The following is a 433802-nucleotide window of genomic DNA, read 5'->3' on the forward strand; positions in this document are numbered from 1 at the left end:
CAAGGAAGAAAGCCTGGATGAGAAGCCAGGAGCCCGACCTGATGCCTTCCCTGCCCTCTGGAGGCGGTCCACTCTTCCCCGCTGGCGGACTTCCTCTGGCATAACCATGTGCTTTGTCACGTGGTTGCACCCTCTCCTGGCCCTGCATCTTTGCAAGCTTTGATCCCTTTACTGGAAATGTCCACCTGCCATTACTGTCCAGGTCTCTTGTATGGATGAGGAGGCCTGGAAGGGGCAGTGGAGCTGTCCACCAAACTCTGTTACCCCTTCCTCCTGGGCACACACCTAGACTATACTTCCCAGACTCCCTTGAAGTGAGTTGTGGGCATGTGACCAGCCTGTCTTCATGGCTGTGTATAGTTGTGAAGAAGACGCCCCCTGAACCCTGGCCTAACCTCTGCTCACTTTCTCCTTCCCCCAGATTGGCACATGGATGAGCCTATAACCTTGCAGATGCCTGGGTCCCTCAACCTTGGCACAATTGCCATTTTGAGTTATTTGCTGTAAAGGGCTGTACTGTGCATTGGAGAACATTTAGTCATATCTCTGTCCTCTGCCTACAAGATGCCAGCATCATACCCCAAGTTATAACAACCAAAAATATCTCTGAATTTTGCCACATGTACCCTGGTGAGTGGGGCTTCTCTGGTGGCTCAGATGGTAAAGTATCTGCCTGCAATGTCTGTGTTCAATCCTTGGGATGGGAAGATCCTCTGGAGAAGGAAATGGCTACCCACTCCAGTATTCTGGCCTGGAGATTTCCATGGACAGAGGAGCCTGGCAGGCTATAGTCCATGGGGTTGCAAAGAACTGGACATGGCTGAGCGACTTTCACTTTCACCGTGGTGAGCAAAATCACCTCTAGTGTGAACCGCTGACCTAGAGGAAGGCAGGGAAACAAGAGGGCTTCCCAGTTCACTGCAGGGAGCAGGGCTGCTTGTGGACTAACCTGGAATACTCAGCTCAAACTGCTGAGATGAACAAAAGAAACTTTTGTGTTTTCTGAGCCTCCTGGGTTTTGTTGACACTTTGTTAGGGCAACCTTGGTAATGTGTCCTCTCTGATTCCTGTTTCTACCCAACCAGACTGGCTGCTCCCAGAGGGAGGGACCATGTCAGAATCATGTCCGGTGATAACCCATGGAGGGAGGCCTGGCATCCTGCAGGCTCACTCTTAGCTTGGGAGGTGGAAGGAGCAGGAGGAAGAGGCACCGTCCAAGCAGCCTTTCTGCAGTCCTGGACATGGATCCCCAGGAGCCACTTGTCCCTTGCCAGCTTGCTTCTCAGCAGGGTCTGGCTCATAACTTCCTAAATGCTTTAGGGGTGAAAAAATGAATGGATGGTACTCATCTGTCCCAATGGTATGAACTGTATCCATTGGGATAGTGTATTTGTTTCCTATCATGGCTGTAACAAATTGCCACGGATGTAGGGGCTTAAAGATCCACACATAGTTATTATCTTATAGTCCTACATATCAGAAACCCAAAATGAGTCTTGCTGGGCTAAAAGTCAAGGTGTCAGGCCTGCATTCCTTCTGGAAGGTTCCAGGGCAGAATTTGTTCCCCTGCCTCTTCCAACTTCTAGAGACTGCCCACATTCCTTGGTTTGGGGCTTCCTTCCATCTCCAGAGGCAGCAGTCACATCACTCTGACCTCTGCTTCCCTTGTACCCATGTCCTCTGACTCTCCTGCCTCCCCTTTCATTTATAAGGACTCTTGTGATCACACTGGGTCTGCCTGGATAATCCAAAATTATCTTTCTGTCTTAAAGTCCACCAATCAGCAACCTTCATTAATTCCTTTTTTTCCATATAACCTAACATATCCATAGGTTTCAGGGATTAGGGCCTAGACATTTTTTTTGGCAGGGACATTATTTCATTTACCATCAGTCAGTCAGTCGGTCAGTTCAGTTGCTCAGTCGTGTCTGACTCTTTGCGACCCCAAGGACTGCAGGACGCCAGGCCTCCCTGTCCAACACCAACTCCCAGAGTTTACTCAAACTCCTGTCCATTGAGTCGGTGATGCCATCCAACCATTTCATCCTCTGTCAGCCCCTTCTTCTCCTGCCTTCAATCTTTCCCGGCATCAGGGTCTTTTCTGATGAGTCAGTTCTTCCAATCAGGTGGCCAAAGTATTGGAGTTTCAGCTTCAGCATCAGTCCTTCCAATGAATATTCAGAACTGATTTCCTTGAGGATGGATTAGTTGGATCTCCTTGCAGTCCAAGGGACTCTCAAGAGTCTTCCCCAACACCACAGTTGAAAAGCACCAATTCTTCAGTGCTTAGCTTTCTTTATAGTCCAACTCTCACATCCATACATGACTACTGGAGAAACCATAGCCTTGACTAGACAGACCTTTGTTGACAAAGTAATGTCTTTGCTTTTTAATATGCTATCTAGGTTGGTCATAACTTTTCTTCCAAGGAGCAAGTGTCTTTTAATTTCATGGCTGCAGCCACCATCTGCAGTAATTTTGGAGACCCCCCCAAAATAAAGTCTGTCACTGTTTCTACTGTTTCCCCATTTATTTTCCATGAAGTGATGGGACCAGATGCCATGATCTTAGTTTTCTGAATGTTGAGTTTTAAGCCAACTTTTTTCACTCTCCTCTTACTTTCATCAAGAGGCTCTTTAGTTCTTCTTCACTTTCTGCCATAAAGGTTGTGTCATCTGCATAGCTGAGGTTGTCACTTACCATGGTGTCCAATAAATATTTGTTGAAAAAATGAACAATAATGAAATAATGAACAAAAATTAATAAGTTAACAAATATGCTTCCTTCACACAGACCTCCCTAATATGAACTCTCATTCTGGTAAGTTGAGTATCATTAACACTGAATTATCTTCCCACTTATCAAGTGCTTTCAGTTCAGTTCAGTTCAGTTCAGTTGCTCAGTTGTGTCCAACTCTTTGCGACCCCTTGAACTGCAGCATGCCAGGCCTCCCTGTCCATCGCCAACTCTCAGAGTCCACCCAAACCCATGTCCATTGAGTCGGTGATGTCATCCACCATCTCATCCTCTGTCGGCCCCTTCTCCTCCTGCCCTCAGTCTTTCCCAGCATCAGGGCCTTTTCCAGTGAGTCAGTTCTTCGCATCAGGTGGCCAAAGTATTGGAGCTTCAGCTTCAACATCAGTCCTTCCAGTGAACAGCCAGGACTGATTTCCTTTAGGATGGGCTGGTTGGATCTTCTTGCAGTCCAAGGGACTCTCAAAGGTCTTCTCCAACACCACAATTCAAAAGCATCAATTCTTCTGCGCTCAACTTTCTTTGTAGTCCAACTCTTACATCCATACATGACCACTGGAAAAACCATAGATGGACCTTTGTTGACAAAGTAATGTCTCTGCTTTTCATTATGCTGTCTAGGTTGGTCATAACTTTCCTTCCAAGGGGTAAGTGTCTTTTAATTTCATGGCTACAATCACCATCTGCAGTGATTTTGGAGCTATCAGTCAGTCAGTCAGTCAGCCACTGTTTCCACTGTTTCCCCATCTATTTGCCATGAAGTGATGGGACCAGATGCCATGATCTTAGTTTTCTGAATGTTGAGCTTCAAGCCAACTTTTTCACTCTCCTCTTTCACTTTCATCAAGAGGCTCTTTAACAGACCAAAAAAAAAAAAAAACAAACAAAGAATCCTGAGGCCAGGAGAGGACACATCTGCATCTTTAGAAAAGTCTGAATTCTGTGCTTTGACAACTTCCTCCCATTTCCCTGACAGTCAGATTGATTATCTCCACTTGATGGATAAAGAGATTAAGAGTCCAGGACCTCACAAGTCAGAAGGATCAGAACACCTCATTTATAGGCCTATTTTGTCACTCTGGGTCTTGGTCACCCCCTCTCGGAAGCTGAGCTGCTCACACACCAGGCCCAGCGAAGGCCCAGGGCACACGCAGCCCTGGTACCTCTTGATGTCACCTGGTTCCCTCCCCTCACCCAGCCCTGATCACCCCGTCCCCACAAAGCCTGCCTGGCTCATAGGGCTCTTTTGAGATCCGCAGCCGCCAGGGGGCGCGCCCTGCACACGATTTCCTCGCGGTGGCGGCGGCTGGTCCTTGGATCGGGTAACTCTGAGCCCAGGGAGTCCGCGTTCCCACCTCCCTTCACTAGGCTAACCTAGCTGACAAGAGCCCCGCGAGTAAGGAAAATGATACGCCTGCCTCACTAACAAACACAGATGCAAAATTCTACACGAAATGCTAGTACACAATGTGGCAATAGGTAAAACGGATGACATAGCACCTAGACGGATTTATCCCAGAAATGTGAGGTGGGCCTAGCATTAGAAAAGGAATCAGAATATATGGATAAAAAAGGAATATCCATCAATGTGGTTCATCACATCAAGATAAATATTAATCTCTCAGATGTTGGGCGGGTAGGGGGGATTTTTTTGATAAAATTCAGCATCCTTCTGTGATTTAAAGAAAATCTTAGTGAAAAGTGGAAGCATTTCCTTTGAGTCTGAAAAGACTGCATATGCCCATCATCACCACTGTTCAACTGTCCAAGGCTTGAGAGCACAGCAAGGTAAGGTAAAGGTTTAAAATGATAATGAGGTAATTCCCTGGCGGTCCACTGATTAGGCTTCTGTCCTTTCACTGCAGAGGAGTGGACCAAAAAAATTTTTTTTAATTATAATGACTTGAAAAAAAATTATCAAAACTTCAGAGGTTTGTAACCCTGTTAGATCTCCCATTTCCCCATAAAATTAATGCTGTACACCCTATCCTGAAATGAAATTCTTTTATAATATTTTCAAAAAATGAATATAATTCTTTCATTGTAATAGAAAATGTTAATAAAATAAATAATATGTATTATGATGTATAAATTCTTGGTCACAACAAATCCCTTACAAATTTTCCAATCTCCCTCTAGGGGGCAGTACACCTCATTGAGAAACAGCCTACTTTAGAAAACCCATCAAAACACACAAATCCTATAGTTAATAGATTAAAATAATTTTAAAATGTGCCAATTGTTTCAGTACAAAATCAATGTACAAAAATCAATTTAATTTCTATATAGTAACAAGCGATCAGGGGAAGTCATTTTGTAAGAGTACCATTTATAGTAGAAATAAAAATACAAATGTGAAAGTGAAAGTCACCCAGCCATGTCCAGCCCTTTGCGACCCCATGGACTGTCCATGGAATCTCCAGGCCAGAATACTTGAGTGCGTAGCCTTTCCCTTCTCCAAGGGATCTTCCCAACCCAGGGATAGAACCCAGATCTCCCACATTGCAGATGTATTATTTACCAGCTGAGCCACAAGGGAAGCCCCAATAAGCAATCAGGAAAAGTTATTTTGTAAAAGTACCATTTATAGTAAAAATAAAAATATACCTAGGACTGAATCTAACATTGATGCTGTTAGGATATTTTTAAAATATATATGTCAAGGCTGTATACTGTCACCCTGCTTACTTAACTTATATGCAGAGTACATCATGCAAAATGCCAGGCTGGATGAAACACAAGCTGGAATCAAGATTGCCCTGAGAAATATCACACTTATGGCTGAAAGTGAAGAGGAACTAGAGAGTCTCTTAATTAAGGTGAAAGAGGAGAGTGAAAAAGCTGGCTTAAAACTCAATATTCAAAAAATCATGGCATCTGGTCCCTGGCAAATAGACAGGGGAACAATGGAAACAGTGAGGCTTCATTTTCTTGGGCTTCAAAATCACTGCAGATGGTGGCTACAGCCATGAAATTAAAAGACGCTTGCTCCTGGGAACAAAAGCTATGACCAACCTAGATAGCATATTAAAAAGCAGAGACATTACTTTGCCAACAAATGTCCATCTAGTCAAAGCTATGATTTTTGCAGTAGTCATGTAAGCATGTGAGAGTTGGATTATAAAGAAAGCTGAGTGCAGAAGAATTGATGCTTTCAAACTGTGGTGTTGGAGAAGACTCTTGAAGAGTCCCTTGGACAGCAAGAAGATCAAATCAGTCAATCCTAAAGAAAATCAGTCTTGAATATTCATTGGAAGGACTGATACTGAAGCTGAAATTCCAATGCTTTGGCTACCTAATTGGAAGAACTGACTCATCTGAAAAGACCCTGATGCTGGGAAAGGTTGAAGGCAGGAAGAGAAGGGGAAGAAAGAGGATGAAATGGTTGGATGGCATCACTGACTTGATGGAAAAGAGTTTGAGCGAGCTCCAGGAGCTGGTGATGGAGAGGGAAGCCTGGCGTGCTGCAGTCCATGGGGTCACAAAGAGTCAGACCTGACTGAGAGACTGAAATGAACTGCCTGAATGTTTATTTATTTTTGGTTGCACCAGGTCTTCTTTGCTGCGAGAGGGCTTTCTCTATTTGCAGCGAGCAAGGGCTACTCTTCATTGCTTTGCATGGGTTTCTTGTTGTGATGGCTTCTTTTGTTGCAGAGCACAGACTCTAGGCACAAGCTTCAGTAGTTGCAGAATGTGGGCTCAGTAGTTGGGGCACAAGAGCCTAGTTGCTTCTTGCCATGTGGAATCTTCCCAGACCTGGGATCAAACCCATGTCCCCTTCATTAGCAGGCAGGTTCTTATCCACTAGATAAGTCCTAAACATCTTAATTAACGTACAGAGATAGTATGTTACAAAGCACCTCCAAGCTCCTGAATTCCTTGTATCTTCACCCCATCCAGGGAACAGGGATTATTATCATTCCCATTGGGCAGATGTGGAGACTGAGGCCCAGGTAAATAAATGACCTGCCCAAAGTCACCAAGTCTGCTGGGCCCTGACTACTGCCACAGGCACCATGCTGGACAGCCACCAAACCCAGAGCTGAAGCAGTTGCCTAAAGAAGCAAACAGCACCACCGTCCCCTCACCCCGCTACAGCTATAACATCATTTGTGTAAAATCTCCTCAGCCTTACCCATCTCAGCTGCACTTGGGAGCAGGAGGTGAAGGTTGAACTCAAAGGGAAGTCCCCATCTCAGTTTTCCCCACCCAATGCCACACTTGCGCATTCCTCAAACCTGGAAGAAAAGAGCAAACAGTGATTCGGGGGAGAAAGGAGTCCGAGCCTGAGAGCCCTCCCTGCCCCACCCCCGGTGGAAAGGAAAGGGACTGGGAAGGAGCAGTGGCTGCAGCGTCGCACAGCAGGTCTCAGGTGGTGAGGGCTCCAGGCCCAGTCCCAGCTCAGAGTCAGTTCAGTCCTGCGGCAGGGACGCCCTGCGGTCTGCACCGTAGGTGCCCTTTGTCTGCCCTGGGCCCTAAGGGGAGCCCCTCCCCTTGCTGCCTTAGCGGAGTGAGGACTCCGCCCCTGAAGGCTGGGCTCTGCGCGGAGCGTGGAGCCAGGAGAGGAGAACCAAGGGCTCTGAAGGGGCCGCCTGCTGCTCACCAGGCAGCGTTCCCTCTTCCCCGCCTCGAGGAGCGGGTAGTGGGGGTGAGGGGGAGGGGGCCGTGGCGGGGCGGGGCGGGGGGGGGGGCGCAGTGGGGTAGGGGAGGGGCTCGTGGAGGGAGGGGAGCGGTGGGGTGAGGAGGGGAGTTTGGGGGCTACCGATCTCTTAGCCTTGGATCAAGGTTATGACAATTTTTAAAGCTGGCCTGTCTCCACCCTGGGCCGGGTCATTTACAGGATGGTTCTGTAGTGATGATGACCCTCTTCTCCCCTCCAGCCAGACTCAGCCTGGCCTGGAGTAAGGAACAGGCCCACTGACCTGTTTTCCCAGTAGAAGAGCAGTCTGTCCAGAAGGTTAGTTCTCATGCTCCCAAGAACACAGAAACGATGTCAGTTTTTAAAATGTCATTTTGTTTTTTTGTTTTTCCTTTATTCCTGGTGTCAAGTGTTTGGAGCTATAGGTAAGAGATTGGATGTGTGTTCTAGAAAGCTCATTTGACTGTGGGACAAGGGATCTGAGGGGCAGGAGGGGTCCTGGGGGGAGTGAGGAGGTGACGAGTAAGGGGTCTGGGAGAGAAGAAAAAGTAGGGGGAGTCCAGAGGTCCGGGGAGATGGAATGGGCAGGGCGTGAACTCAGGCAGGGGCTGTGGGAAGGGAGGGGCGTGCTTGTTACGACTGACAGGAAGGCTGGCTCAGGCCTGGTCCTTTGGGTAGGGTGACGGGGCACGGAGGGGTCCAGCATGGAAAAGCTCTGTGGGCACTGCCCGTGGAGAGTGAGTTGTCCTGGGAGTCTAGGGGGCATGCAGGGCCCCTCACACCACACACCAACCACCTGGGGCCCTCCCTCACTCACCCCACAGCTCCCCAGCACGCAGAAGAGGACAGGAAGCCCCGAGTGTCTTCAGAATGTTCCACACTGGGTGTCAGCTACACTCCCCTACACCTCACCAACCTTGCCCCTGACCCTCTCCACAGCAGCCACGTGAGGGCTGGAGGCTCTGCCACAGGGCAGGACCCGGCTGATGGCTTCTGAAGGACTCCACCCCACCCCTGCGTGAGCAGTGCCGGGCTCTGCACAGTGGGGAGAAGGGAGCCCCCCCCAAACTCTCAGAGATGGGAGACAGCTACCTGCATGGTCTGAGACTCCTGACACAGCCCCCCCTTGCACCCAATCCTGGCTCACATGGGCATCCAGGAGGCCTGCCACAGTGGGGCACGTGCTCCCTCTCACCCCTCAGGGCCCTCCCAGGTGCCAGAGTACTCAAAGCCTTCAACGAAATCTGGAAACTTCCTAAGCAAATGAGCGCCTGTCCCCAGCTACCCCAGGGGAAACTACCTTTTCCTGGCTGCCCTCTGGACCTCAGTGTCTCTTAAGCCCCAACCAGGACCCTCTGGGCACTCAGTTCAGCAGTATAGCCCTCCCTATTCCTCACCTCCCCTTCCCAGCCTCAGTGCTGAGCTGGGAGCCTAGAGCCACTTTGGGAGTCCACATTCTGCCCCAGGGAGGGCTAAGGGCAGGTGCCACCTCCTCTGGGTCCCAGATGGTCCAGGAAAGACCCACACATCTTTATTCCCCGACCCCACCCACCGGTACTGGCCTAGGCAGGTCACTGGAGAGTCCAGGAACCACTGGATCCAGCTGGCCCTCCTTGGCAGGGGCTTTGGGCAGCAGAGCCACTTCAGCAGCATCCGTCTGCTGAGGCCGTGGGCAGGGTATTCCCACCAAGACGAGCTCCAGGATCTGCAACACACAGGGCTCGATGTGGGAGGATCGAGAGCCTCGTGAGTGTGCGCTGCGCTCTTTGGAAAACTGGTAGTTTCACATGGCTTTACTCCATGACCCAGTAATTCCATTCCTAGGTGTTTATGCAAGAGAATTAAGAACATGTGTCACACAAAAGCTTGCAGTAGAATGTTCCTAACAGCATTATCCAGAATAGGCCCAAGGCGGAAAAATTCCAAATGTCCATCAAAGGATGAATAGATAAGCAAAATGTGGTAAATACAGAGCAACATTATCCAGCCATGAAAAGAAATGAAGTTCTGATTCATGCTGCTGCTGCTGCTAAGTCGCTTCAGTCGTGTCCGGCTCTGTGCGACTCCATAGACAGCAGCCCACGAAGCTCCCCCATCCCTGGGATTCTCCAGACAAGAACACTGGAGTGGGTTGCCATTTCCTTCTCCAATGCATGAAAGTGAAAAGTGAAAATGGAGTCGCTCAGTCGTGGCCGACTCTTAGCAACCCCATGGACTGCAGCCTACCAGGCTCCTCCGTCCATGGGATTCTGATTCATGCTACCATGTCAATAAACCATGAAAACAGTATGCTAGGTGAAAGAAGCTGGATTCTATTTATATGAAATGTCTAGATAGTCAAATCCATAAGGATAGAAAGCAAATGAGTGGATTTCTTTTCTTTTTTTTCGTTTTTTGGTCGCTCTACATGTAGGATCTTAGTTTCCGGACCAGGGGTCGAATGCAGTGGCCCCTGCAGCGGAAGCGCAGAATCTTACCCACAACTTTGTGAATAAACTAAAATCCACTGAATTTGATACTTTAAGATGGTGATTTTTTTGTGGTATATAAATCATCTCAATAATAGCATTTTAAAAGATACAGTCAGAAGACAGACACTCCTTCCTCCCCTCCCTGCCCTGTTCCTGTATCTTTCCATCCCCTCAACCTTCTAGCCTGCTTCAATCACGTCACTGTCTCATCTGTTCCTGTCCCATTTCCTTTGTACACAAGACAGAAAATTATATATGTTCTTACAGGCTCTTCCTTCAGAGAAGGCAATGGCAATCCACTCCAGTACTCTTGCCTGGAAAATCCCATGGATGGAGGAGCCTGGTAGGCTACAGTCCATGGGGTCACTAAGAGTCTGACACGACTGAGCAACTTCTCTTTCACTTTTCACTTTGATGCATTGGAGAAGGAAATGGCAACCCACTCCAGTGTTCTTGCCTGGAGAATCCCAGGGACGGGGGAGCCTGGTGGGCTATTGTCTATGGGGTTGCACAGAATCGGACACGACTGAAGCAACTTAGCAGCAGCAGCAGCAGACTCTTATATGAAGAGGAGCATACTGTATAGATGATCTTGGCTTTTGCTTTTTTTCACTTAATAGTCCTTGCTGAAATTCATGCCATGCAAATCCAGAGATCTTGCTCATTCTCTCCCCCCCCCCTTCTTTTTTTTACAGCTAAGTAGTGCTCCTTTGTCTAGATATGCTATGCTGCTGCTGCTAAGTTGCTTCAGTCGTGTCCGACTCCATAGATGGAAGCCAATCAGGCTCCCCCATCCCTGGGATTCTCCAGGCAAGAGTACTGGAGTTGGGTGCCATTGCCTTCTCTGAGATATGCTATAGTTTATCTAGCCACTCTCCATGTAGGAGTACATTGTTTCCAGTATTATTTTTGGCTGTGCTGGGTCTTTGATGCTGTGTGGGCTTTCCTCTAGTTGCGGTGAGCAGGGGCTACTCTCTAGTTCTGAGGCAGAGGCTTCTTGCTGTGGTGGCTTCTCTTGTTGCAGAGCATGGGCTCTAGGGCGTGGGCTTCAGTAGTTTCAGCGTGTGGGCTCAGCAGTCGTGGCTCCCGGGCTCTAGAGCACGGGCTCAGTAGTTGTGGTGCAGGGACTTGGTTGCTCCTTGGTATGTGGGATCTTCTCAGATCACAGATCAAGCCTTGTCTCCTACATTGGCAGGTAGATTCTTTACCACTGAGCTACCTGGGAAGCCCATATTATTCCCAGTATTTTGCAATTAAGAAGTAATGCTTCAGTGAAAAACCTTTTGCATATGCATTTTCACATTGTTGGAGGTCTAGCTTCAGGATAAATTCCTAGAAGTGGAGTTGCTGGGTTCAAGGGGGAGCATGTATTTAATTTCATTCGGTATTACCACATTTTCCTGGAGACAATTGCACCAATTTGCATTCCCATCAGCCTTGTATTCCAGCACCTGCTTCCCTTCAACCTGGACAGCAGAATGTGTTGTGATTTTTTTTTTTTTTGCCAGTCTGAATAGGTGAGAAATGGTACCTATCTCAGCATTATTTTCAGTTGCCTTTCTCTAATTGTGTCCTTGAGCATTTTTTCCCCATATGTTTGAGGACCATTTTTCTATCTTTTCTGGTAAACTTTCTATTCATGCCTTTACTCTTATTTTATTACTGGAATTTTTAGTTTTGTTTTCAGTTTTTAGGAGTTACTTATATATTAGGGCTATCTGCCCTTTGTGGTATTATGTTGAGACTATTTTCTTTCAGTTTGTCAGTTACCTGTGGACTTTATGTGTCATGCAAAGTGTTAAAATTTTCATGTATGTGTATTAGTTGTTTAGTCATGTCTGATTCTTTGTGATCCCATAGGCTGTAGCCCGCCAGGCTCTTTTGTCCATGGAATTCTCCAGGCAAGACTACTGGAGTGGGTAGCCATTCTCTTCTCCAGGGAATTTTCCCAACCCAGAGCTTGAACTCAGGTCTCCTGCATTGCAGGCATATTCTTTACTGTCTGAGCCACCAGGGATAAATTTTCACATGGTCAGATTTACTGGTCTTTTCTTTACATCCTCTGGGTTTTGAGTCATAGTTAGAAAGCCTTACCCAACATCAGAGTTAAAGAGGAAGTCCCCCATGTTTTCTTCTGGTCTTTGTGTTGTTTTAGCTTTTACACTTAGAGCCCTAATTCATGTCGTTTATTCTTTTGCTGGGTGTGACATATGGATTTAATTTTATCTTTTTCCAAATGGCTACCCAATTGTCCCCAGTACCATTTATAACAAAGTCCATTTTTAGAATGTATCAAAGATGGCATCTCAAATCACTGGAGTAAAGATGTATTTGTGTCTATTTCTAAATTTCTGGTCTATTGCAATTTGTCTATTTATGTACCAGTGCCACCCATTTCCAATGACAGAAGCTTTCAGTTTTTTAATCTCTGCTAAAGCTATTTCCTCCTCATAGTTTTTCTTTTCCAGTGTTTTCCTACCTGTTCTTTCATGTTTATCTTTCCAGATGGACTTTTCAGCTCATATATCTTCATAAAACAGCTTGCTGGTATTTTTATTTGGATTGTATTGAATTTTCAAATTAAGTTAGGGAGAACTGACATCTTTGTAATGTTGACTTATCCTGTCCAAGAATAGGAGATGTCTTTCCATTTGTTCTTAGTGTCTTTCAAGAAGGTTTTAAAATTTTCCTCATGTAGTTTTATGCATTTCTCATTAAATTTGTTCTTAAACATTTAATTTTTTTTAATTGTGAAAAGGCTTTCCTCCACCTTTCTGACCTCTGTTTATTGTTTGTATATATAGCATATTCAAAACCAGAGACATTACTTTGCCGACTAAGGTCCGTCTAGTCAAGGCTATGGTTTTTCCTGTGGTCATGTATGGGTGTGAGAGTTGGACTGTGAAGAAGGCTGAGCGCCGAAGAATTGATGCTTTTGAACTGTGGTGTTGGAGAAGACTCTTGAGAGTCCCTTGGACTGCAAGGAGATCCAACCAGTCCATTCTGAAGGAGATCAGCCCTGGGATTTCTTTGGAAGGAATGATGCTAAAGCTGAAACTCCAGTACTTTGGCCACCTCATGCAGAGTTGACTCATTGGAAAAGACTTTGATGCTGGGAGGGATTGGGGACAGGAGGAGAAGGGGACGACAGAGGATGAGATGGCTGGATGGCATCACTGAGTTGATGGACGTGAATCTCAGTGAACTCCGGGAGTTGGTGATGGACAGGGAAGCCTGGCGTGCTGCGATTCATGGGGTCGCAAAGAGTCAGACACGACTGAGTGACTGAACTGAACTGAACTGATAAAGGCCATTGAGTTTTGTATTTTAATTTTGTATCCTGCTATTTCGGCGAACTCTCTTACTATTTGAATTAGTTTTATCATTGGTTCTCTGGGTTTGTTTGTTTGTTTTCAGGTATAACATTATGTGATCTGCAAATAGATATATATATATATTTCTTCTTTACTCAGTCTCAGGCCTTAAACTGATTTATTTGTCTAGTTGTATTGGCTAATATCTCTGGCACAATGTAGAATAGTGGTGTAGACAGTCTATTTTTGCCCTGTTCCTGATCTTCCAGTGTTTCTTGGTTAAATAAGATGTTGGCTTTAGGGCTACCTTTAACCATGTTGAGAACATATCCCTCACTTCCTATTTCACCGAGAGATTTTATTATGAATTGGTGTTGAATTTTGTTAAAGACTATCTTGGCATCTATAGAAAAATATCATTGGTCGTCCCTGGTGGTCCAGTGGTTAAGACTCCATGCTTCCACTGCAGGGGGCATGGATTTGATCCCTGGTTGGAGAGTTAAGATCCCGCACGCCACGGGGCAACTAAGCCTGCATGCCACAACTACAGAGCACGCCCCCTCCCCGCAAAGTCATTATTTTCCCCTTAGGTTCATTAGTATGGTGCATGCTTGTTATGGGTTGAATTGTGTCCACCCCCCAAAGAAGTTGAAGTCTAACTCCTAGTGCCTCATAATGAAATTTGGAAATAAGGTCTTTTCAGAGGGGTCATTAGGTAGACCCTAATCCAACATGACTGGTGTCCTTATAAATGGGAACTTTGCACATGAGATAGATACATAGGGAGAACACATATGAACACAGAGGTGTAGATCATGGTGTTGTTATAAGCCAAGGAATGTCAAAGATTGCCAGCAAACCGCCTGAAGCTAAGGAGAAAGGCGCAAGGCAGATTCTCCCTCACAACCCTCAGAAGGACCCAGCCCTGATGACACATTGCTCTTGGACATCTAGCCTCCAGATCTGTGAGACAGTACATTTCTGTGTTTAAGCTGCCCAGCTTGTGGTGGTTTGTTACGGCAGTCCTAGCAAACATATGCTATTAATGGATTTCCTAATGTTAAACCAACTTCATATTCCTGGAAACAAAACAATCCCATTTGGTTTTGGCTGGCTCCTAATAATATCCAGGATACTAACAAAATATAAGTAGTGTTTCAGAGCAGCATGGAACTGAGAACAAGTCAGAGTTCATGTCTGTCCTTCATATCCCTGTTTTCCATGGTGTCTGCTCGCTCCCCGAGTTCAACATGGCTCTCCCATTTCCTGAGCTCTCAGGAGGATACTGTTAGTTCTGTGTGTCCAGCTCCACTCCTCTCCCTTGAGACCCCATCTCCTTGGCTAGATGGGCATGGGGGGACTGGTTAATGAGGTTGCCTGCGTGCTCCACCCTAAGACACCAAGCTCCGTATGGAGCCATTCCCCTTGCCAGCAGGTTTGCTTTGAAAGTAAAAAAGCTTTGAAAGTAAAAACGTTAGTTGTTCCATCTCTGACTCTTTGCAACCCAGTGGGTGGTAGCCCACCAGGCTCCTCTGTCCGTGGAATTCCCCAGGCAAGAATACTTGAGTGGCTAGCCATTCCCTTCTCCAAGGGATCTTCCTGACTTGGGGATTGAACCTGGATCTCCCACATTGCAGGCAGATTCTTTACCATCTGAGCCACCAGGGAAGCCCATGGGATCTTTAAAAGAAATTACTGTTTATAAGAATTTCACTTGGGGGACTTCCCTGGTGGTCCAGTGGCTAAAATTTCACTCTCCCAATGCAGGGGGCTGGGGTTCAACCCCTGGTCAGGGAGTAGATCCCTCACACCACAACTAAAAAACCACGCGTGCTGCAGTGAAGGTCGAAGGTCTAGCATGCCGCAGATAAGACCCGGCACAGCTAAATAAATATTAACATGAAAGAGAAATTTCACTTGGGAAACTCTGTTACATACAGGAGCAGTGAAGATAGGGGTCTGTTGTCCTGCAGTACAAAAGCTTCTCTCCAGGGCTCTGGTGGGGAGGAGGCTATGAAGCCCTGCAGAACTAGGAGGAGGGAACGAGCTCAGCTCTGGGTGACAGACACTCTCTCAAGAGAAGTGGAAAGGGCTGCCTTGGGAGGGAGTGAGGTGCCCATTTACAGGAGGATGTAGCAGAGGTGGGGCAGTCAGTCAAAGAGCCATCAGAGGTGAAGAGGAGGGCAGAGAGAAGAGGAGGGGAAGGGCACAAGAGTGGAGTCAGACAGGGAACATAGGATCCCAGGTCTGCCATTTCCTAATTGTGTGACTGGGGCATCTCCCTGAGGCTCAGTTCGGTCATCTGTAAAATGGGGCTAATGAGAGCTCCTGCCAAGGGTGGTTGTGAGAATTAAATGGGAAAAGCGCCTACACTGCAGGCCCCGTGATGGCACCACTTGGTGAATCAGTTTATAACAACCAACCAGCAGGGACCTGGAGCCAGAGCATCATCAGAGCCCATCATCATCATCCCACTTTTTTGGGGAGACCAGGCTCTTCCTGGCTTGTCTGGAAACCTCCCTCCCAACCCCCAGCAAGAGCAAGGCCAATGCCTCTCCCACTCCACCAGACTGGGTGCCCTGGACAGGTCACTGTCTCTCTCCAGGTTTCTTTCCTCATCTGCTAGAGAAGGTGGGAGCTGCCAGAGATGGGCTCTGGGGTGGGTCCTTCCAGTTCTAACATCCCAGGATGCCTGGGCTTCTGAGTAGCCATGTGTACATGTCTCTGCTCCTAGGGACCCAGTGTCTTCACAAAACGAGGGGTTTGGGCTGGATGAAAATAGTATCAGTTAAGGCCTGCTGAACACTAACTCTCAGCCAGGGCCCACTCTAGGACCTTTATGTGACTTAGTCCATTTAATCTCCACAGCAACCCCGGGGGGTGGTGCTACTATCATCATTTTATAGAGGTGGCTGGGGCACAGAGAGTGTGGGTCGCTTGCCCAAGATCACACAGCTAACATGAACCCAGGCGGTGAGTCCAGAACACATTCTTGCAACCACCACGGAACTTTGTATTTCAGAGTGTTGCGGCTCTAACACTCTGAAATACATAAGGGAGGCTAAGCATCCTGTGAACTCTACCCTTGTGAGGGCTGAAGCAGCCACATTTTCTCAGCCAGGACCCCAGCTTCACTTATGAACATGTAGGAGTTGCCCAGCCCAGAGGCAGTGCTGCTCAACACCCTACATGAGGGGCCCACCTCTTACCTATACCTGATCATCTCTCACTTCTGCTAGAAGCCCATTGTACAGACAGAAAAATGAGGCTCTGAAAGGATGGTGGATTTGTTTGGATCACACAGTCAGTAACTGGAAGAGTGAGGACCCGAGCCCAGAGCTCCCTGGCTTCACCAAGAACTATCTTTCCTAGAACAAGCCTCAGCCTCACCTGCCTGCAGACTCCACCACTAACCCTAGAGAGGCAGCATGAGTTTAGGCCCCTGGAAGAGACACAAGTGGCCAGGTGGGGATGCTGAAGATGGGGGTAGGGATTTGTGGTGGAGACATGGCATTAGGGCCAAGCCTGATACCAAGATGTGCCCTGTACAGAGGCAAGGAAGAGCCTTTCAGACTGTGCAGGTCCCCATTAGACAAGGTCTGAGTGTAGGGAAGCTGGGAGCCCTTGAGAAGGGCACTGGGAACCCTTGAGAGGGGCACTGAGGACCTGGGGAGGCTGCATCCCAGGGCAGGGGCAGTGGAGTGGGATCTGCCTGGGACAGTCAGGCAAGGGCATAATCCTAGAACATGTTCTGTGGCAGTGGGTCATGGCTACACATTTGCAAGGCTCTGTAAAGGAATGGAGCTACACCTCGGAGCGGGGGGGATGTCTGGGAGGCCTGGGACAGAGGCTATGAAGAGGCTGGGTTAGTCAGAGTGACTTAGAGGTAGATGACATCACCCAAGACTGGGAACACTGGGCTTCCCAGGTGGTGCTAGTGGTAAAGAACCAACCTGCCAATGCAAGTAGATGTAAGAGATGCAGGTTTTATCCCCGGGTCGGGGAGATCCCCTGGAGAAGGGAATGGCAACCCATTCCAGTATTCTTGCCTGGAGACTCCCACGGACAGAGGAGCCTGGTGGGCTACAGTCCATAGAGTTGCAGGGTCCTACACCACTGAAACGACTCAGTGTGCAGGGGAACACAGGAGGGAGAGACGGTGGGTCTGAACTTCTCCATCTTCGAAGTGGGCTGACCTAGGCCTCCGATGAGCATAACAAACACGTCTGTCCTGCCATCCCAGAGTCCCTACTGTTGCCAGGACCTGTCACTCACAAACCTTCTCTATTTTATTCTGGAAATATGTCACTCCTTCTGTCCTCCCATCATTGCACAAGTAAATATGGGTCTGGAAGTTTCCAGCTTACCCCATTTGACAAGAGCCCTCTTTGCACCTCCAGGGGTCTGGGTCTGGCTCCTCCATCCCGAATTTTGGGGATGGATATGGACATGAAAAGGGCTTTCCTGGGGGAAAAGGGCTCTCCCACCGGGAAAAAATCTGTCTGCAATGCAGGAGACCCAGGCTGGTTACCTGGGTCTGGAAGATCCCCTGGAGGAGGAAATGGCAACCAACTCCAGCAGTCTTGCCTGGAGAAAAAAGTGGACAGAGGAGCCTGGCCGGCTACAGTCCATGAGGTCGAAAGAGGTGGGACACGACCGAGTGACTAACACACACACAAACACGGACATGGAGCTGGGGAAGAGACGGGTGCTCGCCTCTTCGTGTCCTTCTTTTCCCAGCCCCCTGCCTCAGTGCCAGCCTCGGCTGGGCCCTGGGGGACTCCTGGAGATGTAGGGAGGAAGGGACGGGAGAACACGGGCCGGATCAAGCGGTCAGGGGCCGGGTTGAGCCGCGCGGGCCCCCAAATCCTCTCCTACTTTCCAGCGGGAACTCTGCAGCCTCCTCACGCCCGGGTCGCCTCGGTGCTCAGCACCAGTTCGCATGCGCATCAATCCTGTCCCTCCAGCTTCGCTGGAAACCACGCCCCCGTCCCCAGCTGGGCGGAGGCCGCGGGGCGGGGCGGGCCGCCCGGGGAGTCCTAGCTCGAGCCCCCGCCCCAGGCCAGCCCCCGCCCCAGGCCAGCCCCAGCCGATCGCCGGCCCGACCCGGAGGCCAGTAAGTGGGGGGAGGTCCAGCCTCTGTTCCGGTGCCGGCGCCGAGCGCTGCATCCCCGAATCCGCTGGACCCGCGGCGGCGCGGCAGGTAGGAGACGCTGCGCAGAGGGAGGCGTGTGCGAGCGCGCGGGTGTTCGTGTGTGTTTCGGGGGTGTGTGTGTGCGGGTGCATTGCGGGGCAGCGCGAGCCCTGTGAGCACGAATTGGTGGGTGTGGGGGTGCACACCCCGCCGCCGGGGAGAAAAGAGGTGAGCGCTGGCTTTGAGGCCCCGGGACGGGGGGCGAGGACCGCCTGGATCCGCCCCGGACCCCGGGGCTCTCCCCACCCCCACCCGCGGCGAGGGGCGTCTTCCCACTGCACCTGGGTGTTCCGGAGCTGTTTTCCTAGTTCATACCGGCTAAGGGGTTAGCTCCCGGGGCTTGACTGGCTCTTCCTGTGCCTTCCCAGACCTCCACCCTTTCAATTCGACCACCCCTCCGGGGTACCTCCCCATCCCCCGTCCCTGGCGGCTTGGGAAAAGGGGCAAGGCCAAAGCCGGTTCCCTTCCTGACCCTCTTGTCAGGTTGAATAGGGGCCTTTTCCCAGGGCTGCAGGGCTTGGGTGTATGTGTGAGGGGCCGGGGAGGCAGGCAGAACTGGGGGAGAATGGGTCTTGCGCTTCTCCGATCATGCCTCCCTCCTTCAGGGTTGGGAGTCGGAGGAGACCCACCAGGGTTCCAGAGGTGAAGCAGGATGGATGATTAACAGGTGCCAAGTTCTCTCCAGGCTTCATTTCCTGTGGTGGGACTCAACCCAGACCCCACAGGGTTGAGGAGAATGGGGCTCAGAGGGTGGAGGCTACTGTTGCTTTGCTCTCAGGACTGCTAAACCAGAATTTTGTACCTGAGTTGGCCTGGCTCTCAAATCAGAATCCTTTCCCTGCACCGGCAGCTAGAGAGAAGTGCCAGGGCAATTATTTTTAGGATTCTAGGGAGGGAGAAATCTGGGCAGACTTCCTGGAAGAGGGAGTTTGAGAGTGGGCTCAGCCTACCCATACTTGTGTGAGGACCCCTGAGGGAACTATTGTTCTGCTGCAAGGATTGAGACCCTCCTATCTAGGGTCTTTGGGCCTGGCCTTTGCTGCTGTCTGGACTCCTGGGGTGGGGGTGGGGAGGCTTGGCTGCTGTCACTGCTGAGGGCGGGGCATGGTGGACCCAGCTGTTGCTGCTTCAGGCCAGAGCTGGAAGCCAGGATGTTGAGGTGCTTAGGCGGGGTCATTACCCTGAGGAACCTCTCTTCTGACAGATGAAGCGGATGGGTCAAATCCGGAAGCCCCTGCCCAGAGTTACACCCAGTGCTGGGAGCCAGCCCCTGCCCAGGAGCTGGGCAAGGTTTCATTGTGAAGGATACATCAGGGCTGGGTGCTGAAGGATGAAAAGTTCACCAAGCAGAAAAGAAAGGGCAGGGCACTGCAGGCCTGGGGATAGATGAGTGAAGGCCTGGAAGCATGCCGCTGCATGTGGTCCAAGGGTAGGGGCAGGAATGACAGCGAAGCGTGGTGTGCCGCAGTGGATGGGGTCCCAAAGAGTCGGACATGAGTTAGAGACTGAGCAACGACAAAAAAGGGCATTAGATCATCAGTGGCTCTGTGGTGGGTGAGTTGCTCTGGAGGCCAGTGAGCAGAGGGCCAGAGCAAGGAGAAGCCCCCTTCTCTTTCCCCTTGCCTCTCCCCTTCCCAGCTCCCCACCTAGGCTTGGCTTGGCACCCAGGGAGGGGATCTGATAGGGCTTCCTGTGGGAGAGGGTGGAGCATGGGGAAGGGTGTCTGGGGAAGCCCTTTCTGAATTGGGGCCACCACTGGGGTGGAGCAGGTTTGGAGAAGTTGATGAGGTGTGAGAGGCCTGTGGGTTTTGGGGTGGGGGGGTGACGTCCAGAACACTGATCCCAGAGCAGTGTTGTCTCTGGCTGCTTCTGCCCTTGACTTCCCTGCAGGCTCCCGGGACAGCCCTGAAGCCCTGGTCCCTGAATGGGAGGCCCTCTTGGAGCCCCCAGCGGGTACTGCAAAACCTGCCTCCGTGACCTCTCCTACCTGCAGGGCCTGCCACTGTGTCAGTATTCCTCTGGGCCAGGACTGGCTCTGCATGTGACCTTGAGGCAGGGAACTTCCCCTGTGAGTCTCAGTTTCTTCATGAGTGAAATGGGGATAAATGCTGCCTAAACAGGGATTCAGGGGTTGATGATGAAGTTAATTTGTATCACTGAAAGTGCATTACAAAGTACATGGTGTTTAGTCGTCATTATAACTAATAATAACTAACCACATCACTTAGTCCTTTCTTCCCTGGGGCAGGGACAGCCCAGAGGAAGGAGGGGCCGACTTTGGGAGAAGGGTGAAAGGAAAGAGGAAGCCCCTCTTGGCTTCTGTGGTTGGAAACTGTGGCCCTCTCACCCCACTCCCGCGGGTGGGCTCGCTCTCCGGGGCCAGGCAGGCGGGAGGTCTGTCTGCTGCTGGTCTTCTCGCCTCACCCCTTCCTCTGCCCTCCCGTGTACTCTAGTGTTCCGAGTGCCTTTAAAAACCCCTCTACTCCACTCCTCTAGCCCCTCCAGAGACCTCTTCTGCCCCTTCATGCCTTCCCTTTCTACTCAAAACATTCCTTGAGTAGCAGTAGCCTCCCCCCTACCCTCCGGGCCTCATCTTCAGGGCCCCCCACTCTGTAGCATCTCCTCCTCCCTGGGTTGATGGTGATGCCCTGGGATTGCCTCACTTGCTTTGGCCTCAGCCCTTGCTTTTCCCTGCTAACTGCAAATGGGCCAAGTCCCTTTGGGGTTCTAATCCAGGATGTTTTAGGAAGCCAGCCTTCAGGCTTGGATGTAGGAAATTGCGCAATGTGAGCGTTTGCTTGCCTGTAATGGCCTGAGTTCCTTCTCCCTGTTCTAATTGCTCAGGGATGTGTTTCCAGGGGCTCTGGCTTTCCCGAGCCTGCGGGTGTGAGGGAGGGTGCCACTGGCTGAGGCATGGTGGCCTATGGGTGTGGACTGTGGTTTTTTGCCACAGTGATGGCTGTGGTCAGCTCTGGGACAAGGGGGCTGGTAGCCAGAGCAGACCGAGCCCATCCATTGGTACCCAGCTGGCCAGCACTGTCAGGGTGTGCCCTGAAGACCTCAGGACCTTGCAGCCCAGGGGACAAAAGGCAGACCGTCTGCTGGCCTGATCAGCCAGCCCCAGCCTCAGAGCCCCCTGCTGGGTACTTCTGCCAACAGGGTGAAGTGGTGTCAATCAACTGGTTTGTTACTAATAATAGTAACTAAGATACTGAAGTTTGGGGTGAATTTATTTTCCATGGGAGCAGTTCAAGGAGTAACAGCTTCATCCTCACTCAGTTCCTCCAGCAGGAGAGAGGTATGAGGCTGCATACCTATAGAGCTGTATTCATCGTATTCATTGCCTGTCACTGCTGTGATAAATTAACACACGTTTAGTGGCTTAAATGGAGTAGGAAATGGCAACCCACTCCAGTGGGTTGCCTGGAAAACCCCATGGACAGAGGAGCCTGGTGGCTGACAGTCCCTGGGGTCGCAAGGAGTCGGACATGACTGAGACACACACATATACACACAGTGGCTTAAAACAACACAGATTTATTCTCTTACTGTTTTGGAGGTGAAAGGTCTGAAAAGAGTCTTAGAGGCTAAAGTCAAGGTGTCAGGCTAGTTCCTTCTGGAGGCCCCAGGGCCGCCTCTGTTCCTTGTGGCTGTCTGTGTTCCTCTTGACCCCGTCACCCCATCTCTCTACTTCCCTAGTCCCATTGCCTTTTCCTCTTTTCGAGTCAAATCTCCCTCTGCCCTCTTCTTAAGGACACCTGTGATTACATTTAGGATCTCCCCAGATAATCCAGGATAATCTCTCCATCTCAAGTTCTTTAATCACATCTGCAGAATCTTTTCTGCCATAGAAGGTAACATTTGCAGGTTCCAGGGATTATGGAGTCGGTATTTGGGGGACCTGTTGTTCATCCTACCACAGGAGCCATCTGCAGTGTCTTTGCAGGTCCCATTCTCAGAGATCCCCCTCCTGGGCACCCATAGCCACTAGGTTCCCCCTGGGGGTCACCCTCAGCATCTGTCACGCCCTCAGCCTAGAGGCTTCGGCTGGCAGAGCCTGGGCTGCAGCACCTCTGGGGCAGTGTGCTGGTGTGTCCCCAGGGGTTGCCCCAGTGACCAGGCCCCATCCCGGGATTCTTAACATACCAGCAGGTTAAGCCTTCCAGCATGATTGCTTGTGTGCTGAGTCGCTGCACTCGTGTCTGACTCTGTGCGACCCTATGGACTGTAGTCCCCCAAGCTCCTTGGACCATGGGATTCTCCAGGCAGGAGCACTGGAGTGGGTTGCCAGGCCCTCCTCCAGGGAATCTTCCTGACCCAGGGATCAAGCCCGCGTCTCTTACATCTCCTGCGTCGGCAGACAGGTTCTTTACCGCTGGCATCCCCTGGGAAGCCCCTTCCAGGGTGGAGAGTATCTCAGACATTCATTCGCTAACCCTAGTGTTGTGGGGGTCACTTGACCCCCATCATCACTGGCAGGGCCAGGCTGGGAGCTCATTTTGCGGATGAGTGCGGCTGGGGCTAAGTCCTGCTTACAGGAGAGAAGCGTGAGGGGAGCCGGAGTCGGGGCAGGTTGGGCCGGGGAGCAGGAGATTGCATATTACAGATGAACGAGAGCCCTGAGGCACAAGGAAGGTGACCGTTGTTCCCCGCCTCCCCCCGCCGACCCCCCCGGGCCTCTGTCTCCCCATCTGAGGATGAGCATGCGGACGGGACATTCTGAGGCTCTGATTATCCCTTTGGGCACAGGGAGGAGGAGACGCTGGCATTGGGTTCAAGGCTGCCTTGGGCGAGAATGTGACATGGGGCAGAGCAGAACGTGGAGCCCAGAGGTGCCGCCAACAGGTTCCTTGCCCCGGAAGATGAGTTTGTCATCTGGGAGGTGGGGAGCCTCCTGGTGCCTCCAAGGAAGGACTCGCAGCCAGCCTCCCAGAGAGTGCCTGGCTGTGTGCTGTGGACCCTGCCCCAGTGGTGGGTCTCCGTTTGGTCTCTCCAGCCAAGGCCGTGCTCTGGGGGCCGTTTCTGAAGCCCGGTCTCTCTGCCTGCCTCCTGGCCTCCTTTCCATCCAGCCGTCTTGTAAATTGCTTCCTGGCGCCCTTGCTGGCCTTTCAGGGACCCCACGACCCTGCTGTGGCAGTGTGGCCTGCAAGCCCCTTCTTTCTTCCTTTCCCCCATGCCCTGTTCTCTAGCCTTGCCTAAAGGTTTGTCTCTTCCCAGAAGGTTCCATCTTCCTCCAAACCTTCCACTTCTGTCTGGAAAAATTGCAGCCCACCCTTGGAACCCCTGCTTTGCTGCTGCCTCCTTCCTGAGGCTTTCTAGCCCCATCTGAATGAACCACTGTCCTCTTAGAGAGCTCTCTCTCCCAAGTGCTGGGGTCACTGTCTGCCACCAGGCTGACTTCCCATACTGAGCCTTGTCTGACTCCTCCCTGCCACCTTGGCCAGAGCAGAGCAGATGTGTGAAGGGTGAATGGGGGCGAGTAGATGTGTGAAGGGTGAATGGGGGCACGCAGCTGACTGGGACTCCCTGGGGCCGATGAGTGGGTCACTGTCTTTGCTTGAAGGAGGGGGTGCTGGGCCAGGCAAAGCAGAGCTCTGGTGTGAGATGGGCCCCTGACTGTTCTGAATGCATTTCTTCTGTCTTGGAGCTCATCTGTGTGATGAGAAGAGTAGAGCTCATTTCTGAGGGTGTGCAGGAGCTTGACTCAGGAACTGAGCCTCAGTTTCCCTGTCTGAGAAATGGGCACCATCCCCACCGGGTTTCCAGCCTTGAGCTTTGGAGGCAGGTGGTGCCAGGGGCTGAGACTGCCTATGCAGGAAGCAGGAAAAGAGGCTGCTCTGGTGACAGACAACATAGCTCATTGGAGAAAAGCAAGAAGCGTCCCCTCTCCCCCATTCAACAGTGAGAGCCTGCAGGCCAGCGAGGGCAGGGCTGGCCTGAGGTCACACAGTGCTGGAGAGCTGAGGCAGCTTCAGTGACCCGATCAAGTCTCATTATTGTCAGGTTGCTATCTCGTGTGGAGTGAGCAGCACCTGTGACCTGCAGCCCCAGGGGTTTCCCGACCCCACCTCCTCTCTCCAGTAGAAGAGAGAAGGAAGGGCAGCAGCGCAGGTGCTCAGCTGCACCCACCCCCCCTCCCCAGCATCTTCTTGCCAGGATGTGGTGGTGGCCTGGGTTTCAGACCCAGTGACTTTAAGCGCCCAAACCAGCTGCTTGCCCTGCCAGAGGCTGAACCTTGGCCCACCTGCTGCCTGGGAAGGTTTCCAGCTCGTCCTGGCCCTGCCCACGCCCGGCAGATCCAGCTGGATCTCAACCTGCTTGCCGAGGCTTCCCAGCCCTGTCTGCACAACACCCGGGGCTCAGTGGGACTGCCCAGGGTCAGAGGCCCAGGGGCTCAGCCAGAGCCACACAGTGAGCCGGCCCCGAGGCTGACTTTCCCCCCAGATGTACTGCAGAGGACGTCAGTGCCCCAGGACCACTGTCCCCCAGGACCAGCGCGAGAGGTTCTGTGCCCCCAGCATGCCTGGCCCTGCCCTCCAGGCCATCTCATCCCTTAGCACAGGGCATTTGGTTCGGTTTATGTATTAGAAAGATCACTGCAGTTGGGTGGAGACTGGATTAGACAGAGACACGATAAGGGGAGGGCAGTGGAGAAGAAAGACAGGATTTCCCAGCCCCAATGCCGCCTGCTCAGCTAGCCTTGGCTGGAGTGACTCATGGAACCTGGCCCCCTCCCCGCACCCGGCTCTGCTGCCTGAGCCCGGCTCACCCTCCTCCTGGGCTCTCCCCGCTGCCCTGCCATTGTTCCTCGGCCCGTGGTGAAGGGAGGGAGGCGATCCTGGAGGCCAAGTTCAATCACAGTAGGACGGAGGGATGTGTTGATGGTGGCTTGTGGGGCAGAAGGGAAACAGGAGTGGCTGTCGGATAAATGGGCGTGAACAGTTGATAAAACCCAATCCATGCAAAGAGCCAGGCAGTCAACAGTCTCTGGGGCTCCTGGCCCCCTCCCTGGCCGCTGGCCTTCCCCACCCTGGCTCCCAAGAGTCTCTCCCTGGCTCGCATTACTGCTTCAGCATCTGATGCTCACAATATCTCCCTTCCACGCCCCCTTGGCTTTCCCAGTGAAGGCTCATGTCCTGCAGAGCTGGTCCTGCTAGTTTTCCCCACTTTGAGGATCTGCTTCCGCAACCCCCCCCCCGCCCCCACTTCTGGCTGTTACCTGGGGCTCTTCTGCCCTCCCTCTACCTGGAGTGCATCCTGTCCCTCTCCCCTGCCCATCCCTGCCTAGCCTTCCAGCCCAGAGACACCACCATCCTTCCCTCCCCTATTGCATGACTTCTGGGTGCCCTGACCACAGTGTTTCCTGCTTAGTCTTGGTCTACGTCTGTCCCCTGTGCCCCTCCTCCTGGGGACTGGAGTATCTGGGGGATCTGATCCCCTCCTGTGAGCTCAGGAGGATAAAGCGTCTGCCTGCAATGCAGGAGACCCGGGTTTGATCCCTGGGTTGGGAAGATCCCCTGGAGAAGGAAATGGCAACCCACTCCAGTATTCTTGCCTGGAGAATCCCATGGACAGAGGAGCCTGGCAGGCCACAGTCCACAGGGTTGCAAAGAGTTGGACACGACTGAGCAACTTCACTTCACTTGTGAGCTCAGGACCAGCCCAGCAGGATGCCAGTGAAGATGAGAACATTCATTGACTGTTCCCGGAATTGTAAGACGCAGCTCTTTGGCCCTTCCCTGATCAGATGGCAAAGGGGCCGGGGCTCTGGGTCCTGGAGTGGGATGTGGTGGGAGGTTGAGGAAGGGTGGGTGTGCTTAGCCTGTTGGGCATCCTTGGCTCCTTCAGCTGGCCCTGGATCACTCCTGTTCTGCTGAGCCACGCTGCAGCATGGGCACCCACAGAGGGGTGTGGGGATGGGGGCCCAGAGGAGGGACGCCCCCCCCCCCCCACCACAGCGAGCCGTCTTGCAGTCTCCCTTTCGCTCCTACAACTGGCTGGTCCCCAAGGACGAGTGGGTCTGCCTCCCACCCAGCTCTGGAACATGTCTGCTCTCATTCACACATGAGCACACAAGCTCTCTGACCTGCTTTCTGGTTTTTCTGCCCCGGTCTCGTCCTTCCCCAGTGCCTTCTCCGTGTGGCAGCAGGTGGATCTCAAGTCCCTCCCCTGCTCAGCACCCTTCCCAGCTCTCCATCAGCTCTGGATGAAGCCCGATCCTCTTCTAGGACCTCTGGCTGGGATCCTGGGCAGCCTCGCTTGTGGTCTCCTCCCACACCTCCACTGCCGCTCTGCCTCAGCTCAGTGCCTGCCCTCGGGGCCCAGAGCAGCTCCTGAGCACGGTGCTTGGCTGGCTGGTGCCCCCTTCTCAGAGAGGGAGCTTTGGAGTTGTGTGTCCAGTGGGGTATGGGGCTGCCACCCCCACCTTCTGGGTCCTCTCTTAGGGTTGAGCACTCCAAGGGTCAAAGCCACAAGTGACCTGTGAGACGGAGAAGAAGGCTCACAGGAGGTCACAGCCTGTGCATGAAAAGGCCAGAGACCGGGACTCTGACCCAGCCTGGGCTCTCTCCCTTCTCCATACCCCCTGGGTCATCTTGGGTGCCAGGCAGGACCCTACACATATGTAATGTCCAGTCTGTCAGGCTGGGCTTCGAGGGACCCAGAACTGGTGAGATCTGGGTCACTAGATTCAGTGAGCCCTTCTTCCTGGGGTATTGTGCTGACTTTTTCTGTTTATGATTTTTATTAAATCACAACTGACCTACAGAACGATGCATAAGTCATAGACATGCAGCTCTGTGTGACCCTTCCACGTGGCCACCACCCAGATCAAGGAGCAGTGTTACTGGAATCCCAGAAGCCCCCTCTTGCCGCTTCCAGTCACTACCCCTAAAGGCAGCCGCCATCCTGCCTTATACTCACCATAGGTGACTTAGGGCTGCTTTCCAGTTTTCCATCAGTGGAATCACAGCATTGCTTAATAATTTGCCCACTTTCACTGTGTGTTATATTCCATTAAGCACCACGTTCATTCTTTCTTCTGGTGATAGGCATTTGAGTTGTTTCTAATTTTCGGCTATACGAAATACTTCTGCGCTAAACATTCTTTTCTTTTTTGTTGCTGGTGAATACGTGCATGTGTTTCTGTTCAGTGTATACTTATGAGTAGAATTACTGAGTGATTAAGTATGCATTTGTTCAGCCTTAATTAATATGGTCAAACGGTTTTGCAAAGTGGTTTTACCAGTTGGTACTCTCACCAGCAATGTGGATGAGCTGGACTTGGGAGAGCGAGCGTGTGTGGGTGTATGTCCCTTCCTGCAGCCGTTCTGGTCAGGGTATAATGGTATCTCACTGTGCTTTTAATTTGTATTTCCTTGATGATTAGTGAAGTTGAGCACTTTCCTTTTTGTCTGTTCACCGTGTGGATATGCTTTTTCTAATGTTTTCTTCAGAAAGCTTTGTTGTTTCACCTTTCAGTCAGATTTGCAGTCTGTGTAAAATTGCTTTTGTGTATGGTGTGAGGTTGGGGTCACAATGAAGCTTTTTCCACAAGGATAGCTAGTCTACTGAGCATGATGAGTTGAAAAGATCATCCTTTCACTAAGGCCCTGTGATGTCACCTTTTGTCAAAATCAGAGGAACTTTCTAGTCTGTTCTCTTGGTGCCAGCCTGTGTCAGTTGCTAGAGCTTTTGAAAGGTCTTGTTAACCGTGACTGTGGGTCCTCCAGCTTGCTCTTCTCCAAATGGCCTTGGCCCTCCGAGTGCTGGCTCTGTTATCCCACCTCTCAGAGGAAGCCCCCACGGCTCAGAGAGGTAGTGTGACTTTCCCCTGCTGCACAGCTCTGGAATGCAGTCTCCAGGCGTGGTGTAATTCTGAGGTTCCCACCTACACCACCGGGAACTTAGATTTCTTGAAATCAATTTCCTTCTTCCTTGATACTCTTTAGAGGAAACCGTGTGTTTACTGTAAATGGAAAGTCAGTATTATTCTCCATAAAAACAAGGTAACTGGAAGGATGTTAAAAAATAAAACAACAGAAAAATCCATTCAGTTCCAGCCTGGTGCTGTTGCTCTGAGCCTGGGCCTGGCTCCTCTTTTGTTAAGTAAATGAGCAAGGGCTGTGAGGGAATCAAGATTCGCTGGACCAAACTGAGTTCTCCTTGCAGGGAATGACTTTCTTACTGACAGTTATTGCCACATGGGCTTCCCTCGTGTCTCAGATGGTAAAGAATGTGCCTGCAATGCGGGAGACTGGGTTCGATCCCTGGGTTGGGAAGATTCCCCTGGAGGAGGGAATGGCAACCCACTCCAGGGAATTCTTGCCTGGAGAATCCCCATGGATAGAGGAGCCTGGCGGGCTGCAGTCCATGGGGTCTCAAAGAGTCAGACACAGTTGAGTGACTAAGCACAGCACAAAGCATTTTAGAACGCCCCCTGAAATGATCCCAGTGCTAAGCCAGAGCGTGCCTGGGGAAAGGCTGGAGGCTTGGGGTCCAGCTGACGGGCTGCAGGTTTTGTACATGCTCCTTGATGTCCTCATCTAAAAAATGAGACTAAAACTCTCTCCTGTTTTTCCCCTGGCTGCAGTGGCTGAACTGTCCAGGGAAGGCTCAGTGGTATCGGGTCCCCGCCCCCAGCTGGCTCTGTGTGGCCTGCTGTAAGATAAGCCCTTACTCTGCCCATGTACCGCTGGCCTGTCCCCACCACCTCCAGCAGGCCCAGGGACAGCAGATCTGGCCAGCCCTCCTGGAAGGTAGTACACACTGTTTCCAAGGTGAAGCTAGACAGAGCTCCTGGAGGGCCGATGCCACCCCAGAGACTGGAATCAGGAGGGACTGACAGCAGCAGCGCAGAGGGGTTAGCAACTTGCCCAAGGATACACAGAGCTAAGTCGTGCAGCTGGGATTCAAACTCAGGAGTGGCTGCCGGATAAATGACCTACTGGAAGACTGTGTTCTCTGAGCTCCCTGGCAGGTGGTCCCGTGCCCTTGTTCTGACTGAGGTCAGCGCCCCTGGTCTCCATCCACAGGACTCCACTGTGCCAGGCTGCATCTGAGTTGCCTGGTACTTCTCTGCCTCTGAGACTTCGCTTGAGCGGTTCCTTCTGCCTGGAGTGGCCTTTCTCTCCCGAAGCACAGCTGACTTCTGGGCCCAGGCCTTGTGAAGGCCTCTTTGTGTCCCTCTTGCTGGAACCTCTGAAATGACGCATATTCTGTTCTGCCTGTGTCTGTGGGCTGCACTAGACCATGACATTCCGTGGGGACAGGAACCCTGAACTGTTGTGACCTTCCTGTCTGGGGAGGCACGTTGTAGAAGAGCCACAGACAGCCGTGCTGACACCCCTGGGGGCACAGCACACAATGGACAGAAAGTGATGTTCCTGTTTCATGCGGCCCTATCTCATTTGATCCTCCCACAGGCCTTGGTGCGTTATCTCTTCCTCCCAGACAAGGGCCATGAAGACCAGAGAGGCGACATGGCTTGTCCAGCTTTCACAGCTTAGGGGGACCAGCTGAGAGCACCAGGGCTTTAGCCATATCTTCCCGGGACAGTCAGGAGCAGGAGGGGAGAGAGAGAGATAGAGGCCCCATCTAGTGAACCTTGGCCTTCAGGAGACTTAGAGCTGGTGCGGCTCTGAAGCGGCAAGCTGGTCTCCCTTGGGAGTCCTGGCCCCTCTTTGAACCTGTTTTTCCCATCTGGGAAGGAATTCCTCCCGCATCACCTGTGTTGGCGCACTCAGCCCGAATTCACTGAACCTGCTCCCTAAGGTTGGACGTTAGGGACACAGAGAGGAGCTGGACGTGGGCTGTGTCCTGGAGGGCTGCAGGCTGGGAGGCAGATAAGTCATGTGCAGATGGGGTAGGCAGCAGGTGCTGTCACGGGGGTCCCGGGACTGTCGGGGTGGAAGGAGGGACAGTGTCAGGCATGTGGGAGGCACTTGGGCCAAGTCTTGACAGGCAACCAGGAGCTCTCCAGGTGTGCCCGTGTGGATGGAACAGTGTGTCCAGCGGCCCTGAGTGGTCTGCGAGGAGCTTGTGGGAGCTTAGGCTCCAGGTGGAGAACTGGGAGGGGCAGGGCTCGGGGAGACGGGCAGGGGCAGAGGGAAGAGGGCAGGCTAGCGGGCAGCTAGAGGCTCAGGCTGTCCGGGTAGTGCCTCCAACACAGTGTAATAGTGCAGAAGACAGGACGTGCCCCTGGCTCAGACCCAGAGAGCAGAGGCCGGGGTTTGGAAGCTCGTTTTCCTGGTGGCTAATCTGTGCCATCAGTGGTTATGCCTGGAACTACAGGGAGGAAGCAAAGCTCAGAGGCTTGAGGTGTTGACCCAGTGGATAGAGTGGGAGGTGACCTTGGGGCAGGTGAAGGGTGCAGGAGGGCAGTCGGCCGGAAGTGTGGCCTGTGCGGAAGCCAGGGCCAGAGAGGCTGGCCTAAGGAGGCCAGGGTCAGCCTGGCGGGCAGGGGTGAGGCTGGAGAGATGGCTGAACTGGGTCAGACCCTCTGCCAGCCAGGCCTGGCCCCTGATCTTCTGGCCCTGGGCCCGGCCGAGCTTTCCCCCTCTCGGCCTGCACCTCCCTTCTATCCTCAGGAGCAAACCTTCCCAGCGTGTTGGCCACTGAGAGGCCTGGAGGGAGGCCAGAACCTTCACTCTCCACCGCCCGGCTGTGTGACCTCGGCCAGCTCGCTCCTCCCTGGGTTCTCTGGGCTCTGAACACTGGAATTGCTGGAGCTGATTTCTGGGCTCCTCCTGCTTTCAGCTTCTTTGATCTAATTCTTGCAGCTTAAATTGCTTCCTGAGCAGGTCCTACCGGAAACTGGGATGCTAATGGCGCTCCTGGTGGCTGTGTGCCAGAGCCCAGGGGCTGGCTCTCCAGCCTCACGTCTCTTTCCTGCAGGCCTCCGACGCTGGGAGGGTGGGTAAGAAGGGGCAGGGTAGAGGAATGGCCAGAGAGGGTGAGAGGTTGGCCTGAGGTCACACAGCAGTGGGACAAGCGGGCCCAGGACAATGTATGGGCGGAAGATGAAGTGGCTGCGGGTCCAGAGCAGAGGACGAGCCAGCCCTTGACCCTCGGCAGCAGGGACCATCAGCCCTGCTCTCCCTGCCCACCTGTGTTCCGCCCTCACTGCCCAGTCTCACCTCCTTCCTTTCCTGTCTCTCCTCTCCATTGAATCCCCTCATCTTTCCCTTCCCACGGGCCTGGCTAAGCCAGAGTGTGTGTGGGGTGAGCCCTGCCTGGCCCGGCACTCATCCCCTTTCTCCTGCACTTTGGGGTCACCAAGCTAAGGTGGAGGCTCCAAAGTCAGAGGATATGGGTTCAAGTCCAGACTCTGCTGTGGAACTTGGGCACGTCGCCTCCCTGCACTGAGCCTCAGTTCTCTTTTCTGAAAGATGGCAACAGTGAAAGGCTTACCCAGCGGATCTTAAATGTAGACCTCTAGCCAGGTGCTTTGCACAGGGCAGGTGCCAGAGACACGAGGGTCTCTCCTGAGAATGAGAGGGGGCTTGTCTCCTTCTTTCTCTTCTCTCTGGTCTGCTAATCAGTCTCCTCAGCCTTTGGTGAATTATACTGGCATCTTCCAGTTACTGAGGCAATATTGTTCCTAATATGGAGGTGAGAAAATGGGGAATCAGAGAGGCTGAGTGACTTGTTCAAGGCCTCAGGGTGGGCGAAGGGTACAGCTGGGACTGACACCCACATCAGTCGTGCTCTCGAACTCATGCTCTAGAAGCCAGCCTGCCTTGCCTCGGTTTCCCTCAGCTGTGCTGGGAAGTCGGGGCCTGTGTTTTTGGGGAGTGGGGCTTACGGTGCTGCCCTGAGCAGGCTGCCTGGTAAGTAGGCTCCGGGGGCCGTGGAGCTGCCAGATGGGGTCTGAGCTACATGGGCGGAGATGGGGCGGAGATGGGGTCAGGCGCCTGGCTGTCTCAGCATCTGTCAGGGCACTTGCTGCTGCTCCCTCCCCTCCCGGAGCCCTTTCCTGGCCACGTCAGTCCCGTCTGTGTCTCCTGTGTTTGGTCAGCACACGGCTGCAAGGTTAGGGTGCTGGACTGCGGGCGCTGAAGGGAGGATGGTCGTGGTGCAGTGCCCTCTGCATTGGGGCCGCACGTGGACTCAAGCCCAGACTCTGCTGTGGGATTTGGCCCTCATAAGAAATGGACCCGCTGGTCCTCATCTAGGGGGGCCTAGGTGAAGGGTCTAAGCTGAACACAGGGATATCAGGGTCATTAGCCAGAGGGGGTGAGCATGGTGTAGCCCTGGGCTTGGTGTAGCCCTTAGGGAACCCCCTGAGGGGGCTTCCATGGTGGCTCAGACAGTAAAGAATCTGCCTGCAATGCGGGAGACCCAAGTCCAATCCCTGGGTCGGGAAGATCCCCTGGAGGGAGGGCATGGCAACCCTCTTGTCTGGAGAATTCCTTGGACAGAGGAGACTGGCAGGCTACAGTCCATGGTGTTGCAGAGTCAGACACGACTGACGACTTAACACTTTCTTTGAGAGGGAGGAGAGGTCAGAGAGGGAGATGGGTCAGGACCAGTGCTAGACACCCTCGAATTCCAGGAAAGGAGACTGACTCTTTAGATGTGTGAGGTGCTACAGGATCTGGGAGGCTGTGTGGGAGTCTGGCTTTGGAATTGGAAGGTCACAAGGTGAGATTGAGGGTTGTCAGGGGAGGTAAGGTCACCAGGATTAAGGAGAGCGCTCCCTGCGGGACTGGAAACCTTGATTCCAGAAGTGCGATTAAGAAGGCAGAGAGCCCTGGAAGGAGGAGGCTAGTGACTGATTGACGGCTGGCGGGGTCTCCAGGGCCGAGGGTTTTCCACGCAGGACAGAGATGATCTCGTGACTCTGGGGGCTTCCCTGTGGCTCAGATGTGTTAAGTAGTTAGAACAGGGAAAAGGAGTCCAGAATAGTGGTGGCTAAAAGAGAAAAGCCCGCGAAAGTAGAACAAAGGAAGATTGGACCTCAGGTAGAACAAACAACACTCCTGGCTAACCCAATTTACATAGGGCAGGCCCGGGGGCGGGGAAAAAACAAATAAAAAGAGGAGCCAAAGGGCTGGGACTCTGCCCCGCCCCCCCAATCCCCGCAAGCTGGGTCGCTCTTCTCTTCTCTTCTCTTTGGGTCGACATGCCCTCACGCCTCCAGGATGAATTTTCCTGTTATTATCTAAATAAAATAGAGCTGTAATGTGGAGCTGTAACACTGATTTGTCTAAGAGCTATAACACGGTCCGTTCGAGAGCTGAGAACTATGACACGGCCTGTCCAAGACCCGAGAGCTGTGACATGCCAAGGGCTTTAATGTCCGTCACCCCAGATCTTTGTAGTGATGAGACAGAACCGAGGGGTATACACTCGCCCGACAGACGTAAAGAATCTGCCTGTCAATACAGGAGACCCGCGTTCGATCCCTGGGTCAGGAAGACCTCCTGGAGAAGGAAATGGTAACCTACTCCAGTATTCTTGCCTGGAGGATTGCATGGACAGAGGACCCTGGCAGGCTACATACAGTTCGTGGGGTCGCAGAGTCACACACAACTGAGCGACTAACAACACTTCCTGAGGGTGTGCCACTAGCCAGGGGGCTGCTGGGTCACCGCTAGTCTGACTCTGCCCGGGGGGTCTAGAAAGGCTGGTGGAACAAAGAAAGGGAGGAGATGGGTGCGTCCAGGCAGCCCTGATCGCCATTGTGTTTACACCCTGTCGGCTTGTGGGCCTGGCTTCACCGCTGAGCATCACAAATAAGGAAATTCAGGCTGTGGAGTCAGGCCAGTCATTGCTCTTCCTGCTTTGCTTCTAGCAGCTGTGTGACCTCGGGCAGGTCTCTTTCCCTCTCTGAGCCTCAACTGTGGCCCGCACAATGGGGATGAAGATGCCCACTTTCCAGGGTGGAGGGGAGGGAGTACTCGGGGACCACCTCCTTCAGGGTCCTGTGGGGCTCAAGTTCTCAGGAAGTGATGATCTGATCTTCTGTCCTTCCAGGTGCTCGGAAGCTGCCCTCTGCTGCCTCGTCTCAGCCTCGCCTCCTGTGGCAGCAATCACCATGTTCTCCTGTGTGAAGCCCTATGAGGACCAGAACTACTCGGCCCTGAAACGGGCCTGTCTGCGTAGGAAGGTGCTCTTTGAGGACCCCAACTTCCCCGCCACCGACGACTCGCTCTACTATAAGGGCAGCCCAGGGCCCACCGTTAGGTGGAAGCGGCCCAAGGTCAGTGTCTGGTCTGAACTGGAGCTGAGACAGGCAGGCCTAGACCCACCTAGTCTGCGAGGGACAGTGGATGGCTGGGAGGGGTCCCTCCGAGGCTCCAGGTGACAGAGAAAGTGGAGGGGCTGATGCACGGCCTTCCTGTTGTCAGATTGCATCTGGATAGGGAGCCAGGAGTTGTTCCGTTGCTCAGTCATGTCCAACTCTTTGCAACCCCATGGACTGCAGCATGCCAGGCTGCCCTGTCCTTCACTATCTCCTAGTTTGCTCAAATTCATGTCCATTGAGTCAGTGATGCCATCCAACCATCTTATCCTCTGTCGCCCTCCTCTCCTCCTGCCTTCAATTTTCCCAGCATCAGGATCTTTTCCAATGAGTTGACTCTTTGCATCAGGTGGCCAAAGTATTAGAGCTTCAGCTTCAGCATTAGTCCTTCTAATGAATATTCAGGGTTGATTTCCTTTAGTATTGATTGATTTGATCTCCTTGCTGTCCAAAGGACTCTCAAGAGTCTTCTCTAGCACTACAGTTTGAAAGCATTGATTCTTTGGTGCTCAGCCTTCTTTATGGTCTGACTCTCACATCCGGGTATGACTACTGGAAAGAGCATAGCTTTGACTATAAGGACTTTTGTCAGTAAAGTGATGGCTCTGCTTTTTAGTATGCTATCTAGGTTTGTCACAGCTTTCCTTCCAAGGAGCAAGTGTCTTTTAATTTAAGGGAGCCAGGAGAATGGCCCTCAATTCTGTAGCCACCACTGCCCAGCCAGGACCTCACCCCCTCCCTGGAACTCAGCTTCCTTATGAGGGAGGTGGGGCCCTCTGTTCTGCCAGCCAGGGTTGTTTTGGGGATAAAAATGAGGTGATGTGAATGTGACGTTTTTCTAGTACAATTAGAGTGACATTCAAGTAGAAGAAATTTACTTTGCTGATTATTGTCAGTGATTTTTATAGTGATTTTGAAATAGTTACTTGCTGTACATGGAAAGGATTTTATTATGATGGTTAATTAGTAATAATAGTAGTAGTAAAAAATAAAAGCACTGCATAGACCTGTTGTGAGCATTTAAAGAGATGATGCATGAAAGTCTGGCACAGGGCCTGGCACCCATAAGACAGCTGTCATCATTACTGTTGGAATCGGTGAATTATGGAGCATCTGGCTGGCGGCTCCCTCTGTCTTGGCCTGGGTCGCTGAGGCTGGAATGTGTTGAACAGAAGTATCTGGCCTCATGGCGTGATCTCATCCTCTTTAACCATGATTCCTGAGTGTGAGAGTGGGTGCCCCAGGGGCCTGGGTGACCACCGAGAGGCTGCTGAAGGCCACTGCCCCAGGTCCCCTCTCTGTGCTGCACCACAAGCATCCTCCCTCCAGTGCCCGCAGCCATGCTGGTGACACAGAGTTGTTCACACCAGAGGGACTCAGTGTTGGAGACAGTGATGGACCTGGGTGCCTGGAGCCAGGGAGACCCCCCTGTCCGGTACTCAGAGGTACTCACAGGAGGCATCGCAGAGCTGAAGGGTGAGAGGGTATGGTGTGAGAAAGACCTGAGCTTGAAAGTCCTCAGGCTTATTTGGGAGTAAGGGGAGAGGAGGTCTGGGGCCCTGGGCTTGATGGAGCTGAGCCAGGCCAGCTGTGCTCTGAGGCAGCGGGAATCACAGGCCAGATTCTCAACAGCGTTTTCACGGCAGATTTGCACTTTACGAAGTTCCCTTCAGCCCCCTGGGCGTTTGGGGAAAGTGAAGTTTAGTTTTTAATGTTCCTCTCATAGGCTAGGCTCTCAAGTCCCTTCCAAGGCAGAAAATCCTGTTTTCTTGGACTAGGATACTTACGAGGTAGGGAAGCTGAGTCCAAGAAGGGTGGGCACCTGCCTCGATCACTCAGGGAGCCGGGAGCAGAGCCAGCCGGGGACCCAGCAGTCTTGCTTCCCCTGGCCCACCTGCCCAGTTCCAGAGAGAGCCTCCCTAGTGCCCCAGGGACTTCCACACCATGAGCTGCACTGCCTTGAAGTTCTCTGAGCTCCTAGCCGCCTCCTGGCTGGCCTGAGACTCCTGTCCTTGGCGCAATCCCAACCCCCATGCCTCCTCCCTCCTCTTTGTTTGGTGGGTGGGAAGGAGGCCGGCCTCACAAGACCTTTGTGAGGCTTTCGGTGGAGGGGAGACACTGGAGCCCTCTGCCCTCCTCTGACCCCACTCCCTCGTGGCCCGCCTGCTGGCCCTCTCCTGCCCTCTGGCCATCACCCAGGCATTTTAGATCCTGTGGCTCTGGAAGGAAGCTGCTGAGGCACGACCGGGATGGTTGGGCTTGATACAGTGAGAAGAGGAAACGCCAGGCTGCCTGGGCTCAGCAGCCTCTTGCTGTGTGACCCTGGTGGAGTCACCTGCCCTCTCTGGGCTCTCTGCCTGCCAGTTCGGGAGTCCTGCCTTGCACACTCTCCTGCACTGCCCTCCTCATCGGGCTTGGTGCCCAGTCCTCCACAGACATGCAAAGCGGAGGAACCGAGCTGCCCTGCCTGTCGAGGGCTGGATGTGGAGGCGGGTGACAGGCAGCGTGTGGCAGTTGGTATTGAGAAGGAGGTGACAGAGTGGGGGCCAGGGGCAGTAGAGGGGGGGGTCAGTTCTGGTTTGGAAGGCACTGCTGAGTGGTATGCAATGAGGGGGTGAGACGGTGTCGACCCTGGTGTGAGGGATGGGCGTGTGTACGCAGCCCTGCTCCACGCACAGGACACAGGACATGGGGTTGGTGCAGCTGGAAGCCGTGCCCTTGTCCCGGGTGGGTGTGGCGGGGCCAGCCCAGTGGGGTGACCATTAACTCGCAGCTGTTTGGCCCTGGGCCAGTGAGATGGAACTTTGGCCCAAAGCCGCCACGTTTCTGTGCAGTTCCACTTCCTGGGTCCTGTGACCTGACTGTTTACAAATAGAGCAAAACCCCGACTTTCTGGAAGGCCCAGGGGAAGCTGTTTTCACTCCCATCACACCCCCAGCTCCTTCTCTTGATGTGAGTCTGGTATCCTTAGTCTGGTATTGTGGCCTGTCTGCTCTTGGGGGATCTCCTCAGTCAGCCGCCCTGCCTGCCAGCCTCCCTCCTCTTTCCCCCGAAATGGAATGAGGAAGCTGGCCGTGGAGCCAGATGGCCTCAGCCCTACTCTCCAGGAGGTGTGACCTTGAACGAGTCACTTTCCTCCGGGGGCCTCAGCTTCCTGCTCTGTGAATGGGGAGGAGTTCTTCCTTCCCCTGGTGTCTGGAGGTTGAGAGTCTTGAGGTACTTGCGCTATTAGACACACCAGAGGCAGATGACAAACTTCGTGCTGGGGACCCAGAGTCGGTCCTGCTCGGAAGCCCCACCTCCTGTGCACTCTCTGGTCCGATTCAGTCCCACACAAGGCACCTGCCTCGGCCCACACCTCCTCCCAGCTCCAGTGTTCCTTGGTTCTTTACCATTCAATAAATATTTGCTGGGCGCCTCCCTCAGGGACCTAACCGGGGAGATAAGAGGAGATAAGAGACTGGAGCAGAAGGCCTGTGACTTGGGGAAACCCAAGGGGATGGGTACATGGAGGGGGGCTTCCTCTTTTCTCAGGCCCGAGGCCTTAGTACAGCCGCTTCTCCACCCTGTGGGGTAGACCCCGCCATGTCCCCCATACTCTGCTGTCCCCAATCTCTGGGGATAAGAGATAAGGACCCCAATCTCAGGTCCTTTGGAATCAAGAAAGGGACAACTCCGGGTCCCACAAACAGATGTCAGTTTTGGAACCTCCCAGATTCTCGCGTGGTGGCCTGGTGGTCTCCAGCCCTGTGTCTGGGGCTCAGACTCACACCAGCACCTGGAGGAGACCCTGCTCCCCGGCTGCACTGAGCAGTAGGCTCCTTTATGACGTGAGATGAGCACTTTGTGCTGAGTCCAGCCACCGGGGCCTCTGCCCTGCCTGGGAATGACCCCTCCAGGGCGCTTGTGGGGTGGCCTTTGAGGAGGGGATTGCTGGGGAGGCAGGTCTGTGGCAGAGGCAACAGGGCACCAGCTGTAACCTCTGCCCTGCTTTCCATCCCAGGCAGAGGTCCCACTTTCTTCCTGGGCCTCAGTTTCCCCAGTTGTCTAATTGATTCCGGTTATGATCTTAGATTCCGAGAGGGAGGTGACCGGGGTGAAGGTGGATGGACGATGAGAAGGGGTGAGGGCAGAGGGGCTGAGGGTGCCCCGCACTTGCTGACTAGCTGCCCCCCTCTTTGTACACCAGGCCTGGAAACCTGAAGTTCACGTTCAGGGAGGAGGTGGTTATGGGCTGTGACCTGTAGCCTGTGGAGGTGGTCTAATAGGCTCGGAGGGACCAAGAGGTGAGAGGTGGCCACAGGAGCAGGGGGCCGGGCCTCACAGAGAGGTCCAGTGACCACAGAGGAGCGGTCATCCCAGCCCTAGGGGTGGCCTGGCCCAGAACCTGCCAAGCCCTCCCCTGACACTGGCGGTGGGCAGAGCCAGGCCTGGACCCGGCCCTGGAGCTCGCAGGCTGGTGGGGAGACTCCCAAGGGGAACCTCAGTGTGGGCAGCGATGGGAGGGAGCACAGGGGGCTGATGTTGTCAGAAGCGGCATCTGTCTCCAGGCTGTGGCTAGATCCTGTCTTGGGGGGGAATTAGGAGTTTCCATTCCTTTCCACTCTGGAGCCTCCCTGCCCTCAGTCCCCTCCATGCTTGCTCTGCCGGCGTCACCACCTCCAGGCAGTCTCCTCTGATCTCTCCCCTTGTTCCTGCTATCACTGCTGGGCTCATGTGGAGGGTTACCCTCAGACTTCTCCTCCAGGGCCCTGCCTGTGGGCTGGGGATTTTCTGACTGGCTCTGCTCCGTGCCTAGCTGATGGCCCAGGACAGGTCGGAGGACAGACGTGGGTCTTGAGAAGTCAGGCCCCATAGTGACACGGGTGAGGGTCTGCGCTGCCCCTGACCCCTTGGGCTTATTGCCATATAGCAAGGCCCCCACGCTGGGCTGAGGACAGGTGCAGGGGGATGGGGAAGGGACAGTGGCTTTGTCACTCACAAGCCCTGGTCCAGATGGAGGCTCCGGAGCTAACTGTCTGGACTGGAATCCCAGTTCACCTCTTTCTCCATGGCCTTTCAAGATGACTTAATCTCTCTGTGCCTTGGTTTCCTCATCTGTAAATTGGAGATACCTATCTCACAGGATTGTTCTGCACAGCTAGGCACACAACTGGTGCCCAGTCATTGCAGGCTGTTTCTGATTGTTCTGTTCAGGGTGTCCCATGGTGGCCCCGGGTGCCTCCAACCTCTAGTGGTTTCTCTGTCTTAAGCTGGCAGACCCGCATCTCTCCTGGTAACAGGAACACACCCTAGACCACCTCCTCCTCTCTGCTCCCTCCTGGACTGGAGGGTTTGCCCCCAGTCTGTGCTCCCTCACAGGGCAGGGCTGAGATTGGAGCCAGGACTCCTCACCCCCCAAGCTCAGTCTCTCCCAGGGGCCAGAGCCCTGTTCTGGGGCGGGAGGGCCAGGCAGGGATGGCTGGGCCTGCCCACAGGCTGCCTTGGCAGCGCGGCTTAGTGAGGAGGAGAGCTCCGTCCCAAGGGCTGGGCTCTGTCTCATTGGTCCGCTTGACCCGTGACCCTGCACGTCACCACCCGCTGCCTGACCCTGGCATCCTCGTCTGTGGAACGGGTGGTCCAGTCTCTGGGCAGGGCCCAGCAGGGGGAGGGGTGCCTTGGAGATCACTTCCTGGGATGCCAGGCAGCAGCTGTCTCTTCCCATGGTGGGGGTATGACTGGGTCCTCCAGGTATGAAGCCTCCCTCCACACTTGTCCTGCTGACCCCAGGAGGCAGATGCTGAGTCATGGCTTCCTCTGGCTGGGCCTGGGAGATAAGATAAGGAGGGCTTCTGGAGAGCTCACTGTGTTTCCAGCCTCAATGGGTTTCCATGACCTGGGGCAGTGTTACGCAGATCTGTTGCACCCCGCAGTCCACGGTCTGTACTCTGGGGGAGCTGCCTTGCAGCTTGGCCCTGGGCCACCCTGAAATCCCATCTGGAGTGCTCGTGCCCGCAGTCCGGCCCTGCCAGACTCCTGATTTTCCCAGGCAGAGGTGGCAGGAGGAGTCCTGAACACCTTAGAAGAGCTGACAGCTCTTTGCCCCGTGTTCCCCTGCCTCAGCCCACTCCAGTATTCTTGCCTGGAGAATTTCATGGACAGAGGCGCATGGTGGGCTACAGTCCATGGGGTCACAAAGAGTTGGATGAGTGACTAACACTTTCACTTTCACTTTCCCCCTGCCTCTGTGACCTGTGGAATCCTTACAAAGCCCTGCAAGTGTAATAGTCTGCCTCCTTTGCACAGGGCAGGAAACGGGAGGCTCAGAGAGGTTAAGCCACTGGCCCAAAGTTGCACAGCAGGAATTTGAAGTCTGTCTTCCTGACTCTGCTACCCTCTGCTGGCTGCTTGCGGTAGGACCTCAGTAGCTTTGTGGACACTGAACTGGTTTAGGCACAGCCACTGAAGTGGAAGCAGGCTTGTGCTGTGTGGCTGTAACATGTTGTTCAGCCTCTCTGGGCCTCAGTTTCCTCATCTGTAAAATGAGCATAGTGCCCACCTCTCAGGACCATGCATGGTGAGGATAGATCACGGTGCCAGCAGGAGGGAAGGCATGCCCCAGTGTTTACCTCCCCACCCCCTATTGTCGCCCCTCCCCTCCCCTCCTTGGAGAATGAGCTGTAGAGTGAAGAAGCTGATGGGTGAGGAGGACGGGTCTGGGGAGGCCCTCTGAGGGTATCTGCTTAGTTCTGCTTGGCATTGGCTTGCTGTGTGCCCTTGAAAGTCACTGCCTCTCTCTGAATCTCCATTCCTTATCCATAAAATGGAATAGGAAGGCCACATTTATAGGAGATATCTAGAAGAGTCAAATTCATAGAGTCAGAAAGTACATTGGTAGATGCCCCAGGGGCCAGGTGGGGTGATGGGGAGGGAGGGTGGGGAGTTAAGTGTTTAATGAGGCTAGAATTTCAGTTTAGGAAGGTGAAAAGTCTGGGAGATGGATGATAGTGAAAGTTGCCCAGCAGTGTGAATGTACTTAATGCCTCTGAACCATACAGTTAAATATTGTTAAAATGCTATGTTTTATATTATGTGACTTTTATCACAATAAAAAAAAGAAAACATAAAAAAGAAATAAAATGAAAACAAAACCAGGGCTGCACTGCTTGGATGGGGTGAAGGTCAGGTGAGACAGTCCGAGGATGCGCCCAGATGGGCTCTGGCATGGCCGTCTGTCTCCCCGCTTCTCCCCGCCCTTTGCACTCATCATGTGTCATTATGGTATGTTTCTGCCCCGTACCTTGCCCCACCTGGGGATCACGGGCCCCTGAAAGCTGGCAGGGATGGGTCCACAGGGCTGCTGGTGCTGGCGGATGATGGACACTGAGTCCTTGCTGGTCAGGGAAGACCACAGCGGGCAGGAGGAAGGTGGTGGCCCTGGTCCAGCCCCCCGAAGTCCTTCCACAGCATTTGCTCATCATCCAGACTCTGGCAGAGGAACAGAGCCAGGGGACGGGAGAAGGGCTTTCAGAGCAGCCCTAGGGGAAGCTGGGTTTGGAGAGACTTGACACAGGGCCCCAGTTGTCCAGGGTAGGCAGCGGATCTCCCACTCAGACAGTGAGGTCTCCTCTTGGCTTCTCCGCAGGACATCTGCGAGGACCCCCGCCTCTTTGTGGACGGCATCAGCTCCCACGACCTGCACCAGGGCCAGGTGGGCAACTGCTGGTTTGTGGCGGCCTGCTCATCCCTCGCTTCCCGTGAGTCACTGTGGCAAAAGGTGAGGCCTGGGTAGGGTGGGGGTGCTGGGGAGACTTAATCAGCCTGGCGCCCTCACCACCAGATGGGGGAGGTGGGGCCTGAATGAGTAGGTGAGACTTGATGACAGCTTGGGCAGGGGTGGGGTGATGCTGGGGCTCCCCAGTATTGGCTGAACCTCAGAATTGCCTTCCCCTCCCCTGCCACTCAGGGGTGGGTGCTGGGAATCTATAGCTCCCAATTCTGACACATTCCCTTGTGACTCTTTGGGGGCCCACGGTGTCCCTGGAGCCACTTGGTACAATAGGCACCTGTGAAATGTGGAAGCTGCCTAAATCGTGCCGTGTGGAGCCACCACTACCTGGGGCTCAGGAGACCCTGTCAGGATCTGCTGTGTACCTTGGCCAGTCCTTGTCCTTCTTGGGGCCTCACTCTTCTCACTTGTTCAGCGGGAGTGATCAGCAGACCATCCCTTGTTGTGATTCATGGATCCAAGCAGCCAGTGTTCTGGACCAGGATGATCGGGTTTTCTGGTGCAAAGAATGGGCTCGAGGTCCCGACACTTCGCCCTCTTGTGGATGCATTTGGTGGTCCAGCTCTTAAATCCAACAGCGTTCCTTCCTGGGGAGGTGGGGAGGCTGGGAAGCTGGAGTTGTGATTGCTAAACAATCATTGACGGGGACTGCCTCCTGGGTTCCCACCCCAGCAAATACAAGTCATTGCCCCTTTCTCATTCCTATCCTTCCTGCTTTTTCTGTAGAGCAGGGCTTAAGAGCACCGGGCACCTGAGTCTTCTGGGCTCAGGTGGGAGTCCCAGCCTCGCCATTTCTTAGCTTTATAATTAGCCTCAGGTTACTCATCCAAAAAGCTAGGGTATCAGAGTAGCTCCCTCTCGGGCAGCTGTGAGGGTAGAAGGAGGCACTGCCCTTAAAGGGCCTTGCACAGTGCGGTGCTGGGGGAGTGGCGCCTGCGGGAGCCAGTGCTGTGATAATTCAGATTCCCATCCTGGGTGCAAGCAGGGTGCAAGGAGCAGGTGAGTTTGTTCTTGTCGCAAATCGTCCCTCAGCCTCTAGAGGGCGCTGTGCCCTCGCTCCAGGCTTGGACTGTCATAGGTGACCTCTTGTCACGTCTTCTGAACAGGGGTGTGACCTCTCACAGCCACCCTGAGCAGGCATGCCTGGGACCTGGCCCCAGTGGTCCTGTGGGATACGGGGAGCTTTTTGCCCTAGGGCCCTCAGCAGAGGCCACTGCTGAACCCGTTGACGTGGGCAGTCAAGGGGCATCCGAGCTGGGAGGGCCTCCAAGAGCCTCATGGCCCAGAGAGGGTGGGGGCCCGGTGCTGTTCTCTGGGGGGAGAGTTGCTCTCCCCCTCCCCCTCCAGGCTCCAGCCCCCTTCTTTGAACCCAGAGCAAGGTGTGCAGCCTCCAAGTCAGGGAGGGCTCAGTCTGGGGCTGGTAGTGGCGCTTGGGAACCTGTGGGGCTGGCCCCACGCCTCCCCTCTGCCCTGTAATTGCCTGTTTATCTTTGATCTCCCCTCTTGAGGTGAGCTCCCCAGGGGCAGAGCTGGTCTAACTTATATCTTCTCTCTGAGCCCAGCAGGAGCCTGGCACAGAGAGAGCTCAAGAAAGTTTTGAGAACCCAGCCCTTCCCCAAACTGTTGGACCTCATGACTGGCAAGCAGCCCCACAGCGGGCCTTGCTGTCTCAGGCTTCCTGGGGGCTTTCAGTGGGGCCAGAGCCCCTCTGTGTCCTTCCTGGGGAATGGCCTGTCTGGTTATTTGTAGAGAGAAGCCCCAGCTCGCTATGGGCCTGCCCTGCGCCTGGCCGCTGGTGAAGCTCCCCGCCTAGTAAGCGGAAAAGGGGGCCCTGGACCCGCAGACAAGAGGCCTGTCATTGATGCTGTGTGACCGCGGGCAGACCTGTATTTAGCTCTGGGCAGCAGGTTCTTCCTGCAGGGTGTTTCAGGGCACCCACCTGACTGGTCTGGAGGCTTCGAGGGTGAAATCTCCAGGAGCCTGGGTCCCCGGGAGGTTGGGGCAGGGCGGGCTGCGCTGGACTAATTGCGCTCTGCCTTCTGGTGCTGCTGTGGTGAGAGCCCCTGGGCCCTGGCAGGAGGCACGAGGCCCCGGGGAGCTCATTACTGTTTGCCTCCTGTCCTGTCCCTGCTGACTGGGCCCTATCTGTTGTCACCCCGCACTTGCTGGGCCTGTTGCCCTGCAGGGCCTCCCCTGACCCGCCCTGTTTTCGTCATGGAATGGGGCGGGGTGCACCCTTGCTCCCCCTCCTGCCTCACACTCTGGGGGTGCTGAGCCTCAGACACGGGCACATTACACCCTTGACACACGTGCCCCCTTCTCCAGGGAGCCACCCCTTTACCTTGAGTATTGGACAGAGCCTGGGGCCAGCAGGCGCAGGAGTTGAACCGGCCAAACCTGGGTGTGATTCTGGTTGGGTTTCTTGAGTTGTGTGACCTGGGGCAGGTCACATTCCTGTGCACGACCTCTGGGTAAAGCTGGTCTTTCCCGTCCCCAGGGTGGGGGTGGGGTTAGAGGAACTCATGGGCTGGGAGTGGGGGTAAGTCCATGGCGCTTAGTGGCAACCTGTGTGCATTGAATGCCCACCCCGTACGGTGCCCCTCCTCTGGGCTCCCACCTGTTTCCCTGTTCTGCTGGACACTTCTTGACGGCAGCACCCTCCACCCCATGGGATCCTCAGTGGGGGCATTATTGCCTCCACAACATGACTGTGTGTTCCCTGAGGGCAGGGCAGTGGACTTCAGGTGACCAGGTTTTGTGGACCAGAAGTCAGGATGTGAGAGTGGGGTGGGGCATTTGCCATTAGCCTGGCCTGGCCCACACCAGGTGAGTTCACCTCCCCAGGAGCCTGGCTTGGGCTCGGGGGCAGGTTTGATCCCTGTGCTGAGCCATAGGGTGCCCAGGAGGAATCAGCTGCCCCCCTGGCTGGAGTAGAGCAGGAGAAGAAACTCAGTGGGGTGCCTGGGTGTCTGAGAGTAAGTGGTGGGAGCTGGGCATCTTGGGCCAGGGCCTGGGGGAGGCATCTGGGGGCAGGGCCGAGCAGTCTTTTGTGCTGTGCAATGGCACCCCACTCCAGTACTCTTGCCTGGAAAATCCCATGGATGGAGGAGCCTGCTGGGCTGCAGCTCATGGGGTCGCTAAGAGTCAGACATGACTGAACGACTTCGCTTTCACTTTTTACTTTCATGCATTGGAGAAGGAAATGGCAACCCACTCCAGTGTTCTTGCCTGGAGAATCCCAGGGACGGGGGAGCCTGGTGGGCTGCCGTCTATGAGGTCGCACAGAGTCGGACACGACTGAAGCGACTTAGCAGCAAGTCACTTCAGCTGTGTCCGACTCTGTGCGACCCCATGGACTGTAGCCCGACAGGCTCATCCATCCATGGGATTCTCCAGGCAAGAACACTGGAGTGGGTTGCCATGCCCTCTTCCAGGGGATCTTCCTAACCCAGAGATGGAACCTGCGTCTCTTAAGGCTCCTGCATTGGCAGGCAGGTTCTTTACCACTAGTGCCACCTGGGAAGCCCGAGCAGTCTTTTGGTTCCATTTAAAAATGTTTCCCCTCCCACACCTGCACTGCTATCTGAGCAATCCCTGCCCTTTAGAATATGGCAGTTCATTCACCACGTGGAAATTGAACTCCAGCTCTGCCTGTGCCATTGTGGGTACCAGGGACAGGTAACGGTTTGCCAGCAAATTTGGAAAATTCAGCATTGACCACAGGACTGGAAGAAGTCAGTTTTCACTCCAGTCCCAAAGAAGGGCAATGCCAAAGAATGTTCAAACTACCACAGAGTTGCATTCATTTCACATGCTAGCAAAGTAATGCTCAAAATTCTCCAAGCTAGGCCTCAACAGTATGTGGACGGAGAACTTCCGGATGTTCAGGTTGGATTTATAAAAGGGAGAAGAACCAGAGATCAAATTGCTAACAGACACTGGATCATAGAAAAAGCAAGAGAATTCTAGAAAAACATCTGTTTATGCTTCATTGACTATGCTAAAGCTTTTGACTGTGTGGATCACAACAAACTGTGGAAACTTCTTCAAGAGATGGGAGTACCAGACCACCTTACCTGACTCCTGAGAAATCTGTATGCAGATCAAGAAGCAACAGTTGGAACCGGACATGGAACAATGGACTGGTTCAAAATTGGGAAAAGAATACGACAAAGCTGTATATTGTCACCCTGCTTATTTAACATCTATGCAGAGTACATCATGAGAAATGCTAGGCTGGATGAAGCACAAGCTGGAATCAAGATTGCTGAGACAAATATCAACAATCTTAGATATGCAGATGACACTATTGTTATGGCAGAAAGCAAAGAAGAACTAAAGGGCCCCTTGATGAAAGTGAAAGAGGAGTGAAAAAGCTGGTTTAAAAACTCAGCGTTCAAAAAACGAAGATCTAGTCTCATCACTTCATGGCAAACAGATGGGGAAACAATGGAAACAGTGAGAGATTTTATTTTCTTGGGCTCCAAAATCACTGCAAATGGTCACTGCAAATTTCATGCAAATTTCATGACTGCAGCCGTGAAATTCAAAGACACTTGCTCCTTGGAAGAAAAGCTATGACCAACCTAGACAGCATATTAAAAAGCAGAGACATTACTTTGCCAACAAAGATCCATCTAGTCAAAGCTATGGTTTCTCCAGTAGTCATGTGAGAGTTGGACCATAAAAAAGGCTGAGCGCCAAAGAATTGATGCTTTTGAACTGTGGTGTTGGAGAACACTGTTGAGAGTCCCTTGGACTTAAAGAGATCAACCCAGTCAATCCTAAAGGAAATCAATCCTGAATATTCATTGGAGGGACTGATGCTGAGGCTGAAGGTCCAATACTTTGGCCACCTGATGTGAAGAACTGATTCTTTAGAAAAGACCCTGATGCTGGGAAAGATTGAAGGCGGGAGAAGGGGATGACAGAGGATGAGGTGGTTGGATGGCATCACTGACTCAATGGACATGAGTTTGAGCAAGCTCCAGGAGATGGTGAGGGACAAGCAGGCCTGGCATGCTGCAGTCCATGGTGTCAAAAAGAGCTGGACATGACTGAGTGGCTAAACAACAAAATGCTTGTGGTCCACTAGGGGCCTCCCTGGTGGCTCAGTGGTGAAGAATCTGCCTGTGATTCAGGAGACCCAGGCTCGATCCCTGGGTCGGGAAGGTCCCCTGGAAGAGGGCATGGCAACCCAGTCCAGTATTCTTGCTTGGAGAATCCCATGGACAGAGGAGCCTGGTGGGCTAGTCTCTGGGGTCGCAGTGAGTCAGACACAACTATAGCAACTGAACACACACATGGTCCACTAGACCCTTGATTGTTTTCGGTTATTGTACTTTGGCCTGTGCTTCTGTCCTCTGTGTGTGTGTGTGGCATGTCATGGCAGCTTCCCTTTTCCATCACCCCACCCCCAGCTACACTCATATACTCCATTTCTTTCCTTTGCCCACATATAATAGTGGAGCTCCTGGTTCTCCTTCAAGTACTGAGTATATAAACATTTCTCAGATTCTTCCACGGCCTTAAGTCTCCTGGGGGAAACTTGAGGCTCGATACAGGTGTAATAAGTGGTGGGGCTTTAGTAGAGGAGATTCCTGGGCATGCGGCTGCCATGCGGTACAGGGCTGAGGCAGGGCCAGCAGGCAGGAATCATTTGGGTTAGTGATTCTCCCATCCAAGTACTAACCAGGCCCGACTCTGCTTAGCTTCTGAGATCAGATGAGATCAGGTGCATTCAGGGTGGTATGGCTGTAGACTGGGTCAGTGATTCTCAGAACACAGTTCCTGGACTAGCAGCATCAGCATCACCTGGAATGAAATGCAGATTCTCAGGCCTCATGAGAGATAGGTTAAATCTGAAACTCTGGGGTGGGGCCCAGAAAACTGTGTTTTAAGTCCTGCAGGTGACTGTGATGTTCCCTAGACTTTGAGAACTTGGATTTAGGTGAGAGATGGTGCCTGGGCTGGGGAGGAGAGCTTTCAGGATAACCGACAGGCCTTGGCAATGGGTATGGAGGGGTAAAGGTGAGGCCGTGTTGAGGAGGGCTCCGAGATTTGGCTTAGTGAAGTGAAAAGTGTGAAAGTGTTAGTCACTCAATCATGTCTGCTCTTTGTGATCCCACGGCCTGAGGCCCATCAGGCTCCTCCGTCCATGGAATTCTAAAGGCAAGGATACTGGAATGGGTTGTCAAATCTCAAATTGGTGGGCCCCTCTGGTACTTGTTCCCTACCCCCTAACTCCTGCCAGGGGTTCTTCAGCCTCTCCCCACTGTGAGCACTTGCCCCCCACCTTTGGTCCTCTTAATGCCTGTAAGCAATGCTCCCTCTTCACAACAAGTCAGCTCCCGGCCCATCCGTGGTAGCCAGGGCGGTTGCCACAGCAATTGACATCAGCAGTTGGTCCCCAAGGAGCCTGCTGCTGTCCTGCCTGCCTGCAGCGCCTCCATTACCACTTCTGCGACGAGCAGAGGAGATGGCATTGGGGATCCCGCCCTCCTAGGCACCCCTGTTTGAAGACTGGGTGGGACAGGGAAGAGCCAGTGGTAAAGGGGGTGGGGCAAGGGGAGGGTCAGTAGGGAGGCGGGGCCCCTCTTCGGTGGCCTCTTGCCTCCGTGGTGAGCCCCAAGTCCACTCGGCTGCCAGACGGTGGAGGCGGCAGCAGCGGCAGCAGCAGCAGCAGCAAGTGGCCCATGGCGGAGGACGAGCCGAAGCCTTCGCAGCTCAGCATGCCCTTAGTCCTGGACCGGGACCTGACCAAGCAGATGCGGCTGCGCGTGGAGAGCCTGAAACAGCGCGGGCAGAAGCGCCAGGATGGCGAGAAGCTGCTGCGGCCGGCCGAGTCCGTGTACCGCATTGACTTCATCCAGCAGCACAGGCTGCAGTTTGAGCGCTGGGATGTCGTGCTCGACCAGCCGGGCAAGGTCACCATCACGGGCACCTCCCAGAACTGGACGCCCGACCTCACCAACCTCATGACGCGGCAGCTGCTCGACCCCGCGGCCATCTTCTGGCGCAAGGAGGACTCGGAAGCCATGGACTGGAATGAGGCCGATGCCCTGGAGTTCGGGGAGCGCCTGTCCGACCTGGCCAAGATCCGCAAGGTCATGTACTTCCTCATCACCTTCAGCGAGGGCCTCGAGCCCACCAACCTTAAGGCTTCCGTGGTCTTTAACCAGCTTTGATGGCAGCTGCTGGTTGCCACCCCCTCCCCTTGCCCACTTGCCTGCCCCCAGCCCCCCTTCCCCACCCCAGGTGTGTTTGGGGATATTATCTTCTAACTGCTGGCCTGTACTTGGCTTGGAGGGACCTGAGCCTGCATCCTTCCTCCTCTGCTTTCCCTGGTGCTGACGCTCCCCGCTCCCGGGAGGAAGATGCAAACTCTTTGTAGTCTAGAAGCTGAGCCGGCTGCCGCTGCTTCTGCCCTAGACCGTGGTGGCCTGGTCGGGGCCAGTGTGGGAAGACGAGAGGCCATGGGACATTGCCTTCTCTCTGCTCCATCGCTGGGAGAGACTGAGAGAGAGACCAAGATACAGACAGCAACAGGCAGAGAGAGACTCATCTAAAGAACCAGCCATCCGGCTTCCTCCAGAGACAGGGAGGCAGAGACGTCAGAGCAGCCTCCTTGGAGAGTCTGGCAAACAGGCATTTGCTGCCCTCCTGGCCACAAAGTCTTTCCCTGGAGTCCGTGTCCGGAGGTGAACACCCAGCCCGAGAGCCCAGGAAGGTGCTTCTCTGAGTACCTTGTGTGGTCCCACGACACCTTACTCTTAACACATTCGGCCAGGGTGCTGTGGGAACTGATATGGGCATGGGGAGTGACTGGCATGCTGGGGGCTGTGCAGACCAACTCTCGTTCTTCTGAGAATGACTTCAGGAGGGGAGAAGTGAAGGGGAAGTCTGTCTATCCATATGTATACATGTATATCAAGAGGGATCATGCTGTGTTCATTTGGATGTATTCTGTACCTGCCCTGTGAACAAGTCTGACTTTAGATGACCTATCATATAATCACCCAGCTGGTTGCCTGGTGGCCTTTAGCAGGAGCTTGATCAGGGTGACAATGGGGATGAGGTGCTTCTGAGCTGGGAGACTTGGAGGTTCATGCAGTGAAGTGGGGAGCGGTATAGTAAGCAGATATCCCTCTGCCTGGGGAGGCGGGGAAGCTGGATAGAGGAGACCCAGAGTCCTAGAGCTGGAGGCAGTAGCATCTCTGGGGCCTGCTGGGATGTCAGGCTCTTCCTGGGTGACTGTTGGGAGACGGTGAGTGTGTCCTCCCGGAGCGGCATCTTTGGTGGAGTCGAAGGGTGGGGATGGACATGGCCTGGGAGAGCAGTTGTGACAGCTGATGGTCAGAAATGGGCTGGGGTTGGCAGTGTGGTGTGACGATGAAACACTGGCCTCCGAGGTTGCTGGGGGCAACCCACTCACCAGAGAGGGAAACTGAGGCACAGTTGCCAGCAGATTCAGTTCCAGCCCGCAAACCTCACTCCCCTTCACACTACACAGGCCCAGAGTTCTGGCATCAGCCAGGGGCGCCTCAGAAAGTGCCTCCAGGCCGGCCGCCCGCTCCCCCCCACCGACCCCCGTTTGTTTTTTTTTTTTTTTGTCAGGGATGTGCCTGTGACAGTTTGCTCGAGAAGCAGAGCTGTCGAGGGGTTGGAGGGCCCTAGGAACAGAAGCAGCGAGAGATGGAGGGTGAGAGCCAACCCTAGTGATCGGCGCTGCTGGGAGGGCAGGCCCCTCCTTCAGAGGCGGGCGGATGGAAGCAGCTGGAGTAGGACTCTTCATTGGGAGGTTTGACTGTGATGTGAGCAATGGTGCAACCTAACTCAAAGCTCAGGGGTCTATTCCGGGACATGCTAGGATTCCTGCTTGCTCTCTGCTGACTCCGAGACAGCCTGGAGGCCAGACCCCGGCAGATGGCCCAGCCCTTCTGTCTTTGCTTGACCTCTCCCTGCAGCTCTGGGGACCCTCTTGGTGCAGCCTGCTTGTACTCCCACCTGCTACCACGTCTGCCCCGTTCAGGCATGAGTGCCTCTGCTGTGGCCACTGTACGTCCCCAATAAAGCCTGTGTGCCCGCCTCGTGGTGTGCATTCTCTTGTCAGGAGCCACCCCCTCCCTGGGCCCTCTCCACCCCTGCCCTCTCCTCCTGCCGCTGCTTTCAGGGATGAGTCCCTGAGCAGGCAGGTGACCGGCCCAAGATCACATGTCAGGATGGAGTTTGAAACCAGGTGCCCTGACACCCAGCCAGGAACCAACACCCCTGACAGTTTTTTTTCCAGTGGTTCCCAGACCAGCCTCCAGGTGAGGCCTCAGGGAGGCAGAGGGCGCCGAGAGGGGATGGGGGGAAATCACCAAGTCAGGCTCCACCTTGAGTCTCCCTCCCTTGAAGGGTGGCTGGGTAGGGGGCAGACAGGACAGGAGAGTGGCTCAGGGGTAGGTAGGGTCAGGCCTGTGCCCAGGTTTCATCTGGCCTCGGTCACTAATTTGCTGCCTCTCCCCCAGTCTCGGACTTGCTAAAGGGAACAGCCTGCTTCTGTGAAGCCCTTGTATTCCTGCACTGCTGACCGGATAAGGGCACCTGGTTTCAAACTCCATGGTACCTTCCATGTCACCGTGTCGCCTTAGTGCCCCAACTGAGCCCAAGCCTCACTCTGAGTGTTTGGACGGTGACAACAGAAGCCCAGGGAGGAAGCTGCCTGCCCAAAGTCACAGCGGACGTGGGGGGCCGGGAGGGTGTATATGCGAACCAAGCTCTGGATCTGTGGACCTTTGACCCCATGACGCTGGCCCCCTGGAATGGGCAGGGGCAATGCCCCCATCTCACCGGAGGGCTCAGGCCCCAGGCGAGGCTGGTTTCTCCCCAGAAACAAGGTCAGGCCTCTCTTCAGAGGCCACTCTTCGGGTTTTGCTTCAGAACAACCCCCAGTCAGGTCTCGCAGTCCCATCTTTCTCCACCCCAGAGCCCTGCGCAGAGCAGCCACTGCTGCCCTGATTCTCTTCCCCGAGCCCAACGTCCAGCTACAGCCTCCATCCACTCCTGAAGATGCTTCTGGGAGGTGTGTGTGTAGGGGGGAACCGAGAGAGGAAACCAACCATCCCGCTTGCCAAGGGCAGCAGTAAAGGCCAGGTCTGTTCCTGAGGCTGGACTGGGAGGAGGGCAGGGACTGTGAAGTGAGGACGCGCTTTCCGTGGGACCCGTGAGAAAGCCCCAGCAGACCTGCCCTTTCCTGAGCTCGTGCCTCCCGCTGAGCCAGGGTGAGGTGCTGTGAGAAGCTCTGCCTGGCCCTGCCACCAGCCACCACCTCTGCGACCCCAGGAGGCCTTTTTGAGTCTGTTTTCTCATCTGCCGTTCTGTGGGAGCTTGTAATGGTACCTTCCGTGTAGGGTCATCGTGAAGAAGAAATGAGTGAAGTGCTGAGCTTCCTGAGTGGCCCACGGGCTTCCTCTCTGGGTCTGCTCGTTGTAAATACTTTCTCAGTCACTGTAGACACGGGGTCCTCACTTTTCACAGTGATTCTGAGAGGAGAGTGAGAGGAACGTTTAGGAGGAAGAGCGCGCTGCAGAGAGGTGACGTGCGTTGCCTGAGGCAGCACAGAGAGGTGGCGGCTCGGGCAGGGTCCGGGCCTGCTCTGGTTGGGCAGAGTGGTCTTGGTAGAGGGGAGTCTCTTCACGTCACCGGGCTCGGAAGGGCCCAGTGGAGGGGACCTCCCACCCTCACAGTCTAGCCTGGGAGCCCTGCGGGAGGGGGCTGCCCCCGGCTCTCTCTGAGTATCTGGCTGAGCCCACTCTTGTGAACAGGGATCCCCAGCGCCCCCTGCTGTTGTGTCAGTGCCCTGCTGTCTGGGTGCTGAGCCACAGGGCTCTCCTCCCAAGGGGGTAGGGGTGGGGGTTACCCATCTTCCCGGCCTCTTCTTGTCATGGCATCTGAAACTCAGGAGTTTGAGACTCTTGAAATCAGAAGCTGAGAATTGAGAAACTTCAGATGCTCAGAAGAACCAGGGACTCTTCCGTCTTGAAGAGTCGAAGAGGCCTGTGGCTCACCTCACCCAAGTTGGGTAATGAATGCAGGAAAGAAACCCCACTGCAGTCCTGTGACCCACAGCCCCACTGTGGCTGGGGTCTCAGGCAGAAATCTGTGGGATGTTCCCTCTCTGCCACGTGAGCAGATGCACACACGCACGCACACACACTTGCACGGAAGCACACTGATGCACATACTGACTTACACATCACATACATGCTTCTGTGTACACACACATGGGCATTCACTCACTGGCCCAGAGTCCAGCAGGATTTGAACCCAGCCACTTGGGTCTGGGTGGGAGTCCCTCAGGAAAAGCCCCAGTAAGGAAAGGGGTAGGAGTCCAGGTGCCAGGGCACCAAGGGGCACTGGGGCACACCCATCAGTGAGGCTTTGAAGTTTCTGGGTGATTCTGCAGTGGGTGGCTGAATGGGTGTGCATGCAGTCGCTCCAGTAGTTTCTGACTCTTTGTGATCCTATGGACTGTAGCCCCGCTAGGCTCCTCCATCCATGGGATTCTCCAGACAAAAATCCTGGAGTGGGTTGCCGTGCCCTCCTCCAGGGGATCTTCCGACCCAGGGGTCGAACCCATGTCTCTTATGTCTCTTGGATTGGCAGGAGGATTATTTACCACTAGGGCCACCTATGTGTGAGGTTGCTTGCAATCCCACTGAGCTCTTGCCTCACTGCCTTGTCCGCCCAAGGAGATAGCTCAGCTCTGTCAGGCCTTGTTTTTCCCATCTGCCCAGTGGGCTGTTGTCAAGGTTTTCCTTTCTCCTCTTGGGAGGGAGATTGACCAGGTCACCCCAAGGTTGCACACATCATGTACGCCACACACCAGCAGGGATGACCTCTCGTGTGCACAGCCCTCCACAGTTGACGCATCTTAGTGCTCACAAATATTGGAAGGAGGGTAGGTAGATGTGGACTCCTTGGGAGACACAGAGTTAGACAGAACTGAAAGAGTGTTCCAGGGAAGAGAAAGTCAGGGGCTTTTACAGGCAAAAGCCGTAAGATTGTTAAAGGAAGTATTTGTTCTCAAGGGCTAGACTGTCACGAGTTGTTTTAGGGTAAAGGATCCAATGAGTATCTTGAGTTTCTGGAACACTGGGCAGACGTTCTGGATGGCTGCGTTAAAACAAGAAGTGGTCAAAGTTCAGATTCCATGCGGGCAGAGGCAGGCATAAGTCACACTTGCTCAGTGGCCTCCCGGCCCCATTTTAGAGAGCGTTCTTAGGAAAACCAACTCCATTTTCATTTTTCCTTCATACCACTAGCGTGTACAAACTCCCCAGCTGGCCAAGGCCTCTCTGCGGCCAGCACTTACGGATTTTCCTCCTGGAGAGACAGCCAGCTGTGGAGTTGGGCCTAGCCACGTGGGAAGGAGCTTGGAGGAGGGGCTGCCTGAGGCTGCCCAAGGGGAAGGTGGGGTCAGTCAGGAGGCCCCTGCCTGCTGCTGGTCAGCTGCCCCCTGAGGGACGGGGTCTGGGGTGTGGCCAGTAGAGGGAGCCACGTGTTCCAAGCTGAGGTGTCCTGAATCTACACCCTGGAATCTACATCCCAGGGTATAGATTCCTGTGGGGCCTGAGGGAGGCAGTGTTCAGGGGTGAAGCTGAGAGCTGCCTGCAGGGCTTTGAATGCTGGGCCAGGGACCTGGTGTCCATGGCGATGAGCTTTTCAGCTGTAGACACTCTAGAGCAGGGAGACAGCCTAGTGAGCCCTGTGTCCATTGCTCCGTCTCAGCAATTGCTAACTCATGGTTGATCTTTGTTTCCTCTGCAGCCCTCTCTCCCCTAGAGTATTAGTAGCTCAGTTGTGTCTGATTCTTTGTGACCCCATGGACTGTAGCCCGTCAGGCTCCTCTGACCATGGAATTCTCCAGGCAAGAATACTGGAGTGGGTTGCCATTCCCTTCTCCACGAAATCTTCCCAACCCAGATTAAACCCTGGTCTCTTGCATTACAGGCAGATTCTTTACTGTCTGAGCCACCACAACCCTCTCTCCTGAGGCAGCATATCATTTCCTCTGTAAATATTTCTGGATGCATCTCTGAAAGATAATGACTTGTTCGAAGCAAAGCAAAAACCTGTAATCATAATACTGTAACATAGCTGAAATAATTTTACAGTAATTCCTTACCACCATCAAATATCCAGCAAATATTCTGATTTCCAGTTTGTGTCATAAATGGTTGCATGGGTGTTTTACAGTTTGAATCAAATCCAAATAAAGGTCCATTACTTCAATCTGGTGGTTCTCCTTCATCTTTTCATGTTTTTTTTTCCTTGCAATTTATTTGCTAAAGAAATCTCACTTATCCCGTGGGGCTTCGAACCATCTAGATTTTGCAGGCTTTGTTTTCAGGGTGTTGACTAATGTTTGTGCTCTGCATTTCCTGTGAGGTGGGACTTACCTCTGGGGGCATGATAAGGTTCAGGCACAAGGTTTTTGGCACAACTGCTTCGTGAGTGAAGTTCTCTCAGCAGGTACATCACCTCTGGTTGTCTCTTCTGTGACATGGAAACCATCCACATTCCTAAGTGGGGGTTAGAAGCCATGATTGCCTAAATCCATCATTTGTCAGTGGTTGCAAGAGAGTAGGAGGGTGATATTCTTAATTTCTTCCTCTTTTCTTAGCTGGGATTCATCACCAGATAAAGGCCTCCCTCCGGTACTCTTGCCTGGAAAATCCCATGGATGGAGGAGCCTGGTAGGCTGCAGTCCATGGGGTCGCTAGGAGTCCGACACGATGGAGCGACTTCACTTTCACTTTTCACTTTCATGCATTGGAGAAGGAAATGGCAACCCACTCCGGTGTTCTTGCCTGGAGAATCCCAGGGACGGGGGAGCCTGGTGGGCTGTTGTCTATGGGTTCACACAGAGTCGGACACGACTGAAGCGACTTAGCAAAGGCCTCCCTTCATCTTTATAACACTGTTGGTTAATAGTGGTTACTTTATAACACTGTTTGTATAGAAAAGTCGGGATTTTGTTTTCCCCTTCACTTTCCAGTTTCAAAAAGATCAGTTGATTCCTTGCCACCCTCCACTAGTGACTAATTATTTGTTTGTGTTAGTATCATCATGATCTCATGAATTTGAACATATTGGATGTGTTTTCACTCATCACAGTCATTGTCCTTACAGCTGCTCAGCTTGGCCCGTCTATGGCTAGTAGGAGCTTCTTCAGATTGGTCCTGAATATTTTGATTGCCTCCTTGATTTTTTGCATGACCAGATGTGATCTAGAGCAGCAGTCCCCAATCTTTTCGGCACCAGGATCTGTTTCATGGAAGACAATTGTTCCATGGATGGGGTGGAGGGGAGATGGTTACAGGGTGATTCAGGTTCATTACAGCAGGGTTCTCACTCCTGTGAGAATCTAATGCCGCCCCTGATCTGACAGGAGGCGGAGCTCAGGTGGTAATGCAAGCGGTGGATGCTGCCGCGCTTAATCACTGAGTTGTGTCTGACTTTGCGACCCCATGGACTGCAGCCCACCAGCCTGCTCTGTCCATGGAAATTTTCTTCCAAGCAAGAATACTGGAGTAGGTTGCCATTTCATCCTCCAGGGATCTTCCCCACTCAGGGATCGAACCCTCATCTCCTGCATTGCAGGTGGATTCTTTACTGCTGAGCCATCAGGGAGGCCTTCATGAGTGGCTTGTCAATACAGATGGACACGTCTCTCGCTGGCCTGCCACTCCTGATGTGTGGCCCGGTTCTCAATAGGCCGTGGCACTGGTCCATGTTCAGGGAGTCAGGAACCCCTGGTCTAGTGGGTGTTTGGTTTGTGTGCCCGTGGCAGCTCACCTTCCTCTCATTCGGTACCCTGGCTGGCAGAGGGAGGGGCTGGAGGGTGAGAAGACTGGCCTGGGGGTCAAGGGCTGTGATGTGGGAAGGAAATTGAAGCCCACCGGGATCCCTGACATCACAGGCCCTGGAGCCTCATTAGCTGCCTCTTGAGTCACAGAGAGTTCAGAGTCAAGCCCTGGGTTTGCCTAATGATCCTCTTGTGGCCCCAGCAGTACCTCTCAGCTCCTGTGAGAGGTCCTCTTCCTACCTCCTCCAACCCCATCCCATGCAGTCCAGAGCTTTCAGAGTTGGGGGGAGTGGAGGAGGGTGCAGCGGCCAGGCCAGTGTTCTCAGCTTATGGCTCCCCATTGCTCTGGGCCCCTGCATGGACCCATTTATGGTACACTTTTCTGTCCTGAAATCAAGTGTGGGGAAGCGTGCCAGGGATCAGGACAGAGGCCAGCCTGGGAGTTTTCATTGAGAAGGGACTCAGAAGTGACTGCAAAGGGACCAGCTCGTCTCGAGTCCGTGCTGGGTTCTAGATGCTGTGTCAGGCTCCGGAGCCCTGAGTGTGAATCCTGCCTGTGTCTGTGGGTGGCCTCTGCCTGCGACTTCCTGCCCCTGCCTCTGAAGACAGCTCCAGTGTTCTGGGCACTGTGGCCCTTGGCAGGGCTCCATTGGTGCCTGGGGCACCTCTTACTGTGCTTAGCATTTTCATTTTCTTGGTCTCGAGTGTCCCACTAGGGAGTGTTTCTCTTTGCCAACATCCCTGTTGATGGTAAGAGGCGTGTAAACAAAAGCATCCTTAACGAGGGAGGCGGTTGGGAATAGATTTTGGACTCCATCTCTGTGTTCAGGCTGGTCTGTGTCTTGGGGTTTATAGCCTCCCGATACATCTTGGGTTTCTCAGCCCCGATGCCTGCATTCCCAACCCCATACCTGGGAGTGATTTTCTTCTAGAAGGAACTTCTTATTGTCTTGATGGGGTTTGGCTCTTCTGCGTCCTGTGTCCAGAAGGGCCAGCAGATCCCCTTGACTCGGCAGGGTGAAGTTTTTCCCTGCCTTCCACTTCCTGCTGCCCCAGGTTGCCTCTGTCTGCGTCTGCTTAGGAGGAGTCAGCTCTCAGGACAGCTGCTCAGAAGCTGCTGCTGGTCCTCCAGGATCAGCCCCCACCTCTGTCTTTTCTCCATGGCCCACCACGTACTCTGTCAGCCTCAGCACTTGCCTGCATGCCTGCCTTTCCTTCCAGACTGGGAGCCTGCCAAGGGCAGGGACCATGTCTGAATCACCTGGGTCCTTGGTGCCAGCATGCCTCTGGGTGCAGAGTGGTGCACGCTGAGACAGAACTCAGTATTTGGAAACAGACAGAGCTAGGTTGAATCCTGGCTTAAAACCCAGGTCTGCCTGCCTCCAAGGAATGTGTGTATTTTCTAGTTATGTGACCCCAGACAAGTTGCTTCTCCTCTCTGAGCCTTGATTTTCTCATCTGTAAAGTAAGGATGGTTATAATAGTAATCTGTTCATGGGGGTGGTTGTGTGAATTAAACTGAGATACTCGGTGGTGGTCAGAGACTTGGTAAACTCCATGGATTATTTATGGAGTTCTAAGATGCTACATAAATAATATTATTAAGAGTCCCAGTGAATGCCTTTGGACTTAGACATTCAGTTACCGCGTTTATTGGGCTTCCCTTGTGGCTCACCTGGTAAAGAATCCACCTGCAATGCAGGAGACCTGGGTTCGGTCCCTGAGTTGGGAAGATCCCCTGGAGAAGGGAAAGGCTACCCACTCCAGTATTCTGGCTGGGAGAATTCCATGGACTGTATAGTCCAGGGTGTCGCAAAGAGTCGGACACGACTGAACGACTTTCACTTCACCACGTTTATTAAGGACCCTCTCTGGACCAGGTGCTGGGTGGATAGCAGTGACCAAGATTGACGTGTCTCTGCCTGACTGACTAAGATAGGTGACATTCCAGTGACAGTATCAGCGCTGAACACAACACACACTTGTGTAATTATAACTGGGGAAAGTGTCTCAGAGGAGAAGTGCCAGGGGCCATGAGATGGATAGACAGGTGTGCTGGCCTAGTCTGAAGAGTCAAGGAGGGCTTCCTGGAGGAGGAGGGTAGGCCCTAAAGGACCAGTGAGAGTCAGCTGGAGGAAGAGCACATGCAGAGTTTCTAAGCAAAGCCTGGAGCAGGCACAGCGGGTGGGGACTGGGGTGGATGAGGGCAGAGAAATGAGCCTGGGGAGGTGGGGTAGGGACAGAGCACATGAAGGGTTTGGACCTTATTTTCCAGGGAAGTGACCTGATCAGACAGCTCTCTCTGCTGCCCTGCGGTGCAGGGGTGGGTGTGGCTACTGATGCTGTTACCCTGCCCTCGAGGGATGGAGAGGAGGAGACGGATTTTCAAAGAATGTGGGTGCTCAGATTGGATGGAGAAAGGGAAAGAGGGGAGGCTGGTGTGACTGCCGGCTTCTGGCTCGGGCAGGATGCAAGGAGGGAGTTTCTGGTGGTACCACTGACCAGGCAGGACTGAGATGAATGTGCTGTATTTCTGAGGGGAGGATGCAGATGGGAGGGAGGGGGAAGCTCATAAAATCTTAGTATGACAGGGCCTCAGGGAGCCTCCAGCCCCTGCAAGCATGGGGACACAGAGGCCCGGAGATAAGAAGGACTCGGCATTGGTTCATGGCAGCCATGGGGAGTGAACACAGTATTCCTTTCCATTTGATTCCCACTTCCTCAGGAAGCTGGCTCTGACCCTCACTGTGTCCCCATCATGCCTCTCTCCCGATCCAGGTCATCCCAGACTGGAAGGAGCAGGAGTGGGATCCCGAGAAGCCCAACGCCTATGCAGGCATCTTCCACTTCCACTTCTGGCGCTTCGGGGAGTGGGTGGATGTGGTCATCGATGACCGGCTGCCCACGGTCAACAACCAGCTCATCTACTGCCACTCCAGCTCCCGCAATGAGTTCTGGTGTGCCCTGGTGGAGAAGGCCTACGCCAAGTAGGTGCCAATGGGGGTGGGTGGGCAGCCAGGCTGGGGTGGCGCTGTTCTTGGGCTCTGGGGGTCTTCATCTCGCTGCAGCCACACACACACAGAGGTGAGGGGCAGGTGCAGACACAGCAAGTACAGAGCCCGGTACCCAGAGCACAGCCAGCTGAACCTTCGCCAGGTGCGGTGGAGGCCCGGACTGAAGGGCCCCTGGGCACCTCGTGTTAGGTCCTCATATAGTTACTTGCTCCTACCTGGAAAGACGGAGGCCCAGGCAGGTGTCCTGCAGGTAGTGGGGGGCAGAGCCAGCAGCTCCATTTCGGTCGATGGTTCGTTTCCAAAGATCCGAGTTGCCAAGTCCTCCTTGGAGGCCTTGTTGGGGCTGTGCTGTCTCCAAGCCAGGCTGGTCAAGGAGGTTGGGCCAAACCCCTGCTCCCTGGGCCTCCCCTTCCTCCACCCATCGGTCTGTCTACCAGACTGTCCAGCCATTCGAGCTTTGCTGAACCCTCCTTCTGCTCTGTCCCAGGCCCTGTGTTGCCAGCATGGGCTTGAGCAAAGGTTTGCTGAGCTGTGGAAGGCTTTGGGGCGGAGTGACCTGCCCAGGCCCTGCAGGACAGGTGCAGGCCTGGGGCAGGATGGGCAGCAGAGTCAGAGACCAGTTGCTGGCTCTGGAACCAGGAGCCTCTCCCTGGTTCCTCCTTCCAGACACATTTGTCCCTCTCCTGGGACACACACAGTGTGTGTGTGTGTGTGTGTGTGTGTGTAAATGTAAAGGGAAAAACCAAAAACTGCATCATCAAAAACAAACACATTAAGGAAGCGTCCATTTTTAATCTTAAGAAAGCAAGCCCGCCCCCTGGTGGTCACCAGGTTCCTAGGTGCAAGCTCCTCTCCTCCCATTCTGGGAGACGCACTCAGTGACTTGGTAGGCTTGCGCTTTTTTTTTTTTTTTTAAATAAAAGTTTTATTATTTTTTTAAAAGATTTTATTATTTTAAAAAACTGTCCAACATAGAATATTTATCATTTTGACCGTGTATGAATGTAGAGTTCAGTGGCATCAGTTAGTCACAATGCTTTGTGCCCATCGTCACTGTCTGTAGCCAGTATAGATGGTGATGGCTTTTCATCGTCCTCAACATAAACTCTGTTACCCACTACACAATAACTCCCTTTTTATCCCTTCTCCCAACCTTGGGAACCTCCATTCTGCTTTTTTTCTCAATGAATTTTCCTATTCCAGGTAGCTCATATAAGTGGAATACTTGTCCTCCTATGTCTGCCTTATTTCAATTAGCATAATGTTTTCTGGGTCCATCTGTGTTGTAGCATATATCTAAACTCTGCTCCTCTCTATGGCTGAGCAGTATGCTGTCGTATGTGTGTGCTACGTTTTGTTTATCTGTTTGTCTGTTGATAGACACTTGAGTTGTCTCCACATGCTTAGTATTATGAATAGTGTTGCTATGAACACTGGTGTGCAAATATCTGTTCGAGTGTTTGCTTTCAGGTCTATGTAATATGTATTGGGTTGGCCAAAAAGCTCATTTGGGTTTTTTCAGTAAGATGTTATAGAAAAACCTGAAAGATCTTTTCGGCCAATCCAGTATCTAGACGTGAATTCCTGAGTCATATTGTAGTTCTGTGTTTACATTAAAAAAAAAATTTTGCAGAGTATTTTTATTTATTTGTTCATTAATTTTAGTTGTGCCATGCAGCATGCAGGCTCTTAGTTCCCTGACCAGGGGTTGAACCCATGCCCCCCGCATTGGGAGCTGAAGTCTTACCCACTGGACCACCAGGAAAGTCCCTGTGTTTACACTTTTGAGTAACTGCCAATTTGTTTTCCACAGAGGGCTGTACAATTTATGCTTGCTTGTTTTCTTTTTAAAGTTTGTTTACTTTTTAAATTATAAAATGAATATGTATCTGTTACAGCAAATCCAGAAAATACAGAAAGCCATGCAGAGGATAATAAAACTCTCCCATGGTCTTCCTACATGGTCTCCTAGGCCGCTGCTCTCCCCTTTCCAGTTCTGGGCCATCTGGATTAATAAATGAGGCAGCTCCTCTGCTCGGGACAGCATGACATTGCCCCCTCAAGGCCTGCCCCCTCTGCATGTCTCCATTTCCTCCCTTCCCTCTCCCCACACCCTCCTCCACCACTGGCAGCTCATCTAAAATCTTTGATGCCTCTTTGGTTTGTTGGTTACCTCTGCTGGTCTTCTGTGGGTATATGAAAGGACGTTTTGCCATATATCCCATTTTGCTTCTCACATTCACATTCAGTATTCTGCCTTTAAGACCTTGACCCTAAAGGAGCCACAGGTGTGTCTCTAGCATCTGACATGTTGCCCATGTGGTATTGTGCTCAGTTGCTCAGTCGTGTCCAGTTCTTTGCAACCCCAGGGACAGTAGCTCGCCAGGCTCCTCTGTCCATTCTCCAGGCAAAGATACCAGAGTGGGTTGCCATTTCCTACTCCAGGAGATCTTCTTGACTCCGGGGATAGAACTTGGCATCTCATATATTGGCAGACAGATTCTTTCTACTGCGCCACCTGGAGCAGATGCTTAATTTTTTAGAAATGAATTATTGTATACGTTTTAGACATAATTGGAATCTGACTGTATTGTTTTTTCAAATGTTACAAGAAAGCACTAGCATTTTCCCTGCAGTAAGAATTCCTTTAGCATTTTGCTCAATGGCTGCTTAATGTTCCAGAGTTGAGATGCAGCATTAGCTTTTAAAATCAATTCCCTGTTGTTAGACATTTAGATGATTTCCAGTTTTACATTGTTATTAATAATGTTAGTCATCCAGAAATGATATGTCAAAAGACATATGAACTTTTAACAATTTTGAAAAGAATTGCTGGATTTCTAGACAGCCTGTTTTTGAAGATGAGGCTGTGAAGGCAAAGGGGAATTTGAGTGACAAAATGGTATGGTTCATGGGATGGATGTTGGCCTCAGAGCTGGAGACCTGAGTTTTGGTATTGGCTCTGCTGTGACCTGCTGTGTGACCTTAGTTGTTCTCTTGACCTCTCTGAGTCTCAGAAATCTCCCCTATAAGGCTGAGGAATGTGAGCTAGGAGTTCTTTCCACATTGCTTCCAGGCTGGCAGGCTGTTACCAGGCCCTGGATGGAGGCAACACAGCGGATGCGTTGGTGGACTTCACAGGTGGGGTTTCTGAGCCCATTGACTTGACTGAGGGTGACTTTGCCAATGACGAGGCCAAGAGGAACCAGCTCTTTGAGCGTGTGCTGAAAGTGCACAGCCGGGGAGGCCTCATCAGCGCCTCCATCAAGGTGAGCACACAGAAGCAAGCCCCAGAGGATACCCCCACAACCCTTCATCGACCTGATTGGGGTGGGGGGTGACTATGGCTTCCCAGGCAGAACCTCTACCCAGGTTGGCTTATAAATCAGACCCTCAGCCTCATGGGCGGAGGGGAGCAGTTAGAGGGTGCAGCCCCTCCCCAGGGCTGGACAGCACAAGCCTCAGGCCCCCCCTGCCCTAAGGCCTTGTCCACACTGTTCAACCAGCACCCCCATTCTGGCCCTCTCGTATTGGAGAGATGGGTGTCTGTACACTTGAGAGTCCCTCAGCCAAGCTTTGAAACAAGCCATGAGGCAGCTGGAAGAGGCGAGGGAGCCCTTTCCGCCTGCTGGCACAGGCCCGGGAGCTGCGAGAGGATCATCTTATTTCACTGACTGCTCATATTTTGGGTGGGAAAGCGGGGACTCAAGCAGAATTTGAACCCATGTTTGGCTGACCAGGTGGTGTATTGATAAAATGACCATCTGGAAAATTAAAAAGCCCTGATTGGCTGACTTCTGTGGTGTAAATACTCCCACCATGGTTGATGTCGAGCCAGGTTGCAGAATTGCATCAGTGCTAGTGGACTCCAGCACAGCTGTGGACTGACCCCACTGCAGGCCCCAGGCTTTGTAAAGGGCTGTGAATGCCAGGTCAGTCCCTAACCGCAGAGGAAGGTCGTCGGGGCTGCCATTCCCGCCCCGTCCTGTAGGGGGCGGTGTGCCCCCTGCTCCCGCTGGAGCCCGACAGGCCCCGCCTCTGAGCTGCTGTGTCCCACAGGCAGTGACAGCGGCAGACATGGAGGCCCGGCTGGCGTGTGGCCTGGTGAAGGGCCACGCGTATGCCATCACGGATGTGCGCAAGGTGCGCCTGGGCCACGGCCTGCTGGCCTTCTTCAAGTCGGAGAAGCTGGACATGATCCGCCTGCGCAACCCCTGGGGCGAGCGGGAGTGGAACGGGCCCTGGAGTGACACGTGAGGCCCGGGGTGCGGAGTGGGTGGGGCGGTGGGAGGGGACGCACAGGGCAGGCCCCAGGTGGGTGGGCCGAGGGCCGGGGGCTTGGGCAAGGTCAGGGTGGGCCTCCTGGAGGAGGTGGCACCAGGGCTGGGGCCTTGAAGGATTTGGGGGAAGATGACATTAGGAGAAGACTGTCTTTGGAGGGGGGCTGGGGGTGGATTCAGTGTGGGTGGAGGTCTGGAGGTGGGGAGGAGCTGATTCCTTAGGGGATGTAGAGACCCCTCTGGTGCAACAGTGAGGAAAGCAGGAAGGGAGGCCCCCAGGGGCAGGAATGGGAGTGACTGCCCTGTGCTTGGCTTATGGCCCTGGTGAGGCCAGGAGAGGAGTGGAGCCCAGACCCCCGCTGAAGGAGCTCCCTTCATTGAGAGTCAGCTCCCCCTTCTCCCTGAGCCTGAAGCTTGGCTCCCAGACCTCCCAGGTCCTGGCAGCCCACAGTTACCTGCAAGAGTGGGCAGAGAAGGCTTCTTGAAGAGGGACTGGGCATGGCCCTGTGCCCCCGACCATCCACACTGATGGAAGCCTATTGCTGAGCCATCCCTCTTGCCTCCTGTCCCTTGCCAAGGAGGCTCTGCTGGGGTTCCTCCTCTGATCCTCTCCACTCTTGCCTCCCTGTACTCACATCCCAGCTCAGAGGAGTGGCAGAAGGTGAGCAAGAGTGAGCGGGAGAAGTTGGGTGTGACCGTACAGGATGACGGCGAGTTCTGGTGAGTGTGCCCTTGCCCAGGGTAGGTGTCCAGGGTTGAGAGGGGACCCTCCTGTGTGCCAGGCAGGGAGCGCTGGACAGAATGGCAGGAGTCAGAGCTCTAGCCAATGCCTCATGGTCAACTTGTCGTGTGACCTTGGACAAGTCACGGCATCTCTGGGCCTGTTTCTGCTTCTGTGAAGTGAATTGGGCAGAATGGACCATTTTGTCCCCATAGTTCCCCACTTCCCACCTCAGGGGACCCTGGGCTGCTCTGGTACTCAGGTGGAGCCCTCGGCATGTAGACCAGGGTACTAGACCAGGTACTAGTGGGCAATCGACCAGAGGACGTAGGGCACATGGCTGCCTGATGCCAAGAGCAGGTAGGAAGAGGAGAGGCCTCACAGAGGAGCTAAGACTCAGGGTGCAAAGGAGCCTTGTGGAGACCCAGCCCAGAGGCAACAGAGCATGCTTGGGTTTGGGGAGAGTGAGTTCAGGAAGGCAAGGCAGGTGGGCTGGGAAGATCATAACAGCCTGGCTTAAAGAGCATATTCATGATTCCTGCATTCATTCACCGTTGCATTCATTCATTCTACATTTAGCCCTGGCTGTATGCTAGGCTCAGTGTCTGTCTTCAGCAGGACACTTTATTTGGAGACTGAGCCACTTCCTGGAGGGGTGCAGGGTACCCTGTGTGTGGGAGATGCTATGAGGGCTCCAGGCAGACCCAGAGGTAGATGGCAGTGATCCTGGCACCCTAGTGAGGTCCCCTCTTGCAGGTGTTAGGAGAGCTGCTGCAGGAGGCCCCCCTAGGTCCTCTGGTCTGGGCTCCTGTGGATGAGATCCACTTCGTCCAGTCTGGCTCAGGGGCCAGTTGAATTAAAACAGCAGTAGAAAACCCTCATCGGGAATGGAAAGAATTTTTCATAAGGCCTTTCTTATATATCTTCACCCTTGATGCATATATGTGCATATTCTCATGTTTGTGCACACTTGAAGGGGGGTGGGCCCTTCCCCTCCTCCCACCCAGGCTCCTGGAGGGGTGGCAACATCCTGGTCACTGCAGCTCACCTGGCAAGGGTTCATACCACTAGCTGTCGACCATAATGGATGGAAATATGCTTTAGAAACTGTAGAGGGCTGTACATATCAGTCATTTGTATTAGTAATGATGGTAACAGCCAGCCTTTGCCAACTCCCTTCTGCCAGAAGTTGTACTACGTGTTTTTATTGCATCGCTTAGTTCCTTTGCAAACTCTGTGAAGTAGGCAGCTGCTGTTAGATTGATGCCATTTTACAAAGCAGGAGACTGAGGCCACAGGAGACGTGAAGGGTCCCTGTGAAGCCACGTCTGCGCTTGCTGTGTGGGCCATGGTCCAGAGGGTGTGGGGCGAGTGGGTAGCTGGCGGGGAGGGGGCCCGGCCGGCTCAGCCCCTTGCCACACCCAGGATGACCTTTGAGGACTTGTGCCGCTACTTCACGGATATCATCAAGTGCCGTCTGATCAACACGTCTTACCTGAGCATCCACAAGACGTGGGAGGAGGCCCGGCTGCGTGGTGCCTGGACGCGGCACGAGGACCCACTGCAGAACCGAAGCGGGGGCTGCATCAACCACAAGGACACCTTCTTCCAGAACCCGCAGGTGGGCCTCCCTGGGGACCCCCGCCCACCGCCCCTCGAGCAGCTGTGGGGCCCCCACCAAAGTCCTGCCGTGGCCTCCTGTGTGACCCTGGGTACATCCCTGTCCCTCCATGGATCTCAGCACATCTGTTTGTACAGTGGGGTTGGATGGGCATGTCTGGGTGGTCCTGTCACCCCCAACCTCATGATCTGACCTGCATATGGTCAAGACGAGGAAACAGGCCCGGAGGACTAATGAGTGTCCTGACAAGAGCTATAGGGACATTTTATTTAGAGGCTGAGCTCAGGCTCAGATCCCTTGTTTCCACACACAGTGCTGCTCCTTCCGGGGGAACTCAGCCAGGCTGACTCCCCATAGGGACCCTCCTCTGCAGCCTCCCTGGTCATGACCCTGGAACCCACCTAGTCCTCACTCTTGGTGTGCCTTCGTTGAGTACCAACTGCTCAATGAAGTCTTAAAGTCTTGACGCTGAGCATCCATCATTTCCCCGAGTCTTCCCACCCCACATGCAGGGTTGGGCATTGTCAGCCCATCTCACAGATGAGGGACTCAGGCTCAGAGAGGTGATGTGACTCGCCCAAGCACACACAGCTTCTGGAGCCAGCTAGCCCATCTTCTTGGGTAAGGTCTCACTACATGTCCTTCTTTCTCTGCCCCACCCACAGTACATCTTTGATGTCAAAAAGCCAGAAGATGAAGTGCTGATTTGCATCCAGCAGCGGCCAAAACAGTCCACCCGCCGGGATGGCAAGGGTGAAAATCTGGCCATTGGCTTCGACATCTACAAGGTGAGGCCACTGCACGCCTGCTCTGGGCGAGGAGAGTCTGAGCTACCTGGGCCTAGGGGAGAACTTTCTGGAACACTTTGGCCTCTGACCTCACTGTGTCACCCTGGACACGTTGGCTGATGCCCTGGGTATGCTGTGACACGGGTCCTGTCTCGGTCCCCACAGATGCCCAGCCTGCCTTGCATTGGCCCCATGGGAACTTGCAGCCTGACTTCTTCCTGCCCCAGAACCACAGGCTATCTGGACAGGAAAGGGGAGGATTGCTGGCAGTTGGGGCTAGGCTCTGGGAGGCCCCACATTGCTCCCTCCCTCAGGGCTCTGGTCCCCCTGAGTCGGAGGCCTTGCTGGGCACTGGGAGGAGGCACCCTGGGCAGAGCCAGGTAGGGTTCCCACCGGCCGCTCCCTGGCCCGGGCCCCGAGACCTTCCACATGTTGTGATGCCCCGTGTGTGATGACACTCAGCATAGACGGACAGTGTGGGCCTGCCAGACACCAAGAACCCAGTGAAATTATGTGTACCTGTTAAATCCATGGCCTGAGTTGAGGCCCTGGCCTTTGGTATGCTGGGTCGTATTATGACAGTTTGTTCATGTCAGTGTGTTGGGACACTCCCTGTGTGCTAATATTGTGACTTTGACATGGCATGACCTTTGCTGATGTGACTGTAGCTTATCATGGTGCTTATTCCAGGAATGAAATGGTCTAGCATATCCTATAAGCTGGTGATGTCATTTCTGGACACATGCTGTGACCTAGACAGACAGTGCTACTTGGTTCTGTTATGATGCCAGAAACCCCACGGACATTGTCACCAGGGGGATTCCCATTGCCACTGCCTCCCACCCTAACAGCTTCATGAGATGTAATTCGCAGACCACATGATTCACTCATTTAAAGTGTATTCATAGAGTTGGGCGGCCATCACCACCATCAACTTTAAGACACTTTCATCACCTGCAAAAAAACCTCACGCCCTTTAGTCGACATTACCCAGTGTTATCCACCTGGCCCCCCCACCGGCCCCCCAGCCCTAGGCAGAGGCTGGTCTACTTCTGACTGTAGATTTGCCTATTCTGGTCATCGAGGGGGGCGGAGATGAGAGATGCAGGGTGGGATGAGAGGGGGGCTCTTTGAGACCCAGTGCTTCCGCCCCCGGCAGGTGGAGGAGAACCGCCAGTACCGTATGCACAGCCTGCAGCACCGGGCCGCCAGCTCCATCTACATCAACTCCCGCAGTGTCTTCCTGCGCACGGAGCAGCCCGAGGGCCGCTACGTCATCATCCCCACCACCTTCGAGCCAGGCCACACTGGCGAGTTCCTGCTCCGAGTCTTCACTGACGTGCCCTCCAACTGCCGGTGCGTGGGGGCCAGCCGGGGGCCAGGGTTGGCCAGGCCCAGGGCCACTCCAGGCTGACCCACCATATGCAGCCCAGACATGTTCAGTGTTGTCCCAAGGCGTGAAGCCTGGGCCTCCAGCCTCCCTGGGCTGACATCAGCACCCATCTCTTTTGCCTTTCTCTCCTCCCTATCCCAGCCTCTCTCATCCACGTGAAGGAACAGCTCACGTGTGCACAGCTCTTCACAGTTTACAAAGAAGCTTTCACTCATGCTGTTTGCTTTTCCTGAACCCTGGGTGGGAGGTCTGACCCCTCCATTTTACAGATCAGAATGGGGGATTGAGGTTGGGGGTGGGTTTCTAAGGTCATGCAGCTAGTGGAAGAGTCCTACTAGGTAGACCCTGAAACCACCCCCAAGCCTGCCTCGGTGCATCCCTGTGCGTCCCCGCACTGCCCTCCCACCTAGTAGGCAGCCCAGAGTCCCACATCCCAGACTGGGGAGGCAGCCTGTGGAATGAGTGGACCTCGGTCCGGCCAGTCTGTGCTGTGTGGGCAAGCCCTTTTCCCCAGTGAGCCTAAGTAAGTAAATGTGAGTCACTCAGTTGTGTCTGACTCTATGAGACCCTATGCACTGTAGCCTGCCAGGCTTCTCTGTCCATGGGATTTTTCCAGGCAAGAATATCATTAGAGTGTGTAGTCATTCCTTTCTCCAGGAGATCTTCCCAGTCTAGGGGTCGAATCCCAATCTCCTGTATTTGCAGCCTGATTATTTACCATCTGATTCACCAGGGAAGCCCAGTGAGCCTGATGCTTCCTAGTGTGTAAAATGGGCCTAATAGTTACCTAGCTCTCAGGGCTTTATGAGGATTAGAAACAATACGTGCTCCATCCCAGCAGAGTGCTTGGCACTCCGTAATGCATAGCACACTGCTTTTCCCTGGGGGAGGAGGGGATACCCCGGGGGCAGGATGCAGCCGCAGGAAGCTGACGGGGATTTGTTTGCCTGAGTCCAGCATTGCGTGGACTCAGCACTGCTCCTGCCCTTGCCTCGCCCTCTCGAATCCCCTGACTTTCTGCCTTCCTGGTTCCTCTCCATCACCTCCCACTTCTTCTCCTCTGCTCCACACCAGGGAGCTGCGCCTGGATGAGCCTCCCCGCACCTGCTGGAGCTCCCTGTGTGGCTATCCCCAGCAGGTGACCCAGGTACACGTCTTGGGGGCCGCAGGTCTCAAAGACTCCCCGACAGGTGAGCTTGCAGAAAGCCCCCAGCCCTTGTTCCCCAGCCACAGACAGCCTCCATAGCTCTCCTGCTCTTACTGAATGAGAAAGCTTTCCTGACATCCACTTTGGGCCCAGCCTTGGGATGAAGCTGGGCACATTGAGCGGAGCAGGCTCTGCCACCTGCCCATGGGCAGTCTTCAGTGTGTGGGGCAGTCAGATGTAGGATCAGGCAGCTGGGAGGGAGGGTTCAGGGAAGGCTTCCTAGAGGAAGTGGCCTTTCTACAGGTCATGGAGATGTTAAGGTATGAAACCTGGTGCTCTGGGAAGGGGGAACAGCCTTGGTAAAGGTATGGAGGCCAGAGATAACCAGTGTACCCCTTCTTATCTCTGGTAGTTAGGGAGTTGGCCAGGCTCTGGTCTCCCTTCTTCTGAAAACATGAGCCCAGGCTTCTGATTCCAGAGTTCTGTCTCATCCGGGCCCTGCCCCAGCCCCTACCCTCACCCCATTGCCCACTCCCTCTTACAGGGGCTAACTCTTACGTGATCATCAAGTGTGAGGGGGACAAAGTCCGCTCGGCCGTGCAGAAGGGCACCTCGACACCCGAGTATGATGTGAAAGGCGTCTTCTACCGCAAGAAGCCAAGCCAGCCCATCACTGTGCAGGTGAGCCGTCCTGTCTGGTGTCCCTCCTGGGCTCCCGGCCTCATGTTTCCCCGCTCAGAATGGCTGAGCTCAGTGTGGCAGCGTTCCACTGGCAGGAACGCTGGGTTCTTGTTCCTGCTCTGTGCCTGACCTGGTGTGGCCTTGAGAATTCTCCTGCCTGTCCCTCCTGGAGCCCTGGAGTCCCCTCCGTGGGCTGGGTGAATGGGGTGGATAAGCTGGAGTGATTGTGGGACACAGCAGGGTCAGTCTCCCAGCCACAGACAGTGGTCATCTCTGCCCACCTTGCCCCAAAGCCTTGGGAGTTGTTCCTTAAATTCCCCAGGCGGCAGATGGAGGGGGTGGCTGTTGCCTGAGAGCAGAGGATCAGAAAGCCAGCGTCCTGGGGCTTCCTGGTGGTCCAGTGGTAAAGAATCTGCTTGCCAAAGCAGGAGACAGGTTCAGTCTCTGGTCCAGGAAGATCCCACATGCTGCGGAGCAACTAAGCCTGTGTGCCGCAACTGCTGAGCCTGTGCTCTAGAGCCTGGGGGCTGAGACTTGCGGAAACCTGAGCACCCTAGAGCCTGTGTTCCACAACAAGAGAAGGCACTGCAAAGAAGCCTGCACAGCATAACTAGAGAGTAATCCCCGCTTGCTGCAGCTAGAGAAAAACCCATGCAGCAATGAAGACCCAGCACAACCAAAAATAAGTAAATGACAAAATTAAAAAATAAAAAAAGAAAGCCAGGGTTCTGGGCCCGTGCTTCCCTACCCTCTCAGGCCAAGGTGGCCATGATTCTGAGCTCATTGACAGGAAGCCCTGTCCCCAAGACCCAGGCCAGCATCTCTCTGGGTGAGAAACCAGCTGTACACAAATGCCTGGGGACCCTGGGGAAGCTACTGCACTGGGTCCCACTGGATCTAATCACAGACCCATAAATGTTGGGGTTGAAAGGACCCGTAGGGGCCACTGATCCAACCCTCATACTAAAGATGGGGAAACCAGAGCAGGGGGGTGTATCATTTGTCCAAGGTCACCCAAGGTCAACAGCAGAGCTAATAGTGACAGACTTTATACATGGAAGGGAGCTTTGATGGATGGGAGGAAGCCAGAGGCTCCGGAAGGGGCGCAGCCTTGCCCAGGTCCCTGGTGAGGCAGAGGCGGTGCAGGCCTCCTTTTCCTTGGCCCATCTTGCGCCGCAGGAAGGAGACTCAAGGCTCTGCCGCTGTTGCTGCACCTGCACAGACTCATACTCCTCTCCTCAGCGATGACCCCGCACCATCCTCTGTCTCTTTCCAGATCTGGAACCACCGAGTCTTGAAAGACGAGTTCCTGGGCCAGGTGCACTTGAAAGCCAACGCGGACGACCTCCAGGCCCTGCACACCCTCCACCTCCGGGACCGCAACAGCCGGCAGCCCAGCGACCTGCCGGGCACCGTTGCCGTGCGCGTGCTCAGCAGTGCCTCCCTCACGGCCGTCTGATACCCGAAAACCTACCTGCACCTGCAGCTCTCATCACCTTCTGCATGTCTCCAACCTGGCCAGGGACTAGCCTGGGAGCAGGACACCGGGGTCCTTTTCCCACCTTTGCACTGACCTGCTCTGTGACCTTGGGAGGTCTCTGCCCCGCTCTGGGCCTTAGTGTCCCAAGGACCCCAAAGCATTCCCTTCTCATGGAGGAGTCTTCTTGCCTGAGATTTAAAATAGCGCCCCCCTACCCCAACTGCCACCATGGCTAAGGGACTCTGTCCATTGAAAACCTTTTTCCAAGGCCCTGCTGTCCGCCAACGGAGTGCCAGGATGTCACTTGTTTACACACGAACTGCCACATCCCCACAGGCCCACCCTTGTCCCACGTGTCCCCAGGGCCTGCCCCTGTGTCCCAGACTTGCTGTCTCTGTCACCTTCTAGCCACCATGAAAGGCTGCTGGGCTCTTGGGTTCCTGCTCAGGCTGGAATTGGAGAAGTGAGCAGGTGACATCTGTCCGATCTCCAGTCCTACCCACGCACCTGCCTGTCGTTCATTCATTCAAAGGGGATTTGCCAAATGAGTAAACAGCATCCGTGCGGCCCCGGACGGAGCCAGGCCCTCCCCACAGCCCCGCGAGGCCTGGCGGCGTCCTGGGCCTGTCCGCCCGCTCTCAGGTCCTCTCGGAGGCAGATGACTGGAGGGGCTGCCGTCGCCTTCTCCTAGGTTCCATCTCCTTCCCAGCCTCTGGCTTAGGGTCCCTGGAAAGGCGGTGGCGGTGGTGTCGAGGAAGGGTGTCCTGCCCCCACTGCCCTGATGTGGGAAGGAGTGTGTCTGGTGTAGTGGGCCAGCAGGTGGAGGAGGGCATGGGGCACATGCTCCCAGGGCACACTCTGCTGCAAGACCTGGGCTTTTCCTCAGGGCAGAGGCTCTGGGGTGGTGGTCTCCATCCTGCAGGGCTCAGGAGATAGTAAATCCACTTCCTGACCAGAGGAACCTCCGCCAACATTCCCCCCAAAAACGCGGCTGAGGAGCCATAACCCTCTTGCTGCCTGGACCAAAATGCTCCTTTTAGTCCTCAGTGTTTTATATTCTTTCCGTTTTAACTCTCAATTTTAACCAGGGGTTTTTAAAGGAAAACTGAAAGCCTGAACCCTTTTTTCTTCTTAAACTCCACTTCCTGTGATCCTCTGATTTTATTTTGATCTGCTTAGGGAGGGAAGTGGGCGAGGTCATACCTTCTCAGAGGAGGTCTGGAGGTGGATGAAGAAGACAGGGGTTTGTACTGGGATGTTTTGCCAACCGGCATCAGCTGTGTTCTTAGAGTGTTAGGGCTGTGGCCAGTTTTGGGTCTCTTCTGTGTCCTTCTTGGGCTCCAGACCAGGTGATGTAAATGAAAAAGTCCAGTTGATTCAAGATGGGGAGTTCCTGTGGCCTTGCTGGGAATTCCTTCAGGGAAACCTGACTTTTTGGCTCCAGATCTGGCTCTTTGGTGCAGTGTCCTGGCTGGATCTGTTGGATCCCTGACTTTGCCTCCTTCTCCGGCCCACTCTGCCCCTGTGTCCTGGTCCTGGGACATGGGAGGGGCCAGGAACTGAAGGACCAGGAGAACAAGAGGATTCCTTTTCCTGAACCTGAGCCTAGGGTGAGGACTTTGTGTGTGACCAGGAGCAAGTTGCTTAAACCTCCTGTGCCTCGATTTCCCCCTTCTGCAAAATGGGGCCAATAATTCTCATTTGTCAGCACTCTTCCTAACAAGTGCTGAATAAGGGCAAAACTACCCTTTCTCTGTGTATCTCTGTATGCGTATGCACTATACACGGTCATGTAATTGCCACTTCTCAATATCTACTGGAAAGGAAGATTCGAGAGTCGGATAGAGAGGCGAGGGCCAGACAAGCCAGCCTGGGAATTCCGGGGCCCACACGTGGGTCTTTGCTCAGCCACGTGCACCTGGGCTATGGGGGAACCCAGGGCCACCTGGGTGATCTGCATGGGCTTCTGCCTGGGGGCTGGGCTCTGACCCCTGCCCCCTTCTCAAACAACTGGCTCAGCAGTCCTGCCCTTGCTCCCCACCCTTCTGGGTGGGCCAGGCTGGCTCCTGGCTGTGTGATGATCTGGGTCCCAGAAGGTCCTGGGGCCTGGGTATGTGAAGATGGAGGTCTTTCAGGCTGGGGCTGGAGGTTGGGTGGGGAGAGCAGCTGCTCTGCTTGCTTGGTGCACCCTGCAGCTCCCGGGGGCCTCAAGTCCCCATTTGAAGATGGGTGGGGCCCCTGCTCTGTGCCACCCTGACTTGGGTGCCACCTGGGTGACTTCTGTGCCACCCTGACTCACCCCTCAGGGCCGAGCTCAGGGTCAGGTGAGTGGAGACCTGTTCTGTTCTCAGAATAAATGTTACCACGATTCCAGAGAGGCCTGCCTGTGTCTTTGTCCCTGGAATGACAGTGAAGAGGACGTTGCCTGGGCCTGGGGGACTGTCCTCTGGGCTGAGAGTCTCATGAGGTAGTTGGAGCTGAGGCTGGGCCCTGTTCTCCCTCGCTCCCCAGGGGGGACTTGGGGTTGCCGTCATAGGAATCACTCAGTTGTCCCTTCACCTGGCCTTCTTCCACGTCTGTCTTGGGCACTGGGGGTGCAGGGAGACAGTCACAGTGCCTTCTGTGGGGCAGCCTACAGACTGAGGAGGGGCACAGAATGAGTGGCGAGGTGGTGTGGGAGCCTGCTGGGGGCAATTGCGTGAAGGAGGCCAAAAAGATGGGCTTGTGGGGGCACAGATGGGGGGTGGACCAGAGTGGAGGCTGTTGGGGGGAAGATGCTGGCAGCTCAAGCCAGAAAGCCTGGGCTGGCAGTGAGGAGAAACCGGGTACGTTATGGAGATAGAATGGACAGAACTTTGTGACTGGGTTGAGGGAGGGGAACAAGAGAGAAATAACTGAATTAAGACCAATATTTCCCCCTAAGACGGAGAGAAGGACATGGTGAATGAGGTGCCCACCTTAGCTTAGTGCCTGGCCCCTGGTGGGTTCTGAGGTGTAGCTACACAGCGTCTGGAGAGAAACACATGCCCAACCCCTCATCCCCTTCCTCACTGCTTCCCTCCATCCCTGCACTCTGCCTGGAGCACCATTTCCTCTCCAGGGCTCAATTTTCCCATCGGTGTGAGGCTGACACCCATTGCCCGCCCACTCTGGGAAGCTTGGCAAGAGATGATTAGGGGGGTGCTACGTACCAAGAGGAACCTCCCCAGACGGCAGGTGGGAGTCCAGCAGCGGGGATCGGGTCCGGGAGCAACTATCATGGGCTCCTGGTCAAACACACTCCCGCAGCCAGGGGTCTTCGGGGGTCAGGGTCGGCAGGTTGAGGGGGCCCAGCCCCCACAGAGGCTGGGTTCCAGTGTTGCCACCCACTTGCTCCAGGCACAGGCTGGATGCTCAACCCTGCTCTCCAGGGGGCACCATTGGGCCACTGGTTCCCCCCTCCACACCGGGTGCCCTACACCATCCTGTGGGTGGCAGCCAGGTGGCGCCTTCCCTCAGGCACATCCCAGTTACAGAGAATTCAAAAGAGCGCCTCCCTTCATCCCGGCCAAAGCGGCCCTGGAGAGGCCTGCTTGTCTGGGGCGGTTGCCAGGGTCGCTGCAGGCTAAGGGCCCTGAAGTGCATGGGCCAGGTCCCAGCGGGGAGTCCTGGGTGTCACTGTCTTCCCTGACGCTAATAGCAAACACTCTATTCTTCCTTTTTCACTCTCCTCCCCTACTGTAAAATGACATTTTCCACTTCAATTTGCCTGAGTCGCACAGTCAGCTGGTTTGAGAAAGTTTCCTGGATGTTGAGTGACCACAGGCACCCCCGTCCCTACCCCCCAAGAACAAGCTGTGGGTCAGTGGTGAAGTGATGAGCTTCAGGGGGACAGCTCTGAGGGGAGCCCTCGGGAAGTGGCCTGAGGCAATCAATGGCAGTGTGTTGGGGGCAGGGAGGAAGGGCCAGGAGGCAGGGCTCGCTACCTCCCTCCCTGCTTGCTGGTCCTTTGCTCTCACAGCCATTTTGCAGAGAAGGAACCAGGCGTAGCAGAGAGCAGGCAAGGGCCCCGACCCAGCAAATCAGTGACTGAGTCAGGATCAGAACGAGGTTTCCTGAGAGCAGGTGGTGGTGTTACTGCAAATGATAGGAGGCAGTTGAGGTTGAGGTGAGGGGCCCCGGGCCTGGCCTCACACTGATCAGCCACACAGCTGAGAAAGGCCTCGGGGACCCTGCCTCCCAGCCGGGTGGCTGGTCCTCCCTGCCAGGGCCCTGGGAGGCACAGCCCGCCTCCCAGGCTGATGTCACGACACCCAGACCTTCGAGGGCCCTCCGGCTCCGCCTCCCGGGGGAAGGCTCCAGAGTGGGAAGGAGAGGGCAGCCGGGCTGGCCAGAGAGCTGCCCTGGGCGGGAGAGAAAGGGAGAGGCTGGGAGAGAGAGAGTCATGCTGTGAAAAACCCAGAGCGACCCCAGAGCAAGGCCCAGAGTGAGGCCGAAGAGGAGGGGGCGCGTGTCTGCAGGCTGGCTCAGGCCCCCTACCCCAGCCTCCTGAGCCCTCCTCACAGGGGGCAGCTGCAGTGCGGGTGCCGGGCAGCTGGAAGCCAGGTAAGGACGGGCTGCTCACTCTCCTGGGCACTGGGAGAAAGGTTTGCTAAATTTCGGGGGGATTCAGGGGCTCAGGCCACCTGGAGCTACTGCCCCCACTTGCTCCTGGTCTGGGCCCCCTGCCATCTCTCTGACAAGAGCTGGGACGGGAAGGGAGGCTGGGAATGACATGCAGGGGGTGAGGGGAAGGAGTGGCAGAGAGAGTCCTCTGCCCCTGACTCTTTGTCTCTTTAGGCCTCTCTCAGCCACTATCTCTTTCTCTCTCTCCTTGGGTAAGTCACTTAGTCTGTGCCTTAAATTTCCCATCTGTGAAATGGGAGATGAAGCCCCACCAGGCAGGGTTGTTATGGGGACCAGGTAGAATTGAGCACCAGGTATGGACAGGTAAGGGCTTCCCAGGTGGTGCTAATTATAAAGAGCTTGCTTGCCAGTACCAGAGACGTAAGAGATGCGGGTTTGATCCCTGGGTCAGGAAGATCCCTGGAGGCGGGCATGGCAACCCACTCCAGTATTCTTGCTCCTCCATGGACATGTACAATCAGTTCTCTGTTCCCTGTTGTCAGTTAAAAAGCAATTAGGGAGGGGGGTTCAGGATGGGGAACACGTGTACACCCGTGGCAGATTCATGTTGATGTGTGGCAAAACCAATACAGTATTGTAATTAGCCTCCAATTAAAACAAATTTATATTTAAAAAAAAAGCAATTAACTTGAACAGGGATTAGTTTTTATTTTTAGGAAAAAAAGTCTATTTTGTAGCTTTTTCCTTACATGTGGCCCTTAAATTCTACTCCCTTTCAACAACCCCTTTCCACCTCCTTAAAGCCATGAAGGCCCAGCACCACAGCTGGGCAGTCCTTGTTGAATTCTCTTCCCAGCCAAGCACCCAGGCCAAGTGTAGTCTCCAGAAAGACAGTGTGCCTGCTGTATCCTGGAGCCCCAGGGCAGGGGTCAGGGCTCAGGTGTCAGGCAGTGTCATGGGTAGAGGATCAAATGCCCCAGTGCCTCTGAATGGACCTTATGAAAAATTGATGCTCATCCTCTCGTCCTGGGAGGCAGGCGGGGGACCAGAGGGGCCTCATGCCAGAGCCTATGGGTTGGGGTTGACATTGATCACCACAAGTTCAGCCCCACAAGTTCTACCTGAGCTGGCCATGGATCTGGCCCTGGGCTGTATGAGGTAACAGCTGAGCCCCACACCCTGCCCTGGATCACTCCCCTACTTTGGAAGCAGAGGTGGGTTAGACCCTGACCAGACAGCAAATGCATTTAGTCAGGGCTGTACAGAGGGAAACATCAGAGCTCTTGGCAGCCTGGGGATGGTCAGGAAAGGTTTCCTGGAGGAGGTGCCATGAAACCTAGGTAGGAATTTGAGTTCCAGGCAGAGGGGCCAGAGTATGCAAAGGCCAAGAGGTATGAAAAGGGCTGGCATATTTCAGGAAGAGTGAGTGCTGAGGATGGCCTAAGGGCAAGGGTAGGGCAGGAAGAAAGCAGAGAGGCAAGCTTGAGAGGCACAGTCTGGGCCTTAAACGCCAAATGGAAGAGACATTAGGCTCACTATCCTGAAGGCAGGGGCTGTCATGAGCAGGTCATGCCCAGTCTGACCTTCCTCTTGGGCTGGTCACCTGCGCTCCTGGGGCAGCCCTGAGCTGGGTGGTTAGAGACCAAGTCTTAGTCCTGAATTTGCCCTGCCCTGCTGTGTGACCTTTGGCAAGTCTTGGTCCTCCTCTGGGCCCCTTTGCGCATATGTCTGGGTGAACAGGGCTGCACTTGCTACTTCTCAGGAGCCCTTTGGGAATCTTTGAATAACAGCAGTGAGAGAACAGCTCAGCTGCTCTGGGCAGTGGAGCTGGTCACGGTGGCAGAGGCTCAGGTCACACAGGCTGGGCTGTGGCCAGAGGGAGAGAAGCCAGGGAGAGTTCCCCAGAGGGAGGAGGGGCTGGGGCTTTGGGAAGAGCCCAGGTGACCCCAGGCAGGCCCAGTGCTTCCACGGCTGGCCTGCTCAGAGGCTTGCTCTGGTCTCTTCCCCTGCAGAATTGTGTCTGGCCAGGCGGGCAGCAGAAGCATTTGACCAAGGACAATGGTGATTCTTCAGCAGGTGAGTGCTTCCCCTCACCCCACGGGCCTTCATCCTTCTATGCCAGGAACAGCCCTAGAAAAACTCCCATCTATGCTTCAAAACCCAGGTGTGAAACTTCTCCTGACTCTCTCAGGCCCAGTCTAGAACTTCTCCCTCTGAGATGTCTGCTGGGGCCTCCCTTTCTCATTGCACTCACCGCACTGGTCAGAAATTATTTATATATATCTCCAAATCCCTGGGTATTCCAGGCAGTGGAACAGCATGAGTAAAGGCCCAAATGTAGGAAAACTCTTGGGGAAAGAGAAGAGGAGGTTGGCAAGTCTCCTGAAGCCAGACCCAGAAGGGCCTTGAGCCTGCCTGGGGAGCAGTGAGGCGGGGGTGACATGGCTGGTGCTGCAGCCCCTGGGTAACATGGGGAAGAAGCAGAGGTGCTGCCCCTAGCTGAGTCCTCCAGCCCGTCTTCTTTCCCAGGGTCACAGTGGCCTCTGACCTTCAGCCCTTCCCCGTGACTAGCCTGAGGCTCTAATGAGCTCCTGGTCTCCAGAGCCAGGAATGTGGGCCCTGAGCCAGGTTGGCCTGGCACCAGGCCCCCGGGCTGGCGGGGGTGTGCCCTTGGGGGCTTGGCCAGTGGCCTCATGTCCTCCAGGACCATCTGGGACCAATGGGCAGCCTCATCCGGCAGCTGGGTGTTTGAGTGTGAGTATGTGGATTTGCATGTGAGAAGGTAGGATTGGGAGAGACAGACTTCTGTCCTGGGGCTGGAGTAGACCCTCTCTAGAGCCCCTGGGCCTGAGAATCTGTTCAAAGGACTGTCAGAGATGGCCAAGACCACCGAAAGAAGGGAAGGTCACTATCATTGAGTGTGGCTGGGTGCCAGGAACTGAGCTGCAGGCAGAGATGGGTGAATGGGGACATTTGCAGACTCCAGAGGAAAGGCTTGGGTCACCCATAGCCCCCAAGGGCGTTTTCCCTCAGGAGATCTCTGTCTCACTAGCCACCCTCCCCCAACCTGCCCCCAAACCCTGGCCCACCTCACCTGGACCTGGCTCTGCCCACCCCTCACACAGAAAGCACATTCCTGTTACTTCTCTGGTCCTGAGTGAGGTCCCAGCTCTGGGAGACAGCCAGCACATAGCCTTGAGCTCATCTTGGGCTTTGCTATTGATAAGTCAGTGGACTTTGAGTGCGTCCTTCAGCCTTCCTGAGCCTCAGTTTCCTTATCTGTCAAAAGAAGGATAAAAACCTCCTTTGCCAGCCTGACTGCTGAGAAAATGGAATGCCCCGAGGGGTTCAGTCAAAGTGCTTCTTCTTTCACCTGCCTCCCAGGTCCCCCTCCCTCCTCCTGCCACCCCTTGCCCGTCCGGAGCACTTGTCTCCTATCTCCTGGCTGACTTCTAAGGCCTCACTGTGACCACTGCCTTTGGGACCCAGCCCTGTCCTGCCCACATTAGAGTCTGGTCATACTCCACCTTCTTCCCCTACCTTACTGGGGCCTCCTGGTGAGCCCAGAAATGGGGGACAGCCTTCATTCTGCTCCGCACTGCCTCTCAGCCCTGGTACCAGCCCTCTCAAAGATGGAGCTCTGTGCTGAATGAATGAATGATTGTGGTTACACCCTCATTTGGTTTGAAGGGCTAGGGCATAATGATAGGTAGGCCTCAAAGGGATATTTAAGAATGAAATATGATAACACTAGACAATGCTTGTTCAGTGATGGACTCAGCTCAAAAAAGATTAACTGCCACAATGACTACTACTAAAATCATATTAATAGCATTCCTGTGTATGAGTGTTTTCCATTCTTTTCTCTCTTTCACTTTATTTGGGATAAATTTTTGAGGAGACCACAGAGACTATGATGATTCTTGACCCATATGTAGACTGTCCCATCCCAGCCTTTGTGTAGAGCCCCCATGAGTACCAGGCACCGAAAACATCGTCATAAAGATGTGTTAAGAATCCAAATCTCTTCACTCAGGAAAAAATTTTATTCATTTGCTAAGGATTCTAATTCTTTAAGTAGCATCCACGTTGGACCTACTATATGCTGGGTACTCTCCATTCTCGATTTCATTTTATTGTCATAAGGCAGTGACATAAGGATCTTTGTGCCAATATCACAGGTGAAGAAATTGAAGCCCAGACAGAGTAATTTAGACACGAGCTGGGGCAGGTCCAGATAGGATGGGGAGCCACGCTGGTGAGGGGGGCAGCACGCAGCAAGTGGGCTGCTGTACAGGGTATAGGGGTGTGGCACAAGGAGCGGGCACAGGGCTCAGGGGAGGAGCTCAGACTTCCCCTGCTGGGTGGAGGGATATTTGTTGAGCATGAGCTCCTTCTTAGGGACCCTGTGGTAGTCTGAGCAGACCCATCATGCTGATGGCTTTGGGAGTGGTGGTGGTGGTGGGCGGGGGGAGTGTCTGGAGGTTCCTAGTATGCCAGGAGCCACTTCCTCCAGCCACAGTCTCACTCACCCACCCAGCAAAGGGGCACTCAGCCCCTTCTCTATACCAGGCTGGGCACAAAGGATGCAGAGATAAACTGACTGCTCCCTGTCCTGGAGGAGTTTCCAGACCAAAGGGGGAGACAGCTCTGAAACACAGCAAGGGTGCCTCGTAAGCAGAACTGTGATAGCAGGAGTCCTGGGGGAGGCGGGGGTAGAGTGGGGTGGAAGGGATCTTGGGGATGGGGAGGCTTCTGTGATACGGGGTGGGTGAGGGGTGGTGGCATCGGGGAAGGCTTTGAGGCATTGTGGTACCCCTCACATACAGATGGGAGACTGTGGTCTCAGGGAGAGGGAACTGCCCCAGGTTGCAAGGCTAGCTAGTGCTTGTGAGAACCCAGAGATCTGTGGTACATGTAACCTGCTTCTTTGAGGACCTCGGGGAAGGCTGCTCTGCTTAAGTAAGATATGATTTCTGGCTTGATGGTGAGGCCAGTGGAGGGACTAGATGTACTTTGCCCAGATTCATAGATCAGAGTGAAGTTTGAAGATAAATTTGTGGACTGTTGGTAACAGTTGGATTAAGTCTTTTATTAAAATATAATGTTTTTCTTTGTTGTAACAGTTTCTGATTTAAAGTCCATCTTGTCAGATATTAGTATAGCCACCCCAGCTCTTTTTTGGTTACTATGTGCTTGGATATATTTTTCTATCCTTTTGCTTTCAACCTATTTGTGTCTTTGGATCAAAAGTGAGTCTCTTATAGATATGATAACGTATCGTTGGATTATGTTTTATTTTTTTAGCCTATTATGCCAACTGCTACCTTTTAATTACAGAGTTAAATTCATTTCCATTTAGACTTACTTCTGTCATTTTGCTATTTTTCTATATGTCATATCTTCCCCCCCAACTCCTATATGATGACTTAAAATTTTTTATTTTATTTTTTATTGAAGTATAGTTGACTTACAATATTGTGTTAGTTTCAGGTGCACAGAAAAGTGCTTCAGTTACACATAGATACAGACATACATATATATTTTTTCAGGTTCTTTTCCCTTATAAGTTATTATAAAGTACTGAATACAATTCCCTGGGCTATACAGTAGGTCCTTGTTGGGTTATCTGTTTTATATATAGTAGTACATATCTACTATATCTAATCTGAAGCTCCTATTTTGTGTTTGATTTTTTCCCCTACTCTACTGTTTTGGTTCCCTTCTCATTCATTTCTCCCTCTCTCTCTAGCAGTTACTCTGGAGTTTACAGATTTTTTCCTACCGGGGTTTATAATTAACACCTTACATTTAATAACAAGCTAGTGGGGGTTAACACCAAAGTAGCTTCAGTAGTATATAAAAGCTCTGCTCCTATACAGTTTCAGCCCTCTCTCTTTATAGTGTTACTGTCAGAAATTACGTCTTTATACGCTATGAGCCCATTAACATAGATGTGTTATTTTATGCATTTGTCTTTTAAATCACATAGAAAAAAAGCAGAGTTACAAAACGAAAATAACAATAAGGCAGGCCTTTATATTTACCTTTGTAGTTACCTTACTGGATTCTTTATTGCTTTGTATGGCTCGAGTTGCTGTCTAGTGCCATTTAATTTTAGCCTGAACGATTACTTTTGGCATTCCTTATAGAGCAGGTTTACTAGCTATAAACTCCCTCAATTTATGTTTATCTGGGAATGTCTTAGTTTCTCTTTCACTTTCTAAACAATGATTTATTTATTTATTCAGCTTGGCTGTGCTGGGTCTTCACTGCAGTGTGAGGGCTTTCTCTAGCTGCGGCAGTGGGGGCCCACTCCTCGCTGTGCTACCTGAACTCGTTGCGGGGGCTTCTCTTGCTGCAGAGCACAGGTTCCAGGCTCTTGGGCTTCAGTAGTTGCAGCACAGGAGCTCTGTAGTTGCATCTCTAAGGCTCTGGAGTGCAGGCTCAGAACTGTGGCCCGTGGGCTTAGTTGTTCCACAGCATGTGGAATCATCCCGGACCGGGGACTGGACCAGTGTCCCCTGCACTGGCAGGTGCATTCTTATCCCCTGTAGCACCAGGAAGTTCAAGTTCTCTTTCACTTTTGAAGGATATTTTTGCCACACACAGAACTGTTGTTTGAAATGTGTTTTTTTTTTTCTTTTCCTTTTTGCACTTTAAGTATATCCTCCTACTGTCTTCTGGTCTCCACGGTTTCTGATGAAAAATTAGCAGCTAATCATATTGAAGATCCTTTGTATATGACGAGTCATTTCTCTCTCATTGTTTTTAAGATGCTCTTTTCGTCCTTGTCTTTTGACAGTTTGATTACAGTGTGTCTCAGTGAGGATTTTTTTGAGTTTATACTACCTGGAATTTTATTGACCTTATAGATGTGTAGATTTTCATATCTTTCATCGAGTTTGGGGTCATTATATCCTCAAATATTCTTTCTGCCTCTCTCCTGTCCTTCTGGGGTTCCCATTGTGCATATGTTGATCCACGTGATGGTATCTTGTAGGTTTCTTAGTCTCTCCTCATTTTTCTTAATCCTTTTTTATTTTTCTGCTGCTCAGATGGGATAATCTCCAAGTATCTTCAGGTTTGCTGATTTTTCTTTTTCCCTTTTCAAATCTGCTGATGACATCTCTACTGAATTTTTCATATTAGTTACTTTTGAACTCCAGAATTCTATTTGATCCCTTTTTATAATTCCTGTTTCTTTACTGATATTCTCTACTTGGTGAGATGTTCTGGTTTCCTTCAGTCCTTTGTGCATATTTAAAACTGTTGATCAAAGTCTTTGTCTATTAAGTCCAATGTCTGGGCTTCCTCAGGGAAATTTTCTATCAACTTCTTTTTTTTTTTCCTGTGAATGGGCCATATTTTATTATTTCTTTGCAATTCTCATTTTTTTGTTGTTGTTGAAAACTGGACATTTTGATTATTACCATGTGATAATTCTGGAAGTCAGATTCTCTGTCTCCTCAGGGTTTGCTGTTGCTGTTTGTTTGTGAACTGTTATTTTGTTTAATGACTTTTCTGAACTATTTTTATGATGACTACATTCTCTACTGTGTGTGGTCACTGAAGTCTCTAAACCACCAGAAGCCAAAAAAACCCAAAACTAGAAAATCTTGATCTTTACAGCTGGGCTGTGCATGTGTGTTTGGGTGTGACTTTAACACCCTGTCAGGTCATTTACAACTCGGCCTTAGCCTTTATTCCCTGTCTGCATGGAGCCTGAAGTCAATCAGAGGTGAGAGCTTATGGTCATCTCATGCTTTCTCTGAACATTTGTCCAATCCTGGGTGTGTACGTGGTCTTCTAGACTCCCTAGTATATGTTTTTCAAAGCCCTTTTTCTCTGAAGCATCTCATTCTGTCTTTCTTCCTGGCGTTTTGAGCATTTTTTTTGGAGCTATTGTTTGCTCCAATTGGTTTTTTTTCCCCCCTAGAAGGCAGTGGATAGTTCATTTGCCTTGCGATGTTTTTGACCCCTGCCGCACCCCTGCCCTCCATAGCTACTTCTCCGCCCTGGGGGTGTTCCTACTTGGGGAATAAAGACAAGCTTTTAGCACTGTTCCTTCAGGGAGTCCCCAGACAGTTTAAAACCACCATAATTCTTTGATGTGAAGGTCTGTTCTGCTCCCTTTGACCCCAATAACCCCCAGCAGGGATACAGGCTGCCATCCTCAAGGTGGAGGTGGGAGAAGGATGAGTCGGTTGAAGTACCACAAAGTTCTCCTGCTGGGTTTCAGTCACCTTTCTCTTCCTCAAGTGTTCCAGTGGTGACTGTCAACTTGGGCATATTTTCTAGAGTTCTAGTAAAGTTGACTGACAATTTTTGCTGGTTTTTGGTGTTTCTGAAGAGTTCTTGGCAGAGTTCTCTACTCTTTGCTGACATCGCTCGCTGATGACAATTGGCATAATTATTTCCTGAAAGGTTTTTTCTTTTTTTGTTCTAGCTTGTTATGCATCTTTGGTTAGTTCCCTTTTACCCCTTCTGAACCAAAGTCTCCCCATATTTAAAATTGGGGGGAGGGGGGTCAGAACTGGACCATACGGTGGTATGGTGGAGGTGAAAGCAGCACTGTGGGTATGTGTGAGGTGCAAAAGGAGTAAAGAAAACAAGGTAGGGAAGTGTGGGGACCAGGGGGCACGTGGCTAAGTGGAGCCTTGGTGGCTGGGGTGGGGTGGGAAGAGGGAGGTGGAGGTGAAGCTTTCCTGGTGGAGCACTCGGCACTCCTGGGAAGCCCCGTTCTGTGTGACCAGGCAGCCAGAGACAAGGCTCGGGGAGCCAGGAACCCTGGCTCTGGGAGGGTAGCTGGTGTGACACCAGAGAGGGCCCCAGCGGCGTGAGACCTGCCTCCCAGGCCTGGGGTGCATGCAACTTGCAGGGAAGGGGCCTCCTCCCAGGCTTCAGCTCAGGAGCGGCCTGCGTACTCCGGGGTCAAGCAGCGGGTCTGGGTCAGGGAGGGCCAGCCTCTCAGTCCTCTACTGGCTCTCTTTCAGGGGGCCTCTCTCCATCAACCAGACCTATTTTACCATCTCTTCCTTCTTACCTCTGCTTCTCTGTGCTTTGCTGTCCCCTCTCCGGGAACACTCTTCCCCTTCGTGTCTGCCTGAAAAATCACAACACCACAACAACATGACTTGCTTAGTTAATAATAACTAATACTCATAGAGCGTTTGCTCTAACAGGCACTGAGTTACACAGCCTGTTTAATCCTTGCAAGCACCTCCTGAGGTATTGTTAAACTGTCATTGAACTAATGAGAAAACAAAGGCGCAGAAAGGTTGAGGACCTTGCCCAAGGTCCTACAGCATTTGAATGGCCTTGCCAGCATTAAACTGGTGTTGGTTCTAGAGTCCAGCCTCTTGGTAGCCATGCTATCCTGTCTCTCCAGGGTTAAACTGTCCCTTATCTGGTGGTACCATCCTTATCTGTGTCTGGGTCTGTCCATCCCCCAGGCTGGAAGCTTTGAGGACGGTATCCTCTAAACCTTAGTCTGAGCCTGTGAAGGTTGGTTAAATGGACAGATGGAAGGATAGAAGTCCATTCCCCAGCCCTCCCTTTGTGTCTTAGGGTCTGGTTCCTGTTTCCATGAACTCCCCTGAGTGGGCGGGCAGGGAAGGTTAGGTGTGCTTGTTCTGGGCTTAAGTTGGGGAAGGACCCCTGAGAGCAGGGTCCCTGAGGGGGCCCAGGAAGTAGCTGGGAATCACTGCAGTCAGTCAGCCATGTGCTGGATGGCAGAGCGCTGGGTCTTCAAGGCTGGAAAGGAGGTGGGGGTCGAAGAAAGGTCAGGTTCGGAGGGGCAGCTCCAGGTTCTGTGTGAGACATCGCCATCTCTTTCCTTGCCATCCCCCTGCTCCCCACCCTCGTTTGCTTGTCTAAAGCAGAAGGTTGGGTCTTCCAGAATTCCAGACAACGCTGAGGGCCAAAAATGAGACCTTGAAGAGTGTGTAGGAGAAAAGAGGGGGAAGATAAAGCTAAGCAGGGAGAGCGGAGAAGGCAGGTGTAGGAGAGTCGCAGGGCCTGGGCATCCCACGCCTTCTCAGTGGACGGTGGCCACTGTGGCTTGCAGTCCAGCATGCAGTGGAGCCTGTGTGGTGGCCGGGACACAGGAGCCGGACTTGATGCCCATTGCTGGGTGAGTCTGAGCCCTTAGAGGTGTCTAGCTGTCCTGGGGACCAGGGGTTGCCCTCCTGTAGGCCTCAGTGCCTCCTCTTTGAGCTGGAGGTCACCCATTGGGTGGCCTGGGAGGGTGGGGGAGGACCAGAGACAGACTCTTCCAGGTTTTCCTTGCAGAGGCCTCTCCCCCTCCAACCTCAATACTTCTTTCCACCCTCACTCCCCAGAGGCAGTTATGGGACCAGAAAGATCTTTGATGCCTCTCTCCTTTAGTCTTAAAAAATTCACTAATTGTATTGTGTTCTATACCAAAACATCCCCACGTTTCTTTCTGTAGAAAATACACTGATTTTCTTCAAAGCTGCAGTCAAGGTGAGGTTCCAGGGGCCTCTTTTATGCCCAGCCCTGCAGCCTGGTTCCTGGGTGCCACAGGCTGAGGTCCCAGTGAGGCCAGCCCGGAATCCCCAGTGATGTCAGGTGGTCGGGGTCCAGCCAGGGTGGGAGGGGGCAAAGCGGCCCGGGGCCCCCCTCCCATTTCCCGCCCGCAGCCGTCACCTAAGCCGCCGTTGCCATGGGCCCACAGCAGATGGCTGGGTTTAGGGTTCCCTGGCGCGCATGGGATTAGGTGAATTAGGGAGCCCGAGACGTGCTGCCACTGTAGCCGGCCGCCACCAGGCCCTCGGCGCCATGGAGCCCCCCGCCCACCCCGCCGACCCCGCAGACCCCAGCGACCCTGCAGAGGCGCGGGCCAAGCAGTCGGGCAAGGGCAAGTGGGCGCTGGTGCGCAGCCTGAACCAGACGCTGAAGACATACGCGGTCCTGCCGGTGAGCTCTGGGCCGGAGGGGGGAGGACGCGCCTTTTAGAAGCCGGTTGGGCAGCAGGGTCGCAAAACCCCAGGGTGCACACAGACTTCTAGCGTGCACTTGGCCCCCTCGCTTCCCCTCTGAGCCGGGAGCTTCTGCAGCTGGAAAACGGGAGGTGCCCAGAAGGGGATTCCCTGCCTTTGCCCGGGTCCAGAGCAGGGAGTGCCTCCAGGTGCCCTGAGGCAGCTCGGTGGACATTTGTGGACTGGCTGACCGGCTGGTAGAAGGAAAGCGTGGCCTGCGAGTCCCCTCCTTCCCTGAAGGTTAGCAACAGAACACTTCCTTACTCACCCACCCCGCTGGCAAGTCAGTTGGACCATCTTTCCTGCCTGTGAAAACAGGGCTAAGACCACCAGTGTCCCAGAGTGACTTTGAGGATAAAGGAGGGGATGCCTGCATGCTCTGGAGAAGGAAATGGCAACCCACTCCAGTACTCTTGCCTGGGAAATCCCATGGACGGAGGAGCCTAGTGGGCTACAGTCCATGGGGTTGAGAAGAGTCGGACAGGACTGAGCGACTTCACTTTCACTTTTCACTTTCATGCACTGCAGAAGGAAATGGCAACCCACTCCAGTGTTCTTGCCTGGAGAATCCCAGGGATGGGGGAACCTGGTGGGCTGCCGTCTATGGGGTCACACAGAGTTGGACACGACTGAAGCGACTTAGTAGCAGCAGCAGCAGCCTGTGTGCTCTGTGTCTTCAGTCATGTCTGACTGTGTGACTCCATGGACTGTAGCCCTCCAGGCTCCTCTGTCCATGGGATTCTTCAGGCAAGAACACTGGAGTGGGTTGCCATGCCTTTCTCCAGGGGATCTTCCCCACCCAGGGATCGAACCCTCTTCTCAGTCTCCGGCATTGCACCAGGGAATTCTTTACCTGCTGAGGCACCAGGGAAGCTCCTAAGTGGGGGGAGTAGGGGGGACATGTCCTAAAACAGACTTGTTTTCATTTCACAAACAGCGACTGAACCTCAAACCCTTCCGCAGGGGAGGGAGGAGACACAAGAGACTAAGGCCTTGCGGGGGAGTCAGCATTGATCTGATCCTGGGTTCATGCCTAGGGGGAAGGCAAGTGGATATCAAGGACAACTCCTCTTTGCATGGGTCTCTTATCTTTCCAAGCACTGACTCCTTCCATTTTAAGGCTGGGGAACACTAAGGCCCAGAGAGACAGAAAGACTTAGCCAAAGTCACACAGCATTGATGGCAGAACTGGGACCTGAATCCTGAACTCTTTACCATGTGTTTGTGGTGGATGTGGGCTAGGGTGTGAAGTGCCCTTGAGGACATTTGGGCAAATCCATCTAGGAAGCCGCTGTGTGGGGGCTGGGAGCCACTCATCCGATGGTAGAGAAGCTGTTACTTTCTCCAGTTTACACAGTTTACACTGTTACTTTCTCCAGTTTACACAGCCAGGCAGGGGCAAGAGTCTCACAAACGGAACTTTTGATTTGGGGAAAGCTCCCCAGTGGGGTTCTCCAGACAGTGGGGTGGTAGGTTTGTAGGAATGGGGCCAGATGCAGTCACGGGCTGCCTGGAGTCCGGTTGTGGGGAGAAGCCAGTGGGGTTAGACCTGAGCCCAGTGCTCCTTTCCTCTCCTCCCGCCCCTCAAAAAAGTGTCATGTTCTTTTATATCTTCCCTCCTCCCCTCCTTCCTTCACCCATCAGCATTTCCTGACCCACCTTGTTTTGGGATCGGGCTCTGCCCTGCAGTTGTTTGCAGTCTCATGAGTAACTGATCTGATGAGTGGCGGTGGCCAAATCACTTTCTGTCTCTGAGCCTCAGTTTCCTCATCTGTAAAATGGGGACCCTTGCAATCCAGCTGCATTCTCATGCCCCAGGTACTTTCCATGGGACAGTGGGAACTGTCTTCTCAGAGGTTCTCAGGCCCCCGAGTCTTCTTGGAAGCCTCTTAGCTGCCGTTTTTGCTTCTTTCCTCAAGTTCAGATCAAGAGAAGAGAAAATCAAGTCATTGCCCTCCTGATGACAGTCCTTGGCAAGGAGGGTTCTAAAGTCACTTCTGTTTGCTTTGGTGCCCCTAGCTGGAGCTTCCAGTTTGCATTTTGGGTCCACTAAGTGTCTCTTCCAGACCCGGGTTCAATCCCTGGGTCGGGAAGATCCCCTGGAGAAGGAAATGGCAATCCACTCCAGTACTATTGCCTGGAAAATCCCATGGACAGAGGAGCCTGGTGGACTACAGTCCATGGGGTCGCAAAGAGTCGGACATGACTGAGCGACTTCACTATCCTATCATATGAGTGTCTCTAGGCAGGATCCCTATTAGTGCTTCCTGTTCTGCTTACAGAACTGGGCTCAGGGCGGGGCCCTAGGGTGGGGTGTTGGGAGACAGGACTGGATTTGGAGTTTGCCAGTCTTGGGCTTCATTCCTGGTTCTACCACAGAACACCTGTGTGACCTTGGGCATGGGTCTTGACCTCTTTGAGGAGATGAAGTAGAGGTGGAATCCTCTGTCGAAGCATTGTCATGAGGTTCAATGAGATGGTTAATTCCAGGGAAGCGTGTCAGTCACTACCTGGCCTGCTGCATGGGTACTGAGTGTGCTGGGGTATTGGTACTGGTGCCACTGCCCACCACTGCCAGCCTCCGGGAATCAGGTAGTCTCTCCTTTTCTCTCTCACACACATGAACTCTGTCATGTGCTCCCTCTTACACACTCACACCCATGCTCACACACACACTCTCTCACTTTCTGGTTTGGTTCTGGGGAATCACAGATGAAAGACTCAGATCAGCCCTGCCCTCAAGGGGCTGCAGGCTAATGAGGAGTGGGTACACACAGTGATGACCCAGCCTGGTGCAGGCGGTAAGGGGCAAGCCCAGGGGCCCTGGAGTCTGGAGGAATGCCTGGGTTCTCTTCTCAGGATGAAGTTTTTAAAAATGTAAATGCATCGTGCCAACCTCTCCTGCTTCAAAATCTTCCAATAGCTTCTTGTCCTACTTAAAGTCCAACTTCCGTCCATGGCTCACGGGGCCCTATGTGCCCGCTGCCCACATCCTCCGAGTGCCCCCTCATCTAGCATCAACCTGGGGCTCCCCTTATTTGACCCTCTGCTTTCCCTTTACTGCTCTGTCCCCAGAGTCTGGAGTGAAACTGGCCCACAGCAGGCTCTCCACAAATGTGCTCCAAATGGCTGAACTAACTCTTCAGGGGGTGAGGAGGAGGAGCAAAGAGGCGGGGCAGTGAGGAGGGGTTGGGAAGAGTTGCTATTTGCTCTTGGATAAATGTCCACTCAGTGGAAAGATGGGGAGGGGAGGGGGGAAGGTGGAGCAGGAGTGTGTCCGGTGGTCCTGGGTCAGCACTTAGAGAGGGCAAGGAGTGTGGCAGGAAACATAGCTTGAATTTGGGATTTAAGCAGTTGTGAGCCTTAAATAGGGCAGTTTATGGGAAGCAACCATACAGCCTGGGCAACAGTAGACACTCAGCAAACACATGAGTTCTCCTCTCCTCCCTAAGGCTCTCCAAAGTTTCTTAGTTTTTCTGGGAGAAAGCTTGGGCTTGCAGCTACCATGTTTCTAACTGTGCTGACCTCCCACGAAGGGAAGTTCATAGTGTCAGCTGGGGCTGAAAAGTAGCTGGTTCTGATGGGAACAGGAAGGTGAAACAGTGACCAAACAGTACCAAAGTTGGCTTTGGTACTCAATGAGCCCACCCCTCACTGAGGCATGTGGAAACTGAGGTTCAAAGAGGTCAGGGACTTGTCTGAGGTCCCAAGCAGGTCCCCAAACCCAGTCTCATAGCCCAGAGCTATTTCCACGGGGCCATTCCCATGGGCTGATTTCTAACTGCCGCTTGATATTTTTATTAGAATGTCCAGGTTCTTTTACCCTCTAGGGTATTTGGGAACCACCCAAAAAGAAGACTCTTATTAAGGTTAGAATAAAATTCAAACTTTTACCTCCAGGTGAATAAGAGTCTATGAGTCCTGGTTCTTGCCCACCTCTCTTATCAGGCCTTCCTGCCTGCCTGAAGGCCTTGGCCCTTGTCATTTCCTCTGCCCAGATTTCCACACTTGCTCTTTCCTAGCCTGTCTGCTTCTCGCCCTTTGGGTCTCAGGTCAGAGGTTTCCTCCACAGAGTGGCTTCCCCAGCCACTGAATCTCTACTTGGCTGGCCTGGTCATTCTCCAGCACTGGGATCACTGTCATCACCACACTACAGCCATCCCAAGTGACCATTACTTGCTCAGTTGTTTGTTTTCTGCCTCCTTCCAACCTGAACGTACTTCCTCAGTTTTTTCTGGCTCCTCCCAACTAGAATGTGGACTCCATGCTCACTGCTTGGTCTCTAGCATTTAGATCCATCGGTGCCTTGTACCTAGTAGGTGCTCAGTACATGTGTGTTTGATGCCAGTGCTGAAAGGTGGTTCTTCTAAATCTGTTCACTGACTCTGGGCTGTAGATGTGGCTTCCGTGCATGCTCACTGAGCATGTAGTGAGAACAAGGCCCTGTGACGGATGCTGCAAGGGATACAGATGTGACACTCTGCCCGCCCCCAAGAGACACTATTGGGCTGTCCCCCCAAGCCAGGAGACAGTGTGGCTGAGTGATGTCCATGTGTATGGGGCCCAGCAGTGTCATTGCAGGGAAGTCACAGCTGTGACTGTGAGTGTTGACCTTGGAGGTGATGGAGGCTGTTTGAATGTCTAGGGGAACGCCTCCTTTAGGATGGAGGGGAAGTGGTTTGGGTGCTTCGGTGTTTCTGCCTAAACCTCAATGAGTCTACAGTACCTGTATGTGATGTAGAGCCTTGGGGAGAGGCGGGCTTTGGACAGGCCTGGGTTTGAAGCTGCTCAGCTGTGTGGTCTCAGCTGTTCTCCGCTCTGAGCCTCTGCTTATTCATCTGTACACTGGGGACAGTCACAACACTGTGTAAGTGCCCAGCCGAGGACCAGGCACCAAGCCTTCACAAGTGCTGCTTCTCTTCCATCCTGTGGTCGACGCAAGAGCCGCTGGTGGTGGGGGTGGGCACAGCACCGCTTGGACGGCGTTCCTGATGCCCCTCTCCACTCACCTGGGACTCTCTCACCCACAGGGCGACTACGTCTGGATGGACCTGAGATCCGGGCAGGAGTTTGATGTGCCCATCGGCGCGGTGGTGAAGCTCTGTGATTCTGGGCAGATCCAGGTGGTGGACGATGAAGGCAATGTGAGTAGCCTGTTATCATTCCGCCCCCATGCCTTGACAGGGGCACAGGCTGGCGGTGACCTGATGCAGGGACCTAGCAGGGACCAGCCTCAGGGGGGTGGAGACAGTTCCTGGGCCCCACTTCTGCCTCTCAGAGCTCCCTTCCTCCATGGAGCTTTCCCGACGGCCCCCATGAGAAGGAACCTCCCTTTTGCCCCACGATACTTGTTCTAATTTCCATAAGTACTTTGGTCCATTCTGCCTGGTATTAGAGATGTGTGTCTGTGTGGACGTGCGAGTATATATGGTGGGGGCAGGGAGGTGGCACTAGGCTGGACGCTCCTCAGGTTCAGGGATGCTTTGGGGTCAGAGAGACTGGATTCAAATCCCATCCTGCCCACTTGATGCCCAAGCTATGCAACCTTGGCCAAATCTCTTTCCCTTCTGAACCTCAGTTTCCCTTTCTGTAAAATGGAGATAACAACAACTATCTCTCAGGGTTATTGACTCAGAAAACGGGGAGGTACTCTGAAAACAGCCAGTCTGGTTCTGTGGGGCTACAGCATCAGATGAATTCACTGTCCACCCCAGTGCTGCCCTGGAATCAGTCTAACAGTTGAACCCTTTTTCTCTTGTGACTCTGAAGGAAAGGGACACTGGAAGTGTAAATTTCAGAGGCAGTGAGAGTGGGGCCTTGGGGATGGAAGGAAAGGTCTAAAGTCAGGGTCCTGTCTTAGAGAAGATGGGTGAGTGGCCCGGAAGAAGGGAAGCCTGGGAACTCTGGATGTGTGTTCATGGGCAGGGCACGTGTGTATGTGGCGGGGGCATGTGTAAATGTGGTGTGGAGTATAAGGCTGTGGTTTGGTAGAGATGTGAGGGACCAGGGAGATTCAGTTCACCATAATTTGGGCTGTACCCAATGCTTTGGGTGGCGCTGGGGACATAGAGAGAGTCCCATCTTAGCCTCCAAGTCTGATGGAAGTGAAAAGGTTCTGTGACTTGGAGAAGAAGGCTCTGTTGGGGGTTGGGATGGGCTCTGGATCCTAGAGGCCCAGTACTGGCCATGGAAAAGTTGGGGCATCACTATTACTTATCCCTGCAGCCTCCAGAGGTACCAGCCTTGGGGTCTGCAAAGCCCTTTGACCCAAGTTCTGTCTTTAAGTCCTCACAGTGTGTGTGAAAGGCAGGGAGGACAGCCTCAGCCCAGAGTTAAGGGGTAGCTCAACCTCCTCAAGACCCGTAGCCCTATGCATGTCAGTTTGCTCCCTGAACCTCTGTGACCTCATCTATGAAATGGGGATGAGAATAACAATCCCCTTTTGGACCTCAATGGGAAACTGGAGTCCAGGGAGTGACCCCAGGACCACTCACACTAGTGAGCTAGTGAGGGATGCTGCCGTGAGGGGCCAGGATCCAGCGCCTCCGGCCCTGTGTGTGTGTTTCCTCTCCTGACATCTCAGTGGCAACTTTGGAGCTCTGGTTCTGTTAACCACACTTTTGTCCCCTGGGCTTTAGAAGCAGAGTGCCTGCAGTGTCATCATAGAGGCTCCAGTTCCAGGGCCCTCTAGGAAGCCCCTGTGAGGCGGCAGGTGCAGAACGGGGGCCCGGGTTTGGCTGGCAGCACAGATAGGTCCAGGAACCAGCCTGGAACCCCCAGGGTGGGGCCCAGGGACTCTGCCTGCAGGCTTGAGTTTCACCTGGGTCATGTTGCATGTCAGATGGTATCCCGTAACTGTGTCATCAGATCCCAGAGATCCACTCCCACTCGCCCCCACAGAGGCCCTGAGAATGGGGCTGCAGAGTGGGGAGGAATGTGACTGACTGGTTGGGAACAGGGTGGGGCCTGCGTTTGCTTCAGTGGCGCTGGGCCCCAGGGGTGGGGGTTGCGGTTTCTGGCCTCTTCTTTCACCACCTTTTCCCACTCGTATTCCCTCCCTGATCCACCTCCAAGCTATCATCTTTGACCTGTCTGTCTGCCACAGAATCCCCCAACCTGAGGCCAGGTGAGTCACATCTGGTTCCCTGGAGCACAGCGAAGCTCTCCCTAGAGAATCTTCTCTATGAGGATGTGCTGAATGAATGAGAGGCCATGGTTCCCATCTTCACGGAAGTGCTAATACTCTGCTTTTGTCCTGGCCATTCTTATTGCCGGACATACCCCTTCTTCCCCTCCTCTGCAGAGCACATGGTCCCTGTCTCTCTGAATTCATTGCCAGGTCAGCTCTTTCCCAGATGTGTCCCCAGGCCTCTCTGTTTCTCACTGGTATGTCTTCAGGGCCAGGCCTCAGTTTCTGTCCTGGTTACACTTTGGTCTGTGTGGTAGGTGTCTGTGGACATTGACCTGAGTGGTGCTGACCTCGGCTGGGAGACTCTCCATGCAGGAAAGGAGTGGGGAGAGGCTCAGCTCTGCCATTTAACTGAGCAGAGCACTTTACCTCCCTAGTGTACAGCCTCACTGTAAAACAGGGCTAGTAATTCCATGATGCAATGTTAAGAGGAACAAATGAGAATATACATCTCTTTTGCAACAAAAACTAGAAGGCGTTAGAGTGATAATACTCAGGACTGGTTGATCAGTTACCAGGTACTAGGGCTTTTTAGACCTGGCAGGAGTGAAACAAAAGTTGACCATTGTCATATCTATTAACCTTCCCAACATCTCTAAGAAAAGGGGATTGTTATTCTCATCCCCATTTCATAGATGAGGTCACAGAGGTTCAGGGAGCCAACTGACATGCACAGGGCTACGGGTCTTGAGGAGGCTGAGCTACCCCTTAACTCTGGGCTGAAGTGTCCTGCGGAGGAATTATGGAAACAGAGGCTGGGGTCGAGTGGGGAAGGCAGCCAGCCTGCCTGGCAGCCTCTCCCCTCTGGCCCATGCTAGGGCCTAGGACCAAGTAGGGAAAGGGAATTTTCCAATTGGATCAACTTTTATCAAGAAATGGGGTGGAAGAGAGGAATGTTCCACCCAGGGTTGGAAAGTCTAGGAGGGTTCTCTGATCTCACCATCCAGCCCATTCACGTCAGGGCTGTGTGAGGGCCCTGGAATTCCCTGACCTGGAATGCAATGCCCCTGGCCCAGGAAGTGCCTTGAAATGCCAGGGAAACTGGAGTCATTGGCAGTGGCTAGCCTGTCCCTGAGCTCTTTGAGGGCCTTGGTCTTCTGATCCTGTTTTCTCATGTGAAGTAAGGGAGCTGGAATAGGGGACTTGTGGGGTCTCTCCATGACTAGGACTTGGCTTTTAATTCAGACTTGGTTCCTAGTAGTCAGAAGTCAGTCATCTGTTCATCAGGGATTCTCTGCCCTGTCTTTGTGCCTGGCCCCTGTTTGAAGCACTGTGAACCAGGCTATAGCAAACATGGAACCTAACCACCCAGGCTTGGGGAAAATTGAGGAGTCAGGGCCAGAACTGTGTTCACACAATTGTAACCCAGTGTGACCACTGCCTTGCAGTGGGAGAGCTGGGGTGTGTGGGGGCCTAGAAGAGGCCCTGACCCAGCCGTGGGAACCCTGACTCCTGCCTGGTCCTCAGGCTTCTATGGTTCTGGCATTTGGGAATAGGGAGAGGGAGGCAGAGGTCTTTGGAGGTTTGACTCGGGTTATAGCCATACCACAGAGACAGGAGCGATTCCCATTTCTCTGAGAGGTGAGGATTGTGAGTAGAGGGTGCTGGAGGCCTCCGAGGGGAGGTGAGGATTCCAACAGTCAGAGGAAACCAGGGCTTTGCAAGCTCTGTGAACAAGCCGACGCGATTGCCCAGATGTGCAACCATCTGCCACCCCGTGGCAGCAGGCAGATAATGCAGTAGTATTGCACTATTTGAGTAACTTTGTACTAATGTTTACTGGAGTTTGGATTTGAAGTCAAGTCTAACTCCAATTATTACACTTTTCACTCCATCCTATAAACTGACTGGAGAGACTAATCCTTTTTATGATGGCCACAAGGTAGGGCCAAAGTCCCAGCCATACCCACCTCTAAGGTCTGCAAAGAGAATTCCCTAAGAGGAGGAAGAGCACTCCATGGAGGTTAACGGTGGGTGGTATCACTTTTACTCGTGGGAGTCAACCTGTTAGAACCGATAGTGTTTGGCCGCAGGAGAGGACGAGGCCCTTATGGGGTCGCAGAGATCCGGGGTTCCCGTCCCTCCCGGGACCCTTCCCTGGCAGAGTGCAGCTTGTGTCCCAGGAGGACGAGCTGACGTTAGCCACTGTGCATCTCCGCAGGAACACTGGATCTCCCCGCAGAACGCCAGGCACATCAAGCCCATGCACCCCACGTCGGTCCACGGCGTGGAGGACATGATCCGCTTGGGGGACCTCAATGAAGCCGGCATCCTGCGCAACCTGCTCATTAGATACCGAGACCATCTCATCTACGTGAGCCTTGCCCCACCAGCCAGCCGCCCCGCCCACCTTCGGTCCCTCCACTTGTAGCCCCGCCCCACCCCGCCTCCGCAGCTGGCCTGCTGGGATCAGGGAGTCAGCCCTTGCCCACAGCCGCTCTGTGTGCGGCTTATCTTCTCTTTTGGTCTGGATGGCACCCCCCTCCAGTGTTCTCGCCTGGGGAATCCCATGGACAGCGGAGCCTGGCAGGCTACAGTCCATGGGGTCACAAAGAATCTGACACGACTGAGCGACTAACACTTTCTTGTCTTGGGTGGTCTGTGATTGCAGAACGGGAATTTTTTTCCCACAGGTTCTTGTGCCTCTGTAGGGAGACTGCTGAAACTGCTGGGAGACCAGACTAGGCAGGGGAGGGCAACAGGCTTGGTGCTTTGCCCAAGGATGGGGCATCTGTGGCTTTCCCTGGGTTTGTGGTGGGATCAGGACCTGCAATGGGTCTTCCAAGGTCAAGAGGAGGATGGGTTGGAAGTCTGTATCCTCAGGAAGGGGATGGAGGATGAAACATGCTTCTGAATCCCCCAAAACCTTGATACTAGAACCTGTCATACACACATGCCACACTTTCTCACCTTGAAACTCATGAGGACAAATAAAGAGCATCTCACTCAGCCAGGACTGAGTTGATCTCAAGAGGTGAGCTTAGAGACCATCAGGACAAGATGGTCCCCTTGAGACCATTAGTCTAGAGATCCTCACACTTTTTGGCCTCAGGAACCCCTTATGCTCTTAAATATTATTGAGGGCCTCAAAGAGCTTTTGTTTATGTATGTTGTATCTATTGATATTTACTATATTACAAATTATAACCAGGACATTTAATATTATTAATTCATTAAAAAATAACCACAAAAATCCATTACAGAATATCATAGCACATTTTTAAGAAAATACATTTGTCAGTATAAAAAAAATAATGAGAAGAGTGGCACTGCTTTACAGTTTTTCAAATTCAAATATCTTTAGTATCTGACTTAATATTATGGTGGGCCAAAAAGTTTGTTTGCTTCTGTAACATCTTACATATAACCCAAGTGAATTTTTTTGCCAATTCAATTAGAAGACAACCTGATTTTCTGCCACACCTCCACACTGATTTGATATTGTTTTGGCTGAAGTGTATGAAGAAAATCTGGCCTCACAGATACGCTGGCAGAAAAGACAAGGCTTTATGGACTTCCTGAAAGGATCCTGGGGATCCTCCAGGATCTCAGCCTTCTCTGAGAATGGCTGATCTAGCCCCATAGTCCCATTTTACAGAGAAGGAAACTGAGGCTTCACAAGGCTGAGTTGTAGAGCTGTGCGCTGGGGTCACTGCCTGTCTCTGGCCTGAGCAGCTCAGGGGCAAAGGAAGCCGTGGATGTACAACAAAGAAAGAGCTGGAGGGAACTCGCTGAGGCAGGTCCCCAGGCTGGTCATGCTCAGGGGAGGTGGGGTGATAAGTGCAGAGCTGGTCACACAGGGTCTGTGAAAGTGAGGCCTCACTCCCAGTTCCCTTCCTGAATGCCAGCAGAGATGGCATTCAGGAAGGAGCATTGCATGATCAGAAGACCCGAGGCAGGACCGTGCCAGGCGAGTGAGTTGTCAGGACTGTGAACAGGAGACAGGGCCGGGAAAGTCTGAGGGAGCCTGAGGAAGCACAACAAGGAGTTCTCAGGGCCCCCAAAAGCCCTGGCATTGTGGCACCTCAGCTGCTGGGGAGGCCCCCTCCCCACTCTGGGTCCTTCTGCAGCCTTGGGCTCTCAAGCTGTGCTCTGGCCCTGGACATGTGTCGATTGTGTAGGCAGGACAGCAGCTTTCTCAGGGAGCCCTTTAGTAGTGACAAAGCCCCTTTTACTCCTTCCCTCATCCAGAGGGCAGGACATGATGACACCTCCAGACATGAGCAGCATCACCCAGACAGTGGGGTGGGGCTAGGACTTGAGCCCAGGCCAGAGAAACCCCACGGGACCACTGGTGTCAACACCCCAGTTCTTGGCAGTTCCCTGCCCCCTCCTCTCCTTGGATAGCAGGTGGACACAGGAGAGGCCTGGGGCTCTCTGTGGCCACTCGCTCAGGCCTGGGTAGAGGGTGATACTTGAGTCTGGAGGTGAGCAGGAGCCTGTCCCCCTGCCTGCCCGGGGAGGCCGCTGCAGAGCTCGCGTCCTGACGCAGTCTCCTGTCGAGGGGAACTTCAGAGGAAGGAGCTGAGTGGGGGCTGTCTCCACCAGGGACCCTGCAGACCATGTCTAAGGATAACTCTGAGGCATGTAGTTGGTTATCGTGCACACAGTTTAGTGATTTTGCCAGCAACTGGTTTCTCATATGTGAGGGAGTCGGTTGGTTGATTCAAAGAACAAAGGCAAAAACAGGAGCCAAAAGGGAGAAGAGAGGAAAAAATTTTAGGCAGTCTGGCATAAGTAAATCTTTTTTTTTTGGATGCGCCATCCAGCATGTGAGATCTTAATTCCCCCACTTGGGGGTTGAAACTGCACTCCCTGCATTGGAAGCACAGAGTCTTAACCACTGAAGTGCCCAAAAGTTCAGGAAGTTCAGTTCACTGCCCAGATCAGTGAATCTGGTTTGTTAAGTTCTCAGAGTAGACTAATTAGCTGGCTTCCTTGGTGGCTCAGATGGTAAAGAATATGCCTGCAATGCAGGAGCCCCAGGTTGGATCCCTGGCTTGGGAAGATCCCTTGGAGAAGGGAATGGCAACCAGCTCCAGTGTTCTTGCATGGAGAATTGCATGGACAGAGGAACCTGGTGGGCTACAGTTCATGGGGTCACAGAGAGTTGGACATGACTGAGCGACTAATATTCTTCTGTGTGTGATTAGCAGGCAGTCAGGAGAGAAATCAGCCTGGACATTATGGCCTTACCTAGGTTGACTATGGGATCAAATAAAAGAATTCCAGAGATTTATGGATTCTCCAGAAAACCGTGAGGTCTGTGTCATTTGCCTCATTAGAAGTTTTGCTAGTAACCATTCTGACTGATTTTAGGGTGAGGGATAGGAAGTGGTGGGGAGGGCATGAGGATGGAGCCCAGAAGAGGGGTCTAAGCTCTCTTTCCCATTCAGAGACTCATGGTCAGAAATCCAGCCACAGCACCTGGAGTCTCCAGAAAACCATGAGGTCTGTGCCATTTGCCTCATTAGAAGTTTTGCTAGTAACCATTCTGACTGATTTTAGGGTGAGGGATAGGAAGTGGTGGGGAGGGCATGAGGATGGAGCCCAGAAGAGGGGCCTAAACTCTCTTTCCCATTCAGAGACTCACGGTCAGAAATCGAGCCACAGCACCTGGAAGGTCCCCAGCTTGCATAGTCTGTGGACCTAAGATTCAGGGTGTCTGCTGGTGCAGGGTCCTGTGCTCCAGAGCTGCAGGGCTCAAGGAGGTTTCCTTGACTTGCTGACTCTATGCTTCTGTGACTGAGTGGATGAAGTAGGATTAGACCAGGGCTTTGAATAAGCAGCTGGGCTATTGTCCCACCCAGAAACCGTACCTGTCCCTAACCATGGCAACCCTGGTCACTTCATGGCTTAGGTTACCCTGGGTACAGCCCTACGCACCCGGGATTTCCTCAGATTACCACGGCCACTCATAGCTTTGGGCCTGGAGGATGCTCTGTCCCTGACTGTCTGCTTAGGGCTTGCCTGCTCCAGCTGGTCTGCCCCCAGGAGCCTGAAGGACAGCACCCCAGGGCTGTAAGTTAGCCCCAGGCACCCTAAGTGAGGCAGAGCCCTCAGAGGACCCCTAGCAACCTCTCAACTGAAGGAGAAAATTTTGAGCAGACACCACTGAGACAAACATTCAAATCTAAGGTCCTTTCACGATATCCTGAGAATGTGAACTGGAATCCCTTTGACCAAGATGCAGTGGGAATGGTTAGTATTGTTAATTTCAAGTGTGAGATAATTTGCTGAGTAATTTACAGTAGGATTGTGAGTTCAGACTATGGTAGCATTGGTTCCACCAAGTATCAGTAACTTCTGAAGAAGGGGTTATATGCATGTTGTTCATGATTCTGCATTTGATCACTATATCAAATACTCAGAATATATCAGATATACCAAAAAGACTCAGTGTGCTTCTGTTGAGTCAACAAGTACTTAGTATTGGGTTAGTAAACTTTTTTTGTGAGATTGAGATGTTGGTTGCTTATAGCATTGATACTACATGATGAGTGAGGTTTAGAGCAGTTTTCTCTTAATCTCTACTGTATATGTCTGAGTAATATGGCAGAAATGAATCTTTTTATTTTAGTGTAATTTTAGCGCCCAGGTGGTGGTAGTGATAAAGAACCCGCCTGCCAATGCAGGAGACCTAAGAGATGTGGGTTCGATATCTGGGTTGGGAAGATCCTCTGGAGGAAGAAATGGCAAACCCACTCCAGTGTTCTGGCCTGGAAAATCGCATGGACAGTGGAGCTTGGCGGACTACAGTCTACAGGGTTGCAGAGTCAGACACGACTGAAGCAACTTAGCACACAGATAGGGCAGCATTTTTAATCTCTAGAAGAATACTACCATGAATAACGTTTATTGAGTCTTCAACTTACGCTGCTGCTGCTAAGTCACTTCAGTCGTGTCCAACTCTGTGCAACCCCATAGACGTCAGCCCACCAGGCTCCCCCGTCCCTGGGATTCTCCAGGCGAGAACATTGGAGTGGGTTGCCATTTCCTTCTCCAATGCATGAAAGTGAAAAGTGAAAGCAAAGTTGCTCAGTTGTGTCCAACTCTTAGCGACCCCATGGACCGCAGCCTACCAGGCTCCTCCATCCATGGGATTTTCCAGGCAAGAGTACTGGAGTGGGGTGCCATTGCCTTCTCCGTCAATTTATGCTAGGCACTGTTATAAGTATTTTACATGAATTAACTGATTTAATCCTCATAGTACCCCTTATGTGGGCTACCCTGGTGGCTCAGTGGTAAAGAACCCACATGCCAATGTAGGAGATATAAGTTTGATTCCTGGGTTGGAAAGATCTCCTAGAGAAGGAAATGGCAACCCACTCCAGTGTTTTTGCATGGGAAATCCCATGGACAGAGGAGCCTGGTAGGCTACAGTCCATGGGGTCGCAATGAGTCAGACATGACTTAGTGACTAAAGAGCAAGCAGCAACCTCTCACTGGGTGGTCCCAGAGGCCAGGGGTCATTGCCGGGTCTTTCAGGGAACAGGTTGCAGGGCTGATGCTGAGCAGGGACTGGAGCTCCGGTCTGGGAGCTGGGAGACCTGGATCCAGGTTTTGGCAGGTGGCCTTTGGAGAATCCCTCCCCATTTCTGGTCTCTGTCACCCGTTTGGTGCAATGGGATGGGTAGCTCTCTGACACTGGTACAGTATGTGTACCTTGGTCTCCATGGCCTGCTAAGCGGAAGGCCCCAGGGATAGCAGGCCCAGGGGTTTCCCAGAGGAGGAGGTGGATTCCTACCATATCTCCTGGGGTGTGTCTCTGACCCAAGGGAGGCTCCTTGATCTCCACCTGGAACTTGGGGCCCCCAGGGACTGTGTGCTCTGTCCTTGACTCAGGAATAATCCTTATCTCTTCCCTACCCCAGCCCATGGTCCTATAGGGTGGGCTTTATCACTGGAGACTTAACAAAATGCCAGTGTTGGAGAGTGGACATTAACCCTCTGTTTACTATGAACCCTTGGAGAGACAGGGCCAGAGGGGCTCAGAGAGCAGTGCCCAGAGCCTAAGGGGGTGGACACGTGCTGAGGTGCAGAGAGAGGCCTGAGTCTCATTGTCAGCAGCGGCCAAGCCCCTCACTTCTTCTGCCTCCCCTACCACCAGCCCCACAATCTTGCAGGTGAATCCTTGAGCTTTGGTTGAGTCCAGGTGGGGAGGTGAGAGCTGGGGCTCTGGTGCCAGGGTCCCTCCATTATCCCATTCCCCACTTATCTGCTGTGTGACCTTGGCAAGTCCCGCCCCTTCTTGCAGGCTCAGAGGAACATCATAACTATGCCTCACAGGGGCCTTCTGACCCAGATTCCCAGTGGTGGACAGATTGTAGGGGGCATGGTGGAAGCTGGGAGTCCAGTGGGGAGGTGCCTGGCCAGGAACATGGCCATGTCCACAGAGAGAAGTGGGTTGTTAGGAAGGAGGGGAGACTCCCCCAGCATCCTGCCGTGGTGAAGGATGGTGGTGAAGGGCAGTGGTGACGCTGTTGGCTGAGCTGGGAGGCAGAGCAGGAGCAGGGTTGGAGGGGAGAGTGGGCTGTGGTCTGGGCAGGCTGGTGGACATCAAGTGGGGATGTCCGGGAGGCAGAGGACTGAGGGGCCTAGTGCTCGGGAGGGCTCTCTGGGCTGTGGGCAGAGGAGAGGGCCACGGAAGGGTAATGGGGAGAAAGGGTCCAGGCCCAGCCCCGGGAAGGCTCCTCGTATGTCTCAGTGCACCCTCGCCCTCTCTGGCACTGTCCCTCTGTGCTTGGTCACCGAGCCTCTCCTCAGGGCCACCTCGATCTGGCTCTGATTCCCCCGTTGACCGGTTCATTGGGTTTGAAATAGCGCATCTGCCTCCAGCCTCTGTAACTGCTGTTTATCCTCCCCAGCTGTCAGGGTGACCTTTCCCTAGCAATCTTCCCAAATGTCCTGTCCTTTCACGCCTCTGTGCTTGATTCCCACGGAGAGCCCTCTGCCTGCCTGCACCCTCTCCACCTTGTGAGCCTGGGATGAGTTCCTTGGCCCCAGGCTCTCCCTCCCTGGCAGTCGGGGGTGGTGTCAGCCTTCCCTTGTGCCTCAGGGAAGGCACACAGGCCTCAGATCACATGGCAATCAAGGGCCAAGTGGTTGAGAGCCATACCTGCTGTTAAGGAAATACTCAAAGGAAGGTGCTTGTGGACAGCCAACTCTGCACCAGGCACCTGTCCAAAGGTTGTGCCCTTTGGTCTTTACGGCAGCCTTGAGAGGTGGGTGTTAACCATACCCTTTTTACAGATGAACAGACAGACTTAGAGAAGTAGAGATTTGCCACAGGGATTTTTTTTTTTAAGTTAGATTTTTAAAAATATAAATTTATTTGTTTTAATTGGAGGCTAATTACTTTACAATATTGTAGTGGTTTTGCTATACATTGACATGAATCCACCACGGGTGTACGTATGTTCCCCATCCTGAACCCCCTGCCCACCTCCCTCCCCATCCCATCTCTGGGTCATCTCAGTGCACCAGCCCTGAGCGCCCTGTCTCATGCACCGAACCTGGACTGGCAATTCGTTTCATATATGATATTATACATGTTTCAACACCATTCTCCCAAATCATCCCACCCTTGCCCTCTCCCACAGAGTCCAAAAGACTGCTCTATACATCTGTGTCTCTTTCGCTGTCTCATATATGGGGTTATTGTTACCATCTTTTTAAATTCACAGGGATGTTTCTGTGGCTCTCTCTCCCACCTGGGGACCATAATCTAGCTGATTCCCACTGCTCGGCTGGGCTGAGCTATGGGGAACAGTGGCCGAGGCCCCCTGGGGCTAGAGGTTGACAGGTCCTGCTCTGGGGAGTCAGCCCAATGGACTCACCTGGGCTGTGTTGGGTGTTGCTGGTGGAGCAGATCCTTATCACCCCATTCCCACTGATGAGTTCTCTTTTGTCCCTACTTTCCAACCTCAGACCAACTGTGGAGGGCGGGTGAGTAGCACAGAGCAGGTTCCCGCTCTCCGGCGGGGTTGGCCTGGCAGCTCCCCTCCAGCCTCCTTCCCCATCCCGCCCTGTCTCTGCTGCTCAGGCTCTGGCACATGGTCAGGCGGTCGGCCTGGTGAGGCTCAGCTGCTTCTGGCATGGGCTACTCAGAGGAAGAGCCAGGATCGGGAGAGGAGGGTCGTCTGGGGCTCAGAAGGGTGGTGTCTGATAGGAAGCCTGGGTCTGGGGCGCTCAGGCCAGGGCCGCTTTGCATGGCACAGCTGGCCCTGCGGCGGGCACTGGCCTGGTATGTGGTGCTGGCAGCAGCGCTTTCCCTGCATGGTCATCTAGGGGCTGAGGCTGCCAGGATGTGGCTGTGGCTTTGGTGTGATGCCCGTGGCCCCAGGTGGGAGGGGATGGATGGGGCTGCTCCCTCCCCTGCATACTCACAGCTTTCTTCAGCCCATCTGGGCTCAGATGTCAATAGATTCATCACCAATGATAGGCTGGGTGTGACCTTTTACAGTTGGAGTGGGGAGCGGTGGGGGGCGGAGAAGGAGAAGTAACCCTCGAGAGCCTCACCGTGGCCTGGAGGCAGGAGGACCAGGCCTTGTTGTCCCCTGTGAGGCAGGGTCTGGGTCCGCGGCAGGAAATGTTGCGCCCAGGCGCACTAACCAAGGAGCTCAAGGAGGGAAACCCCCCGGAAGGCTCTCTGAGGTGTGCCTGGCCCCTGTGCCCGCACCACCCAGGGGGGCTGCACCCAGACTGCAGGGGCAGTGCTGCAGAGACGGGGGCCCACCCAGCCCCTTCAGCTCTTGATGGCTTCGTTCCACTCCCTTCTCACCTACCCATCTCCTCCACTCTGGAAGGGTCCAGTTTGTGAATTTTACTCCCATAGTTTGAGGTGCAGGGTTTGGAGGCAAAGGTGGGAGTCAGCCTTTAAGGGTCACCTGCAGGGTGCTATGAATTTTAAAGTCCACTATCTTCTTTAATCTTCATAGACAGTTATATTATACCCATTTTACAGATAAAGATAAGGAAATCGAGGCTTCAAGACCCTCCTTCCCTCCCCCGCCCCCCGCTTCCTCCTTTCTTTAAATGTTTCTAAGCACCTACTCTGAGCCGGCCCAATGTTAACCTGAAGCCCGCTGCTTACACACCCTCCACTGCCCACCTCATAGGGAGGTAGGATTCCAGCACCAAAGCCAGTGCTCTGACTTCCAGAGGGACAGAGTAGGGCAGAGCCTGAGAGCTTTCTAGAACCAGAGCCCCCCTACATAGGAAGGGATGAGCTCTCTGTTCCTTGTTGCCCACAGACCTACACGGGCTCCATCCTGGTGGCTGTGAACCCCTACCAGCTGCTCTCTATCTACTCGCCAGAACACATCCGCCAGTATACCAACAAGAAGATTGGGGAGATGCCCCCCCACATCTTTGCCATTGCTGACAATTGCTACTTCAATATGAAGCGCAACAGCCGTGACCAGTGCTGCATCATCAGGTGGGCACCCAGCACCAGCATGGAGTGCCAGGCTTAGCCCCTAGAACTCCTGCTCTATGCTCCTGCTAATGCCTCATAATATAGAGAATCACCTCCCCTTTCCCAGGCCTTATATCTCTATTAATGTCACCAGAGCTCATGTTAGCTTTCGATGCCAACCTTACTGCTGGCTCCTGTTAAGTTATGGTCAGTTGCAATCTCAGGCTCCCATTCTCTCTTGGGCAGAGGATAAAAGGACAAAAGGATAAAAGGACTTAATTGACAGAGCATTGACAAAGTTAATGCCATGCTGTGTGGCAGTATGAATGGAGGGGAAGGAAAGTTAACCAAGCTCATTTTACCTTCCCCAGGTTTGAAAAGTCCTTGAAAATGAAGTGTTTGTCACTTAGTCATGTCTGACTCTTTGCGACTCCATGGACTGCAGCCCACCAGGCTCCTCTGTCCATGGAATTCTCCAGGCAAGAATACTGGAGTGGGTTACCATGCCCTCCTCCTGGGGATTTTTCCAACCCAGGGATTGAACCCAGGTGTCCCGCAATGCAGGCAGATTCTTTACCATCTGAACTACCAGGGAAGCCCCGAAAGGTCCTTAGTTTCAGCCCATTTTACTGATGAGGAGCTGACTGGAGTGGGACAGCAGCTGTAACAGGTCCCGCCTCTGCCTGTGTCTCCTCTGCAGTGGGGAGTCGGGGGCGGGGAAGACAGAGAGCACGAAGCTGATCCTGCAGTTCCTGGCGGCCATCAGTGGTCAGCATTCGTGGATTGAGCAGCAGGTGCTGGAAGCAACTCCCATCTTGGAAGGTAAGACTGGGGCACTCAGGGAGGAGCAGGGTGGCTGTGGGGCGGGGGAGAGTTGACCATGACTGTGACCCATGACCCGTGACCCTCTCCTACCCTTGCAGCGTTTGGGAATGCTAAGACCATCCGCAACGACAACTCAAGCCGCTTCGGGAAGTACATTGACATCCACTTCAACAAGCGGGGCGCCATCGAGGGTGCCAGGATCGAGCAGTACCTGCTGGAGAAGTCACGAGTCTGTCGCCAGGTGGGCCTGAGCCCCTGCACAGGAGCCCCTGACTCAGGGTGCGGAGTGTGGGGTGCACTTTGCATAGCCTTGCTTGTCCCTGTGTTCCTGCTTGCTTGCCTCAGGGCCTGGGATCCCATCAGGAAACCCACCCATGGGGCCTTTTTCATGAGACACTTGTTAAAACAGTGAACTGTTTATAGTCTGATTGTGTGCTGCCCAATGGCCCTGTGCTGCCCTCCCGTTCCCCAACACCTTGTGCCCACGTTTTCAGGCCCCGGATGAAAGGAATTACCACGTGTTCTACTGCATGCTGGAGGGCATGAATGAGGAGCAGAAGAAGAAGCTGGGCCTGGGCCAGGCCACAGACTATAACTACTTGGCCATGGTGAGGCCCAGGTGGGCACCCGGGGAGGGGGACACCTGTCCCAGCCCCTCCCCAGCTCCAGGCCTGGTGGGTGGGAACTTTGCTGTGGGCTTTCTTTCATCCTCTGACGGGCACCAGCCCACCGTAAAGCATGTTCCCCATGTGGGCACGCACTTGCTTCCCCACCCATCTAGATGAATGCTCGCTGCAGATACTAGTAATAATGCTTCAGTTGTGTCTGACTCGTTGTGACCCCATGGACTGTAGCCCTCCAAGCTCCTCTGCTCATGGGATTCTCCAAGCAAGAATACTGAAGTGGGTTAGCATGCCCTCCTCTAGGGGATCTTCCTGGCCCAGGGATCGAACCTGCGTCTCTTATACCTCTTACCTTGGCAGCAGGTCCTTTACCACTAGCGTCACCTGGGAAGCCTGCCACAGACACACACATTCCTAAATGTGTAGGTGTCCCGGACCCAGGGACTCATAGACAGGCATGTGCCCATGTGTATGCACACTAGGCCCTGCCTGCACACATGTGCTGTGGTACTTTAGTCTTTGAGGTCGTGGAGACTGTGACCTCTGCCAGGGCTCCCCCAGGACTGTGGAGCACAGGCTGCTGTGGCTTCAGCCTTGGGTGCTAACTGGTTGCTGGGCCCTGGTGCCAGCCTCTTGCTGGGGTCTGGCCACCAAGGATAAGGGGGCCAGAGGCCTTTGCTGCCACTCAGTGCCAGTGAGGGGCCATGCACATAGCAGGCTGGCCTGGGGGGCACTGGCTTCCTTTGCCCTGGGAGGATTGGCCAGCCACGTGGACACAAATATGGGCTATAGCACATGAGAGATATGGGACAACAAAGTTGTGTGTGTGTGTGTTGCAGGTGTGACAGGCCTTCCTGGACACTTCCTTTAGCTGGCTGGCACACTTGGACACACACACACACGTCTCATAGGCACACACAGTGGGGCAGACCCCTTGACACCCTGCCTGTCGACAGTCACCACCCCACCTTCCACCCCAGGCTGCACCTGGTGAGGGGTTCAAGTCCCTGAGAGTGTGTGTCCACAGCGGGCAAGGAGCATGGTAAAACCTTGGTACTGTGACTGCAGGGCATGATGACAGTGGCAGGCCTGGCATCAGTGATCTGGCTCCTCTTACTCTTGGGAAGAAGGGGCGTCCAGGCTCCCCTGATGCAGGAATGTGTTCTTGAGAAGCCTAGCCAGGAGCTTTCTAGATTTTCTGGAGGAGTCCTAGGTGAGGTCAGTGCCCAGAAACCCAGGCTGGCCCAGCCCAGGCACTGCCTCTCTGGGGTAACCTATGGTCTCTGTGACACCCTCCTGCTCCCCACTTTCCAACTTCCTCCCACCAGGGTAACTGCATAACCTGTGAGGGCCGTGAGGACAGCCAGGAATATGCCAACATCCGCTCGGCCATGAAGGTGCTCATGTTCACTGACACAGAGAACTGGGAGATCTCGAAGCTTCTAGCTGCCATCCTGCACCTGGGCAACTTGCAGTATGAGGGTGAGGGACCCAGCGGCCATCTCTAGTGAGGAGGGAAGACTAGTGAAGGCAATGCGTTCTCTCGTCCAGCACTCCCAGGGCACTGACAGTGTGCCGGGGTGGGAGGTGGTGCCAGGTCCACTCTGCTCTTGCTCTGGTGTCCAGCATGGTTCCTGGACCAAGCAAGAGCCCTAGGAAAGTTTGCTCAGTGAATGAATGAATGATCCCAGATCTAAGGCGCTCACAGTCTAATGAGTCTTGAAAGACAGAGACCTGGAGAGTGGGTGCGCTGAGCAGAAACAGGAGCTGTGCAAAGGTCCTAGGCCTGACAGAGTAGGGCACATCTGGGGAAGGGCAGACGGTGTCAGGCCCAGGGCAAGGCAAGTTCGCCAGGCCTGTGTCAGGAGTCCCTGCTTACTCTGGGCGTCTGGAGTAGGGGTCATGGGAGGTGGCACGGGGCATGATTGCCAGGGTCTGCTTACTTGGATGTCAGGCAGGGGGCCAGATGCTGGGCATTCCTGCTTCTTGCCCTCATGGTGCCCATGGCTCATGGAGACAACACTCGTCAGACAGCTATTAGCCCAGAAAAGCATTTAATCATGGTGCTGGTGCCCTCCGTAGACAGGGCAGTCCCCCTGAGCGTGGGCAGAGCTACCCCGTTGCCCTAGGCTGTCCCCCACCCCACCTCCCTTGCCTGACGCTGTGCCTACTGCTGCTGACAGACCGCACGTTTGAAAACCTGGATGCCTGCGAGGTCCTCTTCTCGCCATCCCTGGCCACGGCCGCATCCTTGCTGGAGGTCAGTGAGAGCCTGCTGTTCTTTCTCTCAGAGGGACGGTGTTGACTTCTGGCTCAGGGAGCTGGGGCCCTCTGCTTGGAGAATCCTGGGAGTTCAGCACTGAGAACCAACCAGCTGTAGGCAGGATCTGTGCTGGCACCGGGCCCCAGAGGAGGAGTGGAGACCTAGTACAGCTGCCCCTGGAGAGGGTGGGGGTCTGGGGGCCCTGAGCAGGTCAGTCAGTCTTTTAGTAAATATATACTAGCCTCTGCCTTGAGTTGGAAAACTGGGATGAATAAAGTCAGAGTCTGAGCCAGTGGAGCCAGCCCTGGAGGGACAGGTGACATCCTGGGGGTGGGAAGGGGCTGGAGGAGAGAGGCATTTGGGTGGTTTTGACGATTGGGGAGGATTGGGCTGTGGGCTGTGGAGGGCTTTCCCAGTGGAGGGAGCAGGCTGGGCCAGGCCTGACTGGAAAGCGGGAGGGGTTCTAGGTGTGGCCGAGGGAGGGGCGGGCTGGCAGGGGGCTGCGTTGAGTGCCTGGATGTTGCCCCACCAGGTGAACCCCCCAGACCTGATGAACTGCCTGACTAGCCGTACCCTCATCACTCGCGGGGAGACAGTGTCCACTCCGCTCAGCAAGGAGCAGGCGCTGGACGTGCGAGATGCCTTCGTCAAGGTGGAGTGGCCGCCTGCTCTCCTTGCCCCGTGAGAGGCTGGGTTGTTGATGGGCAGGAGCCGAGGAGCCCACAGAGCTGGAGGGATGTCAGCCTTGACCCCGCTCTGCCCTTGGGTCCAGCTCCAGCCACTGGCTCTCTGGGGCCTGGACAAGAGTGTGCCTTCCCCCTGAGCCTGATTCGTCCATCCCACAAGGGGCTGGGACTTGTGTTCTTCAAGGGCCCGAACAGCTCTGGTGACCTGAGGCCTTCCACCCCTGGCCTGCTTCATGCTGAATCATATTTGCTGGCCATTCAGTCTGCTGTGCTATTCCCAGCCCTGTGGATACCCTCTCTGGTCTCTCCTTCTAAAGAAGACCCCGCAGAGGGAATGGGCCCGGTGGGGAGGCCCCCAGTCCTGCCATTTTGTCATCCATTGAGCCCTTGCCCTGTGCCAGGCCCTGTGCTGGGCTCTGGGACCCTGGAGATAGCCAGAGTTGTAGAGGCGACATGGTTGGAGGGGTGGGAGCCGAAACTTCCAGGGGAGGGAAGGGGAGGTTTCTTGGTGGAGCTGATATCTCCATAGAGCTTTGAAAAACAAGCAGACGTTCTTCAGGTAGGAGAGGGTGCTCCAGGCAGAGGGAACAGCTGGAATAAAGACGTGGGGGTTTCCTGCAGCAGGAAGAGGCTAGAGTGAGGTCTCCGAGGCCCAGGGAAGGTGTCTGGCCAGTCTCCCTGGGAAGCTGTGGCTTATGCAGCCGCATCTCCCTTCAGGGCATCTACGGGCGGCTCTTCGTGTGGATTGTGGACAAGATCAATGCAGCCATTTATAAGCCCCCTTCCCAGGAAGTGAAGAACTCTCGCCGGTCCATCGGTCTCCTGGACATTTTTGGGTTCGAGAACTTTGCAGTGAACAGGTACCGCATGGGGCTGTGTCTTATGGGAATTTTCTTCTAAAAGTGTGGACTTACAGATCACATCTCTCCCTTTAAACTACATTTAGCTAGTCCCAAGCACACTCTTCCAGGCTGTTGAAAAATGTGACTCCAGACACAGAATCCTGGGGGCCCTTCCCCTTCCTCCCCATCCCCTCCAGTCCCTGGGCCAGCTGAGGCCAGTGTGGTGGTGGGGCAAAGGCTCTTACCCATTGTGACACTCTATTCCCCGTTACCCATTGGTCCATTTCCAAGCTGCAAGATGCCTCAAAGCAAGTGAGGCTGAGACAGCAATGTTTGAGATGGGGGTCTTGGCCATGCTTGATGTCCCACCCCTCTTGGGGGGCCATGTGAAGTGCAGATGGATGGAGCAGGCCCAGGAGAATGCTGGGGCTAGAGGCAGCTGGCCTTGCCCCACTTTTTAGCTATGTTACCCCTGGTGAGTCACTTCAATTCCTATAATGTTGAGGTGTCTCAAAGCCTTCTCTCTACCCAGAACACATGAAGTGTCAGTCACCAGGGAGAATGCTGAGTTGGTGGCTCAGAGATGTCACCCTCAAGGCCTTGCTTGCCAGATCTCATGAGCCCCCTTCCCATATCTGCTGATGCTTTGAATCTTTGAGGCCCACCTCCCCAGTGCCTTGGCTCTTCCTCTCCTGGGTGCTCTGCCAGGGGTGTGGTGCCCATTGGCCAGCCCTTTCCCAGGGCCTGGTAATCCATCCTTAACTCTCCTCTGACTCACTCAGTGACCTTGGGTGAGTCCTGTGCCCTAGCTGGGCCTTCATGCCCTCTTCTGTCATGGAGGAGGTTGGAGACTGAAAATCCCAGGGGCACACTGAACATGAGGCTGGGGTCACCCCTGAGCGGCAAGGCAGGGCCTGAACACCCCTCCCCCTCCCCTGCTGCCCCCCATCCCTGCAGCTTTGAGCAGCTCTGCATCAACTTTGCCAATGAGCACCTGCAGCAGTTCTTCGTGCGGCATGTGTTCAAGCTGGAGCAGGAGGAGTATGACCTGGAGAGCATTGACTGGCTGCACATCGAGTTCACAGACAACCAGGACGCCCTGGACATGATCGCCAACAAACCCATGAACATCATCTCCCTCATCGATGAGGAGAGCAAGTTCCCCAAGGTGGGCCTGGGGCAGGGCAGGGCAGGGCAGGGCAGGGCAGGGCAGACGAGACTCCTTCCCTCCATACGATGAAGATCCAAGTATACCACTGGCACAGAATAGGTGCTCCAGGCACAGAATATGTCTTGGAGTTGGGGAGGGGCTACTTGCATGATTTTAATCTTGGGAAAAAGATTTCCTATACTGGGATGTACTTTCAAGGTTTTGTAATTCCAATTTACCCACTTCACAGATGGGGAAACGGAGGCCCAGAGAGCTTCTGTGTTGGGATATAAATAAAGGGAGGGAGGCTCTTGGGAAAGACAGAAGGGGGGTGAAAAGACAGCGGGCAGGAGAGGCAATGGGGCCTGGTGGAGAGTGGGGTGGGGAGGAGAGGGAGAGCTTGATGGGTGCTACTCGGTTCCCACAGGGCACGGACACCACCATGTTGCATAAGCTCAACTCCCAGCACAAGCTCAACTCGAACTACATTCCCCCCAAGAACAATCACGAGACCCAGTTTGGGATCAACCACTTCGCAGGCATCGTTTACTATGAGAGTCAAGGTATAGGAGGGCCCCCCGAGGCTGGCTGTCCCTCTTTGCCTGTGTTCCCTCCCTTCCTCCCCCTTCTCCAGCCCCGGACAGACACACCAGAGTGCTGAAATACGAAGAGGGAAGGGATGTTAGAAAACGTTGGGTTCAGTGCTGTTTTTTTTCAGAGTTTATAAAATTTTGTTAAAATATATGTAATATAAAATTAACCATTTTAACAATTTTTAGGTTTGCAATTCAGTAGCATTAACTACACTCACGATATTGTGCAGTTGTCACCGCTCTCCAGAGTCTATCCATCACCCCAAACAGGGGCTCTGTATGCACGAAACAGTAACTCTGCATCCTCCCCTCACCCCCAGTCCCTGATAACCTCTACTCTACTCTCTGCCTCTACGTATCTAACTATTCAAGTGCCTCATATAAGCGAAACATACAGTATTCATCCTTTTGTGTCTGGCTTATTTCACTTAGCGTAATACCCTCAAGGTTCATCCATGTTGTAGCATGTGTCAGAATTTGGTCCTTTTTATGACAATAATATTCTGTTGCATATATATATACATATACATATACATATACACACACACACACAGCACCGTTTATTTATCCATTCATCTGTTGATGGACAGTTGGATTGTTTCCACCTTTTGGCTGCTATGGATAGTGCTGCTGTGAACATGGCGTTGCTGTTCAGTCGCCAAGGTGTGTCCAACTCTTTGCGACCCCGCGGACTGCAGCACGCCAGTCTTCACCGTCCTCCACTATCTCCCAGAGTTTGCTCAGATTCGTATCCATTGAGTCAGTGATGCCATCCAACCATCTCATTCTCTGCTGCCCTCTTCTCCTTTTGCCTTCAATCTTCCCCTGCATCAGAGTTTTTTCCAGTGAGTCGACTCTTCGCATCAGGTGGCCAAAGTATTGGTGATTCAGCTTCAACATCAGTCCTTCCAGTGAATATTCAGGGTTGATCTCCTTGCAGTACAAGTGATCATGGGTGTACAGTATCTTCTTTAGCCCTGGTTTCAGTTCTTTGTATGGGCTCAACACTCCTTTGCACATAAGGGGAAAGTGAGGCTCAGAAGGAGCAGTTAACTGTTTGTAGATCCCACAGCCTGCTGGGTGCAAAGCCAGATCTAGAACCAGCACAGTTAGCCACCAAAAGTCCTTGAGCAACAAGACCGAGTTTGGTCTTTGAAGGACTTGCATCTTCTTTTCTCCTGGGAGATATAATTGGGCTCCTTTTAAAGCTGAAAGTGAGGAAGAAGGTCAGAACATAGTTAAGTTTTTCCCTTTGGAATTCTTACATGGTCTGTCAAAAGCCCGCAGACTGCCCTTGCCAACTCCACCCCTCCTACCCTGGTGCAAAGAGCTGACCTTGAGTGGGCATCAGCTGTGGGATGTGTCTGTCCTACTGCCCTCAGTCCTAAAGGGTCCCTCCCACAGCCAAAGTCAGTGAAATTCTCAACAAGCAAAGAGCCACCTGTTTCACACTTCCTTGTTGAATTGGTCCAGAAGGCAGAGAGTGAGCCATGCGGTAGTTATGGGATCAGAGGGGCATCAGCCTTCCTTAAAATAGCAGGTGTGAGATCTGACCCTCCTGTTAGAAAGTAGGAAGCCAACGTTAAGTTTGAAGGCCTGTTGGGTAAGCAGATGGATCTGTTGTTTAGAGTAAGAGAGCGTATTTTCAGTTCAGGTCAACTAACATTCATTGGCCAGGCTTCATACTTCATACTGTTGCTGGGGACATGAAAATGAGAATTGAGTGAACTCCACTCACGTATAAAATTATAGAATATTATTAGATCTGGAGGGAACAGAAGACTCATCTGCTTTTATGGATTTGGAAACTGAGGCCCCGAGAGGGAAATGACTTGCCTAAGGTCACTAATCATTTCTGAGCTACTTTTAACAATTCTGTTGGCATTTTCTGTTCACAGAACACTGTTTTAGTTAAGCATTTTATTTAAAACATGAGTGGTTTAGGTGATCCAAAAAGAAGCAAGAGTTCATGGATACATCATGCTCATTCAAAAGATAAGGAACAGAAGGGCCAGAACTGGACTCTGTAGGGCCTCATAGTGAGTCTGTCATAGAGCTTTAATTTGCTGTTGTTCAGTCACCAAGTCACGTCCAACTCTTTGCGACCCCATGGACTGCAGCACGCCAGCCTCCTCTGACCTCTACTATCTCCTGGAGTTTGCTCAGATTCATGTCTATTGAGTCAGTGATGCTATATAACCATCTCATCCTCTGCCACCACCTTCTCCTGCCTTCAATCTTTCCCAGCATCAAGGTCTTTTCCAATGAGTCTGCTCTTCGCATCAGGTGGCCAAAGTATTGGAGCTTCAGCATTAGTCCTTTCAATGAATATTCAGGGTTGATTTTCTCTAGAATTGACTGATTTGATCTCCTTGCAGTCCAGAGGACTCTAAAGAGTCCTCCAGCACCATAATTCAAAAGCATCAATTCTTTGGTGCTCAGCCTTCTTTATGCTTTAATTAGGGCCCTACAATTCCATCCTAGCTTCAGAGCCCCACTTCCGGTACTGGGTGCAGCTCGCCCATCCCCAGATGTCAGGTGGGCAGCCCACACTGGGTCTCTGTGCTGTCCACCAGCCAGGGCAGTCTGAGTCCTGGGGGAAAGGGTGCTGCTTCTCTGCAGGGTTCCTCCTCCTCAGGCACCCCATCTTCTGCCCCAGCCTATCAAGGACCCCATTAACCAGCTCCTAAATCCTCAGGCCTGGGAATGGCAGCCCTCTTTGGAGTCTGTGTGGTGCAGGGAGCCTCCCTGGACTGGTGCCTGGGCTCCTGGACTCAGCTCTTAACTCTGCCCCCAGTTTGCTGTGGGTGTTAGACAGTTTGCTTAGCTTCTCTGCACATTGATTTTTTTCCTTGTCTGGGTTGGGGAAGATAATCTCCACCTGTCCCACATATACAGGGGAAGTTGTGAGCATTACAGCTGTGAGGGCAATATCCAAAACCAAGGTACGTTTACTTTCATTCCTTTACTATTAGCTGGTACCAGACGAACTTGCATTCTCTCCTAGGGGACCCACTTAAGGAAAGTTTTTGACACCTCTGTTACCAATCTGGGTCCTTGGACTCTTTAATCCATAGAAATTGATAAGAAGCCAGGCAAGAAGTTCAGGCAAGGCTTTACTAAGGTTTGTGCTGCAGCATGAGGGAGTGAGGGAGCTTGAACAAGAAACACGTGCCCTTGCTGGCTCCCTGAGTGGGGCAGACTGGTTCCTTAAATGAGGTGAGGGTGGGGGCGGATTGGTGAGGTGGGTCGGGCTGGAGGGGTGGCTGGCGTGGCCTGCTCACACTCTTGGTGCTGTGTGCAGGGCCGCAAGGCAATGTCCTGCTTTTGCTCCCAGCAGAAGCAGAAATGGTAGTTGGTTTGTAGCCTTTTTGTATCTCACTGCTCATAACTGCCCAAGCTGCACATGCGCTGCGGTTATTTTTAGTCTCGTAGCTTCTTTGTTTCTGTTGCTCAGGGAGAGCTTTGTCCAGGTGCAAGCACTCCAGTAAAGGATCCCACGCCCCAGTGACCCAGCCTATCTCATGTTCGTTCAAAAGACTAAAGCTAGCATTTCAGGCGTTGGGGTGGTTCAGTGGAAAAGGTAGCCTCACTCCCTTCTGGGGACTGAGACATCCTCCCTTCTCGTTGCCCAAGCCTGGAAGAGGGGGGCAGCATGTGGCTGGGGAGACTGAGTTCTAGCTCTGGCCCTGCCCCTTGCTTTCTCTGTGACCTTGGGCAAGCCACTGTCCTCTCTCGGCCCCAGAGTCCCTCACTGTAAAGTGGATGTGGTTGAACTAGGGGGATTTTGAGGGTCTTTGTGGACAAGGCATGGTGGCTTTGGGAAGGGGGTGAGTCTTGTTGGGGGGAGGCCACTGGAGTTATAGTGTGTGACTGCTCTGTGGTGCTGCCCAGGCTTCCTGGAGAAGAACCGGGACACCCTGCATGGAGACATCATCCAGCTGGTGCACTCCTCCAGGAACAAGTTCATCAAGCAGATCTTCCAGGCTGACGTTGCCATGGTAACGTGGGGGTGTGGCTTTCATTGGGCAGGCAGGGCCCCCAGAAGCTGGGCCTGTGTCTAGGCATCCCCTTGTCTAGTGGCTTCAGCTGAGCTCCTCTGGCCACACAGTGGGGGCAGTGTTTTGCTGTGGTTCCAGGCTGGGGGGCCTCCAAGATTCTCCTATCTGGTCCTCTTGTACTAATTAGGGGGTGTAGGTGGGGTGCAAGGCCCAGAGAAGGATCACATGAGATGTGGCAGAGCAGAGCCTGATCAAGACTCAGTTTTGGGGTCCCCTCTCCGACCCTCTAGCCACTAACGGAGTGTGGGTGAAGGGGGAACGTCTACCCTTGAGGGTGTGGATGGGTGTGGGGGTGTTGAGAGAAACAGGCACAAAAGCCTATTTTCACCAGCCCTGGACCCCCACATGGGGGATGGAGAATTTCCCACCCTTGGTGTTTTCTTTGTCCCTGGAATGGTAGTCTGGTGGACTACCTGCTGGATTGTATGCCCTTTTGTTCTGCAATTTCCTTCTGTCCCATGGCCTGGAGAGCGCAGGAGGGACTCGCCGGAGGGCAGAGCCGCGGCCCCCTCCGTGCCTGTCCAGCTGCCTGTGTTGCCCCACCCCACAGAAGCCCTGCTGCCCCAAGGTTCGTCCCCTCTCCCTGGTGGGTTTTGCCCTCTTGTTTTCTGACCCACCACGTTCTCCTTGCCCCCCACCCCATCTTGCCGCCACCGTGCGCTGTGGTTCCTGTTGTAGTTTCTCTGTGGTTATTCATCGGGCACTCTCCGCCACTCAGCAGCTTCTGTGAAGGTAAAAGACCCCAGTCGGGGACGGAGGATGGCGTGAGAGGCCTCAGTGGCCCTTGGGACTGGGCTGTGTCCTTGGCCCCCACGGCACTGAGGCTTGGGGAAAGGGCCGTTGTTGTTGTTGTTGTTTGGTTTTCATTTATTTTTGTGGAGTGTGTGTTTTTGTGGAGTGATTTGTGGAGTGGTTTGGCCTTTGTTTACTGAGTTGTGTGGACTGCAGGCATCTCAGTTTCTTAAAGGAGGAAACTGAGTCCTAGAGAAAGAGATGAGACTTGCCCAGTGAACCGGGGCCCGGGCTGGGACCCAAAACCTTGTCTACCAAGTTCTCTGCTCCCTTGAGTCTCTGGAGGTATCAAGGCCTGCTCTTCCCATCAGGCGCTGCAAAGGGGTTCTACATCCGAGACTCAGTCAGAGCCTCTGATTAACCTTGTGAAGCAGGAGGGGCAGGTGGTGGTTTCTGCATTTTGCAGACGGGGACTGAAGCTCAGAGGTGGTGTGTGGTTCACTCCAAGTCACAGCATCTGAGGGAGCCGGGGCTGGACGCCACCCCCTACCCTGGTCCTCCGAAGGTCCTGGAAAGCATTCTTGGTGTGTCTTGACAACCAGCTCCAGGCTGTGTGTAACTCCCAAGGTGCTCTGGGCTCCAGAGATGCGGGGTGACCTTAGCAGCAGCATAGCTCTGACCTCTTCTCTACCTTTGATTTCCTCTCTGCTTAGCTCTGACATCCTTTCACTTTCAGTCTTAATGCTGAATCCCCCTTCCTGCGTGTCTGGCATCCCCCTCCTGCCTTGTGCCTGGCAGAGTCCTGGCACAATTCACAAAGCCACAGCTGCAGAGCAGGGCCCGTAGCATGTCATGTCTGGACAGAGGTGCTCTGCCATGGGTTGGCTCCAGGCCAACACTGTGCCCAGCTGGCTGATGGGAGGAGCATAGGGCCACTGCACCTGAGGGTGCAGGTGCCTGAAGCTCAGCACCGGTAGTCCCCACCCCGAAGCCCACACACTGCAGGTCGCAGAGTTAGTGAGATAGGAATGACTGGGTTTTCTCAGTCTTTCCTCTTGTAGACCCAGCTGCCCTGCCAAGCTCATGCATTCCTGGGCAGTCTTCAAAGGCCACTGAACCCACTTGTCCTCCTACCTCTCTTTCCAAGCCCCTGGAGGCTGTGGGGACCTCCCTGTGAAGTTTCCTGTTCTGAGTCTCCTTCCCCTGGACTCTGGGAACCTACTTGCAGAGGAACCATGGAGAGGTTCCAGCATAAGACTGGGATGGGGGCAGGGGGTGTTGGGGGTGGGCAGCATCCAGAAACGCCCACCCCCAAGGGAGTTTTTGGAGCACAGGATTAGAACATGGCAGGGATCAATTTGATAACAATCACTTTTGCTCTTCTGGGCCAGTCTGTGAGCCACACACACATATTTCTCATCTCATTCATTCCCTGTGAATCCCTCATGAGTGATTACTATTGTCCCCGCTTTACAGAGAGGCCAAGGTACTTGTTTGAGGTCACACAGCTGGTGACACACAGGGATTTGATCCAGGTTTGGTGGCTCAGGTGGTAAAGAATCCATCTGCCAATGTGTGAGATGTGGGTTTGATCCCTGGTTCAGGAAGATCCCCTGGAGGAGAAAATGGCAACCCACTCTAGTATTCTTGCCTGGGAAACCCCATGGACAGAGGATCCTGGCAGGCTATTATCTATGGGATCACAAAGAGCTGGACACAACTGAGCGACTGACACTTTCACTTTTCTATCTCGGGGAGGGGCCAGGACTTGGCCAAGGTCATGGACAAGTGGAGGCTAAAGTGAGGCTTTTGAGTTCCTGCTCCTTTTCACTGTACCATGCTGTCTGTGAGAGTGTTGTCTTAAGAAAATGCTTTGTTTCTGTTGGAAAAATGATAGCTCTGTTAAAAGCACAAGGAGATTGGCTTGGTGAAGTGTGGATGCTGAGTCAAATTTTATTGGATGACGGTATACTGGTTGCCATGCTCTCCTTAGGGTGGAGGTCCACATCCTTTCAGTGATAAAACCTAGGTCCTGTGCAGGTCCCCAGTGCCTGGATTCTGCCTTTTGACTCTTGTGTCTGGATCTTGGGGTGCCCTGGGAAGCCCCACCCCAATCATTACTCCTGGAGGGGAGCAGTAAGCCAAAAGCATGGTGTTTCTTCCAGGGCATGGAGCCCCTAACCCCCAATCAAGGCACATGTCCCCACCGAGCTGAGTCCACAGGAAACTTATTCACTCTTCATGCAGGAGGCATCTCCTGCCACTGACCTCCCAGCTCCAATCACATTACATTCAGGTACCTGCCTCTCACATCCCCTCCATGGAATCATTTAACACAGACCTTTGGATTTCTCACTTCTGCCTTTACCCCATCCCTAAATATCTGCACATTATCCCAGAAAACAACAAATGTTGGAAAAGATGACCTTTCCCTTCAATGAAATAAAACCAAATCAGAAACCAGGTGGCCACGAAAGTGGGCTCATAGCCCCCACCTACTCCTTCCTTCCATCAGAAATACCTGTTGGGTGCCCATCATCTGCCAGATATTGTCCTGTGTCCTGGGGACACAGTAGTGAACAAAACTGAAATCCTCTGTCGTCATGGGACTTACCCTCTAGCAGAAGGGGGATGTAGTTAATAAGCAAATAAGTGAATTATCATAAGTCAGATGGTGATATATGAGATGGGAAAAATGGAGGGAGGCGAGCCAGTGGTGGGGTTTTGCAGTTGTGAAGAGGGATCAGGAAAGGCCTTACGGAGAGGTTGGTGAGGAGGTGAGGAAGCCAACCACGTGCATTCTGGAGGAAAAGCAGCGCAGGGAGGGAACAGCAACTGCAAAGCCCCAAAGTGCTTTATAAGCCCCCAACCTGCCTGGTGCATCGTAGGAAGAGCACAGAGGCAGGAGTGGCTGGAAGGGAGGGAGTGAGGTGGTGGAGGGGCTGGAGATAACTGGGACCCGATCCTGTGGGACAGTACTGGTTCTTACAAAGGACCTTGGTATTCATGCTGAGTGAACTGGGGAGCCATTGAGGGTTTTGAGTCAGTTGGGAGAGGGGAGACATGACTGGATTGGTGTTTGAACAGCCTCATTCAGGCTGCTGTGTTGATAGTGGGGTAGAGGTCAGTGTTGGGGGCAGAAACAGGGAGACCAGTTTGGAGGTTATTACAACAGCAGGAGAGCCATGCAGGCAGCCTGGATCAGGCTGACGGTGGAGGAAGTGGTTAAGGGTGTCAGATTCTGGACCCATTTTGGAGGTAAAGTCAATCAGGTTTGCTGCATGTTGGAAATGAGAAAGGAGGGGTTGGGGATGGCCCCTAGACCTGTGGCCTGAGCAGCTGGACAGTTTCTAGGAGCCCTTGAAGGTGAGCAACCAGTTCAGCACCACTGCAGTTCAGCAAATTGTTGCTGGCTGTTGCTGTGTCAGGCCCTGGGGCACGGTAGTAAGCAAGGCAAACCCACCTGTCCTCTCGGGGGCTCATAGCTCAGCGGGAAAGACAGAGAGGAGTGGTTCCAGTGTGCTGATCACAAACAGAGAAAGATGTGCCCTATGTGTGTGTGTGTGTGTGTGTTGTTTGTGTGTGTTGTACATGTGCTCATGCTTTGTGTGTTGTGTATATGTGTCGTGTGTGCCTGTGCAGGTGTGGTGTGTGTGGTGTTTATCTGTGGTATGTATGTGTGTCTGTATGTACTGTCTCTGTGTATATGTGTATACATTTATGTGTATGTGTCTATATATATGTACTGTGTGTGTATGTGTCTGTTGTGTTTGCGCTCCGTGTGTGCACACACATGTACTTGTGGCAAGGCCTCTAATGTAGGCTGGGTACAGCCCCACTTGGACAGCTTCCCCCTGACTTGTGGGGGTCACCTGGTGCTGCTGCTGGGTTAGGTGCTAGGGCAGATGCGGAGTCGCAGACTTGACATTCACCCAACCCCTGTGCAAAATAGTCTCCAGCTTCTCTTGGGAGAATCCTAATTCTAGATGACACTATAGTGGAAAACACAGCAAATTTCAGAATAACAAGGATTTGCTACTTCTTGACAAGTTTCATTTCAGTCCCGGGGCATCTGGTCTCACTCTAGCATGGGTTAAGTTCCTCTCCCTCACCCAACACACCTCACACATTGATATCTGCATCCCCAGTGTTTGGTGCTACAGGATATCAGATACAATAACTCATTTAAAGGAGAAAACCTTAAAATCACAATCAAATTCACTTACTAAATAATTCTCATCCAAAAGAAATTGCCAGGAAAACAGTAACGTCAAGACGCTTTGGAATCGAATCTGGTCTCTACGTCCAGTTTCTGGGTCTGAGTGTTCTGCTGCTTGTCTGCTGCCTGCTTGTTGCTCAGGTTCTCCCCTAGGACCCCACCTCATCTCGCAGTGTTCTGAGAGGGGGACCCCTACAGGGCAGGAAGTGCGGGGGGTTGCGGGCCGGTTCCTGCAGGTAGCAGCTGGTGGAGCACGGGGCCCTTTGGCCTTGGTGCTGGACGGTGGCCAAAGGCCAGCTGTGCGCCTTCTTAGGAGGCTTATGTGTGTTTGCCCTGCCCGCCTGCTGCTGACCTGTTAATCCAACAGGCAGGACAGAGGGTGTGGGCAGCGCCCCCGCCTTGCTGGGTGGCTGTTGACTCATGGGCTTCCTAATGGTGGAGAATCAGGATATCCCCAAGTACAACTGCTTCCCCCTCATGCTGAAGATCAGTCCAGGAGCTGGGTTTCTGTGTAAGATATCATTCTCCTGGAGCAGCAGTGTCTACACAGACCGAGGCCTGAGCAGGTGCGCAGTGCTGTGGGCAGGCTGTGACCTGGCATCAGCTCAATACATGGCACTACCCCATCTCGGAAACTGAGGCCCAGCGCTGCTTCGGGACCTGCCTAGAATCACAGGGCTCAGAGGTGGTGAGCTAGAGCTTGAAGTTAGGTCTGTCTAGCCTGCCTCTAGAGGTGACCCCATTGTCCAGAGATCTGGCCACTCGTTTATACGGCAAAGGGAGGAGAGAGACTAGAGAGGGGCTGCATGTGTCTTGCCCGGAGTCATTCAGTGCCCAGAGTGGGACCCCAGGGCTCCTCACTCTCTGTTCAGTGCTCCTGGACTCAGAATCAGGGAGACTTCCCAGATGGGGGTGTATTTGGGGGGTTTAAGTTCCAGCCCAGACCAGGTGGTCATAGGAAAACCTATGTGTCCAGCCAGCCTGCTTCTCTGGGAGGCTCTCTCTCAGGCCCTGACTGCTGACCTCCTCTCCTGCTTCCCTTCTGGAGGGCTGGAGGGGCGAGGGTCAGCCCCTCCCATCGCTGTGGTCCGTCCCCGCAGGGCGCCGAGACCAGGAAGCGCTCGCCCACACTCAGCAGCCAGTTTAAGCGGTCGCTGGAGCTGCTGATGCGGACGCTGGGTGCCTGCCAGCCCTTCTTCGTGCGCTGCATCAAGCCCAATGAGTTCAAGAAGCCCATGGTGAGCAGCCCTGGCAGGGATGGGGGGTGGGGGTAGACAGCTGGGATGGGAGGTGGGAGGGACCAGGCCAAGGGAGCAGGGTGGACTGGGCTGCGGGAGACTTTGTCCCCTGATGCGAATGGCAGGGCCCCTGAGGGGCTTACAGAACAAACTTCCTTTTTACCGGAGACAGCCCAGTTCCCTGAAAAGAGCCTGGACTCTGTTCAGTTCAGTTCAGTTCAGTCGCTCAGTCGTGTCCGACTCTTTGCGACCCCATGAATCGCAGCACGCCAGGCCTCCCTGTCCATCACCAATTCTCGGAGTTCACTCAGACTCATGTCCATCGAGTCAGTGATGCCATCCAGCCATCTCATCCTCTGTCATCCCCTTCTCCTCTTGCCCCCAATCCCTCCCAGCATCAGAGTCTTTTTCAGTGAGTCAACTCTTCGCATGAGGTGAAACGCAGATTCAAATCCTGACTCCACCACCTTCCCGCAGGGTGACTGTAGAGGAGTCACTTCTTTCTCTCATACAGCAGATACCTCTCAGATGGAAACAGGATTGCTTGTACCCACCTCCTGGGAGTATTCTGTTCAATGATGCATACAAACTGCCTGGCGCCTAGGAAGGGACTCAGTAAATGGTTCTTGCTGTGGTCCCAACTTTGAAAGTCCCCTCTCCTTTGCTTCTGCCAATGATTACCTCCTCCTGGAAGCCTTCCTGAATTTCTCTGACTAGTTGGGAATATTTTCATTTCTGACTTTTCTGAATAACGTCTGTTGAGCCCTTTCTGTGTGCCCAGAACAGAACCGATTAGATTGTCTCTCCATAGTGTCATTCAACTTTCTCAACAGCCAGTGAGGGAGGGACCTTTATGGCCCAGTATTTGAGATTTGGTGGGCTTCCTTGGTGGTTCATACAGTAAAGAATCCACCTGCAATGTGGGAGACCTGGGTTTGATCTGGGTTGGGAAGATCCCCTAAAGGAGGGCATAGCAACCTACTCCAGTATGCTTGCCTAGAGAATCCCCATGGACTGAGGAGCCTGGTGGGCTACAGTCAGTCCACGGGATTGCAAAGAGTTGGACACGACTGAGTGACTAAGCACGCATTTGAGATGTGGGACGGGAAGCTCGAGGAGGTTGGGGACTACAGGTTCAGAGCCAGGAGCCTGGACTGCCCCTTACTAGGAGTGCTCTCCTTCCACAACTCTGGGAGGTGTTGTTTACCACTAGACACTTCCCAGAGATAGGAGGGGAGGCCCAGGGGAAGTTGGGGTCTGCGAGGGACGGAAGGCGGGAGGCCAGCGCTGGGCCAGGGAAAGTGCCTGTACAGAGAGGAAACAGGTGGCGGAAGTCAGCTTTCCGCCTGCTGGCCCTGTCCCCTGCCTGGAAACATTCCCCAGAGTGGGCCGGCCAGTCCCTCTAGGGCTCAGGATCTGGTCTTCAGGGGTATGAGAATCAGAGGGTTCCAGTGAGCTGCTCTCTAAAGTAGGAGGTCCAGGGGATTGAGGCCAGGGCCCTATAGTTGGGTACTATCTCTCCTGCTCTCAGATTCCTCCTGAAACTTCTTTGGGCCCAGACCTCAGCGTCTCTGTCCTGGACCTGGCTACAAGACCTCCTCCCTGAGTCTCCTGCCTCCCAACCCCTCACTCCCATTCCCCTCCCCACTGCAGGGAGAGACATGGGTCTTGAACACAAATCTGACCCAGTCACATCCCCCCATGTGACTGGAGAGGCCTTTCCCAGCCTCTCCACCAGCCCAGCGGCCATCACAAAAATGACTTTATGCCTCTGCACGTGCTTGCTGCTCCAGCACTCTCTCCTGTCATGCTTGTTGTTCAGGTGCTCAGCTGTGTCTGACTCTTTGTGACCCTGGACTGTAGCATGCCAGGCTTCCCTGCCTTTCACCATCTCCTGGAGCTTGCTCAGATTCATGTCCATTGAGTCAGTGATGTCATCCAACCATCCTGTCCTCTGTTGTCCCCTTCTCCTCCTGCCTTCAGTCTTTCCCAACATCAGGGTCTTTTCCAATGAGTTGGCTGTTTGCATCAGGTGGCCAAAGTATTGGAGCTTCAGCTTCAGCACCAGTCCTTCCAGTGAATATTCAGGATTGATTTCCTTTAGGATGGACTGGTTTGATCTCCTTGCTGTTCAAGGGACTCTGAAGAGATTTATCCAGCACCACAGTTCAAAAGCATCAATTCTTTGGTGCTCAACCTTCTTTATGGTTCAACTCTCACACCTGTACATGACTATTGGAAAAACCATAGCTTCAACTAGGTGGACCTTTGTCAGCAATTAGAACAAAGCTAATCTTCTCTTCCATGAAGCCCCCCAGTATGTCCCAGTTAAGCTGTCTCTCCTCTGTGCTTTCAATGCACTCAGCTCATCCCGAGTGAGGGTCTCATTCTGTGCTGCTCAATGCGTTTGGACTGCAGATCCGGGTCTGGTCTCGCCTTTGCTCCTCATGCTCTGTGTGACCTTGGCCTCTCAGGGCCTCTGTCTGGGGCCGGGAAAACACAGAGTAGGGCTGGTCTCCCAGCGGGAGCCTTCAGCACTGATGCCCTTGGCTCCTTGCCCAACAGCTGTTCGACCGGCACCTGTGTGTGCGCCAGCTGCGGTACTCGGGCATGATGGAGACCATCCGCATCCGCCGAGCCGGCTACCCCATCCGCTACAGCTTCGTGGAGTTTGTGGAGCGGTACCGAGTGCTGCTGCCTGGCGTGAAGCCGGCCTACAAGCAGGTACGCAGGCTGGGGGCAGAGGTGGTGGGAGGGAGGGTACCAGCCCTGGGCCAGGCAAAAGTCCCAGTTTTCTTACTGGAACACTGTGCTGGGCACAACATCAGCTTGGCCACCTCAGGTGTGGCTGAGAAAACTGGGGTCAGGCAGTGGAGGGCATCTGAGAGCTTCCATTGCCATGCTCGCCTGGCGTGGACTTCACCCATGTGCTGAGCGGGCCCTGGCTGTAGGCGAGGGTTTTACAGTCATCAGAGGGAGCTAAGGAGAAGAGTGAGGGTCAGAGAAGGCGGGACCTGGCTGGAGCCACACAGAGTCAGGGGCAGAGCTGGAGCAAGATCTCTGTCCCCCAGCCTTCGGAGGGATACCAGGTGGCCTGTCCCACTGGTGGGACCACCCAAGCTCTTGTGCACCCCTCCCCCCACCCGCCCCCTGCCCAGGACGACCTTCGGGGGACATGTCAGCGCATGGCTGAAGCTGTGCTGGGCACCCATGATGACTGGCAGATGGGCAAAACCAAGATTTTTCTGAAGGTGAGCATGCTCTCGGACTCTGTCTGCCTTGGAGGAGCTGTGAACTCCCTGGGGTGCAGGGCGGGGGGGAACAGGTCTTGGGGTCCCTATAGAGGAGTTGCAGCCCATGATGGGGTCAGGGCTGAGCCTCTGTGCTCCTCCAGCCCTGAGCAGGTGTGGGGTCTGGCCTCCTGGGTGGTGGAGGGGTAGTTGGTATTTGAGGGCCTCTCTGACCCCTAGCCTGCGGGTGGGGTCATGAGGAACCAAAGGCCAGGGGTGGCCTCACCAGGGAGGCCTGGATTTAGTCTGGACCCTGTGATGGTCTGCCCTGGGAATTTGGGCAGCTCACTGGCCTTTTCTTGGGTCTCATTTTCCCATCTGTACAGTTGGATGTGCTTGTGGTGGGGTACTCTTGAGTGTATCTTTGGTCCTTTCCTCTGGTTTCCTGCCAGGCATGGATCATGCTGGGCTGTGGTTGGCTGTGTGCCACCCACCTTGCTCTCTGGTGTCCCTGGACCTGTCCCCGTGCCCCCTGAACTGGCACCTAGGGCTCTCTGGCTCCCATCACAGCCTGGGCGGGACTCTGGGGGCTGGCAGCTGGGAGGGGGCAGGGCTGGGAGCAGGAAGCTGGGCCGGGAGAGCTTGCTGGAGATGGCGGAGGTGGGACAGCTACCGCAGGGACAGGGTGAACCCTGGCTTCCCCATTTCTACTTCTGCTGTTCTAGATTTCCGGCTGTCCTGGGTGATGGGTCAGAGCTCCTTCCTCTGGCATAGGGTGGGGCCCAGGCAGCCCAGGACAGCCAGGGAGAGGGAAGGGGGAGCCAGCCCTCAGCTGGAGAGAGTCCTGAGGTCTAGTCTGATGCCTCTGTGGCTGAGGGGCCTGGGCCAGTGTCTTCATCTCCCTGAACCCTCGTTTCCTGCCTCTGCATCTCACAAGTGCTGTCTGGAAAGCATTGCTCTGTGTGCTAGGCCCCAGTGGAAGTGGGCACTTCTTGTCTATCATCTCATTTAGTCATCATAGCAGCCAATGAGATAGAATTATTATGCCCGTTTCAGAGGTGCAGCATGTAGAAGCAAGGTGCCCCAGGTCAGGCACTGCCCTGGAGCAGAGATCAGGGCTTCCAGCCTGTAGTCCTGATGCTCAGCTCATGTGATTAAGGGAGGGAAAGCTTACAGCATGATGACATCTAGTGCCAGCGATGTCTGAGGACTGTCATCGTCCCCGTCCTCCACATCCTCACCTCTCTGGGCTCTTCAGAAGTAGGCAGAGGTTTCCAGACCCCAGATCTACTTCTCATTCATTCACTTACTCATTCAGAAAGCCTTGGCTGAGCCCCCATCCGTGCCAGGCCCTGTCCCCAAGTGATGTGACCTGGATATCTTGGTAGGTGTGATTCAGTTTCAGTTTCAGTTCAGTCGCTCAGTCGTGTCTGACTCTTTGTGACCCTATGAACCGCAGCACGCCAGGCATCCCTGTCCATCACCATCTCCCGAAGTTCACTCAGACTCGCGTCCATCGAGTCCGTGATGCCATCCAGCCATCTTATCCTTGGTCGTCCCCTTCTCCTCCTGCCTCCAATCCCTCCCAGCATCAGACTCTTTTCCAATGAGTCAACTCTTCGCATGAGGTGGCCAAAATACTGAAGTTTCACCTTCAGCATCATTCCTTCCAAATAAATCCCAGGGTTGATCTCCTTCAGAATGGATTGGTTGGATCTCTTTGCAGTCCAAGGGACTCTCAAGAGTCTTCTCCAACACCACAGTTCAAAAGCATCAATTCTTTGAGGCTCAGCCTTCTTCACAATCCATCTCTCACATCCATACATGACCACAGGGAAAACCATAGCCTTGACTAGATGGACCTTAGTCGGCAAAGTAATGTCTCTGCTTTTGAATATACTATCTAGGTTGGTCATAACTTTTCTTCCAGGGAGTAAGCGTCTTTTAATTTCATGGCTGCAGTCACCATCTGCAGTGATTTTGGAGCCCCCCAAGATAAAGTCTGACACTGTTTCCACTGTTTCCCCATCTATTTCCCATGAAGTAATGGGACCGGATGCCATGATCTTCGTTTTCTGAATGTTGAGCTTTAGGCCAACTTTTTCACTCTCCTGTTTCACTTTCATCAAGAGGCTTTTTAAGTCCCTCTTCACTTTCTGCCATAAGGGTGGTGTCATCTGCATATCTGAGGTTATTGATATTTCTTCTGGCAATCTTGATTCCAGCTTGTGTTTCTTCCAGTCCAGGGTTTCTCATGATGTACTTTGCATATAAGTTAAATAAGCAGGGTGACAATATACAGCCTTGACGTAGTCCTTTTCCTATTTGGAACCAGTCTGTTGTTCATGTCCAGTTCTAACTGTTGCTTCCTGACCTGCATACAGATTTCTCAAGAGGCAGGTTAGGTGGTCTGCTATTCCTATCTCAGAATTTTCCAGTTTATTGTGATCCACACAGTCAAAGGTGTGATTATCTGATGGATTATCTGATATTCTGTGTCTGAATCCCCTTCCAGACTCAGCCTCCCTGGGGCAGGGCCCAGGTTTGCCTAGTTTACTGCAGCCCCACCCAGCACCAAGCACAGGGTGGGCAGCTGGAGATATTTGATTCATGTATTGAATGAACCATGATGTTTTGTCCAACCGGAGTGAGGGTTGGGGGCTTGAGGATGAGAAGGAGAGGGTTGGAGAAGAGGGCAAGGGCTGATGGTGGAGAGCCCAGGTTTCAGGAAGAAGACCTGAGTTGACTCTGGGAAGCATGGGGTATTACTGTAAGATCCCTTCTTGAGGGGGCATCAGAGGGGGTGTGATAGAGGCCAGGAGACTGTTTCTAAGATCCAGGAGAGAAACGATGGTGGCCTGGCCCAGGTCAGTGGCTGATATGACAGAAACACCTAGAATAGCCAGGTCTCAGGGTAGAGATGGCCACTGGGATGGAGTCAGTGTGTGTGTGTGTTGGGCCCCTCCTGCTCCATGTGTCCCACCCAGGCCTCTGGGAACCAGCCATGACAGTACCTGTCTGTACTCGGGGTTGAGGGAGGCTGCCCCATGGTGCCAGAGCAGAGCTGGAAGCCATTAGGGCCCAGCCGAGCCCTAGGTGAAGGAAGAGGGGCCCAGCTGGGGCAGCCTCTGCTCTGGGACTGGAGGGGTTGGTGGGGGGCTCTGCTCAGGAGGCTCTGCCCACCAGGACCACCATGACATGCTGCTGGAGGTGGAGCGGGACAAGGCCATCACCGACAGAGTCATCCTCCTCCAGAAAGTCATCCGGGGCTTCAAAGACAGGTTTGTGTCTGGATGGGCTCTGCCTCTGCCGACGTGTGTGTGCCTGCATGCACCTGTGCGCATGTGCTTGGCTCACTGCGGTTCCTCCCGTGTGGACACGGGATAAACACCCATGTGCATACACAGAAACATGCACACATGTGCAAAGCATACACACAGGATCACGTGAACATGGATGAACGCTAAGACACATGGACCCATCTATATTCTGCATGCCCAGTAATACACGCCTGTGCACATGGGCTTGTGAGACACACATGTGGATGCTATGAGGTTTATAAATTGCACAGTGTGTCCCGTATTCCATGTAAAACATATGTAAATTACAAAGTGTGTCCTGTATTCTGCATGAGGGGCACGTGTACAGTTGTATTACCTCCCAGTTGGGCAGGGCTGACTCCAGAGTGTGATTCAGGCTCCACAAAAACCACACTTCCTGCCCCTTTTTAGTTCATCTGGCCACTCCCCTTCTCTTCCCATCCGCCCACCTGTCCAGCCACCCTTGGTCCACCCATTCACCTGTTTGTCTGTCCTTTCCCATGGCTGTGCCCTCGTTTGTTTGAGCATCCAGGCATTGGCTCACAGACTCACCCACGTTGAGGTAGCCATCCTTCACTCCTCCTCTTATTTCTATGTTCAGGAGACACCTGCTGTTTGATATGTGACCTCTCGTCCTCCGTGAGGTCAAGGATGACTGTCAGCCTGTAGCAGTGGCCTAGTGTGCGCAGGGGAACAGCATGGTGCTCAGTCAGAAGACCAGGGCTCTAGCCCCAACCATACTGTGTCACAGTTTCCTCACATGTAAAATGAGGGAGTTAGACAATCAGTAATAAATGACGTTCACAGTGTTCCAGGACTTCCCTGGTGGCTCAGATGGTCAAGCATCTGCCTACAGTGAGGGAGACCTGGCTTCAGTCCCTGGGTTGGGAAGATCTCCTGGAGAAGGAAATGGCAACCTACTCCAGTATTCTTGCCTAGAAAATCCCATGGATGGAGGAGCCTTGTAGGCTACAGTCCAGGGGGTCACAAAGAGTTGGATATGACTGAGCAACTTCACTTTCACTTTCATAGTGTTCCAAGTGTTTAATCCTAATCTTATTTACTATTTGTTGTTTAGTCACTAAGTCGTGTCTAGCTCTTTGCGACCCCATGACTGTAGCCCACCAGACTCCTTTGTCCTTGGGATTTTCCAGGCACGAATGCTGGAATGGGTTGCCATTTCCTTTTCCCAGGGGTCTTCCTGATCCAGGGATTGAACCCGGGTCTCCTACGTGGCAGGCAGATTCTTGACCATCTGAGCCACCAGGGAAGCCACATTTATTCATGAATAACCTTCTGAATGCCTACCTTATTGAGTTTATGTGACAAGTCTGAGGCAGGCAGGACAGGTATTATTCTGTCCATTTTACAGATGAGGAAACTGAGGCACAAAGAGGGTATATGCCTTTGCCTAAGGTCGTGGAGCCAAGGAGACACAGAGCTGGGGCTCAGCCCTGCTTTCCTGATTCCAAACCCCACCCAGACCCCTATAGACATCCTTCTGCGTCACGCTGCTGTTTCAGGTCCAACTTCCTGAAGCTGAAGAATGCCGCCACACTGATCCAGAGGCACTGGCGGGGCCACAACTGCAGGAGGAACTATGGGCTGGTGAGCCTCCTGAGGGAGCTGCTTGGTGACCCGCGAGGCCTTTGAACCTGGTTCCATTGTCATAGCAACAGGACTTACCTGTTTGCGGGGCCTGGCTGGCCTCCTGCCCCCGCCCCCACCAGCCACTACCATTCCTCCAGCCCAAAGTCCAAATCTGCTTCTTGTGATTCTCCCCTGCTAGTCAGCAATGTTTCTGCTTTTCTTCTGGAGTGTCCTGGTGGGTTGTGAGCCTCAGGTTATTGAACACCTTACAGAGGGCCAGGAATGGGTGTGTCAGAAAGGAACTGGGCTGCAGCCTGGACTTGGGGCTGGAGAGGCAGGCAGGAAGGAGGCCGGCTCCTGGTCTGAGGATGGTGTCCCTAGTGGGGAGACCCACCTCGGGCGAAGCCAAGCCCACTCCCTGGGGAACTCTGGTCTGAGTGGAACCAGCTGTGCCTTCAGGGCTCGTGGGTTGGCGAGTGGAGCCAGGGCAGTGACCTCCATGGACAGGGCTGGTCTGGCATCAGGGCCGTGGTTCTGAGCTGGTGGCTGTCCTTGCAGATGCGGCTGGGCTTCCTGCGGCTGCAGGCTCTGCACCGCTCCCGGAAGCTGCACCAGCAGTACTGCCTGGCCCGCCGGCGCATCATCGGGTTCCAGGCCCGCTGCCGGGCCTACCTGGTACGCAAGGCTTTCCGCCACCGCCTCTGGGCCGTGATCACCGTGCAGGCCTATGCCCGGGGCATGATCGCCCGCAGGCTGCACCGGCGCCTCAGGGCCGAGGTGAGGGGCCCAGTCCACGAGAACCCCTGGCTCTAGGTCCTCTGAGGGGTGCCGCTCCACCTCAGGCAGACAAATCATCCCGCATGTGGCCTGAGCCTGTTGGGGGAGATGGCGGGGGTGAGGGGTGATGAAGGGCTCTCCCTCTGAAGGATGCACAAGACTGGACCCTCATTTCCCTCTTCCCAGCCTGGGGTAGGGCAGGGGCCCAGTCCCTCTTGTGAGTCTTTGGGAGGCCAGGTGAACCTGCTTTGGCTTTGGGATCAAAGTTGCTCAACCCGCTGTGGGACCTGGAGGGTTTCTCGCATGCCTCAGTTTCCCTCTGCCAAATTATTTGGCAAAGTCATCCCCAGTCCTGGAACTCAAAGGGGGTGGGGTGGCGTCAAGCTGGCAGGGAGCACTGTCACAGCCACACACATGGTACGGTGCCCATCCTGCTGCCCACCTCCCCCAGTACCTGCGGCGGCTGGAGGCTGAGAAAATGCGGCTGGCGGAGGAGGAGAAGCTCCGGAAGGAGATGAGTGCCAAGAAGGCCAAGGAGGAGGCCGAACGCAAGCATCAGGTGAGCTGGGGATGAGTCAGCTCCTTGCACTTCCATTCACTGGTTCAGTGGCTTTCAGCCAAACCGTCTGCTCATCCTCTGTCCATGTGACCTTCCTTCATCTGTGTGCTGGGTGCCTGTTCTGTGCCAGGTTAGAAGGTTGTGGGTCTGTGCCCTCAGCTGGGAGATTTTGTTGTTCAGTCTCCAAGTCATGTCTGACTCTTCGCGATCCCATGGACTGCAGCATGCCAGGCTTCTCTCGCAATTGGCCAAGTTCATGTCCATTGAATTGATGATGCCATCCAACCATCTCATCCTCTGTTGCGTTCTTCTCCTGCCTTCAGTCTTTACCACCCTCAGGGTCTTTTCCAGTGAATCAGCTGTTCCTATCAGGTAGCCAAAGTATTGGGACTTCAGCTTTAGCATCAGTCCTTCCCATGAATATTCAGGGTTGATTTCCTTTAGGATTAACTGGTTTAATCAACTTGCAGTCCAAGGAAGAGCCTTCTCCAGCACCACATCAACTTGTTGGCACTCTGCCTTCTTTATTGTCTAGCTCTCACATCTGTACATGACTACTGAAAAGACTATAGCCTTGACTCTACAGACCTTAGTTGGAAAAGTGATGTCTTTGCTTTTTAACACACTGTCTAGGTTTGTCATAGCTTTCTTGCCAAGAAGCAATCGTCTTCTAATTTCGTAGCTGCAGTCACCATCTGCAGTGATTTTACAGCCCAAGAAGAGGAAATCTGTCACTGTCTCCACCTTTTCCCCTTCTATTTGCCATGAAGTAATTGGACCGGATGCCATGCAGTTAGGTTTTTTTAATATTGAGTTTTAAGCTGACTTTTTAAATTCTCTTCCTTCACCCTCATCAAGAGGCTCTTTAGTGCCTCTTCACTTTCTGCCATTAGAGTGGTATCATCCATATGTCTGAGGTTGTTGACATTTCTCCTGGCAGTCTTGATTCCAGCTTGTAACTCATCTAGCTTTGCATTTTGCGTGATGTGCTCTGCATATAAATAAACAGGGTGACAATAAACAGCTTTGCCATACTCCTTTCTCAATCCTGAACCAGTCAGTTATTCTATACAGGGTTCTAACTCTTGCTTCTTGACCAAGACAGGTAAGATGGTCTGGTATTCCCATCTCTTCAAGAGTTTTCCAAAGTTTGTTATGATCCACACAGTCAATGGCTTTAGTGTAGTCAATGATCTGGAATTCCCTTGCTTTCTCTATGATCCAGCAAATGTTGGCAATTTGATCTCTGGTTCCTCTGTCTTTTCTAAATCCAGCTTGAACATCTGGACATTCTCGGTTCACATAATGCTGAAGCCTAGCTTGGAGGATTTTGAACATAAGCTTACCAGCATGGGAGATGAGTGAAGTTGTCTGCAGGTTTGAACATTATTTAGCACTGCCCTTCTTGGGAACTTGGATGAGGATTGACCTTTTCTAGTCCTGTGGCCACTGCTGAGTTTTCCAAATTTACTGGTATATTAAGTGCAGCACTTTTAACAGAATCATCTTTTAGGATTTTAAATAGCTCTGCTGGAATTCCATCACTTCCACTAGCTTTATTGGCAGCAGTGCTTCCTAAGGCCCACCTGACTTCACACTCCAGAATATCTGGCTCTGAGTGAGAGACAATACCATCATGGTTATCTGGGTTGTTAAGATCTTTTCTGTACAGTTCTGTGTATTCTTTCCACCTCTTCTTGATCTCTTCTGTTTCTACTGGGTCTCTACCGTTTCTGTCCTTTATTGTGCCAATCTTGGATGAAATTTTCCTTTGCTATTTCCAAGTTTCTTGGAGATATCTTTAGTCTTACCCTTTCTGTTGTTGCCTCTGTTTCTTTGCATTGTTCGTCGCAGAAGGCCTTCTTGTCTGTCCTTGCTGGTCTCTGGAGCTCTGCATTTAGCTGGGTGTACCTTTCCCTTTCTCCCTTGCTTTTTGTTTCTCTTCTTTCCTCAGCTATTTGTAAGCCTCCTTAGACAACCACTTTGCCTTCCTGCATCTCTTTTTCTTTGGAATGATTTTGTGTTTTGCCTCCTGTACAGTATTACAGACCTCTGTCCATAGTTCTTTAAGCAATTTATTTACTAGATCTAATCCCTTGAATCTATTTATCACCTCCACTGTATATTCATAGGGGATTTGATTTAAGTCATACCTAACTGGCCTAGTGGTATTCCCCACTTTCTTTAGTTTAAGAAAGAAAGTTAAGGTCCTCATTTTGCTATGAGGAGCTGATGATCTGAGCCACAGTCATCTCCAGATATTGTTTTGCTGACTGTATAGAGTTTCTCCATCTTCAGCTACAAAGAATATAATCAATCTGATTTCAGCGTTGATATTTGGTGATATCCATGTGTAAAGTCGTCTCCTGTATTGTTGAAAAAGGATGTTTGCTATGACTAGTGCATTCTCCTGGAAGAATTCTGTTAGCCTTTGCCCTGCTTCATTTTGTATTCCAAGGCCAAACTTGCCTGTTATCACAGTATCTCTTGACTTCGACTTTTGCATTCCAATCACCTATCATGAATAGGACATCATTTCTTGGTGTTAGTTCTAGGAGATCTTCTAGATCTTCATAGAACTGATCAACTTCAGCTTCTTTGGCATTGGTGTTTGGAGTATAGACTTGGATTACTGTGATGGCAAATGGTTTGCCTTGGAAACAAACCGAGATATTTCTGTCATTTTTAAGGTTGCACCCAAGTACTGCGTTTCGGACTCTTGTTAATTATGAAGGCTACTCCATTTCTTCTATGGGATTCTTGCCCACTGTATAGATACAATGGTCATCTGAATTAAATTCACCCATTCCCATCCATTTGAGTTCACTGATTCCTAAGATGTTGATGTTTACACTTGCCATCTCTTGCTTGACCATGTCCAGTTTACAAATTTATGGACCTGACATTCCAGGTTCCTGTGCAATATTGCTCTTTACATAGCACTGGACTTTACTTTCGTCACCAGACACACCCAGGGCTGAGCATCGTCTCTGCGTTGGCCCAGCTGCTTCACTCTTTCTGGAGCTTTTAGCAGTTGTCCTCTGTTCTTCCCCAGGAGCGTATTGGACCTCCTGACCTGGGAGGCTCATCTTTCGGTGTCATGTCTTTTTGCTTTTTTATATGGTTCATGAGGTTCTCACAGCTAGTATACTGGAGTGGTTTGCCATTCCCCCCTCCATCATGTTTTGTCAGAACTCTCTGCTTTGACCTGTCTGTCTTGGGTGGCTCATAGCATCATTGAGTTACACAAGCCCCTTTGCCACGACAAGGCTATGATCTATGAAGTGCCTGTTCTGGGCTGGGTCAGAAGGCTGTGGGTCTAGGCCCTCAGCTGGGAGATAACTCTGGATAAAAAGTTGCAGCATCATATCCCTGACCAGGGATTGAACTTGGACCCTCAACAGTGAAACACTGAGTGCTAACCATTGCACTGGCAGGGAATTCCCAAATACGAGCTTGATTTTGAAGACTTGGTTGAGAAAAAAAAAAAAAGGGAATATAAAATAGCTGAGATATTTTGAATGTTAATTACATGCAGGGATAATACTGTTACCGAAAGGTATGTGTCCGGGGGTCTGGCTGCTCGCCACTCAAAAGCCAATAAGCAGGCCGGATTAGTGCAGAGGAAAGTTTGCTTTATTTCAGATGCTGGCAGCTGCAGGGGAGGGTGGCAGACACTGTCCAAAGGCTGGCTCCCACCCCACCTTCCCTGAACAAGCAGGGGGTGAGAGCATTTATAGACAGAGTTGGGGGGAGGTTACATGCAGAAACAGCACAGTCATCTCTAACAGGCATCTTCAACTGGTCATCAGTGGTCTGACCAGCATCATCTGGGTTGTTTTAGGTACAGTTAATCTTCAGTTCTGGGGTGCACTTGTTCCCATTTCTTTGCAGTCAGTTCTCAGAATTGTGGAGGCTCATGTCCAGGGTACAGTCTGGTCATTATGTAGTTAACTTCTCCACTTGGTGTTCTGGTATCTATAAGACAGCTCACAGGATACGGCTCAGAATATTATCTATAGCCCTTGAGAAAGAGCTAAAGGTCCTTGACTGTGCGTCAAGATGACACTGTTGTTACTAATCTCCTTAGACTGTTTTCCTTTGTTTCCGCATTTCTCATTTCTCTGATTAAACTTATTCTTTGACTAAAGTTTTCCACGGGCAAAAGATACGGTAGAGGTGGGGCAGGGATCAGAGAGTCCTGCTCTGTTTCAATACTTTGGAAATATTGGGTTAAATGAAGTACATTATTAAAATTGATCTATTTTTTAAAAGAACTATTTTAAATGTAGCCACTGTATATTGTTGTCATTTAGTCACCAAGTTGTGTCTGACTCTTTGCAACCCAGGGTAGATTGCATTATATTTCTATTGTACAGCACTGGTCTGGAGCCTCTGCCCAGTGGCTCTGGGATTTCTGGGTCGGTGTGGTCCCTTTTGGCTGGGGAAGCCTGAGTGGGCTTCCTGGAGGAGGTGGTCCCAGCTGAGCCCTGAGGGCTGGTGGCATTTCTGTCTGGACTTGGTGTGGCATCTGTCTTCACTGGGCTGTGAGAACTGAGTGTGCATGGCCCCGGGTGGCCCGCAGGGCGCTTGCTTTCTGACGCTGCATCACCCGCGCCTCATAGGAGCGCCTGGCCCAGCTGGCCCGAGAGGATGCAGAGCGGGAGCTGAAGGAGAAGGAGGAGGCTCGGAGGAAGAAGGAACTCCTGGAGCAGATGGAGAGGGCTCGCCACGAGCCCGTCAATCACTCGGACATGGTGGACAAGATGTTTGGCTTCCTGGGGACTTCAGGTGGCCTGCCAGGCCAGGAGGGCCAGGCGCCTAGTGGCTTCGAGGTACCAGGCTGGGGGAGGAGCTGGGACAGGCCCTAGTGTGGTGGCCTTCCCTGTCCTTGTGCCACTTTGCGTTAAAGTCCACCTGGTCCCCTCTGAGTGGAAGGCAGCAGTGCTGATCTGGGACAGGGACCGCAGGTCCCAGGCCCTGTCCAGCCACCAGCCTGCAATGTGACCTTGGGCCAGCCGCTGTCCCCCTCCAAGGCCATTCGCAAACTTTTATTCATTGGTGTGTTGAGGACCTACCATGCGCTGGGCTCTGTCTTGGGAATGAACTGGATGGACAGACCCGTATGCTCCTGGAGGAAGAGCTGGCCTTTCAGGGACCGGCGGGGGGCCCCTAGCTCAGCCCCAGGTCTGCCCGCATGGCAGGGAACTGGTCTCCTCCCTCCAGGACCTGGAGCGCGGGAGGAGGGAGATGGTGGAAGAGGACCTGGACGCAGCACTGCCCCTGCCCGACGAGGACGAGGAAGATCTCTCTGAGTATAAATTCGCCAAGTTCGCTGCCACTTACTTCCAGGGCACGACCACGCACACCTACACCCGGCGGCCCCTCAAGCAGCCACTGCTGTACCATGATGACGAGGGTGATCAGCTGGTGAGGGCTGGGACCATCTGTGCCAGCAGCATGGGTGTGGAGGGGCAGGGACCCTGGTGTGCAGGGACCAGGGTTGACTTCACCCGGCGCCCAGCCTGGGGCAGGTCACACGGCAAGCCCTGGAGAACAACAAGAGGCACTCAGCTCAGTGGTCCTCCTCTGGTTGAGGGGGGGTTGGGGTTCTCTAGCCTCTCTGTGGGTCATTTTGATGGCTTTGGTAACATCCTGTGCTCGGGCTTTCTGAGTGGCGTGGCTCTGCCTCCCAGGCGGCCCTGGCAGTCTGGATCACCATCCTCCGGTTCATGGGGGACCTCCCAGAGCCCAGGTACCACACGGCCATGAGTGACGGCAGCGAGAAGATTCCCGTAATGACCAAGATTTACGAGACCCTGGGCAAGAAGACCTACAAGAGGGAGCTGCAGGCCCTGCAGGGCGAGGGTGAGGTGAGTCCCGGGTGCCCGGTGGCTACTGTCCCACCCAGGCCATCCCCAGCCTTAAGGTCTTCAGCAGAAGGACATACAAAAATTGCCTCTGCCTCCCCGCCGACCCTTGCCTTGCTCTGTCTACTCCTGAGAATGAATGTGTGAGCGTTGATAGACTGTAGAGTGCTGACCACTGTTGAGGCCACATGGCAGGGACAGATCTTGAAACAGGCTTTGCAGTCAGAGACAGCTTCCATTTGGACTTGTTAGGGGGTGGTTTGTGGGTTACTGTACTTCTCAGAGTCTATTTTCCCGTCTGCCACTTGACTGATGGTGGGTTGGAGGGGCAAAGTAAGATATACGTTGTAAATGTTAGTGTGGGCTTGAGCTAATTCTGGCTACCTTGTCAAGTGCTCTTGTCATTATTGATGGCCCAATCACTTGACCTTGACCCTTGTTTGTCCTGCAGGCCCAGCTCCCTGATGGGCAAAAGAAGAGCAGTGTGAGGCACAAGCTGGTGCACTTGACCTTGAAAAAGAAGTCCAAACTGACAGAGGAGGTGAGAGCAGACCCTGCACAGCCTTGGTGGCCTAGACTGGGCTTGGGACCCACAAGGACACGAATGGATCTTGCCTGTCCTCAGGGGACCGGGGTGGCTGGCAGGACAGTGTTAGGTGTGATCAGGCAGACGGGATGCAAGGAAGAGGGCGCTATGCTCAGTCTGGGGCCAGTCAGGGGGGCTTCCCGGAAGAGGGGTCATAGGAGCTGGGCAGGGCTGGAGAGGCCCTCCCCAGATGGTGGGAGGGAAGACCTTTCTTGCCAGGGCATGGACTCACTGCCTCTGATCCAGGGACTTTTTAACTGATGAAAACATTTCTGTGGGTTAAGAGTATCCTTGGGGCATTAGCACTATTAGTTTGTTTGAATTAATTCATTTATGTTTTGTGTTTTCTGAGCACTGTCCTGGCCCCTTGCTCCGGGACTGTCCAGGCTGTGAAGGCCGACAGACACGAAGGCATTCATGGTACAGAGGGACTGGCTCCTCCAAGCCTCTGCTTTTATGCACACTGGTCCCTCTGCTTAAAATTTTGCCTTCCTCTTCTGTGCTTTGGGGTCACCTCCTCCAGGAAGCCTTTCCCAAGACAGGCTCAGGCTGCTCCTCTGGGACTTCTTGAGCCTGCCTTGCCTTTGTCTTCCTCTTGTTCCCCATCAGACCCTCCAGTCTGGTCTGATAGCTTCGTAGCCTCAGATTTGAATCCCAGCTCTGCTCGATAGCCAAGGCACCCAGAGAAGAAAAAGGCCTGCTGGTGGGTTCCTAGGATGATGGCTTGAGATGCTGACTGTGGGTGCTCAGCGGACATGAGGCCCTCTGGAGCCCTTCCTGTCTACAGGGGCATGCTCCCACCATTCACCCTCTCACCTGCTCCATGTCTCGGCACAGGGTGGGGCTGGCGCTGTGGGCTGTGTGGAACCTGAGAAGAGAAGTCGATTCGAAAGAACCCAGGCCTGAGACTGTTGGCATGGGGCCAGGATACTAATGATGGGTGATGGTGGTGCTTGGAAGGCGCGTAGACTGGCTGTCGGAGTGGTGTGCGGCCCATCTTAGAGAGCTAGGGATCCCATCAGGGGTCAGAGGAGCAGCCCCTACCCTGCCTGGGGGGACCTCCCTGCAGGGAGTGCTGTCAGGGAGATTGAAGAGGAGCCTTGTCCTCAGAAGCGGGTGGCACCAGGCCAGCGCCCCCTGGCTGTGTGGGCCAGGCATCGACCCGGCGTCTGTCCTGCACGGGGCCAGTGGTATGACGGTGCTGAGGAGCCAGCTCTCTGGCCACTCCCAGAGTTCTGCTTTCCCGGGGAGTGGGCAGACTCAGGCAAGCGGGAGAGCCCTGCTTGAGCCTCCGCCCTCCCCTGTGTCCCAGGTGACCAAGAGGCTGCACGACGGGGAGTCCACGGTGCAGGGCAACAGCATGCTGGAGGACCGGCCCACCTCCAACCTGGAGAAGCTGCACTTCATCATTGGCAATGGCATCCTGCGGCCAGCACTCCGGTCAGCGCTCCGGGAGGGGCAGCTGGCAGGGGGAGCCATCCCGCTCTTGCAGCCCCACAAGGCTTTGGGTGGCAGAATCGTGGCTCCATTACTTTCAGTTCAGTTCAGTCGCTCTGACTGAGTCGTGTCTGACTCTTTGCGACCTCATAAACCACAGCACGCCAGGCCTCCCTCCCTGAGTCCACCCAAACCCATGTCCATTGAGTCGGTGATGCCATCCAACCATCTCATCCTCTGTCGTCCCCTTCTCCTCCTGCCCTCAATCTTTCCCAGCATCACAGTCTTTTCAAATGAGTCAGCTCTCTGCATCAGGTGGCCAAAGTATTGGAGCTTCAGCTTCAACATCAGTCCCTCCAATGAACAGCCAGGAGTAATCTCCTTTAGGATGGACTGCTTGGATCTCCTTGCAGTCCAATTTAGCAATTGATTAAGCCAAGCAGGCCTGGGTTTAGCTGGGTTTAGCTGGGTTTAGCTCTTTGTGTAGTCTTGGTAGAGTGATTTTATCTTTGCAAGCCTCAGTTTCCTCCTCTGTTAAGATGGAATGATAATAGTACCTACCTTGTAGGCTTGTGGGCGGATAAAACTATGGAAAGTGTGACCTAGGACCTCCATAGTGGGCACTCAGTAGATGGTAGCTGTTGGCTATTAGCATTATCTGATGTGTAACCCATCCCTGCTGGCACCTTCAGTGCACCCCGCCCAGGCCTGTGCTCAGGGTTACTGTGGTCAGAAGGCATCCAGCACATGCCCTCCTTCCCCACCCAGGCCAAGGAGAGGCCTTTGCTTGGGTCCCTGGGGTGTTGCGGAGGAGCTGGGATGGTCTGTGACTTTTCAGGAGCAATTAAGGAATCAACTCAGCTGCATCAGTTGCTTGAAAACACAGTTTCTCTGAGAATTCCATCTGCACAAGATGTCTGGTTAGGAGAGCCGACCACGAACTCATGTGTTGGCTGGGAGAACAGCAGGATGGGGTGGGTGGGGAGGTCAAGTATCATCTTACCAATAGGAGACAGGAGGTCCAGAGAAGGGAAGAGGTTTGCCCAGGGGTCACTGGCCTCTCTTTCATTGCTCCTTGAGGCCAGTTACTACCTTGCTCACCAGATGTAGCACTTGGGGCTGTCAGCCCCTGGGGAGAAAAGGTAATTGCTCAAGGTATGTTTAAGGGTCAAGAATTTACCTCCTAATTAATCTCATCATCAGACCTTAAGTGGTGCTTCTAAATAACAGTGCCAGGAGCCCTGGACTGAGTCAGAAGCCTAGGTGCAGACTCCCTGAGGGTCCACGACTAATCCCTCCCTTCTCTCGACCTCCATATCCCTGCTCAGAAAGTGAACAGGATCAGGGCTTCCAGCTACTGGTCTGTGACAAGATGGGGAAAATAAGGATGTTTCTAAGTTTGATTTATTTAAAATAGTTCTTTGTTCTGAGGTTTTGCCCTTCCTACTTTTTGGATATTAAAATTACCTTTGTTTTATAGAATGATTGCGATATAGATAGTGGGCAGGTGCTGTGTATTTGGTGTGTTTTAAATGTCCTTATTCGTCATTATAAGTTGATGACAATTAAATTATAAGCTATTCAACTTAGTAAGTTAGCAACTTCCAGAATTTATTTTGAAGTTGTATTGGTCTGTGAGCTCTCAAAATTGGGGAGCCACTGAATTAGAAACCTGCCCTTCTAAGAGAGAAGAACAGCAGTGAGTGCCCCCTGGTGGTTACTGCACCACGGTGGGGCCAGCCTTTGGCCCTGAATGGACAGGCAGCATCTTAAGGCTTAGCTAGGCTATCATCTTTGGGGGGTTTACTATGCTGGGCATCGTGCCAGGGGCTGTATAAGCCTTGGCTCATTTTACTTCACAACAGTCTTATAAGGAGGGTGCTATCACTTCCCTTTAAAATGAAATCAACACAAAACAAAAAACTACCTTCATTGTTTTATCTGATTACAAAAGTAATGCGTGCATGCTCACTTGCTCAGTCATGTCCAACTCTTTGCGACCCCATGGACTGCCAGTCCGCGAGGCTCCTCTGCCCATGGGATTTTCCAGGCAAGAATACTGGAGTGGGTTGCCATTTCCTCCTTCAGTGGATCTTCCTGACCCAGGGATCAAAAGTAATACATGGCCACTTAAATATTCAAACATAAGGAAATATATCAAGAGAACATCAAAGTCCCTACTCATTTCCTCCCCCAGAGAAACTCCCCAGATGTTTTCCCCATTTCCTGCTCTGCCAGTTTCCATTAGTGGAAGTTGTACCTGCTGCTGAGACTGTGGGTGGGGCTCAGAGGTGAACTCACCTGCCCAGGCCATGCAGCTTGGTGAGGGGTGAGGGGGGGATGGAGCCTGTGCTTCCCATCAGAGTGGTCATTACTGACCATGGCCCCGTGCCCAGAGCAGGGTGTGCACCACCCTGTGGATCGGGGGCCCTGGACTCTGGATTGGAGTCAGGTATGAACGTGCTTCATGTCCTATGAGTCTGTCTCCTCCAAAGCCAGACCCTCCCCAGAGCCCTGGGCTCAGCCTTCCCCACCTGGTCCCACTGACCTCCCTCCTCCTGGGTCATCCCTTTCAAGTGGGGGAGTAGGCATCTCATCTGCTGCTGGGATGGAGGGTAGGCTTTCCCTCTGAGACAGTCTGTCTCCCTTCCTTGTATCCCACTCTGCTTAGGGATGAGATCTACTGCCAGATCAGCAAGCAGCTCACCCACAACCCCTCCAAGAGCAGCTATGCCCGGGGCTGGATCCTCGTGTCTCTCTGCGTGGGCTGCTTTGCCCCCTCTGAGAAGTTCGTTAAGGTAGGGGAGGCTTTTGGCCTCCAGGGATGGGAAGGGGAACTGGGCTCAGTCTCTGGTGTCAATGAGCAGAGCACGGAGAAGCACCTCAGAGGGCAGAGGGGCTTGGCAGTGAGGTCCTGCCCAGGTCATCTCCTCCCAGACCTCCCGGCCTCTGCGGGGCCCATCTTCCTGGCCCTCCTCCTAGGCACCCACCACTTCACTTCTGACTCCCCTGGCCCCACTTGATTTATGCAGACACTGAGTTTAACAGCAGTATCTCTGGGACCTTCCGCATGCTGGTCTGAAGCACTTCAGTTCATCTGAGTCGCTTTTGTGACCCTGGGTGCCAGGCTCTGGGTGCTGGGGACACAGAGGCAGAGCAGCTGACAGCTGGATCAGCCCAGCTGGTCAGCACTGTGAGGAGTGGGGAGGTCAGGGAGGTGGACCCTGGAGGAAGAGGAGCAGTTAAGCTGGGTGCAGGGCAGGGGTGGTGTGTGGGGTGAGGCCAGAGGCATGGCTAAGACTAGAAAGGCCTGGATTGTCACAGCCTTTTTGTCAGTGTGAGGCATGTGGACTTGATCTAGAGGGCAGTGGGGAGCCCTGAGAAGCTGAGGAGGGGCGTGGATGGAGGTGTCCCTAGAAGCAGGTTGTGGGTGGAGGAACCAGAGGCAGGAGACCTGGGAAAGTTGCTCTGATGGTCCAGGTGTTACTGACCTGGGTCCATGAACCTTTTAATCAATAGAAGTTGATAAGAGGCCAGACGTGAAATTCAGGCAAGGCTTTACTGAGGCTGGTGCTGTGGTACAAGGGAGCAAGAACAAGAAACGGGTGCCGCTGCTTGCTCCCTGGCTCCTTAAATGAGGTGAGGGTGGGGACGGATTGGTGGGTCAGATCAGGGGTTATCTGCCCACCCCCTTGGTGGTGGTGCTGTGTGCAGGGCTCATGGAAAAGTCCCTGCCTCTGCTCCCAGCTGCTCAGAAATGGCAGTTGGTTTCTGGCTCTTTTGGTATCTTATTGTTCATAATTGCTCCCACTGCACCTGTGCAGTTATTTTCAGTCCCTTTTGGTTTCTTTATATTTTGTTGCTCAAGGAAATATTTGTCTAGGTGCAAGCACTCTGGCAAAGGGTCCCAGGGCCCAGCCTATCAGCCTGTCTCACAGGTGGGGAGGCCGAGGGAGGCTGGAGTGGGGTCCCCTGAGCTGGTCCTCTGTCTGTAGTACCTGCGGAACTTCATCCATGGGGGACCCCCTGGCTACGCCCCGTACTGTGAGGAGCGACTCAGGAGGACCTTTGTCAATGGGACACGAACACAGCCGCCCAGCTGGCTGGAGCTGCAGGTGCGGCCCCCGGGCGTGTGTGCTTGTGTGTGCGCGCGCTTGTGTCACCATACACTCCAGTGCCCTGGAAACATTCCCTGCTTTGGGATTCTGTGGTCTTTCAAGCACGCACCCTCAAGTTCTGGAGTCTCAAGCCCCTGGAACAGGAAAGCCCCCATTGGGCAATGACTCCATCTGCTGGCTCTATAGTCAACGTGACTTGGCGGGTGTTCCTCTGTGTCTCAGTGGCTTCACCTGTGACCAGGGACAGGCAATGTGCTGTGGGATGTTTAGGTCTGAGGGCTCCATCTCCAGAGGGAGCTGGGAGCCCAGAGGGAGTGAGATGTTCTGAAGTGAAAGGATTCCCACAAACTCTCCTGGGTCACTTTCAGGCCACCAAGTCCAAGAAGCCCATCATGTTGCCTGTGACGTTCATGGACGGGACCACCAAGACGCTGTTGACGGACTCGGCGACCACGGCCAAGGAGCTCTGCAATGCGCTGGCCGACAAGATCTCGCTCAAGGACCGCTTCGGGTTCTCCCTCTACATCGCCCTGTTTGATAAGGTGAGGCCAGCCCGGAAGCCCCTCCTCCTGGCACCGCCAGGGCCGCCCACCAGCTCCCACCCCAGTGCCGCCACCTACCGGCTCAGGCACCCTTGCACGGTTACTTCCAGGGCCTCAGTTACCTCCTCCGTAAACCAGTGGGAACCCTGGCCCTGCCCCAGCTCCTTAGGGTCATGGAGGGATTCTAAGCACCTAAAGAGAAACCCAACCACACAACGGAGATTGAAGCCCAGGGCTCGCTGCTCACATAGGTGCCCAGGTGGATCCAACCCTCTGCTGATGACAGAGAAAGAGCATGGTGTAGAGAGAGCCACTGGCTCTGAGATCCAGTTTTCCTGTTTGCAAATGGACTTATGATTCCTTATCAGGAACGGTAGTTTCTTTGCACTTGTTTCGCACCACCTAGACCTAGACTGTATGCCTCTCGGGGCACATATGGGCCTGGAGCCTTCTCTGCTGAGCCCGGCCTTGTTGGTTCGTCGCTAAGTCGTGACTGACTCTGTGCGACCCCGTGGACTGTGACCCACCAGGCTTCTCTGTCCATGGGATTTGCCAAGGCAAGAATACTAGAGTGGGTTGCATTTCCTTTTCTGGGGAATCTGCCATTTCCTTCTCCAGGGGATCTTCCTGACCCAGGGATCGAACCTGCATCTCTTGTGTCTCCTGCATTGGCAGATGGATTCTTTACCACTGAGCTACCAGGGAAGCTGAGCTGGGTCTGGATGTGGGTAACTTTTGCCTGCACACCTAGGATCACCACAGGCTGCAGAGATGCCCCCACCCCCCATGCTAGCAGGTCCAGTGATGGCAACATGTTTTCTGATGCCATTTCTCTCACCAACAGATACCTTCTGTGTCTTCAGTGACCATGTGCCCATCAGAGTTTCACAAAAAGCTTCCATTAGGAAATAGGAATCCCTTGGTTGCTATGCCAGCTCAGTGCCCATGGTGGGATCCAGGGGTTCCCCTCTGCTGGTCTGCCTCCTGGGTGACCTGGGCAGACCCCTCCTTGCCCTGAGCCTTGGTTTTCCATCTGAACCAGAACAGCTGGTGCAGTTGATGGCTCCTTGCAGTCCTTCCCTGCCTGCTCACCCTTCCGCTGGGTGACCTCTAACCCTCTGCCCGCAGGTGTCCTCTCTGGGCAGTGGCAGTGACCACGTCATGGATGCTATCTCCCAGTGTGAACAGTACGCCAAGGAGCAGGGTGCCCAGGAGCGCAACGCCCCGTGGAGGCTCTTCTTCCGCAAGGAGGTCTTCACACCCTGGCACAACCCCTCAGAAGACAATGTGGCCACTAACCTCATCTACCAGCAGGTGGTGCGAGGGGTCAAGTTTGGGGAGTACAGGTGTGAGAAGGTGAGTGAGAGCTAATTTTCTGGCTGAGCTTGCTTGCTTCTTAGTTGCCTGTTTGCTGAGTTTGGCTGAGCGTTGCTATCCCTGGCTCACCATCAGTGAGTGGGAAGGTTAGCCACATGGAGGCAGGGCGTCGTCTAGGCTCCTCTTAGGTTTAACACCAACCCCGTAGGCTGGGAAAGATGGAAGGCAGGAGAAGGGGGCGACAGAGGATGAGATGGTTGGATGGCATCACTGACTCAATGGACACGAGTCTGAGCAAACTCCGGGAGATAGTGATGGGCAGGGAAGCCTGGCAGGCTACAGTCCACAGGGTCAGACATGACTGAAGTGACTGAGCATGGCACACCGGAGCGAGGGCTTTGGAGAATAGCCTGAATCCTGCCTGTGGGAGGTGTTCCTGCCCTGCTCTAGTGACTGCATGGCGCAGAGTACATGCTTCACAACTTGCTGTATTGTTCTTTTTTAAAAAATCTCTATCAAATCATTTTATTTACTTATTTATTTATATTGGAGTATATTTGATTTACAATGTTGTGTTAGATTCAGTTTACAGCAAAGTGATTTAGTTATATGTGAACATATATTCATTCTTCTCTGGATTCTTTTCCCATATAGCTTATTAGAGAGTATTGATAGAAATCCCTGTGCTATATAGTAGATCCTTATTGATTATCTATTTTATTAATACACTTAGTAGTGTATATATGTTAATACCAACCTCCAAATTTATCCCACACTCTTTTCCTCTTTGGTAACCCGAAATTTGTTTTTGAAGTCAGCATGTCTTTTTCTGTTTTGTAAATAAGTTCATTTGTATAATTTTTCTTAGATTCCACATATAAGAGATATCATATGATATGTGTCTTTCGTTGACTTACTTTACTTGGTATGATAATCTCTGGGTCCATCCATGTTGCTGCAAATGACATTATTTCATTCTTCTTAATGGTTGAATAATCTATTGTGGGGCTTTCCAGATGGCTCAGTGGTAAAGAATCCACCTGCCAAGCAGGAGACGTGTGTTCGATCCCTGGTTTGGGAAGATCCCCTGAAGAAAGAAATGGCAATCCACTGCAGTATTCTTGCCTGGGAAATCCCATGGACAGAGGATCCTGGTGGGCTATAGTCCATGGGGTTGCGAGAGTTGGACACAACTTAGCAACTAAACAGCAATATTTTTTCTGTGTGTGTATATATATATGCATGACATATTTTTGGACTTCTCTGGTGGCTCAGATGGTAAAGAATCTGCCTGCAGTGTGGGAGACCTGAGTTCGATCCCTGGGTTGGGAAGATCCCCTGGAAAAGGGAATGGCTACCCACTCCAGTATTCTTGCCTGAAGAATTCCATGGACAGAGGAGCCTGGCTGGCTACAGTCCATGGGGTTGTAGAGAGTCAGACATGACTGAGCGACTAACACTTTCACGGCATATTCTTTATCCATTTCTCTGTCGATGAACATTTAGGTTGCTTGGCAGTCTTGGCTATTATAAACAGCACTGCAGTGAACACTGGGGCACATATATCTTTTCAAAGTATGGGTTTCTCTGGATATATGCCCAGGAGTGAGAATGTTAGATCACATGGTAGTTCTATTTTTAGTTTTTAAAAGACCTGTCATGCTGTTTCCATAGCGTGCTGTGCTTAGTTGTTCAATAGCCATGCCAAATTTACATTCCCATCAGCAAGGTAGGAGGGTTCCCTTTTCTCCATATCCTTGCCAGCATTTATTACTTGTAGACTTTTTGAATATGGCCTTTCTGATTGGGTGTGAGGTAATACTTCACTGTAGTTTTAATTTGTGTTTCTCTGATATAATTAGTGATACTGACCATCTTTCATGTGCTTTTTGACCATCTGTATGTCTTTGGAGAAATGTCTATTTAGATCGTCTGCCCATTTTTTGATTAGGTTGTTTGTTTGCTGCTGAGTTGCGTGAGTTGTTTGTACATATTGGAGATTAATTCCTTGCTGGTTGCATTGTTTGCAAATATTTTCTCCCATTCTGTTATCTTTTTGTTTTGTGGGTGATTTCCTTTGCTGTGCAAAAGCATTTGAGTTTCCTATGTGTTTCTTTTCGTTTTTATTTTCACTACTCTAGGAGATGGATTGGAAAAGATATTGCTGCAATTTATGTCACAGAATGTTCTGCCTATCTTTTCCTCCAAGAGTTTTGTAGTATCCAGTCTTACATCTAGGTCTTTAATCCATTTTGGGCTGATATTTGTGTATGGTGTTAGAGAGTGTTCTAATTTCATTCTTTTACATGGAGCTGTCCAGCTTTCCCAGCACCATTTATTGAAGAGACTGTCTTTTCTCCATTGTGTAGTTTTGCCTCCTTTGTCATTCATTAGTTGACCAGAGGTGCCTGGGTCTATTTCTGGACTTTCTATCATGTTCCATTGATCTATATTTCTACTTGTGTGCCAGTGCCATACTGTTTTGACTGTAGCTTTGTAGTAAACAGTCTAAAGTCAGAGAGCCTGACTCCTCCAGCTCCGTTTTTCTTTTTTCTCAAGATTGCTTTGGCTATTTGGGTTCTTTTGTGTCTCTATACAGATTTTAAAGGTTTTTATTTTAGTTCTGTGAAAAATGCCATTGGTGATTTGAGAGGGATTGCATTGAATCCATAGATTGCCTTGGACAGTATAGACACTTTGACAATATTGATTCTTCTAATCTAAGAACATGGTGTATCTTTCCATCTGTTTTTGTCACCTTCAGTTTCTTTCATCAACATCTTACAGTTTTCAGAGTACAGGGTTTTTGCCTCCTTACATAGATCTATTCCTAGGTATTTTATTGTTTTTGATGTGATGGTAAATGGGATTGTTTCCTTAATTTCTCTTTCTGATTTTTGTTGTTAGTGTATAGAAATGAAAGATATTTCTTCATATTAATTTTGTAGCCTGAAACTTTACCAAGTTCATTCATGAGCTCTAGTAGTTTTCTGGTAGCATCTTTAGGATTTTCCATGTACAGTAGGTCCCCTACATTTGAACGAGTTTTGTTCTGAGGTGCATTCATGAGTCTAATTTGTTTATGTCTGACAGGTATCCAACTAACGCAATCAGCTATATAGTAGTGTACTATATAGTCTTATAGTACTTTTCACACAAATAACACATAAAAGACAACAAAATAAAACATTTCTAATCTTGCATGTAGTACCTTCAAAGTACAGTACAACAGCTGGCATAGAGAGGCTGGCATTGAGTAAACAGGCAAGAAGGTTATGGCCTGAAGGAGGGAGAGGAGGTGGGAGATGGTAGAGCTGAAGGGTCACCAGCACCAGGAGATGGAGGGCAAGCTGCAATCTCACTCACGTCTGACACTGATGGCACAGGTTCTGGCTCCTTGCTGGATTCAATTCTATCTACCCTCTTGAAAAAATGATCCAGTGATGTCTGGGTAGAAGCTCTTTTTTTCTCATCATCATGACACAGTGGCCCTGGATGGCATTCTAAACAGCAGCTGCAAGCTTCGTGCACTGTTCTGTGCTTAGGTTCTGTGCCTCAAAACTGATAGTGCCTCCTCAAATCCAGAAGATCTTGCCATTCCCTGTGTTGTGAATCTGTTTGGTTACTTCTTCCTCTTGTCTCTGTCCTTTGTCTGGGCCTCCAGTTCCATCAGGTCTTCAGTAGTAAACTCCTTGTGTTGCATAGCAAGGAGTTCAACAAAGTCATCCTCTTGCAAATCTAGCTTGAAATAAAGATAAAGATGTTGAGTTCATCTACTGTACGCTGTACAGTACTGTGCAGTAAAGTACACAGACGTACAGCCACTCGGAGAGGGTGCACACACGTGACAATGTATGCCAGATGCATGAACTGACTTATGTGCCTGGACATGCAAACACGTGTACTCCTTTGAAAGTTCACAACCTGAAGGTTCGTATGTAGGGGACTTACTGTGTAGTATCATACCATATGCAGACAGTGACTATTTTACTTCTTTTTCAGTTTGGATTCCTTTTATTTCTGTTTCTTCTCTGATTGACATGGCTACAACTTCCAAAACTACATTGAACAAAAGGGGCAAGAGTGGACATCCTTCTCTTGTTTTTGGTCTTAAAGGAAATACTTTCAGTTTTTCACCATGGTGAAGGATGTTAGATGTGGTTTTGTCATATATGGCCTTTTTTATGTTGAGTTAGTTTCTCTCTATGCCCACTTTCTGGAGAGTTTTGATCACATATGGCTGTTGAATTCTGTCAAACGCTTTTCCTGCTTGTATGAGGTTGACCATATTGTTTTTATTCTTCAGTTTTCTGCATGTATTAGGTTGATCATATTGATTTGCCAATATTGAAGAATTTTTGCATCCCTGGGATAAATCTCACTTGATCATGGTGCATGAGCCTTTTACTGTAGTGTTGAATTTGGTTTGCTTGTATTTTGTTGAGGGTTTTTGTGTCTGTGTTCATCAGTGATTTTCTTCTTCTTGGTGATATCTTTGTCTGGTTTTGGTAACAGGGTGATGGTGGCCTCATAGAATGAGTTTGGGAGTGTTGTTTCCTCTGCAATTTTTTGAAACAGTTTCAGAAATATAGATGTCAATCCTTCTCTAAATGTTTGATAGAATTAGTCTGTGAAGGCATCTGGTCCTGGATTTTTTTGTTTGTTTGAAGTTTTTGAATCACAGTTTCAACGTCAGTACTTGTGATTGGTCTGTTCGTATTTTCTATTTCTTCTAGGTTCAGTTCTGGAAGATTGTACATCTCTAAGAATTTGTCCATTTCCTCTAGACTGTCCATTTTATTGGCATATAGTTGCTTGTAGTAGTCTCAAAATCCTTTGTATTCTGTGGTATTGTAATTTCTCCTTTTTTCATTTCTAATTTTATTGATTTGCCCCCTCTCCCTTTTTTTTCTTGATGAGTCTGGCTAAAGGTTTATCAGTCTTATCTTTTTGAAGAAGCAGCTTTTAGTTTCATTGATCTTTGGGATTATTTTCTTCGTCTCTATTTCATTTATTTCTACTCTGATCTTTTATGATTTTCTTCCTTCCACTAACTTTGGGCTCTGTTTGTTCTTCTTTCTCTAGTTGCTTTTGGTGTAATGTTAGATTGTTTATTTGAGATTTTTCTTCTGATGTGATGTAAGATTGTGTTGTATAAACTTCCCTCTTGAACAGTTTTGCTGCATTCCACAGGTTTTGGATTATCATGTTTTTGTTTTCATTTGTCTCTAGGAATTTTTTGATTTCCCCTTTGATTTCTCCATTGATTATCTAGTAGCCTATTGTTTATCCTCCATGTGTCTGTGTTTTTTTTTTACATTTTTTTCCTTGTTGCTGATTTCTAATTTCATAGCTTTATGGTCAGAAAAGATGCTTGATGTGATTTCACTTTTTATTTATTAAGGCTAGCTTTATGGCCCAGCATGTGATCTACTCTGGAGAATGTTCTGTGTACACTTGAAAAGAATGTGCATTTGCTGCTTTTGGGTGAAATGCTTTATAAATATCTGTTAAAGAAGAGGAGCTAAAAAGCCTCTTGATGAAAGTAAAAGAGGAGAGTGAAAAAGTTGGCTTAAAGCTCAACATTCAGAAAACGAAGATCATGGCATCCGGTCCCATCACTTCATGGGAAATAGATGGGGAAAGAGTAGAAACAGTGTCAGACTTTATTTTCTTGGGCTCCAAAATCACTTTAGATGGTGACTGCAGCCATGAAATTAAAAGGTGCTTACTCCTTGGAAAGAATGTTATGACCAACCTATACAGCATATTAAAAAGCAGAGACATTACTTTGCCGACTAAGGTCCGTCTAGTCAAGGCTATGGTTTCTGCTGTGGTCATGTATGGATGTGAGAGTTGGACTGTGAAGAAGGCTGAGTGCCGAAGAATTGATGCTTTTGAACTGTGGTGTTGGAGAAGACTCTTGAGAGTCCCTTGGACTGCAAGGAGATCCAACCAGTCTATTCTGAAGGAGATCAGCCCTGGGATTTCTTTGGAAGGAATGATGCTAAAGCTGAAACTCCAGTACTTTGGCCACCTCATGCGAAGAGTTGACTCATTGGAAAAGACTCTGATGCTGGGAGGGATTGGGGGCAGGAGGAGAAGGGGATGACTGAGGATGAGATGGCTGGATGGCATCGCTGACTCGATGGACGCGAGTCTGAGTGAACTCTGGGAGATGGTGATGGACAGGGAGGCCTGGTGTGCTGCAATTCATGGGGTCGCAAAGAGTCGGACACGACTGAGCGACTGAACTGAACTGAACACCTGGTCTAATGTGTCACTTAAGACCTGTGTTTCTTTATTGATTTCCTGTCTGGATGATCTGTCCATTGACGTAAACGGGATGTTAGGGTCCTCCACTATTAGTGTGTTACTGTCAATACATTCTTTCATGGCTGTTAGCATTGGCCCTATATACTGAGGTGCCCCTATGTTGGGTGCCTATATATTTATAGTAGTTTCTTCTTGGATTGACTCCTTGGTCATTATGTAGTGTCCTCCTTTGTCTTTTATAACAGTCTTTATTTTAAAGCCTATTTTGTCTAATAGGAGTGTCACTACTCCAGCTTTCTTTTGATGTCTATTTGCATGGAATATGTGTTTTCATCCCCTCACTTCCAGTCTGTGTATGTCCCTACATCTGAAGTGGGTTTCTCGTAGACAGAATATACATGGGTCTTGGTTTTGTATCCATTCAGGTAGTGTATGTCTTTTGGTTGTAGCATTTAATTCATTTTCATTTAAGGTAATTACCAATATGTATGCTCTTATTGGGAGAAGGCAAAGGCACCCCACTCCAGTACTCTTGCCTGGAAAATCCCATGGATGGAGGAGCCTGGTAGGCTGCAGTCCATGGGGTCACTAAGAGTCAGACACAACTGAGCGACTTCCCTTTCACTTTTCACTTTCATGTATTGGGGAAGGAAATGGCAACCCACTCCAGTGTTCTTGCCTGGAGAATCCCAGGGACGGGGGAGCCTGGTGGGCTGCCGTCTATGGGGACACACAGAGTCGGACACGACTGAAGCGACTTAGCAGCAGCAGCATGCTTCCCAGGTGGCGATAGTGGTAAAGAACCTGTCTGCCAATGCAGGAGATGTAAGAGACACTGGCTCAGTCTCTGGGTTGGGAAGATCCCCTGGAGGAGAGTATGGCAACCCATTCCAGTATTCTTGCCTGAAGAATCCCATGGGCAGAGGAGCTTGGCAGGCTACAGCCCATAGTGTCGCAAAGAGTTGGACACAACTGAAGTGACTTAGCACTCACTTACGCATGTTCTTACTGCCATTTTGTTAACTGTTTTGGGATTGTTTTTGTAATTCTTGCTTCTTCTCTTCCTTTTTTGTTCTCTCCCCTTGTGATTTGATGACTATATTTAGTGTTGTGTTTGGATTCCTTTTTCTTTTTTTTGTGTGTATCTCTTGTAGATTTTTGGTTTGTGGTTACCATGAAGTTTCAATATAGCAGTCTACATGTATCCATGATTGTTTTAAGTTGCTGGTCGCTTCATTTCAAATGCATTTCTAATATCCTGCATTTGTACCCTCTTCTCACAATTGCTGGGCTTGATACCATCTTTGTGTGTAAATGATTTCCTATGTTTACTGTATGTTTGCTTTTACCAGTGAGCTTTCCCAGTCATTATTTTCTTGTTTCTAGTTGTAGACTTTTCTGTCTAGAGAAGTTTCTTTAGCATTTGTTGCAAAGTTAGTCTGGTGGTGCTGAATTCTCCTAGCTTCTACTTGTCTGTAAAGCTTTTGATTTCTCCATCAAATCTGAATGAGAGCCTTGTTGGGTATTCTTGTTTGTAGGCTTTTCCATTTCATCACTTTAAATATATTTTGCCTCTCCTTTCTGGCCTGCAGAGTTTCTGCTGAGAAATCAGCTAATAACATTATGGGTATTCCTAAGCTGCTTTTCCCTTGTTGCTTTTAATATTTTCTTTTTGTCTTCAGTTTTTGTCAGTATATTAATATGTATCAGCATGTTCTCCCTTGAATTTATCCTGTATGGGACTTTTTGCTTCCTGGACTTGGGTGGCTGTTTCCTTTCCTGTATTTGGGAAGTTTCCACCTGTTATCTCTCCAAATATATTCTCAGCCCTTTCTCTCCCTTTTCTTCTGTGACCTGTATAACGTGAATGTTAGTGTGTTTAATGTTTTCTTAGAGGTCTCTTAAACTGTCCTCATTTCATTTTTTCCCTTTATTCTTTCTGTTCTATGGCAGTGATTTTCACCTGTGTGTCTCCTGGCTCACATATCCTTTCTTCCGCTTCATTCTATCTTTCCTCCTAGTATATTTTTCATTTCAGTTATTGTCATCTCTAATTTTCTTTAAATTTTCTAGCCCTTTGTTAAACATTTATTTCATCTTCTCCGTCTGTGCCTTCATTCTTTTTCTGAGATCTTCGAGCATCTTTACCATCATTACTCTGAATTCTTTTTCAGGTAGGTTGTCTGTCCCCCCTTCACTTAGTTGCTCTTCTGTGTTTTATCCTGTTCCTTCATCTGGAACATAGTCTTCTGCTGTCTCAATTTGTCTTTCTGTGTTTGCAGCCCCACAGGCTGCAGGATTATAGTTCCTCTTGCTTTTGGTGTCTGCCCTCTGGTGGACAGGGCTAGTCTAAGAGGCTTGTGCAGGCCTCCTGGTGTGAAGGACTGGTGCCTGCTCACTGGTGGCCAGAGCTGGATCTTGTCCCTCTGGTGGGCAAGGCTGTGTCAAGGGGTATATTTAAGAGATGGCTGTGGGCTCAGGAAGACTTTAAGCTGCTGTCTGCTGATGGAATGGGGCTGTGTTCCTGTCCTTTTGGTTGTTCGGCCTGGTGCATCACAGCATTGGCACCTTCAGCTGTTGAGTGGGGCCACATCTTGATGTCAAAATGGTGGCCTCCAGGACAACTCTATGCCTAAGAATACCCAGTCCCTCCCCTACAAGTGTACTTGTCCTCACAGTGAGCCATGGTTGTCCTCGCTACCTCCCCAGGAGACCCTCCAAGACCTGCAGGCTCCTATGGAGCTGCTACTTTGCCCTGGGTCCACGTGCATGTGAAACCTTGTTTGCACCCTCTGAGACTGGAGTCTCTGTTTCTCCCAGTCCTGTAAAATTCCTGCAATTAAGCCCAGGTGGCCTTCAAAGCCAAATGCTCCGGGGGCTCCTCCTCCCTTGGTCAGACCCCCATGCTGGGGAGCCTGACATGAGACTCAGAGCTCTCACTCCTATGGAAAAGCTTCTGCAATGTAATTATTTTCCAGTTTGTGGTTGCCCACCCAGGATATATGGGATTGGATTTTACGGGGAATGCACCCTTCCTACTGTCTCACTGTGGCTTCTTTGTCTTTGGAAGTAGAGTATCTTTTCTGGCAGGTTCCAGTCCTTTTTTGTTGATGACTCTCCAGCAGTTAGCAGTAGTTTTGGTGTTTTCATGAGAGAAGGTGAACTCTGGCCCTTTCAGTCTACCATCTTATTCTGTGCATCCTGCTGCATTGTTCTGAATTACTCTAGAAACTTCTCTAAAGGAGTAAGAGATCCACTCATTTAGACCAAAGTCTGCAAACATGTATCCTTTTATCTCTGAGGACAGGATCGATGTGGGTGCTTTGTTTTTGATGGTTTTATGACATTTATGGTTCTGCTGAGTGATTAGATGGAGGAATGAGGATGGAAACGAAGGGAAGTGTTGGCGGCAGAGGCAGCAATGGTGGAGGTAGTGATGGCGTAGGTGATGGTAAGGGCAGTGATGATGATGGTGGTAAGGATGGTGGTGGGGATAATAATGGTGGTTTTGGTGTTGGTGAACTGATAAGTGAGTGAGTGAAGTCGCTCAGTTGTGTCCGACTCTTTGTGATCTCACGGACTGTAGCCTACTGGCTCCTCCATCCATGGGATTTTCCGGGCAAAGGTACTGGAGTAGGTTGCCATTTCCTTCTCCATGGTGAACTGATATTCAAGTAGAATTTATTAGTATAGCCATATCAGTTGCTAAACTTTTGAAATACTTTAAGCTGGTTGGAAAACTACTGTCTTCAAGGTGCCCAAGAGTCTTTCTCTATGGCTCCTGCTTCCAGAGCCCAAGGGAGCCCCAGGCAGGCATCTCTGGGGCTGCCATGCACCAGGCTTAGGCAGAAAAGGGGCAAATGCTTAGTGCCCACCTGGCACTCTGCAGCCTCTGCTGTATAGCCCAGTGGTTGCTCAGTACCTTGACTATCCCCAGGTAGTGTCGTGGTGGTGATGGAGGTAGTCACGGTGATACATCCACCTACTTCTGACAGTCTCACACCCAGGCCTCCTATTCTCCAGGGCAGGCCCTTCTCACCAGGCTGAGAATGTAGTGGCTGACCCAGTACCGATGGGCTGGCTGGTCTCTCTGGGTCAGCTCATGTGCCCCTGGGCATAGTCCAGCTCTGTGCTGGTGCTGAGAGGGGGATCCAGGAGCAGGCAAGGGGGACCCTGCGCTTGGGCTGCTCATGGTTCCAGCAAGCAGACGGGAGCTCCTGGTGAGTCAGGCAGAGCACAGAGTCCCCAGGGCTGGGTCTGAAAGTACAGGAGGCTTGGTGGCCCGGAACAGCTTCCCAGAGCTTGTTTTGATGAGCTCTCCACCTCCCTAGGAGGATGACCTGGCTGAACTGGCCTCCCAGCAGTACTTCGTGGACTATGGCTCCGAGATGATCCTGGAGCGCCTGCTGAACCTCGTGCCCACCTACATCCCTGACCGCGAGATCACGCCCCTGAGGACGCTGGAGAAGTGGGCCCAGCTGGCCATCGCGGCCCACAAGAAGGTCAGAGGGCTGGGGTTTCGAAGGGAGGGCTTTATGGTGACCTGGATGAGGGGTAGGGACCTGAGAAATCAAAGGGGTCACAGCTCTTACCCGACATCTGTCTGTCCATGGGACTGGGGGGACAAGACGGCACCTTGACTTCCTGGCTCCCAGTGGCCTTTCTCCACTGTGCACATCGGTTCACTGGTGTTTTGTGCCCTCTACTCTGGGCTGGACACGAGGGACACAGATGGATGAAATCCTCCTGTGGGTCAGGAGGGTGGTTGCACATTAGAGAAGCTTCTAGGAGGTGCACCTCCTTTCTCCCTGGAAGAGCTCTGGCCCAACTTCCTGCCTGGGGAATTTGAGGTACAGGCCTTCCTCTGCCTCTTATTTGAGGCCCCAGGCCCATAACCAGCCCTGAGTAGCTCTGTTCTAAACTAACAGACCCACCCCAAGTAGGGCAGGGGGGGCCTGGTGGGGTGGGGGGACTCTGGCTGCTGGAGGGGACCCATAGGCCACCCCCCAATCTCCAGGCCCTGGTTGTAGAAGACCAGAATCATCTTTGCACACAAGCTGTCAAGGCTCCAAGATCAGTGTGTCTCATCCCCTTCCCCATGCGGCCTCTTTCCTAACCCGGGAGCTCCATAGATCTCCCCCTGAGCTCTGCCTTCCCTGGTGAGCTGCCCACAGGTCTCCACCTGTATCACCTGTACCTGAATGCTCCTGGTACCCCCTCTGCTTCTAGGCTTGGCTCACCCCCAAGGACCTTCCTGTCCTCAGCGTTCCCAGAAGAGATGCATGTTCTCCTCCCCTCTCTGCCTCTCTCTCTGACATTGGCAACCTCCTCTCCCTCACCCCTCACTCTTGGTCAGCTGCTGAAGACCCCAGCAGCTCCAGCCTCCGTCCCCACCTCGGCTCTTCTGCCTTCCCCGGGTCCTCAGTGTCCACCACCAAGGTGCATGTGACATGTGGCCTGTTCTGGGTTGGGTGCCATTGTTCATGAATTCCTTTCGTTTGGGGTGCTTGTCATATATTGGGCACCGCAGCAGACCCTGGAGACTCAGCTGTGGGCAAAACAGGTGTGCTCTCTGCCCTCCCAGAGCCCATGACTGAGCTCACTGGGTCTCTGCTGGATGGTGGTGTCCTGGCCTGCGTGGTCCAGAGCCCTGGGCCAGACCCCTGGTATGGTGGATAGATGTGAATTAGTGTGATTATTAGGGTCAGAGGGGCAAACATATTTTATTTTGAGATAATTTCAAGCTTATGAGAAAGTTGCAGGTTAAAAAAAAATAGACCTGCTGTGTACAGTATACACGTCACCCAGATTCACCAGTTGTTAACACTGTCCCACTTCTGCTGTGACTTTCCCAGCACACATACCCACTATTTTTTCTGGGCTATTGGAGATTAGCTCAGATTTGAGGCACTGAGCCCCTTGTTCCTGAATACTCACAACTCCTGGTTTTTCTTTTCTTTTTTCTTATTTGGTTGCATCAGGTCTTAGTTGCAGCGTGTGGGATCTTGGTTACGTCATGTGGGTCTTGCCTTGCAGCGCATGGACTCTCTGGTTGTGGTGCACGGGCTCCAAAGCACACAGGCTCAGCAGTCATGGCTCGTAGGCTTAGTTGCTCAGCGGCATGTGGGATCTTAGTTTCCTGACTAGGGATCGAACCTAAATCCCCTGCATTGCAAGGTGTATTCTTAACCACTGGACCACCTGGGAAGTCCTGCCATCCTGGGATGGCACCACTTCTGGGCCCTCTTAGTGCATGGAAATGCAACCGCTTAGGTGTTGACACACGTGTCTTTATCCGTGCTTGTATTTGTAGGTGATAAAAACCGTAAGTTCATTCTGATCACTTCAGTCCTACTTCAGTCCCACCAAGTTCTTGTTAAAATGCAGCAGGATATTTTCAGACAATAAAACATTGGTGCATTCATTTCTTGTGGAAGTGTCAGATTGTCCCCCAGCTGCTTGCCCCCTTCAGGCTCCAACCATTCTCCACGCTGCTGTCTTCCTAACTCTCAGGTTCACCTGTCAGTTTCCACTAAATGCCCAGCCTCACAGTGTTGGGTGGCCTCACCCACAGTTCTGTATGACCTGGCTCCTGCCCACCCGTTTCCTACTCCCTCTTCTTGGTCATGTCTGGCACCGCTCCCCCACCCTTAGCCACTCATGTTCTTGTTCCCCAAACACCTCTCCTGCCTGCTGCCCTTGTGTCTCAAGGGCTCACTGCTCTTGGTGGAATCAGAGGAAGACAGAGTGATGGGGTCGCTGCGGGCTGGTGGGGTGAGGTGAGGCCGTGGTGCATACAAGGACATAGCCCACTTCTGGCTTTGGGGACAGGGACAGAGCTTGTGCCATGTCTTTTCTCCCCTGTCCTTGTCTGTGCGCCTCCAGGGGATTTATGCCCAGAGGAGAACTGATGCTCAGAAGGTCAAAGAAGATGTGGTCAACTATGCCCGCTTCAAGTGGCCCTTGCTCTTCTCCAGGTTTTATGAAGCCTACAAGTTCTCAGGTACCCCCAGCCCTCCTGCCTCCCGTCCCTCCCTCGAGGGCTCCAGCTCATAGCCAGGGGAGGGGAGTGGCCGGGGCCAGACTCCCCGATCAGCCAGCCTTCTGCTCGTGTGGCCACTTGGTCCCCAGGTCTGTGCACTGAGTGGGTCCTCCCTCTCTGCAGTCCAGTAGGGCTCTGTGGCACTTGGTAGGTGCTCAGCCACACACTGGGTGGAGCAATTGAGTATTGTGATCATTAAAACACCTACTGTGTACAGAATAGGGTGGCTGACCCCATGAAGTTGAGAGTGGATGCAGCCTTCACAAACCCACACGGGCCATTTGCTTAGTCATCCTTGGGCGTCAGCATCAGGCACCTGCTCCATACCAGGCCCTGTGCTGGTGCTGGCTTTGCAGAACCACAAATATCAGGTTGGAGGGAACCCTTGGGGCTCAGTTAGTGTGACCCTCCCCACTCCATATCCTACCACACTACTCTCAGGGCCTTGTCCCAAGTCGCACAGACCCATGGTAGGGACAGTGTGTAAATCCAGTTCCTTAATCCAGCACTCTCTTCCCACCACACCTGGGGTTTTGGCTTGTGGGGAAGTTGTGTTCTCTAAGTCTCAGTTTTCCCATCTGTAAAATGGACATCAGTATACCCCGCGCTGGCCATTTCCATGGTGGTTATGAGGATTGGGAAGGGCTGGGGCTGGGACTGGGCTGGCGCCCTCTCAGTGCCCCTGTCTCTGCCCCAGGCCCCAACCTCCCCAAGAACGACGTCATTGTGGCGGTCAACTGGACAGGTGTCTACTTCGTGGATGAGCAGGAGCAGGTGCTTCTGGAGCTGTCCTTCCCCGAGATCATGGCTGTGTCCAGCAGTAGGTCAGTCTAGCCCCTCACATCCCGCTTTAGTGCAGGGCGGGGACTTGTCCGGAGCTGCACAAAGGCCAGTGGCAGGGGTGGGACTCAAATGCGGGGTCCTGATTCAACACTTTCTGAAGTGAAGCGGGCAGATGGAGACACAGTCAGACAGAGCAGGGAGGAGAGGGCCCCGAGGTCTTTCCTGCAGGTCATGGGGGCCTTGGAGGGAAGCCCCCGCCTCACAGAGGACATCACCAAGATGCAGAGACAGGCAGTGGCCTGTTCTGCTCGCACGTGATTGAGAGCATGTGCTGTGCCCTGCAGACCCCCAGCACCTTCCTCCCAGTAGGGTCGGGGGTGGGTCTTCATGGCATATTCCTGGTTGTGCTGAGATGGACTTGGGTGGTTAGAACAGTCAGGGACGGTCGAGCATGTGCAAAAAGAGCTGGCCTGACATCTGGGGGCCTGAGTGGGCTTCACCTCCATGTCCTCATCTCTCAAATGGAGGTCTTAACTTTCCTGCAATAACAGAGTAACAGTGGTGAGGAATAAATGCCACAGTTGATGGGAGTCTTTGTAAACAGAGAAGCACGGTGCATATGGGAGCAGTGTTGGGAGTGGGTCCTGCAATGGGTTCGTCCATGCAGTGCCTCCCCCCCATCCAGGGCTTGTAGGAGTGTCTCTGAGCTGTGTCCAGTGTGGACCAGAGTTGGGTCATGTCCAGCTCTGACTGAGCACCTGGGATGCCGTGGTGCCAAGATAATCCTTGTTCTCTTGTAGCTGCAGTTGAGAGGGGAGATGGACATCAAATAAGCCATTTTTTCAAGTAGGGACCAGTGTGCTGAGGTCTGTGGGAGGGCTTCCTGGAGGAAATGGTATCTAGGCTGAGCCCTAAAGGGTGAGTAGGAATTAGACAACAAAAGGGAAGTGAGCTCCCCAGGCAGGCCTCCCCAGACCATGCATGACTCTGGCCCAGCCGTGGCTGACTCAGGCTGAGCCGTGGCTCCCGGGGCCCTTTGTCACCCTGGCCGGGCCAGCCTCTCTCTGGCCAGGCCACTCCTGACTGGGCTGGCCTTGGTCTCCTTTAGGGAGTGCCGTGTCTTGCTCTCACTGGGCTGCTCTGACCTGGGCTGTGCCGGACTGACCCCGACGGGGCCCTGTTCTCCGTGTTGGTCCTGCAGGGGAGCGAAGCTGGCGGCTCCCAGCTTCACGCTGGCCACCATCAAGGGGGATGAGTACACCTTCACCTCCAGCAATGCTGAGGACATCCGTGACCTGGTGGTCACCTTCCTGGAGGGGCTCCGCAAGAGGTCTAAGTATGTAGTGGCCCTGCAGGACAACCCCAACCCTGGTGAGTGGCTCCTGGCACCAGCTGCTGGTTCCCAGGTCAGGGTGTTAGGTAGATCGCATGCCCTGGCCTTGGCCTGATGTTCAAGATCTCGAGTGCCTGTTACTCTGCCTTCCCCAGACACCTGCTGGGCCAAATGGACCAACAGCTCACCTCTGTGTCTTTGATCTGTGCCCTGTGGGAAACCTTCCTCCCCCTGATCCTAAATACTTATCACCTGCCACCTTCTCCACATGAGATCAGGGGTTCCTCCTCAGCGTTCCCCAAATACCATCTTCAAGTGATGACAGCATTAGCAACTATAAACCGTGTATCCCTGGTCCATAGGCCTTTGAGGTCCTGGGCAGAGCTCGAGAAAGAGAAGAACCCCAGCCCTGCCATCGCAGTGAGGGGGTGGGAGCAGACCGTGACAGTCCCTGTAACAGAGCAGTGACCTGGGAAGCTCAGAGGCTATGGGAACCTGGATAGGGGGGTGGCCCCCATGCAGCCTGGGGTTCAGGAGGGACGTTTGTGTGAGCAGAATGTTTGGGGCAGAGAGGGTCACAGAGCAGAGGCTGGAGAGCACTGGTTGGAGGCTGGAAACTGCAGATAGATCGGTTTGGCTGAAATGGGTGAGGGAAGGGGGAAGGGGCAAGAAGGCGGAGCCAGAGGAAGTCAGGAAGACAGTCCTAGCAATAGGCCTCGTGAGCCTGTCGAGGAATTTCTTTTAGGACAGTGAGGAGCCACGGAAGGCTTTCGACCAATGACCGTGTCTGTGCGGGGGGTTGTTCCAGTGGGAGGAGAGGCTTATAGATCATCAACCCAAATAAAGGTGTTCCAACCCACCTCTGACCTCTCTGCCCCTCCCCTGATACCCGTGCGGCCCCGCCCACCTCTGCCTTCCAGCCGGTGAGGAGTCCGGCTTCCTCAGCTTCGCCAAGGGGGACCTCCTCATCCTGGACCACGACACGGGCGAACAGGTGATGAACTCGGGCTGGGCCAGCGGCATCAACGAGAGGACCAAGCAGCGTGGGGACTTCCCCACTGACTGCGTTTATGTCATGCCTACTGTCACTATGCCACCGAGGGAGATTGTGGTATGTGGCCTGGCTGGGGGGTAGTAGACGGATGGGAGGCTCCTCTGGTCCCTCCTTGTCTTATTCCCACATCATAAAATAAGAGTGGGGGATTACTGTAGATTCATGCTGTGCAGCTTCTGTGAAGATGATCCAGGGGTCTCATGGGACCACAAACTTAAGAGTTGGGGCAACTATTAAACTGGTACCAGGTGGAGAAGAGCCTAGAAACTGCTTCAGATGAGGACCTGCCCTGGCTTGGGGATCAGAGGAGAGTGGCCTAGGGGATGGGAGGATGGGGATGGGGCTTGCACTGTCTAAAAAGGCAGTGAGGTCAGAGCTGGGAAGGTAGGCCCTGGCTCCTCTGGAATCCCCCTCCCATACCCCCAGCCAACACTGAGGACTCGGAACCCAGCTTTCCAGGTGGTTCCTGAGCCACTTCTCTCACGGTGTCCTCTGCCTTCTCTAGGCTTTCTGATGACCCCACCTTGTTCAGACAGGGCACTGATGGAAGGTTCTTAAGCCCAGCATGGTGGAGGCAGTGGTAATGTCATAGGTTCCCCAGAAGGAAAGGAGCTCCTGGGTCAGACAGGCCCAGGGCCCACCCCCATGAAGGCAGCCTACCCCAGCCCCAGTCAAGAAGGCTCTGGGCTTTACCATGTTGATCCAGGGCCCCTAGCTGGAGAGCTGACTTCAGCTCCTGTCTCTTGGTCTCTAGGCCCTGGTCACCATGACCCCCGACCAGAGGCAGGACGTTATCCGACTCCTGCAGCTGCGAACGGCAGAGCCCGAGGTGCGCGCCAAGCCCTACACGCTGGAGGAGTTTTCCTACGACTACTTCAGGTGATGGGGAAAGGGAGACAGGCGAGGAACTACAGGCTTCTGCTACTCTCCGGCCTGCGTAGCGGGGTCACTTTGTGGAGCCCCCATCTATGAGAAGGGCCCAGGTCAGAGGGAGCCAGAGGGCAGTTTCAGTCTATCGAGGTGACCCTTCTCATGTCGTGTCATCTTATCCTTCCTTCCTTTAAGATCCTGTGACTGTGCCGCCCTAGGTGGAGTCCTGGGCACTCAGGATGCGAGCCTGTTCTTGCCTCATGGACTCTCGGTCCTGGTGGGGAGGCAGGCGTGAAACCAGGCAGCTGTTGTCTTGTGTGCCCGGTGTTGTGATGGAGATGCTGGGTAGGGGTGGAGATGGAGAGGAGGCTTCCTGGGGGAAATGGTGTCTGGGCTGCCGGGTGGAGGAGTGCCATGGGCAGTGCATGCCATGGCCTGAGCAGAGGGAGAGAGAGAAGCCAGGGCGAGCAGGCTGGGGAGGTAGGCAGGGCTGGCCGGGGCCAGCCTTAGTGTCTCCATTTGTCAGCTGAGAAAGTAAGGCTGGGGCAGAGCTGGTGAGTCATCCCAGGTCACAGGGGACAGCAGGGAAGTGCAGGGCCGGTTCCCTATGCTCAGCCTCCTGCACGGGGTGGGATGGGGCTGGAGTTATAACCTGGGCGTCAGTGCCGACTGTCTGTGCTCCTCAGGCCCCCACCCAAGCACACACTGAGCCGCGTCATGGTGTCCAAGGCCCGTGGCAAGGACAGGCTGTGGAGCCACACGCGGGAGCCGCTCAAGCAGGCCCTGCTCAAGAAGATCCTGGGCAGCGAGGAGCTCTCGCAGGAAGCCTGCATGGCCTTCATTGATATCCGCATCCACAGAGGGTTGGGGGTGACATGGAGGGCAGGCAGGGGCCACGGGGAGGGGTCCCCCAGGGGAAGGTGGGACCAGGCTGGGCCTCTAGGGTTTTTGTCACCTACTTCCTTCCGAGGAGCCCTGTTGGGGCCTGGGGTGACTCCCTCACCAGGGTGCTGGGGGCTGCCCCGTCCACTGTCTCCTTACATCCTGTCATTTGGTTGATAGATTTAAACTGTGCCGTGTGCTGGGCCAGGCATGGAGACACAGGGGTGAGCAGACTCTGGCCTCATGGTGCCCGTAATTGAGAGGGGAGACATGCCGGTCAGGGTCAGTGCTGTGATGGGGCCCAACAGCACAGTGGCCTGACCTGGCCTTGGAGAGAAGGGAGGGCTTCCTGGAGGAAATGACATCTAGGCTGGAGACCTGCCCGGGCCCGTCAAAGGCTTCTTGATGAAGGCTCCCAGGCAGAGCTGGGTGAGATGGGTGAAGAAGGTTCCTGACAGAGGGAGAAGCATGCATAAAGGCCCTGAAAAAACAGAGCCTGGCTGTTTCCAGGGCACAGATTAACTCAGCACAGCTAGAGTGCTGAGTTCAAGAAGGGAATTCAAAGGCCTGGGCCAATGGATGAAAGGTACCCCAGGGTTGTTAAGAAGCTCGGATTGTGTCCTGCGGCCAAGGGGAGTGGTACAGTTGGATCTGGGATTTGGAAAGTTGGTTCTGGTTGCTCTAAGGATTCTTGTTGTGAGGTTGGGGCCTGGAGCAGGGTGGCCAGAGGAGCTGGGGAAAGAGGCTGGGCAGCAGGCATGCAGAGCAGTGTTGGCACACTATGCCCATCTGCTGGGTGAGCAGCCTGAGGCCAGGGCCACAGGGTCAGGGAGGGGCAGCCCCTGTTGGAGAGAGTGGCCACCTGCCTCCCGGGCCAGTGCTTCCTGATTGGCCACGGCCTTCCTTGACGGCTCCCCACCTGTGCTCAAGTACATGGGCGACTACCCGTCCAAGAGGATGCGCTCAGTCAATGAGCTCACCGACCAGATCTTCGAGGGAGCCCTGAAGGCTGAGCCCCTCAAGGACGAGGTGTATGTGCAGATCCTGAAGCAGCTGACTGACAACCACATCAGGTTAGCCGGGGTGGTGGGAGGGCGAGGGGCAGGCCCCCACCCCTGGGGCTAACAGCTGAAGGTAAGACAGGGAGCTCACTCCCTGCCGAGGCAGCAGCAGCTCTGCCTGGGAGCCTTCATCCTTCACTTGGAGCAGGAAGGTGTCCTCGGGGCTCTCCCTCAAGGTCCATGGAGGAGGGTCAAGAACCAAAGGTGGTGGCTGTGCCCTTGGAGTCTATCCTCCCGCAAGTTGAACAGCCCCAGCTGCTCCTCATTTCCCGCTGCCCACTGCCTGGACGCCCTCCTCTGGACACCTGTCTCCAGCCCAGGTGCCGCTGTCTGCCTGCGGGTGCTTCTCCTGAGCAGTTGTCCCATCCCTCACTCAGGCTGAGCAGGCTGGCTGTTAGAAGCTCCGGCTATAAATTCTCATGGGCTGGGGGTGTTGGACCCCGGAGGGTGTCACCTCCTCCCTGATGGCCCAGACCGTGGCAGGAGGGGGAGTCATGCACATGCTCATCTCAGAGCCAGAGGCAAGCCCCACCCTCTCCCCTTATTCCTAGGCCTCCAACTCCCTCCCCAGCCTTGTCACTCTCTCCATCTCTTACACAAATCCACCACTGGACCGTGTCAGATCTTTTCACACAGCTAAACTTTTGTACATGCCACAGCCAAGAAAACCTTTCATATCTGCTGCATATTAGAATTTGCCTCATCCTTCAGAGCCTGGATCAGATGCCACCTCCTTCTGGAAGCCCTCCAAGCTTCCCTTTTTCCAAGCCCAAGGAGCTCAGAGGAGTGCCTGAGGGAGCTCTGGGGCTGGTCTAACTCAGTGCTACTCAAGTAATCATGCTCATTGTGCTCAGCTGCTCAGTTGTGTCTGACTTTGCAACCCCCTGAACCATAGCCTGCCACGCTCCTCTGTCCATGGAATTCTCCAGGCAAGAATACTGGAGTGGGTTGCCATTTTCCTCCTTCAGGGGATCTTCCTGACCCAGGGATCGAACCTCTGTCTCCTGCTTCAAGTAACAGATGAGTTAAAAAGCTCCTGCTAGAATAAACCACATACTGCTTCCTTCATAGGAAAGTCTTGCTTAAAAAAAAAAAAACAACAAAAACTTAACTGAACCAGAGTGCTTGGTTACATACTGATTTTCATTTTGGTACAAGCACTTTACCTCCGAGTGACAAGGAAGTGTGTGGCCTGGGGTAGGTTGGTCGACCCCACTTTGAGTAGCACTATTTGGATCTGTCGAGTGGGTGGGTCCATGTTGGTCTCAGAGAGGGGTGGGGGTGAGGGCAGGCATGTGCTGCCCTGGTGAGGAGCCCTGCTGGACACCAAGCCTCTTGCCGCAGGTACAGTGAGGAGCGGGGCTGGGAGCTGCTCTGGTTGTGCACAGGGCTCTTCCCACCCAGCAACATCCTCCTGCCCCACGTGCAGCGCTTCCTGCAGTCCCGCAAGCACTGCCCACTTGCCATCGACTGCCTGCAGCGACTCCAGAAAGCCCTGAGGTATGGCCGTCTGCAAGGGACAGGGGGCAGCAGGCAGTATGGGCACTGGGATGTGCTTCTGGCCACATGGGCTAGGGGGACGAGTCCCTTGGCGATGCTGAGGTCATGACCTCACCATCAGTGGTTGGGACTCATCTTTGGGGTCCCCCAGTGCCCTGTAGACAAAGGTTGCAGTGCCTAGTACCATTCTGGACAGCTTGAGAGTCTGGTTGCTCAGAAAGCTGTTTTCTGTCAAGTCTGTTGGGGAGGCAGACACCTGGGTTGCACTGCATACTCTGCGAAGCTCACTTGCACCCTTTGCTTTGTTTGGTCCCCTCTGCATCCCTATTGGTGGGCACCATTATCATCTCGTTTTACAGACGAGGAACAAAAGGCTTGAGTTTGTGCCTGTCGCCTGGTAGGAAGTGGTGGACAGGGATTAGGACTGGGGTTTGCCTGACTCCGAAGTTCCCTCTGTTCTCTGCTTCCCACGGCTGCCTCCTGACTTGGCCCCTCCCCCCCCGACCTGGTTTTCAGAAATGGGTCCCGGAAGTACCCCCCGCACCTGGTGGAGGTGGAAGCCATCCAGCACAAAACCACCCAGATTTTCCACAAGGTCTACTTTCCTGACGACACTGACGAGGTAAGGGGCTCTGGCTTCGTCGTCTGTGGGGGCCCCTGAAGGACCTGGCTCCCTTGGGGACATGGGGCGGCCCTGATGCCTCTCCCCTACCACCCCTATCTTTGCCCCCATTCTCGTGGCCTTCAGTGGAATTGGGGCCATAGACTCCTTGGGTCAGGAGCCCTTGGGTTCCTGGTCTAGCCTCCCACTAACTGGATCAGCTTCCTTGACAAGGTCATCCCTCCCTTGTCTTGCAGAAACGTGCTTTCTGCCTCCGAGTTGAGCTCTGTCTTTCTCCCTCCGAGTTGAGCTGTGTTGATGTCACCTCCCCGGTGCCCATTCTGTTCCTGGGCACAGGCCTGCCTGCTCCACAGCCCCAGACCTCCCCTGTTATCCTAAGTCCACTCTCCTGCAGACCCCTTCCCTCCTTTTCACTTGACTTGTGAGTCCCCTCTGCCTTGGTCCCCTGGGCAGAGGTCTTATTCGTCTTCTTGTCACACCCATTTGGTCAGGCTGACTTCTGATCTGCACCCCCTTCCCCATCCCAGCACAGCATCTCATTCAGATAAACAAGGCCAACATTGAAACTTTTGGTTTGAAAAGCAGCTTAAAAAACTTGTCTAGAGACTAGAGACTCAGAAATACTATTATAGGATTCTAGACACAAGGACAGAAAATCTTGCTAAAATCCTCTCCTGTCCCCGGTGGTAGGTTACATGGAACATCCTCCCCGACCCCCAAACCACCCTCCTCCTTCTAAACCTCCCCGGACTCGCCTATCCCTCCCAGCCCGTCTGGGCTGCTTCCTCCCTCGTGACGCTCACCTTTCTGGAGTTTGTTTTCTCCCTCCTTCAGTCTCTCTTCTTCCACCGCCTGCCCCCCCCGCTGCAACACCCCCCCCCCCCCCCCCCCCCGCCGCCCCTGTCTCTTCTGCGCTTCCTTGGCCTCCGCCGACACTCATGCTTGTACAGCCACACTCAGGACCCTGGAGGCCAAGGCTTGGAACTGCCTGGGGGGTTGGGAAGGGCACTATCTGGGAAGATCCAGACAGAAGGTGCTCTTACTTGTTTTTAAAATTTATTTTTAGTGGAAGTACAGTTCATGTACAATATTATGAGTGTCAGCTGTACAACACAGTGATTCACCATTTTAAAGATGATTTTATTATTTTGGCTGTGCTCGGTCTTGGTTGCTGCGCAGACTTGTCTCTAGTTGCGGCGAGCGGGGGTTGCTCCTTGTTGCGGCATGGAGTATTCTCACTGTGGTGGCTTCTCTTGGTGCGGAGCACAGGCTCTCGGGACACAGCCTTCGGCATTTGTGGTTCCTGGGCTCTAGAGCACAGGCTCACTAGCTGTGGCTCACAGGCTTTGTTGCTCTGAGGCATGTGGGATCTTCCTGGATCAGGGTTTGAACCCGTGCCTTCTGCATTGGCAGGCAGATTCTTTACCACTGAGCTACCAGGGGAGCCCATGAATCACAGTTTTTCAAGGTTGTATTCCATTTGAAGTTATTATAAAATATTGGCTATATTCCCTGTGTTGTACAGTATATCCTTGTAGCTTGTTTATTTTATACATAGTAGTTTGTATACCTAAGCATTGTGCTGCGCTCTGGCGAAGCCCCCTCAGAAGGAGGGTGTCTTGAATGGGAAGGGGCTCTATCTGAGGCCCAGCCATTAGGGTTGCAAGAGGCCCTGCCAGAGCCAAGCAATTGCCTTTCTGCACCAGGCCTTCGAGGTGGAGTCTAGCACCAAGGCCAAGGACTTCTGCCAGAACATCGCTGGCCGGCTGCTCCTCAAGTCCTCTGAGGGATTCAGCCTTTTTGTCAAAATTGCAGATAAGGTGGGTCATGGGTGGTCATTGGTTGCTAATCTACCTGCTGTTGGGCTGTCTACTGGGAAATTTGCTGGGCCTCTGGGAGCTTATGGAACAGTGCGGGTAGGGAGAGAGACAGAAGGGAAGGATGGGGCAAGAGAGGAAGAGGCACTCTTGCACACGGCCTCTGATTCTGCCTCCTCCTTACATTCCTGCAGTGGCCCCTTCCATGCAGCTGCTGTCCCTATATCTCTCTCCTCTGAGCCATTGCACAGCCTGGCTACAGCTCTCTTGGGAGCCACATGGCACTCTGTGTTCTGGACACACTAGGCTCCTCACCCTGCCCCCCGACACATGTACTTTCCAGATTTGATTTGACTGGTCCCTCAGCTCCCAGGCTGTCAGTTCACCTCTGAAAAAGCCCTTGAAGAGAGAGGGTGACTATCCCCACTAATAGATCACAAGTCCCTGGGCTCAGAAAGGTTAAGTAACTTATCCCAGATCACACAGCAGGGACTCAGATCCAGGTAGGTGTGGCTCTGAAGCACAGGGCCCTGCCTCCACCCCTCATTGACTCCCATGGACATAAATATGGGGGGACAAAGGTCCAGCTTTAAAGCCCTTCCCTTGGGGGCGTCCCTGACCCTTGCACAGATCAGGCACTTCCTCTTGTTGCTCACCCAAAGTTCTGTGTGAATTCATGTCTGTCTCCTCACTAGTCTGACCCCTCACTAGTCTGACCCTGTGCTGGACACTGTGACCCGAAGTGATTGAGTGAGGTCCTGGACCTGGGCAGGAGGGACCTAGAGTCTGCGGGTGGCTCAGGAAATGGATGCCAGAGAACGTCCAAAGCAGGGACTGGGCTCCCATCTCAGCCTTCTTTCCCCAGGGTCCTAGGGCAGTGATCAGTGACTCTGCTGAATGAGTGGAGTCACTGTCACTGGCCAGACACTCAGCAGGCAAAACTGGGGCACATGGGGCTGATCCACAGACACCCACCCTGGCTGCAAGCAGGAATCTTTCTGGAGAAGGGGTTGTCGGGGAGGCCTTGGGTGGGAAAATCAGAGGACTCAGTATTGCTCAAATTAAAATGAGTGGACTAGAACGACCGTGTCCCTAGGTTATCAGCGTCCCTGAGAATGACTTCTTCTTCGACTTTGTACGACACCTGACGGACTGGATAAAGAAAGCCCGGCCTGTCAGGGATGGTAACGTGAGGCTCAGTCCTGGGATTGTCTGAGGTCAGGGGCTGGCAGGTGCTGGCTGAGTGCCACACCTGAAGTCCATGTGGGTGGGGCCCCAGGCTGGGGCTTCCTCTAGGGCTGGTGCTGGGTGGGACAGCCCTCTGTGCTGGCATCTTCTGGGTGACCGCCTGCCCTCTGCCGCAGGAGTCGTGCCCTCGCTGACCTACCAAGTGTTCTTCATGAAGAAGCTGTGGACCACCACCGTGCCGGGGAAGGACCCCATGGCCGACTCCATCTTCCACTATTACCAGGTGAGCTGCCCGGGAGCTCTGGGCTGTGCTTGTGCTGCTGCCTTGAGTGCTGACTGTGGGGCAGAGGCCTGCTGAGTAGACCTCAAGGTGGCTGGGTAGCTCCTGCTCTGCAGCGTGTCTTCAGGGCGTCCTCGGATCCCTACTCCTCAGAGAGTGGGTAAGACGGTTGTTAAGTTTCCAGGAGCCCGTGGGCAGCATTAGAGGCTTCATCTTTGCTTTCGGTCAGCTCATCTTCAACTGCGGTTCTGGGTCTGAAAGGTGGGGGAGGGGCTGGTGCTGCTGAGGAAGCCTGTGGGTCTCAAGGGAACACAGTGGGAGGCGGCCAGTCACAGAGGCTTTTTCCCAAGAAAGGGCTGGCCTGGAGGGGGTGCTGGAGTTATGGAACAGTCTCAGGCGCCCCAGCTGGTCCCTCTGAGTGTCTTCATCTTTGAAATGGAGCTGCTTGCCTCACTGGACTGTTATGAGAGTAAATGAGATGATATTCACCCCGGCTCTGATTTAAAACTGTAAAGCGCTGCATCTGTGCAGTATAAGGCTGTTTCCCTGTCCTGTGCCTCCCTGCCTTGGGGAGCAGGTGGACCCAGCCTCATGGTGGGGGTGTTTAAGGGGAGAAGCCTGCTTCCTCCAGGTGCCTCCATGCCTGTGACCTTCTCTGTCTCTGGCAGGAGTTGCCCAAGTACCTCCGAGGCTACCACAAGTGCACGCGGGAAGAGGTGCTGCAGCTGGGGGCGCTCATCTACAGGGTCAAGTTTGAGGAGGACAAGTCCTACTTCCCCAGTATCCCCAAGCTGCTCCGGGAGCTGGTGCCCCAGGACCTCATCCGGCAGGTCTCGCCTGATGACTGGAAGCGGGTGAGCACAGAGGGAGACAGTGGGAACAGGCCCCCCCTGCTTCCGAATGGGTCTCTGGACACCCCAGGGTCAAGGGGGCAGGTGCTGGACAGTAGCCCAGGGAAGTATCTCTTGTGACCCCTGTAAATTCAGCTGGTCACTTCGCAGCAATTTGTCTGGTCCTGGTTACTAAGGTGACCCGGTTTTCCTTGATACTGTTTGGCCTGCTTGCTTTGGGGAGGGAAGCACGGTCAGGAGTCTATTAACTGGTATTAGTGGGAGACTGCCTGGCCCTCCATGGTGCCTGAGAGCTGCTGACAGTGCAGAGGGGGACAGGACTGGCAGGGGAGAGGACTCTGACCCACCCTCCCTCTGCAGTCCATCGTTGCCTATTTCAACAAGCACGCGGGGAAGTCCAAGGAGGAGGCCAAGCTGGCCTTCCTGAAGCTCATCTTCAAGTGGCCCACCTTTGGCTCAGCCTTCTTTGAGGTGAAGGTATGCTGTGGGTGGGTGATTCTCAGAGAGGGGGAGGGGAGCCACATGTTACCAGGACTCCTCCCCATGACCCGGGGAGACTACAATGGTCTCTGCCACCTGCCTGGCACTGAAAGGAGGAAATGACCCTCAGCTTTGTCCCAGCTAGGTGTCTCAGCTAAGTACCGGGCCCTGGGCTCAGTCTAGGACGCTGAGGAGCCAGCACCTTGGCTGGCGGGGCAGGCAGATGTGGACAAAGGTCAGAGTAATAGCAGATGACCTGTGCTGTATGGCAGTGGGGAGCCCTCATGGAGGTGGCAGAGCCTGGGAGGCCCAACCACACTGTGAAGGCTGAGAAGGCTTCCTGGGAGAGGCAACACCTGAGTTTTCCAGGGAGACCCTGGGGGCAGAGTTCTTGGCAGACAGTCTGGCCTGAGCAAAGACCCCCAAGTGTGAGAGCTCAGGCATGGGCAGGAAGTGCAAGTGGGTGAGTGTGGATGGGCATGAGGTGTGAGGCGAGCAGACTGTGGTGAGAGGCAGGTAGGTTTCCTCCTGCAGGTGGTGCCCAGCCCTGGAGGGTTTTGAACAGGGTTGATGAGACCAGAGGCAGGAGAATGGAGAAGAGACTGGCGCGAGGGGATGGGCATGAGGTGTGAGGGGACAGGTCAGAGTGGAGAGGAGTGTGGCCGCACTACACACCTGGGATGGGGGCCCTTTGACACAGCTTAGCTGTGCAAGAAAGAGAGGTAGGCAAGTGCGTCTGGAGGCAAGTATAGGGTTCAAGGAGGTCTTTTAAAGATGAGAGACTTTAGAGCTGAGAGAGAGAGACCTCAGGGACTCCCAGAGAAGAGGACAGAAGGGATGAAACTCTTGCCATTTGCTGGAGACCCATGAAAGGATTCAAGGTAGCGCTGAGGACCCAGAAGAGGCAGAAACTTGAGGTTGTGGCGGGAGAGGCAGACTTAAGCCCAGCGGGGGGCAGCTTTATTTCTCCCCAAATGTACAAAACATATCCTGCTCTGGGTTCCCCATGTGATGTTTTTTTTTTTTTTAAACTAGCAAACTACAGAGCCAAACTTTCCTGAGATCCTCTTAATTGCCATCAACAAGTATGGGGTCAGCCTCATTGATCCCAGAACCAAGGTGAGCAGTGACAGGGAAGAGCAGGTAAGGGGGGCTTTTCTGTCTGTATTTCTAACAAGGGACACCAGAACCAAACTTCAAGACACTGTCAGCTACCAATATCCTCACTTCATCTACCCTCCTGGCCACATGTCTTGAGAGGCTGTCCATGTTTGCTGTGTCTACTTCCTTACCTCTCATCTCTCCATCAAAAGCGCTCTCTGAGTTACTAACGAAGTCCTCACTATGAAATCCATTCAACTCTTTAGTGCTTGGTCTTCCAGCATCATCAGACACTACCAACCCCTTCCCCACTCCAGAATGCTCTCTGCCCATAATTGGTCAGGTGGCAGGCTGTGCTGGGGTAACTGATGCTCAGATGTGAGGGCTGAGCAGGTCCTACCACTGACACACGAGAGCGCGAAGGGGGCAATGACCAGCATCTTCCGCTTGGACCTACAGGCCACTCACCTGGTCTTCCTCGCCTCTCCCTTGGTCTCTCTCTCAGGCACTTCCCTGGGCTGCTTGTCTACCCAGCGCATACACTGTGTTCTGCAAAGCTGTGTCTTCCTGTCTCCCTCCTTCAACTCCACTGGATCATCTCATCTGGGACTATAGTTTCAGTTTCCTCATCCTCTTAAAATCTCCAATTCCAGCCCCACACATGTGATAACCTCCTGGGCTTCCTTGGTTGTCCCACTAGCTGGTCCCAGCCAAGGCCTGCCTTCCACAGCAGCTCCACGGCACAGCTGGCCTCTACCCTCTTGCTCCTTGCCTTGTCTGAGGGCCTGAGGTCCTATGTGTGGATGGTGTCTGTGGGCTGGAGCTGAGGGGAGTGAGGTCAGATGGTCCAGATGTGCAGCCTCAGATTCTCTCTGCTCCCCTAGGACATCCTGACCACTCACCCCTTCACCAAGATCTCCAACTGGAGCAGCGGCAACACCTATTTCCACATCACCATTGGGAACCTGGTGCGGGGGAGCAAGCTCCTCTGTGAGACGTCACTGGTGAGAGCTGGGTGCTCCCCAGGCCTGCCTTCCCTCCATCCTCCCAGTCCCTGCAACAAACAGGAGGAGTGTGCCGTCTGGTCTGCAGTCAGGATCAAGGGTCAGGTTGGAGCTAAGGCCAGGTCAGATTAGGTCTGGGGAATGGGTTTATTAATCTAGAGATGAGAAACAGACCATCCACTCAGTAACTATGTCCCAGTGCCTTTAATATTTAGAGATCGAACCTTTGGCCACTGAGGTCAACAGCAGAGCTGTTAGCAATGAGGCCTCCTGGACTGAGCTCAGCTGGCACAGCCTTCAGAAATCCCTACCTGTGGCAGTGACCATAATCATAACATTTACTGCTGTAGAATTAATTGTACTCTACATTCTGTTTGAAGCAACAATTGTCCTAACACTTATCATCATCTGATAAGGTAATCAAACAGAACGCCCTAAAGCAGGCCTGTATGTTTTATTCTATACACTTAGTAGGAGCTCGCTCACTATATCCAAAATGTTACAAGCCCCCTAAATTTCTTAATGCTTCAGTACTGAACTCAAGCAATATCTGATTCTTGATGTAATGTCTTCACATGACTAGCATGCATTTATGGTAAAAATACCACTCTAGGGCCTTCATCTTTGATTACCCAAAGCACGTGTAGAAGCCCCCATTGCAGGTTCCGTAGTACTTGCAGCCATATCACTAAAACTTGGCGGTTATGGCATATTATGAATTGTAACAACACTAAATCCACTAACAGATTTTACAGCATACCCTTTTCTCATATTATCCCTATAATTATAACCAGTTCAATTTGCTTATATCAAACAGATCAAAATCACTCATCGCATATTCTTCCATCAGCCACCTGGTACTTGTTATTGTAGCTATTCTTATCCAAACACCTTGAAGTTATACAGGAGCTACCACTCTAATAATTGCCCATGGCTTCACATCATCCATATGATTCTGCTTAACAAATTCACGTTATGAACAAATTCACAGCCAAACAATAACCTTAGCCTGAGGCCTACAAACTTTCCTCCCAATAATAGCTACCTGATGATGGTTAGCAAGTCTGACAAATTTACCTCTACCCCAGCCATTAGTCTGATTGGAGGGCTATTTGTAGTAATAGCATCCTTCTCATGCTCAGCTATTACAATTACTCTAATAGTAATCAATATAGTAATTCCTGCCTTATACTCCGTATACATACTAATCATAATATAATAAGGCAAATACACACATTACATCAGTAACATCTTACAATCTTTTAGACAAGAAAATGCCCTCATTAACACTTCATACTTTACCTCTCTACTTTTATCACTAATTCCCCAAGTAGGGGATTTAGGCCCCTTGTACTGTAAGTGTAGTTTTAAAAAATACTAGGTTGTGAATCTAGAGACAGGAGATTTAGCCTTATTTACCAAGAAAGTATGTAAGAACTGCTGTCAGCAATATCTGATTCTTGATCTAATGTCTTCACATGACTAGCATGCATTTATGGTAAAAATACCATGTAACATGACTTTTTCAAACTTTTAAAGGATAGTAGTTATCCACTGGTCTTTAGGAACCAAGAAATTGGTGCAACTACAAATAAAAGTAATAAATTTTCCTTTCACATGAGTTACATTATTTATATTAATACCAATTATAACAAATATCAACCAATAAGAGTGATAGTATCCATTATCTCATATGGTTTTATTAGTAGTATAATCCCAATAATAATAATCTCTTGGCCTGAGTGAATGACCATCTCAAACTGATACTGAATCACTATCCAAACTCTCAAATTATCACTCAGCTTCTAAGTAGACTATTTTTCAGTAATATTCATACCAGTAGCATTGTTTGTTACACGATCCATCATAGAATTCTCAATATGATACCTATACTCAGATCCTAATGTCAGTGGGTTCCTCAAATATTTACTCCTTTCATCGCAATACTAATTCTTGTTACTGCTGATAACCTTTACAGCTTTTCCTTGGATGTGACGGGGTTGGAATCATCTTTCCTGCTTACTGGGTGATGATACAGATGAACAGATGCATGTACAGTTGCTCTACATGCAATTCTATCTAACCGTACTGGAGCTACCAGATTTGTTATAGCAATAGCATGATTTCTGATAACTCAAATGCATGAGATCTTCAACAAGTCTTTATACTCCAACTAAATCACTCGAATCTACCCCTACTAGGACTGATACTACCTGCAACTGGAAAATCCGCCCAACTTGGCCTCCACCCAGGACTGCAGTCCCTCAGCATCAGGAGGCCCTACCCCTGTCTCAGCCCTGCTCCACTCAAGCACAGTAGTGGTAGCAGGTATTTTCTTACTCATCCACTTTTATCCTTTAACAGAAGATAATAAATTTATTCAAACTGTAACTGTTTATGGCAATATGCACTCTTACCCAGAATGTTAAAAAAATATTGCTGCTTTTTCCACTTCAAGCCTACTAGGCCTATAATAGTAACAACTGGCAGTAATCAACCCTTCCTAGCATTTCTCCATATCTGCACATATGCTTTCTTTAAAGTCATGTTATTGATATGCTCCCATAAAATATCCATAAAAATAGGAGGCCTGTTTAAAGCAATACTCTTTACCACAACTGCCTTTACCACTGGCCTAGCACTACCAAAATGCCTTTCCTTGCTGAATTTAAAGATCTGATAATCCAAACTGCTAACATGTCAATACCAGCGCCTGATCCTGCTAAGTCTAATTGCCACATCCCTTACAGCTGTCTACAGCACTCGCCTTATCTTTGCTCTACTAGGACAACCTCGCTTTTTCACCCTAACTTGAATTAATGGAAATAATCCTCTCCCAGTCAGTTCCATCAAACGTCTATTAATTAGAAGCTGGTTTTATTTTCAACAATACCCCCTCAACAATCCCTCAAATAACCTTACCTTATTACTTAAAACCAACTTCCCTCACCATAACCGTTCTAGGTTTTACCTTAGCGCTTGAAATTAATAATAACACACAGAATTTAAAATTTACTCTTCAAATATATTCAGACTTTCCAATCTCTTAGGGTATTTTCCCTAAGAGGGAAAGTATTATTATACACTGTTTATCACCCTACTTAAATCTGTCAACAAACCAGAAATCAGCCTGTTGATTAGAAAATATTTTACCAAAAACTACTTCCCTTATTCAGATAAAAATCTCTACATTAGTAGCAGACCAAAAAGATCTAATCAAGGTATATTTCCGCATTCCTCATCACCCTCTTCCTAAACACAATTCTATTAATTACCAAGAGTAGTCTGTAATAACCACAACACCAATACGCAATGATCAGCCAGTAATAATCACTAATCAAGTACCACAGCTATATAGTGTGTTGCAGTCCCCATAGCCTCTTCACTAAAAAAACCCAGAATCACCTGCATCATGAATTACCCAATCTCCCAAACCATTAAGCTTAAAACACAACCGACCCTTTCTCATCTTTTAAAACATAAAATACCACTCAAAACTCTGTTATTAAATCTGAAAAAAAATGCTCCTAATACAGTCTTATTGGAGATCCAAACTTCAGGATACTGCTCAGAAGCCATAGCTGTTGTACAACCAAACACCACTAATGCTGTGCTTAGTTGCTCTGTCATGTCTGACTCTGCAACACCATCGACTGTAGCCTGCCAAGTTCTGTCCATGGGGATTCTCCAGGCAAGAATACCGGAGTTGGTTGCCATGCCCTTCCCTCTAGGGGATCTTCCCAATCCAGGGACTGAACCTAGGTCTCCTGCATTACAGGTGGATTCTTTACTGTCTGAGCCACCAGGGACACCCAAACACCACTAACATCTCCCCTAAATAAATCCAAAGCCATGACAAACCTAGACAGTGTATTAAAAAGCACAGACATCACTTTGCTGGCAAATGTCCATATAAAAAGTATTCAAGCAGCTGAGAGACTGGAAAAGACCCTGATTCTGGGAAAGACTGAGGGCAGGAGGAGAAGAGGGAAACAGATGATGAGATGGTTGGATGGCATCACTTATTCAATGGACATGAATTTGGGCAACTCCAGGAGATGGTGAGGGACAGGGAGGCCTGGCATGCTGCAGTCCATGGGGTTACAAATAGTCAGACATGACTTGGTGACTGAACAAGAACCACAAATAAATCCAAACACTATTAATCCCCCAAAAAATCCATGAAAATTAACACAATTCCAACATTACCACCCACAATCAAGTTAAACCCACCATGAAGGTTTTGAAGAGAAAACCCCACAAAACTAATTACAAAAATAGTACTTAAAATACAAGGTATGGTATCATTATTCTTACATGGAATCTAAACATGGCCATTGACATGAAAAATCACTATTATTCAACTACAAGAGCACTAATGACCAACACTGAAAAATCATGCCCATTAATACAAATGATTAACAATGCATTCACTGATCTTCCAGCTCCATCAAACATTTCATCATAATGAAATTTTGGTTCCTAAAAGGTATTTGTTTAGTTTTACAAATCTTAACAGGTTTGTTTCTTGCACTGCACTATGTATTAGATGATAACTGCCTTCTCATTAGTTACACATTATCTGCTGAGATGTAAATTACAGATGAATTGTTCAATACACACATGCAAACAGAGCTTCTATATTCTTTATCTGCCTATTTATCCCTATAGGATGCAGTCTGTATAATGGATTCTACAGTCTTCTAGAAACATGAAGACATTGGAGTTATCCTGTTATTTACAGTTATAACCACAACATTTATAGGTTTTATTCTACCCTGAGGACAAATATCATTTTGGGGGGCAACAGTTATTTCCAATCTTCTCTCAGCAATCTCATACATCAGTATAAACCTTGCTCAATGGATCTGAGGCAGTTTTTCAGTAGATAAAGCAACTCTTACACAATTCTTTCCACTTGATTCTTCCATTTATCATTGCAGCAGTAGCTGCTGTCCATCTACTAATGTTTCATGAAACAGGAGCTAATAATCCCACAGAAATCATCTGATATAGGCAAAATCCCATTTCATTCCTACTATACAATTAAAGACATCCTAGGTGTCTTTTTTTACTAGTTCTAGAATTAGTATTAGTCCTATTTTCCAATAGTATTAGTCCTATTTTCACCTGATTTATTAGGAGATCCCAACAATTATACCTTGGTAAATCCTCTCAATACACCACCACACATTTAACCAGAGTGGTGTTTTCTACTTGCATATCCTATGAACAACTCATCAATCCCCAATTAACTAGAAGTACTAGCCCTAATCTTTTCAATCCTAGTCCTAATAGCATTCTTCACACATCCAAACAATGAAGTATGACATTCCAACCTCTTATCCATTGTTTATTCTTAGTAGGGATTTGAGCAACCCACAAACTAGCGCCTTAATGTGGGATCACAATAACTTAGAACCCTAGCTATCTGGCTGGATGAATCCATACCTTCAGCTGTGTGGCTGAGCCCAGAGTGGGGCAGATTTGCCTTTGTCCAGGTTTCTGTCCCCTGCAGCTTCCTGGGAGCTGTGTTCTGGGTAAGAGTGGGTGGCTGTGTCCTCCTCGGTGCTCTGTTTTATCTTCTTGCTGCTCTTTCCAGGGCTACAAGATGGATGACCTCCTGACTTCTTATATTAGCCAGATGCTTACGGCCATGAGCAAACAGCGGGGCTCCAGGAGTGGCAAGTGAACAGTGGGAAGGTTGCTCTGGCCCTGTGCCTACTCTCAAGGAAGCAGTTGGCTCAGGACCATCAGCTACCTCTGCATCCAGGGGAAGACCTTGGCTATCCAGGCAGGGAGGCTGAACCAGCTGGCCACCACTGACTGCACCAATGTGGCCTCTGACCCTTCTTCCAGTGAGGTGACCTTGCCGGGATGCAGAACCCCCTCCATCCAGCCTGAAGCACCTGGTTGGTTCTAGTCCTGGCTTGCTGTGACAATCCCAGTTGTAAAAGCCTGTGCTCCTTGGATGTCATTCTTAACTCATACTAGCCCTACCATGTGACCTCTCTTGAGGTCACAGCCCAGAAATGTAACTAAGAGGACGACCTAGTTCTCTATGCTGGGAACAACCAAACAGATTATCCTGAAACCCAAGGAACTGGCTTAATACCCCTAAGTCCAGGAGCCTCAGCTGGGATGAGGGAGACAGACTGCTTCTAAATATTACAGTGTGAGTGCTGAGCTGCTGTAAACCTCCCCTGATTATCTCAGGCATAAAGCCTGTGTTATCTTCTGGTCTGGTAGTGTCTTTGCTGGGGGAAGTGGGAGGGGGCAGTGTGTGGGGCCAGGAACAGGGCCCTGTGGGGTAGTGGCTTATATAACTCTCTCTGTGGTCTGTGTGTGCAGGATCAAGCTGTCTGGGTTTGGGGGTTGGGGTGCCTGAGCCCATAGTGTGCTGAAAGGGGCTTCAAGGGACAGGCTGGGCCTGGGGTAGGTTGAGGGGAAATGCCGGATGTCAGCCTGGGAGGTGGAGACCTAATTGTGGTTGGCTGGAGATACAGAGTGGGGACCAGCTTCTGGGCCTTACCTAGGGCTAGTGGATCCAGAGTGGCCCTTGTATCCTGCCAGAAATGTCTCCTTGGTCCATCAAGAAACCTCCAAGAAGCCCAGAAACCATGCTGCCTTGGGTTAATCCCTATGTACAGTGGGTGTCTGTAAAGTATTACTTTGTGACTAGGATGGAACAATCAAGTTTGGACATGACCTGGGCAGGTCTAGGGGTGAGGGCTTCAGATGGGGAAGGTGTGCTGTGGGGGTGGGGCATCCCTTTGGGCTGTGGCTGGGTTAAGAGCCTGGAGAAGTGATGGGGGAGAATCCTCTTGCCACTAGCATGTTAGTGATCTGTCCTCTAGAGCCCTGATATCCAGCCTGGCCATGGCCAGCCCAGCTCGTTTGCCCTCAAACACTGAAGGGTCTGGGGTCGCCTGTGTGTAGGTGGCAAACCACTCCACAGAAAGTGCTGTTACTCTTCTCTCCAGATGCCTGTGTGGGAGGTGGAGGGGCTGTTGTTGAAATGGAGGCCCCAAACCAGACAGCCCTGCTTTCTGAGATGACAGTGCGGCCGTCCAAGGCAGCCCTCCCCCACCGATGTTTACAGGATTCCACCGTCAGCCCAGGATAGACCAGAGCCACAGGGAAGGTATTGTGGTGTCTGCCTCTGCCCATCACCGTATACATTGGAACATGAGGCCCGGAGAAGGAGCATGAATAGGTGATGGTCACACTGGTGGAATGCGACTTGCTGTTTCTAACACTGGGGTTTCAGTTCTAGTTTCCCTTGATAGCCAAAGGCCACTGGGTTATGCTCATCACCCCAATGGGGAATCAGCCAGTGACCAGCTATGAGGAAGCACCCCAGGGACACTGTATGACATGGTATGTGTGTGGGATGAGATCTTTGCCCCTGATTCATGTCCCACACTACTCCTTCTTCTCTGGATGGCGTCATTTTGGCACTCATCCCCTAGTCTTTGTCAGTCTGAGTGGTCACGGAGGGGTACAAAGAGTGTATCAATTACCTTCTGAGTTCCTGAGAAGTTGCCTTTATTTACATGCTGATGTTCACCACAGCCACTGCTTTAGCGGGGAATATTATGAAGGGTTGGGATGAGACAAATCCTGTCTCACCTGGAGAGCAACCAGCTCCACCCCCAGGATCACATGATTTTCCCTTTGCTCATCACTTGGAGATGGAAGGCGACACCAGAAATGGTTTTCCTGAGAGCCTCCCTGGCTCTTCTGCACTTCTTTCTTGACCTCTCTCTACCATCAGTTCACCCTGGGCCCTGAGAGGAAGAAGGAGGAGGAGGCAAGTTGTGGTGAATTCTTCTTTGAAGACAGCCCAAAGGAGAAGAACATTCTGGATGTGGTAGAAACCATCACAAAAGAGGATTATTGGGAGGAGTCAATGGGGGTGGTGGTGGTGGTGGTGTTCAGGTTATGTTTCAGGAGGAGGGTCTTCCATGGAGGGAGTTGTTAGTTCATTTGCCTTCATGGTAGGCAATGCAGTTTGCAGTTTGGAGGGTGGCCTCTCTGCTGGCCTCTGAAGTGGGTGCTTGGATGGGTTCAGAGACCAGCTATGTGGCCACAGGTTGTCTAACATCATCCTTGGGATGCATGGTTGGTTTAGTGGTTTTCTTGAGAGCCTCTGGTATAATGGATTTAGAGCCTGGATGTTCCCTTTTGCTTTTGGTTAATCTAGCGAGTTTCTTCAACTCTCAAAACTTCTTCGTGGAGACTTCTTACACTTGGAGTTTCTGTGGGATAGAAAACAACACAGTTTCCTCCAAAGTCATTTCTCCAACCTTTGCTGGTCACATGGCAAAATCCTAGTCATCTTTAAAATGTTAGCCCCTCTCTTACCATTTCAGATTCTTTCCGCCTATTTCTCTCCCTACCCAGGCTTTGGGAAGACTTTGCTAGGGTCCTCCATTCATCAAGGTGCTGGAGTTTAAGTCTATTGTCTGAGGTTCTAACTCTATGGGAGCTGTCAGAAGGCAGAGATCAATATGTGCTTAAAGTTTGTGCATTTCATAACCACTCCTTCCAAAGCAGTTTGAATAGAAAAATGAAAACATTCTCCATTAAAATGGGAGCTTTTTAAGGACAGAGACTCTGTCTTGCTTGTCACCCCATATACAGTGCTCAGGAGTATCTGTCACACAGTAATTGCTCAAAATACAGCTTTTTTTCTAACTGAATGATAGAAAAAATAGACAGTGGAGACTTTTTATAGTAATGCAGCTAGGAAACGATTCTTATGAAAGACAAATTAAAAACTGGATAATGTACAAAACCAAGGACACATCTTAAATTAATCTAAGGATTTACTATATAATGAGGAACAGTGGAACTGAAATCTAGGAGAGAGTGAAAATCCTAAAAAGCAAGCCCAGAATTCAGTTACTTTTGCCCTGAGTGTAATTTCAGTCTTGAGAAACAGGTGCACGCATGAGTTTCATTTTTTTGTTAACCTCACAGGCAAAAAGGATTTTTATTGCATTTGAATTTATAATTCAATTTCATGACATCCAATATCTATGATATTAGGCTTTCTTTTTTTTGATATTAGATTTTCAAATGCATGAATGTGTTATGTTTCTCCATTTATCTGGGTCTTCTTTTTCTCACTAAACTTTTGTAGTTTTCAGTGACCAATCATCTATCTTCTTTGCAAGGGCTTACAGTATCTTCCTAAAATTTCTATTTATGTTTTTATGCTGTTTTAAATGATGCTATTTCAATTTTTAAAGTTTACAACTTTTAACTGATAATATATCAACATACAGTTGATTTTTTTGTACACTGACCTTGTGTCCTGAGGTATTGCTTAAGTTTCTGGTTCTAGTAGGTTTAGGGCAATATAGAATTTTTTAATGTAAATAATCATATCAGGAGTTTTATTTCTTCCCTTATGCCTGCTGTTTATCTTACTAAACTGGCGAGGATCTCTAGTACAATGCCAAACAGAAATGGCAGATATCCTTGCCTTATTTCTGATCTTAGAGGGAAAATACTGTTTCATTGTTAAAAATGATATTGGCTGGAGGTTTTTGAATAAATATCTCTCATTAGATTGACGAAGTTTCATTCTAGCCCTAGCTTACTCAGAGCTTTATCATAAATAGTTGTTAAGTTTTGTCAGTTATGTTTTTGTTAATATAGTAGATTAATCTGATTAATTTTCAAATGACATATTCATCTTGTACTGCTGGTATAATTCTCACTTGCTCCAGATGTTTTACTCTCTTTTATACTGATGGATTCAATCTGTTAATGTTTTGTCCAGGATTTTTATGTCTAAGTTCATGAAAGACACTGATCTATAAATTTAGTTCTTATACTATCTTTGTTGGATATCTTTTATGTAAGATTATTGCTGGCCTCAAAGAATCAGCTAGGAAATGTTCCTTTGCCTTCTTTTTCTGAGTTGGTATAAAATTGGTATTATTTTTAAACATTTGATTAACCAGTGAAACTTGTTGGGTCTGGACTTTTCTTTGGGCTATGTTTTTGATACACAGATTTGATTCTGATAGACAGTGGGTTATTACAAATTTTTATTTTTACTTCTCTCAGTTCTGGTAAGTTGTACATTTCAAGGAATTTGTTTACTTCATTTAAATTGTCAAATTTAATGGCTTAAAATGTCTATAATTTTCCTTTATATTTTTAGGATTTGGAGATAGTCCCTCTTTCATTAATCATTCACCCATACAGGCAATCAAATTTTCTCCCTCATTCATTTTACTAAGAATCAATCAGATTTTATTTCTTTCCTAAGAACTAGCTTTTCACTTTTAAAACATTTCTCTATTGTTTTGGAGACTCAGACATAGAAAGCAGACTTGTGGACACAGTGGTGGAAGGGGGTGGTGTGGCAAATGGAGAGTAGCATGTAAACATATTTATTACCATGTATTAAACAGACAGCTGGTAGGAATTTTCTGTGTGATACAGGGAGCTCAAACTGTGACAACCTAGAGGAGTGGGATGGGGTGCGATGGGGTGGGAGGGAGTTTCAAGAGGGAGAGGACATATGTATACCTATGGCTGATTCATGTTGATGTATGGCAGAAACCAACACAATATTGTAAAGCAATTATTCTGATTAAAAATAAATTAAAATTTTTCTCTATTGTTTTATCTTTTCTATTTCATTGCTCCTATTTTTATTATGTCCTTCCTTTCACTTGGAGAAAAATTTACTTCTTAAGATTGTTTCAATATTGATTAAATGTCTACCTTAACAATCTACCTTCTAACATTTAAAGTTGCAAATTTCCCTCTAAGTTAGACTTTAAACTGTACCCCACAAATTTTGCTGTTGTATATGCATTATCCTTTAAAAATATTTTCCAATTTCCCTTGTGACTAACCCCTTGATTAATGAAATGTTGAAATACATTAATTTTCAGTATTTAGGATTATCTAGATATTTGTTTGTAATTTAATTTCTTTTGTGGTCACAGAATAGTGTGTGACTTTGATCTTTTGAAATTTACTGATGACATAGTTAACATATTTTTATTTTTGGCACCCATAACTAATTACTGTAATTTCAGTAATTTTTACTACTTTTGTTTTTTAATCTTCATATAAGTGATCCATATATTACCTTTATTATATATGTACATTTTCCAGTGAGATTTTTACTTTTGCATGCTCTCTTATCAATTAGTGCTATTTCTTTTCAGCTTAAAGAACTCCCTTTAACATTTCTTACAGAACTGGCATAGTGGTGATGAAACTTGCCTAGCTTTTGTTTATCTGGGAAACTCTTGATCTCTCCCCTCCAACTCTTGCTGGGTAGATAATTCTTGGTTGGACATTTTTTTTCTTTTCAGGACTTTGAATATATCATGCCTGTCCTTTCTGTCCTGTATATTTTCTGCTTAAAATATTTGCTGATAGATTTTTGGGATTTCCCTTGTGTGTAACAAGCTGATTTTTGCTCGCTCCTTTTAGGATTTCTCTTTATCTTTACCTTTTTAAAAAAAGACTATTTAGTAAAATCATATATACACACACATACATACATACACAAACACGTTTCTGTACCCTGACCCTTAGACTCATAATGAGTATGAATGTGGAAGTTTAATATTTTTTAATGGAATGAAATACATTGTATTTCATCAACTAAGAGAATGCTCATACTGTACTATGGTTGAATGTTTGGATTATTTCCTTTTTTAAAAAAATTAATTGGAGAATAACTGCTTTACAGTGTTGTATTGGTTTCTACCATACAACCACACAAATCAGTCATAATTATGTCTCCCCTCCCTCCCCTCCCCTTACTATTTTAATTGTAATGTGTCTTGATGTGTGTCTTTTTGGGTTCATCTTTTTTGGAACTTTCTGGGCTTCTTGGATCTGGATATCTGCTTTCTTCCCCATATTAGGAAAGTGTTCATCCGCTTTTTCTTCTTTTAATTTTTCTGGCTCTTTCTCTCTCTCTCCTCCTTCTAGAAGCCCTATAATGTAACTACTATTACACTTGATGCAGTCTCAAATGTCTCATCACGTATCTTCCCTTTTTAAAATTCTTTTTTCATTTTGCTGCTCTGTCTGGGTGAGTTACATATTTTTTTGTCTTCCAGCTCACAGATGCATTCTTCTACCTCATCCATTCTGCTGTTTAACCCTTCTAATGTATTTTTCAGTTCAGTTATAACTACTGTTTGGTACTTTCTTATACTTTTTATCTTTCTGATGAAGTTTGTACTGTTCTTCCATCTTTACCCCCAAGATCAGTGATCACATTTATGACCATTAATTTTAACTCTTTAGCAGGTAGATTGCTTATCCCTATTTCATTTAGTTCCTTTTCTGAGGTTTGGTCTTGTTCTTTTGTTTGGAATGTATTTCTCTGTCCCCTCATTTTGCTTAATTCTGTGTCCAGGTATGAGGTAAATTGGATTTGTTTTATGGCTTTGCTGTGTGGTCTATTTTGGCAAATATGCCATGTACATTAGAAAATGTTGGTATTCTGCAGTTGAATATAATATTTTCTGTCAATTAGAAAACTGATAGAAAATAGAAAAATTATAATATTTTCTGTCAAGTTCTCTGAAAGTATTCAGATATCCTTTCTGATTTTATTTTTTGTACATTGTTCTTTCAGGTGATGGGAGAAGAATCTTAAAATCTCTGAGTGTGACTTTTTTCAGTTTCTTTTTTAATGTGTTTTGATGCCTGGCTCTTAAGTATATAATCTACAGTGTCTTCCTGATATAGCAACTGTTTATCATTATGAAATCTTTATTTCTAGTAATGTTCCATGTTTTGAAGTTTTCAGATATTATTTCTTAAGCTTATTTTTACATGGCATATTATTTTCCATCCATTTGGTTTTACTTTATTTGTGTTTTTATAAGTATTTCTTTTGTAGACAGCATATGTTTGGGTCCTCCTTTCTTCTGTCCAGTCTGACATTCCGTACTCCTGGTTTTGAGAATTTGGTTCATTTATATTTATGTAATTAATAAAATGGTTGAATTTATGACATGTTTCAACTTGTTTTCTATTTGTTTTGTGTATTGTTTTGTTTCCTTTTTTCTTTTTCTCCCAATCCATCTGTTACAAGAGATATTCTCCTGCTGGCTTTGAAGAAGTAAGATGCTATGTTGTGAGAAAGCCTTTTAACTGGGAACTGAAGGTAGTCTCTAGGCTCTTAGAGCAAAACTCTTTCAAGAATGATTTAGAAAACATGGATGGCTTTATACTTGTAAAGAACTAAATTCTGCCAATGACCAGTGAACTTGGAAGAGGACTCTGTGTCTCAGATGAGATTACAGTCCAGGCCAACATCTTGATGTTATCCTATTGAGACCTTATGCAGAGGACCCAACAAAACAATGCCTGGACTCCTCGCCCACATAAACTGTAAGATGATAGATTTGTGTTGTTTTGAGCTGATAGGTTTCTGTTAATTTGTTACACAGCAATTAAAAACTAACCATATAGTAATAGAATATATCCAAAAAGAAGCATAAAAATTAAATAGGATAAAGGACTTCCCTGGTGGTCCAGTGGCTAAGACTCCCCACTCCCAATGCAGGGGGTCCAGGTTCACTCCCTGGGCAGGGAACTAGGTCTGACATGCCACAACTAAGAATTTGCAAGGCATAACTAAAGATCACATGTGCTACAGCTATGACCCAGTGCAGTCAAAAGAAAAAAAATTAAAAAAATTAATAGGTTAAAAATACAAATAAATGGTCTGGATAACAGGAATCCCAGGAAGAGAGTAGTGGGAGAAAATTATTTGAAAAAATACAGACAGAACATTTATTTTCTTACTGATCTAAGAAATTTAGCAAACCTTAAGCAGATAAATACACTCACATACACTAAGGTAAACCATACTTCAGAACTGTGAGAAAAATCAACTTCTGTTTGTTTAAGGCACCCAGTCCTTGGTACTTCATTTTGGAAGCCCTAGTTTACTAATAAACTACTAAAAATCATAAGGCAACTGGAACACAGCCTTCAGTCATCTTAATAGCCAGCAGAGTGATCTTTTTAAAATCCATAAAACAGTCACTGGAGATCACTCTATATCTTAAGAAATTTGAGTCATTTTGGTTAAAACATTGAACTTTATAGTAGGAAAGACCACTGCTCTTCAAAGTTCTGAATTTGTTTCTTCATGGTCTCTATGGACCCATTCCTACAACTCTAAGTAAGGTATGTGTTGAACACTGACAGCTGGTACACAGCATCTCAAGATCTTTACCACTGTCCATAAGAAGTTAAATTAATTCATGATTTTGTGACTGTACCAACTTTACTTAAGGCTTCAAGAGCTATGGGAGGAAACTGTATTATGAACTGCCTCCTAACTGGTTTTCTCTCTGACCAAACCAGTAACTCACTATGTGACTATCTCCACAATCTCCTAAATAATAAACTCTAGCTTCCCTTCCCTTACTGGACCTATCTCACTCAGTCCTGAGTTATTTTGCTGAATAATACGTTATTATGCTATTCTATCCTTTTACCCAGAAGTTTAAGCATATTGCTCCCTTGTTTGAAACTCATTTGTCATTTCCTGATTGTTTATATGCAGAGCCTAGACTCTAGTCCAGAATTCCAGGATCTCAGCAATTTTCTCCAACTTCCAACATAATCACAACTGGAGCCACAAAAAGCACATTCAGCCCCGATGAGCGTGGCAGCTTCCCTGTCCTGGTCCTGGATGCCTGAACCAAAGATGTCGACTGCTATACCTTTGCCTGCTTCCTCACTGGTTCTCTGTGGGCCAGGGCTCTGTTCTTTTGAGCTGCCCTCCACAGAGAGCTTCCAGTCTTTCTCAGAGTGCCTGACACAAAGTGGGTGCTCAATAATAATTGTCATGAAGGAATACATGAACAAGAGAGCAAATAAACAACCACATTAAAAATCTTCCAGGGAGTCTCACTGCTTAAGAGAAGAAAGTCCACAATGAATCTGGATATTAAGGGCCCCTTAGTATCTGTGCCCAGCCTATTTTCCCAGCTTCTCACTTGTACCCACCCCCTGATTTTTAGACTCCTTCAATTCTTGTCAGGAACATTAAAGGCAGGCCCTGCCTCCTGGAGGCAATGGGTAGGGATGAAGAGATGGGAGGGTGCTAGGCCTCTGACTTTACCTGTGTAACTGGTGATACCTTGGAGGATTTTTTCACTTCGGCTTTCTCGCAACCTAGAAGGAAGCAGAGTGTTCATGAGCCTCACAGACCTCTTTCAAAGTGACAATAATAACAGGCAGTGGACAGAAAAGAACATTACCCAGTCAAATGCTACCTTAGACAGAGGGTTTGTAGCATCCTCCCTTAAACGATAACTCAAATGAAATGATGGGCATGATGAGGTCTAAGGAACCACGGTCCCTTCTAGCTAAAATTCTTTTACCAGATGTCCCTTCCCCCACCCTGAACCTTGTAATCTTGTAGCATTTTCCCTCAAGAATTCTCAAATGTCATTTTTTTTTTGACAGATAAAAAGACTACGGTTTTGAAAGGGGCAGTGATTTTCCCACAGTCACCCAGCAACTAAAGGAAAAGCCAGGACTAAAACCCAGGCTTCCTGGAGTGTGAGCTTGCCCTTTACACAGCACCTTGCTATGTCCCATCTTGTGGAAGGAGGGGAAGGTGGAGGCACTTGTTCTGAACAATCTTCAACCCCTCTCCTCTCCCAGGTGATCCACACGGGATCTATATTAACAGGCTTTGATTAAGCTTTAGTGAGAATCCTAATTCTTAGAATATGACCTTGTGTTGAGGAGGAAGAAGGGGTATGAGGGCCTGCAGGCAGAATGAGAAGAAATGGGAGGTTAGGATGATAAAACCCTGTCTCCCTGAGGATTTGCCACGTGGGGTTACAGGAAGAAAGCAACTGTTTTTCTTAAATTTCTGTAAAATCATTTATATTTTTTGAAAAAAAAACATTTAAAATTACAAATAAATGCTTACCAAATAGAATAAAATATGGCAACAATGAAAACTGCAGAAATAATATCCAAGAAAATCCACATGAACATATAGAAATCTGGTGTCTGCAAAACAGAAAACACAGTTACAGGAGTTTGCAGCTGGAAGGCACTGCAGCTCATGTGGGTCAAGTCCCTTGCTTGAACCAGGGATGGAGCAGGGGCAGAGCAGGGGGAGGAACCATGATTGCCCGAGTTGGTGTCAAACACAGAGGGTACCCGCTGCTATCCTAACAATCCCCTCTTACATGTGCCAAGGGCTCTACAAGGGCTCAAACACTCCACACACTTCGTCTCCCTGGACCCTTGACTGAAGTCTGAGAGAGTCCCAGAGATGTCACATAGCAAGTCTATTCTGGACCCAGGACCAGTGCTCTCTGTGATCATGCCATCTAAATCTACCTAAGCATCAGATTTTAGTAATACAGGTTCCTGGGCCTCATTAGAGACTCAGGAATTAGAATTTCTGCTCTCCAGAAACAAGTAATCAGTCTGTGAACCAGAATTTAGGAACCATTCCCCTAAATCACTGTACTTCAAAGAAGCATGTTGAAAGTACAATTCTTAACCAAGACTAACATGCCTACTTCTTGAGTCTCCTTGCATAAATCACCCATTTCACAAAGCTCCATCTTCTAGCTTCACTTGCATGAGCTTTTACATTCCCTGGTTTGATCCTCCTTTTCTACCTTCATTATTTCACCTCCAATACTGCTTGATGGTACTGGCTCTGACATGATTTTTTTTTTTCTTATTCCATTTTCCACCCAATCACAAGGTCTTTTCTTGGACTGATTAGTAATGATAATATTAACAACAATAACACAAATGACTGTGATAATGATGAGCACAACTAACATTAATGAGGATTTACAGGAGCTAAGGAAGTGTTATAAGCATGTTAAGGGTATTTGCACAGCAATCCTTCGAATAGATCTAGTAGGCAGGTACAGTAGAAGCTTTTAACCAAATTCCTCTAATCTAAGGCTCCTAAAGCCCTATGGTGGAGAAGAAAATGGCAACCCACTCCAGTATTCTTTCCTAGAGAATCCTGTGGACAGAGGAGCCTGGTGGGCTGCTATTCATAGCGTCACACAGAGTCGGACACGACTGAGGCAACTTAGCAGCAGCAGCAATGCCCTATGGGAACCTGAGCAATGCCTTGGCCTGTTCTAGGATGCCCATTGGGTGTGCTGTACGGTCACTAAGAATCAGTTGTTCTTGCTGTCCATATGGCTTTACAACAACTGTACTTGTTATGATTGTGCAATATAATTAAACATTACTCAGATCTGTAAAAATTGAGTAAAAAAAGATGGCATTTTTAAAGGAAACTAAGTCAACACTTAGAAATACTTGATGATGAAAGGAAAGGTTATTAAAAAATAAACTGCAGGATTTCCCTGGTGGTGCAGTGAGTAAGAATTCGGCTGCCAATGCAGGAGATGCAGAAGATGTGGGTTCAATCCCTGGGTTGAGAAGACCTTCTGGAGGAGGAAATGGCAACCCACTCCAGTAATCTCATCTGGAGAATCCCATGGACAGAGGAGCCTGGCCGGCTACAGTTCACAGGGTCGCACGACTGGGGAACCGAGCACACACACAGGCCAGTGCAGGGGACAAGCATTCAATCCTTGCTCTGGGACGATTTCACATGCTGAAGGACAACTAAAGACCATGCACCACAACTACTGAGTGCATGCTTTAGGGCCCACAAGCCATAATTACTGAGCCTGCACGCCACAGCTCCCGAAGCCCACACACTCCAGGGCCCGAGAACTGCAGATACTGAGCCTATGTGCCCTAGATGCCGTGCTCCACAACAAGAAAAACCACTGAAGTGAAAAGCCTTCTTTCTCACTGCAATGAAGTGAGGCCCTTGCTTGCCGCAACTAGAGAAAGCCCTTGCAAAGCAATGAAGACCCAGCACAGCAAACGCACCCCCACTCAACAACAACAACAACAATAAAAACAACCAAAAAAAACCTGCAAATCAATTAGGTATGAGTGAAACAGTAAGAGACTAGGGGTTGTGGGATTATTATAAAAATCTGGGTGGATTCCTCATTCTCCCAATGACTTTAAGAATTGGACATGACTTAGTGTCTGAATAACAACCAAAGGAAACAAAACTTAGAAATTATACTTGGTTCATTTTGGAGTATATTTAAGCAAGGGAATACATAATTCAATCAGCTGAAATGCCCTCAAAGGAAAAACCTTGAGACTTTGTCGAAAGGTGAATAAGTATTTTTAAATGTGTGAGTTATGTATGTGGTCGGCTGTTTATAAAAATGACCAGAATATTTCTCACCAAATGCAGGCCTGTATGGAATATGACTTTGTTGCTCCTCTCCATCAAGAAGTAAAGTGTGTCTCTCCTCTGCCCCTTCCTTAAATCTGGACTTGACCATGTGATCATCTTTGGCCAGTGGAACATTAGCAAACATCACACTTGGGAGATCTTTGAAAAGGCATATGCATTGAGGCTTGACCTCTCTTGTTGCTGAGAACCCAATGCCACCAGGTGAACATGAGCAAGTTGGCTTCACTGAGGATGAGTGACTAAATGACGAGACCTCAGTCACCCCAGTAGAATCCTAGACATATGGGTGAGGCCATCCCAGATCACCTAGCCCAGCCAAAGTGGCTGGGACCAGAGAAAGCACTCAACTGTCATAATGAACGTGACAAACATTTGTCAGTTTTAAGCCACTAAATATTAGATATGTTTTTTCAACATAGTAAAATGTTAACAGACCACATATCATTTATTTCACAATTTCTCACCTAAAATTTTTGAGTAAACAGACTGCTAAGCAGACAGGATTATATTGGATAAAAATTGCTTCTACTGTAGTACTTTTAATCCCCAGTTTACAAATAACAAACTGAAGCCTAGACAAGTTAACTAACATTTCCAAGTTCACACAGTAAGGGGTTGGGCCAAGATCTGAGTCAGCATATTCTAACCCAGAGTGTGGGTTGCTTAGGTAGGCCCAGGGATACTGACCTTACCTTCCTGAACAAACTGACCTTGAGTCCTTTAAAAAAGCCCAGGCCAGGTATAGAAACAAGCTTTTGACTTAACATCCTTTACACTCTCTGAATTTTGAATCACATGAGTTTATTATCAATTCAAATATTAAGTTGAAAAGTTTTACTTAATAAAGTTTTATTTAATATACCAAAGGGACAACTTTCAGACATTATTGGTTTAGAGGGATAGGATGATGGAGGGGTATATTGATTTCCAATTTATGTATTTTAGAATGATTGGATTTTATATACTGAACAAGTTTAACCAATTTTTAAAAGCAAAAATGCTAGAAAAATGTATAATATATACATGACGGAGGATATTACAGAGACAGACAAGTAGAGAGGCTTCACCTATGCCAAGGGACCTGTCATCCAAGGTTTCCTCGAGGGTAATCTGAAGAATGCTGCCCAAGGCTCCAAGGAAGAAGGAGTAAGCAGTTCGACAATTCCACCATAGGGCCTCAATGCAGTGCTGGCTCTATGAGATTGTGCCCATGGCCCTGGTCACCTCATACCTCCTCCTGACCCCGATCAAGTCAGAAACAAGGACCAGTGAGGCTGGGGGTATGGAGAAAGCAACCCAAAATATGTAAGCTTCTCACATAGATTTCTCTGACTAAAACTTTGATATTCAAGGCATTTAGAGTTTGGGTTATTACTCTGGACAAGACACTTGATGTTGAATGGAAGCTTTCTGGTGATTAAAAAGAACTTTAAAAATTATCTAAGAGTGAACTATAGAGAAACTATGGAATCTGACTGAGATCTTATTCAAGGACAAGAAAAGACTGAGGTCACAGAGCAGTTTTCTGCTGTAGGCTATTGTGTCTGACTCAGTCATCCCATTCTACCTCTACATTGATAAGAAAAATTAGCTCTGTATCAGTTAACTGGTTAGCTGGGGATCTCTCCATAGATAATAAGTGATGGGATTTATCTGGAAATGTAACTCAGATGTTCAGGCCCCCATGCCTCTAACCATAAGCAGTAGCTGGATACACACTCTCCTTTTCAAAAGCATTTTTGCTCAGGATACACAGTTTTCACTTGGTTTCTCTTCCACACCTCATGTCACTGTCATCGTTGCTGTACCTTCAGGAAGGTGGGGCTGCAGTAACAAAACTCTGGAATCTGACCTCATTCTGAATATTGCATTCATGTGATGATGTCAAGGATCTTAATTTCAAGTTTCAGACTCCCCATGGTGATACTCCTAGTGGGTTGAATTCAACTCCAGAGCACTGCATTACATTATGTATGAAAGGCACATGGTGAGGATTCAATAAACAGTGATTATTATACCTTTAATAATAATTTCTCCCTGAAAAATCACAGAAGGTGCTGGGTGAGGGAAGGGGGAATGCCACATCTTCAGTGCCACATAAGTCTCTGCTCTTAAGTAGCTCATCTAGAGACTACTCAGTGTGCTAGGTAGGGGTGGGGAGGGAGACAGAGACTCCTATTGTACCAGACTTGGAAGAACAATCTGGACAATCAGCTCACCATGAAGTAGTAAGGGTGATTGATCTCCTTCAGGACCTGAATGTTGTCTGTTGTCACTGAATGAATACTGGAACACCAGGCCAGTGAGAAGAGCCAAGGTTCATTGACGAGGTATATGTTGATGTTGATGTTAGCTGCTTTATATTCTCTGGGAAGAAAAAGAACCCACAGGAGATTTAGACTTAATCTCATTCTCACATCTAAAAGGGAAACAGCCACTGTGTCATGAAAGGTTGTTGCTTAAATCACCGGAAACACCTGGTCATGTGACAACTTATGATATGACACGCTGAATTAGCTCATGTTGCAATGATGGTAAAGCTGTAGACTTAATACCTTTACTCCTGTACCAACAGTAGTATTTTATTCTTTTTTTTTAAAATTTTTATTGAAAAGTAGTTGATTTACAATGTTGTGTCAGTTTCAGGTTTATAGCAAAGCAATTCAGTTTTGCATATATACCTCTATCTAAATCTGCATCTATTCTTTTCTAGAAACTTCTTCATTGTAGATTATTTTAAGATGTTGACTAGTCCCTGTTGGTTATCTATTTTATTTATAGTAGTGTGTTTATTTTAACCCCAAACTCCTAATTTATCCCTCTCCCTTTTCCTTTGGTAACCATAAGCTTGTTTTCTATGTCAACAGTAATAGTAGTATTTTAGTAAACTACATGCCCTGAGACAAATAAGGGGGGAAGGGAGGGAGACAGGGAGGAAAAAGGAAAGCCCTGTCAGAATTTGTCCACTTCAATTCATGGTGTAAATATTCCTCCAATTTTTCTCCCATAAGCTGCTATGTGCCAGCTGCAGTACACTATCATGTAGCAAATGTACTCAGAGCGCTTACCACCCTTTATCTGCTTTCCTATCAGTCTTCTTCACCTGACTGTAGCAAATTAAAAGCAAAGACTTTGTGTTACTCGTCTCTGCATATCCAGTACCTGCTTCATAAGTAGTTAACTAAAGAAATAAAGAAATGAATGTGATCTGGTAAATATTTACACTTCAAATATAAAGAATTTTTTAAAGCACTTAGTAGGGGAAATGGAACCCACATTTCCCTGTGCACTAAATGCCAGTAGGTATTTGTGCACTGTCTAAAGAGGCAAGGAGATCCAACCAGTCCATTCTAAAGGAGATCAGTCCTGGGTGTTCATTGGTAGGACTGATGCTAAAGCTGAAACTCCAGTACTTTGGCGACCTCATGCGAAGAGCTGACTCATTTGAAAAGCCCCTGATGCTGGGAAAGATTGAGGGCAGGAGGAGAAGGGGACGACAGAGGATGAGATGGCTGGATGGCATCACTGACACGATGGACGTGAGTTTGAGTGAACTCCGGGAGTTGGTGATGGACAGGGAGGCCTGGCGTGCTGCGATTCATGGGGTCTCAAAGAGTCGGACATGAGTGAGCGACTGAACTGAACTGAAAGTGAGAGAGAATCACTCTACTTAATATTAAGTCTTACTATATAGCTACAGTAATCAAGATAGTGTGGTATTAGGGAAGGAACAGACATATGGAACCGTGGGACACAATTTTAAACCCAGCAATAGACCCATAAGAATATGTCAAAATGATTTTTGACAAAGGTGTAAAAGCAATTCAGTGGGATAAGAGTTTTTCAACAAATGGTACTAGAGCAATAGGACAGGCATACATAGGCAAAAAACCCAGAAAACCTCAACTTACATCACATACTTCATATAAAAATTGACTAGATGGATCACAGACAGATACATAATGTAAAACTACAAAACTTTCAGGAAAAATTGAGACCTATGGGCTAGACAGAGACCTCTCAGACTTGACAGTAAAAGCATGATACATCATTGAGAAAACTGATGTTAGACCTAATAAAAAATTTAGAACTTTTGTTCTGTGGAAGAATCTTAAGGAGATGCTACAGACCAGAAATAGACTGGGATAAAGTATTTACAAACAGAACATCCAACAAAGGATTATATCTATCCACGTTTTGTCAGAACTCTCCACCATGACCTGTCCATCTTGGGTGGCCCTATACGGATGGCATGGCTCATAGTTTCATTGAGTTAGACAAGGATGTGATCCATGTGTTCAGTTTGGTTAGTTTTCTGTAACTGTGGAGGTTTTCATGGTGGTTTTCATCCTGTCTGCCCTCTGATGGATAAAGATAAGAGGTTTGTGGAAGCTTCCTGATGGAAGGGACTGGCTGAGGGGAATCTGGGTCTTGCTCTGATGGGGTGGGCCATGCTCAGTAAATCCTTAATCCAATTTTCTATTGATGGGTGGGGCTATGTTTTCTCTCAGTAGTTTGGCCTGAGGTCAAACTATGGTAGGGGTAATGGCAACCTCTTTCAAAAGGGCTTATGCCAGCATGCATGGCTCCCAGGACTATTGTGTTTAGTGACCCCGAGCCTGTGGCAGGCCACGGTCAACCCACGCCTCTGCTGGAGACTCCTGGACACTCACAGGCAGGTCTGGCTCAGTTTTTTGTGGGTCACTGTTCCTTTCTCCTGGGTCCTGGTGTGCACAAGGTTTTGTTTGTGTCCTCCAAGAGTCTGTTTCCCCAGTCCTGTGGGAGTTCTTCAATCAAATCCCACTGGCCTTCAAAGTCATATTCCCTGGGAATTCTCAGTACCTTTGTTGGATCCCCAGGTTGGGAAATCTGTTGTGAGCTCTAGAACTTTTGCAACAGTACGAGAATGTCTTTGGTATAATTGTTCTCCAGTTTATGGGTCACCTGCTTGGTGGCTCTGAAGTGGGGCTAATGGCGACGTCCTCCAAGAGGACTTATGCCACACGCCACATCTCCCAGGTCTGCTGCAGCCAGAGCCTCTGTCCCTGTGGCAGGCCACTGCTGACCCATGCCTTTGCAGGAGACATTAACACTCAAAGGCAGGTCTGGCTCAGTCTCTTGTGGGGTCCCTGGGTCCTGATACACACAAGGTTTTGCTTGAGCCCTCTGAGCATCTCTGGTGGGTATGGAGTTTGATTCTAAACATGATTTTGCCCCTCCAACCATCTTGTTGGGGTTTCTTATTTGCCTTTTGATATGGGGTATCTTTTTTTGGTGGGATCCAACATTCTCTTGTCGATGGTTGTTCAGGGGTTAGTTGCAATTTTGGAGTTTTTGCAGAAGATGAGTGTCCATCCTTCTACTCAAACTTAAGGCATTAGACACTTACTCCCCACCGGGCCAATACTGGCATATTGGGAAGAGGACTTATTCATCTATTCATCTAGACTTTCAAACTACTGCACAATTGCACTCATTTCACATGCTAGCAAAGTAAGGCTCAAAATTCTTCAAGCAAGGCTTCAACAGTATATGAACTGAGAACTTACAGATGTTCAAGCTGGATTTAGAAAAGGCAGAGGAACCAGAGATCAAATTACCAACATCCATTGGATCACAGAAAAAACAACGGAGTTCCAGAAAACCATTTATTTCTGCTTTATTGACTACACCAAAGCTTTTGACTGTGTGGATCACAACAAACTGTGGAAAATTCTTCAAGAGATGGGAATATCAGATCACCTGACCTGCCTCCTGAGAAATCTGTATGCAGGTCAAGAAGCAACAGCAAGAACTGGACATGGAACAATGCACTGGTTCTGAGTCGGGAAAGGAGTACATCAAGGCTGTATATTGTCACCCTGCTTATTTAACATATATGCAGAGTGCATCATGCTAAATGCTGGGCTGTGTGAAGCACAGGCTGGAATCAAGATTGCTGGGAGAAATATCAGCAACCTCAGATATGCAGATGACACCATCTTTATGGCAGAAAGAGAAGTGGTACTTAAGAACCTTTTGATGAAAGTGAAAGAGGAGAGTGAAAAAGCTGGCTTAAAACTCAACATTCAAAAAACAAAGATCATGGCATCCTGTCCCATCACTTCATGGCAAATAGATGGGAAAACAGTGGAAACAGTGACAGACTATTTTCTTGGGTTCCAAAGACACTGCAGGTGGTGACAGCAGTCATGAAATTAAAAGACGCTCGTTCCAGTGGAACAAAAAGCTATGGAAGAAAAGCTATGACCAACCTAGACAGCATATTAAAAAGCAGAGACATTACTTTGCCAACTTGGCCCATATAGTGAAAGCTATGGCTTTTCCAGGTTTTTACATAGCTTCATAGCTTATGTATGGATGTTAGAGTTGGACCATAGAGAAAGCTGAGTGTAGAAGAATTGATGCTTTTGAGTTGTGGTGCTGTAGAAGACTCTTGAGAGTCCTTTGGACTGCAAAGAGGTCAAACCAGTCAATCCTGAAGGAAATCAGTACTGAATATTCATTGGAAGGGCTGATGCTGAAGCCGGAGCTCCAATACTTGGGCTACCTGATGGGAAGAACTGACTCATTAGAAAAGACCCTGATGGTGGGAAAGGCTGAAGGCAGGAGGAGAAGGGGACAACAAGGATGTGATGGTTGGACAGCATCAATAACTCGGGGGGACACGAGTTTGAGCAAGCTCCAGGAGTTGGTGATGGACAGCATGGAGTGCTGCAGTCCTTGGGGCGCAAAGAGTTGGACATGACTGCACCACTGAACTGAACTGACTGATAGAAGTAACTCTAAAAATTCAACAATAAAAATCAAGCCATTCAGTTAGAAATAATAAGAAAAGACATTTTACTGAAGAGGATAAACCATAGCTTTCACTATATGGGCCAAGTTGGCAAAGTAATGTCTCTGCTTTTTAATATGCTGTCTAGGTTGGTCATAGCTTTTCTTCCAAGGAGCAAGCGTCTTTTAATTTCATGACTGCTGTCACCATCTGCAGTGACTTCGGAACCCAAGAAAATAGTCTGTCACTGTTTCCATTGTTTTCCCATTTATTTGCCAAGGCAACTAAGAATATAATAAGATCTTCAGTATCATTAACTGTCAGAGAATGAAAATTAAAACCATAGTGTGATATCACTACACACCTATCAGAATGGCTACAGTAAAAAATGACAATGCCATAAACTGCAAGGATGTAGAGCCCTGGGTCATCATACATTGCTGGTGGGATGTAAAACAGTACAGGCCCTCTGAAAATGTTTGGAAGTTTGTTATAAAACTAAATAAAACTTACAAAGTTTCTTAGAAAACTTTGAAAACTACTATACTCCAGCAATTGCAGTTTTAGCCATTAGTCTCATAGAAGTAACAACTTATATTCACAGCAGGCAATTCTGGGAAGATGGCAGAAAAAGAAGCACCAGGAACCTGATCCCATCCTGGACAATAACATTGGCAAAATCTAATGTAACTATTAATATTTTGGTACTATGGCATCTATTGTAGTCTTACAACTTTCAGGGAAGTTTTAGATGGTAAGCTATAGTTAATGTTGGTCAGTTTCAGCAACTATAACAGTAGCAGTTACCATTTCCAGACTCCCAGCTCCATGACAGGCAGCTGTGCCCAAGTTCCTAGAGCAGCTTAGATCCACCCTATGACACACTATATAATCAAAGTTCCAAAAGCCAAAGGCAAAAAAAGAATCTTGAAGCATTTGTCTTGTAGGAGATTCACAGGCACAGGAGGAAATAAAGATATTCCCAGGTAAACAAAAGGTGAAGGAGTTCATGGGCACTAGATCAGCCCTGCAGGAAAAACTCAAGAGCGTCCTCCAAGGTGAAATAAAGTAAAGAGACAGTAGTTTAAAGTCTAAGGAAGACAAAAAGATATCAATAAAAGTAAATATATGGGCAACTATAAAAGATAGTATTATTGTAACAATGGTGTGTAACTATAGTCTTTATTTTATACATAATTTAGCAAAAGATCTATAGAAAAAAACCAGAATTATTAGTCTAAAAACTAATAACTGTATAACTTTATCAACTTCACATGTTGTCTTTTACATAGTTTGAGAAACTTGCATTTAGAGGAATTATTAGTTTATTTTTGAGGCATACAGTATATAAAAATGAAATTTTCTGACATCAAAAAGTGAAAATGGAAGGACTGGAGTTATAAAGAAGAGTTATTGCATGTTACTGAATTTAAGCTTGTATAAATTCAACCACAGTGTTATAACTTTAGGACGGTAAGTATAATTCCCATGGTAACACACAAAAATTAGGTATAAAAAAAATAAAAAAGGAACTGAGAAAAGGATTTAAGCATTTCACTACGAAAAACAACTAAACACAAAAGAAAACAGTAAGGAAGGAAATAAGGGAAAAATTATAAGGTATATGCTGTTGCTGCTGCTAAGTCGCTTCAGTCGTGTCCGACTCTGTGCGACCCACCAGGCTCCCCCATTCCTGGGATTCTCCAGGCAAGAACACTGGAGTGGGTTGCCATTTCCTTCTCTAATGCATGAAAGTGAAAAGTGAAAGTGAAGTCGCTTAGTCGTGTCCGACTCTTCGCCACCCCATGGACTGTAGCCTACCAGCCTCCTCCGTCCATGGAATTTTCCAGGCAAAAGTACTGGAGTGGGTTGCCATTGCCTTCTCCAATAAGGTATATAGAAATAACAAATTAAAATAACAGATGATAGAAACAATATTTACAAAAATGACAGCAGTAACAACAATAATCTTTGTCCTTTTCAGTAATTTAAAAAATGTAAATAGATTAAACTCTCCAATCAGAGACTGTCAGAATGCATAAAAACACATGACCCATGTTTATGCTGTCCACAAGAGACTCATTTAAGATCCAAATGCACGGACAGATTGCAAGCCAAGGGACAGAAAAGTTATTCCATGCAAATAGTAACTAAAAAGAGCATGGGTGGCTATATTAATATCAGATAAAACAGGGACTGTGCAAAAAAAGTTTACATGTGACAAAGGAGGCTATTATATATTAATACAAGTTTCAACATAGCAAGAAGATCTATTAATTATAAACATTTATGTGCCTAATGATAGACCAGTAAAATTTACAAAGTAAACACTGACAAAATTGAAGCTGTATAATAACAGCTGGAGATTTTAGTATCTCATTCTCAATGAGAACTGGAACAATTAGACAGAAGATAAGCAGGGAAACAGAGGACTTAACACAAGAAACTATATCTAAGAGACAGAACACTCGATCCAATAAGAACACACACATTCTTCTCAAGTGCATGTGTGGCAACTCTCACTTTAGATATGTTATGTCACAAATTATATCCAATCGAACACAATGAAGTCAGAAGTCTAACAAAAGGAAAATTGGAAAATTCACATATTTGTGGGACTTAAGTCTAAGGGAGACAAAAAAAAACCTCAATAAAAGTAAATATAAAGGCAAGTATAAAAGATAGTATTATTACACTCTCAAGTAACTAAAGGATAACGAAAGAAATCACAAGGGAAATGAAAAAAATATATGGAGATGAATGAAAATGAAAACACAAAAACTCATGGGATGCAGCAAAGGTGATGCTAAGGGGGGAAATGCATAGCTATAAATTCTTACATTTAAAAAAATAAGAGGATTATTGCTATGTTCATCAGTAATGTGGGCCTGTAATTTTCTTTTTTGTGATATCTCTGCTTTTGGTATCAGAGTGACAGTGGCCTCACACAATGAATTCAGAAGTGTTCCTTCCAAATAATATCATCAATGTCACAGAAGAACATAGATGCAAAAATCCTCAACAAAATATGAGCAAACCAAATCCAACAATATGTTTAAAAGCTCATATACCATGATCAAGTGGGATCTATCCCAAGACTGCAAGGAGTTTTCAGTATTATCAAATTGATCGATGTGAAACACTACATTAACACACTGAAGAATAAAACCCATATGATCATTTCAATAGATGTAGAAAAAGCTTTTGATGGATTTTAATATCCATTTATGATTAAAAACTCTACAGAAAGTGGGCAAACAGGGAACATTCAGCATAATAAAGGCCATATACATGACAAACTCACAGCTAAGATCATACTCAGAGTTAAAAAGCTGAAAGCACTTCATCTAAGATCAGATCAGGAACAAGACAAGAAGGCCCACTCTTATCACTTTTATTCAACATAGTTTTGGAAGTCCTAGCCACAGAAACCACAGAAGAAAAGAAATAAAATGAATTCAAATAGGAAAAGAAGAAGTAAAACTGTCTCTGTAGATGACATGATAAAATAGAAAATCCTAAAGACACTACCAGAAAACTACTGCTGCTGCTGCTAAGTCGCTTCAGTTGTGTCTGACTCTGTGTGACCCCATAGACAGCCCACCAGGCTCCCCCATCCCTGGGATTCTCCAAGCAAGAACACTGGAGTGGATTGTCATTTCCTTCTCCAATGCATGAAAGTAAAGAGTGAAAGTGAAGTCGCTCAGTCCACGACTGAGCGACTTCACTTTCACTCTTTATAGTGACCCCACGGACTGAAGCCTACCAGGCTCCTCTGTCCATGGGATTTTCCAGGCAAGAGTACTGGAGTGGGGTGCCATTGTCTTCTCCTGGGTGGCCTCCATAGACTGTCTTAAAATTCTGCTTTGAAAATAATATTTAGGCTCAAGTTCAAACATCTAGTTCTGCCTATTTGTTCATGACTTCTCAAGCATTTAGAGCATCTGCTTTAGAAAATAAAAATCCAAGAAGGCGAGAATGGCATCTCTTGCTCAGCATGCCTTGCTGTTGCATAACATATAGGTAGATTCCTCCTAAGCATGATTTAAGATGACTGAGGAGAAAATTCATATGAATCAAGTTGCTATTACTAACAAGTACCTATCTTTTTTATCAGTGAATTCAGTGAAGTTGCAAAATGCAAAATTAATGTGTATAAACCTATTGGACTTTTATACTGTAACAACAAAATATCAGAAAGAGAAATTAAGGAAACAACCCCATTTGCCATTACATCAAAAACAATAAAATACCTAGGAATCAACCTACCTAAGGAGGCAAAAGACCTGTACTCTGAAAACTGTAAGATTTTGATAAAAGAAATGAAAGATGATGAAAAATAGATGGAAAGGTAAACTGTGTTCTTGGAATAGGAGAAATATTGTGAACAAATTACTGACCAGAGATGTATTAATAAGTTTTTTGTTACCCAAATGTTATTGACTGGAGATGTATCAATATTTGTTTACATAACAAGTTGCCAGCCATAGGTTTTGGCTTTGGCAAAAATTCCCTGGTCAATAATGTATATGGAAACACAAAAGACCCCAAATAACTAAAACAACCTTGAGAAAGAAGAAAGGGGCTCGAGGAATCATAGTCTCTGACTTCAAGCTATACTTAAAAGCTATGCAAACAAAACAGTATAGTGCTGGCACAAAAACAGAAACATAGATAAATGGAACTGGGATGAAAAGAACAAAAATAAACCCATACACTTATGGTCAATTAGCTTACAACAAAGGAGGCAAGACTATACAAGGGAGAAAAGGTAGTCTCTTCAAAAAGTGGTGCTGGAAAAACTAGACAGCTATATGCAAAAGAATGAAATTAGAACAGTCTCTAACACCATACACAAAAATAAACTCAAAACGGATTAAAGGCCTAAATGTAAGACCAGCTATTATAACAGTCTTAAAGGAATACATAGGTAGAACACTGTGATATAAATCACAATAAGATCTTTTTTGATCCATCTCCTGGAGTAATGAAAATAGAAACAAATGGGACCTACTTAAAAGCTTTTGCACAGCAAAGGAAACCATAAAAATGAAAGGACAACCCACAGAATGGGTGAAAATATTTGCAAATGAAGTGGCTGACAAGCGGTTAAACTCCAAACTATACAAACAACCCATGCAGCTCAATAGCAAAAAAACAAACAATTCAATGAAAAAATAGGTAGCAGATCTAAATAGACATTTCTCCAAAGAAGACATACAGGTGGCCAAAAAGCACATGAAAAGATGCTCAACACCACTAATTATTAGAGTAATGCAAATGGAAAATACAATGAGGCATCATTTCATACCAGTCAGAATGGCCATCATTAAAAAAAATGTACAAATAATAAATGCTGGAGAAGATATGGAGAAAAGGAAACCCTTCTACCCTCTCAGTGGGAATGTAAATTGGTATAACTGCTAGGGAGAACAGTATTGAGGTTCCTTGATAAACAAAAATAGTTACTATATGCTCCAGCAATCCCATTTGGGTATATACCCAAAGAAAAGTCTAATTGAAAAGATGCATGTACCCTAATGGTCAGAACAGCACTATTAACAATAGCTAACACATGGAGGCAACCTATATGTCCACTGACAGATGAATGTATAAAGAAGATATGGTGTGCATGTGTGCATGCGTGCACACACACACTGGAATATTACTCAGCTATAAAAAGAATGAAATAATGTCATTTGCAGCACAGGGATGAACCTATTAAGTGAAGTAAGCCAGACGGCAAAAGACAAATATCAATATATCACTTATATGGAATCTGAGAAAATGATACAAATATTTTATTTTTACAAAACAGAAATAGATTCTCAGACATAAAAAACAAACTTATAGTTGCCTAAGGGGAAATACAGGGAGGGATAAATTAAGAGTTAAATCCAAGGATAAATTAAGGTATAAATTAAAATATAAACAATATCAAATACAAAATAAATAAAGCACTTATGTATAGCACAGGAAACTACATTTAATAACTTGGAACTCCAGTACTTTGGCCACCTCATGCAAAGAGTTGACTCATTGGAAAAGACCCTGATGCTGGGAGGGGTTGGGGGCAGGCTGGATGGCATCACCGACTCGATGGACATGAGTTTGAGTGAACTCTGGGAGTTGGTGATGGACAGGAGGCCTGGTGTGATGCGATTCATGGGGTGGCAAAGAATCGGACACGACTGAGCGACTGGACTGAACTGAACTGAACAAACTATAATGGAAAAGAATTGGAAAAATTAAATATATATATGAATCAATTTGTTGTACACCTGAAACTAACACAACATTGTAAATCAATCATATTTCAATTAAAAAAATTAAAAAGAGAAACATTAGAGTACTAGGGATATAATGTGCAATATGATAAATATAATTAATGCTGCTGTATGTTATATGTGAAAGTTATTGAGTAAAAAACTTCTATTTCTCCAGTTATGCATCTATATGAGATGATGGATGTTCACTGAACTTCTTGTGATAATCATTTAATGATATTTGTAAGTAAAGCATTACGCTGTGCTCCTTAAACTTATAGTGCTATATGTATATTTGAATAAAAGTGGAAGAAAAATTTCAAAACCAAGAAAGATTTCATATCAACAACATATCTTTACAACTTAGGAAACTAGAAAAAGAAGAACAAAGTGATCCAACATAGTAAAAGGAAGAAAATAATAAAGATTAGCACAAACACATAACAACAGAAAACCAACAAAGAAACCAAAAGTTAGTTCTCTGAAAACATCAACAAAATTAGTAAATTTTTAGCTAGAGATACTAACCAGTCTGTTGTTCCATGTCCAGTTCTAACTGTTGCTTCCTGACATGCATATAGGTTTCTCAAGAGGGAGGTCAGGTGGTCTGGTATTCCCATCTCTTTCAGAATTTTCCAGTTTATTGTGATCCACACAGTCAAAGGCTTTGGCATAGTTAATAAAGCAGAAATAGATGTTTTTCTAGAAATCTCTTGCTTTTTCGATGATCCAGCGGATGTTGGCAATTTGATCTCTGGTTCCTCTGCCTTTTCTAAAACCAGCTTGAACATCTGGAATTTCATGGTTCACGTACTGCTGAAGCCTGGCTTGCAGAATTTTGAGTATTACTTTACTAGCGTGTGAGATGAGTGCAATTGTGCAGTAGTTTGAGCATTCTTTGGCATTGCCTTTCTTTGGGATTGGAATGAAAACGGACCTTTTCCAGTCCTGTGGCCACTGCTGAGTTTTCCAAATTTGCTGGCATATTGAGTGCAGCACTTTCACAGCATCTTCCAGGATTTGAAATAGCTCAACTGGAATTCCATCACCTCCACTAGCTTTGACAGTTAGAACTGGACATGGAACAACAGACTGGTTCCAAATAGGAAAAGGAGTACATCAAGGCTGTATATTGTTACCCTGTTTATTTAACTTATATGCAGAGTACATCATGAGAAACGCTGGGCTGGAGGAAGCACAAGCTGGAATCAAGATTGCCAGGAGAAATATCAATAACCTCAGATATGCAGATGACACCACCCTAATGGCAGAAAATGAAGAGGAACTAAAAAGCCTCTTGATGAAACTGAAAGAGGAGAGTGAAAAAATTGGCTTAAAGCTCAACATTCAGAAAACTATGATCATGACATCTGGTTCTATCACTTCATGGCAGATAGATGGGGAAACAGTAGAAACAGTGTCAGACTATTTTTCTGGTGTCTGCAGCCATGAAATTAAAAAACGCTGACTCTTTGGAAGAAAAGTTATGACCAACCTAGATAACATATTGAAAAGCAGAGATATTACTTTGCCAACAAAGGCCTGTCTAGTCAAGGATATGGTTTTTCCAGTGGTCATGTATGGATGTGAGAGTTGGACTGTGAAGAAAGCTGAGCGCCGAAGAATTGATGCTTTTGAACTGTGGTGTTGGAGAAGACTCTTGAGAGTCCCTTGGACAGCAAGGAGATCCAACCAGTCCATCCTAAAGGAGACCGGTCCTGGGTGTTCTTTGGAAGGACTGATGCTGAAGCTGAAAGTCCAATACTTCAGCCACCTCATGCGAAGAGTTGACTCATTGGAAAAGACCCTGATGAGGGATTGAGGGCAGGAGGAGAAGGGGACGACAGAGGATGAGATGGCTGGATAGCATCACCGACTCGATGAAAGTGAGTTTGAGTGAACTCCAGGAGTTGGTGATGGACAGGGAGGCTTGGCGTGCTGTGATTCATGGGGTTGCAAAGAGTCGGACACGACTGAGCGACTGAAATGAACTGAACTGAACTAATAGACCCAAATTACTGAAGTCAGAAATGAAATTGAGGATACTATTACAAGATTTATAGAATTAAAAGGATTATAAAGGATATGAGCAATATGAGCAATTGTATCCCAATAAATTTGGTAGCCTAAGTGAAATGGAAAAATTCCTAGAAGCAAGAAACCTACCACAACTGTATCATGAAGAATTAGAAAATGTGAATAGATCTACAATCAATAAGGAGATTGAATTATTAACTAAAACTCTTCCAACAAAGAAAAACCCTGGATCCAATGACTTCACTGGTGAATTCCATCAAACATTTCAAGAAGAACTAATACGAACCCATTATGGTGACATTAGAAAACCAGGAATCAATAGGATGTGTTAATGTGAAGAAACTGGAGCATTTGTGTCCTTCTGTTTTTAGAGTTGTGAAAAATAGTATGGTGGTGTCTGAAAAAATTAAAATTAGAATTACCATATAATTCAGCAATTCCACTTCCTGTTATATACCCAAAAGAAATGAAAGCGGGTCTTGAAGAGATACTTGTACCCCCATTTTCATAGCAGCTTTATTCACAATAACTGAAATGTGAAAGCAACCCAAGTGTCCATCTATTGACAAAAGGCTAAGCAAATAGTGGCATATACATACAAAGAATTATTATTCAGTTAAAAAGGAATATATTCTTCAGTGGATGAATTCAACATGGATGAACCTTGAGGACTTCATCTTAAAAGAAATAAACCAGTTAAAAAAAGACAAATACTACATCATTTCACTTATATGAATCAAAATCATAAAGATATAAAGTAAAATGGTGGTTTCCAGAGTCTGCAGGCAGAGTATGATGGGAGCTCATTGTTTAATGAGAACAGAATTTGAGTTTACAAGATGAAAAGTGTTAAGTAGGTGGATGGTGGTGACTGCTGAACAATGTAATGAATGCATATTAAAGTCACAAAGTTGTATATTTAAAAATTATCGCAAGAGTAAATTTTAAGTGTATTTTAACGTGATTAAAAGTTTTTAAAGAGAGGGAAGGGCTTCCCTGGTGGCTCAGAGGTAAAGAATCTACCTGGCAAACCCAAAACATGACTTTGATGCCTGGTCTGGGAAGATCCCACGTGCCATGGAGCAACTAAGCTTGTGTGCCACAACAACTGAGCTTGTGCCCTAGAGTCTGGGAGTTGCAACTACTGAGCCCATGTGCCACAACTACTGAAGTCCACAGCCCTAGAGCCCATGCTCTGCAATAAGAGAAGCCACCTCAACGAGAAGTCTGCACACTGCAACTACAGAGCAGCCCCCACTCACTGCAACTAGAGAAAAGCCTGTGCAGCGACAAAGACCCAGCACAGCCTAAAATAAAAAACACAGAGAGGAAAGTCTGAATAAGCTATTAACTCTTAGTTAAAAAATTGTGTTCACATGAAAACCTATACACAAACATTCACATTTATTAAAAATAGCTCATAAATTGATGAAACAATCAGATATCCTTCAGTTGGTGAATAATTAGTTTAGTGCATTCATACAATGGAATACTATTCAGCAATGAAAAAGAACCAGCTGCTGACACATGAAACAGTCTTTATGAATCTCAAAAGGAATTACACTGAGTGGAAAAAAGCCAGTCACAACAGGTTGCACACTCTATGATTCTTCTATATATTTTTCTTAAAATGACAAAATTACAGAAGTGCAGAAGAGATTATTCATTGAGGAAGTTAGGGTTTGAGGTGAGTTGGATATCCAAGGAAGGGGAATGTGGTTATCAAAGGGCAACAAAAGGAATTTAATCTGGTGATTAAACAAGCCTATATCTTGGTTGTGATGTTGGACCCACAAACACACATATGATAAAACTGCACATAGATCTGTATATATTAATACAAAAAAACACACAAAAATGAATATAAGTTGGGGAAATTTGAATAAGATTGATGGGTTGCATTAATTTCAATATCTTGGTTTTGATATCATACCAAAATTTTGCAAGTTTTACCACTGGAGTAAACTGGGTAAAAGGTACAGGACTATTTTCTATTATTCCTTACATGTTAACATGCAACCATCTCAAAATAAAAAGTTTAATCTGAAACTAGACTATTTAAAAAAATATAATAAAATATATTCTGGGGGTTAAAAATAAAGTGTTATTAATATCATTTATAAGAACAATAGCACAAATGGCAGAAGGTAGTAAATGGAATTATGTTTTCCTAAGGATGTAATAATAAGGAGTTCATGATCTGAGCCACAGTCAGCTCCTGGTCTTGTTTTTGTTGACTGTATAGAGCTTCTCCATCTTTAGATGCAAAGAATATAATCAATCTGATTTCTATGTTGACCATCTGGTGATGTCCATGTGTAGAGTCTTCTCTTGTGTTGTTGGAAGAGGGTGTTTGCTATGACCAGTGCATTTTCTTGGCAAAACTCTATTAGTCTTTTTCCTACTTCATTCTGCATTCCAAGGCCAAATTTGCTTGTTACTCTAGGTGTTTCTTGACTTCCTACTTTTGCATTCCAGTCCCCTATAATGAAAAGGACATCTTTTTTGGGTGTTAGTTCTAAAAGGTCTTGTAGGTCTTCATAGAACCATTCAACTTCAGCTTTTTCAGCGTTACTGGTTGGGGCATAGACTTGGATTACTGTGATATTGAATGGTTTGCCTTGGAGACGAACAGAGATCATTCTGTCATTTTTGAGATTGCATCCAAGTACTGCATTTCTGACTCTTTTGTTGACCATGATGGCTATTCCATTTCTTCTGAGGGATTCCTGCCCACAGTAGCCATGAAATTAAAAGACGCTTACTCTTTGGAAGAAAAATTATGACCAACCTAGATAGCATATTCAAAAGCAGAGACATTGCCGACTAAGGTCCATCTAGTCAAGGCTATGTATGGATGTGAGAGTTGGACTGTGAAGAAGGCTGAGTGCCGAAGAATTGATGCTTTTGAACTGTGGTGTTGGAGAAGACTCTTGAGAGTCCCTTGGACTGCAAGGAGATCCAACCAGTCCATTCTGAAGGAGATCAACCCTGGGATTTCTTTGGAAGGAATGATGCTGAAGCTGAAACTCCAGTACTTTGGCCACCTCATGCGAAGAGTTGACTCACTGGAAAAGACTCTGATGCTAGGAGGGATTGGGGGCAGGAGGAGAAGGGGACGACCGAGGATGAGATGGCTGGATGGCATCATCGACTTGATGGACATTGAGTCTGAGTGAACTCCGGGAGTTGGTGATGGACAGGGAGGCCTGGCGTGCTATGATTCATGGGGTCACAAAGAGTCGGACACAACTGAGTGACTGAATTGAACTGAACTGAACTGAAGGACTATAATATTCTGTACTCTATACTGTGGAATAATATTAATTCAAGTGGAGTGTAATAAATTGGCAATACCTTTTATTGGTATCTCGGTGAATACAACAGAGTAGTTCAAGGCTTGAAATACAGAAAAGTAACTAGGGGAATTTTTACTAGCCCAGGGAGATTTTGGATATATATCTATAATTATATCTACATCTATACTCATAAATATAGCTACATCTATATCTCCAAGGAAACTTTGTCTCTGAAGCATTTAGAATTATTTGAAAAAAATTACTTTTAACAGAAAGGGTATAGGGATTAATGTAAGCAGTGATTAATAAATTTGAAAGAGTTATTTTATTCCCAGGTACTTTTAATTCTGAAAATGTATTTCTAATTATAATACTTATAAATTTGATGTTTAATAATTTTTGTTTACACTATAAGAGATCTTGATATTGGATCACAAAGCCATTTATAAGGTACTGGAATCTATCTGGTAGTGGCAGAGGACATCAACAACTTTTTGAATTCTGACTTTTCAAATACTTACATAATTTAAAAAGAAAAACACCAAGAATACACAAAAGTGGGTTAAATGATGAGAGATTGGAAGACAGGAGGAGGGGCTAAAAACTATGTTCCACGAACAGAGTCTACTCTTAATAAACGTTTTTTGGCAGATAGGGAGGGAAGGGTAAGAAGAGGAAAACAGGGAATTTCATAAAGACAGTCACACACAGAAATTCTTGAGATGGGAGGAGAAATCCCAGTAGCTTGGGTGGGATGCAGATTTTGTGCAAGAAAGGCAACACACACCAAGAGAGGTGTGGTTAAACACTTACTTCAACCCATCGTAGAATAAGTTCTTGTAGTCAACATTTATTCTAGTGATCTTTTCTTTTGTAAGTCTTTCGATGGTGAATAACCGGCCAATGTGCTGAAAACCAGGAGCTTTGCTCCTGACGTAATTCCTCTCAGAACCTGGTAGCCAAATAATCTGCAAGGAGAAACAGTAAGTCTTTCAGTGGGTAATCAGCTGTCTAGGTACAAACAGCCTCATGTAGAATGGGAGAAGTCTCATTCCAGCATGAGCAACAGTTTATAGGGAGCAGAGATTCTAGGCCTTGATGAAAGAGTCAACCTGGCCTAATATTGTCTAGTGAACTCTTGTAATGGGGCTTTCATCAGGGTTGTTCTGGAGCTGAGTTTTCCCAGTTAACATCATGGGGCCAAGGGTTCACTGTCACTACACTAGCTAAAGTGGATGAGTAGGTGGTAGGCGTGGAGGAGGGGTCGGAATCATAACCATCTCCTCTGGCTGATGATACAAATCATCAGAAGAGTAATTTCCTGTCAATAGGAAATGCTATTATGACTCATCTGTGGAAAGAGTTCTATTTGCAAAATGACAGATATTTGTTTCATTCATGGCGTTCTTCCATATTCTGAGAATTAAAGATATGTGGAATGACTGACTGCCAAAATACAGAGCTTTCTGGAAAACATGATGAATAAATTTTCTGCTGAAATAAGAACTTTCTATATCATAAATGAAAGCTGGTATTGAAAGTCTTAGCGTTCCCTTTCTCTAAGGCCCTTTTTCTAAGAGATGTATGTTGATGATGGTGCAAGTCACATCATATAGCTATTACACACATTCCCTTTCAACACAGTGGTGACATTTGGTTTGGAATAGCAAACAGCCTCAATGTTTTCCCTACTGATACAAATTTAACTGGCTCATTTATAGACTGTCACATGTATTGGGTTGACCAAAAATTTTGTTCTTTTCTTTTTTTTCCTGTAAGATGGCTTGAGCAGCACTTACTTGTCTTTAACTTCATTTGAGACAATTTTATTAGATTGTAATGTGACAGCTGAAATATTAGTGTGCATTAAAAAAACATCAAAATTGGAGAATTTTAGTGTAGCCATTTCAATATTGAAGAAGAAAGAAAAAAGTCACATTTTTGACATATTATGCTTTAGTTTTTCAAGAAAAGTAAAAACACAACTGAAATGCAAAAAAAGATTTGTGCAGTGTATGGAGAAGGTGCTGTAACTGATGGAACATGTCAAAAGTGGTTTGTGAAGTTTCATGCTGGAGATTTCTTGCTGGATGATGCTCCATGGTCATAAAGACCAGGTGAAGCTGACAGTGATCAAATTGAGGTATTAACTGAGAACAATCAATGTTATACCACATAGGAATAGCCAACATACTCAAAACATCCAAATCAAGTGTTGAAAATCATTTGCACCACTGTGGTTATGTTAATTGCTTTGATGTTTGGGTTCCACATAAATTAAGGAAAAAAAAAACCTTCTTGAAGGTATTTTTGCAAGCGATTCTCTACTGAAACATAGTGAAAATGTTCTGATTTTAAAACATGTTGTGACACGTGATGAAAACTGGATACTGTACAATAATGTGGAATTGAAGATGCCATGGGGCAAGCAAAATGAATTACCACTAAGCACACCAAAGGCCAGTCTTCATCCAAAGAAGGTGATGATGTGTTTGGTGGGATTGGGAGGGGGCAGGGGGGTTCTCTATTATGAGCTCCTTCCAGAAAACCAAATGATTAATTCTGCAAGTACTGCTCCCAATTAGACCAACTGAAAGCAGCACTCAACAACAAGCAACCAGAATTAGTCAAAAGAAAATGAATAATCTTTCATCAGAATAATGCAAAATCGCATGTTTCTTTGATGACCAGGCAAAAACTGTTACAGCTTAGCTGGAAAGTTCTGATTCATCTGCTGTATTCACCAGACATTGCATCTTTGGATTTCCATTTATTTTGGTATTTACAAAATTCTCTTAATGGAGAAGGCAATGGCACCCTACTCCAGTATTCTTGCCTGGAAAATCCCATGGACAGAGGAGCCTGGAAGGCTGCAGTCTATGGGGTCGCTGAGGGTTGGACAAGACTGAGCGACTTCACTTTCACTTTTCACTTTCATGCATTGGAGAAGGAAATGGCAACCTGCTCCAGCGTTCTTGCCTGCAGAATCCCAGGGACAGGGGAGCTGGTGGGCTGCCATCTATGGGGTCACACAGAGTCTGACACGACTGAAGTGACTTAGCAGCAGCAGCAGCTTAATGGAAAAAATTTCATTTCCCTGGAAAGCTGTAAATGGTACCTGTAACAGTTCTGCCCCAAAAGATAAGAAATTTTTGGAAGATTAAATTATGAAGTTGCTTGAAAAGTGGCAAAAGATAAGGCCTCCCAGGTGGCGCAGTGGTAAAGGAACCGCCTGCCAATGCAGGAGATGCAAGAGACACGGGTTCGATCTCTTGGTTGGGAAGATCCCTTGGAGTAGGAAATGGCAACCCACTCTAGTACTCTTGCCTGGAAAATTTCATGGAGCGAAGAACCCAGCAGGTCATAGTCCATGGAGTGGCGAAGAGTCAGACACAACTGAGCACGCACCTTTACCTCTTTTTTAGTGAAACAAAACAGTGGGTATGTTGTTCAATAAACCTCTTGGTAAAAATAAAATGTGTCTTTTATTTTTACTTAAAAACTGAAGGAATTTTTGGCCAACCTAGTAGCTATATAAGCAGCCAACTCCATTTTCTACAGGGAGTAGAACCATTCCAGGGAAGATTACAAGGTAGTTCAGGTTCAAATGCTATGCTACCCACTTCCCAACCTCTATCATAAATACTGAGATAGACATACCAGATGCTGCTCAATCTTAGAGTCAAGGATCACGCTTACTACAAGGCGGATATACGATGATCTCGAAGGATGTGAATGTGGAGGAGTGTAAAGATCAAATATCACCATTTTTTTGGCCTTCCGTGCAATTTGCAATAATTCACTTAGTTTTGGAATCTTCTGACTTCTTGCTCTTTCCCTATCAGCCTCTGATAGAGGTTTCATACCGAAAAATGGTTTGATCTAAAAATAAGTATATCAGAGAAAACATTAGCTCCTATCAAAAGTATTTTCCAATTCTCATGCTTTTAGCCCCACACCAAGCCCTACCTTCATGTTGGTCCACTACTATTCAACCCACCAAGTCTTCTGAAATACTGGTCCAGAGATAAGAGTAGCCAAGAAGAGAAATGAAATGTAATCTCCATAGGTAGTGATGGTATTTTCAATGATTTATTCTGTAGCAGAATCTGCTGTATTTGAACTGAAGGACCTTCCTATTTTCTTCCTGAGCTTCCTTTTCAACCTTTTTTTTAAACTCAAGGTAATATAATTCAGTTTTAGTTTCACTGGTTTCCCACATTTTCTCTCACTGTTCTAGTTATGTGTAGTGTGAAAAAAAGGACTTCAGTTTCAAGCTGAATTGGACTCAATCCTAGCTCTATCACTTGCTTGCCTTCCTTGCTGTCTGTGTATGTGTTTAGTCATGTCTGACTCTTTGCAGCTCCATGGACTGTAACACAGTCCTCCAGGCTCTTCTGTCCTTTGGATTTTCCTGGCAAAAATATTGGAGTGGGTTGCCATTTCCTCCTTCAAGGGATCTTTCTTGCCATACTAACCTGTTAAAATCCTTTCTTCTATTTGCAAAGCTTAGTTCAAATGCTACCTCCTTCATGAAGACTTCCTTAAGTAATTCTGAACTAAAGAGACTGGTGGCATTAAACTCCAATTTTTTCAGTTCAGTTTAGTCTCTCAGTCATGGCCAACTCTTTGAGACCCCATGGACTGCAGCACACCAGGCTTCCCTGTTCATCACCAACTTGCGGAGCTTGCTCAAACTCATACCCATTGAGTCAGTGATGCCATTCAACCATCTCATACTCTGTCATCCCCTTCCTCTCCTGCCTTCAATCTTGGTCAGCGTCAGGGTCTTTTTCAATGAGTCAGTTCTTCTCATCAGGTGGCCTAAGTTTTGGAGTTTTAGCTTCAGCATCAGTCCTTCCAATGAATATTCAGAACTGATCTCCTTTAGGATGGGCTGGTTGGAACTCCTTGCAGCCCAAGGGACTCAAGAGTTTTCTCCAACACCACAGTTCAAAAGCATCAATTCTTCAGTGCTCAGCTTTCTTTATAGTCCAATACTTACATCCATGCATGACTACTGGAAAAACCATAGCCTTGACTAGATGGACCTTTGTTGGCAAAGTAGTGTCTCTGCTTTTTAATATGCTGTCTAGGTTGGTCATAACTTTTCTTCCAAGGAGTAAGCATCTTTTAATTTCATGGCTGGAGTCACCATCTGGAGTGATTTTGGAGCCCCCCAAAATAAAGTCTCTCACTGTTTCCATTGGTTCCCCATCTATTTGCCATGAAGTGATGGGGCTGGATGCCATGATTTTATTTTGTTGAATGTTGAGTCTTAAGTCAACTTTTTCACTCTCCTCTTTCACTTTCAACAAGAGGCTCTTTAGTTCCTCTTCACTTTCTGCGAAGGGTGGTGTCATCTGTGTATCTGAGGTTATTTATATTTCTCCTGGCAATCTTGATTTCAGCTTGGGCTTCATCCAGTCTGGCATTTCGCATGATGTACTCTGCATATACGTTATATAAACAGGGTGACAATACACAACCTTGACATACTCCTTTCCTGATTTGGAACGAGTCCGTTTCCCCATGTCTAGTACTAACTGTTGTTTCCTGACCTGCATACAGATTTCTCAGGAAGCAGGTAAGGTGGTCTGGTATTCCCATCTCTTTCAGAATTTTCCACAGTTTGTTGTGAGCCACACAGTCAAAAGCTTTGGCATGGTCAATAAAACAGAAGTAGATGCTTTTCTGGAACTCTCTTGCTTTCTTGATGATCCATGGATGTCGGCAATTTGATCTCTGGTTCCTCTGACTTTTCTAAATCCAGCTTGAATATGTGGAAGTTCATGGCTCATGTACTGTTGAAGCCTGGCTTGGAGAATTTTGAGCATTACTTTGCTAGCCTTTTGAGATGAGTGCAATTGTGTGGTAGTTTGAGCATTCTCTGGCATTGCCTTCCTTTGGGATTGGAATGAAAACTGACCTTTTCCAGTCCTGTGGCCACTGCTGAGTTTTCCAAATTTGCTGGCGTATTGAGTGCAGCACTTTCACAACATTGCCTTTTAGGATTTGAAATATCTCAGCAGGAATTCCATCACCGCTACTAGCTTTGTTTGTAGTGATGCTTCGTAAAGCCCACTTGACTTCACATTCTAGGATATCTGGCTATAGGTGAGCGTGAGTCATCACACAATTGTGATTATCTGGGTTGTGAAGAACTTTTTTGTACAGTTCTGTGTATTCTTGCCAGCTCTTCTTAATATCTTCTGCTTCTGTTAGGTCCCTACCATTTCTGTCCTTTATTGTGCCCATCTTTGCATGAAATGTTCCCTTAGTAGCTCTAATTTTCTTGATGAGATCTCTAGTCTTTCCCATTCTATTGTTTTCCTCTATTTCTCTGCATTGATCATTCAGGAAGGCTTTCTCATCTCTCCTTGCTATTCTTTGGAACTCTGCATTCAAATGGGTATATCTTTTCTATTCTGCTTTGCCTTTAGCTTCTCTTCTTTTCTCAGCCATTTGTACGCCTTCTTCAGACAGCTATTTTGCCTTTTTGCATTTCTTTTTTTGGGGGATGGTCTTGATCCCTGCCTCCTATACAATGTCACGAACCTCCGTCCATAGTTCTTGAGGCATTCTGTCTATCAGATCCAATCCCTTGAATCTATTTGTCAGTTTCACTGTATAATCATAAGGGATTTTATTCAGGTCATACCTGAATGGTCTAGTGGTTTTCCCCTACTTTCTTCAATTTCAGTCTGAATTTGGCAATAAAAAGTTCACGATCTGAGCTACAGTCAGCTCCCGGTCTTGTTTTTTCTGACTGTATAGAGCTTCTCCATCTTTGGCTGCAAAGAATATAATCAATCTGATTTTGGTATTAACCATCTGGTGATGCCTTTATGTAGAGTCATCCCTTGTGTTGTTGGAAGAGGTTGTTTGCTATGACCAGTGTGTTCTCTTGGCAAAACTCTGTTAGCCTTTGTCCTGCTTCATCTTGTACTCAAAGGCCAAATTTGCCTGTTACTTCAGGTATCTCTTGACTTCCTACTTTTGCATTCCAGTCCCCTATGATGACAAGAACATCTTTTTTGGGTGTTAGTTCTAGAAGGTTTTGTAGGTCTTCATAGAAGCATTCACTTCACCTTCTTCAGCATTACTGGTTGGGGCACAGACTTGGATTACTGTGATATTGAATGGTTTGCCTTGGAAATGAATAGAAATCATTCTGTCATTTTTGAGATTGCACCCAAGTACTGTATTTCGGACACCAGTTGACTATGAAGGCTACTCCATCTCTTCTAAGGGATTCTTGCCCACAGTAGTACATATAATGGTCATCTGAGTTAAATTCGCCCATTCTGGCCCATTTTAGTTCATTGATTCTTAAAATGTCGATGTTCACCCTTGCCATCTCCTGTTTGACCACTTCCAATTTGCCTTGATTCATGGACCTAACATCCCAGGTTCCAATACAATATTGTTCTTTACAGCATTGGACTTCACTTCCATCACCAGTCACATCCACAACTGGGTGTTGTTTTCACTTTGGCTCCATCTCTTCATTCTTTCTGGAGTTACTTCTCCATTCTCCTCCAGGAGCATATTGGGCATCTGCGGACCTGGGGAGTTCATCTTTCAGTATCTTATCTTTTTGCTTTTTTGTATTGTTCATGGGGTTCTCAAGGCAAGAATACTGGTTTGCCATTTCAGTAAGTGGTTAACACCCAAGATGTTTAATTTTTATGCCCCTTTAATTCTGTTCTCTATACCTACTTGTATACTTCTGAAGTCATATTAAAATTGTGGCTTCATATGCTTGTTGTTTTATAACCTTGATAAAACCACTCAGATTCTCAAAATCTTTATTGTCCAAAGTATAAAATGGGAAAGGGGAGGAATGATCTGTGTATTTCTCATGGTTTCTTTGATTATTATATATGATAAGATATTTTCTGGGTTTAGGAGCATGTCTGGTACACAGGATATTACATAATTCACAACAGTTCCCTCACTCTACTGCTTCTACTGAAAAAATAAGACCGGGAGCTGACAGTGGCTCAGAAATTGAAATTAAAATTGAAGAAAGTAGGGAAAAACCACTAGACCATTCAGGTATGACCTGAATAAAATCCCTTATGATTATACAGTGAAACTGACAAATAGCTTCAAGGGGTTGGATCTGATAGACAGAGTGTCTGAAGAACTATGGATGGAGGTTCGTGACATTGTACAGGAGACAGGAATCAAGACCATCCCCAAGAAAAAGAAATGCAAAAAAGCAAAATGGCTGTCTGAGGAGGCCTTACAAATAGCTGTGAAAAGAAGGCAAGCGAAAAGCAAAGGAGAAAAGGAAAGATATACCCATCTGAATGCAGAATTCCAAAGAATAGCAAGGAGAGGTAAGAAAGCCTTCCTCTGTATAATAGGCTCCAGTTTCATCTACCTCATTGGAACTGATTCAAATGTATACTTTTTAATGGCTGAGTAACACTCCATTGTGTATATGTACCACAGCTTTCTTATCCGTTCATCTGCTGATGGACATCTAGGTTGTTTCCATGTCCTGGCTATTATAAACAGTGCTGCGATGAACATTGGGATACATGCGTCTCTTTCAGTTCTGGTTTCCTCGGTGTGTATGCCCAGCAGTGGGATTGCTGGGTCATAAGGCAGTTCTATTTCCAGTTTTTTAAGGAATCTCCACACTGTTCTCCACAGTGGCTGTACTAGTTTGCATTCCACCAACAGTGTAAGAGGGCTCCCTTTTCTCCACACCCTCTCCAGCATTTACTGCTTGTAGACTTTTGGATAGCAGCCATTCTGACTGGCGTGAAATGGTACCTCATTGTGGTTTTGATTTGCATTTCTCTGATAGTGAGTGATGTTGAGCATCTTTTCATGTGTTTGTTAGCCATCTGTATGTCTTCTTTGGAGAAATGTCTGTTTAGTTATTTGGTCCATTTTTTGATTGGGTCATTTATTTTTCTGGAATTGAGCTGCAGGAGTTGCTTGTATATTTTTGAGATTAGTTGTTTGTCAGCTGCTTCATTTGCTATTATTTTCTCCCATTCTGAAGGCTGTCTTTTCACCTTGCTCATAGTTTCCTTTGTTGTGCAGAAGTTTTTAATTTTAATTAGGTCCCATTTGTCTATTTTTGCTTTTATTTCCAATATTCTGGGAGGTGGGTCACAGAGGATCCTGCTGTGATTTATGTCTGAGAGTGTTTTGCCTATGTTCTCCTCTAGGAGTTGTATAGTTTCTGGTCTTACGTTTAGATCTTTAATCCATTTTGAGTTTATTTTTGTGTATGGTGTTAGAAAATGTTCTAGTTTCATTCTTTTACAAGTGGTTGACCAGTTTTCCAAGCACCACTTGTTAAAGAGATAGTCTTTTCTCCACTGTATATTCTTGCCTCCTTTGTCAAAGATAAGGTGTCCATAGGTGCGTGGATTTATCTCTGGGCTTTCTAATTTGTTCCATTGATCTATATTTCTGTCTTTGTGCCAGTACCATTCTGTCTTGATGATTGTGGCTTTGTAGTAGAGCCTGAAGTCAACTGTATTAACGCATATTATGGAATTTAGAAAGATGGTAACGATAACCCTGTATGTGAGACAGCAAAAGAGACACAGACGTATAGAACAGTCTTTTGGACTCTGTGGGAGAGGGAGAGGGTGGGATGATTTGGGGGAATGGCACTGAAACACGTATAATATCATATAAGAAATGAATCACCAGTCCAGGTTCAACTGGGGCTGGTGCACTGGGATGACCTGGAGGGATGGTATGGGGAGGGAGGTGGGAGGGGTGTTCAGGATGGGGAACACGTGTATGCCCGTGGCAGATTCATGTTGATGTGTGGCAGAACCAATACAATACTGTAAAGTAAAAAAAAAAAAAAAAACACACAAAAAAACAGTGCAGTGATTAAAAAAAAAAAAAAGAAAGCCTTCCTCTGCGATCAGTGCAAAGGAATAGAGGAAAACAATAGAATGGGAAAGACTAGAGATCTCTTCAAGAAGATTAGACATACCAGGGAACATTTCATGCAAAGATGGGCTCGATAAAGGACAGAAATCGTAGGGACCTAATAAGAGCAGAAGATATTAAGAAGAGGTGGCAAGAATACACAGAAGAACTGTACAAAAAAGATCTTCATGATCCAGATAATCACATGGTGTGATCACTCACCTAGAGCCAGACATCCTAGTGGGCCTTAGGAAGCACCACTACAAACAAAGCTAGTGGAGGTGATGGAATTCCAGTTGAGCTATTTCAAATCCTGAAAGATGATACTGTGAAAGTGCTGCACTCAATATGCCAGCAAATTTGGAAAACTCAGCAGTGGCCACAGGACTGGAAAAGGTCAGTTTTCATTCCAATCCCAAAGAAAGGCAACACAAAGGATGCTAAAACTACTGCCCGATTGCACTCATCTCACACGCTAGTAAAGCAGTGCTCAAAATTCTCCAAGCCACGCTTCAGCAATACATGAACTGTGAACTCCCCGATGTTCAATCTGGTTTTAGAAAAGGCAGAGGAACCAGAGAACAAATTGCCAACATCCGCTGCATCATTGAAAAAGCAAGAGAGTGGCGGGATGAACATGGCGGCGCGTCGGGGGCCAGGCTTCCCAGTTGTGCTCTCAGGGCTCGCCATTGCAGCTGGGAATGCTCGTTTCGTGGGCTCCTGGGTCCCCGTCGATTGGCATCCAGCGAGTAGAGCGCAGGGCTGTGGGCCACAGTAGGTCATCCAGAGGACCCAAGACATGGTGGTTACTAATAGACTTCCCACACTACTTCTTCATTCCACGTGGACTCCTTCACGGGCAGTGAGCATCCCAGCTTCCCTTGAACTTCATCTGGATTTAATGACAACAGGCTCAACTTTTCATTCACTTGTATGACTATGAGCAGTTTGACCAAGTTGAAGAAGATGACTCGTTTGTAGTCTTCCTCATCAGCTCATTCCATCTACTGGCTTTAAAATCATTTAGTACAGAGCTCACCGTCTAGGTGTTCATCCAGTGTTTTGTTTGCTTATCATGCAGGATCATTTTAAAAGGAAAAGTATGTGTGTATGAGTTAGAGCTCTGATCCCAGGAGTCCATGTAGAAGCTTCCCCTGAGAAATGTATCGTTTTTGCACCAATGCTACTGAAATGTGTGAATGTGGTATACCACGCGTCCCAATAAGTGTAAACAGCGTCATAGGCTACTTATTTGAAATGACCAGTACTCATGACATTCCATTCAACTGAGGACTAAATATAGCCAACGTAGGCTGTGTTTGCCAAATAGACTTTGAAGTATTCTTCACACAGTCCTTCATCGATGCCAGTTTTCAGATCGAAGAAACCCTTGCTCCATGAAGTTTGTGAACACATATACTCATGTTTTGTTTGAGATTTTAAAGTCATTCTTCAGTTTTGTTGGAGGAATGGTTCTGTATATGCCCCGTGGATCCCCAAATCCACTGATGTTCATGTGTCTTGGGGCTTCCCAGGTGGTTCTAGTGGTAAAGAACATGCAGAACATACCCATGCAGGAGACATGGGAGGTATGGATTCCATCCCTGGGGCAGGAAGATCTCCTGAGGGAGAGCATGGCAACCCCCTCCAGTATCTTTGCCTAGAGAATCTCATGGAGAGAGGAGCCTGGTGGGGCCTAGTCCATATGATCCCAAGGAGTTGGACACAATGTAAGTGACTTCGCACAGCACATGATTCGTTGTCATAGCTAATATAATGGAGATGACATAAAAAGAAGCACCAGCGGGCGAAAGTCAATATCCATCACTTTTAAACTTTGGAATGTATTGTGATATTTTACATCCATATTTGTATGACTTGATAGTTGGAGAATCGATGCATGTGAAGGCCTGGTTGTGTTATATGTATGTTGAGGGAAGATATATTTTTATGTGGTTTGACATATAGGTCCCATTTCATTCGTAGACATATGCATACTCATCACTTATCATCATTTTTTTTTTTTTTGAAAAGACCATTGTTTGGAAAGGTTGTTGTCTAACCATGAAAGATGCTTGAATTCTTGGGCTCCTTAGAGGAAGAATTCAACCCGGGGCCAGTGATGAGGCTTGATCAGTCAGAGCTTTTGTGTCCCAACGTTTTATTAAAGTATAAAAGAGAGAAAGCTTCTGACATAGACATCAGAAGGGGGCAGAAAGAGTGCCCCCCTACTCATCTTTGGCTGGATGTTATCTAGCTACTAGCAGTCTACTCATTAGAGAAAGGAATGGCAGCAGACCCCTCACCCACAAGATATATGGAGATGACCGTGGCACCAGGTGAGTCATCCTGGGCCATAAAACGATTGATATGAGCAAATGGATAGCTTCATTCACATAGATCAGGAGAGCCATGTATGAGTAAAGCATATTGGTTTGTCAAGTCAGTTCTGAGCCTTTAGGCAGAACCTACTTGAAGATAGAGTCTAGGGTAAATACATAGTACATTCACATAGCTTAAGGCAAACCTTTCCATGAGAAAAATGCCTTGGTCAGCTCAAAGTATGAGAAAAGTGAAGTTCAGGCGGAACCAGGTGTCATTATAGCAACACAGAATTGTAAGAGAAAATCTCTGTTTAAATTTGTATCAAGAAGGGGAAAAAAGATAACAGCTTGTTTCCTCCTGCCTCGGAAGTGACAGATAACAACTGTCTGACACTTGCACCCCATTTCCTCCCTTTGGAGACCCCTGGCCTTCCTGGCTGTTACCCTCTCAGTTTCATTCATTGAGCGTTTTCTGCCTTGTGAAACATTGGGCATAGAAGTATGTGTTTATTTAGGGGTATTTCATCCAATTTCATTTAAAAGCATATGTGAATTAGAAAGTTTGACATGCTGTTGCTTTGTATACCGATTGGGAAATGTGAGCCTCCAAGCTTAATTTAGTTTTTCATGTTCATTTTTCTTTTTAGGGGTACAAAGAAAAATAATATGACTGTTAAGATCAGCTTTCGTATTTTTTGCCAAATATGAATTGGGATCACATCGATCAGAGATGAGTCTGTGCATGAAAGCCCTAATAACTAATGCTAATTGACTTCACTACCATGGGATGTTTTCATATCTATTGAGGATTTACTTCATGTATTTCGATTTTAACTTTCTGTCTTACAGCCTTGTTTGTAGATCAAAGCTATTTGAAATTGTCATCTGGTTTCAAATGGCTTGTGAGGTTATTCATGAGTGGTTCATAAAACCGAATGGATTGTACGTAGCCATACTTTGTTGTCATTCTATGAATTTGAAGAATGTCTGAAGAATGTCTGCAGTTATGCCTTAAAGATTCATACAATTGATGTCCAATATTTATCTCAATAGACTTGCTTTCAATTTGTAGTTTCCTATGCGTATGTCTTTCTTTATGGATTTGGGTAGAACTTGTATTGGAACACTGAAAAATCTGTGATATCAACCGTGCTGACCTTTCTGGTGGTCATCATTAAGATTTTCACGCTCTATGGATCCTAGTGGAAACAGGTGCTGTTCATCCTACTTTTGTGAAGATTGAACTCATCGTAGAAAGTGGAATTTGTTGAAATATTTATGGTATAAATAAATCTTGTCTCTATAATTAAAAAAAAAAAAAAAGAAAAAGCAAGAGAGTTCCAGAAAAACATCTATTTCTGCTTTATTGACAAAGCCGTTGACTGTGTGGATCACAATAAACTGTGGAAAATTCTGAAAGAGATTGGAATACCAGACCACCTGACCTGCCTCTTGAGAAACCTATATGAATGTCAGGAAGCAACAGTTAGAACTGGACATGGAACAACAGAATGGTTCCAAATAGGAAAAGGAGTACATCAAGGCTGTACATTGTTACCCTGCTTATTTAACTTATATGCAGAGTACATTATGAGAAACGCTGGACTGGAAGAAGCACAAGCTGAAATCAAGATTGCTGGGAGAAATATCAATAACCTCAGATATGCAGATGACACCACCCTTATGGCAGAAAGTGAAGACGACCTAAAGAGCCTCTTGATGAAAGTAAAAGAGGAGAGTGAAAAAGTTGGCTTAAAGCTCAACATTCAGAAAACGAAGATCATGGCATCTGTTTCCATCACTTCATGGGAAATAGATGGGGAAATAGTGGAAACAGTGTCAGACTTTATTTTTGGGGGGCTCCAGAATCACTGCAGATGGTGATTGCAGCCATGAAATTACAAGACGCTTACTCCTTGGAAGGAAAGTTGTGACCAACCTAGATAGCATATTAAAAAGCAGAGACATTACTTTGCCAACAAAGTTCCATCTAGTCAAGGCTATGGTTTTTCCAGTGGTCATGTATGGATGTAAGAGTTGGACTGTGAAGAAAGCTGAGTGCTGAAGAATTGATGCTTTTGAACTGTGGTGTTGGAGAAGGCCCTTGAGAGTCCCTTGGACTGCAAGGAGATCCAACCAGTCCACCCTAAAGGAGATCAGTCCTGGGTGTTCCTTGGAAGGACTGATGTTGAAGCTGAAACTCCAACATTTTGGCCACCTGATGCGAAGAGCTGACTCATTTGAAAAGCCCCTGATGCTGGGAAAGATTAGGGCAGGAGGAGAAGGGGGTGACAGAGGATAAGAGGGTTGGATGGCATCACTGACTCAATGGACATGGGTTTGGGTGGACTCCGGGAGTTGATGATAAGGAGGGAGGACTGGCATGCTGCGGTTCATGGGGTCTCAAAGAGTCGGAAACAACTGAGCGACTGAAGTGAACTGAACTGAACCGGCATACATCAACATAAATCTTCCTCGTGCATACATACTGAATCCATCCCTCCTGGCCGTCACAGAGCACTGGCTTTGGGTTTCCTGCATCATACATCAAACTCCCACTGGGTATCTAATTGGTACTATCTAATTTTGAACTGTGGTGTTGGAGAAGACTCTTGGGAGTCCCTTGGACTGCAAGGAGATCCAACCAGTCCATTTTGAAGGAGATCAGCCCTGGGATTTCTTTGGAAGGAATGATGCTAAAGCTGAATCTCCAGTACTTTGGCCACCTCATGCGAAGAGTTGACTCATTGGAAAAGACTTTGCCACTGGGAGGGACTGGGGGCAGGCGGAGAAGGGGACGACAGAGGATGAGATGGCTGGATGACATCACTGACTTGATGGATGTGAGTCTGAGTGAACTCTGGGAGTTGGTGACGGACAGGGAGGCCTGGCGTGCTGCAATTCATGGAGTCGCAAAGAGTTGGACACGACTGAGTGACTAAACTGAACTGAACTGAACTGAATATGGTAGTATATATGTTTCAGTGCTATCATCTCAAATCATCCCACTCTCTCCTCGTCTCACTGAGTCCAAAAGTCTGTTCTTTATATCTGTGTCTCCTCTGCTGTCCTGCACACAGGATTATCAGTACTATTTTTCTAGATTCCATATATATGTGTTAATATACAATATTTGTTTTTCTCTTTCTGACTTACTTTACTCTGTATAATAGACTCAAGGTTCACCCACCTCATTAGAACTGTCTCAAATGCGTTCTTTGTAATAGCTGAGTAATATTCCATTGTGTATATGTATCACAGTTTTCTTATCCATTCATCTGCTGATGGACATCTAGGTTTCTTCCATGTCCTAGCTATTGTAAATAGACCTGCAATGAATGGTGGGGTACATGTGTCTTTTTCAATTATGGTTTCCTCAGGGTATATGCCCAGTACCAGTAGTGGGACTGTTGAGTAGTACAATGGCTTTATTCTTAGTTTTTTAAAGGATTCTCCATATTCTTCTTCATAGTGGTTGTATCAGTTTGCATTCCCAACCAAGAGTGTATGAGGGTTCCCTTTTCTCCACACCCTCTCCAGCATTTATTGTTTGTAGACTTGTTAATCATAGCCATCCTGACTAGTGTGAGATGATACATCATTGTAGCTTTGATTTGCATTTCTCTAATAATGGGCAATGTAGAGTACTTTTTCATGTGTTTATTAGCCATCTGTATGTCTTCTTCTGAAGACAGTTATTCATAAGAACTGTCTGTTCAGGTCTTTTAAAAGTGGCAGAAAACTTACTGGAAGACATGATAGCTAAAAATTTCCCTAACCTGGGAAAGGAATCAAATATGCAGATCCAGAAAGGACAGATTCTCAAATAAGACAAATTCAAAGAGATCCACACCAAGACATATTAAAATTAAAATGGTAAAAAATAAAGATAAAGAAAGAATCTTAAAATCAGCAAAGGAAAGGCAACCAATTATGTACAATGGAACTCTCATAAGACTATCAACTAGCATTTCAGGAGAAATTCGCAGGCCAGAAGGAAATGGCATGATATAGTCAAAGTGATGGAGGACAAAATCTATAGCCAAAAAGAGTCTACCCAGTAAGTTTATTACTTAGATTTGAAGGTGAGATAAAGAATTTTCCAGATAGACAAAAGCTAAATAAGAAAAATTAAAGGGACCTCTCTAAGTGGAACAGAAAGATAACACCTAGAAATATGAAAATGGCAAAAGGAAAAATCTCACTGGTAAAGGCAAACATTAACTAAAGGTAGTAGATCTGACCTTTACAAACTTAGTAGTAAAGTTACAAAAAAAAGTTTCAAAATCATCTATATCTACAATAAATGGTTAATTGAAACATAAAATAAAAATATGTAAAATATGTTAGCACATTAAACATGGGGAGTAGGCAGGGGGTAACAATGTAAGGTTGCTATAATATACTTGAACTTAAGAGATCAATAACTTAAAATAATCACACACACATGCACAGACTCCATGCTAACACAAACCAAAAATTTCTAACACATACACAAAAAAGAGAAATGAGTTCAAACATAACACTAAGGTAGTTATCAAATTACCAGAGAAGAGATAAAAAGAAGAAAAAAAAATAACTAAAACAACTTGTATGCATAGCAATAAGTATATAACTATCAATAATTTATTTAAATCTAAATAAACTAAAAAGTCATAGAGTAGAACAGTGGACAAGAAAACCAGACCCATGTACAAGCTAGGGCTTCCCTGGTGGCCTAGCCAGGAAAGATTCCATCTGCAATGCAGAAGACCTGGGTTCAATCCCTGGGTCAGGAAGATCCCCTGGAGAAGGAAATGGCTACCCACTCAAGTATTCTTGCCTAGAGAATCCCATGGACAGAGGGGCCTACTGGGCTACAGTTCACATGGTTGCAAAGAGTTGAACACGACTGAGTGACTAAGCATGCATACAGGTATATATAAGTTACCTAACAAGAGAATCACTTCAGACCTACAGACACATACAGATTGAGAGTCAGAGAATGAAAAAAGCTATTTCATGCAAAGAAAAAGCTGGGGTAGCAATACTACCTAACAAAATTGACTTTGAAACAAAGACTTTAACAAGAAACAAAGAGGGACATTACATAAAGGTAAAGGGATGAATTCAATAAGAAGCTATAACATTGTAAATGGAGAAATGGAGAAACAATGAAAACAGTGACAGGCTTTATTTTCTTGGGCTCTAAAATCACTGCAGATGGTGACTGCAGCCATGAAATTAGAAGACGCTTGCTTCTTGGAAGAAAAGCTATGACCAACCTAGACAGTATATTATAAAGCAGAGATGTTACTTTGCCAACAAAGGTCCATCTAGTCAAGGCTATGGTTTTTCTAGTAGTCATGTGCAGATGTGAGAGTTGGACTCTAAAGAAAGCTGAGCACTGAAGAATCGATGCTTTTGAACTGTGGTGCTGGAGAAGACTCTTGAGAGTGCCTTGGACTGCAAGGAGATCCAGCCAGTCAATCCTAAAAGAAATCAGTCCTGAATATTCATTGGAAGGACTGATGCTGAGGCTGAAACGCCAATACTTCGGCCACCCGGTGCAAAGAACTGACTCATTGGAAAAGACCCTGATGCTAGAATAGATTGAAGGCAGGAGAAGGGGACAGCAGAGGATGAGATGGCTGGATGGCATCACCGACTCGATGGACATGAATTTGAGCAAGCTCCGGGAGTTAGTGATGGACAGTGAAGCCGGGTGTGCTGCGGTCCATGGGGTCGCAAAGAGTCAGAGATGACTGAGAGACTGAACTAACATTGTAAATGTATGTGTATTCACTGTAGGAGCAACTAAACATATAAAGCAATATTAATGAACATAAAGAAACTGAGGGTAACACAATAATGGTGGGGGTATTTTAGGACCTTACTTACTTTGATTCACAGATCACCCTAACAGAAAATTAATATGGAAACATCCTACTTAAATGACACACCTGAACAAATAGACTTACTAAACATATTTAGAACATTCCATTCAGAAACAGCAGACTATGATTCTTTTGAAGGGCACATGGAACATTCTCTTGGATAGATTATATGCCAGGCCACAAATCAAGTCTTAATAAAGTGAGGATGAAATCATATCAAGTATCTTTATAAACCACAAAAGTACGAAATTAGAATGCAACTACAAAAAAAAGATTACAAAAACTACAAACACATGGAGGCTAAACAATATGCAACTGAACAACCAATGAGTAACCCACAGGTCACAAACACGAAATTTAAAAAATACCTAGAGTGATGGTACTCAGGGCTTACCTGGTAGCTCAGGCAGTCAAACATCTGCCTACAATGCGGGAGACCAGGGTTTGATCCCTGGGTCAGGAAGATCCCCTGGAGAAGGAAATGGCAACCCACTCCAGTATTCATGCCTGGAAAATCTCATGGACCAAGGAGCTTGATGGGCTACAGAACATGGCATGGGGTCGTAAAGAGTCAGACATGACTGAGCAACTTCACCTTCACTGAGAGTGACGGTGGCAGCAGTGGCATTTGCTATTCAGAGCTGTTGAGACACCTCTGTGGCAGCCGGTGGAACAGACGGCTTGCATGGACTTGGGCAGAGGTTGCCAGCCTGCCACCACAGCCTCAGTGCCTTCAGTTCCTGGCGGGTGCATTGGGACATGAAGATGCATCTTCTCCCTCTTGCTGCCATGGGGGCCTAAGCTCCCATCCACCTCTCACATCCTCTTGTTCACACTGCTGTACTTCCTCTCTGGACTTCGGACCCCTGGCCTCACCCTTGAAACATGACTTGTGACTTCAAACCTGGGGACCTCATCTTTGTCAAGATGAATGGTTATCCTCATTGGCCAGCTCATAGATGAGGTTCCTGGTAGAGCTGTAAAACCACCCAGAAAAAACTAACTACCCATTTTCTGTTTTGGAACTCGCAGGACTGCTTTTTTAGGCCCCAAAGACATATTTCCTTACTCAGAAAATAAGAAAAAGTACGGCGAACCAAATAAACAAAAAGTCTTTAGTGAAGGCTTACGAGAGATAAACAACAATTTGCAAGTGAAACTTTCAAGTCAACAAGCATCAGCTAAACAAAAAGAATGTGTCATCTGATGTTGCAGTTCAAGAAAAAGAAACTATTGTTTCAAAGGAAAATACTGACCATGAAGAAAAAGCCAGCCATGATGTGACTAAAGCAACTGACATAACCATACCCAAAGCTACCAGAAGAGGGAGAGAGAGAAAAGCAGAAAAACAAGCAGAAACTGAGCAGGAAGGAGTAGTGACTATAGCAACAGCGTCTGTTGATCTAAAAGTGAGTCCTAAAGGAGGACGACCTGTAGCTACAGAAGTCAAGATTTCAAAACCAAGAGACAGACTCAAAATGGTGAAATAGCCCTGTCCTTCAGAAAGTGACAGGGTGACTGAAGAAGACAAAAGTAAGAAAAGGGGAAAAAGAACCTAAAAAGCAGCTTAAAAAGGATGAAAAGGGTCAGAAGGAAGAAAAGAGCCAAATAAAAAAGGGAAAATAGGAAGTTGAATTTAAAAGAAGAAATTTAGCTTAAACAGGGGTTATATCAATCTCTGATTCTGAAGAGGAAAGAGATGAAAGAAAGTTTCAGACTGCTCATGGAAGGAATATGCTCAAAGGCCAACCAACATGAGAAAGAAGCAACAGATAGAAAATGCAAGCAAGAGGAACAAATGGAAATTGATCATCAAAACAACATGTAATCTTCAGTAATTAAAAATACATCTCATTTTAGGCTCTAAGCATTAATCTGGTTACTGAAAAAAGAATACAAGTGGAGCAAACAAGAAATGAAGATCTTGAGACAGACTCACTGGACTGAATTTTTTCCTTTTCTCCCTTGATGGAAGAATGTTCCAGTTCTAAATTGAGGACTTCATTAATGGCATTACTACTGTGTTATAATCATTAAAAAAGAACACTTCCTGTAAGGTACACATACAGACTAAGGTTGGCCATCATTCCTGTTAAAAGTTTTTACCAAGCTTAAAATGAAGCGTTGTGTTTGAAAGTTATAAATAAACTCAGATAAAGGTAGCGGTTGTACATTATTTCATTCAGAAAATATAAAATTTCATTTTGTTTTGAAGGTAGGTGCTAAACTGAAGTAGTTTTAACCCCAGGCAACGGGGCAGTTATGCCTTCTCTGACATTCCTTTGCTGTTTAATTCTTTAGAATATTAATAATTGTTTTTAATCTTGAGGGATTAAACAGCAGAATTGTTAAGAAAACAAAAATGAAACTGTAACTAAAATTTAAAAATAAACTTTTTTTTAAAAAAACAAACCTGAAAAAAAAAATACCTGGTGACAAATGAAAATGAAACACAAAGATCCAAAATCTACTGGATACAGAAAAAGCAGTTCTAAGAGGGATGTTTATAGTGATACAAGCCTATCTCAGAAAAAAAGAAAATCTGAAATCATGAACCTAAAGAAAGCAAAAAAAAAAAAAAAAAAAAGACACCAAAGCTAATGTTAGTAGAAGGAAAGATATCACGGAGATTAGAGCAAAAATAAATAAAACACAGATAAAAACTATAGGATAGATAATTGTGGCTCAGATGGTAAAGAATCTGCCTGCAATGCAGGAGACCCAGGTTCAATCGCTGGGTCAGGAAGATCCCCTGGAGAAAGGAATGGCAGCCAACTCCAGTATCCTTGCCTGGGAAATTCCATGGACAAAAGAGCCTAGTGGGCTGCAGTCCATGGGGTCACAAAGATTCAGACATGACTGAGCAACTTAACACAACAAGGAGTGGTTCTTTGAAAGGAAAAACGAAATTCATAAAACTTTTGCCAGACTCATCAAGAAAACTGACGGAGGGCCCAAACAAAATTAGAAATGAAAGAGAAGTTACAACTGACACCACAGAGGTACAAAAGATCAGATTACTGCAGACAAATATGGCAACAAAATGGACAGCTTAGAATTGTTGGACATCTTACCAATGTACACTCTGTCAAGAATGAATATGGAAGAAACAGAAAGCATGAACAGGACAATTATTAGTAATGAAACTGATAAGCAAAAAACTCCCTACAACAAAATCCCAGCCAGTTTCACAGGTGAATTATACCAAACTTTTACAGAAGAATTAACACCTGTCCTTTTCAAGCTGTTCCACAAGTTTCATTTATGTGTGGAATCTAAAAACCGAAACACTGCAACAAAATTCAGCCCATTTATGATTAAAACTCTTCAAAAAATTGGCATAGAAGGAACCTACCTCAACATAGTAAAGGCCTCAACATATTATAGTTCAGTTCAGTTCAGCTCAGTTGCTCAGTAGCGTTTGACTCTTTGAGACCACATGAATCGCAGCACGCCAGGCCTCCCTGTCCATCACCAACTCCCAGAGTTCACCGAAACTCATGTGCATCGAGTTGGTGATGCCATCCAGTCATCTCATCCTCTGTTGTCCCCTTCTCCTCCTGCCCACAATCCCTCCCAGCATCAGGGTCTTTTCCAGTGAGTCAACTCTTCGCATAAGGTGGCCAAAGTATTGGAGTTTCAGCCTCAGCATCAGTCCTTCCAATGAACACCCAGGACTGATCTCCTTTAAGATGGATTGACTGGATCTCCTTAGAGTCCAAGGGACTCTCAAGAGTCTTCTCCAACACCACAGTTCAAAAGCATCAATTCTTCGGTGCTCAGCTTTCTTCACAGTCCAACTCTCACATCCATACATGACCACTGGAAAAACCATAGCCTTGGCTAGATGGAACTTTGTTGGCAAAGTAATGTCTCTGCTTTTCAATATGCTATCTAGGTTGGTCACAACTTTCCTTCCAAGGAGTAACCGTCTTTTAATTTCATGGCTGCAATCACATTCTGCAGTGATTTTGGAGCCTCCCAAAATAAAGTCTGACATTGTTTCCACTGTTTCCCCATCTATTTCCCATGAAGTGATGGGAACAGATGCCATGATCTTCATTTTCTGAATGTTGAGCTTTAAGCCAATTTTTTCACTCTCCTCTTTCACTTTCATCAAGAGGCTCTTTAGGTCGTCTTCACTTTCTGCCATAAGGGTGGTGTCATCTGCATATCCGAGGTTATCGATAGTTCTCCGGCAATCTTGATTTCAGCTTGTGCTTCTTCCAGTCCAGCGTTTCTCATGATGTACTCTGCATAGAAGTTAAATAAGCAGGGTGACAATATACAGCCTTGATGTACTCCTTTTCCTATTTGGAACCATTCTGTTGTTCCATGTTCTAACTGTTGCTTCCTGACATTCATATAGGTTTCTCAAGAGGCAGGTCAGGTGGTCTGGTATTCCCATCTCTTTCAGAATTTTCCACAGTTGATTGTGATCCACACAGTCAAAGGCTTTGGCATAGTCAATAAAGCAGAAATACATGTTTTTCTGGAAATCTCTTGTTTTTTCCATGATCCAGCAGATGTTGGCAATTTGATCTCTGGTTCCTCTGCCTTTTCTAAAACCAGATTGAACATCAGGAAGTTCATGGTTCATGTATTGCTGAAGCCTGGCTTGGAGAATTTCGAACATTACTAGTGTGTGAGATGAGTGCAATTGTGTGGTAGTTTTAGCATTCTTTGGCATTGCCTTTCTTTGGGATTGGAATGAAAACTGACCTTTTCCAGTCCTGTGGCCACTGCTGAGTTTTCCAAATTTGCTGGTATATTGAATGCAGCACTTTCACAGTATCATCTTTCAGGATTTGAAATAGCTCAACTGGAATTCCATATAAGCCTATAGCAAACATTATTCTCAATGGTGAAAAACTGAAAGCATTCCCCCGAAGATCAGGAACAAGACAAGGGTGTCCACTTTCACCCCTATTATTCAACATAGTTCTGGAAGTCCTAGCTACAGCAACCAGAGAAGAAAAATAAATACAAGGAACCCAGATCAAAAAGAAGAAGAAAAGCACTCACTGTTTGCAGATGACATGATACTGTACATAGAAAACCCTAAAGATAGTATCAGAAAATTACTAGAGCTAATCATCGAATTTGGCAAAGTTCCAGGATACAAAATCAATACACAGAAATCACTTGCATTTCTATATACTAACAATGAAAAATCCTTAATTTCCAAAATATACAAGAAGCTCATACAATTCAATGCCAGAAAAACAAACAACCCAATGAAAAAATGGGAAAAAGACCTAAACAGACATTACATAAAGAAGACATACAGATGGCTAATAATCACATGAAAAAATTCTCAACATTGCTCATTATTAGAAAAATGTAAATCAACATTACAATGAGATATCATCTCACACTGGTTAGAATGGCCAATCAATTTATAAACAATAAATGCTGGAGAAGGTGTGGAGAAAAGGGAACACTCTTGTACTGCCAGTGGGAATGTGGGTTGATACAGCCACTATGGAAGATGGTATGAAGATTCCTTAAAAAACTAGGAATAAAACCACCATATGACCCAGCAATCCCACCCCTAGGTATATACCCCAAGGAAACAAAAATGGAAAAAAGACAAATGTATCCCATTGTTCATTCCAGCACTATTTACAATAGCTAGAACATGGAAGCAACCTAGATTTCCATCGACAGATGAATGGGTAAAGAAGTTGTGGTACATATACACAATGGAATATTACTCAGCCGCAAAAGGAATGCATTTGAGTCAGTTCTAATGAGGTGGATGAACCTAGAACCTACTATACAGAGTGAAGTAAGTCAGAAAGAGAAAGATAAATATTGTATTCTAATACATATATATGGAATGTAGAAAAATGGTACTGACAAATTTATTTACAGGGCAGCATTGAAGAATTAGACAGAGAATAGACTTATGGACATAGCGAGAGGGGAGGAGAGGGTGAGATGTATGGAAAGAGTAACATGGAAACTTACATTACCATATGTAAAATAGATAGTGAACGGGAATTTGCTGTATGGATCAGGAAACTCAACCAGGGGCTCTGTATCAACCTAGAGGTGTGGGATGAGGAGGGAGGTGGGAGGGAGGTTCAAAAGGGAGGGGATATATGTATGTATATGTATGTATGGCTGGTTCATTTTGAGGTTTGGCAGAAAACAGTGAAATTCTGTAAAGCAATTATCCTTCAGTAAAAAAATAAATTTTAAAAAAGTAAAACAAAACAAAACAAACAAATATAACAAAATGGAACATCATAGATACAAAGAATGAAGTAGTGAATGCTAAAGGGAAGAAGTAATGGATAAAACAGGTAAGATTAAGAGGTACAAAAGTCCCTGATGCTGGGAAAGATTGAGGGCAGGAGAAGAGGGCGTCAGAGGATGATGGTTGGATGACATCACTGATGCAATGGATATGAACTTGGGCAAACTTCAGGAGATGGTGAGGGACAGGGAGGCCTGGCATGCTGTAGTCCAGGGGGGTCACAAAGAATCGGATATGACTGGGCAACTAAACAACAACCAGGCACAAACTTCCAGTTATAAAATATATAAGCCAGAGAAACATAATGTACAGCAAAGGAAATACAGTCAATAATATCATAATAACTTTGTATGGTGACAGATGTAAGCAGACTTATTGTAGTGATCATTATGTAATGTATAAAAATATCAAATCACCATGTTGAAACTAATATAATATTTTAAGCCAATAAATCTTCAGTTTTAAAAAAGAACAATTATGTAAAATCTTCTCAGTGATGCCACTTAGAGGGAAAGATTATCACTCAATAGATAATTCTGAAAACCAGCTGTAAACTTAAATGAACAATAATATCATTTTCTTATTATAACAGGTGCCACTACTTTTACTATTAATCCCACTACGGAAGTAAACCAGGTTGCTCAGAGTACTAAACTATTCATGAAGAGAGAATTTCTAACAATATTAAGTCCATTTCCATTTACCAACCTATAACTGTTATTTTGAGACTATTGTCATATAACACTTGTTTCTTCTCTATCAGTTCAGTTCAGTCATTCAGTCTTGTCCGACTCTTTGCGACCCCATGAATTGCAGCACGCCAGGCCTCCCTGTCCATCACCAACTCCCGGAATTCATTCAGACTCACATCCATCGAGTCAGTGATGCCATCCAGCCATCTCATCCTCTGTCGTCCCCTTCTTCTCCTGCCCCCAATCCCTCCCAGCATCAGAGTCTTTTCCAATGAGTCAACTCTTCGCATGTGGTGGCCAAAGTACTGGGAGTTTCAGCCTTAGCATCATTCCTTCCAAAGAAATCCCAGGGCTGATCTCCTTCAGAATGGACTGGTTGGATCTCCTTGCAGTCCAAGGGACTCTCAAGAGTCTTCTCCAACACCACAGTTCAAAAGCATCAATTCTTCGGCGCTCAGCCTTCTTCACAGTCCAACTCTCACATCCATACATGACCACAGGAAAAACCATAGCCTTGACTAGACGGACCTTAGTCAGCAAAGCAATGTCTCTGCTTTTGAATATGCTATCTAGGTTCTTCTCTATAGCACTTTCCTAAAAATTTTATGTTAGGAATCTTTTTTGAAAAAGAACAGTTAGAATAAAGCCACCACAGACAAATTAGTATCAGGAGCTGAAGAAAATTCTACAGTTCAGTCACTTCAGTCATTCTTTGAGATCCCATGGACTATACAGCCCATGGAATTCTCCAGGCCAGATTACTTGAGTAGGTAGTCTCTCACTTCTCCAGCCAGGGATCAAACCCAGGTCTCCTGCATTGCAGACAGATTCTTTACTAGCTGAGCCACAAGGGAAGCACAAGAATACTGGAGTGGGTAGCCTATCCCTTTTCCAGGGGATCTTCCCAACCTAGGAATCAAACCGGGGTCTCCTGCATTGCAGGCGCACTCTTACCAACTGAACTATCAGGGAAGCCCATTTATTTATTTTTATTTTTAAAAAAATTACATAAACTTCAAACTTCACTAATCCTGGATTGTTCCTTACTCTCAGTCAGTTCAGTTCAGTTGCTCAGTCATGTTCGACTCTTTGCAACCCCATGGACTGCAGCACGCCAGGCTTCCCTGTCCATCACGAACTCCTAGAGTTTACTCAAATGCATGTCCATTGAGTTGGTGATACCATCCAACCATCTCATCCTCTGGTGTCCCCTTTTCCTCCCACCTTCAATCTTTCCCAGCATCAGGGTCTTTTCAAGCGAGTTAGTTCTTTGCATCAGGTGGTCAAAGTTTTGGAGTTTCAGCTTCAGTATCAGTCCTTCCAATGAATATTCAGGACTGATTTCCTTTAGGATGGACTGGTTGGATCTCCTTGCAGTCCAAGGGACTCTCAAGAGTCTTCTCCAACATCACAGTTTAAAAGCATGAATTCTTTAGTGCTCAGCTTTCGTTATAGTCCAATTCTCACATCCAGACATGACCACTGGAAAAACCATAGCTTTTACTAGATGGACCTTTGTTGGCAGAGTAATGTCTCTGCTTTTGAATATGCTGCCTAGGTTGGTCATAACTTTCCTTCCAAGGAGCAAGTGTCTTTTAATTTTATGGCTGCAGTCACCGTCTGCAGTGATTTTGGAGCCCCCCCCCCCAAATAAAGTCTGTCACTGTTTTCACTGTTTCCCCATATATTTGCCATGAAGTGATGGGACCAGATGCCATGATCTTCGTTTTCTGAATGTTGAGCTTTAAGCCAACTTTTTCACTCTCCTCTTTCACTTTCATGAAGAGGCTCTTTAGTTCTTCTTCACTTTCTACCATAAGGGTGGTGTCATTTTCATATCTGAGGTTATTGATATTTCTCCCAGCAATCTTGATTCTTTCCAGCCTGTGCTTCCTCCAGCCCTGCATTTCTCATGATGTACTCTGTATGTAAGTTAAATAAGTAGGGTGACAATATACAGCCTTGACGTACTCCTTTTCCAATTTCAACTGCACGTTATCAAATTGTAGCTATAGACACTAGTATGTTGATTCAATAAATAAATAAATAAATAAATAAATGGTCATGGTAGCAGAATTCCTGAGGAGAAAGGATCTAGAATAATCAGAGTAAAATCCATAAGAGTTCACAATGACTCAATTGAAACTTTTGCCTAAAATCCTAATACTGAATTTAAGGAAGATCTAACTCAACTATAACAGACTTGATAAAACAAGGTTTAACTATATCTTATATTAGTCCAAGCAATGTATCTATTTTATGATTTCTTTTAAACCCCAAAACTGAGACAGTGGAGGATATAAATTCATTCACTATCTGTGAGTTCTTAACCAAAGAATTATACCTCATTTTCTAGTTTGTGTAACCCAAATGTATTCTTTTTGGTTCTATATTTACTTTTGTTGTGTCTTATCTGATGAAGATCATCAACACTGCCTGCCCTGACCAGGGCAAAATCAACAATTTGCCTGGGAAGTTATGTTTCAGCTTTTCTGAAGAGGCTTCCTTGGTGGCTCAGACGGTAAAGCATCTGTCTGCAATGTAAGAGACCTGGGTTCGATCCCTGGGTTGGGAAGATCCCCGGGAGGAGGAAATGGCAGCCCACTCCAGTATTCTTGCCTGGAAAATCCCATGGACGGTGGAGCCTGGTAGGCTACTGTCCATGGGGTCGCAAAGAGTCGGACACGACTGAGCGACTTCACTTCACTTCATTCTCCTTAAGTCTTAAACCAAGATCTTAAGGCTATGCAGTAACCCATCTTGAAATTCTTAAGATTGAATCTATGATTTTATTCATAAAACTTCTAAGGGTAAACTTAACTCTATAAAATTATAGTTCATTATCCAGAGTTCAGCAAACTTATGTGTGAAGGAGCAGATACAAATATTATTTTTACTTTGTGTGAGTCACAGCTCTGTCTCAACTATTGAACTATTACAGTGCAAGACAGCTGTAAACTGTTCATAAGTGAATAAGCATAGCTATGTTCCAATAAAACTTTACAGATTGAACTAAAACAAAACGAGTTTTATATGAGTTTTACAATCTTGAAATATTACTCTTTTGATTGTTTCCAATGACTTAGAAATACAAACACCATTCTTACTTTGCAGGCCATACAGAACAGCTAGTGAACTGAACTGGACCATAGACTGTAGTTTGCCAGCTCCTGATCTACGCCATGATATATTGGCTGAGGAGAGACAAAATGCAATGAGAGATTGCAAATTTTTCAAAATTATCAAGGGTCAACCACTAAATCACTAAAGATGATTTCTGGGATTAACTGGTTCTTTAAGATTAAAGACGGAAGCATTTATGAAATGTGTCCATGTGATCTGACTTAATCAGACATCCTAGAACCATTTTCAAAAACAGAAACCAAAAAGACCTTCAGTGATCTCAAAATATTTATTCAATGTTCATCTTTGCTGAACTTGCTCACCTTCTTGATCTTCCAGATAACCATAAATCTTTCTCTTTAAAAGTATACAAAACAAGAGGTCAAATCTAAATTTGGTCTAATCTATTAACAAGTTAACAGACATCAAAGACTCATTGTTTATTAATGCCTATTCCTTGATCTAGGAGTAAGGCTTTTTATCTTTGCCTCAGGGGGAAAAAATGGAACACTTGGCAACACTAATCATCTACTCATAGCCTGTAAGAGGCTTCCCAGGTGGCTCAGTCAGTAAAGAATTCAACTGACAGGGCAGGAGACACAGGTTCAGTCCCTGGGTTGGGAAGAACCCCTGGAGGAAGAAATGGCCATCCACTTCAGTATTCTTGCCTGGAGGATTCCACGGACAGAGGAGCCTGACAGGCTCCATCCAGTCCATGGAGTCACAAACAGTCGGACATGACTGAGCGACTGGGCACATAGCTAGTAAGATGAGACATTAGAGGAAAGGTTTCCACAGATCATCAAACTACAAGAATGCTCTGACTAAAGTCCTTGACAAGGGCCTCTTTCACAGAAGACAGATCAGTCTACAGAGATCACAAATTCCATCACATTGATGTACAGCATTTGACTCTCAATTCCGAAAAGAAACACTAGAACCACTTAGGTTTTGAGATTTATGATGGCAACCTGGTAGTACCAATTAAACTCAAACAGGTATTTCTTCAAATCTTCCATGATACAACTCACTACAGTAGGGATAAACTGACTACAGTATGTATGTATGTATGTATATATGCATACATATATCTATATATCTACATCTATATGGACTGTGCTGGGTCTTTGTGCATGAACTTTCTCTAGCTGGAGCAAGTGGGGGCTACTCTCTGGTTGCAGAGCACGGACTTCTCATTGCAGTGGCTTCCACTGTTGTGGAGCATGGGTCCTGGAGCACCTGGGCTTCAGCAGTTGTGGTGCATGGGCTTAATTGCCACAGAATCTTCCCAGACCAGGGGTTGAACCCATGTCCCCAGAATTGGTAGGATAATTCTTACCACTGGGACACCAGGTAAGTTCAAACTGACTACAGTATTAAATGAACATTGATGGGGTAACTTTTCAAGACATCAAAAGATATGAGCAGTTCTTCCCTCATCTACCAACACAATCCTAGAAAAAACTATAAAAGTCGGATATGAAAGGCACCTTGCCCAAAGGATCCTTTGAGGATGTCCAAATAGATTCTGTACAATTTCTTCCCTCTGTGCATTATGAATTTGTACTAGTAACTGTGTGTTTATTTTGGGAGTGTCCCAGATAATTTCACTGCTACTTAAAATAGCTTAAAAAACTGTTACATATTTGTGTTCTGTACCTAAGCCATTCCAACTGAGCTATCCAGTGATAGGTGAAAACATTTTATTGGAAGTTTTACTTTGAATTAGGTAAAGCTTAGCTCCGTACTAAAAAAATGTCCTGTCCTTAAACATACAGATACTCTAGAAAAGTGGGAAGAATACATGATATGTAAAAACTGAAATCTGCCAAACTGTCAGATACTCTTGACAACCCATACTCTTAAGGACCACTCTTTTTTCTCTTAGGTTTTGTGTTCTTTCCCACCAGGTAATCCTAGATTTGGTGCTACTGATGTTCAGTTGGTAAGTTGTGTCCAACTCTTTGCGACCCCACGGGCTGCAGCATGCCTGTCTCCCCTGTATTTCACCGTCTCATGGAACCCTAGATTATCTTCTGTTAATTGGCCACTTGCAGGCCTATATTTTGGAAATATCTCTACTCTAGCTTTAAAACTTTTCAGCTAAAATTTACCAAAACTCTCTTAGGTAAATATTATAAGGGGTAAAGCAATATATCTCAGCTGAATCATTAACAGAACAGGTTGCTTTTCCTTGCCAACCATCGAAGCAGTGAAGTCCAGTGTACAGAGAACAGCTTACAGAGAGACTGCCATTGAACATCACCGGAGAGGACTGTACCGAATACTCTTAACTTCAACAGAGCTATTAAAGTAGAAGGACTTGATCCTTGGATACACATTTCCCAACTAAAATTACAACCCCATCTGACAACAATTGGAAAGTCACACTCATTAGAGATTATAAACTCAGGTTGCCTAGAGAACCACAGGAAGTCAAGAGTTGACCCTAGATCCCTGGCATGAACAAACAGCTGCATGAAGTAGAACAGCTTTCCTCAAAGAGCAATGGGAAAAGATTTTCTTGTTAAATGCTAGGTTCTCCTTTGAATGCTTTCATTCCATATCTTTCTGGCCATATTTTCTTTTTATTGATTTAAGGTTAAGAATGTATTTATTTAGGCTGCATGTGAGCTATTCAGTTGCAGTGCACAAGCTTCTCATTGTGATGGCCTCATTTGTAGAGCGTGGGCTTTAGGGCAGGCTGGCTTCAGCAGTTACAGCATATGGATTCAGTAGTTGTGGCACATGGGTGTAGTTGCCCTGCAGCATGAGGAGTCTTCCCAAGCCAGGGATCAAGCCCTTTCCTCCTTTAGTGGCAGGTGAATTCTTAACCACTGGAATACTAGGGAAGTCCTAAGGTTATATACTTTTGATTTAGCCGACCATATTTCTCTTACTAAAAATAATAATTTGCCTAACTCTAAGCTTTTCTACCCTGGTGGCTCAGACGGTAAAGCGTCTGCCTGCAATGCGGAAGACCTGGGTTCAATTCCTGGGTAGGGAAGATACCCTGGAGAAGGAAATGGCAATCCACTCCAGCACTCTTGCCTGGAAAATCCCATGGATGGAGGAGCCTGATAGGCTACAGTCCATGGGGTTGCAAAGAGTCAGACACGACTGAGCGACTTCTCTTTCACTTTCAAGCTTTTCTACACAATCATCACTCTAAGTTCCTCCAAGATGTTACTAGTGTAGACAACTTGAAATTTTATTAATAACGATTATATTTGTAGTGACAGTATTTTTCTCGTATAACTCCTGTGTTCTTTAACTATGTAGAAATCAGGCTTTTTGATGGTAACCCATGGCAGGGTTAGATGTTCTGTGGGCCAGTTAGATCTCCCCAACTGCAGGACTCTCCAAACTCTCAGTAAACAACATCTGCATATAAAGCATATGAAGAACAGCATATTTCCTAGGAAACAGCTCTCTAAGGATATGGATCCCACTACCAGGAACTGACTAATTGAAGTGATTTAAAAAATGTGTCTTTCACTTTGGCTGATGTGATAAAAGACACAACCCAAGCCTTAGGTGTATACCATAACTGTTTAAATTCCTTAGCCTGAGTAGTTATGGAAAATAGTGAAGCCCTGGATTTATTTTTGTCCAACCAGCATCACTGCCAACACTTCATGTTGTACTGGATTAAAGACCAACTGTGGCTTGAATCTGGGAATTGGTAATGGACAGGGAGGCCTGGCATGCTGTGGTCCATGGGGCTGCAAAGAGTCGGACATGACTGAGCGACTGAACTGAACTGAACTGTGGCTTGATAAGGGAGGGGTTTATTAAATGTAATCAAAAGGACTTGCATTGCCTCGGTTTTGCAGCAGTGGATGCTACTAGGAACGCAGTGTTTCAGGAAATTTAACTTACCAATATCATTAATTGTACATTTTCAATGACATTGATAAGAAGAAAGGAGTGTAAGATTTGCTTTCTAAGCCCTGGATACTAGACAATCATTTATTCAGCAAGCATACTCTGTGTGCTCCTAAAACACAAATTCTATTTTCAAAATATTCAGTTTAGTAAGGCAGGTAAGACACACAGACAAATAAAACATAATATGTTTCATGACAGTGGTCACTGAAAATTATTTTGGGCTCTTCTTAGAGTTGGACTATGGTATCAGTAAGATGCAATTTGCAAAAAAAAAAAAAAAAAAACCCAAAAAACAAAAAACAAAACCCAACACCAAATGCACTATTTAATTTTACCACAGCATATACTAAAAATGAGAAAACTAAAGCTTAAAAAATGACAAGTACAATTATTCAACTAATAGGTAAACTATAAGTGACATGTCCAATCACTCAACTCAACAGTGAACAACCGCAGGATTAAAATTCAGCCCTGATGCTAGGATTCTTTCCTTGGGTGTATTATTTCCCACTATACATACGTATCATGCTAGAATAAGGCTATTCAAGTCAACTAAACAGTGTGTTTAGTGAAAGAGCTGAAAGTATTTGGTTGTTCTAGAATGTGAAGCAAAATGTAATTAAAGACAAGTGAGTGTGTACAATAAATTATATAAGATTTGAGGGAGGAGAACTGTTGATATATTTGTCTTGGTTTGTGGTAAGAAGCAATTAAATGGATCAAAATTTGGACAAAGTTCAGTTTAACTCATTTAAAAAGATAGTTAAAGGGCTTTTGAATTTCTGCTGACAAACATTACATTATTGTATGACTATAATTCAGTTTTACCCTTGTTAAAATGCCAAATGGATCTTTGACTATTTGGTCTTCTCCTTAAAATATGGACTGAACATTGTGGGTCATCATCTGTCCACTTAGCAAAGGTCCCATATTTCCCTTAAATAACTTGTGCTTCGTTATTTCATGCCTTAACTTTGGCATGCCCTTTATTATTTTTAGATAACAAAAACAAATGTTTTTTACTTTTTAAGGAATTCAATTTCCTTATAATTGTTATGTTCTGCTATTTTTGTTTTAAAAGTGTTTAGCAGTATGGTTGATAACAAAACTAAAATTATTCTCTGTTCTTAGTTACCTAACTCTCCAAAATTAAATGAACTATATACCATAACATTTTTATGTTATCTTCCAAACATAGGATCCTAAATTCAGAAAAAATAAATTAAGTTTTTTACATCCCAAATTATGTGCTATTCCTCAGCAAAATATCAAAAGTTGTCTCTTTCATGATGCAAACCTGACTGTAGCACTTACAAGCAAGGATAATACAATTAGATATATTATGCTCTATATCACTCGTACCCTTTTCCTTGTTTTGAAATATCAAGAATGTCTTTCACAGAGCAAAAGCTTTTCATTTTCATGACGTCTAATTTATCCAGTTTTCTTTCAAAGATGCTTTTGACGTTCCAAGAACTCTTTATGTAATCCAGGGTTACCACAATTTTCTACCATATATTCTATTAGAAGTTTTATACTAAATAAAAAATTTTATTTAGGAATTACATATTCCTTTTCTGATGCTCTTTCTCTTTCTACAGAGACTTGAGTTTCTCATCTATATTGTTTTCCTTCTCTCTGAAGAACTTCTTGCGATGGTTTTTGCAATTATAAATAGTCTACTCTTTTCTTGTATGCATGGTTTCAAGACCGATGGGAAGTCTGATGTAATTCTTATCTTTGTTCTTCAATAGGTAAGGATATTTTTCCTCCTGGCTGACTTCTTTAGAGAATTTTTTGTCTTTGATTTTCTGCAATTTGAATACAATATGCCTAGGTATAGAATTTTTAATAATTATCCTTTCTTTTTCCAGGTCTTATGGAAAATGAATTAATTCAGTCTTTCACCATTAGTATAATAAAAGCTATAAGTATACCGGAGATTACCTCTATCAAGTTAAGAAAGTCTCTATTTTTTAGTTTGCAAAGAGTTTTTAAAATGAAAAACGGAACTGAATTATATCAAATGATCTGCGTGTATTGAGATTATATGACTTTCTTCATGTAAGTTCACATGATAAAAAATCATTCATTTTTAAACTGTAAGCACTAACAGTGCATTCTCATGATAAAACTCCTTTGATTAAGATATGCTCTTTTTACATGTTGCTGGATTTTGTTGAGGTTATTTCAATCTATATTCATGAGGGGTATCAGTCCTGAGGTTTATGAAAATGCTTTTGTTTGTTATCAGAGAAATACTGGGCTGATCAAATTACACTGGGAATTATGCTCTCTTGTTGGATTTTCTAGAATCCACTGACTGTGGAATCAGTATAATTTTTTTCTTGTGCAATCGTAGAATTCCCCAGTGAGCACACCTGCATCTGGAATTTTCTGTTGAAAGTTTTTACACTACAATGTCAGTTTCTTTATATATTTCTTACTGAGTTTTTCAAAAGATAAAATTTATATTTCAAGGCAGGACAAGAAAATTTAAGGATAAAATGCTCTTTCTCTGGCCTTTGGCCCTCCTTCCCCTGACCCCACCCCTTCAATATGCAATGTGCTTCTGCCTTGAACATCAACAAGATCTCAAAGATGGGAATGACTGCTTTACTGGAAACATCAATTTTTACTTTTTTTCTGATGCTACTAATGTGATGTCTTAAAAGATTAGCATTCTTTCTCAACTCTGCAAGGGTTCATGGTGACTTTCTGCTCACTTTATATGTGCTTATCTGGTCTGTTTATCTTTGGTGAATGTTATGTAAAATGTCAGCATGTCATTTTTTTTTTTTGAAAAGCACTTGTTAACATTTAATTAATTTCCCAGCATGTGACTTTAAGCCACCAGGACACAAGCCCCATCTACATGCTTAATCTTCTCAGCTCTTCTGCTGAAGAATTTGGCTTTCATGATGACAGGCTGCTTTGGGAGCTTTCCCTTCCCCAGAACTTTATTTACTACAATCTATTTACTACAAAGTTCTGGGGAAGGGAAAGCTCCTAGATTGCACCACATCAGTAATAAGAACAGCACTTGTCTTGTTCTTGGCAGCATTTACTTGGGTCTGCTCACTGACCAATGTCCACAATTTATCAAGGTCGATATTTGGGCAGAAACTCTGGTTCCTCTTTTAGTGGTAATGCCTCATACCAACTTTCCCAGAGTATCGTGGGTGATAGCTGTCGAAGTTGATCCTGTGGTCATGCATGCTACCCGCATTATCTCGGCCTCCTAGGTGTTCTCGGTGTTTGTCCATGTGGTTGTGGCTCATGTGGCCCCTAAGTTTATGCGTCTTCCTTAGTCTGGATGGCATGTTGTCGGCCTAGACGAGAGAGGTCAGCATGTCATTGTGATGTATGATCTTTTGTCTCGAAAACCTATATGACTGTGCCTTGAACATCAACTACTAGAACAGTTCTTAGAGCTTTTGAGAGTCTGTCTCCTGGTTATAATCTTCAGTTTGGCTCAACTTCTTTTTTAAAATTTGATTGTTAATTGAATTTTCATGATACAAAGAATTGTTCCATTCCATCTAAATTGGCAGATTTATGCACATGGACTTACAACCATGCCTAATTTTACAACTGAATTAACAACTGGTTCTGAAAGCTCTGAGATCTATTTAGTTCTTATGAGCCAATATGAGCCAGCTCCACTATTCACTTTCATTATTGCCTTTGTTAATGACTGGAGGGTCTGAACTGATGAACATTCTTTCATTCCTAATGTTTGAAACTTGTGTATTTTCTTTTTGTCTTGGTCAATTGACTAGATGTTTATCAATTTTGTTGATCTCTAAAGAATAACCTTTTGTTTCATTGATGTTTTCTATTTCTCTGTTTCCATTTCACTGATTTGTGCTTTTTATTTTTTTTCTCTTCTGTTTACTTCAAGTTAAATTTGCTCTTTTTCTAGCTTATTAAAGAGGAAGCTTACATTTTTGATTTGAGACCCTTCTTTCCTAACATAAGCAGATAATCCCAGGAGTGTTTCTCTAGTCACTGCCATAGTTGCATTCTACCAATTTTTAAAAACTTTTATGCATTTTTGGTTGTGCTGAGTCTTCATTACTGTGTGTGGGCTTTCTCTAGCTACAGTAACTGGGGGCTACCCTTCTTTGCAGTGTGCAAGCTTCTCACTGTGGTGGCTTCTCATTGTTGAGTATGTGCTCTAGGAGGCTGGGCTCAGTAGTTGTGGTACCTGTGCTTAGTTGCTCTGTGGCATGTGGGATCTCCTTGGACCAGGGATCAAACCTTTGTCCCCTGCATTGGCCACAGGATCACCAGGGAAGCTCTGCCCATTTTAATATGTTGTATTTTTTTTTTTTGATTCAATGTAAAACATATGCAATTTTCTCTGAGATTTCTCCCCTTTTTTCTATGGGTTATTTAGAGGTGTGGGTTTTTTTGTTTTGTTTTGTTTTGTTTTGTTTTTTGTTTTAGCTTTTGGGAAGTTTTCAATTAAAAAAAAACCCAAATCCAAATTCTGGAGCTTAAGAACTCAACAGATATGATGAAGAATGCATGAGACAGCATTTGAAATACAGAAATGGAAGAGAGAATAAATGAGCTGGAAGAAAGGAATCTACCAATGCTTCAGATGGAAGAGGAGAGAGAGCTAAGATTTCTAAAATAGTTAAGAAACACTATGCACAGTATCAGATTCATTAAGAAAGCCAAAATACAGGTAATGGGTATACCAGAATAAGAGAAGGGAAAAGGTGGCAGAGCAGTTATGTAAAGAAGTAATAGCCGGAAACTTCCTAAACCTGGACATACAAATCCATAAAGCTAAGAGATCACCTTATCTCAATGCAAAATGACCTTCTCCAAGACACATTATAAGGAAGGTGTTGGGGTCCATGATAAAAAAAAAGAAACTAGGGAAACGTATTGCCCAAAGGAATCCCCATTAGATTACCAGCAAAACTCTATAGACCAGAAAAGAGTGGAATGACATATTGAAAGTACTGAAAGATAAAAGCTGCTTGTCCAGAATACTCTATCCAACAAAGTTATTCCTTAGATAGGAGAAATTCAGGCTTTCCCAGACAAAGATTAAGGAGTTCCTCAGCACTAGATCTGCCTCACAAGAAATACTGACAGGAGCTTTTCCAAGGAAAAGATAAAAGTATACATAGCTCTCAGTAATTTAGAAAACTGTAACTCTAGTTTAGAACAGAGTGTTAAACATTAAACTATCATATAAAGGTTAAAGGAAGGAGCTTCATAAATAACTATAGCTACTACAATGTGGCAACAAACTCTAGAATAAAAGGAGATAATTTCTACAGAGAAAATAAAAAAAGGGAGGACAGCAAATTAAGAAAAATTTCTATTAACAGGAAAAAGACTATTTAATCTATGAGAAAGATGTCCTATGCAAACCCCATGATACTCAGAAAACAAAAATCTAGAACACAGATAGTAAACATAAAGAGGAAAACTCAGCAAGCAACCACAGAAAATCACTGATTTACAAAGTAAGACAGAAACACAAGAAAAAAGAAACAATGGAGATATGGAACAACCAGAAAACAAAAGATAAATTTGCAGTAGTAAGTTCTTACATATCAACAATCATCTGAAATGTAAATGGATTGAACTCACCAATCAAAAGGCACAGAGTGGCGGGATAGATTAAAAAATAAGACTGAACTGTATGGTGTCTTCAGGATACTTGTTTCAGTTCTAAAGATACACACAGACTCAAAATGAAGGGACTGAAGATGATACTCCATGCAAATTATAATCAAAAGAAAACAAATGTAGTTATACTTATGCCCAACAAAATAAACTTTAGAGCAAATGGTAACAAGGAACAAAGAAAGTCATGATGTAATGATAAAAAGGTTTAAACATTAACAATACATAACATTAAATATTGAGTTGGCCAAAAGGTTCATTCATTTTTTTTATAAGATGGTTCTAGAAGCACTTAGCTGTCTAACTTCATTTGAAACAATTTTGTTAGATTCTATTGTGACAGCTGTCGTTCAGTTCAGTTCAGTCACTCAGTTGTGTCTGACTCTTTGTGATCCCATGGACTGCAGCATGCCAGGATTCCCTGTCCATTACCAACTCCCAGAGCTTACTCAGACTCATGTCCATTGAGCTGGTGACACCATCCAACCATCTCATCCTCTGTAGTCCCTTTCTCCTCCCACCTTCAATCTTTTCCAGCATCAGGGTCTTTTCAAATGAGAAAAATTGCTAGACTATTTAAAAACTTTTAAAAAAGTTATCAAAATTGGTGAATTTTTATGTAGCTATTTTATTTCATCTTTAATGTTTCATAATGACATTTTTTATTATGTTGATTTCTGCTGTATAGCAACATGAGTCAGTCATAGGTATACATAGGTCCCTTCCCTCTTGAACTTCCCTTCCACTCCCACCCCATTCCATCCCTCTAGGTTGTTACAGAGCACTGAATCTGAGCTCCCTGAATCATACAGCAATTGTGTAGCCATTTTAATATGGAAGATGGAATAAAATAGCAAAATTTTCAGCATATTATGCTTTACTATTTCAAGAAAGTCGAAACACAACTGAAATACAAAAAAAGATTTGTGCAGTGTATGGAGAAGGTGCTGTGACTGATAGAACACGTCAAAAGTAGTTTGTGAAGTTCAGGGCTGGAGATTTCTAAACAGATTGGAGGTGAGTTGAAGTTGATAGTGACCAAATCGAGAGATTAATTGAGAACAATCAAAGTTATACCACAAGGGAGATAGTTGACATACTCAAAATAACCAAGTCAGGTGTTAAAGATCATTTGTACCAGCTTGGTTATGTTTATTGCTTTGATGTTTGGGTTCCACATAAGTTAAGTGAAAAAGACCTTGAAAGTATTTCTGCATGCGATTCTCTACTTAAACATAGTGAAAACGTTTCATTTTTAAAACAAATTGTGATTGGTGATGAAAAGTGGATATTGTACCATAATGTGGAACAGAAGTGATTGTGGGGCAAGCAAAATGAACCACCACCAACCACACCTGGTCCTCATCCACAGAGGCTGATGATGTGTATATGGTGGGATTGGGAGTCCTCTATTATGAGCTCATTCTGGAAGACCAAATGACTAATTCCAATAAGTATTGCTCTCAGACCAACTGAAAGCAGCATTCAATGAAAAGTATCCAGAATTAGTCATCAGAAAATAATCTTCCATCAGGGTAATGCAAGCCTGCATGTTTCTTTGATGATCAGGCAAAAACTGTTATGGTTTGGTTGGGAAGTTCTGATTCAACTGCTATATTCATTAGACATTGCATCTTTGAATTTCCATTGATTTTGGTCTTCACAAAATTCTCTTAGTGGAAAAAATTTAAGTTTCCTGAAAGATTGTACAAGGCACCTGGAACAGTTCTTTGCTCACAAAGATAAAACGTTTTGAAGAGAATTATGAAGTTGCCAGAAAAATGGCAGAAGGTAGTGGAGCAAAATGGTGAATATGTTGTTTAATAAACTTCTTGGTGAAAATGAAAAAACGTCCTTCATTTTTACTTAATAGCTTAAGGAGCTGTTTGGGCAACCCAATATTTAAGAACTTGTTCTCACCGCTCCTCTGAATTTAGGTACAAATTCTCTTTACTGAGTCACTATGTTTCAGGGCAATGCAGTTATTTGCATACACTGAATAAAAATATGTGCCCCTTTACACTGGGATATAACTGGAAAAACTGATTGTGTTGTAAAGGTCATATCTGAAGGATCATATCTGAGAATAAATGTCATTCAATCGAATATGACAAGCCACCAGTCCTCACTAAGGACACATGTCTGATTAGTATTTGGAACCAATGCCTATGAGCCTTCCTAGGCAAACTATCTGGTGTTCCCTGTTGTACACGGGGCTTCCCTGGTGGCTTAGCTGGTAAAGAATCTGCCTGCAATGCAGGAGACCTGGGTTTGACCCCTGGGTTGGGAAGATCCCCTGGAGGAGGGAAAGGCTACCCACTTCAGTATTCTGGCCTGGAGAATTCCATGGACTGTATAGTCAATTGGGTTGCAAAGAGTCAGGCATGACTCTTGTACATTGAGTCAAGATGTACATTGTTTCAGCATTACAGGTAAGAAAGATCAATGACTAGCAGGAAAAGGAAAGAGAAATTGGCACATATTTGTAGCTATAGATGCGAAACCGGGTTCAAGTGAACTTCTAACTTTTAAAGTAGTAGTGAGCAAAAGAGCCCTGGAATGACAGGGACTATTAAAAATGAAATTCTAGATTCCTTATGTACTCTCTAGACAGAACCTCATTTAATAGCCTTAGTAGTTGTACAACACAATCTGACTCTAGATTTGCTGATTATACAACAAGGAACCTTATGTGCAGTAACCAACTCTTTTAACTGCACTGATGTAAATCAATAAAGACAAATAACACAAATCACAATGAGAACAGCCTCTAAATAGTCTATAGAGTTTATTTATGATCACAAGAGGGGAAATAAATTATTCAAAACTCAGAAATAAGGCTTGTTGAACCCTCCAGTATTATGGTAGCACATTTTTTTCTTACCAGGCACACCTAAGTGTCATCTCTTAAGGGAATGTATCTTTCTTTGAATTATTTATTATTAATTAGGGACAGACTATGTAAAGTTAGATGTTGACCTCTAGAAAACTGATAAAAGAGGAAAAGATTTTTGTGTGGTAAAGATGCAAATGAGTTTTGATAGAGAAGAGAACTCTAAAAGTAAACTTTATTGTCACAGAGTATATTAACCAAAACAATACACTAGATTTGTATCCAACTAAGCAATGCAATTTTAGTATTTCTTTGTTGCACTGAGTATTTGCATTTTGGTTTCTCACTTTTCTTTTGAGTGGGGTTTGTCATCCTGCTTGTTCCCACATGAATATGCTAAATAAAACTTGTACTCTGTTTACTGTCTATATGCCTGAGAATTATATCTCTGTAATTTTGAGATTTATACTTTCACAAGAGGATATAAAAATGTTCCACACAAAGGGGTTTTACTGGAGAAACAGGAACTCAGCTAAGCTTCCAGAGACAACTCCCAGAATTTTTGTATCTATTTTTATTTCATTACCGATCAGATTAACTACTTAATTTTCACATGTAACCTCAAGAAAAACAAATGTATTAACAAATAATCATCAACTCACCACCATATCAATCCATAATTATACCTATACAAATGAAGAGAAACCCAGAGTATTTTTCACAAAGAAAACCAATTTTTCTTTGGAAAATTATCCAAACGTTCAAATCTTTAAAATATACAGCATGCAAGTAAAGAAAACACAAACAAACCTGAAAATAAAGCTGCTTAGATAACCATATTTGAACCTGAGGTTTCAGGATACTCTTCAGTAGCTAAAGCAACAGCAAAACAAAGCACTTCAAGCATATAATCTAAATATGCTAAGAAAAAACTGTTAATCCTAAAAGAAGCCACCAAAATTTATTACAATAACATATCTAATCACACCACTTACCATGGAGACTTTTACCAGCCATATGTTACACAACAGATACAATAACAGCTTATTCATCTGGAACACACATTAGACAAAATATCACCTATGACTAACTAAGCCAATATATGCATTTTAATAAAGCATCTCTAGTTTCTATGTGTCTATTTATTCATGTATGATGAGACATGTACAGAGCCTACATATAGACACTTGGACTATCAGATTGATCCCACTACTTTCATATATGGAAATAGTGCTTATAGGTTATGTACTCATATGATAGTAAGTATTCTGAGATGATACAGTCATTACAAATCAATCTTTAGCTATTCCTTGTATTAACACTAGTTAACAGAATACATTTGAAGTGCATAAATTTAGCCTCACACAGCTCTTTACTTCTCACTCTTTTAACACGAAAAAGATTAAATGGATCCTCTAGATTAACATTAGAGATAAATAAAATTCCATTCCAACTAGTACATAATTAAAAGTATTTGAAAACTATTTTCCTAATCACACATTAACTGATAAGAGAGCCGTTACTACAGCTGCCCCCAACTATCTTAGCTCTGCTGCCACAGGTGCTAGCAATATGAATGCTTGCTGTATGCCCTGCTCAGATATTTGTTGTCAAAATCAAAGACTCAAAATGAGTATATCTGATTGATAAAACCGAATTCATGTAGATTCCCTCTGGACATATGATAACATAGAAAATGTAAGTTTTGTTTTAACTTTCTTGAGAAGGCAGGCTCGACTTTTATCACATGCAAATTTGACCTTTTGTTTTACCTGTTTAAAATATTCAGGGTAATTCTAAACTCTCTAACTTGTTATTTAAGCAATGCTAGTCTCCTCATAACATATTTTCCTGATTATTCTCTCCATCTGTTTCTCCCATCTCCTCCCTACCTCTCCTTCCTTTCTTTCTTACACATTCATACACACACACACACACACACACACACACACACACACACAAATATATCTCTTCTTGCTCCAGTATACTATAATCTCTGAAACAAACCACCATTAATCCATCAATGCCCATGGTTCCTCTTAATAATGATCTTATTTTAGTTCAAATGATACCTTCGCATGAAATGTTTTCCAACTCTCTCAAGTAGATTCATTCACACTTGTATCAAAATTACACTGTACATAGTGTACTTATCTCCAGGAGCAGCATATGACTATACAAGAGGGAGTAAATACAGATTTTTTTGACCTGGGGAATGTGTCTTACCCATGAATCTGCAAACCATTTGCCTGCATTCAGAGTTGACAGGAAATCCCAATAAAAAAAGCTACTCTGTTCATCAGAGGCATTTGGCATGACTTCCAAGATATTGGTTGTTCTTCTCAGGTCATAATCATGCATGAGGAAAGGCACCTCATCCAGGCTGCATGCAAAGGGAAAAATAAGAGAAAGGGTCAGTAGACTGAATTCAGTCCTCTTGGCAGACAGAGGTCTCAGAAAGTGCATCAGGGTCACAAGTCTTACTCCTACCGAATCTCAGCAAGTTCAGTTCAGTTCAGTTCAGTCCAGGTCAGTCACTCAGTTGTGTCTGACTCTTTGCGACCCCATGAATCACAGCACGTCAGGCCTCCCTGTCCATCACCAACTCCTGGAGTTTACTCAAACTCATGTCCATAGAGTCGGTGATGCCATCCAGCCATCGCATCCTCTGTCGTCCCCTTGTCCTCCTGCCCCCAATCCCTCCCAGCATGAGGGTCTTTTCCAATGAGTCAACTCTTCACATGAGGTGGCCAAAGTATTGGAGTTTCAGCTTTAGCATCAGTCCTTCCAATGAACACCCAGGACTGATCTCCTTTAGAGTGGACTGGTTGGATCTCCTTGCAGTCCAAGGTACCAGTAATTCATAGTTGATGTCAATATTTTAATGCCCTAGGGATCAGCCTTTTCTGGTGTATAATAATAATGTTTATGATGAAAGAATAACTTCTCTATCCATGAACTTTTTAGAATGGAGAGAAAGGTAGAGTAGTGACTTGAGAGTAAAGTGAATGGGGTGAGGATGGGGCAATGCTCTGTGGTCTTCAGAGTCATAGAAAGTAGGCACCCAGACAATCTCCCTCTGTTTCTCTGACCTATTTTCCAGCCAGGCACCTGCCACGAGTGAGTACTTCTTGTCCTAGACACTTCACATCAGGTCGTATCATTAGAAAAGGTCCTAATTTTGTTTTCTGAAGTTTTCCTTGAAGAATCTCTGTTTTTATGAGACTCTTTCTTCTTTTCTCATTAAAATACCTAAGAAGAGAACTTTGTAATGGCTATCAGAGAGTAATAGGGTTGAAACTTAGCATCCTTCCCATAAACAATTAGAAAACTGGATAAAATAAGGAAATAACTTTTTCAATCAATGGACAACAATGAGCACAGCATGATGGTTTTGGAGAAAAGGTAAACAAATAAACAGCCTCTACCATTCTCCAGGTTTTCTTCTTGCAAGTGAATACTGGGCTGTGGTACTAAGAAAAATCTAAAAGCGACCCAGAAATTATGCTGAAATGAGAAAAAAACTAGATGAAGGAGAGGTCAAGACAGCTAGACTTTGTGGATTAGAGTTCCACAGGAGATTGAGCTATGCTAAAAAGCAGACTGTTAGGGAAATATGTAAAGATTTTCCTTCAACATATGAATAAATATCAAAGGATACCCTTGTGGAGTAAAATTCTTTGAAGCCTGCTAAGATCAACTTTGAGAAAAATTACCAGAAAATTCTAAGACAGTTTGGGCAGCTTCTACTGGGTGTGTGAATGAGTCAAGTTCCATCCAGTGAGAGTGCACAGATCTCAGTAATAACTCAGGCATTCTCTAGAGACTACAGAGGGCTACACTTCTGAAACGGGGATAATTTAAAACTAGAATGACTTTAGAACTTCCACTAAAGGACTTAAAAGTATGTCAATGTATGGCAAAACCACTACAATATTGTAAAGTAATTAGCCTCCAATTAAAATAAATATATTTATATTAAAAAAAAGCAAGCCTCCAAAGAATCTTCAATCAACTTAACTGCATGCTAACAAAAGTCTAAAATTCTTTCAAGGAGAAGAAAATTTACTACCCAGCATGGTAAAATCACAAATTCCAGCATGTAAACAAAATTTCTATGATAGGTAAAGAAGGAGAAAAATGTACCTATAACCAGGAGAAATTACCCAATAATGGGAAACTTGGAAAGGAAAGAGATGGTAAAATTAATAAATAAGGATGTTAAATGATACAAAACATAAGTGATGTATAAAATAGATGTAAAGGAAAATATGAACATAATGAAGACATACTTGTAGGAAATAAAAAATAAGGGGAAATTCCAGAGCTGAAATGAAAAAGTTTCATGGAAGTAAAAATTCAATAACTGAATTTTGCTACTGAATAATAGCTGAAATGAAAATTTCATTGGGTGAAATTATTATCAGATTAGGTATTATAGATGATCACTGAATTTGCAGATGTAGGAATATAATTTATCCAAATTATATATGTGTGATCGGAATCCTAAGAGGAAAGGAAGAACAGGAAAAAAAAGTCTGAGGAAATGAAAGTTTTTAAAAAATCTCCAAAACTTTATAAAAATTATGCACCAATACATCCAAGAATATTAATGTATTCAAAGAAGGATAAATATAAGAGTACACGTACACATACCCACATTAAGAACTATTATAATACAATCTGTCAGGTTTTCAAATCTTCAGAAATCACAAGACACAAAAAATAGGAAAGTACAGCCCATTAAAAGGCAAAAAGTAAATCAACAGAAACTGTCCCTGAAAAAGAGCTGATATAAGATATACTAAACATTAAATATTAAAGATACTCAAAGAACTAAAGGAAGTTGTAGATAAAGTTTAAAAAGTTATATATGAGTAAAATGGACATATTAATAAAGAGATTAAGAAAACCTAAAAAGAAAGCAGAAAGAAATTTTGGAGCTAAAATGAAAAAGTGAATAAAAAAATTGATTAGAAGGATTCAAAGGCAAACTAAATCAGGCAGAAGAAAGAATCACTGACCTTGCAAATAGGACAATATGGGTTATTGAGTCTGAGGAAGAGAATAAAAAAAGACTGCAGAAAAGTGAGGAGTCTAATAAGGTAACCCAGACACCAAAGCTAGACAAGCACTTCAAAAAAGGAAATTACAGATCAATATCCCTTAGGAACAGTGATGCAAAACTCCTCAACAAAATACAAGCAAATAGAATTTAGCAGTATAATAACAGGAATATAGACCATGACGAAGTGGAATTTATTCTGACACGCAAGAATAGTTCAACATATCAAAATCCATCAACATCATATACTACATTGATAGAATAAAGGGGAAAAATGACCATCACAATTGATGCAGAAAAAGCATATGACAAAATTCTATACTATTTAATGATAAAAAACACTAAACAGACTAGAAATAGAAGGAAACCACTCCTGGGACTTCACTGGTGGTCTGGTGGCTGGGACTCTGTGTTCTCAATGCAGGGGGCTGGATTTTGATCCTGGGTTCAGGAGCTAGATCCTGCATGCTGTGAATGGGAGTTCACATGCTGCAACAAAGTATCTGGGATGTGGTAACTGGGGATATTGCATGCTGCAATGAAGATCAAAGATACTGCATGCCACAACTAAGACCTGGTTCAGTTCAGTCGCTCAGTCGTGTCAGACTCTTTGTGACCCCATGAACTGCAGCACTCCAGGCCTCCTTGTCCATCACCAACTCCCGGAGTTCACTCAAACTCAGGTCCATTGAGTCGGTGATGCCATCCAACCATCTCATCCTCTGTCGTCCCCTTCTCCTCCTGCCCTCAATCTTTCCCAGCATCAGGGTCTTTTCAAATAAGTCAGCTCTTCGCATCAGGTGGCCAAAGTATTGGAGTTTCAGCTTTGGCATCAGTCCTACCAATGAACACCCAGGACTGATCTCCTTTAGGATGGACTGGTTGGATCTCCTTGCAGTCCAAGGAACTCTCAAGAGTCTTCTCCAACACCACAGTTCAAAGGCATCAATTCTTCTGCACTCAGCTTTCTTTATAGTCCAACTCTCACATCCATACGTGAATACTGAAAAACCATAGCCTTGACTAGATGGACCTTTGTTGGCAAAATAATGTCTCTGCTTTTTAATACGCTATCTAGGTTGGTCATAACTTTCCTTCCAAGGAGCAAGCATCTTTTAATTTCATGGCTGCAATCACCATTCGCAGTGATTTTGGAGCCCAGAAAAATAAAAAATCAGCCACTGTTTCCACTGTTTCCCCATCTATTTGCCATGAAGTGATGGGACCGGATGTCATGATCTTAGTTTTCTGAATGTTGAGCTTCAAGCCAACTTTTCCCACTCTCCTATTTTACTTTCATCAACAGGCTCTTTAGTTCTTCTTCACTTTCTGCCATAAGGGTGGTGTCATCTCATATCTGAGGTTATTGATATTTCTCCCGGCAAACTTGATTCCAGCTTGTGCTTCCTCTAGCCCAGTGTTTCTCATGATGTACTCTGCATATAAGTTAAACAAGCAGGGTGATAATATATAGCCTTGACGTACTCCTTTTCCTATTTGGAACCAGTCTGTTGTTCCATGTCCAGTTCGAACTGTTGCTTCCTGACCTGCATACAGGTTTCTCAAGAGGCAGGTCAGGTAGTATAGTATTCCCATCTATTTCAGATACAGCCAAGTAAATAAATATTTTTAAAAAGAAAAAAAAAAGGAAACTACCCCAATATAAAGACATATATGAAAAATCCAGAGTGAACACTGTACTCAGTGGTAAGACTGAAAACTTTTCCTCTAAGGTTAGGAATAGGCAAGGATGTCTGCTTTGAGGACCCCTGTTCATAACAGTCCTGGAAATTCTAGCCATAGCAACTAGGTAACATAGGGAAATAAAATGCATACAGACTGAAAAGGAATAAATAAAATCACTTCTGTTTTTAGATGATATGATCTTATGTACAGAAAATTCTAAGATTACACATAAAAGAAAACCAATGAATGAATTCAGTGAAGCAGCAGGAATCTAAGTCAACACACAAAAGTCAGTTGCATTTCTACATACTAAGATTTGAACAATCAGAAAAAGAAATTAGAAAAGCAACTACATTAGCATCCATTTAGTAAAAGAATAAAGTACATAAGAATTAAACAAGGAGGTGAAAGATGTATATAGTGAAGTCTAGAAAACATTACTGAAATGAAGGTTAGAGGACACATATAAATGGAAATAATCTCATGTTTATAGACTGGAAGACTTCACATTGGTATGACTTCAATACCATCCAAAGCAATCTTACAGATTCAGTGCAATCTATTGACAAAATCTCAATAACATTTCTATTAAGAAATAGAAAAATTCAACCTAAAATTCATAAGGAATCACAAGGAATCCCAAGCAGTCAGAAGAATCTTAAAAGAACAAAAGTAGAGGACTCACACTTCCTGATTTTAAAACTTACTATGAAGCAACAGTAATCAAAATAGTGTGGTACTGGCATAAAGACAGACAAACTAATAAAGAGGCTGGAAACAAAGCCTCACATATATGGTCAAATGATTTTTGACAAGAGTGCTAAGGCCATTCAACAGGGAAAAGACATCTTTTCCACAAATTGTTCTGGGAAAACTGGACATTCACATGAAAAGAATGAAACTAGGCCTTTACTTAAATTAATACCATATACAAAAACATAGATGAAAATATAGGGGAAAATCATGACATTGGATTTGGCAATGATTTTTTTTTTCTATGATGACAAAGGTAGAGGCAAAAACAAAGAAAAAATCAGAAAAATTGGTTTCATGAGAATCAAAAATTTATACATCAAAATATACTACTGACAACCTAAAAAGGCAACCCATAAGCTACAAGAAAATATTTGCAAATCATATTTGTGATAAGGGATTAATGTCCAGAATATAAAGAGAACTCCTAAATCTCAGCAACAAAAAAACAAATAACCTGATTCAAAAATGGGCAGAGGACTTGACTACAAATCTGTCTAAAGAAGACTTGACTGGCTAATAATTATATGAAAAGAAGCTCAACATTACCAATCACTGGGGAAATGCAAATCAAAATTATAATGAGATGCCATCTCACAAAGATTAAGCTAGCTCCTATCCAAAAAGCAGAAACCAACAAGGTTTGTTTGTTATTGGTGAGAATGTGGAGAAACTGGAACCCTTGTACACTGTTGGTGGGAACTCAAGATGGTACAGCCACTTTGGAAAAGAGTAATGGCAATTCCTCAAAAAATGAACAATAGAATTACCATCCATCTCACTTCTAGGTATACACTCAAAAGACTGAAAGCAGTCTCTCAATGAGGTATGTATGTACCCATGTTCATGACTACATTATTCACTATAGCTAAAATTGGAAGCAACAAGTGTCCATCAACTGACGAATGGAGACACCAAATGTAGTATATACATACAGAGGAATATCATTCATCCTTTTTAGGATGGAAATCCTGCAACATCCCCAACAACGGGAATGAACTTTCAAGATGTTAAGTGATATAAGCCAGTAATGTACGAAAAATACTGTATGATTCCACTTACATGAAATAGTCTACATTTGCAGACTACAAAATCATACAGGAAGAAAGCAGAATGGGATTGCCAGGGTCTGGGGCTGAGGAGGAGGAGGCATTGGGAAGTATTATTTAATGGGTACAGACTTTCAGTTTTACAAGATAAAAACAGTTTTGGAGATAAACAGTTGAAGTTTAGGCAATATTATAAATAATATATGTTTTATTTATTTTTATTTAAGTTAAAAATTTTTTTAAATTAATTAATTTATTTTAATTGGAGGTTAATTACTTTACAACATTGTAGTGGTTTTTGCCATACACTGACATGACTCGGCCATGGGTGTACATGTGTTCCCCATCCTGAACCCCCCACTCACCTCCCTCTCCATCCCACCCCTCAGGGTCATCCTAGTGCACCAGCCCTGAGCACCTTGTCCCATGCATCGAACCTGGACTGGTGATCTGTTTCACATATGATAATATATACGTTTCAATGTTATTCTCTCAAATCATCCCACCCTAGCCTCCTCCCACAGAGTTCAAAAGGCTGTTCTTTACATCTGTGTCTCTTTTGCTGTCTTGCATATAAGGTCATCATTACCATCTTTCTAAATTTCAAACAAAGCAACTGACAAAGAATTAATCTCAAAAATATATAAGCAGCTCCTGCAGCTCAATTCCAGATAAATAATATATGTTACAACTAAAGCATACATTTAAAAATGGTTAATATGGTAGTGGGAGACTTTAATACCCCACTCACACCTATGGATAGATCAACTAAACAGAAAATTAACAAGGAAACATAAACTTTAAATGATACAATAGACCAGTTCAGTTCAGTTGCTCAGTCGTGTCCGACTCTTTGCAACCCCATGAATCGCAGCATGCCAGGCCTCCCTGTCCATCACCAACTCCCAGAGTTCACTCAGATTCAAGTCCATCGAGTCAGTGATGCCATCCAGCCATCTCATCCTCTGTCATCCCCTTCTCCTCCTGCCCCCAATCCCTCCCAGCATCAGAGTCTTTCCCCATTTTACTACTTAGTAATTCTTGATATTACATTTTCCTGTTGTAGTTACTGCTGTGTTATTCCTGTTCTGGCTAGACTATGGCTGATAAGCAGTATTTATTAGTGATAAAACCTAGATTATGATCATCAATGTGTATGGTGGAGGTATGTGGAGGAGGTGGTAATGGGAAATGAAGACATCAAGACACAGAGAAACTGAAGGGTTGAAGGGTCATTTACACTGAAGGTGAAGTCATAAGTAAGATAAGAGAGAAAGAAAATGTGCCAGGAGCTCATTGGCTCAGCATCATGACCACATTAGGCCATGACCTCTAGGCACTTGCACAATGAACCCAGAAGCTCTGAAAGAACATCGTTTCAATTCTGCTTAAAATATCCTGCATGAAACAGCTGATTAACACCACTGTCAGATAATGTCAAGAACCCTAGTCTGACAATTCCGTTCACCATTGCAACGAAAAGAATAAAATACTTAGGAATATATCTACCTAAAGAAACTAAAGACCTATATATAGAAAACTATAAAACACTGATGAAAGAAATCAAAGAGGACACTAATAGATGGAGAAATATACCATGTTCATGGATCGGAAGAATCAATACAGTGAAAATGAGTATACTACCCAAAGCAATTTACAAATTCAATGCAATCCCTATCAAGCTACCAGCCATATTTTTCACAGAACTAGAACAAATAATTTCAAGATTTGTATGGAAATACAAAAAACCTCGATTGCCAAAGCAATCTTGAGAAATAAGAATGGAACTGGAGGAATCAACTTGCCTGACTTCAGGCTCTACTACAAAGCCACAGTCATCAAAACAGTATGGTACTGGCACAAAGACAGACATATAGATCAATGGAACAAAATAGAAAGCCCAGAGATAAATCCACACACATATGGACACCTTATCTTTGACAAAGGAGGCAAGAATATACAATGGAGTAAAGACAATCTCTTTAACAAGTGGTGCTGGGAAAACTGGTTAACCACTTGTAAAAGAATGAAACTAGATCACTTTCTAACACCATACACAAAAATAAACTCAAAATGGATTAAAGATCTAAATGTAAGACCAGAAACTATAAAACTCCTAGAGGAGAACATAGGCAAAACACTCTCCGACATAAATCACAGCAGGATCCTCTATGATCCACCTCCCAGAATTCTGGAAATAAAAGCAAAAATAAACAAATGGGATCTAATTAAAATTAAAAGCTTCTGCACAACAAAGGAAAATATAAGCAAGGTGAAAAGACAGCCTTCTGAATGGGAGAAAATAATAGCAAATGAAGCAACTGACAAACAACTAATCTCAAAAATATACAAGCAACTTATGCAGCTCAATTCCAGAAAAATAAACGACCCAATCAAAAAATGGGCCAAAGAACTAAATAGACATTTCTCCAAAGAAGACATACGGATGGCTAACAAACATGAAAAGATGCTCAACATCACTCATTATTAGAGAAATGCAAATCAAAACCACAATGAGGTACCATTTCACACCAGTCAGAATGGCTGCGATCCAAAAATCTGCAAGCAATAAATGCTGGAGAGGGTGTGGAGAACCCTCCTACACTGTTGGTGGGAATGCAAACTAGCACAGCCACTATGGAGAACAGTGTGGAGATTCCTTAAAAAATTGCAAACAACTGCCTTATAACCCAGCAATCCCACTATTGGGCATACACACCGAGGAAACCAGAATTGAAAGAGACACATGTACCCCAATGTTCATCGCAGCACTGTTTATAATAGCCAGGACATGGAAACAACCTAGATGTCCATCAGCAGATGAATGGATAAGCAAGCTGTGGTACATATACACAATGGAGTATTACTCAGCCATTAAAAAGAATTCATTTGAATGAGTTCTGATGAGATGGATGAAACTGGAGCCGATTATACAGAGTGAAGTAAGCCAGAAAGAAAAACACCAATACAGTATACTAACACATATATACGGAATTTAGAAAGATGGCAATGACGACCCTGTATGCAAGACAACAAAAAAGACACAGATGTGTATAACAGACTTTTGGACTCAGAGGGAGAGGGAGAGGGTGGGATGATTTGGGAGAATGGCATTCTAACATGTATACTATCATGTAAGAATCGAATCGCCAGTCTATGTCTGACGCAGGATACAGCATGCTTGGGGCTGGTGCATGGGGATGACCCAGAGAGATGTTATGGGGAGGGAAGTGGGAGGGGGGTTCATGTTTCGGAACGCATGTAAGAATTAAAGATTTTAAAATTTAAAAAAAAAAACAGCATTCAAAAAACAAAACAAAACAAAACAAACAAACAAAAAAAAGAACCCTAGTCTGGGATAAAGAAGTCTAGTCCTAATCCTGGCTTTATCATGTACTGATCCACAAACTTGTTATTTCTCATTGGGATGCCTTTGGCTAAGCTATTGCCTCTACCCAGATTCCCCATCTCTGCTTGGGAAAATACTATTTTTCCTTCAAGGTGCAACACAAACACAGTTCTGAGCACAAAGATCATTTTCCACAGAGTAGGAGGGGGACTCACCCTCCTCCACTGAGGTTCCACTGCATTGCCTTATTCTTTTTTGGACAGCCCTCACCACACATGGTCCTGTACTGTATTTATTTGTAAACATGCCCTATCTCCTTCACTGGCTGGGAACAGCTCTTAGGCAGGACTATATTTCACTCATCTGCCTCTCCCCAGCACTCAAAAGGAGGATATAGTAGGACCATAGTAGGTACTCAGGGAATGTTAATTAAATAGATTGCTAAGGTAGGGCATGGGAACGAGTTATAAGCATGTTTGTAGGGGGTACAAATTTGAGCTATGTGTGGAGACTACACAGAGTGGTCTATGAGCCTGTGATTGAGAATGTAGGGGTTGCAGATATGTGATTTGTAAAGGAGAAGTGGTTCATGTATGTGTGTCATGTGCAGATGTCCCATGTGGACATGGGAGAAACTCCCACAGGCTTGCCCTCTCTACAGCCTGGGCCAGGCTGGAGTCGTCCATGGCATTGGTCTTTTCTCCTCTCACCCTGGCCCCTTCTTTCCTACCTTATTTGCACGTCACTCTCCAGTCCATGGGCCCCTTGTTCAACAGCTTTCTCAAAGGACATTATGGTATTCTCAGGTCCCAGCTGTGTAAGAAAAGGACATCAGGCCTTTAATCTCACAGTCTTTACTGCCAACTTCCCTTGTAGGGTAGGGAGGGTCCCAGAAATGAAAAGACTTTAGGAAGCAGAGTTTCGTTCCCTTGGCTCTTTCTTTAAAGAATCTGCCTACATTCTACTCTATTGAACCTGACTTGGGGATTTGGCTCATCTGAGGCAATGTCACTGGGCACAATAAAGAGAAAAAAGACTGAGAATTAGGTGACCTGGGTTCAAGTCCAACTTCTACACTTAACTCCTTATTCCTGTCATCTCAAGCCAGCCCTTTACTTCTCCAGGGGCTCCTGGATCTGATGCGCCATTGTCTCATCCGCACTCATGCACATCTGTACTTACCCACATCCGTCATGCTCAGACCTACCATGGGTGCACCTCTATGACCAAAGAAGTCCGGCTTGGGTGCTAATTTATCCTTCTCTTGAACACAGGGAGAGTAAGTCCCAAATGGCACCACATACAGACATAAAAGGATAAGAAGGAAGGGCAATCCAACAACCACTTGCAGAACTGAAAAAGTTGGAAGGAGAAAGTGACAAAAAAGAAAAGAGGAATGCAGAACCATCCCAAGCAAATAACTATCCCCAAAACAACAGTCCGTAAATACCGAGTGCATGGGTTCATTGAATCTGTGGACTCATTGATTTACTCTCAATTTCTGTCATATCCCCATATTCTTTCAGTGACTTGAAAGTAAAGAACTATTCAAATAAAAAGTGTTATTAAGTCAAAATTATTGCAATTGCAAATTTACAAGGGAATGAGTTGTTCAGGAGGTAGAAGGAGAGGGAATGTTAAGGAATAACTTCTCAGAAGGAGGAGTAGTTTGGTTAGTTCTGAGAAAGTCCTCAAGCCCTTAAGGATCAGCCTAAAATGCCCCTGTACTGAAGGCAGTGAGGGATAGTAGAAGGGATACTAGCTAAAAGAAATCCAAGTTCAAAGCGAGACTACTATTTTCTAATTTTATGACTTAGACATGTTGTTTAACCTCTTCGGATCTTTACTTTTCTCATTCTGAAAAATGGAATTATTTTGCTACTAACATCTGTCTCATGTAATTAATATGACAGTGTTGACTCATCATAGGTTCTCAGTAAATAGTAGACACTTCTCTCTTTCTCCTCATTCATCTCTTAAATATACACACAAACACATACACAGACACACACACACAGCCTGACCATAATACCTGTTATCACTGGCCACTCCCCAACACATACTATTTTAGATCTTGGAGGATTTTACCCATTTGTACATTTTAAAATTACCACCTATGTTGCTTTCAAATCTAGATCTGCCAGCTCTAACCTCTCAACTTTGTGAGCATATTACACCACTTGTTTCTTCTTCTTTCACTAGTATTCTGGTTTCTTCTCATTCTAGCTAAAATTCAGGAAATGAAAAACAAAAGAGTCATTTTTGTGCCCTGTGAGTCCTTGCCCCCAGAAACATTTCCTAAAACACACTGGTCACATGCACATACACACGTGTACACTCAATGACAACACTACCGATCGAGTTTTTCTTTTTCCTGCATCCTTGCACAAGTCAGGAAGCAAGCACTCCCTATTTAACCAGCAGTGAAAAAAAAGACATAGAAGAAGGTCCTCCTGGTTTCTCAGTAAGTGTGCTGAGAGAGAACTCCATTCTCAAAATAGTTTCATATACAGCTCTTGACTCTTGTTTGTTTCCATGATATTTCACTGGGGACTGTTTTGAAGTACTAAGATGTGTCCAGGGGATATCTGTACTTGGTTCTAGAGTTGAAAACAGTAATATTTGAATACAAACTAAAAGAACTCTGACTTGTACCATCACTGGTCAAATAAAATTAAAATTCCCTCTACCCTCCCCACAACTACTTCAACCTATTCCCAGACAGTCAATGTATAACAATAGAGAGAAAATTCTTATTTTTCTAGAAGGAGAATCCCTTTTTAGAAGAGGGCCTGTCTGATCAGAGAAATGCTATGACAGGCCATGTAGGGTTGTGAGTTTGACCAGAAGCATGCCTGAGTAACAAGCTAAATGAATTTCAAAAAGCTACAGTGCTGGCTATCTATCAACCTTGTTTGGCTGAGTGAAGTACATTAGCTAAAGTCAGAGCTGGAAGAATCAGGGAAAGTTCCACCCTTAGGACATACCTTCTCCTTCCAAATGGATCAAGTAGAAGGCCACAGGCCAGGAAAGCAAAACCATTGCAGATATGCTGCTCAGGTGTATGTAGGGAGCAAAGACCTGAGAGAAAGCCAAAAGTCAGGCTGAACACATCTGGACAGACAGGGCTACTACTAAGGATGGTGCTTACCTGCAGTGACAGCCCAATGGTGAGCCATCTCTCTCTCCAAAAAGTTAATAAAATCCACATCAAAAACGAGCAAAACAGAATCACTATCAGAACCATGATCTAGGGAAATAAAAAGAATATCTTGACTTCTTTGGGCCTTCCCTGATAGCTCAGTTGTTAAATAATCTGCCCGCAGTGAAGGAGACCCCAGTTTGATTCCTGGGTTGGGAAGATCCACTGGAGAAGGGATAGACTACCCATTTTTCTTGGGCTTCCCTTGTGGCTCAGCTGGTAAAGAATCTTCCCTTAATGCAGGACACCTTGGTTCTATCCGTGGGTTTGGAAGATCCTCTGGAGAAGGGAAAAGGCTACCCATTCCAGTATTTTGGCCTGGAGAATTCCATGGACTATATAGTCCATGGGGTCACAAAGAGTTGGACACAACTGAGCAACTTTCACTTTGACTTTTAGACACTAATCTTGGATCAGAACTGTCCTTGGGAAATGTGCATGAGTGTGTGATAAGTCACTTCAGTCATATCCGACTCTTTGCAACCCTATGAACTGTAGCCTGCCAGTCTCCTTTGTCCATGGGATTCTCCAGCCAAGAATACTGGAGTGGATTGCCATGTATGTACTCACAGTTTCAGGGACCTCATTTCCTCATCTTTTTTAATCTAACCATTCTTTAATAGTCCATGGATCTAATAATCCACCTTTGCTGTGAAGTCTTTTTTGTGCACCATGGTTGGAAAACAAACAAACCTACACAGCTATGTGGTCTGATTCCTTTACTGATTTATTATCTCCATGTCAGCTTGGCCCTCAACATTGCTTAGCATGTCTCATTTAGTTTCAACAGTAGCCATTACAAATATTCTCTTTTTAAAAATATGACTCAATACAATCTCAGGTAAACAGTATTTTGTTCAATGTATGCTTTCCCCAAATAGACTATAAGCTTTATGAAATCAGGGATAATGTTCATGATTATATATTTATTGTCTTTAGAATGTCTGACACATAGTAAACTTTCTATAAATATTTGGTTAACAGATGAAAAAACCCTGCTGGCCAGAAAACTATATTTGGTCATAAGAAATGAACATCGAGACCAAGAATACATAACTTTAACTGCCTCCCTTCACATAGATAGTTTTCTATATGTATGTAGCCCTCTAGACAGGACTTGGTTTCCATTCCTCCATAATTCTTTATCTATGAAAGTAACTGAATCTGTAATTAAACCTCATAAAAGAAACTCCAGGCCTTGCTGCCCTCAGGGTTAATTTTTCAAACATTTAAGGAAGAAATATTTCAACTTTAAAAAACTCTTCCAAAGAATAAAGAGGGAATTTTCTCGAACTTGTTTTTTGAAGCCAACAAAAACACTGATATTCACACTCAACAAGGACATTATAGGAAACAAAAATGACATTCCAAATGCTTCTATACATAGGTCTATGTAGATATTAAAATCTTACATAGCTTATTAGCAAACCAAATGCATCACAATACAAACTTTAATAGATGAATGAGACTCACCTAAATCTCTTGCAATTCTGTGATTTTATTCCATACCAAGCTTTACTAATGATTTAAGGCAATTATAAGGTACAGATAAAACAGTTTCCCTTGGAGGTCTGTCAAAAATAGCTATTCATAAAAAGGTCTTTCCTACATTACGATATATTCTGGTCTGGGACTCAACCTGTGAGGTGTGTTTTAAGCAAAGTATGTGGAAACATTTCTCCACAGAAGGAATCTTTTGGGTTATGGTGCATCATTTTTAAAAAAATATATTTTGTTAACTGCACAACTTCAGCCAGCCATGCTTCCCACCTTACAAATCTATAAATTCCAGGTAAGTTTACTTATTGTAGCAACCTAGATATACCAATTTAGATCCTCCTAGAAATTTCCATAGATAAGGACTCTCCATTATCTTTTGACTAATAAATATCTTTAGTATGTTTATTAGGAGGTTGGGTTATTAGTTATATATAGATTTTTTTAAATAAAGAGTTTTAATTGAGGTCATTCATTGTTCTCTGAGCACACTTAAGTAGAAGGGGATACACTATAGGCCTGATTGCTAACTCTTTCCTTCCAGGTTTACTCTTTTCACACTGAAATTCCAAGCCCTAAAGAAACTCCCTTGCCAGGGAGACTTAAAGGCCAAGGGTTTAAAGGTCCACACAAATTAGTCATCTTCCAAGGGTATTCCAACTCCTCTAATAACCAGCTCCACCACTTCTCATTGGCTATGCATTCGTAACTGGAATTAGATCACAGAATACCTGAAGAGATAATGGCTTTGTTAGATTTATTAACAAAAATCCTGTAGAATATGTGTCAGAATTGATTCTGAGGATGCTTGCCAAGGAAAAAACAATGTAATATTAAGGATGCTAGACAAGGAGAAAATAGTGATATTAAACCAGGCTGAATTTACTGATACATGTGCACTTACCAGAGATTCTAAATTCAGTGTATCAGCATTCAGGTATTATGCATCTCAGAGTGGTTCTGTTTGTGTATCTGAAACCTTGGCTCAATAGTTCAGTTCAGTTCAGTCACTCAGTCATGTCCGACTCTTTGCAACCCCATGAACTGCGGCACACCAGGCCTCCCTGTCCATCACCAACTTCCAGAGTTTGCCCAAACTCATGTCCGTTGAGTCAGTGATGCCATCCAACCATCTCATCCTCTGTCGCCCCCTTCTCCTCCTGCCCTCAATCTTACCCAGCATCAGGGTCTTTTCAAATGAGTCAGCTCTTCGCATCAGGTGGCCAAAGTATTGGAGTTTCAGCTCAATAGTAGCACATACTTTATAAAACTGGGACACCAGCAATTTCTTAGTGTAATATGGAAGAAAGAATCTAATGACTTATTGAGAAAAGGTTACTGGAATGCTGTTAATATCACCTATGATGAGCTAAGCCACTCTATATCATGCTCTATGGGAGGTCTCAGAGGACACTGAGAAACACATTGGTAAGGAAAGTGTCAGCATCCTTGAAAAGCACTGTAGTGGCCATCCTTTATGCCTGGATAAAGGTGAGAAGTGCTGCCATTGAAACTGGCTTCCTGAGTTCAAAGGCAATGATAAGATTCTGCTAGGCAGATGCCAAGTAGCAGCACTCACTGACAGAGACAACGTAAGCGTGGTTTCTGTAATATACACAAGCCTGGAATAGTAATTAGCATAGTTTAACCCATAGATTCTCTTGGTAGTGACTAACTGCTCATGGTGTCCCAACTCCAAAACCCACAGGATCTCAGTAAGGCCTATATGTTCACTCTTCAATTTCCTGTTTCCCTGTATGATCTTGCGATTTCAATTTCCATTCATTCTAACTCTTAAATTTGCATTTTCAGTTCATGCTTCCCTTTTGAGTAAAAGGAAATTTAAGGGGACCACTCAGAGTTTGACATGTTCCTGGATTTTAGGAAATACAAGGAATGGTATCAAAGCCATACCTGAAAGCCTATAAATAGCAAGGGGCTGTGCTAGAGATGCTCAAGCCCATGGCAGAACAAAATGAGGAAGGAAATGAGCTGCATGTTAGAAATGAGCTGCATGTCTTCAGATGTTGGGTCAGTGATACCTGCTTCCTCAGACCAGATATGGATCCTTTGTTACTGACAGTAAATTTTTATTTATTTATTTTTTAAATTAAATTTTTGCTTGTATATTATTTTTGTTTCCTTATGACTGAAATATGAACATTATGTTAGAGAAATACATGTTGATTATATCTCAATAAAATGGTAAAATAAATAAGAAGTATATTGCTTTTAAGTATGTACACTAAAATTAGAATATGATTAGTTTTATTTTATTTTTTTTACATTTTATTTTATTTTTTTAATTTTTATTTTTACTTTATTCTGCTTTACAATACTGTATTGGTTTTGCCATACATTGTTTATTTTTAAAAATTTTATTAGAATATAGTTGCTTTACAAGATTGTGTTAGTTTCTATTGTACAGCAAAGGGAATCAGCTGTATGTATACAAATATCCCCACTTTTTTGGATTTCCTTCCCATTTAGGTTACAACAAGGTCTGACTCTTTGTGACCCGATGGACTGCAGTCCACCAGTATTCTTCAGGCAAGAATACTGGAGTGGGTTGCCATGCCCTCCTCCAGGGGATCTTCTTGACCTAGAAATTGAACCTGCGTCTCCTGTGTCTCCTGCATTGCAGAATTCTTTACCGCTGAGCCATCAGGAAAGCTCGGTCTACTACAGTAAACTAAAATTCTTAATGACTGAAATAAGAAAGTTCTGTGACTATAAAGGACTGGGAAAACAATGGAGTTTGCACAGGATTTTATGGGAATGGGAAGAACAGAATCACAGAATGAGTTTAACATGGAGTAGTGAGAAAAAATAAAGTTTGGGTTCAGCTTGGTCAGTAAGCCAGTTCCACATGTTAGAAACTGAATGATTTCAGTTGAGACAGTGTAAGCAGGTCTCTTGTTTCTAAGGGAGACAAAGAAAGGGAGGCTCTGTATTTAATACTTAGTGCTAGTCCTTGTTTCAGATCTCCTATGAAGATTCAGATGTCCTACCTTATGATACCAGTGCAGGTATAGTTCATTTTTTTCCCAACACAACAAAAATCCAAATACCTGAAAAAAAAAAAAAAAACAATAACAAAAAACAATGAAAGAGAAAAAACCAAGATGCTACCCAAAACTGAACTCAAAATTCCTTTCACAGTCTGGCATTACATTCACTCTTTGCTACACCTGCCCTTTTCATCATCTAAGAGTTTGCCATGCTGTTCCTCTGTCTAAAAAGCTCTCCCTCCCCATGCCATGGACCCATCAAACACAGTTCATGTGTTACTTCCTAGCTGTAACTTTCACCAGCAATCCAGAGAGAATTTATTATCTTCTCTGGGATTTTGTAACAATCGGTACACTGATATCCTTTCTGAGTTTCTACCAATTTTCCTTTCTGTGTGATGGAGCTTATTCCTGGTATTAGGTAGAGACACTAGTGAGAGAACAGAGGTCATGGGCCAGCCCTTCCAAAGGTCATTTAAAAGCTCTTTGTTGGGATTTTATTGGTGGTTCAGTGGTTAAGAATCTACCTTGTGATGCAAGGGTTTGATCTCTGGCTGGGGAACTAAGATACCACATGCAGAGAAGCACTTAACCAATACACCACAACTAGAGAGTCCATACACATTAATGAAAGACCTTGAACTATGCAACCAAGACCGAAAGACAGCCAAATAAATAGTTTTTTTTTTTTTTACAAAGCTCTTTGAGGAACCAGTGCCATTGTTACAACTGTTAACCACTGCTGTTAACATTGGTATTAGTCAATAAACCTTAATTAGGTTTGAATCTATGTAATCACCAAGTCACAGACTGAAAACTGGTCTTCAGATTCCTAGGTTATTAAGGAGAGTTTGAATGCATAAGGAAATCACCTTTTTATCAAAATAATTTTATGGATATGATTCTATTTGTACTTTGGTGGTGGTTTAGTTGTTAAGTTGTGCACAACTCTTGTGACCCCATGGACTATAGCCACCAGTCTCCTCTATTCATGGGATGTTCTAAGCAAGAATACTGAAGTGGGTTGCCATTTCGTTCTCTAGGGGATGTTTCTAACCCACGGATCAAATTTGGGTCTTCTGCATTGCAGGCTGATTCTTTACTGACTGAGTCACCAGGCCATTTATTTGTACATTACCAAACCCTATAAACAGTTTCACAAGATGGTCAACACCGAAATCAGATTGATTATATTCTTTGCAGCCAAAGATGGAGAAGCTCTATACAGTCAGCAAAAACAAGACCGGGAGCTGACTGTGGCTCAGATCATGAACTCCTTATTGCCAAATTCAGACTTAAATTGAAGAAAGTAGGGAAAACCACTAGACCATTCAGGTATGACCTAAATCAAATCCCTTATGATTATACAGTGGAAGTGAGAAATAGATTTAAGGGACTAGATCTGATACATAGGGTGCCTGAAGAACTATGGATGGAGGTTCGTGACATTGTACAGGAGACAGGGATCAAGACCATCCCCATGGAAAAGAAATGCAAAAAAGCAAAATGGCTGTCTGGGGAGGCCTTACAAATAGCTGTGAAAAGAAGAGAAGTGAAAAGCAAAGGAGAAAAGGAAAGCTATAAGCATCTGAAAGCAGACTTTCAAAGAAGAGCAAGAAGAGATAAGAAAGCCTTCCTCAGCAATCAGTGCAAAGAAATAGAGGAAAACAACAGAATGGGAAAGACTAGAGATCTCTTCAAGAAAATTAGAGATAACAAGGGAACATTTCATGCAAAGATGGGCTCGATAAAGGACAGAAATGTAATGGACCTAACAGAGGCAGAAGATATTAAGAAGAGGTGGCAAGAATACACAGAAGAACTGTACAAAAAAGATCTTCCCAACCCAGATAATCACGATGGTGTGATCACTCACCTAGAGCCAGACATCCTGGAATGTGAAGTCAAGTGGACCTTAGAAAGCATCACATGATCAAAGCTAGTGGAGGTGATGGAATTCCAGTTGAGCTATTTCAAATCCTGAAAGATGATGCTGTGAAAGTACTGCACTCAACATGCCAGCAGATTTGGAAAACTCAGCAGTGGCCACAGGACTGGAAAAGGTCAATTTTCATTCCAATCCCAAAGAAAGGCAATGCCAAAGAATGCTCAAACTACTGCCCAATTGCACTCATCTGACATGCTAGTAAAGTAATGCTCAAAATTCTCCAAGCCAGGCTTCAGCAATACGTGAACCGTGAACTTCCTGATGTTGAAGCTGGTTTTAGAAAAGGCAGAGGAACCAGAGATCAAATTGCCAACATCTGCTGGATCATCGAAAAATCAAGAGAGTTCCAGAAAAACATCTATTTCTGCTTTATTGACTATACCAAAGCCTTTGACTGTGTGGATCACAATAAACTGGAAAATTCTGAAAGAGATGGGAATACCAGACCACCTGACCTGCCTCTTGAGAAACCTGTATGCAGGTCAGGAAGCAACAGTTAGAACTGGACATGGAACAACAGACTGGTTCCAAATAGGAAAAGGAGTATGTCAAGGTTGTATGTTGTCACCCTGCTTATTTAACTTATATGCAGAGTACATCATGAGAAATGCTGAGCTGGAAGAAACACAAGCTGGAATCAAGATTGCTGGGAGAAATATCAATAACCTCAGATATGCAGATGACACCACCCTTATGGCAGAAAGTGAAGAGGAACTAAAAAGCCTCTTGATGAAAGTGAAAGAGGAGAGTGAAAAAGTTGGCTTAAAGCTCAACATTCAGAAAATGAAGATCATGGCATCTGGTCCCATTACTTCATATCAAATAGATGGGGAAACAGTGGAAACAGTGTCAGACTTTATTTTTTTGGGCTCCAAAATCACTGCAGATGGTGATTGCAGCCATGAAATTAAAAGACGCTTACTCCTTGGAAGGAAAGTTATGGCCAACCTAGATAGCATATTGAAAGGCAGAGACATTACTTTGCCAACAAAGGTCCGTCTAGTCAGGCTATGTTTTTTCCAGTGGTCAGGTATGAATGTGAGAGTTGGACTGTGAAGAAAGCTGAGCACTGAAGAATTGATGCGTTTGAACTGTAGTGTTGGAGAAGACTCTTGAGAGTCCCTTGGACTGCAAGGAGATCCAACCAGTCCATTCTGAAGGAGATCAGCCCTGGGATTTCTTTGGAAGGAATGATGCTAAAGCTGAAACTCCAGTACTTTGGCCACCTCATGCGAAGAGTTGATTCATTGGAAAAGACTGTGATGCTGGGAGGGATTGAGGGCAGGAGGAGAAGGGGACGACAGAGGATGAGATGGCTTGATGGCATCACCGACTCGATGGATGTGAGTTGAGTGAACTCCAGGAGTTGGTGATGGACAGGGAGGCCTGGTGTGCTGTGATTCATGGGGTCGCAAAGAGTCGGACACGACTGAGAGACTGAACTGAACTGAAGCCCTATAGAATATCAGTAAATATTATGATAATTCTCATTTGAACCAAGAAATTGAGGCTTAGAAGAGTTATGTGACTTGGTCAAGGTTACAAAATAACTTTAAGCAGAAACAGAATCTAGGTCTCCTCCGTTGTTGCCAGTGTATCCAAAAACAGGGAGGGTAGAGGAGAAGCCTATTAAAAAACATATGGCTTATCAGAAAATGGAAGTCCATCTTAGTTTTATTTTGATCATGTATGAGAGTAGTATAAGTCGGTGGCCAGATTCTTGTCCCAAATACATCATTCATCTGCACTTTTCTCATTAAATAGAAAATTTCTAACTAATTTCTGTCTACAGACACCCTTCACACAATGCCTTTCAAAATGATAATCCTATAGAATCTGATTTATATCAAGTATCTTAGCCTACTCTTTAGGCCTTACAAAATCTATCACAAGTCTATTGTTTTAACCATATTCCCCATTTTTCTTCACTATCCCCTACATGCTAACAGTACTGATTCTTCCCTCTTATCTACTCAAACTCCATATATCTCTGTCTTACTGACTTTGTCATGATGTTGCCATGGTCTGGACTTTCTTCTGCACTCCCATAAACATGTGTCTAAATCCAACATCCTTTCAAGGCCACCATCCTTTCTGCCACCTCCTCCAAGAAGTTTCACTTAATCCTCTTGACTGAAAGTTACCTCTTCCTTCTCAGAACCCATGCTGAACTTTATTTAGGCCTTCTAATGACAATTATAATGCTCTGTCTGCATTGGTTATTTTTGTCTAGGACTTACTTCCCTACTAGATTCTAAACTCATTGAATTAAGGACTATTGTAACTTTATTTCTCATACCTCTGTCTTTGAAGTGCCCTGAATAAATACAGAAACTGCACGTCTTTGATCTCTGTAACCTCAGTACTTATGGCTCATACAATAGTCAATATATTTTGCTGAAAGAAAAGTTAATGCAAATGTCAACTGCTTTGAGAGTTGGGTATTTTTAGTATCAGACAAGAAATCAGTGGGGACAAGAAATTATGAAATCAGAGAAAGATATATATGTCCTATGTGTAAGTGGGGACCGAAAAACTCCAGTAACCTAAACATTAGTCTCCCATAAATGTTCCACTTCTACAGATTTCGCTACTGGTTGGCCTCAGTTTCTCATACTACATGACACTACTATGTCTGGTGGGAATTTCTCAGACTACATATACTACTATGTCAGGAAACAGGCAGGGTCTCTACTGTGTAAAGACACTTGCTAAAATAAATGTACTTTGCACCTGGACTAGCGGACTAGCACTGCACAGTATAACAGGTGTAACACACTAGATAATTTGTAAGGCCCAGAAAGATTGATTCTCAGGAGATGCGCTATGAAATGAATAGTTAAATGTGTAAAAGTACTGCCATGTGAAGGTGTTAGCATCTAAGACGACAATACTGAGTGAACCAGAAAATAAGCCACGAAACAGAGGAAGAGAAAAAGTATGTCCTGCCTCCTTTTCAAAGGGTCAAAGTAGAAAGACATACCTTCTAATAGCACAAGCCTTTTCCCCCACAATCTATCCCTCCTCCCTAACATTCAAGGGGCTGATATAAACCCAAACTCTGCTAAGAGTGATCTGAGGGCTCCCAGCACCAATTGGGAACCATACCACAGACAAGAGCACCTCATGAGGCTACTCGAGAAGGGGGTGGGAGAAATGGGAAACATTACTCACCACCAGCATTGTTGTGTAGGCAGCCAGGATCCCAAGGACACTCAGCAAGACAAGGGACCAAAAGAACCAAATTCTTGAACCTAGGAAAACAACCCTGCAAAAATGTTTCAATTCCTAAAATACATAAATTAGTAGCATCTGTGTCAAGGATAAGGGATAAGACTGGACTAGATGAGACATAAGAAAACAGGGGCTAAGAAGAAAAGCAATTTGGGAATAGATACCCTTTGGGGATATTTATTTGAGAAGTTTTAAGTTTGTTCTATAGACAATTATGTACTCTAATGGGGTTCTGCGTGAATTGTATGGCTTTTAAAAGCTATTTAGATTACTATTAGAATTAGAATACTATTTAGAATACTCAAAAGCTTTGTACTCAGTAAAAAAAAATATAGAAATTCTGGAATGTCAAAAGAGGAAAAGTCATCTGTAAGTTCACTGCTTTCACATAGCTAATACTTTCCATTTTGGCAAATTTTTTTATCCATATAAATATATGTTTTCTTACATAACAGCAAGCCACCATATTAATGTCTATAGTCTGTGTAAGAGCTCTGGACTCCAACATCTCTGGTTTTTTTGTGTGTCTAAAGTAGTTTATGAGATAAAACTGCTTATAAATTGATTTCTTAAACAAAGTTATAATTGCACAAGCCTCTTAGCATCACCCACCAGAGGGGCAGACAGCAGGAACAAGAAAAACTACAATTCTGCAGCCTTTGGAATAGAAACCACAATCACAAAACAACAAGAAAAAATTGAAACAGCAGAGGATTATGTCCCAGATGAAGAACAAGATAAAACTCCAGAAAAACAACTAAGTGAAGTGGAGAGAGGCAAGCTTTCAGAAAAAAGAGTTAAGAATACTGACAGTGAAGATGATCCAGGATTCAGAAAAAGAATGGAGGCAAGGATTGAAAAGATGTAAGAACTGTTTAATAAAGACCAAGAAGAACTAAAGAACACACACACATAGATGAACAATGGCTGAAATGAAAAATACACTAGAAAGGATCAGTAGCAAAATAAGTGAGGCAAAAGAATGGATACTTGGTCTGGAAGACACAGTGGTGGAAATCACTGTTGCAGAACAGTAGAAAAAATAATGAAAAGAAATGAAGACAGTCTAAGAAACCTCTGAGATAACATTAAATTCACCAACATTCACATGATACTGGTCCTAGAAGGAAGAGACAGAAAGGACTTGAAAAATTATTTGAAGAGATAATAGTTGAAAACTTCCCTAACATGAGAAAGGAAATAGTCACTAAAGTTCAGGAAATGCAGAAATTCAGGCAGGATATAAACACAAGGATGAGCATGACAAGACACATAGTAATCAAATTCACAAAAATTAAAGACAAAGAAAAAATATCAAAAGCAATGAGGCAAAAGTGACCAATTACATGCAACGGAATCCCCAGAATGTTATCAGTTGATTGCTCAGCAGAAACTCTGTAGGCCAGAAGGGAGTGGCACAATAAATTCAAAGTGATTAAAGGGAAGAACCTACAAACAAGAATACTCTACACAGCAAAGCTCTCATTCAGAATTGACGGAGAAATCGAAAGTTTATAGTCAAGCAAAAGCTAAGAGAATTCAGCACCACTAGACTAGCAAATGTTAACAAAATTTCTCTAGGCAAGAAAAAGACCAGCAACTTAATACAACCTTATACATATACAGACTACTGTATCAAAACCTCACGGAAACAGCACAACCCAAAACTAATTAGATGTGTGCATGTGTACACACACACACACACACACACACACACACACACACAAAAGGAATCCAAACACAGCACTATAAACTTAGTCATCAACCATAAGAAAATAGAACAAAAGAGGAAGGAAAGAAAATTAAGACCTAGAAAAACAAATCCAAAACAATTAAGAAAATGGCAGTAGAAGCATACATATCAGTAATTAACTTAAATGTAAATGTATTAAATGCTCCAGTCAAAAGGCATACACTAGCTGAATGGATACATAAAAGACCCATATACATGCTGTCTACGAGAAACCCACTTCATATCTAGGAACACATTCAGACTGAAAGTGAGGGGATAGAAAAAATATTCCATGCAAATGGAAATCAAAAGAAAGTTGGAGTAGCAATACTCACATTAGGCAAAATAGACTTTAACATAAAGACTGTTACAATGGACAAAGAAGAACACTACATAGTGATCAAGGGATCAATCCAAGACGAAGCTTTTATAACAATTGTAATTATATATACACCCAACATAGGAGCACCCCAATATATAAGACAAATATTAAGGGCCACAAATGGACAGATCGATAGTAGCACAATAATTGTGGAGGATGTTAACACTCCAGTTTTATCAATGGACAGATCATCCAGACAGAAGATCAATAAGCAAACACAAGCCTTATGTAACATATTAGACCAGATACACTTACTTGATATTTATAAAGTGTGTGTTGTTGTATTCAAGTCTTTGTGAGCCCATGGACTGTAATCCCCTAGGCTCCTCTGTCCATGGAATTTTCCAGGCAAGAATACTGGAGTGAGTTGCCATTTCCTAGTCCAGGGGATCTTGCCACCCAGGGATTGAACCTATGTCTCTTGCTTTGGCAGGCAGATTCTTTACCACTGTGCCACCTGAGAAGCTGGTATTTATAAAGCTTTCCATCCAGAAGCAGCAGAACACAAATTCTTCTCAAATACACATGGAACATTCTCCATGACTGACCACATGCTGGGCCACAAAACAAGACTTGGTAAACTTCAGTTCAGTTCAGTAGCTCAGTCGTGTCTGACTCTTTGCGACCCCATGAATCGCAGCACACCAGGCCTCCCTGTCCATCACCAACTCCCGGAGTTCACTCAGACTCACATCCATCGAGTCAGTGATGCCATCCAGCAATCTCATCCTCGGTCGTCCCCTTCTCCTCTTGCCCTCAATCCTTCCCAGCATCAGAGTCTTTTGCAATGAATCAACTCTTCGCATGAGGTGGCCAAAGTACTGGAGTTTCAGCTTTAGCATCATTCCTTCCAAAGAAATCCCTGGGCTGATCTCCTTCAGAATGGACTGGCTGGATCTCCTTGCAGTCCAAGGGACTCTCAAGAGTCTTTTCCAATACTACAGCTCAAAAGCATCATTCTTCAGCACTCAGCCTTCTTCACAGTCCAACTCTCACATCCATACATGACCACTGGAAAAAACATACCCTTGACTAGATGGACCTTTGTTGGCAAAGTAATGTCTCTGCTTTTCAATACGTTATCTAGGTTGGCCATAACTTTCCTTCCAAGGAGTAAGCGTCTTTTAATTTCATGGCTGCAATCACCATCTGCAATGATTTTGGAGCCCAAAAAAATAAAGTCTGACACTGTTTCCACTGTTTCCCCATCTATTTGATATGAACTGATGGGACCAGATGCCATGATCTTCGTTTTCTGAATGTTGAGCTTTAAGCCAACTTTTTCACTCTCCTCTTTCACTTTCATCAAGAGGCTTTTTAGTTCCTCTTCACTTTCTGCCATAAGGGTGGTGTCATCTGCATATCTGAGGTTATTGATATTTCTCCCAGCAATCTTGATTCCAGCTTGTGCTTCCTCCAGCCCAGCGTTTCTCATGATGTACTCTGCATATAAGTTAAATAAGCAGGGTGACAATATACAGCCTTGACATACTTCTTTTCCTATTTGGAACCAGTTCTGTTGTTCCATGTCCAGTTCTAACTGTTGCTTCCTGACCTGCATACAAGTTTCTCAAGAGGCAGGTCAGGTGATCTGGTATTCCCATCTCTTTCAGAATTTTCCATAGTTTATTGTGATCCACATAGTCAAAGGCTTTGGCATAGTCAATAAAGCAGAAATAGATGTTTTTCTGGAACTCTCTTGATTTTCCCATGATCCAGTGGATGCTGGCAATTTGATCTCTGGTTCCTCTGCCTTTTCTAAAACCAGCTTCAACGTCAGGAAGTTCATGGTTCATGTATTGCTGAAGCCTGGCTTGGAGAATTTTGAACATTACTTTACTAGCGTGTGAGATGAGTGCAATTGTGTGGTAGTTTGAGCATTCTTTGGCATTGCCTTTCTTTGGGATTGGAATGAAAACTGACCTTTTCCAGTCCTGTAGCCACTGCTGAGTTTTCCAAATTTGCTGGCATGTTGAGTGCAGCACTTTCACAGCATCATCTTTCAGGATTTGAAATAGCTCAACTGGAATTCCATCACCTCCACTAGCTTTGATCGTGTGATGCTTTCTAAGGCCCACTTGACTTCACATTCCAGGATGTCTGGCTCTGGGTGAGTGATCACACCATCGTGATTATCTGGGTTGGGAAGATCTTTTTTGTACAGTTCTTCTGTGTATTCTTGCCACCTCTTCTTAATATCTTCTGCCTCTGTTAGGTCCATTACATTTCTGTCCTTTATCGAGCCCATCTTTGCATGAAATGTTCCCTTGTTATCTCTAATTTTCTTGAAGAGATCTCTAGTCTTTCCCATTCTGTTGTTTTCCTCTATTTCTTTGCATTGATCGCTGAAGTAAACTTAGGAAAACTGAAATCATATAAAGCATCCTTTCCAAGCACAACTCTGTGAGATGAAAAGTAAACTACATGAAAAAAGTATAAAAAACAAAAACACTTAGAGGCTAAATAGTATACTACTACACAATCAATGGAGCACTGAAAAATTAAAGAAGTAATAAAAAGAAAAACCTAGAGACAAACAACAATGAAACATAATGACCCGGAACCTATGAGATGCAGCAAAAGCTATTCTACCAGGAAAGTGTATATCAATACAATCTTACCCCAGGAAACAAGAAAAATCACAAATAAACAACCTAACCTTGTAAAAGAGTAACTAAAGAGCAAGAAAACCTGAAATTAGTAAAAGGAAAGAAACCATAAAGAACACAATAGATATAAATGAAATAGAAACAAAAAACAATAGCAAAGATCAATGAAACTAGAAGCTGTTTCCTTGAAAAGATAAACAAAATTAAAAACATTTGGCTAGACTCATCAAGAAAAATGAGAGAGGACTCAAATCATTCACATTAGAAATGAAAAGTATGAGGTTACAACAGAGATCACAGAAATACACAGGATCATAAAAGACTACTATAAGCAATTATACGTCCCCTCAAATGGACAACTTGGAAGAAATGGACAAACTCTTAGAAAGGTACGACCTTCCAAGCCTGAAACAGGAAGAGATAGAAAATATGAATAGACCAGTCATACGTACTGACATGGAAAGTGTGATCAAAGGTCTTTCAAGAAAAAAAGTCTAGGACCAAATGGCTTCATGGGCAAATTCCATCAAACGTTTAGAGAAGAGTTAACATCTATCCTCATGAAACTATTCCAAAGAAACTGCAGAAGCAGGAATACTCCCAAACTTTTTCTATGAGGCCACCAGCACCCTGGTACAGAAACCAGACAAAGATATCATGGAAAAGAAAACTATAGGTCAATAACTGTGATGAATATAGATGCAAAAATCCTCAACAATATTCTAGCAAACTGAAACCAACAGCAAATTCAAAGGATCATACATCATTATCAAGTGGCATTTATCCCAGGGATACAAGGATTCTTTAATATGTATAAATCAATCAGTGTGATATACCACATCAACAAGTTAAAGAGTAAAAACCATAAGATCATCTCAATAGATGCAGAAAAGCTTTTGAAAAAAATTCAGTAGCCATACACAATAAAAACTCTCCAGGAAGTGGGCATAGGTGGAATATATCTCAATATAATAAAGGCTATATATGACAAACCCACGGTTAACATCATATTCAACAATGAAAAGGTGAAAGCATTTCCTCTAAGATCAGGAGCAAGACAAGAATGTCCACTCTCACCAGTTTTAGTCAACATAATTTTGAAAGTCTTAGCCATGGCATTCAGAGAAGATAAAGAAAAAATGAATTCAACCTGAAAAAGAAGAAGTAAAACTGTCACTGTATATGAGAAGATATTATAAGCAGAATATCCTAAAGATGCTACCACAAAGCTACTAGAGCTCATTAATGAATTTGGTACAGTTGCAGGATACAAAATTAACTCTATTACATTCCTATATATTAACAACAAAAAATCAGAAAGAGAAAGAAACAAATCCATTTACCATCACATCAAAAGGAATAAAATATGTAGGTATAAATCTACTTAAGGAAGCAAAAGACCTGAACTCTGAAAACCATAAGTCACTGATGAAAGAAATTGAAGATGGAAAGATGTACCATGTTCTTGGATTGGCAGAATCAATATTGTCAAAATGAGTTATACCATTAAGACAATCTATAGACTCAATACAGTCCATATGAAAACATGAATGTCACTTTTCACAGAACTAGAACAACAAAAAAATTAAAACATGTATGGAAGCACAAAAGACCCTGAGTAACCAAACCAAACACTGGAAAGAAAAATGGAGCTGGAGGAATCAGGCTCCTTGACTTCACACTATATTACAAAGTTACAGTAATCAAAATAGTACTGGCACAAAGTATGGTACTGTCACAGAGACAGAATATAGATCAATAGAACAGGATGGAAAAAACAGAAGTAAACTCACATGTGCTAAGTCATGTCTGACTCTTTTTGTGACGCTATAGACTGTAGCCAGCCAGGTTCCTCTGTCCATGGGATCCTCCAGGCAAGAATACTAGATTGTGTTGCTGTGTCCTCCTCCACAGGATCTTCCCAATCCAGGAACCGAACCTACATCTCTTAGGTCTCCTGCATTGATGGGCAGGTTCTTTACCATGAGTGAAAAAAAGTGAAGTCGCTCAGTCATGTCCAACTCTTTGCGACCCCATGGACACCAGGCTCCTCGGTCCGTAGGATTTTCTAGGCCAGAGTGCTGGAGTGGGATGCCATTTCCTTCTCCAGGGAACTTCCTGACCCAGGGATCGAATCCAGGTCTCCCACATTGTAGACAGACACTTTCTGTCTGAGCCGCCACTTGATCTTACCATGAGTATCACCTGGGAAACCCAAAACTCAAAACACCTATGATCAACTGATGTATGAAGAAGTAGGCAAGAATACACAAAGGAGAAAATATAGTCTCCTCGATAAATGGTTCTGGGAAAACTGGACAGCTACTTTTTAAAGGTTTAAATTAGAACATTCTTTAACATCATACACAGAAATAAAATAACAATGGGTTAAAACTCTAAATGTGAGAATAGTGAAAGTGAAAGTGAAGTTGCTCAGTCGTGCCCGACTCTTTGTGACTCCTTGGACTGTAGCCCACCAGGTTCCTCCGTCCATGGAATTTTCCAGGCAAGAGTACTGGAGCAGTTTACCATTTCCTTCTCCAGGGGATCTTTTCAACCCAGGGATCAAACCCAGATCTCTCGCACTGCAGGCAGACACTTTACCATCTGAGCCACCAGGGAAGCTCCAAACATAAGAATAGATATTATAAAATTCTTAGAGGAAAACATAGGAAGAAAACTCTTTCACATAAATTGCAGCAATACTTTTTTGATACATCTCCTAGAGTAACGGGAAAAATAAACAAATGGGACCTACTTAAACTCAAAAGCATCTGCATAACAAAGGACACTATTAACAAAATGAAAAGACAACACACGGAAAGGGAGATAATATTTGTAAATTATGTGACTGACAAGGGATTAATCTCCAAAATATACAGACAACTCATGCATCTCAACTGCAAACAAGCAATGAAATATAAAAAATTGGGCATAAGACCTAAATAGATATTTCTCCAAAGAAAACACAAAGATTGCCAACAAGCACATGAAGAGATGTTCAACACTGTTATTTATTAGAGAAATGAAAGTTAAAATTACAACGAGGTATTACCTCATGCCAGTCAGAATGGCCTTTATCAAAAAGTCTATTATTTACAATAGCCAAGACAAGAAAACAACCTTAGTATCCACTGATGACTTAATAAAAATGTGGTATACACATACAAGGGAGTATCATTCAACTATATACAAAATGCCATTTATGACAACATGGATGGACCCCTGACAGCATTATGCTAAGTAAAATCAGTCAGACAGAGAAAGAGATAAATACCACATGACTTCATTTATGCATGAAAAATAAAAACCAACCAACCAAACTCATAGACACAGAGAACAGATTGGTGATTACCAGAGGAGAGGGGTGACAGGTAGACAAATGGGTGAAAATGGATAAAAAGGTATAAACTTCTAGTTATAGAATAAACATCTCCTGGGGATAAATGCATATAGCGTGGTGACTATAGTTAATAATACAGTATCGTATATTTGAAAGTTGCTAAGAGAATATTTCTTAAAAATTCTCATCACACACAAAAATTGAAACTATGTGTGATGTAGAATTTTAGCCAGACTTACTACAGTGATCATTCCACAATATATAGAAATAGCAAATCATTATGCTGTATGCAGGCCAGGATACAACAGTTAGAACTGGACATGGAACAACAGACTGGTTCCAAATAGGAAAAGGAGTACGTCAAGGCTATATATTGTCACCCTGCTTATTTAACTTCTATGCAGAGTACCATGAGAAATGCTGGGCTGGAAGAAACACAAGTTGGAATCAAGATTGCTTGGAGAAATATCAATAACCTCAGATATGCAGATGACACCACCCTTATGGCAGAAAGTGAAGAGGAACTAAAAAGCCTCTTGATGAAACTAAAAGAGGAGAGTGAAAAAGTTGGCTTAAAGCTTAACATTCAGAAAACGAAGATCATGGCATCCAGTCCCATCACTCCATGGGAAATAGATGGGGAAACAGTGGAAACAGTGTCAGACTTTATTTTGGGGGGCTCCAAAATCACTGCAGATGGTGATTGCAGCCATGAAATTAAAAGACGCTTACTCCTTGGAAGGAAAGTTATGGCCAACCTAGACAGCATATTGAAAAGCAGAGACATTACTTTGCCGACTAAGGTCTGTCTAGTCAAGGCTATGGTTTTTCCAGTAGTCATGTATGGATGTAAGAGTAGGACTGTGAAGAAGGCTGAGCGCCGAAGAATTGATGCTTTTGAACTGTGGTGTTGGAGAAGACTCTTGAGAGTCCCTTGGACTGCAAGGAGATCCAACCAGTCCATTCTGAAGGAGATCAACCCTGGGATTTCTTTGGAAGGAATGATGCTGAAGCTGAAACTCCAGTACTTTGGCGACCTCATGAGAAGAGTTGACTCATTGGAAAAGACTCTGATGCTGGGAGGGATTGAGGGCAGGAGGAGAAGGGGACGACCGAGGATGAGATGGCTGGATGGCATCACTGACTTGATGGACGCGAGTCTGAGTGAACTCCGGGAGATGGTGATGGACAGGGAGGCCTGGCGTGCTGCGATTCACGGGGTTGCAAAGAGGCGGACATGACTGAGCGACTGAAATGAACTGATGCTATAATATACACCTAAAAGAAATGTAATATTGTATTTCAATTACATCTCAATATAAAGTTCTCTAAAACTAGGTAAAATTTTATAAAGAAGTGAAACATTTCTTATTTCCAGTATTGTGGAGAACTTCAGAAATGATCCATAAATAAAGAATGCATATAAATGAGAAAACTAAATCCCACAAGATAAAGGAAGAAAACCAAAAAGAAAATAAATTACTAAAGAAACCAGTTTCAACACCTGATAAACAAATTAAATAAAAATAAATTTCATCTACAAAATTAATAAAAATGATTCAAAATTAGAATAGTCAGTGCTCTCAATGGAAGGTTAAAATAGAAAGCCAAAACCTTTACTGTGAATGGAAACTACTACCTTTTGAGAAATACTTTAGTAACAGGAATAATGAATTTTACTAGTGTTTTATTCTTCTTGACTGAATAATGCCACTTGTGGGAATCTTCTGTAAGACTCTAAGTCAGAACACAAAGATTTCTCTACACTCATATTCTATAAAAACTAATAATGCTTAACAATAAAAAATAAGTAAGTGCACTACCTCCTTACCAGTCGGCTCAGTGGGTAAAGAATCTGCCTGCAATGCAGGAGATGCAAGAGACGTGGATTTCTCCAGGGGACTTCAGTATTCTTGCCTGGAGAATCCCATGGACAGAGGAGCCTGGTGGGCCACAGTCCATGGGGTCGCCTAGAGTTGGACACAGCTGAAGCAACTGAGCATGCAAGTGCACTACAGTACCTTCATGTCATGAAAGCCTCTAAAACCATTTAAAGTGATTTTCATTGAGTTTTAATAATTAGTCAAAATGTGTATAGCTATTTTAAATGGGGGAAAAATAAAAATTACATATATGGTACAAGCACAATAATATAAAAATAAGCATAGGAAAAAGGACTGAGAAGTATGCCAAGTGATTGCCACTGAAGAATAAGATAATATTTTCTTCTTTTCTTAATATTTAAAACAACATATTTTACTTCTATAATGGAAAAAGTAAACTGTATTACATTTTTAAAGCCTCATAGTAAAAGATACCCCTTTTGCCCTCAAATACCAAGTATGGGTACGCTATATCAGTCAGGCCAGAGAAACTGGAAGAGCTAGGAATAGTTCACAGCAGGAATCTGGCTAGAAAAGGTGATGATATGGGACATTGTTTCTGTCTCCAGAGTCTTAGAAAGCCCACTAAGGAGAGAAGGAAGAAACAGAGGCTGGAGGTGAGGCAGACATCAGGGTTCATGGACAGAGATCATGCAACCACTGTGGGTATCAGTAACCCAGACAGAGAAGCTGAGGAACAAGGTATCAGGGAGTCATCTGAATAGAAGGACTGGGGGCATGGGAAGCACAGAGAAAGCTTCTCACTGAGCAGATTTGGTCTAAGTGTGAGAGGGAGCATAGGTGGAAGGGAAGTATAGTAGCCGAGGGTGCTGAGCAACCATAGCCCTCCCCAGAGTTGTGCCTCCCATCCACTAGCTGTAGAACACCCAATTTTTTTACTTTCCCTCTTATGTCACCAGATCTTTTCAGCCTGAAGTAGCATCCATGTGGCTATCAGATCAAAGAACCCTTACTCAGTGAAAATTTAAAAAAGTGAAACTCACCAGTCAAAGCCATTGTATTCATTTGAAGTCTCCACCCATGTAAACAGCAAAATTACAGACAAGAAAAATGACATAATCAGCCATGGGTAAAATATTCGCTCTCTCTGGGAATAGAAAGAAGGAGGTCTCATTTAGCTCCATTTATCCATCGTATCTCAGCAACATCTGCTTATACTCCCCAGAGGTCTACATAGCTCCACTGCAGCATTACACTCCCCAGGCTGGAGAGAACACTGTATTCTTTTACCCCTATGGAATTTTGTAAAAGCCTATTTATAACATTACCCTGAACTGGAATCATTTTTGTATAGATTTGCATCTGATGTCATCTGTTTCTTTTTTGAGGAAAAGGAACTTCTGTTACCCTTCTATATACTGCCAGTGTCTATCACAGTGTCTCAACAACCATCTGTTGAATTTATCAACCTCTTCAAGTATCAAATGTTTGGTCATTAGTTGAGTAACATGTTCATTCACAAATTCACTTAGTCATTTATCTACCCACATTTTTGGGAAGGGAGGAATTTAGGGAATGAACAACCTCCTTTTTTTTTTCAGTATCCATTTTATATGAATACAATGCTAGGGACTTCACAAATGATTTTCATTTATCTTATTACTCAATATAGTCATATAAGTTAGGTATTGTTAACCTCATTTTCAAGAAGAAAGATCTAAAGCTCAGAGAGGTAAGGTAATTGACTCAAGGTCACATAGCTAAGTGGTGGCAGTGGCATTATCCAGATATGTGAGCCCAAAGTCAAGATGGATAGTATTTTCATGGAGAAGGTGAACAAACTGGTTCCTGGAGACAACCCCATGGACTGAAACCATATCAAATTCAGCCAAGCCAGAGTTGTCAAACCCTGGGAACATTATTGTACCACATGAAAGAGAAATTTTGCCTCCTTGGGATACTGCATCCAAACTATTAAAAATGTATAGAATCTCTGCCTTATATAAATTATGTGGCTATTGTGAAGACTAAAGATAAGAAATAAAATGGGAAACATAGAAAGAATACCCCCAAAACGTGAGAGACACTACAGGCATTAAGGCACTGCGTCTAGAGTGTAGGAAGATGAAGAGAGAAGGTTTTGACTTAGATTTATAAGCACTCTCTACATAAAACATGTATGACCTTTTATTTTTAATTTTTTAAAGTCACTCCCCTGCTTACAACTCTCCCAGAACTTCCTATTATATCAGAATAATCATCCAAACTGCCTACCCAAAGGTCCGACATGATTAAGCCCCTTGCCCACTCCTGACCTCATCCCACTCTGCCATTTCTGAACTCCAGTCATGCTGTTTTTTTTTTTTTTTGTTTGTTTGTTTGTTTGTTTCCAAACCATGACCAAATCTCTTCCCAGTTCAAGAGCTTTGCATTTCCTGGTTCCTCCGCCTGAAGTATTTTTGCCCCCAGACATACATGGGTGGTCCCAAAGTCTTCACTTAAGAGACTGCTCACGTGACATTGTTTCAAAGTAGTCTTCTCTAACCATGTTTCCATCTACCTAACATATTTTCCTATGCATTGTCTTCAAAGCTCTTATCTCTAGCTGAAACCACCTTTCTTCATTACTGTTTATGACCTAACTCATCCCACTAGACTGTGATACGCAGGAGAGCCAGAGGCCTTAGTGGTCTTATTCACTATGGCACACATTCAACAAATAATGAATAAATCCATTTCCTTATTTTGATTTTCACTGTTGCCACTCATTTGAAAAGCCTCATTTCCAAGCCTCCACACTGTTTCCAGGATAAAGTTCAAACAGTTTAGTTTGACATAAAGTTACTATACAATCTGGTTAAAATATTCTCCAACTTGATCACTTAACATTTATCACCTAATATGTGTAAATTCAACAATGGAAGTTCATTTTTCACTGACCACACTACTGTTCTCCTTGGTATCTTAAAATCTTTAGGGACTCTTAACTCCCTACATGGCAGAAATAAAATTCTTTAAACCACACAACATCTGTCCTGCCTCTGTCTCCAGCTTCATGTCCCGTCACTTCTCCATCCATATCCTCTGCTCTACCTAAAGTACGCTTAATACTAAGCGCTTTACCTCCTCCTCTGATACCACTTCTTTTGCCATCTTCTTTTCTTTAGCTATGATTCTGATCACCTTTCACCTTATAAACAGTTATTTTTGACCCATTACACATGATGCATGACTGTCTGCATAGGCAGACACACACACAGACACAATTACAGCACTTCTTTCAAGGCCCATGTTCCCCATATCTAAGAAAATATGGCCCATCTCCTTCCCATCGCTCTGTACCAAAGAACAGCAGCAGAGTGGACGTCTGGGTTTTTCCCTCCGTTGGGCTTCCCACTTGCAGCTGTAGCAGCCATTAAGGAAAGTCATATAGCATTCATAGTTGAAGTGGCGTTTAATCCATGAATCATTTTCCCTTCTTGCTGTCTCCTCATTCCCAGCCTCAGTCCTGTTAATGTCATCCATGGTTCACCCTTTTGCTGGAATGAGAAATAAAATAGTTAGGATCCAGAAGCTCCCTCAAATGTCTCCTACCCCACAATTCTATAGAAAAGTCTCCCACATTGCAGGCAGATTCTTTACCCGCTGAGCCACAAGGGAAGCCCAAGAATACTGGAGTGGGTAGCCTATCCCTTCTCCAGGGAGTCTTTCTGACCCAGGAACAGAACCAGGATCTCCTGCATTGCAGGCAGATTCTTTACCAACTGAGCTATCAGGGAAGCCCCAACAATGGATAGATCTTTCAAAAGTTTATAATCTAGGGAGATGCACTGGATTTGGTGTAGAAGAGTAGAGCTTCACCCTCTCTTTCCCATGAATTAGCTTAGTATTTACTGCAAATGTGACACTATTCAATGTTTAATTTTCTTACCTCTAAAATGGTACCATATTCTCTGCCCTAGCTAACTAATAGATGCTGAAAATATAAAATTAGATAATAGATATGAATGTGTTTTTAAAACTGTGGCATGCTCATGAAGTAGCTTGAGAATTTATAGAGGCATGGGTTAAGTATATGAAAAAATACAATCCTTGACTAATGAGTTAGACATACAAATGCCTTCCCTTTGCCATTCTCACCTCACATACGGCATTTTTAAGAGTTAGCCTCAATCAAAAATTATGGAATATTCATAAAAGCAGTTGCTTAAATTAGACGTTTATTTTTGCTTTTGCCAACAAAAATTTGCCCCCCAAAAGGTATAAACAAATTATTGGCATGCTACTTCCCAATGTCATTTGAACCCAGACATCTTCCAGTTTGTTCTTCCATTACAGCACATGGCTCCTTCTCAGGGTACAAAATGGATGTTCAAGCTATATCTATCATTCCAAATTCCAACTATCAGGAAGGAAGAAGGAACAAAGAAGGGTACTCCCCCTTATTTTAAGGACATTTAAAGAAACTGTATGAGACATTTCACTAACAGGGGTTTTCTTACTAGTTAAAAAAGGGAAAATAGATATTGAAAGACATCTAGCTGTCACGCCTGCATTTCCTCGTACCTCTGTGATAGAATAAAGTTCTCAGACAAAGGAACTTCTAGAGAATGTGTGGAATTAGGGGAGTAAAGAAAAAATTCAATCAAACAACAAAAATTCTTAAAGACTTGATCTAAGACAATAGTCGCTGCCCCTGGAAATTTTTTTGTGCCTTTTTTTTTCTTTTGTGAAAGACAATCTAATGTTGTAGTTAAGAACACGAAGTCTGGACTTCCAATTCAAGATGGCTGAGTAGAAAGATGTGCAATCATCTCCTCTTGTGAGAGCTCCAAAATTGCAACTAGCTGTTGAACAACCATCGACAGGAGGATGCTGGAACCCACCAAAAAAAAAAAAAAAAGATACCCCATGTCCAAAGACAAAGAAGAAGCTGCAGTGAAGTGGTAGGAGGGGTGCAATCATGATAAAATAAAATCCTACATCCGCCAGGTGGGTGACCCATAAACTGGAGAACAATAATACCAAAAAGCTTCATTGTTGTGAAGGTTCCAAACCCCATGTCAGGCTCCCTAGCCTGGGGATCCAACAAAGGGACTGGGAATACCTAGGGAATCTGGCCTTGAAGTCAGTGGGATTTAATTATAGGACTACCACAGGACTGTGGGAAGCAGAGACTCCAATCATGGATTGCACAACACAATCTTCCACAGGAGACTGAACCAAAACTACCTAATAGTGTTGGAGAGCCTCCTGTGGGGTCATGGGTTGGCAAGTGCTCACCAGAGGGATGGGGGCACTAGAGCAGCAGGATGGGAAGGTCCCCCTCAGTGTAAACCCTCTTGGAGTTCACTATTAACCCTACCATAGAGCCCATAGACCCTAGGGCTGGGTCTCCTCAGGACAAACAACTACCAGGGAGGGAGTGTAACTCCAGCCATCAACAGGTAATTGGATTAAGGCTTTTCTGAGCAAGGCTCTGCCCACCAGAGCAAGATCCAGTTTTTCCCATTGCCAGTCCCTCCCCTCAGTCTTACACAAGTGACTTAGTCTCTTCCATCAGAGAGTAGATAGAAGAAACAAGAAGGACAGTCCTGTAGCAGCTAAAACAAAAACCATGTTACAGAAAATGAATCATGATGAAAAAGCAGAAAGTTATGTCCCAGATGAAGGGGCAAGATAAAACCCCTAAATTAAGTGGAAATAGGCAAGCTTCCAGAAAAAGAATCCAGAATTATGATAGTGAAGATAATCCAGGATTTTGGAAAAATAATGGAGAAGATGCAAGAAATGTGTTTACCAAAGACCTACAAGAACTAAAGAACAAACAAACAGAGATGAATAATACGCTAGAATAGGAATCAATAGTAGAATAACGAGGCGGAAAAATGGATAAATGACCTGGATGACAGAATGGTGGAAATCACTGCCACAGAGCAGAATATAGAAAAAACAATGAAAAGAAATGAAGACAGCCTAAGAGACCCATGGGATAACATTAAATGCACAAACATTCATATTATAGGGATCCCAGAAGGAGAAGAGAAACAGAAAGGACCTGAGAAAATATCTGAAGAGGTAATAGCTAAAAACTTCCCTAACATGGGAAAGGAAATAGTCAACCAAGTTCAGGAAGCACAGAGAATCCTAGGCAGGGTAAACCGAAGTAGCAATATATCAAGACACATAGTAATCTGACAAAAATTAAAGACAGAGGTAAAATATTAAAAGCAACAAGGGGAAAATAACAAGTAACATACAAGGGAACTCCCATCAGACTATAAGCTGATTTCTCAACAGAAACTCTACAAGCCAGAAGGGAATGACATGATATATTTAAAGTGATGAAAGGGAAGAACCTACTACCAAGAATATTCTACCCAGTAAGACTCTCATTCAGATTTGATGGAGAAATCAAAAGCTTTCCAGACAAGCAAAAGCTAAGCGAATTCAGCACCACCAAACTGGCTTTACAGCAAATGCTAAAGGAACTTCTCTAGGCAGGAAACACAAGAGAAGAAAAAGACCTACAGAAAATAAACCCCAAACAATTAAAATGGTAGTAGGATCATGAAAGTGAAAGTGAAGTTGCTCAATCATGTCCAACTCTTTGTGACCCCATGGACTGTAGACTCCCAGTCTCCTCTGTCCATGGGATTTTCCAGGCAAGAATACTGGAGTGGGTTGCCACTTATCAATAATCACCTTAAATGTAAATGGATTAAAGTCACGAACCAAAAGATATAGACTAGTTGGATGGATGAAAACATGTGCATGTATGCACTTCCACTTACTACCTCACTCTGCTTGACCCCTAAATTGTATGTAATTATTTTATACTGTTAAGTTAATCATGCTCCCATTATGGATTGCAATTGTAATTATCTTTTATTTTTCATCTGGCTACTGATTGTGGAAAATGATAAACATCTTGTACTATTGTGATTATGTAACTTTTAGTAACTTAATACCACTGTATCATGATTCATCAACAGAAAAATAATAGAACTCTATATCTCTAAAACTAGGATTTAATAGAAAAACCTGCAATCACTTTTTAAAACCAAGATGCATATCAGAATTATCTTAATTTTTGAAAAACAAAAATGCCATGACTGCTTTTTGTTTTCCTTCAAAGCTCCAGATATGTTTCTAATGAACAGCCATGTTTAAAAACAACTGGACTACATGACGACATTTTACTTTTATCTAGTTTGTTTCACTTTTTTTCTATTTCATATCCAGTGCTTCCATTTCATTTAATTTGTTTTCCAATTTCTCCATCTTGTCTTTTTTTATGTTCTTTCTCAAGCCTTTATCAAGCATAGTGGAAAAGCTTTTGTATACATACATTTAAATATGTCTTATGTATTTTAGGAAACCTACGAATTTTTTTCTAGCTAAAGAATTTATGACTTTTTAAAAGTTTTTAAAATTTATTTTTTATTGAAGGATAACTGCTTTACAAAAGTTCATTGTTTTCTGTCAAACCTCAGTATGAATCAGCCATAGGTATACATATGTCCCCTCCCTTCTGAACCTCTCTCCCATCTCCCTCCCCATCCTACCCCTCTAGGTTGACAAAAAACCATGTTTGAGTTTCCTGAGCCATACAGCAAATTCCCATTCACTATCTGTCCTGTTACATTACTATGGTAACGTAACTTTTCATGTTACTCTTTCCATACATCTCACCCTCTTAGCCTCTCCTCCCCTCTCCCCATGTCCTTAAGTCTATTCTCTGTCTGTTTCTCCATTGCTGCCCTTTAAACAAATTCATCAGTGCCATTTTTCTACATTCCATATATTGTGTTAGAATGCAATATTTTTTTTCTCTCTGACTTACTCCACACATTCACTCTGTATAATAGATTCTAGGTTCATCCACCTCATTAGAACTGACTCAAATGCATTCCTTTTTATGGCTGAGTAATATTCCATCATGTATATGTACCACAACTTCTTTATCTATTCATCTGTCGATAGACATCCAGGTTGCTTCCATGTTCTAGCTATTGTAAATAGTGCTGCAATGAACAATGGGATACATGTGTCTTTTTCCATTTTTGTTTCCTCAGGGTATATGCCTAGGAGTGGGCTTGCTGGGTCATATGGCGGTTTTAATCATAGATTTTTAAAGGAATCTACAGATCATCTTCCATGGTGGCTGAATCAATATACGTTCCCACCAACAGTACAAGAATTCAGTTTTCTTCATACCTTCTCCAGCATTTATTGTTTGAAGAATTTTTGATGATGGCCATTCTGACCGGTGTGAGGTGATATCTCATGGTAGTTTTGAATTGCATTTCTCTAGTAATGAGCATTGTTGAGCATCTTTTCATGTATTTGTTAGCCATCTGTGTCTTCTTTGGAGAAATGTCTGCTTAGGGCTTTTCCCCACTTTTTGATTGGGTTGTTTGTTTCTCTGGTATTGAGTTGTATGAGCTGCTTGTATATTTTGAGAATTAATTGTTTGTCAGTTGTTTCATTTGGTATTATTTTCTCCCATTCTGAGAGTTGTCTTTTCACCTTGCTTACAGTTTCCTTTGCTGTGCAAAAGCTTTTGGTTTAATCAGGTCCCACTTGTTTACTTTTGTTTTTATTTCCGCTACTCTAGGAGGTGGGTCATTGAGGATATTGCTTTGGTTTACATCATCGAGTGTTCTGCCTATGTTTTCCTCTAAGAGTTTTATAGTTTCTGGCCTTACATTTAGGTCTTTAATCCATTTTGAGTTTCTCTTTGTGTATGGTGTTAGGAAGTGTTCTAATTTCATTCTTTTACATGTAGTTGTCCAGTTTTCCCACACCATTTATTGAAGAGGCTGTCTTTGCCCCATTGTATATTCTTGCCTCTTTTGTCAAAAATAAGATATCCATAGGTGCATGGGTTTATTTCTGGGCTTTCTATCCTGTTCCACTGGTCTAGTTTCTGTTTTTGTGCCAGTACCATACTGTCTTGATGACTGTAGCTTTGAAGTATAATCTGAAGTCAGGAAGCTTGATTCCTCCAGCTCTACTCTTCTTTCTCATGACTACTTTGGCTATTCAGGGTCTTTTGTGTTTCCATATGAAGTGTGAAATTTTTTGTTCTAGTTCTGTGAAAAATGCCATTGGTAGTTTGATAGGGATCACACTGAATCTGTAGATTGCATTTGGTAGCATAGTCATTTTCACAATATTGATGGTTCCTACCCAGGAACATGGAATATCTCTCCATCTGTTTATGTTGTCTTTGATTTCTTTCACCAGTGTCTTATAATTTTCTGTGTACAGTACTTTTGTCTCCTTAGGTAAGTTTATTCCTAGATATTTAATTCTTTTTGGTACAATGATGAATGGTATTGATTCCTTAATTTCTCTTTCTGAATTTTCATTGTTAGTATATAGAAATGCAAGTGATTTCTGTGTACTGATTTTGTATCCTGAAACTTTGCTAAATTCACTGATTAGCTCTAGTAATTTTCTGATACTATCTTCAGGGTTTTCTATGTACAGTATCATGTCATCTGCAAACAGTGAGAACTTTTTTCTTCTTTTTTTGATCTGGATTCCTTGTATTTATTTTTCTTCTCTGGTTGCTGTAGCTAGGACTTCCAGAACTATGTTGAATAATAGTGGTGAAAGTGGACACCCTTGTCTTGTTCCTGATCTTCAGGGGAATGCTTTCAGTTTTTCACCATTGAGAATAATGTTTGCTGTAGGCTTATAATATGTTGAGGCTTTTACTATGTTGAGGTAGGTTCTTTCCATGCCCATTTTTTGGAAGAGTTTTAATCATAAATGGGTGCTGGATTTTGTCAAAGGCCTTTTCTGCATCTATTGAAATGATCATGTGGTTTTTATCTTTCAATTTGTTAATATGGTGATCACATTGATTGATTTGCATATACTGAAGAATCCTGGCATCCCTGGAATAAACCCGACTTGATCATGGTATATTAACTTTTTGATGTGTTGTTGAACTCTGTTTGCTAAAATTTTGTTGAGGATTTTTGCATCTATGTTCATCAGTGATATTGGTCTGTATTCTTTTTTTGTGTTGTCTTTGTCTGGTTTTGGTATCAGGGTGACAGTGGCCTTGTAGAATGAGTTCAGAAGTGTTCCTTCCTCTGAAGTTTTTTCAAAGAGTTTTAGAAGGATAGGCATTAGCTCTTCTCTAAATGTTTGACAGAATTCTCTTGTGAAGCCATCTGGTCCTGGGCTTTTGTTTTTTGGGAGACTTTTGATCACAGCTTCAATTTCAGTTCTTGTAATTGGGTTTTCATGATTTCTATTTCTTCCTGGTTCAGTCTTGGAAGATGGAACTTTTCTAAGAATCTGTCCATTTCTTCCAGGTTATCCATTTTGTTGCCATATAGTTGTTCATAATAGTCTCTTATAATCCTTTTTATTTCTGCATTGTCTGTTGTAACCTCTCCTTTTTCATTTCTAATTTTGTTGATTTGATTAGTCTCCTTTTTTCTTGATGAGTCTGGTTAAAGGTTTGCCAATTTTTTTTATCTTCTCAAAGAGCCAGCTTTTAGTTTTATTAATCTTTACTATTGTTTCTTTCATTTCTTTTTCACTTATTTCTGCTTGGATCTTTATGATTTCTTTCCTTCTATTAATTTTGGGGCTTCTTCTTCTTCTTCTTCTTCTTTTTCCAGTTGTTTTAGGTGTAAAGTTAGGTTGTCTATTCAATGCCTTTCTTGTTTTTTGAGGTAGGGTTCAGTTCAGTTGAGTTGCTCAGTCGTGTCCGACACTTTGCGACCCCATGAATCGCAGCACGCCAGGCCTCCCTGTCCATCACCATCTCCCGGAGTTCACTCAGACTCATGTCCATCGAGTCTGTGATGCCATCCAGCCATCTCATCCTCGGTTTTCCCCTTCTTCTCCTGCCCCCAATCCCTCCCAGCATCAGAGTCTTTCCCAATGAGTCAACTCTTCTCATGAGGTGGCCAAAGTACTGGAGCTTCAGCCTCAGCATCATTCCTTCCAAAGAAATCCCAGGGTTGATCTCCTTCAGAATGGACTGGTTGGATCTCCTTGCAGTCCAAGGGACTCTATATTGCTATAAATGTCCCTCTTTGCCAGGAGCCAGCACAGGATATCCCACCCAGGACAAGGTCATGCAGAGAGGTATGATGGGCAAGGTGAGTCAGGCCTCAGGGGTTCCCCCTGTAATTTCCTGAGCATGTACCCCCAAAACCAGAGTTGGCCTGATTTTATTGTACTGTGCTTTTCCACTCTTCTGACACTCTCTGGAAAAAGTTAATTTAGGGCTTTAGTCTTCTGCATTTGAAAGGAATGTTTCAGTTCAAACCCCCTCTGATAACTCCCTAACTTGCCTAACAGGTTCCCCCGGACTTTTTACAGCTTGTGGATTGTTTACAGCCTCTAACCGTGAGAGGCACGAAGCTTAAAACATCTTAAAGATATAGAGCCTTTTGGAGCTAAGAATTAGTTTGGTGAAGAGTTTGTTGAGTTACTGTTTGCTGCCAGGCCTCCATATCCTTTATCTTTTAGGCACCTGGGAGGATATTAATCCATGTAATCAGGATGCAGAAATAGGAATATAGTAGTTTTGATGTTAGCAATACTAGACTTTTGAGTTAATTACTTTTCTTTTGTTATAAATCACTTCTTCCTTGTTACAAATTGTTGTATCCTTGCTGTGTAAGAACGTAACTTTAGTACTTTCTGAGAGTGGCACCAGACTTTGAGAAGAACAACACAAATAAGTCCTCTGGTTGACAAACCCTTATCAGAAAAGGGCTGTAAAATGTTAATTGGCCCTTTTGGGCTGAAGATGATGTAAATCACCTAAGACTTGTGTATACAACTAAGTATGCAGAGAGAAAGCCTGGTCTCGATAAGAGTCAAGGCTGCTGACACTGCATAATTTTGTATTATCCATTGATCTCTATGTAAAATCAAAAGGTATATAAGGCCTTTCCAGACAATAGAAGGGGGGCCAGTCATTGGAAAGACTGGTTTTACCCCATGTCTTCTCTTTACTCTAATTTCAGGCTGAATTCCCATCTGGGGCGTGGAGGCTTGCCATGTCTACTTACTTGCCCTGGCTTTTAAGTTCCGTAAGAGAGAGAGCCCAAGGCGGGGCACTCTCTGATATTCAGATGGACGCTGCTGGCCTAACGTAGATGATGCAAATCTCTTGTCCTGAGATTTTATTAGTTCTCCACGTAAACCAAGTTATTCAGCCTCTTTTCTCTACTAAATTTTCCTACTACACTATTTCTTCCTAATCTTATATTTATAAATAAGTAAATTTTTTCCTCGCCTACTCCATCTCCCCTTCGAATCACCCTGGATCCAGCGGGGCTGGACCCTGGCACCTCTTAGAACTGCTTTTGCTGCATCCCATAGGTTTTGAGTTGTGTTTTCACTGTCATTTGTTTCTAGAAATTTTTTGATTTCTTCAGTAACCCACTGGTTATTTAGAAATGTGTTGTTTAATCTCCATGTTTTTGTGTTTCTTAACAATTTTTTTCTTGTGATTGATATCTAGTCTCATAGCATAGTGGTTGGAGAAGATGCTTGATATGATTTTAATTTTCTTAAATTTACTAAGGTTTGATTTGTGACCCAAAATGTGGTTTATCCTGGAGAATGTACCATGTACTCTTGAGAACAAGGTGTATTCTTCTGCATTTGGATGGAATATCCTGAAGATATCATTGAGATCCACCTCATCTAATGTATCATTTAAGACATGTTTCCTTATTAATTTTTTGTTTTGATCATCTGTCCATTGGTGTGAGTGGGGTGTTAAAGTCTTCTACTATTGTGTTACTGTCAATTTCTCCTTTTATATCTGTTAGTATTTGTCTTATGTATTGAGGTGCTCCTACGTTGTGTGCATAGGTATTTACAATTATTATATATTCCTCTTGGATTGACCCCTTGATCATTATGTAGTGTCCTTCCTTATCTTTTGTAATCTTTAAGGTCTATTTTGTCTGATATGAGGATTGCTACTCCAGCTTTCTTTTGCTTCCCATTTGTGTGGAATTAACTGGTGATGGACAGGGAGGCCTGGCGTGCTGCAGTTCATGGGTTCGCAAAGAATTGGACACGACTGAGCGACTGAACTGAACTGAACTGATCTGAATTTTCCATGCTCTCACAATCAGTCTACATGTGTCTTTAGGTCTGAAGTGGATTTCTTTTAGACAGCATATATATGGGTCTTGTTTTTGTATCCATTCAGCCAGTCTGTGTCTTTTGGTTGAAGCATTTAATCCATTTACATTTAAAGTAATTATTGATATATATATTCCTATTGCTATTTTCTTAGTTATTTGGGGTTGATTTTGTAGATCTGTTTCCTTCCTTGTATTTCTTGATTATATAAGTCTCTTTTAACATTTGTTGTAAAGGTGGTTTGGTGGTATTGAATTTTCTTAACTTTTGCTTGTCTGAAAAGCTTTTTATTTCTCCATCAATTTTGAATGAGCCACCCAGGTACTGTAATCTTGTTTGTAGATTTTGCCTTTCAGTACTTTAAATATATCCTGCCACTCCCTTCTGGCCTGCAGAGTTTCTGCTGAAAAATCAGCTGTTAAGCATATGGGGTTTTCCTTGTATGTTACTTGTTGCTTCTCCCTTGCTGCTTTTAATATTCTTTCTTTGTGTTTAATCTTTGTCAGTTTAACTGGCTTCCCTGGTGGCTCAGACAGTAAAGAAACTGCCTACAATGCAGGAGACCCAGGTTCAATCCTTGGGTTGGGAAGATCTCCTGGAGAAGGAAAAGGCAACCCACTCCAGTATTCTTGCCTGGAAAATCCCATGGATGGAGGAGCCTGGTAGGCTACAGTCCGTGGGGTAGCAAAGAATCAGACATGACTGAGGGACTTCACTTTCACTTTCTTTTGTCAGTTTGATCAGTATGTGTCTTGGCATTTTTCTCCTTGAGTTTATCCTGTATGGGACTCTTTGGGTCTCTTGGACTTGATTGACTATTTCCTTTTCCATGTTGGGGAAGTTTTCAACTATAATCTCTTTAAAAATTCTCTCATACCTTTTCTTTTTCTCTTCCTCTGGACCCCTATAGTTCAAACATTGGTGTGTTTGATATCATCCCAGAGGTCTCTGAGATTATCCCCAGTTCTTTTCATTCTTTTTACTTTATTCTTCTCTGCAAAAATTATTTCCACCATTTTATCTTCCAGCACATTGATTTGTTCTTCTGCTTCAGATATTCTGCTATTTATTCCTTCTAGAGTATTTATTTTAGTAATTGTGTTTTTTGTCTCTGTATGTTTATTCTTTAATTCTTCTAGGTCTTTCTTGACTGATTTTGCATTTTCTCCATTTTTTTTAAAGGTTTTTGATCTTCTTTACTATCATTATTCTGAATTCTTTTTCAGGTAGCTTGCCTATTTCCTCTTCATTTATTTGGATTTGTGTTTCTAGTTTGTTTCTTATTTGTGAAGTATTTCTCTGACTTTTCATTATTATTATTTTTTAACTTTTTTATTGTGTTTGAGGTCTCCTTTTCCCAGGCTTCAAGGAAAGTTTCTTTCTTTGAAGATCGGTTAAATTTTTTCTTCCTTTTAGTTTCTGCCTTCCTAAGGTTGGTCCAGTGGTTTCTACAAGCTTTGTATAGGGTGAGATTTGTGCTGAGCTTTTGTTTATTTATTTTTCCTCTGATGAGCAAGGCTGAGTGAGGTGGTACTCCTGCTTGCTGATGACTGGGTTTGTATTTTTGTTTTGTTTGTTGTTTAGATATGGCGTCCTGCAAAGGATGTGACTGGTGGTTGGGTGATGCTGGGTCTTGTATTCAAGTGGTTTTCTTTGTGTGAGTTCTCACTATTTGATTCTTCTTAGCATTAGTTCTCTGGTAGTCTAGGGTCTTGGAGTCAGTGCTCCCACTCCAAAGACTCAGGGCTTGATCTCTGGTCAGGAATGAAGATTTGACAAGTGATTTTTTATGGCATTAAGTGAGATTAAAACAAATAACCAAATGAGACCAAGGATGAACCCTAGACAAACGGCAGTTACAAAATCAGGCAAATAATAATTAAAATAATAGAATATACACAGATACATATACACCCATGAGCAAAGTCAAAACAGTCCAACAAAAATAAAGTACAGTAGATTGCCCCAGCAAACAAAGGAGATAAAAAATTATATTTACCAGTTAAGAACAAAACCAACTAAAGCACAAACTGGAAAACAAAACTAAAGGAAGGTGTGAAGTTGGGAATAAAACAATGAAAACAAAACTAACAAATATGTTGAGAGGAAAGGAAAGAAAGAATAGATATGTAAAGTTAAAGAGGTAGTTGAATATTTATATACATTAAATATTAACTGCAAGGAGAAAAGAACAGTTAAGAAAGGCAAACAAAGGAATAAATGTAGGAAAAATATAATAGGTTTTCAAAAATTGAAAATTAAAATTATAAAAAAGAAAAAAAAATGAAAGAAGAAAGGAAAAAAAAAGGATAGAAAGAAAAAAACTCCACAGAACTGCAAAAGCCCAATGGAGAGGCAGAAGTTTATAAGAACAATAAAAAGTGTGGCTGAATATACACATATACATATACACCCATAAGCAAAATCAAAACAGTCCAACAAAAATAAAGTACAGTAGATTGACCCAGCTAAAAAAGGAAACCAAAAATTATATCTGCCAAAACAAAACTAACTTAGGCACAACTTGCAAAACAAAACTAAGGCAAGGTGCCAATTGGGGGATAAGGCAATGAAAATAAAACTAACAAATATATTGAGAGGAAAGGAGAGAAAGAAAAGAAAGAAAGAATAGATATGAAAAGTTAAATAGAGGTAGATCAAGAAGATTTATGTATGTTAAAGATTAACTGCAAGGGGAAAAGAACAGCAGGAAAAGCATACAAAGGAATAAATGTAGAAAAAATAATGATAGGTTTAAAAAATTAAAACTAAAAAAGAGAAAACAAAACAAAAGGAAAATTCCACAGAACTGCAAAAGCCCAACAGAGGCAGAGGTTTATAATAACAATAAAGAATGTGACTGAGAAAGAAAAAAAAAAAAAGCTCAAAAGGTTACTTAGGTGGATTTCATAATGCCAGTGAAATTGACAACAACAGAGGTGGGAGAAAAAGGAAAAAAAGGAAAATATCCAAAAGAATCTACAGGACATGTCAAACCATAATAATAATAAATGTTTTTCTTGAGTCACTGCTGTCAGAGTCCTTTCCCTAGTTGGGAGTCACAGTCCACCTCATCTCCCTAGGATGCCCTCTAATACTCTGCTGATCTTTGGACCAGCTGTGGGGGCAACTCAGATTCTAATCTGGCCCTACTCCTGTGTGTTCTTGCCTCCAATGTCCACAGCTATCAGAACTAGTGCATTTTCTTTCATGGGAGCTCTCAATGACCTTTTTTTTTTTTTTTTGAGTGACTAAGCAGGCACACTGTTTATTGAAGATTTTCAGTTTATCACACATTGTAATCAATAGATACTTTGTATGTTTTTTTTACTCTCCCCCAAAACTTCAGAATGTAGGTGACACAGAGTCTGCCTAGTTGATCGTGTGGATTTAATCTGCAGCTTGTACACCTGGTGGGAAAGTTTGGGTCTTCTTCCTTAGCCACACTGTCCCTGGGTTTCAATTGTGGTTTTATTTCCACCTCTGCATGTGGGTCATCAGCTGGGGTTTGCTCCTGAGGCTGCCCTGGAAGGCTTGGGTTTGCCCCTGTGAGGGCCAGGTGTGGAAGTGGTGCCGCTGCTTGGGTTGCAGGGGTTTTGGCAGCACCAGGTACTCAGAGGAGGTGGCGGCTAGGGCAGCAGGAAATATAGTGCTCTAGAACGAATGGTAACGAGTATTGGCCAATATGCTCCAGTATGCTTGCCTAAAGAAACCCCTCCTTGACAGAGAAGCCTGGCAGGCCATGGTCTACAGGGTCACAGAGTTGGACATGACAAAAGCAACCCTGCGCGCATAGATCTAAGACTGTTTTTGCCTGGGGCAGCTCTGTCCCAGTGAGAGTTGAGCATGAAGGTGGCGCAGCTGCTTGGCTTGCAGGTACTCTGGTGGTGACTAGTGTGCGCGGACATGGGTTGCCTCCACCACAGGTATAATAGCCCTATCAGAGTCTTTTTCTGAGCCTCTTGTAGCTGGTGATCAGAAGGCCTCTTTGGCCAGTCTTTCTCCATAGCTCCTCCCATTCAGGCACTTAGAGACCTCTCTTGCCTGGGGCCCTTCTCTGATGTTCAGCAAGACAGGCACATAGAGGGGCCCCCTTGGCTGGGGTCCTACTCTGTAGCTCGGTGCCTCAGGCACTTAAAGGGGCACCCTGGGTGTGGTCCTACTCTGCAGTTCAGAGCTTCAGGCCTTTTATGGGCCAGCCTCTCTGTTCTTCAGCTGCAGATGCTGGCGTGTGGGGAGACAGAGGCTATGGTGATGGTTCCAACCCCCTACGCGTGACTCAGCAGTATCACCTTGCTACCCTGGCTGCCTGGATTTCCTCCACTGGCATTTCCCACCAGGACCTCCTCCCTCACATTCCCTCAATCTGTCTCTCCACAGTCAACAGCAGCCCTTGCCCTGCAGTTCAGTTCAGTTGCTCAGTCACGTCTGACTCTCTGCAACACCCATGAATCGCAGCACGCTAGGCCTCCCTGTCCATCACCATCTCCCGGAGTTCACTCAGACTCACATCCATTGAGTCAGTGTTATCACCCACCATCTCATCCTCTGTCGTCCCCTTCTCCTCTTGCCCCCAATCCCTCTCAGCATCAGAGTCTTTTCCAATGAGTCAACTCTTCGCATGAGGTGGCCAAAGTACTGGAGTTTCAGCTTCAGCATCATTCCTTCCAAAGAAATCCCAGGGCTGATCTCCTTCAGAATGGACTGGTTGGATCTCCTTACAGTCCAAGGGACTCTCAAGAGTCTTCTCCAACACCACAGTTCAAAAGCATCAATTCTTTGGCACCCAGCCTTCTTCACAGTCCAACTTTCACATCCATACATGACTACTGGAAAAACCATAGCCTTGACTAGATGGACCTTTGTTGGCAAAGTAATGTCTGCTTTTCAATATGCTATCTAGGTTGCTCATAACTTTCCTTCCATGGAGTAAACGTCTTTTAATTTCATGGCTGCAATCACCATCTGCAGTGATTTTGGAGCCCCCCAAAATAAAGTCTGACACTGTTTCGACTGTTTCCCCATCTATTTCCCATGAAGCGATGGGAACAGCTGCCGTGATCTTCGTTTTCTGAATGTTGAGCTTTAAGCCAACTTTTTCACTCTCCACTTTCACTTTCATCAAGAGGCTTTTTAGTTCCTCTTCACTTTCTGCCATAAGGGTGGTGTCATCTGCATATCTGAGGTTATTGATATTTCTCCAGGCAATCTTGATTCCAGCTTGTGCTTCCTCCAGCCCAGCATTTCTCATGATGTACACTGCATGGAAGTTAAATAAGCAGGGTGACAATATACAGCCTTGACATACTCCTTTTCCTATTTGGAACCAGTCTGCTGTTCCATGTCCAGTTCTAACTGTTGCTTCCTGACCTGCATACAGATTTCTCAAGAGGCAGGTCAGGTGGTCTGGTATCCCCATTTCTTTCAGAATTTTCCAGTTTACTGTGATCCACACAGTCAAAGGCTTTGGCATAGTCAATAAAGCAGAAATAGATGATTTTCTGTAATTCTCTTGCTTTTTTGATGATCCAGCAGATGTTGGCAATTTGATCTCTGGTTCCTCTGCCTTTTCTAAAACGAGCTTGAACATCAGGGTGTTCACAGTTCACACGTATTGCTGAAGTCTGGCTTGGAGAATTTTAAGCATTACTTTACTAGTGTGTGAGATGAGTACAATTGTGCGATAGTTTGAGCATTCTTTGGCATTGCCTTTCTTTGGGAATGGAATGAAAACTGACCTTTTCCAGTCCCATGGCCACTGCTGAATTTTCCATATTTGCTGGCATATTGAGTGTAGCACTTTCACAGCATCATCTTTCAGGATTTGAAATAGCTCAACTGGAATGCCATCACCTCCACTAGCTTTGATCGTAGTGATGCTTTCTAAGATCCACTTGCCTTCATATTCCAGGATGTCTGGCTCTAGGTGAGTGATAACACCATCATGATCATTTGGGTCATGAAGATCTTTTTTGTACAGTTCTTATGTGTATTCTTGCCACCTCTTCTTAATATCTTCTGCTTCTATTAGACCCCTACCATTTCTGTCCTTTATTGAGCCCATCTTTGCATGAAATATCCCCTTGGTATCTCTAATTTTCTTGAGGAGATCTCTAGTCTTTCCCATTCTATTGTTTTCCTCTATTTCTTTGCATTGATCGCTGAGGAAGGCTTTCTTATGCCTCCTTGCTATTCTTTGGAACTGTGCATTCAAGTGGGTATATTTTTCCTTTTCTCCTTTACTTTTCACTTCCCTTCTTTTCACAGCTATTTGTAAGACCTCCCCAGACAGCCATTTTGCTTTTTTGCATTTTTTTTCCATGGGGATGGTCTTGATTCCTGTCTCCTGTACAATGTCACGAACCTCCGTCCATAATCAGGGACTCTATCAGATCTATTCCCTTAAATTTATTTCTCATTTCCACTGTATAGTCATAGGAATTTGATTTGGGTCATACCTGAATTGCCAACATCCACTGGATCATCGAAAAAGTAAGAGAGTTCCAGAAAATAATCTATTTCTGCTTTATTGACTATGCCAAAGCCTTTGACTGTGTGGATCACAATAAACTGTGGACAATTCTGAAAGAGATGGGAATTCCAGACCACATGATCTGCCTCTTGAGAAACCTGTATGCAGGTCAGGAAGCAACAGTTCGAATTGGACATGGAACAACCGACTGGTTCCAAATAGGAAAAGGAGTATGTCAAGGCTGTATATTGTCACCCTGTTTATTTAACTTACATGCAGAGTACATCATGCAAAATGCTGGGCTGGAAGAAGCACAAACTGGAATCAAGATTGCTGGGAGAAATATCAATAACCTCAGATATATAGACGACACCACCCTTACGGTAGAAAGTGAAGAGGAACTAAAAAGTCTTTTGATGAAATTGAAAGAGGAGAGTGAAAAAGTTGGCTTAAAGCTCAACATTCAGAAAACGAAGATCATGGCAGCTGGTCCCATCACTTCATGGGAAATAGATGCGGAAACAGTGGAAACAGTGTCAGACTTTATTTTTTGGGGCTCCAAAATCACTGCAGAATGTGATTGCAACCGTGAAATTAAAGGACGCTTACACCTTGGAAGGACAGTTTTGACTATCCTATACATCATATTGAAAAGCAGAGACACTACTTTGCCAACGAAGGTCCAGCTAGTTAAGGCTATGGTTTTTCCAGTAGTCATGTATGGATGTGAGAGTTGGACAGTGAAGAAAGCTGAGCGCAAAGAACTGATGCTTTTGAACTGTGGTGTTGGAGAAGACTCTTGAGAGTCCCTTGGACTGCAAGGAGATCCAACCAGTCCATCCTAAAGGAGATCAGTCCTGGGTGTTCACTGGAAGGTCTGACGTTAAAGCTGAAACTCCAATGCTTTGGCCATCTCACGCAAAGAATTGACTCATTGGAAAAGACCCTGATGCTGGGAATGACTGGGGGCAGGAGAAGAAGTGGTCGACAGAGGATGAGATGGTTGGATGGCATCACAGACTCGATGGACATGGGTTTGGGTAGACTCCAGGAGTTGGTGATGGACAGGGAGGCCTGGTGTGCTGCGATTCATGAGGTGGCAGAGTCGGACACGACTGAACGACTGAACTAAACTGAACTGAACTGAATGGTCTAGTGGTTTTGTCCACTTTCTTCAATTTCAGTCTGAATCTGGCAATAAGGAGTTCATGATCTGAGCCACAGTCAGCTCCTGGTCCTGTTTTTGCCAATTGTATAGAGCTTCTCCATCTTTGGCTGCAAAGAATATAATCAATCTGATTTCGGTGTCGACCATCTGGTGATGTCCATGTATAGAGTCTTCTCTTGTGTTTTCGGAAGAGCGTGTTTGCTATAACCAGTGCGTCCTCTTGGCAGAACTCTATTAGCCTTTGCCCTGTTTCATTCTGTACTCCAAAGCCAAATTTGACTGTTATTCCAGGCGTTTCCTGACGTCTTATTTATATGTATTTCTTAATATATATATTAAGAAAAAGAATCTGACTGCCAATGCAGGGGGCACAGGCTCAATCCCTGGTCCCAGAAAATTCCACATGCTGCAGAGCAACTAAGCCTGTATACCACAACAATTGAGCCTACATTCCCTAGAGTCTATGCTCCACAACAAGAAAAGTCACAGCAATGAGAAGCCCCTGCTCGCTGCAACTAGAGAAACCCATTTGCAGCAACGAAGACCCAGTGCAGCCAAAATAAAAAGAACACAAAGTCTGAAATTTTCATGTCTGGCCTTAATGGAGTAACAAGGCCTACAGTATCACCCAGATTAAATGATTTAAAAAACTGCAAGATGTGAAATAACAGGTTTCAGACAGCATACAATAAGCAGTGAAGTGTAGCAATCCTCGACTGAAGGAAAACAAAGGAAGTGAATATTATGAGTCTCTCACTTAAAACCTGGATATACTTTTTCAGGGTAAAGCACTGGGTGTGAAAACACAGTAGAGCCTGGCAGTATCCCAGACTGAGCAGAATGAAATGGCAGTTTAGGGAGATTAGTGTTCCCCTGTGTCTCTCCCATGTCTCCAATGGGAGACTAATCAATACTTGCTTTAGAAGAACTTTTTAGAAGAGTAGGGAGAGAACCACACAAAATAGAGTGGTGAGTCAATCCCCAAGGCTCATAAAAGGCTGGGAATAGTTTCCACCAAAGCAGCAAAACTGTTCCATGTGGCACTAAGTAGCAAACTTAGAAGGGTATTTCTTCAGCAGTGCAAAAAAAAAAAAAAAAAAAGTTAGGCTGACATTAAAGGCTGCTATGATCTGGCCAAACAAACTTAAAGGTGAGCCTCAAAAGAATAGAAATATTAGGTTGGTACAAAAGTAATTGCAGTTTCAGACCGTGAGTCTTAAATCATTATAACTAGGCTCAAACACACCTTTATTTTTTAATTTAATTTAATTTAATTTTATTTTGTAAATTCTTACATGCGTTCCCAAACATGAACCCCCCTCCCACCTCCCTCCCCATAACATCTCTCTGGGTCATCCCCATGCACCAGCCCCAAGCATGCTGTATCCTGCGTCAGACATAGACTGGTGATTCGATTCTTACATGATAGTATACATGTTAGAATGCCGTTCTCCCAAATCATCCCACCCTCTCCCTCTCCCTCTGAGTCCAAAAGTCCGTTATACACAGCTGTGTCTTTTTTCCTGTCTTGCATACAGGGTCGTCATTGCCATCTTTCTAAATTCCATATATATGTGTTAGTATACTGTATTGGTGTTTTTCTTTCTGGCTTACTTCACTCTGTATAATCGGCTCCAGTTTCATCCATCTCATCAGAACTGATTCAAATGAATTCTTTTTTATGGCTGAGTAATACTCCATTGTGTATATGTACCACAGCTTTCTTATCCATTCATCTGCTGATGGACATCTAGGTTGTTTCCATGTCCTGGCTATTATAAACAGTGCTGTGATGAACATTGGGTACACATGTCTCTTTCAATTCTGGTTTCCTCAGTGTGTATGCCCAGAAGTGGGATTGCTGGGTCATAAGGTAGTTCTATTTGCAATTTTTTAAGGAATCTCCACACCAAACACACCTTTATTAATCAAAATAGGAACCATTACAATCAACACAATTTTGCCAATAAGTTTGTCTATTCCTTTAGTGTAAAAAATCCATGCTTCAGGATTTGATGAATGATAGGAAAGCATTTTCTGCACCCTGCTGGTTGTGGAAGTGTTTTCCCTGCAAAAAGTAGTCGAGATGCTTGAAGAAGTGGTAGTCAATTGACAAAAGGTCAGGTGAATATGGTGGAAGAGGCAAAACTTTGTAGCCTAATTCATTCCACTTTTGAAGTGTTGGTTGTGTGACATGTGGCTGGGTGTTGTGGTGGAGAAGAATTGTGCCCATTCTGTTGAGCATTGCTGACTGCAGGCACTGCAGTTTTTGGTGTATCTCATCGATTTGCTGAGCATATTTCTTAGATTTAATGGCTTTGCAGGGATTCAGAAAGCTGTAGTGGATCAGACAGACAGCAGACCACCAACAATGACCATGATCTATTTTTCGGTGCAAGTTTGGCTTTGGGAGGGGCTTTGGAGTTTTTGGGTCCAACCACTGAGCTGGTTGTTGCATAAAACCCACTTTTCATCACATGTCACAATCTGAGAAGTGATTCACTGTTGTTGTATAGAATAAGAGAAAGATGACACGTCAAAACGTGACTTTTTAAAAAATTTTCAGTCAGCACATGAAGCACCCATTTACTGAGCTTTTTCACCTTTACAATTTGTTTCAAATGTCAAATGACTATAGAATGTCAATATTGACCTCTTCAGCAATTTCTTGTGTAGTTCTAAGAGGATCAGCTTTGGTGATTGCTCTCAATTGGTCACTGTCAACTTTCAATAGCCAGCCAATACACTCCTCATCTTCAAGGCTCTCATCTCCTTTGCAAAACTTCTTGAACCACCACTGCACAGTACATTCATTAGCAGTTCCTGGGCCAAATGTGTTGTTGATATTATGAGTTGTCTCCATTGCTTTACAACTCATTTTGAACTTGAATAAAAAAATTGCTCAAAACTGGTTTTCGTCTACATTATTTCTATAGTCTAAAATAAACATAAAATAAATAGCAAGTAATAAGTCGTTTGCAAAAAACATAGAGCAAGAAAGGTGCACTAAAATGTTTTAGATAACTAAATTTATTTAAGAATGTATTCCATTATCAAATGACAAAGTTCAACAATGTAAAACCTCAATTACTTTGCCCCAATCTAATATTTTCAAGTTACTTTACTGGGTTATGGAACAAAGATCAAGAATACGTATTATTAAATATGAAAAGTAGGCAACAAAGCAAAATCCACAATGCCTAGCGTCCAATCAAAAATTGTTGTTGTTGTTGTTACAGTTTAGTCGCTATGTCATGGTTCTCTCTTTGCAACCCCATGGACTATAGCCTGCCAGGCTTTGTTGTCGCAGGATTTCCCAGGAAAGAATACTGGAGTGGGCTGCCATTTCCTTCTCCAGGGGATCTTCTTGACCCAGGGATTGAACCCATGTCTCCTGCACCATCAGGCAGATTATTTACCACTAAGCCACCAGGGAAGCCCGAATCAAAAATTACCAGGCAGATACAATCCATAAATAGGAAATAAATCAGTCAACAACTACTCAGAAAACTCTCAGATGACAGGTTTAGCAGGCAAGGACATTAAAGCTTCATTACAACTATATTCCACTTGTTCATGACAATAGAGGAAAGCAAATATTTTAAGGGAAGACATGGAAGATATTTTTAAAATATGTAAAGTGAACTTCTAGGGATGAAACATAATGTCTGAGATGACAAATATACTGCTAAGATTAAAAGGAGATTAGATACTGTAGAAAAAAAATTAGAAAACTTGAGAAAAAAGAATAGAGAAACTATGAGCTGCAGAACAACTAGAAGGATTCTAAGATAAATGTGACCGGAGTTACTGAAAGTGAGAAGGGAGAAAGTTAGAGACAAAAGCAATATATGAAGACGTAGTGGTTGAAAGATTTCTAAATTTGATGAAAACTATAAATCCATAGGCAAATGCATTACAAATCCCAAGGAAAAGGCACAGACATAAAACTATGAAACACATCATAATCAAGATGGTTAAAAATATGATAAACAGAAAATCACAAAATTAGCCAGAGAAGAATGACAAATTACACGTAAAGGAATAAAGATAAGAATGACTTTTGGATCTTCATTGAACGACTTCTGGTGAAAAAATAATGAAAAGCCAAAAAAATAGTGGAGCAACCTCTTCAAAGAACTGAAGAAATAAAGAAACAACTATGTAACCCTAGAATTCAGCATTAGTATTACAAAAGAGTTACAAAAAGACAGCGTAATAAAGATATTTTCAGATATTAAAAACTGGAGAATTAATCAACAGGTGACATCTACTATAAGAAATGCCAAAGAAGGTCTGCCAATAAGAAGGAAAAAAGTACCAGGGGGGAATGTACACCTTTGTTTAAAGGAATGAGGCACATTGGAAGTATTAAATATATGTGTTGTTGTTCATTCGCCAAGTCGTGTCTGACTCTTTGTGACCCCATGGACTGCAGCACACAAGGCTTCCCTGTCTCTCACCATCTCCTGGAGTTTGCCCAAGTTCATGTCCATTGCATCGGTGATGCCATCCAGGTATCTCATCCTCTGTCACCGCTCTTCCTCTGCCTTCAATCTTCCCCAGCATCAGGATCTTTTCCAATGAATCAGCAGTTCACATCAGGTGGCCAATGTATTAGAGCTTCAGCATCAGTCCTTCCAAAGAGTATTCAGGGTTGATTTCCTTTAAGATTGACTGCTTTGATCTCCTTGCTTTCCAAGGACTCTAAGAGTCTTCTCCAGCACCACTGTTTGAAAGCATCAATGCTTCAGTGCTCTGCCTTCTTTACTGTCCAGCTCTCACATCTGTACATAACTACTGGAAAGATCATAGCCTTGACTATAAGGACCTTTGTCAGCAAAGTGATGTCTTTGCTTTTTAACACACTGTCTAGGTTTGCCATAGCTTTCCTGCCAAGAAACAATCGTTTTTTAATTTCATGCCTGCAGTCACCATCCACAGTGATTTCAGAGCCCAAGAAGAAGAGATCTGTCACTGCTTCCACATTTTCCCCTTCTATTTGCCATGAAGTGATGGGACAAGACGCTATAGTCTTAGTTTTTGTAATATGGAGTTTTAAGCTGGCTTTTTCACTCTGTTCCTTCACACTCATCAAGAGGTTCTTTAGTTTCTCTTCACTTTCTGCCATTAGAGTGGTATCATCTGCATATCTGAGGTTGTTGCTATTTCTCCTGGAAATCTTGATTCCAGCTTGTAACTCATCCAGCCTAGCATTTCACATGATGTACTCTGTGTATAAGTTAAATAAACAGGGTGACAATAAACAGCCTTGTAGTATACCTTGTGTAGGTATGAAAGAATGTTATTTATAAAATCACTTTAGAAGATAACTGAATATTTGAAGGAAAAATATAACCACAAATACTGCAGCTCATCACCATCACAGAAGTAAAATAAAATGTATGACAATGATAATTCAAAGGCCAGAAGTAGAGAAATGAAAGAGTACAATTTGTTGCATAGTTCTCCACTACATGTGAAGTAGTATAATATTAGTTGAAGGTAAACTAGGATAAGTTAAACGTGTATACTATTAACCTCAATAAGGAGTATATAATAAGCCAAAGGAGCTACATAGAAATAAAAAGATATTAACATCAAAAGAGGGAAAATAAACACGGAACAGGAGAACAAAGCAAATAGTAAATACCAAATATAAATATAAATATAAATATATCACTGATTCCTTTTAATGTAAATGAACTAAATGCTCCAAATAAAAACAGCTGTCTAACTAGATTAAAAGAACAATGAAAGACAAAGAAAGAGAAGTTGTGTCCCACTCTTTGCGGTCCCATGGACTATAACCCACCAGGCTCCTCCATCCATGGATTTCTCCAGGCAAGAATACTGGAGTGGGTTGCCATTTCCTTCTCTGGGGGATCCTCCCGACCCAGGGATTGGATCTTCCCGACCCAGGGATTGAACCTGGGTCTCTTGCATTATAGGCAGACGCTTTACCGTCTGAGCCACCAGGGAAGTCCAAAAGAACAATACTCAACCACATATGCTTTAGAAGAGCTTGGTTTGTTGAAATAGTAAGTAAAAGAATAGGAAAACACAAAATTTTGTATGTATCAGTTTTTCATTACTAGGACAATGCCATATCCAACCAAACGGAAAAACTTTAATCATATATAATTATAATTTATTGCTTACACATCTGAGCTAATCAATTATTCATTCTTTTCACCTAGACTGGCCTCAGTTAATATGACCAGATAATTCTGCTCCATGTGACACTCAACCAGGTTGGCCTGAGTATGCTCTCATGGTGATGGAAATTATCTAAGAGAGCAAGACCAAGGTACAAACTCATTTCAACCCTCTGCTCCAAGGGATGTCTTCATGTCAAAGTCAAAGCAGAATGTGTCAACTTATGGTAGGAGCCCACTGTAAAGTTGCATGGCAACAGCTATGAACACAAAGAATATAATTAAAGGAAAAATGAGAATTGGGGCCATGTGACATAATCTACTTCACGATATTATCAGCAGATCAAAGACTCTTGAGGCAAAAAGCATTAGCAGATTTAACAAGTGGTACTGGGAAAACTGGTCAACCACTTGTAAAAGAATGAAACTAGATCACTTTCTAACACCATACACAAAAATAAACTCAAAATGGATTAAAGATCTAAATATAAGACCAGAAACTATAAAAATCCTACAGGAGAACATAGGCAAAACACTCTCAGACATAAATCACAGCAGGATCCTCTATGATCCACCTCCCAGAATTCTGGAAATAGAAGCAAAAATAAACAAATGGGATCTAATTAAAATTAAAAGCTTCTGCACAACAAAGGAAAATATAAGCAAGGTGAAAAGACAGCCTTCTGAATGGGAGAAAATAATAGCAAATGAAGCAACTGACAAACAACTAATCTCAAAAATATACAAGCAACTTATGCAGCTCAATTCCAGAAAAATAAATGACCCAATCAAAAAATGGGTCAAAGAACTAAATAGACATTTCTCCAAAGAAGACATATGGATGGCTAACAAACACATGAAAAGATGCTCAACATCACTCATTATCAGAGAAACGCAAATCAAAACCATCCAGTACCATTTCACACCAGTCAGAATGGCAGCGATCCAAAAGTCTACAAGCAATAAATGCTGGAGAGGGTGTGGAGAAAAGGGAACCCTCCTACACTGTTGGTGGGAATGCAAACTAGTACAGCCACTATGGAGAACAGTGTGGAGATTCCTTAAAAAATCGCAAATAGAACTGCCTTATGACCCAGCAATCCCACTTCTGGGCATACACACCGAGGAAGCCAGAATTGAAAGAGACATGTGTACCCCAATGTTCACTGCAGCACTGTTTATAATAGCCAGGACATGGAAGCAACCTAGATGTCCATCAGCAGACGAATGGATAAGAAAGCTGTGGTACATATACACAATGGAGTATTACTCAGCCATAAAAAAGAATACATTTGAATCAGTTCTAATGAGGTGGATGAGACTGGAGTCTATTATACAGAGTGAAGTAAGCCAGAAAGAAAAACACCAACACAGTATACTAACACATATATATGGAATTTAGAAAGATGGTAATGATAACCCTCTATGCGAGACAGCAAAAGAGACACAGATGTATAGAATGGACTTTTAGACTCTGTGGGAGAGGGCGAGGGTGGGATGATTTGGGAGAACGGCATTGAAACATGTATACTATCAGGTAAGAAACGGACCGCCAGTCTATGTTTGATACAGGATACAGGATGCTTGGGGCTGGTGCACGGGGATGATCCAGAGAGATGATATGGGGTGGGAGGTGGGAGGGTGGTTCAGGATTGGGAACTCATGTACACCTGTCGCTGATTCATGTCAATGTATGGCAAAACCAATACAGTATTGTAAAGCAAAATAAAGTAAAAAAAAAAAAAATTGGCTATTTGGAGGCTGAGAATTTGGAACTACTTTATATTCAGGTGAAAATAAAAGAAAACGTGAAATGATATTTCTAAATCTTAGTTGGTTGTTAGTTTTAGTCACTAAATTGTGTCCAACCCATTGGACTGCAGCACGCCAGGCCTCCCTGTCCATCACCAATTCCTGGAGTTTACTCAAGCTCGTGTCCATTGAGTCGGTGATCCCATCCAATGATCTCATCCTCTGTTGTCTCCTTCTCCTCCTGCCTTCAATCTTTCCCAGCATCAGGGTCTTTTCCAATGAGTCAGTTCTTCACATCAGGTGGCCAAAGTATTGGAGCTTCAGCTTCAGCATCAGTCCTTCCAATGAATACTCAGGACTGATTTCCTTTGGGATGGACTGGTTGGATCTCCTTGCAGTCCAAAGGACTCTCAAGAATCTTCTCCAACACCACAGTTCAAAAGCATCAATTCTTTGGTGCTCAGCTTCCTTTATAGTCCAACTCTCACATCCATACATGACCACTGGAAAAACCATAGCTGTGACCTTTGTTGGCAAAGTAATGTCTCTGTTTTTTAATATGTCATCTAGGTTGGTCAAAGCTTTTCTTCCAAGGGGTAAGAGTCTTTTAATTTCATGGCTGCAGTCACCATCTGCAGTGATTTTGGAGCCCCCAGAAGTAAAGTCAGCCACTGTTTCCCCTGTTTTCCCATCTATTTGCCATCAAATGATGGGACCAGATGTCATGATCTTAGTTTTCTGAATGTTGAAGCCTGCCAGACTTCTCTTTTCTTGGATTTCCCAAGCAAGAATACTGGAGAGGGTTGCCATTTCCTTCTTCAGGGTATCTTCCAAACTCAGGGATCAAACCCTTATCTTTTGTATTGGCAGGCAGATTCTAATGGAATATTACTCAGCCTTTAAAAAAAAACCAAGGAAAAATAATAAAATACACATAATTCAAGCTACTAGAAATAATAAGGGAAACATTTTAGCATACAGGAAAAATATGTGTTTTCAGCGCAAGAAAGTACGAAAAAATGGAAATGCATTGTTAAGGGAAAACAAAGTGATTTTTTCCTAATCCTGGTTATTTTAAAATGGGAGAGAAAACAAAGGTTAACCTAATATGGATACACTGGAGCAGGAAATGGTAACCCACTCCAGTGTTCTTGCCTGGAAAACCTCCTGGACAGAGGAGTCTGGCAGCATATAGTCCGTGGGGTCACGAAAGAGTTGGACATGACTTAGTGACTGAACAATATGTACACAGAAAATCGTGGAAGGTTGTTTATGGGAAAGGAACCCTGAGAAAAGTTTTGTAAGTGGTCAGAAATAGGATTAGATTGGATTTTAATTAGGTAAATGATCTAATTAAGGACTTTGTTATTAAAAGTAGGCTGATGAAAGACTGAAGTTTTGGTGCTCTCTGAAAAGAGAACCAAGTTTTCTTGGAATACTGAGCTACTGTTGATTACAGATTTTACATTCCTCACCTCCTTTAAGTGATCTGTCATAACTTTATTTGCCTTTGAAATCTTTTAATGGCACTTTGGTTAAGTGAATAAGTGGTGCTTTACAGTCACCTTATACCTATTTGACCAGGTATTTTAAAATCTTTTTGACAAAAAATTTCCAACAAAATTCCAAGGGGCAAATTCTAATTGAAGTTTTTTGGATCTCGAGCTAACTTTGGGATAATTCAGAGGGCCGCTGAAGCATCACAGAGAGAAATATTAAACTAATTAGTATTATTTGATATTTCAGACTACATGGGAAGCATTATAAAATGAGTGGTGATAAATCTTAAGTTGTACAGTATGGATAAATGTCATTAACATAAATTTCCTAGAAATCATGTGAAATTTCTAAAACTTGGATGTGTCATAGTACCAGGCATAATTCTAGCTATTATCTTTAAACACTGTATGTCACGTTTGTCAACTGCATTCCCGTCAGATCTTTAACTAAGCTATTTAAGCTTTTTTTGCTATTCAAAGAGAGTTATTGATTCATTCTAATGCATAAGCAAAAAACTACAGAAATCTAATGGAAACACTGATGTAACCCTGATGGTTCCTTCAAACTGTTAACAAAATGCAAGATCAAAGATTAGGTACACTGGATAGAGTGAACTGATGAATATAGTTATAAGTTTTATAGCTTTTATCTGAAATATTACTGGCTTTTAATCTGTGTTTTCCATATGGGGAAAGCTTTCCCCTTAAGCTAATTATAACATATAGTAACCTGGTAAGTTATAACTTTGTAAATAAAATTGAGACCTTCTCTACCCAATCCCTTCAGAATTTGGAAACTCAGTATTTTTATTTTCATGGAAATATAGCTACTTGCATGAGTTCACTAAGAATCTGTTCTCCTTATAAAGGGACACAGTAATAATGACTATACTACCATGGAATGTCCTGTTCAGAAAATATATAAACTCAAATATGACTGACTAGACAGTGTTAAAGAACTAAAGTGGACTTTATAAAGTCCCTTGAAAAACCAATTGTGGCTCAGTAACAAAATATTAAGGGTATATTCTCTGGCTACAGTATGATTAAACCAGAAATCAATCATAAAAAGATAACTAGAAAAATCTAACATCTGAATTATACACTATACTCATAAAAAAAAACTATGGGTCAAAGGAAATTTACAATTATGTGAGAAAAAGCTTTAGTTGGTTGATATTGAAACTGCAATATGAATTGCAATATGAATATTTCAAATATTGGCCAAAGAAAGACGTTCTGAACAAAAGTTTTGTGACTGAGAGGAAGGTAAACTGCTTGAATACTGAATGAAAGGAAACATTCTAACCAGAATCATAACCATCATACTTTTCCACATATCCACCAATTCTTTACCTTGCATCTATCAGCAAGGGTGACCAAATTCACACGAAAATTCAGTACTATTTACAGAAACACTAAGAAATATGATTTCTCTTCCAGATCTCTTATTTCCAAACCCATACATCCAAAACTCTACTGCAAACTCAACCTGGATTTTTCACAGGTATCTCAAAATTTAGTATGTCCAAAACTGAACCCTTGACTTTCCCTTCAAAATCTATTTCTCTTGAGGTCAGTTCCATGTTAGTAAAAGGCACTGCCATTCACCCAGTTGTCCGAGCAAAATCCAGGCTGTGTCCATTAGCACTGAGAAAGTGAAACAAGATTTACTCTACAGACATTAAATTAAAAAAAAAAAAAACAAGAAAACTGGACAAAATGCATGAAACAACTTTCAGACATCTGACAAGGCAAAGATGAGCAGTGACTCTTGAGAAGAGAAACAAACAAAAATGCCATTCACACCTGCAGGACTTCCAGATAAGCTGAACCCCTGGCCCTGCCCAGGGGCTGCCAAGCCCCCCAACCTCACCCCCGTTCCGCTCCACCCCGCCCTTCCCGCCCCACTTGGGGGCTGGCTTAAGGCTGTTCTTAGCGCCGTCCCTTGTGCAGGTAAGGATGATGGCAGCGCCAGCTCCACTAGACATAGTGAGCTGACAAGGTAGAATGCCTGAGAGGTGCCTACCAAATTGAGAGTATTAACGTAGCTTCATCTTTCTAGAGATGCTTAAGGGGTAAGCACAGAGTTGTACTTACGGTGGCTGCAATTCGAAACCTAAATCAGGAATACATGCTGGAGGCCAACGTCTCTCAAGATGGCGGCCAGGCAGAATGAAGCTCCCAAGACCGCAGGTACGGGTGGGCGTGGCCAGGGGCGTGGCCTTGGATACTGAGAGGAAATACAAGGCTAACCCTTGACCTTAGCTCAGAGCACCACGCTTTAAATGTCTTTTAAGGTATGGACTGTTTTGTCTTGCTCTTCCTAAAAATAACTTACACATAAACTCAGTTCTTGTCAGTCATTTAGTTCAGGCATTAACTAACTTAGTACCCCAGTTTGTTTTTTTTTTATTTTTTATTTTTTTTTATTTTTTTATTTTTTTTTAGTTTTTTATTTTTTAAATTTTAAAATCTTTAATTCTTACATGCATTCCCAAACATGAACCCCCCTCCCACCTCCCTCCCCATAACATCTTTCTGGGTCATCCCCATGCACCAGCCCCAAGCATGCTGCATCCTGCGTCAGACATAGACTGGGGATTCAATTCACATGATAGTATACATGTTAGAATGTCATTCTCCCAAATCATCCCACCCTCTCCCTCTCCCTCTGAGTCCAAAAGTCCGTTATACACATCTGTGTCTCTTTCCCTGTCTTGCATACAGGGTCGTCATTGCCATCTTCCTAAATTCCATATATATGTGTTAGTATACTGTATTGGTGTTTTTCTTTCTGGCTTACTTCACTCTGTATAATTGGCTCCAGTTTCATCCATCTCATCAGAACTGATTCAAATGAATTCTTTTTAACGGCTGAGTAATACTCCATTGTGTATATGTACCACAGCTTTCTTATCCATTCATCTGCTGATGGACATCTAGGTTGTTTCCATGTCCTGGCTATTATAAACAGTGCTGCGATGAACATTGGGGTACATGTGTCTCTTTCAATTCTGGTTTCCTCGGTGTGTATGCCCAGCAGTGGGATTGCTGGGTCATAAGGTAGTTCTATTTGCAATTTTTTAAGGAATCTCCATACTGTTCTCCATAGTGGCTGTACTAGTTTGCATTCCCACCAACAGTGTAGGAGGGTTCCCTTTTCTCCACACCCTCTCCAGCATTTATTGCTTGCAGATTTTTGGATCGCAGCCATTCTGACTGGTGTGAAGTGGTATCTCATTGTGGTTTTGATTTGCATTTCTCTAATAATGAGTGATGTTGAGCATCTTTTCATGTGTTTGTTAGCCATCCGTATGTCTTCTTTGGAGAAATGTCTATTTAGTTCTTTGGCCCATTTTTTGATTGGGTCATTTATTTTTCTGGAGTTGAGCTGCATAAGTTGCTTGTATATTTTTGAGATTAGTTGTTTGTCAGTTGCTTCATTTGCTATTATTTTCTCCCATTCAGAAGGCTGTCTTTTCACCTTGCTTATATTTTCCTTTGTTGTGCAGAAGCTTTTAATTTTAACTAGATCCCATTTGTTTATTTTTGCTTTTATTTCCAGAATTCTGGGAGGTGGATCATAGAGGATCCTGCTGTGATTTATGTCGGAGAGTGTTTTGCCTATGTTCTCCTCTAGGAGTTTTATAGTTTCTGATCTTACATTTAGATCTTTAATCCATTTTGAGTTTATTTTTGTGTGCGGTGTTAGAAAGTGATCTAGTTTCATTCTTTTACAAGTGGTTGACCAGTTTTCCCAGCACCACTTGTTAAAGAGATTGTCTTTACTCCATTGTATATTCTTGCCTCCTTTGTCAAAGATAAGGTGTCCATATGTGTGTGGATTTATCTCTGGGCTTTCTCTTTTGTTCCATTGATCTATATGTCTGTCTTTGTGCCAGTACCATACTGTCTTGATGACTGTGGCTTTGTAGTAGAGCCTGAAGTCAGGCAAGTTGATTCCTCCAGTTCCATTCTTCTTTCTCAAGATTGCTTTGGCTACTCGAGGTTTTTTGTATTTCCATACAAATCTTGAAATTATTTGTTCTAGTTCTGTGAAAAATGTGGCTGGTAGCTTGATAGGGATTGCATTGAATTTGTAAATTGCTTTGGGTAGTATACTCATTTTCACTATATTGATTCTTCCAATCCATGAACATGCTATATTTCTCCATCTATTAGTGTCCTCTTTGATTTCTTTCATCAGTGTTTTATAGTTTTCTATATATAGGTCTTTAGTTTCTTTAGGTAGATATATTCCTAAGTATTTTATTCTTTTCATTGCAATGGTGAATGGAATTGTTTCCTTAATTTCTTTTTCTCCTTTCTCATTATTTGTGTATAGGAATGCAAGGGATTTCTGTGTGTTGATTTTATATCCTGCAACTTTACTATATTCATTGATGAGCTCTAGTAATTTTCTGGTGGAGTCTTTAGGGTTTTCCATGTAGAGGATCATGTCATCTGCAAACAGTGAGAGTTTTACTTCTTCTTTTCCAATTTGAATTCCTTTTATTTCTTTTTCTGCTCTGATTGCTGTGGCCAAAACTTCCAGAACTATGTTGAATAGTAGCGGTGAAAGTGGACACCCTTGTCTTGTTCCTGACTTTAGGGGAAATGCTTTCAATTTTTCACCATTGAGGATAATGTTTGCTGTGGGTTTGTCATAGATAGCTTTTATTATGTTGAGGTATGTTCCTTCTATTCCTGCTTTCTGGAGAGTTTTTATCATAAATGGATGTTGAATTTTGTCAAAGGCCTTCTCTGCATCTATTGAGATAATCATATGGTTTTTATTTTTCAATTTGTTAATGTGGTGAATTACATTGATTGATTTGCGGATATTGAAGAATCCTTGCATCCCTGGGATAAAGCCCACTTGGTCATGGTGTATGATCTTTTTAATGTGTTGTTGGATTCTGATTGCTAGAATTTTGTTGAGGATTTTTGCATCTATGTTCATCAGAGATATTGGCCTGTAGTTTTCTTTTTTTGTGACATCTTTGTCAGGTTTTGGTATTAGGGTGATGGTGGCCTCATAGAATGAGTTTGGAAGTTTACCTTCCTCTGCAATTTTCTGGAAGAGTTTGAGGAGGATAGGTGTTAGCTCTTCTCGAAATTTTTGGTAGAATCCAGCTGTGAAGCCGTCTGGACCTGGGCTTTTGTTTGCTGGAAGATTTCTGATTACTGTATCAATTTCCGTGCTTGTGATGGGTCTGTTAAGATTTTCTATTTCTTCCTGGTTCAGTTTTGGAAAATTGTACCTTTCTAAGAATTTGTCCATTTCTTCCACGTTGTCCATTTTATTGGCATACAACTGCTGATAGTAGTCTCTTATGATCCTTTGTATTTCTGTGTTGTCTGTTGTGATCTCTCCATTTTCATTTCTAATTTTATTGATTTGATTTTTCTCTCTTTGCTTCTTGATGAGTCTGGCTAATGGTTTGTCAATTTTATTTATCCTTTCAAAGAACCAGCTTTTGGCTTTGTTGATTTTTGCTATGGTCTCTTTTGTTTCTTTTGCATTTATTTCTGCCCTAATTTTTAAGATTTCTTTCCTTCTACTAACTCTGGGGTTCTCCAACTCTTCCTTTTCTAGTTGCTTTAGTTGTAGAGTTAGGTTATTTATTTGACTTTTTTCTTGTTTCTTGAGGTATGCCTGTATTGCTATGAACTTTCCTCTTAGCACTGCTTTTATAGTGTCCCACAGGTTTTGGGTTGTTGTGTTTTCATTTTCATTAGTTTCTATGCATATTTTGATTTCTTTTTTGATTTCTTCTGTGATTTGTTGGTTATTCAGAAGTGTGTTGTTCAACCTCCATATGTTGGAATTTTTAATAGTTTTTCTCCTGTAATTGAGATCTAATCTTAATGCATTATGGTCAGAAAAGATGCTTGGAATGATTTCGATTTTTTTGAATTTATCAAGTTTAGATTTATGGCCCAGGATGTGATCTATCCTGGAGAAGGTTCCATGAGCACTTGAAAAAAAGGTGAAATTCATTGTTTTGGGGTGAAATGTCCTATAGATATCAATTAGGTCTAACTGATCTAATGTATCATTTAAAGTTTGCGTTTCTTTGTTAATTTTCTGTTTAGTTGATCTGTCCATAGGTGTGAGTGGGGTATTAAAGTCTCCCACTATTATTGTGTTATTGTTGATTTCCCCTTTCATACTTGTTAGCATTTGTCTTACATATTGTGGTGCTCCTATATTGGGTGCATATATATTTATAATTGTTATATCTTCTTCTTGGATTGTTCCTTTGATCATTATGTAGTGGCCTTCTTTGTCTCTTTTCACAGCCTTTGTTTTAAAGTCTATTTTATCGGATATGAGTATTGCCACTCCTGCTTTCTTTTGGTCTCTATTCGCGTGGTATATCTTTTTCCAGCCCTTCACTTTCAGTCTGTATGTGTCCCTTGTTTTGAGGTGGGTCTCTTGTAAGCAGCATATAGAGGGGTCTTGTTTTTGTATCCATTCGGCCAGTCTTTGTCTTTTGGTTGGGGCGTTCAACCCATTTACGTTTAAGGTAATTATTGTTAAGTATGATCCCGTTGCCATTTACTTTATTGTTTTGGGTTCGGGTTTATACACCCTTTTCGTGTTTCCTGTCTAGAGGATATCCTTTAGAATTTGTTGGAGAGCTGGTTTGGTGGTGCTGAATTCTCTCAGCTTTTGCTTGTCTGTAAAGCTTTTGATTTCTCCTTCGTATTTGAATGAGATCCTTGCTGGGTACAGTAATCTGGGCTGTAGGTTATTGTCTTTCATCACTTTAAGTATGTCTTGCCATTCCCTCCTGGCCTGAAGAGTTTCTATTGACAGATCAGCTGTTATCCTTATGGGAATCCCCTTGTGTGTTATTTGTTGTTTTTCCCTTGCTGCTTTTAATATTTGTTCTTTGTGTTTGATCTTTGTTAATTTGATTAATATGTGTCTTGGGGTGTTTCGCCTTGGGTTTATCCTATTTGGGACTCTCTGTGTTTCTTGGACTTGGGTGATTATTTCCTTCCCCATTTTAGGGAAGTTTTCAACTATTATCTCCTCAAGGATTTTCTCATGATCTTTCTTTCTGTCTTCTTCTTCTGGGACTCCTATAATTCGAATGTTGGAGCGTTTCATATTGTCCTGGAGGTCTCTGAGATTGTCCTCGTTTCTTTTAATTCGTTTTTCTTGTTTCCTCTCTGATTCATTTATTTCTACCATTCTGTCTTCTATTTCACTAATCCTATCTTCTGCCTCCGTTATTCTACTATTTGTTGCCTCCAGAGTGTTTCTGATCTCATTTATTGTGTTATTCATTATATTTTGACTCTTTTTTATTTCTTCTAGGTCCTTGTTAAACCTTTCTTGCATCTTCTCAATCCTTGTCTCTAGGCTATTTATCTGTGTTTCCATTTTGATTTCAAGATTTTGGATCATTTTCACTATCAATATTCGGAATTCCTTCTCTGGTAGATTCCCTACTTCTTCCTCTTTTGTTTGGTTTCGTGGGCAACTCTCCTGTTCCTTTACCTGCTGAGTATTCCTCTGTCTCTTCATCTTGGTTATATTGCTGCGTTTGGGGTGGCCTTTTTATATTCTGATAATTTGTGGAGTTCTCTTTCTTATGGAGCTTCCTCACTTTGGGTGGGGTTCTATCAGTGGCTTGTCAAGGTTTCCTGGTTGGGGAGGCTTGTGTTGGAGTTTTGGTGGGTGGAACTGGGTTTCTTCTCTCTGGAGTGCAGTGGAGTGACCCGTAATGGGTTATGAGACATCAAAGGTTTTGGGATAATTTTGAGCTGCCTGTATATTGAGGCTCAGGGGAGTGTTCCTGTGTTGCTGGAGAATTTGCGTGGTATGTCTTGTTTTGGAACTTGTTGGCCCTTGGGTGGAGCTTGGTTTCGGTGTAGGTATGAAGGCATTTGATGAGCTCCTATTGCTTAATGTTCCCTGAATTCAAGAGTTCTCTAATGTTTTCAGGCTTTGGGTTTAAGCTTCCTGCTCTTGGTTTTCAGTTTTATTTTTACAGTAGCCTCTAGACTTCTCCATCTATACAGCACCGATGATAAAACATCTAGGTTAAAGATGAAAAGTTTCTCCACATTGAGGGACACTCAGAGAGGTTCACTGAGTTACAAGGAGAAGAGAAGATGGAGGGGGTAGTTCGAGGTAACTGGAATGAGATGCGGTGAGATCAAGAGAGGAGAGAGCAAGCTAGCCAGTAGTCACTTCCTTATGTGCGCTCTATAGTCTGGACCGCTCAGAGGTATTTACAGAGTTATATGGGGAAGAGGAGAGGGAGGAAGTAGACAGAGGTGACCAGGAGGATAAGGGAGAGCAATGAGTAGGAGAGAGACAAATCCTGCCAGTAACCAGTTCCTTAGGTGTTCTCTACCGTCTGGAACACTCAGAGATTCACAGAGTTGGATAGAGAAGAGATGGGGGAGAAAAGATACAGAGGCCACCTGGTGGAGAAAAAGGAGAGTCCAGAGGAGGAGAGAGTGGTCAAGCCAGTAATCTCGCTCTCAGGTAAACTTGGGTAGTGAAGTTTGGGTTTTTAAATGTACAAAATTGACAACAAATACCTAAGAGCAAAGATTAAAAATCTGGAGTAGAGGTTGGATTTTCAAAGATACAATATTAAAGAAAAGCAGAAGGAAAAAGGAAGAAAGAAAAAAAAAGAATTATTAAAAAACAAACAAACAAACAAACAAACAAAAAAACACACCAACAACCATCCAAAGAGTATATGTGGTGTTTGCCTTAAAAAAAAAAAAAAAAAAAAAAGGTCTTTTTTTTTTTTAAATAGTAATACTAGGTTATAGAATTAAAAATTAGAGGAGAAATAGAAGACTTAACAATTTAAAAAAAAGCTCGAAAAAAAGAAAAAAGCAAAAAAAATGATTTTAAAAATATTAAAATATTAAAAATATATCTGGCTCTTCTCTGATGTTATGGGCCGTGTGGGCTCACTTCCAAGGTGGTTCCCTCTGTTTAACTTCTTCTGTTTGCTGGTTTTTAGGCTCACTAGTTCAGTCGCACTGTGGGGAGGGGAGTTGCTGCAAACAAATAGCACTGTCGTGTGTACACAGTATCTCTGCTCCGCTTGACCTGTCCTTTCTCGCGGCGCACAAACCGCTCCGGCTCTACGATGCTCAGCCGGGAACCGTCTGGGGCCGGCCCTAGGCTGCGTGCACTTCCCCGGTCCAAGCCGCTCAGGTTCGGCCCTCAGGCAGCCCTCAGAGGCACAATGCGGCTGGGACTGCGCTTTTTGCCCTTCCCAGGTCCGAGTAGCTCAGGAGTTTGGCGCGCGCGATCGCCGCGGCTTGTCACCTTTTCCGCCGCTGCTGCTCAGCTCTCTGGGTGGACCACTGGTGCACCCCGTGAGGCAGACTGTGACTGTCCAGCACCCCCAGAAGTCTTAGCAAAGGAGCCTGCTTGTAGTTAGGTAAGTAAAGTCTCTCCGGGTCTGCAATTGCCCCTTTCCAGTCCTTACAGCTCTGGCTGCCTCTCCCCCGCGGGGAATGGTCTGCAGCCGGCTTTTTCCGCTCCGTCCTTTGTTCTGTGCTCGGTCCTGGCGGTGTCTTATGTTCGAGCTTTTCGCGTGGTAGCTATCCCACAGTCTGGTTTGCTAGCCCAAGTTAGATCGTTCTGGTTGCGCGTGGGGCGTTCCTGCCCGATTCTTGCAAAGCTCTGCAGCCCGCGCCTCCCGCGCGTCCCTGCCCTGCCCCCACTTCCCAGTGGCGGATGCAGGCGTCTGTGCTGCTTTTCCACTGGGGGAGTTACTGGTGGGCTTGTAATCTCTTGGTTTTAATTATTTATCTATTTTTCCTTCCTGTTATGTTGCCCTCTGTGTTTCCAAGGCTCGCCACAGACTCGGCAGGGAGAGTGTTTCCTGGTGTTTGGAAACCTCTCTTCTTAAAATTCCCTTCCCGGGACGGGCTTCCCTTCCCGGGACGGAGCTCCCTCCCCACCTCCTTTGTCTCCTTTTTCGTCTTTTATATTTTTTCCTACCTGTTTTTGAAGACAATGGTCTGCTTTTCTGGTTGCCTGATGTCCTCTGCCAGCCTACAGAAGTTGTTTTGTGGAGTTTGCTCGGCGTTGAAATGTTCTTTTGAGGAATTTGTGAGGGAGAACGTGATCTTCCCGTCCTATTCCTCCGCCATCTTTCCCTCCCCCCCCCCAGTTTGTTTTTAATTCTTTCTGTTCTACTCTTTTTTCTCTTAACTAACCTGCTTCAATGGAGAAGGCAATGGCACCCCACCCCAATACTCTTGCCCGGAAAATCCCATGGACGGAGGAGCCTGGTGGGCTGCCGTCTATGGGGTCGCACAGAGTAGGACAGGACTGAAGGAACTTAGCAACCTGCTTCAAAAATGTACACCTTTGTTTAATCTCTGATTCCTCCAGGCATTTCTCTAGCTCTCACCTTATTTCTGCCTTTTAGACTCATATCCAACTGTTTACTGGTCATATTCATCTGAATGTCCTGCTGTAGACACCACAGACTCCATAAACCCTAACCTGAAGGATCTTTCCCGTTAAATACAATCCATTGCCTCTGTCTTCAAATCCCTAAATGACAAGATTTGAAAGCAATACTTCATTTGTAATTCCTCCTTTTTCCTTTCCAACTCCATTCCCACGGTTACCTATCAAATTCTGATTATTATCCTTCCTACTCATTTCTCCTAGACATTCTCTTATTGATTTCAATGCCCATTATTTTCTTGGGCTCCAAAAATCACTACAGACAGTGATTGCAGCCATGAAATTAAAAGACAGTTGCTCTTTGGAAGAAAAGATATGACAAACTTAGCATATTAAAAAGCAGAGACATCATTTTGCTGACAAACGTCCCTCTAGTCAAAGTTACAGCTTTTCCAGTAGTCACATGTGGATGTGAGAGCTGGACCATAAAGAAGGCTGAGCGCTGAAGAATTGATGCTTTGAACTGTGGTGTTGGAGAAAATTCTTGAGAGTCCCTTGGACAGCAAGGAGATCAAACAGTCAGTCCTAAAGGATATGAGTCCTGAATATTCATTGGAAGGACTGAAGCTGAAGCTCCAAAACTTTGGCCACCTTATGCGAAACGTGGACTCATTGGAAAAGACCCCTGATGCTGGGAAAGATTGAGGACAACAGGAGAAGAGGGCGACAGAGGATGAGGTGGTTGGGTGGCATCTCTGACTCAGTGGACATGAGTTTGAGTAAACTTCAGGAGATAGTGAAGAACATGGAAGCCTGGCATACTGCAGTTTATGGGGTTGCAAAGAGCTGGACATGACTTAGCCACTGAACTACAACAGGCTCATAATCATCACCCTGGTAACAACTTCTTAGTACTACTATGCTAAGTGTTAAGATCTCACTAATTTCAGTATACCTTTCCCAAAATGTACCTTTCAAGAGTTGTCTAGTGATATTTAAAAAAAATGCATACCTGACCATGGTTAAAATTCATCCCTGCTGCTGCGGCTGCTGCTAAGTCACTTCAGTCGAGTCTGACTCTGTGCGACACCATAGACGGCAGCCCACCAGGCTCCCCCATCCCTGGGATTCTCCAGGCAAGAACACTGGAGTGGGTTGCCATTTCCTTCTCCAATGCATGAAAGTGAAAAGTGAAAGTGAAATCGCTTAGTAAGTGTCCAATTCTTCGTGACCCCATGGACTGCAGCCCACCAGGCTCTTCCATCCATGGGATTTTCCAGGCAAGAGTACTGGAGTGGGTTGCCATTGCCTTCTCTGGAAATTCATCCCTAATGTTAAATTTTTAGCTCCTTAAATTGGATCCTGCCTTTCTTCCCAGCTTCATCTTCCCTCTACTCTCCTTCATCCCAAATCAGCAAAAGTTGGGTAACTCCAGTAAAAGTAAACCCCTTGTACTGTTCCCCTAGACCATTATGTATCTTTATTCATGCTGTCCCTACTGCCAGGCTGACCCACTTCCCACCTCCAACTTTCACCTGGTTAATACCTCTTGTTGGTGTAAGACTCACAGGAAGCTGATCATCTTTGATCATCACCACCTATTCCTCAGAACCATACTCAGTTAAATATTTCCCCCTCTTGTCCTATATGTCCCTTGAAATCATTGTATCCACTGAGATTAGGTAGCAATCAAGGGATTAAGAAATCTTTTCTGATATCAAGATTTTCTAAAACGTCATGCTGACTTCTTCTTTAGACACCTTTTCCTCTTCTCTTATCAAGAGAGAATGAAACAAGTTCTGGAGGCTGGTCCCATGTTAGGGCAGACATAGGTCTGATACTATCATTCTTGGTTTTAAAGCAGAAGCAAGACAAAATTAAAGCATGCAAAGCAGAATATAAAAAGGGTACCAAAGAGTTTATCAAATAAGTCTAATTATCACATTTTAATTTCAAAGAACATAAGTACTCAATCTCTGTGTAAGGCTTCAAATCTGACTGCAAAATATAGTTAAAGAATTTGACTCAGGGACATGATATAGCATAAGAGACCACAAATTCCCACTGATATCTGGGAAATATTTTCTCCCAGCTTTATTATCCCAAAAGAACTGACTAAGTTTCAGACTTGTTATTCATCTAATTAAATGGCTGTTTTGTAATGAATATTGTTCAAAGTCTAGTAAGCCGCATATGATTTTAGACAAAAAGTATGATGAACTCATATAAGATTGTGCTAGAAGAACTGAGTTTTTTTTTAAGGACACTTTCAAACCTGCAAACAAAGAATATCAGCCATTTTTTCACAACTCCATCCTCCTGTAGAGTAGGAACTCTCAGTCAAATAGTTTCCATAAGGAGCAAGCTGACCCAAGATAAACTTTTCTTTCTAGTGATCATTGTTACACTATCATCTTGGGGAGAATTCTACTGAAAACAATGTAAGAGAGTTTGCAGTTTGTTATAGTCCATAAAGCCTGTTTCATATTCTTTGCAAACACACACACACACACACACACACACACAAACACACACACACACAGTCATTTGCTACTTAAACATGTAGGCTGGCCTACTGTCACTTAAGTCTTTGTGTGACAGGAGAGACTTCTCAGAAAAAATGTAAGAAGCAAGTAATATTAAAACAAACACTCAAATCTCTAACCTGCAGCATACAGTCTAGGCAATAGCAATCCCAAACTTTATTTGTATCATTCTAATTACTGTTAGAGCAATTCTGTTGATTACTTCTTAGACTGAAGGCTGAGTCAGGAGCTGTTTTAAGTACCAGTTACCTAAATCTGCAAAATAATAAAACTGACACAAAAAAGGGATAAATTCAAGACCTATAGAAACATGTCACCTCACCAGCTGAGTGACAGCCTCTGATTTTTCTTTCTTGGCAGTATGCTGGGGTTTGATGCCAGACTCTAGTCAATGTACAACAGTGTATCAAGCCCAAAGTCTGGACATTATCTTCACTAAATACATATGGTATTCCTATTTTAACAACTGTCCTTTTTTTATTAAAAGTAATGATTGTCTTCATGAAAGCTCATTGAAATTAATATTTTTGCTCTTAATACACTCATAATGAAGAAATACTCAACAGCAAGTTTGAAAGAGCTGCTGCTGCTGCTGCTAAGTCACTTCAGTCGTGTCCGACACTGTGCGACCCCATAGACGGCAGCCCACCAGGCTCCCCTGTCCCTGGGATTCTCCAGGCAAGAACACTGGAGTGGGTTGCCATTTCCTTCTCCAATGCGTGAAAGTGAAAAGTAAAAGTGAAGTCGCTCAATCGTGTCCGACTCCTAGCGACCCCATGGACTGCAGCCCACCAGGCTTCTCCGTCCATGGGATTTTCCAGGCAAGAGTACTGGAGTGGGGTGCCATTGTCTTCTCCGTTGAAAGAGCTACTCAGTGGTAATATTGGGGCTGAAACTCTTAACAACTTGACAAGAAAAAAAGAATCCCATGCTTTTGAGCAGAATATCTGCAAGCAGCCTGGAGTGGTTTTAGGTTGTTATCAGTGTTGTTTGGCCTTTGATTCTATGGACAGAAACCAGTTATTGGCTAAGATGCTCAGGCATAACTCTGATCCCTAGTTATTAATTCTTCTATAAAACTTCCATATTAGTGTGAGTAAAAGGTTTTGTGGCATAAAATTTGATAAACCAAGTAATTCCAAGCATGATAAAACAGGACTGCATTTGCTGTGTGTCAGGGTTTGTGTTAAATACAATGCACATGTTATTTATTTCCTCAGAGTCTTAGAGTTAAATGTTATCATTGTATTTATGTCACAGGTCTAGAAACTGAGACTCAGAAAGGTTAAGTAGCTTTTCCACAGTCACATATACCTCTGACTCATAAATTGTAGCTTCCCAGGTGGCACTAGTGGTAAAGAACCCGCCTGCCAATGTAGGAGACATAAGAGACATGGGTTCAATCCCTGGGTCAGGAAGATCTCCTGGAGGAGGGCATGGCAACCCACTCCAGTATTCTTGCCTGGAGAATCCCATAGACAGTGGAGCCTGGCAGGATACAGTCCATGGGGTCACAAAGAGTTGGATACCACTGAAGTGACCCATATAAATTAACCCAGTCCATTTGACTTCAGTTACATTATGCAACTTTTTTTCCCCTAGACCTGAATTCTTCAGTTAAGTAGCTGTGAGCCACCCATGGCTAACTAAATTTTAATTAATAAAAATTTAACAAAAATAAAAGTCAAGTTTCTCTGCTACTAATCACATTCACTAATCACTTCAGTGTTTAACAGCCATGTGTCTCTAGCAGTTATTGTACTTGACAATGAAAGTAGAGAAAATTAGTATTGAAAGTTTATTGGACAGTGCTGGTCTAGAATCACTGGTAACTGAAATGCCCTCTCTCTTTTCTGACAATGAGAAATACATGAAGTACGTTGTTACTTTGACTTCCAGGAAGTTCAGTTCCAAAATTTAAGCTCAACGATAGCTACATTGACTCCCAGGAAGTTCAGTTCCAAAGTTTAAAAGCTAAAGTATAACAATATTTTAACTCTTGTGATCAACATATCTGTGTCATCTTTTCCTTGGGCCTAATTTTCTGTTATTTATTACTATTTCATTGAAAAAGTTCTTGTTGGAGGTTTTATTAAATCATTTGTGGAAAAGGCCAGTAGATAAATATAAATAAAAATCAGGACACTTCACCTGATTTTGTATGACCTCCCTGATATAAAGTATGGAATAGCCAACTATATGCTGTCTAAAAGAAACACACTTCAAAAATAACAATATGGTCAGGATGAAAGTAAGTGGATAGAAAGGTTATGCATGAATCAAAGGAATGCAGAAGAGGCTACATTCATACCAGATAAATTATATTTCAGACCAAAGATAATTACTAGAAACACAGAAGGACATTATATAATGATAAAGGGCCAGTCCACAAAGAAGACATAGCTATTCTGAATTTGTGTGCAACAGACAACAGAATTGCAAAATATGTGAATGAAAATTTGATAGAACTAAAAGGTGAAATAGATGGATCCACAATAGTTTAAGTCTTCAACACTAAACTCTCGAAAATTGATAGGAAAATTAGATTGACAATCAGCAAATATTTATAGGAGTTCAACAACAGCAACAAATAGGTCTAATTGATATTTATAGAACATTCCACCCAACAACATCAGTATATACATTCATTTCAAATCCTTACCAGAACATAAGCAAGTATGACCATATTCTGAGTCTTAAAACAGACCTTGGCAATTTAAAAGGAGTTAAATCACACACAATGTGTTCTATGATACACTGGAATCAAAATAGTAATCATAACAGAAAGATATAATATATATATTAAGATATAATATATATTATATTATATATATGTTATATATATAATATAATATATATATATAATATCACATATATAGTGCCATATGTGATTTATGGCAGTAAATATATAATTAGTAAAGAGGAAGTCTCAAAACAATAATATAGCCCCCAAGAATCTAGAAAAAGAAGAGCAAAATAGACCCAAGAGCAGCAGGAAGAAGGAAAGTAAAATAAAGAGGGATGAGACATGAGAGAAGTGGTTATGACTATCAAAGGGCAATATGAGAAATCCTTGTAGTTACGGAATTGTCCTGCATCGTCATTATATCAATGTCAATGTTCTGGCTATGATATTGTTACTCTAGTTTTGTAAGTTGTTACCTCTTGAGGAAACTATGTAAAGAGTATGTGGTGTATCCCTTTGTATTCTTAAATATCTCTTACATGATATAAAAAGCTACAATTATCTCAAAACATTTAAAAGAGACAAGCCACAAAAGAGATTTTACAAGACAAAATTAAAAAAAAAAACCATCTAGAATACAACGAATTCCAACAAAAATATTCAATAGATAAAGTGAAGAAAAGATTGAGAACTCACTTCACAAAAGAGAAAAAGCACAATACAATACAATACACACACCAGATCGGTTATGATGAAATAGTCTGACAGTACTGAATGTTAGCAAGGTCTAAGCAATTTGAGAAAGGTTGAGCAATGGATATGAACTTCCAGATGGGTGGCAGATTAAATTGGTACAACTTCTTTGGAAAACTCTTAGGAATTACTTTAGAAATCTGAAGATATATTTGCCCTACTGCCCAATAATTCACAACTAGAATGTCTCCTAGGTAAACATGTGCTTTGGGGCACTAAATATACAACACAGTTCTTAGCAGCATTCCTTGTCATAGCCTCAAACAGCAAAAAACCCCCAAATGTTCGTTAAGAAGAATTAATAAATAATGTCAGCACATTGAGACAACTGAATAATATGGAGCAAACAAAGCCAGATGACCAGACCTTTAGCATAGGATTTATTGGAAGACATCAATAGCAGGTTTGGAAGTCCCCTGTTGCTTATTCCATTTGTGGTCAACATACAGGAATGAGAGGGGCTCTGATTCTTGTATTAATATGACTGTCAACAAGGGAGGATATTGCTTCGCAAAGGAAGAGGCTGGAAAACCACAGAATGGCTAGCTTGACAAGGGTTGTGATCCAAAGCCTGCATGACATGGCAGAACTGTGGCTTCTAGCCTCTTATACCATTTCATCGTATATCTGTTAGGAGTTAGGCACTCATCAGACTAACCATATACCACCACACACTCAAACTGAGGAAACACAATCTTTGGGTCAATATCAAGCCTGCCTACCAGTGGGCCAAACCATGATCTAACATTCCTTCTATCTTACACATAAGAAATCTGTGCTTGTCCTCTCAGGAACAAAATGGAGGATCTTCTGTGATTTTACTGTTCATTTTTAATTGTTTCTTTCCTCTCATAAACCAACATTAAGAGTCATCGGTTCTTTATCAATCTTGACCCCTTGATCTAAAAGCCAAAATCAAATAGATTATAGGAGATAGCAGCTCATTTAGCTCTCCCACAGTTAGCTCCTCAGCTGGAGGTGGGGATGGAGAGTGTGATGGTTAACATTATTTGGCCAACTTGACTGGGCCTCAGTCAAGTTGGGAAGCTCAGTATCTGGTTAAATGTTATTTCTGTGTAGATCTGTGAGGGTGTTTCGAGAAGAGATCAGCATTTTAACTGATGGACTGGATAAAGCAGATGGTTCTCCTTGGTGTGGGTGGGCATCATTCAATTAACTGAGAGCCTAAAAAGAACAAAAAGGTAGAGGAAGACTGCTCGCTGTTTGACTGTTCACCTGGGACATTGATCTTCTCCTGGTCTCATTGCTCCTGGTTCTCAAGCATCAGACTTCAACTAGAATCCAGCTCCTTGCCTGTCTAGCCTTCAAACTACACCACTGGGATTCATGGGTCTCTACCTTGTAGATGCAGATCATCGGACTTCTCAGCCTCCATAACTGCTTAAATCAACACCTTATAATATACAAACATTTGGGACCCATCCATTTCTCTTAATATTTAAAGTAATAGTGAAAAGAAGAATGAAAACACATTGAAGTACATAGTGATAAAAGGACACCTCCTCTTCAACTTAATCTCAAATGATTCTGAAAGAATAAACATATGTCATAATATATTTTTTGTTAGGTTTTCTTAAGTTTGAAATTATTTCGAAATTTAAAATTAGAAAGGAAAGGGAAAAGAAAAGGAAGAAAGAAAGGCCTACTCCAATTCTAATATTTTAATCTCCTTTTTTTTGAAGGAAATAAAACTCATCCAGCAGAGGCAGTGGTACCTCAGAGTATGACAAGATAGCCAATGGGGCTGACATGACAAGACACAGTGCTGGTTAGGGACCTGGACCATATTGGGAGGACAAAACCCACAAAGACAGCAGGACAGAGCTAACATGCCCAACACTCTGCAAACATTTCCCTTTGCAGAGAGTTTGGCCACACACTGTAAAAACAGGGTACTCTCACAACTGACAGACTATCATCTCAGGCCAACACACCCATCCAAAATTAACAGTCTCAGGTTTGGATCCTTCTCTTTGATCTAAGGATTCAGGCCATCAGAAGATCTTAACGTTTTAGCTCCTTATTCAAGATGGAAAAAGAGGCCAGCTTCTTGAAGAAAAGCCTTATTCTAAAAGTTGTTACAGTTTATTCTGACTTCTCACACTGCTCTCACCCAGATATGGCTCTCTCCTAGAAAACCTCTCAATGTTGTACACAAGGACAAGATGTGGACAGCAGCCTAGGGAATTTAGGGAGTCCAAAGCTGCTACATAGATAAAACCATTTCACACAAAATACCATGGGAAACAGCACTGAGTCAAGGGCCTCTTGAAAGAGTTGCTAGATGCACATACAAAGTAAAATGTGGTAGTTTTCCCTCCCATATTAGCATCAGCTGTGCCAAAATAATGGTAAAGGAATAATGGTACAGAAAGAGGGCTATGTAATATCCTTGGCAGACTGCAAAACCCTATGGCATCCCTCAAGATATCTGGCGTTGGCAGATGCAAACTATTACATTTAGAATGGATAAGATGTCCAGAGATAAACTCACACACCTATGGTCAACTAATGCATGACAAAGGAGACAGGAATATGCTATGGAGAAAAGACAGACTCTTCAATAAGTGGTGCTGGGAAAACTGGACAGTTACATGTAAAAAATTAGGGCTTCCCCAATGGTTCAGTGGGTAAAGAATCCTCCTGCAATGCAAGAGACGCAGGTTCAATCTCTGGGTCGGGAAGACACCCTAGAGAAGGAAATGGCAACCCACTCCAGTATTCTTGCCTGGGAAATCCCATGGACTGTAGGCAGGCTACAGTCCAAAGGGTCACAAAGAGTCAGAGATGACTGGGTACGCGTGCACGCACATGTGGAATAATGAAATGACAACAGTCTCTAACACCATTCACAACAATAAACTCAAAAGGAGTTAAGGACCTGAATATAACTCCAGACATCTAAACTGTTAGAGGAAAACAGGCAGAAAATACTTTGACATAAATAACAGCAAGGTATTTTTTTGACCCACCTTCTAGAGTTATGGAAATATTTAAAAAAACATATAGGACCTAATTAAGTGCATTTGCACATCAAAGGAAACTGTAAACAAGATGAAAGATAACCCTCAGAATGGGAGAAAATAATTTAAACAAAGGAACTGACAAAAGATCAATGTCCAAAATATACAATATTGTAAAGTAATTAGCCTCCAATTAAAATAAATCTAAATTAAAAAAAATAGCTCAAGCAGCTCAATATCAAGAAAATAAACAACCCAATCAAAAAAGGGGTGAAAGACCTAAATAGGCATTTCTTCAAAGAAGACATACAGATAGCTAACAAGCATATTAAATCATGCTCAACATCACTAATTATTAGAGAAATGCAAATCAAAACTACAATGAGGTATCACCTCATACTGGTCAGAATGATCATCATAAAAAATCTACAAACAATAAATGCTGAAGAGGGTGTGGAGAAAAGGGAACTCCCATGCACTGTTGGTATGAGTTTAAACTGATACAGTCACTATGGAAAACAGTATTGAGGTTCCTTAAAAACTAAAACTAGAACTACAGTGTGACCCAGCAACCACACTACAGGGCATAAACCACCAAAAAAGCATTATTCAAAAAGATATGTGGCCCAAATTTCATAGCAGCACTATTCTAAACATTCTAGATAGTGCTGCTTCCAGGACATGGAAGCAATCTAAATGTCCATCAACAAAGGAACGGATATGGAAGGCATGGTACATACACAAACATAATGGAATATTACTCTTCCACAAAAAGTAATGGAAATGGGTCATTTGTAGAGAAGTGGATGGACCTAGGGTGTCACACAGAGTGAAGAAGGTCAGAAACTGAAAAACTAATATTGTATATTAATGAATATATGTGGAATCCAGAAAAATGATAGGGATGAAATTATTTGCAAAGCAGAAAGAGAGACAAAGATGTAGAGAACAAATATATGGATACCAAGGGGGAAGGGGGTGGTGGGAGAAGTTGGGAAACTGGGATTGACACATATACGCTACTGACATTATGTATAAAATCGATAACTATCGAGAATATATTATACAATACAGGGAACTCTGCTTAAGGCACTGTGTTGATCTGAATGGGAAGGAAGTCCAAAAGAAGGGGTCATATGAATATGTATGGTTGATTCATTATGCCGTACAGTAGAAAATAATGCAACATGGTAAAGCAACTATACTCCAATAAAAATTAATTTAAAAGGCTTCAAATCAGGTATTATATATATGTTCAAAGAATTAAAGCATAACAATAGTGAATCAACAAATATAGGTTTTCATTATTTAAAAAAAACAATGAAAATATTGAAGTTGAAGCATAACATAGTAAATGAAAATCTCACTTGTGATGCTAAATGAAAGATTCAACCTGGGAGAAGAAAGAATTAGTAAATTTGAAGAAATACCCATAGATATTCCCAAATATAAGAAGAACAGAGGGAAAAAGGATTGAAGAAAAAAGTAACAGAGCATCAAAGAACTGTTGTTGTTCAGTCGCTCAGTCATGTCAGACTTTTTGTATCCCATGGACTATAGCACGCCAGGCTTTCCTGTCCTTCACCATCTCCTGGAGCTTGTTAAAAAATCATGTCCACTGAGTAGGTGATACCATCCAATCTTCTCCTCCTTGGGCATCCCCTTCTCCTCCTGCCTTCAATCTTTCAAAGCATCAGGGTCTTTCCATTGAGCCAGCTCTTTGTATCAGCTGGCCAAAATGTTAGAGCTTCAGCTTCAGTCCTTCCAATAAATATTCAGAGTTGACTTCCTTTAGGATTGACTGGTTTGATCTCCATGCTGTCCAAGGGACTCTCAATAGTCTTCTCCAACATCACAGTTCAAAAGCATCAATTCTTTGGCACTCAGATTTCTTTATATCCAACTCTCAAATCCATACATGACTACTGGAGAAACCATAGCTTTGACTAGATGGATCTTTGTTGGCAAAGTGATATGTCTGCTTTTTTTTTTTTTTCTGGAACCCAAGAAAACAAAGTCTGTCACACGTTTCCATTTTTTTTCTCCATCTATTTGCCATGAAGTGATGGGACTAAATGCCATGATCTTTGTTTTTTGAATGTTGAGTTTTAAGCCATCTTTTCACTCTCCTCTTTCACTTTCATCAGGAAGCTATTTACTTCCTTTTTGCTTTCTGCCATTAGGATGGTGTCATCTACATTATCTGAGGTTATTGATATTTCTTCCAGCAATCTTGACTCCAGCTTGAACTTTATCCAGCCTTGCATTTTGGATGATATACTCCCTTCCTCAATGATCAATGTAAAGAAATAGAGGAAAACAATAGGGTGGGAAAGAAGAGAGCTCTCTTCAAGAATATTAGAGATATCAAGGGAAATTTTTATGCAAAATGGGTACAATAAAGGACAGAAATGCTGTGGACCTAACAGAAGCAGAAGATATTAAGAAGAGGTGGCAAGAATACACAGAAGAACTGTACAAAAAAGATCTTCACAACCCAGATAATCATGATAGTGTGATCACTCACCTAGAGCCAACATCCTGGAATGTGAAGTCAAGTGAGCCTTAGGAAACATCACTGCCAAAAAAGCTAGTGGAGGTGATGGAATTCCAGTTGAGCTATTCAAAGTCCTAAAAGATGATGCTGTGAAAGTGCTGCACTCAATAGGCCAGCAAATTTGGAAAACTCAGTAGCGGCCACAGGACTGGAAAGGTCAGTTTTCATTCTAATCCCAAAGAAAGACAAAGCCAAAGAATGCTCAAACTACCGCACAATTGCATTCATATCACATGCAAGCAAAGTAATGCTCAAAATTCTCCAAGCCAGGCTTCAGCAATACATGAACTGTAAACTTCCAGGTGGTCAAGTTGGATTTAGAAAAGGCAGAGGAACCAGAGATCAAATTGCCAACATCTGTTGGATCATCGAAAAAGCAAGAGAGTTCCAGAAAAACATCAACTTCTGCTTTATTGATGATGCCAAAGCCTTTGACTGTGTGGATCACAATCAACTGTGCAAAATTCTTCAAGAGATGAGAATACCAGACCACCTGACCTGCTTCCTGAGAAATCTGTGTGCAGGTCAGGAAGCAACAGTTAGAACTGGACATGGAACAACACTCTGGTTCCAAATAGGAAAAGGAGTACATCAAGGCTGTATATTGTCACCCTGCTTATTTAAGTTATATCCAGAGTACATCACGAGAAACACTGGACTGGATGCAGCACAAGCTAGAATCAAGATTGCCGGGAGAAATATCAATAACCTCAGATATGCAGATGACACCACCCTTATGGCAGAAAATGAAGACGAACTAAAGAGCCTCTTGATGAAAGTGAAAGAGAAGAGTGAAAAAGTTGGCTTAAAGCTCAACATTCAGAAAATGAAGATCATGGCATCCGGTCCCATCACTTCATGGCAAATATATGGGGAAACAGTGGAAACAGTGACAGACTTTATTTTTGGGGGCTCCAAAATCACTGCAGATGGTGACCGCAGCCATGAAATTAAAAGACGCTTGCTCCTTGGAAAAAAAGTTATCACCAACCTAGATGACATGTGAAAAAGCAGAGACATTACTTTGCCAACAAAGGTCCATCTAGTCAAGGCTATGGTTTTTCCAGTAGTCATGTATGGATGTGAGACTTGGACTGTAAAGAAAGCTGAGTGCCAAAGAATGGATGCTTTTGAACTGTGGTGTTGGAGAAGACTCTTGAGAGTCCCTTGGACTGCAAGGAGATCCAACTAGTCCATTCTAAAGGAAATCAGTCCTGAATATTCATTGGAAGGACTGATGCTAAAGCTGAAACTCCAAATCTTTGGCTACCTGTTGCAAAGAACTGACTCATTTGCAAAGACCTTGATGCTGGGAGGGATTGAAGGTGGGAGAAGAGGGGGATGACAGAGGTTGAGATGGTTGGATGGCATCACTGACTCAGTGGACATGAGTTTGAGTAAGCCCTGGGAGTTGGTGATGTACAAGGAAGCCTGGTGTGATGCAGTCCATGGGGTCGCAAAGAGTTGGACATGACTGAGTGACTGAACTTAACTGAACTGATGACATTTTATGTGAGACTTGAATGGCCACCATGGATTTTGGTACCTGAGGTCTTCCTGGAACCAATCCCCCATGGATACTGAGGGAGGATTGTATATGATAAAGGACTATTACCCAAATGTACCAAGAACTCTTAAAGCTCAGCAAGAAGAAAACAAACAATCTAATTAATCATATAGGAAAAAATCTGAACATGGTATCCCATCCTCTCCCAAGTAAATCAGGTCTCACTGTGATGATTATATAAGTGTCTTAATTTGTCTTCCAACATCCATTCCTGCTCCCAAGTCTATTCCCAACACACCAGAGTAAGGTAGTTAGAATAAATAAGATGACATTACTTCTATGTTCAGAACCTCCTAAGGCTTCTCATCTCAGAATAAAAACAAAAATTCCTATTGTATCTTTGCCAACATTATTTTCTTCATATTACTCATGATTTTCCCCTTTGGCTTACAGTATCTACCCAAATGGAAGTTCTCTCACTAGGCATTCCCTTGCCTCAGGATGTCCATGCTTGCTTTTCCCTCTGCCTGGAAATGCTTTGATACAGACAATAACATGACTTTGTCCTTCACTTCCTTCCACACATTTTTCTTGAAACCTTGTAGAGCAACAACTTTATTTATTTATTTTTTTAAAAAAGGATTGAAATATAATTGACATAGGACCTTATATTAGTTTCAGGAGTATAACATAATGATTCAATATTTGTATATATTATGAAATGATCACAACAATAAATCTAGTTAACATCTCTCCCTATACCTTGTTATAAAAATGTTGCTTCCTTTTTTTTTTTTTTTAATTTTTAGTTTTTTATTTTTTAAATTTTAAAATCTTTAATTCTTACATGCATTCCCAAACATGAACCCCCCTCCCACCTCCCTCCCCAGAACATCTTTCTGGGTCATCCCCATGCACCAGCCCCAAGCATGTTGCATCCTGCGTCAGACATAGACTGGCGATTCAATTCACATGATAGTATACATGTTAGAATGTCATTCTCCCAAATCATCCCACCCTCTCCCTCTCCCTCTGAGTCCAAAAGTCCATTATACACATCTGTGTCTCTTTCCCTGTCTTGCATACAGGGTCATCATTGCCATCTTCCTAAATTCCATATATATGTGTTAGTATACTGTATTGGTGTTTTTCTTTCTGGCTTACTTCACTCTGTATAATTGGCTCCAGTTTCATCCATCTCATCAGAACTGATTCAAATGAATTCTTTTTAACGGCTGAGTAATACTCCATTGTGTATATGTACCACAGCTTTCTTATCCATTCATCTGCTGATGGACATCTAGGTTGTTTCCATGTCCTGGCTATTATAAACAGTGCTGCGATGAACATTGGGGTACATGTGTCTCTTTCAATTCTGGTTTCCTCGGTGTGTATGCCCAGAAGTGGGATTGCTGGGTCATAAGGTAGTTCTATTTGCAATTTTTTAAGGAATCTCCACACTGTTCTCCATAGTGGCTGTACTAGTTTGCATTCCCACCAACAGTGTAGGAGGGTTCCCTTTTCTCCACACCCTCTCCAGCATTTATTGCTTGCAGATTTTTGGATCGCAGCCATTCTGACTGGTGTGAAGTGGAGAACATAGGCAAAACACTCTCAGACATAAATCACAGCAGGATCCTCTATGATCCACCTCCCAGAATTCTGGAAATAAAAGCAAAAATAAACAAATGGGATCTAATTAAAATTAAAAGCTTCTGCACAACAAAGGAAAATATAAGCAAGGTGAAAAGACAGCCATCTGAATGGGAGAAAATAATAGCAAATGAAGCAACTGACAAACAACTAATCTCAAAAATATACAAGCAACTTCTGCAGCTCAACTCCAGAAAAATAAACGACCCAATCAAAAAATGGGCCAAAGAACTAAATAGACATTTCTCCAAAGAAGACATACGGATGGCTAACAAACACATGAAAAGATGCTCAACATCACTCATTATTAGAGAAATGTTGCTTCCTTTTGATGAGAACTCTTAAGATATCTCTTTAGTTCAGCTCAGTTCAGTTGCTCAGTCATGTCCAACTCTTTGCGACCCCATGAATCACAGCATGCCAGGCCTCCCTGTCCATCACCATAGAGCAACAACTTTAAATTTACAATCCCTACTCCGTCACAAAATATCTTCCTTCCCTATTATATATTTTTGTTTCTTGCACTCAATACTGATTAATATACCATATTTTACTTATTTATGTGTAACCTATTAGATTATAAATCTGATGAGGGTAAAGATATTGACTATCCTGTCTGTTGTGTAACCTGAGTCCATAGTACCATGTCTGCCTTTGATATATATTGCTGGATGAATAAAGAAATCTTAATGAAAGGGCTTCCTTGGTGGCTCAGACAGTACAGAATCTTCCTACAATGAAAATGCAGGAGACCCACGTTCAGTCCCTGGGTCAGGAAGATCCCCTGCAGATGGAAATGGCAACCCACTCCAGTAGCCTGGAGAATCCCAGGGACAGGGGAGACTGGTGGGCTGCTGTCTATGGGGTCGCACAGAGTCGGATATGACTGAAGCGACTTAGCATGTATGCACGCACTGGAGAAGGAAATGGCAACCCACTCCAGTATTCTTGCCTGGAGAATCCCAGAGACAGGGAAGGCTGGTGGGCTGCCGTCTATGGGGTCTCACAGAGTCGGACACGGCAGAAGCGACTTAGCAGCAGCAGCAGCCGATCATCTTTTAAAAATACATCCTATGATATGACATACATAAGATATGCAAGCATATTCTAAGTACTTGTATGATAAGAAAATGGAATATAATATTCTGTAAGTTTCTTTAAGTGTTTTGCTCTTACAGGAACATGTTTTACCATTGTATGTTGAAAAATAAGCTGTTCTTCAAAATGTCTTATTAATACTAATATATTTGTCTTTCCTGGTGGTGCTAGTGGTAAAGAACTGGCCTGCCAATGCAGGAGACTTAAAAGACACGGGTTCAATCCCTGGGTGGGCAAGATCCCCTGAAGAAAGGCATGGCAATCCACTTAAGCATTCTTGCCTGGAGAATTCCATGGACAGAGGAGTCTGGTGGGCTACAGTCCATGGGGTGGCACAGAGTCAGACACAACTGAAGCTACTTAGCACAGTGTGTGTCTGTGAACACACACACACACACATATATAATACACACACACACACACATATATATGTATCTGTGAATTTTTTTTCCTGAAAGCATGATTCTGGTGCATGTTTCAATTAATATTAAAAAATGCCTCTCTGGAGATGACCATAAGTATAGCTTTAGGCATTTTGGAGAATACTGAATTGGATTTCCTTGTACCTCAACATTTAGTCTTAGTGAACAATTTAAATTTACCTCAGTAATAAACACTTCCCAGTTCAGTGGGGACAAATAAACAAGAGCTGAGAGTAGAGAGAAAATAGAGCTCCTTTCTGATATTTCTAGGTTATTCTTGCCTTGTGAAAAGCTTTAAGCAGTTCATCACATTTCACTTAAAGAAAGGACAGATGGATTTGTTTTCCAGCTTGCAGATTTCTCAGTTTCCACTTAAATTAGTGCTTTGTCCCACTGGAGATCCAATACATCTCTTATACCAGAAATTTACAGGTGATGTTTTTGTTGTTCAGTTGTTACGTCATGTCCGACTCTTTGCGACCCCATGATCTGTAGCATGCCAGCTTCCCTGTCCTTCACTATCTCCTGGAGTTTGCTCAGATTCATGTCCATTGAGTCAGTGATGCTATCTAACCATCCCATCCTCTGCCACTCCCTTCCCCTTTTGGCTTCAATCTTTCTCAGCATCAGGGTCTTTTCGAATGAGTCAGTTCTTTGCATCAAGTGGCCAAAATATTGGAGTTTTAGCTTCACCATCAGTCCTTCCAATTTATATTCAGGGTTGATTTCCTTTAGAATGGACTGGTTTAACAAGTTTCAGTTCAGTTCAGTCGCTCAGTCGTGTTCGACTCTTTGCGACCCCATGAATTGCAGCACGCCCGGCCTCCCCGTCCATCACCAACTCCCAGAGGATCAACCCTGGGATTTCTTTGGAAGGAATGATGCTAAAGCTGAAGCTCCAGTACTTTGGCCACCTCATGAGAAGAGTTGACTCATTGGAAAAGACTCTGATGCTGGGAGGGATTGGGGTCAGGAGGAGAAGGGAACGACCCAGGATGAGATGGCTGGATGGCATCATGGAGTTGATGGATGTGATTCTGAGTTTACGAGTGCTTAATGCTATTTGTAGTATAAAAATAAGTTGGCAAAATATGTTTTTATAATAAGCTAGAATGTAAGTAATTCTTAATGCCAGAAATCAAATTGTATATTGTGGAATGCAATTAATTATCAACCTGTAGATATTAGCAAGTTTCATCTGTTTATCTACTTTTAAATTTATTTCAAGATTTCATATTTGATTATAGATGAACAATCTTTAACACTTGTATATTTATATCCATATGAGAGTCATGATTACAATTTTCAATAATAATAAAACAAAAATTATTTAGAAGAAGAATCATTCAAAATGTATGGCAAATTTCAAAATAATCAGAATTCCTAAATAATAATTATTACTACTACTATCACTAGTATTGAATAATATGTGAAAGTGCTGCACTCAATATGCCAGCAAATTTGGAAAACTCAGCAGTGGCCACAGGACTGGAAAAGGGCAGTTTTCATTCCAATCCCAAAGAAACGCAATGCCAAAGAATGTTCAAACTACCGCACAATTGCACTCATCTTACACGCTAGCAAAGTAATGCTCAAAATTCTCCAAGCCAGGCTTCAGCAATACGTGAACCGTGAACTTCCAGATGTTCAAGCTGGTTTTAGAAAAGGCAGAGGAACCAGAGATCAAATTGCCAACATCCACTGGATCATGGAAAAAGCAAGAGAGTTCCAGAAAAACATCTATTTCTGCTTTATTGACTATGCCAAAGCCTTTGACTGTGTGGATCACAATAAACTGTGGAAAATTCTGAAAGAGATGGGAATACTAGACCATCTGACCTGCCTCTTGAGAAACCTATATGCAGGTCAGGAAGCAACAGTTAGAACTGGACATGGAACAACAGACTGGTTCCAAATAGGAAAAGGAGTATGTCAAGGCTGTACATTGTCACCCTGCTTATTTAACTTCTATGCAGAGTACATCATGAGAAACACTGGGCTGGAGGAAGCACAAGCTGGAGTCAAGATTGCCAGGAGAAATATCAATAACCTCAGATATGCAGATGACACCATCTTTATGGCAGAAAGTGAAGAGGAACTAAAAAGCCTCTTGATGAAAGTGAAAGAGGAGAGCGAAAAAGTTGGCTTAAAGCTCAACATTCAGAAAACGAAGATCATGGCATCTGGTCCCATCACTTCATGGGAAATAGATGGGGAAACAGTGGAAACAGTGTCAGACTTTATTTCTGGGGCTCCAAAATCACTGCAGATGGTGACTGCAGCCATTAAATTAAAACACGTTTACTCCTTGGAAGGAAAGTTATGACCAACTAGATAGCATATTAAAAAGCAAAGATGTCCATCTAGTCAAGGCTAGGGTTTTCCTGGTGGTCATGTATGCATGTGTGAGTTGGACTGTGAAGAAAGCTGAGTGCCGAAGAATTGATGCTTTTGAACTGTGGTGTTGGAGAAGACTCTTGAGAGTCCCTTGGACTGCAAGGAGATCCAACCAGTCCATCCCAAAGGAGATCAGTCCTGGGTGTTCACTGGAAGGACTGATGCTAAAGCTGAAACTCCAATACTTTGGCCACCTCATGCGAAGAGTTGACTCACTGGAAAAGACCCTGATGCTGGGAGGGATTGGGAGCAAGAGGAAAAAGGGATGACAGAGGATGAGATGTCTGGATGGCATCACGGATTAAATGGACATGAATTTGAGTAAACTCCAGGAGTTGGGGATGGACAGGCAGGCCTGGTGTGCTGTGATTCATGGGGTCGCAAAGAGTCCGACACGACTGAGTGACTGAACTGAAGATAGAAAAACAATTCAAAAGTGTTAATAAAACAAAACATTTAGTTATTACAATCATATACTGCTCAAGTCATAACTTTAAATATATTAATGAATTAATGAAAAATATTATATTAAGAAAAGCTGTCCAGTTGTTTTCCAGTATTTCCATTTCCAGGCACGGATCTATTATAGACAATTGTACGGTAACTAATTGAGAAACCTAGAAGAAACACATACATTCTTAGAAACATAAATATCAAAACTTAATCATGATGAAATTGAAAATCTGCAGAAACCAATTATAAGTAAAAAAACTGGTAAGTAACCAGAAGCTTCTAGATAAACAAAAATCCAGTATCATATGTCTTCACCAGTGAATTCTACCAAGTATTTAAAGAATTAATACTAGCCATTCTCAAACTCTTCTAAAAAATATAAGAGGGGGGAACATTTCCAAACTTATTTTGTTAAGCCAGCATTATCCTGATGCCAAAACTGGACAAGCACTTACTAAAAAAGATAATTATAGACCGATATTCATGATGAACATAGATGCAAATATCTTCAACAAAATAATAGCAAATCAACAGTACATTAAGAGGGTCATATACCATGAGCAAGTGGGATTTATCTCTGGGATGTTATGCTAGTTCAACACTCACAAATCAATCAATATGACATATATCACATTAACAAAATAGAGGACATAAATCATAAGATCATCTCAATAGATATAGAAAAAACATATGAGAAAATTCAACAATTTACGACTAAAAACTCTCAACAATCTGGATATAGTGGGCATGAAACTTAGCATGATAAATGTTATATATGATAATCCTACAGCTAACATCATATTCAATGGTGACAATCTAAAAGCTTTACCTTTAAGATCACAAGCAAAGCAAGTATTCCCACTCTCACTCACTTTATTCAACATAATATTGAAAGTTCTAGGGTGACAAATTTGGCAAGAAAATGAACTAAAAGATGTCCAGATAGGGAAGGGAAAAGTAATGCTGTCACTGTTTGCAGATGATATTATATTATTTAAAGAAAACTTTAAACACTCCACCAAAAAATATTAGAATTAAAAATTATTAGTAAATTTTTAGGATGTAAAATATAAATCAGTTGTGTTTCTATACACTAAACAGAATTGGAAAGGAAAAATTAAAAAATTCCATTTATAATTGCAAAACAATAATATATCTAGCAATAAATTTAACCAAAGAGATGAAATGTCTGTACATGAAAAAAACTATAAGACATTAATAAAAGAATTTGTAGAAGGCATACAGAAATGAAAAAAATTCTATACTCATGGATTAGGAGATTTAACATTAAAAATGTTCATACTTCTCAAAGCAATCCATAGGTTCATTGCAAAACTAAAACATATCAAAATTATTTGACATTTTCCATAGCAAAAGCAATCTTAAAAGTTGCACAGAACAAGAAAAGAAAATGGCCAAACCAATCTGAAAAAAAAGCAAAACTGAACAAATCACACTACTTATTTCAAACTATATTACAAAGCTACAGTAATCAAAACAGTGTAATAGTGAAAGTGAAAGTTGCTCAGTTATGTCTGACTCTTTGTGACCCCACTGTACAGTCCATGGAATTCTCCCAGCCAGAATACTGGATTGGATAGACTTTCCCTTCTACAGGGGATCTTCCAAACCCAGGGATGGAATCCAGGTGTCCTGCATTGCAGGCAGATTCTTTACCAGCTGAGCCATAAGGGAAGCCCAAGAATACTGGAGTAGGTAGCCTATCCCTTCTCCAGTGGATCTTCCTGACCCAGTAATCAAACCAGGGTCTCCTGCATTGCAGGTGAATTCTTTAAAAACTGAGCTATCAGGGAAGCCCCAGACAGTATAATATTGGCATAAAAACAGACACATAGATCAATGAAACAATTTAGTGAATTAAATGAAACTTTAACACATGTATATTTTATATCCACATAGAATCATGATTATAATTTTCAATAATAATAATGACACAAATTATCTGGAAGAAGAATCACTCAAAAATGCATGGAAAATTTCAAAATGATCAGAATTCTAAAATCAGATAGCCCAGCAATAAACCCATGTATATATAGTCGACTAATTTATGACAAAAAAAGTCAAGACTATACTTTGGTAAAGGATATTACCTTAAATAAATGGTATTGGGAAAAGTGGACAGCCACATGCAACAGAATGCAAGTGTATCCCAATCTTACTCCATACAAAAAAAAAAAATCAATTCAAAATGGATTAGGTTTGAACATTAGACTTAAGATCATAAAACTCCTAAAAGAAAACAAAGACAATAGGCTTCTTTACATCAGTCTCAGTGATGCTGTTTCGGATCTGACACCAAAGCAAAGGCAAAAAAGCACAAATAAGTAAGTGAGATTACATTAAACTAAAAAGCTTCATCATAGCAACCTAAGAATGAAAAGGCAACCTAAAGAATGAGGAAAATATTTGCAAATCATAAATATAAGAGATTAATGTCCAAAATATTTAAAGAACTCACAGGACTCACTGGCAAAAAGGAAAAAAAAATCTTGTTAAAAAATTAGGAACTGAATAGACATCTTTCCAAGAAGACATGCAAATGGCTAATGGGTACATGGAAAGGTCTACACCATTACTAATTATTAGGATATGCAAATCAAAATAACAATGGAATGTCACCTTACATCTGTTAGAATGGTGTCACCAAAAATAAAAAAATTATATATAGAGATAAGTGTTGGCAAAGATGTGGAGAAGAGGGAATACTCTGTGCACTTTTCATGAGAATATAAACTGGTGGAGCAATGATACAAAACACTATAGAGGTTATTCAAAAAGTGAAAAATATTCAAAATAGAACTACCATATGATCCAGCAATCCTACTTCTGGGTATATGCATTATTTAAAAGAAATTTTAAAAGGGTATAAAAGAGATAGTTATACTCCCGTGTTCAATGTGGCCATTATCCACGATAGTCAAGATATGGAAACAGACTAAGTGTCCATCAGTGAATGAATGGCTAAAGAGGAGGGGATGATAAACATATAAATATGCAGCTGACCCTTGAATAACATTTCAACTTTGAGGGTCTACTTATACACAGATTGCTTTCAATAATAAATGCTGCAGTACTATGGATCGTAGGTTGGTTTAAACCATGAATGTGAAGCCTCGGATCCAGAGGAACCACAGACACACAGGGCTGAGTGTAAGTTATATGCAGATTTTTGATATGTGGAAGGTCAGTGTTCCTAACCTCCATGTTATTAAAAATATATATGATGAAACACTAATCAGCCATGAGAAAGAAGAAAATCCTGCCATTTGTGACAACATGGATAGACTTTGAGGGCATTATGCTAAATGAAGTAAGTTAGAGAAAGAAAAATGCTTCATTGAATCACTTACATGTAGAATCTTTAAAAAAGTAAAAAAAAAGATAAAAAAAAGTCAAAGTCACAGAAATAGAGGGTAGAAAAGTGTTTTTCAGGGCCCAGGTGGTATGGGAAATAGAGGCTGGTGAAACAGTACAAATTCTCAGGGTAGAAATCATAAGATAAGTAAGATCTGAGTCTATAATGTATAAAATGGTATTATATTTGATAGCATTATATTGCATGAATGAAATATGCTAATAAACTAGAACTTAAATGTTATCACCAAAATAATAAGACAAATAAGAATAAGAACAAGGAGAAGAAGTGGTGAGCTGACAGATGAGTTAAATAACTAGATGGGAGGAGTCTTCTCATATTGTTCAGTTCAGTTCATTTCAGTCGCTCAGTTGTGTCTGACTCTTTGCAACCCCATGAACCACAGCATGCCGGGCATTCCTGTCCATCACCAACTCCTGGAGTCTACCCAAACTCATGCTCATTGAGTCGGTGATGCCATCCAACCATATCATCCTCTGTCGTCCCCTTCTCCTCCTGTCCTCAATCTTTCCCAGCATCAGAGGCTTTTCAAATGAGTCAGCTCTTCGCATCAGGTGGCCAAAGTATTGGAGTTTCAGCTTCAACATCAGTCCTTCCAATGAACACCCAGGACTGATCTCCTTTAGGATGGACTGGTTGGATCTCCTTGCAGTCCAAGGGACTCTCAAGAGTCTTCTCCAACACCACAGTTCAAAAGCATCAACTCTTTGGCACTCAGCTTTCTTTACAGTCCAACTCTCACATCCATATGTGACTACTGGAAAAACCACAGCCTTGACTAGACAGACCTTTGTTGACAAAGTATGTATTCAATATAGCAAATCACCACAATGTATTAACACAGTTTAAATGCCTTACATTTTTATTTGTCAATTGTATGTCAATAAAACTGAAAGAAAAAAAGAACAGACACTGAGTAGTTGAGGTTGTCAACTTTTAGAGTTGAGAGTCATTGAGGGATAGAGACAGAATTGCACCCTCCAGCACCAGTACTCTTATTCTACCTACCACACCTGCCTGCCCATTTCTTTACCTGTTTTAATTCTTAACACACACATTCAAAGGATGTGATACTATTCCCATTTTGTAGAAGCATAAATGAGTTCAGAGATCTAAGTTATATAGCAAGTAAGAAGCATACTGCAGCATCTGACTGGCTTCTCTTAGACTCTGCTCTTGCAAATTCTTTCTTACTCTCATGTTTTATATCTCTCAAATGTACGCAGAGATTACTGTGATTCCTACTTGTAAATAAGAGCATGCCTCAGGGGTCTATGCCTATCCAGAGAGGTAAAATTGACAAATAAAATACAAATAAAATACATATACATTGTGAGAAGACTCCTCCTATCTAGTTAATTAACACATCACCTCACCACTTCTCCTTGTTGTTCTTATTCTTGTAAACAAGAGCATGCCCCATGGGTCTGTGCCTGACCTTTCAATTTTTTTTTTATAGAGTGACCTCTGGATTTTAATTGTCACTCAATCTAACAAATTCTAAAATTGAAGTTTTAGTTAAAATATCTTGTTCAATTTATATTCTTAATGCTCCAAATGCAGTGAGGACAATTCCCATCCAGAATCATGCTCTCAGCCTAAACATGACTAACACTACTCCTCTGCCTTAGAGTGTGTGTGTGTGTGTGTGTGTGTGTATGTGTGTGTACGTGTGTGTATGCATGTGTGCGCACATGCTCAGTCTCTCAGTCATGGACAACTCTTTGTGATCCCATGGACAGTAGACCGTGAGGCTCCCCTGTTCATGGAATTTTCCAGGCAAGAATACTGGAGCAGGTTGCCATTTCTGATTTCATTACTTTTTCTAATTTCCCTTTTCCTTTTAAAGAGTTTCATTTTTTCCCCCAGTTACTGAGATGGGAACCTCTCAGATATTTTTAACCTCTCCTATATCTAGTTACCTGTTACACCTTTCTTTTCCTCCTCCCTTGTCCACTGCTCTATCCAGATACCAGCTTAGTGCCTGGCATGTACAAACCATTCTGTTAAGACTCAAAGGGAACAAAAAGTAGTGTTATTTAACAAAGAATAGAAATTATCAATTAAGTATCTAACATGTCTAGGGTAAAGCAATAAAATGGCTATGAGTAATCACTTTTGGTGACAAAATTCCACACATAATGTTCCTTTATTTCTCACCAGAACTCAGTAAGTTGAGTTAGGTGCAATTATTATCTTTATTTTGCAAATGAAGACTCCAAAGCTCAGAGAACAGTCTGCCTAAATAACAGTACTGGGAAAGGCTGGTTCTGGGATCTAAGCCTATCTGTACTTAAAGCTCATTTCTCTTTTAGTGGGGCTACATTCTACAATAATATAAAGTTGATCAGGGAACAATGCCAGATAAAAGAATACCCACAGAACTGGAATGACAAAAGGTTTCAGCAGCCTGAAGAAGTCCGCTTTTTCTAGTGGGACCACAAATGCCCCAGCAGGCCTCTGACTAGCCACTTAGTCATTCTATGATATTTAGAAAGAGGTGAAAACATCTAACTATCAGATCAACACCTCATTTAGGATAACATACAATGCTTAGTAAACATGATTACAACGATAGTACACATGATTACAGAGATTGCACAGTGGAGTGTACACAGCATGGGTTTTGTGGTAGGGCAGGTCTGGATTTGAATTCTGGCTCTATCACTTACCCTGGGTAAGTTCATCGCGTTGTTTAACTTGCTTTTTTGTCTGAACAATGGAATATTAAGAACTACCTATAATTGCTATTATGAGGACAAAGTAAGTAAAGGAATTATGGAGTTTCTATACTATGAATGCTTAGTACTAAATATGTCCTTATTAAGCAAAAATAATATCATGATTAAAAAATTAAATAATACTTTCTCACCTTTGTGTCATTTTAAATGTGAGTTTCAAATGTGACATAGGAAGTATGAAGTTTATGAGGGACTTTTGTTAAATCTTAGTTTTGCTCCGTGATTACATATGAGTCCCTTGTAAACAATCTTTCTGTGCTAAAATCTTCCCACTGTTAAGTGGATATTTGGAAAGTATAGGGAGAATCATTTAAATGAGCATAACATGAACATGCATCATTGAGAAAAGAATTCTCAGTATTGCCAGCCTCCAGTGTTAACCTTAAATTTCATTGTTTATAAAGGCAACTAAATTAAAAATCTTTATAAAGATTATTAAAAATCTCTCCATATGAGAAATACTGACTCTCACACTTAAAAATAATTATAAATTTGAAGGTTTCAGACATAAAAGTTAATGCCATTTGTTTGAACTTAGCCATTTTCTAAAATGAAGGCTATCTGGTCTATACATATAGTTTATTTCTCTAGACTTGTTTTCTAGCCTTCTTATGTTCATTTATCTTTTATGTATCCAAGGTGTCCCAGTCATAAACAGAGTACTGCAATATATTTTACTTTAAAAATATTTATGTTCTCTGACTCAAATTGACTGAAGTAGAGCAACATGATTGCTACTTTAGTGCACAATTTAACTTAATAAGACCTTTCAAGTAAACACTACAGGCACTCATAAGTCACTGGCCTGAAAGGAAACATTGCAGTCTTATGAAGGTCTAGGGTCTGGCATGTTAAAATTTGTTTACAGACAGCTGAATTCCACGGAGTAAATATAGTTCTGGAGTTGGAAATTCCTTCATGAATTTGCAGCCTGTAGAAGAGCTGTCTTAACACTGTATGTTAACATTGCATACACACTTATACAAGGCTTATATTTTCACCCTTCTTCATATTTGGTCTAATCCACTATCATGGTCAATGGTAATCAACACCTAACAAGACAGAACAAACAAATAAGCAGTTCTTGGCACAGATCTTCTCCATGCAGCTCAGGACATAGCAGGGAATGTTATGAACTCATTCCAGAGATTTGCCCTCAAAGATCACAGTGGTCATGGTTAAGCTTATTCTCTCTCAATTCTGCTTTGTTGTTCATAAGTTTACCTATTTGTTGTTCTGTTCTACAAAACCATGCTAACTAGTACTATAATGATGAATGAAGCTTGACTTCTGCCTAACAGAACTGACAGATACTCAGTGCACTCTTTCATGTGGTTTCTGCCTATAAAGGCAGTGTTCCCTTGGAACACTGAGCCAGGTATGGGGAAGGAGCCATACTATTATACAGAGAACTGAGGTCTCCTGGATAAAAGTCAGGACCTGTCTGTTAGCAGATGTGAGACTACTTTGGACTTATTAGCTCAAGCTATTATCCAACAAACTTCAATCCATTGTGAGCCCGAGAGAAACCAGCAAAGGTGAGAGAGCCCTCTCCCCATGTGCAAACTGATCACTTTTTGTATCTTCTCATGGCACAAAGTGCAGGGTGCTCTGCAGATCTCTTTTATAAGGAGACTAAAGCTTCCCTGGTGGCTCAGTGGTAAGGAACCCCTTCCCAAAGCAGGAGATTTGGGTTTAATACCTGAGTCAGGAAGATCCCCTGGAGATGGAAATGGCAACCCACTCCAGTGTTCTTGCCAGGGAAATCCCATGAACAGAGGAGCCTGGTAGGCTATAGTCCATGAGGTTGCAAAAGCTGGACATGACTTAGCAACTAAACAACAATAATCATGTCCTAATGTCATCACCCTCGGGATGTAGGATTTCAACATATAGATTTTGGGAGGGCACAAATATTCAATCTATAATATGTGGCATAGATAAGTGATAAAATATTGCTTTGTATTTTTTACAATTTGCTTTATGTGGTATCTTCTAAATCAGGGATCAGCAAATACTATTTCTGAAGGGCCTGATAGTAAATATTTCAGGTTTTGAGGGTCATATGACCTCTGTCATACCTATTCACCTCTGCCACCACAGTGCAGAGAGTAAGTAAACAAATGGCATGGCTGTGTTTCAATAAAATTTTATTTAGAAAACAAGGCAGATGGGCAGATTTGGTTTATCGGTCATGCTTTGACAACCTTTGTTTTAAGTCAACAGCCTAGGAGAATATGTAATTCTCATTTTAATAGTATGAATTAAATGATTGGTAATTAACCTTTTCATTGTCTTCAGAAAATTCTATTTTGAAAGAAACCATACAGACATTGTTATAAAAAATATCAAGACCAATCACTGCAGTCAGCATACCACTGTGCAGTGTGGAAAAGCCAGATAAACAGTTGCTATTACAGCATATGTCAGAGAACTCAGCAAATGTAAACTGTTTTCAGAATCATATTTTCCCTAAAGTAATATTACTGCTATTTTGAATACCATAACAGAAATTTAAAGACAATAAGAAATAATAACATAGTATGTTAGATGTTCTACTTTCTTAAAATTATTAGAGCAATGTAAATTAATGCAAACTTAACAGAAACAATCTATTCTGACAGAACGTTTGTGTCTGATGATTAATAAAGACGCACATGAAAAGACCATTTGAGTGAAACTGTGTTTCTTTCACTCTTGAAACACCATTTGACACAATTCTTATGCAGATTCTCTAAATTTTTCATTATTCATTTCAGTTACATGTATCAAAGAATAAATCAAAGTCAATGACACTGGAGACACAAATAATAGCATACTCACTGGAGAAGAAAATAAAAGTAACTTCAAAGAGACTAGCCTGTAAGTTTAAGCTTACATTAATAAACGCAACTTCTTACATGTTACTCAGGTTAACTAAGTTAAACAACTGACTTTCAAAAAGTCTTTCCTAACTTCAAAATTGACATAGCACAGACAGAAATGGTAATTTAAAAAGATTGAGACTACCTAATTTCAGCTGAAAAAACTGTTTCTATAAATGTTATTTCCTAGAATTTCCAACAGTCTCTATCTCAATAATTGAGTGATAAAAATAAACAGAAGTACTTGCAAGACTAATAGTCACTAACGGATAAATACTACCTCCTCTTGTTACTGACACATGGATAGATAAATCAGTACGACAAAAGAGAAAGTTCAGAAATATATTTAAGTACAGAAGAAAATCCAGGGTATAAAAACATCTCAAATCACCGAGGAAAAATGACTTATATTAATAACTTGTTGTGGGCAACTAGATACAAATTTGGAAAACAAAACAAAACTGAACTTACAGTTTGCACAATAGACAAGAATAAAGTCAAAAGGGATTGGAGGTCAAAAAACAAAAAAAACAAAACACCAAAAACAAAACATCATATATATAATAGAAAAAAACATACATTAATCATAATCTGAGGATGAGAAAAACAAACTTTTCCAATTATGGCTTGAAAATTAAAATCAGTAAAAGAAGTGCATAATAAATTCAACTATATTAAAATACATTTATAAAGTGAAAAGACATTGTAAAGTAAAAAGATAAATGAAAACAGGAAACATTTCCAAAAACTACCAGTGATGACAAGATCATCTCCCTACTACAAAATGAACTAATACCACTTAAGGAAAAATGATCAGAAACATGATTTTAAAAACGAGTAATATTATAACTGACAGTCCATAAAACAGATACGCAAAATGGCTCTAAACCTTATAAAAAGATGTCCAGCTTCTTACATAATTATCGTAATGCCAATGGACTTCCCTAGCGGCTCAGAGGTAAGGAATCTACCTGCCAATGCAGGAGACACAAGTACAGTCCCTAGGTTAGGAAGATCCCCTGGCGAAGGGAAATGGCAACTCACTTGTTCTTGCCTGGAAAATTCCACGGACAGCGGAACTTGGTGGCCTACAGTCCATGGGGTGGCAAAGAGACAATGACTGAGCAACGGAGGACAAACACACACACACAGCAATCCTCCTTCTAAGAATTTACTCTGAAGTTTCATTGTTAGGAATATGAAAAATATATGCATTGATTTTCTCACTGTAGCATTATTTTTAATAACAAAATATTTGGAATAAGATCCTGCCAAACATAGGATGCTAACTGAATAAATAAATTATGATACACCCATAAACAATTACAGTTTCTGTATGCAGATACCATAATGAATGAAGATAATCTCTGTAACTGATTTGGGGTGATTTCTAATATCTACTATTGAATAGAAAAAGCAAATTGCAAAATAGTTTATATGGTATGCTAACTTTTGTGTGAGAAAGGAAAGGAAACAAGAATCATTGAGGGAGCCAAGAATACACAATGGAAAAAAGATAGTCTCAATAAATGGTGCTGGGAAAATTGGATATTCACATGTAAAAGGATAGAACTTGACTCCTAATTTACATCACTCACAAAAATTAACTCAAAATGGATTAAAGACTTAGGCCTAAGACCTGAAACCATGAAACTCCTACAAGAAAATATTAAAAATCTCCTTACATGGGTCTTGGTAATAATTATTTTGGAAATTACACCTAAAGCACAAGCAACAAATTTTTTTTAAAGTGAGGCTACATCAAACTAAAAAAGCTTCTGCACAGAGAAAGAAACCGTCAACAAAGTGAAAAGACAATCCACAGAACAGGAGGAAAAAAGTATTTACATACCATTGCCAGGGAGGAGAAAATTCCTCCTTCTACCCTTCTTGAGTTCTTGCAGCTGCACTAATAATAAAATTGACACAAGACAGATTATCAGGAGAAAAAGAAATAAATTTTATTTATGTGCATGCAGGTCTCATAGAAATAGAACCCAAAAAATGGCCAAAGCAGGCAGCTTTTATAGTTTTATTTTAGATAAGCAATAAGTTGTGAGGAATTGACAGGACATAAAAACTTAGGTTTGGGGGGCTCACTTAGTAAAGAATCTGAACAGAGTTTGGATTTGGGGCAGTATGTTAAAGAAGTGACAAGATTTGCATAAATAGGTCTCTCACCTGAATTCCCCATCTCTGGCAATCAGGGCATCCTTTCACCTCCAGATGCAGGGAGTACATCTTTCACCTGAGAGATTTATTTCCTGCTTTCATGGAGCCAGAAAGGAGGTTTACAGTATTCCTCTTGCACTGGCCATTTTTAAAGTAACTTTAATTCCAAGTAATCAATATGCTATTGTGTTATATTTGTGGGCAGTTCTCCCTGAGCCCCAACACTGTATATCTGATAAGGGATTACTACTGGAAATACATGGAGAACACTTACAAGTCAATATCGAACCCCCAAATTACCTGATTTTTAAAAAAATGGGCAAAAGACCTGAATAAACATTTTTTCAAAGAAGATACACTAATGACCAAGAGGTACATGAGGAGATGCTCAACATCACTAGTCATTAGAGAAATACAAAATTTGGGAACTCATGTACACCTGCGGTGGATTCATGTCAATGTATGGCAAAACCAATACAGTATTGTAAAGTAAAATAAAGTAAAAATTAAAACAAAAAGAAAAACCACAATGAGATATTATTATCACATGCATATTAGAATGACCATCAAAAAAAGACAGGAGCTAACAAATGCTGGCATTCATACAGAGGAAAGACGAAAAACAAGTTAGGTAACTTTTGAATGTAGTACTGACTCTATATGGATCAATGAAACATATTTTAAGGGAAACTAAAAGAAATTTTGAATTTTAATAGCAGGTTTTTTTTTTTTGGTAGTAATAGTACTTGTAAAGTGACTCTTGAACTACTGTATATTGTAACATTAAGCAAATGGTACAAATGTATTAAAAGTTTTCGAGCACCAGATTTCCTTATGGGAAAAAGGGGAAATACAAGTATGAAATTGGAAAGGGAGAAGACTGTGGTTTAGGATCAGAATTCCAAGTGTCATTATGAACTCATAATTAAAGCAAACAAACAAACAATTTCCTAACCGTTCAGAGAACGGGCTGAATAACAGTGACAATCCCATGGACTGTATAGTCCATGGGGTCGCAAAGAGTCAGACATGACTTAGAGACTTTCACTTTCACTTTCTTAGGTCTTAGTCAACCACACTTAGTTCAAACTATAGCTATCCATGGTGATCATTCCTTTCCTGTAAGAGGCCCTCCATCTAAATTCTTTGGGTAGCTAACAGGAGAGGTCAACACTTCTTTGTGAGTCTTTGGATTTTAATTGTTTTCAGCTCAAAATAATCTACGTGTCAAAGAGACATTTTGTTCTCCTATACATACATATGAATATACAGTAGAATCTGTTTATTGTACAGATTCCTAGATTTCACATTTGAGATTCTGATACAGCAAGTATAGGATACAGAGTTTTAGGAAAACACTTCAGGGATATTTTGAAGCTAGTGATCTGAGATCCACACTGTAGACAGTTTTCCAAAACTGGCTGATAGATAACCCGAGGAGGTGTTTTATGTCTGTTATTTATTAAGTGCCTAGATTAGTAAACTGCAATCAACTGTACTCTGTAGAAACTATACCGTGTAGAACTCTGCAGAATGATACCCAGGATTTCTGTTTTTAAAACTCTAAAAAAGCAAAGTAACAGCAAACACTCTCTCAATCCCAATGAGAGTCTGATTTCAGGATCAATTATATGTGACATTATATGCTCATTAAACTTCTTTGTAGTTTCCTGTCAAACAAAGTGTGGTATGGTTTATTTGAGTAAAGTTATATATCCCGAGAAGTCACCCTATATTGTATTTTCAAGAACAAAAGACAGGTAAGCTGTTGTTTTAACCACTAACTCCAACTTCAGCTCCACTGCTACCATATAGAATTCTTATTAGTGGTAGTACTACTGCAATTCCCTTGTTCTTTATAAATCAAACAGATAAGCATAAAGGATGCTACACTTGCAAGGTATTTGAGTACAATTTGAGTAGATATTGTATGAAGAAAAAAAGTGCCTTTTCTTCTCTTTATAAGCAGAATGAAACCTTGAGACAGGAAACAAAAGAATAACTTACAGGCTGGAAGCAGCTGGAGAGACAAGCATTCTATTTTTCCAAGTAAGAGTTTCTGTAATGTTTGTGAGTATGTATGCTCAGTTGGAAAAAAAAAAAGAATACATGTATAGGACAGACTTTTGGACTTTGTGGGAGAGGGAGAGGGTGGGATGATTTGGGAGAATGGCATTGAAACATGTATACTATCATGTAAGAAACGTATTGCCAGTCTAGGTTCGATACAGGATACAGGATGCTTGGGGCTGGTGCACTGGGATGACCCAGAGGGATGATATGGGGAGAGAGGTGGGGGTGGGGTTCAGGATTGGGAACTCATGTACACCCATGGTGGATTCATGTCAATGTATGGCAAAACCAATACAGTATTGTAAAGTAAAATAAAAAATAAATAAATTAAAAAAAAGAACATATGTATGTGAAAAAAGTGAAAGTGTTAGTTGCTCAGTGGTGTCTGACCCTGCGACCCCATGGACTGTAGCCCACCAGTTCTCCTCTGTCCATGGAATTTTCCAGGCAAGAATATTGGAGTGGGTTTCCATATTCTACTCCAGAGAATCTTCTTGACCCAGGGATCCAACCCGCATCTTTTGCATCTCCTGCACAGGTAGGCAAATTCTTTACCAGTGTGCCACCTGGGAATCTGGAGCTTTATAACAGGGAAGAACAAATCTCGATCAGATCTGCTTCTTTTACTTTAACCTTTGTAAGTTATTGCTTTTGTTAGAAGTTAAGAATGTGGCCTATAGTCTGAAATATACAGAATAGCCCATTTTAAAGGCTGTGACCCTAAAGGTTTACTACTTGCCCATTCATACGGAGAGAAAAAGTTGCAGAACAGAGAATAACATCTGTCTTGGAGGTTACAGTAACATCATGACCTGACCTACATGGACTTCTGCAGGAACAAAGGATTCTGACACCAAGAACTTTACAACCAAGCATTCTCTTTAAATATAAAGAAGCTGGAATTCTAACTCACGTAGGATGATTCTCTGGGATAGTAGTCCACCATCTTCTAGGCCTGAGGGCTTTCTTAATAATGTCACGATTCTCTGTCCCAACAAAGATTTGTCTCTTGATTTATTGGCCTGTTGTGTGCAAGCAGTATGAGTTTGGACTTGGTAGCATTTTCACAGCTATTTCACAGGTAAGAAGACAGCTCGGTGACAGTTCTTCATAGATGATCTACAATACCACTGCCTGGGGGCTTGTTAAAAACGGAGGTGTTGCAGCACTACAAGTAGCAGGGCTGGTAGGAAAAATAGCAAGTATTTCAGGGGAGTACAGGGTGATAAGCCCAAGACTGGGGATATACAACACAGGAATGAGAAGTTAAATTGTGCACACATGACACAGGATGTTAAAGGTCACCTGAATGAATTCAGATGTTATTTAGATGGCAATATGAGATTTGAAAAACTTGAAATTCAATCATCCTAGTGGTATAAGTGTTATCTCATGGTGTTGATGCATATGTCTCTAATGAGCAATGATGTTGACCATTTTTTCATTTGCTTATGAACTATCTGTATATCTTCTTGGAGAAATATCTATTTAGATTCTTTGTTCATTTTTAACTGGATTATCTTTATAGCATTACGTTCGAAGGGTTCTTTATACATTCTGGATTCAAGAGCCTTATGAGATATCTAAATTACAAATATAGCAGTTTATTTCAAGGTAAGAAATAACAAATGGATAAATCACCATTTGTCTAATAACAAATGGATAAAACATCTAGAGAGGTAACCTGTAGTTAATGAAAACACGGTTTAGGTTGGTAAGGTTTATTTTTGGGAAGAGAATTAGACAAAAAAAGTCCATAGCAATGATTAAGATTCCAGAATAAATCACCAGTATCAGAATACAGGCATAAGGGGTGGGGCTATTTTCTTTCTGAGTCCTACACTACACAAACTGTCTCACTGTTGAAACTAGAGCTCTTGTCAATTTGTAGATTTCAGAGATATATTTTATTTTTAAAAATTAAAAAAATTATTTATATTTAAACAAACTTTTTAGAATAGCTTTATATTTATGAAAAAGTTGCAAAGATAATACAAGTTCCAATATTTCCTTCACCCAGTTTCCTCTAATGTTACGATCTTATATTACTGTGGTACATTTTTCACAATTAGTAAGCCAATACTGATACCTTAATATTAACCGAAGTCCATTTTCTCTTGTTTTTTTTTCCAGTGTTTTTAAGTTTAAGGTATACAGCATAATGATTTGACTTACACGCATCATGAAATGATCATCACACTAAATTTAGAGACTAGAAAATTTAACACAGGATATGGGAAGTGATTGTTTCTACACATATTGTTGCAATTTGAAAATCTTAAATAACAATTCCCAAGGCCATTTCCTCCCTCATGAAATATTTTGTTTTCTCAGTTCTAAAGAAAAATATTGGTCTTTTGAGGCAGTTTATTTCTGGCTTCCCTCTTTGGATGATGCCATTGAGTCTGACCTCCAGTTTTATGAGAAGATTTGATGGAGACATCTGAAGCCAGAAGAATCTTTCACAGGCACTGAGAAGTGATGAAGAATATCTCTTTCACAAAGCAGTACCAGTTTAACATAAGCTTTAGAGAATGCCTAAGCCAGGAGAATTATGATGTTATTATCATACTTTAAGGGTGCTCAGATTTGACTCAAACTATTTACTCAGGTGGCCAAAACATTTTTGTTAACTCTAGAATAAACCTGAGAAAGTATACTTACAGAATGTATCTTAGTCTCATGCTTGGCAATGAATCTCTGAGGAATCATTTCAATGAAGAAATATTCCCACATACACATTACAGGACTGAGGAATATCAGAAGACAAGGCAGGACATAGGCCATGGACAATCTGCAACAAATACAGATTTCAGAAGTTACATACTCATCAACTTTGAGATGGCCCATCTTTGTACACATTGCTTTCTGCAATTCAACAATCTATATGAATTTCTGAAAATGGATACCCATCAAGAGAAGAACTGGCTTGGCTGAAAATGCTATCATCTATGTTTCTGGCCACAGACTCACAGTATCTGCTAAATTCTTGTGCTCTTTCATTCATATGCACAGGCAAAGCCAGAATGCTGGACAATATAGTCACCTAGTTGGACTATAAAGAAAGCTGAGTACCGAAGAATTGATGCTTTTGAACTGTGGTGTTGGAGAAGACTCTTGAGAGTCCCTTGGACTGCAAGGAGATCCAACCAGTCCATCCTAAAGGAGATCAGTCCTAGGTGTTCATTGGAAGGACTGATGTTGAAGCTGAAACTCCAATACTTTGGCCACCTGATGTGAAGAGCTGACTCATTTGAAAAGACCCTGATGTTGGGAAAGATTGCAGGCAGGAGAAGGGGATAACAGAGGATGAGTTGGTTGGATGGCATCACTGACTAAATGGACATGGGTTTGGATGGACTGCGGGAGTTGGCGATGGATAGGGAGGCCTGGTATGCTGCGGTTCATGGGATCGCAAAGAGTCAGACAAAACTGAGCGACTGAACTGAACAGAACCGAACACATTAAAGAAAAACAATACTAATTATCGAATGCATATTTTATATTATGTATATTATTCTAAGAATTGTGTCCTTACAAAGTCACTCTCTCATGACTATTATTATCCTGATTTTATAGACAAGGATACTGAGGCATAGAAAGATAAATTTAATGGGCCTAAGATCATGGTATCCTGTCCCATCACTTCATGACAAATAGATGAGGAAACAATGGATTCAGTGAAAGACTTTATTTTTGGGGGCTCCAAAATCACTGCAGGTGGTGACTGCAGCCATGAAATTAAAGACGCTTGCTTCTTGGAAGAAAAACTATGATCAACATACACAGCATATTAAAAAGCAGAGACATTACTTTACCAACAAAGGTCCATCTAGTCAAAGCTATGGTTTTTCCAGTAGTCATGTATGGATGTGAGAGTTAGACTATAAAGAAAGCTGAGCATTGAAGAATTGATGCTTTTGAATTTTGGTGTTGGAGAAGACTCTTGAGAGCCCCTTGGACTGCAAGGAGGTCCAACCAGTCCATCCTAAAGGAGATCAGTCCTGGGTGTTAATTGGAAGGACTGATGTTGAAGCTGAAACTCCAATACTTTGGCCACCTGATGCAAAAAACTGATTCATTGGAAAAGACCCTTATGCTGGGAAAGATTGAAGGTGGAAGAAGAAGGGGAAGACAGAGGATGGGATGGTTGGATGGCATCACCGACTTGATAGATGCGCGTGTGAGCAAACTCCAGGAGTTGGTGATGGACAGGGAAGCCTGGCATGCTGTAGTCCATGGGGTTGCAAAGAATCTGACATGACTGAGTGACTGAACTGAAGATCATAGAAAGACTGGATAAATTTGTCAAGATCAGATTTAAAATTTGAGCCCCAGAGTCCACTATTTTAACTACCAGAATAAACTAGACTTTCTAAAATGTATTATATATGAACCAAGAGTTAAACTTGTTTAACTACATTTACTGTAGGACTAATAATTTAACTACAGTAAAAATACTAAAGAGAAATGTTCTTTATACATTCTGGATTTAACTGTGGACAAGTAGGGAAGGTCATAATTCATTCAACAAATATTTCACTTAGTATCCACTGTCCCATTGCTGGGATTGTGGTTATAGCTCTGAAAAGAGAAAGACAGGAGATGGGCTCTCAGGGAGATCAAATTGTGGAAAAGGAGGGCAATAAATCATAAAAAATTATTATTTAACTTTAGTGTCATAAAGAAAATAAAATAGTTAATATGATGGAGACTGCTGGAGTGGAGTAGATGATTTAAACAGTGTATTGCAAGGTCTTTTTTGAAAAATTTGCATTAGATTTGAAATCTTGTTTGTAAAAAGGAGCCAGACTAGGGTAACCTAAGGAAAGCACTCTAGGCAGAGAGTGTTGCTCTACAAGTACAGAGCAACAAACAATGGAAAATGCTTGGTAACAACACAGACAAGGAGAACTCAGTACTGAACTCAGATCACAGAACCATTTGCACAAATTGCATATTTATTGTGACACAAAGTCTCACAAATCTTGTTCCCAAATCATGAAGCAGCATAAATGAGGGGTTACCACCTTATGGTTTATATGAACTGAAATTTAAGACTTGTAAGCAAATCTGAGATCATTTAGCCAAGCCAACCTCTTCCTCTTCTTATAAAACCAGTTAAGAATAATCTCTAAACTATAAATGAAAGATCTTTAAAAGTTACAATACATTTTTCTATCTACTAAAGCAACTCCTTATCAAGTAAACAGTTAAACAATATTTATATACATTTCTGAATGTGAAAATAAGAAAATATTAAAAATTAATATTGGCACCTATTATCCTTACTCTTCTACTTTTTCTTTTCCCCATCTATTACCTTGTAATATACCAAGGAATTTACTTATTATTATATTTATCTTTAATGGATTGACTCATCATAGAATGTACACTTCACAAGTACGGAGAGTGTGTCTGCTTTCCTTATTAATATAGATTCTTAACAATATTTAGCCTATAGAAAGCATGGAATAATTAAGCAAATAAATGAATGAATATGTAACTATGTCCAATGACTGGAAATTAAAAGAAAATATATTGTGTTTGGCCATCAGAGTTGTGATATTTTTCCAGAATTGTCTAGGTTCAGTTCAGTTCAGTTGCTCAGTTGTGTCCAAATCTTTGCAACCCCACGGACAGCAGTACACTAGGCTTCCCTGTCCATCATCAATTCTTGGAGCTTGCTCAAACTCATGTCCATCGAGTTGGTGATGCCATCCAACCATGTTGACCCCTTCTCCTCCTCAGTCTTTCCTAGCATCAGGGTCTTTTCCAATGAATCACTTTTTTGCATCAGGTGGCCAAAGTATTGGAGCTTCAGCATCAGGCTTTCCAATGAATATTCAGGACTGATTTCCTTAAGGATTGACTGGCTGGATTTCCTTGCAGTTCAAGGGATTCTCAGGAGTCTTCTCCAACACTGCAGTTCAAAAGCATCAGTTCTTCGGTGTTCAGCTTTCTTTATAGTCCAACTCTCACATCCATACATGACTACTGGAAAAAACATAGCTTTGACTATATGGACCTTTGTTGGCAAAGTAATGTCTCTGCTTTTAATATGCTGTTCAGGTTGGTCATAGCTTTCTTCCAAGGAGCAAACGCCTTTTAACTTCTGGCTGCAGTCACCATCTGCAGTGATTTTGGAGCTCAAGAAAATAGATGTTTCCCCATCTATTTGCCATGAAGTGATGGGACCAGATGCTATGGTCTTCATTTTTTGAATGTTGAGCTTTAAGCCAACATTTTCACTCTCCTCTTTCACTTTCATCAAGAGGCTCTTTAGTTCTTCTTTGCTTTCTGCCATAATGGTGGTGTCGTCTACATTTCTGAGGTTACTGATATTTCTCCCGGCAATCTTGATTCCAGCTTGAGTTTCATCCAGCCTGGCATTTCGCATGATGTACTCTGCATATAAGTTAAATAAGCAAGGTGACAATATACAACCTTGAAAGACTCCTTTCCTGATTTGGAACCAGTACATTTTCCCATGTCCTGTTCTAACTATTGCTTCTTGACCTGCATACAGATTTCTCAGGAGGCAGAAGGTGGTCTGGTATTCTCATCTCTTGAAGAATTTTTCACAGTTTGTTGTGATCCACACAGTCAAAGGCTTTGGGGCAGTCTATAAAGCAGAAGTAGCTGTCTTTCTGGGACTCTCTTGCCTTTTCTATGATCCAATGGATGTTGGCAATTTGATCTCTGGTTCCTCTGCCTTTTCTAAATCCAGATTGAATATCTCAAAGTTCTTGGTTCATGTACTGTTGAAGCCTTGCTTGCATAACTTTGAGCATTACTTTGGTAGCATGTGAGATGAGTGCAATTGTGCAGTAGTTTGAATAGTCTTTGGCATTGACTCTTTGGGATTGGAATGAAAACTGACATTTTCCAGTCCTATGGTCACGGTGAGTTTGCAAAATTTGCTGGCATATTGAATGCTACACTTTAACAGCATCATCTTTTAGGATCTGAAATAGCTCAACTGGAATTCCATCACCTCCACTAGCTTTGTTCACAGTGATGCTTCCTAAGGCCCACTTGACTTCACATTCCAGAATGTCTGGCTTTAGGTGAGAGAGCACACCATCACTGTTATCTGAGTTATGAAGATCTTTTTTTGTATAGTTCTTCTGTGTATTCTTGCCACCTCTTCTTAATATCTTCTGATTCTGTTAGGTCTATACTGTTTCTGTTCTTTATTTTGCTCATTTTTGCATACACTGTTTCCTTGGTATCATTAATTTTCTTGAAGAGATCTCTAGTCTTTCCCATTCTATTGTTTTCCTCTATTTTTTCGCAGTGATCACTCAGGAAGGCTTTCTTATCTCTCCGTCCTGTTCCTTGGAACTCTGCATTCAAATGCGTTTATCTTTCCTTTTCTCTTTTGCCTTTTGCTTCTCTTTTCTCAGCTGTTTGTAAGGCCTCCTCAGACATCCATTTTGCCTTTTTGCACTTGTTTTTCTTGGGTGGGGATGTTTTTGTTTACTGCCTCCTGTACAATGTCATGAACCTCTGTCCATAGTTCATCAGGCACTCTGTCTATCAGATCTAATCCCATGAATCTATTTCTCACTTCCACTGTATAATGTAAGGGATTTGATTTAGATCATACCTGAATGGTCTAGTGGTTTTCCCTACTTTCTTCAATTTAAGTCTGAATGCTACAATAAGGAGTTCATGATCTGAGCCATAGTCAGCTCCTGGTCTTGTATTTGCTGACTGTATAGAGCTGCTCCATCTTCAGCTGCAAGGAATATAATTAATCTGATGATGGTACTGACCATCTGGTGATGTCCACCTGTAGAGTCATTTCCTGTGTTGTTGGACATAGTCTAGGTTGGACCAGTTCATCTCTCAAGTTATTTTCAGCCTTACTCATCTATAATTTGCTTTTGAACACTGTAAAAATGCCATACTAAGTAAATATGTTGTTAATAACTTTTGCATTAAAGAGATGCTTTTACATTCCTAGAATCTATAAAGATTGAACAGTCAGATGGGTAAGTTTTATATTTTTATTACCATGTTTTCTCTTTGGGGCGAGACCATGCTTATGTGGTTTAGTCTTCAAAAAGCATGTTTAATTTGACTAAATGTAGAGTAAACTCTGAAAGTCTCTTTGTATATCCACACACACACAACTTTTTCTACAATACATACACAAGGGGTGCTTCTATAAAGGAAGATAAACATTTTCCAAGAATCTCTTAACTGTTTAAATGTGGACACCTTGGTTTATGTGGTTAATATACACTGTAAGTAACAATTTGGGTAAACTTTCCTGCTCTTAACTTCAAAACCATTCACCAGAAAGGGCGTATTTATTTTAGAATCACAACAATTTCTACTAACATGTGACAGTTAAAATATATTCATTTTAAAAATAAGTAAAAAGAAAAGACTAAAGCATTAAAGTGCTAAGTCCCCAAATTTCAGAATACAAGTTGAGAATAGAAAATGATGTCTAAAATTCACCTCATTCCTTTTGGCATATGCATTTTTTCCTTCTCTTACTTTGTTTCGATTGATTAAAAATAAATGACTTTGATGGAGAATTTTATACAACACTGAAAGACATAAAGAAGAAAAATTCCAGCTCAGATAAGATGCAGATAGAAATCTCATTATTTTCATGAACATGTTCAGTGTCTTAGGCAATTTGATGGTGTTGGGATGGTGGACAGGTGCCAAGCAACTATGACTTCGCAGACCAGTGTCTAAGATTTGGAACTATATCTTGACAACAATATGGATGTAAGCGTATGAGTTAAAAGGTGCTGTTGTAGTTGAGAAGATAAATGGCACTGCCTTATGCCGGGGGCCAGCGTGAGAAATTCCGCCCATGGCAAAGGTCATGAGGAAGGAGGCTTGGCATATGCAAAGGCGTGATCAAGCCTCAGGAAACCCCCTGTTCCCGAGCATCTAACCCCAAAACCAGAGTCTGTTTTATGCTCTCACCTACACCTCTGACTTTACGGGGGGCTCTCCCCCATAACCGTTTCTCTCGGAGAAGGAGTAAACGTGCAGCTCCAAGGCGATAAAAATTCTTGGGCGTGACAAGAGTGTTTCAGCTTACGGACTCCTCTGAAGGTTATCTAGCCCACCTGTATAGGTTCGTCCGGCCACATGTGATTGTCTACAGCCTCCTAACCTGAGAGGCATGAGATGTTTTAGACTTACTAAAGGCAAATTCTTTTGGGGAGTTAGAAATTATTAGTATAGTTGGTTAGGAATTATATTGGTGAAGGGTCTCTTCATTTGTTGTGTCAATAATTGCTGCTAATTCCCTGCTCTGGGTGGGACAAGGATGTCTCAGGTCAAACCTCTCTGCTGACAGACTAGCTTGTGTGACAGCATTATCCTTACTGCCGCCACTAGGCACATGATTGTTTACTACCTCTCAACCATAAACAGCACAGAGAGTTTTGGAGTATTTTGAGAGTCTTAATTAGCATAGGACTTTTTCTTCTGTTTGAGTCAATAATTGCCGCCAGGCCTCTATATCCTTAGGCACCTGGGAACATATTAATCAATGTATTTGGAATATAGCAAAGGAAATATGGTAGTTTTTGATGTTAGCAATACTAGACTTTTTGAGTTAATGGATTTTCTCTTTTGTAATAGATCACTGTACTTTGTTATATATCACTGTGTCCTTGCTATGTAAAAATGTAGCTTTATCATATCTTAAGACTAAATAGATCTTAAGGGGAGCATTGGTGAAAGGATTTTCATTTGTTGGGCTGATGTTTGCTGCTAAATCTCCATGTTCCCTACACTTATAATGAATATAACTAACATATAGGAGAAATAAGTATTAACCTTTAAGCATATAGGAGAAATAAGTATTGACCTTTGAGACTAATCATGTTAACCTTGGGTTAAATAAATTCCTTTCTTGATTGTAACTCACTACACCCTCACCCTATAGGAATGTAACTTTATTTGGAGGGTGGTGCCTGGTTTAAGAAAAAACACCCTTGGAAGAAATAAGTTTTTTGGTTATCAGAAAGAAAGGATCATAAAATGTCAGCAGGTCTCACTCATGGCCAGAAGATGATGTAATATTCCTAAGACCTTTTTTTAATACATTTATGTGAAGCACCTGATTTTGATAAAGGTCAGGACTGCTGACCCCCGCACGACTCTGTATTCATCCCTATGTGTAACAAAAGGTATATAAGCAAACCCAAAAATAAAGAAATCGGATCAGTTTCCGGAAAGACTGATTCTCCCATGTTGCTTCTTTCTTACTCCCGTTTTTCTGGCTGAATTCCCATCTGGAGCATGGATGCTATTCCACGTAATCCACGTTATTCCGCCTCTTTTTCTCCACTAACCTTCCTACTACACTATCCATTTCTAATCTCTCTATATCTGTGATTAAATATGTATTTTTCCAAAGACGCCGACTCCGTCCCCCCACCTTCGAATCACCCTGGATCCACCGGGACGTATATGTGGAATTTAGAAAGGTGGTAATGATGACACTGTATGCAAGACAGCAAAAGAGACACAGATGTGTAGAGCGGACTTTTGGACTCAGAGGGAGAGGGAGAGGGTGGGATGATTTGGGAGAATGGCATTGAAACATGTATACTATCATGTAAGAAACGAATTGCCAGTCTATGTTCGATGTCGGATGCAGGATGCTTGGTGCTGGTGCACGGGGATGATCTGGAGGGATGATGTGGGGTGGGAGGTGGGAGGGGAGTTCATGTTTGGGAGCTCATGTACATCCGTGGCGGATTCATGTCAATGTATGCCAAAACCAATACAGTATTGTAAAGTAAAATAAAGTAAAAATAAAAAATTAAAAAAAAATATATCTTCCCCACTATCCCATGTATTCATGGGCTGTGCATGCTAAATTGTTTCAATTGTGTCTGACTCTGTGATGCTATGGACTGTAGGCTGCCAGGCTCCTCTGTCCATGAGATTTTCCAGGTAAGAATACTGGAGTGGGTTGTCATCCCTTCTCCGGGGGATCTTCCCGACCCAGGGATCAAACCCACGTCTCATATATCTTCCATTGGTGGGTGGGTTCTTTACCACTAGCGCCATCTGGGAAGCCCAAGAATTGGCAGGGAGCAGAACAAGATAAAAATGCAGGGCTCTGATGAAAAAGCCAGAAAAGAGTTTTTGTTTTTTCCACATCTCTCTCTCTCAACTGTCACGGAATTTTTATTTGTTATTAAGTATTACATTTGCTCAGGCATGGGGAAGGTTGTGGTACATATGCAGACTCTCATATCCAGGGTCCTGTTTCATGACACAGTGGTACACAAACCTCAGCCCTTCCTGTGCCAGCACCTGGGGTCCCTCTTGGGACAGCAGTCACTGGGCAGAGGTGGAGGAGCTCGTGGCCAAGACCAGTCACATGATGGTAGAAAGAGGCAGAAGGAGGTGGGACTGGGTGTGAGCCGAGACTCCAAGTCTTTTATTATCCATGGAACTTCATTTACAAACACTGACAAAATTTATTAAGAATGTCAATACAGGGACTACCTAGCATTAAATAATATGATTTATTATGATTGCACTGCTTGTATGCTGATGGAGTTGATACTGACTATATTCCATCTTTCAATTCCATGACGAATAATAATTTGAGCAACTATGCTTTCACTGAAAAGCATTTTCTTATTTTTTTCCTTAGAAGTAAGATATCCATGTAGCTATTAAGTAAATGAGAAACCCACTCCCAGATTCTCATTTGGAAGCCCTGATTCCTGGGATCATTCCTGGTCTAATTACTGTATCAGCAGAAAAACAGATCCTCTACTCAAAAGTGGTGATTAAATAAATTCAAAGACAAGACCATTTACAAAATTTGGGGGCAGAGTTAAAGAAAAATAACAAGGATACCTTATGTAAGCACCCTGGAGTTAACTGGAGTGTAAAATAATACTGCTTTTACGTCTGAAGGGACAAAAACAGGGAGCCGTTTTCAAAGAGAAAAATCTAGTTGTGGAACCACCAGACAGAAGTTGCAGCCTTCAACAGCCGAACTCATCCTCCGTCAGCCACACCCCAAGAAGGAGGAAGTTGGTAGATAATTGTCTCCACCTCTCTTCCCTTCATGCACTAATCTCCTCCTGGTGTCTCCCATTTACCAACCAAAGTATTCCAAACTGCAGAGCTCTTGAGGATCACACTTTTAGGGCACAGAACAATATCAAATGGGTTGTAAAACAGAAGTAAGGGAGCAAACAGACGATACAGTGCAAGTCAGTTTTCACTCATGTGCCTATTGCTGTATACCCAGCAGTGCCCTACACAACTAGCAGTCCCTCCAGAAAAGCAATTCTATGGAATAAGTGTGCTGAAATTTCAGATTTAGATAGTCAAGTCTACCAATCCTCAATATATCCATTCTGAAAATTAAAGTTTAAGAATCTGTAACTGGAAACTATTCAACTCACTGACAAGTTCATACGCATCATCACGGAGTTGATGTAAAGGGTGAACACACTTTGGAATCATTAGTCAGGGAAAGTTTTTTGTTCTTTCTTTCCTATAGTAATACTAGTAATAGGCAAATTAGGCACCGATGCTACTGCTGCTAAGTTGCTTCAGTCGTGTCCGACTCTGTGCGACCCCATAGACGGCAGCCCACCAGGCTCCCCCGTCCCTGGGATTCTCCAGGCAAGAACACTGGAGTGGGTTGCCATTTCCTTCTCCAAAGCATGAAAGTGAAAAGTGAAAGTCAAGTCGAACTCAGTCATGTCCAGAAATTTTTAGGGTAGCAATTTGAAATGGATTGTCAGAGACAGTCTACAGACTTTCATATCATTCCAGCCTATTTTCATAAATATTTGTAATATAACATAATAAAGATAAAATATGAGAGGTCTGGAGGATAAAATACCTTGCAGCAAAAATATTTTATGTAATACAAATTATGATTTCTTAGTAGGACAATTTATCATACTCAAAGACAATCTCAAGAACAACTATATATTTTACTAACATGAATGTACATCAATTCATTTATATTTACTCAATAATCGCTCTGTGTACAAGTACTGTTCTTGTCTGTCCTGAAGTGCAGGAAAAGTGTTACATATTTCTGATTAAAAGCTGATTTACTTGCAAATTATTTAGAAAAACAATCACCTCTTTGTCCATCATAATTCCTTTTCAAAGTAACAGAAGCCACCTTAATTAATTCAAATGGAAAAGCAATTTACCTAAAAACAATCTTTCAAAATCTCAGGGAGCAGGGAAGAGCAAAGTATAAGATTCGGAGGCCACCCATCTAAAACAACACTAAAACCACACTGCTGAAACTGAAACGTGAACATCAAAACCCTAGCCACTCCACCTTGAACGCTTTATGTTAATGCTTTATGTCACCAACATCACTAGAAAAAAGCCAATTTCTTCATGCATCTGCTAATTCAGATAGGTTTCTTCTGAATCAAGGTCATACACTGGTTGGTGCCTCTGACTAGTAAACCTAGGTTTTTGTTCTTGATGTAAGAAAGGCTGAGAAACTGATGTTCTGGCTCCTTTCTAAAGGGTAGGGATAGTACACAAAAGAATTATGGCAAATACTCCAAACATTGGAAAGTCATGTCTTCTGCATGATGAAATACCTTGAGCTAGATTGACTTTCCAGTATGGAAAAACAAAAAACAGATCCTATGTGTGAAATAATCACCACAAGCATTAAATAACACACTTCTCAATAACTCACATGTCAAGGAGGATAGCATAAGAAAAATTATAAAATATTATAAACTAAATGAAAATGAAAAAAAGAACCAACATTTGCACTCATAATAAATATAGTTCTTACACAGATATTTATATGTTTAAATGTTTATATCAAATACAAGGAAAAGTCTAAAATCAATGGTTGAGATGTCTACCTCTGAAAAAGTTAGGAAAACAAACAGTAAGACTAAGGTAAACAGAAAAAAATAAGAAAGAAAGATCATTAACATAAGAAATGAATACAGAGAAAAATCATTCAAACTGAAAGCAGTTTTTCTAAAATGATCTACAAAATTAAAAAGAAAACACTCGGGTTGTACTGATTAAAGTAAATAAAAAAGAGAGAAGACAAAATTACCAAATAATAGGAATTCAAGAAGAGTCATCAGCACAAGTGCTACATAACTTAATAACATCAAATAAATATATGCAAATAAATTTGACATCTTATGTGAATTACAAAAATTCCTTGAAAGCACACATTTAAAACTTGATGCTAGAAGACATAATAAATCTTAATAACCCTATATCACTTTAATATATTTGCAATTTAAAACCTTTCCACAAAGAACATTCTGGTTTTAGAAAGCATCATTGGTCAAATCCATCAGATATTTAAGGAAGAAAAAATAGCAATCCTTCATTAAATCTTTTAGAAAAACAACAAGGAAGGAACATACCCAAACTCATTTTATGGGGCAAGCATTATGGTACCCAAACCAAACAAAGATATTTCAAGGGAAAAAAAGAAAAACCTAAATAGTGATATCCACCACTAATTTACACAAAAACAGGCTTAACAAAAGACTTAGCAAATAAAACACAGCAATATAAAAAAGAATAATAAATTAGGACTGCTGTAGTCTTAGCAGAACTAAAAGAGCAGTTTGCTAATTTAAAAATGCATCAGTGTAACTGATCACATTAAAATAATAAAGGAGAAAAAATATGATCATATCAATAAACATCATCTTAATACATGTTGAAAGCATTTAATGAACTCCAATACCCATTCATAACAAAAAAATTCTCATAAAACTAGAACCAGAGAGAAATTTCTAAATCTGTTCAGGGCAAGCATCAAAATCACATATAATTTCATGCTTAATGGTGAATGCTTTAGCCCTAAGATCAGAAATAAAATAGGTCCACTCATCAGCTCTATTCAACACTGTATGGAAAGTGAGAGCCAATAGGGAAAATTAAGTTTCAAGGGTTTGGAGGGAAAGAAGGATGCACAGGCGGAACACAGGGGTTTTTAGGAGAGCAGAACTATTCTGTATTCTAATGGTGGATACATAACATGATATTCATTAAAACTGTAGGAAACACAATGCACATCAATTGTAACAAATGTATCACACTAATGCAAGATGTGAATAACAGCACGTAGGTGTGGGAAATTAAAGGCCATCTGGGAACTTTCTGTTCAGTTTTTGGGTGTGCCCAAAACCACTTTAAAAAATAAAGTCTACTAATATGTAGTTAAATAAAATAATATATAAGTATATACATACATATAAATGTAAAAATGGTGAGTCTAGTGAAGAGTAGAGGGTATTACTCCACCTTAAAATGAGCTGTGAGATATAGTAAAGAATATATGAAGAAGTCTACAAAATATTTAAGAATATATAAAATAAAATCTGCTGCTGCTGCTGCTGCTGCTGCTGCTGCGTCACTTCAGTCGTGTCCGACCCTCAGCGACCCCATAGACGGCAGCCCTCCAGGCTCCCCTGTCCCTGGGATTCTCCAGGCAAGAACACTGGAGTGGGTTGCCATTGCCTTCTCCGAAATAAAATCTAGATATGTTAAAAAGGTGTGTATCATCTTGGAAAAACCTAATCCTGTGATCAGTTCAATTCAGTCACTCAGTCGTGTTCGACTCTGCGACTCTATGAATTGCAGCACGCCAGGCCTCTCTGTCCATCACCAACTCCCAGAGTTCACTCAAATGCATGTCCATCGAGTCGGTGATGCCATCCAGCCATCTCATCCTCTGTCGTCCCCTTCTCCTCTTGCCCCCAGTCCCTCCCAGCATCAGAGTCTTTTCCAATGAGTCAACTCTTCACATGAGGTGGCCAAAGCATTGGAGTTTCAGCTTTAGCCATTATTCCTTCCAAAGAACACCATGACTGATCTCCTTTAGAATGGACTGCCTGTGATATCCCTCCTTAAAATCATCACCAGCTTCCCACTCTTCCTAAGATAAAGACAAAACCGCTTAACACAATGTCTGAGGCCCAATGTGACCTTCGCATCTGCCTCTTCTTCCTCACTTCTGTCCACTGACTGGCTTCCCACCATGACCATCATCTCTGCTCTTTGGGGTTCAATCATACGAAAATGCTACCCAACACACTGGAAGCAATGACTCCTTCAAAGTTCTCTCTCCTCTCAGATCTTGCTCGTGCTGCTGCTTCAGGCTGGCTAAGCCAGACTGGAAAGGGGTTTCTCCCGGTTTCTTCCCATCTGTTCCCCTGTATCTCCTACAGGAAACTTTCCCCACCCCCTAAATCCAGGAACTTCCTTCCTTAGCATCTAGTGCTTAGTCCCATAGTGTATTGTAACTGTCTGCACGCCTGTCTGTGTTCTCCAGTGTCTGTAAACCTGAGGACAGGATATATCTTTGTTCCTCAACCTCAAGTACTAGATGTGGCCCATAGTGATTATATATTCAATAAATGGGCTGTATGTGAAATTAAAAAGTTGGACTAAACAATCCAGAAGATTGATGCATCAAATAATCCGAACACCAGGAAATACCTTTTTCTCTGAATTCCTCTGGTTTTGAGCGTTTGAAGACCTCACGAGTCAGGGTGTAATTCCCAGGAACCCTCCGCACGTCACGTGCCACTCAGACTATGGTCACGCGACACAGACTTCATTTCCCAGCATGCCTCGAGACGCAGCGACTGAACCGCCTACGTGAGCCTGGCCCTGAGTGAGCGGAGGAGACTGCCAAGGCGGAGCGGCGGCTTATGCTCATGGGTTCGGGGCGAGAGAGCTCAAGAACCATTTATTCATCTCTTCGAAATGGCCATTCATCTGCGTGAAGTTGGAGCGGAACTGAACCATGAGGTGTCAGAGTGGCTCAAGAAGAGCTGAGGGGCAGCTGGATCCCGTGCGGCCGCAGATGTGCTTCCTTATGGTCAGGTGAATTTTACCTTTAGGGACTGAAGTGGTCCACGCTACCCTTTCTGAAATCCCAGCTGTCGACGGGCTGGCCATCTAGGCATGGAACCTGCCTGGTAGAGGGATTTATTAAGGGTGAGGACCCCTGGCTTTGTTCAACTGGAATATATTCATCAGAAATAGCAAATTATTAAAGCCAAATCTAACCTTGGGGAAGGGCAGAATCATTCAGTAGTGCTCTTGGCCTGAACTGTTCAGGAAGGAATGTTCAGTTATTCTGTGTAATCAGTTCAGTTCAGTCGCTCAGTCGTGTCTGACTTTTTGCGACCTCATGGACTGCAGGACGCCAGGCCTCCCTGTCTATCCCCAACTCTCAGAGCTTACTCAAATGCATGCCTGTTGAGTTGGTAATACCATCCAACCATCTAATCCTCTGTTGTCCGTTTCTCCTCCCACCTTCAATCTTTCCCAGCATCAGGGTCTTTTCAAACGAGTTAGTTCTTCACATCAGGTGGCCAAAGTATTAGAGTTTCAGCTTCAGCATCAGTCCTTCCAATGAATATTTAGGACCCATTTCCTTTAGAATTGACTGGCTGGATCTCTTTGCAGTCCAGGGGACTCTCAAGAGTCGTCTCCAGCACCACAGTTCAAAAGTATTAATTCTTTGGGGCTCAGCTTTCTTTATAGTCCAACTTTCACATCCATACATGAGGAGTGGAAAAACCACAGCTTTGACTAGATGGATCTTTGTCGTCCAGTGGTGACTAAGAAATCAGCCTGGCCTGGTGAGTTGGATACAATCCTTTATATTAAAATAGAAAATATTATATAAGTTGCAAATAAGTAAATAAATAAAATTTATATATATTAGAAATAGTTTTAATTTCAGATGGCATTATTCTGTGTGTGGGAAATCTCAATATTTGTAAAAACAATTAGATCTGATAAAAGAATATTATCAGTCTCAGGTTCAAAGTAATATACAGAACTTAATTATTTTCCTATATTTAAACAATGTACACTTGAAATTATATATCATTAACAATAACATATAAACATATTGATTTTGAAAAAAGCCAGGTTCAATATTTGTACACTTGAAGCCTGCAAAATATGCTGAAATTGTTTTCATTCTAAATTGATCTATAGGCTGAAATTTAACCCAGCCAAAATTTCAGAAGTTTATATTTTCTGCAGATGGACAAGCTGAAACTATTAAATATATATGGAAATTCAAGGAACGCAGAATGATCAAAACAATTTTAAAAGTGAAAAAGTAGGAAGACACTACCTCATTTCAAGATTTACTATAAGGCTAGAGTACTAAAAAGAGCGAGCTGTTTGTTGAAGAATATGCAAATATATAACTGGAACAGAAGTATACTCACATGCCACTCACAGATATATGGTCTAATGACTTTCAGCAAAGATTCAGGGTAATTCGATGGGGGAAAGAATAGTGTTTTAACAGATGGGACAATTAATAATTTAAAACAAAAATGAAGTTTATATCACAATGTATAAAGTTGAACGAACCTTAAATGTATCATAGAAATAAAACTACAAAATTTTTAGATGGAAACATACGGAATAAAATTTGTAAACCTGAGTTACACAAAGATTTCTTAGAAAGGAAGCAAAAAGTATGAATGATGAAAACATTTGTTAAAATTAAATTTGGTGAAAATTTAAAACTTCTTGTTTTCAGAAGGCACTTTTTAAAAATGAGACGTCTACCCACAGTCTGGAGTACAAGTTGCATTAAAAATACTAATATTCAGAATATTGTACATGCACATATAAAATGCACATACATACTATATGTGTATATATGTATGAAAATGCATACACATAAATGTATGTATAACGGAGCTGCAAGATTATATATATATGTATTCATATTGTATAATTTTACAGTTCAGTAATACAAAGTAAACCAAAACAATTTAACAAAACAATAAATGTTTTAAACAGACACTTCAACAGAGAAGATGGGCAGTTGAAAAGTAAGAACATAAAAGGTTGTCAGCTTCATTATTCATTGGGGAAATGTAAACTAAAACCACCGTGATGTATCCATACATTCACTCGAAGGGCTGAAATTTAGATATACTAGCCAGAAATTAAAAGCAAAAAGGCAAAATGGGTTGTCTGAGGAAGCCTTACAAATAGCTGAGAAAAGAAGAGAAGCTAAAGGCAAGGAGAAAAGGAAAGATATAAGCATCTGAATGCAGACTTCCAAAGAATAGCACAGAGAGACAAAAAAGCCTTCCTAAGTGATCAATGCAAAGAAATGGAGGAAAACAATAGAATGGGAAAGACTAGCGGTCTCTTCAAGAAAATTAGTGATACCACGGGAACATTTCATGCAAAGATGGGCACGATAAAGGACAGAAGCAGTATAGACCTAACAGAAGCAGAAGCTATTAAGAAGTGGCAAGAATACACAGAAGAACTGTACAAAAGAGATCTTCATGATCCAGATAACCATGATGGTGTGATCACTCACCCAGAGCCAGACATCCTGGAATGCGAAGTCAAGTGGGCCTTAGGAAGCATTACTGCAAACAAAGCTAGTGGAGGTGATGGAATTCCAGTTGAGGTATTTCAAATCTTGAAAAGATGCTGTGAAAGTGCTGCACTCAATATGCCAGCAAATTTAGAAAACTCACCAGTGGCCACAGGACTGGAAAAGGTCAATTTTCATTCCAGTCCCAAAGAAGGGCAATGCCAAAGAATGTTCAAACTACCGCACAATTGCACTCATCTCACACGCTAGCAGAGTAATGCTCAAAATTCTTCAAGCCAGACTTCAACAGTACATGAACCATGAACTTCCAGATGTTCAAGCTAGATTTAGAAAAGGTAGAGGAGGGAAGATCCCCTGGAGAAGGAAATGGCAACCCACTCCAGTATTCTTGCCTGGAAAATCCCATGGACTGAGGGGCCTGGTAGGCTACAGTCCATGGGGTTGCAAAGAGTTGGACATGACTGAGCGACTTCACTTCACTTCACTTCAGAGGAATCAAAGATCAAATTGCCAACATCTATTGGATCATAGAAAAAGCAAAAGAGTTCCAGAAAAACATCTACTTCTGCTTTAGTGAAGTGAAAGTGAAAGTCATTCAGTCGTGTCCAACTCTTTGTGACCCCATGGACTATACAGTTCAGGGAATTCTCCAGGCCAGAATACTGGAGTGAGTAGCCTTTCCCTTCTCCAGGGGATCTTCCCAACCTATGGATGAAACCCAGGTCTCCCACATTGCAGGCAGATTCTTTACTAGCTGAGCCACAAGGGAAGCCCAAGAATACTGGAGTGGTTAGCCTATCCCTTCTCCAGCAGATCTTCCCAACCCAGAAATCAAACCAGGGTCTCCTGCATTACAGGTGGATTCTTTACCAACTGAGCTATCAGGGAAGCCCTACTTCTCTGCTTTATTGACTACGCCAAAACCTTTGCCTGTGTGGATCACAGCAAACTGTGTAAAATTCTAGAGATGGGAATGCCAGACCACCTTACTTGCCTCCTGGGAAATCTGTATGCAGGTCAAGAAGCAACATTTAGAACTGGACATGGAACAACAGACTGGTTCCAAATCAAGAAAGGAGTACGTCAAGGCTGTATATTGTCACCCTGCTTATTTAACTTATATGCAGAGTACATCATGTGAAACGCTGGCCTGGATGAAACACAAGCTAGAATCAAGATTGTCAGGAGAAACATCAATAACCTCAGATAAGCAGATTTCACCACCCATATGGCAGAAAGCTATGGTGTTGGAGAAGACTCTTTAGAGTCCCTTGAACTGCAAGGAGATCCAACCAGTCCATGCTAAAGGAAATTAGTCCTGAATATTCATTGGAAGAACTGATGTTGGAGCTGAAACTCCAATACTTTGACCACCTGATGCGAAGAACTGACTCGTATGAAAAGATCCTGATGCTGGGAAAGATTGAAGGTGGGAGAAGGGGACGATGGAGGATGAGATGATTAGCTGGCATCACTGACTCAATGGACATGAGTTTGGATAAACTCCGAGAGTTGGTGATGGACAGGGAGGTCTGGAGTGCTGCAGTCCATGTAGTTGCAAAGAGTTGGACATGACTGAGTGACTGAACTGAACTGAGCTGAGCCAGAATGCAGAATAACTCAACTTATTAAACTATACAGCTAAAACAGTTTTTTTTTTAAATGAATGTAAATAGTGTCTGACTTAGACTTTCAAAGTAAGTGGCATAAGATAGCTCAAAGGTAGTATGAGAACATAGGAAGACAGAGGAGGGCAAAGCCAGTAAAGAAAGACTTCCCGGAGATTACCCTTGAACTAGGTATTGAGGATGACTATGAGCTGCCTAGCTACATAAAGAAGTAGATGGAGAAAGAAGGTGCATAAGAAATTTGAAGAATTTTCAGTAAATTCAACAATATATGAAAGCCAATGAGGTACAAGAAAGGGAAGTGAAAGTGGCTCAGTGTAACAAGAGCTTAGGGAATGAATGAAGGTTTAGCAGGAAATAATACTGCCAATTATTGTATATAAATAATTATGTATATGGTTATATAGAGAGAAATTGGTAGAAGCTAATTCATAAAGATCCTTGAATTATAAACTGTGATTTTAAACTATCTTATCAACTATCTTATATGTGATGGTGTATAATCAAATGATTTTAGAAGACTGATTTAATTAGATTTTATTTGTAAATAAATTCTGATTGCAATATGAAAGTCAAAATGAAATATGGGGAAACTAGGTGAGAAACATAGTTACAAGAGGAAGATGAAGAGGGCCTAAAGCAATAACATTGGTAATCACACGGCAGAAGACATATAGAAGGTGATGTGATTCTGCTACTTATACAAGGAGAGTCCAAATATAAGTGTGTTCTCCAGGTTGGATGATATCTTGATGATGGTGCTGTTTCTGGGATTGAGACATGTAGTGGTATGGTCAGTTGTGCATTAGGATGAGAATTTAGAGAATCAAAGGTATGATATTAAATATGCTAAATCCAAGGTAACCATGGTAAAACTAAGTATAGTCTGTACAGTTTCTTTGTTCCCTCCCCTCAAAATGGTATTTGTTTTGTACTTTATGACTTTTTATTTTTTTATGCCTTTTTAAAATCAACTTTTTTCTTATAAAGCTTTCTAAAATTGAGTTACTTTATCCCTCGTTCTTACTCTTGACTTTCTTTCTTCTTCTACAGTAAAATTATTTTAATATACAGTAGCTATGTGTATAAATGTACACACAACCATCAGATGATCTCTTGTAAACATGTAAACATGTAAACAAGTTTTCAGGTCTTCTTTCTTTAGTCTGTGTATTTTCTAAGGGAAGTAGCTTTAACTTGCTCCTTCATATGGTGATAGCATTAGCTTTTGTTGTTGATGCTGTTGTGCTGTTATTGTCATTTGTCTGTTTGCCAACCTTCTCTTATTTTGCTTATGACTGGTTTGTTTCAGAAAATTAAATTTCTATCAGATATCAGGCAAAGGGAGAGGGAGAAGATAGATAATATTAACTGCGTCTATTTGGTATCAATTTTGTGCTAAAAGGGACACATTAAATTGTTAGAACTCTTTTCTTAGGCTTCTTGAAATAGGGGAAAAATCCTTTCCAGGTGGTGAGAATATTTTTCAGAAGCATTTCACTCTTTTTAGTAAACACTGAACTATTTAGGACTGTGACAAATGCTAGTGAATACAAACTAATTAGCAGTTATAGAAGATGAATAAATTGTATGAGCTGACATCTTATATGCATGTGTCATTCTGAGTTTTATAAAAGCACAAATTTTCACACTTTTAGAATATGTTCTAGTTGAGTATGCTAAGTTATAAAGCACATAAAACATTAGAGATTTGCAGTATTTTTTTAATACTTAAAAAAGTTTCAGTTAGTCAAAACTACTTGAGATTAATCTCTGAGTCATAATCTGTAAGAATTCTAGGTAAGACAGGATATTGCCTGAGGTGATGGTATTGTCTGCTCTCCATATTGTGCAAGTACACAAAATACTAAAAGTTGTTGGTTTCATTTCTCTTGGGAAAGAAAAATATCCATTCAGAACAAAATGTACACATGCACACAAAATAAGACCCTACATCTAATAGAATAGTAAAAATAAAAAAGATCAAAAATGCAAAATGTTTATAAGAATGTGGAACAATACAAATTCTTACAATTTGCTGGTGCGAGGGTAAAATACTACATCTAGTTTATTAAAGGAGAAGGCAATGGCAACGCACTCCAGGACTCTTGCCTGGAGAATCCCATGGATGGAGGAGCCTCGTGGGCTGCAGTCCATGGGGTTGCTAAGAGTCGGGCACGACTGGGCGACTTCATTTTCACTTTTCACTTTCATGCATTTGAGAAGGAAATGGCAACCCACTCCAGTGTTCTTGCCTGGAGAATGCCAGGGACTGGGGAGCCTGGTGGGCTGCCATCTATGGGGTCTCACAGAGTTGGACATGACTGAAGCGACTTAGCAGCAGCAGCAGTTTATTAAAGTTTCAAAATTATATAGTGATTTCTTACAAATTTAAGCATAAATCAACTCCATGGTCTAACATTTCTGTTCCTAGATATTTCCCAAGGAAATAAATTAGAGTTATATCCACAAAAACACTTGTATAAAGATTTCATAAAAGCATTATATATAGTATAAAATAAAATAGAACAGAGAACAACCCAAGTTCCGACTGTAGAAAAATGGATAAACACAGTTGTGATGTATTCAAACAATAAAATAGTACCCAACAATAAAAAAAGAAATACACTTGAGATATATGCAGTAGCAGAGACAGTGAAGATGGAGACACACACATACATACACATACATAGTGTGAAATGGAATTTTCATAAGGTATATGTAAACTAGCAAAAGCAGTCTATGATGATAGTCAGTGAGTGGCTGGGGAAGGGTAGGAATAACGATTTAAAGGGTAAAGTTGAATTTTATGGAGTGAGGAAAATGTTTTATATATTATTTGGAATGGTGATTACATGCTTGGGTAATTTAAGAACACATACTTTTTAGCCTATTGTTGACCCCTCCTAGAAGTCATAGCAGTTTGCCTCATTGGGAACCATTGGTAGGCTGGGATCAACAATAAGTATATCCTTTTAGCTACATGGAAAATTTATAAATCACTAGTAAATTATATGCAATAATCTGCTGGCTGAAATTATCAGACTTGTAGCAGATAGGCACAGTGAAAATCTTGCTGAATAAAATAAAAGTGGAGAAATTGTGTTTCTCAAAATTAAGCTCATATGGACACTCGTATATTTCAGCATAATTAGTTTAACAACTTTAATTTAGGCCTCAGATTATCTCTTACATACTTTTATTAGTTATTTATGAGGCAGTTAGGTTTAGTTTTCTGTATGAAAAGCAATAAATTTCTCCTAAGGTTACTCACTGTTTTATGTGTCACAGATTTTTCAGGCTTAGAGGTTTCAGTATGGAATGATTTATTTTTGTCTTAATATCTTTAATGACTGTATGGCTCAAGTGCTTATATGTTCTGCCATTTTGAACACTTCACAAGAGAAATAACATGATAGTAGCTGTGAAAGGTATAGTGGTGAGTTGAAATTTTTAACTATGGGAAAATTTGCTTTTAATCTGCAAATGGAAAAGACATCTGACACCTGATGATATGTCCACATCAAACTCAATAGAACTTAAGATCTGTTAGTTATTTTTATTTTTTACTTCACCTGATGTTATCATTTGCTATCTTCATAATTCATTTTTTCCTACCAAATGTTAATGTGAGATTTGATTATGGTAAGACTTTGTTACATGTAGGGGAACATGTTATTTATTTAAAAATATATATGATGCAACTTCTATGTACTCAGTTCAGTTCAGTTCAGTTCAGTTGCTCAGTCGTGTCTGACTCTTTGCGACCCCACGAATCACAGCATGCCAGGCCTCCCTGTCCATCACCATCTCCTGGAATTCACTCAAACTCACATCCATCAAGTCAGTGATGCCATCCAGCCATCTCATCCTCTGTCATCCCATTCTCCTCCTGCCTCCAATCCCTCTCAGCATCAGGGTCTTTTCCAATGAGTCAACTCTTGGCATGAGGTGGCCAAAGTACTGGAGTTTCAGCTTTAGCATCATTCCTTCCAAAGAACACCCAGGGCTGATCTCCTTTAGAATGGACTGGTTGGATCTCCTTGCAGTCCAAGGGACTCTCAAGAGTCTTCTCCAACACCACAGTTCAAAGCATCTATGTACTAGGCACAGACATTATGTAGTATAAGATGCCCATCTATTTTCTTTTTCAAAATAGTTTAATCTATTCTAGACCATTTGAATTTCCAAATAAATTTTATGATTTATCAGTTTCTATTTAAAAAAAAAAACTATGAGAATTTTGACTGAGGTTGAGTGAAATCTAGAGAACTTTTCATCTTGATAATATTGAATTTTTAAATTCCTGGTATGTTATGTCTGTCTATTTTATTTGTTTTACTGTTTTATAAATATACTAAACATGGTAAACTTGCTGGTTCTAAAAGCTATTTATGTTTTATTCCATATGATTTTTTATATAAAACACCATGCCGTCTGACAACAGAAGTACTTTTATCCCTCCTTTTTAATATGTATAACTTTTATTTTTCATACTTTGTTGCATTTCTTATAGCATCTAGTACAATTTGAATAGAATTGGTAAGATATTCTTGCCTTATTCTAGCTCTTAGATGAAAAATATTTGATCTTTCACAATTAGACATACTGTTACCTGCAAGTTTTCCTTGGATGCTTTTTTGCAGGTGCAGAAAGTTTTCTTCTATTTGTAATTTGCTGAGAATTTTTATTATCCCTGGAAATGGAACTAAGAGATGAAAACAGAAAAAAAGTGAGGTAGAAATTGTGGAACTGAAGCCTATTCCTTTGTGGTAGCAGTTACTATACTTTCTAAACTGTTATTACAAATAATTTGGTTGAACTATATGATTTAAGGTGCTGCTGCTGCTGCTGCTAAGTCGCTTCAGTCGTGTCCAACTCTGTGCGACCCCATAGATGGCAGCCCACCAGGCTCCCCCGCCCCTGGGATTCTCCAGGCAAGAACACTGGAGTGGGTTGCCGTTTCCTTCTCCAATGCATGAAAGTGAAAAGTGAAAGTGAAGTTGCCCGGTCGTGTCTGACTTTTGGTGACCCCATGGACTGCAGCCTACCAGGCTCCTCCATCCATGGGTTTTTCCAGGCAAGAGTGCTGGAGTGGGTTGCCATTGCCTTCTCCATGATTTAAGCTAGTATTCCCATATTTAAAGCCTTCAATTATGTCTTACCATCAAAGGATAAAATTCAGTTCACTTAGCATGGTGCTCATGGCTCTCAATAGTACACTCTCTGCTTTCAGCTTCCTGTTCTTAATCATCCCTATTATCCTGCATGACCTCTGTACTCTTGACAGTTGAACAGTGTGCATTTCCTAAAACATGCAATAGTTGGCACTTCTGTTTTGTAACTGTTATTCCTTTTGTCTGGAATCTCTTTTCAGTTCTGGAAAATAATTTGCACACAATTTGAACCACCTCTACGAACCAGTCTCAAATCTGTGAGACTCATTATAAACATTTGTGTCAGGACACAATGTACAGTTATTATTTCTTCTGTTGCTTGACCATCCTCTCCTCTCTCCCCCTCCTCCCCAAACACACACACACTGGACTATGAATTTCTTAAAGGCATGGGCTCTCTGGGTGCTATATTTGTATCCTGAAGGCTAAACTTTGTTGTTGTTTTTCAGTCACTCAGTTGTGTCTGACTCTTTGTGACCCCCATGGACTGCAGCATGCCAGGCTTCTGTGTCCTTCACCATTTCCTAGAGTTTGCTCAAACTCATGTCCATTGAGTCGATGATGCCATCCAATCATTTCATCCTCTGTTGTCCCTTTCTCCTCCTGCCTTCAGTCTTTCTCAGCATCAGGGTCTTTTCCAATGAGTTGGCTCTTTGCATAAGGTGGCCAATGAAAGGTTAAACTTATTTGTGTGTAACAAGTGACACACATTAGTATTATATAATGAATTTTTTCAGAAAGCAGTTTACGTGGATTGGCCAAGGCTGGGCTAAAGTATGTTGACTGAAAAAGTCAATTTCGGTCGACTTACCCTGATATTTATATATAAAAATACCTAAATGGATTCTTAACTCTGGGATTTGTAGGTATAGTAAACAAACTTAGTATTAATGTGTAATTATTAATTTTGGAACAAGAATGTAATGTTTGGTGACACATTGTTAAAGATAGAGTTAATTAACAAAATTATTTACACAAGGATTCTAAAACAAGTTCCATCTCTTCCTCTCCAGTGACCTCAAGGGGTGCACTAAATAATTTCTAAATGGACCTAGTTTGAATTTGCCTATGTACATATTTTCAGCTATATGAATTTCAAGAAAAATTTAATCAATCCTTTTTCATACCTAGAGGATGTATTCTTCAGTATTCTTAGGCATCAAAAATAAGTTGATTTCACCATTTCCCACTTTCTCTGTGATAGCTCTCTGAAGAAAATACATTCTCTATTCTTAAATCAACAGTAGTCTGATGTTAATCTAGACAGAATGACTTTCTAGGACTAGATCAACTTGTGAAAGTGAAAGTCACTCAGTCATGTCTGACTCTTTGCAGAATACTGGAGTGGGCAGCCTGTTCCCTTCTCCAGGGGATCTTTCCACCCCAGGGATCGAACCCAGGTCTCCTGCATTGCAGGTGGATTCTTCATCAGCTGAGCCACCAGGGAAGATCAGCTTGTAGGTATATGAAAAGGAATGAAAACTGAGAAGTCTCTGCTTTTGTTTCAGGGTGTCAGACAAGAGGTGAACTCTAATAGTTGCCTAGACAAAATTGACAAATAAAAGGGTGAAAGGGGCCTGACGTATGTCTTTGATGGGTATTGTCAGGTTGGAGAAGTGTTTTCTGACATGCAGAAAACAAAGTTACTACTTCCTTTAGAAATGTGTTTCATAAGAGCTTGCTTGTGTTCCAGCCATGACATGCCATGTGGGCTTGTGATTTGGTTCTGTTTGGGGCCAGTCTCTCCTGCCTAGCTGCTGAGCAAGGGTGTATGTCTCGATCCTGGCAAATCTGTGTTGCATCTCTTACGGCAGTGCTTTCTTGTATTAGGATATCATGGAATCTCTATCCAATTACACTGTAGTCTACAGAAGTTTTTTGTCACATCTTATTTGACTTTTTTTCAAAATGGACCACTTTATTCTTAATACTACCACTTTATTTTAATGAGAGGTAAGGGTTGATTCGGAGAAGGCGATGGCACCCCACTCCAGTACTCTTGCCTGGAAAATCCCATGGACGGAGGAGTCTGGTAGACTACAGTCCATGGGGTCGCTAAGAGTCGGACACGACTGAGCAACTTCACTTTCAGTTTTCACTTTCCTGCATTGGAGAAGGAAATGGCAACCCACTCCAGTGTTCTTGCCTGGAGAATCCCAGGGACAGGGGAGCTTGGTGGGCTGCCGTCTATGGGGTCGCACAGAGTTGGACATGACTGAAGCGACTTAGCAGCAGCAGCAGCAGCAAGGGTTGATTATCTAGGAAGCCCATGACAGAATATTATAGTTACCAGATGTTTTGTTGATGCTGTCAAATATTTGTCTGATACTAAGTTACCTGTTAACACCTTCAAAGTCTCAGAAAATTTCTCAGTGACTATTATTGACTGTCATGACACAGATGACACTTTTTACTTATTTTGTTCTCATATACTCAATCTCTCCCCTTTAAATTATAATCTAGAAACATTGGCAGAACTGTAATAAAATGATACTATATGCAGAAATACCTAAACAAAGTTTTATATAGTTTTTTCCCTTCTTTAGTGCCTTGCTATTTTTCTAAATAATTAGGATTGCATTTTAAAACTGTGATACAAGATTACAAAATGTAAATACTTAAAAATCATACAAGCTTAAGTCTAATTTTTCAAGGTATATGTTTATAAAATTTTGGAAAGAAAAATAATATAAAGCAGAAAGTAACATCACATATAGATGACCAAAACACTAACAATGTTTTTCTTAACAGATGAATAATCTTTCAATAGTGTGTTAAAAGCACTGCTTCTCTTGATCGTCTATGATTGTAGGCCAGAAAAATATTTTTTATATAGAGGCATAGCCACAGTTTGAACATTGACAACCTGAGGGAGGAATAGCAGTAGACTTCATTGTTTTGAGCTAGTCACTTGGACAGTTTATCATTTGCTGTGTTTTTAATGATCTAATAACACTCTGTTTAAACACACTTGCTGGCAAGATTGTAGACACTATGCATTATAATTGCAGGCATGCTGCCGCCGCTGCTAAGTCACTTTGGTCTTGTCCGACTCTGTGCGACCCCCATAGACATATGTAAGTAATAAAACAGACAAATAATAAAACAATGCTGATGCTGGCTCAGCATCACCAAATCAATGCTAGAAAATATTTTTAATACTGGTTTGAAAACTGGTTTTAATGCAGTCAAACTCTGGAGGGCAGTATTTCTCAGAGTTTCATGTGAAAGTATTTGAAGCAGAATCAAAATGCAGTTTTCTAAGCCCCACTGTAGAAGTTCTAAGCTAGAATCTCTGAGGGAGTGGAGTAAAGAACAGGAAAATTGATAGATGTTTTAAAGTATCTCCCCAAGGAAATTTCTTCACACTAAATGGTTTGAGAAACACTGTTCAAAACTATATTATATGAGTAATGCCAGTTATTCTTGACTTTCCTCTTAAATTCTCATAGCCCCAGATCTAATCTGCCTCTAAATCAGATGGATTGCATCTCTTCAAAGTTACTCATATCTGCTTTCTTAACACCACACCATGCTGAAACTCAGACTTTCCTTATTTCTTAAAAAATTTTTTTTAAAATTTATTTTAATTGGAGGGTAATTGCTTTACAATATTGTAGTGGTTTTTGCCATACATTGACATGAATCAGCCATGGGTGTACATGTGTTCCCCATCCTGGACTCCCCTCCCACCTCCCTCCCCATTCCATCCCTCAGGGTCCTTCCTTATTTCTAAGTGATGAAGTCTACACTATTTTAGATAGTAGAGATTGTCCGCATGTATCTGTTGATCACTTGTAAAATCAATAAAGTGGTTATAATTTTGTTTAGTTTGGTTATAATTTTATAAATTATACTTACTTCATATATCGGGAGACTTTTAAGTGTGTTTTAACCAATTTGGAAGTATGAATCTGATTTTTCAAATGATAATTTTATGAACTCTAAATATAAGCCAGATATTTCACATGGAAATCCAGCATCCAAATTAAGATGTTGTATATGTTAAAATACGTAGTGGATCTCAAAGAGTTAGTATGAAAAAAGGAGTGTAAAATAGTAGTTTAATATTGTTAACATGCTAAAATAATAACCTGTGTATACTGAGTTAAGTAAAATATAATTTTAATTCAGCTTTACCTGTTTCTTTTTATGTTTTTCCTGAAAAAATTTAAATTGTATACATGGCTTTCCTTATGTCTCAGTTGGAGAGCACTGTTCTAGAATAAAGAAGCAGATAGCATTTAATGTGAGCAGGGCCACCCTAACCATTAGTAAAATAAACATGGTTTCAGAAAAGCCTAAAAGATAAGGAATAACAAAAAGAGGAACTGAAAAGCAACATGGGAATTGCAAGCAGGAATGTTAAAACTACAGGAATGGGATGATTTACCTGCTTCACATTTTAACAATGAAATAAACAGAAATCACAGTATCAGATTTGTTTTGCTAACTATTCCTTAAGAATTTTTCTAAGTAGTCCCTTTTCACCCCATGCAATATTAATTAAAGAACCAAGGAAGTGCATAGTTGAGAATGATTTTCTAGGCAATAGCCCAGTCATTAAATTTTATAATAATATTTTAATTGAAAATTATGCTTAAGAAATATCATCCTCACTATTGTCCTTAAGTTTTATATAACAGTCATTTAAGGAGGACAATCTGAGTGAAGGTAAAAAGAGAAGGGCCAATGAAACAAATGATCCAGAAAACCAATCTCAATGTGTTAAAAACATGAAAATTACCCTCTCTTCTTCTTATTCCATACCTTCTCTTCTCTCTTTTTTTAACCGTTTCTATCTCTGCCTTTCCTTTCCTCAGCAATCCAGTCTTAAGGCCATTAGGTAGGGCCTAGCACGGAAGTATTCTTTTCTAAATGGAAAAGAGTCATGGCTCCACAAAGCAGGGTTCAGTGCTGTGGGGTATGAAGAAGGCCTTCACACTGGAGAGAAAGGGGAGTGAGGAAGGGAAGTCCCAGCAGAAGAGGAGGACATTGCAATATATGATACAGAACCTATGTGAGGTGAGGCTGGGATCCAAATGGGGGTAGAACAGATAGGGCCTTGCAGGGGCCTGGAGCCCAGAGTGGGTACAGAGTCTTCTGTGCTGTGGAATGATTTGGCAACGGGTGTTGGAGCCTGGGCAGAAGATGGAGAGTTCTCCACAGGTGGGTAGTAGTAGATGCTAGGCATAGCGTGTCCAATCTAGAGTAGGGTGAAAAGAGGGTGTGTGTTGGCTATGGGGATATTAGTTGAACAAATACATTAAGGGTAATAGATGCTAGTATCAGAGAATGGAGTTACAGGTATGAGATAAAGGGAATAAAGAAGAATGATGGTTAATTAATTTTGAAGTCATTAATGGAAACTCAGATTATGTATGCATCTGCCTCACAAATTTTGACTTCTGTATGCCATTCTCATCTTCAAGAAATCTGGGATGGAGAATGACTGAATGCAAGCATAGGGCAACCCCACTTGAATATGAGCCTGACATTGCTGATTTCAAAAAATAAGGAAATGTTCAAAGAATATTTCAAAGAACACAGTAGCCAGCTTGTTCTCAGATAATTTAAGCACAAAAATAAACATGACAGTAATGGATTATGATGCATTGAATAAAATGGGAAACCAGAAGCTCTAAAATAATAAAAATAGACGTGAGAATAAATTGAAAGATTTGCAAAGAACAGTATGTTTATAAAATTTCAAGGCAACTCCCCACAAAATACCAATCTATTATAAAGGGAAGAATATATTATTTTGGAGAAGAGATGCCTAACAGTTATCACCCTTGTCAAGAGATCAAACATTATTGGTAATGGGACAAATTGAAATCTTGTGACCCTGATAGGCTGCAAAAAAGAAAAAAAAAGAGTAGTATAACTTCTGCAGTATCTATCCAAAGATGCATAACCTGAATCTGCTCTTAAGAAAACGTTAGACAAACCCCACTGAAGACCATTCTACAAGACAATTGACCGCTAACCTTTGTTGGGTGGGGGAATTTTCCCCCACCCTTTTTGTGTCTTTTTGTCTGGACTAATAATTAAGTTGACACAAGACAGATTAAGAGAAGAAAAAAAGTCATACATGCAGATGTCCCATAGATATGGAAACCAAAGAAGTGACTGAAGCAGGAAACTGATATACCTTTTAGACAAAGAAGCAATAGATTTGTGAAGAATTGACAAGAAATAGAATTTGAAACTTGAGGTAATAAATTAGTAAAGAAGTAACAGTTTGTTTATATAGGCTCTAAATTCTCCATCTATGGTGGTAAGGATATCTTGCTACCTCCTGGTACAGAGAGGGTACCTTTCACATGAGAGATTAATTTCCTGCTTCAAGGGGGACCAAAGAGGGTCAGAGTATTCTTGCATCAGTGGTTTCTTGCATGGGTACATGGTAAGTAGCTTCATTGTGTCCAACTGTTTGTGACCCCATGGAATGTAGCCTGCCAGGCTCCCCTGTCCATAGGATTTTCCAGGCAAGAATACTGGAGTGAGCTGCCATGCCCTCCTCCAGGAGATCTCTCCTTAAGTAACTTTAATTCAAAATAATCAATATGCCAAAGAACATATTTTGAAGTGGGGGATGCCTTGAACCTCATTACTTTGAAAAGTATCAAGTTCATGAAAGTTAAGGAAAGACTGGAACAGCTACATTCTGAAAATCACTAACGAAACATGATAACTGAGTGCATTGCATGATTCTGAAAGCTATTTCTGGGCTTTAAAGGACATTTGGGGAACAAAGTTTACATGTGAGGGTATGAGAATTAAATTGGTAATGACTTAGTGTTAATTTCCTGATTCCTGTGGTTTGTCTTTATGCAAGAATTCTAAAATACTAAATTATTTGGTTGGTTCTCAGCCTATGGGCAAATAGCTCATGAAAATATAAGCTATTTTTACTGTTCTTGCAAGCTTTCTATACATTTTAGAGAGTTTTCAAATAAAAACAACAAAAAGCTCATGAGAATAAAAGTATGTCTGTTTAAAAATCTGTAGTCTAGTAGAAAATGGTTTTCAAATATTGTCTTTCCAATTATAGTTCTTTTCTAGTTGCTTTGATTTTCTTAGCTAAGTAAGAACCAAGGTCATAAACTGAGAGAGGATTGGCGAAATATTTTGAAAGTTTGAAAAGAAAAAGAAGAACATAAATACTTACCTGGAGGAACTGGAATTAGAAAAGGCTGGGAGTTACAGTATGTTGTGGACACTGTTACGGGCCCACTTGAAGGCAGAAGTCATAAATTTAGAGTGAGATCAGAATTTTTCAGTTATATTTATCTGCAAAGGTGCAGATTTTGGCTTGGATTGTGTTTTTTCCTGGGAAATATGAAAAAATCAAAAGGGAGAGAAGATAGTTGAGCATGTTTGCAGAGGAGTTATAATGATTCATTGTGTAAATATGAACTGTGGTAGGTTTTAAACATGATATGCATTGTTGAAGAATGTGCTTTTTCCCTGACTCAGCATTATTAATGCAAGTGCTCCTGAAATCCTGCTATTCCTAATTGGAAAAAAACATAACTTTATGTTTTGTAAAAGATGGAGTACCATATTCTCCCCGTATTTACTGTATATATGTCTCAATCACTAGTGCCATATCATTTGTTCATGATTATCATTAATGTATCTATCATTTATGTGTCTATTTTTCCCAACAGCACTGAGAGATTCTAAAAGATGAGAGGCTGTTTGCTTTATTTTTTTTATTTTTTAATTTTATTTATTTTTATTTTTTATTTTTTTATTTTTTTTAATTTTAAAATCTTTAATTCTTACATGCATTCCCAAACATGAAGCCCCCTCCCACCTCCCTCCCCATAACATCTCTCTGGGTCATCCCCATGCACCAGCCCCAAGCGTGCTGTATCCTGCGTCAGACATAGACTGGCGATTCGATTCCTACATGATAGTATACATGTTAGAATGCCATTCTCCCAAATCATCCCACCCTCTCCCTCTCCCTCTGAGTCCAAAAGTCCGTTATACACATCTGTGTCTTTTTTGCTGTCTTGCATACAGGGTCGTCATTGCCATCTTTCTAAATTCCGTATATATGTGTTAGTATACTGTATTGGTGTTTTTCTTTCTGGCTTACTTCACTCTGTATAATCGGCTCCAGTTTCATCCATCTCATCAGAACTGATTCAAATGAATTCTTTTTAACGGCTGAGTAATACTCCATTGTGTATATGTACCACAGCTTTCTTATCCATTCATCTGCTGATGGACATCTAGGTTGTTTCCATGTCCTGGCTATTATAAACAGTGCTGCGATGAACATTGGGGTACATGTGTCTCTTTCAATTCTGGTTTCCTCGGTGTGTATGCCCAATAGTGGGATTGCTGGGTCATAAGGCAGTTCTATTTGCAATTTTTTAAGGAATCTCCACACTGTTCTCCATAGTGGCTGTACTAGTTTGCATTCCCACCAACAGTGTAGGAGGGTTCCCTTTTCTCCACACCCTCTCCAGCATTTATTGCTTGCAGATTTTTGGATCACAGCCATTCTGACTGGTGTGAAGTGGTACCTCATTGTGGTTTTGATTTGCATTTCTCTAATAATGAGTGACGTTGAGCATCTTTTCATGTGTTTGTTAGCCATCCGTATGTCTTCTTTGGAGAAATGTCTATTTAGTTCTTTGGCCCATTTTTTGATTGGGTTGTTTATTTTTCTGGAATTGAGCTGCATAAGTTGCTTGTATATTTTTGAGATTAGTTGTTTGTCGGTTGCTTCATTTGCTATTATTTTCTCCCATTCAGAAGGCTGTCTTTTCACCTTGCTTATATTTTCCTTTGTTGTGCAGAAGCTTTTAATTTTAATTAGATCCCATTTGTTTATTTTTGCTTTTATTTCCAGAATTCTGGGAGGTGGATCATAGAGGATCCTGCTGTGATTTATGTCTGAGAGTGTTTTGCCTATGTTCTCCTCTAGGAGTTTTATAGTTTCTGGTCTTACATTTAGATCTTTAATCCATTTTGAGTTTATTTTTGTGTGCGGTATTAGAAAGTGATCTAGTTTCATTCTTTTGCAAGTGGTTGACCAGTTTTCCCAGCACCACTTGTGAAAGAGATTGTCTTTACTCCATTGTATATTCTTGCCTCCTTTGTCAAAGATAAGGTGTCCATATGTGTGTGGATTTATCTCTGGGCTTTCTCTTTTGTTCCATTGATCTATATGTCTGTCTTTGTGCCAGTACCATACTGTTTTGATGACTGTGGCTTTGTAGTAGAGCCTGAAGTCAGGCAAGTTGATTCCTCCAGTTCCATTCTTATTTCTCAAGATTGCTTTGGCAATTCGAGGTTTTTTGTATTTCCATACAAATCTTGAAATTATTAAATGTCGTGTGCAGAGCCTGATACTTAGTAAACTATCAGTCTTTTAGGAAATCCTGTTATTTTATCTTTTGGAACAAAATCACCATCGTGTGACAAAATAAAATATCACTGTAGACTTAAAAAAGTGTCATTGTCTTAATAATTACTGGCATAAGTATAATTACTTTCTGGCCTTTGAAATCTGAATGAGATAGGATGTTAAAAGTAGTATCTTAGCTGAAGGTGCTGAATTTTCACATCTCTGCTTTAATCTCCATCTATATAATTTAAACATTTGGTTTTATTTAAATACAATTTTTCTTTTGTTTCATGGGAAAAATAATACTTGCATAAGAGAGAGAGGTGTTTATTTCAAGAACCTAGATAAGTTTTCCAGAACTCAAATACAGAAAGTCACATAGGGTTAGACTTGAGAACTGAGGAGCCATCAGCAACGCAAGGCAGTTATGCATCTTTCAGGCTCAGAAATTGTTTTCTTCTCTTCTTAGTTTTTTTTTTTTCTCTATAGAGAGTTCTCATCTGATCCTGCAGCTTGAAAATGTTTCACCATGACTGGTCTTGGCTCTTTTATAACTAAAGTCACTTGTTTTAAATCTTTTGGTTAGTGGACACAGTCTCTGTGCCCTGAATCTAAAATGCAAAAGAGTTATCTAGTTGGCCCAGATGATCTTTTTCTCAATGAGTCTGTCTGTGGATGGGCTCCTTCTTTAAATTTTTTTCTTCTCCTTGTTTAACCAGTTGTGTTGAAAAGATAGGTCATGATCTCATCCAAAGGTAGTGTATGGGCAGGTCTATCAGTCAGAAAAGCAGGACCAATGAGAACATATCAAATAGGGGATGGACTCTAGGAATTAACCCTTATACAATGATGAAAGTAAGGTCCAGAAAAGAGAGTTGAATGATCAGAGAAATTTTTTATTGGCCTTCAGAAGAATTCCCAGTACTAAATCTCAAAGTACAGAAATGCAGATTTGGTCCTGGTAACCTGATGAAGAACATCTATAAACAGAAAGGTTTTGTGTGTTTTTTTTTTTGCTATGAAATTCATTATCAGCAACACATTTCCTTAAATTTTACCTTGGTGATGTGCTCCTGATGTTTGCTAACTTTAATGATTTGGACTGATATTTCTCACAATGAGAATGCTTAACTTGATGAACTTGATACCAAAATCTAAAAATTATCAGTGAGTTCCAGAAAATGATACCTGTTGCTCCAGTTTAATAGCTAGGATGTGATATATTTAAGTCTAATCTCCTCCATAAATTATGTTCATGTGACTTTCATCCCTGAAATTTTTATGAATCTGAGAAAACTGAGTTCTTTGTCTGTTTGTTTTTTCAGCATTAAAGGAGGTTGATGCCCTGTCTTATGAGTTAAAATATATCTATAGTTAAAGTTTGAGAAGTCTTCTGAAGATTGCTATAATCAACCATTGTTTGTAGGATCATCACAGAGGAAAGTGCTGAACATCAACTGGATTTTTTTTTTTAAACAAGATCGTCACAGAGAGGAAATTTCTTAAATTGTATGGGAAAGAGATGTTATGAGCAAGGAGAATTCAGCTATAAATGTTTAGGGGTAGAATTAAAATTTTCCAAACAAGAGAACACAGAAAACCAAAATTAGAAAAAAAAATCAGCTGAATTTTACTGCCACTTACAGTAAAGTTGTAGAGTATTGGGGGAGAAAGATTATAGAAATTAGTGTCCCTCTCCTAGCCCAATAAGCATTGAATTTTCTTTAACTAAACAGGGCAGGATGGAATTGGGCTATTTGGCAGTCTGTGTCAAGAAGAAATATTTTCCTTTAAATAAAGTAGCATAAGGGAGTGAATACTTTGGAATAAGCAGTCTCAGTTTCTGATGCCATAGTTATTCCTAAAAACTTGTCACATATTTGAGAAGGTTGCCTTCTAACCCCACAGCAAGCTCTATAACAGATAGTTTATTGTAAGTGCATTTCTTTGTCATTTTCCATTTACCCTACTTGAATATGAACTGAAAAAGGAAATGTCTATAAGTACAGGCTTATGTTCAGCTCTGAATGATAAACTGGAGAAAAAGAGGGCACATATGAATGAGATCTCTGTCTAGTAAAGAGATGCTTTTGGATATTTGACAACCAAATCTATGGTTGTAGAATACGAAAGAGTCAGAGAAAATATTAATGTAAAAGTAAAAAGTAAGGCACTAATGTTAGCAATATTTATCATACTGAAGAGCTTATAAAAGCTGAAAAATCTATTGTAGCTATATGCCATGCATATACAACCTGCCAGAAACTGACATCAAAGAAAAGTACACGTTGCCCAAATGAATGACTCTTGTGTCATAATATGAGGCCATTTTGACCTGTAGTGTATGAAATTACCTGTCACTGTAACAAATTATTGCTCAACCAGTTTTCTGTGCCCTCTTATTAATGTATCTCTTTTTCAGCCACTCCAAATTAGACTCTCTCAGGAGAATCTGCTTCCCAATTCCTGCTTCCGCTTTGCCACAGTGTCTTTGTCAACAAACAACTCCTGCAGTCTTACTTTTACCCCAGCCCTTCTCCTGCTCTGATTGGTGATTACTTGGATCTATTAACAACTGCATCATCTTAGTAGAAACTCATTAGCTAATGTCAATATTCAGAGAATTACTGGACACCCCTCCTATTCCCAGATTGCTACTATAACTTAATCTACATAGAAAGGATTATTAACTGGAATATATATTCTATTAATCCCAAACTAAATGTACCTTCTCAACTTGCCTTGAATCAGATTCTAAAAATGTTAATTGTCACCCTAAAGCGATGAAATGGGAATTATTATAAAGTGGGGGGCTTCCCATGTGGCTCAGTGGTAAAGAATCTGCTTGCCAATGAAGGGGCTAAAGGAGATGTGGATTCAATCTCTGGGTTGGGAAGATAACCTGGAAGAGGGCATGGCAACCCACTCCAGTGTTCTTGCTTGGGAAATCCCATGGAAAGCGGTACCTGGTGGGCTACAGTTTGTGTGCTTGCAAAGAGTTGGACACGACTGAGTGACTAAGCACAGTACAGCACAGAAGAGGCCTCATGTAAGTAAGAGGCCTTAAATCTTTTATTCTATTAGCTTTCTGGTAAATCAGCCTCTGACTGTAACCCCAGCACTCTTTTGGTGTACAGTAAGTTAATAAATATTGGCCATTATGTATGGGTTAACATGTTAAAATGCAGAAAAAAGCAATGTAATATTAAGTATCAGAATGACTGCTGCTAGAATCCATGTCACATTCCTCTAAAGGTCAGGGTACCTCCTGCTTCCTACAACCTTTTAACAAACTTAAGGGAATTTTTTCCCCACTATGAATATTCCAGAATACATGACCAGGCTTAGAATGTAGGCCCTGATATCCTGGAGGTATCTAAGCCTCACAGTCATCATGACTGTTTCCTGCATCTTCGTCATCTCCAACTTACAATTCAGCTAGTTAGATAAAATTGTTTTTATTCTCACGTTGAGAGAGTCCTCATTCTGAAGCATGATGGTAGTTTATTTTGAATAGAAAATAAATAGACCCTTTTCAAAGTATTTCCTTTAATCATCACACACACAAAGAAGCAGTCTGCCTACTGCCACTTTCTTCTGGGGAAGGGATAGACCGGAGATAGCTAAGAACCTTAGAAATGTCAGAAGTAGTACGTAGTAGTAGCAGTCCCTTGGACTGCAAGGAGATCGAATAAGTTAATCCTAAAGAGAATCAACCCAAATGTCCATTGGAAGGACTGATGCTGAAGCTGAAGCTCCAATACTTTGGCCACCTGATATGAAGAGCCGACTCATTAGAAAAGACCCTGATGCTGGGAAAGACTGAAGGCGGGAGGAGAAGGGGATGACAGAGGACGAGATGGTTGGTTGGCATCACCAACTCAATGGACATGTGTTTGAGCAAGCTCTGGGAGACAGTGAAGGACAGGGATGCCTGGCGTGCTACAGTCCATGGGGTCACAAAGAGTTGGACACGACTGAGCGACTGGACAACAATGAAGTAGGTACTAGTTGCAAAATACTCTACTTATCAAGAATGCACAGAAGAACTGTACAAAAAAGATATTCACGACCCAGATAACCACAATGGTGTGATCATTCATCTAGAGCCAGACATCCTGGAACGTGAAGTCAAGTGGGCCTTAGAAAGCATCACTCCGAACAAAGCTAGTTGAGGTGACAGAATTCCAGTTGAGCTATTTCAAATCCTGAAAGATGATGCTGTGAAAATGCTTCACTCAATATGCCAGCAAATCTGGAAAACTCGGCAATGGCCACAGGACCGGAAAAGGTCAGTTTTCATTCCAATCCCAAAGAAAGGCAATGCCAAAGAATGCTCAAACTACTGCACAGTTGCACTCATCTCACACGATAGTAAAGCACTGCTCAAAATTCTCCAAGCCAGGCTTCAGCAATACGCGAACCGTGAACTTCCAGATGTTCAAGCTGGTTTTAGAAAAGGCAGAGGAACCAGAGATCAAATTGCCAACATCCGCTGGATCATGGAAAAAGCAAGAGAGTTCCAGAAAAATATCTATTTCTGCTTTATTGATTATTCCAAAGCCCTTGACTGTGTGGATCATGATAAACCATGGAAAATTCTGAAAGAGATGGGAATACCAGACCACCTGACCTGCCTCTTGAGAAATCTGTATGCAGGTCAGGAAGCAACAGTTAGAACTGGACATGGAACAACAGATTGGTTCCAAATAGGAAACAGAGTATGTCAAGGCTGTATATTGTCGCCCTGCTTATTTAACTTTTATGCAGAGTACATCATGAGAAACGCTGGATTGGAAGAACACAAGCTGGAATCAAGATTGCCGGGAGAAATATCAATAACCTCAAATATGCAGACACCACCCTTATGGCAGAAAGTGAAGAGGAACTAAAAAGCCTCTTGATGAGAGTGAAAAAGTTGGCTTAAAGCCCAACATTCAGAAAACAAAGATCATGGCATTTGGTCCTATCACTTCATGGGAAATAGGATGGGGAAACAGTGGAAACAGTGTCAGACTTTATTTTGGGGGGCTCCAAACTCACTGCAGATGGTGACTGCAGCCATGAAATTAAAAGATGCTTACTCCTTGGAAGAAAAGTTATGACCAACCTAGATAGCATATTCAAAACAGAGACATTACTTTGCCGACAAAGGTCCATCTAGTCAAGGCTATGGTTTTTCCAGTGGTCATGTATGGATGTGAGAGTTGAACTGTGAAGAAGGCTGAGCGCCAAAGAATTGATGCTTTTGAACTGTGGTGTTGAAGAAGACTCTTGAGAGTCCCTTGGACTGCAAGGAGATCCAACCAGTCCATTCTGAAGGAGATCAGCCCTGGGATTTCTTTGGAAGGACTGATGCTAAAGCTGAAACTCCCGTATTTTGGCCACCTCATGAGGAGAGTTGACTCATTGGAAAAGACTTTGATGTTGGGAAGGATTGGGGGCAGGAGGAGAATGGGATGACAGAGGATGAGATGGCTGGATGGCATCACTGACTAGATGGACATGAATCTGAGTGAACTCTGGGAGTTGGTGATGGACAGGGAGGCCTGGCGTGCTGTGATTTATGGGGTCGCAAAGAGTCAGTCACTACTGAGCGACTGAACTGAACTGAATTGATCACTGATAGAAGATGCAACAGGATAGGTGCCCAGAAGGAACTGAAAATAGTAGTGGAGTTCAAACAAGAGAGAATCCGCTTACTTGCTGGAATCAGAATTTGATTAATTGGAACTGCAGCTATAAGTGTAGGGCGCTGTAGGTGAGTGGAAGACAACAGGGGAAAGAAATATTGGAGCTACATCCTCAAGATTTTAAACAGCAGTCTAAAAAGTGACTATGTAGTGAAAGAAAGTTATATTTTTTTCTCTATGCTGCTAAATTCTTGGCTGAGAACCACCGACTCCCATAATAAAAGACAGATTACAGAAGAAAAGCAAGCAGAAACTTAGTAACATGTACCTCCTGTATGCATGGGAGAGACCCAGGAAAATGGAGTAACTGCCCCAAATTGCCTAAACCATTACCTTAAATACATTTCCAAATAAAGACAAAAGGTGTTTGTGTGTGTGTGTGTGTGTGTGTGTGTGTGAGATGAACCAGCAGGAAGGTTTTCAGGCATAGCCCAGTAAACAAAGGTACATTTGTTATGCAGACCAATTCTTCTCCATTGATGAGAGGTTCTGGAGATTTAGTTGTCTTTTTCCTGGTATACCAATGGAGACACTCTTGTAAGGTGATTGCTTGTATCAAAGTAATGTCTATTTACATTACTGCCGGGAGCCAGCGTGAGGAATCCTGCCCGTGGCAAAGGTCATGAGGAAGGAAGCCTGACAAAACGCAAGAGCGTGATCAGGCTTCAGGGCTTCCCCCTGGAATTTCCTGAGCATCCACCCCAAAAAACCAGAGTCTGCCTGCTTTATTGTGTTATGCTTTCCACCTACTCTTCTGACATTAACAGGGGGCTGTCCCCCCACCACATTTTTCTGGAAAAATTTAATTTAGAACTTTTAGATAATAAATCTCCTGGGCATAATAAGAGTGTTTCAATCCAAAAACCCCTCTTATGGCTTTCTAGCCTGCCTGCCGGACTCTTATAGCTGCGCATGTGATTGCTTGCGGCCTCCTGACCTCGAGAGGCACAGGAAGCTTAAAACATCCTAGGAATGTAGGGGCTTCCGAGGAGTCAAAACCGTTAGAATAGGACTGATTAAAGGTTTCATTTGTTGAGCCAATACTTGCTGCCAAATTTTCATATCTTTTATTTGTAGACATAGTTGGTATATAGAAAAAATAGATAGTAGCCCTGGCATTAGCAACATTAGATCTTTGAGTTAAGTACTTTCTTTGTTATAACCCACTGCACCTTTGTTCTACAGGAATGTAACTTTATTTAGTACTTCGAGGGTGATGCAGAGTAAAGAAAAAATGCTCCTAAGGAAAAAGAGTTTTCTAGTTGATAGACATTTATCTAGAAAGAGAGCCACAAAAATGTTAACAGGCCTCTTGGCCAGAAGATAATGTAAACCACCTGAGACCTTTTGTATACAGGAAGGTATGCAAAAAGAAAGCCTGGTCTCAGTGAGGGTCAGGAGACCTGCTGCCCCTGCATAACTCTGCATATTCCATTATTTCTTTATGTACAACTTGGGGTATATAAGCTGATTTTGAAAATAAAGTCTTGAGTCTTGCATCGATGCTGGGCTCCCCCATGTCATTCTTTTCTCCCCTTTTTCGGCTGAATTCCCATCTGGAGCATGGAGGCTCACCAAGTCTACTTACTTGCCCTGGCTTCTAAGATCCACGCGAGAGGGAGCCCAAGGTGGGGCACCCTCTGCTATTCAAGTGGACGTCGGTGGCCCAACGTAGATGGTGCAAACCTCTTGTCTCGAGGTTTTATTAGTTTTCCACGTAAACCAAGTTATTCAGCATCTTTTTCTCCACTAATTTTCCTACTACACTATTTTTTCCTAATCTAATCTTATATTTCTAATTAAATAAATCTCTCCTCACCGACTCTGTCCACCTTTCAAATTACCCTGGATCCACCGGGGCTGGACCCTGGCACATTACAAAAGGTTAACAAACTTCTACTAGATTTTCGGAACTTCTCTTGTGTCCACTCTTTCTTAAAAGTAGTCAGCCTAAATCTTTATGCCAAAGAGATATATTTTAGGCTAGCAAATTCTGCTCTCCTTCAACTATTTGGTGGGAAATAAGCAACCCCTCAGAGTTCCTGAGCAGATACCTGAAATTAATCAGATCTGTGAATCAGGAAGTTTTGTCCAGAGTGAGAGACAGTGATGAGAAGGAGAAGGAAGTGGACTGCTGAAGAGACAGATTTGCAAGTGAGTCCAGGTCTGAGCGAGAATGAATCAAGAGCAATAGCAAAAGAGAGTATGGGAAGAGTGTGGATACAGTAGGCTTTGGGATGGTTTTCACAAGAAAAGGATCAGTGAAGTAGGTACTTGATTGAAAAAGTAAGCACTGAAGTTACTAGAGTGAAACAGTCAACACCCATGTGCCTATGAACTTCCACTTCTTTGTAGATGTTCTATCAGAATTAAACTGTGCTTGTGTTTCTAGCCACCAGATAAGAATTTTGAGAGTCTCTTTGGCTTTTTTGTGTGTTTTACCTATAGTGCAGCTCATAGATACAAGGACATAACTAATAGACATCAAGACACATTGCAGTAGTTAAGCTTAGAACAGACTGCCATCATAAAAATAAGAAGCAAACATTTAATTTTTTCAAATAAGCATATATCATCATACATAAATTTGCATAAAATATGCAACTTTAGAAACAGTCATGGAGATGGTGATTTTATTCAATAATAGCTGTAGGACACAGAATGCCTGGTTAAATTATAATAAGGTTTGTCTTCTCAAATTCTTCTTCATAGATAGCTATGGGAACTTCATATTTTCCTGGGAAAAATTATTTTTTTCAAAGAATAGAAAGCAAAAGCCAGTAAACATTCAGGCCTGTTGCCAAATGAAAATTGTCTGTGCCAAGAATGGTCAAATTCCCAGCACATGAAAATTTTTTTTTTCTTCTTTTCCATGGCATAGTCATGTCTTATTCCAAGAGCTTCTGGCAATTGCTAGAAGATTGTTGATCCACTGGACATGTCATTAAGACCACTTTCTCTCTTAAAGACAATTGTATATCAAAGTGTTGGCAGTGTACACAAAATTTCTCGTGACATCCAAAGCTTGAGAATAATTATGCAAACTACAAGAGAAAATAAATTAATAACTATTGAGTTGCTCCTAATGCATGATAGAGAGTGTGCTTAGTGATTTATATTTTCATTTACTACTCAAAGCAATATATTGAGTTATGTTACTTTTTAAAAATCTATTATTTTATGAAAGTATAGTTGAATTATAATGTGTTAATTACTGCTGTTCAACAGAGTGAGTCAGTTATACATTTGTATATATTCTTTTTCATATTTTTTGCTTTGTAGTTTATCACAGAATATTAAATATAGTTGTCTGTGCTATACGGTAGCACCTTGTTGTTAATCCATTTTGTATACACCAGTTTGCATCTGCTAATCCCAAACTCCCACTAACCCACCTCCTACCCCTTCCCCTTTGGCAACCACCAGTCAACTGTCTATGTCCCTGGTTTTGTTTCTGTTTCATAGAGAAGTTCATTTGTGTTGTATTTTAGATTCCATATATAAGTGATATTATATGGTATTTGTCTTTGTCTTTCTGATTTACTTCATTTAGTAAGATAATTTCTAGTTACCATACATTACCATCTTGATTGTATAAATGAGAAAATTGAATCACAGAAGTTATGAAATGTGTCCAAAGTTATTAAGCTGCTATATGAGGCAAAGATTTGAATTTGTGTCAGCTGCATTGTGTAGCATTAATGCTTCTGCAGTTTGGAAATTAACATTCATTGAACACCCCCCAAATTGGAAACTTTAGAGTATAACATTGCGACAGAAAGAGACTGCATTTGTCTGTTCTCTAGTCAGCTAAAAAGTAGGTGAAATAACATACACTATTCAAGGTAATCTCTCCATTGAAGTATGTTTACCCTATGATATTCTTGTTTCCTGGATTTACAGTGTCTTCAAAAGTAAATGTTGACTTTTACCAATACTCATCGTTTTCGCCAGTGGTTCAATAAACTAAGTCACTATCTCCAACCTGTCACACTGTTTCTCCTGAGATGACTTTTCAGCTTCTGCTCTTGATTCTCTATGCTTAATTTCCCCAAAAGAGTAGAAGCAAAAGTTTCAGAATGTAGATCAGTTCATACTGTGCTCAGCTCAGAATGCTTTTATGCTAGCTTCAGGACATCCTGGGCTTGAAATAAAGACACTGTACTGCTGTATACAGTACTGTACAGTAAAATATACCAAAGCACAGCCACTTGTAGATGATGGAGGCACGTGATAGCATAGGCCAGAAACATGACTTATGTGATTGGATGTGCAAACATATTCACATCTTTGAAAGTTTGCGACTTGAAGGTTTGTATGTAGGAGAGTGTACTCTATAACTTCTGAAATGCTAAAGTCACCAGCATTTTTATTATGTAGAATCAAAAGCAGCTTAGCTAGTAAATGTTTGCATCATGTATCTGATTACTTAGCAAACATAGGTCTTCACCATCCAGTTCAGTTCAGTTCAGTTCAGTCGCTCAGTCGTGTCCGACTCTTTGTGACCCCATGAATTGCAGCACGCCAGGCCTCCCTGTCCATCACCATCTCCCAGAGTTCACTCAGACTCATGTCCATCGAGTCCATGATGCCATCCAGCCATCTCATCCTCTGTCGTCCCCTTCTCCTCCTGCCCCCAATCCCTCCCAGCATCAGAGTCTTTTCCAATGAGTCAACTCTTCGCATGAGGTGGCCAAAGTACTGGAGTTTCAGCTTCAGCATCATTCCTTCCAAAGAAATCCCAGGGCTGATCTCCTTCAGATAATTCCCTTTATTGTCACCTGTGCATATTAGATTTTTAAGAAATGTGATAAGGCATGAGTAACCTGTATTTTCATTAAAGTTATAAATTTTTAAAGTGTTTAGGGACTCATTGGGAGGTGATATTATTGATTGTTTTTTTTTACTGAAGTTGTTTTTACATTTCTGTTTTTCTGTTTGCTTGCATGCAATTTACTTTGTTTCAAGGAATTCCAGTTCTAAAAGGTTTTATTATCTTTGAAGTATTACTATCATTCCATACTAACTTGATTTCATGGTTTTTTGAGAAATAAGTTTGGAATTTGCAAAATAAATATAAATCTGATTTTTTTAAAAAAGTGGCATGAGCTACAATAGGAAACAAAACCTAGACATGATGTAAAAATAAGGAAAGTGAAACAAGTACATAAACATATACCATTAACTTCTTTTTACTTAAGGGACCATAAAAAAACAAAAACAAAAACAAAAACCTCATACCAATGGACAGATCATCAAAACAGAAACACTAGTCTTAAATGATCCATTAGATGAGATGGATCTCATTGATATCTTTAGGACGTTCCATGCAAATACAGAAGAATACACCATTTTCTCAAGTGCACATGGAACATTCTCCAGGATAGGCCACATCTTGGGTCACAAATCAAACTTCAGTAAATTTAAGAAAACTGAAATTGTGTCAAGCGTCTTCTCCAACCACAATTCTATGAGACTAGATATCAATTACAAGGAAAAAAAAAACCCTGTAAGAAACACAAACACATGGAGATTAAACATGTTTCTAAATAACCAACAGGTTACTGAAGAAATCAGAAGGGAAGTCAAAAAACTTCTAGAAACAAATGACAATGAAAACATGACAACTCAAAACCTATGGGATGCAGCAAAGCAGTTCTAAGAGGGAAGCTACCTCAAGAAACAAGAAAAACACGAATAGACAACCTAACGTTACACTTAAAGCAACTGGAAAAAGAAGAAAAAAAAAAACCCCAAAATTAGTAGAAGGAAAGAAATCATAAAAACCTGAGTAGAAAGAAATGAAAGAAACAGTAGTAAAGATTAATAATACTAAAAGCTGGTTATTTGAGAAGATAAACAAAATTGACAAGCCCTTAACCAGACTCATCAAGAAAAAGAGAAGACTCAAATCAACAAAATTAGAAATGAAAAAGGAGAGGTTACAAAGAAAATGCGGAAATACAAAGGATTATAAGAGAGTATTATGAAAAACTATATGGCAATAAAATAGGTAACCTGGAAGAAATGGACAACTTTTTAGAAAAGTTCAATCTTCCAAGACTGAACCAGGAAGAAATAGAAATTGTGAACAACCCAATTACAAGCACTGAAATTGAAGCTGTGATCAAAAATCTCTAAAAAAACAAAAGACTGGGACCAGATGGCTTCACAGAAGTCTATCAAACATTTAGAGAAGAGCTAATGCTTATCCTTCTAAACCTCTTTCAAGAAATTGCAGAGGAAGGAACACTTCCAAACTCATTCTATGAGGCCACCATCACCCTGATACCAAAACCAAACAGTTCAGTTCAGTTCAGTTGCTCAGTCGTGTCCCACTCTTTGTGACCCCATGAATCGCAGCACGCCAGGCCTCCCTGTCCATCACCAACTCCCAGAGTTCACTCAAACTCACGCCCATCGAGTCGGTGATGCATCTCATCCTCTGTCATCCCCTTCTCCTCCTGCCCTCAATCTTTCCCAGCGTCAGGGTCTTTTCAAATGAGTCAGCTCTTCACATCAGGTGGCCAAAGTATTGGAGTTTAAGCTTCAACATTAGTCCTAACAATGAACACCCAGGCCTGATCGCCTTTAGGATAGATTGATTGGATCTCCTTGCAGTCCAAGGAACTCTCAAGAGTCTTCTCCAACACCGCAGTTCAAAAGCATCAATTCTTTGTTGCTCAGTTTTCATTATAGTCCAGCTCTCACATCCATGCATGACCACTGGGAAAAGCATAGCCTTGACTAGACGGACCTTTGTTGACAAAGTAATGTCAACATAGCTTTGTCAACATAGCTAATGTCAGATAGCTTTTGAATATGCTATCTAGGTTGGTCATAACTTTCCTTCCAAGGAGTAAGCAAGTCTAAGTAAGAAAGTCTTTTAATTTCATGGCTGCAATCACCATCTGCAGTGATTTGGAGCCCAGAAAAATAAAGTCAGCCACTGTTTCCACTGTTTCCCCATCTATTATAAATTCATGGCAAATGGATAGGGGGAAAGAAGCAGACAAAGGCAACACACAAAAAGAAAACTACAGGCCAACATCACTGACAAAAATAGATGCAAAAATCCTCAACAAAATTTTAGCAAACAGAATTCAGCAATACATTAAAAAGCTCATAATCATGATCAAGTTTTGTTATTATTCTAGGGATGCAAGGATTCTTCAATATAGACAAATCAATCAATGTGACACACCATTAACAAATTGAAAAATAAGAACCATATGATCATCTCAATAGATGCCGAAAAAGCCTTTGACAAAATCCAGCTCCTATTTATGATTAAAACTCTTCAAAAAATGGGCATATAAGGAACCTATCTCAACATAGTAAAGGCCATATATGATAAGCTTATGGCAAACATTATTCTCAATGGTGAAAAACTGAGAGCATTCCTTGTAAGATCAGGAACAACACAAGGGTGTCCACTTTCACCACTATTATTCAACGTAGTCCTGAAAGTCCTAGCTAAAGCAATCAGAGAAGAAAAAGAAATAAAAAGAATCTGACCAGAAAGGAAGAAGTAAAGCTCTCACTGTTTGCTGATGACATGATACTATACATAGAAAAGCCTAAAGATAGTATCAGAAAATTACTAGAGCTAATCAGGGAATTTAGCAAAGTTGTAGGATACAAAATCAATACACAGAAATCACTTGCATTTTTATATACTAACAATGAAAAATCAAAAAGATAAGGAAACAATCCCATTCACCATTGCAACTAAAAGAATTAAAGATCTAGGAATGAACTTATGTAAGAAGACAAAAGAACTGTACATAGAAAATTATAAGACACAATGAAAAAATCAAAGATGACATAAACAGATGGAGAGATATTCCATGTTCCTGGATAGGAAAAATCAATATTGTGAAAATGCTATCCTACCAAATGCAATCTACAGATTTAATGCAATCCCTATCAAATTACCAATGGCATTTTTCATAGAACTAGAACAAAAATTTTCACAATTCATATGGGAACACCAAAGACCCTGAATATCCAAAGCAGTCTTGAGAAAGAAGAATGGAGCTGGAGGAATCAAATTTCCTGATTTCAGGTTATACTACAAAGCTACAGTCATCCAGACAGTATGGTACTGGCACAAAACAGAAATACAGACCAATGGAACAAGATAGAAAGCCCAGAAATAAACCCATGCACATATGGGTACCTTATTTTGACAAAGGAGGCAAGAATATACAATGGGGCAAAGACAGCCTCTTCAATAAATGGTGTGGGAAAACTGGACAGCTACATGTAAAAGAATGAAATTAGAACACTTCCTAACACCATACACAAAGAGAAACTCAAAATGGATTAAAGACCTAAATGTAAGGCCAGAAACTATAAAACTCTTAGAGGAAAACATAGGCAGAACACTCAATGACATAAACCAAAGTGATATCCTCAATGACCCACCTCCTAGAGTAGTGGAAATAAAAACAAAAGTAAACAAGTAGCACCTGACTAAATTTAAAAGCTTTTGCACAGCAAAGGAAACTATAAGCAAGGTGAAAAGACAGAATGGGAGAAAATAATACCAAATGAAACAACTGACAAAGGATTAATTTCCAGAATATACAAGCAGCTCATACAACTCAATACCAGAAAAAAAAAAATCAAAAAATCTAAAGACGTTTCTCCAAAGAAGACATACAAATGGCCAACAAACATGAAAAGATGCTCAACATCGCTCATTATTGGAGAAATGCAAATCAAAACTACACTGAGATATCACCTTACACAGTCAAAATGGCCCTCATCAAAAAGTCTACAAACAATGAATGCTGGAAAGGGTGTTGAGAAAAGGGAACAGTCTTGCAGTGTTCATGGGAATGTAAATTTATACAGCGACTACAGAAGATGGTATGGAAATTCCTTAGAAAACTAGGAATAAAACCACCATATGACCCGGCAATCCCATTCCTAGGCATATACCCTAAGGAAACCAAAATGGAAAAAGACACATATATCCCATTGTTCACTGCAGCACTATTTACAATAGCTAGAACATGGAAGCAACCTAGATGTCCATCAACAGATGAATGGATAGAGAAGCAGTGGTATATATGCACAATGGAATATTACTCAGCCATAAAAAGGAACACATTTGAGTCAGTTCTGCTGAGGTGAAGGAAGCTGGAACCTATTATACAGAGTGAAGTGAGTCAGAAAGAGAAGGATAAATACCATATTCTAACACAAATATGAAATTCAGAAAAATGGTACTGAACAGTTTATTTACAGGGCAACAGTGGAGAATCAGACATAGAGAATAGACTTATGGACATGGGGAGAGGGGAGGAGAGGGTGAGATGTATGGAAAGAGTAACAAGGAAACTTACATTACCATATGTAAAATAGATAGCCAACGGGAATTTGTTGTATGGCTTAGGAAACTCAAACAGGGGCTCTGTATCAATCTAGAGGGGTGGGATGGAGAGGAAGATAGGATAGTTTTCCAAAAGGGAGGGGATATATGTATACCTATGGCTGATTCATGTTGAGGTTTGACAGAAAACAGCAAAATTCTGTAAAGCAATTATCCTTCAATAAAAATAAATGAATTAAAAAAAAAGCATAAGCATAACAAGGGATGGTCATGGGAAGTAAATGCCAAATCAGCTTCCTCCTGGACTTGAATTCTTTCTGAAGTTCAAACAAGTTATTGTGTAATTTTAGAGAAAAAAGAGGAAAGGAAGATTTATTCTCATGGGAAAAATGACATAATTTAAAATAACATGAAGCATAAATATTAAGGCAAATAATATGTGGTCGGAGAGAGAGAATAAAACCCTTTTAGGACTATGTAATATAAGAATTGGTGGTGGCATTATATTTGTACTTGACAAGTGTATAGGAAAGATGCAGATATTTTTAACTTATTGAATTCTTCCACAAGAAAAGTTCATGGACTGGTCCAGGGAATGATTCTGTTTTGATCCTTCCATGAAAGTTGGATGCTGCTGTGGTAATTTGTATTAATGTTAACCAGTCTGAACTTTGAAAACAATTATAGTGAAATGACATTTTATTGTGTGATTTTCTCCTATTAGCTACTAGTTGGAGTATTGGTGATATTGGTGACAGCTCGGTTTAATTTTTCTTACACAGCATTCTATGGTACACTGTTTTCCAGTATGGAATAGCTGTTAATCAAAAAGAAAAAGAGTGACTCTCTTTTCAAGTACATATATACATATATTAGAGAAATACTGAATTAATGTTAATCTGATTCTTCTTGAAAAAAATCAGAGATTTTAATATTTTAACAGTCTTTCATATATCCTTGAAGTGCTTATTTTCAAACTGACAAGAACAACTTTGTAAAAAATTTTTAAATTGGAGTATAGTTACTTTATAGTGTTCCTACAAATGGCATTATTTTGTTCTTTTTTACGGCTAATATTCCATTGTATATATAAATACATCTTTTTTAACCATTCCTCTGTTGATGGACGTGTAGGTTGCTTCCATGTCCTGGCTATTGTAAATAGTGCTGCAGTGAGCAATGGGGTGTACATCTTTTTTTGAATTATGGTTTCCTTCAGATATGTGCCCAGGAGTGGGATTGCTGGGTTTTATGATAGTTCCGTTTTTTGTTTAAAGGAACCCCTATACTGTTCCACATAGTGACTATACCAGCCAACAAGGGATTAATCTCCAAAATATACCCCACTCCAGTACTCTTGCCTGGAAAATCCCATGGACAGAGGAGCCTGATAGGCAGCAGTCCGTGGGGTTGCTAGGAGTCGAACACGACTGAGTGACTTCACTTTCCCTTTTCACTTTCATGCATTGGAGAAGGAAATGGCAACCCACTCCAGTGTTCTTGTCTGGAGAATCCCAGGGACGGGGGAGCCTGGTGGGCTGCATCTATGGGGTAGCACAGAGTTGGACACGACTGAAACGACTTAGGAACAGCAGCAGCAGCATACCAACAGTTCTTGAAGGTCAATATAAAAAATGGGTAGAAGATCTAAATAGACATTTCTTCAAAGAAGACATGGCCAAGAGTCACATAAAAGGTACTCAACATAACTAATTGTTAGAGAAATTCAGATCAAAACTACAATGAAGTATCACCTCAGACTGGTTGGAATGGCCATCATTAAAAAATCTACAAGCATTGAATGCTGGAGAAAAGGGAATCCCTTCACTGTTGGTGGGAATGTAAATTGTTACAGCCACTATGGAGAACAATATGGTGGTTCCTTAAAAAATTAAAAGTAGAGCTACCATATGAGAACAGTATTAACATCCAAAGAAGTTAGTGTTCTAAGAAACACAGTTTGGAATTTCCTTATATATGTATTTTAAGATTAGGAAATAGATGAACCATTCTAGGGCATTTTAATCAATTTTTAAAACCAGTTCACCCTGGGAGATTGAAGACACTTTCTATCTGCCTCTATCTGTCTGTCTGTCCCCCTCCCTCCTACTTCCTCCCTGTCTCTCCGTTTCTTAAATTACATTTGAAATCCATTATTCACAACAACTTTCTGTGATCGTGCATTTAGTATATTTATTATGGCACTGTAGGACATCCTTGGACATCCTAAGACACACAAGGACATTGCCTTTGTGAATATGTGGGGCCTTCTTAGATTATTGCTGACATTAACCACTAGGAGTTGAACATCTTTAAGGGAAATTGAAATCTCTCTTCTTAAAATTGATTTCCTCTCATACTTAGTTCTGACTTCTTGCCATGAGGCAAAACAAAGTGGGAAAAAGAAACACAGACCCCTCTTCTGGGAAACAGGCTTCTAAAATACACTTTTACCATCTTCCTTAGTAGCTGAACTCAACTGAATAATTTATGTCAGCTAATCATTGCCTTTCAGCTTCTGTAGCCATACAGTTAAGTTCTGGTGAATGACACAGGAATCAAATCGCTCAGAGGTACTTAAGGTTCTTTCTTTGGAGGGGAGAGAGAATGTCTCTGTTACTCTTTTCTTTACTGTTAAGTGTGGTATTGATGTTGTGGCTAGAGCTACAATGTTCATCTTGAACAGGCAGGGAAACTTAAGGATGAAAACAACCAATGGATAAGGTTCCTGTTGATTTTAGGAAGCATTAGATTAAACCCAGAATTGCCTGCCTTTTGACTTGTTTTACACAAGAGGAAAATACTCTTGAATATTTAAAGGAGGCCTTTTTTTTTTACTAACCAAGCACAATGTTTATCTGATGAAAATGTTCTACTACATGTTTACCTGCAGCTCACTCTGCCCTCAGAACTGTACTAAGCCATGCTTTTCAAAGATTTTGATGGTGACCCACAGTAAGAATTTACTTTATATCACAATCCAGTATTCACATGTACATTTTTCTTATATACAATGGAAAATATCTTTTAAGAAATAGTATTTTATCCTTGCGGTATGTGTAATATATATTCAGTATATCTAATGTATCTTTTCATTTTATGTGATATTTGAAAATGGGGTTGGATTAATCATGCCAAATAGAACACAAAGAGATACAGGAGGAAAAATAATGTTAATCCTCATGTAAACAAAGCAATGTGTCTGTGTATACACAGAACAAAAGAGAAAGAAACTAGCAATTTAATAATTGCTATATGCCTGGCAGTATCTTAAGTGATTTGCGTAGGTTGAAGCCATTTGATTTTTATAAAAATGCTGTGAGTTAGAATTGTCTGCATTTAGTAGACAGCTGTAATTATTTGAAGTGAAAGGACTATACCACAAATCGGGTAGTTAATTGGTCCTAGAGTCGGGATTCAAACTCAAGTTTGTCTGCCAAATACATTGCTTTTCAGAGATTCAATTCTATTGAAGTAAGGGTTTTTCTTACTCTGATATGTTTGTGCGGGTTTTGTTTCTTTGTTGTGGTTTTCTTTTGGTTTGCTTGCTTTCTGTTAACAGTGCTGTTGTGTTGTTTCATTTTCACTCAATACCTTTGGAATTTTGAGAACTGAAGTAAAGAGTAAATAAAATAAAGGAAAATTATTTTGTTCGCTTTTGCGCATGAGTACCTCTAAAATATGGTCGTTGATGGGCCAGTTCAGAAACAGTCCAAGTTCAGTAGATTCACTTAACATCTTAGAAATAGCCATGTTTTGTCTTGTGTGTTCCTGAGCATTCCTATGGGATTTAATTGATCAGAACTTGATTTTATTTCTTTTTCTTGTTCTTTACAAGATCCTTTTTTTAGCTATGAGGACTAAGTACCAAATCAAATTGTTGCTGAATTGTGCATTGAAATCATAAAAGACAAATCCTGGTTCTAAATAAAAACGCTACCTTGTGCAAATTATTTAGCTTCAGTTTCCTCACCTGCAAGATGGTGATTTAAGCATCAACTTCACAATGTTGGTTTTAGGCTTATATATCTAAAGTAAAACAGGGAAAGGAGTATGACAAGGCTGTATATTATCACCCTATTTATTTAACTTATTATGCAGAATACATCATGCAAAATGCCAGGCTGGCTTGAATCACAAGCTGAAATCAAGACTCCTAGGAGAAATATCAACAACCTCCGATATGCAGATAATACCACTCTAATAGCAGAAAGCGAAAAGGAACTATAGAACCTCTTTATGAGGATGAAAGAAGAGAGTGAAAAAACTGGCTTAAAGTTCTCAACATTTAGGAAACTAAGATCATAGCATCCAGTCCCATCACTCTGTGACAAATGAAAGGAGAAAAGGTGGAAGCAGTGACATATTTTCTTTCTTTGGACTCCAGAATTACTGTGGACAGTGACTGCAGCCATGAAATTAAAAGATATTTGCTCCCTGGGAGGAAAGCTATGACAAACCTAGACAGCATATTAAAAAGCAGAGCCATCACTTTGCCTACAAAGTTCCATATAGTCAAAGCTATAGTTTTTCCAGTGGTCATGTATGGATGTGAGAGTTAGACCATAAAGAAGGCTGAGAGCCGAAGAATTGATGCTTTGAAATTGTGATGTTGGAGAAGACTCCTGAGAGTCCCTTGGACTGCAAAGAGATCAAACCAGTCAATTCTAAAGGAAATCAACCCTGAATATTCACTGGAAGGAACTGATGCTGAAGCTGAAACTCCAATATTTTGGCCACCTGATCTGAAGAGCCGGCTCATTAGCAAAGACCCAGCTCATTGGCAAAGACCCTGATGCTGGGAAAGATTGAAGGCAAAAGGAGAAGAGGTCAGCAGAGGATGAGATGGTTAGATAGCATCACTAGCTCAGTGGATATGAATTTGAGCAAACTGTGGGAGATGGTGAAGGACAGAAAAGCCTGGCATGCTGAAGTCCTTGGGGTTGCAAAGTCAGACATGACTTAGCAACTGAACAACAACAACAACAAAAATATCTAAAGTAGTATATATAGACTGAACGTTAGTAGTGTTAAGTGTTCAAGCTTCAGGTCACAGAGACCTAGTTCAATATCTGCCACCTTCATCACTACCTGAGTAAATTGGCAATGCTATTTAACCTAGCTATAAACCTTTCTTTTCTTTCTATAAACATTAAAAATACTCACTCCTTTTGTGATAGCTGTGAGATTATAAAAGATAATTTATTTGAATTGTTTGTCATAAAACATGTTACATTTAAGCACTCAAATGTTAGCACTTGCCATCATTCCTCAGTTGATTAATAATTAGTTCATATGTGAAATAGATGCTGCTAAATTTTAGTGGACAGGCTTTTAAAATCCTGTTAGGAAGACCAATTAGTGCAGTAAGTCTTGCAATTTGGAGAATTATCAAACTCCACCTAACAGTGTAAATATCTACATAAAAATCCTGCAGTGCTAGTTCTGGGGGACTGCTGACTGACTTCAAAGAAGAAAATATCTAAAATGATTAAAGCATGTGAAGACTTTTGAAGCATATTTCTTTGTTATGATATTTGAATAATTAATTAGAGAATATGCTCAATGTAATATGGAAAACATATATTTTTTCCCCACCATTTGACTTAATGTGTTTTCAGTCATGTACTAATTCTTAGTTACATGGGAAACGAAGATGAAGAATTTCATCTGGGATATAAAGCATTCTTTTCTGTTTTTGGAGATTTCTCCTTGTGACATCTTTAATATAAATCATTTTAGTGAAATCTTCATGAACATTAGATGATGATTTTTTAAATTGCAACTACTTCAAAAGAATCCACTTATTTCTCAAGATTAATCTGTGTTTCAGGCGCATGAGCAATGAATCAACATTAGGATTTTGCAGTTGTTTGATACACAACAAAACTGGTTAATAAAATCTGTTGCTTTCCCTTTCTCAATTTAATAGATACCCTGTTTGAATAATTCTCCTACCTTAAAACCACTGAATAATTCCATTTCTGAGGCACATTTTATATAAGTTTCCTATCTAGATTGGTTCTTTCTGCTGGTACCTTATATTTAGTCTATAACCACTAATATTACAATAGGAAAATTGGAATTAATTTTAAAATGTGGAAAAACTTTATCAGAAAGAGCTCACAGGGATAATCAAGAATTAATAGGAGTCCTATTGTCATTTTATTTGCTGTAGGCCCAGGAAGTTACAGTAGTCTCAGCAGCTTTGCAAAGCAACTACTGGCTTGATTGAGATTTAAGACATAGATCATTGGTCAGTTTACATCCTGCAAGGCAAATTTACTTTTGGTGAAGTGGTCTTCATGAATCCAAAGATAATCAGCCACCATATCCATACAGTTATATATTTATTCCTTTCTCAAATTCTCCATTATTATTGCTTTGAAATCCACTCATCCTTGTTGTTCACCATTTGATCTAATTGATATAAAAGCATCAGCTAATTAAATGACTCAGAGCTATCATTTTGAAATAACTAACAGAAGTATAATTTGGATACATTAATATACAATCTTATTTATGCAACTAGATTTTATAATACAGTATTAGATTTTATAATACAATATTGGAAATAATGGCTAGTAATTGCAAAATTACTTTTCTGTTTTCATATTAAAAAACAATGCCCCAAATACCACTACTTTGATACCTGCCAGATTGATTGATAAATGTAAATCAATTATCAACATATTTTCTATCAGTATATCTTATTTTAGAGTCCAAAGTTGGAAGTTCCAGCTTGAGTCATATGAAACTTAAAACACAAAGTACTCTTTGCATTGGGATTTTAAGGCATCATTTCAAAGATATCAACTAGAAAGCTCTTTGCAAAAAGACATCATTTACTAATTATTTTTTCTCATCTTGAGGGCAGATTTAAATTTTAAGACTTGTGCATACATCTTCATTTGATATGTTTATATTCCAAAATTTTCTTCAACAATACTTCTCAGTCAAGCAGAACGTTTCCCTTGTGCTAAAAACTTAATTTCTTAAACAAGTATTCTATAGCAGGGAAGTCATTGAATTCTTTAAACCATTACTCATCTATGAGTATATTTTGAACTTTTCATTCCACATTGTATATATTATTTCTACTATTACATCTAAAACCTTATTTTAAAATCAGATTTGAGTAAATTAATGCCAAGTTGGAGCTTCCTTCTCTCTTGGTCCTCTTCCTACATTCCCATTATCACCTTTCCTCAACTTTTCATGTAAAACAAAAATTTATTGAACCCAGAGAAAGGATCACTATTAGGCTTCATTCAGGAGCTATAAATATGAGGATGAAACAGCCTGTGCTTCTCAAATCCTTCACAGATTAGGATCAAAAGCTATGCAAGTACTAGTAACACCAAAGAAATATGACAAGTTTTATGATAGAAGAGTAATCATGAATATGACAGAGAAATTATCATATTTGCCTAATGAATAGAGGAAGACAAAAGTGCCTTAAATTGAGCCAGATTTTTATGATTAAAGAAGGTGGGTAGGACTGTTCAAATGTAAGTATAATCTGTAATGGAAAATGCAGTAAGTGTTTAGACTTAGGACTTAAAGCTAGGGGATCATAATGTACTACTTTATAAAACTGTGGAACTTGAATGGATATGAGAATAACTTTATTTTGGCTAGTGGGTTTGAATAACTTTGTCCTCTGAATTTTACTCTAGAAAGTGCTGCAGTAGATGGGGTGAAGGAATGATATAACCAGTGAAGATCAAAGAACAGTATCAGATTTGTCTGTAACAATCTGTTATTTCCAGTGGAAATTATTTTAGTAAGTAATAATGGATTTTTTCAAAATTATAAATTTGAAAGCAATCTCTTAAAGCAATTTATCAAAATATTCAAGATGGTTAATTCTGGAAGGTAAAAATGTGAGTATCTAAAGTTATTCTTCCTTGAACTATTTTGATATTTAAGAATTAACCTAAAATTAAAAAAAAATGACCACTTCCAAAGAGAATCTGTTTAATCAGAAGTTTGAATGACAGGCTAATTAATTGAGGAATAAGGGCAGTGGGGAGTGGTGTAGGCAAAATGAGTTAAAGAGGTCAAAAAGTATAAATTTTCAGTTACAAAATAAGTCATAGGGATATAATGTGTAACACAGTAGCAGTAGTTAACAGTAATGTACTGTGTATTAAAATTTGCTGAGAGAGTAGCTCTTGAAATTTCTCATCAAAAGAAAAAAATCTAGGGTGATAATGTTAACTAGACTCATTGTGGTGGCCATTTTGCCATATTTCCAAATATTGATTTAATACCTTAATATTGTAAGTCATATTGCAATTAAAAGTGAGGGCAGAAATATCACATAAGAGATGAAAGCAGTACTCCAAGTAAAAGGTAATGTTTCTGAATGAAAGGAATGACAGTAGGAGACCGAGGTTATAGGCTCACTACTGTATGAAATAAAAGAAGCATCCTGAGAATATGGTTGATTACAGAGAGCTGGAGATGTTACTTCATGTAGGTAGAGAGATATTTTTGTAATTAGAAATATGATTTGTAATTAAAGTTTTTATAGATGGGGAAACAGTGGAAACAGTGTCAGACTTTATTTTTTGGGGGCTCCAAAATCACTGCAGATGGTGACTACAGCCATGAAATTAAAGGATGCTTACTCCTTGGAAGAAAAGTTATGACCAACCTAGACAGCATATTCAAAAGCAGAGACTTTATTATGCCAACAAAGGTCCGTCTAGTCAAGGCTATGGTTTTTCCAGTGGTCAGGTATGGATGTGAGAGTTGGACTGTGAAGAAGGCTGACACCGAAGAATTTATGCTTTTGAACAGTGTTGTTGGAGAAGACTCTTAAGAGTCCCTTGGACTGCAAGGAGATCCAACCAGTTCATTCTGAAGGAGATCAGCCCTGGGATTTCTTTGGAGGGAATGATGCTGAAGCTAAAACTCCAGTACTTTGGACACCTTATGCAAAGAGTTGACTCATTGGAAAAGACTCTGATGCTGGGAGGGATTGAGGGCAGGAGGAGAAGGGGATGACAGAGGATGAGATGGCTGGATGGCATCACTGACTCGATGGACGTGAGTCTGAGTGAACTCCGGGAGTTGGTGATGGACAGGGAGGCCTGGCGTGCTGCGATTCATGGGGTCACAAAGAATCGGACACGACTGAGCGACTGAACTGAACTGAACTGAACTGAAGACAATAATATAAAATATGTGCTATAGATGACAATTCTAAATTAACTCCTAGATTCTTGAAATAGCCAATAAAAGTGTTTAAAAGATAGAGAATGTGTAGAAGGTTTAAAGCCAAGAGCTAAGAGGAATCAACTCACTTTTTTAGAGCACAAAATGAGAGGCATTAATTAACTTCGAGGACCTGGAAAAATAGAAAGATTTAGAAAATCATTCTGTAGGCATACAGTATATTCAAGAAATGCAGGTGCCTGCGAAGGTTAAGAAATGTAATCTGTATCTCTTTTGACTTTGATGAGTGCTTTAAATCTTTGCCACATCACGTTCTTCCAAGTTATGGAGCCTAGCTATGATGCTACTCCTTGTCTTCAGTCTGCTCTCTTCCTTCTTCCCTCTTTTGAGAGCTCAGGCAAACCTCAGAGAAAGACTACTCATTAATCCATAATGAGTACCAGAATGGAAGGATAGATTTAAAAACTTTCTACCTAGATCAGTTAGAAGCACATAGACTATATTGTTGCTGGTGGTCAGTCGCCCAGTCATGTCCAACTCTTTGTGAACCCGTGGACTGCAGCACACCAGTCCTCCCTGCCCCTCACCGTCTCCCAAAGTTTGCCCAAGTTCCATTGCATAGGTAATGCCATCCAGCCATCTCATCCTGTGATGCCCTCTTCTTCTTCTGCCCTTAATCTTTTCCAGTATCAGGGGCTTTTCCAATGAGTCAACTGTTCACATCAGGTGACCAGAATACTGGAGCTTCAGCTTCAGCATCAGTCCTTCCAAGGAGTATTCAGGGTTGATTTCCTTTAAGATTGACTGGTTTGATCTTGCTCCAGCACTACAATTTGAAGGCATCAGTTCTTTGGCGCTCTGCCTTCTTTATGGTCCAGCTTTCACAACCATAGTTGACCACTGGGAACACCATAGCCTTGACTATACAGACTATTGTTGGAAGAGTGATATTTCTGCCTTTCAACACACTGTCTAGGTTTGTCATGGCTCTCCTGCCAAGAAGCAATCATCTTCTGATTTCATGGCTGCAGTCACCATCCGCAGTGATTTTAGAGCCCGAGAAGAGGGCTTCCACGTTTTCCCTTTCTCTTTGTCATGAAATAATGGGGCCAGACAACTTACTCCAGTGTTCTTGCCTGGAGAATCCCAGGGATGGGGGAGCCTGGTGGGCTGCCGTCTCTGGGGTCGCACAGAGTCGGACACGACTGAAGCGACTTAGCAGCAGCAGTAGCAGCAGTAATGGGGCCAGATGCCATGATTTTAGTTTTTTTAGTATTTAGTTTTAAGCTGGCTTTTGCACTCTCCTCCTTCACTCTCATCAAGAGGTTCTTTAGTTCCTCTTTGCTTTTTGCCATTAAAGTGGTGTCAGATATCATATGCATATCTGAGGTTATTGATGTTTCCCCTGCCTGCATCTTGATTCCAGCTTGTATCTCATCCATCCTGGCATTTCTCATGATGTGCTCAGCATATACTTTACATAAACAGGATGACACTAGACAGCCTCTTTGCAATGACAAGGCAGTAATCTGTGAAGGGGATAGAATATATTGGATAAGTTTAAATCTTAGTTTAAAGAATAAGAGAAGCAGTATTATGCATTGGGCCCAAGAGTACAGAGATAAAGATGGGAGAAGATGGATCAGATTCTAGATGGGTATATTGAGGGTACAGAGCAACAAATCAGGATAGAGTCACTGGATTCAAGATTTAGTTTATAAACAACACCAAGGTACTGTGAAAGCATTTTCACTGGTGATAGCTGCATCTATAAAATTGATTGTCATTCTTATGTAAAAGGGAAGTGAAACTCAAAAGGTTAAGTGTCTCACCTAATTTTACATGAATATGTCCATAAGTGTCAGGGCTATTATTCAAATCAAATGTTGCTGACTTTGAGGTCCACATTTTTTGCCTATACCATACTGACCTGTGAAATGAACTATTTCCTGCCATATCCATGGCCTAAAAATGTCACAGCTATCAGTGATTTCTGGCCCCTTAATGTGAATGAGGCCTCCCAAAAGGGAACAGTGCCTGGAATCCAGCAGATGTTGCCACCTCCACCAAGGTGATTGCAGAGGAGCTTGAGGGGGATGCAAGAAGCAGCCATCCATCACATCTGCCACACCTTATGTTGATAGCGTCACTCCAAATCTTTGTTGTGACGAGACAAAGAATCGAGGAACATACACTCGCGTGACAATAGGAAACAGGATTTAGCCTTGGTGGCTCAGCGGTAAAAAATCCACCTGCAATGCAGGAGACACAGGAGACCGGGTTGGATCCCTGGGTCAGGAAGAGTCCCTGGAGGTGGGCATGGCAGTCCACTCAAGTATTCTTTCCTGGAAAATCCCATGAACAGAGGAGCCTGGTGGGCCACAGTCCATAGCTCACAAAAGGCTGGACACAACTGAGCACTTGGCACGCATGCACAGCTGAGGTGCATAAGATGAATCCAGTGAGTCCCAAGGCTTGCATCTTCCCATACATAGAACTAAATTCCTTAGCTTGATATCTGATTTTCCTTACTTAGCCATAGTCTTTGATGTTCCAGCTGCCTGCCCCCTTTGTTGCAAACTTATATGTAGCCTGACTCCCTCTCTTGCCTCCTTGGAGCAGTTTTTCTTAGGGCCATTGAGATGCTGCCTCCTGGGGCTCAGAGTTCTTAACATTCCCACCAAATAAAACAACTCTCTATTAACAGATTGTGGCTAATATTTTTTTAGTTGACAGACCTTAAGACATTTTTAAGGCCTTTTAAAATATATTCAGGTGTGCTTTTTGGAAGGATGCTTTTGGCATAGTTTACTGGTAAAGTGTATGTTACAGACCTTTTCTCCTGCCTAAATAATCTCAATTGTTTATGTATTATGCATTCTAGCTTCCTCAAGCACCTAGTTGTTCTTCCTGTTTACCTTTCAGTTTGACAATAGCATGGTGTATTAACCTGTTTTCTTTAAGAATACAAGATAAAATGTGGAATAATTTTATTAGGGAAGCTCCTGCTTGAAAGGAAATAGAGGGAGGGCAGTCACAAGAGACAGTTACTGTGTTGTAAATTAAACCCTGTGGCAAGCAGAAAGGGAGGGAAATTTGCGTAGATTTGTCTTAGACTGCAGTACAATTCAATAAAGATTGGACAAGGTCAGAGTTCTTCAAGGAGTTCCAAGTCTTCCACGCATGGGTCTGCCTTAGTAACCCTGCCACACTATCATTGGTTGGGAGCAGCTCCTGGGAAGTAGGATCTTGGGAAAAACATTGCAGCAAATTTTAGATTGCAATAGGCTGTTAATCTATCTATAGTGTTGTAGCCACGCGTTCCGGGAAACAAACTCACTCAGAAGGACAATGCAGATAGTGGAGTGCAGTTTATTACACCAGCGGGCTCAAGGCAGAGTCTCCTCTTAGCCAAGCACCTGGACCAGTTTTTGTGAAAACCTTATATACCCTAAGTGTACGTGCCCAAACCCACCTCCCCCGATTCCCTGAAACTAGTCTGAACAAAGGAAAAGAAAGATACAATCAAAGTTAACCTGTGATTCATATGCCTTAGGCCTAGGTAGTTAACAGTGGACAATTATCAATAGGCCTGTGGTCATACCCTAATAAGCGTAATAGAATGTATGACTCTATTTGGTCACACAGATAATTAGGGTATTTTTTAGGCGAAAGAGAGTCTAGGTACGAACCTTGGGGCTCTTCCTCCTGGGGGCCTGGTTTTCCAGTTGGTATGTTGTTTCCGCAGATATTGGGCATAGAGCTCAAAGTCCACATTCCTGCCCAAGATGGAGTCCTGCTTTCAAGACCAAGCCTGTTCTGTCTGTTTCCTCCTTCAATAGTTACGGACCTGCAAGCTGCATTCTCGTGGTTGCCAAAGATGACTTCCAAAGCTTTATGAAAATTTAGAAACTTATCAGACACTATCTACCCTATAAATTAAGGAATATTTGTTGTTGTTCTGTCACTCAGTTGCGTCCAACTCTTTGTGACCCCATGGAATGCAGCACGCCAGGCTTCTCTGTCCTTCACCATCTTTCAGAGTTTGCTGAAACTCATGTCTGTTGAGTCGGTGATTGTCATCCAACCATCTCATGTTGTCCCCTTCTCCTCCTGCCTTCAGTCTTTCCCAGCATCAGGGCCTTTGCCAGTGAGTCAGTTCTTTGCATCAGTTGGCTAAAGTATTGGAGCTCAGCTTTAGTATCAGCCCTTCCAATGAATATTTAGGACTCATTTCCTTTAGGATTGACTGGTTTGATCTCCTTGCAGTCCAAGGGACTCTCAAGAGTCTTCTCCAGCACCACAGTTTAAAAGCATCAATTTTTCAGTGCTCAGCTTTTTTTATTGTCCAGCTCTCACATCTGTACATGACTACTGGGAAAACCATAGCTTTGACTGTAGGCGAGGTGATGTCTCTTTTTTTTAAATACACTAATTTTGTCATTGCTTTTCTTCCAAGGAGCAACTGTCTAAAAGACGATGGCTACAGTCATCGTCCACAGTGATTTTGGAGCCCAAGAAAATAAAGACTGTCCATCAAGGCAGCATGGTACTGGCACAAAGACAGAAATATAGATCAATGGAACAAAAGAGAAAGCCCAGAGATAAATCCATGCACCTATGGACACCTTATCTTTGACAAAGGAGGCAAGAATATACAATGGAGAAAAGACAATCTCTTTAACAAGTGGTGCTGGGAAAACTGGTCAACCACTTGTAAAAGAATGAAACTAGAGCACTTTCTAACACCATACACAAAAATAAACTCAAAATGGATTAAAGATCTAAACGTAAGACCAGAAGCTATAAAACTCTTAGAGGATAACATAAGCAAAACACTCTCTGACATAAATCACAGCAGGATCCTCAATGACCCATCTCCCAGGGTAAAGGAAATAAAAGCAAAAATAAACAAACGGGACCTAATTAAAATTAAAAGCTTCTGCACAACAAAGGAAACTATAAGCAAGGTGAAAAGACAGCCTTCAGAATGGGAGAAAATAATAGCAAATGAGGCAACTGACAAACAACTAATCTCAAAAATATACAAGCAACTCCTGCAGTTCAATTCCAGAAAAATAAATGACCCAATTAAAAAATGGGCCAAAGAACTAAACAGACATTTCTCCAAAGAAGACATACAGATGGCTAACAAACACATGAAAAGATGCTCAACATCACTCATTATCAGAGAAATGCAAATCAAATTCACAGTGAGGTACCATTTCATGCCAGTCAGAATGGCTGCGATCCAAAAGTCTACAAGCAATATATGCTGGAGAGGGTGTGGAGAAAAGGGAGCCCTCCTACACTGTTGGTGGGAATGCAAACTAGTACAGCCACTATGGAGAACAGTGTGGAGATTCCTTAAAAAACTGGAAATAGAACTGCCTTATGACCCAGCAATCCCACTGCTGGGCATACACACCGAGGAAACCAGAGTTGAAAGAGACGTGTGTACCCCAATGTTCATCGCAGCACTGCTTACAATAGCCAGGACATGGAAGCAACCTAGATGTCCATCAGCAGATAAATGGATAAGAAAGCTGTAGTACATATACACAATGGAATATTACTCAGCCATTAGAAAGAATACATTTGAATCAGTTCTAATGAGGTGGATGAAACTGGAGCTGATTATACAGAGTGAAGTAAGCCAGAAAGAAAAACACCAATACAGTATCCTAACGCATATATATGGAATTTAGAAAGATGGTAACAATAACCCTGTATGCGAGACAGTAAAAGAGACACAGATGTATTGAACAGTCTTTGGACTCTGTGGGAGAGGGCGAGGGTGGGATGATTTGGGGGAATGTCATGGAAACATGTATACTATCATATAAGAAACGAATCGCCAGTCCAGGTTCGATACAGGATGCTTGGAGCTGGTGCACTGGGATGAGCCAGAGGGGTGGTACAGGGAGGGATGTGGGAGGGGGGTTCAGGGTGGGGAACACGTGTACGCCCATGGCAGATTCATGTTGATGTGTGGCAGAACCAATACAATATTGTAAAGTAATTAGCCTCCAATTAAAATAAATAAATTTAAATAAAAAATGAAAATAAAGCCTGTCACTGTTTCCATTGTTTCCCATCTATTTGCCATGAAGTGATGGGACCAGATGCCATGATCTTACTTTTTTGAATGTTGAGTTTTAAGCCAGCTTTTCACTGTCCTCTTTTACCTTCATCAAGAGGCTCTTTATTTCCCCTTCACTTTCTGCCATAAATGTGGTGTCATCTGCATATCTGAGATTATTGATATTTCTCCCCCTAATCTTGATTCTAGCTTGTGCCTCATCCAGCCTGGCATTTCACATAATATTCTCTGCATAGAAGTTAAATAATCAGGGTGACAACATACAGCCTTGGTGTACTACTTTTCCAATTTGGAAGCAATCCGCTGTTCCATGCCTGGTTCTAATTGTTGCTTCTTGGCCTACATACAGCTTTCACATGAGGCAGGTAAGGTGGTCTGGTATTTCCATCTCTTTAAAGTCTCTTTAAAGTCGAAGGCTTTGGTATAGTCAATAAAGCAGAAGTAGATTTTTTTTTTTCTGGAATTCTCTTGCTTTTTCTATGATTCAACGGATGTTGTTAATTCAATCTTTGGTTCCTCTGCCTTTTCTAAATCCTGCTTGTACATCTGGAAGTTCTTGGTTCACAAACTGTTGAATCCAGGCATGAAGGATTTTGAGCATTACTTTGCTAGTGTATAGTTTTGTTAATAATATGGAATTATATGTAAAGACTTCCTCATGCCTCTCCCATATCTTACATACTCTTGAATGAGAGTCATGGATAAAATCCTTTTAACGATTATTTAAATAAAAGGAAGAGTGGAAAATCTAAATTTGAATTATAAATGACATTGAACAAAGTCTCCGACGAAGAGTGAAAAGCATATTTATCTTTTCAAAGCTAAATATATTGAAAGATAAACCAAGAGCATTAATGAGTCTTTGGGACACTAGATTAAAGATGAGCTTATTTTTGTTGCAAGAGGTAACATGGGATATTTGTTCAGTTTGCTCTGATAGATGTGAGGGCTGAGGGGACTAGGAGTGCCAGCACCTTTGAAATGGCCATAATGTGTCCATGCTCATGGTAGATGATTTACATTTGAAAGGTAGCAGAATATACCAGCCCGAATTATGACTGTAGGAGTTCAGGGTGTGTCAAACCTAAATATGTCTCTTAAATATATTGATTATTTTGAGTGTTAGACTCTGGAAAAACAGGGGAGAGGTTTACTCTGAACTCTTATCTGCCTAAAAACAAATCTCCCCAAACAAACTCAGTTGTCTAAGGCTCCTCCCCAGGAGTCTCTTTAGCAGAAGATTGGCACTTCTTACAGGAGACTAGATTAGAAGTTGATAGCACACCTAGAGAAGCTTTGTACTCTTCCTTTAAAAGATGTACATCCTCCCTCTCCTTCCTTATTCCTGTGGTATTTAAGCTAGAATGCTAAGCCACCTAGAGAAGTTATTCATTTTCTTTGGGTATCTCCCATGTACATGAGGTATGCTGCTGCTGCTAAGTCACTTCAGTCGTGTCTGTCTCTGTGTGACCCCATAGATGGCAGCCCACCAGGCTCCCCCGTCCCTGGGATTCTCCAGGCAAGAACACTGGAGTGGGTTGCCATTTCCTTCTCCAGTGCATGAAAGTAAAAAATGAAAGTGAAGTTGCTCAGTCGTGTCCAACTCGTAGCGACCCCATTGACTGCAGCCCACCAGGCTCCTCCATCCATGGGATTTGTCAGGCAAGAGTACTGGAGTGGGGTGCCATACATCTTAATAAACTTCTGTTTGCCTTTCTCTTATTATTCTGTCTTCTACTAAGCGTTATCAGCTAAAAACTCAGAAGGGAAGAGGGAAAATTATTTTTTCTCTTCTACACATTCAATCCATATAATGACTATGGTAGAAAAAAATATTAGTCTTATTTAAAGATGAAGGTAATAAGGCTCAGGGTCACAGATCAAGCAAATGACAAGGAAGAGATTTTCAGTCTAAATGAGAGCAGCTCTGAACCCTGTAATCTTTCCAGGTGCAGGTATTTTACTTTGTTTATCAAAGACTTTCAAAATAGCTCTTTTATATCAGACACATTTTATAGACTATGGAAGATTAAATACAAAAATATATGTTTATAGTATTCAGTCCCTCCTTTAAGGAATTTATAATTATTTGCAAGAGATAATATTAAATACAAAGTTATAAAACCCAAACCCATTGTATATTATATGACTAGTAAAATCAATACTGTGATTTGAAGTTATTAGCGTGAGCTTTATGGTAGTTTGGGTGCTTGCAAAACTAACAGAAGGTAGTAGATGTTTTTTGGATTGATATCTGCTATAGCATAATACCAAGAATGGGTAACTAATAAGTATAAACAAATTATTTTTCACACTACTGGAGACTGAAAGTCCAAGATTATAGAGCCAACATGGTTAGGTGAGGGCCCTCTTCCTAAGTCCAGACTTCTTGTATTCTGACATGATGCAGCAACTGGAGATCTTTCTGGAGCACTGACCTTATTCAGAGGGCTTTATGCTCATCACTTAAGCATACTCAAAATGACCCACTTGTTAGTATCATAATTTTGGAGGCTTAAGATTTAAACATATTAATTTTGTTCAGTTCAGTCGCTCAGTTGTGTCTGACTCTTTGTGACCCATGGACACCAGGCTTCCCTGTCCATCACCAACTCCTGGAGCTTACTCAAACTCATGTACATAGAGTTCGTGATGCCAACCAACCATCTCATCCTCTGTCCTCCCTTTCTTCTTCTGCCTTCACTCTTTCCCAGTATCACGGTCTTTTCAAATGAGTCAGTTCTTTGCATAGGGTGGCTAAAGTACTGGAGTTTCAGCTTTAGCATCAGTCCTTCCAATGAGCACTCAGGACTGATTTCCTTTCGGATGGACTGGTTAGATCTCCTTGCAGTCCAAGGAACTCTCAAGAGTCTTCTCCAATACCTGTTCAACAGCATCAATTCTTCTGTGCTCAGTTTTCTTTACAATCCAACTCTCACATCCATACATGACTCCTGGAAAAACCATAGCTTTGACTAGACGGACGTTTGTTGGCAAAGTAATGTCTCTGATTTTTAATATGCTGTCTAGGTTGGTCATAGCTTTTCTTCGAAGGAGCAAGTGTCTTCTAATTTCGTGGCCGCAGTTTTACCATCTGCAGTGATTTTAGAGTCTGAGAAAATAAAGTCTCTCACTGTTTCCATTGTTTCCCCATCTATATGCCATGACGTGATGGGACCAGATGGCATGATCTTAGTTTTCTGAATGTTGAATTTTAAACCAACTCTTTTATTCTCCTCTTTCACTTTCATCAAGAGGCTCTAGTTCTTCTTTGCTATCTTCCATAAGGGTGGTGTCATCTGCATATCTGAGGTTATTGAGATTTCTCCTGGCTATCTTGATTCCAGCTTGTGCTTCATCCAGTCCAGCATTTTGCATGATGTACTTTGCATATAAGTTTAAGCAGGGTGACAGTATACAACCTTGAAATACTCCTTTTGCGATTTGGAACCAGTCTGTTGTTCCATGTCCAGTTCTAACGGTTGCGTCTTGATCTGCATACAGATTTCTCAGGAGGCAGGTCAGGTGGTCTGGTATTCCCATCTCTTGAAGAATTTTGCACAGTTTATTGTGATCCACACAGTCAAAGGCTTTGGCATAGTCAATAAAGCAGAAGTTGATGTTTTTCTGACACTCTCTTGCTTTTACCATGATCCAACAGATGTTGGAGAATCCCAGGGATGGGGGAGCCTGGTGGACTGCCATCTATGGGGTCGCAAAGAGTCGGACACAACTGAAGTGACTTAGCAACAGATGTTGGCAATTTGATCTCTGGTTCCTCTGCCTTTTCTAAATCCAGTTTAAACATCTGGAAGTTTGGGTCACGTACTGTTGAAGCCTGACTTGAAGAATTTTGAGCATTGCTTTGCTAGCCTGTGAGATGAATCCAGTTGTGTGGTAGTTTGAACATTCTTTGGCTTTGACCTTGTTTGGGATTGGAATGAAAACTGACCTTTCCAGTCCTGTGGCCACTGCTGAGTTTTCCAAATTTGCTGGCATATTGAGTGGAGCATTTTCACAGCATCATCTTTTAGAGTTTGAAATAGCTCAACTGGAATTTCAGCATCTCCACTAGCTTTGTTCATAGTGATGCTTCCTAAGGCCCACTTGACTTTGCATTCCAGGATGTCTGGCTCTAGGTGAGTGATCACACCATCGTGGTTATCTGGATCGTGAAGATCTTTTTTGTGTAGTTCTGTGTATTCTTGCCCCTCTTCTTAATATCTTCTGCTTCTGTTAAGTCTATACTGTTTCTGTCCTTTATTGTGCCCATCTTTGCATGGAATGTTCCTCAGTAGCTCTAATTTTCTTGAAGAGATCTCTAGTCTTTTCCATTCTATTGTTTTCCTCTATTTCTTTGCATTGATCACTCAGGAAGGCTTTCTTATCTTTCCTTGCTATTCTCTGGAACTCTGCATTCAAATGGGTATATATTTCCTTTTCTCTTGCCTTTAGCTTCTCTTCTTTTCTCAACTATTTGTAAGGCCTCCTCAGACAACCATTTTGCCTTTTGCATTTCTTTTTCTTGGGGATGGTCTTTATCACTGCCTCCTGTACAATGTCACAAACCTCCATCCATGGTTCTTCAGGCACTCTGTCTATCAGATCTAATCCCTTGAATCTATTTGCCATTTCCACTGTATAATTTTTTAGGGATTTGATTTATGTCACACCTGAATGGTGTAGTGATTTTCCCTACTTTCTTCAATTTAAGTCTGATTGTTGCAATAAGGAGTTCATGATCTGAGCCACAGTCAGCTCCCGGTCTTGTTTTTGCTGACTGTATAAAGCTTCTCCATCTTTGGCTACAAAGAATATAATCAATCTGTTTTTGGTATTGACCATCTGGTGATGTCCATGTGTAGCATCTTCTCCTGTGTTGTTGGAAGAGGGTATTTTCTATGACCAATGCATTTTCTTGGCAAAACTCTGTTAGCCTTTGCCCTGCTTTGTTTTGTACTCCACGTCCAAATTTGCCTGTTATTCCAGGTATCTCTTGACTTCCTACTTTTGCATGAATTTTTGGGGAACACTAATATTCCAACTATTAACAGTAGGGAATACATCTTTGACTTAAGACATCTAAGACTGAATTCTACCTCTAACATTTAACATTATAGTTATTTAAGTTAACTCTCTATGGCTCTTAGTTTCTAACCTCTTTAAAGTAGGGGAAACAATACCTGCTTCACTGTACTGTTGTCAGTATCGGCTAGGAAAATGAGTGAAAGAGCAAGCAGCAAATTCATAGTCTAAATGCAGAAGGCATTATAATTGGCAATGAGATCTGTATTTTATTTGAATGCAAAATTCTGGTCATGCTTAAACTCGATACAATGTTTAACCCTGCTGTCAAAAGTTTTCAAAAAGAAAACATCAAAACTATTTGTTCTTGAATTTTAAAATTCTTCTTTGAATTGTATGAGTCATCAATTTTCAAAATATTTGTTTAGCTCACTGATGTTTATGAGGTAGCAGAGCTCTTAAGTACGATTTCTAAAGTTGGAAATAAACGAAATACCCACTCTATCTAAAAGAAACCTAAAAACAAAACTAGAGAGGGGAAGGAAAGGCATGTTTTCAAAATAGAAAACAAGATTCACACAGATAAAGTATATTTCAAAATGGTAATCCAAGAATTCTCATTGGACTGACTATATTCTCATTAAATCAAAGTTGATTTTCCAGTACGGGCAGCATGATACTCTAGTATGTTTGTTGTTAGTTTAAAAAAAAAGAATTCTTTTGAGCAACTTCACTTTCACTTTTCACTTTCATGCATTGGAGAAGGAAATGGCAACCCACTCCAATATTCTTGCCTGGAGAATCCCAGGGACAGAGGAGCCTGGTGGGCTGCCATCTATGGGGTCACACAGAGTCGGACACGACTGAAGCGACTTAGCAGCAGCAACTGCCCAGCAGCACCTTATTGTTTATTAGCACATTTAATTCTTGCAACAATTTTAGGAGATAGTTGTTCTCACTTTACAAATAAGTTAAGGCTAACTCCAGAAGGTTATATCCAGATGACATAGGCTATAGATAGTCTGATCCCACTGTCCTTGTTCTTAGCTATTGAATTTACTGCATGTATGCTATTTGTAATATTGTCTCCTAGTTTACCTTCTGGGAACATATTAGAACCTGTGTGAATTCTGTGAAAAGTGAAAGTGTTAATTGCTTAGTTGTGTCTAACCCTTTGTGACCCCATGGATTATAGCCTGCCAGTCTCATCTGTCTATGGAATTCTCCAGACAAGAATACTGGAGTGGATAGCCATTCTCTTTTCCAGAGGATTTTCCTGACCCAGGGATCAAACATGAGTCTCCTTCATTGCAAGCAGAGTCCAACAGATGCAGTACATACTCTGTTCATGGACTCTTGCATTTGCCTAGAAGCCTCTTGTTCCAGATATCTACAGAGCACACCACCCTTTTCCCTTCTAGTTTCCTTGCAAATAGCATCTCCCAAGAGCCCTTCCTTGACCACCCTTTCACATGCAATCTACTTACTTAATGAGTTTTGTTTTGTTTTTGCTTTTTAATAATTATTACTGTTTTTAATGTCACCTTATACTTTTAATGGCTTTATTTTATCTTTTCTATTATTTTGATAAACAGTGCCTAAACCAATGGATATCATATTGCAGACTCTTTTTATAAATGTGTATTGAATGAGTAGGTGGTCATGAGCCAGATGTTACGCTAATAGCTGAGGATATTATCTCAGTCTTAAAACAGTCCTTCTAGGCTATCAATATTTCTCTTTCCACACATGGTAAAACAGATTCATATATATCAAATAAATTTGACAGATGTAAATAAGTATTAAATATCCAAGACAGGATTGAATTCAGGTTCATAAGATTTTAGAGTTCCCAGTTTTGCAATTATTCTGTGCTGCCTTTCTAATTATTTTGAAAGCAAAAATAAGGAAAATGAATATTTTATCTATGCTGTAAATCATTATTTTGTATCACAGTAACATGTTTTAGTATAATATATCCATTAAACTAAGTCTCGTTTTAAAAGGACATTTCTTCATACCTTTATAATCAAAGTGCTGACTGTTTTTTCTAATATACTTGCATCTATCTTTGTTCTTCTACAGAGATATGCATTTTAAATTCTTCATTAAATAATAATGTGCAGCTTTATGAATCTAGGAACTTTAAGAGGCGTATCAATCCTTAACCCTAAGTGCCCTAGATCAAGTCAGAACTGTAAGACGTTTTATGACACAGAATTGAAAGTCCACTTCACAAGTGGCCACAATGATCTCTGTCCTCCTCCAAGAAAAAAAAAAAGTTTCCTTTCTCTTTTTTCCCTGCAAATTTCTTTTATGAAGCCTCTGTGTTCTTTAAAAATTTAATCATGTTATTACCCTAGGACTTTCTTACAAATGCCTGATTGCTTGGCTCTAAACAAATTTTTAAAAACACTCATAATGGATCTTTGGTGTAAGATAGTAATCATATGATGTGATAAGTGCAGAAGTGGCCTAACAGAAAAGATTTTTGTGGCTCTGGTTTGTAGTATACAGAATGTTCAGCTAACTCATTCAAATAAATAACTTTCCTTTGCTTCTATTAAAACTTGTGCTCACAAGTTGCATATTCCCAACTCTAAGTAAAGTTTGAAAATGTACATAAGTATGTGAGATTGCATCTCAGAAGTCAAATTTTCAGAAGCTCATGTGAGAAATTTGAGAAGCAAATAACCAGGCC

The 433802-nt window shown here is 44.3% G+C and overlaps 4 protein-coding genes, 1 long non-coding RNA gene and 2 pseudogenes across 10 annotated transcripts; 4 read left to right on the forward strand and 3 right to left on the reverse strand.

Annotated features, from left to right (window-relative positions):
- Window positions 1-6267: 6267 nt before the first annotated feature.
- On the reverse strand, window positions 6268-7219 carry LOC138420438 (uncharacterized). Its single transcript, XR_011249236.1, has 3 exons — window positions 7115-7219; window positions 6890-6992; window positions 6268-6510 (listed from the first exon to the last, which is right to left on the reverse strand). It is a non-coding gene; the product is annotated as an uncharacterized lncRNA (long non-coding RNA).
- Window positions 7220-18167: 10948 nt separating this feature from the next.
- On the forward strand, window positions 18168-74738 carry CAPN5 (calpain 5). Of its 2 annotated transcripts, none has more exons than XM_069553829.1 (13): window positions 18168-18381; window positions 34351-34576; window positions 42243-42374; window positions 60019-60227; window positions 63331-63523; window positions 64314-64507; window positions 65177-65254; window positions 66681-66876; window positions 67542-67664; window positions 68824-69020; window positions 70132-70247; window positions 70749-70885; window positions 72162-74738. In XM_069553829.1, the coding sequence occupies exons 2-13, from the start codon at window positions 34412-34414 to the stop codon at window positions 72342-72344; spliced, it is 1923 nt and encodes a 640-aa protein (XP_069409930.1). In that variant the 5' UTR covers window positions 18168-18381; window positions 34351-34411; the 3' UTR covers window positions 72345-74738. The 2 variants fall into 2 exon arrangements, with proteins under 2 accessions (XP_069409930.1, XP_069409931.1); XM_069553830.1 differs by lacking the exon at window positions 18168-18381 and adding an exon at window positions 29887-30144.
- OMP (olfactory marker protein) lies at window positions 47875-51473 on the forward strand. Its single transcript, XM_069553831.1, has one exon. It carries the CDS (start codon window positions 49082-49084, stop codon window positions 49571-49573), a length of 492 nt encoding a protein of 163 aa, XP_069409932.1. The 5' UTR covers window positions 47875-49081; the 3' UTR covers window positions 49574-51473.
- A 1953-nt stretch (window positions 74739-76691) lies between the features above and the next one.
- Window positions 76692-190034, forward strand: MYO7A (myosin VIIA). 5 transcript variants are annotated; one of them, XM_069555469.1, is made up of 49 exons: window positions 76692-76949; window positions 78983-79046; window positions 93004-93117; window positions 97324-97476; window positions 106418-106602; window positions 107282-107403; window positions 107505-107647; window positions 107901-108014; window positions 109358-109511; window positions 110213-110289; window positions 110825-110944; window positions 111696-111838; window positions 112778-112988; window positions 113398-113533; window positions 117458-117564; window positions 123676-123813; window positions 126379-126537; window positions 126972-127064; window positions 130230-130324; window positions 131887-131971; window positions 132512-132730; window positions 133182-133289; window positions 137915-138124; window positions 138516-138719; window positions 138986-139162; window positions 139611-139700; window positions 141058-141185; window positions 143854-143980; window positions 145178-145297; window positions 145669-145842; window positions 146971-147198; window positions 157767-157937; window positions 160321-160438; window positions 161175-161301; window positions 162462-162631; window positions 163514-163704; window positions 164402-164526; window positions 165204-165361; window positions 166319-166472; window positions 167805-167960; window positions 168477-168582; window positions 170289-170402; window positions 171496-171583; window positions 171764-171870; window positions 172536-172721; window positions 173079-173195; window positions 174234-174317; window positions 175184-175303; window positions 189885-190034. In XM_069555469.1, the coding sequence occupies exons 2-49, from the start codon at window positions 79029-79031 to the stop codon at window positions 189942-189944; spliced, it is 6504 nt and encodes a 2167-aa protein (XP_069411570.1). In that variant the 5' UTR covers window positions 76692-76949; window positions 78983-79028; the 3' UTR covers window positions 189945-190034. The 5 variants fall into 5 exon arrangements, with proteins under 5 accessions (XP_069411570.1, XP_069411567.1, XP_069411569.1 ...); XM_069555466.1 differs by lacking the exon at window positions 189885-190034 and adding an exon at window positions 180906-181541 and having other exon boundaries at window positions 162369-162631; XM_069555468.1 differs by lacking the exon at window positions 189885-190034 and adding an exon at window positions 180906-181541 and having other exon boundaries at window positions 162369-162631; window positions 163514-163587.
- A 1229-nt stretch (window positions 190035-191263) lies between these two features.
- GDPD4 (glycerophosphodiester phosphodiesterase domain containing 4) lies at window positions 191264-290796 on the reverse strand. Its single transcript, XM_069553328.1, has 14 exons — window positions 290614-290796; window positions 288315-288418; window positions 277302-277395; window positions 272180-272239; window positions 267621-267719; window positions 267457-267550; window positions 266621-266695; window positions 265677-265822; window positions 265200-265282; window positions 254794-254950; window positions 215651-215872; window positions 212804-212958; window positions 195830-195977; window positions 191264-191350 (listed from the first exon to the last, which is right to left on the reverse strand). The coding sequence occupies exons 1-14, from the start codon at window positions 290794-290796 to the stop codon at window positions 191264-191266; spliced, it is 1707 nt and encodes a 568-aa protein (XP_069409429.1).
- On the forward strand, window positions 230994-231946 carry LOC138420603 (PC4 and SFRS1-interacting protein pseudogene; annotated as a pseudogene).
- LOC138421314 (large ribosomal subunit protein uL15-like) lies at window positions 246925-247402 on the reverse strand (annotated as a pseudogene).
- Window positions 290797-433802: the final 143006 nt, after the last annotated feature.

Source organism: Ovis canadensis, chromosome 15 (genome assembly GCF_042477335.2).
Source record: "Ovis canadensis isolate MfBH-ARS-UI-01 breed Bighorn chromosome 15, ARS-UI_OviCan_v2, whole genome shotgun sequence".
Classification (NCBI taxonomy): domain Eukaryota; kingdom Metazoa; phylum Chordata; class Mammalia; order Artiodactyla; family Bovidae; genus Ovis; species Ovis canadensis.

What these genes read in the sequence shown, in the direction of transcription:
- MYO7A (XM_069555466.1), top strand. An exon ending in TCCAGGCTGACGTTGCCATG is followed by an intron (nt 117,565 to 123,675) that starts GTAACGTGGGGG and finishes CCGTCCCCGCAG; the next exon opens with GGCGCCGAGACCAGGAAGCG. An exon ending in TCATTGATCCCAGAACCAAG is followed by an intron (nt 174,318 to 175,183) that starts GTGAGCAGTGAC and finishes CTGCTCCCCTAG; the next exon opens with GACATCCTGACCACTCACCC.
- OMP (XM_069553831.1), top strand. Translation starts at nt 49,082, where the DNA reads ATGGCGGAGGACGAGCCGAAGCCTTCGCAGCTCAGCATGCCCTTAGTC.
- GDPD4 (XM_069553328.1), bottom strand. Translation starts at nt 290,796, where the DNA reads ATGGATGACATTAACAGGACTGAGGCTGGGAATGAGGAGACAGCAAGA. An exon ending in CCTACACAACAATGCTGGTG is followed by an intron (nt 272,240 to 277,301) that starts GTGAGTAATGTT and finishes TTTTTTTTTCAG; the next exon opens with GTATTTGGATTTTTGTTGTG. An exon ending in TATGCTCACAAAGTTGAGAG is followed by an intron (nt 265,823 to 266,620) that starts GTTAGAGCTGGC and finishes CAACTTTTTCAG; the next exon opens with TTCTGCAAGTGGTTGTTGGA.
- CAPN5 (XM_069553829.1), top strand. Translation starts at nt 34,412, where the DNA reads ATGTTCTCCTGTGTGAAGCCCTATGAGGACCAGAACTACTCGGCCCTG. An exon ending in GTGGAGAAGGCCTACGCCAA is followed by an intron (nt 60,228 to 63,330) that starts GTAGGTGCCAAT and finishes CATTGCTTCCAG; the next exon opens with GCTGGCAGGCTGTTACCAGG. An exon ending in TCATCAGCGCCTCCATCAAG is followed by an intron (nt 63,524 to 64,313) that starts GTGAGCACACAG and finishes TGTGTCCCACAG; the next exon opens with GCAGTGACAGCGGCAGACAT.